Below are 535449 nucleotides of genomic sequence, written 5' to 3' on the forward strand. Positions count from 1 at the left end.
GGGACGGGAGATTGGTTGCAGACGCGAGTAGCAGATTGTCAGAGGTGATTGGGTTGGTGATTGGTGGCTGTGGCAAGGGCTGCTGGGGATGTGCTTTTTCCCAAAAAAGAAGCTCAACAACTCTGGGCAACCCTTCCCAAAAAAGTTCAATAACTCTGGGCCATCTCCCTCAATTTTCTTAAATTTGAGTCCCCCCAAATAGGGGGCATCTTATACATGGGGGTGTCTTATATACGGGGAAATAGGATATCCATAAACAATACTGATATTAAAAGTAGAGAACAATAACAAAACAGCAAAGCATAAAATGTTAGGAAAGCCATTGCTGTTAGCAGGAAAGGGTCCAGAAAGGAACATAGAAGGCTGCCTTATACTGAGTCAGACCATTGGTCTACATTGTCAACACTAACTGACAGCACCTCCGCATTGTTTCAGCCTGGAATTCTCTCCCAGCTCTACCCGGAGAACACTGGGAATTGAACCCAGAACCTCCAGCATGCAAGTCAGATGCTCTACCACTGAGCTATGGTCTTTCCCCCAAGGATTACTTCCGCAATTGCAACTGACAAACCTTCTTAGAGAGGGAGCTTCACATAAGGGTGCCACCACAGAGAAGACCCTCGGTCCTCGGCTAATGTGGTCAGGGATGATAGGAGCTGCAGTTCAACAGGTTCCGTATCCCTGCCTTGGTGGATTTCACTAACAACAATCAGGTTTGGATGAAAGAAGACAGCCTTTTATATCTTGATCCTAGAACTGAATTGATTTTAAAGAGGAGAAGCAGCACCTCTGTGCCCAGAAGCAAACTGTTGATCAATTGACAGTATTCCAAGGTATCCCTTCTGAGAGGCTCGAACCTCTCTTCTGGTGTTAAGGTGAGGCAGAGCTGGTGGGAGAGGAAATCAAACATACATTTTAGACCGTGATTGTTTCAAATTTGCATTACAGGCAGAGTGAAACATAAAACCTAAAGGGAGCCTCGCAAATGTTGAAACAAAATCAACAACCACAGCAGCGAAGGAACTTCCTCCCAGCCAGCCAACCGCATCCTAAACATGTTCCTTGGAAGTTAAGCCCCCCACTGATTACTACAGGCCACACATTCCTATACTTAGTAGGATATTTCTCTTCATCTGCCTTAGAAAAACAGAAAAGATCAGATGCAGCTGATCTGAGAACATCCCATTTGCAAGAAGAATTCTAGTTAGGTTTTAATACCAAGCAATATTAATTTTTTTATTGTTGTTCTTTTTATTCTATTATCCTAACTACCTGTCCCATCAACCTTTCAAGAAAGCTCTAAAAGGGTTCCCGTTGAATTCAGGGAAAATAACTTTATTCTTTGATCTGGCATGTCTATCCCCATTTGGGAGAAGCAAAGCTGCGGAAAAAGTCTTTCTCCTAACAATATAGACACTCCCCACTCCCTGGATGGGTACAGTCGCCTATGAACTTTTAACTGACTGTTAAAACACTCTTTAAAAAATAAAATAAGAAGAGCGTGATCCAGCCAGTCTTGTGGGAGCAAATGAGCTGCTTACCTTAAAAAAAGAAGAGGAGCAGACGGAGCCGAAACCAGTAGCTTTGGGGAGGTCCAATGTTCTGATCTTTGGATATGGGCTGAGATGAATCAATGATCGCGTGAAGAAGGCAAAAGTTTGTTTTGCCTCCACGGCAGGAAACTGACCTCCTCCTCTTCCTCCTCAGAAACCCTGGAAGGGAATGTTATAGTGCAACATTTCTTTTAGGCATCATTAGCATCGGATTTCCCAGGACCCTCCCTTTAACTCTTTAAATCCCGCGCTGCCGCAGAGGCAGGAAAAGGTTCAAGGAGGAGGAGGCTTTGCAGTTCAGAGGTGAGTTGCGATTGATTTAGTCTCCCTGGTTGCAGCAGCTTCGGGAGGAGGAGGAGGAGGAGGAAGAAGAGGAGGCAGAGCAACACTAGGAATCTGGTTACGGAATTAACTGGGGAGCGCGCAGTTTAACTGCAGGGAGAGGGCGAAGAACCTCGTTTGGGAGAAGATGAAAGGCTCCTCCTGTCACCCCCCAGTCAAAACAAAAAAGTGACGACGGTATTAGCGTCAAAGCCAATCAGCATCAGGAAGGGACTCAGCCCGCCTCGTCGGCCACTTTGACCCCTTTCTAACAACATGTGCGACCAGTGCCGGATTTACGTATAAGCTAAACAAGCTATAGCTTAGGGCCCCACTCTCTTGGGGCCCCCAAAAAAATTAAAGGGGAAAAAACTGGATGTACATTTCCAAAATATAAGATTAAAAAACAAATAAAATAAAACCTACATACAGCAACAGTGTTTTGTGTTGTGCAGGCTCCTATGATGTAAGTCATGGGCCCCACCTGCTCCCTAAATTATCACTTGTTTGCTCATTTCCACAGATAGGGTGCCTACATTCTGCATGGACTGGTTGCATGGGAACATGTGCAAAATGGCTTTAGATACCTATTAGGTCCATAAATTACCATATAGCATATATTCAACACAAAAAACAGTGACGTTGCTCTGCAAGTTAAAGAACCCAGATTTTGCCCTTGGTTTCCCCCTTTGAGACAGGGTTTAGAACCTGTGTCCTTCCAGATGCAATTGGACCTTGTCCACAGTTGCACATCATTTGGCTGTTATGCCTCTTCCCCGCATTCAGTTTAAAAGTGAAGTCCACACACGCACATAATAGGAATTTATATATCAGGAGCCACTTTGGATTTTCCCGTTCACACCAGTAGGTGTTCCCTTTTGTATTTTGTTCCCTATTATGCTGATTCAATACCAACAGGGCATGCATGGAGATAGGTAAGTGTGCACCTTGTGTTTTTTTTTTTAAGCCCACTGTGCAGGTAGTGTTCAAAAGGACACAGGCAATTATAAATCCTCAGCACACTTTTCAATGTGGGTTACCTGTGCAGTATTCTGGTTTTCTGCAAATCTGATGAATCAATAGATAGTTATCTATGCAGGAATCTCTGAATTTATGCTACTGCATCAGAAATACTTACCAGCACCTCTGGAAATGAAATGAAATGAAATGAAATGACATGAATTGCAAATTCTTAGCATAGACTTCAGATTCATGTTGCTGCTCAATATCTGGTGCGATCTTTTTTTAAAAAAAAATCTGATTTCCTGGTGCAATTTTCTGGTTTTGTGCAAATCTGAGGGATCAAAAACATTTATGTGCTTGAGTGCCAGAAATAGTTACAAGTACTACTACAGGTACTAAAGAAATGAAAGCACTGAGGATATACAGTGGTACCTCTGGTTACGAACTTAATTTGTTCCGGAGGTCTGTTCTTAACCTGAAACTGTTCTTAACCTGAGGTATCACTTTAGCATGCGATTTCTGTTCTCATCCTGAGGTAAAGTTCTTAACCCGAGGTACTACTTCCGGGTTAGCGGAGTCTGTAACCCGAAGTGTTTGTAACCCGAGGTGTTTATAACCCGAGGTACTGCTTTGAAATTGAAAGGGGAAATTGAAAGGGGAAATTGAAATTGAAAGGGGAGGGGGAGGGGGAGGAGGAGAAAGTACCATAACAATTGACCCACCCACACCAAAACAAATAATCTGCAACCCCAAGTGAAGCAGTTTGGAGCCTGATTTTCCCCAGTTTGTAGAATTATCCCTATATAAGGTAACCCCAAATTTATACCGGTAGTGGGAAAGCATTGAGATTGGTGTTGTTTGAAGGTGGGCTTCCTCCTATCCGCCCTCACAACTGGCTGTGTTGGTTGGGGCTGATGGGAGTTTTGGGTCCCAGCAATATCTGGAGGCCCACATGTTTCACATCCTGCACTGAATGATCAGGTGGTTTGGAAAGACCTTTACCTGAGACCCTGGTGTGGTGAGATGCTTCCAGTTAGAGTAGGCAAGACTGTACTAAGTTATGCTGTTTGCAAAAGCATGCACACATCTTTGCTATACTGTGATTGCTCTATCCTCAGATACTTGCGCATTTAAATCCATGTTCCAGTGTGAACTTTAATTCCATCTTTTCGGTTTCTAGTAATTCTATATATATTTGATTATTATTTATGTTCAAATCAATTGTACAAAAAAGTAGATGGTTCAGTACATGACAGTACATGAATAAAACAAAACAGTAGAATGCTACAACATCCAACATTCTTCCCTACTGAAGTACATAAAAGAGTAGGTTGTAAAAGAAGTGTGTTGCTACCATTTATAATTTAACTGAAAACGAACTTGAAAGATTCTTAGAGATAGAGAGACAGTTTTGCAATTCCGACTCCGATTTAAATCTCTGAGAGATTTGCAGTTGATCTACTGTAGGGAGCCATCTGGTCTATATTTTATTCAGCGTTTGAATCGTAACCCTATACTTTTATTGGCCGTGCAGAGTTAGCTCTGCAAATGCATTGTTTTATTCTCCGTCTGTTAAATGTGAAGTTGGTGTTTCATTTTTGCTAGCAAAGTGTTATATTTGAAAGCTAGACATGTTTTAGTTCTCAGCAGTTCCCCTTAAGTGGCACCAAAGCTCCTCTGGACATCGTCAGCCTCAATTTCAACAAAATGTTTATGTTTCAGTGATTTCTCTCACATTTTGAAACTCACATTTGTATAAGTTCTATATTAGTCTGACGCTGAGTGTGCCTAATGTCAGATATTTTCCTATACATTCTGCATTCCATTTGTGATACCAATAACTAATAATTTTTTTTTCCAAGTGATAAGTTTTCACTCAGGCTTCCGAAAGAAACCAAAACCAATACCAATGCTGTGTCCTTGAAACGTCTTACTACTACAAGAAGTGAGGTGAGCATTACACACAGTGGGAACTCAGCAGAACTCATTTTGGGCACCTCTTAGGTGGGCGCCATTGCCACTCTAAGAGAATGAGGGTGGTGTTCATGGTGAGTTCTAACACCTCTTTTTCTAGAAAAATAGCACTGATTACACACAAATTGCCGCCAGCCTCTGATTTTCCTCAACTTTGAAATCAGATAAGGAGGAAAGGCAACACTTTTGCTAGCTAGAAAGCACTGTCCTCTGCGCAGAAATAAGTACCACAAAGTTCAATCGGTTGCACTTGCTCTCTAGTGAGTGAGTTTAGGATTGCAGCCTTAATCATTTGAAGCTACTTGCTCAAGCATTTAGGGCAGGCATCCCCAAACTTTGGCCCTCCAGATGTTTTGGACTACAATTCCCATCATCCCCAAACTTCGGCCCTCCAGATGTTTTGGACTACAATTCCCATCATCCCTGACCACTGGTCCTGTTAGCTAGGGATCATGGGAGTTGTAGGCCAAAACATCTGGAGGGCCACAGTTTGCAGATGCCTGATTTAGGGAGTTGGAATAACACCTCGCTTGCATTACAGTTTCAGCTTCAAAGGAATTGTCTTTCTGTTTAAAATGGCCCTAGCTCAAATACCGGTAAAGAACAAAAGAAATCTCTTACTTTAGATATGAGTTGGAGCCATTCCAGTATTGGCGTTTTGTTTGGAATAAGATGGTTGGTACCAGCATACTCACATGTACATGCAAAGCCAGAATCGTAGAAGTCCCCACCCATGATCAACTATTTCTTAGTTGACTTGCCACTAAAACCCAGATATCCTACTCCTGGATGAAATGCACTATTCTCTTTATATTTTTCCTCCAATCTATATTTTCCTTCTCATCTTGCTTCCATATGCTTGTGCAAAATGACTTTCATATACGCAACATAATTATTTTAGAACTTGGTTCCAATCATTTGGGAGTGTATTGACTCCATATGAATAGCAAAATCTGGGCTGAGATCCCAGTTTCCCTAGAGCAATGTAGCATTTAAGAACTGAATATAGGCTCAAGATAACCTAGGCAAAAAAAAAAAAAAGAGCACCAACTCAGAACCAACAATTAGTATTAGTATTAGGACAGTTCTCATTGTGCAAATATGTGTGTATGATTAATCATAGATCATATGTGCACTAGCACAAACTGGGATGTATAGTAGTGTACAGGAGTTTAAACGGTGAAGTTGGATTGTTGTTTGTCTCCATGGAGGATGGAGGAAGGTTGGTTGGAGAGAGGCTGAATAATCAAAGTGGAAGGCATTAATCAGTCTCTGTCCAAACATCCTTCCTCCACCCCAAATGATGGGGTTCGTCTTCGCATGTGAACATCATAGAGCAGCATGGGGAGGATGATTTATAGCTGAAAAATAAATCACCCACCGCAAGCTGATTTTTCATTGATGGTGGAAAAGATACAGGGATCCTATATCTTCCTTCTCTCTTTCCTCAGGGGATGAGAAACCATCACTCAAGGGGGCTTCGGAAGCCGTCGCGTGCACACTGGGGGAAATCTGGATCTCAGTGGCAGAGCACATGTTTTGTTCCAGGTTCAATCCCCAACAACTCCAAGCAGGTCTGAGATAGACCCCCGTCTGAAATCCTGTTGGCAGTCAGTGTAGAGTCTACACCAGGGTTTCCCAAACATGGGTCTCTAGCTGTTTTTGGACTACAACTCCCATCACCCCTAGCTAGCAGGACCAGTGGTCAGGGAAGATGGGATCTGTAGTCCAAAAACAGCTGGTGACCCAAGTTTGGTCTACCAAATGGTCTACACCAGGCGTGTCAAACCTGTGGCCCTCCAGAAGTTTTGGCCTACAACTCCCATGATCCCTAGCTAGCAGGACCGGTGGTTGGGGAAGATGGGAATTGTAGTCCAAAACATCTGGAGGGCCGCAGGTTTGACATGCCTGGTCTACACTGTAGGGCAGGCGATGCTGAGGGCTTGCTCACACTTCTGCTTGCCCTGTACCTAGAATACATGGGGTGCCTGAGTGGTGTCCTGCTTCTCCCATGCTTTCTAGCCATGGGTCTGAGAGGTTTTGCCTCTGCCCCGCTGCTTTCCCCTGTGTAAACCTGCTCTTTAGTGTCAACTCAGAATCCATGGGAAACCCGCTTGCCGTTTGTTCCAATTCAGCGCTAAATCACAGGTTTCCACAGCGGAAAGCAGCGGAGCAAGCAGAGGTGTGGCTGAGTCCTGAGTGAGGTAGATCAATGTCTAGTTCCTTACGAAGCAGTTTCTTATGTTCCTGGTACATAATTGCTCTGCTGTTTTAATGGCCTTCGCTTTATTGTACATAGTAATTGTTATATATTCAGTGGACTGTGTTTGCCTGAGCTTGAGTCTGGACTAAGGATTCTGAGCCCCTGTGTTCTGATTCAATACATGATATCCAGTCACAGAACATTTCAGGATTTGGACCTCTGCCATTGGCCCTTAAACTCTGAGTCATGATTCGCAGCTTGGAAGTTTAGACAGCCAATCACGTTGGGAGTGGGAGTGGTCCAGGCCTTCAGAAATGTAAATAAGCAGTTGCTTTGCCCCTGTTGTCCAGTTCTGTTAGTTCAATAAAGGTTATTGCTGTTATCACTGTGTCTTTCCTCGTGGGAACCCACCTACACTTCAGTAATTATGGATGTTTAAATGTTTCAATGAAGCTGTTTTATTTTTTAAAATGTGTGGATATGTATTTATAATCGGTTTGACACTTGTAAACTGCTTGGAGGTCATTTTGGCAAGTAAATTATATATATATATATATATATATATATATATATATATATATATAGGATTTTTTTATTTAAATCAGATTTTTTGATTTAAAACGGATTTTTAAAATAAAATCCTTTTGGAGGAAAAATCTTTCTAAAGGTAGTTTTCTGTTTAAGTTACATTATAGTCCAAAGGCTACTCATCAGGAAATAAGGATTTGTTTTACGGGTCTAAAGACCACAAACAAAGTAAATTATCCGGGGGTCTGGATTACAAATAAGAACACCAATTTATTTAAAGATAATTACATCAAATAATGGAAGGAAATTAGAGGAAATTTAGAAAATTTGAGTAAATTGAAGCTGTCATTAAGGGGCAGAAAGGCTTCATGAACTACCCAGTGAGGAAGGCCTTATTCGAAGTTTGGGAGAGGAATAAATTCAAAGTTATAACAAAAACCCCTTGGTGGATATCACCTATAGAGTCAACTGCCATTCATAAAAATAACATGAACAATAACTGGCCAACTTACAGAAACTTGGTGGATGAGATAAATTATTTTTAATCCTCCCCCTTTCATCTTATTCTTTAATATTTATTTCTACAGAGCTATTTTACAATGTAATGTAACTAAGACCTCATTAGAGTGAGACAACAGAATGGTACTTTCTAGTCAGCAAATTTATTGCTTCTTGATGAATGAGGTTTTTTCAACAGAACCATTGTTCTCCACAGTTTCAAAATGTCTAGGATATGTATTTCCTACTTCTCTCCCCCCCCACACACACTTTATTCATTACAGTATATTCATTACAGTATACTGTAATAGTTTTACGACTTGCAAAATGATATGTTACAATATCTCTTGAGGCTGCCTGTCACCTTTTTCGGCAGCTGTTTGTGCTGGGATGGGGAGCATGGAACTAAGAAAAATCAGTGAAGCAGTGACTCCATGTGGTGGTATACCTGCTTTGCAAAATAGTAATAAAAAAGGCACCTAATCACAAACCACTTGAGAGCCAATTCACATGGCCTTTAGTATATGCCAATTTGAAATACGTATGCATGCATGTTGCACAGCGTATTAGGCTAGTTATCATGAGCAAGTAGCCCCCATTCCTTCTGAATGAGCACCCCTTCAGATCTACTGCAAAACTGATACTATGACACCCATATATAAGCATGTCGAGAGGTAATGTCATAGAATAGTAGAGATGGAAGGGGCCACAAGAGTCATATAGTCCAGCCCCTGCAAAGCAGGAATCTTTTGCCCAAGGTGAGGCTTGAACCCATGACCCTGAGATTAAGAGTCTCACGCTCTTAATCCCTGCCTTATCTGCAAGGTACATACAAACAAACATATATTCTGGGCAAGGAGGAGCAGAGCCTTTTAGGTGGTGGCAGCATGGGAAAGATAAGTGATGTCAATTACATAAAAAGAACTTGCTGCCCAGGAGTTCTTTCCTTAAATTTATTTTGACTTTCTGCATTACTATCACCAAAATCTTTGCAGACCAATGGATATGTTAATAGAACTACCATTTGACCAGTAAAGGTCAAGAAAGTCATCAGGGTCGGTTTCACATTCAGCTTGTGGCCCAAACAAATCCCACCCATTGTTTGCCAGATTTCTCCTATACTGCAGTTCAGGGCTATGTAGCTCCAGCTCCAGAGGTAGGGAAAGTTTTTCAACCTGAGGACCAAATTCCCTTGGAAATAACCTTTTGGGGAGCACATCCCACAGGTGAAGGGAGCAATAGGCAAAAGTGGGTGGGACACAATGTGATTCTCAGCTGTCTACTGTAGGCTAAATTTCAGCTATGCTAGAAGCCCAAGATTTTGGCATAGTCTACTCCCTCTCCCACAGGCGTTATCGCTGGTCTAGGGCACACATTCACACCAAGTGAAAACACTTGAGGTTAGTGCAGAACAGGGCTGATGTGGTCTGGAGTGGGAGCATAGCTTCGTGGGAGAGCCCCAGAGGTCAGACAGGGCCACAATCAGCCCCCAGGCCAGAGGTTTTCCTACGGTATCACTGGCATTCAGTAAGTCAGCCTTCCTAATGTCTGCCCAGGATGGGGATAAAGATGTCAGTGGTATTTGATTCCCAGTAAGTCAGCAAAAATGTATAAGACAAGTACAAATACCTGCTGGAAATGTAAAGAGAAAGAAGGTACCTTTTATCATATGTGGTGGCCATGTAAGGTAATGAAAGCTTTATGGGAAATGATATATAATGAATTGAAAAAAATGTTTAAAATAACTTTTGTAGGGGAAAAAACCCAGAAGCTTTTCTATTAGGAATTATAGGCACCGACTTCCTAAAGGAGCAGAAAAGACTTTTTATGTATGCGACAACAACCTCACGGATGCTTCTAGCCCAAAGATGGAAAGAAGAAAAAGTCCCCACAAGAGAGGAATGGCAAACTAAGCTGTTGACCTGTTGGACTATGGCAAAACTGACCGGAAAGCTCAAGAACCAAAAAGACAATAACTTTAAGAAATAATGGGGGAAATTTATAATTTATTTAGGAGACCACTGTGTAAGCAGATGAAAACATTAGCAGAATTTTAACAACACTTGTAATGTAACAAATACAATGAATAGCATGGAAAGATATAAAATATGGATTAGGTAATAATATGCAGCTGAAAATGCTGACAGTGGGGCCCATGGAGGGGATGGGGGGGAGTCAAGGGATCCAGAGAAATCTCTACATATGGTTATGTATTTGGTAGTGTGATAACTTTTTATATGTAAAATCAAATAAAAATTATTATTTTTAAAGTTGGAGACAGCAGCCAGGTTTCTGCAACACACAATGTGAATTCATGAATGTTATACAACAATTTTTTAATTGTCATATAAAGATTTTGTGGAGTGATTTTATTGCACTGAACCTTTTGGAATCGTGTCTATAGGCCAATAAAGGTTTGAGATTGAGGTTCCCTATCTGCACTAATCCCGTCAAGGGGGTGACATTTCTTTTATCTCAAACCCTGTAACTTTGGCACATGTGACATGCACTTTAGATGGCCATGGTGACAGACTAGGGCAGGGAGTGGGGGGTGGTAAGGCAGTAAGGACAAAAGAAAGATGAATAGGGGTAGCAGTTAGCAGTCCCGGGTGCATCCAAAATTATGTTACAACACAATGCTGTGCCTATGTACCCAGATGCAAGTCCCGTGGTGCTGAATGGAGTTTGCTTGGCAGATTGCAGCCAGGTTAGAATCTAGCTTTGAACGTATTCAGCGGTTCAGATCCCAGTGCTGAATTAGCTTGGACTGGGGCTTCCAAGTCTCATTCAAATTGCATTCACTGGATAATACTTAGATGACCTATGTAAATTCATGTACCAGTAAATGTGATTGCATCCAAGATGTTCCATATTAACTTCTTTCAAATGACTGTCAGGCAATAAAAAAAAACATGCACCAGGTAAAGCGATATCCTTTATTGGACCAAAACATAATAAAGAAAAGTACATTCCCTCCTTTGTCATTCTGTGCTCTGTGAGAGATTCCACTTCTTTAGTTGCTAATGAAAAGATCTGCAAGAATTTAAAGGCTCCCACTGCAAGGAGAAATGTTCCATAATCTGATGGGCTCTCAAGGACCCTCTGTAAACAGTTTACATTGAACTTTGCTCCAAGCTGTGTGGTATTTATGGTTGGGGCTTTATTGTTTTAGTGTGGTTTCCATCCTAGCATGAGACTTCAATACATTATTTTGGTCACGCTAAAAATAGATTAGAATTTCAGTGATTGACTTTAAGCAATCAAAAGCTTTTACTTTATATAATTTATATGCAGGCTAGAAAGTCCTGGCAATAATTGCATATCATTCACTGCAAATACTCCAGATGCTTTTGGGAATGAGCCAAAAAGCAGTTATTCTCCTCTTCTGGCTATATTTTTTTAATCAGATAGATCAGCTGGGAGATTGTTTGGTTTGCCCTCTGGAAAGACAAATAATAGTAGACTGGCAAGGGGACTATTTTTCTAAAAGAGGGGAATAAAGCATTTTGAATAAGTTTGTCCCAATGGTATAGCTCTCAGCTTTACTTCCCCATATGCCTTTTTTATAACACCCCCCAGAAGATGTATTAACATGTATTTGTTTGTTCGATCCAATTAATCCGAGTTAAGTATTTTGCTAACAGCCATTGTGACTTTGTTCCACTTTTGCAGGTGGTGTTCCTTTATTGGTGCTTTCCATTTGCACCACAGTTTAAAAGCAGGTTGTGTACAAAACTCCCATTTTCCCTGCATCCATTGTGCTCCTACTTCTGCACATTGATGCTAGGCACAAATCACATCTATCCTGTGAAACACTTTTGATGCATCTTTCCTCAGACCAACTTTGATCTGATTTGAAAACATAAGTCGTCTGATGCTACTGGGTTTTGTTTTGTTTTATAATGTTTTTTATTGAAATATTTTCATGAATAGTAAGGGTACATGCAACGTCTCTCTTTTCAATTCCAAGAGTCCTTTCTACAGGTTGGTTATGTTTGGTGTGAGACATTGCTCTCAAAAACAAACAGACAAATAAAGAATGTATCCTCATGACACTGAAGCAAAACCTCTGCACATACACTAAAGAATGAAATATCATTACCCCCTTATTTCTCTCCCCAATTCTCTCCCCCCACCCATACCTCATATAATGATATTGTTTTCCACCACTCCAAGCTCTGAGCGGTGCAAAATTCCAGGGGTTCCAGTTGCTTACCCAGAATGAGGTACAGCAGAGACTGTAGTGTCCTTATGATAAATGGTTTATTTACGCAGATATACAACCAGAGCCTATGATGGAGGAGTTCACAGCATGAACATCCCAAGAGGATCTTGCTTCTCCCTTGGATTTCAGTAGAAATCAGACATGGCTCTGACTACTACTTGCTTCCAGCTTCTTGCTCATATAACTCCACTCTGGTCTTTGTCTTTCTAACTACTGTATCAGCGAGTTGAGGGCAAGTTGATATTGTGTGTCTAGGCATGCCTACTTTGGTGTCTGCTACCCTCTCCTTACCCTTGCCGCATAATTCCTCTGAACTGAGCTGTTGAAAAATGGTCCTTCAGCATGTAGCAATCTGTGCAAATAGGTACACTTGCATTGTTTGAGCAGCTGGGAACAAAATGGCTAGGTTGTGCTAGGGGAGTGGGGAGCAAGCGAAAGTAAGGGTGCAATGATAGGGACCACTCACTGAAACATTATCACACATATGATTACACACAAACAAACACACACACCAAAAAATGTGTCAATGAGCTTCCACAGCTGCAGTGACTATGAATGTGTAACAGGTTATTTTTAGTTAATGGATTTTCCATGGTAAGAGGAAATCTGGATTAAGTGTAACAAAAAGTATAGGCTTGAATTTTGATGATAGCATCATGTGGACAGTGTTAAATATTTGAGTGCATGAACAATACCAATTCCACAATAAACCTCTATCTGGAAGCACCTTAGGAGGTGTTCAAAGATATTCTGCATACAGTACCTTGATTTCCAGAGGCAAGCCCCCTGAAAGTTTTTGTGCTAAGGTTGGATGAATGAAAGCCAGTTGGCAGAATTTAATTTGAGCCATGTTAAGAGGAAGTTCATTTGAACTTCCCACTGTGTAACTGAAACTCATTGTTTTCATCTGGATTTTTTTCAATACTTCCATGTTTCCAGGCAAGCTTAAGCTCAGCCCAGCACTTCTCTTTTTATAAATCTGCTATTGCCTGCTTCACTGGATTAAAAAGTAGAGCTGAATGTAAAAGGAAACTTATCTGCACAGAGCAGTTTGAGCGTGGCATTACATTTAAAGTGGGCCACTACCAGCCCATGCTTGTGTTCACAAATAATCCATGGCCGGGGTCACCTCACAGTTGCATGTGTGGGAGGCGGGTGGCGCTGTGGTCTAAACCACAGAGCCTAAGGCTTGCCGATCAGAAAGTCAGCAGTTCGAATCCCCGTGACGGGGTGAGCTCCTGTTGCTCGGTCCCTGCTCCTGCCAACCTAGCAGTTCAAAAGCACGTCAAAGTGCAAGTAGATAAATAGGTACCGCTCCAGCGGGAAAGTAAACGGCGTTTCTGTTCGCTGCTTTGGTTTCGCCAGAAGCGGCTTAGTCATGCTGGCCACATGACCCAGAAGCTGTCTGTGGACAAACGCCGGCTCCCTCGGCCTATAGAGATGAGCGCCGCAACCCCAGTGTCGTCCACGACCTCGACTGGACCTAATGGTCAGGGGTACCTTCACCTTTACACTGCATGTGTAAGAAACAACACCCACTTTGAAACATGATGCTCACTGTATGCAAGAATTTGTAAGTTCCCCACATCCACATACATGGGGAATCCCCTTTAGAGAACAAAAAAAATCCCTCCAGGTTTCTGTTAATGTTACTGGAACACATCTGAGATATTAAAAATGCTAAAGAAGAAGAAAAAATCGGGGTAGTTTCCCCTATATGTCAAACGCTGCTTATCCTTCTGGCAGGCAGAGGTGTGTGCGTGACTGTATATGATAGAAGGAGAGATATGGAGATGGAAGACTAGAGACGCATGATTCCCTCCAGCATTTTGCAGATGGAAATTGGGTATTTGCATCACTTATTCTAATAGAGCAGGTGATGCAAGAATAACTAACTCCCCTGCCTGTGCATCACCCCACCCCAATATATGGTTGCTGGTTCTTCTCCCTCAAATATAGATTGTAAATTGACCGGTTTCCTTATAAAAAATTAATGGAATGTTTAGTCTTGCAATGGAGCTGGCTGTAGTGTTAATAAGAGTTGCAACGTGAATGCACTTACATCAATGTGCACTGGAATATACATCTATATTCCCACTCAGATGTTTAATTTTTGGGGGTCCAGGATAGAAGTTAAACCGAAATACTGAGTTTATGCTAAAAATAGGTTGTGTGAATAGATCCTGTGCAAACATCTCAAAACAGCTAAAATTATGCTTAGACATCTTCCAGACCCCCAACCCCTATGCTTGCCTCTTTCAGCAATCCGTTCATGAGGAGGGCAGGTAGAATTCAAACAAAACAGGGAGAGAGAAAACAAAATTGGGCAACAAGTTACAAGCAGCCAGGCATGGAGTTATTTGGGCGAAGGTTACTTTTCACCCAGCGCTGTTGAGAACAGCGCTTCCCCCTCACAATCCACATGCACCCGTGAGCCCTTTTGAACACCTGACATCCAGGAAGGAAGCAATAATAAAACACGGTTGAGTCTTGGCAGTGGTGTTTTTTGTTTTTGAAGGGTGACTGCTGCCTGCTTCCTGAGAATGTTCCTCCTTCACCCCCTTCTTCTTTCGTTTTAGAGAAGGGTGCCTTCCCCTCCTTTCGTTCCACGAGTCGCCCAGGGAAATTTCCCTTCACCTCGGAGCCCAGCCCTTACTCTCCGCCTCGTGCTTGTGAGAGGCCCAGCAGCGCCCACTTGGCCGCCCCGGCGCCACTTCCTTCGCCGGAGAGGAACTCGCTCGAGCTGAGCAGAGGCGCGCTCGCCCCACGGGTTGCCTGCTTGCCTTGCCTGCGCTGCGTGGGTCACCCGTGTGGGTCCTGCGTGCGCGCTTCCTTGACCCCTCTCGCCTCGCCTGGACGCCGGGCAGGCCAAAGCCAGCAGCAAAGGTAAACCTCGGGGGTCTTGCTGGGCTTCTGTGGGGTGCATAGACTGTAACTGCATCTCCCCCTCCTGTCGCAGGAAGCGGGTTGGGTTGGGGGGGTGAACCCCTTATTAGGAGGGGGGAACATAAATGTTATTAGGCGTGGGGTCAAGAAGGAAGCTAAGAAGACTTCTCCCTAAACCAGTGGTTCCCAAACTTTTTTTTGGCCATGCCCCACCTAAGCACCTCTAAAATCCTGATTCCCCCCCTCTGTTTTATTGTATTTTTAATATTTTATTGGAAGCTGCCCAGAGTAGCTGGGGAATCCCAGATGGGCAGGGTGTGTGTGTGTGTAAATAATAATTACAACTGTAACATATAATTCTTATTATTCAAAAAGTGAACTCCTATTCACGTGGAGGAAGCCTAAAAGGTCATTAACTGTTAATAACTCATTCTCGAATTGCCCCACTTAAAAATCAAATTGCACCCCCTGTGGGGCAAAGGCAGCTGGACCTACCGTAACAGGCAAAGAAGCTCTTTCCCTCCCCAGAAAAAAAAAGGATTTGAGTGAGGAAGAGCAGGAAATTAAAAGTCAGAAAGAGTTCATGGCCACCCCCCTGTGGGTTTCCACCTTTCTTTGGGGGGAACAGGGGTTCATATACAAGATAATGCTCCAAGGGTAATTTTCTCTCCCTTATCTTTGGCTAGAGATGAAAATGAGCATTTTCCAGGATCTGGACCATTCACTGAACAACAACACGATCATACTATTTATTTATTTTTTAAATTGAATATGTATGAAAAATACACACCAAAAGCAATGACAGTCTTTTTTTAAAAAAGTCCACTCCTTTCCCTAGGTCCACTGAAGAAACTTTATTGTAGGATAGAAATGACTTTTTCTTTATCTGTGTCTTATAGTGTGGTGGGCAAGGCACTATGTCCAGAGAATATCAGTAATATCAGTAACAGTATGCGGCTGCTTTTTACTTTAATAGGATTGTGTGGTCAGGTGGGTTTTCATTGATTTGGGGCATTGCAGGTCACCTTTTGAGGCTTGGGACAGACTATATAACATGTTTTAAACCAGGGCCGGCTCTACGTAGACCCCCGGTGGCGCAGGGTACCATGGCGCCGGCCCGCCAGGAGGGCGCCGTGAGCTGCACCCGCCCGCTGGCCGACCGGTCCGCTGCGTGCGGCGCCCACCTGCCCACCGCCCTGGGAAACGGGGCGGAAGGGCGCCGGAGAGATCCAGCGCACCATGGCGACAGGGGCGCTTAAGACGGCCCTGTTTTAAACAAATAGATTTCTGAACATGTCTTGAATGTTTTTCCTCAAGTGGACAGGGACAGTTTTTCTTTACCCATCCTTTTCCCTACTCTCCCCCCCCCCCCGCCTCCTGCAAACTGTGATACTGGCTTTCAATCAGCATCGCTAAGTGTCTCTGATTTTAAAAATTGAGTTCTGCTTAAGAATCTAATTTGAAAGGTGTTTGGGTATATAGGTGGAGAAGGGTTGAAAAGGCGGCTCAGTTTCCCCATAACAACCTCTCTTCTGTGGCCGGTTTGTAAAGATTTTGTATGCTCCTTCTCTACCCCTCCCAGCATTCTCAGTTCTCTACAGTGGTTTTGCCAGCTCTGCAAAACTTCCTGCCACAGAAATTTGCAATCGCTGACAGAGGCCGGAATAGCAAACTTTCTTGCAACACAGGGGGAAGAACCACAATGTTGACTTACCACACCTAAGGTTGTTGTTGTTTTTTTAAATAAAAAAAGCTGTGTAAAAAAGAACAAGCAGAGTTTTCTTATTATAAAGTGTTATAAGAAAAATACTGCTCCTTTTCCCTTATGGGGTATCCAAAGAGCCCGTATAGAGTCCTTAAGTAGGTCCCCTATCGGAAGGAGAACCAACCAGAGAATATTGAGAAGTAAGGCAGCTAGTAAGCCTGAATCTTTATTAATTGTTGCAACAGGGTGCTCACAGCCACAGGCAGGAGGCAGGAGGGACCCCAAACAATGCTGTGCAAGTCCTTAGATAGACTTTTGAAATTGCCCACCCTGTAGCTCAAGACCACCCCCCAAAACATCACACATACATCACAGACGGAGGTGGGCTACAGCACAAATACATCACAGGGGGCGGTCTGCAACAGAAATCCTGTCTGGCAGGATACTGATAATGGTCACTTGATTGCTTTACCTGGGCAGCCTGGCCATTCCTTTTGAGATGCCAAATACTTACCGTAGTTCCTGAATCCAGGTCACAGACTCACCCTATTCATGCACAAATACACCCATAAGACAGGGTTTGTGAGCAAAAAGGGGAGGCTTTTCCCATTTCCTTCCTCACTGCCGAGAATATTTGAGGTCGCTGGAAGAGTCAAAATGACTACAGGATTGCTTTCCTGTACTATTTCAGACATGTGGTTTATATACTTATGTACTGCATGTTTTTGCCTTGTAGATTTATGAACATATGATTTATATATATGTGAGACCTTAGAATTCCTATAACAAAAGGGACATAAAAATAAAAAATATGCCTATGAGGGCATAAGAGTTGTTCTCTTATTTCAGATCACCACAGAAACACTGAATTCAAGAGAACAGCTACTTCTGCTCTACCCTGTCTCCATCTATATATATAAAAATGTAAAAGGGGCATGTGGGTGGGTCTCCACTTTTCTCCGAAACCAATTGACCAATTGTGTTCAAATTTGGACACAACGTCCCATGGGAATGTCCGAAGGATCTAATAAAGTTTCCTAAGCCAAATGTCACACCTGGGCCACGTAAAAAAAACCAAAACCCGTGTTCAAGAACTCACAACTTGGTAGATAAATAGGTAGATATTTAGGGGGAAGGTAAACGGCGTTTCCGTGTGCTGCTCTGGTTCACCAGAAGCAGCTTTGTCATGCTGGCCTGGAAGCTGTACGCTGGCTCCCTCGGCCAATAATGCGAGGTGAGCGCTGCAACCCCAGAGTCGGTCACGACTGGACCTAATGGTCAGGGGCCCCTTTACCTTTACCTTTATTTTTCTATAAGATTGCTAACTCCAAAGAACAATATTTTCATACTCCTTTTCCACGAGGCATGGATTGTATTGGATTTAGAATGAAAAAGCATAAGCAACACTTGTGGCCTCAAAATAAAAAAAAATTCCTTCAGTAGCACCTTAAAGACCAACTAAGTTTTTATTTTGGTATGAGCTTTCGTGTGCATGCACACTTCATCAGATATACGTATACGGATTTTTTTTTATTAATTTTTTTACTCAGACCAACACGGCTACCTACCTGTAACTTGTGGCCTCAGTACAATTGAGCAAAGATATTGCAAAACCTCGGTTGCTTATTTCCTGCTTTGTCAGCGTTGAACATTATCCTGGAGCAGAAAAGAAAGAAACTGGATTCTGTATTTTTCTCAAAAACTGCACTCACATCCGGAGGCTTTCAGAGCTGAATAGCCATCAGGCATTGAGAACGTGTTACAAAGTACACTAAGGACAAATAGGCAGAAGTTTCACCACACTTGCTGGGAATATATACTGAAGTTTTTCCAAAATAGCTAGCTTCCATTTTGCACTTTTTGCAGGCCAGATGTGATGTGCACATGCCTCAGTCTATGCTTGTCTTTATGGCTTCTAAGAACTGTCTCAGACTAGAGGTGTCTGCTTCTCTCTCTCCACAAATTTCCCCTCTAGTTGCTAGTCCTGACCGTGTACAGTGGTACCTCTACTTACAAATAACTCTACTTACGAATGTTTCTACTTATGAATGGAGCTCTGTCCGCCATCTTGGATGTGGTTTAGATAGGATTTTTTCTACTTACGAATTTTTAGTTAGGGTCGCTTCGACTTACGAATGTTTTCTCCCAATGCATTCCTATGGGATTCGACTTACAATTTTTTTCGACTTACGAATGTGCGTTCGGAACGCATTAAATTCGTAAGTAGAGGTACCAGTACCACTGTACTATAGCCTTGGACCAGAACTGCAGGAAGCCTGGGTCAGTTAATATCATTGCCCAGGATCAGTATTCCATGCATTCCAGATACATGTTGTTGCTGCTTTGCAGTGATATGAAAATTGATGTTCAAAATACTATTAAATAATTGCCTACCTGGTGCTTGTATGAGGATGCCTTCCTTATTTAACTTTTCTGGAGATTTACGTGGTTTCCAGTTCCTCCTACCTTATTAGAATTGGAGCAGAGGAACCAGTTTAAATAACCCCACACCCTTTTCACCTTTAGAAAAAGGAATGAGGTGGGGGATTTTTAGGACTTAAGATACATGTACCTAACTTAATTTTTGTGTGTTGGCATTCATCTGTCTCAAGAAACAATGGAAGAGTGCGCCTTTGGGGTAATTCAGAGTCACTACTTTGTTGAAAAGGGACTACTTTGTTGAAAAGGGTGGTGCTGTGGGTTAAACCACAGAGCCTAGGGCTTGCCGATCAGAAGGTCAGCGGTTCAAATCCCCGCAACTCCCGTTGCTCAGTCCCAGCTACTGCCAACCCTGCAGTTCGAAAGCATGTCAAAGTGCAAGTAGATATTTAGGTACCGCTACGGCAGGAAGGTAAACAGCATTTCCGTGTGCTGCTCTGGTTCGCCAGAAGCGGCTTAGTCATGCTGGCCACATGACCTGGAAGCTGTACTCCGGCTCCCTCAGCCAATAATGCGAGATGAGCACCGCAACCCCAGAGTCAGTCACGATTGGACCTAATGGTCAGGGGTCCCTTTACCTTTTACCTTACTTTGTTGAAAGTAGAACTGATGTATATTCAGTGCACTCCTTTCTAATTAAACTTACGAGGTTTACAGTATTAAATGTTATCTTTCTTACTGCATGTAGGAAAGTGTGTTGAGAACTGCACTCTCAAAAACTATTATACCCATGAACAGAGCTACTTGTGTCAAGCAGTATTTATTATTTATTTGTTCGTTGCATTTTCAGTCCACTCTTCCTCCCCAAAGAGCTCAGGGTCATGTAAAGAGCCTCCCCACCACCACCAACATTTTATTTTCACAACAACATTGTGAGGTCTGTTGGTCTGACAGCTAGAGATTGGCCCGAGGCCACCCAGTGAACTTCATGGCTCAGTGGGGATGTGAGTTTGAGCCTTCCCTTTTAGGTCAACACTCTAATAACTAGAATAATAAACCATAGGACTTCTAATGTCTTGATGCATTTTGAACAAGAAAATCTGGCATTAGGTGAAGACTCTCTGTTTCTGTCTTGCACAAAGCTTCAGCAGGCTTCAGAACTGCAAACTACCGTAGTCTGATGTTGCTTTTTACATTATCGTGTGTTTTATTGTATGCATTTAAAATTCATTTTTGCTGCCAGTTACCCCGAGAACCTGATTCTAGGGAGGCTTATTGATGCCTCAAACCCACAGGATCATAGTGGTGATACAGGGGGTGGTTAGCGGTTTGTTTTGTTCTTGTTTTTATTATATATTTTGTGCTTTTTATCATGTATTTTTCTGTTGGGAACTGCCCTGAGATCTACAGGTGAAGGGCGGTAAACATATTTTAACAACAACAACAACAACATTTCTAATTTAGCCTTTGTGCTTTTCTGTGTTTTCCTGTGTTACCAAGCAAAAATAAAATTAAAAACAACATCCTTTTCTGTAAGGCGAAAAGCTCCATTTTCACATGTAAATTTTGACATGTACCAGTGGTTTTTGATTTTTCAGTTGCATGCAAAACTCAACAAAAATTTAAAAGGTGGGTTATTGTTAGGGGAAGGAAGAGTCTTGCTTGGCAGAATGTACCGGTGTTTCCGGTGTGTGTGTGTGTGTGTGTTTCTGACAGAACAGCAGACTTGAAAAGATATGCAAATTGTGCAATAACTATATAGAAAAATATAAATATGTAGAAAACAAAAGGAGACAACTTGTTTGACCTTGATAGTCTGACTATTGCATTGGATACAGACAAGGCCATATTCTAGTGCAGCTAAGAAATATGACCATCAATATACAGTACAGAACAGTTATTGAGTTTAAAAAAAAAAGCATGTAACTATGTTGTAAATTGGATTGTCTTTCCTCTTCTGCTAAGCATATACTGTGTCAGGTTAATTTCCATTAATAAAGATAAAATGGGCCACATTTCAAAATGTTATGACTTTAGCATTGACTTCACTCTCACCCTATGACAGCATTAAGCAAAAATACTTTGTTGCATCAATTTGTAGAAGCAGCTTCTTATCATAAGGAATGATTATTTAAGGGAAAATAATTTCATTACTTATGAATAATATCAGTAATGTCCATATTTTAGTGTGCATTGCTTCTTTTTAGCTTTTTATTCTATTACATTCATTATTCGATTCAAGCAGGCCTTTCATATTCTGTAATCTGCATTTGCAATGTAATTGACAAATCCACTTGCTATCGTTTTCTCTTGGCAGAGCAGTAAAATTTAATACTGTCCTGTTCCTCTTACCTTTTTTAGGGGGGGGGTTATATGCTTTTAATTTGTATTTATTGCCTAGTAAAGACTGGGTTTGGGGTTGGTATGCTGGCCTAGCTATTTGACCTCTTACATTCCTTAAATCAGAAGAACATCTGATCCTGACCAATGTCCAATGATTTATTTAGCAAACAGACACTTCCAACAAATTTTTATCACAATTGTTTTCGTGGATCAGTGAAAGGCTCTTCAGATCAAAAATCATAGCATTGTGTGGTGCTTTCTTTGAGTGTACAAATTGCTTCAACATACATTATTTCAATAACCTTACAATTCTTAGGTGAAGGCCATAGTTCAATGGAAGAGCCTATGTATGTGTGTCATTGATGTGTCTCCTTCACTGTAAAATCCATTTCCCAGTGCACATGACCACGAATCCGAAAATACAACCACAACATGAAAATACAACTAAAAACGAATTGCGCCACCTTGGCTTGCTCATATTCTATAGACGTAGCCTCTGTACCTTTAATAAGTGCACAAATTAACAGATGACTTTTCCTTGGCATGGAAGTGTTATCTTTAAACTGGCCCTCATTTATATTTCTAAGACCCACCCCATTTTTGTGAGTATAAGCTTTAGGTTTTTTTAAAAACTGTTTTTAACATTGTGTTTTAACCTGCGCTGGTTACGTAGAGTGAAGGGCAGGTAATAAATTCATAATTAATTGCAGCAATAGCTGCACTTACTGATTTTTACTACATTAGTGCACCCTAAAGATAAGTTGCTCAAGGGGATCTTTGCTGTGTGTGTTTTCTTTCAGGAGATGGCTTTAAAGAAGGATTAAGGAAATTCATGGAGGATAAGGCTACCAGAGAGTATTAACCATGATAGCTGCCAGGGGCGGACCTTGGTAACAGGGTGCCTTGTGCAAGGCCCAAATTTGATGCCCCCTCCCAGCCAACAACTGCCTTCCCAAAGCCGGCTAAGCAAGGTGCCAGGCTTTAAGGAAGGAGGCATGAAGACTCGGGCAAGGTCCTAGAGCCCTCCCACCTCCTGGGAAGGGGCTGACTAGGCTTTGGGAAAGAGGAGGGTGGGCTAGAGGATCCTGTCAGAACCCTCACTCCTCCTCCCCATTGCCAGTGGTTACTAGGCTTTGGGAATGAGGCAGGAAGGCATCTTGGCTTGGCCCTTTTGGGGGGGAAACTGGTTGCACTGCCCTAAATCTGCCTCTGTAGCTGTCCAAGGTCAGAGGCGGCATGCTAAGTGACGGAAAACAATAGCTAGAGATGGCTGTTTCTGCCTTCACGTCCTGCTTGCGGGCTTCCCCTAGGCATCTGTTTAGAAATGTGGGAAATCTTATGCTGGGCTAAATAGGCATTTGTTCTGATCCAGGCAGGCTCTTGTTATGTAATGTGCGAGTCTAGGATTTAAAGGCAGGTGATTGCATTCCCTGGATGTTTTGATGAGGCAGGGAAGTTAAAGAACTAAATTCCACTCATGAAACATATGTCCTCACAAGTTAACCAGAACTACATGTATGCATATTGGAAAACAGTGCAGTTCTTATAATCTGTACTAGATGACTTCCTACAGAATATGTACCAACATTTTTAGATATTTGGATTTTTGATCTTTTGTACAACAATGTGAAATGGCAGGTTTGTGTGGATCACAGCATAGGATGGGGAATGGTCATTTGAGAGTGACTTTAACAGATTGGATTTTAAAAAAAATTCTTACCATTTCTAGTTAGCATACTTTTCCTGCTACCGCCTCAGTCCCCCCACCTAGTGATAGAATTTTGACTGAGGTTGAGTCAGTTCTTGGCTCCCTAGTATCAGGTAAAATATTTTCTAATTTCTGTGAACTAAACATAGGGCCTTATTCCTGTTCTCCCAATGACAACCGATGGAGATTTTTGAGGAGCCTCATATTGCTTAATCAATTAAACTTTTTTTTCCTGACTTCAGTTTTCTCTTCAAGGCAATTTCTCAGAAATATAAGAATCTTGCCAGTTCAATCTGTCATGCTAGTTTAGACAAATCACTACTGAGGTCTACTGATAGGTCATGCTATGGAAAAGCATTGCAATTTTAAAGAGTCATCATATGATCAGCCAGGCACCCAGATCTTTCCGTGTTCTGAATACATTAGCAATAGCTATTCCAGAATGGTTGCTAAGGACTGTACATTGATTGACCTTATTTCTGTAGCCCCATGACCAAGCAAGAGAACAAGTCAGTTACACTTGAAAGCAGACTTATCTCTGAAGAATCTCACAATTAGAATGTCCAACAATAATATAGTATGTATTCAAAATAAAAATAAAAAATCCTTCCAGTAGCATCTTAGAGACCAACTAAGTTTGTCATAGGTATGAGCTTTCGTGTGCATGCACACTTCTTCAGATAGTATGTATTAATATTTATATTAAGATGGAGAGAATCTTCTGTCCTAGAGATCTCCCTGCGACATGTTTTATAAGGGGTAGTGCATTTGGTTATATTCAGCAATTTTGTTTTATTTTTTACCAGTCCATGGGTGTCTCATCACAAGGAAAAACACATGATGTGAACTTTCACATAGGAAGTTGCCTCATACCGAGTCACTCTATTGGTCTGTCTTGCCTGGCATTGTGTAGCTGTCTAGGATACTAGACCAGGGGTCAGCAAATTTTTCAGCAAGGGGCCGGTCCACTGTCCCTCAGACCTTGTGGGGGGGCGGACTATATTTTGAAAAATAATAATAACAAATTCCTATGCCCCACAAATAACCCAGAGATGCATTTTAAATAAAAGGACACATTATACTCATGCAAAAACACCAGGTAGGCCCCACAAATAACCCAGAGATGCATTTTAAATAAAAGGACACATTCTACTCATGTAAAAACATGCTGATTCCGAGACCTTCCGTGGGCCGGATTTAGAAGGCGATTGGGCTGCATTCGGCCCCCGGGCCTTAGTTTGGGGGACCCCTGTACTAGACAATGGTCTTTGCTATCCCCTTCTACCCAGTCTTTTTTAATGGGAGATGCTTTGGGTTGAACCTTCCTTTAGCATGTAAAGCAGATGCCCCAGCAAGATTTCCGTGATTGTCACAGCTCTAAAAAGTGCTGTGGACACTTTGAGGCCGGGGAGTGGTGCCTAAATATAAGTCACAAAGGGAGATGCTGTGGGTCAGCTGGTGGTGGTGATGATGATTTGCATTTGTCATTCACTTCATTACAAAGAGTCTCAAAGCAACGTAGCAACGAAATAAAACAACAGACAGACAAAATAAAATAAAAGCCATTAAAAATGATGTGCCATACAAGGAGTGCCAAAGTTCTTCTGGTTTGCACAGTATGATGCAATTTTAGGCACACACACAACCAAAAAGAAAATAATTTTGTAAAATGGGCCTAAAGTTGACTTGTTTTGTGTTCCTGTGGAATAGATACAAGTGGCTTTAATGAAGGTAATCACCAGTCATTGTGATTCTTCCTGACTGCAAAACGAATTTGTGCCTGACCTACGCAGTTCACCATGCTGAGGATGTGTGCTTTATACTTTCACCCAAGGACAGTTGCATAAAAGGGCTCCCCTCCCCCAGCTCCATTTGCCATCCCTCCCCTTCCTTCTGTCAGATCTCAGGGAATAAAGGCTGCATTTCAAGATAAAACTGTGCACTGTTTAGTGCACCGGTGAGGATTGAGGCTCCCTGCAGGGAGAACTGATGAGAGCAGTTAACTAACCGTTGATCCAGTAAGCCGCAGGAGGGGTGTGGGAGGATCCTGTCTACCAATCAAAGAGAGAGGCATAACTTTTTAATGGTTAAACAACAACAATGTGAACTTTTACTTCAAAGAGAGAGGATAAACATCTTAGAAGGAGAATCTTTTTTTGTTTTTGTTTTGCCTTCTTTAGTCCATGGGCTAGAAGCAAACTCTGGGAAGTGGCAGATGGAAGGACGTTGCTTTGAACACATAGCTCTGCAATCCTAAAGAGGCAACCCCTTAATCTGCATCTACTTTGATTAGATTACACAGACAAGAGGTAAACCCGAAATTTGCCATTGGTTAAAATTGTGAGGGAAGTGCTCTAGAGTAAGCAGTGTATTTTAAAACAACTTTATACTGTAAACCACCCTGTGAGCTTAGGGTGATGGGCAGTATATAGGTTGGTTGGTTGATTGATTGATTGATTGAATAAATAAATGGTTATTAGCTGTAAGTGAAAACAGTGGATAGGCACTTACTTTTGCACCCGGATTTTTTCTGTAACAACTTGCACACCATTTAGATGGCAAGAGAGTTACTAAAGCAGCCCATGAACACGTGGAGTGCAAGAGCAGGGATAAAGGAATAGCAAATAAGTTGCCTTCCAAATGCTGTGGACTCCAACTAGGACCCCAACTACCATCAGCCCCAGCCAACATGGCAATGGTCAGGGATGATGGGAATTGTAGTCCATAATGTTGGGAGGCTATTTCTGCCTTGCGTGATTTCTGATTGTGAAAAAACAGCTATGCATTGTCTTCCTGAGTGGTTGTTTCCTCCCTGAACTGTTTACTTTATATATATACAGGTATGGTTCATTTTAAATATAGGTATTGCTAATTAAACTTAACTGAAGGTGTTCCTATAGTCCTTCCCCCACCCCTATTGTACAGGAAGCACACAGAAATGTTAAACCAGATGTTGGGGCAAGCCTGTTGTTTTACAGCACTGACTGCAGAGGTGCTTTGTGCTGCAATTGTATGCTGCACTGCTCTGAATTAGAATACCCCCCAGACCAAAGGCAACTGTTCCTTTAAGATAGTTGAATATGGCAAAATTTCAGTGCAGAAACTGCTGAATATTCTCTCCCATGCCTCTCTTATCAGTCACGTGCAGGCCTCCTGAATAATAAGATTTAGGGGTTTTTTTGCTCAGTTAATCCCATGTAGAGCTAATTAATAATTTTGCTATGCTGTTCCTGCTGGGGCAAAACAGCTACAGCTGCAATATCAGGAGCTAACTGCATGTTATGTGTAAACTGGTATAATAGAGTAATCTGAAAAGAAAACAGCTTTGGTGCCTGTAATTTTGAGTGGATAAGCACTAAGGGGGAGTAGTTGTTATCCCTTTTTCTGTTCCCTCTTTCTCCTTTTCAATTTGCCATCTGCTTTCCTTTAAAGGGGGGGAGGTTTTGGGGCTGCATATAACACATGACATTTAGTTACCCCCCTCAGCACAGGTGATATTTGCAAATGAATTGAATAGTTTTGCTAATGCTTAAATAACAGTTAAGGAAGAAAAATCAATATTCAATAATGAGGCTTCCTGTATATCTGTTACGGAGCATTATCAATAATTGTGTACCCGTTAAAAAGTTTCATAGTTTGTATTCTTATTAATGTGTGGGGAATATAGCCAAGGGTCATTTACTGCAAGGCCACACAGATAGTCTTTGCTTTATGTTTATTGAACACTGGGCATTTTAATAATTTGTTGTTGTTTTTTGTTAAGCCAGTGACATCTCTTTCCATTTCATTCTATGCAAGAACTTTTATGATTTTTTAAAAATAAATTGGATGAATCTGCTTGGTAAATAGTGGCAGTTAAATTAAGCTCCCTGTCTCCCTTTTAAAATTAGTTGCTTTACAGCACAACCCTCCGCATGTTTACTCAGAAGTAAGTCCCATTGTGTTCATTGGGACTTAGTTTGTGTTTGTAAGTGTTTGTAAGTGTTTATAAGTTTGCAGCATTACTAAGCTAGATAACTGCATATCTTACACTTTATGTTGGTCTGTTCATTTTAAGCCGGCTAAGGTTTTCTTTTATGTCACTTGCTATAATAAATTAAATGTGTGTAGGGGGACATATCAGGTTCAGGCAGTTACTGCATGACCAGCAGCTTCATCCATGTGCTTTGGTGTTCAAATAAATTCTTGCAACACATTTCAAATGCAATGTTGTAGAAAGTTTCCTTTGGGATTCCCACCCCCCTTTTACATGGAGACAAAGTCCATGTAGGGTGGAAGGAGAGGGGAGCAGCCCTTTTCCCCCTGCTCCTTAACACTTCACAACTACCCTGTTTCTCATATTTTAAGACATACCCATAAAATAAGCCATAGCAGGATTTTTAAGCATTCAAGGAATATAAGCCATACCCCGAAAATAAGACATAGTGATAGGCGCAGCAGCAATGCCGGCCGTGGCAGGATGAGGAGGAAAAAAATAAGACATCCCTTGAAAATAAGCCATAGTGTGTTTTTTTGAGGAAAAAATAAATATAAGACGTGTCTTATAATATGAGAAACACGGTATAGGTCATACTTTTGGCCGTGTCAATTAATTGTATTCGTAGTATAAAACTGTGTGTCAATAATCATTCACCTGTGCTGTGAATCTGCCTATTCTTAAGAATGGCTAGACTCCTGGTTTCCCCCAATCCCAGTGTGCCACATCGGCAGGTGGGTGGTGCCCCATTGCCTGTCAATCACCTGATATTACTTTGGTACCAGAAGACCAGTTTTTCCTTTGAACCATTGCAAGCTGTGGTGCATAGGAACAGCCTAGCCAAGTAAGGCTTGACGTTGCCACCTATCAGCTGATAGAAAGTGACTCCAAGCCTGCTTCCTGCAGGGATCCTCTGTGTGACCAAGTTCCCCACAAGGCTTGAAGTGATAAGAGGTGACTTTAAGCCCATTGGAGTTGGCCATATCCCCACTTTGGGCAGGGGTCAGCTGTATTGTCTTGTTCCCCAGTCGTTCAGCCAATCCCATCTCCATGTCAGTCAGCTGATCAGCAGGACAGGAAGCCCCCCTTTGCCAATGCACAATTTGGAGCACACTTCAAGGTTGACACCTGTGTACTGACAGGCCGTGTCCCTAGCTGCCCCAGTCCTAATACAGTGGTACCTCTGTTAAGAACCTAATTGGTTCCGGAGGTCCGTTCGTAACCTGAAACCGTTCTTAACCTGAGGTACCACTTTAGCTAATGGGGCCTCTTGCTGCCGCTGCATTGCCAGGGCACGATTTCTCTTCTCATCCTGAGGTAAAGTTCTTAACCCGAGGTACTACTTCTGGGCTAGCGGAGTCTGTAACCCGAAGTGTTTGTAACCCAAGGTACCACTGCATCACATATGACATCAGGGTGTGGGGCAGGTGGGGAAATGGCCTCACGGGCTAAATAGGACTCATGCTGGACCTATTTAGGATAGCAGGCCAGGTATTTCCCACCCTTATGGGATAAAAGTTAATGTGGAAAAGAGTCATCTTTTCTGCCTCCATTAGAAGCATCTTCCTTGATGTGGCTGTATTATTATTACTACTACTTTTTTCATACCCTTTTGTTTAAATAAAAGCAGTCTGATATGCACTGTTCTTGCACCACCTCTATTCATTTTGAAAAAGTATTCCCTCCTCTGTTTTCTCAGGCTTTCTGTCAAAATTTAAAATGACCTTTTGTTTTTCCTGTTAAGAATTGTTCAAAGATTTAAACCTGTATACTCATTAACAGTCAGAAAGTTGAGTCACTGAGATACTTAGTAGAGAACCACTTCCTTTTTTTAAAGACACTTCTGCACATTAGTGAAATAATGTGTCGGCTTCAGCTGTAGCAGCAGTTGCGACTGTTACTGGTCTGGGATTGCTTGATCCCATTACATCAGGCATTGGTAACTTCAAGAATGGATTACTGCATTGCATTCTATGTGGGGCTTCCCTTGTGGTTGAGCCGGAAACTGTAGCTAGTGCAGAATGCTGCAGCACAATTGCTGACAAGAATCAGATTCTGTCAACATATTCCACCTCTGCTCAGAGATCTGAACTGGGTGCTGACCTGTTACTGGTCCAGGTTCAAAGTGTTGTTATTGGTACAGTGGAACCTCGGTTTATGGATTTTTGGTTTACGAACGCCGCGGACCCATCTGGAACGGATTAATTCACTTTCCATTACTTTCAATGGGAAAGTTCGCTTCAGTTTATGAACAGACTTCCGGAACCAATTACACCCATGCTTTGGGTTAAGTACGCTTCAGGTTGAGTACTCCGCGGACCCGTCTGGAATGGATTAATCCACTTTCCATTACTTTCAATGGGAAAGTTTGCCTCAGTTTATGAACGCTTCAGTTTATGAACAGACTTCCGGAACCAATTGTGTTCATAAACCGAGGTACCACTGTATATAAAAACCTCAATAGCTTGAGACCAGTTTACTTGAATGATCACCTTTGACCCAGATGTGCCCACTTTACCACTTTTGTCAAGTCTACCCAGACATGCAATTTTATTATGCATACTTGTTTTTAAATTACAGTAATATTAGTGGCATTACTAATGTTTTTGATAATTGTGTGTGTGTGTGTGTGCTCTTTTTAAAAATATTGATTTTATCTATAATTTGGTGGCTATTCACACTATTTTATGTAAACTGCTTTTAAGATCTTCCATTTTAGAATTAAACAGTCTACAAATTCTGTTAAATAAATAGATGGGTTTTTGTTTTTAATAGAACACAGTGTGGTTCTAGGGTCAGGTTTCAACTATCACTCTTGAAATTGCCACTCCCAGTGCTGCTCATTGGGTATTACACTGCAACTCAGATTTTGAAATATTTTCCTAGCTCTGTCAACAATCCAGAATTCTTCCTGGCAGTAATGTTCAGAAAGAAGAAAAAAACCCTCCTTCCTGTATGTGTGAAAGCAGCCTTTTAGAACGGAGCTGCCTGGACAGAGCAAGTTTATTCTTACTATTCAGCAGGGATTAGCCTCGAAGCTAAAAGCAACTTCCATCAGCCCCAGTGAGCATGGCCAACGATGAGGGATGGTGGGAGCTACTCAACAATGGCTGGATGGGCACAGGTTTCCCCATCTGTACTGTGGTAGAATCAACACTGTTGGAGGGTGAAAGATTTCAAAATAGAATGCAACCCGCTTGAATGAAGGAAAATGTGGCATATGCCTATCCATTGTCAACAGCACCCCAACATGAGACAAAAACAGCTCCCCAACACCACCACTGCACCCATCTACAATGCAGATTGGGTGTGTAATAGACCATGGCATTGCGCAAATTGGGTGGCTCGCTGTTGAGAAACCGATTTGCATTCATGCTAATGTAGCCATTGTACTGTAATGGCAGACAAGAGTACTTCAGTAATACTACTAAGGGCTCATCCAGGGAGACCTCATGTTGAGGATCAAGAGCAGTTTCAGCGCTTACTGATCTCCCACAGGGTAAATATTCAGGATGCTTCAGTCCATAATGGTTGCTGGTGATCACCATTGTTAATAAAGACTGCAGCAGGACTAGCTGTTTGGCTCTCTCCATACTAATAGCATGGCTTCTCTGGGGACAAGGTACTTTTCTGTTCCCACACTCCTTGTAGTATGCTGCGATGCCAGATCAGAAGGACTGGGAGCTGTTTTCTAGATGAACCTTTGCTTTCTTGCATCTTGTCTCCCATCAAGCAGATTAAAAAAGGAAACTGTACTGTACCATGTTCCCTCCCTGCCCCGACCTGCTGCTGCTGCTGCTTCACAGCTCCAGTTCATCAGATTTATCTAATTCCTTCAATGGAACAGCGGCATAATACACAGCATTAGTCTTGTAAGAACAATATCAAATTCAAGGCATTGTTACATGTTATTAATAAACAAGATCTAGGAAAGCGGGCAACATGCCACATTATCAAATTCCCCTATTACAAATATACTTCGAAGCTCATGTTGCCATTTAATATAAATAACAATCCCCAAATATCTATAAAACTAACCTGCCTGAAGGGCATGCTTTTATTTGATGTCATGCTAATCAGTTTTGGCGTGTCAGAAATTACAGTTGCTGATGGTCCATCTGCTTTGTATTTATCTTATGTGATAAGTGGTGTTTATTTGATAAGAATCAATGCAATGAATGTTGAAAAAATGAAACAATTTTTTTGTCTCACTAAATCATAAAATCAATTGTTTTTGTCTCACTAAATCACACCCATGAGTGCCATAAAGTATATTCTAGCATAAATTTAACCATGAATACCTTGAAGTAGTGTTAGAAAGTGGAGACGCATTTTTCACGCTAGCTTTCAGATGTATAGTAATGCCTTTCTGTACTTCAGTAATCCTGCTGGTTGTTCACTGTGACTTGACTAAACTTTAGGTTATGTATGCTATGGTGTGATTATCTGGAAATAATAATAATAATAATAATAATAATAATAATAATAATAATAATAATACCCCACCCATCTGGCTGGGTTTTTCCAGCCACTCTGGGCGGCTTCCAACAAAACATTAAAATACAATAATATATTAAACATCTTCCCTAAACAGGGCTGCCTTCAGATGTCTTCTAAAAGTCTGGTACAGTAGTTGTTTTTCTCTTTGTCATCTGGTGGGAGGGCGTTCCACAGGACGGGTGCCACTACCAAGAAGGCCCTCTGCGTGGTTCCCTGTAACTTGGCTTCTCACAGTGAGGGAACCACCAGAAGGCCCTCGGCACTGGACCTCAGTGTCCGGGCAGAACAATGGGGGTGGAGACGTTCCTTCAGGTATACTGGACCCATATTGTTTAAAACTCATCTCACTTTAAAACAACCTTCACCAACCTGGTGCCTTCTACATGTTTTGGATTCCAACCTTCCAAGTTGGCAAAGGCTAGTTTGGAACATGGTTGGTTCCTGTCCTATCACATGAGATAGAGCCAGACGCCATGTTCCAAATTCTGGAGGAATTTTTTAAAATATTGGTGATCTATATGTACCAGAAGCAAGTTCTGTATGTGTGCCATGCTGTGGAGTGCTGTGTGACTTAGCATGTATGACTACATCTACAGTGGTATACCTTGGTTCTCAAACGCCTTGGTGCTCAAACAACTTGGAACCCAAAAACTGCAAACCCAGAAGTAAGTGTTCCGGTTTGCAAATTATTTTTGGAAGTTGAATGTGCTCCGTTTTGAGTGTCACACTTCTGTTTTGAGTGTTATGCTGAGGTCTGTCTGTTTTTGCTATTTATTTTGAGGTCTGTTTTTGCAGCTCTTTGTTGTTGTTTTTTGTGACTCTGTGGAACCCAGTTCAGCTACTGATTGATTGATTGATTGCGCAACTGCGCAGTACATTATTTATTGCTTTCATTTTATGGATCAATGGTCTCGTTAGATAATAAAATTCATGTTAAATTGCGCTGTTTTAGGGTTGTTTTTAAAAGTCTGGAATGGATTAATCCATCTTGCATTACTTTCTATGGGAAAGCACACCTTGGTTTTGGAATGCTTTGGTTTTGGAATGGACTTCCAGAACGGATTAAGTTTGAGAACCAAGGTACCACTGTATGTCTTCTTCTTCTTTTTTGTAAACACCTTTCCAGGCAGAGGCAAAAACATGGGATGTAGTAGGTCAGAGGTAGGACTGTCTCCTCTAGTGTAGATAATGACATTTGGAGAATGGGGAAATTTTATTAAAACAAAGAAACAAAGGCCAAGCCTAATATGTGCATTAAAGAATATGAGTATTATAGCATGTTTCCACAAGTTACTGCATGGGGCCATTTAAGTGGCTTATAGGAATCAAGCACCAGTGCTTAGAGTCTGTCCATTCTCTTGCATGGCTATATTACTTGACCCAGTTTCTGGTACGAACAGGAATTTATTAGCCTGTGAACACCTACCCAGAAGAGACAGAAATGGGGGGGGGGGTACCAAAAGCTTGCTGAATGTTTCCATGCCAGTTTTTGAGACACTGTGTAGTGCATCATTTTCCTGGTAATTTGGGGGATTTCGGTGAAACGTGACTGATTATAGAATCATAGAGTTGGAAGAGACCACAAGGGCCATCCAGTCCGATGGCTGTCAAGCCTCTGCTTAAAGACCTCCAAAGAAGGAGACTCTACCACACTCTTTGGCAGCAAATTCCACTGCCAAACAGCTCTTACTATCAGGAAGTTCTTCCTAATGTTTAGGTGGAATCTTCTTTCTTGTAGTTTGAAGCCATTGCTCTGTGTCCGCTTCTCTGGAGCAGCAGAAAACAACCTTTCTCCCTCCTTTATATGACATCCTTTTATATATTTGAACATGGCTATCATATCACCCCTTAACCTTCTCTTCTTCAGGCTAAACATACCCAGCTCCCTAAGCCATTCCTCATAAGGCATCGTTTCCAGGCCTTTGACCATTTTGGTCATTATGACAGGCAATGGGCAGCCTAGCTGGTAAGAGGAGGATGCCATTTTAGCTGCAGTGGTGCAAAACCTGAGTTATGTTGCTAAATTTAAGCAGCCTCTTAGAACGAAGCTGCCCAACTGATAACCTCATATTTATCTCATAAATATGAAACAGCTTGAACTGCATATTAGCCAGCTATGCCTAGCGGGGCCTTGGGGGGGGGTCTTTCTCTCCCTAGCAATTACCGTATCAGCGCAGATCATTGGCCTGTTCCTTCGTCTACTGCTTTGCTGCTGCTCGTTTATGGTAATAGGCTTGTGGGGCCTGTGCTGCAAAATCATTCTTGTTACAGGGGCAATAGTCATAAACACATGGCTGAGGTTGTTTCTATCCAGGAGAGATCGGGGTGATTCTGCTCCCTATTAATCAGAGACTGGTTAATTTTTCTTCACAATTGGCAATGCGTTAAAAAGCTGTTGGCTAGGAGAAGCTAATTAGAATCCTCAATTGCAGAGTGTCGAATAAATAACTACCATTCATCAAGTATGGGCGTTTTTTCCTTGCAGCATGGAATTATTCTGAGCCCTGTCCTGATCCATGTTTATTTTGAAGTCCGTTTGATTTCAAAAGCGACTTACTTCCGAGAAAGTACACTTGGGACTCAAGCCTGAACTTGTTTTCCTGGATCTTCGTACTACTTGAATTCTTTTTTAAATCAACCAACTCAGCCACACTTCTGAAATGTGTGTGTGGTTGATGATGAATAAGAATGGGTGATAAAACTACAGTCGAACCTCGGGTGTCAAACGTAACCCATCCCAGAAGCCCGTTCAGCTTCCCAAACGTTGGACAACCGAATTGCGGCTTCCGATTGGTTGCAAGAGCTTCCTGCACTTAGCAGAAGCTGCTTCGGACATTCAGCTTCCAAAAGATGTTCCAAAACTGGAGCATTTACTTCCGGGTTTTCGGCATTCGGGAGCCGAATTGTTCAAAAACGGAGCTGTTCGGGAGCCGAGGTTTGACAGTATTTGCTATGAATTTTGCATGCTGACAATAGCTTCCTCTTTTTTCATTTTACAAAGTCTTCAGTGCGGGGGCGTGGTTTGAAATAATAAGAGTTAACTTCCATTTGATCACGTGTATCATGTGTGGCCAGATACACCAGGAAGCCAAGTCTGTAACTGCCACTAGATTACAAAGCAGCATGGTAGCAGCTGGAATGAGGCAGGAGCTAAGCACCTGCAATTCTGTCCCCAGAATTGTGCATTTACTTGTTCACAGTCTGACTTTGTGTAGAGGGTGAAGCAGCCACTTTTACATTTACAAAGTGCTTTTTTGCTACAGAATAATTGGTGTGTGTGTGTGTAATTACTAATTGGCTAAGATTTCTTTGAGTGATAGCCCTAAGAGAAATGAGAATTAGTTTGGAAGTGGCTAAATTTTATTGGGGGGGGGATCAGTAATGGGTCCAGCCATTTGCCTGCTACTGAGTTTCCACCCGGCTGTATATTGAGTCATTCTCACATGTAACAGTAACAAGGTTATGACTTATGCAATCTTCCCCATCACAATCATGTGTCTGGTGTGTGCTTTCTTCGGTACGTTAGTATTCTGCAGCCTTTGCTGTATTCCTTGCCTGCTAGGAGATAATTTTGCTCATTTGTTACTGTTTTGAGCAAGGCACATTGGCTGGAAAGGGTACGCTCCACAAAGCAGGCAGCAAGCTGACTTTTATTTCTTTGACAGAATAGTGTAAGCATCAGAAGTGAATTGAAAAGATCAAATATTCTGTGGAAATTTCTCCATACATTGTTTGGGTGGTGGTCTCCAATGAATCAAACTTCTCCAATGGCCAATGCAGTCATGTTGGAGCAAAAGGAAAGGGCTGAAATTACTCTAGGACATGCTTTACTGAACTCTGACGCTGGGGTGCCTTCAGATTGTCAGCGTTTTGTGGGAGAAATTCAAGCGTACTGGGAAATTTAGGTTTGTGCAATTAGAATGGACTTAAGTGATCTGTTGCCTTCGTGCAACAAATCTACTTTTAAAAATAAATGGGCTTTTTGCTGTTAGGAAACTTGTGACTAAGAAATACACTGAAAGGCGTGGAATGAATGAATGATTTAAAGGAAGACATATAAACACCCCACCAGCTAATTAGTATGAGCGCTCATTGATTTATAACCTTTCTACAAACAAATAAGAACAAATGTTCAATAAAGACTAAATAAAATCTAGTTTCAATGTAAGCTTTGTGTGAGCAAATCAGGATGACTGCTGAGTAAGTAGGATATTGTTTCCTTCGAACAGGAAAAAGACACTGCAAGACCAGTATAGGTGATCAGTGACCTGCCTTAGAGGGGGAACAACTAGTCTTATCAAAATGCTTTGAAAATGAAATGGTTTATTTCAGTGATAATAATAGGGGGAAAGCTACAATTAGTAGTAAAAGAATGAAACTTGAGGGCATCCCTTTTATGTTGCAGAAAGGTTTGTGACGTTCTTGGTAGGCACCGAGGCTCACTGCTCTCACTCTTGCCTGATTTTTGTTTTTCAGATGGAGGAAACATGTGAAGATATAGATCAGATGTTCAGCGATTTATTGGGGGAAATGGATTTGCTGACACAGGTAAGTTATGCTTTCTTAGCTGATTTGGAGAACTGGTAAAAGAAAGTAAAAAAGAAGGAATAAAGAATCCTCCTTCCTGTCTCCATTCATTGTTGATCCTTCATACTAAATATAATTATTTCAACATACTGTACCAGGATTGATTCCTCATCTGCTGCCCCCACATTGTCCATGAAATAACCAGTACCAGTCGTGAGAGACTTTCTGCAGCTGAAGCAAAACATCACAATGCCTGTTGTGCTAGACCAGCACATCTATCCACATTTTTTTTAAAGAAAGGACAAAGGACACTACAGTCATACCTTGGAAATAGAACAGCTTAGTTCCTGAACGTTTTGGCTCCTGAACTTTGCAAACCTGGAAGTGACTGTTCCGGTTTGTGAAATATTTTTGGAAGCCGCATGTCCGATGGGGCTTCCACGGCTTACAATTGGCTGCAGGAGCTTCCATGCTTTGGTTTTTTAATGTTTTGGAAGTCGAATGGACTTCTGGAACAGATTCTGTTCAACTTCCAAGGTACGACTGTACAGTGGTCCCTTGCTTTACGAATGCCTCGCACAACGGAAAACTCGCTAGACGAACGAGTTTTGCGCCCCGCGAGGCATTCGTAAGATGACAAAATTTTCTATGACCGCCGCTTCGTCTTGCGAAGCGCGACCATAGAAAGCGGCAAAGGAAGATCAGCTGTCAGCGAGGGAAGCTGACAGCTAATCTTCCTTTCCCAAGGGGGACGGAGCCGAAACGCGGCGGTGCGGCGGCTGCCCCTGCCTGTCTTCCCCTTGGCTCGGGGAAGACAGGCGGGGGCAAGCAGCGCCCGCTGCGATTTGGCTCCGTCCCCCGCTGCCGCCTCTAGCCCCGCACCCCAGACACGGAGCGCAACTTCGGAGACCTCCAAAGTTGCGTTCCGTGTCCAAGGAGGCTGGCGAGAGGCGGGGCGGGGGCGTGGGAAGGTCTTCCCCCGCCCCTGCCTCTCACCCTGCACCCCAGACACGGAGCGCAACTTCGGACGTCTCCGAAGTTGCGTTCCATGTCTGCGGAGTCTGGCGAGAGGCGGGGGCAGGGGAAGGTCTTCCCCCGCCCCCGCCTCTCGTCCTGCACCCCAGAAACGGAGCACAACTTCAGACGTCTCCGAAGTTGCGCTCCGTGTCCGTGGAGGCTGGCGAGAGGCGGCGGCGGGGAAACATCTTCCCCCGTCCCCGCCTCTCGCAGCGCACAGCTGGCATGGAGCGCAACTTTGGAGACCTCCGAAGTTGCGCTCCATGTTGGGGGAGGCAGGCAAGGTGGTGGCTGGGAGAAGAGCGCTTCTCCCCCCCCCCCCGCCGCCGCCGCCTTGCACACAGCTGACATCGGATGGGGCTTCGGAGACCTTCTCCGAAGCCCCGTTGCATGCCGCTGCCAGTCCCCCAGAGCCTATAGAAACGCATTGATTAAGTTTCAATGCATTCCTATGGGAAACTGGGACTCGCTAGATGAAAAATTAGTTACACAAATTGACCCGTGGAACAAATTAATTTCGTCTAGCGAGGCACCACTGTATAACTATCCTTGCATGCATTATGTAGGAATGGGGGGTTGTATAGCAGAAACAGGTTACTATTTCGTTGGAGCACATATTTGCTCACCAAATTCTGCTTTCCCTCTTGTGGGGGGACCTTGTGTCTTTCATTTTCAGCCATTTGTCTGTTAAGCCCTTCTCCTGCCCCTCCACCAAGCTACTTTCCTTCCTGTGCGGGAGTTTAATTCCCTCCCTGGCCCACCTCTCTTCTGCTTCTGATTGCTGAGTCCTGCGGACGCTTTTCCTTCAGAAAAAGAAACCTCTGGGAAATGGGTCACATATATCCTTTGTAATGTCAAGCTGGCCTTTAGACTTCAGCGGAATGCTGGCAACGTAGCAAAATAAGAATCTATGGCACAAATTACATAAATTTTGAAAGTGTAACTTGAAGCACTTAACCTGCCACTTCGGTTTTTATATACGAGTCCCTCGGCATAAAGCTTCATCTTTTTTAAGGGCGTTCAGATAGGTTGTATTTTACTCTGTAGATTAGGAATTCTACTGGAAGGAGCTTGCAAACCAATAAAATAAAAGATTGTTCATGCCACCCCGACCTCCACAGCAGTGCAAAATTCCAGGGCTCCAGGCTCCTACCCAAGGTTCATGTTTCCTTTGGAAATGAGGCACAGGGGAGACTGTGGTGTCTTTATGGCATAGGGTTTATGTACACAGATATATATAACCTGAGCCTGCCATGTAGGGGTTCAGAGCATTGCCACTCCAAAAGGGCCTTGCTTCTCCCATAGGCCAGTGTTTCTCAACCTTTTTTGGGCCAAGGCACACTAGTTCCATGAAAAAAATCACGAGGCACACCACCATTAAAAAAGTTAAAAAATTTAACTCTGTGCCGCCCTATATTGACTATATAATTATGACTGAAAGAAACACTTGCCAATTGCTGTGTTGGTTGCAATCTCCTGTAATAAGGCTTCACAAGCCGCTGATTTCTCTGCCAGCACAATCCTTTGCTCAGCAAGTTTCAGGTTGAGCCAGCTTCTTTAAGTTTGTCTAAAACCACCCTCCCGTGGTGGTGGCTGTTGAGAGCTGTGCTCGCTCCGCGTCGTGACCCGGCTGGCTTCCTTTCCGGCGGGTCAGTGCTGATTATTGGCGGCCGCCAGGCACGTGACAATGCAAATCGCCCTTCTCGTCGCCGCACGTCGCGGCACACCAGCCAGCGTCTCGCGGCACACTAGTGTGCCGCGGAACAGCGGTTGAGAAACGCTGTCATAGGCACACTCCTGGATTCAAAAGAGAAAATCAAACGTGCTCCAAAATGTGGCTCTGACCCCCCCCTCCTCTCCAGCTTGCTGACCTTTTCCAGACTACAACATCACTGCAAAAACTCCATCCTAAACTTTCCTTTTGTCTTTCGAACTAACTGACCTTTGTAGGGGCTGCGGCACTGAGCCACTTCCATTTTCCCAGCTAATGACTCATCCTGACTTGCATTTTAACATGCAACAATAAATATCCAGCACCCCAGAATTAGAAGGGGAGTCCAGGCACCCCACCAACTTGTAACATTATGATTTAATGGCACAGTGTTGGCTATCAGAACGGTAACCCCAATTCACTATTACGTTTTGGCTTCTTACTGGTAATAATGGATTAGGTGTAAATGAGAAAGTAGAATAGCTTGAAAACTAATAAATAACCTTTTCTATGTAGAGATTGACACTGAGTCTGCTTTGGGGCAGTGGCCACCACCACTGTTTCCCCAGTTTTGCCCCCCCCCCCCACCTGCCCTCTAAGCTGCTATTTATCATGCTGGGGAAACAAACAGCTCTTTTGTGGAAGGCGGTTTAAATCAGGGAAACAGCACAAGGGAAAGGATCTTTTTTAAACCCTGCAAGTGCTCTGGCAACTTAAGCTGTTGCTTTTAAAAAGATATATAAACACCAGGAGATCCATGATTGGATCTTACATTTTTATTTATTTATTTATTTGCCTTAAGAAACTAGATAGTATGCAAAATGCATGACATTTCACTTGTTTGTGTTTTGTTAGTGACTTGGGGAGTTGGGGGGGGGACAGTTGAACACAGCTCTAGAAGCGGGGGGGGGGAGATAATGGCTTATAGCAGGCATTGGCAAACTACGGCCCTCCAGATGTTTGGGACTACAACTCCCACCATCCCTGACCACTGGTCCTTTTAGGGATAGTGGGAATTTTAATCCCAAACATCTGGAGGGAGGGAATTTGCCTATGCCTGGATTATAGTCAAAAGTTTCCTGTCCCCCTTATGGTGTTCACACTGAATACATGATAAATAAGCAACTCGAAACTCATTTCCCCCATGACATATGAAGCAGCATTCATATGTGTTTGATGTCAAAGGTGGGGGAAGTTATTCTGGAGAAAGGGATGTTAAGACTACAGTCTTACAATCACAAAGCAAACCTCTTTCTATAGAGAATAACCTGCTCAGTAGATAGGTTTTCTACCATGACTGTTGCCAGTGATATTTCCCCCCTTTCTTCATCAGAGTTTGGGAGTAGAAACACTCCCACCTCCATCCAGCAAAACAACCAAGGAGGAATTTAGTTTTGCCGTTGGTTTTAAAGATTTAAATGGTGAGTATTTTGTATTACTATGATCTGTTTGTGGGGGAGGGGAGCACCATTTACCAAAAAGCTAAATGGACACTTTTCTCTTCTGAAACAATTCATTAATTTTGAATGTGTAAAATGACTTTGGTCTAACTCTTGAAACAATGAAAGTTTTCATTTTCTCTTTCTTTCAAAAAAGCGATCCTGTAAATTATACCAGAGCTATAATTTGCTTTTGGATATGGTACTCAAGTTATTATATTTCATTTCTCTATGCAAATCTTAGCCTGGCTTTTAATACTCATGAGATGACGCAGGTGTAAATTCCTCTAGTACAGTATTCCCAGGTGCTCTTTTAAAAATTGCCTCTGTCACCTCCTTGGCTAGAAGCCATCCTTATTATAATCTGTGGAACAGCATCTACTCACACTAGTGGAGCAAGTTGCTCAAGACCAGTACTGAAATGATGCCTGAGATATCTTGTATTCCCCCCGCCTTAACAGAATCCTTAAATGCATTGGAAGATACCGATTTGGATGCTTTAATGTCTGATCTTGTAGCAGACATAAGTGAAGTGGAGAAAGCCACATTCCAGGAACAGAAAGGTGCCTCTCATTTCCAGCATGCTGCCAAGACTCAGGCTCCAGCAAATGCTGCTGTCGGCACTTATGCCCAGTCAAGTTTCCCAAATATTGCCGTTACCCAGGTTGAGGATGATTTGCCACCACCTCCTCCAGAAGTAGCCTTTGATCTTCCTCCTCCTCCTCCTCAACCTGCTCCAACCCAGCCTCCTGAACCACGCACTCAGGTGAGCAGAATCTGTCACAGCTTAAAATTAGCTGCTGTTTCTTTAATACAAAAGGAACTGAGTCAGCATGAGTCAGCTGCCTACAATGAATCGGCAAAGCCTGCATGACTCGTGCAAACTTTCACCTACCGTGTTCCTCCAAAAATAAGACACCGTCTTATGTTTATTTTTCCTCAAAAAAAATCACGATGGCTTATTTTCAGGGGATGTCTTAATTTTTTTATTAAGTATGGTACAGTTTAACCTACAAGGTTAAACTGCCTATCACTATGGCTTATTTTCGGGGTATGGCTTATTTTCGGAGAAACATGGTACATATGCCTGTATATATACCGTAGAGTGGGCATTGATTGTGTGTGCTGTGGGTTGGTTGGATGGTAGAAAGCTGGTTGTGTTTGATATGTATAAAGCTAAATAAAAAAATTCCTTCAGTAGCACCTTAAAGACCAACTAAGCTCATACCAAAATATAAACTTAGTTGGTCTTTAAGGTGCTACTGAAGGAATTTTTTTATTTTGCTTCGACTCAGACCAACACGGCTACCTACCTGTAACTAGAACTATGTATAAAGCTGTCGGTCATGGTTGGAGAAGACTTTTTTTAGAATAAAAGCAGCATTCTGCAAAGTACTCTTTCTGCCAACTAGGGTCCGAGGACCAGGCAAAGGAGGTCAGAACCTTTTCTTTTTCAAACACTGACAGAATCTCATTTCTAAACTCTGCTAGGCTCTTGTTTTAACTTAGCCCTTCACCAGCCTGGTGTCCTCCATATACTTTGGACAGCATGTTCCATCAGCCATAGCCATAGCTGCCAAGTCTCCCATTTTCCCCGGGAAACCCCCGTTTCCCGCTGTCATCCCGAATGGTGAAATATCCCGTAATTCCCCCGGATTTCTTCCGGTGCCGCTCTGCCCATGTCTGGGCACCGGAAATCGAGCAGCGCCGGCACCAGAAGTTGCTTCTACGCATGCCCGGACAGGCATAGAAGCGACTTCCGGTGCTGCTCTGCCCATGTCTGGGCACCGGAAATCGGGCAGTGCCAGCACCGGAAGTTGCTTCCACGCATGTCTGGACATGTGTAGAAGCAACTTCCGGTGCTGGTGCTGCTGATCCCATATTTTTTTAACCGGGACTTGGCAGCTATGGCCATAGCCAGCCTATAATGAGAGTCGTAACCTGGTGGAGGGCACCAGGTTAGCAAAGGCTGTTTTAACAATTCTGCAGATGTTTTCCATATCAGCAAAAGAGAGAATCTAGAATAGCAAAACAAAAAGCCCTTCTATTTTAGAAGCAAAATCACTTTCTCCTGACCTTTTAAAGTACAATCCGACTACCCAGAAAGTTTCTGTTGGCCAGAAAGCACAATATCAGGTATTACATGTTGAGACAGCCCCACGTGGAGAAGTATAGTGGTTCTTTAGTCCAGAGAGCTACTACGTCCCCTTTGTCTTTCTGGTTTTGCCTGAGATCACGAAGCAAAGAGGCGAATAATATGGAAGTTTTCCTGCTGAAGAGGCAGACTACTTTTCTGTATAAACTGAAATGTTAAGCTAAAACTGAGTTTGCACCTTCAGCAGGGCGAGAAACTTCAACGAATGGATGTAAGAACATATCATCTTTGAATCAGACCAAAGACCTATCGAGTCCAGCATAGGAACTCCACAAGCAGGACATGAGTGGAATACCACTTTCCTTCTCCTATTCAGAGAGCTACCATCTCTGATATTGGAGGCAATATATAGCCATAACAAATGTTGGAAGACTCAGGACAGATTTAAAAAACCCACAACTGTATTTTTCCGTGTATAAGACAATCCCTATTTTTGGGGACTCCAAATTAAGAAAATGGAGGGGGAGAGTTTGCCCAGTGTTGTGGGGCCTTGGGGGGGGGGGAATTGCCGAAAAATCGCTCACCAGCCACCAATTGCCCACAAAGTGTCACAGCAGAAGCCAATCAACAGCAGCCCTTGTCACAGCCACCAATCATATGCCAAATCGCTGGCTCGAGGCTACAACCAATCGCCCGTCCACCCTCTGCCCCCTCTGTATAAGATGACCCCCAAATTTTAACATTCTTTTAGAATAAAAAACATTGTCTTATACAAGGAAAACTACAGTACTTATTTACACAGCACATAGTTTAACTAAGGAACTCATACAATTGTAGAGTTGGAAGGAGCCCGCGGACAATTTAGTCCAGGGGTAGGCAACCTAAGGCCCGGGGGCTGGATGCAGCCCAATCGCTTTCCCAATCCAGCCCACGGATGGTCCGGGAATTCAGCGTGTTTTTACATGAGTGTAGAATGTGTCATTTTATTTAAAATGTATCTCTGGGTTATTTGTGGGGCCTGCCTGGTGTTTTTGCATGAGTAGAATGTGTGCTTTTATTTAAAATGCATCTCTGGGTTATTTGTGGGGCATAGGAATTTGTTCATTTCCCCCCCAAAATATAGTCCGGCCCACCACATGGTCTGAGGCATGGTGGACTGGCCCATGGCTGAAAAAGGTTGCTGACCCCTGATTTAGTCCAACCCCTTGCAATGCAGGAATCTGCGGCTGTCCCCTACAGGGATTGCACCTGCAACCTTGGTGTCATCAGCACCCTACTCTAACCAATTGAGCTATCCAGGCTGGATTGTGGTGGTCACCAACCTGGATGGTTTTGAAAGAGGATTACAGTGGTACCTCTGGTTAAGCTACCACTTTAGCTAATGGGGCCTCCTGCTGCCGCTGTGCTGCCGGAGCACGATTTCTGTTCTCATCCTGAAGCAAAGTTCTTAACCTGAGGTACTATTTCTGGGTTAGCGGAGTTTGTAACCTCTGAAGTGTTTGTAACCACTGTACACAAATTGATGGAGTTACCACTGTACACAAATTGATGGAGGAGAAAGCTATCAAAGGTCATGCCCTGCTTCTGTACACCAGTTGCTGGAATTCCAAGAAGGGCAGAGTGCTCTTAAGGTGAAATACTGTTTGCTGGTTTCCCACAGGCATCTGGTTGGGCACTGTGAGAACAGGATGCTGGTCTCTTCTTATGTTCTTGTGTGATGGCCTTAATGTCAGAAAATATGGCGGTCCTCAAAACAAGAAGAAACCAACCAACTAGAACAGTGGTATTCGACATAATGGGATGCTGTGCAAACCCATGCTGGAGCAGAAAGCACCCAAAATTAAATTTTGAAAGGGAGAAGAAATGAAAATGTTCATGAAATGGAAAGGGCATAGAATGCTTCTTACTGGAGTGTGGTGTCTTTAAAAGGGGCTTTACAATCTTTCTTCTTTCAGGAAGAACAAGAGGCCCAAGCAAAATCTGACAAGATTAAGCTTGCATTAGAAAAACTGAAGGAAGCCAAAGTTAAGAAGGTAGCATTCTCTATTTTATTTTATTTTTGCAAAAGTATTGACAGCCAAACCTTACGATTTTAAACAGCCGTTATATACAGCCAAGTATTGGCTCGTTCCATGTACTTTCCCCTTCATTTTGTTTGCCTGTTGATTGGATGATTTGCCAAGTTGTCCAGATCACAAACCAGATTCAGGTCATACCTGTTTTCCACCAGGCTGTGGCTATTCCACTTCCGTTTACTGAAAGCTTTTTTTTTATGCCGGATGTGAGGGACAGGGGATATCGCGAAGTCCCTCCCCTCCTGAGTTCAAGCCCAGCCCCGAGCACAGGGGAAAGCAGAGGAAGCTCCGAGTCCAGCGGGGAAGCAGGAAGTCGGGTCCGAGGCTCAGGCAAGGTAGCGGAGCCAGGGTCCCAGGTGGAACAGGAAGGGGCCAAGAAGGAGGGGAGACCCATCCCCCCAACTCCAGAATTACGCAGGAAGAGGAGGGGAAAGAGGATGGGGCTTCCAAAGCTTTTGTGTTGGGGAAAGACGCGCCAAAAGTCATTCGGAGGTTCTGAAAGCGACTGACAACATCACTCTGTGTAAATAGCAATGAATTCCTCACTGTAAATACGCAGCACCAATAAAAGAATAAAATGCAGAGCTGCGTAGCGTCGTTACTCTGAAGTAGCCTGATCCGGCCACTGTGACAGCAACCTCCGAATCTTTTTTTGGGCTACTTTGGAGTTGCCGGGATGAGTGCATCAGAGGCGGAGAAATGGCGGCAGATCGCGGAGAAAGCCCAACAGGACCTGCAGCAGCTGACGTTGGAGGCGCAGGGGGAATTAAGGGCAGCTAAAGAAGAAACCAAGAAACTCCAAGACGACCGGGTACAACTTGCGGAACAGGTGAGAGCGCTCCAGGAAAGAGAGCAGCAATTAAGGGCGGTGGCGGTAGACCTCCAAAACAAACTGGATGCAGAGAAAAACAAGGCGGGAGGGGCACCCCCAGTCCAAGTGCTGCCAGGAAGGAGAGCCGGGACCCTAGTAAGCAAGTTCAATGGAGACCCGAGGGAATATCATGGCTTTGAGACTGAGATTGTGTATGCTCTTGAGCTGCACCATGATGACTTCCCTGACGATGAGCACAGGGTAGCGTTTATTGTGGAGCACCTGACCGGGGCAGCCAGGGAGTGGCTAAGACCGTTAATCGCAACAAAGAATCCTTGCATGAAAAATGTCAAACTCTTTCTAGAAGGTTTGAAAACGATGTATTCGTCAGATAGTCATATGGACCAGACTAAGGAGGAACTGCATAATTTGCGCCAAGGAAATATGACAGTCCGCGCATATTGGGCGAAATTCACCATGCTGGTGCACAGACTGGGGTGGGAACTGGAATCAGCTCCAATGCAAGCAGCGTTCTACTTGGGTTTGAGTGAGGAGGTGAAGGATGAGCTCTCGAGAGGTCCAAAGCCCAGTAGTATGGATCAGCTGAGCAAAGCGGCTCTGGCGGTGGGGGTGAGACAGGAATCCCGGTGGAACGACAAGCAAGCAACGCGCGCAAAGCGGGCTTGGTTCCCACGGTCGCAGGAGAAGCCACTCCCCCAACAGCCATTCCAAGCCACGCCTGGAGCCAGCCAGGACCAGGAACCCATGCAGATTGATAGCGCGCGCGCGCGGGCTTTTCAAACCCCAGCGGCGCCAAGACGCAAGGAGGGAAGGGGAGGGAACTGCTTTCTCTGCAACTCCCCCCAGCATCTCGTCAGAGACTGCCCACATCGCAGGGAGTGGCAAGGAAAGGCGGGAACGGTGGTGCCTTCCCCCACTGACGCAGCACCACAGCAGGGAAACGGGAAAGCCTGGCTGCAGGAGACAAGGGGCGGCAGCCAGGCACAGTCAGCAGAGAACAGCCCCAGCCCACCCACCCGCACAGAGAGGAGCAGAGCCAGCCCACCCCTCCCAGAGCAGGAGTGGTTCTAGAAGTCACGCTAACGCTCCCAAATGGCTATCCCATGACAGTCCTTGCCTTAATTGACAGTGGTGCCTCAGCCAACTTCTTCTCGAGGGACTTTGCAGAAGCGCACCAGATCCAGCTTCTGCAGCTGGATTTTCCTCTGCACGTGGCAACCATTGACGGCCGAGAGCTGCTGGGAGGGGCCATCACTCATCAAACCCCCCCCATGAGGATGACAGTGGGAAGGCACTCAGAGACACTGGCTTTCAACGTCACGACCATCTCAGACCCCCCCATCGTCTTGGGCATGAGCTGGCTGGCGCGCCACGACCCCTCCATAAGTTGGCACCAGAGATGCATCACGTTTGGGTCGGACTTTTGTCTGGAGCATTGCATGCAGCACCAACCAGGGGAGGGGCCTCCGATAGCCACGGTGGCCACCATGCACGTCAAAGGGGGTGAGGCGATACCCAAGCCGTACTGGGACCTGCAGGAGGTCTTCAGCGAAGCGGAGTCCGACCACCTACCCCCACACAGGCCTTTTGACTGCCAGATCAACCTGGTGCCAGGGGCAACGATACCCCCAGCCAAGCTGTACGCCATGTCAGATCAGGAACTGGAGGATCTGCGCGCTTTCATCGACAAGAACCTCAAGCGGGGGTTCATCAGAGAAAGCAAGGCAGCTGGGGGCAGCCCGGTCTTCTGGGTGGACAAGAAAGACACGCAACAGCGCCGTCTTGTGGTGGATTTTAGACGGCTGAATTCGGTGACAGAGCCAGTGGCTTTCCCCATGCCCAGAGTGGACGATCTCCTGACAGCGGCACGCAGGGGCAAGATTTTCACCAAGCTAGACCTGAGGGGGGCGTACAACTTGATCAGGATCCGGGAAGGCGATGAATGGAAAACCACGATGTTCACGCCTCTAGGCTCTTTTGAATATCTGGTGATGCCCTTCGGGTTGCAAGGGGGCTCAGCATGCTTCCAAGCCTTCATGCACCACGTCCTGGGGTCCCTACTCTTCAGGAAATGCCTGGTATTCCTGGATGACATCCTTATCTACTCCGATGACCCTGTGCAGCATGTGAAGGATGTCAGGGAGGTGTTGCAACGCCTGAAGGACAACCACCTGTATGTGAAGCTGGAGAAGTGCAAGTTTCACACCAAAGAGGTGGACTTCCTGGGCTACAAGCTGTCAGACAAGGGGCTGGCGATGGACAAGGACAAGGTGCAGGCCATCCTGGACTGGCACAGCCCCAGGACGCGCAAAGACGCCCAACGCCTACTGGGCTTCGCCAACTTCTACAGGAAGTTCATCAAGAACTTCTCCCGCGTTACGGCTCCCATCACGGACTGCCTGAGAGGCAAGCAGAAGTTCAGGTGGACACCGGAGGCGCAGGCAGCGTTCGAAAGCCTCAAGAGGGTGTTCGCCTCAGACCAGAACCTGTTCCACGTGGTGCAGGATGCGCCCCTACGCATTGAGACAGATGCTTCGGAAAAAGCTGTGGGCGCAATTTTGCTGCAACTGGACGCCAACAGGGAGTGGAGACCCTGTGCCTTCTTCTCCAGGAAGCTGACCCAGCCAGAACGCAACTACACAGTGTTTGACAGGGAACTTCTTGCGATCCACGCTGCGTTCCGGCACTGGAGACACTTCCTGGTGGGCGCCAAGCACCCCATCCAGGTGTGCACGGACCACAAGAACCTGGAGTTCTGGAGAACGGCCAGGGTGCTCAACCAGCGGCAGATACGGTGGGCAGAGTTCTTCTCGAACTTCAACTTCTCCATCCACTACATCCCGGGGGAGCAGAATGTCAGGGCGGATGCCCTCTCCCGCAAGCCAGAGTACATGGAGGAGGAGGCGCCACCAGCACCAAGGCACATTTTCCCCCCGTCAGCATGGTCCTGCGGAGCAGCAGTGGTGAGCGAGGCAGAACTCACAGCACTGACGGCAGCGGATGAATTTGCCAACCGCATCTTCAGAGAACTGAGAGGGGGGAGGGAGCAGGCAAAGGACTTTGCAGAACGCAGGGGGCTGCTTTTCTACAAGGGTGCACTGTACCTGCCCACCACCCAGCTTAGACGTACGGTCCTCAAGCAGATGCACGACAACCCAACGGCGGGTCATTTTGGAAGGGACAAAACCGCTCACCTAGTCATGAGACACTTCTGGTGGCCAGGGGTGAGGGAAGATGTTCGAGACTATGTACGGGGCTGTGACACCTGCCAGAGGGCAAAGGTGGTCAGAGCAGCGCCAGCAGGATTGCTGGAGCCCTTAGCCACGCCACACAGGCCGTGGGAAGTGGTGTCCATGGACTTCATCACAGATCTGCCTTCTTCCAGGGGCAAGACCGCAGTGTTGGTGGTGGTGGACCTCATGTCCAAAATGTGCCACTTTATACCGTGTGCCAGGGCGGTCTCTGCAGAAGAGACAGCCAAACTGTTTGTTGATCACGTATTCAGACTGCATGGATTACCTTTAAGGGTTATTTCGGATAGTGGCCGCCAATTTGTTTCCAGGTTCTGGCGGCGGCTCATGAACCTCCTGCAGGTGGAGGTCAGCTTGTCGACGGCTAGACACCCGCAGACCAATGGACAGGCGGAGAGGGTCAACGCCATTCTGCAGCAGTACCTGAGATGCTACGTCAGCCAGCGGCAAACGGACTGGGTGGATCGCCTGCCACTGGCAGAATTTGCCTACAACAATGCAGTGCACGTCTCCACAGGGGTGTCGCCCTTTAAGGCCAATTACGGGCGCGACCTCAGATCTTTCCCAGAGAGGGAGGGGGAGGAGGAGGAGGAGGGCCCACAGGCTGAGGATTGGGCAGAGGAACTGGAGACGGTGCACCAGCAGCTCAGAGAACACTTGGAGAGGGCCAAGGAAGCGTACAAAAAGGGGGCGGATCGCCACAGGCGACAAGGGGAGGTCATCAGGGTGGGGGACAAGGTTTGGTTGTCCTCGGAGGGCCTTCCCACCAGAGGGAGGTGCAAAAAGCTGGCACCCAGACGGCTGGGCCCCTTCACGGTCACGCAACAGGTCAACCCGGTGGCATACAGGCTGGCACTGCCAGAGGATATGAGGGTGCATCCAGTGTTTCATAGATCGCTGCTGTCGCCGTACAGGGAAAGCAGCAGGCTCCGAGACAGCGAACAAACCCCCGAGGGAGGGGGGGAGAGGGGAGGCAGGGAGCAACTCAATGAGGCCACGGCCATCCTTGATTCACGGAGAGGGGTGAGGGGCCTGGAGTACCTCATGGCATGGGAGGATGCTCCACCGTCCCAGAATGAATGGGTCCCAGCCACTCAGATACAGGAGGAATTCTTGGTGGAAGAATTTCACGCCCTCTATCCCCACAGACCCAAGCCCTGGCACATGGAAAGGGAGGGGGAGGAGGAGGAGGCAAGGGAGAGCAGCTCACCATGGCGCTGGGAAGCGGAGTTTGAGGATTCGGGAGACGAGATATGGGTGTCACCGAGATCCACACAGTCAGAGGCAGAAGCAGATTGGCAGCACATTTTTACCCCCACCAGCTCGGACGCCACGGAATTTTTGGGATTCCAGTCCTCCCAGGCGGAAGGGGGAGCCTCGCAGGACTGGGCGGAGGTGTTCACACCAACGGGCTCGGAAAGCACTGAGTTCTTAGGCTTCCAGTCGTCACCGACACCTGGGGGGGACCTGGGGAGGGGAGAAGGGGAGCTTGGAAGGGGGGTGGATGTGAGGGACAGGGGATATCGCGAAGTCCCTCCCCTCCTGAGTTCAAGCCCAGCCCCGAGCACAGGGGAAAGCAGAGGAAGCTCCGAGTCCAGCGGGGAAGCAGGAAGTCGGGTCCGAGGCTCAGGCAAGGTAGCGGAGCCAGGGTCCCAGGTGGAACAGGAAGGGGCCAAGAAGGAGGGGAGACCCATCCCCCCAACTCCAGAATTACGCAGGAAGAGGAGGGGAAAGAGGATGGGGCTTCCAAAGCTTTTGTGTTGGGGAAAGACGCGCCAAAAGTCATTCGGAGGTTCTGAAAGCGACTGACAACATCACTCTGTGTAAATAGCAATGAATTCCTCACTGTAAATACGCAGCACCAATAAAAGAATAAAATGCAGAGCTGCGTAGCGTCGTTACTCTGAAGTAGCCTGATCCGGCCACTGTGACACCACCCTTCATAAATATTTATTCCAGAACAGTTAAAGGACAGTAGCAATAAAATATACACAAAACAATTAAAAAAAACAAATAGATGTGTTTGGTAACAATCCATTAGAACAGGAGTGTTATCATGAAAAATAGCCGTACATGGGAACTGTAGCCCCAAGGACTCCTAATGATTTTTTAAAGAAACAAAAATAGTTTCCCTTTCCATGAGGTGTAAAAATATGTCACCTTGGCTTAGATCCTAGCCTTTGCAGTGAACAGAACAGAGAAGTCTGTTTATGAAATCTGAATGGTTAGCTTCCTTCTGCTGCTGTAATGGCATGTGTAGCAGAGTCAAGCCATGGAGCCTGACATCCACATTGCTGCTGTTTAAGTGGATGAGGCGGGAATGGGACTTGGTGGCAGTGAAGTCGGGGCTGCATGGACTCACGGACAGGAGAGGACAGCAAATTGACTCAGCCAGCATGCCTGCACACCTTGCTGTCGCCCTGCCCTGCTCCACTCTGGTCCAGGTAAGCTGCAACAATGCCAGGCTCCAGAGCTCTGGCCTACTACTTGGCCCACGATTTCTCCAAAAACTCCCTGTGCTCACACACAAACCTGCTCCTAAGGTTGGAGGAGCCTTGTGAATGGTTTCCATGCTGCGGGGGCTGCAGGTGGATGGGATGGTTAGCAGTACCGCACAGACACACACTTTTGCTAAACAGAAGAGTAATTGAGAGTCTTAAGCCTTTGGGTTTTATTTCCACTTGCACAATTCTCCCCAAATCTGTTATGGGGGTTTCTCCAACCCTCTGGGGTAGAATGTAAAAATGCTATCACCATATTTCTGGGCAATCCCAAATAATGGCCTGACATTATTTCCACTACCCTTTGCCTTTTATTCTCAAAGAATTCTGATTCTGTATTCAAAACAAATATTCTGCACAAGTACCAAAAGTACAAGTTACTAAAGCGGAGGGATTTGGAAAGGATACAGCTTAGTTTCTCAACGCTCCTTGCTTTTTATAGTTTGAGCAAAATTGAACACCGCCCTACCAGAGCTGCTCTTGCAGAGATCTTAAAATTAGAATTAGCAGAACTAAGGTAGCATTTCCTGGCAAGGAACTGACTTTTTTTGTAGTAGGGCTGTGATTACTTAGGAAGTCTCCTTCCAGTGAACACTTCTCTTTTCACTTTGTGGAAACATGCGCTTTGATCATGAAGTAGTAGATCGGAACCTCTGTTTTACCAAGACCCAGTAACAATTGAGAACCATTGTAGCTGATTGATTGTAGTAAACGCAAACATGAACAACATGTGCCAACTGCTTAACATGTGAAAAAATTGCTTCATGGTGGGGGGGGGATGCACAGCCTTTGTAGCTATTATAAAGTCAAAAGGTAGGTCTATTAGAGAGAGAAGGAATAACTAGTCCAGGATAGCCCAGTTTGCTTCATAGCGGAATGAGGATTTAGACCTTTATTGCTAACACTAACCACTAGACCACATTAGAGCACCTGCTCCTTTCATTGTTGTGCAGCTGGAGGTATCTCAGCAAATGCAGCTTTTTGTAGCAGAGTATTGGAGGGCTTTGAAAAGCTGGAGGTGCCCAAATTCCCATGTCTGCAAAACCATTAAAGGTTCAGTGTCTCTAATGTGGGAAGGTCAGTTACCCCTGAATTGGTGCATACCTGAACAATGGCTTCTTATTTCTTCTGACAGAATGCTTTAATATACAAGTGAGATTCTGGGAAATGTCCTGGTGAAAGGCAGGTACTATATTCTCTTAGACATAGCCCTTTCTTCTGCACAGTCTATTCCAATCCTAGACCTGTGTGGTCAGCCATGCGGGTCGTCAGAAACAGTCACCAATTAACGAATCTCTCAAGCAGAGACCAGAAGACCTGGTAGGGTGTTTTTATCCCCGAAGTCAATATAAAATGAGATTAGGTGTTGAATTTCCAGCCAGTTACAACTGGATTCTAGATTAGGTCTGATCTGATGGGTTTGTTGTTCCTTCATTTTATATTAACCCACCCAATATTATGGCCTACTCTGAGAAGGTTCTAAAAATAAACCACATGGAGAATGAAAGAAAATAATAATAATTTCTGGGATACTATATAATGTTGCCAGCTGATGAGGAAAAACTAGTGCAGCCTGCTTCTGTATCTTTAATAGTAGCCTGATTTGCTACCACCAGGAAGAGGAGCTTTTAACGAGAGGGAGATACGCATTAAAACCTCCTAATTTTTGCTGAAGCTGATGCTGTTAACGATGTAGGAGCAAGAGCTGGTAAAAATGTTGGCAACTCTGCTATCATGCAAACTGTATGTTTAATAATGTTATGGAGAAATGATCTGTATATTTACATGGCATTTCAGTTACTCTTTACTCAAAACATGAATTCTGTCTTGGAAAGGGGCAGGGAAGTAGAGCTGTTTACTTGGTAGTGTTCCCAAGACATATTATGTTACCCCACCCCACCCCCTGGTCCAATTTTCTGATACATGGTGGATTTGAATCGGCAATGATCTCTCTGATCAGCCCAGGCAGATTCTGGACCACAGTAGCCTTTTGGTCCACATTGAAATTAACTGCCTCATCTATTATTCTCTCCGCAGCTTGTTGTCAAGGTGCACATGAATGATAACAGTACGAAATCCCTGATGGTGGATGAACGGCAAGAGGCACGTGATGTATTGGACAATCTCTTTGGAAAAACCCACTGCGACTGTAATGTGGACTGGTGCCTTTATGAAATACACCCAGAGCTACAAATAGGTACCTTACAAAGCTTTTAGATCTTCTTACGCTATATTTTTAGAGCTTTACTAGAAAGCGTTTTGGTAATGCCATATCAGGCAACATTTTGCCATTGCCATCCAGCACCCATCTCTTTGTTTTGGTGGGTTCTTGTTTGTGTCCGATAGATCTGAGCTCCTAGTTTTGGTGTGTCTTCTCTCTACTAATGGTGTGTGTCACATACTAGGAGCTGTGTCTCCCTTTGCCCCCCCCCCTTTACTCCTTGCCAAAGCCATCCCACTTCCCCACTTTCCTTACACTTCACCTGGGCCACCCGTCTGCCTGCTCACCCATCTGGGTCTGCCCACCTCAATCTCTGGTTGCCTGCTTATCACCCTCCAATGCTGGTGTAATGCCCAAGCAGCTCTAAGAGCCCACTTTGTCATAACACTGTAGTTCACAGCACCATCTACCTGTAGGTAGCAAATTGCTGCATCACGGCAGCCTTACTTGTTTATTATATGTAAAAGGTAAAGAGACCCCTGACCGTTAGGTCCAGTCACGGGTGACTCTGGGGTTGTGGTGCTCATCTCGCTTTACTGGCCAAGGGAGCTGGTGTTTGTTTGCAGACAGCTTCCGGGTCATGTGGCCAGCATGACTAAGCTGCTTCTGGCGCACCAGAGCAGTGCACAGAAATGCTGTTTACCTTTCCGCCGGAGCGGTACCAGTTTATCTACTTGCACTTTGATGTGCTTTTGAACTGCTCGGTTGGCAGGAGCTGGGACCGAGCAACGGGAGCTCACCCCTTTGCGGGGATTCGAACCACCGACCTTCTGATTAGACCGCAGCGCCACCTGCGTCCCTTCTTCTTCTTCTTCTTCTTCTTCTTCTTCTTCTTCTTCTTCTTCTTCTTCTTCTTCTTCTTCTTCTTCTTCTTCTTCTTCTTCTTCTTCTTGATATATAAATATATGCAGGGGAGTGTTAAAAGAAAAAGTCTGAAACATCAAAGTACCTAGTGAAATGTAGGGAATTCCTTTGCAAACTTTTATAAACTGGAAGAAAAAAAAACCTGGGAAGTTTTTCTGTTTTGGCAAAAATGCTTTCGTATGGTCTAGCCCAGTGGTGGTAAACCTTTTAGAGACCAAGTGCCCAAACTGCAACCCCAAATCCACTTATTTATCGCAAAGTGCCAACACGGCAATTTACCGTATTTTTCTGTGTATAACAGAGTTGTTGACCTTTTGGGGGGAGGATTGCCCAAGGTTGTTGAGCTTTTTAGGGGGAGGATTGCCCAGGGTTATGGAGCTTTTTTAGAGCGGGGATGCAGAAAAACACTAACCGCAAATGCAGATAATCACTTGCGTTGCCAAAGCCAACATGCGTTTGCCTCCTCAACAACAGCAGACCACCAGCTGGTTGGTGGGCGCGCAACACCCACCACCAAACATCGCTAGAAGGACCGTTTCCGGCTAACAGCGGTGTGGGACGGGGTGCAAAACTCCCCAAGACACCACTGCAGGCGAAGCACACTCTACGGAGTGTTTCCCATTCACACTGGCATGGGCGGGGTGGAGTGGCTAGCAACTTTGCCTTCTGGGGCAATGGTGCACATGCCCACTGAGAGGGCTCTGAGTGCCCACTATGGCACGCGTGCCATAGGTTCGCCACCACTGGTCTAGTCTATCATGGCTCTTGGGGTCTGAATATTATGGAAAACCAATTGCTTTGAATCATTTTACTACATTTAAATATAGAAATGTGCTCTGACGATGGAGCATGTGTGTAATGTATCTGTCTGTCTTAACATTTCTGGTTTGGGTTTCCCTAGAAAGATTTTTTGAAGACCATGAAAATGTGATTGAAGTCTTATCACATTGGACCCGGGACACTGAGAATAAGATTCTGTTTTTGGAAAAAAAGGAAAAATACGCTGTGTTTAAAAACCCACAGGTAAAGTAACATAACTTAGGCAAGCCAGTGGATAGTAAGATTTTAGTTAATACAGTAATGGCTAGATATTTTTTTTGCTCTGCAGTCCAAGTGACAAAGATTGAAGGTGTGTCCAGTGTTGGTATATCAAAGGGATCTTGAGTTGTGCTTCCTATGTATCAGAGCACAATATTGGTTACTACACACTAAATAGTCATTCTCGGGAATAGTCACTGAAGGTCAAAACCAAAGTAACACCAAAGTGCATTTTAACGTCCAACAAGGAGAGGGAGATTTTGGTAGATTTCTTGATTTATCCATTTGGTGAGCCCCAGTTCACTCATTCAGCGTGCCATGGGCTCTGGGAGTCACTCTGTTCATTGGATAATTAGTTTTATTTCCCTAGGGAAATCGTGTTAAAAGGCTTTGCTCCATTTTACTCCAGTGACTCATTGCAATGGATGGTCACAAGCTTGTGTCGGAAGCTGCAACATCGTTAGTACGTACAACTCCACATCCTCAAAATATCTTTATAACGTGAAATTTAATTCACTTTGTAAAGTGACTGCTATGACAAATGGGACTGCTCTTTGGGAAGATCGGAGTGTTTCTCAGACCTGGCTTAGCAGCATTGCAGAATAAACTTATCTCACACCAGCTGCTGCTGCTGCTACTGTAATTATTTCTATCAGTGCATCCCAGTTAATGCATCTTCACTTTAGAACTGGGGTGACCATGGGGTTTTATATGAGGATGCAAACTCAAATTCCTGGAAACCATAAGAAAACCAAACCACCCAACCCACATTTTGGGGGGATGCATAGTGACCTTGGAAGCCTGTACTGCTTATGATAACATAGTCTTAATTGTGTGTGTTTGATAATGTGTTTCATTTGGTGTACAGCCTGCATGTAGAGCAATGGACCAAGGACTCCTCTTTCAGTTAATTAGCTGGACGTTGTGTCGTTAATAAGAGCCAGGTGCAGTCACTCAACAATGAAAATACAGATAATTACTACACAGCTGCCTCAATCACAATGCACCAACCTTCCTGTGTACTGGTGGGTGAAGGATGACCTGGAATAAGTAAATGGGGTAGCTTATTTATGCTTGCCATGACACGTAAAGGAAAATAACAGCAGAAGGACATCAAATCCCGCTTTTTAAAAAATAAAATTTGTTGCCTGCTTTTCATTCTAAAGTAATCCCAAACCTGGGTACAATGCCAGTAAAAATGAAAAAATCATATAAAGTTGCATTCCATTAACTTTTACTCAGAGTAAGCCCATTGAATGGCTGTGACCAACTTAGAGCCATTCATTTCAGTGGGTCTATCTACTCTGAGTAAAGGTTAGTTGACTACAACTGATAACCAATACTCAGTAACAGGCATCCCCAAACTTCGGCCCTCCAGGTGTTTTGGACTACAATTCCCATCTTCCCCAACCACTGGTCCTGTTAGCTAGGGATCACCTGCTCAGTAACATGATAAAGCATCGGTTTACAAATGTATTGTTTTATTTCTTTATAAATTTTGTTGCTGCTTTTTACAATTTTTTTTGAAGTGGGGTACAGTACTGATAAAATGCAACAAAATATTCCCATCAGTAAAACACGCAAGAGCACATGCACAGTTAAATAGCTTTTTACAAAGTGCCGTGGCAAAGATTCAACCAAAATCCTGGGTGAATACGTAGATTTTCAGGTGGTGCCAAAATGTTACATCTTGGCATAAACTCTATATGAAGGCCACTAGCAATTATATACTGTAGTTACAGTAAAAGAACACCATGCACAATGCTTGTTTTGAGAATCACATTTTCATATAACGAAAAACAGTTGTCCATGGGATTCACAGAAACGGAGATCCTTTTGCTCCCAAGCAACAACTATTTCCCAATTATTAAATGGGAAAGCTGATAGAAAAGAAAAACTAAACACTGGTTTTTAAGCTATACTTCTAATACTTAGGTTTGTGTTACAATCCTAGGAGAATCAACAAAATTGTTAAGCAACCTTCCGTTTTCACACAAGATTTATTTATTTAATATATTTATACCCTCTCTATTAGTATATCTCATAACAAGGTGGCTTACAAGAATCTATAATCTGTCCTTTGCATGCATGCGTGTATATGCAATATAATGCTCACCAGCATATTTACGTTGTATAATTTGCAACAGAACTAAGCAGCATATAGTGTCTGCCTTGTCAGAGACTATTTCTCCTCGTATTTTCAGAAAGGAACCACAGACTTCTTTCAGACACGTGTGGTCTTCTTCAGTGGTGCTGTAGTCTATAGGAGATCACATGGCAATATATCCACCTGTATAACATACAGCCTCGTCCTTTGACCCAGCCTGCTTATTGAAGGATGGTGAATGGCGAGCATTTCCCCTTTTTAGCAATGGAAGAGTATCAAATAAGCAACAATGCATGGCAATGCTGAAAAATGAGACACGGGAAAAAACACATCTGTATTAATATGGGTTTGACAAGCAAGGTCATACGCTGTTGTCAAAAACTCTTGTCAATTATCCTTCTTGTTTACCAGTACCAAAATGTAGTCTATAGCACTGAGTTAAAGATACAGGGTGGTCTGTTTCCCCTTTAAATAAATACCAGATGCTCAAATATAAATCGCTTGTAGCCATAGGAAGTTCTTTTAAAAAAAAAGGCTGTGAGCAGCTGTTTTGAGTTTGTTCCATGGTGACAATAGCAAGAAGAGGATTGGGTTTGTTCTACGCAAACATAAACAAATGCAAACAGCTTTGGTCGTCTTTTAAGGGGACATTAGGTGCAATGCATGTGTTTTCTGTGCAAGCCTCGGTGTCCAAGAAGAGCATGATTGTTCTTTTTATACAGTACTTCCCTGGAAGTTAAGTCCCATTAAAATTTCAAGGACTTTCCCAAGTAAATGTGATTAGGGTTGGGCTTTGGCAGCATAGTTGTATGTAGGGTTGGCAGACTCAATAGAGGACAGGACTTCTGTGCCTTTAATTGCCCTGCTCTATTTTGAGTCTGGAAACCTTAAAGAGAAACCAGCAGACCCTTTGTTTAGTTTCCAAGCAAAGGGTCTGCTGGTTTCTCTTTAAGGTTTCCAGACTCAAAAGAGAGCAGGGCAATTAAAGGCACAGAAGTCCTGTCCTCTATTGAGTCTGGCAACCCTACTAGGAAGTCCTGCACTTTGTTAGCTCAAGTTTTATCTGTTTGCCACTTTTATTCTAATATCCGGCTTTAAGGAAGCTACTGATGGCTTAACAAGTCTGTTGTTTTTCTACTGCAAGGTGATGGTAGTTCAGAGAGAAAGATGCACTCCTTGTTTGTGTTCAGTTTGTGTTCTAAATGCAGACTTTAGGGCAGTGTTTTAACCAGCTGTCTTAACACCTGCAAGATGCTTTTTGTGGTAGAAAACTATAGCCAGATTTTGTCATATGAAGCAACCCCAGGACACTGTGTTGATAATAGGAATCAACCTTGCTTCCTTTAAACAATTACTGAAAGCTTTTTTTAAAAAAAAAATACAAACATGAGTGGTCAAAAATATAAACTTTAGAGCTATTGCTGTAGCAATTTTGGTAGTTTACAGTGCGTGTTAAAGTCAGCCATGCTTTGCTTGCACTTCCCCGTTTGTCTGAAAGTGCACCGAAGTTGAATTAAATCAGGTTTAACATATCAAAATTGCTGTGACCTGCCTTGCACATGACCCCATGTAGACCCTATACATGACAGGACTTGGAAGCAAGCTTCAAGCACTGCCATTCTTCATGCCTGGTATTTTTTCATGTATATTATTGCAAAATTATCTGGCACGATTGCAAAATAATAATAATAACAACAACAACATAGCCTTTCACAAATACAGAAAGTGCCATACTCCAAAATACATGTTTCATAGGACATAGTACTACTTTTATTCCAGCTCCTGTCCAGTGTGGTCTGTCAAATACTGATTGCCACATGTGTGCAGAACCTTGATTTTGAGCTGGAGGCTATGGGTATGAATTCCTATTGAAGTAGATAAGGCTACAGGCTTCACAGGGCCTTGGACAAGTGACCCTCACTTTTTCATCATAGTTGTCACCTGCTGCTCCTCCAGCTCCTCCCTGCTACCACCTGCTTGCTTGTTAGGCAAATGAACAGGCACACATTGGTACCTACTGCTACTGAGAGCTCTGATTGGCTATCTGACTGGAAACTTTATATGGACTATGGCAGCTACTGGAACTTGGACATGAAATGCAATTTGGTAGACACAGGTATAGCACCTGCTATTTACACCTGTTGTTTTAGGTATAGTGACCTTCCCAGTTTATGGACATTGCCTTATAATCATCACCCTTCTTTGTGTTTTTAATTAGAATTTCTACTTGACCAATAAAGAGAAAAATGAAAGCAAGGGAATGAATGAGAAAAGCAAAGAGGCTTTACTGGAGGTAAGCAAAAGTCTGGGATAAGCAACGCTGCATTTGGCTGGGAAATGGATGGATGTCTTCCTAAGACCCCAAACACAATAGATGTGTTTCAAGTTCTTCATTTTTGCAAAAAACAGAAAGCTCTAGCACAATAGGGATAAATGCACAGTTCTCACAATGGAGGGGTTTGATATGTGAGGTCCCCAAAGAATCAGTATTGACTTTGTAACTTGTTCACAAATGATTTAGAGTTAAGGGTAAGCAGTGAGGGAAGCCAAGTTTGCTGATGACACCAGATTGTTTAAGGTGGTAAGAACAACAACAAAAAAGGATTAGGACATCCTTTCTAAAACTTGGGGCCCTAGATGTTGTTGGACTACAACTCCCATCATCCCTGACCACTGGTCCTGGTAGTTAGGGATGATGGAAGTCAGGGCAGTCTCGAGCAGGTCGGGCACTGAGGCGCGGAGATCGCTCCGGTGCCCCCGCCCTCGCAGCGGCAGCACGGCTTCCGCACAGCTTCACCGTGCAGCGCCCCGCCTGCCGGCCCAGCGCCTTGGCGCCACCTGGACTATACCTAGAGCCGGCCCTGATGGGAGTTTGAGAAAGGCTGCCTTAGGAGATATTATTTTTGTATAGTTAACCTGTGGCCAATGTGCTGCTCTTGCTAACACGACTGCTTGTGAGCAGGCAGTAGCTTAGTAGCAGAGCACTTGCTTTGCCTACAGAAACATCTCAAGTTCAGTCCCTGGAAAGGCTCTGAAAGATCCCCATCTGTTGTGCTGTTAACCCAGGCATCCCCAAACTGCGGCCCTCCAGATGTTTGGGCCTACAACTCCCATGATCCCTAGCTAACAGGACCAGTGGTCGGGGAAGATGGGAATTGTAGTCCAAAACATCTGGAGGGTCGAAGTTTGGGGGTGCCTGTGTTAACCTATTTGTAGTACTTTTTTGAGTGCACAAATCATTTGTGCTCATAATCTTAATAGCCTTTACATCCTATGAAAGGCCATAGTTTGGTGGTAGGGCACATTATTTTTATTTATTTGTTTATTTGTTTATTTATTTATTTATTTATTTATTTATACCCCGCCTTTAGGGCTGCCTTTAGGTGTTTTCTAAATGTCAGGTAGTTGTTTATCTCCCTGACCTCCGATGGAAGGGCGTTCAACAGAGCAGGCGCCACTACCGAGAAGGCCCTCTGCCTGGTTCCCTGTAGCTATGCTTCTCGCAGTGAGGGAAGGTGTGGGAATGTTCAGGAATGTGGATGAGGAGATATTGTTTAATATATCCTATCCCCGCTTGCGCTAGCAAGCACAAAACTTTAGCAGAGTAAAACATTCCCCTTTTGCAAAATACACAGCAGAAGAACGTTTGCGCAGGCTTGATTTAAGCCACTAAAATAAAGTGTATTTTCCTGGTATTTCCCCTTTTTCCCTCTTAAAAGAAAAGACACAACACAATGCTCTTAAAAGTATAAAAGATGTTTACTTACAAGCATCTCGAGGTACAGCACACTCAAGAGGTAGACTTGCTTAGTTAAAAGGTAATATATACATTGTGAAGTTCACTTATAAGAAGTGAGACTCCATCTCATCTCTCTCTCTAGGCTGGAGGCCTTGAGGGAGAGACTCACTAAGATGTGTGTAGTCCAAGAGGTCTGGTCCAAGAGAGGGAAAATGGCTGTTTCCTTCAGGATTTATCTGCCACTTCCTCAACTCATTTGCATGTGAAGGAAGAGGAAACTACGCTTAGTCATATCCTCCTCCTCAGTCCTCCAAGTGGACTATCTAGGGATTGTTGTGACTTGACTGCACTTAACCCTTTGCATCCCACAAACCCCTTCTCAGGCAATTCACAACATACACAAAAACATACATAAATAACTTTAATCAACCACCCAAGAGTCCCAGCTTGCCACGAAGATCCTGGAACTTCTCTCTTGGCAGGGGCTTTGTTAGGACATCTGCAGTCATCTGGTCAGTGTTGCAGTAACACATTTCAACAAGTCCATCCTCGATCACCTGGCGTATGTAGTGGTACCTGACCCCAATGTGTTTGGTGCGTGCAAGGAACTTTTCACTTTGTGTCAGCTTCATACTGCTCTGATTGTCCTCCATCAAGCTGACAGGTCCCGTTCTTGGCACGCCAAAGTCCTTCAGGAGCTGATCCAGCCAGGGGATCTCTCTGCAAGCTTCCGAAGCCGCAATGTACTCAGATTCTGTGGACGATAAAGCTACACATTTCTGTTTATAGCTGCCCCATGCAATAGCTCCGTCCCCATACATAAAAACATAGCCACTTGTGGATTTATAATCCTTATTGTCCCCAGCCCAATCCGCATCAGTGTACCCAAGCAGTTTAGGGTCTCTGACAGCTGGCAGTTTTAATTTACAGTCCATGGTTCCCTTTAGATAACGAACAACCCTCTTAACTCCAGCCCAATCATGCTCAGTGGGACAACTTACTTTCCTACTTAGGATCCCCACTGCACTTGCCAGGTCAGGTCTGCATGTGGTAACCAAATACAAAAGTTTGCCGACCGCTGACCTGTATTGCGTGTTGTTTGGCAGCAACTTCGAACCTTGTTGATTCTTCAAGAAGTCTGTGGCCATCGGTGTCGCAACTGGGTGTGCGTCCTGCATCTGCATGCTTTCAATCAGTTCAGTTATCTTTTGCCTTTGGCTGAGTAAGAACGATCCATCCTCTTCTCTCTCAACTTGAATTCCCAAGTAGTATTTCACTTTTCCAAGTTCCTTGACCTCTACTTCCCTGTTGAGGTGTTTGACTATGTCTTTATAGTCTTTCTCATTTGACGTAGAAATTAAAAGGTCGTCAACAAAGGCTAAAATGTACGAAAACTGTCCATTCCTTTGTTTGGTGTACAAGCACTTATCAGCAGTCCCTTGCTTGTACCCAAGCTGCACCAGCATCTCATGGAGTTTCTGGTTCCAAGCCCTCGCTGCTTGCTTCAAACCATAAAGTCCTTTCTGCAGCTTGCACACTAGATGTGCCTCATTTGGTTTAATGAAACCTTTGGGCTGCTTCATATAAATCTGCTCAGAAATTTCGCCGTGAAGAAAGGCTGTCGCAATGTCAATATGGTAAACTGACATTTGCTTAGATGCTGCAATACTTAAAAGTAGTCTGACACTGCTGTATCGAACTGTCGGTGCAAACACTTGATCGTAATCCTCTCCATACTTCTGGGAAAAACCTTGTGCCACAAGCCTAGCTTTGTAGCGTTGCACCTCCCCTTCTGAACCCTTTTTAACCTTGAACACCCATTTACTTCCAATTGCTTCCTTACCAGGAGGTAGTTCTGTGAGTGTCCAGGTCCTGTTCCGATGAAGTGCATCTATCTCCTCCTGAGCAGCTTTCCTCCAGAGACTGGCTTCATCTGGTGGCATCCTCTCTATCTCTTCCCATTTGGAAGGTTCCTGTGGAGACGCCGACCTTGTAAGGTAGGACAGCCGTAATGGTGGAACACCTCTGTTGGTTCTGGATGAGCGTCTGACCTCTGGTCTTTCGACCGCATCAGCTTCCTCATCCTCCTCCAGCAGTGGCATATCCCCATACAGCTGCTCGTCATCATCTTCGTCTCTGGTGCTGCCAGGGGCCTGGACCTCCACGTCTTCTCGGGTGTCACCTATAGGGGGTGCTACGACACTAGAAGTTGGATTAGTACTTTGTATTGGTTCAAAAGGAAAAATCACAAATTCCTCATCCTGTGGCTCCTTGGAACAATCAATGGCAGTGTCCTTTGTATCAACTTTGCCTTGCTCATCGAAGTAAATTACATGCTGCGAACTTGTCTTGCCAGTTTGCGGATCCAAGACTCTATATCCTTTTCCTCCAGAAGCGTACCCAACTAGGATCCCTGCCTTCGCTCTGGAATCAAGTTTGTGTCTGTGCTCCTTGGGCACATGATAGTAGCACAAACTTCCAAATACACGTATATGTGACAAATTTGGGGCTTTTCCATGCCAAAGTTCAAATGGTGTGCGCTCTGCGCCTTTTGTGGGCAGTCTGTTCTGAAGATAGACTGAGCAACGAGCCGCTTCACCCCACAGCCTGTGTGACAAGTTAGCTTCCTTTAGCATGCACCTTGTCATTTCCAAAATGGATCTAAATTTCCTCTCTGCAATTGAGTTTTGTTGGGGTGTGTAGGCAACTGTGGTCACGTGTGATATGCCTTCTCTAGCCATGACGGCCTGCATCTCATGTGAACAAAATTCCCCACCATTATCGGACATTAAAATGGAAGGGGCTCGCTGGAACTTGTTCTTGACCATGTTAAGATAGTCCCTGAACAATTCCACTGTCTCACTCTTCTCCTTGATAAAGTAGGCTACGCAGAATCTCGAGAAATCGTCCAAAAATATCAAAATATATTTATTACCTCCTAGAGAAGACACATTCATTGGTCCACATAGATCTGTATGGACAATGTCCAATACTTTAGTGCTTCTCTTCTCTGCACAACGTGGGAAAGAAGGTTTAGTTGCTTTCTCACTAACACAAGTTATACATTTTGATGTTGGTGTATTTGTGTTGCTTTGCTTTACCTGCAGACCTCTCACAAGATCACCTTTCTGTAGTTCCAGAATAACGTTGGTGTCTCTGTGTCCAAGTCTCTTGTGCCAGAGTTCCAGACTTCCTTCGTCCTTTTGACTTGGTTGCGCCACCTTTGCAGACTGGTTCTGCTGGTTCTCTGAAACATTAAGCTCATATACACCATCCTTTAGTGTGCCTTGAACATAAACTTCATCATGCTTAGTCACAATACATTGTCCTTTTTCAAATGTAATTTTAAAACCTTTCCTGTCCAAACTGGACACGCTGAGTAAGTTGCAATTAAGCTTTGGTGCAAACTTAACTTCAGTTATCTTAGTATTAATTGTTTCATGATCTACGTTGAATTTCAAATTCACAGTTCCTGAACCAATTGCCTTTACAATGTTGCCATCAGCAATCTCAATTTCAGAGGTTTCATCCCCATTAATCTCATTAAAATACTCCTTTTCATAACAGAAATGAGAACTCGCTCCACTGTCAAGAATCCACTTATTGCGCTTATTTTCACAATCCTGGACAGCTAAACTCCTCTCCTGCATCAACATGGTTTGCTCATGACTCCCCTTCTTAACACCTTGTGGTTTTGAGGGGTGGGATTCAACTTTATCCCCATTTTGACTCTTGCAGTTCCTTGCTATGTGGTTTTTCCCATTGCATTTAAAACAAATTATTTCTCTAGATGTCTGTCTGGACTTTCCAAAATGCTTGGATGCATAGCTGCTATCCTTCCTCCTTGGATTCCTTTCTTGAGAATCAAGGCTATCTCTGCATTCCTCTCTTAAATGGTTGATAAGCTCATTAAAAGTTAAATCCTTTGTGTGATCCATTATACTTTTAAATGGAGCAAACGTAGGTCCCAATGATGCAAGCATAAACGTTACTTTAGTCACATCATCAAAGGCTCTGGGAGTAAGGGCAATTCTTTGAACAATCTCAGAAAAATTCTTAAAATGCTCTGTAAACTCTTCTCTAGAATTCATCTTCAACTTGAGTAACTTATCCAACAAGTATCTATAGGAACTCTCTGTAGATTGTGCATAAATGCGTTCAATGTCCTCTAGGATCTTAGATGCATCATCTTCAAAATTTATCATTGATAGATGCTCATTCCTCAAACTGCTCAAAATTATGTGCTTGGCTTCATCATTTTTAATACTCCAAGCTTCTATCTTAGCTAAAGCTTCTGCATCGGTTCCTGTAGGCTTTTCTTCCTTAATGGCCTGCAGAACACGCCTAGCAGCAAGATAAACTAAAACGCGCTGCTTCCACTGCACAAAATTATTGTCATCCAGCAGCATAAAACTTGGTCTTGCCTCACTATCAAAACTGGAGCTTGCCATCTTAAAACTTCAAAAATTTCCAAAATTCAAAAATCTTTCAAAAATCAAATTCAAAATCTCAAAAATATCTTCACTACCTCTGAGCTTTCTCAGTGCTGTAAACTCTGAGGGAGGGGAGGGGTAGTTAATCCCCCAAGCACACTGCAGAACAAAGAGACCATGTGCTCAACCAGGAAATCCTAACTGGAAAAATCCTACAGAGTTCAAAATCACAATCCAAATCAATCCTTCAAAAATACACAAAATACGCAACTCTGGGCCGCAATAACCCTATGTGGGAATGTTCAGGAATGTGGATGAGGAGATATTGTTTAATATATCCTATCCCCGCTTGCGCTAGCAAGCACAAAACTTTAGCAGAGTAAAACATTCCCCTTTTGCAAAATACACAGCAGAAGAACGTTTGCGCAGGCTTGATTTAAGCCACTAAAATAAAGTGTATTTTCCTGGTATTTCCCCTTTTTCCCTCTTAAAAGAAAAGACACAACACAATGCTCTTAAAAGTATAAAAGATGTTTACTTACAAGCATCTCGAGGTACAGCACACTCAAGAGGTAGACTTGCTTAGTTAAAAGGTAATATATACATTGTGAAGTTCACTTATAAGAAGTGAGACTCCATCTCATCTCTCTCTCTAGGCTGGAGGCCTTGAGGGAGAGACTCACTAAGATGTGTGTAGTCCAAGAGGTCTGGTCCAAGAGAGGGAAAATGGCTGTTTCCTTCAGGATTTATCTGCCACTTCCTCAACTCATTTGCATGTGAAGGAAGAGGAAACTACGCTTAGTCATATCCTCCTCCTCAGTCCTCCAAGTGGACTATCTAGGGATTGTTGTGACTTGACTGCACTTAACCCTTTGCATCCCACAGAAGGAGGCGCCAGAAGGCCCTCGGTACTGGACCTCAGTGTCCGGGCTGAACAATGGGGGTGGAGACGCTCCTTCAGGTATATAGGACCGAGGCCATTTAGGGATTTAAAGGTCAGCACCAACACTTTGAATTGTACTCGGAAATGTACTGGGAGCCAATGTAGATCTCTTAGGACTGGTGTTATGTGGTCTTGGCGGCCGCTCCGTCACCAGTCTAGCTGCCACAGTCTGGATTAATTGCAGTTTCCAGGTCACCTTCAAAGGTAGCCCCACGTAGAGCGCATTGCAGTAGTCCAAGCACATGGTTTGCATGTATAACTAGGTTCAGCCCCTGGCATCTTTAGGTGGGGCTACGAAGGACTCCAGTCTGGAAGCCCCGAAAAGTGGCCGCCAGCCTGTACAGGCAGAACTGAGCTAGCTGGCTCTGACGCTTCCTGCGTTCCGCTTTTGTTTTGTCTAACCCCATTTTCACTCCACAGGAAAGCTTCTGTGGCACACCTGTCATTGTACCAGAAGTTGAAGGGGCCCTTTATTTAAAAGAAGACGGGAAGAAGTCCTGGAAGAGACGTTATTTTCTCCTGCGAGCTTCTGGAATTTATTACGTACCCAAAGGAAAGACCAAGGTCAGGCAAGTCAAAGAAACCCTTTCAGGCAATAAAGCAATTCATGAAGGTGAAAGTAAAGAAATCCTGAGGTGACATTCCAAGGGCAGCACCTGGTGCACCTGGGAGGGGTCCTTCTTTGGGCTGCAGCACTTGTGCAAATATTAGAATAGAGTTGCTGAGCTCCTTTGGAGCTGCCCCCCCCACTCCCTCCAGGTTTGTTTTTCTAGTTAGATTTAAAAAAACGCTTCGTTGCTTTAAAACCCAGACATGAAAGGAAACAAAAAAGGCCAAACCTGCAGTTGTCCATTCAAAGTAAAAAGGTGCCATTGCTTTTTGTCTAGTTCCCTATGAAACGTATCTTGACAGTTTGCAAACATTCAGGGTTTTCCATTGGCACAAGGCAAGCAGAAGAGTCTTGCCATTGTTCAAGGCAGGCTAAAGAGAAAGTTAGAGAAAGAGAAAGTATCAAATTTGGCTTTGATAGCCTTCCTTCCTTCCTTCCTTCCTTCCACATATATGCCATGCATTTTCTACCAAAGATTGTTCTTTGTCTGGATAATAGGATGTAGCTTTTGAGGGGAAACAAGGAATCTCTTTTCTCTGTCCTTTTGGTTTGGTTTTTTCCCCTCACAGAGGCAAAGGGATTCTCTGAATCTATGATTTTGGTATATTGCTAACAAACTTGAATTTCCTACAGTTGCCACCCATGTGCCCCCTCCCGCAAATGCATAAGGGATAGTAAAGGGGACTATAGCTAGAGGGAGGGTGGAAATGAGCTTAAATTGGTGAGGGGGTGGGGGGAGGTCCTCACTTGAGCAGAAGGCCTGTGGTGGATCCAAGTCTGAGAGTGCCATCCAGTATTGTACTATGGCATTTCCATTCTTTTCATGCCCATTTTGTTGAAGTGAATGGGCACAGTCTGGCAGTATCACGTCAGAAAATTCACCTTGAATTGCCATGCAGAAATACACAAGGAAAGTGAACAGCAGTCCACTGCTGGAGGGACTTATCTCTGTTCTGCCAGTAACATGTGTGCATATATTCTTCACTTAAAACATCACAGAGCATGTTACAGTCTGGGACCTGTAAAGATGCGAATTCATTATTTTCCCTTTTTACAGGGCTCCGCTTAATTCGGTTATGGGAGGTGTCATGAACAGTGCATGGCGCTGAAATCCCACCCACTGGCAATTTGCCCCACCCTTCCTACCTTTGTGTCCTTAAGGTCTACAAGCATGCTTTTCTTTTGGGTCCTAATAACCGGTTACCTGCAGCGATGCATAACTGAACTCCTAACACACCTTTCCCCCATCCTCAGTCCAGGAAAAGCTGATTTGGGAGGAAGCTGTTTGGAGTGGACGATTGGGGGGTTAACAGTATTAAAACACAAATAGAAAGCACAGGTGTGGTTGTGATAGTTATCATCGGGCGTGGAGGCTGAGTTTAACCCTTGCTTCCTTGCTGTGGAGTTGAGAAAATTGCAAATAACTTCAGAGGAGGTACTCTCGCTGCAGTTGCCATGGCTTTTGAGACCTGCCCCCCCCCAGCAAAGCTTCCATTTGCAGTCTTTATAAATGTGCATGTTAAATGCAAATACCTATTTAACGCTGCATCTAGTTTGTCATCGGCTGGCTTCTTAAAGCGTAGCCAAACTCAGGAAGAATTCTGAGACTGTGTTCCATTTCCATTAAAGAAGCATCACATGAATGCCTGTGTTATGTCGTTTACTCACAGTTCCTTAGCTCAGAAATTAGGTGCACTACTGCACTAGTAAGAAAAACTTCATTGCCATAGCAACCGTTAAGAACAAGCAAGGGCTATTTCACAGCACTAGACAAAAGGCTACTAGAGGCGAGAGGGAGATTTGCCGTTTTGATGCAGCCTGGAGCAGAATCACAGATCAGCTTTGCACTTGTATACAAATAAACCTTGAACACGACTGGAGAAAAATTCATTATTTTATAAAGATGCTTGAACCCTTGCTGGCATTTTCCAGTGAACATGAATTATATATGTGGTTTTCTTGCACATGTGGGCATTGTATTTTACCCCTCAAAGTGATGATCCACCCAGTGTTGTAGCATTGGGGAGGCCACAGGGGCAGTAGCCCTTGGTGCAAAATTATTAGGGGTGCAAAATTTCAGCACTCGGAGTTGCCTCAATACAGACTGTGCCCTTAAATATTTGAGCAGAAGAATGTGCTTTGAATGTGTTTTAAAGGTGTTGTGTTTACACAGCCATAATAGAAACATCTAAGGGTACATTGGTTCCAGGGGATCACAGTAACTTGCGTACCCTTCTGCAAAGGAAACTAAAGTCAAATTGTGTTAGAATATGTGGGTAAGAAATCTACTTAGGAAAGTTCGTGGTACTGAATTAGGAAATAAACAAAAAGGCTACGCAGAAAATCAGTACACAAACCAGTTTCTGATGTGAATCTTAGTGCAGCTACTCATTTTTAACTTGAAAGCTCAGGAGAATCTTAAGTCTGATATTCTCTCTGTTGTTGTTACACTTAAAAGTCTTTGCATTAAGAAACAGGATCAGAGTAACCTGATGACCGTGTTTAGTGTCATAATGCAATTTCATATAATTTTTACCTTTTACCTTTACTTATAATAATTTATGGTGTGTTTGGCTTTAATTTTGTAGACATCTCGGGATTTGGCTTGCTTCATACAGTTTGAGAATGTAAATGTTTATTACGGTGTTCAACACAAAGCAAAGTATAAGGCACCTACAGACCACTGCTTTGTCTTAAAGGTAGGTACAAAAGATCATGCATTCTGGAGTGGCTGTTGCAAACATGTGTCACATTTGTAGTACAATCCTGTTGTTCTGTAAAACTCTTATAGCTAGAGCCTAGAAATGAGAAGTGAGATTTCTAGAGTTTCTGGATATAAACAATCTTTAGAGGGCAAAGGTAAGAGAGGGAAATAGCAGGGTTCCAACCATATATAACTCTAGCCTGTTTGAATCCAATCAGCACATGAAGGACTTAAACCATAGAGTAAGCTGTCCTGTCGGGCTTAGCCTATGCCACTTCCCACCTTGAGAGGAAATAGGTCACCAAGCCTTTATTATATTCCTCTTTTCCATATGACTCAATATGTAAGGAGCTCCGCATGGCTTTAACCAGCCTCTTTTGTTTCCGACCAGATCGGAGTCTGAAACTAGTGTTTTTTCTTTACCAATAGTTTAGAAACTTTTACCTTTTGTAATAAAATAACGGTTTGGCTGCCTATGCATCTTTTGAAGATTTTTGTAGGTAAACCATTTTATGACTTACCAAAGGTGTGGTCTATGTCTGTGCTGTGGGGGTGTGGATTAGCTTGGAAAGAGCTTTTAAAAGGGGGCATTTGGGGACTCAACAGAAGAGCACATTTTAAAGTTTTTACAGCTTATATTTCCATGCTTTTCTTTGCTTCATGTTTTGTGATTTTAAATCTCTGCTGGGGTTTTCTAATCAAACAGTACTTGCCCCAGACCTTGGGTCTTGGCTTCCAGGATTGCAACACAAATTAGGTATGACAGTGTGAAATGGAGTTTTAGATGAACGTCGATTGGAAAAATGGCATGGTGGGAATGCTAAGTCCTTCCCCAAGCTCCATGATCCTGATTTGAATTATTGAAGTATAAAATTTTTCCTCATGATACACTTCACATTACACCCCAAGTTTCTTTGGTTTCCCAGGCTCCCAGCTGCTATTAACACCTTTTTAAAATGCAGAGGATCTTTTGAACTGAATATCCTACATCATGTCTAGTTTGGCTAGAAAGCCAGGCAGACTCCAGAACTGTTGAAATATTTGAATGATAAATGCCAAATTGCACTGATTTCAAATGAACAGTTATGCATGCCAGACACAGAGCTTTGAGGATTGGCTATGTATGGGCCTTGGCCTTGTTGCGATGGTGGAACTTTCAAGTACGTTTGCAGCCTGTCTTTTTTGCCAACAAACAACTCGGTATTTGCAAACCCCATGTTCAGTCAAAAAGCCTGCTAAAACTTATGGCGTGGTAGCGCCTTTTCAGGAGCATTTGCTGTTGAGTTCAGGTTATGGGCACTATGGCATTACTTTTGGAGATTCAAAGAGTCACTAGCATAAAATCTTAGCCCCAAGTTTTTTAAAAAAAATAGAAAATATATTCACAGTTGACAGTAGCAAGGTAATCTAAATGTAAATTGGCTCGTTTAGTCAGTCTGTTGTGTCTGATACCAGGAGAATTTAATTATGCTTTATTGGCGCAGGTTTTGCATGAGTAACCTGAGAGTAATGGTGCATAATGTGGAATTAATCTAGGGTGAAAGAATTGGTGCCCTGGGAACAAACTGGCACAATAGCATCATCATACCCTATTTCCACGCTTAGTACCTGCCACTGCAGCCTATCCAGCTGGGCTTTCGTAATAACCTTTAGAGACATCTTTCAGATGGTGCTTTTGAGAATTGTGTTGCCATGTTCTTTAATGTTGGCCTTCTAGGGCTAGTCCATGTGATCTGGTACATATATTCCGTAGTGTAATAAACTCAAAAACTGCACAAAGCCAAAATCCGGAGTTCGTCTTGTTGCATCCCAGCCTGCTTCCCCCTCGCAAACTGGTTGATGTGATGCAAAGAAACAAACTGAGGTATTTGACTGGTGATAATATAATCACACATTCAAACAATGAGAACTCTTCCAACTTAATGCACCAAGTTAATGGGAGGTCATGCCCACCATGTGCTTCTAACCAGGACAGTAGTTTGTATTTATTATTTATTTGTTTCACAAACAGCATGCACGGCTCGATTGTGGAAAACACCACCACCACCACCACCTCAAAGTGGTTTACAAAAGATAAAACAGTAAAATCAAAGGGGGGGACGGACACAACCATACTTTCAACATGCAAAAGCAAAAATAACGAAAAAGATTAAAATTACCCCAACGTTCTAAGCATCTGGGCAAGTTTGTCTAAATAAGAATGTTTCTAGAGGCACCAAAGAGTTTGCAGGCTTCTGCTCTGAAATGTAAAAGTTTAATGGCTATAATGGAAATAGCTACTTCTCCTAAAGCGCTCCCTTCCATACAATAATCCAGTTCGTACATATGGCTAAGGGTGAATACACATGAGACACATATGTGGTTTCTCAGAGAGGAGATCCCAGCCACATCTTGGTGGTACTGCTGCAGAGCCTCTGAGAGATATGCTGTGGTTTAGCCAAGCACGTCACCTGAACTTGGTCTCATGGTTTGTCTTGCTTCAACCAAGGTTTTGTTCTTGGGCAGGCTTCCTCAACCTCGGCCCTCCAGATGTTTTTGGCCTACAACTCCCATGATCCCTAGCTAGCAGGACCAGTGGTCAGTGATGATGGGAATTGTATACTCAGAACATCAGGAGAGCAGAGGTCGAGGAAGCCTGTTTTACTGCTCGTGGTTTGTCTGAAGGAGACAAACCACAAGCCCAAGTTTGGAGGACATGCTAAGCCAAACTATGGCTTAGGTCAAAACAACTGGAGAACATGAGGGGGCAGGAGCTCTCACACACTCAAGCTTTCACGCTAAGCCATGTAGCCACTGAGTTGTAGCACTTAAGACAGTGGAGCCCTGTCTCATGTTGTAATTGGCAACTAATAACTAATAAGAATGCTTCAGAGAGAAGACGAGAAAGGAACTGGAGGGTATAACTAAATATTACACACAAGCTCGGGTGTCAAAAACCCTGCCAGCCTTTTTATTTATTTAAAGAAAAAAAGCTGCTTCATGAGGGGAGTTTCAAGTGAAGATATTTGAATTTTAAAACACTTCAGAAAATCTGCATTGCTTCCTTATGGAGCCTCTTAAAAATAATGAAGTATATTTTTTGGAATATTAAGGAAGACCGGCAAAGGTCATGGTAATGTTTGTTTGGTTAAAAGAGATCTTTAAAAATTGAAAAGTATCTGATGCCACCTGCTGGATTTAACTGATACTTGCAGTGCATCAAAATTCCTAGTTCTCAGGCCTAATAGAAGACGGAAGAATCATTTCTAGAATGGAAGTTGTTGTTGTTTAGTCGTTTAGTTGTGTCTGACTCTTCGTGACCCCATGGACCAAAGCACGCCAGGCACTCCTGTCTTCCACCGCCTCCCGCAGTTTGGTCAGACCCATGTTGATAGCTTCGAAAACACTGTCCAACCATCTCGTCCTCTGTCGTCCCCTTCTCCTTGTGCCCTCCATCTTTCCCAGCATCAGGGGCTTTTCCAGGGAGTCTTCTCTTCTCATGAGGTGGCCAGAGTATTGGAGCCTCAGCTTCAGGATCTGTCCTTCCAGTGAGCACTCAGGGCTGATTTCCTTCAGAATGGATAGGTTTGATCTTCTTGCAGTCCATGGGACTCTCAAGAGTCTCCTCCAGCACCATAATTCAAAAGCATCAATTCTTTGGCGATCAGCCTTCTTTATGGTCCAGCTCTCACTTCCATACATCACTACTGGGAAAACCATAGCTTTAACTATAGGGACCTTTGTCGGCAAGGTGGAAGTACTCATTGAATGCATTGAACTGAACATTCTACCGGTATTTAGCATGTGAACATTTTAGTTGCCCTACATTTTTCATGGTGCAGAAGTTACATTTTGAAAAAACAATTGTTGCAACAGTAAACAACAAATAATTTGTCCTGATAAAATTACAGACTTTTGTCATGCTATGTAATAAGGTTTCACTTGATTAATCTAAAAGATCACACCACATTTTTGCTTGAGTGTTGGGTGGATTCCTGCCACAGTCTTAACAATTTATGTATTCAGTAAACATTTGCCATATGTTATAAAAGGAATAGGTGTCAAGGGCCGAATTGGCTGAAAGTTTTGTGTGTTTTACCTTTGCCCCCATGTACCAGTGATTAGGTGGAACAAGTTTGTCATGAAACTCATCATGGGATATTTTTTGTTAAAGGGTGGCACATGAATTAGCTAAATAGTAAATGAATTAAATACGGAACTCGGAACACATTGGACTTCATGATCAGATGTCTTTTTATAGTCTACATTTTATGCAGATTTTCCATTAAGCATTTTCCATTAAGCACTAAGCAGATTTTCCATTAAGCACTAACAAGGTTATACTTTGAAGTTAATGCATGACAACCTCAAAAATTAACACACATAGTAGCGAAGCGGTGAGGGGCAGGGATGGATTTGTTGTTGGTTTTTTAATGTATGCAGAAAAAATACTGGGACCAGTGAAAATATGTATGCAAGCTGACACCAGATCCTAAACAGAGAGGCAGAAATTCTAAACGAGGGGATGTGGAGCAGAGACTACTTCATATGCTGCTCAAAAATTTGCTTGCTTCTTTGAAACTGCAGATACGTTAATCTTCCAGCTTATACAACTGCCACATGACAATCCTCAATGGAGACCCCAATTTACACACTGAATGCTAAGCTCAGAACTGCCTCACATTTACTTGGCTGGAAGTCATGTTGGAAGTAGGCTGTTTCAAGCTAAGCTTCCACCCAACAAATGTCTCCTTACAAATGTGTTTATAATCAGTAGCATTTTGTTATGAAGCATTTTGTGACTTGTTCACAGATGTATGTCTGATTTGTTTCCTGCTAATGTAAGACCTTTGTTTCCACTTATTTTAATTTCAATCTATTTTAATGATAAAAATTATTATTATTATTATTATTATTATTATTATTATTATTATTATTGCTAGCATCCCCAAATACAGAAGGAGTCTCAGTATATCAGATACTTGTGCTGTGATGACCGGCAGACTCTACATCAGTGGGTAACTGGCATAAGAATTGCAAAGGTATGAAGTGCAAGATGTGCAGTCGTTTTTTAAAAACACACACCCAAAACAGCTGCATAATTTGTTGATTTTCACAATGGACAAAAATAATTTGTTCCTTTCCAAGTAAAATATGGGCACACGATGGAAATATATTTGTGGAAATGTGAGATAATACAGATGCAAATGTAATTAGGTTGTGGGAGCCTGGAGAAGTCTCATCATCAGCCTGAGACCCATCTGAAAAATTATGAATAAGCTGTTCTAACTGCAGTAAGGAAAACAAGACAAAGATTGTAATGTGCTCACACATACGGTAGTTGATACCTGTGCATCAGGTGGCTCTTCCCATTTGCAGCATCCATCAGCTCATGCATGGACTGCACTGCCAGTGGGTGAATTCAGGTGATAATTTGCTAGCTGGTAACTCACCATGATGTGCAACCACCCAGCAAGCCAGTCTTCTGTATGATCATGTCAGATGTTACCACCCCAGTTTCACCACATTTCTGGTAAGGTGCAGAAGTGTAATAGCAAGACATTTTCGTGTGGTAGGGGCAAGTCCTGGTTGGCCTAATGCACCAGCCTCCGCCGATCAGTGTGGTAAACCACCCTGAATGAAGCATCAGAAGAGTGTCGTTGGAATTCTTACATAAGCAGATAAAATAGGATGGGCTAGGTCCACAAGCGAGTTCATCCAGCGTGTGAATTTAAGCCATTGTAAACCTAGGGATTCAAGGTTTAAATTGCCTCTTGCCAAATACTTAATGGAATGGGCTGTAGGTGACCTCTGAACCCAACAAATGGAAATGACTTTACAAATGTATTGGATTCTAGACACCCATCTGCTCTGATGTGTTTAAACAAATCCTTGCACCTGTAGTTTTATAGTACTGACATTTATACTAGGTGCTGTAGGCAGACCTAGTACCATTCACTGGGGAGCATTTCTGTGGAGGGCTGGTTGTATTAGTCAAAACATCAGGAAGCAGGAAAGTGTGCTTTTATTCCTTTGAAGGGGTATTGGTGGTAATTTTCTGCATATAGGATAAAGCATGTGCTTATTTTCTCAGTATGGGAAGACGTTGTATGATAACTACACTCGCGCAGTGCAGAAGGCTGGCTTGGCTTCTCGGCTGACCAAACTAGGGAATGTTCAATCCTCCACTGCTGCGATATCATCTTCAAAAGGTATGTGATATATGGTAAATGTTAAATTGTGTGCGCGCGTACATTAGTTATGGAAGAGCATCCTGCATGTTGGGTTTTCTGCAGATTGACATTTGTTCTGATTCAGCGGTAAGCAGCGGGTTTTCCTAGGGAAAAGGGTGGGACAAGAGAAAAACCTCTTGGGCTCATGCCTTGAAATCACTGGAGAAGCGGAAAAGTAGATGAGCCTTCAGTGTAGACAATACTGAGCTAGATGGAGCAGTAGGTCTGACTCTGTATAAGGCAGCTTCCCATGTTCTTAACATTTGGACACAGGTGTACTATAGTTTTTTCTGGATTGTATTTTAGTTAAAGCCTAACTTGGCCTTCAACTTTGGGTCTTCAGAAGTTGTTGCACTAAAACTCCCAGGATCCCTGACAATTGGCTAAGCTGGCTGGGGTTGATAAGTGTTAAGAGTTCAACAACTGCTGGGCTCCCAAGGTTGAAGAATTCTCATTGAAACATATTCTTGTTTTGCCAGTTCAACGTTTTCTAAAAAGGGAAACTAGAAGTGCAAGAACTACTTTTTTGGGGGGGGGGGAGAAAAGCTGCTGCATATCCTAAACTGGAGAGTAAGATATGACGGCCCTGGCCAACAGAAAAAGTTCACATAATCCTCTGCAGTACAGTACAGTTCAAGCCAGAGAGATTTCTTCTTGGCTTTGTTCCCTTAGTCTGTCAGGAATACGGCACGTCTGCAGCTCCTTAGAGAAGCATCAACAACATACAAAACTATTCACAGGGTGCTTTAGTATCATACGGAGATTAGTTTATTATTTCAATCATGATTCAAAATAAGAATGATTTTTGCTTTAATCACTCGAATTTGGTTTTGCAAGCCTGTTCTTTCTTTTTTTTTAACTATGTTTCATAGGTAGTACTCATGCCAATGGACAGGTCCCCCAAAGCACGACCCTCACTGCTGCAAATTCTTCAGAGCCTGGGAAACCTGCTGAGATGCCAAAGGTACAAATTAAACGTATCATCATAAATTCAGCATTAACATAAATGCATCTGTAGGCAGGAAGCCTGGAGGTCCATGCAAGGTCCATGCTTTCTTCCAGCTTGACTAGAAATCTAGGCACATTGGCTGCAGCCACCCACAGCCCTCGTAACGCACGAAAGGTGCTGTACTTCTTTTTACAGGTAGGTAGCCATGTTGGTCTGACGTAGTCGAAACAAAAAATAAAAAAAATTCCTTCCAGTAGCACCTTAGAGACCAACTAACTTTGTCACTGGTATGAGCTTTCATGTGCATGCACACTTCTTCAGATACTTATTTTGTCCATCTTGAAATCAAATAAATAAGTTGGCATGTAGGAAATAAAAAGCAATAGGAATACTATTAAAATTCAATATGAATATTTAGTGCAATGGAAATGTCATTTCCCATCTTCAACCACATCTACTTTAGACCACCTAAGTCCTAAATGAAGCTCATGGAGCATTGGTGGTCCACAGACCCCAGTTTAGGAACCCCTGCTCTCCATTTGGGTGCAGGTCACACTCAGGCTTGTAGCACCTGTGCCAAAGTACCTGTAAATGAATTAGGAACTGGAGATGTGCAAAATATAAACTTTGGGGCACCCTAGTTTTGTTCCTTAAATAGCCTGCCTTGGTTACTTACTGAACTGAAACAATTCATTCCACTTATCCATTTTGTGCATATATGCTCAAAGTAAGGGAGACTTGAGGGTTGTTTTTTTTTAATCTGCCTAGAAACTGTTCTACAGATGACTAGAAGCAGGAAGTGCTTAGAAAGGTTACCATGCAAACATAACTCTCTTAACAGCTACCAGCTGCCAGCTGCAAATGAAAGGAAAGCACGTGCATTACACTGCCAACTGGATTCTATTCATCTTAAGAACATAGCCTAGCAGCCACATGGTGAAGGCAAGCTCACCTAATACTCTGCCAGTGCAAACATTTACCTAACAAACTGCTAGTTAAATGAATGACACATTGATTTAACTTGTGTGACGAATGCTTTGGAAGAGATCAAACATTTTATCTTTCTGTTCAGTTTGTGTACAGTGTGCAGCTAGAGGTTAAGACACTCCAGTCATCTTTCATTATAAGAGAATGTGGAGGGAAAGTGGCTATGATTGGTACAAAAGGGCAGAAAAATGTATAGTAGCCAGCTTGCTCTCAGTTCTTAGCAAAATGCATTCAATGTTAAGCTCCAGTCACCAGCCTCCAGGAGACTATGTAAGCGAAGACCAGAGGAGATACGGTAGGTATTAACTACTCTGTGTACAGGCCTTTTTAGCGCACCCATTTCCCAAAGGCTAAAGAGAATGCAGTAAGCACTGAGCAATATATCAGTTGCAAGGGCTAAAGTAGCTGTATTCACACTATGTGAGCACTGCACTGTGTTTGCAAGCCAAGGAAATAAAACCGTGTGCAATGCCAGGTCAATGCAGGGCCAGCCCTACCATTTGGCAGAGTGACACAGCTGCCTCAGGCAGCAGAGGCTGGAGGTGGTGGTGATGATCAGTGGCAAAATGTTGAAAGGCAGGCTTGTCTGTGTCACACAGCCGCTGCTCCACTGTTGTGGACACTAAATGTTCAGGTAAGATTCAGCTGCCAATCTGCTTAGCTTCTCTTCCGCTTCAAATGTTTAGACCATTGAAATGAAAATTGGCAACTGATTCCTAGTCCTGGAACAGTTGAGAAAAGACTGGATTTTCTATCAGGCTGCCAGAAGGTTGTCCTTCTGTTTAGACTCCTTGTAGCTTCACATTCACAACAGATGTTACCTATGCTAAATCTCCCTACATCAAATGGGTATCAGGAAATGGTAATATAATTTGAGGAACTGAGATTGTAAGTAAACTTAAATGTCCATAGACAGGAGGGAGTCGTTCAGATTGTCCGGTTTTGCAAAAACCAATCCTTGTAGTTTTGGAATGCATCTATTTTTACTGCTAAATGGGCACAAATGGAAATCCCAGTGTTATATATTCTCCCTGCTGCCCTGATACCAAGGAAGACATAATTCCTGCTAGACCTGCAATCTTTCTTTTACTATTCACCTCTCATTTTGCAAATGGCTTCCTTTATTTTAAAAGGTTACGAAACCGGACAGCACCACTGACACCAGACGAGCGCCACCATCTCCCATGCCACAACCAAAACACCTCCGTAAACCTGGTGGGCTACACCCACCACCCCCTCCTCAAAGACGATCTTCTGCTTTTACTGGTTCGTTGAACCTGCCCCAAAATATGGAGAGAAGAAACACAATTGCCACATCAGATCCAGACGAATTTCCACCACCCCCTGAATCAATACTGCTACCCACTGATTTGGAGGACTTGCCGCCGCCGCCACCGCCTGAATACTATGAAGATCCTCCTGATTTCATTCCAGCCCCACCACCTTCCTTTGCTGTGGGCACTGGCACTCCAGAACTGCCACCACCACCTCCTGCAGTCTCTGCCCCCACGATGCCTCCGCCTATCAGAAAGAAACCTCCACCTCCTCCTAAAAGACAAGAACAAAGTGCTGGGCAGGCAGGAGGGCCTAGGCAGAGTGGGCTTCCTCCAAGGGGGGATGCAAGTGAACAAGGAGGGGATTTAATGTCTGATTTAATGAAAGCACTGCAAAAGAAGAGGGGTGAGACATCATGAAACAAGCAGTTTAAATGAAGATTAGTGTGCGGTTTTAGTTGGATCAGGGAGAGGGTTGCCCAGAGAATTTGTCTACAGCTCTTCCTGGTGGTCCAAAGGAATATGTGCTAGAGAAAGGCATCCCAACATATTACGAAGCAATGCATTTCCCCCCACCCACCCGCCCCTGCAACTTGTTCCGAGATGGTGGCTTCCCATGTTCCTGGTTTGATGCTGAAGAGCACAACTAGAAGCATGGGAAGTGTCCCAAGGGAGAGGCAGATTCCCAAGGAGATTTTGATCTAGCAAAAAAGAGGAAAGAACCTTATAGCAAATTAAAGGCTGACTAATATTAATCAATTGAAGGTTTAAGAGCCTATTTAATTGGATTTCCCCTGGGCATGTGTTCATGTATATTGCACAATCTGTTCTTACGCTGTAAATGTATGGCAAATGTATGGACAGGCATGACCTGATTTGCAAAAATAAGGACTCTGAAAACAGCACTACAACAGTTGCAGTGATAACAGTCTCAACAATTCCACCCACCATCCCCATACTTTTTAAAGAACTAGTACAGTGGTACCTCGGTTTACAAACACAATTGGTTCCGGAAGTCTGTACTTAACCTGAAGCGAACTTTCCCATTGAAAGTAATGGAAAGTGGATTAATCCGTTCCAGACGGTCCGTTGAGTACTTAAACTGAAAATACTCAAACCAAGGCGTACTTAAACCGAGGTATGACTGTACTATTAGATATGGGGATGCAGGTGGCGCTGTGGGTTAAACCACAGAGCCTAGGGCTTGCCGATCAGAAGGTCGGTGGTTCGAATCCCTGCGATGGAGTGAGCTCCTGTTGCTCGGTCCCAGCTCCTGGCAACCTAGCAGTTTGAAAGCACATCAAAGTGCAAGTAGATAAATAGGTACCACTCCAAGCGAGAAGGTAAACGGCGTTTCTGTGCGCTGCTTTGGTTCGCCAGAAGCGGCTTTGTCATGCTGGCCACATGACCTGGAAGCTGTACGCCGGCTCCCTCGGCCAATAACGCGAGATGAGCGCCACAACCCCTCGGCCAATAACGCGAGATGAGCGCTGCAACCCCAGAGTCGGTCACGACTGGACCTAATGGTCAGGGTTCCCTTTACCTTTACTATTAGATACAGCAAGAACCAACCATTTGGAAAACACTGAACTCTTCCACTTGAGGCTTTATTATTCACAGGTTGTCCTGCACTGTGCCACACCTGTTTCCTCAATTGTTTTGAAGTGAGAAATCCCAACCAAAATGCTGCTTTCAGCTGTCGTATCTGCAGGCTATGTCTCTGGTTATTTATCCAATATAATGCAAGGCCAAAGATACGCAAGTTTCAGTTCTTCTTCCCACAGCAACCAAGTTAGCAATTGTCTTTTAAGTGATGCCTAAAAATATTTGTCTCCTAAAGACTTTATGATGATCGGAATACGTTAAGTCATTTATGACTTCTTACGCATCTTTCATCTTTTATGATTCACCCTAATCTTCCAGTGTTCGTTTTGACAGAACTTGTTTTGACTGCCAGCTCCTGAATAAAATCCTCTTCAGTGCCTCATAAAAGTGTCAAAGTTAATGAACAAGCAACACTGTTTTGAAGCATGTAGCGCACGCATACGCAAAACATTCTTTGAAATGGCGAGTGCTTTCATTCTCTAAACATTCAGTTCAGGAGCACAACAGTTACGCCTAAAATCGGGAAACAGAAACAGACAGCATGGAAACTAAATCCTACCCTTGGAGAGTTGTCAATGGCCAATCCTCAAATGGCTTACCAGCAGAACTAGCTTGCAAACCAGATATTTTAACACAGCTGCAGAGACACTAGGAAGAACCTTGGCTATAAATGATACTTAGATCAAAAGCTGTTCTTGACATGAGAAAAGCGGTGCTTGGTGCAGTTCAACTATTTGCCCATACTGCCTTATGCTTTGTCAACTTTGTGTGTTTCTCAGATCGGTTGAGATTTTGTTGTTCTAACGATTTAGAATCCTGGTTTCTAGATCCAGTTATCATGTGCCAAGGTTATTTATGGGATCCTCAAGAGGCAGACTCTCTTGCCTTGGAGACTACAGAATTTGGGGTGCCTCTTATACAAAGCTGAATCGCGGACAGTCACAAACAATTCCTATGATTGTGGCACAGCAAGAGCAAAGGGAGTTGGTTACAAGGAAATTAAAATGGCAAGCAGGAGGGAAGGGGAGCAAGTGTTTAACTCTGCTTCCAATAATTCCAGATAAGAATGGATGAATCTGTCTTCTTCCTGTCTATGCCAGTTCTGCATGAAATGATTCAGAATTATGTTCCACCTTGTTTCTGTATCAATCTATTGATTTTAACTGCATGAAAATTGGCATGTTTTATGCTTTTTACCCAGTAATACACATTTTTTTTACACAGTTTGGTACTATTTTTTGAGCTAAGAACTGTAGTAGAGATTTGGCAGCACATTGGGTGGGTGGGGGCTGTTTAAATCCATGTATTAGCCTGGGAAGGGTGCATCAGATCAATTCATTTAAAATGCAGACCAAATTAAATCCTTGACATTACCAAGTTCAAGTGTGAGAAATGGAGAGTGCAGGAATTGGAGGGGCCACTGATCTTCTGACCAGGAAATGCAGAAGGCAGCTAATTTTACATAGATGTGGTTGGGAAACATGGTTCAGTAATCGGGCATACCAGGGGTGTAGCCGAAACAGGACAAGGATGATCTTGCAAGAGGAAGAGGAGAATTGAGCCACTGAATGACACAACAGGAATAGGAGCAGAGGGCATGATTTGACTAAAATTCTAAATGTGTCCTTTTATTGTCGTTTGGTGTTACTTGAAGGCTATATCCCTTCATTTAATCTTGATCTCAGTTTCTTTTCATCAAGATGAACAACTGACTTTAATGTCTTTAGCCCATGCAGGGGGGTGTTGTGCATAACCAGCTCTCTCAGCCACTGCCTGCCTCTGAAAGGGGTGTTGCAAAACCTGCTGCAAGAGGTGGACCTGAAAGTAAAAGAATTTTAAAACAAAAGCATTATACAGAGACAAAACTACAGAACAAACCCTGGTATCCCAACAGTACAATTCTATGATTATATACACTCTTCCATACAGGTTACAATTAAGCGTTTTTTTCACTCAACGGTTTGTAGAGTTTATGCTTGGCATTTATGCTTCTATTCCTTGATAAATGTATCTTTCGTCTCTTGAGCATAAAAAGTTAAAGCAAGTTAGCAAGATACCTCAGAAAAGTCATTCCTTTCTGCCTTTTGCGCAGCTGACTCGGCCATCCAGTTTCTGAGCACGTACCTAGGATTTATATCTGTAGCCAAAAAGAAGACCCTATTTGCACATACAAAAAAAATCAGCAGGGGCTTTTCTCTTGAGATTTATTATACTGACATCCACATCTTTTCTTAGTACTGATATAAGGAAGTAATTAAGGATCTGAAAGAAATGGACATTAAAACAGGATGAAAAATTCATGCTTACAACTCCTTCACCACCCTGCTACTCTCAGAGTGCCTAGAATTAAGTGTGATGTTGCCTGTATTATTACAGCACAACAACTTACAGCTGTACTAGTGCAGGAAAAGAGTGTTCCCAAGTTTTCCTGAATCTGAAATATTTAAAAGGTGACAATTTATTATAGGCTTCTTTCATCGTCAATCCTTATTTCTAGGTTATACAATTTTATATACACTTTTACTTTTTAAAAGCAGCACAGGTTTCCCCTTCTTAACTTAAGCAGAAGAATGCACCTTTTGTTTTCCACCGCTAGAAACTTATCAAAAAAAGAGAAGTTTGAAGGTGGCCACTTTCAAACCCCTTTAAATTAAAACTTATCGAGTAAGGCACGCAGGAATGTTCACGGTGTATGTAACAAATGTTTGGAAGGAACATAATCACAACCAAGGATTTGTTACAGCTCCTGGATGGGGTGAGGGGCTCTGAAACCGCCCTATTTTTTTTCTTCAACTTGTCTCAAACTGATTAGGTTTAGAAGTCAGACAGCATTTGAAAATGAAACCACCAAATCTTACCTACCAGAACAATAAATGCTCATCTACAAAGAGGTTTACACTGAATTGTGGGATCAGTGGAGATTCTTGTAAACAGACCGAGACTTTAATTGTCAAGTGCTGCTCAAATAAGTAAATAATAAACAAACAAACAAACCCTTATGTTTACCACCTTAGCACATGGGAAATAATTAGTGCAAAAAATCTGGAGTTATTTAGGCTTAGGAGCTCCAATGACAACATTATAAGGAGTCCTGTACCGAGTGAGATCGCTGTTCCATCCAGTCCAGTGTACCTCATCCAGCAGTGCTCTCTAAGATCTCAGGCAGAGCTCTGTAGTCTAGTCTTGCTAGATTAGTTTTTTATAAGCAAATCACTAAGCCTAGAAAACCAAACTGGTGGCAGTAAGGTTGTGAACACAGCAGGATGAAGAATGTGTGGGGAGTCTTTGGACCACCATGTTTGCTAGTCATCATACCTGACCATTAGCCGTGCTTGCTGGGGCTCATGGGAGTTGTAATCCAACATCATCTGGAAGGCAAAAGGTGCCTCACACCTGTTCTACACTGGTGTGCCACAGAGGCAGGTTTCTTGTAAAATTGATCACTTTCCCCAAACTGGCAATTATTTCTGTCTCAAGAGAACCTAGAGGAAGGGGCTACTGGTTTTCAAGTACCACCCCAGCAGAGTTAGCTCTAGGGAAACAAGTATATGGTATATGTGATATGTTGGCACACTAGGTCCCAGCCTGATATCTACTGCACACATAGCATATTCTACATGGGTGTAAAGTGTGTGGGAACTCAGGAGTGGGGGGGGGGTGTTTGCCCTCAGGGAATGGAAATCACAAGAGTCTACATTAAGGTGCTTGGAAACCCAATGTAATGTCACATCAGTTAAACAATTATTGAAAGAAATATCTGGCCTACAGGAAGGGTATGTGACTTAATTGTTGAGAAGAAAATAAATTATTGACTCACTCATCATTCTTTTGCTTCGCTTGGAATCAGAATCACCCAAGTTCCTATATTGTACACACAAAACAGGATCATGAAGATTAGTTTGTGCCTCTTGCTCTGGGCTGGTTCAAATGTATTGAGAATAAGCATTAGGCCCATGCACTTCTCCTTTATCTTTCCCCTTGTTCAGCAGCCTTAGTGCTTCCATTATTGTTTCTTTCTTTCTTTTTTACCTTTATCTCTTTTTTGCCATATAATATTTTATTAATTTTTAACATACAATCACATTCAGCATTGGAAAACTGTGGCTAAAACTTGACTTACTAACTAGGATACTTGATAAGGCTCTGATCTTAATAAACCATGGTTTATTAAGATTGTTACGTCTGAACCACAGCCTCTGTCTGCAATTCTGCATTTAACTGATACGCTACTTGCTATTTTTCCAAGACAACATTAATAAAGTATTCACAAAAATGCATCAATAATAAAGTATGGAAAAATGAATTATGCAGGTTTCACAACAGTTTATATTCTTCATGACCAGAATCTGATGATCATGGAATATGCTTTTTTCTAAAAAAATATTTAGGGGTACTCTCATTTTAACTCAAGAAACCCACCATTTTATAGTTCAAATTGGAAAAAATAAATACAGTAAATGGACAAAAGTACAAAAATTCACAAAATGTTTAGGAGTATGCATACCCCCAGGAAAAAAGCACTGAATATGCCTATGGAATCTACTGGTTTAAATATTCAGTCTATTTCATACGGAAGTCTCAAAGTAACACATAAAACACTTAATACACAATGCATAGTCTTGAACATGCACTGCCCACTGAAAGGCAACTCCAAAAATATGTATCAATTGTTGGGAAGGAAAATGCTCAAATTTGTAAATCTGGGAGGTGGGGAGGAGGGGAATCATGAGGGATGCCTTTCCTACAGATCTTTTTATATGGATTTGATTACTGGTATGGGTAGACCAAAGAATATTATCAGAAAAACCCTAAGTTGCCATATACACAGTTAGGCGATTGGTCAGTCTAGCACAGTTCACTGACAATGCTACAAAACTACCATGATTTCAGACAGGAGGTATTGCAAGCTCAACCAAGAACTTCAAGAACACAGTGAGACAAGGGAAAGATTGGCCCCACTGATATTACTTTTTTGCAATTCCCCACCTCCCATCCTAGCTCTTCAACATTCTCATATAACTACTAAGTTTGCTTAATTGAATTTCCTCTGCTTGCATTAATTGGGTTAGTGATTTTTTTTGCCAGGGTTGGGAGAAATCAAAGGACCAACCTGTCAATAATGAGTATGATCATCTAATATAAAGAGACCTGATACATATATTTTTCAGTTTTACACACTCACTTTAAAAATACAGCATTATTTTCACAGAGGAGAAACAGATTTTAGGATTATTTTTTCTTCAATGGTAATATCTAGCCATTATAGAAAGATGAGTGCTGAGTTAGCAGCACAACTGTTCCGATCCTGATAAGGTATCTGGGAGGGGGAGGGAGAGGTCCAGTGAAAATTGAAATTCCCTCCACCTGCACGTGTCCGCAATTGCATTTCTTTACCTTTTTAACCTCAAGAGGTACAACACAACCCAGCTGGAAAAGAGCTTGTGTTTAGCCACATCTTGCAGAGCCCAAAATTCCTACATGGAAATAATTGATCGGTACTTAACATCAATAATAATAATAATAATAATAATACACACATCACTTCCCAATATATGGATAACATGCAGCAGTTTGGGTAGCATATAGCAGTGATATATTCTCCAAAAATATTTCTGATGATCTACAACAGTACTGCACCAAGCTAAGGTAAAATCTGTTCCTTAGGCCAGGGACTTTGGTTTCTGTGTGTATTATAAATTATGGAAATCATTTCACTAGGCAAAAATCACACACTAGCAAAAAATAGTTCCCCAGAATAAGTAATTTAAATATTTTGGAAACCTGCCTATAAATTAAATGAAGGCATACAAGACTATTGTTTTGGGATAGTGTATTGTTTGTTTAGTCGTTTAGGGATAGTGTATATGAATGGCAAATATGCTGGTTTGGGAGGAAGCAAAACTTCTTGCAAGGAAGATGGATTGATTTATGATTCTTGCAATATCTGTGCTGGATTTGGGCCATTGATCCTCTCTGTAAATAAGTAAGAACTATCTGTAAGGGAACATAACTTGCCACTGGCGAATTCTTTCCACAAAAAACGGAATAAGCTATGTTTATTTTTCTCTCAATTTATATAAAATCCTTGTTTGGGAACAGGTCATCTTTTAACCATGCAGGATATTACATCTGCCATCACACAGCTTATCATCTGGGAGTGATCCTCAGGCCTAGGATTTTTATTGTATCCAGTGCTCCATCCTTAACACCACCAATGATAGTGACTTCCCTCAATTGCTCAAACAACACGTAAACAAAATATTCTTTATGCTTCTGGTGAACATGTCAGGCCCTGTGTTGAGGTTTAGGCACATTCCCAGGTTGCAGAGACGTAATTCCTGACTTATATGAACCTTTACACTCTGTTGAGCCACAGAAACTCAAGTGCTGGGACAATATGTGCCCCAACAGCCCACAGTTCAAGCTCCTCAATACTGAGGGACTACTCTGTTCTTGCTAATGGTGAGATTGTGCATTCCTTCGTAGAGTCCATCTAGCATGGAGGTGAATGTACAAATAACTTTGCACTGGGCAAGTAGAATCAAGGCAAGGTGAAGGCTCAATACCTTGTGGGACCAATCTATTCCAAACCTATTAATAGAAACAGACTACCAAAATATGGGATCAAGGTGAGTTAACAAAAATAAGTTCTCAAACCCTTCAAAATCTTTGTAATAGCTGTCATTGCAAAAAAATGGTCCGTCCATCGCCCACCATTTGGCTTACCTATCAGATTCCTGCATGATGCGCTGCCATGGAAACAGAGGCTGAAAAAATGTCCACAGTGGAACATGCAGCTGTTTTACTAAGCTCAGCTATCCTTTTCTTCCCAAAACAAACGAACAGGACCAGTCATTTTCACCCAGTCCTGCACATTATTTCAATTTCATTCTCCAACCAATCCTACAGTACTTTCACAATTTAATCTTAAAAGAATAATGAGCATTTTCTCTTAATGTCATTATGATGTATTCAAGTTTAAGGACCGTTCACATGTATCCTCAAATACCTTAGGAATGCTGATGCTCTGCAGCTGGTCTTCTGAAATCTCACTGAGCTCCCGAAAAGTCATTGTAAAATCCGCTTTTGTATCTTCCATGAGCTAATAAACATTAAAAGACTTCTGTCAGTTTCACCTTTAGTTCTTCTGTCAAAGGGCAACTCAAATATTTAACCAAGGAAAGAAACTCACTTTTAGAAGGAATGCAATCAAATAGTTATCGTCCTCATTGTCGCCTAGGAAACCTAATTTAGCTTTGAATAGTTCTGTGAAGCTGCGAGTTAAGGAAATGAATGCATTAATATTACAAAACTAGAGAGTTTTTGAAAATTAAGATGCTGACATCTTTTTAAAATATGGGTTCCAACAATTACATACCGTTTATAATACTGTTCTGGGTATTCCCCAAGTATCTGAGAAGCCCTATTAAGAGAAAACGTGAAATGCTGCAGCAAAATAATTAGATTTGTATAAAACTCTTGGATTATAATTCTGTTTTGCAATTCTTTTAAAGAAATCAGAAATGTTATATTGTTATTCTGAAGGGGAACACATTACTTTGCAACTGAATTGCGCTTTTTTGTCTTTGCATATTTTCCAAACAATACATGAGATTCAGTTCACATTTAATTTGTTGTTGCCACTATTATATAATCAGTGAAGCTGTTACATTGCAAGATTTAGCACATGTAAGTCAGTAAATGTAAGACCTGGTACTGCTTTTCTACATTAGTTTGAATCATATCACTTATAGGACTGCATGGGTATGTTTTGTTACTTGAAAAATCAATTTTTTAAAAAAGGGGTAGGGGAGTATTAACATGTTGACTGCATATCACTCCAGGGAGTGACATCTCATTGTAATGAGGTCACTTGGGCTTTTCTTCTTAGAAAAACCAATGCATCATTTCAGCCACATAATGTATAACAATACTAGTGATCAAAAGACATCTTTTCCATTTGGCTCTCAAAACCACAGCCAACAACCTTTAGCATGAAAACTGCCTCCTGGACTTGCCTGGCTTTCTGATGTTTCTTCCCAGTTTGGCAGACAGCAGCAATACTGGGGCCCAGTTTATGAAAAAATCTCCGTGATGTTGAAACCGTTTACCACCCATCATAAAGGCCATTTTTTATTTTCCTTTTCTTTTTTGCAAGCCAACCATGGTCTAAATAATAATAATAATAATTTGGTTTAAAAAACAAACTCCCAACTTCCCAAAAGCCCTCCTTTTTTGTTTAGCACATATGGTCATTAAAGAATGTCTCATCTCACGAGCTCTTTTAAGCATGAAAACACTTTTAAGGATTACTTACAGCTGCTTTTGTCTGGGAGCCAATAAAGGGTTTAGAGCCTGTAACAGCTTGTTCAGATTAAACAGTCCGACGTTTGCCTGGTTTCCTATTTTATACAGTCTTTCATCATCAGATGTGTTTGGGACGAAATCTGAAAAAAAGTATTCAGAGTAAACAACCAACCTTAACATATTTGAGTAAACTCGTATTTCGTATTGATGCCAACTAACAAAAAGTGCTGTAGGCACCAAAATATTTTGCACAGAAGTCTCTAAACACCAGGATATTAGTTTGCACTGGATTAGCCAAGGTCTGATATTTGCCAAAGGAAAGGATACGTTGTCAGCATGCAAGTTTAAAGATGGCAATGAGTTATTTTCTTATTTCAAATGCAGAAAAACAAAACAGAGATCCTTCACAATAGCAGTTCTTAACTCCCATCTCCTAGTAAGTAAGTAAGTAAGTAAGTAAAACTTTAATACGGTCAAAGACCAGCAAACCATCTCCTAGACCTTTCTCCTCCACTTCTTCCAATCCTATTAAATCCTTTTACTGTGAATGCATACAGATCTAGTCAAATTCTGCAATTTTTAAATTATTTAATACTTTATATCCCCAAAACAATACTGCATTCACTTAGGCTATACATACCTGGGTCATAAGAGTCCATAAAACCAAATGGACCATAATCTATAGTTATGGCTAACAGGCTGAAATTATCTGTATTGCACACACCTAAAAATTAAACAACATTTATTTATTTCAGGTATGCTTTTCCTCCAGATTGGAACATAAGGCAGCTTACAACACAATATGCAATATAAAAAGAATACAAAATAAAGAACAATATCTATCTAAAACTACACACACACAAATGAAAAGCATGCATCCATAATAAAATCAGTCCCAAAACTGACCAACACTGCCATCTAAACAGCATGGTGTCATACCCCAGAAAATGCTGATTTCATATAAATGAAATATGTGTTACTATCTGACAGATTTCTCCAGGAATTAGAAGTCTAGAAACCAGGTTCATTCCTCCATTCCATAGTTAAGAGGTAGTTTACTATTACAGTTAAACTGCCCAGAGTGGCTGGGGCAACCCAGTCAGATGCAGGGGCAAATAAAAAAGAAATTATTCTTATTCTTCTTATATAGTTCTACATGGAATGAGCAGTATGTTTTTTGCAATGCACCTTAACTGAGATACTACCGGTATCCCTTTTTTCCAATAGATATTTTTTCCCAACCTTGCTAGAAAAGGACAATGTTGTATTTTCCTTAACTGTAAACAGCTTAAAGTTAGAGCCCCTTTGAAATCAATGTGAAAAGATAAGTCAATACGAACTTAAATCCCACTAATTTCAATGGACCCCTACCTGCAACTAGCTTATGTTGGAGCCAATCCAATGTTTTTCTTAATTTAGTTTTATTCCATGCAAATCTGGTTTATTCACATAATTAGTCAACCATTTTGACACCCTCCCAATGTGTGTCCCAAAATGGCGGAAAACAACTAAACACACACTCTCTCTCTCTCTCTCCAGGAATGAAGAGCCGGCCAGGCGCCAGGTTGTAAGAAAGGGCTGAGACTGTGCATGTAAAAGATCTCAGGTTTAATCCCTGGTTTCTCCAGATAAGGCTAGGAGAGACCTTTGTTGAAGTCCTGGAGAGCAACTGCTAGTCAGTGTAGACAGTACTGGACCAATGATCTGACTCATTATAAAGAGGCTCACTGTGTAGGTTTGGGGGGGCTGGGAAAGACTACACCCCATTTGTATTTTCTAAAAGAATCTAAATATTTCATACCCTTCACTCACAAAGCAACAACACAGTACCAAAAACATATCTCACCATGAGCAAAGCCTACTGACATCCACAAGGCAATCAGACCTGCAGTCTCAGACACTACTCTAGAGAAGAAGGCCTGCAATCAAAAACAATTTTACCATGAAAGTTGTTTTAAGAAAATTGTGCAGGGCCCAAGATGGGGAAACATACAAATATATTTTTCAAGAGTGGTTTAGACACATCATGGAGCTGTGTTGCCCATCAGTTCTGCAGTCCCAGGAAAACTAAGAGCAAGGTTTTTGCTTTTCATGGGGGAAGGAGGAGCTCTCATGATTTCTAGGCTCAGGTCCAATAGGTTTTCCTTTTGTCCCGCATATTTCCTTGGAAAGACCTGCTGTTTACTGCTGAATTGGAACAATTGTCAGCCAGGTTTTCTGTGGCTAGAAATCACAGGACAAATTGGGGTAGGGTAGCGGGAACAGAACAAATAGAATGTGGGTGAGCCCTGAGAAAACAGTGCCCAAGACAAAGTTAAACAATCTTCCCCCAGTGCTACTTCCACATTCTTCAAAGGGCTAACTGGGGGTTTTCTAATAAAAAATAAACAAGAAGAAACTGATCATGCTTTCCCCACATCATGTCTAGTTTGGCCCATAAACTGTGAACCTCCTGGATAGAGATGATGTCACTTCTGCATTCTTTATATGTTATTGCTAAATACATATTAAACATAGATTAATGGGAAGTTCTGTTGCCTTTTTAATTTGAAGGCAAGTTTGGATTTGTCAATAAATCATAATTACATATTGTTCTTTTGTTGTTGCCATTGCTGTGTCCACAGAAGCACAAAGACTTACCAGATATCTGTTTGAATCATTCATGTCTATTGATGGAAAGTGCTTATCTATGATATGGTCTAGCAGCATCCTAAATTACAAATGAAAAGTTTCTTCCATCAGAGACGATTTTGAAACAACAGTGAAGGAATTACTCTGTTATATATCTGATACCTGGAAATATCTGATACCTGGAAATATTGCTTAAGGTGCCTACGCCTACCTACAAAAGTTAAATTGGGTTGTAGGAAATATACACCCTTTAATAAGAAGCATTATTTTTCTATAGCCAGATTGCAAGTCCATACTAAGTTTTCAGCCACATGTGGTTCCCTCAAGTAAGATTTTATATCTTATTGGGATGGAACAGCAGTGTGGTTTTGGAGACTTTTGAGAGTTAACACCCAGGTGCCTGCTAGCACTACATTTTATGCTATTGAAATATCAACTAAATATTTTACATTTTCCTACTCCTTGTACAAGACTGGCACCTGAAAATCTGAGGCTGGCTCTTGGAAATTTTCTAGCCTTCTATGTTTGAATCCATGCAAAAATTCATATACAATTGAACAAATTGTTTTGGGTCAGGATCCAAGTGCTCAATCTGTTCCACTTGGCTATGGATGTTCCGGACTTGGATGTTTTTGAACTGCAGCATGACAAAAGACTTTGGAAACTGAGAGGAGCTGTAAAGCACAACTGAAATAGCACTGAGTTGGGGGAGGAAGGGGGACGCCTGTACTATTTAAAAACACAAAAAAACCAACCCAATGGATGAATGTGAGCCCTTTAGTATTTCATAAAAAACCCAATAATATCAGTGACTTCACAGGCCATACAAGAATTTGCAGTACTGTAGTTGTAAATGCTTATTTCAACACTGACTCATGGAAAACATAGTATCAAGTATCAAGTATATGCAATGGCCTTTATACAGGGAAAAATATTTGCCATACACATTTTTTACAATAACACTGTATAGTGAAAGGCATTCCACAATTTAAAATAGAATTGTATGTTACCAGCATCCATAAATTAGTACTTTGGAGGGCTGCAAATCTATTCAACGCCTGCTTGCCTAAAAACAGGATGCATGTACACACCTGTGTGTGTGTGCCAAAGAACTGGTATCTAAAACTCTGAAATTCTTTTCAATATTTATATTGGTCAGGATCCAAAGAGGCCTGTGTGTGAGTGCTAAGTTGGACTGGATGGCCATTGTGGTCTCTTCCAACTCTATGATTCTATGATTCATGCACTGCCCCATGCAAGTGAGTGTGTATTCTAATATTCCCATATGGTGGCAGTCCCCTGTACATCATAGAATGCCTCCCTACAGAGTCCCCTAATCTTTTGGGCAAGATTTTCAGGAGATGCACAAGCCTGTGTTAAGAAGGGGAAGGCTGAAAGGTCCCTGTGCATATGTAGCCTTTTAGAACCCCACAATTTTATTAAATTATCCAGAAGTGAAAACTGATCCAATAAATAAATACTTTAATTCTAACCTTAACAAATCCAGTTCTCCAGAATGAGCTAAAATTTCTAATGATCCTATTCGAAACCATGATTTGGCAACACGCAGAACTATAGCACCTGAAATACAAGTATATGCACCTGAAATACAAGTATATGCATGTCAATAAATAAAAATGCACTCTGTTCCAGAGCCCTAGATGTGCTTCCATTTGCACTCAGAACATCTGTGTTTGTAGATTCGCCCACTCACTTCATTGGATGGAGCAAATGCATGCTGTCTCTTTTAACTTTTGATTAATCAAAGGTTAGCAATACATCTGAACTCAATACTGTGGTTAATCTTAACTATGGCTTTGCCAAGTGATGACTTTCAAAGCTGACAAATATAAGAGGACAGTAGCATACAAAGAAGTAGTAGTCAGCAAACAAAACAGTCTAAAACAGACAAGAATTTTGGATCGTGGCTTGGCCGAGATCTGTTGGAACTGTTGTTAAAAGGATTTATAAGAAACTGGACATAGAAACTGGATGAATATTAATTTGTATTATTAGAAAATTACTAGTTACAGGTCTGAGTCGAAGCAAAATAAAAAAATTCTTTCAGTAGCACCTTAAAGACCAACTAAGTTTTTATTTTTGTATGAGCTTTCGTGTGCATGCACACGTGTATCTGAAGAAGTGTGCATGCACACGAAAGCTCATACAAAAATAAAAATTTAGTTGGTCTTTAAGGTGCTACTGAAAGAATTTTAGAAAATTACTGTGAGAGTCCTATTGTGCTGTCTGAGTGGTTATAATCTTTGAGCTTGGCTTGGGAGAGAAATCTAGATAAAGTGCCATCTTGCTGAAGGGGGGGGGGGAGACTGTATTTTAAATCCAGCAGTGATAATTCTGGAGTGCATATGTTAAATATTTAGAATAAATGGTTTTACAGATAATTGTTAGCTTATAACTAGATTCCTTTATTGTGTATTAAGGAGGGTACACACAGGAACAAGACAGTTGGAGGTGGGAAGACAGGGTAGGAGGTATCTCTCAGGGTGGGAGACTAGGAGAAGAAGTAAACACCCAGATGAGAGCTGGGGGAATCTGTCTTGCTATGCGCGGATAAATGATATGAATTGTACAACATAAATGTGAAAAAGGGTCTTCTTGGTTATTCTTTCTTCATTCTTTTTCTTTTTCCTATATAACTGTGTTTTGTATTTTCTTATAAATGAGTTTGATACAATGACAGTATTCCAAATAATAATCTGAAATGCAGGAGTTACCTCTTTCTTTCTTAACATTCCCATTGTAGAACCGATCCCTCCACACGTCGTCGTCACTCACAACTAAGCTGTGGAAAAAGAGAAAATGAGCCGTTAGTATGAAACACCTTAAAGTTGCTTGACGTAAGAAGCAGTTTTAAACTGAGTCAGACCATTGGTCAATCTAGCTAGCATTGCCTACACCAGGCATCCCCAAACTGTGGCCCTCCAGATGTTTTGGCCTACAACTCCCATGATCCCTAGCTAAGAGGACCAGTGGTAAGGGATGATGGGAATTGTAGTCCAAAACATCTGGAGGGCCGAAGTTTGGGGATGCCTGGCCTACACTGAATGGGAGCAGCTCTTCAGGGTTTCAAACAGGGAACACTCCAGCCCCGCCTGGAGGTGCCAGTGGCTGAATCTGTGTTTTCATTTCTTCATACAAGCCTACACACAGGAGGGACAGGATGGTGGAAATGTGGTGGCACAAAGAACCCTGTACTTCTGTGACTATGCAGAAAGCACTTCAACATTGTCATTTTTTTGCTTATCAAGCTGTTATGCATGTCTTCAATCCAGGCCATTCAAATAAAAGTTGTTTGGCAACATATGGCAGAAGTACAAGGAGCAAACTAAAAGAAGATGTTACTACCTGCACTTGTGATTATTATTGCCATTTTTGTACTTCAATTGCTTTGCAAGCCTTTCTTTGTGATTAATCCCAATTTACCAGTTTGATTGTCTGCCTAAGGCAGGCATGTCCAAAGTCCGTTGCGGGGGCCTAATCTGGTCCGCCGGTCGACTTAATCCAGCCCCCATGGCAATATATGTCCTGGGGATAAAATCCTTTAAAAAAAGCTCAGCAACTCCGGCATGTTCACTTCATCCAATCTAGCCCTCTTTGAAAAAAGTTGGGGCACCCCTGGCCTAAGGCGTCCAAGTGAAGCTATAAGGAAGATGGGATTTCAAGTTCGGGACCTTTCAAAACCAATTCTCTGGTCGTAGAAGCACACTGGTAGATGCACCAGTTCATACGTCTCTAAGAACAGGTGCAGATAGAGGCAGATGTCACCACAAATGCCTAAAAACAAATGCTAAAGTTTTGGGGAAAACATATTCCTTGCTCCCAGCTCCCTACATTTGCAGTGCTTAAGCACCCTATGATCGGTCTGGAGCACAACATTAACATTCATCACCCAACACCATGTGCCACTGACTTCCTGTGCTCTGTTCCAGAAACCCAAATCTTCAAAGCATGAAGGTTCCACATAAGAATGTTTTCCATTCTACCATCACTCTGTGAATGGAGCTTCCTGTTGGCAACACAGGAACACAGAGCTATTAGAGTGGGCCCATCTCCAGGGATAAATTACATGCTCTTTCCCACACTTCTGCCAAGACTCAGCAAGAACTTTGTCAATTAATCGTAAGAGCTGAGATATGACGGCTTCCTATTGCCAGCAATCTAAGTGATCAGCTGGGGTTATTTGAGTTAAATATGTATGAAAAGAAGTCTGGAAAGCTTTCTGGAGTACTGCCCTCCTCCTTCCCCCACACGGCCCTACCAGCACACCGAGAGCTTCAAAAACAGCAGGCTAAGCACGAAGGCCAAGCAATCTCCTGAACTCAGCGCACTTGGTACACCAAGTTCACGCTGGCTATTGTCTTTGAATCAAAGAGCCTGTCAAAGCAGCATCCAAGGATGGTTGTAACATTGCTACGAGATTTCATGCTCATCTAGACAGGCTCATGGGTTTTGCATCAGTCACTGAGTTTGCAAGACCTTTTGCTGAAGCAATTAAGCAGGGTTTCCAAGAGGTCATTTGTAAAGGGTCTCTTCTACAAGCAAAATGTTGTTTCCTGATTGGCGTTGGAGAGAGTGTTCTGCATGTTCTCAGCAAGCCAAAAACCTGCACAGGCAATCAGATAACCACACACAGAATGCCCACCGAATGTCAGCAATATCACACACCGAATGTCAGCAATATCACACACTTAACAATTTGGCAACAATAGCAAGGCATCTCACATGGTAGAAATGCAATATTAGAGGGAGTTGCAATCAGGTAGTGTGCAGCTGCTGTTTGCTAACTCTTCTTAATTTTGTGAAAAGTGTAAAAACTAAACTAAACTATGGTCACAAAATGGAAGTACAGTAAATGAATAAGGGGAGGTGTTGCGCTCTATCAGAAATTACATCACACACTGTACCTGGCCGGTGAGCATAACACTCATACAAACAAAATCTTCTTCATATTTACAAAGACTGAGCAGAAGGCAGATTGGATTTCTTGGGCACAAGCCAAAAATCCCACAAGACACTTACTGTAAAAAGTACATGAGTGGTCTCCTCCTGATGTCAGTGGAATCAAGTAAACATCAGATCAGATTCTAAAGAAAGTACAAACATGGATACAGTACCTAGCTGCTCTGCTTGTAGGAATTCCAAGATAATGCATAGCCTCACTTCCTAAGAATTCTCGAACAGAAGAGTGGAGCACAGCTCTGCCGTCCCCATTCCTATGGAGAGGAAAACTAGGAATATAAACGCTACCCTTTCCTTTTGAATTAGAAAAAGAAAAAAGAACATGCTTGAGTGGGCAGGGAAGATATGATCAACATCTCTCAGATTAATGTGTGGATCAGCTATCCACAGACTACACATTTCTCCTAATGCTGTGATGCATTTCATGAAAGTTTAAGCACATCAAATCACATATTTGCAAATAATATTTACTTATTAGATTTATTACCCGTCCTCCACTGCAAGGTCCCAGAGTGGATCACAACAATCAAGTATACTCTTATAAAACAAATAAAACTATTACAACCACCAAACAAGAAAAGCGTATTAAGAAAATGAAAGCACATGTTATCTATTAAACAGTTTAAAACAAGGTTGTGAGTACGAGCCCTATGTTGGGCAGAAGATTCCTGAATTGCAGGGGGTTGGACTAGATGACCCTTCCTACTCCATGATTCTATGTAATTCTATGTAGAAAGCCAGTTAAATACTGGGATAAATATCTCCTCTTAAGTGGGAAAAATAGGAAATACATGTTTATAAATGGATTTTGAGAGAACCTTTTTTAAAAAAAAGTTTGTAGATTAATGTGAAATTCCAGAAAAGGGAAAACTTGCAAAGATGGCATCAATTTATCTATCCTTAGTTTGATGTACGGTAATGTTTGGCACCGTAGGCCCTGAGTGAATCTGAGCAATGCTCAGGAAATGCAGGCCGGTAAAATCAAACAGCTGAAAGTCCAATTCACCCAAAAATTACCCTGCTTTGCACAATTTAGAAGACAGCGTGTGGCACAAAACAGAACAGGGAGCTTGCAGAGAAGGAAGCATGGTAGTTCTTTTTATAAGCTAGGTTTTATAAGCTAACGTGAGAAGAGGAAAGAATCACAGGACAATCGCTTTGGAATTAAATAGGCCACAACTTTATTGATTACAAATGTAAGTAGGTCTTGGCATAGGCATTGGGTGTGTACCTGAAATCAATGAACGCTTTGGCACCACTGAGGCCCACGCTGGGCTGCAACCGCCACTTACTGGTAAGTGGTCCTTATCATCTGAACTATCTTCCAGCTCCTGGTGTTTTAATTTTGCCATGCTAGGGTAAACTTGTTCCAGCAAAAAACGTTTGGGAAACTCTTCCCAGGCGTAGGCATCATATAAAGCAGGAATTTAAAAGCTGCATGTGAGTCCTTATTCATAGCTGCCAAGTTTTCCCTTTTCTCGCGAGGAAGCCTATTCAGCATAAGGGAATTTCCCTTTAAAAAAAGGGAGAACTTGGCAGCTATGCTTATTTCTAGCAGAGAATAGCAGTTTCAGCTCTTAAAAGGATAGCAAGTGTGCAACTAGTATCACCCTTAGAAACATGTTCAAATGAAATCAGATGTTACATTACACCTTCCCCTGGCCCTACCCCACTTACATATCTAGACTATAAAGAACCTGCATACCTCCACAAATCCTCAGGACTCCTATAGTTCTCTGCTCAGCATTAATGTGATTTCCCCTAATTCCCGGGCAATGCAAGACAGTAAGAGCTCCCCCAAACTGGTATGATGGTACCTCCCAGTTGTTAATGTTAAGAGATATGCAGCTCTTCTGCTTCTAGCTATCATGGTTAATGCTGACTAATTGACGTAGGCCCCATTAATTTACCTGGTCCTTCTTAAATAAATAAATAGGTTACGGCAGTGATCGTCAAAACATAAGGCAAAATTCTTTTGCTCCTGATGACTTGAACAAAGGGGTGCTACATGCTACAATTTCATTCAGACAGATAATCTTGTGCTTTGAGGTTGGGATGTTTTTTTAAGCTGGCCAAAGTCATTGAAATGAAAGGTTTCAATTTCAGAATTAAATTAAACAGAAACAAGACCAAGAGCTATCAAGGGTGAATACAGAATAATACACAAAACACACGACAAACCTAGAGTACGGAGTCCTTCCTGAACCTTTCAGCTGCAGTTCCCAACTGTCACCAAACCTGCAAAAAACCATTGACATTAGTAATACTGAGAACTGATACAGTGCAGTAGGAAAGGATGTGAGCCCAGAAGTTCCAGGTTTAAATCTTCCCATAGCCATGAACACTATAAATCAGGGGCTGGGTAGGGCTGCCATACACCCTGATTTTCCATGACATGTCCTGGAATTCGCCTCAACAAAGCTCAACAAATTTGGTTACACTAAAAATAATAAAAAATCACCTGCCAATCACTTTGATGGATGGTGATGCCAGCTGATGAGGGTGGGTGTAAAGTGCATATCTGTGGGAGACCAGCACCCAATTCATTTGGAGCCAGGGATTTGACAGCCACAAAACCTGCTCCTTAGCTTTAAATCAGAACAAACAGCAAACCACAGCATTTGTGTTTGGTCAGTAAGTTATTCCAGCCCAAGTATTTTAATTATCAGTAGTAATATTTCTTAATGTACTTTCTGAAAGTATATCATTTAGAGACCGACTAGTCAAAAAGAAGAATGCAGTACCTGTTTGTATAAACACCAATCAAATGGGCTCTTCCGTCACCCAGCTGACCTGCCCAGCTACCAAACTAACAAGGAAAGAAGAAATTAAAAAAAACCAAGTCACTATTTGGTATTATTTACAGCAGATTTATAACTAGAAAAATCATTCCTAAATCTTCTGGTGATGGTGAGATTCAACATGTTAGAAAAACAAGTCCTACAAATTTCCTACAAGCATGTTTCAGAGACATAGCAACAGATTGGAGCAGTGTTAGCCAAGTTATAATTTGTTCTGTTCTATCATGACAGAGAAGTATGGCAATAATAGGAATCAGAGATGGATTTCCTGAAATATTTGCAGATGGTAAGTCAAGGCAGAGGAGCTAAAGCTCAGGTAAGACAGAGCAAGTATTATTATTGACCTGATGGCCACCATATCTGTGGGCCAGAGGCAGAGATCCCAAGGCAATTTTTGCACCAGAGACAAGCTGTATAAAGTCCTCCGAGTCTGAGATGGACACATCCAGGTCCAAAATATCTTCCAAGACTTCCTGGAGGGAGAATGACAACACAGAAATCACTTAGAATTCAAAAGACATTCCTTATAGTTGGAAATGCCACTTAATTAGTGATTTGTCCAGCTGCTACTCCTCCCTCCTCTCATAACACAGATTCTATTTATCAATAACACAGATGAGCTGAATCCATCTATTGTTTAGGGCAAGGCTAGCAACAGTTGGGCACTGTATTTAGTCACTGCAATAGGTTTGCAATTATGTGAGAAGCTGGAGCACCTCCAGTGCTAAAGTTCAGTGTCCTCAGCTTCAATCATAGGATTACTGTGTGGGCTTAATGGGATGAGAATTGTAAATCACTTAATACACAAAAAAGTGATGCACTGAGACTCAAATGGAAGTTCATGTCACATTTTCAGCACAACAGTTGCCCAAGAGCCATGTGGCATCTCCTCTCTGTACTCTACCAGTAGTGTAGCCTTTTTATTTTACTCCTAGTTGTCATTATAGTTTGTTTGTTTTTTTTAAAAAAAGCATCCTTTCTGTCAACAGCTTGTGGAATATGTAAATCAGGCCCCATAAAAATTAAGGAGATTGGGAGCGCACTCACTGGGCTCACACACACCCCTCTTCCCCTCTAATACAGACCTTTCCCCCTCCCCTTTTATTTTGGAAACAATGCTGATTAGCATCACACCTTTTCAAAAATCAGAGTTTACACATCTTTTTTTTCACCTGTGGTTGCAAACTGGTTTGGTGCTAACTGTGGTGAAAACTCCAATGCAGGTGTAGTGCTAAACAAGAAGGAAGAGAGGTGCAGTGCTTGTATGACAGGCATGTCCAACAGGCTGTTTGTAATCTACCAGTCGATTGCGGTGTGCTCTTGGTTGATCGCGTGATCCTGATCAATCTTCCCAAAAAAGAAAGAAAATAAAAATACATAAAAAATAATTTTTCCTCCCTCAAAAAAAAAAAAGCTCAACTACTTTGGGTCTTCCTCCCCCCCAAAAGCTCAACAACTTTGGTCAATCCAATGGGTATAAAACTGCCACTTTTTTATACAGTGGGAGTAGATTGCAGTCTCTTAGGAGTTGGACATGCCTGTTGTATGAGAAGGGAAGGAGGCAGGAATAACACATGAACCCCTGGAGTATAGTACAGTGGTGCCTCGCTAGATGAACTTAATTCGTTCCACGGGTCTTTTCTTATAACGAAAAATTTGTCTAGCAAATCCCATAGGAATGCATTGATTTTTTTTGGATTTTTTTTTGCCCATAGAAACGCATTAATTGAATTTCAATGCATTCCTATGGGAAAACGCGATTCGCTAGACAAATTTTTCATAAAACGAATTCATCTAGCGAGGCAACCTCCGCTCGAAAAATCCTTTCGTTAAGCGGAAATTTCATTAAGCAGGGCATTCGTTAAGCGAGGCACCACTGTACATGCAGTACAAATCTTCCGTGTGTTATTGGAGCTTTGGACTTGAGTAAACTAAACAAATTACTCAGTTTGAAGCCTTGGGGCATAGATCTGAAGTGAAAAGGGAGGTGAGAAAGAACAAAAGAGGGTGGTGTGTGATCTCTTCTATAAGATAAAGAATAATTACTTCCACACCTACGTTGTATGCACTGAGTTCCACCAGCGCAGAGGTGGGGGAATTTTAAGGGATCTCCACAAATGTTCTAGAAAGTTTTCTGGCAAGGAGTTGAATGCCGAATGAAGAAGTTCAATACGGCCAATGCAAACTGGGCCGCAATATATTTCTATTCAATATGCTATGCAGCTTATATTTTGTGTACTCAATAGACTCCTAATATTTTCTAAAAGTTGCAAATCAGCAACCTTGTATCACACAGTTAGAGGAGTTGCAAATAAATAAAATGAAGCCTAACCTTTGAGACAGCTACAAGCAGAACTCTCGATTTAAATGGTGTAGGGTAGACAAATGAAAAAATGACATCTCGCACTTCACGAACATAATTCTCTTGAATACGATCAATGGGAAGTGTGGCTAAAAGGAACAAGCAAAATGTTTTTACATACCATTCCAGAGGGCTAGCTGTATTAGTCATTTGACTAAAAACAACAGATTCCTGTTTGTGAACTGCATCTAATGATGTGGAGTTTGACAATGAAAACCAACAGAGTTTTAGCTATTGAATTACTGCTACTAGAAATATATATTAAAAAGTACAGCTGTTGATCCGAACCCAGGGAAAGTGACTCACACTTAAATGCAGCAGTGGCTGCAAACTCATTTGCCACTAACAAGTGTCCCAGTCATCTGCTAAGCAGAACACCTGGCAGTATCCTTCCCCAAAGCTTGCATTGGAAAAAGTAAGAAAAGAAAGTGTTTCGTATCTCCTCTGTACTCAGCAAATTAAATAAAATCCTCTCTCCAGTTGCTGGAAGATTCGGGAGGTTGGCTGAGACCACAATAAATGGCAGACTATGCCCACCTGAGTTTTTGGGACCCATGTTTAAATCACATTTAAATCAATTGGTCCCGAAAATAAATTTTTCTGGTTCCAGTGAAACTTAAGCACAGCTAATTCTCTCTGGTGTTCAGCTATTATGTAATCAGGCAATATGTTCCTCCAGATAAGGTGACCTTTACAAGTAATTCTGCCCAGTTTTTCTTTTTAATATGCTGTATGCGAAATATTATATTAGTATACCACTAGTTGAAAAGTACCTGTGAATTTTTCTGTGGAAAGTCTCCAGCCACCAAAATGAGATACTTTCCTTTTTCTTTCACAATAGTCTTGATCCCAGTTCGATTTGTTGATGTAATCATGCACATGGCTAAAACCACGTGCAGCGGTTATAGAGTCCACGAGGCAGCATCCAGACTGACACACCAGCATTAACCAAATGGGAAACTCCAGAGCTACACCATACCTTGACATACTGAGTCCTAGAACTTTTCTTAATGAGGTCTCAACTTTCTACGGAACTAAAAAAAGAGAGATACAATTACAATGAAGCCACAGTTCTAGCACAAAAGCTTTCACATTCAGAAAAATAGCTCTTCAACGCTTCCCTTTATATATATATACAGTATTTTAAAAAGCCATTGAAAATTATTTCACATTATTTGGCAAAGGATGACCCTGGGAATTTTCTTTTTTAAAGTCTTTCTTTGTTCTCAAGATCATAGAGGCAACTATCCACCAGCAACTTCTGCTAGACTTGGGAGTGGGAAGGCCCGAGTTCAAATCCCCATTCTGCTATGAAGCTTGACTGGATGACCTTGAGGTATTCCATTTTCTCTCAGTCTAACTCAACTCACAAGAGTCGTCATGAGAACAAAATGAAGTAGGACGAGAGCCATATATGCATGCTGCCTTGGAGGAAAGGCAGAACATCCATGAAGGAAATGAATATGGAATTAAAGTCCCTACTTGTCCCCAAATATAAGAAGACGACAATGGGTCACAAAGGAAGAACCTTTAAAGTAAGGATGCCAGTAACTCTCCAAAACACAATTCAAAGTGTTGGTGCTGACCTTTAAAGCCCTAAACAGCCTCATCCCAGTATACCTGAAGGAGCGTCTCCACCTCCATCGTTCAGCCTGGACACTGAGGTCCAGCGCTGAGGGCCTTCTGGCGGTTCCCTCCCTGCGAGAAGTGAGGTTACAGGGAACCAGGCAGAGGGTCTTCTCGGTAGTGGCACCTGCCCTGTGGAACGCCCTCCCACCAGATGTCAAGGAAATAAACAACTATCTGACTTTTAGAAGACATCTGAAGGCAGCCCTGTTTAGGGAAGTTTTTAATGTTTAATGTTTTTTTGTTTTTAATATCCTGTTGGAAGCTGCCCAGAGTGACTGGGGAAACCCAGCCATATGGGCAGGGTATAAATTATTATTATTATTATTATTATTACTCTGCACCCATGATGCTCTTTGCACAACGAGGCAGGGGAAACCCAGTGAGCGAATCAGCACCTCCTGCCACCAAAGCACAAGCATCCGAGGGCCACTTCACCTGTGGGAAAATAAATATGGAATAAAAGTCCCTACTTGTCCTCAGATACAAGGAACAAGGCAATGGCCACAAAGGAAGAACCTTTAAAGGAAGGGATGCCTGTAACCCTCCTCTGCACCCATGATGCTCCTTGCATAACCAGGCAGAAGAAACGCAGAGAGCGGACCACCTCCTGCCACCAAAGCCCAGGCGCCCGAGGAGAACAACTTCACCTGTGGGACCTCTGCCTGGGCCGCACCTGCTTAAAGGCGCAGGAGGAAACGCAGCAAAACCCAGAGGCGGCTCTTCTGGAGAGAGACGTGGGAAGCAAGGCGGCCTTCCTCCTCCCTTTCCCCCCTCTAAGCCAGGCTCCTTCCCGCTTCTCCCGCCGCAGGAAGACAGCGGGCGCGGCCCTCCTCCCTCCGCCCCGCCGGCCACTCCCTCAGGAGCGTCCCCCTCGTTGCTCCGGGGCTGCAGGCCGAGGCGGCGCCTGAGGGCGGCGTGGGCAGCCTTCCTCTCTCGCCCATCTCCCGCCGCGCTGCCTAGGCCGGGTGTTTCCGCGTCCGGGTTGCCTCAGCTGCTCGGCGAGGGGAGGCGGCCCTTGAGCAGCGGCGGGAGAAGCAGGCCTGGCGCCGAGGACGACGCGGCCATGGCCTTGGGCTGGTGGCACCGCTGCTGCTGTCGCTGCGCCGGCTCTTCCCGTGCGGCGTGGCTCGCCGGTTCCGGGCGGGCCTTGGGCTCCTCGGCTAACGGCGGCGGAAGGCAGCGGCGGGCTGTGGGGCCGGCGGCGCCCGCGTGGAAGGCGGAGGCGGCGGTAAGTCGGGCGGCGCGCCGGGGCGAATGGAGGTCACGTCGGAATGAATGTGAGGAAATGCTAGCGGGATCTCCGGGCTGTTTCGTTTTCAAGCTCAGGGAGGGAAGAGAAGATGCTTCAGGGTTCATAAAATGACGGGGGAATAAAGGGAGAATATTGGGGTGGTTTTGGTGGTGGTGTGTGTTTTTTTCCACCCCTCCTCACACTCCATAAAATGATGCGCAGTAAATTCAGGACTGAGGAAAAGGACTTCCTGCTGCATTTGCTGCGAGAAGGCACTGGGATGATGGCCACCGGCTTGGAGGGCTTTGCAAGGGGATTTGGCAAATCCGCGGAGGATGCTTCTGTCCGTGGCTACTGTCCACGCGAGGCTAAACTGCATTTGCATATTCAGGGCTATCCCCCTCTCTCTAGAGCAGTGGTGCCCAACATTTTTTTGGCCATGCCCCACCTAAGCATCTCTAAAATCCTGATCCCCCCCCCTGACATGTACGGTAATTCTTATTATTCAAAAAGTGAACTGTTCACATGGAGGAAGCCTAAAAGGCCATTCACCGTAAATAACTCATTCTCGAATTGCCCCCCTTAAAAATCAAATTGCCCCGAACCACAGCTCTAGACATTTAAGGCAATGGGGTAGCTTTCTTGCCCTCTATGCTCTGGGCTACTTTGGTCACTGATGCTTGACAAGATGGACATTTTGGGTTGAGGCAGCATGGGATTTTCATGTACACAAAACCTTGGGAAAGAGATGGGGCTGTTTTTTAAAAAAGAGAAATGGTAGGGGTAGGGAGTTAAAAAAACCGATCACAAACCTGAGGGGATAGCTCAGTCTGCAGAGCATGAGACTCTTAATCTCAGGGTTGTGGGTTCGAGCGCCACATTGGGCAAAAGATTCCTGGATTGCAAGGGGTTGGTCTAGAGATGAATCTAGACCACAATGATCCTCATGGCCCCTTCCAACTCTATGGTTCTACAATTCTGAGGAATACTTTTATTTCATTCATTTATGCTGTTGAGATAGCCACCAGCTTGGATGGCTTTAAAAGATTTAAAAGAGGTTGGATGGCCATCTGTCATGGATGCTTTAGTTGAGATTCCTCCATTGCAAAGGGTTGAACTAGATAACTCCCTTCCAACTCTACAATTCAGTGACAAAATAATGGAGGCTAAGGCTATCACTGACTACCAGCTTGATTACTACAGTATTTCCTCTGCTGTTGAAAGCAGCATGCCTCTGAATGCCACTTGTCTGCTTGGCCACTGTGAGAACAGGATGCAAGACTAGATTGGCCTTTGGCCTGATCCAGCAAGCTCTTCTTTTGCTCTTAATTTTGTTTAGAGAGAAGCAGCATAGCTGACTGGGATGTTCATGATACTTGCCAGGCACCAGATTTGGGAAGGCAACTCTTGGTTTTCTTTGTAAGGCTGTAATTAGCCTTCCTTGCGAGCATGAGGTTCCACACTTTCAGGTGAGACTTCAAAGACAAGATAGCAAAATTAGTAACCTTGTTGATTTTAAAAAATAAATAAATACTGATTTTACCATGACCTTCAACAGGTTCCCAGGGTGACGTGTCATTTTGACCCAGAACTGTGTTTAACCTTAACTGTAAACAAGCTAGCTTCAGTAACTATGGATTGAAGTAGGCTTTTCGAAACCAACCGTAGTTAAACCATAGTTATGTTAACCATAATTTGCAATTCCAGGCAACACAACAAACAGAAGTTAATCAAAAGTAGTGATTAAAGCTTCTGCACTGTTCTTGGTCACATGGAAGGGAGAGGGAAGGAAGAGTGTGTGAGCTCAAAGCTCACTCCTGATAACTGTCCATGTGAAATTTCTAGGTAGGAATCTGAGGCTTTAGAGCAGGCATACCCAAACTTCAGCCCTCCAGATGTTTTGGAATACAGTTCCCATCTTCCCCGACCACTTGTCCTGTTAGCTAGGGAACATGGGGATTGTAGGCCAAAACATCTGGAGGGCCGCAGTTTGGGGATGCCTGATTTAGAGCTTGGTGCCATCAGTAAACTGATGGCATGCAGGTAATCTGTTTTCCCAAATACCAGTGTTTCAATGGGGTGTCTGATCCAGCAGTGGGATGAATAAGAGCCAGTAGGCTAAAGCTCAGTGCAGATAACATGGATACATAGAACAGCTGGGCCATTCATCATCAATGTAAAATCCCTTTCAGATGGCGGTCTTGGAATAGAAGCCTTTTACCTGTGTAATATTTGGCTGCCTGTGTGCAATATTCAAGAAGTTGTGCAGTGGGGACAGGGAGTGAAAATATTGCCCCACAATTTGCTGTGCTTTTATGCAAGATGCATTATAAAGCCCTTCAGAATATTGGTAGCAGAGTGTGAGTGATAGATTTTGAGTTGTGAGAAGGAACAACAGTGAACAAGTCAGTACTCATCCATTGAATGGGCTTGGAGCGTGAGAGAAAGTACAGGGACATACAGTTCATTTGCTCTATTCAGATGATTGTGCCTTCATAAACCATGAAAATGAATGTTCGGGGCAAGCATTTCTCCTCCTCCTCTCCTTATACACCATTTTGCGCCAGAAGCGTTTAGTCATGCTACCCACATGGCCTGGAAAGCTGTCTGAGGACAAACGCTGGCTCCCTCAACCTGAAAAGTGAGATGAGTGCTGCACCCCATAGTCCCCTTTGACTGGACTTAACCATCCAGGGGTCCTTTACATTACACCACTTTGGCACTTCATTTGCATTCAGTCATAGTTTCCTGTTTTATTATTTCACTCTTTTAAAAACATTACATAAGAAATCATCATACACAACATAAACACAAAATAACATAAAGTGGATTTAGAAAGACAGAAAAAAGAGGCAAAATTTCAAATCATACACACACACACATATATAAATATATACGGTATATAAATTCAAACACAAAATAGAATTGAAAAAGAAAAAACAAAAACAAAAAACCTGATAAATAGAGATAAGAATAAAGATACAAAAAAGAATAAAAATTAAAAATACTTCCGATTGGTGTTATATCGTTTCTAACCATTTCTAATTATACCCTGTTTTCTTTATTTTATTTTCCCCGCTTTTCACGGGTGAATCCTTCTCAGCTTACTTTTCCTTTATCTTCCCTTTAAACGATATTTAAATCAATTTAGACAAACTACTAATCTATTATTTATACCTTCTTTCTTCAAATGTTCTTCCACTAACTTCCACTCCTTTTGTACTCTCTTTTTTGTTGTGTTTCTTATGGCCGCCGTCATCTTATCTAAATTCATATATTCTACTAATTTGATTAACCAATCTTGGACAGTTGGCACCTCCGTTCCTTTCCATTTCTGGGCTATTACGATCCTTGCTGCCGCTCCTGCATACAATATTATATTCTTCCTGTCCTTTGGTATATTTTCTGGTAACATGCTCAATAAAAATAATTCTGGTTTTCCCCCAAATGTTATTTGTAAAATGCTTTTTAATTTTTCATAAATTTTGTTCCAGAACTCTTGTATCTTTTTGCAATGCCACCAGCAGTGCATGAAAGTGCCAATCTTCTCCTGACACTTCCAGCATCTATTGGAACCCGTCTTGTAAATCTTATTTAATTTCTCAGGTGTTAGGTGCCACCTGTAGACCATTTTCAACATATTCTCCTTTATTGTCGTACAGGCTGTGAACTTCATGCTCTTAGTTTTACTCTTATACTTCATAGTTTCCTGTTTGGTTCAAACAGATGAACCCCTGGCTGAATGTCAGTTATGTTGCTGATGTTATGAATAGGAGATGGCTTTTAGGATTGTGCAGAATGGTTCTAAGTGGTTGTTCCCAAGATCTCCAAGCATCTACCTTAAAAGAATCTTTGGGGAGCCCATGGTTCTAAAGCAGGGATGGGGGACCTGTGGCCCTCCAGATGTGTTTGGCCTCCAAGTCTCTTTAGCCCCCATACAACATGTCAGGAATGATGGGGTTGTAGTCTTCAATATTTGGAGGCCCTGAGGCTCCCAAAGCCAATTCTAATGGCTGCTTTAGATAATTTTTTAACTTAACCTTGAGTACACAAGAACATGCCTCTACTGTACTTTTAAAAAATTGTTAACATGAATATCCTGCCTTTTCTGCAAAGGAACTTGGCAGCAGCTAGTAACATAAAAGAGCTAAATATATTAATTAAAGGTATAAATCTAAACAAGCCACAAACAGCAAATTAACAATAATACAGAAGAAAAAGCCACCCCCAATACAGCAGCTCAGAATCCCAAGTGCCCTCTGAAATGAAGCTGCTTGATACCAAAGGCTGACAGCAAAGCTGGAAGGATGTTCTAGCACCTCAGTGTGGAAAAAGGCCTGCTCTAGATCAGGGCGGCCCAACTGTTCATACCAAGTGGGTCCTTTGACACAGAACCTGCAGGTCGCATGCTACCTTGGTAGGGTGGGGAGCGAGGCTGCGGTTTGACACACATTCCCCCCTAGCCTTTGCACTGCCCTCCCAAAGCCAGCTAAGCAAGGCATCCGGCTTTGGGAAGCAGTTGTGAGGCTCTGGCAGGGTCCTATAACCTTCCTACCTCCTTCCCAAAGATGGGAATGTGCTAACTAGGCTTTGGGAAGGTGGAAGGAGGACTCTAGGACCCTATCAGAGCCCTCACACCTCCTTCCCAAAGCCTGGCGCCTCACTTATCTGGCTTTAGGAAGGCAGCATGAGAGCTGGGGTGGGCATAAAATGTTGCTGAGGGTCGCCAAAAAAGGCCATGAGGGCCATTAATTGAACCACCCTGCTCTGGATGATCCCATGCACTTGTCTGGAGAAGGCTTGGGCCACCTCAGAGCTTGTGTAACAGCTTTCAGATTAGTTTCATAAGATACCACTTTGCATCAGAAAAAAGAGGTGTGGACTTAAACTAGTTTAAAGTAGTTTAGGGAAGGAATTGCAAAACTTTATGGTTTTGTTTTATAACACTTTCCCTACAGGAGGAAATGTTGTAAGAATTAAGGTGTAATAGAGTTCAATAAGGTTAGTTTGTATGTAGTTTTCTGTTTTAGGTTTTGAGGTATATATAACATGTATGGGCAGACAGGCTAGTAACTATTGCTGTCTTGTTTGCACGGCACGTATTAATGCAGCCTTGGAAACAAGACAACATTATCACTTGCCTTGGTTGCATGTAGGTTGAATTAATGCAACTCACTCTATATGGGGCTAACTTTCAACAATCTTTGCTTCAGAAGCTTCTGTTCACCCAGAATGCAGCTACAAACATGTTGGCGGGTTCTCACCCACATAATCACATTGCACCTATCCTGTGACAGTTGCAGTACAGTCATATCTCGGTTCAAGTACGCTTCGGTTTGAGTACTTTCAGTTTAAGTACTCCGCGGACCCGTCTGTAAAGGATTAATCCACTTTCCATTACTTTCAATGGGACAGTTCGCTTCAGGTTAAGTACGGACTTCCAGAACCAATTACACTCATACTTCAGGTTAAGTACGCTTCAGGTTAAGTACAGACTTCCGGAACCAATTGTGTACTTTAACCGAGGTACCACTGTAGTACCACTGCTTGCTTTCAGGCATATTTCAAAGTGTTTGGTCATTATCTTTAAAGCCCTAAATGACTTACGGTAAGTCCTGGGATTGTTTCCTCCCATACTGTCCTGGATACTCCCTAAGATTGTCTCAACCTTTTCTCAAACTTTAAATGGGTAAGAAACTCTGCTCACTGGCATTTTATCTGGTAAAACAAACGATTAGAGGTCTTGGGGCTGAAACAACCTCAATCCTAAAATCAGAAGGAGAGGGTCTTTTCTGAATCCACAACCGCAAGGGTGGAAGCACAGCTGAGTGGGACAAGAGAAGGGGCCTTCTCAGTGGTTGCACCCAGACTATGGAACACCTTGCAGTTCAGTTAAAACCATTTTCTTCCAACAGGCTCTTGCAAGTTAAGACAATGGTCTTACAATTCTTTTAACTGTTGGCACTGTCTTTTTGGAATTGTTCTGCATTGTTTTAATGAAATTATAATTTAGAATGCTGTAAGATGTCCTAAAGGGACCCAGGTGGCGCTGTGGTTAAACCACTGAGCCTAGGGCTTGCTGATCAGAAGGTCGGCGGTTTGAATCCCTGTGACGGGGTGAGCTCCCGTTGCTTGGTCCCAGCTCCTGCCAACCTAGCAGTTCGAAAGCACGTCAAAATGCAAGTAGATAAATAGGAACCGCTACAGCGGGAAGGTAAACGGCGTTTCCATGTGCTGCTCTGGTTTGCCAGAAGCGGCTTTGTCATGCTGGCCACATGACCTGGAAGCTGTACGCCGGCTCCCTCGGCCAATAATGCGAGATGAGCGCGCAACCCCAGAGTCGGTCACGACTGGACCTAATGGTCAGGGGTCCCTTTACCTTTTTAAGATGTCCTAAGTAGTGTATTTACACTAGAAGGCAGAATATAAATACTCAGCTAAAATATAAGTTATGTGAAATGTGGCTTGTAAATGAATGCTCACTTCTGTTTCATTTCTTTTTTTCCTTTTGACAGAGACCTGATTTTCTTGGGAGAAGTTCAGCTCTATCCATTTTAAAAATTCGTAGTATATTTTGCAGGTAAGTTGAAGACCTTGTCATTGTATTGCACCATATATAGGAGTGTGTTTTAGGTAACCTGGGTGAATATTTTTAGAAGTCCTACAGTTATGGGTGCTATCATGATCTATATAATGCCGTAAATTGATACTATAGAACCAAAGCAGGTTCAGGGAAGCAATTTATACATTCAATAAACTAACTGGTATGGGATCAAGCTATTCTCTCTTCCCCTTTGTGTTATACGACAACACTAATAGTTTAAGTGCTCGTCTTCTATTTCATAACACTGATTTGATTTCGAATTCCTCCTTGCATGTTGTAACGTCTTTGGGCTGGATCTTGGAGCATATTCTATTAAAAGGACCTCCTGCACAAGCCTGCTAGGATAGCAACCCACCTTGTCTTTGAACATATAAAAGCTTCACCAAGCAACTTTACTCCTGTTTTTAAGTGGAAGCTGAAGAACCAGTGGCAAGATGTAGTAAATAAGTGCAGTAGGAATGTCAGGCCAGTAGCATGCTCCTTAAGTTGAAACAATACATAGATTGAGGTAAAATGTGTCACTTAAGAATCAAAAGAAGGAAGTTTCCCTGGCTCAGCTACTGATTGGTAGGGATTCTTATCCCAGCGTCACATATTGAAGGGAAGGCCCCCACTAAATGCGCCACTTGCAGTATTCGTATTCACCTCATTCTGAAACACATCTTTCCGAAGACACCACATTTCTTAAGTGCGCAGCAAGTCTTTCTGCATACCTAGTTGTGTGCTCCAAACATGGCTTCACTTCTGGGTGACAGAGTACAAGCTGTATTCATGTTCCTGAGATTTATTGCCCAGCTGTCCTCTTCTGAATACTGTTTGAATTATTGGGAACAAGCTGCTGCAAGAATTCTTCCGCATTTGCCACAAGATTAGTGTGTGGGTGCAACATGGGTCCACTGCTCCTGTACTATAAGCTCAAATAGGCTTGTGTGCACAAGTTCCACATAAACAAAATGAACTAGAGTGGTACCAGATATTCAATTACATATTGAGTGCCTTGATTGCAGCAAATATTCATTGGTCTATAATTACCAATTATGGTGTAGGGTGTAATAAAGCAAGACAATAAATCCGTATCTTTTGACCACCAAACTAGATGTTTGGAAACTGACTGCTTTTAATGAAAGGGCTGGTGCTGTGCTATTTTTATTGTAATTATGTGTACACACACAAAAAAAACCTATCACGCCATAGCTCTAGCACATAGTGCAGATGAAATCTTAAATGAGACCTCTGTTTTGTCCTGCCCCACCTTTGCTGCGAAGCTCAAATTTTTACTGTTCGAAAGCCTGTTGATAGCATTTTACAGGTTACAGCTGTCTAAAGGAGCTTGTAGAAATGTTCTGAAAGTAAGAAAAAATATTTCAGCGAAAACTTCAGCTTGTTAAAATACATACAGTATGCCAATCCGCCCTCAACAAATTTATCTTGCGCTCTCTCCTCACCAGCAGCCAATTAGGGGATTATCCCCCCCCATTTCAAAACACCATTTTCTTTCCTGCCCTCTCCTATATCCACATTACAGCATTTGTCTACTCAGAAGTGAACCCCATTAAGTTCAGTGACTAATTTAAGTACCATCTAAGGAGAGGAGTGATGGGGTAACGTAACAGTGTCGTTGAGGTGAACTGGCAGGTGCAGGAATAAAAGTTTAAGAAAGGTTTAAGAAACCACTGAGAACTTTGGGTGGGAATCTGTTATGGATGAGAGCAGGCACAGAACTCGGGGACAATTTCCCTACCTCTGCTCTTGCAGCTGTCCAGTAGGAAGGGGCATGGAGACATGAACACCAGTACAAGGTGCTGCAAAGGCTTTTGGGATATAGGGTGGTAAGTACAAAGTAGGTGAGAAGTGGGCCGGGGGCGGGGAGAGAAAGAAACCAAACTCTTGTGATTTTAAGCATGGTTTGTTTAATAAATTCTGCTTTAGCTTTGGCTTAGCACAGCATGCAAATCAGGCCAGTATTTTGTATGCTCTGTAAAATGAAACACAAATCCAACCTGTATTTTAGCTTTCTAAATTCTTTCAAATAATACTATCGCCAGGTTTCACCACACAACGCTGCAATTGCACAGCTGTGGTACAGCAGTTAGTGATGAAAAATATAAGGATCCTTTTAAACTGGGAAGGAAAGACTTGAATAATCTCTATGAAGATATTAAAAAGGTAAGGGCTCTTTGGTGAAGGGCTGTAATGGATCTCTCTTCCAAAGAGGCATAACATAACATTGCATCAACCTATTTCTAGTCTTACTGCTCAACTTTAAAACTGCATTTTTGTTTGTTTACAGGAATTATGGGTATCTACTACAGAACTGAAAGAAATGTGTGAATATTACTTTGATGGCAAAGGGAAGGCTTTTCGACCAATGATTGTGGTGCTAATGGCTAGAGCGTGCAATATTCATCATAATAACTCCGGGTAATTACCTAACCTTTATTTTTAAACTCTTACAATTTCAAATCCAGCTTCCTTGTCTCAAAAAAAAAAATTCACTTGCTAGCAATAACAGCAGGAGTTAAGCAGCATGTTTGCAACTGCATAATTTATGCATTTTTCAATATCTTTCCCAAACTGTACACAGCATTGCAAAGGATGCCATTGTCGCCCTTCTGCCCCTCAATTTCATTCTAAAAACAAGCCAGGAAAAGGCCAGAATTTCATTAGCCCAATATATAAATATCTGGAGTTGTTGGCACAAAGTGTCCGCAGCATTGAGCATAGTATATGGGAACCTTTGCACCAAATTGTAGTGTGGCAGAGCAGTTGCTCCCAGTGTTTTTTGGCACACTCATATGTGACGCATTAGGAAACTGGTATAAAAAGCAAGGGAAGGAGCAGCAGGCACAGCTCCAGGTGAGTCTAAAGTGGCTGGATGGCAAGGAAAGGAAGTGTGGGATGTACGGTGGTATTGCTCGGAGTGAACCTACTGTAAGTAATAGACCCAACTTAATCATGTTCATTAGTTTCAACGGGTCCTCTCTGAATAAAACTTAGCCCTTCCAGTGCTGTCCTAACCATGTCAACTTGGGAGTAAGTCCTGTAGAATTCAGCAGGTAAGTGGGGTAAGGATCGCAGCCACAGGCTGACTTGATGCCCACTTTATAGCTTTTGGCTATAGAAAGGTATTTGCTTTGTTTTTGTTTTTTGTTTGGTTTGGTTTTTTGTTGGGGGGGGGGTGTTCAGTAGGACAAGCTAATATCTTGTCCCCTTAGTGATGCCGTTGGTGCTCTGGGAAATTCACTGGCCAAGTGTTTTAAATTTCACTGACAAAATGTTCGAAGTGGGTTTTTAGATAATCTGGCACGGGGTTCTGTTTCTGCAGGGAAACTTTTAGCAGAGGTTGATGGAGATAGCTGCCTCTTTGCTCCTGTCACCTGGAGGCATATTGCCATGGAACAATGAGAGCTCCATTTTTTGCTTCAATCGCTAATATTCAACAATATATTCTGTCTCAGTCTTCCCCAGCCTGGTGCTCTCCAAAGGTTTGGACTGCAACCCCCAGCCCCAGCCGAAATGGCCATGCTAGCTGAGGCTAATGGAAGTGGTCATTAAAAATATCTGGAGGGCACCAGGTTGAGGAAGGCTGGCATGTATAATCCCTTTTAAAAGCTAGTTTAGTGGCCAGCCCAACCTTCTGTGAAAAACTGATTTCCTGTGTTTTACGAATAAATAATTTCAAGTTTGCTTCATTAGCTAACCAAGTTCTTGCGTTCCATATAAGAGGGAATAATTTCTCTTCATGCGTTTTTCCTGCACCGCTGTGTACTTCTGTAAATTATTATTAAATTTATTACCCAGGTGCCCTTCTATAGGGAAGGAATGCTCTCCTGGGCCACCCCCCCCCAAAAGAATTCTTTGGGCAGGGGCCCCTCTGCTGATCTTAACACCCAAGACAGTCTGTAAGGAAGGTGGTCTGATGATGATGATGATGATGGTAATCATAATAACTTTTGACTTCCCCATACCTGTTTATAAAAACCAACTGCCTGATGCCGCTGGAGAAGAATTGGATTAAGTTTGGATGAGGAAGTGAACTACAGAGACACTGAATTTCAAACTATTTGTCACAAATGCAGAACAAGTCATTGCTATCCAAAACTGCATTTTCCTGAGCTGGTGAAGGGGTCCTAGCGTGCTTGGTTTGCTCAGCTTCCGCTGTCTCTTTCACTCCGATTTTAGGGAAGTACAGGCAAGCCAGCGTTCTATAGCAGTAATTGCAGAAATGATCCATACAGCTACTCTCCTTCACGATGATGTTATTGATGATGCAAATTCACGGAGAGGAAAACAAACAGTCAATCAAATTTGGGGGGAAAGGAAGGTGAGTGTGTTTGTAGTAATGCAGTGATTTATTTATTTTTTGGATTTGGAGGCATGTTTACATGGGAAGCTGTAGGTAAAGTATACAGGCTGTGAGAATGACTAAAGCAAACGAGGCAGGTTTTACCTATTGCTTTTAAGATTAAATAATTACGCGTGTTTTTTATTTGCAACAGTTTGTTAATTGCTTGCATGCTTTTGAATTGCACAGAACATTTGACATGCAAAATTAAATACGCTTGTTCTGCATACAGCATAGTCTAGCCAAAAGTTGAGCACTTCCTAAAATGAAGTGGCAAAAGTGTTCCTTGCACCCGAAGGCCTGCTTCATAATTTGCCAACAAAAGCTGATCATATAAAAGGTCACATTCAGAGCTTTTAACTTTCTACAGAGTTAAGCACTTTAAGCCTGTTTGCTCCCATTCATTCCAATTGGAGATATTTAAGCACATGCCTCTCACTATCTCATTGAGATCAATGGGACGTCAAAATGCTTAACTTTTACTGGGTACAGGTAGGTAGCCGTGTTGGTCTGAGTCGAAGCAAAATAAAAAAATTCCTTCAGTAGCACCTTAAAGACCAACTAAGTTTATATTTTGGTATGAGCTTTCGTGTGCATGCACACTTCTTCAGATACACTAGAAACAGTGTACTGGGTAGAGCCCAAGCAATAATGTGGATATGATCATTCTCTGAGACAAACACAGCAGTAGTTCTAACCAAGCTTAAATATTTTACAGCACAGTTTGAGATATTCTCCCTGGACCTTTTGACACTTATTCGGGTGGGTGTGTGTAAGAGGTGCCCCATCATACTTTCCTGAAAATGGAATCTTTGAATTAGTCCCAAGAAGCAGGTTTAGCAGAAGGCTGGAAAAACAGGAAATTATCTGAAGAGAAGCTGATAAGATAACCCGTCTAGGCAAATACCTTGAATTCTTAGAGTGTTGCTTCCCCTTTCCTTATCTTGTGGGTGGAGTGATTAGAAAAAAACCAATTTATCCAGGGGTGGCCAACACAGTGCCCTCCAGATGTTGTTGGACTGTAACTCCCAGTGGCCAGAAAAGATGACCAGTGATCAAGGGTGATGGAAACTGTGGTCCACCAACATCTGGAGGGCACCACATTGACCATGCCTGATCCAGCACTTTCTTCTGCAGAATGTCCTCCCCACCCTTTGTCTTTTGGCCCCAGTTTGTTACAGCCCTGCTGCCCACTCACCTCTTCCACTTTCCTTGAATTCTTGAAAGAACATGTGAGCTAGAATATGGGTCCGAATTGCAGTAGTAGTGGGGAGATGAGACAAGATAACAGAGCAGGAAGGGCAGTTCAGATATGTGTGTGTCAGCTGGAGCAGAGTTTAGGTTAATGAAAGGGGTTCTTTGAGCCGAGATCTTGCTGTGTTTGTGTCACAATCTTCCCTGATATCCAGTGGGAAATAAAGGAGCACATCTTAATGGTGCACCTGCTGGTTCCAATTTGCTCTAATCCAGCAATGGCGCTTCATGGGCGTAACTGACACTGATGCTCTTTCAGGCCCATTGACTTGGTAAGCACACCTGTTGATCTGGCTGGGCTGGGCCTCCTCATCTGCATGCAACTCAGCTGGTTTGGAGGCATGAGAAGGATATGGACTTAGCCCTGTCCTTCAACCTCCGTAAGCGAAAGCAGCCGTGGAAAATAATCTTGGTCTGAACAATTAAAAGCTGTACTTGGCATTTCAAGTAATAAATATGATGGCTGAAAGTTATTGTTCATGGCAGCCTTGGAATTATTTAGCTGTTGGGGATATTTTATTGTTTCTTTTTGATTAAATGCTTGTATTGGTTTTTTTGTCTGCTGCTCTGGGCTCCTTTGGGAGAAAGGGCAGGATGGCTTTTCAAATAAATAATAAAATCATCATATGTAGCAGCTGAGCTGACCTCTCTTTACACTGCTAGCAAGCATAATAGCAGACTCCTGGCTTGGAGGATCTATTCTGTCCCTTGAGCAGCCATTGTGGCGTGAGGTACCTTCTACTGGTGGCCCATCTATACCCATATCTAGACAGGAATAGCTTGGCTCCAGTGACCTATGCTGTGGTAATCTCTAGGTTAATTGCCACAAAGCACTGGGCACAGGGTTGCCCTTGAAGGCTGTTTGGAAACCGCAGATGGTGCAGAGGCATAGCTGCCAAGTTTTCCCTTTTCTCACGAGGAAGCCTATTCAGCATAAGGGAATTTCCCTTTAAAAAAGGGATAACTTGGCAGCTATGTGCAGATGGCAGTTGCCAGGCTGCTGATGAGGTGGACCATATTACACCAGTATCGGTACAACTGCAGCTGCTGCTTACACCTTTTTTGGACCCAATTCAAAGTGCTAGTTTTAACCTATGAAGCAGCAGTGGGGAACCTCTGGCCTGCTGACCAATCTTGATACATCAGGCTTCCCCTCAGGCTTCGTCAGCCTGCCAGACTCTTTGGGGGAAGGCACCCTCACCTTATTAGGACAGATAAGGGCATGGTTTAAAAGGAACTATCAGAAGCTTCAAGTAGGCTCCTGATTGTTCCTCTGCTGATGGGTGGCAAGAGTCTGCCGAAACCGCTTCCTTTGCCTAGCATTGCTCTTTGAACTTTTGAAATTGGAAGTTGAAAAAGCAGCGTGCAGCAGCCTCCAAGGAACTTAGTATCACTGTGTGCCTGTCCATTCCCGTCCTGGGAACAGGCATGGGCAGCCAAAGAAAGCATCCCTTTGGGAAGCAGCTACCTTTTAAAAGGATCAGCTATGCAGGGGATTCCTTGCGAGTAGCCGGTCCTCCAGAAGGCCAGTTTTTTTTCTCTGTCCTCCTGATCACCTGAGGAAAAACAGCTGCCTTTTCAAAGGATTGTCAAGACAGTTCCCCTCCCCGCACCCGCTCCCATTTGAGCTTCCAGAGGATCAAACAGGAGTGTAGTCTGAAAGCCCTTTCCAATAGCAGAAGTCTTTTAAACAGCATTGAAGGTCCCAACAATTGGGACTTCAAAGCACATCACTTGCCATCATAGTGATTGACAGGGGCAGCCCTGTCAGGGATAACAATCTGGCCCACTACCCAGAAAAGGTTCCCCTCCCCTTTTATATAGCCTTATATGGCTTGGGACCAAAACATCTGACTGACTGCTTCTCCCATCAAGAATATAGATGGATATTACAAGAGTTGTCTAGTGCCAAGAGAGGCTCAGAGGTGGCAGCAACATGGAGAGGCTTTTCAGTGGTGGCCCCCACACCTGTGAAATGCTCTCGCTATTGAGGCCTGCTTGGCACTGACATTGACATCTTTTTGGTGCCAGGGTAAGACTTCACTCTCCTTCAGGTATCTGTAAAGGGAATACCTTTGAATAAATCTGGAGAGAAAAAATAAATCACACAAAAATGACTGTAAATTGAAAACGCCTCTCTCTTTCCCCCACCCTCCTGCTGCATTAAAGATGGGGGGGGCAACAGTTTCATTATTGTGTGTATGCTGTTTCTCTTTTAAAGCAAATTATTCTTTTCCAGGCAGTCCTAGCTGGGGATTTCATCCTTTCTGCGGCCTCTTTAGCATTAGCACGTATTGGAAGCGCAACCATTGTTTCTGTGATAACGCGTGTGATTGAGGATCTGGTGCACGGTAAGGCATTTAAACAACATCTCTAGAAGCAACTGAGACGTTTTGTCTAGGCAGCAGTTGAATAACAGTGTTGGACTCTTCATCTTTTTTTAGGCGAATTTCTTCAGTTGGGTTCCAAAGAAAACGAAAATGAGAGATTTGCTCACTACCTCGAAAAGACCTTTAAGAAGACTGCGAGTCTTATAGCAAACAGCTGTAAAGCAGTATGTACGTTCCGTCTTTCTTGTTGTTCATATACCATGACGCATCAGTGGGAAACTTGGGGGGTTTCGCAGCCTTTTCACTGCTTTCTCTTACTAGCTCTTCAGGCTTAAGGGGCCCCAAATCCTGGAAGCCTCTCCAGTGTGTCTCATGCTGGAAGGAGTGAAGCACATCAGTAACTCAGCACTCTTTGCTCATCTCAGTCTCACAATGTTAGGAAATGAGTCAAAGGAGGATATTTTTTTTAAAAAAACTATGTCTTGATGGCTAGTGCCATTGGTCATTGGTGGCTGCTGTACTTTGCCATTCCTTGTTGTAATGCCATTCCTTGTTGCATCTTTCTTTCTATGCATCTATTTTGGAAGACTTCCTTACTTAAAGTGCAGTTCTGAGTAGACAGGAGTCCTGTTGAATTCAGAGGGGCTTATTCCCAAGTGGGTGGGGTTAGGACTGCAGCTTAAAACGTCCAAATAATATATTGCCAAAACTTCAATGGGTATAAAGCTGCATTTTTAATCCTGGTTTGGCTCTTCCTTTGTCACAATGGCTGATTTCCATATTGGTTTCAGATACTCACTTGTGCTGTTGCTTAAACTGTACTAGAGACACTTGAGCTAGGATGCAGAATTCCCTAGTATTATTCATTCTTATTGCTATTAGCAGACCTCTAGGGTTGTTTAAGTGTATAGTGTGATGCACATTGGAACAAAATCCTGACTTCACCTATCTGCATCGATGAGGTCTGTACCCAAAGGAGTGAATAACCATGATATTGAGTGGTGGATAGTTCATTGAAAACATCAGCTCTTGTGCAGCAGCTGTGAAAAAGTTCAGGTATTGGGAATTAGTAAGAAAGGGATTGATTGAAAATGATGCTGCCAAGTGTCACAGTGCCCCTGTACTCCGTCCCCATCACAAGAGCTGCAGTTCCCAATGATGTAACAGTGAAACCTTGTTCCCAGGATTCTTTGGGGGAAGCTATGACTGTTCAAAGTGGTCCAATACTGCTTTAATTGTATAGTGCAACCCTAGTCTAGTGCTTTGTCCTAGATGTGTTAATTCATGCAACTGTTTGCATTAGGGGTGGGATTTAACATGGTGTACCTGTCTGCCAGTGTGGTGTAGTGGTTAAGAGTGGTAGACTTGTAATCTGGTGAACCGGGTTTGCGTCTCCACTCCTCCACATGCAGCTGCTGGGTGACCTTGGGCTAGTCACACTTCTCTGAAGTCTCTCAGTCCCACTCACCTCACAGAGTGTTTGTTGTGGGGGAGGAGCGGAAAGGAGATTGTTAGCTGCTTTGAGACTCCTTCGGGTAGTGATAAAGCGGGATATCAAATCCAAACTCCTCTTCTTCTGAATATGCTGCTTCCCAAGGGACATCAGACACGATCACTATAGCATCTCTCTCTCTCTCACACACACTCACTCACTCACTCACTCACTCACACACACACACTGTGAAGACCAGCTTGTAGCAACTTCAGTGCAGAAAATGGCTGCCTCAGGCATACTTTGCATGTAACAATCACCTATTTGACAGTCGTGTCCACTTTTTACATTGTGTTTTGTGAATTTAACTCTGCCCTTTTTGTGGAGAAGAAATTGCTTTCGAGTTGCTGGCAATTGCTGGGAGCAGAGTTGCCTCATATGACATGGCTGCCATTGCATTAGTAATTAGCAAACAATCAGTTTGCAGCCCATCATTCTATATCTTGGAGACTCCAAGCCCTGTGCATGCAGTGAAGTTTGGCCATAATGAATATTTGATATATCCAATCTAAATTCATATATATATATATATATATATATATATATATATATATATATATTTAATGCTGTAGTTCAGATGGGCCTTGTGTTCTTTTAAATAGGTCTAGTTTGTACGTGCCTGGATGTATAAACAGGGACCGGGGATGGTCAACAGTGCAGCTAATGAAGCCTGTCTTTTCTCTTCAGTTGTTTACTATTAATGTGATGCATATACAAACAGTGCATACTAATGACAGAATTCTTCTGTTTTTCCCCTTCAGGTTTCCATTCTAGGCTGCCCTGATCCAGAGGTGCATGAGATTGCATTCCAATATGGAAGAAACATCGGGATAGCATTTCAGGTAGTATATAGCAGGCACGTCCAACTCCCAAGAGACTGCGATCTATTCCCAGTGTAAAAATTCTGGAAGTGATCTACCCATGAAGTGGGGGGAGCCAAAGTGGTTGAGCTTTTTTTAGGGAGGAAAGCTTAGCTTTATTTTGGGTGGGGGGGAAACATCGCTCACCTAGAACGACAACACAGCGGCTAAATACCCATTCCAAACAACGGAAGAAAAGAGCAATGGCAGCCGGGGGGGGGGGGAGAGACTTCCACTCCATTGCTTAACGCTGCCACAGATCAATAGGGATCCTGTGATCGAACAAGATCATCTGGGGATCGACCTGTCTGACATCTCTGGTATATGGGGATACTAAGGAAATAAATAGGCGAAGAAACTAGCTTTTAGACTTGTGAGACAACAAATGACCGGGGCCAGTGCCATAAAGCAGTAAGATCAGCAAGCTTAGACTGTCCCCTGTTCAGCAGGCAGGAAAGAATTGAAAACTAGATACAACTATTATAATTGTTATGAACTAATTCTTTTTAAGATCCTTGTTAACTGGAATCAAGGTGTGTCTGTTTGTTTGCAGTTGATAGATGACGTTCTGGATTTTACATCCTGTTCTGATCAGCTGGGAAAGCCAACGTCGGCAGACCTTAAGCTTGGTATAGCCACTGGTCCTGTCTTATTTGCTTGTCAGCAGGTAGGATTAATATACTGTCTTCACCCCAAGTTAAACTTGTACTGCTGGCTACTTGAGAGAGATCTATTATTGAAATTTAAGGACGAGTAGCGGTAGAAGCACTTCATGTTACCTTGTTCAAGCTGTATGCCTGCCTTTTCATAAAAATGCTTGTGAGATGTTTATAGGTGAGAAAAGATAATAGGTAGTTCATCTCTCCTATTGGTTGCTAAGCTCTTGCATTTTGGAGGAAGTTAATGTTTTTCTCCTTCTCAGTTTCCAGAAATTAATGCCATGATAATGAGACGGTTCAGTTTGCCAGGAGACACTGAACGTGCCCGGGAGTATGTATTACAGGTAAGACAAGACCAGACTAAAATAAACACTAGCTCATACATGTATCTAATATTGCTAGACAATAACGTTCAGTACAATAGATTTATTAATAGGAATTCATCTGGCATTAAGTTTTATGGTTATTTTTGAAGCCCTGATGTAGGATTCTAGCCTTTACTCTTAACACTTCATTTTACAAAGCAAACTTATATTGGGTATCACCTATCAATGAGATGTGTGGTTTTCTCCAACAACTGAAACACGAACTTCAGAAGTTTTAGTAAGCCCCCTGTTATAATATTTGTTGTAAGGTATCTTGAGCAGGGTATAAATATTTCCATAAGGTGACTGTTTGCAAGAACAGACTTTCACCATTAACCTCCTATGGAGAACAGGACCTGCTCACCCAAGCTGAACACTTAATGCAGAAAATGTGAGCATGATACGTTCCGTCCAGTAAGCATTAGTGTAAATTAGTTTTTGTGCTTCTCCTTTCCAGTGCACTCAGCTCTGTTGTAATCTAGATGTATTACTTGAAGCTTTAAGTACAGATAACCACCTTGGAGGAGTGTAGAGGTAGTCGAGCGCATTCAAACATTTATCAAAGGCAGACAGCGTATTTGCTTGTCCCTCAGCTTTTAAACTGCTTGCAGCATAGAAAAGCTGCCTTATGGCAAGTCTGACCACTGGTCTATCTAACTTAACATTGTCTACAGTGGCTCTCCAGGCTTGCTGGCAGCGGGTTTCTCCCAGTTGGTTCTGGAGCTGTAAAAGGTCCCAGATTCAATCCCTAGCATTGAGCCCTTGAGCTCTGTAGAACGGTGGTTTGGGACAGTTCTAAAAACACCTTTGCTAAAATTTATGTTATAGAATCAATTTCAAAATCTGACAGAGAAGAGGAAGCAAGAAATAATGCAATGGCCTCCTAACTTCTCTACTTAAAAGTCTTTGGGTCTTTTTCTTTTCTTTTTTAGAGTCATGGTGTGCAGCAAACGACCTACCTCGCCCAGCGCTACTGCCATAAAGCAATGAGAGAGATCAGCAAGCTCAGACCATCCCCTGAAAGAGATGCCCTCATTCAACTAGCAGAAATAGTCATCGCCCGAGACAAATGACACAGCTGCCAGAATGAGTTGTAATGAAGGAGATATTTACCAGACTGTGCCTAAAGCTACGTGGTGGAATATCTTGGCTTGCTTCCAGTGCAGTTACCAAAATTTAAGTTCTCCTCACTGAAATAAATATAACTAGGTTTATGAAGTAAAAATGTTTTATTGAAGGAAGCCATACAAAAATGATGAAACAAGATCAATCTGTTAAACTGGTAGCAATGCCTTGTGCCTGTATTTTTAATTGGGGGGGGGGTCTTGTTTTTGTCATGGGCACTGTTTACATCATTCAATATTGACACCCAAGGCCACAATGAATAAATACAATCAATGTGTTGAAAATCACTTTTGCAAACTCCTTGGTGTGTGCTGGGAGTATAAGAAAGATACTAAGAATGATCTAATTGCCTATTAGTTTCAGAGTACCAAGAATATTAAAGGAGTATGGTTTATTATAAAAAGACCACATTTTTTGGTAAATAAACAGGTTATATACAATTTTAAGATTTCCAATTTATAAAGGGAATACAGATAGTTTTTACGGATTGCTAACTGATCTCAGAAATAACAGATTAACAATTAGGAAAAGGCAAGAAAGCATTTAATATAGTTAGGTTTGTTTAAGGTAAGGCGGCAAGGGATGCTTCAGTATTTAATGCCACACTAGAAAACAACTGTAACCACTCGAACAGCCAGTACACCTGCTCTTTCATCATTTAATTTTAATACCCATTAAGACGGTTCAGTCCAAATAAATCTTTACTACATACAGTAAAAAAAAAATCCCTTACTAAATCATAATCTGCCTTAGATTATCTAAGTAATACAAGTTTTGTACAAAAGAGACAAAAAAAAGTCACCTGACGTTGTGCTCAAAATGGAGGTGTCAAAGTGCACGTGTTGCTTTCTTAGAAGAGCAAAGTAGGCTGTGACTGTTCATGTCCTTCCCTGTGTGAGCTGATATGATTAGCTCCATTCAGTAGGACACCTGGACCAGCATCATCTCGCCTGTAGTATCTGCCTCCACCTGGACTCACATGCTCCTTGTATTTTGTGGATGGCTGTGGCAGCAACCGTCTTTAAATACAGTGATGTGGACAAGTCAGTAGCAAATCCCTTTGGTGCTACAACGTCATCTTAGCAGGACATGCAACCTTGCACGTTTTAAGTGAGGTGGCGAATAGGACAGTGACTTGTGATAAGTTTCCTCACAGCTCTGCACGTTGTGGAATGTGTTAAGATCGGAGAACTTGGTAGCCTCATAACCAGGGCCAAGTGGCTTCATTTCATAACCGCAGTCACCCAAGCTGGTAAAGGCAATCACCCCTAAGGAAGCTCCGCTGCCAGAGTAAAAGACTACTGGGTGGAGGGAAGAATGCATTGTTGATTCCTGGTGTTGCAGCTGCAGTGCCAAAGATGCAATTAGATGGCATGACGTTGCCCTTCTAATGCTAAATCAGCACTATCAGCCTGGACAGCTCTGGTCATATGTGGATAGCTGGGAATAGGCACAGATTTCTGCTGCGTGTCAGTCCCCAGCTAAGTCTAGCATCCGAGAACTATCGGAAGAGATGTTAATGCAATTTCCCAGGCCCAGGACTCCTTTGCCCTGCAAACTGCCCTATAAGCCTTTTAGCACTGTGATCCTCTGTTTAAAAGAGTAAAAAAAGACATGAGTTGCAAGTGTCTAGCAGTTATCACTGTCACAATGAATGAAGCCAAATAGTTTTGTGTAATTTTACACATCATGAGCTTGTAGAAACTTGGTTTCCTATCTCAGAGGATGCTAAGTTTTGCACTTGCATCAAAATTGTCTCTGCTTAAAAGGGGCCGGGGGATTTTTTTCAAGTCAATGTTTTAGTATTGCTTTGCAAGGCAAGCCAACAAATTAATGCACAAGACCTTTGGTTCACTTACGTATTTATGAATGGAAAAATTCAATGCAAATTTACTCATAAAAAAAACTCAGGTACAAATTACACATACATCATAAGACCACCCATCTTTGATTCAAATGGACACCTTAGAGACTCAAATGGACTAATTGGAATAGGCTTTGTGAAAGAGTACTCCAGGCAAAAGATTACAACAAATTGGAAGCATCTTGGATTTTTTGGAGAGAAAAAAGTATAATTCAATACATAAGTTTGTATGCATGCTTTTAAACAAATACTATAGTTTGAGGATGAGCAAGAGTCTAAACAAAGGTAAATGACCAGCACTATCAGACTTTTCAATCAGATTTAATGTTAGTCTAACATAGTTGTTAGTTTACCATGCTGCACTGAAAAAAGAAAATAATGGCACAATTTGAATCATGAGTCATTAAATATTATATACCCTACTTCCCCAGAATATTTAGGCTGGTCATAAAAATCAACAATGCATAAGTAAATAAGCATAATCAGTAATAAACAGTTGCTCGTTTTACAAACTCTGCAGAGACAAATGCTTACAGATGAACATTCAATCATACCATTTAAACAGTATGGCCTGAAAGGATGGGCACATTTTAAAAAGCATTAAGACAATTGTTAACCTTTTAGTTACCCTTTGTAAATAATTATGGCATGATTGAATAAGACCTGACCTGAAGAGAGAATTTAATCCGCATAGTGCATGATTGACTCAACATAGTTTCCAGGAAACAGGCCAGTCACTCTGTTGCAAACACCTTCATACCAGCCGTCATCATTCTTCTTTATAACATAAATGATTGCACCCTCCATGAATGACAGCTCATCATCCTTGTCCTTTGTGTAGTCATATATGGCAACAACTGGGAATTGGGGAGAGAGACAAAATTACTTTTGCTGTAAGTAAGTGAGTCACAAAGGCGCTTGAGTTTGGGGTGGGGGCTATATTGCTAATTCAGCCACTTCCTAATCTAACTTGCAAACCAAAATTACAAAAAGGGCAGGCGCACGATAATGGCAACATGAAAAAGACTAACCTGAAATTTAAATCGAAGCTTCTGTATTCTAATCATAATGCAATCACTCTCTCTACTACTAAGTCCCAAATTCAATCCCTGGTACTGAAAACCTGTTTGATGCTTTGGGAAGTGGTGGCAAGTCAAAGGACATAGAATTGGAAAGGGACCACAAGGGTCATCTAGTCCAACCCCCTGCAATGCAGGAATCTTTTGCCCAACATGGGGCTCAAACCCATGACCCTGAGATTAAGAGTCTCATAGCAAGTGAACTACCAAGCTACATGCAAGACAATTTCATTTTGTTAGCTTGCGCCCAGTTCTCCAATCTGTTAAGGTCGTTTTGAATTCTGATTCTGTCTTCTGCAGCATTAGCTACCCCTCCCAGTTTAGTGTCATCTGCAGAATTGATGAGCATCCTCTCAATTCCTTCATCCAAGTCATTTATAAAGATGTTAAACAACAAATGGCCCAGGACAATCCTGCAGCACCCCACTTGTCACTTTTTTCCAGGATGACATGGAACCATTAATGAGTACTCTTTGGGTTCGGTCAGTCAAATCCACTTAACGGTTACCTCATTCAACCCACATTTTACCAGCTTCCCCACTGGTAAAATGGACTTTGTCAAAAGCCTTACTGAAATTTCCCTGATCCACCATGTTTGTAATTCCATCAAAAGAAATCAGATTGGTCTGGCATGACTAATTTTTGAGAAACCCATGCTGGGTCTTAGTAATCACAACATCCTTTTCTAAATGCTCCCAGACCGACTGTTGAATTCTAGGACCTTTCCTGGTATTGATGTCAAGCTCACCGGTTGGCAGTTACCTGGGTCTTCCTTTCCCCCCTTTTTGAAGATGGGGACAACATTTGGCCACCTCCAGTCTGTTCTCCTCTCACCTGTTCTCCAAGAATTCTCAGAAATAATAGACAAAGGCTTCTGATCATGAAGAAAGTTTCTAAGCATGTGGAGATAAACATGCTTTGAAAACATCTTCAAACCTTTGCACTAATCAGACAAAAATCTAAAGAGTGGGTGCCTCTGCCTCCTTCCCCACTTAACCCTTAATGTGTTCAGACGAGCGTCTAAGCACAGCTTTGGTGACACATTTCAAACAGCACAGATTATTTAGATCTATTCCAGTCTGGATTCCAGCCTGGCCATGGGACTGAGTCACCCTTAGTCGCCCTGATGGAAGACGTCTGCAGAGAGCAGAGCTTCTTGAGCTCACTACAGCTTTTAATACCATTGACCATGATAACCTCCTGGACCTGCTCTGTGGAAAGGGAATTGGGGACACTGTGCTGCAATAGTTCATGACCAAATCCAGAGGGCAGCACTGGGAGAGTGCTTTCCAGATCCCCGGCATGTATGCTATGGGGTGCCACAGAGCACCATTTTATCCCCAGATAGGAGACACTGTGGGTGATTGGTTCCCCCACCCAAGAAACCTATCCGTCGTCTGCCCAAGACAGGACTGAAGTTCATCTGAAGGAGCAGGTACACAGTTTGGGGTTGCTTCTGGAAACCACTTTGTCACTGGATGCCCAGGTAGCCTCAGCAGCTAGAAATGCCGTTTGTGGACTGGGAGTGTGTGACCACAGTAGTTCAGGAACTGGTGACTTCAAAAATGGATAGCTGCAATGGGCTCTACGCAGTGCTTCCCTTGGTATAACATCATCTCAGTAATTTGTATAAGCAACCCTATAGGATAGGCCAATATTACTGTCCCCCATACTGCAGATTTGCAGACGGGGTGGAGAGGGAGGATATTGTACAGGAATACACGGCATGTTCGCAGCAAAATTGGGATTTGGAGGTTAAGCCTCTCGTTTTTAGCCCTGCTGTTAAGGGGCTGATCTGCTGCAGGCACAAGCGTGTTCGCCCATTACCTTTCTCAATATAGCTTTTAGGTGCCCAAGCCGGATCGCCGTCTGCATATGGGTCATTGTACTGCACGACTGCAGCCTCCTCATCTTCATAATCCACAGGTGGCGGAGGTGGTGGCGGCGGGGAGTCATCAAACATGGGCATCTCATCGGGAGGCGGCGGTGGCGGTGGAGTTGGACTGTCGGCAACTGGAAAGCCAGTGGAAAAGAGGACCTCTTGTCAGGTTTCGTGCATATGCAAGTAGACACGTGATCAGGGACCCACATCTTCTATCGGAAGCTAACGGCATGCACTACCCATACCATGCACAGATTAGAAACAAAAGCTCTGCATGTTAAAATGCTATGATAGATGGGCTTTGCAGGTTACTAGCAGCCACGTAACAGCAGGTGCCGTTTTCCACGCAGACACTCCAAGGCATCATAAGCGGCACGCTAGCGGAGAAGAGGAAGGGAATTCACTCAATAGCTACACATTCCAAGGGCTGCTGAATATTGCAGCCCGTTATCAAGCGTGTCGTGTGTGGGCTCAAGACAATTTTGTTACTTTTGCTCTGGGTTAGCAAAGTACCTGAAAAACAGAGAAAGAGCCATCGCTAAGAGTCCTGGCTTGGTTATATCCCACTTTAACATTCACTGATGTCGATAAGAAGAACAGAATCAAGGACAGAATTAGAATCAAGAGCCTGATGCAGACCTTGGAGGTCATTTGTGCAGCATCTGCAAGGCATCATTCCATGCCTACCGGATGTTGTCCAGCATCTGCTTAAATACCTCCAGTGAAGCACCCATCTCCCAAGACAGGGTGTTCCACTGCTGAGCAAGTATCTTCTCGATCGGAGGTTTTCCCTACACTTTAGCTGAAACCTGCTACCCTACAGTTCCCACCCATTGGTTCTAATCCTGCCTGCCCTATAGCGCACCAGAGAACAAGTCTGATCATCTTCTGTGCTCCAGCCCTTCAGGTATTTGAAGACTGCCAACACATCTGCCTCCTAATTTCCCTCTTCTCCAGGCTAGACATACACAGCTCTTTCAACTTCCTCATAGGACTTGGGTTTCCAGACCCGTCACCCTCCTCTGGACCCATCCCAGTTTCCAGAAGAGAGGCCTGTCTCAGTAAACGTGCAAGATGAGCTCCAGCACTTTCGTCCTCTAATAAGAGGGTGAATGGCTGCCTACTCTCCAGGGAGCCTCATCGCAGTTCTGCAAACTATCCCTGCAGGGAGAGAATCCTGCATATTCTCAATCATTTACCCCACTATGCACAAACAGATGCTATTCTGAGTAAGAGAATTTCACAACGAAGTGGCTGCGGCTCAGTTCTCACGTAACACTAAGCTTAATCATGGCTTAGCATGAGCGCACAAAGATTGGGGCTCCTGGTGAGAAGATTGTGGAAACCCAGCCAGATGGATGGGGTATAAATAATAAATTATTATTTTTATTATTTCTGGCCCGACTGCTGCTGTGCCAAATACCAGCTGCTAGACGACCACCGCTTCCATGCCTTGCTTGTGGGCATCCTGAAGGCATCTGGCTGGGCAAGTGCAGGGCTCCAAAATCTAAACCCGGTTCAGAATCTGAACTGCAGGGCTCCAAAATCTAAACCTGGTTCAGAATCTGACTTCAGTAGGTAAGCAGCAGCATAACCTGTTGTTGTCAGTGCTGTGTTATATGACAATGGGCCCATCGTTCCTCTGGGAACTTCTGCCGCAAAAGCCACTCTAAAATGGATGTGTTTGCCGCAATACAACAGCTTTTCCAATCCTAGACAACGTTCCCAATGGGTTGCATCCCATAATTTATTGGTCCAATCCGTTTAGCGAGAGAGACAGACATGCACATGAAACCATACATTTTCCGGACTGGATCCATTTCATATGGAACTGGCACAGGGGGTTTAAAGAGAAACAATGCCCATGCCACAATTTTCTTTAGCTTAAGAGCAAAATGCAATGCTCATTCAGAATAGAGCATTCTTGGTTTTGTCCAGCTAATGAAAATCTTCATTGAACAAAAGAACCTCAATATCGACATGTGCTTTTAAATCAGAACCTCCCTTTCAATGGGGGGGGGAGCTTTTCAGTAGATACAGTTATATCACTAACGAAACACCCCAAATTCTAGCTATCATAATGACGAGAAACCGAATAAGGCATATAATAAACTGAAGTCTCAATGCCCCTTTCATTTAATTACTGAGATTTTAAGTGGTCAAATTTTTAAATGACACTAATGCCAAATCGTTTTCCGTTCATTCATTCTTTTAAAATGTTGTAGCGGGGGTAATGCAAAACTAATTGCTTGGATTGATCTGAAATATGAAATGCATGCCCTGGTATTCCATATCTCTAGAATGTCACCGAGCAGAACTCATTAGCCACAGTTAATTTCAGCTTCGTGAAGTGCACTCTTCACATCTGTATTTCGTGTAAGCCAATACAGGCTCCCCTTGTGGCTTCATGTGCTGGTTTCAGCTTTGGAATGCCCAGGAAAATTGTAATCCATCCAATCTCAACCCTGCAGTTGCATTATTGGCAAAACTAGGGCAGGGATGTCTCAAGATGCACAAAGTGTCAGCTGATGTAATTAATTCTAAACTATTTACCAGCTTGCTTAATGTTTGACTGTATTATTAACATTGTATATGTATGGAATGTTTCTTGTGGGGTAGGATATGGTGATCACTTTTTATGTTTATTTTAAAAACTGGAGTATAAAGTAGTTTTAAAAAATGCACAAAGCATCTCACTCCTTAAAATAATAATAAAAACCCTGGAGATTATTAGTACTTCCTTCAACCAGGGTGGAACCTTTCGTTTATCATTTCCAGAAAGCGTTGACAGTATAGAAAAGCTAGGGGTGAGGGGGGAAGAGAGGGATATGGTTCAGAGGGCTGCAATATGTTGAAGGGATTGGTGAAAATTGGAGAGGCCCGCCCTTCAGTGAGCAGAAGTGTTTTCGCTTGCCTAATGCCACCATAGGATGACACATCTCAGATATACTGTATTTTTCCGTGTACAAGATGCCCCCATGTATAAGACGCCCCCTTTGGGGGGACTCAAATTTAAGAAAATGGGGGGAGATGGCTCAGAGTTGTTGAGCTTTGTTTTTGCGGAGAATTGCCCAGAGTTGTTGCGGGTCACAAAATAAAGGCTTTTTTTAAACCAACACATCTTACATTGATGCCTTTTTGTGAGAGTCTCCCAAGTCAAAAATGTAAGTTTGGGGATTTCACCCTGCACACAGTTTGCAGGGGGAGCTACCTTGATGACTTTGCAGCCTTCCCTGGTGGTGTTTTCCTTGTAGCTAATCTCCTACCAAGTCTCCAGGCTGCATTTTGAACTCTTTAAAAAGAAAACAGTTTCTTCTGGGGTCAAGGGTAACCAGGTGGGCACACATATCCCTTTGAGAAAAGCCACAGTTCCAAAAATGTCGTTAGTAATCATCATGCCAAAAAAAAAAAAACGCCATCAGAAGAGAAGGCATTCCCCTTCAGTTCCATGTTGGCACTAAAATGAAAGATGGAGTTAGCATCTCACCGAGGAAAGAAAACAAATGAAACAACTCCCCCACCCCAAAACAAAACAAAACACCCAATAAAGACCAAAGGAAAGAGCCTGACTGGCCAGCCATGCATGCTAGGAGAGAGAAAGAGAACCGGCTCTACTCTTTGGAGAAGCTGAGCTGCCAAACTTACTGTTTTCCTGCACCCTGGCCACGAAGCCTGTGAGAGGTATCTGTGGAGTCAACTGAGGCATAGGGGGAGGGGGTGGAGCAATAGAAACTGGAAGCGACACACACGCCATAAATGGGGGAAGTAAACACAGATACAGGAAAAGGAAAAACAAAAACAAAAAGCAGCTGTCATTAACAATGGACCACAAAACAAGGTATGCAGTGAACAACAGGAATGCACACAGCAGGACCTCCTTCAAAGTTTGCTTCCCCAGCAATACAACCACTGCTGAACTGCATTTTTAGCCAATTTGCAACTCCATTAAGGGGTGGGGGGGGCAACTAGGGATGAGGCTAAAAGCCACACTTCCTGTTTCAGAGTTTCACTTGTTGATTTGAACAAAACTCTTCTTTCCCCTGCTTTAAACCCAGAAGTCCTGACATCCTGCAGCAAAATCTTGCAGGAACTGGCAGCGCATAAGGGGAAAGTGAAATTTGTGTTTTAGCAAGAGGACACTTTTCACAGTAAAAATGCCATGGGAAAGAGCTCAATAGGGACTCTGCTTTGCAGCGAGCACTGAAATAAACAAGCCAGAAAATGGCAATGATTACGGAGGTGATTTGTCTATGGAGCCCCGCCCTTCCGTGTGAGACTGAATATACTACTGTATGTTGTTTTATAATTTTATATTTTGAAGCAGCTTTGCGCATCCCTTCAGGAAGGCAATTTGTTTTCAGGAGAGATGGCTTTCCCCCCCTGCTGAACTGCAATTCAAGAAAATCCACAATTCAAGTGAACTAGCAAATAAACATGTCAGCATATCCCTAAAAAATAAAATGAATTTGTCTCTGCCTATCAGTCAAGCTTCACGGGACATATTTGTAAAGGGCTTCATTTATTATTGCATTCAGGGGTATCAAGAACGGTGCAGAATGAAGCTACCTCATTTTCAGCTTCTTACAGCAAGGATTCTGTGCTCATCTGTTCAGCATCACCAGGAAGGATCCTTGCGGCTGACAAGGCAGTCAAAGAGCACAGAGAATCCTGAAGGCCAAGCAAAGGCCCACGTTTAAAATATGACAATGGCATGTGAAGCAAGCCCATAGTAATGAGCCTGTGTTTTGAGCCTTCTGCAGAGGGACCCTCGAATTTCATTCCTTCCTTCCTTAGGTTCATGGGAAGGAGAAAAGAGATGATTTAAAGGACTTGCCAACAAGGTGTGACTGCGTGTTAGTTGTCAGTCTTGCATGTGCATGACCGCAAGCCTCCACAAAGTCTGTTGAGTCTACATCAGATGGAGACAGAAGTTCTATCTCATTAACAGCCATGCACAGATGCCATTTCCAGCACCACTTGGCTGTGGACGCGGGGGACTTGCCGAGCGGGTAGCTCGGTGACCGGGCGGCTCGTGGGCCGGATAAATGGCCTCCGTGGGCCGGATCCAGCCCATGGGCTGGAGGTTGCCGACCTCTGCACTAATCCTTCAAAGCCCACTTTGTCAGTGCCTGAGCTGCATGCAGAATTAAGGGGCCATTTTCATCTTTGAAATGAGCTTTGAATACACACCCACCAGAGCAAGCTGTGTATCAAGATGTTGGTCTCAAGAAGAGTTAGATGGGGCAGCAGGACGGAGCCAGAATTTTTAGGGGATGGGAACATTTTTATTTCAGCATTTCATCCAATCTAGATTCAAAGCATCTCAAAGGCCCCACATTCAACATGGTAGTAGGACTGGGATCGCAACTTTGAAACAGGTTCTAGACTTCCAAGTATGCAGTAATTTTAAACAATGCTGTAATTCAGCATTCCTCTTTCAACAATTAAATCCGAGCACCGAGTTAACTTTGAAACAAGCTAGCCTGCCCTATGTGCCCGTGTAACTGAAACACACCATGATGGACTGTTTTGAAGAGATCTCACTTCCAGTCCCCCCCGCCCTCCTGAATTCTCTTTCTCCTCTCCCCAAAAATGCTACAAAATTAGGTCTGTGCCTGGCATGAAAAATGCAGTCCTAGGGAACTGGGAAACCTGGAAGCTATACAGTACTGTCAAGACTGGGATGTTAAATCATTAAGTTTCAGAAAAGGATGAAAACAACTGACAAGTTAAAATTAGTGGCTAGAGGCTATTGTTTAAAGCATGGCACACTGCTCATATATAGGCCTTGCGCCTGTATTTGAACAAAAGCTTGCAATACAAAAAAAAAACCACACATACAAAAACAAGAATGCTAAAATGATTAGGACATTTCACGAGGATATTTCTGTCCTACTGAAAGCTGCCCGCTGAACGTGACAGGACCGTTTCTCTGTATTTTCACATACTTTACCTCTGAACATGGACAGGCAGCCAACTAACTAGTAGTGCAAATTTAATTCACCATTTCAACACCATGGGCTGGATCAGACAATAGGTCCCTCACCGCATGTTGCAGTACAATGCGTAGAAGGGAACAAAAGTGTTCCTGAACATCTGATGTGAACCACACGCACATGGGGACACTGCATTCGGCTACAGGGCATACAATCCAATATGCAGAGACCCAAATTGCAAAGCTCCTCCGCAAGTGTCTATACCATATTCAAATGTAACATCTCCATATAAACAGGGAGGAACATTAAAGGTGGCTGCCTGAATGGGGAAAGGAGGCCTCCTCTTCCATGTTATGGGTCAGATTTCTAACCTGGCTCCCTGATAATTTATAGTTGATCATAATAGGAACAAAAACACTGTAGCTGAAGCTGGGGACAAGGAAAAGGCTGGAAGGGAGAGAAACTAAACAAGATTTTTAGGAAAGTCCTTTTAACACCAGGGCTGAAGAAAAAACACACAAGTCACATTCACTCCTAGTTTAAAAACACATTTCTTTCAAACGAATTATTATCTAGCAAAATATACTGTGTGTATTTTCTAGGCCCAGTTCAGGTGTAACAATCTTGGTCTAATAAAACCATGGCCGGTTCCTGATATGTAATCATAAGAGATTAAACCACAGTTTTCTGGTTCAGATGGAACAGGAAACAGTGATTTACTAAACCACAACAGAAGTGTCAAAGCCAAACACAGAACAGATGAAAGAGAACAGAGAGACTATGATGGAGCGTGCAGACTTGTTACATCTGAACCAGACCTTAGTCGCTGAATTATAGATAAATCAAGAGAAATGCAAAGCTATCAAATCACAAAAGCGACCCCAGGAGTTCTGGGCTCTGTAGTAACCCAGCAGCTTACTTGAGTTTTGAGAATAGAGAGGACCGCCATTAACATGAGGCTGAGCAGAAAACGAGGCAGTCACAGAAGGATTCCGCCTAAATCCACCAGAAGAGGCCGAAGAAGTGGTAGAGTTGTGTCGGGATATCTGCCTGGTCATAGTGCCGTACTGGGAACCAGGAGCTGACCCAGGAGCAGCTGAAAAGCAGGCACCAAAAGGAACCAACAAAAAGAGATAAGCAAAAATAATAACACTTGGGGAGAAAGTGCAGAAAACCAGGAGGGAGCACGTACAAAGCCCACAGTACAGCAAACGCATGGAACCCCAAGACCCCGGTGATGAAAATGGATGGAGCAGAAGATTTGAAAGGCTACTTAATGTTGAAGGGGCAGGGCTGAAATTCACTCTTCTTTATTTATAGTTTTAACTTCTGAAAATGCACAATGCTTTTAAACTCTGAAACTTCATTAAACTTGATCCTTATGGCTTCCAGAGCTACTGGAGCCATTTAAATATGCAGGATGTGCTGCAGATAGAATCCTGTTACCTACACTGAATTCAACAAGTATAAATGTATTGCTTTTTATATTATCTGGACAATAGTGGACATAATTTCTTCCATCTACAAGTATGACTAGTGTTCTGAAAAACAGTCTTCAATGGACTAGCCCTCAAACTCTTCTCCTGCATAAAACAGAAGGCATGAGGTCCTACACAGAGTTTACATCATTAACACATTGGAGCCCTCAGTACAAATCCAAAATGTGTTTGAGATCTCCCAGGTTTCAGATCAATAAAGAAGGTAAAAACTTTGCCCAAGGGAAGTGCTATAAACAATGATTATCAGTTGTTATCTACTTAGCTATGCAAGTTTTCTCTCTTTGGTAAGGTAAAAGTCCACATTCACTAGTGAAACTTATAACTCTCGTTTGCTAAAGCAGGAGGTGGTCTCTTAGTTAAGACAGTCAAACACTTTGAACAGGTGTATGTGTGCCGTAAAGCATACCATTAGGTTATACAAACTCTATTTCACCTAGTATTAGAACATTTACCAATGTTATCTGGGTCAAAGCCTCTCAAGTTCATGTCAAAGCAAAAAGCATTCTCCTGCTGTCTGCCTGTTACAGAGCAGCCTTTCCCAACCTGATGGTCTTTGCCCATTGCTGCCATCAACGGGACGCAGGTGGCGGTGTGGAACGCGGGTGGCGCTGTGGGTTAAACCACAGAGCCTAGGGCATGCCGATCAGAAGGTCAGCGGTTTGAATCCCCGCAATGGGGTGAGCTCCCGTTGCTCGGTCCCAGCTCCTGCCAACCTAGCAGTTCGAAAGCACGTCGAAGTGCAAGTAGATAAATAGGTACCGCTACAGCGGGAAGGTAAACGGCATTTCACTGTGCTGCTCTGGTTCGCCAGAAGCGGCTTTGTCATGCTGGCCACAGGACCTGGAAGCTGTACGCCGGCTCCCTCGGCCAATAACGCGAGATGAGCACCGCAACCCCAGAGTCGGTCACAACTGGACCTAATATTCAGGGGTACCTTTACCTTTACCTTACCATCAACATCAACCATGCTTGCTGGGGCTACTGAGAGCTGGAGTTCAATCGAATTTGGAGGGCACCAGGTTGGGAAAGGCTGCCGTAAAGCTGTCAGGCTAACTGTAGGAGTAGTGCCTGCATAACTAGTAGTTATTTCAGCTTTTAACATTTGTGAAATCAAAGGCATGCTAAAGACCAATGCTAACGCAACACAAATCGTCAATGTCTTGTATTGTGCTACTGAATATCGACTCCCAATCAAAACCATTATTATGTTTATTAGGTACACCTGGTTAAATTAAGGAGGCTCAATCTATGGCCCTCTAGAGGTTATCAAACTGCAACTCCCAGCATCCCTGGACAATGGCCCTGTTGGTGGGAACAGATGGGGTCTTGGGTCCAAAAGCTTTCAGGGGGCCGCAGCTTCCCCTCCCTGGATTAAATTAAACATTCCAAGTTAACAAGTTTTTAAAGTTGCACTTTGAGAGTCAAATGCTGTGTGGTTTCAAGAAAGCACAAGACTACCTATGGCTAAGACCCACGCTGGTGGTCCAATTTTGAGTTAATTTATAATGCATGCTAAATGCAGTAACACTGCTCACCACTTCAGGGCAAGTCATCAAAAAAGGCAGGGTCACCCCAATGAGCTTTATGCACATATACCATATTTATGTGATATATCCAAGGACATAAGAATGTGTGAAATTGACACATGGTCTACACATGAGTTACTTTTGAACACAAGACTGAAGTAGGATCTGTGCCCCACTGAACGGGTTATATTTAATTATTCTGAATACCACATTATCAACAAGTTTTCTGAATGTATAATGTGGATTCGGGGGAGCAGAAAACAGATCACAGGCACTTGCCCATTTCTGGCACACCACCTAGTGCCTGCTAGTTGTTCAGATTCTTGTAAGGCCGGGTGCCCTTCTGCTTTGGAACAGATATACATACAGTACTACATAAACACAAATTGGGCACTCTGGTTTTGTAAATTTAAGCACATAGCAGTGGGCCACAGGATCAGAGGTTTTCTTGGTTTTTGTTTTAAAGGCAAACCACAAAAATGACTGAAGGTAGCTCAACCCAGTACGCAATGTACATTTGGGTGATATATATATATATATGGCAGAGCAGATATTTGCACCCATAAGGCCCAAGGTTCAATCTATGGCACATCCTCATCAAAGGATCTTGTACAATAAGGATAGAAAGGACCTCTGCCTGAGACCTTGGAAAAGTACTGCCTAACAGCATAACAGGCCAGGCATAGGCAAACTCCGACCCTCCAGATGTTTGGGACTACAATTCCCACCATCCCTAGCTAACAGGACCAGGGGTCAGGGATGATGGGAATTGTAGTCCCAAACATCTGGAGGGCCGGAGTTTGCCTACAATACTAGGGTATTTGGAATAGGTATCACTCACTACAAAGGCAGGCTCCTGTGATATATTTAAACTTTCAGAGGCTTTCACCACAGAAAAAAATTAGTTGGGGTTAGATTGGTTAACACCCCCCCAAGCTTCTATTATTGTAGCAGGACAAATGCACACAACACAACTCAGGATGTATACATTTATTAGTTAACAAAGGGGGAGTTGATTAAGTATTTTTGTTAAAGAACTGCAATAATGCCAGCTCTTTCAAGAGGTCTCACCTATCACACTGCCCAGGACCAAAGGTGGGGGCATTGGTGGTGCTGGTGGAGCTTCGGGAGGTGGAGGAGGAGCAGATATGTGTGCTATTAAAATAGATTGCCAAGTCAGGCCTTGATCCAGAGCTTAACCTTTTGACTTATGGTGGAAATGCTGGGCAGATGAAGGTGCCCCGTTTACAATGCGGTGCTGGCTGCTTGTGAAGTCACTGGGAGGCCGATTCAGCCAAGCGGAGGTCCATTTCCACTCCATCACGTGGCGAAGCATATTTTACCATGCCCATCAGACAGAACTCATCGAAAACCAAGAGGGGAGTAAGGGCAGGATAAAGCACCCCCTCTAACATCATGCTACCAAGTGGCTCTCTCTGCATGGTTACATGCACTCTGTAGCTGAGTTCCCAAGTGGACACCGTGACATCTAGCTTTCCCCAACTGGGTGCCCTGTGGATATTTCTGGACTATAATTCCCACCATCCCAAAACGGCATGGCCAATGGTCGAGGACGATGGGAGCTGCAGTCCCAAACACTAAATGGGCCTACAGGTTCGGGAAGGCTATATGGCCATTTTAATCTATCTCACAAAACTCAGTAAGAGAGTCATTAGTCAATGGCGGGCACAAAATATGAGCCTTGGCCCAGATAATGGTCCCATGTCTGTGTAGACTTGCAATTCCTTACCCCCAGGCTGAATTAACATTTTGTCTGACATCTGCATGGAAAGGGCCTATGCGCATGCAAAAGAAGTATTCAAAATTTGTTTGTACACCCAAAAAGGAGGAAGCATGCTGTAAATCAAGATGGCAAGACCAAGAACAATTTAGTAGCAGAAGTCACGAAATTCCAGCTTAGATTTAGTTCCATATTTGTCTGATTCTGCTTAGATGAATGGTTTCCCCACAAGGAAGCAGCTTCCATTGAGAAGTAAGAGTGGTAGTCAGCTAAGTTTCACTAAGAGTAGACCCACTGAAATTCATGGGCCTGACTTGGCTTACTCCGAGTGAAACTTAGTTGAATGGCATCCTAATACATTTCAATCATCTCCAGCTTGTGCTTGGATCATCATGGTACCCCCATTTTTAAAAAAAAAATCAACATGACGATTCAGGTACCCTTTGAAAACTGAAGAAAACCTGCAGCATTTCCTCAAGGCCTCTTTTAAAAAATAAACTACACCCACTGAATAGGCGACTGAATCTGCTTCTCTGAGGAAATCTGAAAGCTTTTCTTTGATTATAATCTTTCTGTGTTTTCCGGTCCTAACATAGTCCACATTCTCAGCCCTTCCTAGAAATCCAATGGAAGGACAGGACAATCTACATGGAACAAAGTATTCTCCATCTCAACCCGCTTAATCATTTGAATTAGGCAAACCGAGATAGCGTGAGAAAGAATAATAGTTGAGGAAGCTAATCTAAATTGTGAAGGAAGGTAGTTTATTGCATAAATCCACAATTTGTACGAGCCGAGTTTCCTATTGTGGACGAAACTGCATTTTACCATATTTGTTGTTGTTGTTGTTTAGTCGTTTAGTCGTGTCCGACTCTTCGTGACCCCATGGACCATAGCACGCCAGGCACTCCTGTCTTGCACTGCCTCCCGTAGTTTGGTCAAACTCATGTTCGTAGCTTCGAGAACACTGTCCAACCATCTTGTCCTCTGTCGTCCCCTTCTCCTTTACCATATTAATGCAATGTAATTTTTTGTCATTAATCTGGGGGCTGGAGAACTTGTGGCCCTCCAGATGTTGTCAGACCACAACTCCCATCATCCCTGACTACTGGTCATGCCGGCAGTGGCCGATGGGAGTTGGGAGTCCAACAACAACATCTGGAGGGCACCAGGTTGGGGAAGACTGTAATATAACTATATGAGTAGTGCCTGGATAACTAGTACTGGGTATTTATTTTGCCTTTATTTGAAGACACATTTCAGTAGCAGCCTACTGAAATCAACACCTGTGAAATCAAAGGCATGGTAAAGACCCATTTAAATGGATCACCTTTCCATGCAAGCATTTTGCCTACCCAACGTTAAGTAGCTAATGCCCTTGATTGTGCTACTGAAGACTTGAGTCCTATGTTGTGCCTGTCTAGTCAGCCAGCGGGTCCTGGTGGTCCCTTCACATACTTGCACAACTGAAAACTATTAACTTCATCCGGCATCTGAAATAATCCCGTCTATTACATAGGATATTGTCTAAGGAGTTTCTTGGAAAATACCTTGGCCGATAGTCGGAGGTGAAGGTGTAGGCACGGCAATGGGAATGCCAATACTGCTGCTTCCACTATTTTCTCGACTGCCACTTCCACCGCTACTGCCACTGTTCCAAATAAATAAATAAATAAATAAATAAATAAATAACAAAAGGTCCAAGCAGATAAACAGATGTCTTTCAAGAACAATTATTCTAATACATGTTATACTTGAAAATGAATCCATGTCAATAGTGTGACAAATTACCTCCATTTCACGACAAAGCCAAGAGCTATCACCCTGCCTCTTATTATCATATCAGCAGAGCAGAGTGCACGAAATTCTAACAGATACAGATGTAATTAGCTAAGTCATTACGTACTCACACACACACACACACACGTTTCAGCTATTGGAGTATTTAATTAAAAAGTGTAAGCAACCGTTCTGAGAACTAAAGAACTGTTAGCCTAATATAATGTTCCTAAATGGTTACAGGCACCCTAAAGTAATTAAGGGTGATAAATTGCATGTTAAAGGTGTCAAAACACCAGCAATTTGCAACTCTGATGCCACGTACTCTGGAAAAGGTTTCCTTGTTCCCAAAATATCAGGGTGACACTACACATTAGGATTGTTGTGAAAAAGCACCTGAAGAAGGTGACGTGTTGGGAGTGTTGGTGAATTTTGTTTAACACACTGTTCATTAAGCTGTCAGCCAACCTAATGAGAAAGAAAACATATCTCCTGAACACATCTGGTGGGGACAGTGGAGAACGGAGCTTATTTATAGGTGTTTAACCCAACAGCAATTCACACCTAAGGACAGGTTTCCCTGGGTGAGACTATACTGGTAGTGACATAATGTGCATTCATCCACCTATCCATGACCCCAGTTTAGCTCCTTAAAGTTGTCTGAATAGGGATGCGAAAGGGACAGAGACCCTTTGGAGAAGCTGAGACCTTGATATTTGATCAGAGTAACTTGGTCCTTGTCCAATTTGTAGTTGGCAAAGAAGCAGTGGGTAGAGAGCATCTAGGACCAAACTGAGACTGTTCAGATGCCCTTGTTAAGTTTGCTGCTGCCAAAAGGTGTAACATTACTCCATTTATGGTACGGAAATGTTGTTTTTGCTATATGCCGATGGTGATGCTATCCGGGTAAGCATGGTCTCAGTCTGGCCCTCCACCTTCGCTACATATTGGAATAGTGCTGCAGTGTGCTTTTGGGTGAGTCAGAAGCTGGAGAAAATGACCCACATGGATGCAAACCAGTCAGATACAAAAAGAAGGAAGTAAAGCACGCTGCCGGCTAACTTGAGAGCCATTGAGACGATAGTACAAAGGAACAAATTAAACATATACTACCCACTCCTTCCAATTATCCACAAACATCACAAGACCAAGCAGCAAGCAGCAAGCATAAAAAATCAGTCTCTCTCTCTCTCTCTCTCTCTCTCTCTCTCTCTCTCTCTCTCTCTCTCACACACACACACACACACACACACACACACACACACACAGCTACATGAAAGAAATGGAGATTGCTACCACGATCAGAGATTATTCCCACAAAAATTAGTGCTCTGCATGCCAAGGATCTTGAACCTGTTGCCATGGCTGCAGCTGAATCCCGTACCACAAACCACTTACATGACACTGAAGAGTCCATTTCCGCTGCCTCAAATAATGAATGTACAAAAAGACATTTATACAACCGTTTTAAATAAGACAGTGTTTTAAGTGACTGCAGCCTCTCTCAAAATAGAACTATTGTCATTTTTCAAGCTCTGCAGCAAGTGCTGGGTTTATAAGCTTCCATTACGCTGCTCCAAAATAAAAATAAAAAATCAAATTACATTCCGCTCATTACAATGACCATTGGTATGTCTTTAACCATTAATGCAGCATAAGCTACAGTGCTGAAAACTCTAACTTCTATTCCACTACAGCCAGCAGCTATGTTCTATTCTTCTCCAAAGTTTTATTGACACTCACAGGGAGCCAATTTGGAATAAGAAGGTGGTTCTGTTCATTCAGAAGAAACCTCTAATACAAGTCTGGGAATGTAGACTGAAGAATGGGGGAACAAATTTTGCATGCCATTTGTAGATAGTGGCCAAATTATATGTCCAGAATAATCACATGGAATGTTGCTACATCAAACGACAGGTGTGAGAAGCGTGGCATGTCTGAACCCTCCCCAATCAAACTATCATTATTTATTAGTAATTTATATTTAGCAATATGCAATTATTTGTATGTTTTAAACAGATTTTATATATGTCTATGGTTTTAATTCTATTCATGTTTAATTGCTTTTTAATGATTGTTTTCCCCCCCCTATGTTTTTAATTATTCTTGTTTTTATCTGTAAGCTGTTTTGAGTCCCATCGGGGAAAAAGGTGGAGTATTAAAAAAAATAATCAATAATTAATCGACATGCTGCTTCATGTCAGAATAGACTTCTAAGTGGTTCTGACCAGTTAAACAAACGTTAAAATATGCATCAAAACACAGCAGCGATTAAAACAGGAGACACAGGTCACAGGATGAAGGGAATGCCTGTGTACACAGGTGTGTCTTCAAAGACCGGCAGAATGCCAATACAGGTACAGATATGGTGTCTCATATTTCAGTAGAGAGTGTGTTCCAGCGCCAGCAGCGAAAAAGCTGGCTTCTATGGCTGATAGCTATCAGCCACAAGTCAATAATTATCAGACTGTGTCAAGACTAAATGGGTTCCATTTGTTGATCTTAATGCCCTTACCAGGAAATGGATATTCCCTGCAGTGGAATCTGGGAAGGGGCTGAGCTAAAATCAACCAGGATGGACTGCTAGATTTCCAGAAGCAGGGTTGTTGTTTTTTACAACACAGTGAAATATTTAAGCATGTAATCTGCCTACCACACCAACACACCCCAAGTCTGAAGTGGGATTTCTCATATTTCAATTGACTACTACCGTAGTAACCACGAGACTATATAATTATCTAAACATTTTTTTTAAAAAAAATCCTTCCAGTAGCACCTTAGAGACCAACTAAGTTTGTCATTGGTATGAGCTTTCATGTGCATGCACACTTCTTCAGATACACTGAAACAGAAGTCACCAGACCCTATATTTCTGCGGTTGTCTTAGAATTAACACTTTCTCTACCTAGAAACAGCAAAACACATTAAACTCGTTGCTTCGCAGAAGAAGCTTGACAGAAATCTGGTATGTGCGAGCCACACACACAAACTTATTAAGTGTGATCTTACATTATACCGTTAATTTCAGCGTTATAAGTATGACAGCACAACCATTTTCTCCTCCTTAAACCATCTATCATCAAGAATCTTCCCTTCCCAAAGTAAAAAAAAAAAAGGGGGGGTTAAACCACTGAGCCTAGGGCTTGCTGATCAGAAGGTTGGCGGTTCGAATCCCCGCAACGGGGTGAACTCCCATTGCTCGGTCCCTGCTCCTGCCAACCTAGCAGTTTGAAAGCACAAAGTGCAAGTAGATAAATAGGTACCGCTCCGACGGGAAGGTAAACGATGTTTCCGTGTGCTGCTCTGGTTTGCCAGAAGCGGCTTAGTCATGCTGGTCACATGACCCTGAAGCTGTACGCCGGCTCCCTCAGCCAGTAAAGCGAGATGAGCACCACAACCCCAGAGTCGTCCACAACTGGACCAAATGGTCAGGGGTCCCTTTACCTTTACCATGGTTGGCAAACATGAATTTCTATTTAGGAAATAGAGGAATTGTTAACTTATAAAAATGAAAGGTTCTGAAGATCAAGTACTCTAAGAAGATTTGCTCTTGATCTTGTCTTTACATTTCAGGGTATGTAGTGATGGTGGTTATTCAGCAGTGTTACATTTCTTTTACATTTTTACACTGCCATCCTTCCAGATGAAGCAACTTACATGTTGGGTTCTAGGGCTGGGTGATATCTGGTTTTCAACATCACAATATATCACCAGCTAAACATCACAATATCTCGATGTATCACAATACATATCTGTGGCGGCAGAGGGTCCCGCCATACCTCCCTGCAGCGGCAGAGGGCCTTGCTGTGCCACGCCACCCCGTGGCGGCGGAGGGCGCACCGCTCTTCCCTGCGGCAGAGGGCATTGACGAGGCTCCCTGCGGCGGTAGAGCATCTTAAAATGTAAGGAAGTAGTAGATTTAATAAAAATATTACCGTAAATAAACTTCCATATAATATTTTTAATATATTTTCGGCTAATTTAAGGGAAGTTTAAATTATTTACTAGTCAAGTTGCATCTGCTTCCACACTCAGGGGTTTAAGCGGAATCTGTGCATGCATCAGCCCCACTGAGTTCAACTAAACTGACTTCTACTTTCCTGGGAGTAAGCCTCATTGAATTCAGTGAACTCTTCCCCCTCCTTGCTGCAAGTCCTGCAAGACCTGCTCTCTGTCTAGCCCATTTATAACTGGTCCAGTAAGACTCACTCCAGCTGCAAAGGCTGTTTCTGCTGTTAAGGGATCATCAGAGTATTGATTAGGGTCAGGATCAAAATTTAGTTTTGGAGATGTCCTATTTTAGCTGCTATCTGGATTATGTCCTTGTATTTTCACTGTTAAAACCTTGTTAGGAATAATTATCAATAGTTTGCTACATAGCATATAGGAGGACGGGTGATACTGTTATCAACAGGTGGGGCAGGGGAAGGCTCACAGAAACACTTCAATATTTATTTGGATCCTGGTGATAGTCAAGATCTAAGTCCTGTTTCAGTTTTCTCCCAAGCAGCTGTTCCTTAATTGTGGACTGGAAGAGACTACGAGTGAATTCTAAAAACCAGGCTCACCTATCAATGAGTTCCACGGGCTGTGCTGGAACCACAACTGAATACCCTTTTGTTGTAAACAAAGCAAACTTTAGAAACAGGAAGTGCTTTAAACTAAAAATTCTTTGTTCCGTATCTCTTATCCTCCAACGTCTTTTATCATGCTTGGTTGGGATCAAGTTTCAGAACAAGCCACCTGCAGAGCCTTGAACTGTACCTGTGTGTTCTGGGCCTCTGGTTCAAGGATGCCGTTCTCCCAGGACTGTGCTGGCTTCCAAGCCTTGCAGGACTGGTCATGTAATCATTAGGGACTGTTGGTGGCTTAACAGGCTCCAAAGTCTTATAAGGTGTGTTCCGTCTGGCAAAATGAAACAAGACACAGAACAAAAGCGGGTGGGGAGAGAGAGGGAGGCTTATTAATTTACTAAGGAAACAACAGTTTACTAAGGAAAGCACAGTTCAATGTACATGTTAACAGTGTTTCTCAAACATAGGGGTCCCCCAGCTGTGGTTGGACTATAACTCCCATCATCCCTAGCTAGTAGGACCCATGGCCAGCAAACTGAAGCTCAATCTAGGTAAGACTAAAGCGTTGTTAGTGGGTGTCTCCCTATACCAGATGGCTGGGAGAGGCTGCTTAATGGAGTTACAGTCTCTTTGAAGGAGCAGGGATATGGCTTGGGGAAACTTCTGGCTCCTTTGCTTTCACTTGAGGCTCAGGTGGCCTCGGTGGCGTAGAGTGCCTTCCATCGGCTTCGACTGGTGGCCTAGCCGCACCCCTGTCTGGACAGGGATAGCCTAAGGTCTGTTGTCTATGCTCCAGCAACCTCTACGTCTGATTATTGCAATGTATTATACTGTATTTGCCTACCCACATTTCTTACCCTTCAATGCAACTGAACCTAACTTTCCACCCCCAAGCAATTCATTGCCTTCAAAGGCATCACGTAATTCTCCCTTCCTAGCATTAGAGTTCAATAAAATAAAGAGTTCCTTCCAACCCTGTCGGCACTAAACAGCACTTATTGGTATTTCCTTAGATTTATAACCCTCACGCTCCTTTTTCGAGTTCCCAGCAACTGCTTGCTGCTCTGCGTAGGATTTATATACTCATCTAATCCTTTCTTGTGTCATCTACAGCACATAATGCCTTTAATACCAATGGCTAGTTTCTGTAAAGGATTGCCTTCTAGGATTTTCAGAGTTTTCTTAAACTTCCACCTACAACCTAAAGCAGGAAGTTTCTGCTCTGCTGGGTGTCCAACTTGGCAACTTCTACTTTTTTTAAAGAAAGAAAAAGCTACATGCTTCATTAAATAATTTGTTTAAAATTCTGTTAAAACTAGCTTTTCTACTTTTATGAGTAATCTTGCTTCCTAGATTTTTTTTTTAATCTAAGGAAAATTAAGCAAGCTCATGAATGAAAATTTCTCCTTTTTCTGTATTAAAAACCACTTCGCCCCAAATCAACAAGTCAGCTATGCATTGGGAAAACCATAGAGCCAGCTCTAAACCACAGGTGACTCTGGATGACTACCAGCAAATTATAAAACCACAGTAAGACATCAAACATTTAAAACTTCCCCATACAGTGCTACCTTCAGATGTCTTCTAAAGGTCAGATAGTTGCTTATTTCCTTGACATCTGATGGGAGGGCGTTCCACAGGGTGGGTGCCACTGCCAATAAGGTCCTCTGTCTGGTTCCCTGTAGCTTCACTTCTCACAGTGAGGGAGTCGCCAGAAGGCCCTCAGCATGGATCTCAGTGACCAGGCTGAACGATGCGGGTGGAGATGCTCCTTCAGGTATACAGCACCGAAGCCATTTAGGACTTTAAAGGTCAGCACCAACACTGTTAAACTACTACTGATTCCATGCCTGGTTACTGGAGCATAAATTCTCTAGTCTGGCTTTCCATGTTTCCCAAAGATGGTGGCATTGTGCATTATTCTAGCAACATTCTATATTCCTAGCAATAAACCTATGCCTCCTGCAAACGCATACACCTCATTCCAAAGCTCGAGCGTTGCTCATTTTTCCAGGTTCAACATTTGACATCTACCCAAGTCAGTCTTCCTCAGACTTTTTGAATCTGCTTTTAAACTTCCTCTACCTTCTCTATTTTTAAATTTTTACATATGGATGTTTTATGATAGCCTATATTTGTAATGGGGTCACGAAGGGTCGGACACGACTGAACGACTAAACAACAACAACAACAATATTTGTAATGCCTAAGAAAGGGTTTGGCAAAGAAGATTTCGCTTTTATTTCCTTAAAAATACCTCAAAAACTTCAATTTTTTCGGAGATTTTGCAAATAAAAAATAAAAAAAATCTCATCAACTTTGCCCAAAAAAGAGAGCTCAACAACTTTTGTGTCCGGATTTTCACTTTTTGAAATATGGCAACCCTATCCAAGAGAGGGCTTTCAAGCAGATGCTGCTAATCTCCTTGAAGTTTATTACTTAGTGTGTCTGAGAAATCATAGCACATCCCCACACCATTCCCTAGGGATTTTTACCTTCCCAGAGCACCCCAACCTATAGTTTGAAGACCTAGGAATGAATGGTCTAAGACTGTACCAATATAGCAACTTATATTGTAAAAAAAGGGGGGGTGCTCTGGTATGCTATAGACCTTATTCTGGCCCTTGCAGTAGAATGTGCTTGCTTGTAACAGGACTTCAGTTTCTCACCCTCTTACCACAGCCTCAAGGCTATTGCAGATCTTAACAGGGCTCTGGTAGAGCCAGTCCTGTAAACAGAAAATACCCACCAGGCAAAAACAGATGGACTGATATAATGCCTATGTACCAATTCAATCCACTCAAGGTGTCAGACTGCATAAACAGAACATATTTCGGAGTGGGTGTTCTGTTCAAGCATTGGAAACTTAAAAAATAAAAATAAAAATAATATTCCGCTTTGGCTGTAACAGGAATGAAATAGCAGTCATCCCTGCTACCCTGGGCCAGCTCTACCATGAGGCAAAGTGAGGCAGCTGGCTTAGGCAGCAGGTGCTGGGGGCAGAGGTGGTAGCAACATGTTGGGGTTACATGCACTCTCTGAACTAGCCTTCTGCACTCTTGTAAACACCAGAGCTGAAGTAAGACCAGATACTGAAGTCTGCTAAGCTTCTGTATGTGCAACTGGGTGGGTGGGTGTGCCATTCCCACCCCCTTCGCCACAGACAAATATCATTCACTGGCCCCAGCCTCCCTGCCCAGGTTGCAATCCTAAAGGCCACGCACTAAGGAGATGGCTGTATTGAAACCTGTTGAATCTACTACTGTATAAGAAAATGCGCTTTTCGGATTGAGTCAGTTATTCCGTGTAGGCTGTACAGTCATACCTCGGGTTACGAACACCTTGGTTTACGAACTGCGCAAACCCGGAAGTGTTTTCGCGACACGCGCACCGGTCTGCGCATGCGCAAAGCACAAAAATCATGCTTTGCGCGTGCGCAAAATGGCACGTTGCGTCCCGTTCGGGTTACGAACTATTCGGGTTGCGAACTGCGATCCGGAACGGATCGCGTTCGTAACCCGAGGTATTACTGTAGTCTCATGGAATGATTCTCAGGCCAAAATATTAAAGGTGATATCCAATTAAATCATACTACTGAAATCAGGGAAACTTCTGAGTGCATTGATTCCATGGGTCTACTCTGAACATGATTTCGGTTGGATACCACCGCGGTATTTTATAACAGAAGTGCAAGTTAAACAAGCACTAGGAGACAGAGACCTCAAATGCTAGAAAACTGTTGACCCAAGCAATTAAAACTGTATTCTTTGTCAACCGAAAAGGGAGAATGAAAGTCTTATTCTTACCCCAGAGTTCCCCGGCCCGACATGGGAGGACTTGGTGGTTTTTGTGTAGGCGGATTTGTTCTTGACAGAGTGCCAGTTCTCGCAGGCTGGTTATTTCCATGCTGAAAACCAGAATAATGCTTTAATTTCTTTGGACAGAAATAGCCCCAACTGTTATGTCGATGCAATGCTTGAATACACTAATATATGAAGTGAGGATTCCCAGACAGCTTTTAAACCACAGCTTCTTCTGCTGCATACAGGATTAAACACTAGAAGAGAAATCCTAAGCTTTTTAATTCTAAGCCCCCACCCCCACCCCGCTCCTTTTGCACATTTGCACCCACAGTGAATGAAACCTAAGCTGCACTAAGCATAAATAATGGCTCATGAACCAAATTTTATTTTAGTGAACGTGTCAGATCCACTGAATTTATTTTGTATTCAAGATTTACATAGGCATGCAAGTGTTTCTGGGAAGCCTGATCTAAGGTGTAAGTCAGTAAGAGATAAGCATCTACCTAATCAAAGCAAAGCACTATGTATGTTAGAGAAAAATTAAAATGTTATCTATGGATAAAATGCACTTTGTCAATATATCAGTGATATATTAACTGTCAGTTGGAGCTGAGGTTCAGCACATGTAAACAACCTATGGGGTTGGGGGAAGAGAAGAGAGGAGTAAAGGGGAGAAAGAGGAGAGGAAAAAGGACTAGCTTTCAGGTGTAACGGCTCAGCAGCCTCTATTGTCATGGGACATTGTGGGTCAAATGAGAAATAACTCTTCTTACCTTGGCTTTTAGCCACTTACGTTGGCAAATAGAAAAGGAGGAAGAAAAGTAGAAATTAATGGCAAAATCTCTTACTGTTCACATGGCAGGTTTAAGTAATAATGGCACAATTATTGGCAGCATTTGTTTTCTTCACTGTAATCTACAACTGCAGGCCAGTTCAGGGAATAGCTTTCGTTTGCCATCACTGAGAAAGCAGACCAAGTTTCCACAAAAGGAGGAAGTCTTGTCCGTCTTAATTCAGCATTTTTTTAAAAAAATTAAAAAATGTTTCCATCCCTCTAGCAATTGTGAAACGCTGTCCAGGTTGACACTTAGAACCATTCGATACATTTAGAACAGCCTGCAAACACCTGAAGCAGGTGAAGGCAGGTGGGGCTGGTGAATAATGCCCACCCCGCCCCAGAAGACCAATATTTTGGTCCATGCCTGCTTGGTGCCTTAAAAAAAAATGGAACCTTAGCCTGTGAAGGTGGATTACATGAGACCACATACAAAAAATAAAGTTGATCTTCCCGCCCCAGCACACACAGAGAGATTAATTCTTCCACATAAAGCATTATGAAGTTGTGAATTTCCTGCATCATTGGCAAGGGAGTGGACCAGATGATGTTTTAGGTCCCTTCTAACTCTTTTGATTCCCTTCAAGAAAGACAAATGGGCTGCAAATTATATGTACCCAGGGAAATGGTAGTCATTCTGGTTGCATCACCACCATTCACACAAAGAGATAATCAGCAGCTCTCTGCTAGCCTAGTTCACAACAACCTCTCTGTGTGCAGTTACTCTCTCTTCTGACTGGTAGTAGTTCTGAAGCTCAGGCAGAGAGGCTTTCCCAATTCCCAGAAAGAGGTCTTGGCTGGGCGTATTGTTGCACAACATTTAACTAGGAATTCTAACGATCAGGCTTGTGACTTTCTACCTGAAAAGCATGTTCTCTGCACCACGGAGTTATGGTTCCACTTTTATACTGTCTGCCCCTTTCACAATATGCTTTGCACACCCAACGTTGCATTTCTGACCTTTTGCTTCTGACGCTAGAGCCTTGGGGGGAATAAAGCCCAGCTAGGAGAAATGGGATGGCGAAAAAGAAAGCGAGTGTCAGCACAGCCGAAGAGTCAGATCAGATATGAATTCACCGGGTAGCTGTGCTCAAGTAATTTCTTAGTCACATGTTACCCCTCTGTAGAATGAAAATTATTTATGACCTATCTCAGATGGAGGCTATGAAGATGCATTAGGGCTGTGCGTGCAGCATTTTGGATTCCCAGGACAGAGAGAACATGAAAAGAGGTGTATAAAAAGATACACCGTATTATTCCGTGTGTAAGACCATGTTTTTTGATTATTAAAAAATGTTGAAATTGGGGGTCGTCTTATACACGGATAGTGCAGAGAGGGGAATGGGTGACCGGTGGCAGCTGTGAGGAGGAGATTGTCAGTGGCGACTGGGCGGGTGATTGGTGGCTGTGGCAAGGCCTGCTGGTGATTGACAGCTGCTGCTGCTGTGGTGGCGATTGGCAGCGGAGGTCAGGCAGGCGAGCCAAAAAAAGCTCCACAACCCTGGGTAACCCGCCCGCCCCCCCCCAAAAGCTTAATAACTCTGCGTAATCTCCATTTCCTTAATTTGGGTTCCGAAAAAATAGGGGTTGTCTTATACACGGGGGCGTGTTATACACGGAAAAATACAGTATGTGGTGTGGAGGAAAAAGCCTCCATCGTCCTCCTCCTCTCATATGACTAGAATCCAGTGTAATCTAATGAAGCTGATTGGTAGGAGATTCAGAACTGGCGAACAGAAGTACTATTTCAATCAGGGCACAGTTAGCCTACGCAATTTGATTCCACAAATTGTAGCGATGGCCACTAGCTTAGAGAGCTTTAGTGGTGCCTGCCCATCACAGTGCACTGGTCTTAGTTAACTGGTCTTACAAAGTACCTTTGAACACAGAGTTTGATTTCAAGCAGGTCGTCTGATATTATTGTGACTCCAGGTGCTTGACAGGTTGATCTGTGGAGGGTGGAAGAGGAAAGGATAGGGGACAAAGCTCCCCACATCTGATCTCAGTCTAAGCATAGGGCTTTTTTTATAATCTAAGTGGATTTAGTGTAAGTATATTACACTTTAGTGTAAGTAAGTATTATCTCAAAAAGCAATCTTCTATTCAGGCAATGTGTGCTTTTAAAAATTAGGATTAATATTTAAAAAGGCACACAGCTTTGTACACATTTGCATAAATATATCTCATGAAAGAGAACCCTAGGGAAATTCTTTAATCACAAACTAGTGCTGGATTGCAATGCCAGATTAAAGAGATCTCTTGTCTGCACAGGTAGGCAAGTAGGCAAGTTTTCCATAAGATGCGCAGTGTGTTTGCTACTTCTGCAATAAAATAATTTAAGGAGTTGTTTCCCAGTGGGTGACATGCAATTTCTACAAGGAAGTGCTTTCTGCACAGGAAGTTGTTTCCTTCTAACAATGCTTGGAAAATAAAGCTCTGTACTTTTCCCCAAGTCCTCAAAGTACTTAAAATGGTAACTTAACAGCATCCCTTCCAATATGATCCTGTGTGAGTATTAAAATCTGCAAGGGGGAGGGGGCTTTTTCCATCATTCCACAGGTGAGAAAGCTGCATTGTATGGTGACCCAAGACATGTTTTCCTTGGCTACTGCCCTAGCTATTGAGCTCCTGAAACACAACTGGAATAGTCTTATACACCAATTAAATACATTCATCCTTTCCCTGGGAGGGATGATAAATATTCTGTTGATGTAATTCTTAATTACTGTTATAGCTTTCTTGATTGCTGTTACCCACCCTGGGCTCCTGAAAGTGATGGAGGGTCAGATATAAATTAAGGCAATACATAAATAACAAATCCTTAAAGCATCCCATAAAAAGATAGCACAGTCTTACTCCTATATTGCAGATCAGGGACCTGGAGCCAAGAGAGAGTAGCTTGCAGAAAACCACCCAATGAGTTCATGGCAGGAGGTGAGATTTGGACTAAGAAGCTTCTAGCTCATGCTGAGTTCACTTTAGTTCTCAATATGTGCTAGTAGTGTGTTTGTGTTATCATCACCATCAGACACACACACACACACACACACACACACACACATACACACACAGCCATACCAATTTTTATATTTGGCAGACAAACAATGAGCTCCTGAAACATTTTCAAATTCCAAAATTTGGTATGGGCTACCTTGCAAAACCATCAGTTCAGGAATCAAAGCAGCAGCAACAAGAGAAACTGGTGTAAAGAATATGCTCCATTATTAAGCACAAATTTTGTAGACACAGCAAATGGAAAACAGTAAGGAAGGCAGGGGGCATTTTTGCACTCTGGTGTGTCATGAAAGGAGTCACAGAGTTGTCTCCACTTTGAAGCCCGCTACTAGAAAACTGTGGAACTGAGTTCTGATCACCCTTTCGCAAGACTCACAATAATATTACATACAGTGACCTTTATAAAGAGCCAAAACCTTTCTTGCAAAACAAAAAGTAGCAGTGTTCCAACATTTCTTCTTTTTCTTACAAACTAAAGGCATGTCAAGAACACTAGAGGAAGAGAACAGGTTATGTTGTCAGTTCTCTTCAATTTAAATTTAAACACACAGGGCTTTCCTTTTGCGGTCACTCCTAAATACAATTGCACAACTGCTTGCTTTCAACACACCTTTGAGAGGATTTAAGAGGCATTTAAGTGCATTCAAGGAAAACGTATTTCATAAATTGCTTTCGTGAGGGAAAGGAGCAGCTCCATCGAAGTCTGCCTGCTACCTTGTTTCCCTCCTCCATTTTTGCATCACTGCGTCTGTTCTCAGCTTGCCAGAGCTTTTAACAAACAGATGCTAAACACATAGCACTATCACAAACAATCACAGCTTCAAAATGCAGTGATAGTAACATTTGGCTGGCACAGCACAGATGTGACTGAAAGGACTGCCTTTATTTTAGAGAAAAGATCTAATGATATATTCTTCCAGGAAGGACCAAAACAGGAAAAAGCAACTGCTATTCTCAGAAATCAAATGAAGACTAGCATTCTGGCTGAAAATACAATTGGATTAATAAATTTATTTATACCCTTGTGATATATAGACCTTGTTCAGATGTAACGAGATGCAGCAAATCTCAAGTCCTCACAATCCACTTCACCTCAGTCAGTTGGAGGAGTTTGCAAACCCTTTTTGTTGCTTGGTCTAACCCAGGCATCCCCAAACTGCAGCCCTCCAGATGTTTTGGCCTACAACTCCCATGATCCCTAGCTAACAGGACCAGTGGTCAGGGAAGATGGGAATTGTAGTCCAAAACATCTGGAGGGCCGAAGTTTGGGGATGCCTGGTCTAACCTTAGTTAAGTGATATGCCCTAACTGGGGGAAACTGCAGTTAGTCCCTAAAAAGCTAGCTGTAAAGAACAGTTTGACTAGCTTTGCTTCCACTAAACATAGTTAAAATTAACCACAGTTTAAGGTTTACACAACACTAAACTGTGGTTAACTGAAACTGGAAGTGGAAACCGTGCCAATTTCCTCCTCACAATCAATGAAAGAGGAGGAAAGGGAAGACTGTTTCCTAGTTTTATTGCAGTACTGTATCAACAGAATGGTGTACTTCCAAACAGATGCAGTAACTACTTAAAGAGATATTTTAGAAAACCTAGAAGAGCAACTTCAGATATCATTTGGTACCCCAAATACTTGAGGAGGGCTGGGAAAAGAACTAAGTTCTTACCTTTACACCATGACCCACGTCATCCAGCACTGTGTAGTCTATAGGTTTTCGAATATACCTTACAGGACGCTCCATGTTTGCTGGTGCAATGATTTTGTGTGTTCTGGATGTATTCTTATTGGTTGTCAAAATGCCGATCTCTCTACGGGCCACCTTCTCTTTATGTATGTCCACCGTCTACAAAGAGGAAAAGTCAGAAATTCATGCCTAACTGTGACATAAAAATAAGCCCCACAATACTTTTTTTTTCTCATCATCATCAGAAATTTATTTTATTAAAAATGTAAAGCCAATATAAATGGTAATATTTGCAATCTTGATGACTAGCAAGTTCTATTTCTACATTTACAAGATTCTTCTACATGTTTGGGAAGTTGCTTGCAATGCATTTGCACACCTCTGATCATAACCAAATTCTGCTTGATGGTTCCTGAGATCAAGGAATGGGTTTTCATCCTTCATTTCTTTACACCCTGTTTGATCTGAGACTTCAACCATTCAGGGTTTTTCTGCATTCAGTTGGTAATATCTGGGTTGATCCCAATGGACAGAGTAGGTTCCAAATATAAAAGAGTAAAGGAAATAAACTGGATGTAGAATGGTGAGCAGTCATAAGATGCACTATTGTTCTAAAAATCAGTTGCTGAAATGGTCACGTAATTGAAAGGAAGCTAGTATTTCCATGCTCAGATATCATTCCCCCCCCCATGCTGCCCTGCAATTACATGATTATATAGTACTGTACAGTTACACCTATACTTACAGCATCATACCTTTCAACTTATGTAAAGCATACACATGGAAAGTGGGGAAAACAAACAAAAATCTATATATCACAGTAAATAAATTATTTGTTACAAGGGACACAAACCAGGAAGTGAGCCAGAAACACACAGAACTGCAAGACAGTCACCTGACGGAGCTAAATGCTAAATTTCCAGAATTGGAAAAGCAAGAAGAGAGAATCTAGCACATAAGGAATTCAAAGAATCACCCTGGAAAGGCTTGAATCCTGACACTAGAAAACCCGAACACTAATCTCAAAATTCAAACTATGTGTGTATGTTTCTACCTTCTCGGACTACAATATTTATTGTGATGGGGGGAAAGGGTAACTGGAATTTTTGCAGTCTTAGCTGCAGGTTTAGAAGATAGCCATTTGGGTCACAATTGGGGTGGGATGTTTCTAAATAAGCAGGATGCTTAGAGCATATGAATATGAGCATTGGAGCAGAGGGGTGTTCCACTGTTGCCCCATTCTCAGTCACCCATAGGTTCTACTCAGAGCCCACCAGTTTCAAAAATGTTAGCTGCCCGTTCTCAGTTTCTCTCCAGTGCTAGAAGACAAGAGAATCAGAACTTTTTAGTGCACATGAGTCACAAAGAGAAAGACAAGCTACATTAGAAAATAATTGTCAAGGGCAAAAGGACACATTTCTATCCAAGCAGTTTGTGGGTGAAAAGCAAATTAAACCCAGCTGAAGTGTTTGCAGATCCCATTAATAGCTATCAAAATAATTTTAGAACAGTTTTAAATTATGAGATTTATATAAAGTTATCACAAAGAAGAAACATGGAAGAAAATGCGTAATAATTCAATAAGTGATTGAAAGTATATGAGAGAAGACCAAAGAGTATGGATTGCATCCAACTAAGTTTTACTTAGAGCACATCCATTGAAATTAATAAACCTAAGTTACTCATATCTATTAATTTCAATGAGTGTACTTCAAGTATGACTGGCACTGGATATAACTCTAGGAACCTTTGCTTCATATCGTTTTCACATCTTCAAAATTTGTTAGTAAAATATGGGCTTCATAGTTTTTAGAGACAAATGTTTACAGGCACATGAGCTGGTGATGTGTTTCAGCTTCCGATGGGAATTGTGCTTCCAGTTTGCCAAAAGATCTCTTTTACCTCTAGAAAATATCTTTCCATTAACTTTTGCTTAGAAAATTGGGGATATCAAATATAAAAGGTACTGTTTATGTACATCATTCACTAGGACATAGGTGCATCAAAACATGTACTGTATATAGAAATAGATGCCTCCATAGAGGAGTTTAAGCAAGACAATCTTCAGCATCTCTACCCAAGAAAGATGCAGACATATACAGTGGTCCCTCGGTTTACGAACTTAATCAGTTCCAGAAGTCCGTTTTTAAACCAAAACTGTTAAACCGAGGCGCACTTTCCCTAATAAGGCCTCCCGCTGCCAGTGCCCTTCCACCGTTCGGCTTCTGTTCTTAGACCGACGTAAAGTTCACAAACCGGGACACTACTTCCGGTTTTGTGGAGTTCATAAACCGAATCATTCTTAAACCGGACTGTTCTTAAACCAAGGTACCACTGTATTCCTATCCACCTCGCAGTCACATAGGAATGCCTCTCCAACATGTACAGTCAGATGCAAATGGTTTGCAGTTTTCCTAGGCTCAGTACTAGTAGTGGACTAGGCTGCAGGTTTCTAACTTCTATTGCAATGATTAGACCAAATTCCTTAGGTTAGAGCAGTGGCAGAGGAACCGTCTTTGGCACCCAGGGCGGTGCAGCCCGTACGAACTGCGCATGTGCAGCATTCCGTACAGAATGGCGCACATGGACACTTCGTACGTGCTGCCGCTCACGAGTGGCAACCCGTACGGACACCGTGCAAGCAGCAGACCATACGGACTGCGCATGTGCGGCAACCGTATGGGATGCTGCACATGCACAGTCCGTATGGGCTGCCGCTTGCACGGCGTCTGTACGGGTTGCTGCTCACGTGTGGCAGCACGTATGGAGTGTGCATGTCGCTGTGCGAAAGGCAGCCCATATGGACGGCACGTGTGAGGAGAATGGTAGGAGGAATAAGCCAGTCTGGAGCCAGTAGCAGGCCCCTTACTCAGTGCCCTGTAAGCTCACAGACTGGAATAGGCCAGTGTCTTGCATACAACACAAATGCCAAGCAGCAGATTAGATCAACCTTAAATCTATAAAAATCTGGCATGCCCTCCTCTTTGCAAAGTGGCTTACAACAGCTAAGATCAGGGGTCCCCAAACTACGGCCCCCGGGCCGGATGCGGCCCAATCGGCCTTCCAATCCGGCCCGCGACGACCCCCGCCGCCCGCTGCCGCCGCCCGCTCTCACGGCGCGCGGCGCAGCGACGATCTAAAAAATCGGCAAAAAATCGCCGAAAATCCTTTGTGCGCATGCGTATGGGCCTCTCCTGACCCGGAAGAGGTCATTTCTGGTGCACTTCCGGGTCGGGGGAGGCCCATACGCATGCGCACAAGCGATTTTCGGCGATTTTTTCCCGCCCGTGTGCGTGTGCGCATGCGCACGGGCGCACACTCCCCCGCCCTCCGGCCCGCTGCGCGCGCACTCCCCTGCCCTCCGGCCCACTGCGCGGTCGGCGCGGCGGGCACCGGCCCGCCGCGCGGTAAGTCTGGGGACCCCTGGCTAAGATCATAGGAAGGAAAACAAGTTTGAAGCTGAAACAAGTCTATAGTGCAAAGGAGTTTCATAAAGAAATGCAACACAGCAAGGAAGCCTTCCTCACCCTCTAACTTGTTTGCAAGGAACAATAATCTTCCTTGCCCTTCACTGGGTCACCACGTTCACCATCTCTCTCTATAGCTCTTTGCAATGAATGTGCCCCTATAAATCTGGTGCATCAATCACTTTGCATATCATTGGCACACATAAAACTGTCCCCACAGCTCCTCTTCCAGTAAAAGTTGAGTTAACAAGATTTCATAGACCACTTTAGGTGCACTGGGAATGTTTTTACCATAAACAGCTATTTTATTGCCACTAATAATGGGAATATGTGGCCCATGGAAGGTTGTGTTTTTGGTTGTTTCTGCTTTAATCACGTTAGGGAGGGAATGCTACAACGCTGCTGCTTAATCAAGTCTTACTCAACCTTTACTATTCGAGGCTGCCATTTCAGTCAAAGAACTGCACAATCGTAGTTTGTTTGATTTTGATGAATACCCATTTCGCCGTAAGCAGACAATATTTGTTTGCGTGTGAAAGAGAGAGAAGAGGCTTACATGAAGAGTAACGCTGCTGCTGCAAGCCAACATGAGGACAGTTTATTAAATGACAGATTTCCCAGTTTTTGGTGGGGGCCTCATGGAGCACATGGAGTCAGTGGCATTCTTGCAAGAGTGGTGCTCCTCTCATTAGGATGGGATGGTTGTGATATCAGGTGCAGTCGCTGCCATCCAAATCTCACTAATGCCTCTCACTGCCCCCATCCTTGTCTGGATATGTGAAGGAGGACAGTCACCCTCACTGGGGGACTGCAGTTTTGTTGAATTTCTAACCCAAGCAATCACTTAATGGGCCACAGCCATTTAAAATGATTGAGTACAGAAATTTCAGGACTCATTTACTCTACTCCTGATCCCTGACAGGCCCGGCTCTAGGGGTAGTCTCGGTGGCACAGGGTGCCAGGCTGGCAGGAGGGCGCTGCGTGGCGAAGCCATGCTGCGTGCTGCGCCCGCCCACCAGGGCGGAGGCACCGGAGCGATCTCGGCACCAGGGCGCCCGACCGGCTTGAGACGGCCCTGATCCCTGAACAACTACAACTCTGTATGCCAATTCAACCTGGAGTATCTAAGCAGTCTGCACAGAACAATAACACGTGTTTAAAGATATCAGGAGCCAGCCACAAAGAACTTGCATTCTCTCACCAACGCATACTCCCCTTGCTAGTCTTTTTTTTAAAATTATTTTTTCTATTGGTTTTACATAATTTTACACATGTTAACTTAAGCCATTTCAAACATTAAAATAAAAGGTTCTTTCAAACCTCCTTCCCTCCCTCCATGGGTTCCATATATAAAATAAAGTATTCTGCATCTTTTACCCTTATCCATCTATTACATATCCATAATTACCATAACTGATTCTACATTACAAGTGTCATTATATCCCTGCCAATGATTTTAACTGTTTACAGTGGTCTTTTAAATATATTGAAAATTTACTCCAGTCTTTTAGGAATACTTGATCTTCCTGGTTTCTGATCTTTCCCGACAGTTTGGCCATCTCTGCGTACTCCATCAGTTTAGTCTGCCGTTCTTCTCTGGTTGGTATCCCCTTGCTAGTCTTAACCATGGTTACCAACTTTGAACCCTAGTTTCAAAACCTAGTCTTGGATCCAAAAGTGTGCATGTGTATATGCATGTATCTAATTTCTGGTCTAGCAGCCCCTTGTGCCTAACGGAGCAGCAATCTGCCAACCTATGAGGGCAATCTTTTGGGGAGGCGCATAAGCGTTGCGGTAGGAAGAAGGGGTGGAAAGCTGCACTCCGACCTTTGTACCCCAGCCCTGGTTAAAAGGTGAAGCCAAAGAGAAGGAGACATGCAATCTTACACCCCGCCAATGTAAAGCTTATCCTCACTACAACAATCAATTCCTTGAGATTCCTATTTTAGAGATGAGGAAACAGAAGGCTGCTTTCCTGGGGGAGAGCACCCCATTTTGTTCAATCTAGAACAGCGTTTCTGAGGCAGTGGGCCTCAGTGCCACAGTCTTCCTGGTACCTTCTACCTTGCAAGCCCTGCCCCCTAGCAAACGATATCAGTAATTACCGGCTCATTGTGTCAAACTCTCCCTCCATTTTGTGACTATCTATGCCCCACCATTTTGCAACTGTTGGGCCTCAGTCATCTTCAGCCCTCTCAAGAGGGGCTTGGTTTAAAAAGATCAGGAGCCACTGCTCTAGAAGACTCTTCTGTAGCATGAGACTACACCTGGAAGTCTCTTCACTCTCACATTCCTTTGCATGCTTTTGTTATTATTTTTGTGGGGTGTGCGTGTTTAAAAATTGTGTTCTTAAAGCCGCAGCCAGCACTTTCAACCCAAGTCTCAAACAGACCCACTTGTCCTTAAAGATTGCAATTTCCCTTTCTTCAGTTGAAAAGGGTACAAAAACACAGCCAAAAGAGCTAAGCACATGCTGTCAGAGTTAATTCAGCTTCAGCATTCAGAAAGGGCAATAGGACTTTGCATGTGCCCAAATGGTTCTTTGGTTTGGCACACTGCAGTGCCTGTGAAGTACAGCACTCTCTCTTTTTTCCAGCCTCAGAGAAAATGATTTCATGATTGTTACCATGGAGCAGAGAAATGCCACTCAGGAGAGATGTCAGCAGGTTAAGAGTTTTTGCCGGCAGGAAAGTGAAACAATCTATCCAACCAACTTTGTACAGTCGCTGCCATTAACTGCACTTCCTAGGCGTGCATATTCTTACACTAGACTAGGAATAGTTAGAGATTGGGATACAGGGCCTCTGCTGAATTTTCAGGCGTTTCTTTTTTTTTTAATTAAGCCTTTTAACATTTTTACCTGCCAGGGTTTTAAACAAATGAATTCAAGGCACTCTGATCACTTACATTAAAAAATAAACTATTGAGTACTTGTAAGTCCACTTATTAGCACATAGAATCATAGAGTTGGAAGAGACCACAAGGGCCGTCCAGTCCAACCCCCTGCCAAGCAGGAAACACCATCAAAGCATTCTTGACATATGCCTGTCAAGCCTCTGCTTAAAGACCTCCAAAGAAGGAGACTCCACCACACTCCTTGGTAGCAAATTCCACTGCTGAACAGCTCTTAATGTCAGGAAGTATGAGAATGCAAAAAGTAACAGAATGCAAAAAGTTGCATAGCAGGGGGTTGGACTAGATGACCCTTGGGGGTCCCATCTTACTCTATGATTCTATGAAAATCAAAGGGAACTGTTTGATTTCTTCACTCAATTCAAGCTTCTTCTTTTTTAAAAAAAAAAGAGTATGTAAGCTGAGCTTTTGTTAATTGCACTCCAGCTATGCTAGCTATAAGCACCAAAGCAGAAACGGAATGCATGTACAGCTTGCAATCCTCAATACCGAGAAGTGAACTCAGTCAACAGGACTTGCTTCTGAGTGAAAACACATGCACAGGACAAAGCGAAGGGAAAATGTCACTGCACACACGGACAGCGCTTCATACCTGCTGGGTAACCAGCACAGCTGTAAAATGGAAGTATATATTGCTGCAACAATCTAAATTAGGAAGGAACTGATGAAGAAATATGATAACATCATCTCTCCCAAAGACACTCCCTGCACTCACTCAACCCAAAAGTGTTATATGAATAGATGGGGCGGGGGCCTGAGATCAGAATGCAACTGTTTACAGAGAACAGAAGAAATGCCAGCTTAGTTTTGCACAGCAACTTTCTCTCTAGCTTCTCTTAGCTGTCTTACAAAATCCGTTAAGACCAGTCTTTGCATAAACACAGCTGCTTTGCTTCAGCAGGTCACCAGCTCTCCAACAGCTTGTGCACTTCCCGAAGTATTAAAAGCTGACATTTCTGCAGAGCGTTAATAACAAACTGTTAATGTGCTACTTAATTTTCACAGCGTGCTTAGAAAACGTCTAATATTAGAAACGTTCAGTGGGGAATGGATATGGCCAAAAGAAATCTTCTTAAAATTGAGTTTACACAGGGTTCTGCGGGTGTTCCGAGTGCAGTACAACATTTTACTTTGGATACAGAATTCAGCATTTTGAGAACCAGATTTCGAAACTATGTCTGCTTGTGCAGAGAAGATTAAATTGGCGCCTTTAACTTTAATCTTTAAGAGTTGAAGAGAGTTTCTCTTCCGTGAGGTGGATTGAGGCACTCGCCGCAGGTGGCAGGTGGGGGAGACCAAAGTGTTCACCCCTCAATTTGAAGCTTGAGCATGCCCAACACGGCTGTTCACCGGATCCTGCCTGCCACCACCTCCCTTCCCCCTGTCTATGGCAATGTGAGTGCTCCCACCTCTGGTCTGGGGAAGGGGTCCTTCCTTCCACTCCATGAATTCTTCTTCCCTTCAGGCACTGAGCACTGGCTGAAATACAGTGGAACCTTGGTTCTTGAATGCCTTGGTACTTGAACATTTCGGCTCCCAAATGCCAAAAACCCGAAATCAAGTGTTCCAGTTTTCGAACGCTTTGCGGAAGTCGAACGTCCGATGCAGCTGTCAGTTATTGTTTCCAGGGCGCCTGCACCAATCAGCAGCCACACCTTGATTTCCTAACGTTTCAGAAGTTGAACGGACTTCTGGAATGGATTACGTTCGAGAACCAAGGTACCACTGTATTCCAACAGGGAGACAGTATGCAGAAGAATAGCAACCAAGGATGTAACTCACGCTGAAATGTAACATCATCTGCTAGCCTTTAAGGGTCACAAAGCTCTTTGTTGTTTATGATCCCCCCAAAATGGAACTAGAATACTACGGTAAGTGAAACTTATTCCACTGGGCAATAAACTCAATGCATGTGTGCAGAAAGAATTTAACTGGCCTGTGACAAAAGCTACATCAGGAAGCACACATATTACAGCAGATAAAATACCAAGAATATCTTCCTGCTGTTCCCCGGCCGCATTGTTGAAATGCTGAGAGAGCTCTGCTAAAGTTCAGCTGAGTACAAAGAAATGGAACTTTAAACATATGAAATGGGGAGGTCAGACACAGTGCTGTAAAGACAGATGGCTTTCTTGAAAGCAAGAGCAGTATCGTCTATGAACATGTCATAATCTGTCAACGTTGTGTGGCTGAAGCACGAAGACAGGAAAACAGGAAATGTGTCCTTTATTTCTAGCTCTGAAATCCTACACAGAGACAACTGCTCAACATCTCTACTGCCTTTGACTGGAATTAACTGCAGCACATCTAGATTTTTCTGAACAGGATAGCATAGTGTTATTGTTGATTATTATTGATTTATATACCATTTACATGCCAGAATGGATTCTAAGCAGCATACAAGCATAAAATTGTGTTGTCCAGGAAACATATAGAGACATCCTTGGATGCCCAGTGTGCAAACTTTTGTACTTTCCATTCGAATGATATGTATTTTCACCTCTGATATATCAACAGGGCATATACCCTTGTGAGATTACATACATTATTTTATTTGTATGCCACCTTTCCACAGTTCAAACCACGTAAGGCATCTTACAACATGAAAAAAAAATACAACTGCAACATGAACGTAAACAATAAAACAAAAAACTACAAAACCAAACTGAACTATTTCCACATTAATTGCAACAAAGTCCAAAATAAATATGCAAAAAACCAACAGCAACTATCTCCCCCAACAAAACCCATCAAACAACACCCAAGCCCAGTGGTCCTGAAGGTAGGAGTCTATCAAATGCTGAAGATGATCATCCAAATGTCAAGGACCAAATGGAGCAAGCAGCATGCAGACCTAGTGGTGGGACGAAAATATCCTTAAATAAGAGACATGGGGGAATGATCAACGGTCTTCAATGTCTGTATACTAATGCACAGAGCATGGGAAATAAACAAGATGAACTTGAGCTCTTGGTACAGCAAACTAAATATGACATAATAGGCATCACTGAAACCTGGTGGGATGAGTCTCATGACTGGAATGTAGTAATAGAGGGATACAATCTATTTAAGAGAAATAGACCAAACAGGAAAGGAGGAGGAGTAGCTTTATATGTTAGGGATATGTATACCTGTGAAGAGATCCAGGATTTAAAACTTCAAAGCCAAATTGAGAGTATCTGGGTCAAAATTAAGGGAGAGAAAAACAACAGTGATCTCATTGTGGGAGTTTACTATAGATCCCCAAGCCAAACTGAGGACACAGATGATGCCTTCCTGGAACAGATGGCCAAGCATTCCAAAGGAAGTGAGATAGTAGTAATGGGGGATTTCAACTATCCTGATATTTGTTGGATGTCAAACTCAGCCAAGAGCATAAGGTCGAACAGATTCCTCACTGGCCTTGCAGACAACTTCATTGTCCAGAAAGTGGGAGAAGCAACAAGAGGATCAGCCATTTTAGATCTGGTCCTAACCAATAGTGATGACTTGGTTAGTGGGGTAGAAGTGGCAGGATCATTAGGTGGGAGTGACCATGCTCTTCTGGAGTTTATTATCCAGCGGAAAGGAGCAACCAAGCATACTAAGGTCCAAATTCTAGACTTTAAGAAAGCCGACTTCAGAAAACTTAGGGAAACGCTGGGTGAAATCCCATGGACAGTAATACTAAAAGGGAAGGGAGTTCATGATGGTTGGGAGTTTGTTAAAAGGGAGATATTAAAAGCACAACTTCAGGCAATACCAATGAGACGGAAACATGGAAGGTGCCTAAAGAAGCCAGGCTGGCTATCTAAAGAACTTTTGACTGAGTTAAGATTTAAAAGGGATATGTACAAAAAATGGAAAAGGGGGGAAATCTCCAGAGAGGAATTCAAACATATAGCCAGCACGTGTAGAGACAAAGTCAGAAAAGCTAAAGCACAGAATGAACTCAGGCTCGCCAGAGAGGTTAAAAGCAACAAAAAGGGCTTTTATGGGTATGTCCGTAGCAAAAGGAAAAACAAGGAAACAGTGGGGTCACTCAGAGGAGAAGATGGTGAAATGCAAACAGGGGACAGAGAAAGGGCAGAACTCCTCAATGCCTTCTTTGCCTCAGTCTTCTCCAAGAAAGAAAACAACGCCCGACCTGAAGAATATGGAGCAGATGATTCAGCAGGGGAAACACAGCCCAGAATAAGTAAGGAGGTAGTACAAGAATACTTGGCTAGTTTAGATGTATTCAAGTCTCCAGGGCCAGATGAACTACATCCAAGAGTATTAAAAGAACTGGCAGAGGTGATTTCAGAACCACTGGCAATAATCTTTGAAAATTCCTGGAGAACAGGCGAAGTTCCAGCAGACTGGAGGAGGGCAAATGTTGTCCCTATTTTCAAAAAGGGGAAAAGAGAGGACCCAAACAATTACCGCCCAGTCAGCCTGACATCAATACCAGGAAAGATTCTAGAGCAGATCATTAAGCAAACAGTCTGTGAGCACCTAGAAAGAAACTCTGTGATCACTAAAAGTCAGCATGGGTTCCTGAAAAATAAGTCATGTCAGACTAATCTGATCTCATTTTTTGACAGAATTACAAGCCTGGTAGATGAAGGGAACGCTGTGGATGTAGCCTATCTTGATTTCAGCAAGGCCTTTGACAAGGTGCCCCATGATATTCTTGTAAAGAAGCTGGTAAAATGTGGGCTAGACAATGCTACCATTCAGTGGATTTGTAACTGGCTTACTGACCGAACCCAAAGGGTGCTCATGAATGGCTCCTCCTCATCCTGGAGAGTAGTGACCAGTGGGGTGCCACAGGGTTCTGTCTTGGGCCCAGTCTTGTTCAACATCTTTATCAATGACTTGGATGATGGGCTTGAGGGAATCCTGAGCAAGTTTGCAGATGACAGCAAGTTGGGAGGGGTGGCTAACACCCCAGAGGACAGGATCACACTTCAGAATGACCTTAACAGATTAGACAACTGGGCCAAAGCAAACAAGATGAATTTTAACAAGGAGAAATGTAAAGTACTACACTTGGGCAAAAAAAATGAAAGGCACAAATACAGGATGGGAGACACCTGGCTTGAGAGCAGTACATGTGAAAAGGATCTAGGAGTTTTGGTTGACCACAAACTTGACATGAGTCAGCAGTGTGATGCAGCAGCTAAAAAAGCCAATGCAATTCTGGGCTGCATCAATAGGAGTATAGCATCTAGATCAAGGGAAGTAATAGTACCACTGTATTCTGCTCTGGTCAGACCTCACCTGGAGTATTGTGTCCAGTTCTGGGCACCACAGTTCAAGAAGGATACTGATAAGCTGGAACGTGTCCAGAAGAGGGCAACCAAAATGGTCAAAGGCCTGGAAACGATGCCTTATGAGGAACGGCTTAGGGAGCTGGGTATGTTTAGCCTGGAGAAGAGAAGGTTAAGGGGTGATATGATAGCCATGTTCAAATATATCAAAGGATGTCATGTAGAGGAGGGAGAAAGGTTGTTTTCTGCTGCTCCAGAGAAGCGGACACGGAGCAACGGATTCAAACTACAAGAAAGAAAATTCCACCTAAACATTAGGAAGAACTTCCTGACAGTAAGAGCTGTTCGGCAGTGGAATTTGCTGCCAAGGAGTGTGGTGGAGTCTCCTTCTTTGGAGGTCTTTAAGCAGAGGCTTGACAGCCATCTGTCAGGAATGCTTTGATGGTGTTTCCTGCTTGGCAGGGGGTTGGACTGGATGGCCCTTGTGGTCTCTTCCAACTCTATGATTCTATGATTCTATGATTCTAAATACTCGATTATGTAAACACGCTGCATTCAAGTTTAACTTTAGCTTTAAACATGCAAAGCTGTTTGCAGATTTGGGGCAGGGTCCAATGGGGCCTATAGCCAAATGTTTTGTAGTGAGGGGGGGGCAGGGTAGCACTGAAGCCCCGGCGGGATATACATTAACGTAGCCTATGGCAATAGCCAGTGTTGTACTTGGGAGTAAGCCCACTGACGTAAGTATGGCTTAGTTGGATTTCACCCTATATACAGTTATATAAAATTGTACTACTTATTATGGAAACTTTTCAGCTATTTTTTCCCAAAGGAGGTAGAAGTAGCTGATTCAGTGATGAGGCCTGGAATGCCCTCAAGGAAAAGAGGCTTTCTCTAGGTACAACCCTGCTCATGTGTCACATTAATCCACCAAACATGCATTACAGGAAATCAGTGCACAGATTTGACCACCTTCTTTTTCTTTGCTGAAACTCCCATTATATGAAGCAACCAGCAGTCGCAAATCCCTTTCAATTAAATATAATGTAAGCAAACACCCGCCATGTTTATTGCCTAATTCCACGTTTCCACTGAAGGCATTGCTCTTACATTTCCCCCCAAAAAAATGTAAAATGAGAAGGCCTAGGCTGCAAACATGCTCATCTCTATACTGTACATCTGCCAGGTTGAGAGGGTGGTGGTGATGATTTAAAGAGAGAAAACAAGTTGTTTCTGATCAATCAAGTTAACATGTTGCAGGTCATTTCACATGGGTTTTAGAAATGGGAGCAGCTTCTGGGTATGACGACAAAATTATGGTCCTGCAGCTGGCAGTACATGGGGCTCACATGAAGAACAGGTGTGATGTGATACACACACACACACACACACACACACACCCCTTAAGGACCAATACATTTATAGCATAAGCTTCCATGGACTAGTGAGTCCATGTAAGATACAGGAAAAGCACCTAGGTGGTGTCCGGATGTAGTCCGTTTCACGTTCTGTGAACCAAGTCAAAACAAAAGAGTTCATAAAAGGAACTAAGACTTGGGCTGATGTGTTTCAACATCCCTTCAAACAAAAAACAGCTGTACAAACGCCCTTGTTATTGGCTTATTGTTCCAATACTACTGTTCTCAATAAACAAGGTCAAGTTTATTCTCAAACCACAAGCGCTCTAGAGCCAGCCAGGAAAACACAAGGGCGTTTAATACATAAAGCAAATGCACCTGAAGACTTTGCATGTGGTTTTTTAAAAAGTGTTGAAGAAGGTTGAGCAGATGCTGTACGCTGCGCATACATGCAGAGACAGCGTGGTGTGTGTCTCCCCTTGCAATATCTAATCCAAGCAGCCTATTTGGACAGTTTCTATAGTGTGTTCAGCAGCCTTAGCTTTTGTAGGGACCCAGGAGACTTCAGAACTTTTTGCCATAATACGGAAGTAACAGGCACAGCAGGCTAGCCTAAAAAGGAAAGTGTCTAAAATCAGGAACCCCTACATTTGTATGCTGCCTTGCCATCAAAACTGAATTCAAGGCTACAACAAAAGAGAGCCCATGGATCATCACTACTACTACTACCACCAAAAATAAAAAATTGAAAAATCCAGCAGCCAAACCATTGACAGACCAACACACAAACAGAACCGAACAAACAAGGCAAAAACTACAATACATCAGTCACCAAGAGAGCAAGCTGACCTAAACCTAAAGGCATTCCAGTCATTGCCTGGAGCGAGTACCGTAATGACGGCACCAGGTGGATCCCCTTTGGGAAACCGTTCCAGATTTCAGGGCACAACCACAAAAGGGAGCTTGCTTCGGCAACCTCTTGCCTACTAGTCTCCACAGTTAACAGCACATGGAAGACGGCTCCCCGTGATTAAGTTTGCATATTCAAAATTAGAATGGCAAAAGCAAGAGGGCTGTTTTCCTCCCATTCTGAAGTTCCATCCAAGTTTTCAGTAGAAAATAATAGCACATGGTCAATGTTTTACTTAAGAAGCAACAGCAGGATGTTCTCCATGTCCAAGACCCACTTGTCAGCTCTACCACCTCATCCAGAACACTCCATCATCCCCCCAAGAGGTGGTGGAAAGCTTATTTCCAAGCCGGCTTTCCATACGCAGGAAGGCAGACCATATGCCACTTTTGTTTTTGCTTTTTTAGAAGAACACAAAGTACTCTGAACACCATCTCATTCAGGGCTTCTACTGCTGTTCTCTATAAAAAGAAGCAGCATCCCAGAACATTTTAATATTGCCACGATACAAAAGCCTACTTCCTACAGCACCCCAAATGTCATAAAGCCATTAATGGCAGGTCCCACCAGTTACAAAAGAAAGGGGAAATAAGTGAATTCAAGAAATGAAGCGTAACATTCGACATCTCCTATCACTGAAGTAATACAAGCCGCAGTTTTCAAAATAGGGTAAGCAATCGTGCCCAGAAGTTAGGACTACCACCAAGTAAGCTGGATATGCAATAGGGAGAAAGAGACTCAGTGGGATGTGGCAGGTTTTTTAATGAATGCTTTTTATATGCCTTTCCCCCTTCATGGATCACTGCCTTGTCGTGGTAAAGGGGCTTGAATAACTCAAAGAAGCTACCGTATGAGCTATGCCATGCAGGGCCACCCAAGACTGACAGGTCATAGCCAAGAGTTTAGACTAGGATTAGGCAACCTAAGGCCCATGGGCCACAAGCGGCCCACAGGGGTTTAACCACGAGCTGCCCCCAAACTGAGCCGCCCGCTCAGCGAGTCCCCGCGTGCTGCGCTAAACCGGCACAGCACGGCATGGGGACTCGCTTCCGCGGCACCGGAAATCACATCTGTGCAGATGCAGGCCAGAAATCGCAGGCACGTACACTCAAACGCACGCGCAATCCAGCCCACGGAGGGATCTCCACTGGAGTGAACCGGCCCAAGTAAGGTAAACCTTGCCGACCCCTGGTTTAGACTAAATGTGATCCACCTAGAGAAGGAACTGGCAAACCACTCCAGTATTTTACCAAGAAAACTCCATGGACATAAAAAAGGAGAAGCTTTGAGAAGAAAGTGAGAGTTTCCAAGGCATGCTCTGGTTCGTGGGGTCACGGAGAGTCGAACACGACTAAGACTAAACAACAACAATATGCCTTTAACAGTATTTGACTATTCAGTTTATAGTTTTGTTTTTTGTTTTTTATTGGTCAAATGCCAACTTCTTTACTTGTTGAAAGCTAGTTCTTACCCAATGATTACTACAAAGTCCCAGGGTAGGTTACAACCATATAATCATAAAATTTCTAAAAACCAACAAAACAATTTGAAACAAACCAAAGAATGCATATCAGACAATAGAGTTGATCTATGGGGAAGGAGTTCTACATTTGGGGAAATGCCACAGAGAATTCCATCTTCTGAAGCTACCAAAATGGAACCCTTTGCTGATCTCTGCAAGCAGGAGGGTCTGTATGGAAGGAGGCAGATCTTCTTAAGGTGCATCGAGCTTTAAACTCTAATATGGAGGTGATAAATTGGGCCCAAAAACTAACTGCCAACCAATGCAGCTGTTTCAAAACAGCTGTGACTTCTAAATGAAACCCTGACCAACCTGATCCACTAACCGCTGAAGTTTCTGAATCATCTTCCAAGGGCAACCACAATATTCTGGAGGCAACTAGCGGCATGGAGAACTTGAAAATCTGGCTAAAATTATTGTTAACAGAGTGTGGTCTCTGAACAAGTAGTGTGTACAAATTCTGGCACAGATACCTAGTGCAGAGATTGATTTATTACTTCACAGCAGGAGGAACTGGAGGTTAATTAATTGGAAGGAAATAATTAAATTAATTGGAGCAGCAGTTGGTGGCAGATGCTGATTTGTGTGTGTCTTCCAGGGGCTTCAGCCCTACTAAGTAATGGATGAGTAATCGCCCCCAGTGGAAATCTAATTTGGTAGAGGTGTGTAGAAAGAAAGGTGTGAGATATCTGAATGATTTCCAGTTTGATCATAATAGCTCTACGAATTTAAGCTTCTTCTGGAACATTCATGGAGAAAGTGAAGGACAATGACATGCTTTCAAGATTACTGTGCCTGTAGAGCACAGAGTCCTGTATTTCTCATGTATAACTAGGAAAATGCCTCAGGTTTCACCTAGGTCTGTGCCAGAGGTCACCAATATGGCACCTAAAAAACCTCCAAATTTTCACTGCTGCCACCACTTTGAACTATATCTAAGCTGCTGATGCTCCTTGAAGCACAATAAGACTTGCCCCAACAGCTGGAATTTTATCCTCTGTGAACTTTTTTTTTTTTTGCTTTGTACTTGTTTTGTAATACTGGTGTTTCCTGAATTTTTGCTAAATTATAGGGATTTCTTCTTTGAAGTTACTGAAGTGTTTTATAAACTGATTTCTTCACCAACACACACACACACACACGTTTTGTATTTGATAATGAATGGTGTCTGTTCTAAGATGCTTTTGGAACAGCTCACTGTGGAAAGGGCAGACCCAGTGTTAGAAACTGAGATATAAAAGCTAGGAGCTAAACGGCACCTTAAACCTAGCTTATGGGCACAACAACGCAATGTTTAGGTGCGCTTTTTAATAACAAGAATACAAAGCTGAAAATGAATGAACTGCAGCTAAAATATTACATTAATTTTTCACATGGTCTAGTAGTCCTTCCCCTGCCCACCCCCCTAATATTCTTAAGAGGCAATCTTCTCCAGTCTTCAGAGAGTAGCTGGAAGTTGGGAGGCAGAAAAGGGTCCTCCTTTCCTTCCACTCTGCAGTTTTGAACTTCAATCTTAGGGTGTAGTACTGTGCCTAGAGCTCAAAAACCGCTCACGCTAATGAAATTCCCTGTCACAAAACAATGCCTAGAACAACGGGAGCTTCAAACACTAGGCAGAGCAACCAAGGGCAGTAAGGGAAATGGGGGAAGGACAGGACATGGGGGAAAGTGGAGGACAACAGGAGAGAGAAAATGATGTGCTAGAAGACAATATGCATGTCTGTATACACTAGTTGTACCCAGTGAAACAGAACTTCCTGAAACTGCATAATTTCTTCATGGATTCCCAGCACACAACTTTTGGCTATGTCCTTTCGCAAAAATGATACTTACCAGTTCTACAGCAGCAACACCTGAAAATTGCTGTGCTCCCTGGGAGCCCTAATGATCTTCTGGGTGTATGATTCACAACGAAAGGAGTCAATCCTTGAGACTGTCCTGAAATGGCTTACAATACTTTTTACCCACTTTCTGAAATAACAGAACCAATTTTTAGAAAACGTGTGCATAGTCTATGATTCCTCAAGTAGCGATGCAATAAAGATGTACCTCCATTAGGCAGAACAAGATCTACAGTACAATTCTACACTGCAGTGCTGCACACAAATCTGGTTATGTCTTAAAAAGAGGGAAATTTACTGCAATGCAAAATAAAGGAGCATCAAAAACATGTTTTAAGAAGTTATGGATACTAAAGCCAGTATGACATGTAATAAAAACCTATTCAAAATAGTAAGAGCCACCCATTTGTTTATATCTTCCTTTCTAGTTATTGTCAGATGTTAGATTAGAATAAAAGACAACTCTTAGGACTTGCACGATCCAGGAGGAACATAACTCTTGATAGTGTAACATCTCCTGACAACGAGGGTATAGTTAATTCTAGACAGAGCACCTCCTCTCAGTACCGAAATGAGTGACTGCAAAATCTGCCTCCAATGCTGTGGGTAGATTTTCAGATTGAGATGTTTTGCCAAAGGCACATCATATAATATTTATGACCCATAAATAATGGTCCATATCATTAGACTGAGGGGAAACTCTCAAGATTTATACTTCACTCTTTTCCTCTCTTGAAAGCGGCTCTTTCTACAATGTCATCGTGACTTATTTAGCATAATAAGAATAAGTGAATGTGCTTACCTGCAGTGAATACAGTGGACTCTTGGGTTGCGAACGTGATCCGTGCGGGAGGCACGTTCGCAACCCGCAGTGCCACATCTGCGCATGCGCGGGTCGTGATTTAGCGTTTCTGCGCGAGCGCCAAAACCCGGAAGTAACCCGTTCCGAGACTTCCGGGTTCGGCATGGCGCGCGACCTGAAGCGGCCGTAACCCGAGGTATGACTGTACTTGCTTTTCTGTTTGTGGCATGTTTCCAAGTTATAAGCACAGGCCTTTGCATAACTTAACCTAAGCCAGAGGTGAAGCTATTTTGGCCATGCCACCCCCACCTGCACTACACTTGATGTTGGGGTCTGCAGCTGATCGGCAGTGCCTGCAAAACCCTGTGCCTTTGCATGCATGGTTGGACTTCAAATCACACTGGCAAAAGAAAATGGATCACATGACGCCATTACGATGTCAGGTGAGTATGAATCCCGGAAGACCTGTTGCCTGCCCTGCAGGCCTTTTCCCTCATGGCCTGTGAGGGCAGGGCCCCGACTGACACTAGCTGCAAAAGCTGAGGCAACTGAACAGACTCTTGGAATGGGGTGTTGTTAGAGGTTTCTCGGGGGGGGGCTTGTTTCTGTTGGTTTTTTGTATGTTTTAAAACTTGTGATTTATGTGGCAATTGCCCAGTTTGGTTGTGTGTTTTTTAATGTTTTATTTATTGTTCATAACTATCGCTGTTGTTGCTGCTGCTCCTGTTATTCTATATGCCGCCCATTTTACTGGGCTAGCCTAGTCACCCTGGGCAGCTTCCAACAAATTAAAACAAATTACGACACTGCATTGTGTAGCTATGTATTTTTAAATTTGAACTGGTTTGAACTGTGGAAAGGCAGCATACAAATAAAATTATGTATGTATGTATGTATGTATTGAGAAGTGACATATGGCCATAAACTCTGTAGGTGCTTACATGGGAAGTGTAGGTGCTTACATGTGGCAGAAGTGCATATAAGATAAGTTCTGCAGCCACTCAATGTAAAGAGCCATACAAGCAGATGTATGATTCCTCCTTCAAAAAAAGTGGGGGGACTTAACGTTTTCATGTACATGGACTGTGATATAAAAGACCCACCTCACACGTCCCCCTGTGGAGGAAAGGGGCACAGGTATGTGATGACTGCCACTGACCAGCTAAGTCCCAGAACGGAGCCACAGAAAATCATGACGTCATCTCCTTCAAGTCCAGTCCTTCCAAGCTGTGGTAAACATCATGCTTGCCAAAGGGAAGCTGCTCTAAAACAGGCTCCTCTTGACAACTCTCACACAAATACACATATTTCAAAGCTCTTAGTCCTTTGCACATTGTTTCTTCTCACAATCAGCATGGTAACACACACACACACAGGGGAGGGAGAGAGAGACAGAGCTCAGTAGCCTCCGGAGACGTGCAGCATGCTCAAGCACACTGTGCTACAGATGATCCCCACAGCAAGACCTTTTAAAGAGCAACATGCTCTTTCCAACTGAGCTATCCAGTCAGATTTTTTTTTATTTTGCAATAGAAGTTTCAACAAAACAGAGAAGGCACATTCCATCTTTCAAGTTTGAATCACTATGTAATAAGTTCAGAAGCCTAGGATTAAGCAAAACGAAGTCACTTTTATGTAATGCCTGGGAAATGAACACTGTTGCAACAAAACATTTTCACTCTCAACTTGCAGCCTTCTTTTCTTTCTTCCCCACCCCACCTTCCAGAGGTGTTCTTGTGACCATTGGGGAGAAGGGATGGGGAAAGGTGAGCAGCTGGGGAGAGAATTTGGAGTGGGGGGGAGATAGAGAAAGGGCTATGTCACCTGTTCCGTTTCTCTGCTCCACCAGTGCTCCCTCTCAACAACAAAGAGACACATGCTGGGACTGTATTGCATTGTGTTTGTGTCTTAACAATTAATTAAACCCTTAGGAAGCCTCAACACACCTTTTTGTAATTCAAACTCACTACTTCTTGCGCCTCCAGTTATAACAGTCAAGAGCACACACTTTCATCACTATCGGGTTATGTTAAGGCTGCCATTAAGTCCCTGTCTTAATTTTCCTCATAAAAATTGCTAAATAAGCCTTTCCTTCACCTCCCACCCCCACCCCTGCAATTTGCTCAGTGTTGCCTAACTTCTTCTTAAAGAAGTAAGTAGAAAACAGGATTCCTAAACTCAACAAACAGCCAAGTATGTACAGAGGCAGAATACCGATGCAATGCATTTGTGCTGAAGTTGTGCTGCAGTGTAGAATTTTAGAGCACTGGGGAGCACCCTCTAAAAAGCCTCTTTTTCCTGCTCTCCAGCTCTCCAGCTCTCTCGCTCTCTCAACTCCCTCTCCAACTAGAGCTTTGAAGCTCTTGGGCTGGCTGGAGGCTGCACCAGAAAGCTACAGTGGCAGCTGAGCCACCCTATACCTCAGCTGTTAGGTGGGGAGGCTGAGCAGCCTAAACAAAGCCCTATTGCTCCTCAGGTCTCTTTGTGGCTTCCTCCACCCTCACCATCATCCTCTTCAGGCTCCAGGGAAGGTCTCCTCACAAGCCATGAGGATTCTCCAGCTCTTCCTCCCAATTTCCTTGTATGATCTATCTATCTGTCTATCTGTCTATCTGTCTATCTGTCTATCTGTCTATCTGTCTATCTATCTATCTATTTCCCAGCACAAAGTGGGGGGGGGGGTGATGCCTGTATTTTCAGAAGTACTTGCTACTGCGAAGTAACAGTAATGCACCATCTGCTTTGGAGACATTCCACAACAGGTGTGGGAACCCTTTGGGCCCTCCAATGCTGCTGAACTACAACTCCCATCAGCCCCAACAAACAAGGCCAATGGATAGGGATGATGGGCGCTGTAGTTCGGCAGCATTCGGAGAGCCAACGGTTCCCCACACCGTTCCACAACAAGCGAAGGACCTTAAGTCCAACAAAACTTTTGCAGCAAACCTGCTATATTCTTTTAAAGGAATCTCAATTCAGAAGAGGTTGGTTATCTGTAGCTACATTCCAAGTTTGTTTATTTCATCACAAGGTGAGGTAAGCGGGGAATAACTGTTCATACTCTTCGAGAACGTATAGCATGTTTAATGCTATCAACCTCTTCCTCACGTTACAACAAGGAGGGGGCAAGTGTCGCTCTGCAGATGTTGGGACACCTAATTGCATCAGTCCTAGCCAGCATGACAGGTGGTCCCCTGGAGAAACATAGTTCCCGCACCCTTGCTTACAGCACGACAATGCAAAGTGTTTTGAGCACTCTAAAAGCACCATATAAATGCTATTGTTCCATTTACTTGATGGCAATTATCAAATGTCGCTCTAAAATGTATTCATAACTCCTGCTCCTGTTGTTATTACATTCAATTTCTTACTCACCACAAGTTCCCAGGCTGGGTTACAGCAATTTAAAAATACAATATTAAAATCAGTTTATGACAAATGCAATCAAAAGAATATTATGATCATCGACACCAAGTGCCCAATTTTAAAACGTTGATTCTAATCATCACGGGGCAGGAAGAGACACGGGGAAACTGGAATTCATCCAGAGGACAAATACCACATACATCAAGAACATATCACTCCGAAGACAACTGAGGCCTGGTGTGATTTCAGAACATTTGGTGGTTTGATAATACCGGGTTACATATAAAAAGGAAAGCATTGTTCAGAAGCAGCTTTTGATTTTGTGAGAAATTATACACCCACCCACCCACTGACACAAATCAGAGCTATAAATGCATGAAAAACCTTGGGTATCAGAGTTTTTAGTGCTAAATATTACGCAACTTTTTGAAAAGAAATATTAATTGTGCATTAATCATAGCAGCAGCGTTTACGCTATTTCAGCACTAATTGATGCTTTTCTGGTAACTTTTTGTGGATCAATAATTACATATTGAAAATATAATCCTAAAATAGAGCGCTGCAGAGAAAACTCTCTGGAAGTCTCTTCCATAGTTATAACAGCTTCTGGCTTTACAAATCCCTGGCATTTGAAAACAAATATTCGTTTTTTTTAAATCAACAGAGCATAAGCTGGAGCTTTCAAACACCACAAAGCATTAAGGGCTGCACAAGATATTGTTTTTATTCCTGAATCTGTGCTTTAAATAGTTTGCATTAAGCAAGACATTGAATACTCCAGAAATAGCTCTAGCTGCAGAACTCCTTCCTGGATACTTGCTGATGCTCAGACATCTTTTCAGAAGTGTCAAAAGGGCTTCCCACTTATGTAGCTGGAAGTTGCCAGGCTTAGAATGGTAATACCATTTTAGAATATAACCTTCCTGTTTTCATGCAATTCTTTACAAGCCCTCAAAACATCCACTAAGGCTGTGAATTTCAAACAACTGCTTGACTCCACGCCTGTGGGTTAAGTCAGGAGTTCCCAAACTGTGGCCCACAAGAACTTCATTTATGTGTGTCTGCAGATTTGTGGTTGAAGATAGGAGATGGATGGCACAGCCATACCATTAAGTATTTATATAGAATATCCGTTGTATTTTTTATTGCTTCTTTTATTTGTTATATTGTATTTTTGATTCAAATTGTAACACAATAAAATACAATACGTAAGAAATAAAAGCAATGAAAATACAATGAAAAACCATACAGTGTCTATTGCAGCACATTACAACAGGGGAATGAAGTCATTAAGGGGTCCACCGAGACCCTCGGCAATTTCCAAGTGGTGTGTGTGGTGGCGGGGAGTTTGGGTTAAGTAAGAAACAAAAATGCCCTGATACTCTTTAAACACTCAGTTTTTGCAATAAAGTATCACACACCACACACATAAAAGCATACAAAACCATGGTCTTCATTCCACATGGATACATCTGCCAACCCCCCCCCCCCCATCCATCTTCCACAGAACCTACCCATTGCAGAGTATTCTGGGGAATGTATTCTAGGGTGCACACTATTCATGTTGGAATAGGACAAACCTCTTGCAGTCGATGTAACCTCACATGAAATGAGAGGGCGCCCCAGAACACATTCACACACACTGCTTCCCTGTGGCTACAAAGTTCAATAGTGGTGGAAGTTTGTCCTCAATTCATGCCTTTCTGTGAATCTTGCCCTCAATATAGAAACTCCTAAGAACAGGGCCGTCTTAAGCATATTTGGCGCCCTGGCGCCGTAGTGCAAAGATCCCTCCAGCGCCCCCGCCCCGTTTCCCAGCGCGGCGCCCCCCTGGCGGCCTGCGCCACCCAGCCTTGCCGTAGGGCCAGCCCTACCTAAGAAGCTTCTAAGGAATTCCTGGAGCCCCCAGAACAGTCTGAAAACTGGTGCCTTAGAAATCACACTTTACCTTTAAGTACATGCCATTATCCCAAATTGATGGCACTTAACCAGGCAAGCTGGGACCAATTTTGATAACAGTAACTGCCCAGGTAAGGTTTACTGAAAATCTGGGACTTCAGTACAGCATAGGATTTTGCAACCAACTTAGCAAAACCCTTACTGGGAAGACCCTAGGAGGCCATGGTAGCAAACCAGCGGCAGGCAATTTCCCTTTCAACGGCTCTTTCAGAAAGTCCAACTGCCTCTGACATTTCTGGTAGAGATGCTGAAATGTGAAAGAACAGCAAAGTCCGGCAAGTGTTTTGAACCCCAAAGAAAACGTAACAATGAGTATAGTAGCCTAGTAGGAGAAACTGCTGAAAGGAAGTTGCTTAAGAGTTAACAGCTATTGGAAATGCAACAGGTGATTCCATCTTGTAGACAAGCAAGCCATGCTCAGAGGGAACCACAGTAGTCACACTCAAGCCACAGATTAGGAGGAAAGTAGTTGCTAAATGGAGGAGGGAGCATAATGAGCAGACGTTTTTGCTTTTTTGTGTAAATCCCAGAGAGGCCTTCGAAAAATCTCAGAATGGAATGCACCAGATCTGCCTTCTACAGCTTCCACTGCAGCACATTGCACTGCAAAGTGCTGGCAAATAAGTATTTATAGTTCTTCCTATCCATGTAAACAAAGTGGCTTAACTCAAAAGACAGCACACACACACACACACACACACACACACACACACACACACACACACACACCAGTGTTTGAAACTCCCATTGTTCTGGGCCCATTTTGCAACAGGGAATTTCATTAGCGTGAGCAGTTTCTGAGTTCTGGGCACAGTACTACGCGTAAGATTTCAAATAAAAACTGCAGAGTGGAAGGAAAGGAGGACTTTTTTCTACCTCCCCACTTTCAGCTACTCTCTGAAGACTGGAGAAGAGACCCTCTTCCGAATATTAGGTGGGTGGGCAGGGGAAGGACTGAAAAATGAACAAAATATTTTAGTTGCAGTTCATTTATTTTCAGCTTTGTATTCTTGCTATTAAAAAAACACACCTAGACATTCTGTTGTTGCGCCCATAACCTAGGTTTAAGGTGCCATTTGGCTCCTGGCTTTCATATCTCAGTTTCTAACACACACACACACACACACACACACGCACACACACACACACACACACACACACAATCATAGAGGTAAACTAAGCAAAAGCAAAGGCTGGGTATAGGATTTATTTTTTTTAAGAAAGTTAATGAAGAACAACTGGCTAACTTTTTAAAGAACCTCAGAATGCGAGAGCTAGATACAAGTTAAACTTTTATAAAGAAGTCTGGGGAGGCTTATACAACAGAGATTAATTTTCAAAAGGCCTAACAACCAAAAGAGCTACAAGTGTCCTTGCTAAATACTCTCAAAATGCTTTACAAAGCATTAATTGTTCACAATCTTTTAGCAAACAGTTCATGTATCAGGTGACTCAAAAGCTTTCTTCATAGCAGGGCCTTCAGTTCAGGCCAAGAGCTAAACAAAACAAGGGGCTGCACCTTTTGTACCAGCAGAGAATTCAGACTATGGCACAATTAGTATTAATAAGCAGCCAGTAAGATATAAAACAAGCTTATAAGATTAAAGACAATCTGGCTAGCGGAGGGGTGATCAGTGACGCCAATAACTTATGCCTACTGATTTCAGTGCTCTTGGTATGATTTAGCTGGATATCACCCAACATCCACAAAGCCACTGATGTCCTGCCTTTTCAAAAATAAAACAAAAAAATTCATATTTATATGTATCTGCTCTTTAGCTGTTTGTTTTATGCATCTAATGTTAACAGTCTGCAACTGTAACAAGAAGTCCATTCATTCAGTAAACTATGGCTCTCGCTTACCCTCCAAACCAGGATCTAACATTACAGTCGTACCTTGGTTTTCAAACGGCTTAGTTCTCGAACATTTTGGCTCCAGAACGCCGCAAACCCAGGAGTGAGTGTTCCAGTTTGCAAACTATTTCTGGAAGCCGAACATCCGACAGGGCTTCCGATTAGCTGCAGGAGCTTCCTGCAGCCAACCAGAAGCCGTGTTTTGGAAGTCGAACAGACTTCTGGAATGGATTCCGTTCGACTTCCAAGGTACGACTGTAGTTTGATTGTGATTTGAAACACTGGTTCGGAGGGCAAGTGAATGTAGTGACTGTTGCGGTCGCCATCCGTCGGCCTCAGTTGGCAATGGAGGAGTGTGCCTTTGGGGGTGAAATCAAACTGTTGGAAGATCGCAGCACTTGCTGTGTCGGTAGCAGAGATGCCAGCTTGCGGAGGCAATGAGGGGGGGCAACATCACACGTGATGTCAGGAGGTTCCGGGTGAGAAGGCTGCTTCAGCCATCCTCCCCCTCTGCAGAAGGAGAAGGAGAAGCTGGCTACTGAAGGCGTGCCACACTCAGCTCCACCCATGTGCCCTTTGGACAGGGGAGGGGTGCAGCCCCCACCCAAAAATATTGGGAGGCCCAAAAGGGCTCGGGCCCCCAAGAGCTGGTGCCCCTGGGCTGTAGAAACAGATACAAAAGAGATGTGCTTTGTTGCAGCTGGGACAGATGAAGGCATCCAGTTGTGCTACTATAGATGCACCACAGCATTTCTTCTTTCTGGGCTATGACTAGCTACAAAAGGTGATCCGAACACACTAGAGAACGAAAGCATATGCAAGCCTGAGGCTTATTTACATTACTATCAAACCATGAGTTGGCACTGCACGTGAACCGTCTCAAAAAAATCTCTTTACATCTTTGGAAGACCAAAGAAAAGCATATCTTTGGGGGGGGGGGGAAATAGGATTGATTACCTGGGAAATATGATTGATTGAGGACTCCATTCTCCGGAGCTGGGACGCTTGGATATCCAGTAGTTGGAGCACATTGTTGGCCAGTGCATTGATCTGATAAGCAACACTAGCCAAAGACTGAGTTGTGTATGCTTTGGTCTCTTCTAATGCTTTCCTTTTGTCTGGAGCCTGAAGGAACGAAGAGAGAGAGATGTATTATTTTTTGAAGTTCGGAGAGAGGGAGAAGAACCTCTTTAATAATTTAGATCACCCAGAAGACCTTATTACTGGATGTGCAGTCTGATAAGGTGGAACCAGAAATCCGCAACACAGAGAGAGCAGAAGGAATAAGCAACTAGCAGCATATGGTCTTGTTTAAAACTCTGTTGCAGGATCAGTAGAAAACCTCTAATAATTTACTACAGCAACATTTTCGTAGCTCTTCCATATCTTTTATTCTAGGCAGCGAATGGAGGATGGTGGAATAAAAACTCCCCAATATTCTTGAAGTGTAGAATTTCAGAAATCCTGCGTAAATCAGGAGGACACATTCCTTCCCTCTTCTCCCCTCCTCCCCTTGTGCTAGATGTTCTCTTTCCCACAATCCTCCTAGGAAAAAAATGGCGTTGGATCTAGATTGCCTGCTAAAACTTTTGGAGAAATGTTTGAAAAGCTTTCCTTACTGCTTAAACCAGTTACATTTCTTATTGTTTTACAAATACAACTTGCTAAACAAGCATCTTCCCAATGTTATTCATGAGTTCCACTAAAATTATAAAGGCACTCAGCATGCTGTTAACTTATTGAATTAACTGTAACAAGAAGTGACTGAAGGCCACTCTTTAGATGGATCAGACAGATTCATGGTCTATTAATGGTGCATAGATAGATAGATAGATAGATAGATAGATAGATAGATAGATAGATAGATAGATAGATATCCCTCACATACCCTCCAAGTTTAGAATCAATATGCCTCTGAATACCAGTTACTAGGGAGCAACAGACCTTGGCCTAATCCAGCAAAGCTCTTTCCCCCTAAAAGTTGGGACATATATGCCATTACTCCAATAGTACATCAGTCTCAATAATTTCCAGAACTTAAAGAAACCACTCCATCCATTCTTGGAGAGAAGTTCTGATACTACAGAACATAGAATTTTTGCCAGAACTAGAAGATTCTTTAATTGCCCACCACAAATTGTCAGCCTCGAAAATATTCAACAGCAAATTCAAAAGGTTCGAATTCGAAGCTTTGGCCCAGCATTCATAACATTGGACTCACACTGTTAAGGGTGTTGTTTAAGCAACAGGGCAGCTCCAAAACACAACTTCTATTTATGAAAATTAAATTTCCTTGTGCATTTGGGAAGGGGTAAAGAAAGCACTTCCATTCATGTGTTTCACCCAGCTACATCTTTGCTCTCTCTCCTTCCTCTGCAACACTAACTACAACTTAATCAAGTCCCATCCTCCTGCCTCCCACAGAACAGCTGTTCCAAATGTGAGTGGAATATTGCAGGGACCTGAGACCTTTAACAGCCTATTGCTAAAATGTTGGAGAGCACATATCTGAGCATCCAGTGCCAGCAGCTATGAACAGCCTGTTTGCAATATAGGGCTGATACATAAGATATACTTTCCTAAGGCTATTAAACAGTTCAGAGCTGGGATGAGATTTGAGTCAGGGATTTTTTTGGTTTCCAGATTATATACTGTGCCACAGGATTCTACATCACTTCTCACAAACAGGAGAATGTGGACAAGCAGAAGAAGGGCAAGCAAGAAGAGACAGCGCAAACAGTCAAGATAATGGAGCAGGCATCCCCAAACTGCGGCCCTCCAGGTGTTTTGGCCTACAACTCCCATGATCCCTAGCTAACAGGACCAGTGGTCAGGGGTGATGGGAATTGTAGTCCAAAACATCTGGAGGGCCGAAGTTTGGGGATGCCTGTAATGGAGGGACAAAACCTTTAAGCTATCTAGAACCAACATTCAGCCTGCCTTCTAACAGATAGGAACAGTAAAAATATTCTAGGGCCAAATAAAATTGATTTATCTTCCTGCAAAGATGGCTAAGCCAGCATTTGGGACTGCTATAGCTGTAACATCTACGCAAGGCTTCTGGGCTAACCTAAAGGCTTTATGATATCCAGGTCTCTCTGAATTGTGGAACTTGCAAACTTCCCAAGTCTCCTAATGGTGCTTAGATTGAGAGCATGCTGCAGCTGATAGACATGCACAGGAAGCCGTATGCAGGAAGAGCAGCCTTTTGCTTTTCCGGAATGATAAGCCTATAGTTCAGAAAGGTTGCTATCAAAATGCTAAACAAAGCACACCATTTCCGTTTGGCACAGCACTTTATATCTACCAGAGTGCTTCTTTCAAAGGAAGAAATATTGCTATTGACAAACTGAAATGTGCAAACAGGAAGGCATAGAGAAACATACACACACAGGTTCTATGCAGCCTTTAAAAAAACCACCCCTAAATAGCAAGCTTAGCCAGGAAATGGAGTGTTCAATTGGCACTCAAACCAAGCTTTGTATTTCCTGACTGCAGTGAGTGCAAACCGGAGCTTTCAATGTTGCATCAATAACCCCTCCATCTAAATGTCTTTCCCTACTATTAAAATTGCAGTGGAATCGAAAGACTGGGCAATGGCGAGTTTAATAAAACAATGGCCAGTTTAATAAAACAATGTTTGTGCTGGCTGGGAAAGTTCCAACCAACAAGGATCTGGAAGTTGGGTGTCCTATGAAAGCATTTGAAATACCTCACAAGGGTTAGAACTTGCATGTAGAAACCTTTCTGCATTGAGCAAGAAGATATGAGAGGCAGATGTCTTCAGTACATTTGTAGCATTGGAAGTTGAAGCCCTCTAGCATTCAAAATAATGCGGGAGTAAAGCTAGAGAGAAGACAATAGATCAGGCATCCCCAAACTTCAGCCCTCAAGATGTTTTGGACTACAATTCCCATCTTCCCCGACCACTCGTCCTGTTAGCTAGGGATCATGGGAGTTGTAGGCCAAAACATCTGGAGGGCCGCAGTTTGGGGATGCCTGCAATAGATTTTGTACTTGGAATCATAGAGTTGTAGAGGTGGACGGTGCAATGCAGGAATATGCAGTTGTCCCATACAGGAATCAAACCTGCAACCCTGGCATTATCAGTACCACACTCTAACCAACTGAGCTATCCAGGCATCTACACTATACATGTTTCCACATTAACCTCCAGCTTTGATAAGATAAACTACTGTTGTACTTTGGATGAGGCTTTTACCCCTTCGCTTCCAAGAGCCCCACAAGGCCTGGATGGGGATATAGCCATGCCTCGCACCTAAGTAGTTCTCTCTCTGGAGGAAACACATTTTTTCATTTACTACTTTGTCCCTGGGGGCAACTTTAAGAACAAACTAATTAACTGTCTGCTGCAACATACCCCTGTGCTATACTTCCAGCTTGTCACAGATGAAAACAGGGATGTGCTACACTATAAAACGCCTATTCTCAAGCCAAGGATCACTTAGTAAGCTCCACTATGACACACTCTACAATACGATCACTTGGACGCTATATTCATTTAATCTACAGCAGCCCTGTCCTTCACAGGTCCAGCAGCCAAAAGGGCAATGATTATTATGGTGAAAGTTATACCCCCCCAAAAAAAACCCCTTATTTGTCTACAATGCTATCCTCTGTGGTGAAACAGTACTGATTGCAGTGAGTGAAATGGCAATCTGGTACCTCAGTGCTCATGTGGTACGCATTGAGACACATGTGTTCTAGTCTTGCATGTTTTCAGACCTGGAGCCCACTTTGAACTCAAACATGCATTTGAGGATCTATTTCTTTTTTTAAATTTACCTTATATTTGTATACTGCTGCTGTTCCAGGTTGTAACCCATCTTAGATGACGCTGCAACCCAGCAGCGGATCCTGGTCACTAGTTAAAGACCAATGAACGAGCAGACAAGGTGAATGTTAACATTAAGCAACTTAACAGCAGCTTACACTAAAAAATACCAAAAGCAAGCATGCTCTCATGGCAGAAATGGGGATGGCAAGATAAAGGTTTACTAGAAGCAGGGACAAGGCAATAGGGACCTTCTCTGGTAAATACAGAGAGTTGGCCTCTGTAGCAACTTCCTTTGGCACTGAGGGATGCCTCCAAACATTGTTGGCAAAAGCCAGCCAGGTGCCATTATCGTCCTAATTATTTAGCCCTAGGAAGAGAGGCGCTGTGTGTCTCAAAAGCTTCCTTTCATCATGTTTAATACCTGTGGGTTCAAATAAATGATTTTTTATCTTCTGCTTTTTTAACAAGTCTTTCTTGAAAAGGGTTGCTGTAAAGAGTTGCTATAATTTTTGCAACGAGAACTACAATTTAACCTGTATTGGGGCTGTGTAGCTGAAAAGCAGCACAAATGTTCAGATGCAAATGTGCTGAGGAATCAGTTCAATTGTTGTAAGGGGGTGGGAGCTGCATTTAAATGCATGCAAGCCTGCAAAAGATGCTGAATGAGTTCCTGCTGAAAAGAAATTCATAAGTATTGCATTGAGCCCTACACCTACATTTTCATATAGCCCAGTCTACTTAGCACTGGCTGGTGAGAAACAAATTAGATTATTTTAATCCATTTACACATGACTTAAACAATCTGTCCACATCTCATTTTACTTAGCACAGGATGCTGTAACCTACAGAACTGTGCCAAGGAAAGACAATGGTCAACGTGCTTTCATTTAAGCAATTCACTTCTGCTAATTCACTTCACTTATTGCTTAAGCTTTCTGAGAAACCTACAGAATTCAATTTACATTTCCTGGCAAGTAGAACAGTTTAGCTAGTTATGTTTGTCCTCAGGTTGTAGCGGCACTTGCAGTACATTAATTGTAGACTGAGGAATTAAATTCTGCTCTCAGCAGTTTCAGTATGTGCCAGCTTATTGGACAGGCCTATGTCAAGATCAACATTTCAGTGTAATTCAAGCACCCCCTATCTACATGAAGTGATCCTCAAAGGGGCATTGGAAGGGAATATGGTTCCACTCTCAGAACTGTCAAAAGCCTGCATGTTTAGCTGTATGCTGCATACAGGTATATCTTTTTTTAAAAAAGTACAAGACCTGGAATCCACAGAAACCTAGTACACCTGTTAATACAAAAAGCACTTTCTTAGTCCTCATTGTGGCAAAGAAAGGTTGCAAAGACTACAGCAGCATTTGCTGTAGACTCAGAAACCAGAGAGTTCATTGGCCGTGGGCACATAGTTCCCCTTCTCTTTCTCTCGTCATTTCCTAGTCTCCATAGGCTTCCTGTTTCCTCAGATATAAACTTGCAAATAGCCACTTGCCTAGTCTCCTGGAGCAAGCTAAAAACCAGCTCTGGGTCCACAATGCTTCTGTGATGTGGCCTGTCACACACTTCCATGCAGAAAAGGGGAGCGGGAAAATCTCAAGCAACTGAGTGGGCAGTCTCCCCAGAAAGACTGAATTTGATCTAGGGCAGTGTTGGTTCCCCAACTTGTTTTCCCATGCATCACTTGAAAAATGCTGAGTGTCTTGGCAGACTACTTATTGATTTTGCTGCCTGTTGTAGAAACTGCAATGTGCTACATTATATACTCTATGAATTTTAACTGCATTTCTACAGACACTTCACGGGCTACCAGAACGAAGCTCACGGGCTATACTTTGGGACCCCTGATCCAAGGGCATTTCCCCTCCCCCTACTACTATTATATTGCTAATCACAATATTTTAATTTATTACCTGCGCTTCACCCTAAGGTGCCAGGGTAAAGGTAAAGGTAAAGGGACCCCTGACCATTAGGTCCAGTCGTGACCGACTCTGGGGTTGCGCGCTCATCTCGCATTATTGGCCGAGGGAGCCAGCGTATAGCTTCCAGGTCATGTGGCCAGCATGACAAAGCCGCTTCTGGCAAACCAGAGCAGCACATGGAAACGCCGTTTACCTTCCCGCTGTAGCGGTTCCTATTTATCTACTTGCACTTGACGTGCTTTCGAACTGCTAGGTTGGCAGGAGCTGGGACCAAGCAACGGGAGCTCACCCCGTCACAGGGATTCGAACCGCCGACCTTCTGATCAGCAAGCCCTAGGCTCAGTGGTTTAACCACAGCGCCACCTGGGTCCCTCAAGGTGCCAGGGTAGGTTACGGCAATCGAAATGCAACATTAGAACTGCTTACAATCGCAAAACCAAAGAGTGGGTCCCAAAAATGTACACCTCAGATGCCCAGTGCCAGGGTAGAGAGGGGCAGCTATGAGCCAAGTGTAAGAGCTAAACTCACCCTGCCCAGAAGACAGTTCTCTGATGTAACAGCTGAATGCAGGGCTGCCCCCCTCTTTCTTCTGGGCTCAGAGGGTGGGGCAAGAAACTGACCATCTTGACACTTCAAAAATGAAGTGTTATCTTAAATCAGGACACCATTGTACACAGGGTGCCCACCAACTGGACATGCCTTAATTCTGTCCTTGCAAGGAGGGGCAGGAACTGAAAGCATGTCTGAGGAGAAGTGGCTTCATTTATTTCTGTGCTTCTTCTGCAAGAAGAGGATGCAGCCAGAGTTGGCTAATTTTGCTTTCTCACCCCACACCCCGCCGGCCTCACCCCTGTTCAGACTCCATTTGGGCGGCAGCCACACCACCAGTTTCTCCCCATCTCCCTTCCCATGTTTCCCCTCCCCTGACAGACTTTGGCTTTTTCAATGTCACACTAGGGAGTGTGGCACTCATGTGGCAATGGGTGTGTGCACCATCTCATTTACACACCATGAAGAAACATGCGAGGTGCAGCCAGGCATTTGCAAATGCTGTAACAGGCATGTTTTTCTCGCTAGCCTCAAGTATTGCTTAACTTCTACACTATCCTGGCTCCCCAGGTTCAGGAGGGGAAAGCGGGGGCACCGTTCTAGACACTTTTCTTTTTACCTGGAGAGAGTAGGAAGAGAACCGCTGGTGCAGGTGGCGGTAAAGGAAGCCGGGGAAGGCCCAGGCATGGAGAAAAAGCAACCCTTCCCCAATTTGCAAGGCTGCTGTAATGAGTGACTTCCATCGTTGCCTGACCAGCACATTTTGGAGAAAGCAAATTTCAGTTTAAGGTTCATTCAGGAGTTCTTAACAGGGAGAGGGCCTTTTTGGTAGTGGTGCCCATCCTGTGGAATGCCTTCCATCAGATGTTAAGGAGATGATTAATTCTATAACATTTAGGAGGCATCTGAAGGCAGCCCTGTATAGGGAAGCTTTTTTTAATTTAATGTTTTCCAAGTTTTTATATATGCTGGAAGCTGTCCAGAGTGGCTGGGCCAACTCGGTCAGATGGGCGGGACACAAATAAAAAAATATCATCATCATCAACATCATCAACAACAACAATAAAGCCCAGGACTTTAGTCAGTCTCAGATTACTAACCGAGTTATCCTTCTTGCCTCCAAAGACCTGAACAGGCAGTTTTCATCACCACCACCTTAGCATGGCTTCACCCAAACTCTCTGGTGGTAGAAAGAGTATCAAGGGATTTGTTGCTAGATGGACATTGTGAGTCTAGCAAGGCTGCAAGGATGCAGAACTCCACAACTCAGCAGGAGTCATCTGGTATGCAGCCGAGGGAAGACTCTTGAAAGAGGAGGGGGAGAGCAGGAAATAGCAAGAGAGTTGTAGACATTTCATCTGTCATTCCTTCCACAATTTTCAGGCTGCAACTAACTGCCAGTGCCAAAACAGCACCACTAAGGCACAGGAGGGGAGGTCTCAGCAAACCTGGGAGAAGCCCAAGGTTTGCAGAAGTATGAAAGATACTGGATGGCTTTAAAAGCAGGAGGGGGTTAGACAAATTCATGGAGGATAAGCCTATTGTGATGGCTACTTAAACACAATGGTCATGTTCTAAGCACCACTGTTGGGAGACACCATGCTTCTGAACACCAGTTGCTGGGAATCACAGATGGGGAGGGCATTTCCAACATTCCCAGTGGAATTATTTTGAGAAGAAGTTATATTGATTCAGATCACCAACCGGGAAATAACCCAGAGATGCATTTAAAATAAAAGGGCACATTCTACTCATGTAAAAACACACTGATTCCCAGACCATCTGCGGGCCAGATTTAGAAAGCAATTGGGTCGGATCCAGCTCCCGGGCCTTAGTTCGCCTACCCATGCTCCACAGCCACAGCAGGCCCTGTAACTCTCGAACGGATTGACTCCACCCCAAAAGGCTCACTCCACCATTGTCTTCCGAGACAGACAGCAACTGGCTGTATAGAGTTTATCTAACCACTTACTATAGGTGCGAGGCTTTCTCTCTCCCAGTGATTATATTAATTGTATATGTAGGCACTGATTAATAAAGGAAGTTAATGCTCAGCATTGGGGATTAGTAGAGGAAAGGCACTTTGTGGGGCCTGCCTGGTGTTTTTACATGAGTAGAATGTGTGCTTTTATTTAAAATCCATCTCTGGATTATTTGTGGGGCATAGGAATTCCTCCATTATTTTTTCCCCAAAATATAGTCTGAGGGACAGTGGACCGGCCCCCTGCTGATAAAGTCTGCTAACCCCTGCTGTAGAGAATGATATGATAAATACTTTTTTATTGTGGTTGCAGCTGGGGCAGATGAAGGTGTCTGGTTCTGCTACTTGCAGATACACCGTGGCAATTCTCTCTATGCTCCTCCAAAAGGTCATTCCTCCTCTGGTCCCTGCTATGGATCCAGCCCTATATATGCCCTGACACAAGACACTCCTTGGTGTCTCTAAGCCAGGCATCCCCAAACTTTGGCCCTCCAGATGTTTTGGACTGCAAATCCCATCTTCCCCAACCACTGCTCCTGTTAGCTAGGGATCATGGGAGTTGTAGGCTAAAACATCTGGAGGGCCGCAGTTTGGGGATGCCTGCTCTAAGCAGTTTGAAGTAACCCTCTAATGCAGCCTGTGTCAACCCTGGATCCCCAGATGTCAATGAACTAAAACTCCCACCACGCCTCTCTAGCAGGACCAATGGCCAGGGATGATGGGAGTTGTAGTCCAACAACATATGGGAACCCAAGGTTGAGAAAGGCTGCTCTAATTGTGTTACCCCTTCCAACTCACATGTTTGGTGTTTGTTTGTTTTTTTAAAGAACTTGGAAGGCTGGCCTGCACTTTTAAGACATTATTCAGCTATTTTCGCTATTTGTTGTAGAAACAGGTCACAGTTTCTCCAAGCTCCCCTCAGGTTCCTGTTCAGCTCAGTCTATGCCTACCACACGTGATCGGTGATAATGTGTCCCGGAGGTTTAATTATCCCACTTGCGCTAGCTAATGTTTACAGACTACGAGCCAAGAGTCCAATTTGCAGCAACGATTAAGAACTGTAAATCCAGAGGTCATTTAAAATAATTACGAGAGAGCTACCTATCGAGCGAGGGTGGTGGGTTTTTGTTTTTTGAGGTGGGGGGCTTGAGATATTGCCGGGCATTTCTTCACATTTCCACAAAGCTTTTAAGAGGCGCTTAGCAGGAGCCCCGCTCTTGCCATTATGGCCCAGGAGCAGGTCCGCCATGACCTCAATACATAAGATAAGGAAGGAAGAACGCCAGGTCAGCACTCACTAAGGCAGCAGCCAAAGAACTCCTCTGCACCGTGGGGAACAGTCTGGAGATTAATATTTAACAAGGCAGGACAGAAACATAGCTACGTAAGTCTACTCTTAAAATACTCTGCTCTGTACAGAGGACTACAGACCTAACCTATAATGGAGAAAAATCTACAGCAGGCATGCGGAACCATTGGCCCTCCAGATGTTGCTGAACTACAACTCCAGCAATTGAGTTGGTCAATGGTCAGGAATGATGGGAGTTGTAGTTCAGCAATACTGTATCAGGAAGTCTCCCGCACCTGATCTATGGGGTTGGGGGCATGAGGGATCCAGACAGAAGGCCCTGCCAGCACTGGGAAACATTACAGAACCTTTCAAATGCTGTTTTGGCTATATAAGATCAGCAACTCCTGAGAAAGTTAACTCCACTGCAGCTGTGGCCGTGGTTAAATGGCCCAGCCACCCACACATGGGTGGGGCCCAAAAACAAGACAATGAGCTCAGCATCCTGCTGGGAGGGTCCACCAATTCTGTGCTTGGGAAAGGCCCACAAGATCAGGTCCTGAGCACATAGCTGCAAGTCAGGATCAAGAGCGAACCGCAGCTTGCCCAAGTCACCCCAAACGGCAAAATATAGGTTTGCCATGAGCCAGGGTTGGTTGGAGGGGACTGTCATGCAGAGGGGAAGTAGGCGAGCCTGAAGCATTCAGCTACTTTGCATCTGTGTGAGGATTCGAACCTGGGTCTCCCCAGCCCAGCAGCCCACTGAACCAGCCTGTTAGTCCATCTAGTTCACCACTGTCTCCTCTGATTGATAAAAGATCTCTAAGGCGTCAAGCACAGATTTTTTTTTTGCCCTACAGAAGATTCTTTTTGAAGTGGAAATGCCAGACATAAAAATTTAGCTCCCTAAAAAGGAGGGAGGGAGGAGAGATCTGCTGAGAGAGAGGGAGGGAGGGAGGGAGGGGGAAAGGGAGAGGGAAAGGGTCTCTCAGGATCCTGGGAAAGAGGCAACAGGCCAGCTTTCTGCTGCTACAACTGCTTGTAGTTTTAATGACCATTAAAATGTGACAGGGGGAAGAATCATTTTGATGTCCACTTGAGGATGAATTTGGATTACAAAATGGTGGTTTTTCAGGGTCCCTTTCCAGCTCTACAATTCTATATCCTTCTGTGCTCAAAATGCTATTAATAGTTTAAGGCAGATAGGAAGACAAAGGAAAGGGACAGAAAAGCATGCCAAGTTTTCCTTAGGAAAATGTTTACATTTCAGCTCAGAGTGATTACATTTGCTTAGTCACGCTGATTCATAATAACTGCAACTTTTGAGAGGACTTAAGTTCGGGTCATTAAGCTAAACAATATGTATTTAGACCACAAGGATGTGAAAACAGCGGGTTAACTTCAGAGAAGTACAGCATTAACCTAGGGAAAGCAAAAGTAATTTTCGAGAATCATGTGCATGGCTGTTTATGCCCTTCAGCTAATAAAAAGAAAACAACTCTGCACCAACGTAGAGCAGAATTCTCAATCTTGAACTATTAATTCTACAATCAGCATAAATTATGTAAATTAACCAACCTGACAACCCCCCCTTACTATATTATGTTTCTGCCAGTCATGAGAAAAGGAGGGGGGGATGAGTGGCCTCAAGTGTTAATCCCTGTTTGCTGGGAATCCTTCCTAGCATCTTCTACTACTGTCAAGTATAACTTCAGAGCCATTGGTAACTAGAAACTTGCTTTTATAATGTAAGGTGAAGTCCACAGGATGCAGAATTCCGCACAAAACATCAAATTTGATGCTTGCACTGCAATACAAATTACACAGAACATTCTGTTCTGAGGATCTTGGCTTTATCTCCTGTTTTGCTGTGTCTTACAATCTCAGCTCCCAAGTTCTTTAACTGTTTGCATTTTTTAGTTAGTAGCGACTCAAGCCTGATAACAAAGCTGGGAGTCTACTGGCCGTATCAAAACAGGAGATGGCAAGCAGGAACTACACTATTAGGGAGGAGTCGGTTTGAATCCCCGCAATGGGGTGAGCTCCCGTTCCTCTCGGTCCCAGCTCCTGCCCACCTAGTAGTTCGAAAGCATGTCAAAGTGCAAGTAGATGAATAGGCACTGCTCCAGGGGGAAGGTAAACGGCGTTTTTGTGAGCTGCCCTGGTTTGCCAGAAGCGGCTTGGGCATGCTGGCCACATGACCCGGAAGCTGTATCCCGGCTCCCTCGGCCAGTAAAGCGAGATGGGCGCCGCAACCCCAGAGTCGGCCGCAACAGGACCTAACGGTCAGGGGTCCCTTTACACAGCAGTCAATTGGTAAACCCAAAAAGAAACCTCCTAACAGACACCTTGCAGAATAAAGTAGGTACAATATAGCCGAACTGGCTCGAGGGGCCTACAGCAGCATGGTGATGGAACCATCATGAAATGAGAAGCCAAATAAATTCAGCCTAGATGGACGGTTAGGTTTGGGCTTCAGGGCAGAAATCCATTGCCCAGAGGCCTCAAAACAATGTCAGAGGCACACCAAAGCCCAGCCAACTTATGGAAAGGTGTGTTTTTTTAAGGTGGGGGGAGGAGGGAAGAAGACCCCTTCCCAATGCTTGGTAAGCCTGTGGGGGGGGGGAGTAGAGCAGCTATAATGGGGTGCCCACTGGGCATCAGAAGGCAGAACAGTAACAGATGAAATGGGGTGGGCAGTGTGTTGCAGGAGAGAAAGTGGCTAGGCAGCAAAGGGGACCTCCAGAGGTACCTTGCTCAAAGCCCTGTTAAGCCCATCCTCAGTGTCGATTTCAAAAATGTTCAAAACATAAGTCAGTCCAGGAAAGGCTGCCCAGGAACAGAGCTGCAAGTGGGTGGTGAAATATCACAGTTGCTTGGCCATATTCCAGGTCCACTAAACAAGCCAAGAAGCACCTTTATGTTATTTTTAATGTACCCTTCTTAATATATCATAGTTGTGGGGGGTTTCTTCTGCAACAGACTATAAGCAGCCATAAATTGCCCAAGGCTCTGGGAGGCTACAGGTTAGGTTACATACAGCTGTTTTTGCCCAAAAACGTACTGACTAAAATGTTGGGACTCAATCTAAAATGCAACATCTCCCCTTTAGCCATAAAAAAACACTCTTTCATTTACACAAAGGCCCACCAGCAACATTTAGTGGCGGGGGAGGGGGATTGGAGTGATATGGTATGGACTTCAAAGACACGAAAAGGCAATGCTTTTTCTGGTATAAAATGAGGTACTGGTGCTCTTATCTTGATAGAGGTGTTGTGGGTGCCAGCACAAAATGGCTGCTAATAGGTTGGTGTGGGCCTAGCCAGTACTGTACTCCATCCTGATAAATACTGTCACCAGATAAGTCAATCACCCATTTCCACCACCCTTCTGAGTGATCCCCCCTCCCCATCCCCACCCCTCCCCACCCCTTCTCTACATAAGTGCCTGGAAACTTCCATTTCACTGTATCTGAATAAGTGTGCATGCACACGAAAGCTCATACCAAAATAAAAACTTAGTTGGTCTTTAAGGTGCTACTGAAGGAATTTTTTTATTTTACTTCGATCCAGACCAACACGGCTACCTACCTGTAACCAGCTTATACCAGTGTTTCCCAACCAGTGTAAGCTACAGTATAAGCCAGTGTTTCCCAACCAGTGTGCCTCCAGATGTTTTGGGACTACAACTCCCATCATTCCTGACCACTGGTCTTGCTAGCTAGGGATGATGGGAGTTGTAGTCCCAAAACATCTGGAGGCACACTGGTTGGGAAACACTGGCTTATACTGTAGCAGAGCCTTCCAAACTGTGTGTTGCAACACGTCAGTGTGTCAGCTACAGTGTGTAGGTGGGTTTTGCGAACGGTCCCTGTGCTCCTCTCGGGGCTGAAAAGGAGTTAGTTTAACCTCCAGTTTGCTAGCAAAACTGAATTACTGTACTGTGTTGCGAAATGATGCGTATCTAAAAAGTGTATTACCAACATGAAAAGTTTAGAAAGTCCTGACTTAGAGGAATTACTAGTCCCAGTAAGAAATTATTCCCAAATAAAATAAGGCCTGCTGGTGTCATAATACTAGACCATGGTTAGGTAGAAACCATAGTATGGTGCCTTAAATGTTGCTGGCATCCCAGAACACATGCAGTAACAAGTTTAGCTAAGCCAGCCACCTGCAAATCAGTTCACATCAGAATTGAACAGGGTTAAATTCCTCAGCATCACTCAATTTAAATCATGGTTTCCAATCCTGGTTTGAAATCAATGCTTAACCTTAAGCCTAACTGTGGTTAAGGAAAAAAGCAAACCATGGTTACACAGCATTGGGGATCCGTAGCATTTTAATATTCCTACTTCTTTCAGAATGAAGAACTGCATGAATTTCCTTGCCGAATAGCAGAAACTGTACTAAAAAAATTGGAGAACCCACGTTAGAAAATGAAAGTGAGGACTGTGCAAACAAGGACTGACTCAAGAAAGAAATAGAAGTATATTTTTTTAATTGGATAAAACACAGCAATCACTTCAGGCTTTTAAAACCACCTCCAAATGACAGAAATGTTTACTACTATATGTGAAGATTATTCTTCTAGGCAGTGATCTACAAAAATAATTTTCACATCTAGTGGTAAACGTTTCAGTCATTTGAAAGTGGTTTATCCAATTGGAATATATATACCGGGGTTCAAACTAAGTTGGACTATCTGATGCACACCAATGACACTTATTACAGGAATATGTCAACATGGTCATTCACTATCACTGCCAAATTACCAAGCAATTACTTGCTTCTGTGTTCAGCCAGTTTATAGACAGATTTGTTCAGCACGACTATCTAGCATCAGACAACACACAAGCCATCAAGAGCAGTCTCAGTGGACTGGAAAGCGAGACACAGACTTACCATGTTTACAATTAGGTCTGGAAAGAAGAGCTAGAGTTATTAAAAGAAGCCTTTTGAGCAGGCACAGGTATGTTTATAATAAGCCTGTAGTAATTGGGAGACTCAAGGTTGAATTATACACTGCTAATTATGTATGCACCTACTTTTAATTCTCCATCTGCGATTTCTCAGAGACTATTTACAAAACTGTTTCCCTATAGACTGTCTAGATATTATTGATTATTATTTTCCGGTTACCATTGTTGTCTGTTACTAATGGGGCTTGAAATTAAAACAGCTTAATGTTTACTTTGCTTGCAGGCCGCCATCCATAACACAAGATTGTCTCCAGGATCAGAGTTTATCTAGAGTGTCAATCCAGTTTACCAGCAGAATCGCAGAGAAATGTAACAAAACACACAAAATACAAACAGAACGTATAAAATGTCTATTAAATCCTCACAATTGCAATGTGCCACACAAATAAAAAATAACCATTTCAATTTCTATGGAATAACCAGTAATGGTCCATTTCCACTAAATGTACAGTAGTCTTTATAATGTTAGTATGACAAAGCCCTAATTTCATGTGAAAAATTGGACTATGGAGTATTCCACAGCAATTGCTATTATTTATGTATTGTTTATATGGCACTTTGCATCTATAAAAGTATTAAGATTCTCATAAGTTCTGGGGCTTGTTTGTGGGGTTGCAGAAACGACACACAGTGTTAGAAACTGGCGTAGAAGAGCTAGGAGCCAAATGGCTTCTAGGACCTAGGTTGTGGGTGCCGAAACAGAATGTCTGGTCACCACAGGATGGGGGTCAACAACACTATTTATTATATTGATAAGCATGAATAAATATCCAATTCACATAAGTGGCACAATGTTAATATCACATTTTTAGCAGAAATTGTTGATACATGTTTAATTTGGTGTTGACAATAAAAATATTGGCACCATACTTCAGTTTTCAAAACACTCTACTCTTTATTGTTAAACTCCTTAACATATTGTTTATCCTTAACATTTACTTTGAGACTTCAAAGCACAAACATTTCAGTAATCCTTAAGGGTCAGCAAGGCACAAAAAATGGCACCCAGACTTTTTGAGGTGCTCGCAAACGGAGAATCTTTAGGCGCAAAATGCACCTGGCGCCCTGCTAATTTCAAACCCTGATGAAACTGGATTAATAAAAACTTGATTTAAGATTATTCAATTTCTACTTAACCACAGTGCAACATACTCCATCCTCCGAAAGAGTACCCAAGTAGCCGTCACAAAAACTAGCAACAGCATGAGCTGAGCCATATTCCGCCATCTTTACGCATGTTAATCTTGACTGATAATGGAAGACAAACAAAATTTTAAGCCTAGCAGAGCTGACCTGAGTAACAATATATACTAGTTAGAGAACACACGCCTGGCTAAAGACCAAAAAATAAAGTTCACTTTTCAAAACCCTGGGTCATAAAACTCCCATTAAACAAGATGTTCAAAGAGGAGCAGTTAAGGATATTGTAAGTTTCCAAAAATAGGGAAATATGGCCCATATCTGTTAATATACCAACTTTCACATTTCTAAACCTATTGAAAGCAATATTCTATGAGTGGTTTACATTCTGCTCTTAAGTCTCTTGTTTCTGTAATTTTAACTATACAGTACAATAATAAATACTTTATGTTCTCTGTGCTAAAGGCAAAGCCATTTGATTTTGTAACTAGTTAACACTAGGTAAAGGTAAAGGGACCCCTGACCATTAGGTCCAGTCGTGACCGACTCTGGGGTTGCGCGCTCATCTCGCATTATTGGCCGAGGGAGCCGGCGTATAGCTTCCAGGTCATGTGGCCAGCATGACAAAGCCGCTTCTGGCAAACCAGAGCAGCACATGGAAACGCCGTTTACCTTCCCGCTGTAGCGGTTCCTATTTATCTACTTGCATTTTGCCATGCTTTTGAACTGCTAGGTTGGCAGGAGCTGGGACCAAGCAACGGGAGCTCACCCCGTCACAGGGATTCGAACCGCCAACCTTCTGATCAGCAAGCCCTAGGCTCAGTGGTTTAACCACAGCGCCACCCACTACCCACACTCTAATTACCACAACTGCAGTGTCTTGAGAGCAGCTTCTTTCACATGTGCATATGCCCACAAATAATAGTAATAATAAGAATATAAATAAATAAAAAGAATAACAATAACAACAATAATTTATTACTTGTACCCTGCCCATTTGCCTGGGTTGCCTCAGCCGCTCAATCCGTTACATAGAATATTATACTGGAGGAGGTCTACAAGCACTTAGCCCAATTTAACTAATGCTTCCCTAGCACTCTCTCTACCCTGGGGGTGGGGACCCTTTTCAGCTTGAGGGCTGCCTTCCCTTAGTGTTCAACCTTTTGGGGGGCCAGGGATGAAGAGCAAAAAGTGAATGGGACCAGAAGTGAAAGTGAGCAGAGCAATAGGTGGCTCCTGCCTTTGTACATTCCAACTGTGCAAAAGTCAGCGTTTTCTACAAACATATACTGTACTTCATCAGGCAAGAAAGAGGCAAGCTTAAAATGACACAGAACAGGTATAGCCTGAGTTGGGGGAAAGGGCCAGATAGAGAAGTCTGGTCTGGAAGGTCACATCTGGTCCCCCCTTAACTGTGATCTATTATTCCATTTAATGGCAGTTGCAAAGAGCACAGCATTACATAGAGCTCAATAAGAAGAGACAGCTACAGCAGACAGAGGTTGGGGTGGGCAGAGTAGACATGCTGAGTAAGTTGTCCTTAAGGCTGCCATGCACTTCCGTAGCCTGCTGGCACAGCTGAGCCACTGTTAGGAGATTACAGAGCCTCGCAGTGACACTAAACACATGGCAGGTCATCATTCATTTATCAGCTTCTATCAGAACAGGGCCTTTGATGGCATGAGTGTCAGAACAAGACCTATGCTCATTCGATCATCATCACCGAATGAATGGCATGTTCATCTAAACCAGAACAGTATTCGATAGACCAAAAGAACAACTTAGTTTCTCTAAGACGAGCCTCAAGCACCGAGGGCAGCTATCTTTAAATTCCAGCCAACCTTACATGGTGTGGTAAGAAGAAAAACGAACACGTTCTGCTCCCCATTGATCATCATAGTCACTTTTGTGTACAATAGGTGCATTTACATTAAAATTAAAAGCTCTCTGTTCAGTGGAGAGGCAGAAAAACCCAGTACATAAGCACCAAGCAGATACAAACTTCCAGTCACAAATAAACACTTGGCAGACATAAATGGTGTCCCCCCTAAATAACATTCCGCCTCTACAGTGGTGCCTCGACTTACAAATTTAATCCGTTCCGAAGGAACCTTCGTAGGTCGAAAAATTCTTACCCGTATATTCCGGTGTATAAGACGACTGGGCGTATAAGACGATCCCCAACTTTTCCATTAAAATATAGAGTTTGGGATATACTTGCCGTATAAGAAATACGACCCGGCGTATAAGACGACCCCCGACTTTTGAGAAGATTTTCCTGGGTTAAAAAGTAGTCTTATACGCAGGAATATACAGTAAGTCGAAAAGCGCCATTGGAAAGGCGATTTCCCATAGAAATGCATTGGAAACGGAAAAATTCGTAAGTTGAAGCAACCCCATCTAAAAATTCGTAAGTCAAAAGAACCCTATCTAAAACCGCCGCGGTTTCCGTTTGGATGTCGAGAAATTCGTAAGTGTGCGGCCATTTGCCCCATTCGTAAGTCGAGGTACCACACTGTATTTTGTTTCTATCAGTGAAGTAGTAAGGATGGCCTATAGCAGTAGTTTATGAAATTTGAACTTTACTGTTCCCAAAAACTATTCCCTTGTCATGAAGATGGTGTCCTTGCCTTTGCATTAGATTTACTGCCCATGTGTCATTATTGGCTATATGGTTCAATTCTTGTAACAATTTAATAAGATACAAGAATATTAAATAATTCATTTTCCCCCTCCCATTTTAGTTCTTTCAGCTGCTCTATTTCCCCTGTTCATCTTTGCAAAATATCTCTAGGTTTTCCATGGCTATCCATGCCTGCCTCCCACTTAAGTCAGACTTTTATCCCGTGATCTGACCACATAGATCCCCATAAAGGAGCACATTAATCTGGCAACCACAAACCTACAGTTAAAACTGGAAATGCTTGGGCAGGGGGAAGAAGTGGGGAAATTAACCTGGTGCCAAAATACAGGACTAGGTGTTGGTGACTGGCAGGAAGTCCTTACCCCAGTCCCTGAACTTTTGGGGCACTCTGGCTCAAAACCAGCACTCTGCATTGTGCTCAGCCAGTGCAGCTCCTTAAGCACTTGTAAGACAGCTAACATATTTTGAAACCACTAGAGTTGAGGGTATCAATCTTTCTCCTGCATTTCTAAAATGAATTTTTGAGGAAGAGGACGGAGAACAGAAACCTCTTCTGAGTCCAAATGCCATTTGGCTACTATTCTCCAAAATGTGTCTCCTCTGCGGCTGTTGCAACTGGTCACTATTGGATCAGTTTTTAAGAATTGGCACCTGCATGTTTGGAATCTAGTATTTCCTCCTGCTTGTTCATTCCTGTTTACTAAGAGTGAAAGCCTGGGGGGGGGCAGGGGTGGTTTGTTTTTCCTCCATCATTTATTAAAAACATTTATATACCACTCTTCCACTTTTAAAGAAAATTCCATCAGAGCAATATACAAGAAAACAGAACAAAAGTTCATTGAAATGCAAAGTTAAAATAACATTAATTTTTTATTTAAAAAAAACCAAATTACAACAGTAACAATAATCCATGGTAGCAAAACAACTTCTTTGAAATTCATCACCAGAAGCTGGGTATTATTTTTTTATTTAAAAAACCCAGCAATGTGTGGGTGAAGATGTGAATCTTTAATAGTTGCTGAAACAATGTCGTGGATAGGGGCAGGGGGTTAAATCTCTGTCCGGCACTTTTAGAATTGTTTTGGCACTCAGTCACAAATAAAGCAGAAAAACAGGAATGCAGTTATGAGGTCTAGGTAGAATTGCAGGTACCGTACGTCCTTCATTGTCTCCGATCTTATCCTTCCTCCCATCACTTTTTACCATCAGAAATTTGTCATTTTAACTGCTTGGCCCATGGCATTCGCTCCGTCATTCCACCCAGTTCCATGCGGCCGTGCCCAGTCTCTGTAACCTCCTCCCTACATACAATCTTGCCCATTCCATTAAGTGTCTATGGAGGTTTCCCTTTCACATCATCTCCACCACCACTCCCAAAGACGCAACTCCGCTGTAGCCTTTTGCTGTCGCTTAATGGCCCCCGTGAGACATAGGATTTCGTTCTCAATTAGCATTGTTGCTGCACTCCTTCCTTAAAATGTGCATCACACCCCACTTGCTCGCCCCCATCACTGAAGTTCAACAGTCTTCTTAGCAGCATTTGCTCCAGGCTCTGCATACCCCTCAGCCTGCAAAGGAAGGTGGGACTTATAGACCCAAAAGCAAAATGTGGATGCATGGAGCCTGACTTACGAGCGAGCAAGACTGCACAACATCCAGCACAATGCAAAAGTTAATCAGGAGTCTCAATGGACAGGTGTCTGTGTTTTTCCTACCGTGAGTGTTAAACACACAGTTTGTTTTATCCTCGAATGTGTTGATTTGCTCAAGAGGCATAGATTTCTAAAAGTAGGCAAAACAGTTGCTTTCATAGACAGCTGTAAACAGCAACTGCTCTCCAAGGGTGGCAGGAAGGGCCAGGACCCCCTATTTAGTCTTCCATTTAGTTTTGCATTTGTGCCAATATGCAAGGCAAAAGGAGCAGAAGAGGTTTAGATTTTCCATTTGACTCCTGCATGTTTTGTGTTTTGTTTTGTTTTGTTGTTTTGTTTTTAAATGGTATTGCAGTTAGCAATTAGAGGCAGAGAAAGCCAGGCACCAGGTTGACACAGAATTATATAATTATAGCACTGAAAGAGACAACAAGGCTCAACTAGTCCAACCCCCTGCAATGCAGGAATCTTTTGCCCAACATGGGGCTCAAACCCACAACCCTGAGATTAAGAGTTGCATGCTAGACTAAATGAGCTATCCATCTAAGTCTTGCCCTCCTAGACAGCCAGCACAACTACTATAGGGCCTTCCAAAACTAGACTGGGATGGGGAGTATCCCCAAGGCAGTCATAGGACCAAGAAGTTTACAGGCATTATCAACTGGGTCCTTAAACCAGCAGATAACACCAACTTGCCTTTTCCAAATGATTGCATTTGACTAGACTGGACTGACAGCTCAGTAGTGAGAGGGATATGCTACTAGTTTCAGCCAAGGGCCAGTCAGGTATTAAGGAACAGTAATGGCAATAAATTGAAACTCAATCCTGAGGAGGCAGAGATGTGCTGGTGATACCAGCATTCTCCCTAGAGCAGGAGAGATCTCCAGATGTTGCAGAGGCTGTAACCCTGTCATCCCCTATGACCCCCCCAACACCTGTCACGATGAATGGGGGCCTGGTGGGGAGTTGAAGCTCAACAGGGCTACAGGCGAGCTACCTGCCACAAAGGATCAGTCTGGAAGCGCTATCAGATCTATCTTTATCACCTGTGGCTACCTCGGAACATTTTCTATTGAAGGTGCAAAATATGCAAGTTTAGGAAACAAGCAGCAAACAGTGTCATGCAACACGCGGGTGCATTTTCTATTGTAAATAGCTGTCTTGAAAGTTGCAGTCCTCCCCCTCACTCAGAACATCTGCCCATGTTGTGTGGTGCCAATATTACTGCTTCTATACTCAGCGAGAGTGTTCCTGACAAACCCATCCTTTCTTGCTGCACTTCCAATGAATATAAGTTTTACTACTGTTTATGCTTGCTTTGCTCTGTAGACAAAACAGAGGAGCAGCTGGAAACCTATCTCGGGAGGTGCCCCTTTGAACAGAAAAGGCTAAACTGCATTCCAGCGTCAAAAGTTCTGCTGTCCTGGAAGACTTACAAGGGGGAGGAGGGGATATTTCGACACTTTTAAAGGTACTTTGTAAGATTTAATTTGTGTTCTAGCATGCGCTTGCACTGCTGAAGTTACTAATAACTGGCTGCTGAGCGTACGAGCATTGCAGCCTAACACCCACCAGTGATTAGGTAGCATTTATTGCATGTATATATTGCCTCCCATTAAAAGAAGTCTGGAATCAATTCATCACCGGGGGGGGGGGGGAATCCATGATAAACTCACATAAACTATTTGTTTGTTTTTAAAAAAACAGATTAAAACAGTACAATATCATATAATTTGTGCTTCCCAAATTCTTGGGGAAACGCAAATATATTTGCCTGGATCTAAAACGATGGTAAGGTTGGTGCCAGGCAGGCCTCCCTGAGGAGAAATTTCTATAAACAGGGGGCTACTACAGAAAAGACCCATTCCCATACTGCCATCCTCCAGACTTCCGCTGTGGTGGCACACAATGAAAGGCCTCAGATTATGATCTAAGGACCCAGGCAGACCAGGCTTTCTAGGACTGCATTTTGGTTGATCATTTGAAACTGAGTTTTGTAGTTCCCTTTTTTCTGTACTTAGTAAACACTGGTTGGCACACCACGAGTACACTATGGTTAGCCATTATTCATATTTTTAAAAGAAACAGTGCGCTTGGGATTCTTAGTTATTGCAAGGCTAATTTATCCTTAGCAAGTAGCATTTTAATTGGGATGCTGCCGTAGCTTTTTTTTTTTAAGAGAGAGAGCGCACACGTACAGTATACTGTAGTAACAAATTCACATTTCTAGTTCACAGTAAGAAATTCCGTAAAACTGTTAATAGCACCGAGAAATTACATTAAGGCAACAGTGAACATCTATTTCCATATTATTCATTCACATACTCATTAGCCCTACCCTTTGTTGTTCAACCTGGAAAAAAGTATGAATGCCCTTCCCTGACCACCAAATGTCCTGTTCCATGAAAAATTAAATCCTTAAGGAGCACCTATCTGTATACATCACCTTGCCGACAAAGGTCCGTATAGTTAAAGCTATGGTTTTCCCAGTAGTGATGTATGGAAGTGAGAGCTGGACCATCAAGAAGGCTGATCGCCGAAGAATTGATGCTTTTGAATTATGGTGCTGGAGGAGACTCTTGAGAGTCCCATGGACTGCAAGAAGATCAAACCTATCCATTCTTAAGGAAATCAGCCCTGAGTGCTCACTGGAAGGACAGATCGTGAAGCTGAGGCTCCAATACTTTGGCCACCTCATGAGAAGAGAAGAATCCTTGGAAAAGACCTTGATGTTGGGAAAGATGGAGGGCACTAGGAGAAGAGGACGACAGAGGACGAGATGGTTGGACAGTGTTCTCGAAGCTACGAACATGAGTTTGACCAAACTGCGGGAGGCAGTGCAAGACAGGAGTGCCTGGCGTGCTATGGTCCATGGGGTCACGAAGAGTCGGACACGACTAAACGACTAAACAACAACAACAACAACATCTGTATACTGAATAGCGCAATGGAAGTACAATGGTACCTCGGGTTAAGAACTTAATTTGTTCCGGAGGTCCGTTCTTAACCTGAAACCGTTCTTAACCTGAGGTACCACTTTAGCTAATGGGGCCTCCCGCTGCCGCTGTGCCGCCACTGCGTGATTTCTGTTCTCATCCTGAAGCAAACCTCTTAACCCAAGATACTATTTCTGGGTTAGCGGAGTCTGTAACCTGAAGCGTCTGTAACCTGAAGCGTCTGTAACCTGAAGCATCTGTAACCTGAAGCGTCTGTAACCCGAGGTACCACTGTACCAAGGCGAACAAACTATGTTTACTAACGTGGCAATCTTCAAAAGGTTTTCTTTATGTAATGATAGGATAAATTAAAATAGGAAGGCAAATAAAAATTTACTCCAGTGAAAAAATCCCAGGACAAGGCCCCGTTTCGCTAATTCTTCATCAGCAATGTTTTAATGGTCAGAGTGTACCAAGTATGTTTGCAAAGTATGTCCTGTGATTTTTTCACTGGAATAAAATTTTATTTGCCTTCCTATTTGAATTTATCCTATCATTACATAAAGAAAACCTTTTGAAGATTTACTTGAAATTCACCTTCCTCCTGGCCCAAGTTCTTGCAATTTACTGTTTATTTCTGGACTTCACCAAGAACTCCAATTTCTACAGTACTAACATGGCAAGGTCAAAAAAGTTCTCTACCTCAGCAAAGTGGGAGGTCGGAGGGGAGAATTTCTGTGAGAGTATGTACAAGGTTCAATCGGGCAATATAAAATGGCCAGGATGGCTACAGCATGGCTGATTTAGTACAAAGCTTGTTTTTCTAGGGTGATCATTCAAAACAGGAATGATAGTACATTCATTTCCAAATATGAGGCATTTGGAAGAGGAGTAGGAATCAAAAGTTTGGTTCCCTTCCCAACCTCAATGACTCACACTTAATCATCAACCTTACCCTTTACTCATCTGGAAATTAATTATAGTACAAGTGATTACACTGAAAAATTGGCAGGCCTCACTAGATGACTGGCAAAAATAAGGACACTTTCTACTTCGACTACTATGCCAGTTTGTCCTTCAGGAATCAGCACACCTTGGCTTAGCAACATTACATAGGATCTTCAACTTTAAATCTTATATCTTACAGCTTCACCCAGAGGCACACTTACTTGGAAGTAAGCTAAATTAACCCAGTGTGGTGTTGTGGTTTGAGTGCTGAGCTGGGATCTGGGAGAGCAGGGTTCAAATTCCCACTCAGTTAGTCAGCTCACTTGGTGACTTTGGGTCATGCCCTGTTCTCAGCCAAACCTCCTTCGCAGGGTTGTTGTGATGATAAAACAGGGAGAGGGGTACAATGTACTCTACCTCTTTGGGGGAAAGGTGGGATATAAAGTGTAGCGCAGAAAAATACATACATACATACAACGTGAGTTCGTTCCAAGTAAAAATGCATCAGTTTGCACTGTGACTTTCTGAACACGTGCTTTCCAAGAAAGTCCCACTGTGAATAGTAACGACTACCTTAAATACCAATTGGGTTGGATCTAAACTTATAGTGCAATCCTCTAGATCTACTCAGAAGTCCCACTGTGTTCAATGAGGACTTTCTTTCAGATAAACATAAACAGGACAGCCTTATAAGTTAGACTTGTGGTGTTTGTTTGTTTGTTTGGCTGTAAATTGCTGTGGGTTGTCTTGGGTAAAATAAAGCAACTAACAAATTAATAAATAATGATGATGACTAAACCTCATTGCTTTCCTAAGCATGACTAAGTTCCCATTCAACCCACTGATTTGAGTGGGACCAAAATGCAACTACAGTGGTACCTTGGTTCTCAAACTTAATCCGTTCTGGGAGTCCTTTTGACTCCCGAAACTATTTGAAAACCAAATTGGCTGCAGGAGCTTCCTGCATTCAATCAGACGTTTGGCTTCCAAAAAACGTTCGCAAACCAGAACACTCACTTTCAGGTTTGCGGTGTTCGGGAGCTGATTTGTTTGGGAGCCAAGCCGTCCGAGTACCGAGATACCACTGTAATTTGCTCTAGGTCAAACCCAGTCACATCAGTCTCCCCATCATAATTTCATACTTCTGTATGGTCCTTACTTTAAAACAGGGATAAACCAATATGGTGCCCTCTTCATATCGCTGGACTACAGTTCCCATCAGCCCTAGTTTCTGTCCTTGGCCGATTGTCAAGGATGATGACAGGTGTAGTCCAACATCACCTGGAGGACACATCGCCCACCAGTACTTTGAAACGAAGTAGACTAAGTGGAAATGAGGAAAACATCTTAGTCCTTACTCTAAACTCATCATTCCATGCTGTCAAGACAAAATCCTCTATTGCCAGGGTTTACCAGAAGAAGGCCATCTGAATAGTAGTTCTTAGCATGCTAGGAATCAGAAGGAATGCCATCTTCTTCAGGAGGCAACAACACAGCCTGAGTATGGGAACAGTACCGGAATTCTTGACAGGATCTTATGCTCCAGACAAGGGAGGAACAAGACACTTTGATGGGGGATGTAAAAAAAAAAAGCCAAATGGACTTCTCCCATAGCAATTAACATCTGCCATCTATCAGGAAGCTGCCTTATGCAAGCCATTACATTAGGCTGTCACAGAAGAAGGGGAGAGAAGGGATGCAGGACCATCATCAGCTCTGCTCCCCCCTCCATCAACTGTTGCCTGGCAACAGCCATTATATCAGGCAGTCAGGAGGGAAGATATACAGGACCACGCCACAGCTGAGAAAACAGCAACTTTTCCTCTCCTTGAACCCCTCCACCCAAGCTGATTATTAGAATTCATAACTAAAAACTCATCCCCTTGTTTGCTTTTTTCTCCACCCTCCTCCTCAATCCATTTTCCTTTCGTGTCATGACATTCTACAGTGTACAGAGACTGGTCTTCTTTTTTATCCTGGTCTGTAAGCTGCTCCAGGAGCCTTGTTGAGTTGAAGAGTTGGATAAATAATTCTTTGATTAAATACACAATAATTATCATTATTTTAAATGAGATTATAAGGAAGGGACTATAGATTAGTGGCAAAGCACATGCCTAGCACAGAGAAGGTCCGAGGCTCAGTTGGTGGGGTGTCCAGGTCAGTTAGCGAGTGATGGGAAAGACCACCTGATACCTTGCAGAGCCAATGCCAGTCAAAGTAGAGATAATGGGCTGGATGAAGAAATAGCCCATAGTTTAGAGCAGGTGTGGGGAAACTTTGGCCCTCCAAATATTGCTGAACTACCCATCATCCTTGGCCACACTTGGTAGGGCTGCTAGGAGTTATAGTTCAAAGGTTCCCAACATTAGAGGATTTCCATGTTTACAGGACCTGGGCAAGAGCACCATTATGTTTTTTCCAGTGTTTCCATTCCTTTCAAATGGGGCTTGCATAGGATAATGTCCTGATGGACTGTGCCCCACAGGTGACCCCAGCCTGCCAGTCTTCACAGCACCCAAGTCTCTCATTCAAGATGGCAACCTCACCTTGCCTCATGGCAGGGCCCCCTTTGCATTTCAACCCTCACTCATTTGCAACAACCCACACTCGTTTGTTTAGTGGAGGCACGCTTACGCACACATTTTTATGACCATCTCTTTAACCTCTGCTGAAACTCTAGTTGGAATAAACTTTGGGAGATTTTATTTAAAGGATGTGAATAATTTCAGACCATAAAACACGAGGAAGTCCCTAGGAATAATGGAAGATGATGCATCAACTTTGTGAATTAGCGAGAGGATTGTTTGCAGAGATTGCACCAACTTCAGCACACATCAAGTTTTCTAACTGCCACTAAACTATAAACAGACCTTGGGAGTTCATCTGTCGTGAGAGTTTTTAAAGTCTGGAATGCAAACACAACTGTGGAGCCCTTCCTCGCCATGGTCGGTACAGGACAGGAGTCGAGCATGCAGAACAGGAGCAGGGAAACTGTAGTCCTCCAAATGCTGTTAAGACTACAGTTTCCATCAGCCCCAGCCATTATGGATTATGAGCAAGGGAAGAGTCCAACAAGGTTATCACATTGCTGCCACTAGAGCACAGATAGCCAGTGCAGATGCCCAGGGATGCCTTCAAAGTTAGACTCTGATTAACGCAATGCTTTGGGGAAACCTAATCAGCTTGGCATGGCATTCCTTCACTCCTCCCTTGGTGGAACTGAACACCCTCCTCCATGCTGAGAGAACTGGATCTAACTTAAAGGAAAAACAACTTCAATATCACAGGAAGAATGCAAGTCATTTATTGGGCGAAGGGGAGACAATGCAGTCTCCCATCCCCTGGCCAAAAAAACCCCAGCAAGCGGACAAATCAGGGATCATCTAGGATAGGATAAGGGATGAGATGCAGACTGCACTCATTTTTCACAGACAGCTCATTTGAAAATGAACTGTCACAGATGTACCCTTAATGAACTGCTCTCTTTCAAGCTAGCGATAAAACAGTCATTGATACCAGAGGAGGAAAGATCTCTAGTCATACTAAACACAAACATTGATTTGTTGTTAGGAAGGAAATCTACTGCATGTAGGCTTAGATTAAATTTTTAGTATCTTTTGAAGTCTCTTGCTCACCAATGCATTACAATCCCTTCCATACCGCTGCACACAGTCCAAGGAGACCTGACCTATGAAAGGGCTCTCCCCCCCCCCCGGCATGAAATTAATGTGTAGGGTTAAAAAGTGATGCGTTTTTAATGCTGTCGGGGAAAATTGGTAAAAAGAGTTACCTACAAGAACGCATACCAAATGAGCCAACACTTCTACGCTAACATAGTATTCCCTTACATATTCTCTGCATCTCTTACATCATGGGTCAGCAGAAGCAGTCTATGAGCAATAACCAGATTCCCTTGGACCACCGAGTGTTAGGCTAGATTGGTCTTGGCCTGATCCCAAGCCACTACCGATGTTTTTAAAGCAACAGTACAGGTAGAAGCAAGGATGCTGGTAGTCACTCCCTTATCAGATTACATAATACCTGTTCTGCAAGGGCTATACTGATAACAAATTTGCTTCTAGGCACAGTTCAAAATGGCTAGAATGGTGACATTTAAAGCCCTTGATGGCTCAGGTCTCAAATAGATTAGGGACCTACTCCTCCTATACCAGCAGTTGACGGGAAGCCTTTTAGACCTGGCGGGTTACATCTTTATATCCGCCTATCCCTGCAGGCCAAATTTGACAGGTAGGTGGAACCACCTTTTTCTCAATCATATGACTTCATAAGGGGACAGCAATGACTTTCAAGAACCATGCAGGGCTTGCAAAGAGCCTTGTGCTGAACTTTGAAGCACTACTGTTCAGCAGGCTTGCCTTCAACTCCCCACCCATGGTACACAGGCAAGGAGTTCTGCAAAGATTTGCTGCACAAGTGAGTTCCGTGTGGGGAACTTGCACAGCCAGACCAGGCGCGTCCCACACCTGGTTTGTTTAAAACATTTTTACCCTGCCTTCCAACCTTCATCCATGGTCACTGCAAACAGATTTTTTATTCAGTGATACACTCCAACATGGTCTAGCCATACATGCTTCTTTTAAAAGCATGACAAAAGTTAGAGTGGAGCCAATTGTAAGAGGGACCCAGGTGGCGCTGTGGGTTAAACCACAGAGTCTAGGGCTTGTTGATCAGAAGGTCGGTGGTTCGAATCCCTGCAACGGGGTGAGCTCCCATTGCTCGGTCCCAGCTCCTGCCCACCTCGCAGTTCGAAAGCACATCAAAGTGCAAGTAGATAAATAGGGACCGCTCTGGCGGGAAGGTAAACAGCGTTTCCGTGTGCTGCTCTGGTTCGCCAGAAGCAGCTTTGTCATGTTGGCCACATGACCTGGAAGCTGTCTGCGGACAAACGCTGGCTCCCTCGGCCTATAGAGCGAGACGAGCGCCGCAACCCCAGAGTCGGACACGACTGGACCTGATGGTCAGGGGCCCCTTTACCTTTACTAGTACTGTACACCCTCATAAAATGTGAGAAAAAGGGCTGGAAGTTGTTGCCCCATCCCTCAAATTCTAATATTCATTATTTATACAGTGGCCTGAATAAACCTATACCCCATTCATGAACACACACATCCCATACGAGTCAGGGATTCACAAGTTTTAAAGCGGTATTACCAATAACAGCAGCCATTCAGTACAAGTCCAAGCAATGCACTGAGGTTGATCTGTTTACAAGTGTCACATTATTCTAAACCAGGCATCCCCAAACTTCGGCCCTCCAGATGTTTTGGATTACAATTCCCATCTTCCCCAAAGATGGGATTAGCTAGGGATCATGGGAGTTGTAGGCCAAAACATCTGGAGGGCCGCAGTTTGGGGATGCCTGTTCTAACCAGACTGAATCTAGAATTGAATATGACCCTAAGTTTACATTTGATCTAATTAGTAGATTTTCCTTAGGCAAACTGCAGAACACTGAAGCAAATAATGCATCTGCCCAGCACAAACGAGAGAGAGAGAGAGAGAGAGAGAGAGAGAGAGAGAGAGAGAGAGAGAGAGATGGCAAATGCTTCCTCATGTTTACTTATACTTATGTTAATTAGCTCTTAATAAGACTTGTTGCAGGAGGATCCAACATATTAAACAATCTCCTGCAGCCAGGTGAGACAATGCTCAACTGAAAACTGCTATGCAAACCAAGTCATCTTCATAGAATTGTAATTTGCCACCAATATCTGATTAATATAATTAAATGGCTATGCTGTTTAGCCATGTAAAAAAATCAAGGACCAAAATGATGAATTGTGACTTGTATTTTAAGAGACAGGAATTCCCCTAAGGACTTCTGCTCACAGATGAAATAATATCTACCATCAACTTGATCCTAGAACAAGTCCGTACAAGCGGCTCAGTTTCTGGACACTATTTTGCAGCTACAAAATGACACACAAGCACCAACTTCTCATACAGAAAATCCACTGATGGCTACATAAACTTACACGGGTCCAGCTTCCACCCTGAGCACACCACAAAATCAGCTGTCTGGACCGTGCTCCTGCCTGCATACATTAAGGTTGCGAATATAAGCCGCACTTGTAACTTTCCACAGTCGGAATTTGGGGGGAAAGTGATGCTTATATTCAGGCCAATACGGTAATAATCCATACAACAGGGTATATATATCTATATATCACAAGCAAAAAGGAGCAGAGAAGGTCACTAATTCATTCCCCAGCATCTCCATGTAGGGCTGGGAGAGCCACTTGTTTGAAACCCTGGAGAGCCAGCATGGATGGTAGCATGGATGATATTGAGCAGGCATCCCCAAACTGCGGCCCTCCAGATGTTTTGGCCTACAACTCCCATGATCCCTAGCTAACAGGACCAGTGGTCAGGGATGATGGGAATTGTAGTCCAAAACATCTGGAGGGCCGAAGTTTGGGGATGCCTGATATTGAGTAAGATGGTCAAATGGTTAGACTGAATATAAGGCAGTTTCCTATGTTCCTGTATCAGGCTGGGCAGTGTAGAAAAACTGATCAAGACACCCACTTCTCTCTATCTACCGTATGTCCATCACAGAAGAGTAGCAGCTAAGGTTCTCTGTTCTAAAGCAGCCTGGTTACAGAATAAATTACCTCACTCCATTTCATCTAGACATGTTTTTATCTCTCTCTCTCTCTTTTTCACAGCAGTGAAGCCTACAAAACAAGATTTGGAAATTTTAAAGACAGATTTGCAACAATTCAGCTGTGCAATCTTTCCCCCATTAGTCAAATCCTAAAATCCCCGCAGTATTTGCATTAGCTTCCTTTTATTTATATTCAGTTCCTCATGCCTTCTCTGCATCCAGCAGCTGACACACACTTTTAATTTCCTCCATGCTGGAGATTCATTGAACCTCACTGGCTCCTTTCAAGTCTCTTCCACCAGCCTCCCCTTTTCATTCCTCTCAGATAAAGTGCTGATTACCTAGAAGGCTTATCTGACCCAGAGGGCTAGGGGAGGCTACTATCTAGAATTCTGTTTGGCTGCTGCTGCTTGCGTCACTGCACATGGTAGCCAGAAGCTTACTTTCCAGTACAATACAATATTGGCAGCTACAGCTTCGGCAGTCGGAGGGAGACAGAAATAGGATTCAAATCCAGAAGATCTGGACGTAGTAGCCCTTTGTCATTTACAGTGATTAAATTTAGACTTTCAGAATGAGAACCAGCAGCCTGGTTTAAGCCATACTTGTCCAAGCACACACACATACAAAAGCAAAATGTCAAATGGCTCTCTCAAGGTTAGGCGTCGCAAGAAGATCCGTATGTGCTCTGATCAAGAGACAGTTGAGAGACAAAACCTGTTCCATATCTGCTCAGCAGTATGGAGGTGGCGACACAAGACAAGGCAGTCCCTCTCTATAGGACGCACCCTGCACTTTCTTTCTCTTAAAGGCGTGTCGTGATTTTGAGAGCTCTAAGGCAGGGAAAGGAAATTACAGCTCTCCAGATGTTGTTGAGGCTACAACTCCGAACATCCCTGACCGCTGGTCATGCTTGCTAAGGCTGATGGAGGCCCACAGGCACCTCATCCCTGCTTTAAGCTTTCATACATGGAAATTCTTTTGGTAGGTTAAGCCAAGAAGTAGAACTAGGATCACCCAGTGAACTTCACTGACGTGCAAGGATTCAACTGTGGGCCTCCCCGATACAAACCCAAACAGTCTAACCACTCAAGCACATGTCATGGTTGTTGGTTTCATTCTTGTAGGTATACTGGGTGTGTTTTTTTTTTAAGTGAAGTAGCAGCAAAGCACTTTTCAAAAAAAGTAAGGAAACACATCTATTCTTTAACCATGCATCTCCCTCACGTCACCTTTTTTTTTAGTCCTGCATCTTGAGCTACTATGACTTGCTTTCCACAGGGATGGAAGTTGGGAGAAGAATGTGCAATTCAACAAGCACTGGAAACTCAGTTTGAATCTGATGCAAACACCAACTGCAGAGATTTCTTTCCCAGCCCCCAGCTTGTATGCACACAGGCGCGCACGCACACACACACACACACACACATAGCCCTACATTGCCCTGTGTGTTACATTCTCTAATCCTGGGGCAGCAGGACCATAGACATCGACACTACTAGCAAATTCAATCCCCTAGAAAAGTAATCTCTACACTAGTCCAACTGCAGAGCAGATGGCTTTGTACAACTGCTGGTATAACTCTGCCTTACACTAGAAATCAAATCAGTATTATCAACTTGTTTATCACTTTATACTGAATTGGGCTAAATCCACATAAAAGCAGAAAAATTAGGTATTAACCTAAAAAAAAAAGAGTTCTTCCTTCTACACCTTAGCATGGGGAGATACCTTTTCACCCCCAGCTGTTGACATGCAGCTTTGTTTTAAAAGCAGGTTATGTGAGCTTATATGAGCGAATGCTAGTTATTATTATGGGGGGGGACTTACCCACACTGGGGTAAACGTACTTAAAGCTATTTGAAAAAAGCAGGTACTGGACAGGTTTGCTACAAATTTATGCAAGCACAGGGAAGGGAGGGGAAATGACACACAAGCACATACACAAACACCAACCAACAGGTCAAAACATGTGCTGCAGTTGCCACACCACTGTATTTGTCATATTTCCCATGAGTAAAACCAAAAGCAACCTCGCCTTTTTCAAGCATTTGTATCAGCAGCTTTCTTTGGGTGGAGCAAGAAAACTTTGAAGCAGGGGGTGGAAGGAGGGGGGGCAAGGAAACTGCTTAACTCTTACGGCTGTGGAAAGGCAGGTCAAACTTTTAGCTGTGCCAAGACGTAAAACCTGTTCTCCTCAAGCACTTCATGTGCAAACGCCAGTGTGGTCTAAACAGGAACAAGATGCCAAATCATATTCAGGCTACAGCTTGCTTGGTAAACGAAGAGGAAGACAGCTTTTATGGCGAAAACTACTATGAAGGTTGCTAGTTCATACGATATTACAAATTGCGGGTACATTTGCAAGGATGGTTTGCCCTCGAGGCCTATTGCTGACACAGCCGTACCCTCTAGGATTCGCACACATCCGAAATTAGATCCAAGTTAAACGAAAGTGGAAAAAATGTGCAGCAAATTCCAAGCAATCCTGAGAGGGATCCATGCTAAGGTCATACGGCAGGCACATCAGCAGCATGGGGAAAAAAGTGCTCCCCAAGCTTTTAGTTGATGGAATAGTTAGAAGTTATGAAACCTAATGCAAGAATTGTGGTCTCCCGAGGATTTATAGAAGCAACAGAAGAGGGGGGGGGACTACAAATGGTGCAAAGCAATAGCTATCCCAAGAGTCCCAATGTATTGTGAGCTCTTCCTCAGGAGAGTCATGCTTAGTTATAGAAGATGCAGAGCATAATTGCAAAAAGCCTGTTAGCTGCGGAATGGCACACCAGCCATCCATCTGTACGTCACTGTGTAGCTTGAACAGAGAGTCTAGCATCTTTCTTGCTTGGAACTAATTCTTAACTATCTGAGGCAAGGGGACCTACTCTAAAGTTTTGTTTTCCCTTTTTATGCAAACTGCTTTGAGCGCAATTGGAATCATGAGTGAAGGGCCCAATTAGCGTTGGTGCATTGCCAAGACCTTGGCACGATATGCACTAGAGCCATTTAGATATCCAAATATATATTTGTGCGAAATGTGATATACAAATAAATTTGACTAAGATTATAGCCCCTCCTACCACAACTGCACAGGACAGAACAACAGGAATTATATTCAAAACGGATTTCCCCACTTCTATCTATACTAATAGCACTCTTCATTCAGTCTTCCATGTCTTTACAACAGACATGGGAGGTAGGTTGATATTATCCCCATATTACTGGGGGTGGAGGGTTTGGGAGGGGGATAGAAGAGGCCAAGAAATAGGATTTTTTACTTAGAACCCAGTGAAGTCACAGCAGAAGTGAGATTTTAACCCGGGACATTCCCGCTATAGGCTCAGTCACTTGTCCTTGTAGTATGTCAGATGCAGAGTTTCCTACAGATGTTCCCCTTTAGATGTTACCAACAAGTGCCACAAGCTGATTTTTTACTTATGGGGGTGGGCGAACACAAACACCAAGCTGGCAGTCCTGATGAGTAACATCTGAAGCCACTTGGGAGTCAGAACTTCCTTTTAGAATATATCACATAGTGTACAGCCTCTAAAACGTGGCAAGCCCATGTTTTTCCTGTATCTAAAGAACAAAATATTGAAGACTCAGTGGGAAGCAGAAAATACTTTGCTGCCTATCCTCACTTGACACCAGGTGGTGATGTGGGGAAAGCAGAAATTTTGGTCACATTAAGGGAGAAAGAGCATTTAATTAATAAAACTTGCATTTGATTTTTTTTCAACTACTGATGACAGCAGATTGATGTGTTTAAGCATAGATCTGACCCAAAAATCTAGAAAGGTGGATTCCTTTTTCAGAAAAAACAGTGCACAGTTAAAGAATGATTTCCTGCTTATTTCCCACAGGTAGAAAAGAAATTTTCCAAAAAATCTTAATATTGGGCTTATCTACACACTGTTTCTTTTCCAACTCTCATCCCAACTCCTTGATCAGTAAGAAGAGTGTTTATTTATTTATTTTCTGCTTTAAAATATCATACATTTAATATTTTATGCACTCCAGGCTTCCTAAAGTACACTGTTATATGCAACTGCATAAAACACACACATTATATACATGCTTCTGTATATAATTTTTTATATACTTAGGCTTTTTAGAAAACTGACAATACACAAGCAGCTTGGGTATAAGTGGGTACTTGTTGCAAAGAGGTGGTCCAAAGCTTGATCGGGACAGAATTGCCAAACTGTGTTTATAAATCCATTCAAAGCAGATTCCTCCTCCCACCCTACCCCACAGCCTGTCTCTACAGACACTTTTCTTCTAGCCAAGCACACATTGCTTCTAGAGTTCAGCTGAGGAGAAAAGCACCACAGGAGGACAAACTGTGATGAGGCAGACAGGCATACGGTAGGTTCTGCACTCATCCAAGTAGTCCACTTGCTGTTCAAACAACACCCTTCATTCTGTGCAAATGGGGAGGGTAAGTGTTTAAGCACATAGATCTGCCATAGTCACAACTAATTTAGGCCTTAACTTTTAAATGAAAAATGTTACTTGGATGCAGAGAAATATTCCAAGTAAAGGCAAGGTGGAGAACATTCAGATAGCAATACCGAACAGCTCCCAAATTCAGTGGTAAGGAGTTGCCATAAGACAGGCACGTCCAACAGGTAGATTGTGATCTACCAGTAGATCACTGGACGTCTGTGGTAGATCACTGGCTCCCCCCAAAGAAGCTCGACAACTTTGGCTCCCCTAAAAAATGCTCAACATTTTAGCCCTTCACTCCCCCAAAAACAGGGCTTTCCTCCCGCCTCAGAAAAGCTCAACAACTCTGACCCGAACCCCTAAAAATGGGCCTTCCTCCTCCCTAAAAAAGCTTAACAATTTTGACCTGACCCCACCCCCCCCCAAGAGGGTAGATCACTGCCAGTTTTTAGATTGCAGTCTCTTCGGAGTTGGCCACCCTTGCCCTAAGGAAAAAAAAATGGGTGTGAGGGGAAGAGAAATCTACTGTATAGTCTTATCACTACATAACTTTGCATGCAGAGGCTAGGAAGGGTAGTTAATGCTGGAGGCAAGCCTAAGGAAAGGTACTTGGGAGGAAGCAGTGAAGCCTAGATTGTAGCCAGGCAAACATATGCAGCATGCAACAGGTTCCACAGTACTTTTATCTAGATTTTAAACAAATATTACCCCCACAGAAATGTGTGAAAATAGGGAAAGTGGCTGCAAACCTATGAGCACCTAGCGTAGGACTGCCATTCAACTTGGTGGGGTGGACTCCCAAGTAGACACACACAAAGGATTGTGCAGTTTAAGCCCTTTAGAAGTTACAAAGATCATTTAGAAGGGTAGAAATGCATTTGAAGCACCCACATGTACACAAGGATAGTAGAGACTCTGGAAAAAGGTTCCTTTCCTGAGTAACATAAAGGCCCCACCAGCACTGTGTAGTTAAAGCAGTATCAAGCCACTTTAAACAGGCATGTCTTCCTGCAAAGAATCATGAGGGTGTTGTTAAGGGTGTTGAGAATTGTTAGGAGACCCCTTCACGGTGTTACATTTCTCAGTGTAGTTTAATAGTCAATCCCTCTCCCTAGGGAACACTGGAAACTGCGGTCCTGGGAGGGGAATAAGGGTCCTCCTAACAACTCTCTAGGCAGCCTTAATGACAGTTCTGAAAATTGTCTGGGAGAAACCATGACTGTTTAAAGTGATTTAAAGTAGTGCAGATGGGGGCCTTAGACACAGGTTCTCTTTCATGGAGCCTAAATATTTCACTCCAGAATGTATTAATTATATGAAATAAGCAGGCCAGCCCATTTCGAGGAGAACCAGCGTATCCTTTTTAAAAAATAATGCTTTACTTTTCCTGGCTGCATACCTGCAGCTCCCTCCTCTCAGAAATTTATCGTTTCAGCAATCTAGCACCATGCCAGGAACACAATTCATTTGGACTTGGTATGAATTACACACCAAATATTAAATAAACAGTGTCCACAGAGAATTCGCTTGCATTATTAAATTACATGAAGTAATTTATAAGTGTGCGCGGCGTGCGCACGCATACACAAGCCTGAGATGGGGGTGGTTTTTCCCCACCCCCTTCCCTTCTTTCACAAATTCAGGATTTCACATTGCTACAGTGAACAAGCCAAACAAGTCTCACTTCGAAAGTCATTTCGCTGCATTCATTTCGACATATTTGAAGTGGGGGGGGCATATCCCTCCTACCACGCCGCTCCCACCCCTCAGGAAAAAAAAACCCTGAAAGAAGTCTGATGTAATATATATACTCTCTCTTTCTACTTCCAGTTTTCTCAATGGCTTTTAAACCGCTTACAAACATATACAAATTGAGATATGATCAGAATCCCAAAGGGAAACGCATGGAGAGAGGCAGAGAGAGAAGATGAGGGGAAGCAGTCTGAAGGTAAACAGGCAGGGCTCTTGCTAAACCCATGAACCATTTCTCCCCCACCCAGCCAGCCACTTCTGCCTCCAGACGTTCACAGAAACACAGGGAGGGCTGTAGAATAAAATACCCTTACAGACACACCCTCAGATCCGAGCAGACGGAATAGCCACCCTCCATTAAACCCCCACCCCAGGCGCTTCAAGGGAAACACAGCCCCGAGGTGGAGCTGGGTGGGTGGAGGAGAGGAAGCCCTCGTTTGGTTGAAAAGTTTAAAGGGAAACGCCGAGGGATTGGACGGGGGGGGGGGGGTCGGGGAGAGGGCGACACCGTGTCTCGCAGCCTGGGCTGGGCGCTACAATATGCCCGGAGTGGCTTGCCCAGTGTCTGGGCTGGGTGCCTTCTCTCCCCTTCGCAACAGCCCTTGCCCACTTCCTGTGTGTGTTTGTGTGCAAGAAAGCGAGTGTGTGTGTCTCTGGGGGAGGTCCTCCCCCCCTTCCCCCTGCCGTGAAGGCGAAGGGAGGCTACTGGTTTCCCCTCCGCCGCCCCAGGAAAGGCAAGCGAGGTCTCCCCGCCGGCGCCTTCCCTACTACCTACCTGGATGTAGTTGTTCTCGCAGTAGTCGGCGACCCTGGTGAGGTTCTGGTAGCTCTCGAGCAAAGCCCGCTTTCCAGAAGGGATTTCCTCCTCTAGTAACATCTGCAGCTCTGCCATTTTCCACCCCTCCGCATCGCTTCCTCTTGCATTAAAGAGACAGCGGGAGCTCCGCAAGCTCTCGAGCCAGCCCGCCTGGTATTGTGGGATTCCTTCTCCTCCTCCTCCTCGCCTCGCTCTCGCCACAGAGACTTCGCTTTCCCCCCCCTCCCACCCACACCGAGCCGCTCTCGCTCTCGCCCGTCCCTCGCCTGGCTCCTTTTTCGCCCGCCTTCCTTCTCGGCCGCCGTCCCCCTCCCGCCCCGCCCCACAGGAAAAGGTATCGCAAGGCACGCCGGGAGATGTAGTCACGGCTCTTTCCTGCCGCCCTCCCTTCCTCTTTCCCGCTTTGATCAGTCTATAGGACGGGGCCGCCGGCAACTCCTTGCGTTTTGACAGTGGCTTCGTTTCCCGGGGATCCGCGCGGACAAACCCGACAGGGTTTCCCAGCGATGAGAGAGTTACTTGGAAGGGATCCTGAGGGTCATCCAGTCCAACCCGCTGCAATGCAGGAATACGCAGCTGTCCCGTGCGGGGATTGAACCTGCAAACCTTTGCGTTATCAGCACCGCGCTCTAACCTATTTAAGCTGTCCCTTTAGAGCAGGCATGTCCAAGGGCTGTTTCGGGGGCCTAATCCGGTCCCCGGTCGATTTAATCCGGCCCCCGTGGCAGTACATGTCCTGGGGTAACCCCTTCCCCCCCCCAAAAAAAGCTCAGCAACTTCAATCCTAAAAAAAGCTGAACAACTTTGGTCGGCACTCACGCGTGTTCACTTCATCAAATCTGACCCTCTTTGAAAAAAGTTTAGAGCTCTAAAGCTCTAAAAAGCTGTAGAGGGAGAAAGCTTTAAGTGGTGACATGCACGTGCCAGGAATACTGTGCCCCCCCCAACCTAGCAAAAGATTAAGTATTTCCCTCCAGTCCCCGTCCCCCCATAAACAGGGATTCTTTAGCTGTGGTTCCTGCAGTACAGGGGGGGTTGGGCTAGATGACCCTGTGGGTTCCTTCCGACTCTGTGATTCTGTTGTGAACTGCCCTGAGATCTACGAATGAAGTGTGATATATGCTAAAGGGAGGAAGTATTCTAGTCCTTGTGATTACAGGAAAAACCCAGCATCTACTATGATGTAGACAGCCAGATGCACCCACCCAAACCTCCAAAAGTGAAGTTTCCAAAGTAATGTGATACAGCCTAAATATGTATATAGAGAGTAGACAGGCAGATTGGGCAGGACTATGCAGTCGCAGCTGCAACCCATACAGAATTTGATGGGCCTAAGCCTCTTGACATCAGTGGACTTTGAGGACATCTCATTCTGCAAAAGAGATGCTTTGTTGTTGTTTAGTCGTTTAGTCGTGTCCGACTCTTCGTGACCCCATGGACCATAGCACGCCAGGCACTCCTGTCTTGCACTGCGTCCCGCAGTTTGGTCAAACTCATGTTCGTAGCTTCGAGAACACTGTCCAACCATCTCGTCCTCTGTTGTCCCCTTCTCCTACGGTAGTGCCCTCAATCTTTCCCAACATCAGGGTCTTTTCCAAGGATTCTTCTCTTCTCATGAGGTGGCCAAAGTATTGGAGCCTCAGCTTCAGGATCTGTCCTTCCAGGGAGCACTCAGGGCTGATTTCCTTAAGAATGGATAGGTTTGATCTTCTAGCAGTCCATGGGACTCTCAAGAGTCTCCTCCAGCACCATAATTCAAAAGCATCAATTCTTCAGCGATCAGCCTTCTTTATGGTCCAGCTCTCACTTCCATACATCACTACTGGGAAAACCATAGCTTTCACTATACGGACCTTTGTCGGCAAGGTGATGTCTCTGCTTTTTAAGATGCTGTCTAGGTTTGTCATTGCTTTTCTCCCAAGAAGCAGGCGTCTTTTAATTTCGTGACTGCTGTCACCATCTGCAGTGATCAAGGAGCCCAAGAAAGTAAAATCTCTCACTGCCTCCATTTCTTCCCCTTCTATTTGCCAGGAGGTGATGGGACCAGTGGCCATGATCTTGGTTTTTTTTGATGTTGAGCTTCAGACCATATTTTGGAGATGCTAGTACAGCTAAATAAAAATACTGTATTTAGGACCTATGAGATCGCTTTACCCTACATGTGCCCAGTCAACCACTTTGATCAGCAGAATTGGCACTACAGTACTACAGGTGCCACATAATATCTGCTCTACATTTGTGAAAAGTCAGTTGTTTGGTGTGGCATGCAACACCCACATTTTGGAACTCCCTGCCTATTGAGATCAAGCAGGTGCCTTCACTCTACTCTTTTCGGTGACATTCCTGTTTAGACAAGCCTACTCGTATGCTTAGGAAGTTCAGGTAATTTTACTCTGTTTAGTAGTTTAACTTGTAATTTTAAAAGTAGAATTGTATTTTTTCTCTCCTTGCTTTTACTGGTTTATCGTCTGTAAACCACTCTCTTAATTTTTTTTTACAATCAAACAGTGTATAAATTTTATGAAATAGCTATATATATGTATGTATATGATATCTGCAGTGGTTTACAAGCTTGCCCCACCCCCAACCACTTGAAAATTGCTGAGAGTCTTGGCAGGTCACGATTTTGCTACTGGTTGTAGCAATTGTAATGCACTATGCTAGATGCTGTGTGATTTTTAATTGTATTTCTATTCCTGCTTTTATTTTTTATAGTGTATGCCATTGTATTGCAATCTAAATTCCATAGAATTCCAACTGTAATACAACAAAATGCAATATAAAGATAAAAGAATCAATAGAAATGAAATTAAATAATCAATATGAATATTTATTACAGAAACACCATGGATCACCTGAGAGACACTGGGTGCACTACAAAAGGCCAGTATGTGAGAAGGGCCAAAATAATAGTACAAATATATAAAATGTTATCTTTGTGAAAGTGGAAAGCACTGAGGATTCTGACTCACATCATTATAGGACCTTATAGCAAAGCATCTCCTTTCTCCATAGCTGGCACAAATGAATTTTAGGATGGAAGCCTTGATTATGAAACCTCACCATCTGCTTTGCTTATGGCTTCATGCTGATTGATTTTCATATGGAAAGAACATCAAAGGGACTGTGACAGGACATTCCGTTTCAAGGCAGTCCCAGAATCCTCTGCTGCTGCTGCTTTTCCTGCAGAAGTCACTAGCAAGAATGCCAATTAGTGCCAACTGCAAAGATGATAATAATGTGGAGCACAGAGCTCAATGTACCCTCCTTAAATGTGGCAGTCCTAAAACCAGGAGTATCATTTCAGATTGTAGCTGGTAGGTGCCACAGCACCTACTTTAGGGTTGGGTGAACAACCTCACTTCCTTTCAGATTCTCATTTTTCTGATCTTAAGTTTGATTCTCCACATTTTCACATCAGCCTGTGATTTGTATCCTTATGGGGGGGGGGGGAGTTCTAATGAAAATCCAGTGGCATTTTAATGCACATTTCTCATGTTTGTAATTTTTACAAGTATACACATTTTTGCAATGCTGTTTCTCCTACTGTAGAAATATGTATGCTATTTTCACTAATAGATGCACTTATATACAGTGGTACCTCGGTTTACGAACTTAATCCGTTCCGGAAGTCCATTCTTAAACCGAAACTGTTCTTAAACCGAGGTGCACTTTCCCTAATGAGGCCTCCAGCCGCCGGTGCCCTTCCACCATTCGGATTCCGTTCTTAGACTGAGGTAAAGTTCGCAAACCGGGACACTATTTCCAGTTTTGCGGAGTTTGTAAACCAAATTGTTTGTAAACTGAATCGTTTGTTCTTAAACTGCCTTACAAAATTAAGACAAGTGTGACTTTGGAACGATGACTGTTTCTTTCACGTATTGTTTTGGGAAGTGTGACAACTAGGTGGAAAAAGGTGGGTACAGATTTTGGCTGTGTGCATCTTACCAGCTGCCCAGTAGTGCTGACCCTTAATGCTGATCCAGGGGTGGGGGTGGGGGTGGAGGGACATTCAGCCACTCAGAATGTAAAACCAGTAGAATTTTAGAGATACAAATAAGGAGTTGTATCCTTATTTGTTCTTGCTATATTCTTGCTCAAAAAAGACCAATTGAAATGAATGGACCAAATTTACTTGTGTCCATTGTTAATTACAGTGGGTCTGCTCTGATTACAACTAACAGTGAACGCAACCCAAAACTGACAACTGTCGGCTGGACCCTGCAACTTTGCATTTTAACGGTGGTTGAGATTAGCGATTATGATGCCTATTTCCAAGTTGTAGAAGGCTTCATTGCCAAAGCCCTAAACAACCTCGGTCCAGTATACCTAAAGGAGCGTCTCCACCTCCATCGTTCTGCCCGGACACTGAGGTCCAGCGCCGAGGGCCTCCTGGCGGTTCCCTCACTACGAGAAGCCAAGTTACAGGGAACCAGGCAGAGGGCCTTCTCGGTAGTGGCACCCACCCTGTGGAACGCCCTCCCAAGCAGATGTCAAAGAGAACAACAATTACCAGACCTTTAGAAGGCATCTCAAGGCAGCCCTGTTTAGGGAAGCTTTTAATGTTTGATGGATTTCTGTATTTTGTTGGAAGCCGCCCAGAGTGGCTGGGGGAACCCGGCCAGATGGGCGGGGTAAAATAATATATTATTAATATTATAATTCCTGCAGATTGTGCCCAGCAATGGAGCAAGCCAATCAGGAGCCTGGGTCGGCGCACATGTCTGCGGGGCCAGCCGACCATGGGGCGGCGCCAGCCAGGGCAGGGCGCTTCAAGGAGTATGCCTGCCTCCTCCCACTCAGCCACCCTACAGTTGAGGGGGAGGCGGCGGGCGGACCGTTTGGGGCAGCGCGGAGCCTGCGGGCACCCAAGGTACTGCATCACTCCCAGGAGAGATGCATGGCTCAGGCACGCTGCAGGCCCTGCGGTGAGTGCCGCCCGAAATTTTGTCACACACACCCCCAGTGGTGACACCTGGGGCGGCCTGCCCCCACCGCACTCCCCTTCCTGTGCCCCCGTTTGTGCCACAGTTAAAAGTACCACTGTGGGGACTAATGGAAAAGTTGGCAACCATGCTAGATAATAGGCACTCATGAAGCCTAAACACACATGGCCTGAAACACAGGTATGGCTATAGATAGCTACACCCTGCTTTGCCCAGATGGGGCTTTGGCTTGAAAGTTGAAACCGCAAACTTTGGTGTGCTTCTGGATTACTGCCGCTGAAATATAAAGTCTGGGAAACACAGCAGTAATTGAAAGGTGTGTTGATACCTGCAACTGAATGAATTAATCTCTTACTGTCACATAACAGTAAGATTTGATCTGTGCAGAAGACATAAAAAGAACGCTAGAGAAATTTACAGGGGAGTTAAATGGGAGTTCTCATTGCTTTATATTTTCCCTCAAGATAGAGGGAATTTAGTTGAACGTTACTAGAATGATAAAGATCTCTCTTCCCTTAATAATACAAATTTGCAGTATATGAGGGCATGAATATAGCTCCAGTTTCACAACCACAAAGGTCACTTCCATATGACCTGTTTACTGAGCATTCATTCTGATTAGTTTGTGCAACGTTTGCGGGGAGGTAAGATGAGATTGGCTGTTTATTGAACATTCATACGTACGACGTTGCATCTTTTCATCTGATGAATGCTGCAGAACAAGTATGTATTGGTAAGGCAATCGGTTCCGTCTCTCTCTTGTCTATGTGTGTCTCTCTCCAGGGCTTTAGTGTACAGAGATTTGGGTTCTAGTTCAGTAAAAAGCTTCCGCTTATTAAAGGTGAGTCGCCAGCCCGGGAAGGAAAGGAGCCCACCTTTTCTGACTTCCTGCTGGGTGTGCTTTCTAAATGGGCAACGCAGCCCACTCTGATTGCCTGTTGCTAGGCAGCCTGTAGCATTTTGCAGTAGCAGGAGCAAGCACACTCCAGCCAGGCATCGCTAGGCAGCCCAAGCTGGTGGGGAGCCCAAAAATAAATGCAAGATTGCTGGTCTGAGAAGGAACAAAAAACAGAAAGGACAAAAATAAGCTGTGTGACAGCGCTTCATTATGTAACTTGCCCTATCTCCCCTAATCAATGAATACTGCAATTGTTTGCCCTCTCTGTACCAATCTTTCCTTTTCCTATCTTTTCTCTTCTATATTTATGCCTTAAAATAAATAAATATAAGTCTAGACACTTCTGTGTTTTCTCCCACCCACCCCCTTTTCAAATATACTGTGTGGAGGAATGTTCTCTGTCTACAAACGCCATGTCAAGAAGCGCATGAGGTTCCATGCTTTATTACAAAACAGGGACAGTGAATCAGCCCCCCTCCCAACATGTTGATGAACTCCAATTCCCATCAGCCCCAGCCAGCACAGCCAGTGGTGAGGGATGATGGGAGTTGCAGTCCAACAAAATTCTGGAGGGCAACAGAATTTGCTCTGTGCCAGTAAGTCAGATAGTGAGGAAAGATTCATTTTTATCAGAGGTAAATGGGATTTTTTTTTAAAAAAATGGCATTTCTGAATCATGCTTCTGCCAGGCTGAAGGAATTTGGTAAGTTTAGCCTGGATAAGAGACAAGTAATATTGCATATACATTGCATATCCATGTAGGTCACCATTATACACCTTCAGCAGCACTGGAGACCTTACGAAAAATATCTGAAGTGGATTTTCAGAAGAGTGTGTGTGTGTGCACCTTTTTTAGCCCACTTTCCATCCAAAAGAGACTTCTAGAGTGGCTTGTAATTGCCAGTTATATGGCAGTTCCTGCCCTATGGCTTACACTACAGTCTAAAAGCCATCACACAAAAGGGAAAAGGAATGGGAGAGAGGAGGAAGAAGAAAAGCTCATACCCGGTATCTTTGTTACAGAGTGCACTTCTTGCAAGAACCAGCGGGAATGGAAAGATTTCAAGGTGAGGCGGAACCAAAAGTTGCTTGTCTTTCAGCAGTGCAGTCCCATTTTTCCCAGGCACCTCACGATCATAAACAGTTACTAAGCAGAACAAGAAAAACAAAGGATACCAACTGGTAGAATACAAAGGAACGGATCTCTCTTGTGTTTGTGTTTTGCTGTAGCTGTATAATAAAGACACTCTCATTTGTTTCAGAATTCAGCTTCTCATCTCGGCCAATATTGCTTCTTACAGGACAGTGTGAAAGTTAGAGCTCATGTCTTAATTACCATGAAAGGATTCCTTGTGCTTAAAAGGTTTATGGCTCCCTGGGGAAAATATAATGGTTGTGGGGAAGCAGAAGACTCTGGTTCATTCCTCAGATCACACCCATTCCTTCAACACTTTTTTATGATGACTAGCCAAGGACATTTTGATACCTGAAGCACAGAATCCTAAAGTCAATCCTTCCCACTAATAAAAATTTCCATTCTTTGGAGATAATTTGTGTTTCCTCTCCTGTGCAAGGGTAACACATACAGCTGCTTTTTGAGGGGGTTCAAGAGCAACATGGCTATCCTTTCCCCCCATATTGATGGAACATTGCTACTGGGCCAAGAATAAAAGGGATTAAGCTGGACTTCAGGTGATAATGCACAAGCAGCCTCTTAGTATAACACAGGCACCCCCAAACTGTGGCCCTCCAGATGTTTTGGCCTACAACTCCCATGATCCCTAGCTAGCAGGACCAGTGGTCGGGGAAGATGGGAATTGTAGTCCAAAACATCTGGAGGGCCGAAGTTTGGGGATGCCTGGTATAACAGTTCTACATTCCAGCTTCTCTTCTTTCACCAAAGCTACCTGCATTTGAAGGCTACACTGATCACTGTGGTATCTGATCATCAGCACAATATCATAGAATCATAGAATCATAGAATCATAGAGTTGGAAGAGACCACAAGGGCCATCCAGTCCAACCCCCTGCCAAGCAGGAAACACCATCAAAGCATTCCTGACAGATGGCTGTCAAGCTTCTGCTTAAAGACCTCCAAAGAAGGAGACTCCACCACACTCCTTGGCAGCAAATTCCACTGCCGAACAGCTCTTACTGTCAGGAAGTTCTTTGGCAGTCATGTATATTTATTAGAAGTACCCCTGCAATGCTTGATTAATGCAGCAGGTTAAGAATTCAGTTTCAGTATAAGTATGAAAGGGAATTGGATAGTGTTGATATAACATAGAAAATGCTGGTGTTTGAATATATGCTTGAGAACAGCTCCTGTTTATCAGTCAGCCCCGATTTCCTGTCTTTGTTCCTAGTAAATAATTGTCTCTGTTTTGTTGCTAAGGATGACTTGTTTTAATGTTGCTCCAGTTGCTGGAGTTATAATTCTACAGGCTTAAGTTCCCTCCCTCGGGGTCTCCAGAAGTTAAATCTTGGAGAGGAATAGATGGCTGGATGCCTCTTGTCTAAAGTGCAGACATGCCTATTAGCAATGTACAAGCATGAACACTAAGGCACCACACAGAGTATAGCTTTGCTGTTTCATTAACTGCAGGTGTTGAGCTGTTGATGATAGTCTTCGATAGTGCAATTATTATTTGTTTAGAAAACTTATACACTGCCTTTCCGATGCAACTGCTTTGCTCAAGGCTGCGTACAATTAAAAATAAAATGATCCTACAAAAGAAATAAAGCAGCAGTATAAAAATGGAAACAGGCTCAACAAATGCAAACCTTCTAAAATGAGGGTCTCCTATTTTTTATTATTATTAAAAAATCTGCCTGGTGATGTTTTTAACCAGTTAGTACAATTGCTAATTGAGAGCGAGTGGCCATGCCTATCTCTGTCTTGTCTGGCTTAATATTCACTCTACTAACCTTCATCCATCCCATAACCACCTTCAGACATTTGGTTCAGGACATCAACAGCTTCCCTCGTATCAGAGAAAAAGGAGAAATTATATTTCCTTGGAATAAAAAAAACCCTAGCTTTAAAAAAAACAGGTGAAAAACAAGCTATTATACACATTATAATGAAGACACACTTATATGTGGAGTTGCCTTACTGTTACAATTCCATATTTGCTGTATCTCATTGATTTAGCCAAAGTATAATCAGATCATAGGACGTGGGTGGCGCTGTGGTGTAAACCACTGAGCCTCTTGGGCTTGCCGATCGGAAGGTCGGTGGTTCGAATCCCTGTGTCAGGGTGAGCTCCCATTGCTCGGTCCCAGCTCCTGCCCACCTAGCAGCTCAAAAGTGCATCAAAGTGCAAGTAGATAAATAGGTACCACTCCAGCAGGCAGGCAAACGGCATTTCCGTGCACTGCTCTGGTTTCGCCAGAAGCGGCTTAGTCATGCTGGCCACATGACCCGGAAGCTGTCTGCGGACAAATGCCGGCTCCCTTGACCTATAGAGCGAGATGAGCGCTGCAACCCCAGAGTCGTCTGCAACTGGATCTAATGGTCAGGGGTACCTTTACCTTTTTATAATCAGATCATACAAGTAAAATGTATCTGAAATGTTCCATTAATATTTAAATGGTTACAGGTAGGTAGCCGTGTTGGTCTGGGTCGAAGTAAAATGAAAAAATTCCTTCAGTAGCACCTTAAAGACCAACTAAGTTTTTATTTTGGTATGAGCTTTCGTGTGCATGCACACTTCTTCAGATACCCTGAAGATACCCAGCTACCGCCTGTAGCTTACAGAAGCTATCTGAAGAAGTGTGCATGCACACGAAAGCTCATACCAAAATAAAAACTTAGTTGGTTTTTAAGGTGCTACTGAAGGAATTTTAATATTTAAATGGTGTGACTTCTCTTAGTTGTTGCCATCATTAAGCACAAATGAGCCACAATATACCCATAATGAGGTTTTTTAAGTTTTACAGTGTGAGAGTTGAAAGGGTATGAGAGAAAACCAATTACTGTAACTTTGAGAACAGATTCATTCTCCAGCTGCATTTGCTCCTCAAAGCCACTGGGTGGCGCTTCAAGCTTAACGTGTACCAACAAGTAAAGGCCTTAGGCAATTCCTGTACAGTACAGTAATTCAAGAAGAAGCCCCAAACAAGATGCACAGATGTGGATTTCATCTTGTCTTGAGAAATGCTCTAAGAAGCGGGAAAGAGAAGATCTGACAGGTAGCAAAATACAGGTATCTCATCTGCTCATAGCACACGGTCATTGCTAGGCAATAGGAAAAGATCTATGACCATGACACAAATTTGCCACTGGCAAATTAAAGGTGGCACGCGGCTGGGATCTCAGTAGTACTGCATTCTGCAGCACATTCGGGCACCCTGTGAGTAGAGTTTAAAGAAACTGTGGTTAAAAGGGGGAGAGCTAGGTTCCACCCCCAAACACCTCTGACTACTCACCTGATTTTGCTACCGCCTGTAGCTTACAGAAGCAAAAGGCAGAGGTTCTCACAAGGAGCAACTTTTTATTCAGCACCCCTCTTTGACTATTTTTTACCAAGAAAGAATGGAAGATAGTGGTCCAAGCAGCAGATCCCTCCTGGTGGGGTGAGATGAAAAGCATTTAGACATGAGAAACAGCACCGTGCCACAGCTCATGAGCTATGAAGGAGGAAGTGCCTAGTTCAAATGTCACTTCAGCCCTTCTCTCAGCTGGTGTCACAAAGCACATTGCAGTTTTCAATGGCAGAAAGAGGTAGAATTCCAGACTATGTCTCTTCAAACAGTGTGGAGTCGTCTTATTTATTATTTATATTTATGTATATGGTGCTTTGGAAAGAACAGGTTTTTAACATTCCCATCTTTCCCAAGTTCAAGGTGGCTTACGAAAGCGACAAAAATCACATTAGAGCACAATATGAAAAACGAACAATTACGCAGCAACTAGCTGCTGAAACTAAGTAAGAGCACAAGAAAAGCTCTGCTGGATCAGGCCAAAGGTCTACCTAGACCAGAATCCTGATCTCATAGTAGCTAATGCCTATCAGGAACTGTGTGCAACAACTCTCACACCAATTCCCAGTAATTGGTATTACAGTCTCCAAAAATGAAAGTGAAACATAGCCATCATGATAGCCTCATCCTCCGTGAATATGAAAAATTCTCCCAAAAACTAGCAAAGAAGGGGGGGGGACTATTGATATTTTGTTTTATTAACCACCTTCACCACCCTAAAGTTCCAGAGTAAATAACAGCAATTTAAAAGACAACATTAAAAACTGTTTAAAACAAATTACCAATCAGAATACAGTCATACCTCGGTTTAAGTACACAATTGACCAATTGTGTACTTAAACCGAGGTACCACTGTAATAGGGTGGGTCCTATATGTGTGTGTGTGTGTGTTCTCTAGGAGTAAAGAGCTGCCTCTTCAGATTACCACAAAAATTGTATAATTCCTCTCCGGGGGGTGGGGGGCAAATTGCAAAACTAGGAAGCTGCCACAGAGAATGCTCTCTCCTGGGCCATCTCCCCCACCCCACCCCCTCAGGGCAGTGGAACTAGCAAGAGGGCCTCCTCTGTTGATCTTAACAGAGTATATTAAGATCTAAAATGGTATGAATTAGGCCCAGAAACGAACTGCCAACCAATGCAGCTGTTTTAAAACTGAGGTTAGATGAATTCTAGATGGAAACCTAGACAGTAATCTGCATTTTGGAACAGTTGAGGTTTCTGAATAGTCTTCAAGGGCAGCCCCACGTAGGACACATTGCAGCAATCCAGTCTGGAAGTTACATGGCATGAGTGGAGAGAGGTACCATCCCACAGCCTTTGAATGCCCTCTTCCACATGAACCTGCTGGAAAATTCCCAATCATCTTTAGAAAGAAACCCTTCTCTGATTGTCCTTGGCTCTCTCAGAGATCAGGCAGCTGGCAACTGGGGAGATGGCCTTGTGACACTTGCTTTTATGTTTTGTGGCTCTTATGCCATTCCAATGTTAACACAAAGGCCATTACCTCATTTTTCCAAGGCCTTTTCAGATACTGTTTAAATATTTTTTACTTTATTTCTCTGACATTTATGTTTTTAGTGCTCTGCTGTTCATATTGTTTTATTCATCATTTTATTTTTTAAAGAAATCTTTTGTACAGTATATGATAGCTAGCCATCCTGGGAGGAGCAGTTCTAAACAGCGTGGTCTGATTTATTTAAAACAAAACTGCTGTAAAGGCCCTGACAGAGCAGACCTTGCTGATACTTGGGAACATCGGAAGTTGCCTTATCAGAGCATTAGTGCCATCAAGCTCACTGTTTGCGCACTGACCGATAGTAGCATGTAATTCTTGAACATAAAATGTACTAAATATAATTTCCTATAGTAGAAATACTAAGGGTTGTTTTTAGATTGGATGAGCAGGTGTGCAAATGTGAAAAATAATAGAGACACAGAACATATAATATGAATATGAACATTCAGTAATTATTCCTTGAAATATTGCCTTGCTTATTTTAAGTGTGTGTGGTAGTAACTGTGTTTTGATCATTTTGAAAGTGATTTTAAGATTTTAGCAATTTATACAAAAAAACCCTGATGATTTGATTTGATTTATTGTTACGGTTCTTGACCAGCACAAAAACCCTGATGTTTTCTACCTATTGTGAAAAGAGTATAAATCATTACTAATGTATTCCCAAAGGAGTCTAAAATTGGTAGTATGTTTATTCACTGAAAACAGAAAGAGCAAGGTTAAGCGGGAGGAGGGAGAATTCTTTCTTCTTCTTCCAAGCCACATTTAATGTTCCAGCAGTGAATTACAGCCTCCCCTCCCCACACCCTGGGCCCTGACTTTAACCTGTGAGAGTTTCTGCCTGAGAGAGGAGGAGGAAGGTGGCTGGAGGAAAGTGATGAGCTCCCCAACACTATTTGCAGGTGCTCTCAAGAGGCGGAGGAAGCCGAGAAGGGCAGAGAGGACGACGAGGAGGAGGCCACTAGGCTAGTAGCCGTGTTTCCTCATGATCGTCAGAAACTCCTGCTCGCTCACTTCCCCGTCTCCATTCAGGTCAGCTTCGGTGATCATTTCCTGCAGTTCCTCGTCCGTCAGCTTCTCCCCAATCTCGGAGGCGACGCGCTTGAGGTCTTTAAAGCCGATCTTGCCCCTTTCCGGGTCCTCGAACAGCTTGAAGGATTTCACGATCTCCTCTTTGGAATCCGTTTCGGACATCTTCTTGGTCATCACGGAATAAAAAGCGTCGAAGCCGATCTTCCCCGAGCCTTCTTTATCCACTTCGCTCACGATCTTCTTGATCTCTTCTCTGGTGGGTTCAAAGCCCAGGGCCCGAATGGATACCTTCAGGTCTTTCACGTCGATGGTCCCGGTGCCGTCGGAATCCAGCAGGTCGAAGGCATCGCGCATCTGCTCCTTTTGAGCGGGGCTGAGTTCAAGCTTAGGGCCTTTCTTCTTCCACTTGCTCCTCCTAAAAGCCATCCTTCTGGGCCCTCAAGGCAGCGCCGTCCGGGCTCCTCAAGCCGTTCTGCCACCTTGCTACTGGCTGCTCCCCGCAGACGCCAGGAGGGAGAATGCTTATGCCTATGGGGGGGAAACAGTTGAAGGTTGCCATGGCAGGGAGGATCATGGATGTCAGAGATCGGAAGTAGTAGAGGGACGGACTACATTTCCCAGCATGCTCCTCGAGGAGGCGGGGCAAGAATGAGCTGATCGCTGCTGTTGGGAGACATTTAACAGGAGAAGCCTGAGCCTTGGGCAAAAAAAAAGGTGAGCGAACCTGCCACGGAAGGTAGGAGCGGGGAACAATTTGTGCTCTTTGTTATGCTTTGTTATTTCGGAAATGAGGCGGAAGGTCAGCTGTTCTTCGGCGCCTCCACCCTCTAGGCCTTGCTTTGGGGTGACGTGACGCTTTGCTGTCAAAAAGTTGGAGGAGAAAAAAACATTGTATTGTTATTTTTGTCCTTGCAGCTGTCAGGTTCTGTCTGTAATTGAGGGAATTGGGACCAGATGTGTGTTGCTGGGAAGTCTCGCCCCCGATCCCCACCCCAAGAGTGTGTAATAATAGATGCCTAGTAATAATGGGTGGTTGTATTATTGTTGTGTACAGTACTGGAAACAGTAAATCACTGGCGCTGAGGCTGGCTTTGCAAAGCTTATCTAAAAGCCCCCTGTGAGTGAGGATGGGGTGAGTGTAGATAAAAGTTGTTGGGAAGTTTTGAATTGCTTGTTTAGCTGTTCGCCAGGGCTGCGTGATGTCGCACTTGTCAGGTCACAACAGACGTTTAAGAAAGCAAAAGACAGGTGCTGTTAAGTCCTGGGAAATAGCAATGGGATGGGCTGGAAAAAGTGGAAGGTAACGGAGGACTGGTGTACGAGTAAATCAGCAGTTACTCCAATACAGTCTTTTAAAACCACTTGTTCGAACTTCCTGATCAGGCTGGCGAAAGTAAGGTGAAACGATTGACCCGCATCCGTCCAAATCCCTTTTCTTTTAGCGCATGTTGTTAATGTCACCTCCCATCCACTTTGAAGACGACAGTACAAAATCTAGGATATGACCCATGTAGGCTGCAATTCTGTGCATGCTTATATGGGAGTAAGCCCCTCTGAACCCAGTGGCATGAGCGTAGCCAGGATTTTTTTTGGGGGGGTTGCTTTTGTTAGTGGGGGCAGGACCTCAGTTTGCTATGTATTTTAATTTTTTTTTGATTTAGGGGAGCAGCTGCCCCTCTCTGCCCCCCGCCGCCTACGCCGATACCCAGCGGCACTTCTGTGTCAGCATGCAGGACATTGGGTTATGAGTCGTTAACCTCCCTAAGTATAATGATTTCGGAGCAAGCCCCATTGACTTCTTTGGGGTCGGGCTTAAAAACATTCAGAAGGACAGGTCACGCGAGCTAAATAATTGGGCCTCATTCTTGATACACAGGGAGATGAACCTACACGAGACTTGAGCGAAAGGAGGGTAGTAAACACCCCTTTCCATGGTGCCTTTGGCGCAACCCTTTACTCCCAATTCCATACTGTAACTGAAAAAAATAGTTTATTATTCCCCGTTGATCCTTCCTCCCCTTCCTGTTCGCTGCCTCGCGGCTTTCATATTGTAAGCCTCTCGGGGCAGGGACCTGTCTTCTTTCCAAAGCTGACATTATATAAATCGATAAAGATTAAACCGACAAGTTGTGCGCTGTAGAAAGGTGAAGCCGGGGCACTGTATGGAGTGACAGTCCAGGTGGACTTTGGGTTTAGTTACTTCACATATTTCTTTTCCACCACCACGCCAGAGTGGAACCAAAATAGGCAAGTCTCAAAACCACGAGAGTACTGTACGCCTTATTATTATTATTATTATTATTATTATTCATTCACTTCGGGCTGTTTTACACCGTCGCCTCCACGATTCCTTCAGGATGCGACCGAGGGGCGACTGGGGGCCGCGGAGGGGCCGGGAAAGTCGCTGCCGAGGGGAGCCCATCTTCTCGGGGGCGAGCTGTGAGGGGAGCCGCCCGCAAAGGCCCGGCCTGGCTTTCCTCCCTCTGCTTGGCTGAAGGGGGCGGAGGCAGCCGCGGCCCTCGCGTCCCCTCCGCCACCGCCTCCTTCGCCAGACCCGCGTTATGTCCTGCGTTCACTCGGTTACAGGGAACTCCTGGGCGAAGGGAAGCGGCGGCGGCGGCGGCGGCCGACACGACACGGGCCCCTCGGAGGGAAGAGGCGGGACATGGCGGAGACGGAGGAGAGAGACGGCGGCGGCGGCGACGGCTCGGTGCACGAGACGCGCTTCGAGGCAGCCGTCAAGGTGATCCAGAGCCTGCCCAAAAACGGTGAGTGAGAAGCCCGGGAGGAGGGAGACGGGCGAGGGCCAGGAACTGGGAAGGTGGGGCTGCGAAGGCGACAGAGACCCAGAGGAGAGGGTGGGAAGCAGCGCCGCCTCATTTCTGTGGCTCTTGGGGGGCGAGGAGGAGGGTCCCCCTGAATTGGGGTTTTTCTCCATCCCAGCCACGCCACACCCACAGGAGCCACTGCGAAAGACCTGCATCTTTTCTCTCCCTCCGCCACCCCCTTCTTTCTACTTTCTACCTGCCAACCAGCTCTATTATGAATTCACTAGCCAATCTTGAAAATTTGCCATTTAAAAGACGGCCAAATTTAAGGTTGCCAGATTTAAAAGACGGTTAAAGCTGTTTGGAAAAAACCGGGGTGCCCCTTGCCCTGGCACAATATGTTAGGAAATGGCCTTTCCTGGCAAAAGCATTTCTTTAGCAAGAACTCTAGTGCTCCTGGCTCTTTTTTTCTACCTAGGCAACCATTTTAACTTGTTTACCTTATTAATCCCTTGGGCAAGCTGACTGGCAGAACAGCTAGCATAAGATTTCTCTAAAAGTCTTTATGGTGCAGTAGTTGGTTATTTAAAAGCAGCAGGAGGAAGAACCTGTAGTTGGATAAAAAGGCATGCATGCAATACCAACAGTCTAAAAGCAGGGAAGGTTTCCTCTTAGCATTGGTAAGGAGCAGTTGGAGCCAGGTAAACATCTCCAGAAAGTACATTCTGGCTACCACAACTCAGAAGGCCTTATCGTAGGCCTATTCCCACCTTGCTTTCTAAAGGTATCAGACAAATTTTAATGGCCTATCGGGTTGCTGAGGGAATAGATGGTCCTTGCAGTTCTATACATCCCTACTTTGAAGCCAAATTTGAGTACAGTACTTATACACACTTATGTGTACCATATATAGAACTGCTGCCTTGATGCTCTTTGTGCATATTACGGTAAGTTCCATACAACAATTGTTCCTCTCACCAAAATGAAACATTCTGCAATCTCTGTGTGTAAACCTGATACGTAGTTTAATATTTACAATGTAAAGTTGATAAACTTACATTGAGAGCAGGACTAAAAAAATTGTATGTCCAAAAAGAAAAGCTTCCATCTCTATTTAAGAGAGCCAAATACTCAGCCAACTCTGCTCCAGAGGTTTTTTTTAATGCCTTCAAACATTTTCTTTAAAAGCAACAACAACAACAAAAACCCAACCAAGTTACCCCAGACACTGCAAGCAAGGAGGGTTTTTTTTTTTTTGCCTTGAGTGTGTTATGTTCATACTTGATTTTGCATTGGTAACAGCTTGCGGGTGTAAACGGTGTGATTTTCAAATTCCTTCTCTTTCCCACCCCACCCTTCTGAAATTGGCAGAGTCGCATAACCCTGGAAAACTTAAGCTGCATTTGCTGCATACTTAAGAATGGTGTGAACATTTGAGATGGCCGCAGCCATTGCACATGTGCAGATGACAGTTTCATGAATAGGAGCTTGGGGGATGGGGTTGCAGGGATGGGGAAATCAAAATGTCTATGCAAATGTGCCCTGAAACACAGTGGGATGAAATAACCTCACTGTGTTTTAAGTCACCAATATGAACATACCCATAATATTAGAAAATGAGAGGTGTCCTTCATATTGTGCATCTTATAAATACTTTTCTGTCTTACTTTAGTAACAGAATCTTTTAAAATATGTATCAATCTAAAATTTTGAGCTTGTGCAAGATCCATTCTAAGAGCTAAGGATTGGTTGGTGGTCAGGCACACCAGCCATTTATAAAGTGGTAGCATAAGCAGTCAAGAAATCTCCTTACCTGGCAAATAGAAGGGGAAGAATTTGAGGCAGTGAGAGATTTTACTTTCTTGGGTTCCATGATCATTGTAGATGGTGACAGCAGTCACAAAATTAAAAGACACCTGCTTCTTGGGAGAAAAGCAATGACAAACCTAGACAGCATCTTAAAAAGCAGAGACATCACCTTGCCAACAAAGATCCATATAGTTAAAGCTATGGTTCTCCCAGTAGTGATGTATGGAAGTGAGAGCTGGACTATAAAGAAGGCTGATCGCCGAAGAATCAATGCTTTTGAATTAGGGTTCTGGAGGAAACTCTTGAGAGTCCCATGGACTGCAAGAAGATCAAACCTATCCATTCTGAAGGAAATCAGCCCTGAGTGCTCACTGGAATGACAGATCATGAAACTGAGGCTCCAATACTTTGGCCACCTCATGAGAAGAGAAGACTCCCTGGAAAAGACCCTGATGTTGGGAAATACAGTGATATCTCGACTTACGAACGACTCGACAACCAAATTTTTCGACTTACAAATGGGGCAAATGGCAGCACTCTTATGAATGTCTCTACATCCAAAAGGAAACCGCAGCAGTTTTAGATAGGGTTGCTTCGACTTACGAATTTTTAGATAGGATTGCTTCAACTTACGAATTTTTCCGTTTCCAATGCATTCCTATTGGAAATTGCATTTCCAATGGCGCTTTTCGACATACAAATTTTTCAACCTATGAAGGTGCCTTCGGAACCGATTAAATTCATAAGTCGAGGCACCACTGTATTGAGGGCACAAGGAGAAGGGGACGACAGAGAACGAGATGGTTGGACAGTGTTCTCGAAGCTACCAACATGAGTCTGACCAAACTGCGGGAGGCAGTGGAAGACAGGAATGCCTGGCGTGCTCTGGTCCACTAACCAACTAAACAACAATGTGGTTTTCAGTAGGGCAGATAGTATTGGGGTAGCCATGGGAGCAGGGCCTATGGTAGAAACTGCTTGAGGCAGTTTGACTGGAATAACCTAACTATCAATTTAGGTAACCATAGTGGGGTAAAATGACTTTGGGGGGTTTTGTTTCAGGAGGATCTGCTGTGGTATTTTGATCCTTAACAGGGCTTTGATTTTCTATAGCTTTTCCCCCGTACTGCAATATATCTTCAACACAGGATGTGTGTGAGCTGAACCACAGTAGGGACAATTCTACCATAAAGCTAGCATGAGAGGTATCAGCAGTCATGTTTTTTTCTGTTTGTTTGGACACGTTACTTTCACTAACAGGAGAAACAACAGAGATGATATCATTACTTGAAATATAAAGGTGACTATGTTCCTTTGCACAAGTATACTTTACTCACTAGAGTATCCTTTCTGATTATAGAATGAAAATAAACATAGACAGGAGGTGCAATCAGTTGATTTTTTTAAATCAGAAATTGGTGTGCATAAAGTCTTGAGTTTAGTCCTTGTTATGGGTGTACTTAGTTCTCGGTAGCCTGGTGCTGCAAGTCATGCAGTCATATTCTATTTATTTTGGACTGGATCTTTAACTTTGGACTGGATGCTTTAACTTAAGTTAGTTGAACTTTGGTCTCATTGAATTCAGTGCGAACAATAAGTCATGGTTTAAGTTATGTCCCCTTGATTTCAATGGAACTTTCAGTTAAATTAACCTAGTGTGAATCTAGCCCTTTGAGTTGGTACAGAAATTAGGTGTTTAATAATATCTGTCATTTATGGTGTTTCTCACTCTAAGATTATTTTCTCTAGGTTCATTCCAGCCAACAAATGAAATGATGCTCAAGTTCTATAGCTTTTATAAGCAAGCAACTCAAGGACCCTGCAGTAGTCCAAGACCTGGATTCTGGGATCCTATTGGTAGATACAAATGGTAAATATGATATGCAAGAGATGTTTTAAGTTTGTATGTACACAAGCCCTGCCGTAGTGGGGGCCAGCAGGGAGGATGAATTACTAACTACTCTTTTTTTCATGGGACACTGCTACAACTCACTGGTAGACCAAAGGGTTTGCATGCATAAGGTCCAGGTTCAGTTTCCTACATCTCTAGGTAGGACTGGCAAAGACATCTCAAACTCCAGAGGGCCACAGCCAATCATGGTAGACAATACTGAGCTAGGTGTGACACTGTATAAGGCAGCTTCCTGTGACAACTTGCATATGGAGAAAAGCCTTAGTTATAAAGAATATAAATGTGTACCAGATCACTGGTAGAAGGGGATGTTCTCAGTCTCTCTTTTTTAAAAAAACCAAGGCCTGGTATCATTTCTGAGATTCATGTTCCAGGTATCTTAACTTTGTCGCCTGGGGACTTGACGTGTGCATCCTGCTCTGCCTAGCACGCCATGATTACCTGAGCAATGCCACCGTCCCAGCTTTTTCTGTTTAAAAGGTACCTAGTTCAGGAAAGAACTCAGTAGCTTTGAGGGTGCAGGCAAGATTAAGATAGAGATAAGAATTGCACAAAGAGACTTTCGGTACAGAAAATGTTTTCCCCCCCCTGAAACTTAAAGAAGGTTCATTGGCCATTGTCTATCAGCAGACTGCAAACTGACTTTTAGCGGACTGTCTCTGCTCCTCATGCTGGTCTCCCACTGTTGGGAAATATCTTAATAAAGATGGTGGCAATGTACATGTAAAATTGGTGGTCGAGCTGATGGAAGTGCAGTGTTGCCCCCATTCTTTTGCAGAATATGTCGGAGGTGGAGGCAGCCGGGTTGGATTCTGCTGTTTGGCTCTCCCTAACAGAGGCATTGTTGCCTGTAAACACTTGTAATAATTTCTCTCAGCTTACAGAGGTTTCTTGTCAAACAAGTTCTGCATGTTTTTGAAGCTCAAGGGTTTTTAACAATTAAAATAAAAAATATGTATACATAAGCGGAATCTGTATTTTTTTTTGGTGACTTTTGGGAAGTTTTATCGAGCTATACACACCCCAGTGTGACCCAGGTGGCACTGTGGGTTAAACCACAAAGTCTAGGGCTTGCTGATCAGAAGGTCGGCGGTTTGAATCCCTGTGATGGGGTGAGCTCCTGTTGCTCGGTCCCAGCTCCTGCCCACCTAGCAGTTCGAAAGCACATCAAAGTGCAAGTAGATAAATAGGGACCGCTCCGGCGGGAAGGTAAACGGCGTTTCCGTGCGCTGCTCTGGTTCGCCAGAAGCAGCTTTGTCATGCTGGCCACATGACCCGGAAGCTGTCTGCAGACAAACGCTAGCTCCCTCGGCCTATAGAGCGAGATGAGCGCCACAAACCCAGAGTCAGACACGACTGGACCTGATGGTCAGGGGCCCCCTTTAGTTACACACCCCAGTAAAAAACGACGACGAAAGGGTTTATATTTGTTTTTTAGTTGCTGTTATTCTGAGTGCAACCCTCCAGAGGTGTTCTTTTTTAAAAACTTGTGTTATAATTGATATCCACAGCAGATTAGCAAAGTATACTTTTTATTCAGGCTAAGGTTAAATCAAATTAAGTGCTCATTCTTGTCTTTGGAAAGGGGAAATAATAATAAAGATGATGGTGATGATGATAAAACCCAGGAAGTAAGATATTGTGGGAAGAGTGCTGCATGGAGACAATGCGGTCTTGCTAACTAACATTTCTCTTATTTTTTTTAAGCTTCAGGAAATCACTTGCAGGGATTTTTGGCTATTTTAAGAAGTAAACAAAACAAAACCCCGAATTCTAAAACTGTATTTTTGGGGGGAAGCCAAAATAAGTTAGAGGAGTGTGTCATAGGTCCTTGATACATCTGGCAGGTTTCTGTGACAGCTACAGTGTACAGGAGAATAGGAAAATGCAGTTTGAGGCAGGGAATAGGGATCAGGCAATTGCAATTTTTTTCAGCAGCAGCAGTAGTGTTTTTTGCTCCAGTGCTGGGTAATTGTGTCTCTCCCTCCCCCCACTCCCCGTAACTGCTGTGCTGTCTGTGACTTTCCCACACAGAGATTTGACTCTGCACACAATAGACAAACTCATTTGAAAAGGCCATCTGGGTTATTGGATCCAGCTGCTTATTTATTTGCTTCAGTTTTATATCTTTGACTTACAGTGGTCCCTCGACTTACAAAGTACTTGACTTACGAAATTTCAAGTTACGAATGAAAAAAATGGCTGCACACTTACGTTTTTTTCGACATCCGAAAGGAAAACTGTTGCGGTTTAGATGGGGTTTTCTCGACTTACGAATTTTAGATGTGGTTTACTTGACTTACAAATTTTTCCGTTTCCAATGCATTCCTATGGGAAACCACTTTTTTCGACTTACAAACTTTTCGACCTACGAATGTGCATTCGGAACGGATTAAATTCGTAAGTCGAGGGACCACTGTACCTGTTTCTCAAGTCTATTGCAAAGAGTTAGAACAAGTTATATATTCTGCAAAATGTTGTGCATTTTGAACTGGGCACCCAAGTCGAGTATAAATTATTCATAACTATGGCCTGCTGTCAGACAAAAAGTGAGAAGGAAAAGATGGAAACGAGGCCATTTATTAAAGATTAAAAAGCACATTGTTTGAAGACTGAGAAACCAAGCCTATGTTGAATCTCAGTCTCAGAATTTGTGTTACTCGTCAGATAATGAGCACATATTTATGTACACAAAACTAGATTGTGGCGAGTTCTGTCATTGCAGAATCAAGGGCTCAGTAAGAATGAGCCCATTGAATCTTACAGGAATTATAATTTTAAATGTCTTGAGGATATTTGTGATATTTATTGTAGGGATGCATGGAGCGCTTTAGGTGATATGCCCAAAGAAGATGCTATGATTGCCTATGTTGAAGAAATGAAAAAGGTAAGAGTTGCTAGGTATGTCGAAGAAAGCAAATATTCCACAATAATTTCATTTCTAGGCACATGAAGCTTGCTTGAAACTTGATGAGCTTCCAGCCAAGCTTCAAAAGGAATTGCTGCAAATTATTTGATGGACTTTACCCTAGGCAGCCTAGCTGTCAAAATGCTGAGAGCTTTAGGGATATTGCTGCCATGAAAGAGAAGTGAGCAATGCTTGTGCAGTGCATCATGGGAGTTTATGGTAAGCAGCCTGCAGTGAATCACTGGAACTGGAGCTAATTCACAGCAAAAACAGAGATGGAGAGAGGCTGTGCAGGCTCTTTTAAAAACACTTGTACTGTAATATCAGTTGGAAGAGTTTCGGCTCCTCTGAGTATTTGTTAAAAGGAATGCATTACTAGAGTACTAGATGACTCAAAACTGAAACATGCAAAGAGCTAAACCTTGGGTGCTTGTATACAACTTGCACCAAGATTTCAATTTTGCCGTGCATTTTCGATTATGTGGGGTTGGGATAGACGACAATACTCTTTATATATTGGAAATCAACAAAATTATCTTACCTGTCAATCTATCAATACTTCATAATAGCTAACAAAAATAAGAACACTGAAAACCTGCTTAGAGTACAAAGTCAGAATTCTGATTTAATATTTATGCTAATATTATAATGAACAGTAAACCCTAGTGTTAAGGCCATTGGAGGGTGTAGGAAAGTTAACAGCAATCCTCATATGGGGTGAAGGTGCTGGATTGAGGACATAAAGGAAAGGAAATTTCTAATGGGGAGAGAGAAGAGAGCAGAAAGCATGGGGAGAGCATGTGTAGGATAGGAGAAGGAAGGGCCCATGAGCGATGAAGGGGTGCCCAGAAGAGATGTTGCAACGGCCTGGCAAAGGATCCAGCTTGAGGCTGATGGAAGCTCATCAGTGAGTTGCTCATCAGAGGAGATTGCGGTGTGGATTACCCAGAGACTCTGAAGCCTAATAGGCTTGAGTGTTAAGGTGTTGGAAAATTCTGATTAATTTTGCGATTTGCATGGGAGCTTTAAATATTCTTTAGGATATTGTGCAGTTTATATTTAACTTCAACATGTGATTTGGTAGTATCCCAAAGCACATAATAAAAAGAAAATATCCTCTGTGTTGTTGTTGTTTTTGCCATGGCAAATGTATTACTATTTCTTCATATCTGAATCATGTCATCCACTTACTTTTGGTAATCAGTAGTGCTACTCTGAAGTAAGTAGGCTGGGTATTGGAGTAAGCTGGTTAGAATAGAAATTGAGTAGGCTTGAGCCTAAATTGAAAAGAAACATGCTATGCCTAAATTACTAAATGTAATTTGGGGCGTTGTTAGGATTAATCTAATACCACATGTGTTGAAGGAGCTTCTGATGAAATCATTCCAGTAAATGTGTTAAATGTTTCCAAATTATTGTTGCTACAATATTATATATTGCCTAATGTTTTCTTTTGGGAAAGCATCTTTCATGCATAGATTTAACAGGCTTAAGCAAGATAAGCCTGAACCTCTGCCTTCCTTTCTGAGAATAGTAGATAATAGAATGGAAGACAGCAAGAAAATATATCAGAATAGTCTTATCTGCTGATGAATTTAGTTTCTCTCTATTTCCTGTACTGCCTGTTTCATGGCTTCTTTATTCTGATAAATGTATTCTTTTTGTAAAGGAGTTATAAATTATGAAAGAATATGGTAAGAAAAGGTTGAAATATTTTTATTCTCAAACAAAATCTCCTTTTGGCACAAAACCATGTGCAGAGTTACTTGAAAGTAAGTCCTACATTTGGTGGAAGTTGCTTGTGAGTAAACAAAGATGGAATCTGGTATTTAAGTTGTTTAACATGTTTGAGCCTAGAAGTTTTTTTGATAAGCTCATTGCTGCAGTGGCAAACATGATTCACCATGCAGAGTTCTTGGGAGAAACAACAGGAGTTCTGTTGTAGTAGTATTGCCTTTCTCATTTTCTTCAAAGGAAATTTATTTTAAAAATTATGAATGTACCTTCCTTAGCCAGCAATCTGCATTCTGGCTTAGTATTCATATCCTTTACACAAACACATAAAAAATGACAAATCAAGCCTGTTTATATTTGTGAGATTGGGCTGAATATACTGTACATAAAGAGAGGTAGTGATATTTGATAATGATATTTATTTATTTAAGGATTTATAAACTGCTTTCCAATAAATGTTTCTGAAGTAGTGCAATGTCGAAGGTTTAAAAAATCTTCTTCTTTGGCGATCATTCGTAGCTGAGTAAGATTGTCTTCCATGACCATAGTCTTAACCAGGCTTCCTCAAACTCAGCCCTCCAGATGTTTTTGGCCTACAGCTCCCATGATCCCTAGCTAGCAGGACCAGTGATCAGGGATGATGGGAATTGTAGTCTCAAAACATCTGGAGGGCCGAGTTTAAGGAATCCTGGTCTTAACAGTGAGTCCATAAGTGACTGTGGAGGCCAATTCTGGATCCACACGTCCTTCCACAGTGGGGACAAAGGTTGGGAGTAACATGCCTTCCTCTTAGCACGTTTCTCCCTTTCGTCCTGAGTTTGAGTGTCTTCAAAGTCCATGATGCTTTTGGTAAGGCTGTTCTCCAATTGGAGTTCTTGCAAGCCAGTGAGGTGGTGCAGGATTTATTTATTTATTTATTGTGATGCTGTTTTCTTGTGAAGTATTGCAATATCATTAACTGATAAGCAATTCATAAATGTTTTGTATTCCTGCAGATTCTTGAAACAATGCCAATGACAGACAAGGTTGAAGAACTCCTACATGTAATAGGCCCATTCTATGAAATTGTTGAGGATAAAAAGACCAGAGGATCTGGCATAATAGCAGGTTGGGATATAAACTCTACTTATCCACTATCTTAATTAACTGCAGGTTAAATTAAGCTATGCTTTTGCAATTTGTTTAGCTTCTGTGAATAATTTTAAAGGTAAATGCACCAATTGTTGTGAAGCACCTCAGAGCCAGGAGCAAGAAAGCTCTTGCCAAAACACCTCTCTCCATTATCCTGACATTTTATAACTTCCATGCAAATGTGTTGCAAGTCTGACTTGCCACAGCTTTCCTAATATTAAAACACCTGCATGTCCTTAATTCTGTTGTTTGAAACAATGGCTTAAGTTGGCTGGTTTCACCCACAATGAATGTTAATCTGTTTCTTGGTTTGGACACTTCAACAACCCATGGTTACGCAAACTGGAAGCAAAAGCTTCTAAGCTGGTGAAATGCACAAGGTCATGGCTCTGGGGCTCATTCACATCAGTGTTTAGTGTAGGGTGTGAGAAACCTAAGGCTTGTTGTTGGACTCAAAATTCCATAAATCCCAGCCAGCTTGGCCAGTGGTGATGGGGGAGTGTTTGCCTAAAACATACATACCAGTGATATGGAACCTTCGGCCCACATACCTAATGTGGCCTGCCAGGCCTTCCCATTTGGCTCCCAGTGCTATTTCAGCGAAGTCATGCCCACCTGTCCCACACCTTACCAGATGTGGGGCTGGTAAAGGTGGGGCTTGGTCAAAAGGGCAGTGCCTGCAAAAGCCTTTGCATAGTTTTTCCCAAGGACCCAACAACCAGCAGATTGTCAGATGTTTGGGAACTGCTGCACAAAGCGCTTTGCAAACCCTGTGCTCAGCCAAGCTCTGTGCTCGACCTGCTTAGGAAGTGCTGTAAAAGTGGCTCTGCAAGTTCTTAAACCCTTTCCCTCCCGAAAAGGAAGCAAGTTTTCCCCAAAGCACTTCCTCCAGCCTTTTGAATAGAAATTGCATTCTTGGCAGGGGCTCCATCTAGCCAACTGTTAGCTGATCATCGGTGAAAGCCAGCCTCTTTGATTGGCACTGGGAGCACATCTTCAAAGGCTGCGCTACAGTAACCTTTTAATTTTAACAGGCGTCTATCACTTGATGTCATTATAAAGTTGGATGATTGACAGATGGATGCTCACTCACCTGTGAAAATGGCTCCCTGGTGGGTGAGGAGATAAAGGTCCGGCCCACTCACCAGTCCAATAATATCTGGAGGACTTTAGGTTCCCCTTCCTTGGTTTAGTACGATGTCTGAACATCTCTTCTATTGACCCTGGCTCCCCACTGCATGTACATGTAGCAAAATACATGTGTTTATCTATTTAGTGTATTCAAAGCACTGGCATGTCAAGTAGCCCTTATTGGTCAAGTGGTTAGTCTTGAGCACCTCTGGCATGCTGGGCTCTGCACTTAAGGTACAGCTGATGCAGTCTATAGCCAGAACTTCATTATTATGCAAATAGCTTGACATCAATTGGTTTAAAATATTGTTTGTGTATGTATTTGTGTATGTATATATATACATATATATATATCTGTCCATGGTGTATATATCTAGTAGGCTCTCTAAAATTACATTTCTTGTCACTTGGCACAGAATGCCAAGCACTACTGGCACATTTTAAAGACTTATTCCACTCAAAGTACTACTCTTAAGAGGAAAAATCATAATTATGTAGCATGGAAATATTCACTGGCGTTAGCAACATTGCAGTGAGTTTGGCATAAACAGGTTCGCCACTATTTCCATTCCATTTTCATGCAAATGTGCAATAACGGATGTTAAAAATCTTTACCAATAACTGATTATTTTCTTGCAATGGACAAAATATATGTGTCTCTGTTGCAACAAGCCAGCAGCAAAATTCAGAGCACATGTACTTGGTTCTTTGTGAATGCTAACATCCTTGTGATTTTGGAACATGTGATGGCCTCAATTGATAGCCAAGTCTGGTACGACATATTATTATGTAGTCCATTTCTCCATTACAATGTGTATTCTACTGTTTACCTCAAAACCACTGTATCACTTGAATATTTTGCTTACAAAATGTGCTTGAATTATTTCCCAGTTATGGTATTTCTTATTGTAGATTTAATATGCATATCCTAAATTCATACAGGAAAATTCAGTATCCAACAGTGGAACCTCTATGTAAAGTATTTAGGTCAGTGGGAGAAGGGAAGCAGAGGCTGCCAGAACTGTTGTGGTGTATTAATAACTGAGATTACATACAATACTATACTATATATGCCTACTCATAAATAATTCCCATTGAGTTCAAAAGGACTTACTCCTGAGTCTCACTAACATAGGACTTACTTCTGAGTAGGCATATATAGCATTGCATTGTTAGTCGTCTTCTTGTTCTCCTTGTTCTGAATAAGTCAGTTTTGTTACGTTTTCCTTACCAAAGTGCCAAACAACCTCATAGCTTTCTAGGTAATCTCTGTCTCATTTATTATTTTAAGGCACCTACTATAAAGGTTCTAAATTGAAACCAAACATTACTGTGCCAGGCTGATTTCTGACTTATAAACAATTTATACAGATAATTTATAGACTCTTCTTTTGGTTCTTATTATGCTAAATGTACAAAACGTAGATGCCAGAACAGAAAACTAAAAAAGGGAACATGTGAGATTAGTCTCTGTCTAGGAAAGTGTGGGGAGAGTTCTTTTATGGAGGCCCTTTGCTGCTGGAGAAAGAGCTAGCTCTGTTTGCATCGAGCATTTTTTAAAGCGCTTGTAAGGGCTGTAGTCTGCAGGTGCATCTCTTTTAAATGTATCCTTGTCCCACTGATGTGCAAAGTTACGTGGTGGTCCTGATTTTAAAAAGCAAAAGGTGCTACACATTTGGGACATGCTAAATCCACACCTACCTACCCATGGTTGCCTCCTTGTAGAATATATCCCGAAGGCTGTTTTCTATCAGCCTTGCTCTAATTTGAGATAAAAGTTGAGCTGAAATTAAAGTGTAGGAAAGATAAGCACTGGACATGCAAAGGGGAATCTATAGATCACTTGCCTACTTGCTAAAGGTAAAGGACCCCTGACAGTTAAGTCCAGCTGTGAACGACTCTGGGGTTGCAGCGCTCATCTCGCTTTACTGGCCAAGGGAGCTGGCGTTTGTCCACAGACAGTTTTTCCGGGTCATGTGGCCAGCATGACTAAGCCGCTTCTGGCAAAACCAAAGCAGCGCACGGAAACGCCGTTTACCTTCCCACTGGAGCGGTACCTATTTATCTACTTGCACTTTTTGGCGTGCTAGGTGGGCAGGAGCTGGAACCGAGCAATGGGAGCTTACTCTGTTGCAGGGGTTCGAACTGACGACCTTCCGATCGGCAATTCCTAGGCTCTGTGGTTTAGACCACAGCGCCACCCACATCCCATACATAGCATACTTGCTGTTTAAATCAGATTCTCCCAGGCTAGTTTGGCCCTAAATTCCACATTGTTGCCCAGGCAGTAGAGTCCTGCTCACCCTGGAAACAAAACTGAAAACCAGATGACCAAAAAAGCAGCAAAAGCTCCAACCAGTAATTGTATGGTCATGGCAGAGTGGAGATCTCCATTATCATCTGTGTTGCCACAGGTGCTATCCAGTAGGTGCATTTGAGAGTTGCACCTTCACATACACAGCTTATCCTAGCAGCAGTGAAGACCCTAGTTGCAATTTGAATGTTCAGCTCTCTGTGATGGAGCTGTGACCTTGGGGGAAGATATAAGTATTTCCAATAAGAATTAAAAAATAAGCAGCATGTGCACAGCCTCATTTATGCTTGGCGTAGGGACAGTGATGTATTTATTGGGTCAGGTTTTGTTCCTGAAAATAAGTATGCTTTTGAGATGCATAAATTTCTTATAATTCCAATTAAAACTTCTCTTTCGGTGCAAAATAAATTTACAAAGCTAAACTTTTATATGAAAAATAATGCTCCCAAGGGAAACATTTGAGGTGGGGTGCAGAAAAGTATGTGGATGTTTAGAGGCTTGTTGATGCTTACAGCCAGAACGTAATGCATCAGAAAGCATTATTTACCATGTTAAGTAATTTTTAAAAACCCTCTTAACTAAAGCCAGTTATTTCAGTGTGCTGACATACCACAGAGGAATGAAATACTGCTCACAATTTATATCCTTGGATTGCCATATGTGTAACATGTGCGAGAGTGGACAAGGGAAGCTTAGGAAATTACTTTCTTGTTGCTAATGTTGTGAAGAGTTTGTTTAGAAGGCTTGGTCTGATGCACTTCTGATTTCAAAGCAAAGGAGCGCAATCTGTTCTGCAAGGGACGAACCCACTCTTAATCAGTAGCTGACCAAAATATTATTTTCAGGTCTGTAAGAAACACTAGACTCGAAAGAAGAATGTGGGTTCTACATCCAGCACAAGAGGCCTGGCCGGCCTGCATGAACTTAGGGTAGGCTTGGAAGAGGCATGTGGAGCACTGTGTTTGCATTATCTGGGTTCTGCAGAAGGGAATTGGGAAACTTTTTGCTTGAAGCGCTCGAGCCATTGAAGGGTTCAAGGGCCTTATTCTTTATGGGGAAGCTGAACTGCATTGCTTTCTAAAAAAAAAAATGCATTGCTGCTCAAAATGGCGCCAGGCTTTCAGAAGCATTTTTGTGGTGGTATTTTATGTGCCTTCAATTTCAGCTGCACTGAAGAGAATGAAGAGAAATATCAACATGGACTTATGCGCTCATAGGGCTGTGTGCTAATTTTTTTAAGGGAGAGACCAAGTATAAATAAAGAGGCCAACCAGGTGTCAGAGTATAAGCAAGTGACTTTTTCCAAGTCTTTCTTTAAAAGCATGCTTATGATTTTATGTATATATAGATAAATGAATTAAGCTACACCATTCATTGGGACTATTTTGTTTTCCCCTTCACTGGTCTCAGTGCTGCTTTTTGTTAGGATGACAGTTATATGCTGGATTTATGAAGATCTTCGTGCTGGTATGGGGTGTTTTTTTCTTGTATTGATTTATTTTTCATTTGGATTGTATTTATATTTTATTTATTGTAAACTGCCCAGAGGACTTGATTAGTTAGGCAGCATATAACTGGCAAAAATAAGCAAAATAAATCCAGAATACCATAGTTCCATGAGCCCAAAGAGACTTTGAAGTTGTTTTTCTTGATTAGCAGCAACCCCAACCCCTGGCCATGCCAGATGGCAAAGCATGTACTGTAATTGGAATGAAATGCAAAGAAAAAAGCCAACTGTCTCTTGCATAAGCCCAAGTAGCATTTTTTCTTCTGACCATTATTTGCTTAAGATCCAGAAACTGTGTCTTAAAGCAACAGCCTTCAGTATAGCTTCTTACAAACAACAAAAACTTGACCTATACTTATTTTTGCAGCTTCCAAGTGTTATATGTGGAAGTTTAGTAGGTTGTATTATAGAAAATATGAAGAAATACTCATCACATGCTGCAACTTCCCAAATAGTGGCACTGTGTGTTTTAATACTCCAAATCCCCTTATCAGGGTAACACCTCATTTGCTGGGAATTTGTCCTAGTTTCTAACACCAACATAACTGGATTTCTTTCTGTTTTTGTTCTTTTTTAATGGATATTCTGTTCTGATATTGTGTTTGCATGTTGCATGGACCAAGAGCGTAGTTGTATTGGAAATAGTTTGGCAGAGGGACTGTTGCGACAAGGGAAATTGTAATCCTGTTCTTTTTTGTATTATTGCCGGTAGTTAATAAATGTGTGTCTGTTTTCTTTATGAACATTTTTTTTGCCCAATTCTAATAAATAGGTTTTCCACATGTTACATATTGAAGTTCCCTAAAAGCTCATTTCCTCTACGGAGAGTCCTTGCATTGCAAGAAGAGACTTTCTAGCAGAGGAGACTTGTTTCTGTCAAAGGAATGTTTGGTATTCTACAATAGTTCAGTGAAGTTCTGAAGCTGCAGAAAACTTGTAACATCTTGTTTTGAAAATGTATCCCATGTTAGCTTTGAAACTTATTAGTTTAATTTCTAGGCTTGTGTGCTCGTAATACTGCATTGTTTTCTTTGTTTAGCTTGGTTTATCTCACTTGTAGGGACGGAGGAGAAATTCAATTCTGTATTATTGTTTATTATTTATTAAATTTGTATACCACCTTTCATTCGAAGATCACAAAGCAGTTCACAACATAAAATTGCAAAATGCGTAATAAAGAACAAACAAAAGCAAACCAATAACCCCCATCCCACAAACACATGCATTTAAAGCTGAATCTAACAAATTCACACTGTCCAGAATAATATGCAAACTGAACACAGCTATCCTTTGAAATGTGCACTTATCTGAATTTTGTGATGCAGTTCTCCAGCCAACTGATGTATATAAAACACTTTTACCAGGGAAAAGTATGTATAAAAATGAAGACAGTGGTGAAAATAACCAACATAAATGCAATGTATTAGGGGAAATTGCTTGCCAAAGTGTGTACATTAGTCAAAACTACATATAGCATGTTTTTATTAGGAGAAATTAGCACTAAAATGGTGGTGAGATTTTTTAAAAATGGCAAATTGTTGCAAAATGTGGAGAATGAGTTTAAGATTGGGGGAAAATGAGAAACTGGGAGAATGAAAATAGACAGATCCTTCCAGCTCTACTCACTGGTCACTACTTGAAGACTCCCTTTTTTCCCTTCTTGGGTCTTGCTGCCTATGAAAAATATTGCCTGAATAGTTTGTCAAAACATGTTTTCCCCATTTTCCTATAATGTAGAAACTGATTTGTGGTCCTGCAAACTCCTTTTGTTAATCTAGTTCTGCTTTTACTTGTGTATAATCAGCAACTTCAATACAAATTACTTATTTAATAGTAAATAATAAATATATGCCTCTTCCGTTTTAAACACAATCACATGTGCAAAGTTGTTTCTGTCAACACAAAACTATTTAGAAATAGGAAAGACTCCTTCTGGAAACTATGAATCTGTGGAAGAACTATATGAAAACACCAGTGCAAAACTGGTTACTGGAAAGAGTTCTATGGTTTTTCAGAGCCATTTCTATTCCTGCACTCACTAGCAAATATTCTACACTATTGGTTTTCAACTAGCAGGTTGAACTGAACTAAGTTACAGCCGGGGGGGGGGGCGTGTCCGGGTGTGTGTGTGACACCAGCAGCATTACCACCAGACACAAACATGGTAAAATTAGAAGCTGGGGCCCATATTGCATATTAATGTGAAAGTGGACAGCAGGTCTGAAAAAAAGTTGAAGTCTACTGCTGTTCTAAACTTTATGTAGACCAGAAAAAATTATGGTACAAATATTATTAGGACCTTATAAAGCAAATATTAAGTGGTTTAGAAATACTTTTTAAATTATAGATTGGAAGCAGAAAAACCCAAAGCAGATTACTAAACTGTGAGATAACATATTTTATAAAATGAATAAGATCCTCTATACATTTAAAGCACATCCAACCCATATTCGAAGCCCATTACTGTACTTCCCCCTTTGAATACTGGGAGCTGTAGTTTCCCCATCACATAATTCCCAGCATCCTTAAACTACAGTTCCCATTATTCTTTGTATGGTGTGGATCTGTGCAAAGACTGCTATAACCTGCTTTGAAGCGGAAATTAAACCCTGAAATCAAAATAATGGGCAACCTAAAACGATTAGGTACTCTTCTTCCAGTGCATTGGAGAGGCTAAATGTATCTTGCATAACTACAGGCGTCCCGTCCCCTCCCCACTTATGCACGATTGACTTGCATGCTACTGCATATACGTGTGGGGCCAGGAAATAAATCAATAAATCAATTCAAATGTGGAAATGGCGGGAGAGAGCTGGTGTCAGGAGCTGGAGTCAGGAGTAGGTCAGCAATAAAAAAAACTATGGCGTAAGTAAAATTAACTCTCTTTTTAAAGAATCTAAAACTGCACAGACCTAGTGACCACAGAAACTCTTCCCAGCAGGACTTGCCCCAATGTGGCAGTTGTGACGGCTGAAGGTCCCTGCCCTCCCACCGCACTCTAAGGCTCCTCCCCTGGTTCCTTCCCCAGTAGCCTAAGGCTCATTTGTTTCGTGTCTCTGCTCTGCTCTCTTCAGTTCTCTGTGTGTTCCGGGAGGCCACAGGAAGACGGGAAGATTCCCTGGCTTCTTCAGAAGCCTACTTCCACTCAGACTCTAGATGCTGCTCTGCTTCTGCTTCTGAGTCTGGGCTGCTCTCTGCCACAGCCTCTTCCTGCTCACTAAACCCTGTTACCTGTTCAGGTTCCAACACTTCCTCCCCCCAATCTGCTCCCTCTTCTCCCTCCGACCACTCATCGTTGTCCCACCACCAGTCCCCTGGCTCTGAGCTGCCTTCTCCTGAGGGCTCCATTGGGAGTTCCCCAACTAGTGCCTCCTCTGCATCCAGCCAGACCCTCCACAGAGTCTGAAGAGGGCAGAAGAAGCCCCAAAGAGTCTGGAGGCACAGCAGGACTTTGCCTTGGCTTCTCAGCCTCCCTACCTAACTGCCGATGCACGTGGTAGCATCCTCCAGAACTTCAATTCCAGTTGTGGATATTATTGGATACAGTACATTATTTTTGGTCTAGGTTGGAGAGAGAGAGTGGAGGAGAGGGCATTTAGAGAGTGCACCTGACTACTCAATTTTTACTTATGCACATGGCGGCCTGGAACATAACCCCTGCATAAGTGGGGCGTGTGTGTGTGGACATCTGCATGCCAAGGCACATATGATTAAATTAGGGAACTATTATTTAATGAACACCATTTGTCAACTTCACCTAAATGGGTGGTAATATGATTGCACCTCATGCTTTGTCTATGTCTACTGTTTTAAATTTTGTTCCCAAAACAAAAAGAGAGGGTGCGACATGAGAGAAGTAGTTAAGTAGTAAGAAGGGATATCGGAGGTCAAGGAAAGTAAGAGAGGATGGGGAGAGAGTCAAAACTGGTGCAGGTGGGTTTTTTGTTTTTTGTTTAACAACTGTATTTTATGACTTTGTTTAAGTCGAAGAATGGCTCTTCTGCAACCTATGGAGGTTTGAGCCTTTCTCAAAGAAGGGTTCTGAATGGACTTTATAGCAGAGTTCGTGCATCCCTGAGAGATAGTTCAGTTGGTAGAGCATGAGACTCTCAGGGTTGTAGGTTTGAGCCCCACATTGGGTGAAAGATTCCTGCATTGCAGCAGGTTGGACTAGATGATCCTCGTGGTCCCTTCCAAAACTGAGTCTGTGATTCTGTGATCCATTTAATTGAACATAATCCTATTGTCTTCCTCTTCAGTCCATATGTGGCTAGGTAGGGAATGTGCTGATGCTTCATAGGGAAGCCAAATTGATGATATATCCTTTCTAAAGTTCTGCATGCCAGATTTATGAGTGATCCAGCAAATAAAAATAGTCGTTTTCCTTAAACATCATTGAAATGGTTATTATTTGGGAATCCTATCTATTTGGGGAGCTACTGTATTGCACTGGGACTGCTTTGTTTATCAAACAAATTTCCTTGTCTGAAACATTAGTCTTCTCTGTTGCGAAAACGATCCCCCCAGCTCACAGTTCCTGGAACAAAAGTATGGAAACTGATCTGCCTCTTCACCCTTTAATTTATCGTATAGATCTGAGTAGCAAAGTCCCTTGCAGACAAAGGGAAGCAGCAAAACATGTTTAACAAGTCCCAGGTACTGATTTGCACAACAAGCAACTTGAATCTAAAGACTAAACACGCTAAAGTTTTTGGCACTGCAAATAAAAGTTATGCTAATACCGATCACACTCTTCTTGCCTCTGTTGTTTCACTGTTGCCCTGTTGGTAGACCTCCCCAAATCAGTCTGAAATTAGTAATAAAAAAGAATCTTATTGAATTGAAGTGGCATAGGTGCATACACACTTCTGTTCTTTAAGGCCAGAACTAATTCATCCCTGGAGTCAAGAAGTGACAAATTTTAATACCCTCGGAGACTGATTATTATATATATTGTTATATTTGTACAAATAACATATTGGCCTGAATATAAGCCTCACTTTTTTCCAAATTCCAACCGTGAAAAGTTAACGTATGGCTTAAATTTGCAACCTTACAAAAATTGGCTTTAACAATTTCACTGCTGAAGCAGACACACGGTAAAACGGAATGGGTGTGAGTTCCTGCGGAATTTTAAGAGAGCGACTTATATTTGGGTATTGTCTTTTTTTCCCTTCCCACCCTTGAATTTAAAAGGTGTGGCTTATATTTGGGCCAATAGTATTGCAGGGAGACGTTGAATTTTCTTCTGGTTTCAAAATAGAGAATATATGACTGAATACTGAAGGCTTGCTTGACTTTTAAAATTGTTGGCTTTGATAGTGACAGCCTATCTCGCATTCCTGTATCTGTAGCCATGTACTAATACAAAACTATAAGTCCTTTACTGACATAAATGTAGTTGATATAAAAGCTGAAGCATATCTATATCTGCTCTTCTCACACAACACCTTGCATTGAATACTTTTATGATGAAGTTTTCCTTTTCACATGAAGTATGCCATTGCTAAAAGAAGCTTTCAAAGCCATGGAGAAGTTTGGCTTCTGAATAGTATTGGCATACCTACAGTTTCTTGCCTAAGCAATGGATTCTGAACCAATAGCAAAGAACTAATGGTGTGTTTAGCCCAAGGGTAGAGAGCCTGTGGCCTTCCAGTTGTTGCGGAACTCCCAACACTCATCAGCCCTAGACAACAAAGTTCATGGCCAGGCATTATGAGAACTCAAGTCCAGCAACATTGGCAAGGTCATGTTCCCTGCCCTTGGTATAGCCTCCCCCCCCAAAAAAAAACCCCTAAAAAACCCTAGTCTAGTTTCAAGCTATGAGAAGGAATTTTCACTTACCAGTACAGATGCTGTGAGCCAAAGGAGGGAAAGTTTGGGGAATATATATATATAAAATATGAGAATTATATTTAAGGACAAGAGGTAGAAATTGCCTTGAATTTATTTTATTTTTTTTAAAAAGATATTTAATAACTAGACAATTCTTTTAAAACTTCTAGTAAATATTCATTTTCTGAACTTGCTTTTAGACCTTGGATATTCCATAACATCTATGCCAGCTGTGAATGGCAAATCTGAAAGCAGCGACAGCGGAGCAGAGTCAGAGGAGGAACCCCATCAGGAAGAAATAACAGAGCTAAAGCAGGTTGAAAAAGGTACAGCTTTATTTCTGAACCGCACCCACCTTTTCACACAAAAAAGCAATGGCCCGACTTGGCCCGTGTCTCCCTGCCCTACATGATTTTGTAAGAGTGGGCCCTGTTTGGAAACTTTAGATTTCAGAAAAGGCTTAGGAATCTGATTATCAAGATGTAATCCTGCCCCCACTTACGGTACCTAGGAGCAAATTCTGAACATGATGGAACAACATGTGTTGTTGGGATGTAAGCTTTTGTCTACAATTGTTGTTTTTAATGGAAAGATATTTAATAGATTGGTAAAAGGAGTGATGAGGGAATGCAGGACATGTAACTGCAGGGATGGAATGGGTGCCCACAATTTAAATACAAAGTAAGACACAAAAGTCAAATGGAAACATTTCTTAATGAATTATGTAGTACAAGTAATTTAACATTGCAATCCAAACCTTGGTCGGGGCATAACTGGCTATCAGGCCCACTGCCACATCCGTACCTCTGCCACTCACACAGCCTGGTGCAGAAGAGGAAGGGGACCACTTGAAGTCGTTACAGCAACGAGGCCCACATTGGGCCCAGTGGTGACATGTCATTGCAATGGGGTTGGCTTGGCATCCAGCAGATCCTGGGTTAGCTCAGCCCCTTGCTGTTTCAGGGCTTTCCGTAGGCTTTCACCAGTTGGGATCCTGGCAGTGGGGCTTCCACACATTTAGTTGGCAGAATGGAGGCTTCCATGCCAGTGAAGTAATGCTGCCCAGCCCACTTCATGGACAGAGACTGTCAGAGATGAGTAGAGTCAGTGCTGGATTTACGTATAAGCTAAACAAAAGCTATAGCTTTGGGCCCTACTCGCTTGGGGAACCCCCAAAAAATTAAAGGGAAAAAATTGGATGTACATTTCCAAAATACAAGATAAAAAAACAAATAAAACCTACATACAGCAACAGTGTTTTGTGTTGTGTAGGCTCCTATGATGTAAGTGATGGGCCCTGCCTGCTAGCCTGCACCCTAAAATATCACTGGTTTGCTCATTTCCATAGATAGGGTGCCTACATTCTGCATGGACTGGTTGCAAGGCAACATGTGCAAATGACTTTAGATACCTATTAGGTCCATAAATTACCATATAGCATATATTCAACACAAAAACCAACGGCAGTTTGTTGTTGACAAAGGACAGCTTGACATAGAAAGGGCCCCATTACCTTCACTAGCTTAGGGCCTCATCAAACCTAAATCCGGCCCCGAGTAGAATTAATTAGATCTATGAACAAATAAAAAAAGCGCATTTGTAAAAAAAACTAGTATATTTCATAGTATAAGTCTATTTGAAATGTTGTTCCCTTATTTATTGGTTTTACAGAAAGTGAGAGTCTGGGACCAGATTTGATGCCTGCTCAGGAGCTGGACTGTGTTGTCGCCAATGGCTGCTGTGAAGATGTCCCGAATACTGACATTCACAATGGCATACAGACTAAATCTGCTCTGAATGGTATAAATGTGGATGAAGAAGTAAAGAAGAGAGACAAACGCCTTGAACTACCTATAATTTCTAATTTTGGGTCTTCTCACCAAGGTGCTTTTCTCACGTGCATTTGTCCAAATTAGTCTATATGTTTGGCAAGCAGAATTTTCCAGTGGTGAAGACTACCCTGGGAATTTGCTGTCTGGTTTGTAAAGATTATTTTCTCACTTTTACCAAGCTGTAGTGGAAATTTAAACTTTGGTCTGCTTGATACTATATTCTGTAAACTTGTTGAATTTTATATGCCATATTTACTCGAGTCTAATGCACCATTGAATCTTAATGCGCACCTTAATTTTCGCAACGTAATTTGGCCAAGAAAGGTACGCATTAGATTTGAGTAAATACAGTATTTGACTGTAGTGTGCCCTCAGTTCATATACTTACTGTGTCTTTGTGTTATGTAGAAGCAATGTAAACTCCTCCATGTACAGTGAACAACACTGAGGCTTCTTCTCATCCGACTGACAAGTTTCTTCCTCCTTCTCCCAAAGTGGGTGGGAGATTCATGCAAATAAAGTGCCTACACAAAGGGCATCCATTTGGAAAATATGATTGAGAGAGGTGGGGTTCAAAGTACTGCAATTAGAATAAATTAACCTCAACAATCACATATTGGCCCATTCTGAATAGCTATGGCAAGCAGTGCTTTCACCTGCTTTATCTTAAGCAAGCAACTTACACAATAAGCTTTTAAATATTTGAAGTGTGTTCATGTGCTCAGTTTAGACCAGCCCTTCTTAATCTTGGGTTACCAGATGTTGTTGGACTACAACTCCCATCATCCCTGACCAGTGGTCTTGCTAGCTAGGGATGATGGGAGTTGTAGTCCAAAATCTGGGGACCCAAGTTTGAGAGAGGCAGGTTTAGACTGATGAAATATTTATAAGTTGATTGTAAGTGGTCTTTTGCACTGTCATTGTTTTATTCTTGCCAAAATTGGCCTGTTTGCACTTATTAAGTGTTTGGTCATATACCTGTACACACAGGTGCAAATGAAGATACCGCTGAAGAGGTCTCTGGCATTCAGCACTTGACAAGCGATTCGGATAGTGAAATATACTGTGATTCTATGGAGCAGTTTGGACAAGAAGAGGTACAGTTTATCAAGTTTTGAACTGAATGTGAAAAGGTAACATAAAATGACCAGAATCCAAAGAGACGTGAAATTAGTTCTTCGAACCTACAAAAACTTTAAAGTTGTTTGCTTGAACAGCAATCCTCTCATGCTGATGAAGGCAGACTGATGAAATCAGTTCCTGATATGGCATGAAGATAACTGCTCAAAGCCCAAAATTCCAGGGGTCTCACATAACTGCCTTCTGTAAGCCTAAACAGTTCTTTAGATTCTGCTAAGCAGATGAAGGGTTAGAATCTGGAAGAAATAATAGAATGTACATCTAATACAATGCTTCCACAGTCTGTATAATGGTCAACCTAGGTGTGATTTTAAATGTGTCTATTGCTTTTAGAATGCACTTTTAAAATATATATGCAGAAAGCAACTCCTGGGGAAGCCGATAACTACTCTGATTGCAGCAAATGAGAAAGGAGAGTTTAACTCTTTCTTACCCTGCTGAGGTCCTTTCAAGCTGCTATTTACTTTAGAAAGAAAAATACATTTTCCACAACAGGCATATTAAACGCAGAGGTGCCCCTGGACCACAACAATAGTCCACAAAAGACCCTAATATAAGTGGTATGTTAGGTATATTAGGTATCCCAGCTTTATGGGAAATACTTTACGGAAAATATAATAGCCAATTCTCTTAACTTGTAGATATTGGAGTCAACGAAAGGATTTTCAAAACATCCATTACATTTCTCAGAAGTAGACCACAGCAGTCTGCTGGGTGCTTCTGGTTTTCTTGAACTTGGAAACTACAAGACAGATGGTATAATGGTGGCTGCAATTGAAGGGAAAGGTGAAGTCAAGTGTGGTGGTGAGGATGGCAAGGCAAGTGATGGAGGCCCTCACAAAGAAAAGAAAGGCGGTGAAAAGGTGGATTTCTACGGAATCAGAAGAGGGAGAGGTACTATTGGAATATTTGTTTTGCTATGTTCTTGTGTAGCTAAGCAAGTCTAGTGCCATACTTCTTCTTTTTTGTAATTTACAAAAAAAATCTTTTCACAGTCTGATTTTTATATGGATTAAAAACCATGCCTTATTTCTCAATGCTTTCTCTTTCCCCTCCTAAATTTAGGTCATAGAATGCACCCTTTGGGTGATGGTGCCCAAGGTGGACAAATGGGTAGTGGAGGAGATGGAGAACGATGGGGGTCAGACAGAGGACCAAGAAGTGGCCTCAATGAACAAATTGCAGTAGTGCTTATACGATTACAAGAAGATATGCAAAATGTCCTTCAGAGATTGCATGCATTGGAAACACTGACAACTTCACAGGTAAGGTGTGGTTGTATTCTATAAAGTTAGGGTGATGTCCAGTGTTAGTCCTACTTTACCTGTTCTCCTACTCGGAGCATGACTTAGTTGGAGATCATCCTTATTCTTTACTTTTAGAAGCTTGATTATTGGAGTAATGTATGTAAGCAGGTGTGTAATGTAGTGGAGTTTGTTTGTAAGCAGGCTTAATTGCAAAGGATGGATGGCAGGGAAGAGGTGGCAAAATCATCACTCCAAGCAGATATGTTCCATTTCATTATGTGAGCAACAATGTTATATTACAATGTTTCAAAAACCGCAGTAGGAATATGATGTGAAGGTGTGAGTATAAATTTGAAACATAATTTGTCACTGTGTTAAATTTGTGTTTGTATTTGCAGACAGGAACTGCAACCGTACATTCAAATAATCAGACTCCCTCACCTGCTAAGGTAAGATCTTACCTACTTTCAACAGAGCACCTTTGATTTTTATGTTGGCTTTCCTTTGACTGTATGAAGATTAAAATGGAACTTTTCAATACAGTCATCTTAAAAAGAGCATTTTAAATGCTGTTGCCTTCTGTCTCCTGTTAATTTGATCCATTTGTTTTATTTATTACCCTGATTAATCTTGAAGATTCTGTGCAAGACAGATCTACAGGAGGAAATTTTAAAGCAGTTCTAAATGTAGAGATGGGAGGAATATACAAGTGACACAGTGCCCAGTTGGGGCAGAACATACAAGTTCCAAATATATCATCTTAGATAGTTCTATGTCTATGCAGACATTTACTAACATCTTCTATAACTGGAGAAATTAAATTTTTAATGTGTTATTTTAGAGACCTTCCTGGTGGCCGTTCGAGATTTCTCCTGGTACTTTAGTCTTTGCTGTTTTCTGGCCATTTGTTGCCCAGTGGCTGGTACATGTGTATCTTCAAAGGAGAAGGAGGTAAGACTGTCAGTCCTGTTAGATTTGCTAATTTACTCTGCTAATCCACACATCCATGCTGCCCTTTGGATCCTTGGCCTCTGCCTCTCAATTTTCTTTCTTGATTGTGTATAATCTTATCAGCACACAATGATTTTTTTTCACAAGGACCATAAATATTCCATTTTATATTAGGGATATATCTTTTCACAGTGTTTTGCTGGAATAGTATGCCAGTCAAAGCAGAATCTTATGCCAACCTGCCTCATATGTTGCACTTGCATAATTTGTTGAGTAATCAGTGTTGTCCAGTGGTCAAGTCTTAATTTTTTCCTGAAGAAAATAATGAAGACATCAGGCTTATTACTAGGTATGAAAGTAATGGACAGACAAATGGAAGATTTGTCCTGATATCACTTGAATTTTGGGAATACTTCTCTTGTTTGGTAGGAATTTAGAAGCGCAAGCTTAATGTGAAATACGTTTTGCCATGAATGTATTCGAACTATTAACAAAAGTATTTTTTGTTGAAAATTTTTCACTAAAGTTTTTCGCCAAGCCAACCCTTGTATATATATATATATTATATATATATACAATACACACACACACACACACACACACACACACACACACATATATATATATATATAATTATTATATATACAACCCATATAGGGTAATATATAATGGAGTTGAAGAGCCCTTGTATTTGCTGAATTTCTGGACATTTCACCAACAACAGTCATGTTACAGAAATGTGTAAAGCAACTTATTCATTTTAGGATTAAAATGTGTAAAGTGAAACAGTAAATGGTATTAATCAGGGATGGTGTAATTCTAAGCATTTTAAGGCTTAGAACAAGAATACTGTAAAATGTTTATGGGTAAATGAAAAGTGTTGGGGTAGCAATTTTACATGCAATTCCATCAAACTCAACAGACTGCTAAGTAGAAATACTTACGATTGCATTTCAAGTTGGTGTTTTGTTCTCCCCTTCTCAGAAAACAGAACTGAGGATTCAATTCCTGATTTTACTTAAGGACTGCTAACAGGGAGACCCTGGAAGGTGAAGTAATTTAAGAGACCTGCAAGAACTGCAGATGCTAAGATGGCTACATCTTTCTTCTATTTTTCCCCTTTTGCACTACCTGGCATACTTTACTTGAATGGTCCCTTTCTCTTAGGTTACAAATAAATACAACTATCCCATCCAGCAACCACATGAACCCTAAATGAATTGTTTTGGAATGTACTTTTTGGATTAACAGTCTGTAGAGTTGAAGGCTATTACTGCAGCATCTACTGGGAGTGTTTCTTCTTCCCAGAGCTGGAATGAAGAAGTTCCTTCAATTAATGAAAAACAACAAAACAATAATGAAAGCCTGTGAATTGTTACTTTTAACACGATTTATTTTATAATGCCGCAGACGACTTTCCACATAGCATACAAAATATACAATAAGCAGTGGAAACTTTAAAGTCTGGAATAGTCCCAAGTATCTGGATTGTATGACTGCAATTAACATTGTAGCTCTGGGAGATCTAATATATAAATTGCTGCTACATAGATGAGGTAGTTTTTTAAGGAAACAAATCAAGTGTTTGAAGCTGTAGATTGTACTTCCATGGGGACCATCAGTGCTTCTTTTAAAAACCAAGTCAAGCATCTTAATTTGTTAGAACAGCAGTCAGAGTTTGAATATGGCACGATAGATTCAGAACTCAGTACACAGAATAAAGTACGTAAAATGGCCCTGGCACCCCCTAACCTACATTGTCATATTGAAATCAATGGGACAAGAATGTAAGTACAGTTTATTGTAAATAGTCCTTAATGTTCAGTTTCAGAAGTTGCATAGTATTAATTTAGAAGGTGTTCAAAATGCATGTTAAAAGGCCACATTGCTGCCCCAGGAAATGTATAGAAACAGGCTGTTGTGAATGGATTGATTCCAGTGCTAGGGTAATAGGAAGCTGCTGCTGCTGCAGGAAAATCCTGCATCCAATACCTTAAATGTGACTAAGCTGTGCTACATCTGCAGGCTAGACCTGGTAAAAGGGCCTCTATTATATATTTTCTCACAAGGGTTATAAACCTATGACTATTACCAAATACAGCAGGTGAGGCTTGTATGATTGAATGTTCCTCCATACCAGAAATTCCACATTATTTTAACTAAAAAAGAGAGAGAGCTTTTCCTACCATGTTTCTGTGTGGAGGATTTTTTAAAAAAATTGGGACAAGCATTCAGTCTTCCCATCTTCTGTCAGAAGTAGTGACAGTCCTGGCACAGATTCAGCTGGTGTCAGTGTAATTTTGCCCCTCAACGTTAGCCCCTTCCTGCTCCCATGGCTAATAAGCACTGTCAGCTTAGACCACTGTGTGTGTCTCTGCATGTGCACACATGCACATGTGAGTACTCTAAAGCAGCAGTTGACACCCAATCTTTTGTTGCATTTGCAGCTTAGGGCCATTGCTTTTTAAAACTTTTAGGGCAATATTTCTTATCTTTCTTTTGTTTTGTTTTTTTACATACCTAATTGCTGCAGCCTTTTCTCATACCCGGGCCCTTTACAAGTGCAAGTCCCTTTTTTAAAAACACTTTCAAGACAATTTTAGCATTGTCACTTTATTAGATTTCTACTTAATTGATTAGATACCTATTTGAATATAACAGCCTGATAATTTCAGTAGTAACATCTCAGACTACAACTAGAAGGGACTTTTCTATAGCAAACGAGAAAGCTAGCAATTAACTAACATTACATTTTGTTATATGATGTTATAAAAATCAACCTAAAGTGATTGCTTTTCAGTTTGTGTATTGAAAAAAACGTTTGTGTATAGAAAAAGGTATTCTAGACCTGTGAAAAGAGCAGCAACTCCAAAGCTGATTACTCTTTCAATGAACCTACTGCAGTCAACTGACCTACTTTAAAGTAATTCCTGGATTGTGACATTTTTTGCACTGTGTAACTCTTCGGAGTGATGCATTACAGAAAGCTCATGGGCAGTGTTGCATCTGCTCTGATGGCAAGGTCTTGAAGAAAAGCACCTTCATACCTGTTATATTCTATATAAATAATGTAATTACAGGAGTTAGAATTTCTGCCTTGTTTACTATAACATGATTTTGAAGTTTAGTTTTAAAAGTTAGTTCATCTTAATCTACTGTAAATAACATTTAATAAAGAATGACAGGAGCATTATCCAAGGACATTTTATAACTGAATGATTGAATGTAACATAGGCCTGTTTGAAGTTTAAGATTTCAAGGTTCTCAAAAGAGTGACCGGGTCGGAATATGACAATAAGAATACTCTTGTCCTAATTGTTCCAAGTTGCTTTATTCTCATCAAGGATGAAGGGGATCAGTTTCAGAAAATACTCTTTCTTTAAAACATGGATAGGCAACGGCCCATGGGCCAGATGCAGCCCAATCGCCTTCTCAATCCGGCCCCACGGACGCTTCGGGAATCAGCATGTTTTTACATAAGTAAAATGCGTCCTTTTATTTAAAATGCATCTCTGGGTTATTTGTGGGGCATAGGAATTCGTTCATTTCTCCCCCCCCAAAAAAAATATAATCCAGCCCACCACATGGTCTGAAGAACAGTGGACCGGCCCACGGCTGAAAAAGGTTGCTGACCCCCTGCTTTAAAAGGACAGTCTTCCTGCTGTTTCATAGCTGGTTTTCACCAGAGCTTCAGGGCACAGCTTAAGGAAAGGGAGATAGGAGAGCAGTTGTGGAAATACAAGACTTCCAGTCTTCCCCAAAGGGTGGAGGGTGACAGCAGCATGTAAATCAGGTAGTGTGTCTCCAGAACAGGTAAGTACTCCAGCAGATTGTCAGATTTTGAGACTCTTTCCTCTAATAAGCCATTGGGGTTCAACTGGTGGGTTGGGAATCACTAGTGGGTCATGGCCTGACCTAGGGTGGATCACAACAGGAGTGCTGTCACCATGCAAATATATGGTAAAAGATTAAGAAATGGGCCCCCATGTCTGGGTTAAAAGTGGGTCCTGGGCCTGAAAAGGTTGAAGATACCTGAATCACCACTGATTATATGAAGGAGGAAACTAACTGGGAATTACAAAGTAGGTAGGCTCTGAGAGCAAGCTAGCTCACAGCTCTCATTTTATTCATTTGCATTGACAGCTCAGTTGTTTCAAAGTATTGCTTTATACATCTTACAGAATACCAGTACACCTGGTGAAAATATTGTGTAATCATTTATTCTGGGCTGTTAAGATCAATGAATAACTTCACACCTTTATTTATTGCATTTACTGGCAGCAGTATGTAGGCAGGTGTTAATTGCTAAATTGCTCATATTGCCTACAGATATAAAACTGGACTGATACAGGTGTAATGACTGCTAGATAATTCAGATGATAGCTTCATTTTGAACATGATAATATTTTGAATTAAAGACAGGTGACAACACCAAAAATAAAATGACAGTTGACTAGATAGGTAATAGGCTGATTGATTGCATTGGTGAGGACCTAAACAATGTTCATAGGTAAGGTGGGTGGGAGAAACAGACCTTGACAATGACATTAGAGATAATTTTGTACATTGGCAGCTTAAACAGCAGGGCAGGCAGTATACAAATTACCTAAAGAATGTGGAACACAATGGGATAGGAGCATCTTTGGGCTGCTCTATAGGCACAGCTTGAAAAGTCAGAAAACCAGTTTTGAATTCAGTCTGTAAAGTCACTGAATTGGAGTCGCCAAAATAACCACTATGCACTTAACCTCCCAGGTATGCTCAACAACAAGCAGCTCTTCCTCCCAATGTTTGACGTTTTGTTCAATGTCACTGGTTGTTGTTATACCACCATTAAATACATAATACTTAGACTTACATAAGGTGCTGTAAAGTAGACTAAAAATATAGTTCAGAAGCTGTTTGGAATGAATGGTTTCAATACAGCTTGTAAGAAATATATATATATATATATATATATATATGGAGAGTTAAAAGCAAATCAGGTTTTAAAAAAACTTAAGTGTGTTAGAAAATAGAGAGTAAAACTTATGTTAAGGAAGCTTCTTAAATGTGCAGTTCTCTGGAAAATAATTCCATTTTCCCATACTACAAGCTGAATCCAGATACTGTTAGATGCTGTGCATTATTCCTAGCTTCAAAATAGGAAGTATCTGTTTCATCATTTGGCTGCGGAATGAAGGGCATGGTCTGATTATCCAGATTATCCCAGTCCACACCATGAAAGAGGGGGTGAAGTTTCAGCTCTGGAATAAATTTTTTAACAAAGGTTAGATTTCTTTGCATGAACACCTTGCACTTTCCAGGTTCTTTGTCCGATTCTGGATGTCTGCAATGTATTTTTTCTTAAATTTGTCTGACTGTATTTAGAGTCGGAAGACTGAAATTAAACGTCTGTCTTAGTAAGGGTTTGCCAACCTACTCCTACCCTTATAGATTTGAAATGTTTTTGCAAAACATTCATCAAAGTTCTCTTTCTACAGTAGGTAGCCCTAAGCCAGCACTTCTTTCCCAGAACTTGCATGCTCTAGACAATATGAAGCAGTCTCTAGACAGCGACCCCATGATGTGTGGATTTGATAAACCAGATTCACACTAAAGGAAAAAAACCCAGAAGCAATAAGGCAGTGTGGTGTAGTGGGTAGAATTGGGGATTCAAACCACTGCTCAGCCATGAAGCTGACTAAAAAAGCCATGGCTGTATCTCAGCCTATCCTACTATTTTGAATTGCTATAAGGGTAGAAGAGAGGGGAGAACCACACACACTGTTATGGGCTCCATGGAAGAATTAATAAAATGGTTATTGCCTTTCACTGGATTTTCATCCTGTCTTGTGATTTTTGTAACCTGGCAGCTACAGTGTTGGGCTGACCATCTTCATGCATAATGACTAGAAATGGCTATAGCAGATAGTCTTCCCTCCAATAACATACTGGTATGTACTCAAACTGCAGGTTTCTAAATTGCTAAAGAAAAATCATAATGGTAACATTAAAGAGATAACTAACATATACTAACCCTTAAGTCCAGCTCGCTTACTGCTCTCAATGGTTAAAAGAACTTCTATTGCATTCTGAGCACCATCTGACAATTTCTCTTCATCTTCAGGCCATGGAATATCTAGAAACACACACACAAAAATCTCTGTACTTATGCTGGACAAACAACCTTTGAAATTAATTTTGCTCAAAAGTAAGGTAATTTACCCCTTTTCAGAATATTCTGGAATACTTGTTGTGGTGTTTCGTCATTGAAAGGTGGAATTCCAGTTAAAAACTCATACAAGCAAACTCCAAGTGCCCACCAGTCTACTGCAGGACCTGAAGTGAAGAAAGTCCATATAAATTGAACACCATGAGAGGTATTATGTAAAGGTGTATTGCCTGGGAAGATACCGAGCGCCCAAAGACCTGTTATTCATGAAAGCAGCATACAAGGCAGAAATTGTTTTCTAATCACCTTCCCTTTTCCCTTCTGCTATTCCCAATATGTTAATGTTTCCTTAAAACGACGGAAGGCAGAGCAAAGCAAGTCACCTCCCATTCTAAACCACCCTGGGACTTTAAAAGACCAGTTATGTTAAGCAAAGAAAAACTCAAAGCCTGCATTTCCTAGGTTTTAAAAAGGAACCAAGCACATCATTTAGAGAAGTGGTGGCCAAACTTGTCCCTCCAGCTGTTTTTGGACTACAACTCCCATCATCCCTAGCTAACAGGACCAGTGGTCAGGGATGATGGGAATTGTAGTTCCAAAACAGCTGGAGGGCCAGGTTTGGCCATGGATAGTGCATAGTCTTATACATGGATAGTGCATAGGAGGGATGTGGGATTCCCCCCCCCCGGGTCTTATACATGGGGGCGTGTTATACAGGGAAAAGTACGGTAAACCTTTATGTGAATATCTAATGTAGAAATGGGCACCAGAGAAGCTCGGACTCAACAGGAAGTTCTCTCTGCAGTGCTAATAGGACATCATATGGCTAACTTCCACTTACTTGCTCTTTGACAGCTTTAAGGTTTACAAAACTATGCATAGCATGGAGAAGGTGGACAGAAAAAAGCCCCACCCCCTTTTCATAACACTAGAACTTGTGGGCATCCAATGAAGGCAAATGTTGGAAGAATTAGGACAGATAAAAAAAATACTTCCTTCCCCCAGGAGGGCAGTGGTGGCCACCAGCTTGGATGGCTTTAAAAGAGGATTAGGCAAGTTCATGGAAGAGATGGGTATCTATTGCTACTGGATATGATGGCTTTGCTCTACCCTCCACAGTTGGAGGCAGCAATACATCCAAACACCAGTTGCTGGAAACTACAGGAGGGGAGAGGGTTATTGTGCTCATGTTCTGCTTCCTGGTTTCCCATAGGCATCTGGTTGGCCCCTGTGAGAACTGGATGCTGGACTAGATGGGCCACTGGCCTGATCTTAACAGGCTATTGGTATGCTCTTAATGAAACTGAATACTGATCAAGTGCAGTCAAAGACCAAGCAGGCAAAGCTGTTGAGACACCACAAGCCATTAAAAAGCAACATGCACCTTGCAGCTGCTGCACAGCTAAAGCTCCAGACAGCCCATCATGTCAGGAAGGAAGGATGCACTTGCTGTGAAAACTTGCTTGCACTGCAGATGCTGGTACATTTTCCTGCTGTTTCACCCACCCCCCACTGTCCAATGGATTGTCGGTACACAGCGGTGAAACCACCCAAGAGTATGTGCTTGTGTGCATGAATACAACAGGTGAACTGAATGACCCCAGTCATCAGCCCACAGCAATTCCAATAATTGCAGAAGTTTCTGCCAACTGGTAACAAATTGTTTGGTTCATACATTATATCTATTTGAATACTCAACGGCACATAGTCAGGAGCATACACATGAGCAACCAGCCCATTCATTTAATCAATATGGTAGTTTTCATATGAAAGTTACCTAAAACCTATTTCTACAATTCAGTTTACCTCTTGATTTCTAATAAAAATATATCCAGCAATCAGTGAAGCAAGTAGCATTTAATAATGTGAGAGAACTTGGATTTTTTTGTGGGGGAGGGGGAGTAGGAATATGCATAAAGCTGTCAAAGTCTAATAAGATCACATCCTATAGGAAGTGTTGAGAAAACTGTATTTCATATTTGATAAAATGGCCACATTTTTCAAGTCAAGTTTCCTGATTTTCACTACAAGACAACCTTATATGGTTAAAAGTCAGATGGCACACAATTCCCACACTTCTCCATTTATAAATGACACTCTGTCCATAATTCCCAGCATTATTACTTTTCTTCCTGCCCTTTCTATCCTTAGGCTCTGCTTCTATATATCCTCAAGCTGTCCTTCTCCCCTGATGGATCTGTGCAGATTACATCAACTTCTTTACCCCAATCTTAAGTGCCAGTGTAGATGGATCCCTCTTGGTATCCATGACTAGACAAGGAGCTGCAGACAGCACAGAACCCCGTTTGGCCACCTCAGCTCTAGTTTAGTATGTGTTTTCCTGAAACCAGATTGTCCTATTATAGGGAAACTGTTCAAAAGGAGGATTGTAACTTGGGTATGTTGGTTTCCTCCTGTGAGAAGCCAACATTAATTCTACAGGTTTTCCAGATGATTAGTTATGTGCTATTGCTACTGCATGTTAACCTTTGCAGGATAGACCTACTAACTGCAATTAAGAGTCATAACTGCAATTAAGAGATTTGTTCTTTAAAGTATAATGCAGTATAACAATTAATCACCACCACCATCATCTCTATGCAGCAGGCTTCAGAATACAAAAGAATGGAGTACTCTACGAGGATCACAACACGGCATTTGAAAGCAAGAAAAGAAGGACAAGGAAATGTTTTACTTATTGCTAGATTGGCCTGGAAAGAAGAAAAATGGAATTCAAGATCTTCCATGGAATGGATCTCATTATGCCATATTAAATGTGCTGGACATTAAGATGCTACAGTGTTTTTATTACTTCTTGTTCTTGCTGTTGTATAGTTATTTATTTCTACCCCGCCCTTTTCCTGACAGAACAGGGAAAGGATGCAGCGACAGAAGCTGATACAGCTATATGCCAAGTCATGCGGATCTCTCACTCTTCTTTCATCTTAAACAGTGTGATCAAATTATGCTTTGACTGTTCTATTAAGTGCTATAATCAGACTTACCAGTGACCTGAACTCCTGTGTATAAAAAAAAATACCAGGGAAACATTCTGATAAATATATATATATAACTTCATTATATTGCACTCAGTTTTTACATTTTTCTAATGAGTAACATTTTTTTTTTACAAATTCACCAACACATGGTGTTTTTCTAAATACAAGTATCCTAGCTTTGCTTCCTTAAAATGGTTAACTTAATCTATAAACATACAATGAATATTTTGCTACATTGTCTATTTATCACATACTAGCAGAGATTAGAGGACAGTTTATAAATTTTGCAGGCTCAAATGGCAATACTTGCAAACTATACTGCTCCAGGGTGCAGCTCAAGGGTTGCATGTATGAATCCACCTGCTTAAGCTAACAGTGCACATACAAAAAACAGTGTGTTAAGGATAAACATATTTTCTTATGCACTTGTTTCCCTCGCATTGAGTCATACCATTTTTCTTCCTGTCATTCTGAACTGGTGCAAATCCAGAAAAACCTAGCCAGGAGAACAAACCAAACTATTAAACCATGGTTTGATCCTGTTTTGTTCCACCCCAATGTGGGAATAAATCATAGTTCAAATTCATCTGCAATGGGATTTAGGCCATCCATAACTGTGATTTAATGAAACTTTCACTTTCCTCCCCACCTGTGCAAAGAAAATTGAATTTAGGAAACTTTTTGGATAATAGTGCAACGAAAGACTAAATAAGGAAAACAAAACACCCTTAGGAACTTATAAGGTTAAATCCAGAATCCAGTAATGTCTGACATCAAAGTGCTCTCAACTGCAGTGAGCCAGATCTCACTAGAAAAGTGAGAAAATGTGTGTAACAGATACATGAAATTATACTGCTGTTTGCTTACCATGAGCCTTTGCTAAGAGGAGCTCAGGTGCCAAGTAGTCAGGGGTTCCTAAAATGCGTGTTCTCTCTACTGGAGTAGCTCCTCTTCGGACACTCTTGGGGGTCCTGTATGGTGTACCACTGTTTCCTTGAGGGGTCTGATGTCCAAGAATAGATATATCAAACACAGGTATCAAACAAGCTATAAGTTCATACTTTCACACTGGCTGTAGGCTCAATTACTTGAGCTGTGGAGCTGAAAAAGCATCCAGCAACGATGTCCCTCTGAATCTAGGCCTCTCAACACTCATGTGAATCCATTACTACCTCATCCTCATGAGGACTTCTCAGGCAAAAAGGTTTTCCAATTGCCTCCTTTTGTGCCAAGTCTTTCTCACATTCCATAAAGAAATGCCTTCACTGAATATGACCGTTTTAAATGGTTAATAATAAATGACATTTGTCTTATCAAGGCCTCTTGCTACACATGAACAGTGAGTGTGAAAGGAACGAGAGGTTCTGAATCTTTATTTCTAGAATCCATTATGAAGCTAGACCAGGCATCCCCAAACTGCGGCCCTCCATATGTTTTGGCCTACAACTCCCATGATCCTTAGCTAAGAGGACCATTGGTCAGGGTTGATGGAAATTGGAGTCCAAAACATATGGAGGGCTGAGGTTTGGGGATGCCTGAGCTAGACCAACCACTCAAGGACAATGATGAAGCTATAGATGTGTCAAATCTCTAGAAGAGATGCACTCATGAAGACAAAGATTTGCCTGGGAACTGTATCTCTCCCATAAGATCTACTCTTGGGAACTTCTCACCCTTCTTCAAAGAGTCCACCAGCAACTCTTATTGATTAGTCTTAACCCAATGACTTCCAGGGGTGTATTTTTCAACAATGCCCTCTATGATCAGTTTTATCTGCAGCTTGTAGCAGTAATTATAGTTAATCCATAAAAACATAGGAGGCACTGCTTATGTATCCAGACTGTAAAACGTGTTCATTTTTAAGGCATGAACATCACTAAGACTAAACTGCACCATTTGACCAAGATGCTCTTCCTAAAACAGCACTGAAGAAAATGCACAACAGCCACAGAGAGAATCTGTCAACAAAACAGATTTACATACATACATAATTGTATTTGGATGCCGCCTTTCCACAGTTCAAACTATGCTCAAGGTGGCTTACAACATTTAAGAAATAAGTGACTGCAACATGACAAAAGTGGTCATAAACAATAAATAAAACATCAAAAATACACAACCAAACTCAACTTCCACATAAACCACAAGATCTAAAATAAAGATACAGAAACCTCCAACAACAAAAAACCCCAAACAACACGCCAGCCCAAGAGTCTGTTCAGCAGTCTCAGCTTTTGTAGCTGGGGTTAAGTCAGGGCCCTGCCCTCCCAGGTCTTCCAAGACTCACAGCAATATAAGCATGTGAAAGGGATCATGCATAAATGGACTAACTTCACCCTCTAGATACTAACATGCATGATTGACATGTACCACTACCACACACCCAATGCACAACTGACATGTTTCCATGGAAAGATCACTATACGTGTACATCATAAAGGGCTGAGGGTTTGGCCATCACGTGCATTAGCATATAAAGCTGAGTTAGCCCGTTTAAGATCAGAAAGCCTCATCATGTGTTCATACGTATGAAGAGGACTTTGCTTAGTTGCACCCACTGATTTGTCATTTGTGTAAATGGGATCTACATTCAACTAAACTGTCACCAAATGAAAAGAAGAAATGTGTACCCATCTTCTTCAAGTTAACTGCCTCCTTCAGAAACTCCCTGAAGGCCTACAAGCATTTCACACACAATGACTTTCCTACGCAGGAAATTATACTGTAATGCACAAAACCTATTTCAACATATAAGTGGTGTCCATTGACTGGCAGAAAATTCTCCATGGTGTGGTCATACACATTTTCACCAAAGTACATACAAGGTACTCACAACTTCTAAATCTGTGCAGGAATGAGTTAGGTGTGGAACAGCTAGAGCCTGTTCCTTCTACCAAGAAATATCACCCGTGATATTGGAAAGTATGGGGGGGGGAGTTAATTTCTTCTAAAACACTTTGGTTATTTGCCTTACAACCAAGTATCATGTTAAAGTACACCATTATGTCTACTTAAATCAACATGTTTAAGGCAATATTAATGTAACTGAAAAGGCAGCTCTAACTCTGTCTCTTTAGTAAGGGCATTTGACTTTTATCAAGTGGCCTTTTTGATATTGCATGACAATGTTCAGTAAGTCTGTTTAGTACCTACCTGAAATACGCTGTAAGGTGCTCCCTTTTGTGCAGGTGTAACAGTCATGGGATAAGAGCCACTGCAAGCAGAGGTATCCATTTCTTCTACAGTCATCCAGCTAATTCTCGACGGCTCAGATGTATTAGACACATTGATCTGACTGTTGTAACTCCGAAAAGCAACCACATTTTTCTTTAAGAGTTTCAGTGCAGATGAAGAGCAGTGAATGTCAGTGTGCATTTCAGTGACATCTTTCAAGTTTTTGTCCTGCTCAGGATACAATGGTTTGCTCTCCTGGAGAGCATGTACTTCTTCACTTCTTGGCAAGGCATCTGAGCAATAAGGTGATGTTGTTGACATGTTCTCTGTTTTTAGCTCCTCAAAGGTGAGATCTTTAATGCTTCCATCGAAATCAGAAAGGCGCTTTTCCAAGTGACTCTCTGCAGTAGATACTTCTCGAAGGGATAGATCCGAGTCTACACTCATGCTTGCTAAAGGCTTTTCATCATCAATGCATAAGAAACTGGAATTCATGTGTTCCTTTTTCTCATTTTTTTCACAATCTGCATCTAGATCATGCATGAGATTCTTTGCTATTAGAGGATTGGCTGGCTCGCCACCCCTGTTTTGTTCAGTGCAACAGCAGTCTTTTGCTTGAGCTTCATTTGTACAGGTCCCTTGCAGGTGTCCATCAAGTTTCAAAGAACAGATTACAGTTGTTAAACCAGTGCTTTGTTTCTCTGGAATTTTACAGCCCCGTTTGTATTCTGCACTGCTCTTTTTGGCAAGGATCAGTTCTTGTGAAGGGCTAGTGTCAATTGATTCAAAAGATCTTTTGACACCTCGCATCTCCAACATTGTCTCCTCCTTATTATCCCCCACACGTTTGCTCAAGGCCAAAGGGGACAAGTGGTAACTAGATTTTGCAACCTTCTTAGTCAGAGCAGGTTGTTCTGTACAACCCTTTTCTTCCCATTCTTTATATTCTGAAAGACATTTTCGGGCAAGGTCTTTAACTGCGCTAGTCCTTATAGAAGTATCACATGAGTCAAAATGTCCAATCCGTCCTTTGCGCCTGTTCCCAGAGTCATTGCTGCTAATAGGGGAGATGGCAGACTCCAGCACTTTCTGCTTTAAGCCTTTAGTATCACTGACAAGCAGAAAATTTCTATCCTTGGCCTTCTCTGGTACATTCTCTTTGCCTGGGGCAGATGAGAGTATATCTTCTGCTTCCTGAAAATCAAGTACTTCCAAATGTATGAAAATGCTTAAACGAATTAATAAATTATACATACTTATTACACTATTCCCTATTCCTCCTTTTAGTCGAGAGACCCTGTCCCAGGGCAGCTTAACAACATATTGTATATTAAATTTGCAGTAGATTAAAACAAAAACCATACACAATTACAGTCGTACCTCCGTTTACGACCACAATTGGTTCCAGGGAGCCAGTCGCTCCCCGAGTTCGTCGCTCCCCGAGGCACACTTCTGCGCGTGCGCGAAGTGCCGATAGAGCGCTTCAGTGCGTGCGCATGCTGTGCAGATCGCTTCTGCGCATCCGAGCGCCGTGGAACCCGGATGTAAACACTTCCAGGTCCGCGGTGGTCAGAAACCAAAGTGGTCGCAAACCGAGGTTTGACTGGAAAAGGAATACAACAGCAACACAAAACTGTTTCCCTCCATATCAAGTGCTTGCAGAAAGGGTTTGGTCTAGGCTGCTTGTCAAAAGGTGAACAGGTTTCTCTGGGATGAAAATCTAGACACCAAGACTGAGAAGGCTTTGCTTTGTGATACATCCATCATACTTCAGATAGCTTCTGCGGTGGAAGGGGGGAGGAGAGAGAATAGAACCGGGCTTCCAATAGAGACCTGAGTGCCTAAGAAGGTTTGTATAGAAAGGGGCAGTCCTTAATCATGGTGGTTTCTAGTTTGCATTTTCCCAGTCAAAATCATATCCACCATACTGAACACTTAACAGGTGGAATAAAACACTTTACGAACAATGCACTCTGTTGCACATACATTACCCTTGAAAAAAAGAGCTGTGTAATTGTACAGCAAAGAAGTCCTAGGCGCCTGTTCTGGCAATACTCCTCTTCCCCTTACCCCAAATCTTTTATGCATTGTAAAATCAAGGGCAGATCTAAGGTTTCTTCATTCTTACAGGAGCACCATAATCTTTCTATTTAGACCCTATGTGAAAGCAGAGCTTGATTTGTTGCTCCAGGATACCTTGTGTTCAAACCCACAAGGTTTCTCCTAGTTCAGAGCTTGTGTTTCTTTACACAGCAGCATGTTTGAAGCAAGGAGAACAGGAGGAGGTTATGTGAGCCCTTAGGATTACTATATGCCTACCTTGGAAACTGCTTGTACCTGTATTGAAAAGCCCAAGAAGATAGAAGATTTAAGGACTGCCCTTCTGGTAGGTTAATTTTTTTAGGCTTTACAATGCCCTCCTCACAGGGTAGATTCCGAATGATTTATTTAGAGGAAAGTTAGAGGAAGGAAAAAAGAAAAAGAAACAATCAGTGAGAAAAGAAGTCATCCTTACCTGCACGTCTTTTTCCCACCTGGGGCTGCTGCAGCACTCTGACTCCATGCTGGATAATTGGGTGCGGGAATGGCTACTGGCGCTGGAGGTCCCAAACCTTTTCCTGCACTGATGCAGAGTTGGGGTCAGGCTCCTCACAGGCATTCCTGGTGTTGCAGCCGCAGAATCAAAACCTTCAGAAATAACAATTCATGTTTTTATGAAGACACAAAAAGCATTGTAGCCAGTTTCACGGCAAATCTGCTCAACAGTGAGGGAAGACTAGATCGAGTATGTAACTATCAGCTTGTCCTTCCTTACAGGTCTCATTTGTCCCGTCCCCCCACCCCCACCCCGCTCACAATTCCAGAAGAACTTTTGATAGTTATTCTTACTGTGACGTGCAATATGAATAATACAATAGAAGTACATTATGCAAGTGGCAATGAAGCAAGGTCTGCTTTCAAGTATTATAAAATGCACTCGAGCTATAAAAAGCAGTAATATAAAAATGCAGTCAAAAGACAAAAAGGGGGAAATGGGATTAGTGTGCAATATGGAATTCTGCCCGGTGGAGAGGGTGTGAATGTGGTTGCTGCACTTGGTTGCTACATTACACTGGGACTAAGATTAGCCACTTATCTGGAGGAAAGAAACCACCTCAATAAATAGAAAATATGAAAGAGAAAAGAAAACAAGTATATCAGTCAAGGCAGCTAGAATGCCCACCTATCTATCCTGGAGAATAAAACTGCATTCACATCCCAGCAATTTGGTTTCTCTGTTGAAGGCTGAGGCTAAGACAGTCCCCAAATCTCAAAAGTTTAAAGACTATTTCAATAAAACAATGTGAACCCTAGTTCTGTAAATATGAATTTCTTTGGTTTCAGCTGCCAGAAACCTTTCTGGGCAGCTTACAATACAGAAATACAGTATATAGGCAGTGACCATTTTAGTCATGTCCAATATGTACATTACCACATGCGTGCACACCGCACTGAACCGGGAAGTGTCACAAAAAGGGGCAGAACGGGGCAGGGTAGAGGCAGAATGGGGTGTTTGCAGGCTTTCTCAATGGTGTTTCAAATACAGGTATACGCAATTTCACTTAAATGCACATAACCCCCACATAAACCGAGAGTTGCCTGTACTAATAGTAAACACTTGCAAAGCACCACCACACACAAATCTCAAAGCTGCACAAAAAGCAACATAAATGAGAATGAATAAATTAAAAGTTAAAAGAACCTGGAGCTGGAAGGAGACCATAATAGACACTGATCAATTCCTGGGAGTGGCCTATGTTCCAAAAATGGGACACCGCCACCACCAAGAAGGCCCTTCCTCCAATCACCACCTGCCACATCTCTGATGGCAAGGCCATTTCCAAGAAAGCGTTTAGACACATGGAGATAGGTGACTCTTTTATACTTACATGCTTTCAGTAGCTTGTTTGACACAGAACTGTAGTCTTTGTGGTTCACGGATAGCGGGGAAGCAAATCGTTGAGAAAGCTGAGATGTATTTCCACAAAGAGGGCTTGGACTAGGTGCATGCACTGTCCCTGCCGCTGGGGTATACTGTCAAAATGAGAGAAGCTTGTCCAACAGATACACATATAGCCAGATACAAGACAGTCCATCACATTTTATTATTACAGTCCATACCATTTTATTATTTCATATTCTACACACACAGACACACTTGATATAACTGGATCTTTGCAACAGAGTGCCTGAAGGAAGTCCCAGGATCAATCCCTGTCATTCTGTCTGAAACTGCCAGTCAGTGCGGACAATACTGAGCTTTATGGATCCAAAGTATAAGCCAGCTGCCTATGTTCTAATGATCTGGGAAACAGGAAATTATTTTGTCTACTTACAAAACCCAAGGAACTCATGAGAGACAACACTTGTCCAGGAGTACGTGAATAGTCTTGCATGGGTTTAGCCATGGATGGTGTAGTGAGAATATCCATCATATTTATTTCTGAAAAAAGAGTAAGAGTATTAGGACCTACTTATAATTTGGTTTTTAAAAGTGTTTTTAGACTTCCTGGAACATGAAAAGGCTGCAACATGAAACGCCGTATCTGCGCATGAGCAAAGCACGATTTAGCGCATCTGCGCATGCGCGCCAGTTACGGACACACCAAACCCAGAAGTAACCCGTAACCTGAAAAGACGCGACATGAAGCGGACGTATCATGAGGTATGACTGTACATTGTTTAGCTATTTATACTTGCACTTACCAATAGAGGTCACTGCAAGCCAAAATATCATTTTATTCAAATTTCATAAGCTTGAGCATAGTAAAACTAAAAGCAGCTCCTTACAATGTTGGTTTTTTGGCAATGTGGAGAGTTCCAAGCTTCTCCAACTGTTTAGTTAAATAAGAAAAAAAAATAGGCATGTTAAAGAGGCTTGTTTTGCATATAGCTGGCAGCAGTTCCCACACTGTGGCTCTTAGAAAATAACTCTTGAAGAAATTGCTTCTTTTGAACTACACAGAAGCATATAACTAAGGAAGGTCAGGATTGCTACTAAAAATGAAAAATATATGTGAATCAGACTGAAAAAGTTTTACAGAAAAATACATATACTGAAAAAGCACAAAAATGCTTACATTACACCTTGCAAATATTTTCATAACAGTCTTACAGCACAATCCTATGCTTGTTTACCAGGAAGCAAGTCCTGCTATTCAAGGAATCCTACTTGCTACTTGCTAGTGAGTGTTATAGCAGCTTTCCTCATCCTGGCATTTTGGATGAGCATTCCCATCAGTCCCAACGGTCAATGATGATGGAATCTGCAGTCCAAAACATATGGAGGGTCTCAGTTTTGGGGAAAGCTGGTTTATAGGATTGAAGCAGTTGTCACAAGCAACCTGAAGGAAAAAAACGAACTTCTCCAACTTAAAAAAAAATTTCCCTGTCTAGTTACCTGCAAGTGACGAGGCAGACTTGTTAACAATGAATCTTTGTACATCTAAACCAGGCATCCCCAAACTGCGGCCCTCCAGATGTTTTGGCCTACAACTGCTATGATCCCTAGCTAACAGAACCAGTGGTCAGGGATGATGGGAATTGTAGTCCAAAACATCTGGAGGGCCGAAGTTTGGGGATGCCTGATCTAAACTAGTGCTAAGCATCAATATATATCTGGGAGAATTCCAATCATCTCTTAGATACACACACATACACACGTGTGTACGCATGAGATGGACTGCGGTGTATACATGTCTCACCTCTATTCAGAGTAACTCTGGAGAGACCAAAGTCTGTCAGCTTAATGTGACCCTCATTAGTTATCAGCATATTGTCTGGCTTCAGGTCTCTGCAGGTGTAAAGAAAATGAAATAACATTGCAGCACAGATGCAGGTGGCTTATTGTAACACGGGGCACAATTTTCAGAGGTCACTTCCCACAAAAAGCTATCGAAGGGACATTCATCCATGCTAGGTCAGTAGAGTCTACGCGCCAAGTAGCTTTGATAAGAAATAAGTCTTCTAAATTTGCATGTGAAGGACACAAATCCCTGTGCTTCAAAAGAAGAGGGCATATTTGTCCTGTGTTAGTAATATTAGTAGGGTTATTTTTTGCCATTAAGTAAGATATAAATGCAATAAATAACAAAAAAATTAAAAACAATAAGGAGGTGGTAGTGTAAACTCCAGGAAGACACCTCAACAGATGCATAAGATTTTTTCTTCCTTTGATGAGGTTTTGCATTTATGTTAATACATATCACTTACCTGAAACAAAATACCATTAGGAGAACAAGCGTACTTTGTCAAGCTAAGTGACATTTGATTCCTTGAGGAACTGTGGTGAACTGCAAAGGCAACAGCTAGACTGACATTAAAAGTAACATAAGAGGGGAAACAAAATATAAATCCTTCCAGCAGCACCTTAAAGACCAGCTAAGTTTGTCATTGGTATGAGCTTTCAAGCATGCACACTTCAGATCTGAAGAAGTGTGCATGCACAAGAAAGCTCATACCAATGACAAACTTAGTTGGTCTCTAAGGTGCTGCTGGAAGGATTTTTTTTATTTTGTTCTGACTACGTCAGACTAACACGGCTACCTACCTGTAATAAGAGGGGAATTAAATTCTGCTTTGTTTAAACACCCGCAGTCTCCCTGGTCTCAACTAAGTGGCATGAAATGTAGCAAGAAAGGCATAAAAAACCAATTTTACCTGTGGATTATCCCATGCCTGTGAAGGTAATCAAGAGCCAGTGCTACTTCAGAAATATACTTCACTGCCATTTCTTCATCAAAATAGCCGTATATGTGAAGAAGAGATTTAACATCTCCACCAATGAGATACTCCATTACCTGTCAGTGAAAAATGTTACTATAAAAGACATTCATTGTTCTCTTGGATTAGAGGTAACATCTATTATAATTCTATGCTTGGAGTGTGGGTGAAGTTCCTGATTTCCTTATATTACTGTTTTCTAGAATGCATGCCAGTTTCTAGAGAGGCCATGTCAGAAGTCATGATATAGGCAGAAAAGGAAATTAAATATGGGGATATTTAAAAGGGCCAAATCAATGGTGCCTTAATACAGAGATATACTTGGGGTCTCTACAGCTTGTTTCTTTTCCAAGTTGACTATCTTAAGAAAAGGGTTGGTCAAGAAGAGAACAGAAAACAAAAAACAAATTTGAAATGTTTCTTTCAAAGAAGAAAGACTTCTCTAAAACTGGTTGGGGAAGCATATTTTGGAAGCTACCTTAAGGCACTGTAAGTAATTTACTCACCAAGTAGATGTTATTGGCAGACTGAAGTGAGTAGTATAAGTGCACAATGAAAGGACTTTTACTGAGAGCCAGGGCATCTCTCTCTGCCTGCAGCTGATGAACCATATTCTTATTGATCAGCTCAGCTTTTTTTACTACCTGTAAAGCAATACATGAATAGGTTGATAAACAGAGGAGGGAGGGATTGTTTGTTTGCTTTTTTAAATGTTTTCATCTATCCAATATGTCACACTTTCAACAGATATCAAACCAAGCAGTAAAAAATAACTGAAAATGCTATTACTAAGCTAAAGTGAAAGTGTATTTTTGCTGTTATTAATAGCTTGTGGAAATTGTTGTGGTGGGAGGGGAAGGGGGCCTGGAGCATAATTGACAGCATGTGACACCTGCAGGCGGGGCCTCCTTGGCTAGGAGCCACCACAGAAAAGTCTCTGTCTCTCGTCTCCACCCTCGGGGAGGAGGGAAGGCACCAGTCAGATAGCAAACAGATGAAAAATATAAAATAATATTATATATATATATATATATATATATATATATATATATATATATATATATAAACTGGCCATGTCTGTTAGTATCCACGTTTCACCAAAACCGCTTGACCGATTGCGTTCAAATTTTGACACAATGCTGTATGCGAATATGAGAGCAAGCCCATACCGTTTTCAAAGACAGATGTCACACCTGTGCCATGTAAAAACTCCAAAACCCTGTGTTCAAAACACACCACTCAGATGAAAATGCATTCTGGGAAAAGAACCAGGTTGCAAACCAGCACCCTCTAGCGGTGGCTACACTGGTACTACACCTATAAAACCTTCCCTCTCAACAGCATCTTGGCTCCCATTTACATACTGTAAAGGCCGAAGCCTTTACAGACTAGGCCGAATGGAGGTACTGACTCGCTGGGGTGGGGGGGAAGAGGGGGTGGGGTATGTCAGGACACGGTGGGACCAGTCACAGGGATGAGCCGGGGGTGGGGGGAGGAAGGGGTGGGATACATCATGGATCGGCACAGGGTGGGGGCAGTCACAAGGATTAGCCACAGCAACGCATGGCAGGGCCAGCTAGTAATAATAATAATGATGATAATAATAATAATAATAATAATAGTAAGTGCCGGATTAAGGTATAAGCTAAACAAGCTATAGCTTAGGGCCCCACTCTCTTGGGGGCACCAAAAAAAATTAAAGGAAAAAAAACTGGATGTACATTTCCAAAATATAAGACAGAAAACAAATGAAATAAAACCTACATACAGCAAAAGTGATTTGTGTTGTGTAGGCTCCTATTTGTTGTGTGCAAATGGCTTTAGATACTTATTAGGTCCATAAATTACCATATAGCATATATTCAACACAAAAAACAGCGACAATTTGTTGTTGACAAAGGACAGCTGGACATAGAAAGGGCCCCATTACCTTCACTAGTTTAGGGCCTCATCAAACCTAAATCCGGCAATAACAACAACAACAATAAAAATGGAATGGGATAAGGAAGCCGGTGGGCACTGCAGCGCGGAGGCTCACCTTGACAGCGTACAGCTTCCCCGCTTTGCGGCCCAGGTAGACCTTCCCAAAGGCGCCTCGGCTGATGGGCTTGACGATGGCGAAGTCCTCGATGGAGGGCGGCTGGGGCGCCGCAATGCGCCTCGCCCGGGACGAGCCGGGCGCCGTCTCCTCACGCAGGCTGCTGTCCTGTGGGGGCGCCGCCGGCTCCACCGACCCCATCCTTGCCTCCCTCCTCCTTCTCCGCCCGCTCTCTTCCTCTCCCGTCCCCCCACCCGGTGCGGCCCCAGCCCCAGCTTCGCCCCGCGACAAATTCAAAGCTAAGCTCCGCCCCCCAGCGTACGTATGACGCCAGGCGTCAACTGAAAAAAGGGGGACGCCCGGCCAAGTCGTAGAGGTAGACTCGAATTAAGAGGTTTTCGATAAACATTTCCGGCTGAGCATCGGCTTCTCTCGCCCTCCCGTTGGACTTCGAAAGGCGAAGGATATTGTCGCTTTTCATCGCCATAGGGCGGGTTCGTTTCATCAGATGTCAAACAGATAAACAACTACAGTACAGTATATGGCTTTTGGAAGGCATCTGAAGGAAGGGGTGTTTTTGATGTTTGATGTTTTATGGTGTTTTTTATATTTTGTTGGAGTGGCTGGGGCATATAAATAGCAAAATCATCATCATCATTTCATCTCTCTGTCCGGAGAGAACCAACATAAGACCAACCACACAATCATATCATGCAAGCTTTCAAGTTCTCCTGAACTCTTCATCAGGCTGCATGCTAAACAAACAAAACAACGGGGTAGAGATGGGGCGGGGAATAGAATTGTCCAGGAGTCATTTCTCTTTAAGGGTACGCGAAAAGCAGAAATTAGATGGATATTGGTGTCTAATATCACCATTGGAATGGATCTAGCATCACCAGTTCAATTGCTGTATGTCATGCACCTGTTAAAGGTCAAGGAACCCAGAGTGGGGGCGGGCGGAGTTTATTGGAAACTTCTAATTGTATACGTTTTAACAAAGTGTAAAGAGTAGGGTTAAATGTCAATAAAATGTAAAAAAATAGTTTGCGACAACTCAAATTAATAAAGCCAGTGCTTTTTTTCTAGGGGTACGCATACCCCTAAACATTTTGTGAATCTTTGTACTTTTGTCCATTTCCTGCATTTATTTTCCCCGATTTGGACTATAAAATGGTGATTTTCTTGAATCAAAATGAGAGTACCCCAAAACATTTTTTTTTGAAAAATGCACTGAATAAAGCAGATGTAGTTGTTGCAAAATGTACATTTTGCATTTCATTGTCATTTAACCCCACCCTTTACCTGTCAGTTGAAGATAACACTTTACGTACTGTATTTGATGCAGTGAACTGTGGTCAATGAAATCTTGTACTGTACCATAATAAATCTGTTGCAGTGTGTGCCATTTTATATATAATATGTCTATACTGTATGTGTGTATATATATATAGATAGATAAATATAAGCATTTATCAATTGTATACTGAGTTCAGAGCCAAATGTGGTTTTGGGAGAAGAGCTATAGCTCAATGCTAAGATCTTGTATATAGCTTGTATACACCTTGTATACAGGCCCCAGGTTCAATCCCCAGCAGCACCTCCACATAGGGCTGGGCCACGGTGAGAACAGGTTGCTGGACCTGGACTAGATGGACCTCTGGCCTGATCCAGCAAGGCTCTTCATATTTATTTATTCGTTTATAACCCACCGTGCCTCCCCATGTTATCCTCACAACAACCCTGTGAGGTAGTTTAGCCTGAGGGTAAGTGACCCATAGGTTTTGAACCTTGGAGTCGACTCCCAGGTCCCTAGTCTGACACTCTAATCACTACATGAATGCATCTAGCTCTAGGGGCCCATCCCGCACTCAAAACTACTCCGCGCTGACTCTTAAGTGCTGCTCTACGTCGGCTAAGAAAAGAGACCTGCGGGTGACCCGGAAGCAGTTCTTCCTGGGCCGCCCACATCCGGGCTAGCGGACGAGCGTTCGCGTCGGGTTCGGTGCGGGCTGTGCCGGCGGCAGGAGGCGGCCATTTTCCATGAGAGCTGAGTAGTCTCCGAGTTCCCCTTTTCCCTCTGTCCAGAAAGAGCCCGGAAGGGCCGAGAAGCGAGGCCCCGACCGGAGGCTGCGGAGAGCGGGCCGGTCCGTCTGCGGGGCCGGGCGTGGCGACGATGTTTTCCTTCTCCACCACGGTGCAGCCCCAGGTAAAGGCCTCGCGGGGGGAGGGCGGGGAGTCTCTCTCCGGGAGGAGCAGCTATTGTTCTGCGTAGCTACTCGGGCTGCTGGGAGATCCGGGCCCAATATGTCGCCGGCGGCGGCTGGAAAGAGATCTGGGGCGGAAGGAGAAGGGAAGCGGCCTCTTGGCCACCGGCTGCCCGGCCACGTCTTAGAGAGAGGCGGGTTTCGCGCCAGCCTTTCTCGGGAGCGAGTCGAGGTTTCAGGACCCTACAAGAAGAGCCCAGCTGGATCCTGTTTCTGAACAGACAGCTTCCTCTCACGATGCCCCCAAACAGCCTTAGGAGGACAGTGAATTGGCCTAGTATCGAATATCCAGGGCTATGCTGCTACTGAATATGGAGGTTCTACTTAGCCACCCGTGTTTAAAATCTCCGTGGGTCGCGGCGCCGTTCTCAATGTTATCACCTTCCCCTTTAAAAAAAGTAATCAGCGCAGCATGTCTTTGGAAATTAAGACGTGAGGTATTATTTCCATTTGCCAGTTCGGGCGCTGGTGTTTGTGAATTTCATTAGACCCCATTAGAAAAGGGACAGATTACTGTATTTTTCCGTGTGTAAGACTATATTCCCCCCCAAAAAACTTTTTAAGTTTAAAATTGGGGGTCGTCTTAAACACGGAATGTTTAAAATATTTCTTAATTTTGGGCTCAAAAAATAGGGGTCGTCTTATACATGGGAGCGTCTTATAGACGGAAAAATATGGTATATCCATGCACCTTACTGAGTGACATTCAGTGTCATGCAAATGGACTTCTCTCAACCCCTTTCCCCACACAATCCTCCACATCTGCACTGGAGGCTCCCCTCCCCTCAAAAAATAAACCCTCTGAAACAGGTTTGGGGGAATAGCGGGGCTCTGTTCCTCCAGTCTGTTTACAGGTAGACGACAAACACTATTGAACTTCATCAAGTGCTGATAAAATTATGAATCTTTGTTTGACCCTACCTGCTTAAGTCTTTTTTTCTGAACTAAAAAAAAAAAGCCCAAGCACTTCAACTTTTCCTTAATAGCATTGTTAGACACAAAAGTTATAGGTAGATGGGTCTTGGGTTTAAAGGACAGTTGGGTTGGTGTACAGTAAAGGAAGAAATAATTTTATTATTCATTTAACAAAATTTAGAAGATTCTGTTTAGTTGTCATGGCTAGCAACTGTTGGTAGGCTAATAGTCCGTGAATGCTTCATATGGTTTACATTGATGTTACGTTGTCATGTTTAATGCCCTAACATCTCAGAAAAGCTGCTGCACCCTTCCTTATCTAATGCTGCCGTTGCCTTTTTGAAGAATTTTGTATGGTGTAACATTGTCCATGGATGACATTTATTGCATTCCTATGTAGAATGCTTTTGGGGGGGCACAAAATCATGCACTTGAGTTGGGGGACTAATGAAAGCAAGATGGGGCACAAAACAGGCCTGTCAAGTTTCCAGTTAGAGTAGTATGTAAAGAAATATGTTGTTTTAAAAGTACAGTCGTACCTCTTGTTATGTCAGTCTCCAGTTGCATTTTTTCAGGATACGAACTCATATACTTCTGGGTTTCGCTGCATGCGCAGAATGCTCTGCGCACCTCCCGCATGCGCAGAAGTGGCGCTCTAGTTGTGGACTTTTTGGGGTGCGAATGGCACCCCGGAATGGGGTGTATGTTCTGTTTTGTTGAAGCTTATGCACTTAAGTAATTTCTTGTGATCAGAAGAAAAGCCAAGGAGAGATGAGCCCTGAAGCAAAAAACAGTAGAAATTGATTCCTCTCTGAGAACTGCTGGATGCACAGCTAGACAGAAAGAATACTAAATTACATTGAATCCTGCCTTTTTGTAAATATCAGGAAATTTGCGAGAGGCTGTTTCACCTAATAAGCAGGGCACTGGTTTCTTGGTTCTGAAGGAAATTAACTCCTTGCAATAATACGTTTATTCTTTTTAAAAAGTTGTTGCTTTGTGTTATAGAAAACATGCTCAAAGCATTGTTTTTTTAAAAAAAGAGGAAAAAAGATTTCTGTTGTAAAAATTCAGATTAAATAAACGTAGTGATTTTAAAGATAGTGCTTTCACATAAACTTTCTTTTACTCTAGGTCACAGTTCCATTGAGTCACCTCATCAATGCCTTCCATTCACCCATAACTCCAGCTCCATCATTTGCTACACCATCTACCCAGTGTGTGCAAAAGGAAGCTGCACCCGAACATGAGGTGCAGAATAGTGAGGTAAGAATTCTCTGATAGCAGTGATAGGTTTATTTGTGTTCGTGTATCATTTAGCATGATTTAAATTTGCTTGGTGCCTTATATGTGGCATAAAAAGGAATATTATAAAGCGAATTTTGATACTCCTTTTAGTATTCTATACTGTCCTGGGACAATCCAGATGGAGTATTATTATTATATACAAAGCTCCACACTTAGTTTTGAAAAGAGAGAATTTCCTGATATGCAAGTATTCATTTGTGCACAGCTGATTAAATATTTTTTGTGCACTGCAGTTACAAACATAATGACAATTGTTATTAAATTTATTACCCTGTTCTGCTGAAGTTGCCTTTTTGAAGAATAAGACAACTTACTTGGTCTCTAAGGTGCTACTGGACAATTTTTTGGGAAGGATTCTTTTACAGACTTTTTTAGAACAAAAACATTTTTAAGGACTTGATTCTTTTAAAGGAATTTTTTTGAGGAGTTTTTTTAAATAATCCTTTTCAATATTTTATTTATTTATTTCGACTACGGCAGACCTGAATCTAGAGATTTGGGGTTAACTCCGAATAAAGTTCGGAGTTAACATGCATAGGATTGTATTGCCAGTTACAGCAGAAATTATAACTCTTTGAAATTGTTAGTTTACGAGTATAACTGCTCTAGAGCTACAGCCCTTCAATTTGAATTAACGATGTATATTTTGCAATATGGTCACTGATAATTTCTTGATGTTTGAAACTGCGCCAAATAAAGGCTTTTATTGTACATAGATACTGCTTTCATTTGCTTTGAGTAAAGAGCAGTGACTTCAACTTAGAAATTGTATTTTGGAAAATAATGACTACGTTTTAAACAATTGATGGAAATAAGTCGATATTTTGAATAGCCTTAACGATTGGGGCTTGCAGAATGAAATGGGGAAAGCGTGTGTGTTCTAGACTGCTTCTACTTTGGGGACCGTTTTTAGAATCATATTAGTTGGACATTTCTTTTTCTTTTCTTTTTCCCCCTTTTTGAGTAATCTGATGTTCTTAAACGTTTCCATTCTTCACCTGTTCTTTTTACAGCCAGTACTTAATATACGAGACCTAGGACTTTCTGACTTGAAAGCTAACCAGTTTGATGAACTAGTGGACAGGCTACTACCTGGCTATCGTGTAGAAAACAAAATCTCTTCACACTGGCAAACATCGTATATATCTGCACAGTCCTTCTTTGAAAATAAGTATGGTATGTCTTAGGATATTATGGCAGCGAAAAGTTGAATCGCTTACTGAATTGAAGCCAAGGCAGCATCACATCCCACCCCTTAATATATGGTTCCAGTGAGATGCTTGTTTTCTGCTTCGTTTCCATGCTTATTTCTTCTATAAGGCCCCTGTAATGCAGGGATGGCAAAGACTTTTTAGCATGAATGGTCTTTCCCTTCTATGCGTCCTTCAGGTTTGATGTAGGGGTGTGTGTGTCATGCCTCTGCTGAGCAAGGCCAGAGGCAAAAGTGGGCAGAGCAACAAACATGAGTTTTGCCTTTGTGCAGTAGGCTGTGCACTGCAAAGTAGTTGCACAATTGTGTTATTAGACATAAAACACATATTGCTCACAGCAATAGTTAAGAGCAATAAGAAACATGTAAAGAATGTTCTATAATTCTATATGGGACTCTACCTTAACTTAGACATGTAAATAACCACTTGCCTGATTTCATATGGAGAGTAAGAACTTTCTCAAGGCAACTGAGTACTGAAGTTTTTATATACTGTACTTAAATAAGTGATTCTTTTACAGGCTTTGGACATAGTATTAAGTACCAACATAGTTAAGTGTGGGCTAGTAAACATTTTTGTGGACCTTTTTTCAGGGCTGCTTTTCATAATATTACAGTGACTGAAAAAACTAATTTGCAACCTAAGAATACAAAAAGCAATCTTGTTCCCAAGAGGAAGCTCTGTTAACCACAGCAGGACTCACAAATAAATGTGGATAGGATCAACATGTTCATTTGAGAGTGAATCGGACTGATTAACTCTCAAATGAAATTAAAAATGTGAAGTTATTTTAGTTATATATGTTTTGAAATAGATTTTGGAGACTCATTTTATCCTGTAAAATATTTTCATTTTATCCTGTAAAATATTTTGAACCTATAAAGTTTTTCTAAAGCCATTGTTTAGCTTAGTGATTGCAATAATAATAATAATGTTTTTATGGTAACTTCCTAGGTTTCGCAGATGTGTTTAGTGTCTTGCGCTCATCTTACCTGTACAGACAGCATCCTAGCCCCCTCCAGAGTGTATGTTCAGATCTTCAACGTTGGCCAGGTATGAAGTAAGAAGATTCTTTTTGATTAAATTGATTTAGCTGGCTGAAGAACGTAGTATATACCCTGTTTCTCATATTTTAAGACATACCCATAAAATAAGCCATAGCAGGATTTTTAAGCATTCAAGGAATATAAGCCATACCCCGAAAATAAGACATAGCGATAGGCGCAGCAGCAATGCCGGCCGCGGCAGGAGGAGGAAAAAAATAAGACATCCCTTGAAAATAAGCCATAGTGTGTTTTTTTGAGGAAAAAAATAAATATAATACGTGTCTTATAATATGAGAAACACGGTACTACAGGATGAATCCTGAGTTCCCATCAGTGGAGCTCTGCTCATGTGATGCTTGTTAGAGGAAGGAGGTTATTCTCCTTGACTAATTCCCATGCCTCTGAAAAGCTGTTCCAGAGGGTTGGAACTTATCCCTGCTTCACATGAGGTAGACCTGGAGGCTGGGAATGGAACAACTGGATCCAGCTCTCTAAAATTACTTAAATTAATTAGTTGTATTTTTGAAATTTTACTTTCAATGGCAGTGATTAATGTAACACTTGTAGTGACATTCAAGCCTTCTCAGATTTCTGTTTCTCACAAGTTTTGAATTCTCGACTGAACTTCATTGAAGGGAAGGGAGTTAGTATTACCTAACTACCAATTACCTAACTTGCAACTGATGCAGGTTCTCTTATTTGTCTGTTATTTGCCGTATCTGCGAAGTTTGGAGACTCCACAGGAGCCTCTGTATATATGAATGTTCTGTATTTAGCAAGATCTCCTTAAAAATTGCTTGCTTGAATAGAGTGAATTGCTGTTGCTATAGTATGGCGAGTGTTGCTATTCTTTTAAATAACATAACTAGGATCCAAAGAGCAGCCTGAAGGGTGCTTAATGGGGGGCTGATTTTTAAATTTGAACAACTGCCCCTTCCCTTCTTTTTCCCATGCTGTATTAAGCTGCTTTGAAACTCCAGATATTTTTGTATGTGATTGCTATACAGTCATACCTCATGATACGTCCGCTTCATGTTGCGTCTTTTCAGGTTACGGATGCGCCAAACCCGGAAGTCCCAGAACGGGTTACTTCCGAGTTCGGCGCGTCTGTAACCTGCGCACAAGCGCTAAATTGTGCTTTGCGCATGCGCAGAAGCACCGCATTGCGTCACATGTGTGTGCAGATGCGGCACTTAATGTTGCGGCCATTTCATGTTGCGAACAGGCCGCCGGAACGGATCTCGTTCGCAACATGAGGTACCACTGTACAGCATAGAGGAGTACTGTTTTGGGGAAACTACTCAAAACACACATGCACACACCCAAAAGCACAGAACCTGGTGTTTGGCTCTTTGTATCGGCTGTGTTTCAGGATTTACACTAAAAAATTAAGTAAGGAAAGAATTTATGTTATGTTGAAACAATGTGTTGTGTGTTTTAAGTTTTTATTCAGACACGAGGTTTTAAGACGCTGAAATCAAGAGCAAGACGGCTGCAGTCTTCATCAGAACGATTAACAGAAACAGAAAATGTAGCGCCCTCATTTATAAAGGCAAGTCTAAAGATTTGAGTGTTCTGATCATAACCTCTTCTGATGCCTGTTTTATACAGTGTCTTTAAAAAATACCTGACCCATTAAAAATCGGAAGCCAAGTCCCGCTTCTCAGGAGTTTGTAGACTGAAGTAATTGAGGACAGGTAAATGTGGATTGAAAGGGAGGGATCAGGAAGAGATAAGGGATTTATGAATCATGATGGTAGTTAGGTTGTTAGAAAGCTGATGTAGGAAAAGATAGGTAAAAGGGATAATTGCTGATAGGTATACAAGCAGAATCCATCTTAAAAATAGATGACTATATACCTTTTCACATCTAGAATGTTAACAATTTCAGCTGAATGGTACTGTAATCCAAGCACTGTAAAATCCAACGGGCAAGAATGTCCTGGAGACTGATGGATAGTGATATTTCACTGTAATTATTTGAATTGCTGCCCAGAATTCTAGGGTGCTGTCCAGTTACAGTAATATGCATGTACAACAGACTTTGGCTCACACCAACTTTCCATTCCTCCCCACTGTGGCCTCCTGCTCTAGAGGGTCGTCCCCCCTCCCCCCCCAGCAGGAGGGGGTACTTCAAGGTGAAGGACAGAAAAGGGAAGTCTCATCACATCCACTGCCACAAGATTGGCTCTCACCCCTGCATGATGCACTTGCAAGCCTTTCCATTGCAAGTGGTAGTATTGCTACTTGATAATTATCCATTCATATAAAAATTTAAAAGGTCAATGCATGCTGAACTTTAAGAGAGAGGAGAGTGCTCTTCGGCTCATGTTCTGTCCCCTGTTTACCACACGCATCTGGCTGGCCACTGAGAACAGGATGTGGGAGTAGGTGGCCTGATCCAGCAGGCTATTATTATGTGCCCAAAAATCTGACCCCTGGTTTAAAAACTAATGCAAGTGTTTTCTCCATCAACTCCTTAGGGTCTCCTACTGAGAGATAGAGGACCTGATGTTGAAAGTGTAGATAAACTAATGAAAACAAAAAAGATACCTGAAGCTCAACAAGATGCCTTTAAAACTGGATTTGCTGAGGGCTTTTTGAAAGCACAGTCACTCAATCAACGTAATGGTTTGTTTGTCTTATTCAAAGTGTTCTGTTTTGTATGTGCGGTATTACAGATCACATTTAAAATACATGGTAAATGAACCCCCTTTGTGCCGTATCCATATATGGTAGAAAAATAAGAATTAAGCAGCAGGTTCTTCATCGTCATTGTCCCACAATGTCATCCCCTTATCACTTAGTCTAGCTCAGGCACATCCAACAGGTAGATCATGATCTACCGGTAGATCACTGGATGTCTGTGGTAGATCACTGATAGATCACTGGCTCTCCCCTCAGAAGCTCAACAACTTTGAGCCCAAACCCTAAGAAACCGGGACTTTCCTTCTCCCTAAAAAAAAAGCTCAACAACTCTGAGCTGACCCCCCCCCCAAAAAACGGAGGTAGATCACTGCCAGATTTTAATTCAGAAAGTAGATCGCAGCCTCTTGGGAGTTGGCCACCCCTGGTCTAGCTGATTGTCAGCTTCCTTGGATTTTATACAGTAAAAAAATTGCTTGCCTAATATATATTTTTCTTCTTTAGATTCCATAAGACGAAACCGTTTCTTTGTCCTTGTTCTGATCCTGCTTGGCCTTTATGGTTTGTCAAAAAGTCCTTTTTTATCTGGTAAATGCCCCTTTATGGATACTGGTTTGTTAACTTTTCATTCTTTTTAAATCTTTCATTTCCTGCTTTGCTTTGTGAGGTTAGTCTGTTATTTTAAGTCTAGATTAAAATCACAAGTTGAATGAATTCACAAAGTGGTGTACGCTACTCCAGGTGAAAACATCTAGTGTTCTTTTCTCTGAAATGAGTAATAGTTGGGAAAATATATCTTGGTAAAATTTGAACAAGAACATTTCATAGACCTCACTTTTCTTAGGACAGTTGAATACTTTTAGCACCCTAAGTAGTTGTGTTTCCTACTGATTTTCAATACCTTGGTTCTTGAATGGAATCATTTAGTTTCTCAGATCAGACCGTTATTTTTAAAGACAGATTTGTATAGATCTGGTGTGTCATAGAATTACATCTATGGATATTTCTTTAACATTCTTCCAACCCAAGTAAGTTCTTGCATTTCTTCCAGAAGCTTTGGCAAAACTTTGGCAGTGAGTTCAGTAATGGGTCGTTGAGAGTTCCTCATTGTAAAGATTTGGTGTGCAGGGTGATATGATTCAGATGTTGGAGATGGGCATGGGGGTACACTACACAAGTCTTTATAGCAGGCATCCCCAAACTTCGGCCCTCCAGATTTTTGGACTACAATTTCCATCATCCCTGACCACTGGTCCTCTTAGCTAGGGATCGTGGGAGTTGTAGGCCAAAACATCTGGAGGGCCGCAGTTTGGGGGTGCCTGCTTTATAGGTATAAATATCTGTTTAGCTGGGACGTAGTGAATGGCCTGATAGTATTTGATGCTGAATCACTACTGCAGCTAAATAGATAAGGGCATAGTCAGTTCTGAGAGCCACACGTAAGAATACAATACAAGTGAACTAAAGAATTTATTTTTTAAAGAAATGCTTAATTGAACATTGGTAGGTGCAAAAATAGCTATGACAAATGATACTGACTAAATGGCCTATCAGTAAATTAATCTATTTTATCCTTTGCTTTTAGTGCGTTTTCGAACAACTTCTGGGCTTGATGCAGCTGTGGACCCTATTCAGATGAAAAATGTTACTTTTGAACATGTCAAAGGGGTAAGTTTAAATGCTTGATGTCCACCAACGATTGAATTGAAATTTATCTATGTAATTTATTGATATACCACACAATACTTAAAATAGTTTCTAAGCAATTTACAAAAAACAGCAAACAGTGACACACGGAGGCCACAGTGTAATGCAATGCAAAATTTGAAGAAAACTGCAACAGAACACTATAAAAAAATCCAAGAACAAAGAAGCACAGCAGCACATGTTGAAACATTTTAAGGGTACGGGATCCTTTCCTTCTTCAGCCTTCCTCCTGCTTGTGACGGACAAATACAGAAACCACTGCCTGTGAATGCACCCTGCAGCTCACACACATCCATGGATCATGCAATAAACCCGAGATGAATATTGGTGTGGGTCTGCCAATATAGTTGGATGGTGGCCTCTCACGCTAGCTTTTCTTCCTATAATACTTGCCAATATATGATGTGCCTCTTGTTGTTCAGCTTCTGGCAACTTTGCTTTGTCAGGAACTGTTCCATGATGATGCAGTGTAGCGTTGCCAGCATAGGTGGCTACATTCTCCATTTGCCTCCTGTAATGACTAAAGTTCACAACAGAATTATCCATGGCAAACAAATTCTACAGATGGATCCCTGATACTTTTTTAAAAATCAGACAAACTGCTGCTTCCTTACATGCATCTTTGAGTATTGTGTTTTCTTTTAAATTGTTCCATCATGATCTTACACGTGATCACAATTGAGGTTTAATTGCTTTTCCCCCTAGCACTGTACTCTGATATATTATGTAGGAATTAGTTCTCCCCCCCCCCCTTTACAGTTCTAGAGGCTTTACCTAGTACAGTATATGTTATTAGCTGTATGACTTGGTTTTTCAGTAAATGTTTTATGTTAAATAAACATAGGCCAGAGACCAGTGTAGTTCTATATCTGTTGTCCAGTTGGACTTCAGACTTTACTTTCTTAAAATAGCAGCCTTCCTCTTGCCACAGGGCAAACTGCTTTGGAAAGCATGGGAGTTTCCAGGCAGCTGACTATACAGCAGGGGCCCCTGTATTTTAAAAGCAAAAAAAGTTATACTGGGGGGGCTCATGAGCCTTTGTGCTTAAAAATAGCTCAGGATTGTGAGCACAAGTCTACCTAAAGCTAATTTGGCCAAGTTATAAAACAAGTCTTTAAAAAATGGTGGCATAAGATATTCATTTTAAAATTTTAATTGAATGAAGGTTGAAGAAGCAAAGCAAGAGTTGCAAGAGGTGGTAGAATTCTTGAAAAATCCTCAGAAATTTACTGTACTGGGAGGTAAACTTCCTAAAGGTAAGTGTGAGCTTTTGATTGTTGACAGGTGCTTTCATGGGGGTGTTCATACCACTTGTTACATTGCAATCCTATTTATGTGAGGCAGGTAATAACCTCATGTGCCTCTTTCATGAACATCCTACAGCAGGTATTCCTCTACCGTCAGAGGCATTCCACAGGGTCCCCTCACTCCCCCAACACACCCCTGGATTGTGGGATGAATTATACCAGTCCTGACATACTGAGAAGGAAACTAAAAAAAACTGCAAAGGGAAAGGAAAAATATATCCAAAGCAAGCACAGAAAAAGGCAGTTTCTCTACCTTTGCTACTCCTGCTCTTTTTGAATTGCTCTGCCCTTTGTGTCTTTTAAATTTGTATTTAGTTCACCCCTCCCCTTTTGTAACTCTTGTGATTGATCCTTTTTCACTCAGGGGAGTGTGTTTGTTGTCCAGATTTTCTTTTTGTATACTCTCTGTATTGGGTGGGGAGCCTTTGGGCCTAATTAAGCTTTGTCATTTGGCCCAACGGGCTAATGACCTGACATCACGTATGTTATCAGACCAGGCGTGGGCAGGTACAAAGGTAGCTGGGCTCTTCCAAAAAGGACTTCTGAAGTTTACAAAGACCAGCACAGGGTTCTTTGCAAGCCTTGGGTGACGCTTTGAAATCCTGACAGTCAGCCAATTGTTGGGGTTGAAAGCGCAGTGTCACCTGACATTGTGATGTTAGGTGATAGATGGGTGGCCCGCCCTTATATTAAATAACTGTCAGATCCAGATCCACATCCCTAGCCTTCATAGTTGTCCTCCTCCTAGCTGGGCTGAAATTTGCAGTGACTAGAATCACTTGTTGAGAAATTATAAAAATTGGGGTAAACATGGGCGATAATCAGTTCTACATATGCTTTGTCATAATTTTATTTCCATGTCATTCTTTCCCCAGGTATTCTGTTGGTCGGACCACCTGGAACTGGCAAAACTCTTCTTGCTAGAGCTGTGGCAGGAGAAGCTGATGTTCCATTCTATTATGCCTCTGGATCGGAATTTGATGAGATGTTTGTTGGCGTTGGAGCCAGTCGTATCAGAAACCTGTTTAGTGAGTACAACTTAGTTTTACCTTGAAAATGGGCTGCTTTCATGAAGACATGTATACCTGAAGGAGCGGCTCCACCCCCATCATTCAACCCAGACACTGAGGTCCAGCTCCAAGGGCCTTCAGGCGTTTTCCTCACTGTGAGAAGCCAAGTTACAGGGAACCAGGCAGAGGGCCTTCTTGGTACTGGTGCCTGCCCTGTGGAACGCCCTCCCATCAGATCTCAAGGAAATACAGTGGTACCTCTAGTTACGGACTTGATCCGTTCCGGGTTCGCACCCCGAAAAGGCCGTAACCAGAGCGGCGCTTTTGCGCATGCGCGATAGAGCACTTATGCACGTGCAGCGAAACCCGGAAGTAAACACTTCCGGGTTTGCCGTGTTCTTATCTTGAAAAGACGCAACTAGCAGCGGACGCAACATGAAGTATGACTGTAAACAACTATCTGACTTTTAGAAGACACCTGAAGGCACCCTTGTTTAGGGAAGTTTTTAATGTCTGACGTTTTATTGTATTTTTAATATTTTGTTGGAAGCCGCTCAAAGTGACTGGGGAAACCCAGCCAGATGGATGGGGTATAAATAAACAAACTATTATTATTATTATTATTATTATTATTATTATTATTATTATTATTAATTTCAGGAGTGTGGATGAACACATTTTGAAATCTAGCAGTTTCTTATTGAATACATGCTCTTAAGTCTAAGCTCTCTATTAAAATAAAGAAGGCTGTAGCAGGCATCAGGAAAATTCAAAAACATTCTATTATTATTATTATCATCATCATCATCATCAAAATTATATCAAAAGTCTGAATTCTGTCTGAACGGTTTTAACCCAATATACGTATGTATATATTCATTCCAGTCTGGACCTTTATCATGGACCCATTGTTTTATCCCTAATTCAAAGAACAGTTGTTTTTCCTTTTGACTGCTTTCTAGCTAAAATAGCAATACTGTATAGGCACCGAAAAGCTATTTTTCTAGAAAAGTGCAATTTATGAGGGTGGCCAGAATAAACTTGTGAATCTCATATTAGAAATGTGTGAAGAATACAAAATGGTGTTTGTAGTATGAAGAAATAAATTTTGACATGTTGCTTTCTTAGGGGAAGCCAAAGCAAATGCACCATGTGTTATATTCATTGATGAGCTAGATTCTGTTGGTGGCAAAAGGATAGAGTCTCCAATGCATCCCTACTCAAGACAGACTATAAATCAGCTCCTTGCTGAAATGGATGGGTAAATACTAATTTTCTTTCTGAGCCAAGGGATTATCTGTTATATTGGAACATCAGAATAAGGAGAATGAGTGTGGGGTTCATAGGGAGAGGTGTGTGGCCCCCCAAGCAGTAAAATAATTTGAAATCTGATATGTCACTTGGAAAGAATATCATACCATTTAAGGCATGTTCAAATGCCTGGTATCACCCTACATAGCAGGGTAGCCAAGCCCTGGGAAACCCCAGATTACTATACTGCCCAGCAGCCATATTTTATACGGATGCTGCTATTCCAACTAGTTGATAAGCCTGCAGCACCCTCTTTTTCTTTGACCAGGGCACAAAGTGGTTGGTATGCAGGCAAGGATTGTCTAGGCGCACAACATAGCATAGTTTAGTTAGGAGGGATGGTGGTTACACTAGAGTAGCAGGTCTACTGATCATGCTTTGGGCTGGTGTCACTAATTACAGCCTACCTACAAGCCTGTTTCATTGAGCCATTTGCCTTGATCACTGCTAATCCAGATTTTAGGGCATGTCACTCATAACTAAGCTTTCAAATTTGCAGCCATAAGATGGCCGTGAAAAGAGGATAGATTCTGAGGCAGAGTTCTCTGAATACCTGTTGCTGAGGGGCAAAAAACAGGGGAGGGCATGCCCTGCTGCGAGGCTTCCTCGCAGCATCCAGCTAGCTGTTGTTGGAAACAGGATTTTGATTCACTGGACCTTTGGTCTGGTCCAGCAAGTCTGCTCTTACATTCTTACTAGTATTCTTCTGGCATGCCTGCAGATTTCCAAACAAATGGATGACCCCCACTCTGGAGCCTTAGAGTGCTTTGAGTCATGCCTAATAAAGGGCTTGCAGTTGCATGGATATTGCTGTACTCATTGTAAGAACAGAGAAACTCTTCACACCTAAGTACATTAACAAAAGCTCTCTTCTCTCTCTTTTTTAAGCTTTAAACCCAACGAAGGCGTCATTATCATTGGTGCAACAAACTTCCCTGAAGCATTAGATAAGTATGTGTGTGTGCGTATATATGCATAAAACGTAACTTTGCATGGCTTGATTTTGTGCATATATGACTTTGAAAGCGTAGGTCAGTAATAGCTATTAAAACTTACAAGGTACTATTCTTGCATCATGTCTGTATTTTTATCTTTGAAAGCAGCACTCAGAAGGACTAGCCCCTTCTAGCTATCATTATCAGGAACAGCAAAAATGACAGCAGTGGCAGCCGGGATGTATATATGAAGTGTTGGTTCATAAAGTACCTTTTGCCTTGGGGTTCCTGTAATCCAAGGAGGGTTGGGAGGGTTGTGTGGAGGCCATTTGCTTGTGTGAAACAATTTTTAGTAAGTCAGAAATATATTAGCTGCTCACTTTACCCTATCATGTTCTTAACTCTTAAAAAATTAAAAATCAGTCATCTGGTTAGCAAGGATCTTAAATATATTGAATCATTCACAGAATTGTTTTTCCTCCCCAATTAGTGCTTTGATACGTCCTGGCCGCTTTGACATGCAAGTTACAGTCCCCAGGCCAGATGTCAGGGGCCGAACAGAGATTCTGAAATGGTACCTGAATAAAATAAAGTATGATGAATGTAAGTATAAATATGCAACTGTTATCTTGGGAGCAGGCAATACAGAAAGTTGTAGAGTGGCTGTAAATTTTAATCTGTTTCTAAGTCGCTCTGTGAAAGCGAAATTATGGCTATGGCCCAAACTATGTTTCAGACCGATAGGTTTGGCCCCCCTGATTCTGAGGGATAATTTTAAATCTCCATGGGAAAGGGAAGTGGTAGAGGAAGTGCAAAAGTGCGGTCTGTCCTCCCTTTATATTGAGTCCATGACGTTCAGTCGCGCTAAAGCGATGATCGCTCAGAGATTGGGGGATATCGCCAGACAGGAGGACATAGCCCGCATGAAATCTGGGATGTTTTTAGGGGAGCAGGTGTATCGGTCTGCACCAGCCCGTTACCTGGCGGATATCCACTACGTGGAATACCGCAGACTACTTACTGCGGCTAGACTGAATGTCCTTGATTCGGCGGTTTTGAGGGGAAGATTTGGAGGAGTCCCATACGGTCAGAGAATGTGCCATTGTGCCTTGAGTGAGGTAGAATCTACAGAACACATTCTACTGAGTTGTCCCTTTTATAATGATCTAAGGCAATGTCTTATAGCCCCGTATTTATCTCAGTTTAGTTCCCGACTAAGAGAACGGCAGGCAGCATATTTGCTAAACAAGCCCACTGGGAAAATAACCTTCTCAGTGGCTAAATTCCTTTTCCTGGCGCTCAAGTGTCGGAAACGTATAATCGAATGTCTTGATGCGGGTTACCTGTAGGAGGTTTAGTAGTGCGGTCATACCCCATTTATGTATCCCGCTGATGCCCTCAGTTTTATATTTTTATATTTTTATGTATCCCGCTGATGTCTTCAGTTTTATATTTTTATATTTTATGTATCCCCCTGATGCCTTAAGTTTTATATGTTTATCTTTGTACTGAGAAATGTTTTTGTTCTGACTATCGGTCGAATAAAGTATATTGAAGTCGCTCTGTGACCTCTAATTTAGATATGTGTTCTAAGTTCCGAATCACCTTGATTTTTTTTTTAAAAAAATCTCTGTTCCCCTTTCACTATACTGAGGAATCTGAAATGGCTATAGCTTGTTTCCCCTTTTGGCCAAAGTGGATGAAATTTAGGGCACATGAGCTATTCCAGTGGATTAAAGCATGCTAAATTGCAAACAAATACGTCCAGGGGCTTTTTGAGAGGTGCGGAGAGTAAAACAGAATCACCCCCCCCCCAATCTAATTGGGTGGTGGTGGATAGGGAATACCTTCTTAATAAAGAAAGCATAACTCTGTTGATGTGCTTTAGCAAAGAGCTCTTCAATACTCCACAGGCAACCTTTTGGGCAGCCTCACTATTTTCAATGTCTACAAACATAAGAAAATATGGAGCTATAAGGTAAAGAAAAGTATAGAAACGCAGCGACACAAGACTTTGTAGAGGACCTGATCTGGCAGTTTATTGACATTGTTCTTTGATGTGGGGAGGGGAGGGAAAACCCCAATTCACTCCAGTTTTTGGCCCACACATGAAACCCCTAGTTATTACATGCTTGTGATTGAAATTCAGAATCTTGTCACCAGTGGGAGCCAGAGTCTTTGATTTTGCTTACGGTATTGCTTGAATAAATCAGTGCTCTGTTCTTCATCTATATTGTGATTATAGTGGCAATAAAATTAAAGTTCGCTTTAATGTGAAATAATATTAATTTCTCAGATTAGGTTGATATAGGACTTTGTGTGTGTGTGTTTTACTGCAGCTATTGATGCAGAAATCATTGCAAGAGGAACAGTAGGATTTTCTGGAGCTGAGCTAGAAAACCTAGTGAATCAAGCTGCATTGAAAGCTGCGGTTGATGGAAAGGATATGGTTACTATGAAGGAGCTAGAATTCTCAAAGGACAAAATTCTTATGGGTAGGCTATTTCTAAATTTGAATTTCTGAATTCAGAGAGGTAAGTATTTTGACCTTGGGCACTTCATGGGAGTTAAGTAACAAATACAGCACTTATATGCTACACTGAGGGTTTTTGGGTTCTTGCCATTATTTCTAACAAAGAATTATCAGAGGTAAGGAACCCTACTTGTGACATGGAAACATAAAGAACCTAAACATAGCTTGCCTTTGAGGAAATGTGTTTCAGAACCTGAATGTGTGCCTAAAATCTCCTGGAAACAGGGTAAAATGTTTATTTGGTTTCTGTAACCTTGAATCCTCTGACCCAGGCAAACTCTGGCCCTCAATATGTTTGGGACTACAATTCCCATCATCGCTGACCACTGGTCCTGTTAGCTAAGGATGATGGTAATTGTAGTCCCAAACATCTGGAGGGCCGGAATTTGCCTATGCCTGCTCTGGTCCATCCTGTATACCGGGGTCAGCAAACTTTTTTGGGAGGGGGCCGGTTCACCACCCCCAAGACCTAGTGGCGGGTTGGACTGCGCGCGTGGCGGAGGAGGCCAAGCTCCAGCCCACAGCATGGCCATGGGGGCCGGCCAGTGAGCAGCAAGACTTCCTCTCAAAGCCCAGCCCGCTTCCTCTGCAGGGTGGGGAGAAGCCAGGAAGTGGGAGGGAGGAGGCGCCACCGTGGTGTGTGTGTGTGGGGGGGGGTCGTGAAAAAATTGTGGCTGGAAAAAATGGTGACAGTGATTCCAGAACCCTTCGCGGGCCAGATCCAGAGGGCAATTGGGCTGGATCCAGCCCATGGGCCATAGTTTGCCAACCCCTGCTGTATACAAATACCTAACTCTTCTTTAGAGTGTGGATCCTTATGGTGTCCATGCCACCCATGGTCAGGTGGGAGGAACCAGCAGACTTGGGGGAACCCCCAAATAGCCCAGTGAAGATAGAACATGCTCAATAGCCATGGAGCTCTGATTGGTGGTTGACTGTTGAGAATAAACAATAGCAAACGGTGGGGCAGGGTGAATGGAATGGAGTATAGTGGAATGGAGTATCCTGACTGGCTGGCTGGAACCTTAAGAAGAGCATTCTCCAATGCAGTGTTTTGCTTGTTCTCCCCCTTGGATATACTAGTAGCAAAATTTAGTGCTGAGTTATGGCTATGGAGCCCAGATGCGACTTCTGAGCATGCGCAGGGGAATCTCAAGGTTTGAAAAAGTAAAAAAAATATTTAGGGAGGAAACAAATACAGAGGTACCTCAGGTTAAATACTTAATTGGTTCTGGAAGTCCATACTTAACCTGAAGCGTACTTAACTTGAAGTAATGGAAAGTGGATTAATCCGTTCCAGACGGTCTTAAATTGAAAGTACTCAACCTGAAGCGTACTTAACCCAAGGTATGACTATAACGGGACAAAAAACCCTTCAGAACAGTTGAGTGAGGACTGAGCCTACTAAGTCTCCACTTCAGTGTCTGCATGATGGTGAGAAAAGCAAATGGGTTGTGGGTGTGAGTGTGTGTTACGAGTAGAATGGAGCATCTGCTTGCATTTGGTCACTTTTCAGCTTCCGTGATTTCCTTTCTTTGCTTTCAGGCCCTGAGCGTAGAAGTGTAGAAATTGATGATAAGAATAAAACAATTACAGCCTATCATGAATCTGGGCATGCCATTATTGCATACTATACTAAAGATGCAATGCCAATCAACAAAGCAACAATTATGCCACGAGGACCAACACTTGGACATGTGAGGATTTTGATTTTGTAGAGAATACCCACTTTTGACCACTTTACTGCTTTACTTTTTCAACAGAGCTGATATCAAACACCTGGCAATATATTTCCATAGTAAAATGTAATTGAAATGAGAACCCGGTTGGTTGCCGTGGCATTCGTTATGGAGGTTCACCTTCATTACATAGGCACCAGGCGAAAATGTTTCTCTATAACCAAGACTTTGGCTGATTAATATCCTGTGGCCTTTTAAATGTGTTTAAGGGGAAGATTTACTAGTTTGTTTTTGTTTTACTATGTATTTTATGTTTTCATTTTGTATTTTTATTATCTGAACCACCCTGTGATCTTCAGATGAAGGGTGGTATACAAATTTAATAAATAATTATTATTATTGCCATTTTAGAAATGTTTTATATACACCCTGCAGTGCTATTGGTTCAAAAAAGACATCCACTTGTGGATGAAAACATTCATTCATCTGGCTCTGCTGCATTTTGAACTTTGGGACTATTGCCCAAACACATGCACAAAATTGTTTCATAGCAGAGTTGGAGATTCCCCACTCCAGCTGCAGGGGCTGAGTGTAGAAGGGCTGTTACCTTTAGAGTACCATAAGCCCAGATTGGCCATCAGCAAAAAGTTGCTTTTGATTTATTTCTCGCTAAGATACTGCATGACCATGACAGGTCCAGACAGAGCCGGCAACAGTGCAGGTGTCTACTCTTCGGGAAGCAGGTTTTAGTTTGGGGTAGAGAAACCAACAAATGTCTCAGAAGGGTATCAAGGCATTTAGTATCCTCTAACTCGCCTCTGTTTCAAGATTGTTAAAGCAACTAGCCAATCAAAGCAACTACAAAGTGTAATTTGCTATTTTCATGAACTTTAATCTCTGCTCACACAATTTTGTATTAAAGGTGTCTTTGCTGCCAGAAAATGACAGGTGGAGTGAAACTAGGTCCCAGCTGCTTGCGCAGATGGATGTTAGCATGGGAGGAAGAGTTGCAGAAGAACTTATATTTGGGGGTGATTACGTCACAACAGGTCAGGAAAAACCCGAAACAAGATTAGTATTCAAAATGTTTGTTTTAACTTCAAAATCTGAATTGCTTTTGTATAATTTCTTGTTGTTGTTGTTGTTGTTGTTGTTCATTTAGGTGCTTCTAGTGATTTTGACAATGCTACTAAAATAGCAAGGCTCATGGTGACTAAGTTTGGAATGAGTGAGAAGGTAAGATCTAAATATCTCCTGTTTGAGTTTTGGATGCTGCCCTCTTATCTCCGCATTGATGAGTCCTTCAGGACGTGGTATCAGACCCTTGTATTAAATTGCTGTTATCCCTATCTGGATCTTTAGACCGTAGTGTATTATAAAGTGAAATGTATATGTGATCAACTCAGCCTTACGGATTATCAAAGATGTGAACAGCGTGGGTGAATAAGAAACACGTTTTGTCATTTTTCCTTGGAGATTATACAAAGCAATTTAAAGTGTGGACTTGACAAAATAGTAGTGATAAGTGAGACACTGCTGGCCTCCCAATGCAGGGTTACTGGCACTTACCAAGAAGGGTGGGGTGAAGCATGGGAGTATTAGATTGGTGCAGAACAAAGGAGCCAATCTCCCCCAGCTTTATCCCACCTCTCTGTCCCTCTGTGTTGGAAGTCAGCAAAGCAGCTGTGCACCTCGCCAGCCACTACTGTATATGTTACACTGCCATGTTCATTTCACAGCACATTGGGGGGGGGTTGGGGTCTGCACATTTTTGCTCTATAGTACCACAGGGAGAGCTCAATCAAGCACCAGAAAGCATTTACTCCTTCTGCCTGTATTCCCTTATATGTTTTGTTTCCTCCTGGTATGCCCCTTCCTTTCAGTCATCGTGGATAGTGAAATTTCTCTTAGATGCATGTTTTTTTTTGTAATCTTAAAAAGCAACAAGTTAAGACAATGATTAAAAATTAATATTAAGTGTGAATAATTTAATAGGATTATCCACCAAAATGTGTGATCGATGACAAAGGCTGCAGTCGTATACACTTACAGGGAGAAAGTCCAGTTGTGAACAGTGGGACTAACGTTCTTTTTCTTTTTAATTGTGGGACTAACTTTCGAGTAGACATTACTAGATTTATGCTGACAAGCTCCCTCCCATCCAGATTTAACAAGAAGGTTGTGATATGGTGGGCAGGGCAGTCTCGAGCAGGTCGGGCGCCCTGGCGCTGAGGGGCAGAGATCGCTCTGGCGCCCTCGCAGGGCGCAGCATGGTTTCCGCGTGGCTTTGCCGCGCAGCGCCCTGCCTACCGGCCCGGCGCACCACACCACCGGGGCTCTACCTAGTGGTGGGATACTTCTGTGTACAGCTTCAGCTGTTTAAATATCAGACACCTTGGGGGCCTGTTGCAGCACAGTAGATATTATTTGCAGGATGCTGAGATGTTAAATTGCACAACAATTGAATGTAATTTTGTACCCTTGAAAAGTCCTATATATATAAGTTCCTTTTGTCTCTTTCTTTTGCTTTCTATAAGCTTGGTGTCATGACCTACACAGATACAGGGAAACTCAGTCCCGAAACCCAGTCTGCAATTGAACAAGAAATAAGAATGCTTTTAAAGGTAAGAAAAAGTGTGATTCTCCCATCATGGAATAACTGGAATAAATATTGGGTGAATAAAGTTTTGCTTCCCTTGGGTTTCATGTATATATCTAGTAAACCATAAAAATGGCCTAACTCCTAATTCAGTTCATGACCCTGTTAAAAGCTTAGGAACTTCCTTTACAAATTATTATCAATAGAACATTCTTCAAGCTCCTTGTTGCCAATAGATTCCTTTCTCATATTCCGTTATTTTTCTACCTTATTTTTCCTTCCATCCATTGTGTTTCTTACTTGTTTTAAACTAAAACATTTATGGAGTCTTGGTTTCTGCAATGAGTATACAGTAATACCTCGGGTTACGAACACGATCCATTCCGGGTCGCAGTTCGTAACCCGAAAAGTTCGTAACCCGAAAAATTCCCGAAGCGCCATTTTGCGCATGCGCAAAGCGTGCACGCCGCTTCTGCACACACGCAGCGAAAATACTTCCGGTTTTGCGCAGTTTGTAACCCGAGGTGTTCGTAACCCAAGGTACGACTGTACATGAATAAAATTGAAACGTGAATATTTGTGGCTTTATTGAAAATATTAGATCAGGGGTCAGTCTTAAAACAGTTTTTAGAATACATGTCTTCGATTTCCAGTTTTGTTGCAAATGATCCTTAATGTGTTTATTTTATTTTATTCTGTGATAGGAATCATACGAACGAGCAAAGAATATATTGAAGAACCGCACAAAAGAGCACAAGAATTTAGCGGAAGCATTGCTGACCTATGAGACTTTGGATGCCAAAGAAATTCAAATTGTTTTAGAGGGGAAAAAACTAGAAGTGAGATGATAACTTCATTGTTAAGCGTTCTAATGGATTACTTGCAAGAATGCAGTAGTCTCCTTATGCAGTGTAGCTCCCCCCCCCCCTGATGCGTGCGTGGTAATAATCACATTTCTTAAGGATAAGCAATTTGTCTTGTGTGCTTTTGTTACATTTTACCTAACTTTTTGTATTTCCTTAGAAAGAGATGCCAGGAGCAAAAGAAGTTCCCACAAGTATAGACAATACGATCTCAGGGTTGAATCCCGCTTCTTTGGAAACCTCAAATACTGACGCTGAATAGTATGTCCTTAACATAATCTTCCCTAGCTAATTGCTCCATGTGGACTTGGACGTGTAGCTGTTCAATCGTGCGGCTTGAGATCCCTTAAAATGCTGCAGGATCTACAGGTTGCAGAGGGGATGACATTTCCATATAGTTTAATTCCATGGGCAGTTTGTAAAACCATCACTCCTCATTTAGAAAAAAACCCACAGATTTTATTTAGCAGGTCACATAAGGCTACAGGAAGCTGGGAACTGGCATTGCTGTAACAGAGCCACTCACTCCCTGCCCCCCACTGGTCGTCTTATAAATGCCAGGGTGTTGGAATCCTGGAGCATAATAACTGGGCAGAGAAATAATAGGGTTTTCTGTTTGGATGCCTTTAGATTTCACTGGGGGTGGGGAGTGGAATTTTAATGGCTATGAAAAATTGCACTGCCTCTTCAGAGTCAGTTGAAGACCTTTCCAGTTTTGTTTAAGTGGTATGGGGGTGTAACTGCATTGCTCTGAAAGGTGCTATCCTGTTGGATTTTTAAAAATGAGATAGTGTATGGCTCTTTTGAGAGCTCCATCAGTTTTCTTAGAAGGCCGTATTGAATCAGTCAGAGTATTTTAAATTCCTCTTTTTGTTCCTTTTAAATCAATCCATTTCCCCAATAAAAATACAAATTTTTTATTTGAAATCTTCAAATCCTTCAACCCATGTTATGAGCACATAGTACCCAAACAGAAAATGTGTTCAGTGATCTTCTGAAATGTTAAGAGTTGGGCTAGGGTGGAGTGGGAAACAATTGCTAGTAATACTACTGTTTTGTGGGAGGATGGGCAATGGGTGGGTTATTCTCACAACTTTAACCCTTACACTTCCCCATTCAAAATAGGTACAGTGGTACCTCGGGTTATGAACACGATCCGTTCCAGGACGCAGTTCGTAACCTGAAATGGTCGTAACCCGAAGCGCCATTTTGCGCATGCGCAAAGCGCGCACACCACTTCTGCGCATGCGAACACGCGCATGGCGAAAATACTTCCGGGTTTGCGGAGTTCGTAACCCGAAGTGTACATAACCTGAGGTGTTCGTAACCTGAGGTACAACTGTATTTAAAAGAGAAAAGGTTTTGTGCCAGTCAGTGGGGGGAATGAAAGAAAGTTGGCAGTGAACTTTCAAACTAGTGCTAACATGACACATTGCTGTGAATACAACTTGACAGTGTACTTATTTTTGAATTGGTTTAAGAATTCTTTCATTCAGCAAATCCAGTACTCCAGTGCAACTTTCTTTTTTTGCTTTTCCCATTCAGCTAATCTAGTAACACATGGAGGGACCTCAAGACCCTGTCTTAAAGCAGAATACCAAGCTGCTATGCTGACACATTACAAATATACACTTTGTAGTGACTTACAGTGAAAGATGTGCAAAAACAGCATGCTTGGCACCTTTTTAAAAGAAATTAAAGGTTTGTTTTAATTATGCAGAAAACTTTTCCTCATTGTAAATTGCTTTATCTCTGGTTTCCCTTTTATGTAAATTGAGGTGTACAAAACATATCTTAAACCTGTAAATAAATTTGAGAGTTAACCGAAATGTGGAATTTTTTTAGTGAATTTGATTTCCAAATACAGGTAGGTAGCCGTGTTGGTCTGAGTCAAAACAAAATAAAAAAATTCCTTCAGTAGCACCTTAAAGACCAACTAATTTTTTATTTTGGTATGAGCTTTTGTGTGCATGCACACTTCATCAGATACACTGAAACAGAAGTAACCAGACCCTTATGTATATTCAGAGGGTGGGGGTGGGGGTGATGGGAATGGGTGATGGGCTGATAGGAGTGGTAAACCTGTTGATGACTGTTAACGACTGTTAATGACTGCAATTGGTGTGTGGGGGGGAAGCAAGGGCTGAGGTACTAAGGAAAGCTTGATCATGTATAATGAGATAAGAATCCTATGTCTCTGTTCATTCCAGGTGGCTCCATGGTTTTAAGCTTGCTAATGAGTTGCAATTCAGCAACTTCTCTTTCCAGTCTGTTTCTGAATTTTTTCTGTAATAAAACAGCTGCTTTGAGATCTTGTATAGAATGTCCTGGGAGATTGAAGTGTTCTCCTACTGGTTTCTCTGTCTTGTGATTCCTGATGTCAGATTTATGTCCATTTATCCTTTGGCGTAGGGTTTGGCCTGTTTGTCGAATATAGAGAGCTGAAGGGCACTGTTGGCATTTGATGGCATACACAATGTTAGAAGATGAGCAATTAAATAGTCCTGAGATGGTATGTTGGATGTTGTTGGGGCCAGTAATGGTGTTGTCTGGGTGTATGTGGCAGCAAAGTTGGCATCTGGGTTTATTGCAGGCTCTGGTACCAGTGTCCATGTTAAGTCTGGTGGTTTCTCAAGCTCTGGGAGGAAGACCTTTCATTACCTACAGACAGCCACCCAATCTTAAAACAACTCCTCACCCACAATAATACAACCACCAGACTTAAAATTGGCAACATTCCCTGGCTTCCCATCAGCTGGAAAATGTACCCATGGAAAGTTTCCTATTACACAACAGACTCTGCTCCATCTCAGCATATTAATATCTCATGCCTTTCATGCTATAAATTTAAAGAACAGCATCTGCACACCTAGCTACCATATGTGCTAATAATATATATAAAAATATTAGCAATAGTTCTTACTGATTATCCAGATTTAATACTATTCCATACAAATGCTGGGATTCTGAGGTGAGATACCCACACAGCGGAAGTCCAGTCACAACAGAGAGACAGCTTAAGGTCCAAAGAGTGACTGCTGCAGAAGATCAGGCTTCAGTAATACAGTTCTTGATATATTCATACACTTTGTAGGCTTTGCAGATAAATATATCTACAAGTAGAAAGTATTTCTGTTGCTCCAGCAATTCAAGACATAATACAGATTCCGACAGCACTCACTGACTGACTCTCAGGACAAGACACAGGACAAGACAGATGCCTCTATCACCTATATCGGGCATCACCAAACTCGGCCCTCCAGATGTTTTGGGACTACAACTCCCATCATCCCTAGCTAACAGGATGAGTGGCCCAGAACTTCCACCAATATTTTTTAAACCAGCTCTGCTGTTTCCACACTTCTCCTGCTTCCCAACACCCACCTCCTTCCTTCCCGACTCTGACCCTATTGCCTTATCCTCATACATGAGATGATTTGAGCTCATTGAGGAAATTATCCCCTTCCTCCATGTCTGATTCCTCCAAAAACAAATTCCACAATACTTCAAAGTTTTGAAATAAGATGTGGAACTGTAGGTAGGTAAATACATACTGCTACAACATCCCACGAACCCCCTAGACTTAATCAAAAAACAATGAGGATGACATAGGCTATGAGATTAACCCCTCTCAGTGGACGAGAATGTGATCTAAACCCCATCCCCTTTAAATCCATATCAACGAAAAGGAAAACTCACTCTGAAACTCACCTACAGGTGGTACCTAACACCAAGGAAATTAGCAATAATATGCCCAGGAACCTCACCTAAATGCTCACCTCACTGAATTTATTTTTAAAAAGACACTGATTATGTATTCCTTACTCTAAAGCAACCTCCCCCATCAGCCTCTGCTGGCATGGTCAATGGTCTGGGATGATAGGAGTTGTAGACCAACATCTGAAGGACACTAGATCAACCGCTGTTCCGCGGCACACTACTGTGCCGCGAGACGCTGGCTGGTGTGCCGCGACGTGCGGCTTGTTTCCCGGGCAACGGCAAACCCTCACCAGCCGGAAGCCTCGGCTCAAGGCTCGCGAGAGCGCAAACCTGGCTGACGAGAGAAAGCTCCACTTCCGCCACCCCCGCACGCTGTTGAGGGAAAGGGAGCCAGAGAAAGGACTACAGTTCCCAGGGGCTCCTTTCGGGCAACTGTTCTCGCCGCTTGCTCTTGCGAGATGGCCCGGCGCCGCTCTGTTCCCCAACCCCACCTCTCGCAAGTTCGCGCTCGCTTGCGGCGCGGTGGTTGAATGTGGGGCGGTGGCGGCGATGGCAGTGCGCTCCGCTGCCTCGTCGTCTCCTCTGACGGAGCTGTCCTTGTCGCCGTTCGTCCGGAAGCTCCGTAAGTGGTGGATCCTCCGAAGCCCCTCTCCCTTTCAGGCTAGCGGAGACGAGCGCGCTGGAGCCGCAGCCGCTGCTTCTAGGGGCGCCGGAATGAGCGGCAGAGGGGAACTTTCTTCCAGGTGTGCCTCGTGATTTTTTTCATGGAACAAGTGTGCCTTGGCCCAAAAAAGGTTGAGAAACACTGCACTAGATTAGTTAAAAACTCCAAAGGCACCATGGGTGACAATAATGTTGTAGCAGCACAGGTTGAAAATTCTCAACATTTCTTCCAGTACATCACCAGTCTTCTAACCCAACCCAAATTGAGGCCCATAGTTTACAGAAGGGGTGGGGAATTTCTAGTCAGTAAGCATAATTAGCAGGTGTGCATTTTGGTAAACCACTTTGAGGTGTTTGTTTGTTTGCTCCAATCAATCAGTATAGAATTTTTATGAAATGAATAATTAGGTCTGTGAGGCCTATTTCAACCAAGCCATGCCTGCCTGCCCTACATCAAGTGTTGACCAGGTAAAAACATGGCTCAAGTGAAAGGGGTTTTGAGGCACTGTCAATCAGTGGAATGTTGGTGCCTGAAATATCCTAAGCAAACTGCTGTGTGCAGGGCTTTGCAACACCTGAAAACCAGCTAATCATTGGGTCTTACGAAGCCCTATGAAAAGTGCTTTGCAAGACCCATGTGGGCAAAAGGGCCACCTGATGTAATCATGATGTCAGTGGTCCCGCTCACTTTCCAAAGTTGGCTTGCAAGTGGTGGGAGAGATAACAATGAGAAATAATAATAATAATAATACATTTTATTTATTATCTGAGGCAAAACCGGACTCCGAGTGGCTAACATCAAGTATATCACATATTACCATAAAATCAAGCAATCAAAATACATCCTACATCTTAAAATCAAGTCAGAATCAAAGTAAAATCCAATCAGACGGCAGCCCGCAAAGTAGGGATGGGGACCTTTAATGCTCACCAGGAAGAGCCCACACCCGTCCTCTAGGTAATTAGTTCCATTATCGAACTGCTCTCATTGCAATATTGTCATGTTTACATTAGGCGGTTTCATAATGCAGTATTTGTATCTTACAAAGGAACTCCTCCAGCACTGGAGCTCTGGGCACTGACTGGAAACTGTCTATTTGGCATTTGACTACAAAAGCCGAAGAAAGTTAAGAACACAGGAATAAAAATGAGACCGTGAACAGCCCCAAAAAAGATCACCAGAAACATTATCTTAAAAAAGGTTCTGAAGATGTAAGAGGATGCCATGGAGAGTACAATAACTCCCAAGATAGTGGAAATAGCTCCCTGCGCAACAGGGTAGCCAAGGCTGTACAGAGCATCCACAGCCTTGTCATTCACGTTGTGTTTCTCACTGGCAACAAAAATGTAAGAAATATGAGCAGAGAAGTCTACTGAAAACCCTATGCAAATTACAAGGTTGATCATGGATATGGAATCGAGATTAACATTCCAGAAGGTCATGAAACCAGCTACACCGACAATAACAGAGGCAATAGCAAAGGTTACCCACAAAGAACAAAGAGGATTGGGAATGAGTAGTAAGGAAATGAGTAGCATGGCTCCAGCAGCAATCACAACACTTTGAACCGTGTCCTGAACGATTACAATATATTGATCAAAGTATATAAAAGCTGGATGATAAACCATTAATGGTACCTTGCAGCCCTCAGCAAGGCCTCTCAGCTCATTTAACAGACTCTTCTCATCCACTGCAGTAGTAACATTGACTGTCTGTATGAAAAAACGTGACGCTAATATTTCTGTACCAATAACATTAACATCCCACTTGAAGTCTGGATTAATTCTATGGAGGGTGGATAAATTGTCAATGAAAAGCCTACGGCCATCTATACTGAAAGACATACGTTTAGCGATATCTTCGTAAGTTCTCAACCAGGACACTGATAAATTCTTGTTGATGTAGGATGATCTTTCTAGTGCATTCATGCAGTTTTCAATATCTGCACGGACAGATGAATCCCAATAAGCTTTGCTTTCAGTAACAACAACCATAACCCTTGGGCCATATTCTGAAAAATATTCCTTTTCCCATTCATAATACTGGATGACGTAAGAATTATCACTAGCTAGATTTCGAAGATCTATACCTTCTTGGATTTGAGTGCAGCCAAAAATACTAATACCCAAATACATGAGATAAAGGACTACCACAAGCACCTTGGTCCAGGTGTGCATAAGGAAGGGACCATAATACTTTCTAAATAATCCATTCATGGGGTGTTCAGTCTCTGCTCCAGTGGACTCATCAAAAGACCCTCCTACACAGCACATGTTATAAATGCTGCCCTGAGAATCCTGAGGCTCATTGTTCACTTTCATGAATGTGAGCCAGTGTCTGTTGCTTTCTTCTCGCCTCCCATTTAAAGCAAGAACGGCCCCCAAGAATGTCAGGTTATATAAGTAGCAGAACACAAAGGATGTTCCTGTATAGATGCAAAATGCCTGAATGGACTGGAATGGAGTTGCAATTCCAATGTAGAAGGCTAAAACGTCTGTGAGAGTTGTGATGGTAATGGACACGGCTGCTTTTCCGTAGGTGTCAGCCATTCGATCTCTGACACTGTCCTTCACTTTAGTCTGCTGCCACCAAGACACCAGGATGAACATGTCATCAACACCAACCCCTGAAGAACGGCAAATATTTAACATATTAGTTCCTATATGTCATGTGAGAAGAGAAATACAGTGGTATCTTGGTACTCGAATGGCTTGGCTCCCGAAAAAACCGGCTCCCGAACACCGCAAACCCATAGATATGTAAGAGAATTTTCACCCATCATCATTCTTAAACATATTAATGAAAAGCCCAATGGAGAAGTCAGGAGGAATGTGTACATTTGCTCACTTACCAAGGATAAGAAATGGCGAATTTGCCACTGTGACAACAAACGGCACCCCACAAAAGAGCAGTAATCCAAAGCTGCTGACGACAGATAAGCCTGCTGAAAGCACCCCAAAAGCTGCAACCCACACTTTTGTCCGTACACAGTCCAGCCTGGAAAACAGATTAAGAAGATTCTAATTCGATTCAGAGTATCATGGTACATTTGCTAATCCCCCCTTCCACTGAACCAAGCTAAACCCATTGGCACCAAAAGGATAGTCTGTGCATGCATTGAAGCTGGGTTAAGCTTTGTTTTGAAGCCCTAGTTGCATAAAATATCTCAAAAAAGAATGTAAGCTTCCAAGCTCCCCAGAATGCTCCATCAGCTAGACAGTAAACAAACTGAGGGGGTGAGAACAAAGTTGGCTGTTGGTAAGGCCATTGAGTCTGCATTCTTAAGATGGAATGTGAGGAAGATAGCAGACATCCAGATGAAGCTTGGGAGATCTACTACTTCCTCTTAAGCCTGCATACACATGATGCCTTTAAATAAATAAATAAAATTTCTACCCTGCCCATGTGGCTGGGTTTGCCCAGCCACTCTTGGCTTCCAACAGAAAGTTAAAAATACATTAAAACATCAGTCATCAAAAACATCCCTAAACAGGGCTGCCTTCTGATGTCTTCTAAATGTCAAATAGTTGTTTATTTCTTTGACATCTGATGGGAGGGCGTTCCACAGGGCGGGCGCCACTACTGAGAAGGCCCTTTGCCTGGTTCCCTGTAAATTTGCTTCTCGCAAAGAGGGAACCGCCAGACAGTTGATAGCCCTGGTTAACTCCGCATTCTAGAGGGCCACCAGGGAATTGGCTGAAAGGCCATCAACATGGGATAAAGCATCCCCTACCACTCTTTGGAAACCATTTGGATCCATTAAATGGTGGGGGCGGACCATCTGAATTGGTCCCTCCTCCCTGCAGAGGGGAAGGGTTGCAGAGAAGTCGAATTGCACCAAAGCATATTTGAAGCACATTCTTTCCTTCAAAGGATACTGGGCATGGTAGTTTACCTCTCAGAGTTACAATTCCTAACAACCCTTAACAAACTACTTGCCCAGGACTTCCGGTTTTGACCGCGGATCGCGATCGGGCTAAAAATGGGAGCTCTGCAGCCCCGAATCTTTCGCTGGAGAAGCGGGGGGGTCTGCAAGGCTAAGCAGCCCCCCAAAGAAGGACTGGAAGGTGATTCCCGTCTGAGGCATCGGTGGTTCCCTAAAGTTTCTCCCGAAAACCTTCGCAGACCGCAGAAGGAGGGGGAGAAGCTGGGCACTGCGACAGCGTGAGACCAGAAACCATAACCAGCAAGAGCCGAAACCCGACGCGATCGTGCACGGTAAAATTCCTTTTAATTAAACCCTTTTAAAAAGACATACCCTGGGCGTGAGAGAGAGAATTTGGAGATCTAAAGAAATTTGAGAAGAATCCCCCCCACTGAATTGGACTTAAAAACCGGAGAAATCAAAGCGAAAAGTGGGGTGTGGGAAGGACTGTGATAAGACGCAGAGCGCAATGCAAGAGACACCGACGGGGCTTTAATTAATAAATGCCAAGCTGGGGACAAACTAAATTAAAAAGAAGTAAGGAGCCGGCTGAACTTTGATTTACTTTGAAGTACATACAACACAGATAGAACGTGAGTTTTTATTGCTGTAAGAATTGAGTTTGGAGAGGGTGAAAGAAAGATTTATTTTGACTCTCCTCTGAGTGACTGTCCCTTGGAAACTCTTTTATAAGCTACTTTTTAGAAACAGTTGCAATTTTCTACACTAAAGAAACTTGAAATAAAATGGCGACGATCCTCTAAATAAGACTATGACTAAGCAGACAAGGTCACAAAGAAACTAGAAGTGACGAAACCTGAGTGAGAGGAATTTAAAGAACACGCTGACCTGGGGAAAATTTACAATAGACTACAATATAGTGACCTCCAGTGGCTACATAAAATCTAACCGGTAAAATACCCACCTAAAATAGACATCAAGTAGAGGGCAACACCGTGTGGACAAGAGAAAAATAGCAGGACATTACAATAAAATGGATAATATAGTAGGACAACATAATAAAATGGATAAGCAAAAGAGGACAAATACAGGAAACTCAAACCAGAGAAGGACCTCAACAGCAGACCACGAGTTGGATCTTAAAGAATTAATTTTAAGTCTCAAAAATGACATAGGAGAAATTAAACAAGATTTCAAAAATGACATAGGGAAGATTAAACAAGACTTAACAGAAATAAAAAAGGAAATGAATGAAAGGATCAAGAATATGGAAGACAAAATGGAAAACTTGGAAGGAAAAATGGAAATTAATGAAAAGGACAAACAAGAGATTAAAGAACAAATAAACAGGACAGAAGAAAATACTAAGAAGGCAATGGAATCGATCCAGGAGGCACAAGAACCAAACGTTGGAATCATCATTGAAAAATATATCAAAAGAAAGGAGAGAGGGGAAGAAAGAGATTGAAAAATTAAAGAAAGATCTGGACGATCAAAGAGCAGCATTGGAGGCGTCACAAGATGCTCTCGCAATGATGCAAATGAAAATGAAGGAGAAGACTCTCAGATTTAGAAATATCCCAGAAACACCTAACGAAGAAATCGAAAAACGAATTGTAAGTGCGCTAGCAAAATGGTTAGATCTTGAAGAATTGGATGTTGAAACGCGAATAGAGGAAGCGTTTAGAGTTAATTCGAAAAAAGAGAAAGCAAAAAATTGGCCGGGAGACTGTCTTGTGACTTTTACAAATATGTGGCTGAGAAATAAAATTTTAAAAATGAAGGGAAAAAAGAAATTAATTATGGAAGAAACTGAGATATTCATCATGAAAGAAATTCCACCTCGGCTGATTCATAAGAGGAAAAAATATCAGTTTCTAGCCAAGCCACTAAAAGCTAAGAAAATATCCTTCAAATGGGAATATCCAGAAGGAATAGCGTTTTCCTTCAAAGGAAGGTGGAGAAGATTCGACACACAAGAAGCAGCGGACAGATTCTATAGAACTTATTCTCAAGAACTGGGAGGAGATAAAGCAAGGACAATTAAAGCTAAGACCCCTATAAATGAAGAAAGTTTGGAAGATTCCAGCGCAGACGAACTTGATGGTGAAGTAGAAGATCGAGAGGTAGATGAAGAAAGAGAAGAAAACCAACTGGAAGAATGATTGATAAATTGTAAATAAAATCTGACCCAAAATGTCAATGTTGTAAACTGTAACTGAGAGCCTGACTAGATAAGTCACTTCATAAGAACTATTGATTAATGAATTTCCTTGAGCCTGCTTAGTCTAAACATTCGATTTTTTTTCTTTTTCTTTTTTTTTCTTCTTCTCGGTTTTTTTTTCTTTCTCTCTTCTTCCCCCTTCTCTTCCTCCCCCCTCCCTTTCTTTCCCCCCTCTCCCCCCTTTTTTTCCTCCCCTTTTTATTTCTTCTTATCTAAATTATAAATTGATCTATAATATTTAATAAATATGAATTTAAGAACAATTTCATGGAATGTAAATGGCCTGAATAATAAAAAAAACGGAACAGGGTGGGACATATCTTAAAAAAACAGAATTGGGATGTGGTTTGTCTCCAAGAGACGCACATTAACAAAAAACATGTGAGAATTTTGAAAAATGAGAAATTAGGATCAGAATTTGTTGCGGCAGATACAAAAAAGAAAAGAGGAGTCGTGATTTATATTAAAAATAAATGGAATCCGGAATTAATATGGACAGATAGAGAGGGAAGAAGTGTTGTGGTTAGAACAACGATTGAAGGAGAACAATGGTTTTGGGTGGGGATTTACGCCCCCAATGGGAGCAAAACGGCCTTCCTGAAAAATTTGGAGACCCAGTTAATGAATTACATGGGCGAAAAAATAATAGTAATGGGAGATATGAATGGAGTTATCGATGTAGAATTAGATAAAAATGGAAAACACAAAGGAAATAAGACAAAATTACCAAAAAAATTTATGGATATTATGGAAAATTTAAATCTACTAGACGCATGGAGGCATAAGAATCCCATTAAAAAAGAATATACACATATCTCGGCGCGTCACCAAACTGCTAGTAGAATAGATACTATATGGATTCCTAAAGAATTGGCATTAAGAATACATAAAATTGAAATAAGACCTCAGACCCTCTCGGATCATAATCCAGTGACCCTCTCATTAAAAAATGAACAAATACAAAAAAACTGGAGGCTTAATGTCTTCCTGTTAAATAATAATAAGAACATCCAGGGGGCCAAGAAAGTCCTAAAGGATTATTTTGAGTTAAACTATAAGGGTGAGGTGGATCCCCTAACGGTATGGGACGCAGGTAAAGCCGTGATACGCGGCTACTTCATCTCATTAAACGCAAAAGTAAGGAAAGACAGAGAACAAAGGAAAGAAAAACTCCTGCAGGAGATAAAATATAAAGAAAAAATGCTTTATAAAAATTATAACAAGCTAGTGGAACAAGATCTTAAAATATTGAGAATGGAATTTGAAAAATTAATTGATCAAGAAATGGAGCAACAGATACAATTCTGGAAATACAAAAATTTTGAATGGGCTAATAAACCTAGTAAATTGCTAACATGGCAAATTAAAATAAGAAAAAATGAAAAAATAATCAATAGAATACAATCGGAAGGAAGATATTATTACAAAACGGAGGAAATTATGAAAGTTTTCCAAAAGTTCTATGGAAAATTATACCAAAAGGAAGAAATACCCACCGAACAAATTGATGAATTTTTTATTAAAATATCATTTACCAAAAATACCAATGGAAAAATTAAAATTATTGAATAAAGAAATAACGACCTCAGAAATACTAGATGCAATTAATAATATGAAGAAAGGGAAGGCCCCGGGCCCTGATGGGTTACCAATAGAATTCTATAGAGAATTACAGGAGGAACTTTTAGCCCCCCTTAATGACCTAATGAACACAATATTAAGAAAGGGAAGGACACCCCAAACATGGAATGAAGCCCAGATAATATTAATTCCTAAATCACAAGCGGATACAGACAATCCAGGCAATTATAGGCCAATCTCGCTATTAAATAGAGACTACAAAATTTTTGCAAAAATCTTGGCCAAAAGATTAAGTAACATCCTAGAGGACATAATTCATAGAGACCAGGCGGGATTTATAAAAGGGAGATATGCAAAGGACAATATAAGGACCATTGTAAATATCCTGGAATGCCTCGAGAGTCGAAGAGATAAGCGAGCAGCTCTTCTCTCCATCGACGCAGAGAAGGCCTTCGACAGGGTCTCGTGGCCCTTTATGATAACAACATTGGAAATTTAAATTTAGGCGGCAAATTGGCGAATGCAATTAAAGCAATTTATAATATCCAAGAAGCAAGAATTTTAATAAATGGGAAAATATCAAATAAAATAGATATTACGAGAGGCACCAGACAAGGGTGCCCTCTATCCCCCATCCTCTTTATAATCACTTTAGAAATATTATCAAAAAATATTAGGGAAGAAGAAAACATTAAAGGAATAATAATTGGTAATAAAAAATTCAAAATTAAAGCATTCGCGGATGATATAATAATAATGACAGAGGACCCTGTCGAAGGCATTCCGGTCGCAATTGAAAAGATAAAAGAATATGGACGTCTAGCAGGCTTGAAAATCAATTATGAGAAGACTAACATGCTAGCAAAAAATTTAGAAATGGACGAGAGAATAGCCCTCCAGGAAAATACAGGCTTGAAAATTGTTAAAAAAATTAAATACCTGGGCATTCAAACCACTATAAAGGGGATTGACCTAATACAAGAAAATTATAAGACAACCTGGAAAAATATTAAAAAAGATTTTGAAATGTGGGACAAATTAAAATTATCAATATTGGGGAGAATCTCATTAGTGAAAATGTGCATAGTCTCGAGGATGAACCACCTATTCCAAAATCTACCTCTATTAGGGCAAGAAAAAATCTTCAAAGAATGGAAAAAAGACCTTGCCAAATTCATTCGGAATGGAAAGAGACCAAGAGTCAAATACAAGGTTATGATAGACCTGAGACAAAGGGGAGGATTTGGGATGCCTGATCTTGAAGCCTATCACGATGCGGCAGCACTCTGGTGGATAAAAGAATGGATGGCTTTGAAAGACACTGATGTATTAGATCTAGAGGGATACGGGATGGCATTTGGGTGGCACCATTACTTGATGAAATAGAAAAAAGAATCACTTTTTTGTTAAATATTATTCGGAAATCCTTACATGCAGTTTGGCAAAAATATAAAAGATATTTTGAGCCCAAAACACCCTGGTGGATCTCTCCCCTAGAGATAGTTGCGGTGAAAAGGAAAAACATGGAAGTAAATTGGCCAACATATAAACATTTATTAGAAAATAAAATGGGAATTTGGCAATTAAAAGAATATACGGCAGTAAAAGGATATTTTAATACATGGCTACAATATTTTCAAGTGAATCAAAGATTTCAAATCGATAAAAAAATTGGCTTTGATAAAGAAGCATCCAAATTAGAGGAAATTTTATTGGTAAACAAAGATAAATACATAAAAAATTTGTACCAAATCATACAATGGAAAACTGAAGAAGAATTAACAAAAGATTATATGATTAAATGGAGTCAAGATTTAGGCAAGCCCATCTCAATGAAAGAGTGGGAAAACCTGTGGAGGAAAGATTTAAATTTTACGCCAAACTATGATATAAAAGAAAATATAATGAAAATGCAAAATAGATGGCACTTAACACCAGCCAAATTGGCAAAAATATATCCAGAATCGAGCAACGTCTCTTGGAGATGTAACCAGGAAATTGGAACCCACATACATATGTGGTGGAATTGTAAACAAATTAAGGTGTTCTGGGAAATAATTATAAGGAATTAAAGAAAATCCTGAGATATCCAATTAAGAAGTGCCCCAAAATGCTCCTTTTAGGAATGGTGCCTGAAGATGTCAACCCCAGAGATAGATGCTGTATAAGCTACGCCGTAACCGCCGCAAGAGTGTTAATTGCAAAAAATTGGAAAACCACTTCTGTCCCAACAAAAGAAGATTGGCAAAAGAAACTTTATAATTATTACAATCTGGCCATAAAATATGAAGAAATTAAAGGAATAAAAGAGGATGATTCAAAAAATAATTGGAAAGCATTTATAGATTATATGCAAATCAAGGTAGAGAAACCAAGCCTTATCTCCAATGTTTAAAGGTTCTCTCTTTTTCTTTTTCTGTTCAGAAATATAATGTATTAATGGTAGTAGGATAAGAGAGATTGAGCTAGGAAATTTGATAGATGAGAAGAATGATATTAATTTATTGTAAATATTGAAATAAGGTATGTACATAAAGAATGAAAAGGAAGATAAATGGGATTAGTTCAGACCAGGCTGTGAAGTCGCAGGGGAGGGGGTTGGGGGGTTGGGGGGGATGGTGAGGGGGAAAAACAAGACAATTGCAACATGGTTATGGTTGTAATTTGTTTTAATTTTGTTATTGATTTTGATTGATTGTGTTTGCTGTGACATAAAATAAAGTTTGTTTTTTTAAAAAAAACTACTTGCCCAGAATTCCTTGAGAGGAGGAAATGTGCTTCAAAGGTAACACAGTCAACATATTCAATCTTTCTTACAAAGATGCAGACTTAATGGCTTTGCCACCAGCCAACATTTTTTTTTACTGCTTCCCTTTACTTTACAATCTAGCTGACGAAGAGGACGAGTAAGTTAGAACACGATTTTGTAACATTTTGGAATATCTATTATGGGTCAACATGGCTACCTATACTTTTTATGTTAAGGGCTGGGTATCCACAATAAAGAGAAAGAGAGTAGTTACAGGTAGGTAGCCGTGTTGGTCTGAGTCGAAACAAAATAAAAAAATTCCTTCAGTAGCACCTTAAAGACCAACTAAGTTTTTATATTGGTATGAGCTTTCGTGTGCATGCACACTTCATCAGAAAGAGAATGACAGTAGCGTACCCAGACGCAGCATCCCCTCCCACAGGAGTCAGGCCTCACAGTGAAAGGAGAAGACACGGCAACATATATTTGGGATTAAAATGGCCACAACTTCAAAGGTAGGTAAACCTTGGTATAGGCATTGGGCATGTATCCCTCTCAGCCCCTTGCTGGGGGTCTGAGGCATGACAGCGTCAGTTAGGGAAAAGATGGGACCAACACAATACATGAGTTTACGCAGCTGGTCCCTCCCAAAATCGGTGAGGGTAGCTCTATGGCCCCTCTGCCAAGCGCTTGGGAACAGAGACTACCCTCATTACCCCTCTAACGTGGTACCCTGTTGTCGTCGCCACATGAAGCGGGAGAGTCACCACTTCACCCCTTCTTCAGGTGTTTGACTAAAAGATTCCGCCCAAGGCCAAAACCGCCAAAGTTGTGAAAATTGCTATGGGGAAGGTGAAACCTGCAGAGATGGGAAAATGCCTTCCCGGCCCTGCAAAAACATAAACCATCATATGGCCATAGCAACGTGCGCATACTGGGGGGGGGGGGAGAGGTTAGTCTGCAAGAAAACAATATTAGAGAGAGGGCTGGGTGGGTGATGATCTGGGGCCGACTGAGCTGTTGGAAAGCAGCGCCGGCCCCTTCTGATGTCCGCTGAGTGCCCTGCTTCCAAAGCTGCCGTGGATTGGCCAGAAATATCAAACTGGGTTTGGTGGGAACCCAGCAGCCACTACTACGGCAGCCAGGGGGGAGGAGCCAACAGTCGGGGCCAATAGGGCATGGCTTCAGAAGGAGGGGGAAGCGCCCTGCCAGGTCGCAATCGCCACCCACCTCAGTACCAGGTAAGCAGCCATAATTTTTTTAGAAACAAGCTGTTAGAAACTGATCCTGCCACTGTAGGCGGTGAAAACACTGCAACTTGAGCTACATATGGGGGAGGCCAATATGGTGTAACAGTTGGACTGGGACCAGAGAAACACGGGTTCAACTCCCCACTCAGCCATGAAGGTCACTGGGTTGTGATGAAAAAATGAGTGGGAGCACTGACGTCTTTGGAAGAAAGGTGGATTACAAACAACAAGGAAATTGTTATACAAATTTATAACAATAAATATTAAATGTAATAACATTTTTTCTGATGCATCTAAATGCCTTATGCATAAATCATTTTTATAAACAAAAAGTCAGATGTGGGTTTCTTCTTGCAAATTTAAGTACGGTAATGGTGGGGGGAGGTACACTCTGACAAAATGAAAAGATAAAAATTATTTCCCTTTCCCCAGCAATTACCTTGAGCATGTCATGTAGTTCATCTGGCCCTGGAGACTTGAATACATCTAAACTAGCCAAGTATTCTTGTACTACCTCCTTACTTATTCTGGGCTGTGTTTCCCCTGCTGAATCATCTGCTCCATGTTCTTCAGGTCGGGCGTTGTTTTCTTTTTTGGAGAAGACTGAGGCAAAGAAGGTATTGAGGAGTTCTGCCCTTTCTCTGTCCCCTGTTTGCATTTCACCATCTTCTCCTCTAAGTGACCCCACTGTTTCCTTGTTCTTCCTTTTGCTACGGACATACCCATAAAAGCCCTTTTTGTTGCTTTTAACCTCTCTGGCGAGCCTGAGTTCATTCTGTGCTTTAGCTTTTCTGACTTTGTCTCTACATGTGCTGGCTATATGTTTGAATTCCTCTCTGGTGATTTCTCCCCTTTTCCATTTTTTGTACATATCCCTTTTAAATCTTAACTCAGTTAAAAGTTCTTTAGATAGCCACCCTGGCTTCTTTAGGCACCTTCCATGTTTCCATCTCATTGGTATTGCCTGAAGTTGTGCTTTTAATATCTCCCCTTTAACAAACTCCCAACCATCATGAACTCCCTTCCCTTTTAGTAAGTCTGTCCATGGGATCTCACCCAGCGTTTCCCTAAGTTTTCTGAAGTCGGCTTTCTTAAAGTCTAGGATTTGAGTCTTACTATGCTTGGTTGCTCCTTTCCGCTGAACAATAAACTCCAGAAGAGCATGATCACTCCCACCTAATGATCCTGCCACTTCTACCCCACTAACCAGGTCATCACTATTGGTTAGGACCAGATCTAAAATGGCTGATCCTCTTGTTGGTTCTCCCACTTTCTGGACAATGAAATTGTCTGCAAGGCCAGTGAGGAATCTGTTCGACCTTATGCTCTTGGCTGAGTTTGACATCCAACAAATATCAGGATAGTTGAAATCCCCCATTACTACTATCTCACCTCCTTTTGAATGCCTGGTCATCTGTTCCAGGAAGGCATCATCTGTGTCCTCTGTTTGGCTTGGGGGTCTATAGTAAACTCCCACAATGAGATCACTGTTATTTTTCTCTCCCTTAATTTTGACCCAGATACTCTCAACTTGGCTTTGAAGTTTTAAATCCCAGATCTCTTCACAGGTATACACATCCCTGACATATAACGCTACTCCTCCTCCTTTTCTGTTTGGTCTATTTCTCTGAAATAGATTGTATCCCTCTATTATTACATTCCAGTCATGAGACTCATCCCACCAGGTTTCAGTGATGCCTATTATGTCGTATTTAGTTTGCTGTACCAAGAGCTCAAGTTCATCTTGTTTATTTCCCATGCTCTGTGCATTAGTATACAGACATTGAAGACCATTGATCATTCCCCCATGTCTCTTATTTAAGGATATCTTCCTCCCACCACTAGGTCTACATGCTTTTTGCTCCATTTGGTCCTTGACATTTGGATGATCATCTTCAGAACTTGATAGACTCCTATCTTCAGGACTACTGTCTCCCTCCCCCACATAAGTCAGTTTAAAGCCCTCCTGATGAGGTTTTTAAGTTTCATGGCAAATCATTCCTCATAACTTTTGTGAGTTGCAGCTCATCACTTGCCAGAAGTCCATCTTCAAGAAACTGCAGACCGTGATCTAAGAAACCAAACCGTTCATGTTTGCACCATTTGCGAAGCCAGTTGTTCACTCCCCCTATTTTTCTCTCTCTCCCTGAGCCATGTCGTTCAACTGGGAGGACAGATGAGATGACAATCTGTGCATTTAATTGCTTCAACTTCCTGCCCAGAAACTGATCCTGCCACTGTAGGCGGTGAAAACATTGCAACTTGAGCTACATATGGGGGAGGCCAATATAGTGTAACAGTTGGACTGGGACCAGAGAAACTGGGGTTCAACTCTCCACTCAGCCATGAAGGTCACTGGGTTGTGATGAAAAAATGAGGAGTGGGAGCGCTGAGGTCTTTGGAGGAAAGGTGGATTACAAACAACAAGGAATTTGTTATACAAAATTATAACAATAAATATTAAATGTACTGTAATAAAATTATTTTCTGATGCAGCCTTATACATAAATGATTTTTATAAATCATTCTTATAATGATTATTATTACGTGGGTTTCTTCTTGCAAATTTAAGTAATTGCTGGGGGGGGGATACACTATCACAAAATGAAAAGATAAAACTTATTTCCCTTTTCCCACCCAGCAATTACCTTGAGCATGACATAATTGAGAAGGTGATTGTTAAGGTATACGTGATGGAAAACAAAGGCACCACTTCCTTAGTATTTTTTTCAAACTCTTCCTGTCTGGAGATTGAAGTAAAATAAGCCACCTGCCATGAGGAGCGGGGGGGGGGAGAGAGAGAGAGAAGAGAAGATCACCTGTTAAATATATTTTCTCTCTTAATATATAAATCTAAATGCTCACAAGAGTATAAAAACATGGTGCAATTAGCAGAATATAAGTGGGACCTGAAATAAATTTTGCAACATGGAGTGCTCCTGTACAGGGGCCCAGGATAGCAAACAATAAAAAGTAGAGATATTTCCCAGTCTACAGATGTAGACTGAGAAAGATCTCTACTTTAAAAGGCTTGCTAAGAGGAAGGTTCTTCAGTAGGCACTTAAAAGACAGCCGATACAGCGTCTGTGTAATATTCAAGCAGGGGGAGTAATTCCAAAGGACAGGTGTCACAGCACTAAAGGCCCAAGTCCTACATTGTGAGGAACCGACCTCCTGATCAGATGGTATCTGCTGGAGGCACTCAATGACTTGACTTGTCATATAAGGTGGTCTTTCGGATAGCCCGTCCCAAACGGTGCAGGATTTTATACACCAAGGGTTCAAGTTAGCCAGCCATGCCCTCTTTCAGGATAATTCATTTCACCTCACATCCCATTGGACACTCAACATTCTGAGGCCACCCAGCAATTCTCAGTCTTCATTAAGCTGCTTGGTTGGGTTGGCTGAACAAAGTCTCTAATGCCTCAAGTCACTAATGCACAGCCTATGACTGGTAGAAGCTTCAGCTTAGCACCACTGTCTGGCTTCTGACTTTTAGAGACAGCCATTAGTTTACATAACTTTTAAAATGGCATTAGACAAATCCATAGAGGATAATAATACCAATGGCAACCAGTCATGATGCTATTCCATGTCTCCAGCTTCAGAAGCAGTATGCCTCTAAGTACCAGAGTACTAACTGCTGAGAAACAAGAGCAAAAGAGGAATACAGTCCTAATGTCTTGCTTGTGGGTTTCCCATAAGCATCTGCTGCTTGACCATTATGGGTGAAAAGGATGGTCTAATTTTAAATTATTATGCTCACCAACTGAGGGCCTTGAATCCACTTATTTTAGGACTAGTCTCGAGTTGTACAGAAACTAGTAGCACTAAAAACTGAACTTTCAAGTTGGTGTTCCCCACTTCTCTGTCAAGTTTATTGGAACAGGAAGAGGAAAACAGATTTCTGAGGGAAATAGCATGGAACTGAACAATTATTTATTTTCCCCTTTATCTGGGGGTGGGCAGGGCAGGGAACAGAAGCTGTTAGTCTTCCTGGTAGGCCTGTCAGTAAGGTAAAGGGTAAGGGACCCCTGACCATTAGGTCCAGTCGCGAACGACTCTGGGGTTACGACACTCATCTCATTTTACTGGCCAAAGGAGCCGGTGTGCAGCTTCCGGGTCATGTGGCCAGCATGACTAAGCCGCTTCTGGTGAACCAGAGCAGCACACGGAAATGCCGTTTACCTTCCCACTGGAGCGGTACCTATTTATCTACTTGCACTTTGACGTACTTTCGATCTGCTAGGCTGGCAGGAGCTGGGACCGAGCAACGGGAGCTCACCCCGTCCTGGGGATTCGAACCACTGACCTTCTGATCGGCAAGCCATAGGCTCTGTGGTTTAGACCACAGCACCACCTGCATGTCAGTAAAACTAACCAAATGTTGAGGACTGGGAGGGAGAAAATACCATTTCTGCTGAAATATACATCTTCCATATATTGTTTAAATGTGCATATTATGCCCCACCTGATATTTATAATAAATAATTGCCCTAAGGAGGCAGGATAATTTAAAACAAAGATAGCCTTTTAATAAAATGTCAGGCATTGATGTCTGGTTGGATGCTACCAACAATCAAAACAATGAGTTCTGTTTAATAGGGTGAGAGGGAAAACACATGCTAATGAATGAAAAGCTGCAAAAGACTAACCCAAATGGAGTAAGACTTACCTGTCTGGAGCAGTTCCTTTGCTTTCCTTCTGGATGCAAAGGGGCATATTAATAGCCTTACATTGAACAGTGTTACTGGCTCCAGTAGTCAAACCACTTAATTTAAAAATATATTTTTAAGGGAGAGAAAGGTAAAAAAAGAGAGAGAGAGAGAGAGACAAAAAGCAAGGGAGAAACTATTCAGGCCTGGGTAGCACAGAGAAGCAAAACTAGTTGCACTAATAACAACCCTAGCTGAGAAAGCAGATACAGTAAAAATTTTTGCTTGGGCTTGTTAGCTAGCCCTCAGTTTTAGTAGCCAGTGAGGTTCTGCTTTCTGTTCTCCAAAGGCTAGGTGAGCAAGTCCTTTTTTGTTTTCACTTTCGCAAAGAAGGTGGAGGGGTTTCTATGGGTGAGGAGCTGTGGGTCGGATGATAGGCATTTAGAACAAATCAGCCCATCACACTGACATAAACTGGCGGAGGTGTTGCTAAAGGTTAATTCAGGGCCCCAAGCCCCAAGCTTTTTATAGTGGGCCCCAAATCTCATTCCTCTTGCTCCCCCCTTTAAACATATTTTGAAAGCTTTATTGATAGTGCAGTTGTTAGTCCTGCAACAAACATTATTCTGAAGAACCCAGTCAGCCACCATATTGGTTTTCTAGAAGCATCCATGCACATTAATTACATATGCAGATTATATGAAAATTGTATGCTAGGCCTAGGCCCTGGATCATTTAAGTATTCATCAATTTATCTACAGAAGTTATTAATCATTTTATTTCAAGGGCAGGAAACCTTTTTGACTTGGGAGGTCAGATCCTGATTCTCCCCATCCTACGATCCCATCTCTACGTGCGTAGAGGCAATTGACAGATAAGGTGGTCCTGTCAAAGTTGGCCCATGGGAATGGGGGAAGATGGTGCCCAAGTTGAACTGAAGTCCCAATGCATCAGCTGATGGGTGGTCCTTTCTGTTGGGATTGGTTGTATGTGCAGCTGATCTAGCCCTAGCTCTACCTGCCATGTGCCTGACATCCCATGTGACATCAGATGTAGGACAGGTGGGTATGATTTGGGTAAAATGGCCTTATGGGCCAAATGGTGAAGCTTGGCAGGCCAAATTTTGCCCATGGGCTCAAGGTTATCTGCCCCTGATTTACATCCAAGCATGTCCAAGCTGTGCAAAAGAAGTACAGTGGTACCTCGGGTTAAGAACATAATCCGTTCTGGAGGTCTGTTCTTAATCTGAAACTGTTCTTAACCTGAGGTGCCACTTTAGCTAATGGGGCCTCCCGCTGCCGCCGCCCCACAATTTCGGTTCTCATCCTGAAGCAAAGTTCTAAAACTGAGGTACTATTTCTGGGTTAGCAGAGTCTGTAACCTGAAGCGTCTGTAACCTGAAGCACCTGTAACCCGAGATACCACTGTAATTCAGGAAACAGCATAAAGGCTTAAAATGCATTTTTAAAACCTAGAGATTGACACAAGGCATAGTAATGTGCATCATTTTGAAAGAGGCACTCCTTGGCATTCTTGCTTTGCCAGAGATGCTGCAATAGCTTGTTTTCTAATTACTTGCTAAAATTAAATGTTTGGCCGCCACTGAATGCCTCCACTTGTTGATGCAGGTGGGTGAGGCATGGGGAACCTCTGACCCTAGTGGTTTGACTTCTGATCCTGTTAGCTCCAGTAAGCGTGGCAGCATGCATCAGGCAGACACAGAGATTCATATCGGTCTCATTCCGTAACGTGTGAAGCGGCTCCATCATACCAGGAGACGCTTACCTGGATGGTTGCGAGGTTCAAGGATTTCACCACGCCCGGGATGCGCTCCAGAAACGTCCGGAGCCAGAGCTCGCTGCCGTTTCTCCGAGAAGCCTCATCCTCCTGCAAGTAGTAGAAGAGGCGCAGCGCTTTGGCTGCCCGGACGGGGCGCGACGGCCCATCCCCGGGGGCCAAGTCGAGGCCTCCCAGAAGGTGGCCCAAGAAAACGGGATTGGGAAAGCTCGGAGGTATGTAGAGCGGGAAGGTGAGGTCGGGCAGCAGCGCCTCTATCCCGGCTGGGTCGCCTCTCACGGCGCTCAGTAGCGGGTTGGGGCTGCTGCAGTTGTCGCCGGGGATGCCTCGCGCGCAGAGCTGGGCGAAGGGGAGCGCGGCGCCGCCGGGGCTGCGGAGCTCCCACACCGCCTTGTCCAGCGCCAGCAGCTCGGCGAAGGCCTCCCGGGTGAGGAGCGAGCCTCCGCCGCGGGCCACGGCGATGAAGGCGACGAAGGAGCCCTCGGTGCTCAGCCTCTCGGCGGAGAAGCGCTGCGCGTCATCGGTGGGGAAGTGCGCCTGCACGAAGCGCCGCTCGCTCTTGGCGGGGCCCTTGAGCGGCGTGAACTGGCGCTCGATGTCGTTGTCCTCCAGGCTGCTGAGGAACCCGAAGCCGGTGCCCAAAGCGGCCGAGAGCGCCACGGGCACGAGCAGGAAGGGCCACGGGTGCGCGCCCACCAGGGCGCCCAGGGCCTGCAGCGCGCGCGACAGGCGCCTCTCAATGCAGTCTGTGTGGCAGTTGAGGGGCGCCATCGCCTTATTTTTCCTTGGTGATTTTTCTACTTCTCCTCCTGCCCAGCGGCGAAGAGAGGAGTTAAGACCGTTCTCCGAATAAGCCCTGCCCCACTTAGCACGAGTGTGCTGGGCAGAGTTTCGAAAACACCTCGAAAAGGGGGAAATGAGCGGGAAAAGATGATTAAAATGGCCGCTGGGCGGAGGTTCATCCTTCGGGAAACGCTCATCCGTTAACCGCCACAGAAGGGGGGGGGAGCGAGGCGGTGCTGGGGAAACCCCCGTTCAGCGAAGGCTGCAATCTGGCTGCTATGCCTGAGGGAAATTCCCGAGAACGAGGGGGCGCAGTGCCTTTTTCCAAGATGCAATGAAAGTGAAAGTAACCCTTTTAACTGGGAATTTCCTTCTTCTCCACAGTCTCTCCCCCCCCCCCCAAAGGGTGGGAGACCTGCGGCTCTCCAGATGTGCTTGATGACTGGCCGTTCTGGAGAGGGAGTCCTAACATCTGGAGGGCCACTGGTTCCCCACAGTTAATGTAAGTTGTGTTTAGAAACACAGATCCATATATACTACAGGTGAAACTCGAAAAATTAGAATTTCGTCAAAAAGTTCATTTATTTCAGTAATTCAACTTAAAAGCTGAAACCAATATAGGAGATAGACTCATGACATGCATAGCGAGATATGTCAAGCCTTTATTTGTTGTAATTGTGATGATAATGGCGTACAGCTGAAGAAAACCCCAAAATCACAGTGTCAGAAAATTAGAATATTAAATGAAATCAATAAAACAAGGATTGCAAATAGAACAAATTTCTGAGAACCTCTGAAAAGTAGAAGCATGCATATGTACTCAGTACTTGGTTTGGGCCTCTTTTGCAGCAATTACTGCTTTTTATATAAAAAAGCTTGTATTCCCGGCAGAAGAGAATCAAGTAGACTGGAAATGTCTTAAATACATGTCTAGCGATGTCTAGAGCCAAAATATGCAAAACTATGTTTTTCTAAAGAAAGAAGGATATTAATGTTTCAGGCACTCAAGTGAGGTTCCTAAGAGATCTGGATTCATTTTTTTTGCTTGTCAGAGACTTCCTTTGCTATTCTGTGAACCTTAATGTCTTTCTCCTACCAAATATCACTTTGCTGCAAATTTACTGATTTCACATGTTTGTTTTGCTCTGTCTTTTCCTCTCTCTCCTCTGTAGGGCCAATCCACATCTGGGTTCATAAACCCCTCAATGAAGATGTATTTTATTTTATAAAATCATAAGATGCCAAACACACATGCAAATCTGTATTTAAGCAGCATTGCCTTTAGCTTCCGTAACAAAGACAATATTTTGTGGGCAGCCAAGGCTTACATCCTGAAAGGGATTGGATAGGGATTGGCTAAAAAGCACAGAGAGCTGATTGACAGAAATGTCTCTAAGTTCAAATGGAAGGATGTAAGATAGGGTATGTGAGATAGGAACAATGGCACTCTGCACATGTGTAATGACACACTTTGCTTAAATAAGGGTTGTGCAAGTTGTATTGTGAGCAAAACAACAAAGTTAAACATTTAAGCCCTGCTGAGTCAAAACTTTACTTTTTAGCAAGATGAATGGATTGCTCAGCTTGTCATTTTCATCTTAGGAGTGAAGTCAAAAACCTGAGCCTAACTCAGTTTCACCTGCAGACTATGTCAAGTGTCTTCTAAGCAGAACAGAAGCAATCTCCATACATAAATAAAGTTAAAAATAAAGATGAACAAGACCAGAGGAAACTGCTGAAGGCAAGAAGAATAGAAAAACTGATTTCCCAACAAAGACATAAGCAGTATAAGGGGAAACTGATGCCAGTCATCCCAAGGTGCTTGGGGTCCCCACAAAAAATCCATTCCAAAGCAGCTGTTTGCTTTTCAAGGGAAGCTCTCCCTAGAATCAATAGAAATGTCACTTGAAATGCAAAGAGCATCTTCTGGGAGACAATCCATGTTGCAAACATGGCAGGGAGAGAATGAGCTAAACACCTCTTCCTCATACCCATGCTCACAGGGCTCCTCAGGGCTCCAAGACAGAGCAATAATGTGCACATTAAATCACATCCAAATAACTAACATCACCGATAGTTTAGCCCTGGGTCTCTTGAGGAACAAATGACATTCATTGCAACAAGAAACATGTTCACATTTCAGACAAGTACCAATAAAATCACTGGAGACTTGATTGGATCCTTAAAATGGGAATCATGCAAGACTGGCGCCAGGTTCAAGTGTGTCCCTGGCAAAGCGTTATCTCGTGGATCCAAACATTACCAGCAGGGTTACAATTTGTCATCCATAATTTAAAATTCCATGCAGTGTCCAATGGAGCACCCTCTGTCATTAAATTTAGCAAACTGGAACTAATTGGAATTAATAAGTTATATCATCGAGTTATTTCATAGAGACCTATATGTTGATATGCATGTAAAAGAAAATGTGCTTGTTCTACCCTGATCATAAACATTTCTGTGAGTAGGCACAGCCATTCAATATATGCTGAAACTAATAGGTAACAAATTAAAATGAGGGTTAGGTCAACGCATGCCACCAGAACTCATAGTTCACTTGCCCAAACAGAAATCCAGTGTGACAAGTTTAGATGAAAGTTCTGTGTTGCTGTGTTTCAATATTCTGAAATATCCAGAAACTTTGGCATGTGTGCAGCACCAAAGTATTCCTTGGGAATGTCAGACTTGCTCCCCCCACGAAAAAAACAACAACCTTGCATTGCAGCACATCCTTCTCTGATTGGCCGTCACACAAGCAGAAGTAGCAACATAATGCCTCTGCCCAGTAGTATGATTCATGCTGCTCTTACTCTCAAGAATAAGGCTGCCTGTCACAGGTGCCCCTGGTTCCAAGGATGCAAATCTATACAGCTGTCCCTGCTGGGAGCAGCGAGTCCTTCTGACCTGAGCCGCCTGCTTCTGCCGGGCAGGTGCGGCGCCCTCTCTCGCGACCCAAGGCAAGCGACCGAGCAGCCCCGCGGCGCCACCAGTTGCGCAGCACAGGAGCCCTTCCTGGGATGGTGCCTCCTAGCGCGCAAGAGCTCGGACGCCTCCGTTCTTCCTCGCGTCCCGCTGCGCGCAGGCGGGGGCACACACGCCAAGCTCAGAGCGGAGCGCAGGAGAGAAGAAACTTTTGAAGACGCCTGGGCGCAGGCAGGCGCGCAAGGGGCGCGGAGAGCCAGCGAGAGCCTCCCGTCCGGGGTTGGCCCGCCCCTGCGTGCAGAGCGCTGCCCGGCCCGACCTGCTGGCTGCTGCCCGGCCGCCTGCCTTCCCCCCGCAGAGAGGCTGCCTGGCGCGCTGTCTCATTTTGATCCTGCGCAAGGCGCCTGCCCCGTCGCCCGCCCGCCTGCCCGGTAGCAGCAGCATCCCCGGTGGGCGAGGCAGGACACTGCCACTCTCCCCGCCCCACGGCCGCCGCGGCACCCGATCATCAGGACCCTTGCCCTTACCTGCGCGCAGGGTCCCCCACGGGGCGCAGCGCCTCCGGAGAGGAGGAGGGTAGGGTAAAATAATGAATGCATTTCTGTTCAGCATAAGGCTCAGTATTTAGTCTTCTGAAAAGATTACATTGGTATACAAACACACACATCTACCTGCCCCTCCAAACTTAAGGGTATTCTGTTAAAGGAATCGGGGGTGGGGGGTGGATCTTGTCTGAAGCCCAGGGCAGGGCTAGGGCCATGGTTGACCCTTTCCGAACTCCCTGCGTGAGGGGCAGGAGTCAGATAAAGTCGGGTCAATCCAATGCATAAGCGAATACCGCTCACATTCTGTAACCAATAAAGTTGTGGCCTAAACTCGCCCAATAACATTTAACCTAATATCTGCGACCTTGTGCCTCATTCATCAATGAGGGGGTGGTTTCGGGGTCTTGACACACAACAGTAAGTCTCTCACTGTTTCTGGGGGGAAATCTGTTGTTCTATTTAAAATGTTCTAGTGTGAGTAAAGCAAATGTCTACATCTTGTCACTAAATTAATATAAAATTATTTCCCTAACTTATGGTTAGCTATATCATTCCTATAAGCTCTTTTCTCTCTCACTTCCATTCAATGCTTGCCTACTGAAGTTTATGGTCTGTGAGGCAACATCCCTAAATTACAAAATGCACCCTGTGTGACATGACATAATATAACTGGTCCGCAATAAGCATAGTGTAAGGAAGACCAAGATTAATCCCAGAATTATACTTTGAAATATGTCAGTCTTATTTGTCAGTCTTATTTGTGAGTGCCTGTGGCCTTCAGAAGGCTGGGGGGTTGGGGGGGGGAGGCTTTCACAACATACTAACTTTAGACCTTTCCAGAAACATATCCCAATATTTTACTGTGCCTTGCAACTCATGCTGCTAGATAGGAAATAAAATATGAGAGCCAATATCATATGGGGTAACTGTGCCCCTGAAGGACCAGGTGCGCAGCCTGGGAGTCATTCTGGACTCACAGCTGTCCATGGAGGCGCAGGTCAATTCTGTGTCCAGGGCAGCAGTCTATCAGCACCATCTGGTATGCAGGCTGAGACCCTACCTGCCTGCAGACTGTCTCGCCAGAGTGGTGCATGCTCTAGTTATCTCCCGCTTGGACTACTGCAATGTGCTTTACATGGGGCTACCTCTGAAGGTGACCCGGAAACTGCAACTAATCCAGAATGCGGCAGCTAGACTGGTGACTGCGAGTGGCTGCTGAGACCACCGGTCTTGAAAGACCTACATTGGCTCCCAGTATGTTTCCGAGCACAATTCAAAGTGTTGGTGCTGACCTTTAAAGCCTTAAATGGCCTTGGTCCAGTATACCTGAAGGAGCTTCTCCACCCCCATCATTCTGCCCAGACACTGAGGTCCAGCGTCGAGGGCCTTCTGGCGGTTCCCTCGTTGCGAAAAGCCAAGTTACAGGGAACCAGGCAGAGGGCCTTCTCGGTAGTGGCGCCCGCCCTGTGGAACGCCCTCCCATCAGATGTCAAAGAGAACAACAACTACCAGACTTTTAGAAGACATCTGAAGGCAGCCCTGTTTAGGGAGGCTTTTAATGTTTAATAGATTATTGTATTGTATTTTTCTGTTGGAAGCCGCCCAGAGTGGCTGGGGAGGCCCAGCCAGATGGGCGGGGTATAAATAACAAATTGTTGTTGTTTGTTGTTGTTGTTGTTGTTGCTGCTGCTGCTGCTGTTGTTATAGGATAGTGGACATAAATATTTGTACAAATGGATCCAAAGTACCATGAGTAGAGGGAGAAAATGTAGGGGTGCTGTTAACTGAACCTTTATACTAGGAAAAGGCTATATTAAACACATGATAAATAAAGTTACAAGCTTTATAATTCAGAGAAGCACTCAAAGATTTTGAAAGTCGCTAGTGGAAGGTTTTGTGCAAGAGCACTTGCAATGAAAGGACTTATTTAGAGTTAGGACTACACTCTTCCGTTGAATCAGAAACAGACCTTCCATAAAGGAAAGAGAACTTTCATTAGATTTTGGATCCAAGTCATAACATTTCACATGCCTGAATATTTCGGATTCCTCACTAGTTTCAGCTGTAATCAAAACACAGAATAAAATGAAATTCAAATAAACAGCTGGTGGGAAAGCCCACATATCCCCGGCAGCCAGCCTGGGAATTCCCTAATGGCCGACCACCTTGCCCAGGAATATAAGCAAACAGACTTAACAATTTGTTGAATAGAATAATCAATAAAGACCAAGCTGGTTTTTTGCCGGGAAGGCAAATAAACAATAACACAAGAACAATAATTGAATTACTAAAATACGTAGGGATAAAACCTAGTAAAAAAGTACTAATGTTATTAGTGGATGCTGAAAAGGCCTTCAATAGTGTTTCATGGGATTTCCTATTGAAAACTATTGAAGGAATGAGACTAGGAAACAAGATAATTAACGGAATCAAAGCTATATATACCAATCAGAAAGCAAAATTAATTATAAATAATGAAATTACGGAAGAGTTCAACATTGAAAAAGGAACAAGACAAGGATAATAATAATAATAATAATAGTAATAATAATAATAATAATAATTTATTTATACCCCGCCCATCTGGCCAGGTCCCCCCAGCCACTCTGGGCGGCTTCCAACAAAACACCAAAATACAGAAATCCATCAAACATTAAAAGCTTCCCTAAACAGGGCTGCCTTAAGATGTCTGGTAATTGTTGTTCTCTTTGACCTCTGGTGGGAGGGCATTCCACAGGGTGGGTGCCACTACCAAGAAGGCCCTCTGCCTGGTTCCCTGTAACTTAGCTTCTCGTAGCGAGGGAACCGCCAAAAGGCCCTCGGCGCTGGACCTCAGTGTCCGGGCAGAACGATGGGGGAGGAGACACGCCTTCAGGTATACTGGACCAAGGCCATTTAGGGCTTTAAAGGTCAGCACCAACACTTTGAATTGTGCTCGGAAACGTACTGGGAGCCAATGTAGGTCTTTCAGGACCGGTGTTATGTGGTCTCGGCGGCCGCTCCCAGTCACCAATCTAGCTGCTGCATTCTGGGTTAACTGTAGTTTCCGGGTCACCTTCAAAGGTAGCCACATAGAGCGCATTGCAGTAGTCCAAGCGGGAGATAACTAGAGCATGCACCCTGATGCCCTCTGTCACTGCTTTTGTTTATTACTATACAAGAAATTTTATTAACAGCCATAAGGAATGAACCAAAAATAACAGTTAACAATTTAGGAAATAGGTATTACAAGCTTAAAGCCTTCGCAGACAATGTCATCATAACCACCGAAAATCCGGCTGAGAGTATACAGGAAACCATTTTAAAAATGAATAAATTTGGGAAAGTCTCAGGGTTCAAACTAAATAAAGATGAATCCAAATTATTAGTGAAAAATATGAACAAAAAAGAGGAGAAAGAACTAGAATGAGCAACAGGATTAAAAATAACAAACAAAGTGAACTATTTGGGTGTTTGGATTACAAACAAAAATATAAACTTATAGAAAGACAATTTAAAATCTGATGAAGTGTGCATGCACATGACAGCTCATACCAAAATAAAAACTTAGTTGGTCTTTAAGGTGCTACTGAAGGAATTTTTTAATTTAATTTAAAAATAGAAATAGTAAAAGATTTGGAGACCTGGGGGAGGCTAAATTTGTCTTAGTGGGGAAGGATGTCAATAATCAAAATGACAATACTTCCAAATATGTTATTTTTATTTCAAACTATACCAATCATTAGTGGGGGTTAAATGTTTTGGAGACTGGCAGAAAGAAAGACCTTGCAAAATTCATCTGGAAGGGGGAAAAGCCGCGAATAAAATTCAAACCATTAACGGAGACTAGGGATAGAGGAGGCTTCACAGTCCCGGATTTTAAATTATATTACGAAGTGTCAAGTCTGACCTGGATCAAATATTGGATATTATTTTAAAAATATGGAAATATTGGACATAGATGGCTGGGACAATGTCTATGGTTGGCATGGTTATTTAGGGCATGACAAAGTTAGGAACCACAGAGGATCCTCATATAGTGAGGAAAGCCCTGTACGCTGTATGGGAAAGATATAAACCACTACTGAAACCGAGAACCCCATGGTGGTTCTCACCTATTGAAGCAACAGCAATACACACAAAAAAAACACACAAGGAATAACTAGCCAGTTTATAGGGACAATACAACTGCCCTAAATTGAAGAAACAAGAAGAGTTAAAAAGGTTAGGAATAACCTGGCTCAAATCCCACCAGCTATGTGCAGTCCTAGGAAAAGACAAAAAAAGAAAGGATTTGATGACAAAACCTCAAATTTAGAGAAAGAATTATTACATTTTTTTTAAAAAAAAAACTTTCAAAAATGTATAGGCTACTCTTAAATTGAAATTTAAAAGATGAAGAAATAAAAGATGTAATGAAAAAGTGGGCACAAGACCTGTGAAATTCTTTGCTCTTGGGTGGATGCTTTTAGAATTAGAAAATTGGAGGGAGCTATCTGTCAGAGGTTGTTATGACTACTCCTGAGTAAGGACCTTCCACATACTTGTCTTTCAAAAGTCTTTATTGGTGCATGTTATTTACAGTGCATAGCTGCCAAGTTTTCACTTTTCTCGCGAGGAAGCCTATTCAGCATAAGGGAAAATCCCTGTAAAAAAGGGATAACTTGGCAGCTATGTTACAGTGTAGTGAGCTGTCGGTTTCATGTCTTCTCATTCTGTTTCAGAATCCGGCATTGCCCCTTTACGTGACTTTGACCAACATAAAAGCCTTGGGACAGTGAATCTCCTCCCCTTTCTCCTCCTCCTTAATTCCAGTGCCGGGGGAAAGGGTCTACGATCCGTTTTTTCCCTGTCCACCCTTCCCGCCTCTCTCTCTTCCCGCCTGAGGAGTAGGGGCTCTCCCATGCTGCCAGAGACCTGGCACTCCCTCTCCGTTTCCTGACTAGCCCCTTCAGACCTCGCGCTTTCATGGCTGCTTGGGGGTGGACTGCTCCTGATGAGAGGGGGGGTTCTCTATAATCCCTCCCCCTTACATCCACCCCCATCCAGGCCCCCCTCCCCCGAGGAGATGGGCAGCTGTGGAGAGGATTGGAAGCCCAAAAACTCCGTGGCATCCGAGCTGGTGGGGGTGAAAACGTGCTCCCAGCCGGGGCCCTGTGAGGATACTGGAGGTGACGACTGAAACCCTAGGAAGTCCGTCTCGTCTGATCCCGTGGGAGTGAACACCTGTTCCCAGTCCATGAGCAGGGTTTCTGTGCTGGAGGGAGCGCCGAACTCGTACTCCTCTCCCCGATCCTGAAACCTTGCTTCCCATTCCCACAGCGATCCTTGCAGCTCTTCTTCCCCTGAGGTGTCTCCCCCCCTCCCCTGCAGGTGCCTCTAAGGCTTCCCTCCCGATGTGCCATGGTTTTGGTCTCTGCGGAAACAGCCATGGAATTCCTCCACTAAGTATTCCTCCTGCACCACATGAGCCGGCACCCAGGCATTTTGGGTGGCCGGAGTGTCCTCCCAGGCCATGAGGTACTCCAGACCCCCCTCCCCCCATCGTGAGTCCAGGATTTCAGTGGCTACATTCAGATTCTGCGGCTCCCTGTCCCTCTGAATGTCTGTCTGTGGTGTGGTGCTTTCCCTGAACCTGGTGCTTTCCCTGTAGGGGGATAGCAACGACCTGTGAAACACCGGGTGTATTCTCATGGAGTCTGGGAGTTCCAACCTGAACGGCACTGGATTGATTTGATGTGTGACTGTGAACGGCCCCAAGCATCTGGGTGCCAACTTCTTGAACCTCCCCATTGCTGGTAGCCCTTCCGAGGATAGCCACACCTTGTCCCACACCCTGATGACCTCTCCCGGTGGCCGGTGTCGGTCCGCTCCCTTCTTGTAGGCTTCCTTGGCCCTTTCCAAATGCTCCCTGAGTTGCTGGTGCACTGTCTCCATCTCCTCCGCCCAATCCTCTGCTGCGGGTCCCTCCTCCTCTTCCCATTCCCTCCCCGGGAATGCTCTGAGGTCTCGCCCGTAATTGGCCTTAAAGGGCGATACCCCTGTGGAGACATGCACTGCGTTGTTGTAGGCGAACTCTGCCAGTGGCAGACGATCTACCCAGTCCGTCTGCCTCTGGCTGACGTAACACCTCAAGTACTGCTGCAGTATAGCGTTGGCTCTCTCTGCCTGGCCATTGGTCTGGGGGTGTCGGGCCGTGGAGAGGCTGACCTCCACGTGCAACATGCTCATGAGCTTGCGCCAGAACCTGGAGGTAAACTGCCTCCCCCTATCTGATATCACCCTCAATGGTAAGCCGTGCAGTCTGAATATGTGGTCTACAAACAGCTTTGCCGTTTCCTCCGCTGAGACAGCCCTTGCGCACGGTACAAAGTGACACATCTTGGTTAGGAGGTCCACCACCACCAGCACTGCTGTCTTGCCCCTTGAAGAGGGCAAATTGGTGACGAAGTCTACAGACACCACCTCCCAGGGCCTATTTGCCGTGGGCAACGGCTCCAGCAGTCCTGCCGGCGCTGCCCTGTCCCCTTTTGCCCTCTGTCAGGTGTCGCAGCCTCTGACGTAGTCTCGAACGTCCTCCTGCACCCCTGGCCACCAGAAGTGTCTCATGATTAATTGTGTGGTTTTGTCCCTCCCAAAGTGTCCCGCTGTCAGATTGTCGTGCATCTGTCGGAGGACCTTACCTCTCAGAGATGTGGTGGGTAGGTACAGGGCCCCCTGGTAAAAGAGCAACCCCCCTTTTTCCATAAAGCCCATGTCTGTCCCCTTCCCCTCCCTCAGGGCTCGTAAGATGCGCTTGGCGAACTCGTCCTCTGCCGTCAGTACGGTCAGTTCTGCGTCACTCACCACCGCTCCCCCACAAGAAAGTTGCTAAAAACCAAATCAAAAGGGGCATTTTATTATTTTGCAACAAATGGTTAAAATGGAGAAGTAGGATAAAAATATAATACATAGGAAGTGATAAAATCCACACTACTGCTATATTGATTAAACAAGCAAGGATCTTTTTTAGGAAACGAAACAAAATTAGATGTGGCATATTACAAAGCTTGGATGATTTTGCATGTTACATATTCCCTTTTCTATGCCCCTATGAAGTAAATTTACCTAATTAGGAAATGAAACAGCACTTTACTTCTCATTTTACTTTCTTCTCATTTTATTGAAGTGAATCATAAAGCCACTGATTTTAAATGGTTTGTAATTTACAAACATAACACCCCAGAGATAAATGGAGATGTTTTAAAAAAGAAGTTATATCAAAAAGAGTCTTATTGGATTTATAGATTTGGTTCTCTAGCTCCTTCAGGCCTTAATCCTTCTGTTGATTACAGTTCCTTTTTGTAATTCAGTTTTATGAATGTATATCTTATGGTATGAATCCTCTGGTCATGCTATATTGTTCTGCCCCTTTAAATGGTTTTTAGCCTCCATGTATTTAACTCAGAGAAATTTACAGTTTGTATCAGCTTTTGCCGACCTTGAGGATTGTATGTAATGCTAGAGCTTTTTAGCCATTATTGTTCCCATTGGTGAGTATAAGGAATTGCTTTGTCTAAAATTTTTAGATTGTTATATGGAATAATAATAATAATAATAATAATAATAATAAATTTTTATTTATACCCCGCCCTCCCCAGTCAAAAACCGGGCTCAGGGCGGCTGACACCAACAGAACCACAATAAAACATAAAAACAATTAATTAAAAAACAGATTAAAATACAGTATTAAAATTTAAAGTGCAGCCTCATTTCAAGTAGGCCATAAGTGGCTGACACCAACAGAACCACAATAAAACATAAAAACAATTAATTAAAATACAGATTAAAATACAGTATTAAAATTTAAAGTGCAGCCTCATTTCAAGTAGGCCATAAATCCAAGCCATGAGGGAGAAAAACACAGGGGTCAGGCTGAGTCTAACCCAAAGGCCAGGCGGAACAGCTCTGTCTTGCAGGCCCTGCGGAAAGATGACAAATCCCGCAGGGCCCTGGTCTCCTGGGAAAGAGCGTTCCACCAGGTTGGGGCCCGTACTGAAAAGGCCCTGGCTCTAGTAGAGGCCAATCTAGCCAACTTATGACTCGGGATCTCCAGAATATTATTATTTGTGGACCTTAAGGTCCTCCGCGGGGCATACCAGGAGAGGCAGTCCTGTAGGTACGAGGGTCCCAAGTCGCATAGGGCTTTAAAGGTCAAAACCAGCACCTTAAACCTGATCCTGTACTCCACCGGGAGCCAGTGCAGCTGGTAAAGCACTGGATGAATGTGATCCCGCGGCCGGGACCCTGTAAGGAGCCTCGCCGCGGCATTCTGCACCCGCTGGAGTTTCTGGGTCAGCTTTAAGGGCAACCCTGCGTAGAGCGAGTTACAATAGTCAAGCCTGGAGGTGATCGTCGCATGGATCACTGTGGCCAGAATGTTGATTGATTGTATTTTATCATTGTTCCTTTGAGGAAACTGGAGTTTCACCAGTGAAACGGGAGGATTTTCAGCTAGCAACCCATCAGGATAGACGAGGATAGTCAAGGAATTTTGCTGGAAAAATAACACCAATGAATATCAACTTTATACTTATCTGGAACATTTATGATTCCCAAGTGAACTATTGCACTTTAGACTGACAGAGATTAGTAATGTTTGTACACCATTGAATGTATGCATCAGGCGATTACATTTGCATAGATATTTTCTTATTACTGTATTATTATTTACACTGTTGCTATATTTAATATTTTTCACTGTCGATTGTCATGGCTTTCTGTTTTTTGTTTTGCGTTTGGTTATATTTTCCGTGATTGTCAGTTTGCTATATATTGATGAAACAAGCAAGGATCTTTTCTTAGGAAACAAAACGAAATTACATGTGGCATATTACAAAGCTTGGATGATTTTGCATGTAACACATTCCCTTTTCTATGCCCCTATGAAGTAAGTTTACTTAATTAGGAAATGCAACAGCACTTTAGACCAGCCTTTCCAAACCTGGTGCCTTTCAGATGTTTAGGACTACAACTCCCATCAGCCCCAGCCAGCATGGTTATGATACGTGGGGCAGTGGGGCTTATGGGAGTTGTAGCCCATAACATCGGAACAGAACCAGGTTGGGAAAGATGGCTTTAAACTACAGCATTTTATCATACTAGAACAAGGATTTAGAACATCAAGGTGACATTTTTTCTTCTGATAAGGTTTAATTGCTTATTTCCCCCATCTAGAAATAAAGACAAGAATGGTACTTGGAAACAGAAGTAAGATTGTGTGATCCATACATCCCATACGTCCCTGCTTCCCCTAAAATACATCCATACGTCCCTGCTTCCCCTAAAATATTACAAAGAATCATGGCTACAGCACAATGATGAACAAATGTGAGTGATCCAGGAGCACCACCCAGAAACTTATTAAGAGTTGTATAAATCACCTAAGTAAATATATAAATCTGTATTTTAACTGGCGCTGCATTATCTTTCTCTCATGTGCTAAAGAAAGCAAGTAGGGACACAGCTGGAAAATGTACCCACGGAAATTTCCTTATTATGCATCAGACTCTGACCCAGCTTGACATACTAAAATCATATGCCTTTCATGCTATAAATTCATTTCTCATAATCTTTCCTAATACTGATGGCCTTCTGATTCACTCACAGTACCATGAATATCAAGTCTGTACAGTATCTGAATGGTTATGAGAGACAAAATGTTCTACAAGGGGCGCCTCCCTATTAGCATTACGGATGCAAGAACGATGTTCCCCCATGCGGACTCCAACCGCTCGAGTGGCAGAGCCAACGTACAATAAATTACAAGGGCAACGAATCAGATAAACAACGTTTTTAGTATGACAAGTACTAAGGAAATTTATGATGAGATGACCAAGTTCAGCTTCATTATCCGGCATTTCAGTACATTTTGTCTCTCATAACTATTCAGATACAGACTTGTTATTCACAAGTACTGTGGGTGAATCAGAAGGCCATCAGTATTAGGAAAGATTATGAGAAACAGTTACGGCAGCAAGAGTCCTGATTCATCTTAATGTTCAAAACCATACATCCAGGGGGACTCAATTCTGAATTGGATCTGAATTGCGTTATTTGAGGCCTTAGTTTTAGGCGCTTTTAGTTCTGTACCTTTAAATACTTTCCTCTTGTTATCAGCACCACCTGGAGTCGGCTTTATATGTTGTTTGAAGCTTGTAGTCTTACGAAACAGTGGACAATATCCGGAAACACTGTAAACAACGACAGTTTGTTGACCACTTCAGCAATGTTGGAACTTTATAAAACAAAGCGTTTCAGCTTGTTCTTCATTGGATGACTTTCTGCTATAGCGTTTCGATTTATGACCAGCAGAGACTTTCAGAGACCTAATAGATTTTTGCTTTATTGTTTATGTTTTGAAGAGAATCCCCTAAGAATTGTTTACATTGTTTATATGTGTTAAGCTTCATGTACTGTTTTGACATCATAAAGAGTTGATATTATACATTGCATGTCATGTGTTGCTCTGTTTTTGATTCGTGGCAATGTTTGCAACAAAGGGGGTTGGTTGTTTGATTGATAAAATAATTAAATAGCAACTATAATTCTCTGTGTGCTAGTTTTTTTAAAATAAAAACCAATTTTTAGGACTCTCTAAGATGATGTACCTTCAACACATATGGAAAAACCTGCAGGTCTCACTAAAGCTGCAAAGAAAAAAAAGGGGGTTTGGTGTTTTTTTTGCCAAAACCCAGAAGAAGAAAAATAAAAGCCAAAGCCTTAAAATGGTTCACCAGAAGCGGCTTCCCCTGCGACCTCCGCCGCGACTTCAAAACGGAGCATAAACGGAGCCTCCAGGTAGAAAGTCTCACTCTGTGCGGCTGGAGGCTCCATTTAGGCTCCGTTTAGAAGTTGCATATGTTGTACATATGCGTCATTATGTAGCGACACATGCATCATTATGTAGCAACACGCCCCCCCCCCCCCGGGCATGGCAATTTGCCGCCCCGGGTGACACAGCAGCTTCCTCCACCACTGGGCGCCTGAGTGGGAGGAGGCAGGCAGACTCCTTGGAGGCCCCGCGGGTGACTGGCCCCACCCCTCAGAGGCCCCTCAGAGCGTCCTGCTCTGGCTGGCCCCGCCCCCAGGTGTAGGGCACACAGCCGCCCCAGGTGCGGCTTGGTCCGCTGCTGGATGAGGAACCTTTATTTTTTGAAGAACAAAAGGGGCATTTTATTATTTTGCAACAAATGTTTAAAATGGAGAAGTAGGCTAAAAATATAAGACATAGGAAGTAAATGTGTGAGAATAAATTAGGGTTCCCAGGTTCCCAGGGACTGCCCCCAGATTTGCATATCTTTTCCCGGGAAACGTGGCAGCCGCAGCCTCAGCAGCCCAGAGCCAGTCTGGTAGCGCAGTTGACTCTGGCTGGCTTCAGGAGCTGCTCGCTGCTCACTGCCGTGTCACCCGCCATTTTTCTTCTCCGGAAGTCCCCATATGATGTGTCTTGTGTGCGGGCACAGGTCACGCGTGCTGCCCCAGTCACCTGATCAGCTTCCTCCGCCGCTGAGAGCAAGCATGAGGAGGGAAATAGAAATGGATAGCTGCTGACTGCTATGTGACTCCCACCACCAGGGGTGAAACTAGGCTTTATTTCACCCAGGTCAAAGACCCAGTTAGGTACACCCCATGCACTTTTATGTACACACACACAGGCTGGGAGCCTCAAATGTGCCCCCTCTGGAGACTTCGCCCGGGGCAAGCAACCTGAATAATCCCCCCCCTGTAGTTACAGCTCTGCCTACCTCCACTTTCCCCCAAGGGCTGCAGCCCTCAACCCACAAAAAGTTGATTACTTCTTATTTTAAAAACACAGAGGGACATGACTGGCAATTATACATTTAGCATTTAGGGGGCTGGTCAGGGTGGAGATGGCATATACTGACAACTGGCTCTCTTTCCTTAACATATATGAGTTGCAGCAACTGACCAGTAAAAACAATCTCTGCCTATTACAATATGGGACACTTATAATTATGATAGTGTTATGCACTGTGCTAAAAAAGTAAGATTTATTTATATTGCCTAGGATCTCATTATTCATTGGGTGGTCTGAGGCTGTTGCTTCTGCCGCAACAATCTTATCTTTCTAAATCCTATTCATGTTTCATTAGCTTCTGTGATCTCTGAATGTTGAAAGACAGTTTTACGGCAGTGTACAAAACCACGTGCTCTTTACTTGCCAATTAAGCATTATACCTGATCTGGTATAACCAGACAGCCTAGCCTGAATGCGTCTAGAAAATCTGAAGGACAACTAAGGAAGCCATCGGATTTTGTACAGAGAGTAAGGACTGGGGATTCGTTGACAATGTACTGTTACTGATACAGTAATCGATTCTTATAAAGAGCACATGGAACCTGGGAAATCCATGCCTAAGGTAGGTGTTATTGAAACAGAGGAAGTATTTGTTGCAGAAACAAACAAAATGGAGATGTGCATTAAAAAAAGCATGGACTTTATATATGTGTGCTTGTGTTTGTTGTATGGTATATCTTAAACATGTAAACAGAATGCTACAAGCTGTTCTCTATACTACTATTGTACATTATGTGTATGTCTTGCAAGCTTTCTGTTTATATGAGTATCTGCTAAGAATGTTTGGTGTGTGTGTGTGTGTGTAATGTAGATTGAACAATCCAGTCTTTTCTACTTGGAAAAGATAACATTCTGTTCTGTAGCTATACAGTTACACTCTGATTAATTTGAACATGACTTTTATTGACAATATTTTGGAGAAAAGGGCACCCAGGACCAGTTTGCTCCCATCACACATAGATGGTGTGTGTGTGTGTGTGTGTGTGTGTGTGTGTGTGTGTGTGTGTGTGTGTATGCACATCAGAAGTTATCTGAAATCATAAAGTCGTTGAGCATATAATATTTTACTTGTGTGTTGCTTGCTAGAAACTTACATAATATGCTTTATTTACACCTACAAAGTTATTCAGCTGCTTTTTTTCAATGTGCCCAGGATGCTTTTATTGAAGATGGCTCAGTAACATTTTTTTCCATAATAAGATCTTCTTTTCGTTTTATAGGGCGGCATAACAATTGTTTCATAATTTCCATAAGGATATTGGGCATGATCCAGCCAAACTGAGTACTGGCACCTTTTTTTTCTTTAACAAATGCACTGATCTTAATGCTATATGATATACTTAGGATAAAGATGCATATTTGCAGGCATATGTGTCCCAGAGAACATGAGTAGAGCAAGCGGAATTGCCCTTTAGCTGAAGCATGATACTGCAGGAATTTCAAAGCCTGGCGCCTTCAAAATTACATATTTATAGGTGCCAGGTGAAAACATTCCTCTTCACCCAGGCCTTTTGAACTGTGTGGGGCAAGAGCACCAGCTCCTGGGGGCCCCCTGAACTTTTTTTTAAGGAACCAGCCCCCCCCCAATGTTCAGAGGGCTCCCTCAATCCTCCGGAGAAGGTGAGGGGCACGGGGATATTGCTGTGTTTCTTATTACATTATGTACTTTTGTGTTTTTATATTGTAAACTGCCCTGTGATCCATGGACGAAAAGAGGTAAAGGTAAAGGGACCCCTGACTGTTAGGTCCAGTCGTGAACGACTCTGGGGTTGTCTCGCTCATCTCGCATTATTGGCCGAGGGAGCCGTCATACAGCTTCCGGTTCATGTGACCAGCATGACTAAGGTGCTTCTGGTGAACCAGAGCAGTGCATGGAAACGCTGTTTACTTTCCCGCCGGAGCGGTACCTATTTATGTATTTGCACTTTGACATAGTTTCGAACTGCTAGGTTGGCAGGAGCAGGGACCGAGCAACGGGAGCTTACAAACTTTCCAGAGGCATCTGGTTAGCCACTGTCGGAAGCAAAATGCTGGTGTGCAAACAGGAGAGCTTCTATGCTCTTCTGAAAACATCTTATTTGTGTGGGAGCTGGGAGGATCCTCAGGTTCATTACGCTGTGACTACATTGTTAATCATCAGTTAAAGGAAGAGACTCCATCTCAAAGGGAGGATGCCTCCAACCTCTGCTCTTGCCACAGCAGAACTGCTGCATTCCTAAACTGTTGGTAGCTGTTTCTGCAAGTTGGTTACAATAATCGTCTCACGCCTTAATGTACTGATACTCAATTTTTAAAAACTACGGGCATTTATGTTTCACAGGGTGCAAAAGAAGGGCTTTGGACATTGCCTGGGAGAGAAACCATGCGCCTTGCGCCCCTCCTGGGCAACAGCCACCCGCCTTCGACTCCCGAGCCTCCCCCCCAATCTGTCAAAACAAAGGGGGAAGGGGGAAGAAGATTGGGGAAGGCTCAGGAGTTACAGGTGGGCAGTGCGCCATTGGCCAGTTTTTTTTAAAAAAACTCTACACATTTATGTTTCACAGGGTGCGAAAGGGCTTTGCACCTTTATACAATATGCATGTGTGCTTGGGCCCAGGGTCTTTTGCCGCACCATCCCCACTACTGACTCCCTGTTGCTACTCAGCTTCAAAAAAAAAGGGGGGGGGGCAGATTCATTGAAAAAAAAAATCTGGTAACCTTAGAATAAATCCCATGATGCAGTACTTGAGATGAGTCTTCCCAAACCTGGTGCCTTCCAGATTTTTGGGCTACAACTCCCATCAGTCCCAGCTAAGATGGCAGTGGGGTTTATGGGAGTTGTAGCCAAAAACATCTGAAGAGCACCAGGTTGGGAAAGATGGCTTTAAACTACAGCATTTTATCATACTAGAACAAGGATTTAGAACAGGGAGCAGGAAAGAACTGTATCACTTGACTAGTCCAAGCCTTTTCCCTTACCACAAGGCAGGCCAACTCTTACTACCAAGACCACAACCGTCCACAAGGAGAGAATAGTTGCACTGCATGCAAAAAGCTGCTTATACGGCAAATACCTCAAGGTGAAATCTTCCAAATGTGAGTGATCAAGCAGCTGGGTAGGAAACCTGCCTGAATATGTTACACCTATTATCCATCTGCTATTTTTGTGGCGTTGATTGTTAATATATGTAGGCAATCCTTTTTTTATTTTAAAAAATGTGATTAGAGTCTCATATATTGATAAGAGTGTTGTGAGTGCCAGAACCAAAAGGACATATAGGCAGCCACAAAACAGGTGTTGGCACTCCAAAAAACCATATGCAGAACAAACCAGTAGAGCAGTAATAAGTCAGATTAGTGAGCAGAAGAGCAAGATTCACATTAATACCATAAAAGCTCTGTTAACTACATATATTGTCCAAACATACTCCCAAACAGCTGAATGTTTTGTCCTAGGACAGCATCATATGTCTCATTTCAAAGAACAAGTTCCACACTTAGTATTATGTAAGTGTAAGGCTTACTGGATTTTCACTTTAAACTCTGTAAATCCTAATGGATACAATGATTTAGCCTCATACTTTTTTGCAGTTAATCACATTAGAAGGTATTATCACAGGAATTATAAACTATGACTCCCAGAAGCTGAGTTTATTCTGTTTTGCCCTATGTATTATTTGAGTGAAATACTTCATTGTTCATCTTAGGTAAATGCTGTAATTGTGTGTTTGTGTTTGTGTGTGTGTGTAGATATATGTGTGTATACACACACATCTCTCTCTCTCTCTCTCTCTCTCTCTCTCTCTCTCTCTCTCTCACACACACACACACACACACACACACACACACACACACACAGAGAGAGAGAGAGAGAGAGAGAGAGAGAGAGAGAGAGAGAGAGAGAGAGAGAGAGAGAGAGAGAGATCTGAATGTATGGAGAGAGAAAGATAGTATGTATTATTATGCTGTATGTACATAGTACATTGGACTTACAGCTAAGAATTCATCAATGCAATGTGGGAAAAATAATTTGGTTTGGTCAGATGACATCATTTTGGAGAAGCAGAAGTCTGAATTCAATTGGAAAGCAAAATCTGAAAGTTGCACTGTGATGGGAACTTCCCAAGCATGCTGTAATGGAAAGGTTGCCATGAAAAAAAATGGGCAAGTCAATTCGAAACCTTTATAAATGAAAGCAGAAAGGAAATCTCAGCAGTTCTAGCACTAATAAATAGCTACTTAGCAAACTTCAGTGTATACACAGCACAGATTTCACCAGCAAACTTCAAAAAGCTGGGTACATTAAAACAACTGGAGGTGAGTTTGAATAACATACTGCTGTATGTATTGATGACTTTGATTGTTGTACATGTTTACTTTACATAAGAATATTGCCTGTTTCTTCAATTTTTTTGCATTTTTATTTTAATATTTGCAGTTTACAAGTATCTGGGACCCAAATAGTTTATTTGCTGTGGGCATGCTGGGTAGAAATTTGAAATCCTTTATATTCTAATAGCAGCACACCTTCCTCTATTCTATCCTTTGCAAAACACATCTAAATGCCCACTTTCTGGTAGGTGCTTGCCATTAATTAAGCCAATAATGATTAGTCGTTGACATTATGCTCCCTAAGGATTATCCCCAAATGACCACACAGAAATCATAGAATCAGATCATTGTAGAGTTGGAAGGAACCCCAAGGGCCATCTAGTCCAACCCCCCTGCAGTGCAGCGCTCACCCTGCTGGGGAAACATATTTTAATTTTAGATGTGGATTCATGGAACTAATTATTTTATACTTTTCAGAATAAAAGTAAGAACTGATGGAAACTGAGGATGAAATTGCCATTGTGGGGATCGGATGCAATTTTCCTGGAGGTGAGCACTGCTCATTTGAATTACATACAGTATTAAGTTTAGGTCAACGTGTAGTGGGTGCTACCAGAGATCTTTATATCAGAACTAACAGGGAATATGATTATACTTCTAGTGCAATGATACCGCAGCAGTCATACAGCAGTCTTTTAATGATCATAATCAGTATTGTCTCACGTGGTACAGCTGAATCATGGATGCACACTTCTGATATACAGTTCTATGATAAAATAATATAGAATCACAGGCGTCTTAAGGTTATCTGGCACCATGGTGCAGGGATTCCTCAGGCGCCCCCTACCCCCATGTTTCCCTCCGGGCGGACAGCACCTCTCCCTCGGGCCCCTCTGCAGCCCACCTCACTCCCCACACACACCGCCATGGTGTGCCTTCTGCTTCTTGCCCACTGCCGGCAGGACCGAGGCCGGACTCGCGCTCCGCCGGGCAGGGCCAGGCGCGGCGGGTCACCGGAGGGGGCAGCCTGATAGGCAGGGACGCTGCCAGCTGTGCTCTGCCTGCTCGGCAGAAGCAGCTGTGCGGCGCTGCCGTCCAGGGAGCCCTGGCTGCCACGCCGACGAGAGGCTCACGGCCAGCTTCCCCGCAACAGCGCCCACAGCCTGAGAAGAGGCGGCTGAGGGCAATGCTGCTGGCAGGGCTTGAGGCGGCTCCTCTGGCAGCATGGTGGAGGCGCCCTCCAGAACTTGCCATCGTGGCGCCTTGCGCCAGTAGCCTCTATGGCTAAGACGCCCCTGTATAGAATCATAATATCATAGAACTGGAAGGGACCAAGAGGGTCGTCTAGTTTAAGCCCCTGCAATGCAGGAATCATTTTGCCAAACATGGGGCTCAAAGCCATGACCCTAAGATTAAGAGTCTCATGCTCTACTGGCTGAGCTATCATGTTGTGTTATTTACTTAGAATTTTTTTAATTGCCTTATACAGTGGAACTTCAATTTTTGAGCATCTCAGTAGCCAAACGATTTGGAACCCGAACACCAATAACCCGGAAGTGAATGCTTCCATTTTCGAACATTCAACTTCCAAAATGTTCAACCATCGAGGCGCGATTCTCCATTTTCTCAATGGACTTTGCTGGCTGCCCATTGCGCCTTGATGGTCAAACGTTTTGGAAGTCAAACGGTCTTCCAGAATGGATTACGTTTGACAACCGAGGTTCCACTGTAATTTCTGTCAAACGGATCACACCAAAATAATTTAAGTTTCTATTTTAATAATTAAACTATTGGGAAGTAAATTCCAGTTATCTAAAATAATATTTTGCAACAGGTGAAGGAATTGATAATTTCTGGCGAGTTCTAGTAGAAGGCAGAAACTGTGTTATAGAAATACCTCCAGAAAGATTTGAAACCAAAAGCTGGTATGATCCGGACAGTCACAAACCAGGAAAGACGAACACAAGACATGCCGCTTTTACCGATGAGTAAGTATTAACGCTTAATCACAGGATGGTGGAAAATAAACTGTGAATCAGCTCCAAAAAAGCAGAAAACTAAACTGTTTTAAATATTTTTTATTGTAAAGTAATTTGCCGAAAAATACACATTTGGTGTATGTTAAGGAAAATAGAAAAATAGATAATACATTCCAAAGACACATTTCTGTGTGTGATACCAGTCATTGGTAGGAAGCAAAAATGGTTTTGGTGCTACAGGTCTGAAGCAGTTTTGTTTTAGCCTAATATGATTGTCCCCTGGATGGTATAGTTCCTGGGCATTGCTCCCAGGTTAACTGGGTATAGGATTGCAGCCTGAACTACGTAACTATTTAAGTCAGTTTATATGGAAATAGAATTTACTGCAAATTGTTTCTTAATCTTAAGGTTGGAAGACCAAAGAGAGTACTTGATTACACAGTGTGTAAATTATTTGTGGAATTCGTGGTTACAGCACATGGGTGGGTGAGATGGTGGACACTGGCTTAAAACCAGCTTTGAAAAAGAATCAGATCATAGAAATTTGTCCATCAGTGACTATTACTCAGGATAACTAAGTGGAACAGGCGTTTTAAGCAGTGAACACTTGAATGCCATTTGTGAGGTAGCAGAAGAGGACTTTTGCCTTCCTACCCTGCTCTAGTAGAAAGTCCTCTTTCCTTTATGGAAGGTCTGTTTCTGATTCAACAGAAGAGTGTAGTCGTAACTCTAAATAAGTCCTTTCATTTGCAAGAACTCTTGCACAAGACTTTCCACTAGCGCCTTTCAAAACCTTTGAGCGCTTCTCTGAATGATAAAGCTTGTAACTTTATTTACCATGTGTTTAATATAGCCTTTTGCTAGAATAAAGGTTCAGTTAACAGCACCCCTACATTTTCACCCTCTACTCATGGCACTTTGGATCCATTTGTACAAATATTTATGTCCACTATCCTATAACAACAGCAACCGCAACAACAACAATTTGTTATTTATACCCCGCCCATCTGGCTGGGCCTCCCCAGCCACTCTGGGCGGCTTCCAACAGAAAAATACAATACAATAATCTATTAAACATTAAAAGTCTCCCTAAACAGGGCTGCCTTCAGATGTCTTCTAAAAGTCTGGTAGTTGTTGTTCTCTTTGACATCTGATGGGAGGGCGTCCACAGGGTGGGCGCCACTACCGAGAAGGCCCTCTGCCTGGTTCCCTGTAACTTGGCTTCTCGCAATGAGAGAACCGCCAGAAGGCCCTCGGCGCTGGACCTCAGTGTCTGGGCAGAATGATGGGGGTGGAGACGCTCCTTCAGGTATACTGGACTAAGGCCATTCAGGGCTTTAAAGGTCAGCACCAACACTTTGAATTGTGCTCGGAAACATACTGGGAGCCAATGTAGGTCTTTCAAGACTGGTGTTATGTGGTCTCGGCGGCCGCTCCCAGTCACCAGTCTAGCTGCCGCAATAAGTATTAAGTAGTGGCTCTAAATTTTCTTCCGTTTTCATTTTACCTTCCCGAAGAACAAATGCCCAAATTAGTAAAGCCCTTTATTTTAAAATGATTAATGGAAATAATATTTTAGAAGTGAAAATACTTGATTGTCTTAGTAATGAATGTGCCATGAGTTGGTTGCATATTATTTTCTCCTACTTACAATGTTAATATCTGGCTTCTGTTTTGTAGGTTTAATGCATTTGACAACAGGCTTTTTGGAATTAATGATGTGGAAGCTGAGCGTATGGATCCCCAGCAGAAATTACTCCTGGAATGCACATATAGAGCACTGGAAGATGCAGGAGTCCCTAGAGAAAACATAAGCGGTTCAAAAACAGGAGTTTTTGTTGGTGAGATGATAATTTGAAGCTTAAAGCAGTTGTACTAATTTAGGAGCATAGACTGGAACATATAGGGCTGGTCTATACAACTCGCTTAGGATGCAATCCTATACACACTTACTTGGGAGTAAATCCCATTAGCTTAGATCCAACTCAGTTCTGAATAGAGTTTTCCTATTGTGGTGGTGTGTTAATGAAGTCTTATGAACACTTAAGGTTCATTTGCAGATCTCTTAAAAAACCCCAAAAAGTGATTGGTAAGGGAAAGGTAGCACCCAAATATACATCAGAACATTTGAAAAATGGGTTCAACATATCAATATTTATTGAACAAATGAACTTTAATTGATGTCAACAGGTAACACATGTTAATGTAATTCAGCCCACTGTTAAAGACAACCGAGAGTATCTACCGCCCACTTCACAAAATTTTTGAAGAAAATGTGAAGTTGTCTAGACAGTAAATATAACTGTGCTTAAAAGCATTACAAGCTACAGAAAGTTTAAACTGATATAACTCAAGAAACAAACTAGATATAACTCAAGAAAGAAACATGATGGTGATTAATCAGTTACATTATTTGCAGTTTTAAAAATAAAGTCTAGTGTATTAAGAGAGCTGGTGGACTTTATGATCATTAAAAGAAAATCTGTGACTATCAGATGCTTTGAATAGAACATGTAAATATGGATTTTATAGTAAATAAAACATAAATAATCCTATGCTATAAAGGAACTTTTATGCAGTATTTCCAATATTCAGATTTGAGGAATCATATGGTTTTCATATTATTAGTGATATATGTAAAACACACTTGTAAAACATGATCATTTGTACTGCAACCCTGTTAGGTAGGTGAACTGCATTCAGATTTTATACACTGGAGACCTGCGGAGAGATTAGCAGAGAGCTAGAAAATGCAATTTATGGTGGATTTTTTTTAAAACCCTGGTCTCACAACTCAAAGTCTATCCACTTAGCTGATCAGAACTCACAAATCTGAATACCTGTGTAGCATTCCCTTACGTAGATGACTCAATGGAAAGCCTAATTTTGTGGTGTAGATTGAAGCATGTTGTGTGTGGCAGATCTAGAGCAATAAATGCAATCAAGTTGTTCAGAAGGAGTACTGTATTCTCAATGTACTATGCTGGTAACACAGTACATCTTTGGTATTCACAGGTATGATGAATCAAGACTACAGGCTAATGAGTGGCAGAAACGTCACTGAAGCAAGCCACTATGATGGCACTGGGACAGCAATGAGCATAGCTGCTAACCGGATTTCATATACATTTAACCTGACTGGGCCATCGGTTGCTATCGACACGGCTTGCTCCTCATTTAATTATGCTTTGCACTTTGCTTTGCATGCAATTAAACAAGGTAATTAGATCTAATAGTTTTTCATTCGTTCATATTTTTCCTTTCCTCTAAGGACCTCAAAGTGGCAAACAAGTCCCCACTCCATGCGATATTGGCTCTCATATTTTATTCCCCAACTAGCAGCATGAGTTGCAAGGCACAGTAAAATATTGGGATATGTTTCTGGAAAGGTCTGAAGTTAGTATGTTGTGAAAGCCTCCCCCCCCCAACCCCCCAGCCTTCTGAAGGCCACAGGCACAGGCACTCACAAATAAGACTGACATATTTCAAAGTATAATTCTGGGATTTATTCCTTACACTATGCTTATTGCGGACCAGTTATATTATGTCATGTCACACAGGGTGCATTTTGTAATTTAGGGATGTTGCCTCACAGACCATAAACTCCAATAGGCAAGCATTGAATGGAAGTGAGAGAGAAAAGAGCTTATAGGAATGATATAGCTAACCATAAGTTAGGGAAATAATTTTATATTAATTTAGTGACAAGATGTAGACATTTGCTTTACTCACACTAGAACATTTTAAAGAGAACAACAGATTTGCCCCCAGAAACAATGAGAGACTTACTGTTGTGTGTCGAGACCACCTCCTCATTGATGAATGAGGCACAAGGACACAGATATTAGGTTAAATGTTATTGGGCGAGTTTAGGCCACAACTTTATTGGTTACAGAATGTGAGCGGTATTCGCTTATGCATTGGATTGACCCGACTTTATCTGACTCCTGCCCCTCACGCAGGGAGTCCGGAAAGAGTCAACCATGGCCCAAGCCCTGCCCTGGGCTTCAGACAAGATCCACACCCCCGGATCCCTTTAACAGAATACCCTTAAGTTTGGAGGGGCAGGTAGATGTGTGTGTTTGTATACCAATGTAATCTTTTCAGAAGACTAAATACTGAGCCTCATGCTGAACAGAAATGCATTCATTATTTTACCCTACAGGAGACTGCGAAGCTGCTCTTTGTGGAGGAGTGAGCTGCATAATGGAACCACAGGTCTTCGTAGCTCTTAGTAAAGCAAAGATGCTATCCCCTGAAGGAGTCAGCAAACCCTTTTCTATAAAAGCCGATGGCTATGGACGGGGAGAAGGTTGTGGAGTTATTTTGCTGAAATCGTTAAAGAAGGTATGAGTATAGAAACGGGACTGGCTGTGTTTGTCATCCCAACTTTAAGAAGAGCCAGTGTGGTGTGCGGCTAAGAGCGGTAGACTCGTAATCTGGGGAACCGGGTTCACGTCTCCGCTCCTCCACATGCAGCTGCTGGGTGACCTTGGGCTAGTCACACTTCTCTGAAGTCTCTCAGCCCCACCCACCTCACAGAGTGTTTGTTGTAGGGGAGGAAGGGAAAGGAGAATGTTAGCCGCTTTGAGACTCCTTCGGGCAGTGATAAAGCGGGATATCAAATCCAAACTCTTCTTCTTCTTCTTTACCTCTTTTCATCTTCTTTAAAATAGGCGCAGGAAGACTTCAACAAAATATGGGGTGTCATCAGCATGAGTGCAGTCAACCAGAATGGAAGATCTGTCACACCGATCACCAGACCATCTCAAGAGGAACAGGAGAAGTTGCTGCTCAGCATCTACCCAGATCGTGTTGATCCATCTGTTGTGCAATATATTGAAGCACATGGCACAGGGACACCTGCAGGAGATCCTGTTGAGGCAGAGAGCTTAAGTAATGTCATTGGTAAAAATAGGTCTCCTAATCTGCCCCCTCTCAAGATTGGCTCCGTTAAAGGGAACATTGGGCACACAGAGTCAGCTGCTGGGGCAGCAAGCTTAATCAAAGTTCTTCTCATGATGCACCATGGGAAGATAGTCCCATCCTTGCACTTTTCAGAGAGCACCAGCAGCATAAATACAGAGAAATTGAATCTCTCCATCCCAACAACAGTGGAGAAGTGGGAGGAGTCCAGTGATTTCGGCAGAGTTGCTGGGATCAACTGTTTTGGATTTGGGGGCACCAATGCCCATGTGGTTGTCAGACAGTTTAAACAAACCCAGGTCATTTCTCCAGTCCGAAGGCCTCTCGAATTATTTGTCATTTCGGCAGCTTCAGGAAATTCTCTCAAACAGGCGATAGAAGACACAACTAGACACATCAGCACAAGTGATTCTGTAACACTCCCAAATCTGGCCTATACATCAGCTTGTAGAAGAAGCCATATAAACTATAAGTACAGAAAAGCCTTTGTGGCATCTTCACTACAGAAACTAGAGCAACAGCTTTCCCCTGCGGCTGAATTGGAAACAGCTCCGCTGAAGAAACCGCCAGAGTTAATTTTTGTATTCTGTGGTAACGGTCTGGGTCTGAAAGGGATACCTGAGATATTGCTACAGTCTGAGCCAGTGTTTAGAGACAAATGCAAAGAAATAGAAAGGCTGTTTCTAGAATACCTTCCCACAGGAATCCTAAAATCAAAAGAAAATGAATACAAAGATTTGTCCAGGCCTGAAGTTGCCCAGCCCTTGCTCTTTACACTGCAGGTGGCCTTGGTTACACTCCTGCGACACTGGGGCATTAAGCCAATTGCTGCTGTTGGCCATTCAGTTGGCGAAGTAGCTGCTGCCCATTGTGCTGGACTGATTTCCCTGAAAGATGCTATCAAAGTCATCTACCACAGGAGCAGGCTGCAGGCTAAAGTCACTGGAGGGAGAATGCTGGTGGTTGGCAACATTCCCGTTGCGGAGTTGTCAGCAGCCCTTGGTGAATATTCCGGGAAAGTCTGCGTTGCAGCGTTTAACAGTCCTTTGTCTTGCACATTATCAGGAGATGAAGCGTCTGTCCACGCCATTCAGAAAGATCTGGCTGAGCACTTCAGTAAAAGAAACATCTTTCTTCATGTTTTAAATGTGCCAGCTGCATATCACAGCCAAATGATGGATCCAGTACTAACTGAGGTAGTAGAAAATCTATCAGAATTGAAGAAAGGGAAGCCAGAGATTGACCTAATTTCCACAGCAACAGGGAAGGCCGTTTCAGATGGTGATTTTGTTACAGGTACCTACTGGGCCAGACAGCTTCGGGATCCTGTTTTTTTTGCAGAGGCTATAACAACTGCAGCAAAAAGCAGAGATGATCCTGTATTTGTGGAAATTGGTCCCCAGAGTGCACTGAAAAGATATATAATTGAAGCATTAGGGACACAAGCTAAAGTTTTTCCTTCCTTGCACCTTGACAAAGAGTATATGACACTTCTCACACTTGTTAAAGGCCTTTTTGAATTGGGAGTCAATCCAGATTGGGAGCACATCTATGCAGGATATCAGAGTGTACCAGCAGCCTATCCCAGGTATCAATTTGATCACAAGAAGCTCATGTCATTTTTAAACGTGCTCCAGCAGCCAACTCAAACCAAGCCGAACACAAACCACCTGTCAATTCATAATGTCAGCAATGACAGTTCAGAATTCAAGTATTCCATATCTCAAACAGTGACTCCATATCTGTACGAGCACAAGCTCAATGGTGTTGCTCTGGTTCCTGGTGCCTTTTTTGTTGAACTTGCTTTGTCAGCTGTGATGGCTAGCTCAGGAAGGAAGGAGCCCTTAAGTTTGTCTCAGATGAGCGTGAAGTTTGAATCGCCTTGTGTTTTAAGTGAAAATTCTCATGATTTGAAGCTAAAAGTGGTATCACAAAAGGAAACAAAATATTTCAAAATACTGTCCTCATCTGGCGCGGTATATGCATCTGGACAGACCACATGGAACCAAGAAACCTTTCTTGAAGAAAATCACATTTCATATAGACATGTTTCTCAGCGGTGTAAATCAATTGTCAGAAAGGATGAAATATACGAAGCATTATCTCGTTTTGGATTTCAGTATGATTCAGTATTCAAGCAGCTATGTGATTTGTTTTATTGTGAAGAACTGAAGGAAGCCATAACCACCATTAAGGTGAACGAACAAACCAGGGAAGAACTGCACAAGTATTTTATTCACCCAGTGATATTAGACTGCTTTCTGCAAATGACTGCTGTGATGACCACAAAAACCAGGAACAACTGTACAGGGTTTCCTTCCAACATAGGCAGCCTTGTAATTGTCCGACCTTTGGAAGAGGAAATGATGATATATCTGAAAACAAGTAAGTCTACTGAGAACTATGTAGAGTTTTGTGGATGCTTCACAGATAAACAAGGCTCTGTTTTGGTTGAGATTAAACGTGTTGGGATCACTCTTCTGAAGAGAACGTCCAATAGTGGTGGTGATTTCCTTTTTGAAAATCAGTGGGAAGAGGTAACCCCTTCCTGGATTATCCAAACCTCAGGAGATGTGCCCAGAGCTGCAGTGTTTGCTGACAAAACTGGTGTTTCTCAACAGCTAAAAAAATATTTACATAAAGATTCTAGGTTTTTGATGTATGAAGACTGGGAGCGATTACTGGTGCTAGGAAGCTCAAATTCAGCTGCTCAGGACAAAATTAGGCTAGATGTACAAGACTACAGTGATGTTTTGTTTATGTGGGGAATTCAAAGATTAAATGGAGAAAATCCTGAGAGTGTTGTTGCAAGCTTATCCAAATGTTGTGAAGCTTTCCGGCAACTTGTCATTGCATTGAGGGAGAAGAACAGTCGTGGTTCCATCAAGATAATTACGTATAGAGCAACAGGCAGGAATGTAGACCACATTAACCCTGGCTTGGCTTTGTATGGCATGGTAAGATCCTGCATTCTTGAAGCTACTGAAATCACATTTCAGATTATTGATATCGGTTCAACAAGTACAAGGGACATAGCAATTTTAGCAGATGTTTTAGTAGAATATGAAGCAGATAAATATGCTGAAGTCTGGATTAATCAGGGGAGAATTTACACTTCTGAAATTAGATGCACACAGGTTAATGATATGTCCTATAATGATCCTTCCCAGTCTCTTCAAGAGTCTGAGCTGTCAACTTTTTACACTTCTGAGCCTCATGAAGTAAGACATCTAATTGCCGAGCCAGCTGACCACATTGATATTTCTCTTGATAATCACAACGTTGAAGTGCAAGTTGAGAAAATATGTATCCATTCTGAAGACTATTATCCTGTTAGTGTTTCCAGCTGTAACTTTGGAAACACATTATACTGGAATTCACAGACCATTGATAAATACAAGTTCTTGGCTCTGGACTACAGTGGGACGGTGGTTGCAACAGGCAGTGATGTAAAAAAGATCAAAGTGGGAGATCATATTGTTTCATGCTACCCAGTGGCTGCATCTTCAAGAATCAGGATTCCAGAAGCAGTGTGTTTCAAAACCCAGAAATTTCCATGCTTTCAAACTGTACCCTGTGTCTCCTTCTTCAGGATAGGATGGGAAATTTTGCACCAGATGTTACCAAAGATGAAACGGAATAGATGTTTAGGCATTATTTCTGATGAACCACAGTCGGTTTTGTGTAAAGTGCTTGCTTTGTCAGCTCGGGAATTGGGCTGGAACACCTTATGTACAGCACTTGACAGCAGCCTGGAAAAAAGAGTAGCTCAATGCAATGCCCTTGTCTTTCTGCCCTTCCTAGAAAGATTACCCAAAGATGTCTTAGTCCGTCTTTCACATCTTCAGGATGTTGTGGTAATCGATGGGAACCACCATTCTGAACACTTGCGAACTCTAATTGGAAGTGGTCATGAAAACTTTCAAATTCGTATTCTCAGTCTTGCAGCCATTTTTCAGAAATCATCGCTGAAACATTTCCACAAGCCTTTCAGTAACTGGTTGAAATCAATGCCACTCAGGCAATTCAAGGACTTGCCTTTTTCCGTTTTTCAGCAGACAGAAAACAGTGAGAGCATAGACACAATAACATCCTACTTTACCTGTAAGGCTGTCTCATTTGCTGTGCTGAAAAGCAATGGGCAGAACAGGCATATTTCTGACATACCAGTGCATGAAGCAAAGCGGAAGATGTTTAAGCAGAATGCTGTTTACATAGTCGCAGGAGGACTCACTGGGCTTGGCTATGAAACTGTTAGATTTATTGCTCAAAATGGAGGAGGATGCATCGCGATCCTTTCAAGGAGAAAGCCCAGCATTGAAAAGCAGAAGGAAATAAGTGATTTGCAGATTCAGAACAAGTGGAGCAATATCATCAGTCTGCAGTGCAATGTGACTTTTTGGCCTGAGGTTGAGAAAGCAATCAGTTCAATCAGCAAAATCTTTCCAAAGTGTCCAATCAAAGGTGTTTTCCACAGTGCTGTGGTTTTGCATGATGGGCGCATTGAAAATATGACCCTATCTAGCTTTGAGAAAGTTTTAAGCCCAAAGGTTGCTGGTGCCATCAATCTGCACCATGCCACTCAGGGACAGGCTCTTGATTATTTTGTATGTTATTCATCTGTTGCTTCCTTTCTTGGAAGTTCATTGCAAGCAAACTATGCTGCTGCCAATTCCTTCCTGGACCTTTTCTGCCAATTCAGAAGAAACTCTGGACTGTCAGGACAATCCATCAACTGGGGTGCCTTGAATCTGGGACTACTAGAAGATCAAAATCAACTTCAAAAATTGGTGGAATCAAAGGGTATATCAATTCTACAAGTGGATGAGATCTATGAGAATCTTAAAACAAGCTTAACCCTGAACCACCCTCAGCAAGCTGTGGTGAAGCTGAACTTCAAAACAATGCTCAACCATTACTATCGTCAAATTCCAGCAATCAGAAGTCGCATGCATACTATTATGATAGAACAATTTGGCAGTCAGGCTGAGCTTTTTGAACAAGCCATGCCCAAGGATTTGGCTGCACTAAAATCTGAAGACTATATCATATCATTGGTGAGTCAGCTCACTAGTACAGATCCAAGTGACATTGAAGTGAATACACCCCTTTTGTCCCTTGGCATAGATTCCATGTTGGCCATGACTCTGCACAATCTAATTTATCTTGAACAAAAGGTTGATATACCACTTGTGAAAGTTCTTGATCCTCATAGCACAGTGTTTAGTTTAACGCTGCTTTTAGATGAATGTTCTAAGGAACCTGGGAAACCTGAGTGATTCCTGAGGGGGAAATGAACTGTGAGTTGAAACCTGAAATATCTTTTCCTAGCTTCAGTGTTGATTTTATTTGTGTCATTTTTTAAAAATCTAATTTTTCTATTAATAGTGACCCTCAACAAGAACCATAATTTGGATGAACTAAATAGATGTATCGGTAATTATATTATTAGTTAGTGCCAACTGCTATTTCACCACAGACACCGGTAATCATTCAAATCTGCTGACAGTTAAGCTTTTCATGTGAGGGATTATCTTTCCAGACACAGGCTGTGCTTTAAAACTCTGTCTCCAAGCATGTGTGGTTTTTGCCCTGGAGCTTTCCCTGCAAAATTCCACTCTTTAGCACTCAATCGGTGCACATGTCAATTCAGGCTTTCAGTGGGTTGAAGTTTGCTTTGATTGAGTGCTAAAATGCAGGTTTTCATAGGGAAAACTCCGCAGCAAAAAAATAAGGGCTGCTCCGACATGGAGCTTTAAAGTACGGTACTGTATGGAAAGAGCAGATGAACGGTTGATAATCCCAGAGGGTCCTGAAACAGCTTACTCTGAACCGTTTTGGGGGCATTCTTTGTTTGCCCTTCCTAATGTTTTGGCATGCTTAATACAAGTAAAGTGGTTTATGGGGATCACTCGCCCTTTATGAAAGCGTGCAGAGGCTGAGCTTGAGTTTGAACATTAAACGCAGGATTTTAAAATGAATGTAAAATGTGTTTCTGATATATTTTTTAATCTACAAGTCATTTGCCACATTACAGTATGTTTTGTATGTTTATCTTCTCCCTTTTGAAAACGGATCAAGGAAATTCAAATAACCATTACATAAATAGCATTTTTCATTGTGATCTCTCAGTTTCCAAGGGAGATACAACATAGTGCTTTGCTTCTGCCTCTCCTGGGTCTTAAAAAAATTGGAATGAGCAGAGGGCTGTATTTGGAGTTCAGTCCTCACTGCCATTGGCTGCCTTCATTCCCAGGTCTGTATGCAATGTAATTAACATTACACTTTCTATATATTTTGCAGACTTTGGAGGTTAATACCACATTAGTTAACTTTGCACATTGTGTTTAAAATTGTGAAGTACATATTTTTTTTCAGATTTTTAATGTGGAATACGTTTTTACCTACATTACTACTTTGTAATTGCATATTTTATATTTTTATGCTATATAATGAAGTCATCTTGCTTTATTACTACTTTGCATCAAAAATAGCCATTATTACTCTTTGTGTTCAAATAAAATAAATTGTTTTTAATCAGTTAATAAAGGTGTACTTGTTTTTAATCAGGTGTACTTTTATGCAATTAAATGGAATGTTTATTCTTAATACAAAAAGAGGGGTGTGTTATTTCAGATTTTTGTTGAAGGGGGGACAAGACTCTCAGCATGTTTTAAAGATTCTTTGTAGGTATATTCAATATTACTTTAGTAAGAATTCTTGCATTACAAAATAGATTTCGTTTTTTTCATCTGATACATATAGATTCTTATACATGTGAGTGTACAAGGAAGAAATTTATGTTTAGTGCAGAACAGGGATGGGAAAACTGCAACTCTTCAACTATTGCTGGACTCCAATTCTTATCTGTTCCAACCAGCAGGGTCAATGGTCAGGGCTAATGGGAGCTCAAGCCCAGCAATGCCAGGCTGGGGACCAGCTCCCCATCCTTGCTGCAGGACTTGTGAGCTTACCACGGCCCTAGTGGGGATTCTTTCTGCATCTCAGTCAGGGTACTGATTCCTGAGGGTAGCTCATCCACTGAAGCCTCTTAACATTGAGTAAAGTGGTACCTCTACTTACGAATGACTCGACTTACGAATGTTTCTACTTACGAATGGAGCTCCGTCCGCCATCTTGGATGCTGTTTAGATAGGATTTTTTCTACTTACGAATTTTTAGATAGGACTTATGAATTTTTTCTCCCAATGCATTCCTATGGGATCCGACTTACAATTTTTTTCGACTTACAAATGTGCGTTCGGAACGCATTAAATTTGTAAGTAGAGGTACCACTGTATGTCCAATGGACATTGTCCATTCCATTACAGGGGATTTGATAATGGTTTCTCCTTTATAATGGGTCCTCCTTTATAATGGAGAAAGGCAGCCTAGAAATGGAAGAAATCACATTGTGTCATTGATACAACGAATGTGGGTGGAATAAGGCCTATTTACCAAGGACAGAGTGCAGCAGGGCTTATTCTAAACTACCCCCCCAATAGTAGTTCCCCTTCCTCAAACCTTTAGTAAACAGAAGAAAAGGGGGTGGTTAAATGAAAATTATCAGCAAAAGAAAGGAAGAAATAGACTGCAAGGCTGAGGAAATCATTGGTGGCAAGGAAAAAATAGGTACACAAAAGAAGAATTCATTGGATGCCAAGTTACAGGTTTGGGGCAAGTTCTCTTTGGTTCACTCATGTGCCCAACTGCACAAAAAATTATTTCACACTCTTCCTCTTTTTCTTTTTCTACACAGCACAAAATGTGTCTATCTGCATATTAGAATAAACCATGCATAAGTGACAGTCCATAAGTTACAGAGCACAGATGACTTAATCATGGCCGGATCAATGTTTTCTAAGGCACGTTGCTGTAGATATCTAATTAAGGCCCAGCCAACCAGTCATTTCTAGTAAAATGGCTTGAAAACATGTAAACAATATGAATATACAGGTAAGCTGTTCTGATATGACTGACATTTTTTGTTCCACTGAGCATCGTAGGAGAGGTATGTTCCACTGAGCATCGTAGGAGAGCTATGTTAGTGAACATTGGCCTTATTAGTTAACTTTTACCGGTATGTGCACAGATGTTCACCCCTAAATGCCAGACACTGAATAAAAACAACAGAGGATGTGCAGTGCCTATGCACTCTGTTGTTGACGTTACCAGAGAGATCTGTGCAGCTGCATAATTTTTGTGGTAGTATGAATATTTGTAAGAGTGGAATGGGGGATAGAAGTTGTTTATCTTCTTTTTTGCTATAAGCCCTAATCTCATCACATATTGCTTTAATTAATTTCTTAATTTTCTGACACCCTGAGTAAAGAATTACTTTTAATTGTCAGTACTATTTGTAAACTGATAGTGTAAGGGGGTGGGCTTACAGGGAGCAGTCATCCCCCATCAAATCCAGCTCCTCAAACGGCTCGGACAGCAGCGGAAGGGAAGGAGAAAGGAAGGAGGAAGTGAGATGAGCAGGCCAGGGCTCACACAGCATACAAGAGCCCTTCCTGCAGCATGTGATACCAGCGAGGAAGGAAGGGCCGCAGAAAGTTCCAGCGGGGAAACAGCAGAGGGGCGTCCTTTCAAATTCACCCTGGAACTGAGGCGATCAACGGCTCGCAAACCAAGGGGGAGGAGATTTGGGGTCCCCAAACTACTCTGCTGGGGGAGGAGCCGAAAAGCGCCATTGGGAGAATCTGATAGCACTGAGTAGACATGTTTTCATGAAGCTCTTGCATTGTCCAAAGCTTTCACAATAAAAGCATTAAAGACAAGATGGTTTGGAGTGTCGTTGCTCAAGGGTAGCCAGCAACCGCCCTGACAGATAGGTTTATTGTACTTGTGCAACCAAAAAGTCCCAAGTTCCCAGAAAAGTACTTTTATACAAAGCTAGTAAATGCATATTAATAATGGTGAATACAACAACAGAAACAATGAAAGGGGGGTGCACTGTGGCAGAGAAATGTGACAACAATTCTGCTGATGTGGCCAACAGAAAATATCTGTATACAAACCTGACACTTAGATTTCTGACAACAAGCGGAGACTGAAATGGAAACTATAGGTTTCTTTGTGCTGTTCCAAGAGACTGAGGCTATGTACACATCAGTGGCTTAGAATCATAGAATTATAGAGTTGAAAGGTCTCTTAGGGTCATCTAGTCCAACCCCCTGCAACGCAGGAATCTCAACTAAAGCATCCATGACAGATGGCCACCAAACCAAAAAAGTTTTCCCCGCCACTGTTGCATTTCAAGTCATGTTTGCATGTTTCTGTGCACACCAGAGACGGGGCAGAGATGTGCATTACCTGTTTGGTCTCCCCATCCCTGCAAACCCTACCCCATGCCACTTCTAATCATGAAGCTGTCTCATCTGCACATGCACAATGTTGGTTTCAAATGCACACACCTCAGCTTAACTGCGAAGTGAATATGGTGTTTCAACTAGGTGGAAGCTGACCAAGCTACAAAAGTACCTGGGTGGGGTGGGGGGAAGGAGGTGGCCTGTGTGTTTTTCTGTGGTACGAATGGATGTTTGTGGGGTGGGGGGCAGAATGGATGAATAGGCTGGGACTCACAGGGAAGAGGGTGGGGCAGGGAGAGGGAGGGAGAACAAGCAGGGGCGGAGGAAGGGGGTGTGGTGGGGGCAGGCCACCCTGGGTGTCACCACTGAGGGGGTGACAAAATGTCAGGCGGCATTCATCACGAGGCCTGCAACACACCCAAGCAACGCGTCATTCCTAGGAGTGACATAGTGCCTTGGGCGCCCGTAGGGTCTGCGCTGCCCCAAACAGTCCGCCTGCCACCATGCCCTCAGCTGTAGGGTGGCTGAGTAGGAGGAGGCAGGCAGACTCCCTGGAGCTGCTGGCCCCACCCCCACAAGCTGCTGGTCCCGCCCCACGGGTGCAGGTCACGCGTGCTGCCCCAGTCACCTGATCAGCTTCCTCCGCCGCTGAGAGCAAGCATGAGGAGGGAAATAGAAATGGATAGCTGCTGACTGCTATGTGACTCCCACCACCAGGGGTGAAACTAGGCTTTATTTCACCCAGGTCAAAGACCCAGTTGGGCACACCCCATGCACTTTTATGTACACACACACAGGCTGGGAGCCTCAAATGTGCCCCCTCTGGAGACTTCGCCCGGGGCAAGCAACCTGAATAATCCCCCCCCTGTAGTTACAGCTCTGCCTACCTCCACTTTCCCCCAAGGGCTGCAGCCCTCAACCCACAAAAAGTTGATTACTTATTTTAAAAACACACAGGGACATGACTGGCAATTATACATTTAGCATTATATCTAGTTTGACACTGAGGAATGCTTTCGGTTGGTAAGGGGGCTGGTCAGGGTGGAGATGGCATATACAGACAACTGGCTCTCTTTCCTTAACATATATGAGTTGCAGCAACTGACCAGTAAAAACCAATCTCTGCCTATTACAATATGGGACACTTATAATTATGATAGTGTTACGCACTGTGCTAAAAAAGTAAGATTTATTTATCTTGCCTAGGATCTCATTATTCATTTGGTGGTCTGAGGCTGTTGCTTCTGCCGCAACAATCTTATCTTTCTAAATCCTATTCATGTTTCATTAGCTTCTGTGATCTCTGAATGTTGAAAGACAGTTTTACGGCAGTGTACAAAACCACGTGCTCTTTACTTGCCAATTAAGCATTATACCTGATCTGGTATAACCAGACAGCCTAGCCTGAATGCGTCTAGAAAATCTGAAGGACAACTAAGGAAGCCATCGGATTTTGTACAGAGAGTAAGGACTGGAGATTCGTTGACAATGTACTGTTACTGATACAGTAATTGATTCTTATAAAGAGCACATGGAACCTGGGAAATCCATGCCTAAGGTAGGTGTTATTGAAAGAGAGGAAGTATTTGCTGCAGAAACAAACAAAATGGAGATGTGCATTTAAAAAAAGCATGGGCTTTATATATGTGTGCTTGTGTTTGTTGTATGGTATATCTTAAACATGTAAACAGAATGCTACAAGCTGTTCTCTATACTACTATTGTACATTATGTGTATGTCTTGCAAGCTTTCTGTTTATGTGAGTATCTGCTTATAATGTTTGGTGTGTGTGTGTGTGTAATGTAGATTTAACAATCCAGTCTTTTCTACTTGGAAAAGATAACATTCTGTTCTGTAGCTATACAGTTACACTCTGATTAATTTGAACATGACTTTTATTGACAATATTTTGGAGAAAAGGGCACCCAGGACCAGTTTGCTCCCATCACACATAGGTGGTGTATATATATCTAACGCATGCACATCAGAAGTTATCTGAAATCATAAAGTCGTTGAGCAGATAATATTTTACTTGTGTGTTGCTTGCTAACTACTTGTAGAAACTTACATAATATGCTTTATTTACACCTACAAAGTTATTCAGCTGCTTTTTTCAATGTGCCCAGGATGCTTTTATTGAAGATGGCTCAGTAACAGTTTTTCCATAATAAGATCTTCTTTTCGTTTTATAGGGAGGCATAACAATTGTTTCATAATTTCCATAAGGATATTGGGCATGATCCAGCCAAACTGAGTACTGGCACCTTTTTTTTTCTTTAACAAATGCACTGATCTTAATGCTATATGATATACTTAGGATAAAGATGCATATTTGCAGGCATATGTGTCCCAGAGAACATGAGTAGAGCAAGCGGAATTGCCCTTTAGCTGAAGCATGATACTGCAGGAATTTCAAAGCCTGGCGCCTTCAAAATTACATATTTATAGGTGCCAGGGGAAAACATTCCTCTTCACCCAGGCCTTTTGAACTGTGTGGGGCAAGAGCGCCAGCTCCTGGGGGCCAAGGAACTGTGGGTCCCCTGAACTGTTTTTTAAGGAGCCAGCCCCCCCCTCAATGTTCAGAGGGCTCCCTCAATCCTCCGGAGAAGGTGAGGGGCAGGGGGATATTGCTGTGTTTCTTATTACGTTATGTACTTCTGTGTTTTTATATTGTAAACTGCCCGGTGATCCTTGGATTAAGAAAGTTATATACATTTAATAAATAAATTTTTATACACTTTCCAGTGCAATTGCCCATCACTCCCCTTATCCCAAAATTCTAGCTTTTTTGGTGTGTGGGGAGTCGGTTTGTTGTGCAAGAGCACCCAATCAACTTTAATTGTGCAGCCTGAATTTTCTGGTATGTGATTGAAGCCTATCCAAAAATAGCAAGTCTGGAATAACCCCTGGTACAGTTTTACAAAACTTTCCAGAGGCATCTGTTAGCCACTGTCAGAAACAAAATGCTGGTGTGCAAACAGGAGAGCTTCTATGCTCTTCTGAAAACATCTTATTTGTGTGGGAGCTGGGAGGATCCTCAGGTTCATTACGCTGTGACTACATTGTTAATCATCAGTTAAAGGAAGAGACTCCATCTCAAAGGGAGGATGCCTCCAACCTCTGCTCTTGCCACAGCAGAACTGCTGCATTCCTAAACTGTTGGTAGCTGTTTCTGCAAGTTGGTTACAATAATCGTCTCACGCCTTAATGTACTGATACTCAATTATGATTTGTCATTATAGAAAAATTGTCCTGGGGAGTAAGGAATTAAAATTGTTGTTTTAAATGTCAATAGCACAATGCAGAAATAGACCAGGTTGAAATTTCTGCAAAGGGCGAAGTATAGGCGCTTACACAACAATTGTTTAACATTAACATAAACAGCCTGTTGCAAACAAGGCAAGTGTGAAATAGTTCAAAGAGAAATGGGATGTGAGTGGGATATTTTTATTTTTATTGGACTTTCTTCAATAGCTCCTAATAAAAGAGAAAAGCTCATTTTACACAGGAACATCTTTTGTAAGGAGTAAAGTGAGTGCAGCTGCTCACTTTATATGTAGGCTAGCCAAAACAGGATGTTTATAAACAGAAGCTGGAAAGAATTGGGGATAAAACTCAAAAAGCTTGAGGCTTACTCCGTCTTTTAAGAAGAACTATGAAATCTAACCCCATAAAGACCAGATGACTACATTCCTCCCCAAATATAGTTTTCTGCCCTTCAAATAATTAGGACCACTTCATTGTCTTACTAGATGACAGCCTTTGTCCACAACAGGATTCTCCTTTGCTGTGAAGACTTAGCCATCTCTGGCTTCCTGGGTTGCTTCCTGTTTATTGAAAATTCATCCTGATTTGTTTGAAGGGAGAGTATATATTGGCTTTTCATTGAGCTTCCATTGTGATTTGTTTGCAGGGAATAAATAAATCAGTATGGATCCCGGGGTGGGAAACATATCAGCACTGGCGAAGCTGCATGGTCTGGCACCAGGGGGGGATAGGAGGTGGGGGTGAGGGTGGCACGCACCCCAGGGGGCGTAGCACATGTCCTGGGGGCGTGGCATGTGTCCCAGGGACACGGCACGTCGCCTCACGGTGGCATGGCATGCATCCCCGGGGCGTGGTGCGTCGCCTGCGGAGGTGTGGCGCCCGGCACGATGGGGTGTGTGTGTGGTGCATTTCCGGGGCAGCCGCGATGGGTACCCCCCTCCCCGATGGTGCCGGGCCAGGGCACTCCCCCCTGCCCTTCCGCCAGTGCATATCAGTACAGTGGTACCTTGGTTCTCAAACTTAATCCGTGCCAGAAGTCCGTTCCAAAACCAAACTGTTCCAAAACCAAGACTCACTTTCCCATGGAAAGTAATGCAAAACAGATCAATCCGTTCCAGACTTTTAAAAACAACCCCTAGAACAGCAATTTTATGAGAGATTTATTACAAATGAAGACTGCTAATAAATCTCTGTGCCCACATGCTTCCTCGGCGCGAGCCTAGCAGAGTGTGCAAATCGTGGAAGCAGTTTGTGGTCTGGACGTTGTCTTCCGGACAATGAAGGAAAATGGCATGAATGCTACAACTTGTGTTTATTATAATAAGCAGTAATAAATACATATAACTCACTTAACAAAGCCATTCATAAAAATCTCTCTCACTATTCCTAGAGCCTGCCAGCAAGTAAAAGAGAGAAACACAAAAGTACAGTGGTACCTCTACTTACAAATTTAATGCGTTCCGAACGCACATTCGTAAGTCGAAAAAAATGGTAAGTCGAATCCCATAGGAATGCATTGGGAGAAAAAATTTGTAAGTCGAAGCAACCCTATCTAAAAATTTTGTAAGTAGAAAAAATAATATCTAAACCGCATCCAAGATGGCGGATGGCGCTCCATTCATAAGTAGAGTTATTCGTAAGTAGAGGTACCACTGTGCAGTAAATACTATACTATGTAGCAGAGCTCAGCCAATCCGCAGACACACTTGCAGTCAGCCAATCAACAGGCTGTCTCCAGGGCACCTTGTCTCTGGGCAGACTGCTGTCGCTAGGGTACTTCTGTATCTGGGCAGGCTGCCAAGAATATCTCACAAATTTAACATGAATTTTACTACCTAACGAGACCATTGATCCATAAAATGAAAGCAATGATCAATGTACTGTAAAAAGGTTAGATGTTATGTGAGAGGTGCCAGTTTGCCCCCAAGATTGGGGTGTGTGTGTCAATGTGTGTTGCACCAGGCTCCCTCAACATTGCGAGGGGTTGGGGCTGGGCCCCTTCAAACAAATATTGAGGGGGTTGAAGAAACACTCTGTGAGGTGAGTGAGGCTGAGAGACTACAGAGAAGTGTGACTAGCCCAAGGTCACCCAGCAGTTGCATGTGGAGGAGCGGGGAACCCGGTTCACCAGATTATGAGTCCACCGCTCCTAACCACACCACCACATTGGGTCTCCAGTGAAGACACCTCCACCTCCTAGAATTGGCGTGCCTGTGTTGCGTCAAGAGAAAGTTACCCCACGCTTTCTAGAGCACTTTCCCCATTATACTCCTTATCAAAAAGAGGGAAGAGGGATTTATTATTTCGCCGCCCTGAGAAGTGTAGTGGCAGGAGGGGAATAAGGGCTCTTGGCAAGCACTATTGACAGGATCCTTTGGGACTGTTTAATGGGGCAAGATTCTGCTTTAAATGTAAAGTGCAAGGTGGGGCCTTAGAATTCCCCTCAGTACTTACAGTCTGCCCCTCGGGAGAGTCTTAAGTCTCGAAACATTGACTTCCTCCTCAGCAGCCAACTCATGTATGCATATCAATATTTTTGGAACTGCCTACTTTTCTGACGCAGGATTTTGATGTCAGTCCTCTTTCTTTGACCTCCACAACATAGCTTGAACTTTCCCTTCATCTGTGCTTGGTTGCCTAGGTAACCTGTAGGTTGCCACCTGCTGGTCTGTTTGTTTATTGCAAGAGGATCAAATCTGAATCTCAATGTACCTCAGAGATTGGTATAGATCTCCATGTACACACACACACACACACACACACACACACATTTATGAACTGATCTGCTCTTCATCGAAGAATATTACTTGGTTTACTCTGTGGACATCACAAAGGGTTGCTTATATTTCAAGTAGTCACAAATTAAAAATAAATATTTACAACTCTGCCTTCTTTTCCACAGGATGATTGTCTTATTCAGTGACCAACGCAAATAGAAAAATAAAATAAAGATGGGGTCTGAGAATGAAATAGCTATTGTGGGTATAGGATGCAACTTTCCTGGAGGTAAGTATTTGAGGGGGGGGGGGAGGAGATATAAGAAAGGTATCCTTGTTTCTTACACTATTTTCATTGTGAAATAAAGCATAAAACTTCCTCGTGATTTAAAGTAAAAGTAAACTAAGAACTCAGCACTAGTTATTGAGAGATACCAATATTTAAATTCTTGCTAGAAATATTTTGTAACACTGTATGTCCCTGTCATGAACATGGAGAAGTGAACGTCTGTGATATTATGAAGTCCACTGGAAATTCAGGCTTTTTACATGACAAATCTTGGAGTTTTGCATCTCATCAATACTCTTTAATGTCTGATCTAACTTCCACAACAAGCAGAATAGCACATACAGTGGTACCTCTACTTACGAATTTAATGCGTTCCGAACGCACATTCGTAAGTCGAAAAACTTTTTAAGTCGAATCCCATTGGGAGGAAAAATTCGTAAGTCGAAGCAACCCTATCTAAAAATTCGTAAGTAGGAAAAATCCTATCTAAACCGCATCCAAGATGGCAGATGGAGCTCCGTTCGTAAGTAGAAACATTCGTAAGTGGAGTTATTCATAAGTAGAGGTACCACTGTATAAATTTAATTATGTATTTTGCCTTCCTGAACTTGGAATATGCTAACCTAAACCTTACGCCTTCACAACTAGATGGCTCTTATCTGCGAGATGCCACCCAAACAAATATGGTAACAGCTGAATGCAATTTTCATAGGAACATCATGCAGAAAAATTACAGACAGTATGATGAGATTGTGTGATTTAGGAAAAGGGGGGAAATGGTTAACTTATAAAGATCTATTAGTGAAAGTAAATGATCAATATGTGCTAAAACCATACAGATTGAGCAGTATTGTATGAGCTGGTTACATTACTACCAAATACAAAGCGTATTTAATAAACCTAAATTAATAGGTTTTTCTGAAAATAGATCTAAATTTCAGGAATTATTGATTGAAAATTCCATTAAACCATTGGCAAAAATATACAAATTTTTATTAGAATGGGATATGAAGGATGAGGAAGTCAAAAATGTGATGATAAGATGGGCACAAGATGTTGGGAGAACAATATATAGGAGTCAGTGGGATAAATTGTGGAGGGTGGATATGAATTTTACGGCCTGTATAAGGGAAAACATGTTGAAATTGACATGCAGATGGCATTTGACGCCGGAAAAATTAGCAAAAATATATAGGAATAATTCAGATAAATGCTGGAAGTGTAAAGAAAAAATAGGAAATTATTTCCATTGTTGGTGGAGTTGTACAAAGGTTACCAAATTTTGGTCAGAAATCTATGACAAATTGAAAAAAATGTTGAAGTGGACGTTCGAGAAAAAGCCAGAGATCCTCTTACTAAGCTTAATACCTGTTAATATCCCGAGCGATAGGAAAAATATTCTCTTGTACGCTTGCGCAGCGGCCAGAATGTTGTTGGCTCAAAATTGGAAGGGGGATAAAATACAATCAATTCAGGAGTGGCATATTAAATTGGCAGAATTCATGAATTTAGCAAGAATGGCGGCAGTAATTAGGAGGGTCCCAAAACAAAAATTGAAAGAAGAATAGAGATATGTGGAGGATTACTTTCGCAAGGAGGGTATAAATTTGAAATGAGTGATTTGCTTAGACTGAGATCCACAAGACAAATACATAGACAAGAAAAATATGAAAAGTTTTATTTTTTAATTACATAGAATAAGGAAGAGGCATGGTAAATGTTATATATTGAAAGGGAACCGATATTAAAATGCTTGGAAGTTGATTTTTATTCTTTTATTTCTTTTCAAATTTCTCTTTCTCTTCTTTTTTGTCCCTTTTCTTTTTCTTTTTTTCCTTTTCTGCTCTCCTTATGATTTGATCTGATATGATTTGATCTGATTTGTTAGATTTTTGCTTTTTGTATGTATTAGTTTGTTTGTTATGAGTTGGGGAAAATTCTTATGATGTGATTTAATATGATTTGATATGATTTGTTATAATTTCCTTTTGGTTTGTGTTTGTCTGTTGGTTATGATTTGTTGATGATTTTAATAAGAAATAAAGTTAATTTTTAAACCTTAAAAAAGAGAGAGAGAGAGAGAGAGAGAGAGAGAGAGAGAGAGAGAGAGATTGTGTGATTTAGGAAAAGTTCCAGTTTGCTGTGAAAGCTGAAATTTTGTATCACTTGAAATGCAAATTTAATTTGTATTCAGGTAGGTAGCCGTGTTGGTCTGATGCAGTAGAAATATATTTTTTAAAAATTGTCCAGTAGCACCTTAGAGACCAACTAAGTTTGTTCTTGATATGAGCTTTCGTGTGCATGCACACTTCTGAAAGTTGGATTTCTTATGTAAGTTCAGATAAATTGAACAAGACAGGTTTGACATTTTAAAAATGAAAACAGTATATTTAAATACATCTAAAAATGTATATTTAAATCTTTATGCAACAGGTGAAGGAATTGACAGTTTCTGGAAAGTGTTAGAGAATGGCAGAAACTGCACTACAGAAATACCTCCAGAAAGATTTAACTTTAGAGAGTGGTATGATCCAGATGACGACAAACCAGGTAAAATACGTACAACTCGTGCTGCTCTTCTTGATGAGTAAGTCATATATTTTGCTAATAAATCCTTCAGACTTTCTAAACTTGCAGATTTCCCCCTTGAAATGACTGGCTGATGTAATATGTGTTATTATATGAACCTTTCAAAATCTCTTAAAATTAACGAGCAATCTCAAAGTGCTGCTTTATAATGAATGCATTTCCACACTACGTGAACTACTTTGGGTGCAAATCTTATGCTGAAGTTGTACACTATATGAACTTCACCAAAAAATGTGATGCCATCATAATACTGTACTAATGTCCTTCCACATTCTGCTTATCAGCTCCAATTTAGAGTTTGGGTATTAATCTGTTTTCCAGCTACATGATTGGAAGGCCTTGAGGGCGGGACCCTTGCTGAGGTGGTGTTGGTGAGCAGCATGAGCAGAGACACATTTTAAGACTCTTTGAGTTCTTTTTTTCTGAAAAAAGTGACTAGTTAATAATCGCCACAACAACAATAAATTCATTATCATCATCATTATTTCCTTATACTTTGTACCCCACCGTCCATCATGGAACCCAAGTTTCCAGGCGGTCACCAACCCAGGTACATCTGGACCTGCTTAGCTTCAGTAAGGTGATGTCCCTAAGTGCCTTCAGACCAGATGTTGTCTCTGTGCTTCTCCAAATGCCCCATAAACCACAGCCACTGCTGTGACCAACAAATGCCTCATTCTTGCTTCAGATCATACCCTGGGACTAAGGCAGCTATAACCCATTTTAGCACTGTTGTCTCCCCCATGAGAGTTATCCTTATTCCCAGTGCTCTTTTTCTAGAAAAAGAGGTGCTGGAACTCACCATGAACACCTCCCTTGTTCTCTTATAATGGCAACGGCGCCCACCTGAGAGGTGCCAAACTGAGTTCCAGTGAGTTCTGGTGGGGGGGGGGCTGATTATACTGCAGTGCAGCTTTTCCTGGTGCAATAGTTTCAAGCCATGGTGTTTCACTGGTATTTCCGCCAGCTTCATACTGTGGTACCTTGGTTTAAGAACAGCTTAGTTTATGAACAACTTGGATTAAGAACACTGCAAACCCGGAAATAGATGTTTTGGTTTGTGAACTTTGCCTTGAAGAAGAAGAAGAAGTTTGGACTTGATATCCTGCCTTTCACTCCCCTTAAGGAGTCTCAAAGCGGCTAACAATCTCCTTTCCGCTCCTCCCCCACAACAAACACTCTGTGAGGTAAGTGGGGCTGAGAGACTTCAGAGAAGTGTAACTAGCTCAAGGTCACCCAGCAGCTCTTAACCACTACACCATGCCGGCTCCCATGTTCCACTTCCTCTCCCGGTATGCCCCGCAGAGGACATTAAGGTCCACAAATAATAACATACTGGAGATCCCGAGTCACAAGGTGGTTAGACTGGCCTCGACCAGGACCAGGGCCTTCTCAGTACTAGCCCCGACCTGGTGGAACGCTCTCTCTCAGGAGACTAGGGCCCAGCGGGGGTTGTCATCTTTTAGTAGGGCCTGCAAGACAGAGCTGTTCCGCTTGGCCCTTGGACTGACTCAGTCTGAACCCGGTGTTACCCTCCCCTAAGGCTTTATCCTACAGATATTTAAATGAGGTTGCACTTGTTGATTCATAATTTAAAAATTGAATTTTAACATTGTATTTAATCTGCATTTTAATTGAATTGTTTCTTTTATGCTTGCTTTGATATTCTTGTTGTTAGCCACCCTGAGCCCGGTCTTGACTGGGAAGGGCGGGGTATAAATAAAATTATTATTATTATTATTATTACTATTATTACTATTATTATTATTATTATTTGTAAATTGAGTCCCCTGCTGCTATGGGAAAGCATACTTGGTACACTTAGACCTGAGAAACCTCGCTGATGAAGAATAATTGAAACAGGGCCTCGTCCTGATGTTGATGCTTACTGGAATTTATCCTGAATAAAACTTTGTGAAGACTTTTTGAAATTATCCTTTTTGGCCCGAGTTCTTGTCATTTATCGTTTAATTTTGGTTTAAAAACAGACTTCTGGAACAGATTAAGTTCATAAAGCAAGGTACCACTGTACTAGGAAATGACATGGGCACAGTGTCCTATCTGCTGTGTCCTATCATGACAATTTATTTGCTGGTACAACATGTAGTATTAGGCTTCAATGAATTTTAAGTATATCTTATCTTATCTTATCAGAGCATGTTGGATGAAGCAGTATGTGAATCATACTGTATATCATGTCATACCTCCATTTAATTTTTTTAGATTGAATGCATTTGATAACAAGCTGTTTGGCATCAGCAATGAGGAAGCTGAGTGTATGGCTCCTCAGCAAAAGCTACTCATGGAATGTACCTACAGAGCACTGGAAGATGCAGGAATCACTCCTGAAAACATCAGTGGTACCAAAACAGGGGTTTTTGTTGGTAAGATAATAGTTATGGCAGAAGATTTTGTCTATTTACATTGCATGCCATATATCTGCTTTAGAGGTGGCCACACAATGATAGGTTGTTGGAAGACGGTTGGAGGATGGATGGTGGCTAACAGATTGAGGTTGAATGCTGACAAGACAGAAGTACTGTTTGTGGCGAACATGAGGCGGGCAGGTGTGGAGGACTCCCTGGTCCTGAATGGGGTAACTGTGCCCCTGAAGGACCAGGTGTGCAGCCTGGGAGTCATTTTGGACTCACAGCTATCCATGGAGGCGCAGGTCAATTCTGTATACAGGGCAGCTGTTTATCAGCTCCATCTGGTACGCAGGCTAAGACCCTACCTGCCCGCAGACTGTCTCGCCAGAGTGGTGCATTCTTTAGTTATCTCTCGCTTGGACTACTCCAATGTGCTCTATGTGGGGCTAGCTTTGAAGGTGACCCGGAAACTACAACTGATCCAGAATGCGGCAGCTAGACTGGGGACTGGGAGCGGCCGCCGAGACCACATAACACTGGTCTTGAAAGACCTACATTGGCTCCCAGTACGTTTCTGTCACAAAATATACAGCAAAGTGAAGCTTGGAAATGCAGGCTGTTAGGCCTTTAAAATATGTCTTTCCAAGTGAGTTCCTAAATTCCTCTCTTCCCCAGCATAGGAAAAGGCCACAAATTTGGTAATTAAAAAATTGGTTTACTTATAAACTCATCAAATGTCAGCTTCATGTGCTTTTCCATACATTCATCAGGAAACATTGCACAGGCAGGAAAACTTAGCTTACAAAGTGGTAAAAGTTCCTATATTGATTGGAATATGAACACAAGGGTGGCTGGTGAGAGCCATATGGCTGAGCTGGAGCAAGCAGCTCAAACCTCCTCACACACTGAGTTTCTCAAGTAGATGGGACAATAAGCTTGATTACTTATCTCATCCCAAGTTCAGAGGAAGTGACATAGCTAAGCCTGGCAGGAGAGCTCACTCTGTGTTTTTAACCCCTTCATGCATTAAACTTAAGCATGTTGGATATGTGAGGCTGGTTATCCCACAAAATTAACCCAATCGTCAGATTTACTGTGAGGGGAAACTGAGATGGGGAAGCACATGCTGCTTAAGTGCCTTAGAAGAAACACAGAATGAAAGTGAAATAATAAATAATTGTAGGATGGGAGGTGAAGAATAAAAACCATTACTAGATGCAGATTTTAGTGTAAATTGACCTTAAAAACAAATGTTCTGTATTTACAGGCCTGATGAATCGAGACTATGAATCCATAACCACCAGGGCAGTTGCTGAAATAAACCATTATGATGCCACAGGGGCAGCAATGAGTACAGCAGCTCATCGGATTTCATACAGTTTTAATTTGATTGGACCATCAATTGCCATTGATACAGCTTGTTCATCTTTTCTCTCTGCTTTGGACCTTGGCTACAAAGCCATTAAACAAGGTATTCTTGGTTACTATGTTTCTTATGCATACCATTAACCGTGATTCCCAAACTCCCCCCCCCCCCATAGACCACTTGAAAATTGCTGAGATTCTTGATGGATCACTAAATGATTTTTCTGTGTATTATATACTGTAATGCACTGTGCTAGATGGTGCATGGTTTTTATTTGTACAGTGGAACCTTGGTTGTCAAACACTTCAGAAGTTGAACATTGCAGCTTTCAAACGTTGATAACCCGGAAGTGAATGCTTCCATTTTCGAATGTGCCTCGGAAGTCGAATGGCTTCTGAGACGGGTTTCTCCATTTTTTCAGTGGGTTTTGTCGACCAGCAATTGCGCCTCAGTTGTTGAACATTTTGGAAGTCAAATGCTCTTCCAGAACGGATTACGTTAGACAACCAACATTCCATTGCTTATGCCCTGCCTGATCCAGGAGAGGCTAGTTTAAAACTTTGAGATGAGAGACAAAGATACGCCCAACAAAGGATTTTGTAAGAGAAATCACCATGATGACACAGATGGTATCGTGGCTATGTGAATGAAATATCAGGTTTCTCCCTTTCATGATTTCAGGCTCATTTGGTTTTTCTGTACCTTTGATATAGGAGACTGCGAATCTGCTATCTGCGGAGGAGTAAATTGCATCATAGAGCCTTGGAAGTTTGTATCTCAGAGTAAAGCAAACATTTTATCACCTGACGGAATTAGTAAACCCTTCTCTAAACATGCAGGTGGCTATGGAAGAGGAGAAGGATGTGGCGTTCTTTTATTAAAGTCACTAGTAAAGGTAGAATGCTTATACTGAACTCTCAATTTCCCAAATGTCCCAGGGATGTTCATTGGGTCTAGTGTGCTTCGGAAAGGAGAACACCAAGAGACTTGCTGTCTTTATATTTGCTTTTTTTAAAAAATATGCCCAAGCAGAACCTAAGTGGAGGCAAACAGGCATTCCTTCAAGGTAGCACTGATGCTACCCAATCTCAAGTCTCCAGAAAGAGTTCCAGAAAGATTCTCTGCCTATGTCACTAAGCCTTCAAAACTGCCATCTACCCTTTGGCTGCTGTTTCTTGGCATGATCCCCTGAACTAGAGGTTTTAACCTCCGAATTCTGATTGGTATCTAAATTAGAAGGTATCAGAGAGAGATTCCCAATTATCATGAGACTCTCTTCTAAACAGATACTATTTATTTATTATATTTATAGCCAGTCTTTCTTCAAGGGAACTCAAGGTGGCATACATTGTACTCTACTCTATGTTATCCAATGACTGAAAGATGGCCATTGACCTAAAGCCACACAATTAGATTCATGACTGAAAGCGGATTTGAAACTTAATCATCCCAGTACTAGCCTGACATTCTGATTACACCAGGCTGACCCCTTAATTTACTCACTAATGAAGTATTCCAAACTATTAACCAGAAAGCAATCCAACAAGAAATTGTTATCCATTAAAAATGCAATACTGACACATAATAATTACAAATTTCCCCAATATCCCTCAAAATAAATGGCTGGAATAACTCGCTGCTCTTGTACTGTAAGAAATGCTTAAGAGTAATACCATGGTGCAGAAAAAAAGTAAATTCAGCATAAAGTTGTATATGTTTTGCTGTCCTACTGCCCTGCAGTAGGTAGTTTGGGATCATGGATGTTGGTAATCACCAAAGTAACATGTCACGGGAAGTTACAAATGAGGAGAAGATTCAGTGATACTGAAAGGTCCAAACACTGCTCTCAAACAAAACAAAACAAATCTAAATATAATCATGCTGCAATAGTTACTTAATGTTTTATAACATTGTGTATTCCTTGAATCTTTTGTCCACAAATAGGCACAGGAAGAATTCAACAAAATATGGGGCATCATCAGCATCATGGCAATCCACCAGAATGGAAGCTCCGTTGCTCCAGGCATGCAATCATTTCAAGCAGCACAAGAGAAGTTATTACTTAACATTTATCCAACATATATTGATCCTTCAGCTGTTCAGTACATTGAAACAAACGGCCTAGGAATCCCTACTGAAGATGCCACTGAAGCAGAGAGCTTAGGCAATGTCATTGGCAAAAAAAGGCCTCCTGATTTGCCCCCTCTCAAGATTGGCTCCGTTAAAGGGAACATTGGGCACACAGAGTCAGCTGCTGGGGCAGCAGGCTTAATCAAAGTTCTTCTCATGATGCACCATGGGAAGATAGTCCCATCCTTGCACTTTTCAGAGAGCACCAGCAGCATAAATACAGAGAAATTGAATCTCTCCATCCCAACAACAGTGGAGAAGTGGGAGGAGTCCAGTGATTTCGGCAGAGTTGCTGGGATCAGTTGTTTTGGATTTGGTGGGACCAATGCCCATGTGGTTGTTAAACAATTTAAACAGACCCAGGTTACCCTTCCAGTCAAAAGGCCCGTCGAATTATTTGTCATTTCAGCAGCTTTAAGAACTTGTCTCAAAAAGGCGATAGAAGACACAGCTAGATATCTGAATACCAGTGACTCAGCGACACTCCCAAATCTGGCCTACACAGCTGCTTGTAGAAGAAGTCACATAAACCACAAATACAGAAAAGCATTTGTGGCATCCTCTCTGCAGCACTTACAGCAACAGCTTAATTCAACTGAAATGGAAACTGTTTCACGGAAAAAGCCTGCAGAATTGGTCTTTGTGTTCTCCGGTAATGGTTTGAATTTCAAAGGGATATGTAGAGTCCTGCTGAAATCTGAGCCCGTCTTCAGAGACAAATGTATTGAAATCAAGCAATTATTTCAACAGCTTGCACCCAATAGAATTTTGGATTTAACAGAAAGTGAGCACAATGATTTGTCCAGGCCTGAAGTTGCCCAGCCCTTACTCTTTACACTGCAGGTGGCCTTGGTTACACTCCTGCGACACTGGGGCGTTAAGCCAATTGCTGCTGTTGGCTATTCAGTTGGCGAAGTAGCTGCTGCCCATTGTGCTGGACTGATTTCCCTGGAAGATGCTGTCAAAGTCATCTACCACAGGAGCAGGCTGCAGGCTGGAGGGAGAATGCTGGTGGTTGACAACATTCCCGTTGAGGAGGTGTCAGCAGCCCTTGGTGGATATTCCGGGAAAGTCTGCGTTGCAGCGTTTAACAGTCCTTTGTCTTGCACATTATCAGGAGATGAAGCATCTATCCACGCCATTCAGAAAGATTTAGCTGAGCACTTCAGTAAAAGAAACATATTTCTTCATACTTTAGATGGGCCAGCTGCATATCACAGCCACATGATAGAACCGGTACTAACAGAACTCTCAGAAAGTCTATCAGAATTAAAGGAAAGGAAGCCAGAGATTGACCTAATTTCTACAGCAACAGGGAAGGCAGTTTCAGGTGGTGATTTTGTTACAGGCACCTACTGGGCCAGACAGATTCGGGATCCTGTTTCTTTTGCAGAGGCCATGATGACATCAGTAAAAGGCAAGGGTAACATTGCCTTTGTGGAAATAGGTCCTCAAAGAGCTTTGCGGAGATACATCATTGAAACATTAGGGACGCAAACCAGAGTTTTTCATTCTTTGCAAACGGATAGGGAATATGTGACTCTTCTTAATCTAGTGAAAGATCTTTTTGAATTGGGATTGAATGTGAATTGGCAGCATTTTTATGAAGGTTATCAAAGTGTACCATCAGCTTATCCCAGGTATCACTTTGATCATCAGAAACTCTTGCTACATTGGAATATTAACCAGAAAGCAAACAACAGCGGTGTAAGCTCAAGCCATTCTTTAATTTGCAGTACAAATAAGGATAACTCAGAATTCATTTGTTCTGTCTCTGAGGCTCTGAAACCACATTTATATAAGCACAAGAACTACCATGCTGCATTAATTCCTGCAGCTGTTTTGGTGGAACTTGCTCTGGCAGCTGTGATGACGAGCACAAGGCCAAAAGTACCCTTAAGTTATTGTCAAATGAATATATTTTTCCCTGCACCATGTGTTTTAAATGAAAATCTCCATGCTTTGAAGATAAAGGTTGAGCCACAACAAACAGTGTCAAAGTTCAGAATACAATCAGGTTCAGCTAATACGGTTTTTGCTTCGGGACAAGTCATAAGGAATCCTGAAAAATCAATTGAAGAAAAGAATATTTCCTTAAAAGACATTTTTCAGAGGTGTAGATCTGTTGTTAATGAAGATGAGGTTTATGAAACATTGGCTCAGGCTGGATCCAACTATGATGATACTTTCAGGCAGCTTAGTAATGTATTTTATTGTGAAGACTTGAAAGAAGCTGTGACAACTGTTACAGTGAAGAGACAAACAGTAGAAGAAATGTATGAGTATTATATCCATCCAGTCCTTTTAGATTGTTTTCTGCAAATGGCGGGTACTCTGGCTGCAGTTACTTCCAATAACAAAGTAGTTTTACCTTCTGGTATAAGTAGTCTTGCAGTTGCTCGATCATTGGAAGAGGAAATGATTATATATTTAAAAACAAGCAAGTCCACTGACAATTTCTTAGAGTTTTGTGGATGCTTCACAGATAAACAAGGCTCCGTTCTGGTAGAACTGAGATGTGTTCAAATTAATTTGGTACAGGAAATTCCCAGGAAAGAAAATGAATTGTTGTTTGAAAATCAGTGGAAGGAAATAACTTCTGATCAAGTAATGCATAATCTGCCCAAAGCACCTCGAGTTGTGGTGTTTGCTGACAAATTTGGAATATCGCAGCAGCTCAAGAATTACTTACATAGTGAGTCTAGATTTGTTACGTATCAGGAATGGGAGAAATTGTTGGCAGCTAAGAGAACAGATACCTATGCACAAAATAAAATTAATATGGAACTGCAGGGATATGATGACGTTCTGTTTATGTGGGGCATCCAAAAACTGAATGAAAATTTACCAGAGAAAGTGGTGAAACATTCAGTAAGATGCTGTGAGGCATTTCGCCAAGTTGTTATTGCATTAAAGGAGAAGAAGTCCAATTGCTCCATTACAGTAATCACTTACAGGACTTCAGAAAGGAAAGTAGACCATATAAACACTGGCTTTGGTTTGTACGGCATGGCTCGAACATGTATGGTTGAAGTCCCGGAAATAACATTTCAGATTATTGACATCAGCTCTACAAATGCAATAGATATCTCAGCCTTAGCTGATGTTTTAGTAAAATATAAAGCACAGGATTATCCAGAAGTTTGGATTGATGAGGGACGAATTTATAGTTCTGAAATTAGGCGCACACAGATTGAACCCACAGCCTTCAATACACCTTCCCACCCACTTCAGAACTCAGACTTCTGCATTTTGTATACAGGAGATCCATACTGTATGAATGATCTGTCAGTTAAAGTTGCCAACTCACATACTCAACTTGGCAACCACAGTGTTGAAGTTCAACTTGAAAAAATAAGCATCCACTCAGAAGACTATTTCCCTGTTAGCGTGTCCAGCTGCAAGTTTGGGAAAACGTTGTATTGGAATTCAGATACTATAGATAAACACAAGGTATTAGCTCTAGACTTTACTGGCACCGTAACAGCAACAGGTAGTGAGGTGAAAAAGGTAAAAGTGGGAGATCATATTGCTTCATGTTATCCGGTTTCTGCAGCGTCAAGAATTAATATTCCAGAAACAGTTTGTTTCAGTACTCAAAAATTTCCATGTTTCAGAAATATACCATGCATTTCATTCTTCTGGGTAGCAAGAGAGATTTTTTATCAAACGCTGCCAGTGCCAAAACATAATGAAATATTAGGTATTGTTTGCACTGAGCCGGAGTCAGTTTTGTGCAAAGTGCTTACTTTTTCAGCTCAGGAATTAGGTTGGAAAATAATAGTTACAAACCATACAACTGGTCTATGGCAACGTGTTAATCAGTGCAATGCCCTTATTTTTCTACCTCCACTAAATGGACTATTTAAAGAGGGCCTAAGCTGTCTTTTCCATCTTCGAGATGTTGTACTGGTTTACGGCAATGAACAACCAGAATGTTTGAGGTATCTGGCTGGGAGTGATCATGAAAATATCCATATTCACGCTGTCAGTCTTATCTGCATTTTCCAGAAAACATATATGATACGGTCTCAGAAGAAGATGTATTGTTGGCTGAAGTCAATGAATATGAAGCAATTAAAACATATTGCATATTTCATTTTTCAGCAAGCAGGAAAGCATCTGAGGTCTGATGTTGCTGCATCCTATTTCAACTGCAAGAATGTCCCAGTTGCAGTACTAAAAAGTGATGAGGAAGACAGCAAGATATCCGATATACCAGAGACTGAAACAGACAGGAGAATGTTTAAGCAGAATGCAGTTTATATAGTCACAGATGAATTCACTAGGCTTGGCTTAGAAACTGTAAAATTTGTAGCTCAGCATGGAGGTAGGTGCATTGTGATAATTTCACAGAGGAATCCAAGCACTGAGGAGCAAAAGGAAATAAATGCTCTCCAGGATCACTGTGAAGGGAGCAGAATAATCAACTTGCAGTCTAACGTTGTTTGCAGTTCAGAGGTTGAGAAAGTTATCAAGTCTATCAGTAAATTTTTCCCAAACTCTCCTATTAAAGGTGTATTCCACAATGCTATGGTTTTACATGATGGGCTTCTTGAAACCCTCAACATGTCTAACTTTGAGGAAGTTTTAAATCCAAAGGTAGCAGGGGTAATCAATCTTCACCGTGCCATGCAAGGCAGGGAGCTTGACCACTTTGTATGTTATTCTTCTATTTCATCATTTCTTGGAAACGCAACACAGTCAAACTACGCAGCTGCCAATTCCTTCCTGGATCTCTTCTCTCATTACAGGAGAAACAGTGGCCTTCCAGCACAGTCCATTAACTGGGGTGCTTTAAATCTCGGAGCCTTGCAAGATCAACAACACTATAAAAATTATAGGTTACAAACGAAAGGAATAGAGGATCTGCAAGTGAACGAGATTCATGAATATCTAAAAAGAAGCTTAATTCTGGATAAACCTCAGCAAGCTGTGTTAAAATTCAATTTTCAGACTTTAGCTGATCATGTTTTATCTCAAAATTTGTCTCTGAAGAGTCGTTTTTATGAACTTGTTTCTGAAGAGACAGGTAGTAATCCTGAGCTCGCTGGTGAAGCTGAATTCAAAAACCACACTCTAAATGAACCTGTAGGTTATGCAATCACACTTTTAAAAAGCCTGCCTAAAGCAACCCCTGTTGATCTTTCAATGCATACGCCACTTTCATCATTGGGTGTAGACTCTACATTAGCCTTGACTCTACAGAATCGTATCTTTACGGAAAGGAGAGTGGAAATACCTCTCACGAAACTACTTGATCCTCAGTCCACTGTGTCAACTTTAATTTTATACTTGAAAGAAAATTCTGACACAACTGATTCTCATGGAGCTGAAGGTACTGATGTTGGAAGCTGGTTGTAGAAATGCATTTCCAGGCATTATACTAAATTAATTATCAGTAATGGCTTAACGTTCAGGGTTGGTTTGTTTCTTGCAGTTCAGTTCAGACCTCAAAACCCCTTGATTGCCACAGTATTACTAGTCCCCAATATGGAAACCTTTCTCTATATAGGACACATTCTGGCCATGCCTATCACCACAGTCTGACGGATAAGACGTGAGCACAGTAGGTGGCTTGTGGCAGTAGATATAAATACACCCTGCATATGACAAGTGAAGCAAATCCAATGTCTTTTCAGTTCGGTGCTCAATACAGAATTTCTATCTAGCTACGAATTTCTGATTGTGCAAAATGATTTCGTGAAAATAAGGAATATGCAGTTGAACGCTATTCTTCTATTGCAATATCTCACTCTATTCAGTTAGACGTATCTGTATGTAACACCGCAGCCCAACAGAGAACTATCCGGGATGAACCTCGGTTGAAAAAAATGGTGTTTATTTCAAAGTAGGCATGTAGAGTGTTGCTCTGGAGAGGTGCATGTGATTGCAGCCTTCAATTTCTACCATTCAATTATTTAAGTACAATTGTTCTGGTTTTTTACTGGTAATTGCTAGGTGGAATATGAATAATATGGGAAATGTATTAATTGTAACTTTAGTATATAGATAATTAATTTGAATGAAGATTTATTGTGTGTGTCACAAGGCAAGAATTCAGAAAAGGCCAAGAAGACACCATAAAGGCAACAAAATGGGAAAATACAAGGACCCTTTTCAAAGATGCTACGAAGGTTAGAATTAGATTTTTAGATGCTGATGAGAGCACAACCAAACTCTCCCTCCTCTGCCCCAGCCACAACATGGAGGTTGCTGTTCTCATATTCAGCTTAATAAATGTACTTTCCCCACTGCAGCCCTTCCTAATTTTATAACCAAATCTTGCTTGTCCAAGGATAGTTTACAGAGGCAGAAAAATGCTTACAGAGGGCCCGTCATTTATTTACAGACTTTGCTTTTTGCAAAGTCTGTAAAAAAGTAAACAAAAAAAGCAAATACACAGAACACTCAGACGGTGGAACTGCTCAAAACCTTTGCCTCTGTCTTCACCCAAAAGGAAAGCAGTTTCCAATCTATTGATAATATAATAAATGATGCAGGGATGGAACTGCAGCCCAAGATAGGAAAAGAGATGGTAAGGGAATTCCAGTCTCCAGGGCCTGATGAGCTGCACCCAAGGGTACTAAAGGAACTTGAGGATGTAATCTCAGAGCATCTGTCTATAGTCTTTGAGAATTCTTGGAGAACGGTTGAGATCTCTGCAGACTGGAGGGCAGATGTTGCCCCCAGGTAACTACTTACCAGATAGCTTGACGTCTATACCAAGAAAGGTCCTAGAACAGATAATTAAGCAGTTGGTCTGTGAGCACTTAGAAAAGGGTGCTGTGAGTATTAAGACCCAGCATGGGTTTCTCAAAAAAAAAAAAAGTCATGCCAGACAAACCTCATTTCTTTTTCTGACAAAGCTACAAGCTTGGTTGATCAACAGAATGGGGTAGATGTAGTGCATCTTGAGTTCAGTAAGGTTTTTGACAAAGTCTCCCATGATATTCTTGCAGAGAAGCTGGTAAAATGTGGACTGGACTTCGTAACTGTAAGGTGGATTTATAGCTGGTTGACTGACCAAACCCAAAGAGTGCTCACCAATGGTTCCTCATCATCCTGGAAAAAGAGGGCAAGTTGGGTGCCACAGGGTTCTGTCCTGGGCCCACTGTTGTTCAACATCTTCATTAACAACTTGGATGAAGGTATTGAGGGAATTCAATATGACCTTAACAGATTGGAGAACTTGGCAAAAAAGGGGGAGGCAATGTGAGCTGAGAGGGTTAATAGCTCAGCAATCGTCCTGCCGCGGGGCCCTATGACGTGTCCATGTAAACAGGAAGTACCTGTGTACTGTTGTAACTTTCTGTTATATGAGAACGCTGTATGTTTGTATCCTGTCTGTTCGTGTCGCAGCTTCCAGCCAAGATGGAGATGTCCACACCAGGCTGAGCTGCCCTAAGCAATAAATCTTCTTTGTTTTAACGAACAAGGGAGTGGACATGAGTTATTTCACAGGCACAGAAAAGTTGGATAAAGCTTTCGCTGCTACGGAATGTGATATGAACTTGGGAGTAAAGTTTCTGGACGTTTTAGAAACAGAGGCTTGACATTTGTGACGGAGCGTACTGGGCGAGTATTTTTGCTACGTCTGAAACGCAGCTAAGAATTTGTTCGTAGGCAGATAGATTTCTCTGCTATCTTTCTGTCTCACAAAGCTGTGTTATCGATAATTAGCCAATTACGGGCTATTATCTCAACAGGCAATTTCAATAGGGACAAATGTAAGGTTCTACACTAATAGGAAGAACCAGCTTCACAATAGAAGATGGGGGACACCTGACCTGCCAATAGTACATGTAAAAAGGATTTGGGGTCTTAGCAGACCACAAGGCTAATATAAGTCAACAGTGCAATGCAGCAGCAAAAAAAAGTTAATGCTATTCTACGCTGCATTAACCGAAGTATTCTGTCCTGGAAACGATGCCTTATGAGGAACGGCTTACGGAGCTGGGTATGTTTAGCCTGGAGAAGAGAAGGTTAAGGGGTGATATGATAGCCATGTTCAAATATATAAAAGGATGTCATATAGAGGAGGGAGAAAGATTGTTTTCTGCTGCTCCAGAGAAGCGGACACGGAGCAATGGCTGCAAACTACAAGAAAGAAGATTCCACCTAAACATTAGGAAGAACTTCCTGACAGTAAGAGCTGTTCGGCAGTGGAATTTGCTACCAAGGAGTGTGGTAGAGTCTCCTTCTTTGGAGGTCTTTAAGCAAAGGCTTGACAGGCATATGTCAAGAATGCTTTGATGGTGTTTCCTGCTTGGCAGGGGGTTGGACTGGATGGCCCTTGTGGTCTCTTCCAACTCTATGATTCTATGCTCAATTCTGCCTTGTTCAGACCACACCTGGAGTACTATGGCCAGTTCTGGGCACCACAATTTAAGATATCGACAAGCTGGAACATGTACAGAAGAGAGCAACCAAGATGCTCAAGGGTATGGAAACCAAGCCTTATGAGGACAGTTGAAGGAGTTGGGCATGTTTAACCTGGTAAAGAGAAGACTGAGAGAAGATATGAGAGCTATCTTCAATTATCTCAAGGAGTGTCACATGGAAGATGGAACAATCTTGTTTTCTTCTGCTCTAGTATATATACCTTCACCCCGGTATGGCTCCCCTTTATCACATACACTGCCCAACAAGACAATGACAAGAATCCACCAACAGCATATGGCTATCCTGATTCAAAAACACCCACCCAACTCACACATGAAAACAAAGTTCACCATAGCCAATCACAAACAAGCAATCACACCCTAGGCAAACCCCAACTTCTCTCACCACCAAAGGAACACAAGCGAATAGCAAAGAGAACCAACACAAACGACACTGACACAACGCCCCACACATACATTAAGTGAACTAGAAAAACACCACCCGACCCCACTCACCATTCCCCCCTCCACCTCTTCCCCCCTTTTCTTCCTAATGTACCAGTAACACTAATGTCTCAACAAATGAAACTGACCTGTAGAAAAGGTAACACACTACTTACACACTGCCTACATTAAAACAAAGTTAAAAAAGAAAAGAAAATATGACACAAGCGAAACTTGCTATACTGTATATATTGGGTGCTTAATATCACAGCATCTTTGGTTTAACAGAGAACATGAGATATACTATCTTAGTAGGCTCCTACAGATCTGGGATAAGGAGGGGTTCCCACTTCAATAAGGTGGTATTTTCAGGCAGGTTTGAAACGTGGCTCAACTGAAAGCGGTTTTGAGGCACTGTCAATTAGTGGAATGTTGGTGCCTGAAATATCCTAAGCAAACTGCTGTGTGCAGGGCTTTGCAACACCTGACAATCAGCTAATCATTCGATCTTACGAATATAATAATAATAATAATAATAATAATAATAATAATAATAATTTATTATTTATACCCCGCCCATCTGGCCGGGTTCCCCCAGCCACTCTGGGCGGCTTCCAACAAAACATTAAAATACAGAAATCAAACATTAAAAGCTTCCCTAAACAGGGCTGCCTTGAGATGCCTTCTAAAGGTCTGGTAATTGTTGTTCTCTTTGACCTCTGGTGGGAGGGCATTCCACAGGGTGGGTGCCACTACCGAGAAGGCCCTCTGCCTGGTTCCCTGTAACTTGGCTTCTCGTAGCGAGGGAACTGCCAGAAGACCCTCGGCGCTGGACCTCAGTGTCCGGGCAGAACGATGGGGGTGGAGTGCTTTGCAAGACCCATGTGGGCAAAAGGGCAACCTGATGTAATCATGATGTCAGTGGTCCCGCTCACTTTCCAAAGTTGGCCCGCAAGTGGTGGGAGAGATAACACTGAGAAATAATAATAATAATAATAATAATAATAATAATAATAATTTATACCCCACCCTCCCTGGCCAAAACCGGGCTTAGAGAGGCTAACATCAAATACATGGCATATTACCATAAAATCAAGCAATCAATTAAAATACATTCTATATCCTAAAATCAAGTCAGAATCAAAGTAAAATCCAATCAGACGGCAGCCCGCAAAGTAGGGATGGGGACCTTTAATGCTCACCAGGAAGAGCCCACACCCGTCCTCTCGGTAATTAGTTCCATTATCGAACTGCTCTCATTGCAATATTGTCATGTTTACATTAGGCGGTTTCATAATACAGTATTTGTATCTTTCAAAGGAACTCCTTCAGCACTGGAGCTCTGGGCACTGACTGGAAACTGTCTATTTGGCATTTGACTACAAAAGCCGAAGAAAGTTAAGAACACAGGAATAAAAATGAGACCGTGAACAGCCCCAAACAAGATCACCAGAAACATTATCTTAAAAAAGGTTCTGAAGATGTAAGAGGATGCCATGGAAAGTACAATAACTCCCAAGATAGTGGAAATGGCTCCCTGCGCAACAGGGTAGCCAAGGCGGTACAGAGCATCCACAGCCTTGTCATTCACGTTGTGTTTCTCACTGGCAACAAAAGCATAAGAAATATGGGCAGAGAAGTCTACTGAAAACCCTATGCAAATTACAAGGTTGATCATGGATATGGAATCGAGATTCACATTCCAGAAGGTCATGAAACCAGCTACACCGACAATAACAGAGGCAATAGCAAAGGTTACCCACAAAGAACAAAGAGGATTGGGAATGAGTAGTAAGGAAATGAACAGCATGGCTCCAGCAGCAATCACAACATTTTGAATCGTGTTCCGAACGATCACAATATATTGATCAAAGTATATAAAAGCTGGATGATAAACCATTAATGGTACCTTGCAGCCCTCAGCAAGGCCTCTCAGCTCATTTAAAAGACTCTTCTCATCCACTGCAGTAGTAACATTGACTGTCTGTATGAAAAAACGTGACGCTAATATTTCTGTACCAATAACATTAACATCCCACTTGAAGTCTGGATTAATTCTATGGAGGGTGGATAAATTGTCAATGAAAAGCCTACGGTCATCTATACTGAAAGACATACGTTTAGCGACATCTTCGTAAGTTCTCAACCAGGACACTGATAAATTCTTGTTGATGTAGGATGATCTTTCTAGTGCATTCATGCAGTTTTCAATATCTGCACGGACAGATGAATCCCAATAAGCTTTGCTTTCAGTAACAACAACCATAACCCTTGGGCCATATTCTGAAAAATATTTCTTTTCCCATTCATAATACTGGATGACGTAAGAATTATCACTAGCTAGATTTCGAAGATCTATACCTTCTTGGATTTGAGTGCAGCCAAAAATACTAATACCCAAGTACATGAGATAAAGGACTACCACAAGCACCTTGGTCCAGGTGTGCATAAGGAAGGGACCATAATACTTTCTAAATAATCCATTCATGGGGTGTTCAGTCTCTGCTCCAGTGGACTCATCAAACGACCCTCCTACACAGCACATGTTATATGTGCTGCCCTGAGAATCCTGGGGCTCATTGTTCACTTTCATGAATGTGAGCCAGTGTCTGTTGCTTTCTTCTCGTCTCCCATTTAAAGCAAGAATGGCCCCCAAGAATGTCAGGCTATATAAGTAGCAGAACACAAAGGCTGTTCCTGTATAGATGCAAAATGCCTGAACGGACTGGAATGGAGTTGCAATTCCAATGTAGAAGGCTAAAACGTCCGTGAGAGTTGTGATGGTAATGGACACGGCTGCTTCTCTGTAGGTGTCAGCCATCCGATCTTTGACACTGTTCTTCACTTTAGTCTGCTGCCAGCAAGACACCAGGATGAACATGTCATCAACACCAACCCCTGAAGAACGGCAAATATATAACATATTAGTTCCTATATGTCATGTGAGAAGAGAAATACAGTGGTATCTTGGTACTCGAATGGCTTGGCTCCCGAAAAAAACGGCTCCTTAATGCCGCAAACTCATAGATAAGTAAGAGACTTTTCATCCATCATCATCTATATATATAAAAATGTAGGCATTGCGCACGCGGAGGTCCAAGCCTTTTCCATAACTGCTGAACCGTAATGTAACAAATTTGGCCACAACGTTCCATACCCATCAGGGAGGGATCTGGCATTTAAAAATTTCCAAAAAACCACCCCTTTCACACCTAAAATAATGATTAAACACAAGTGGCGCCCAAATTAGATGTCACCACCAGAAGTTCTGAAAACTCCAGCAGCATCCAATAGAAAGGCAGATCGCACCCTGCCACCTCCAAAGCTGCGCCGCCAGAGGACATCACAAAATTCCACAGTAACCAACTGAAAACAGTCCTTTTGCAGCAGCAAGGCCCAGCTTTTTCAATAGGCCGCAGCACTGCCAAGCAGGGGGAACTGAGTAGGCCACACCATTCAGTAGGCCACAGGCAAACAGAATAGGGCCTTTCACACAGGGGGGGAAGGGATGAGGCACAACAAAGGTGGAAAACACATAGCCATGGGGGGGGGAGGACCCTGAGTCAGCCAAAGCAGTGGGGGGGGGGACAGGGAAAACTGAGTAGGCCTCACCATTGGCCAGTAGGCCACAGGCAAAAACAAACAGAATATGGGGCTTTCACAACAGGGGGTGGGGGGGTGGTCACAGGGATGAAGCACAACAAAGGGAGGAGTGGAAACTCATAGCCATGGGGGGGAGGGAGAACCCTGAGTCAGCCAAAGCAGTGGGAGGGGGGGGTTGGGACAGGGAAAACTGAGTAGGCCACAACATTGCCCAGCAGGGAAAACTGAGTAGGCTGCACCTTTGCCCAGTAGGCCACAGGAAAAAACAAACAGAATATGGGGCTTTCACAATTGGGGGGGGGTGTCACAGAGATGAGGCACAACGAAGGGAGGGGGGAAACACATAGCCATTGGGGGGGGGGAGAACCCTGAGTCAGCCAAAGCAGTGGGGGGGGGTTGGGACAGGGAAAACTGAGTAGGCCACAACATTTCCCAGTAGGCCACAGGCAAAAACAGACTATGGGCCTTTCACAGGGTGGGGGAATCACAGGGATGAGGCACAACAATGGGAGAGGGGGCTCACAGGGATGAGGCACAACAAAGGGAGGGGGAAAACACATAGCCATGGGGGGCAGGTAGGACCCTGCGTCAGCCAAAGCAGTGGGGGGTGGGGACATTTTCAGGAACACGTGTGGGTGGGGAGTCTTATTTTTGAAATTTACAGCAGGGGAGTCAGGGTTTGGATAGGGCAGGTGAGGGGACTCTGAAGGGAGACTCTGAAGGTCAATTTTACAGAAAAAGGACCATTTAACACAAAAACCCACAGCAACGCATGGCCGGGCCAGCTAGTACTTAAATATATTAATGAAAAGCCCAACAGAGAAGTCAGGAGGAATGTGTACATTTGCTCACTTACCAAGGATAAGAAATGGTGAATTTGCAACTGTGACAACAAACGGCACCCCACAAAAGAGCAGTAATCCAAAGCTGCTGACGACAGATAAGCCTGCTGACAGCACCCCAAAAGCTGCAACCCACACTTTCGTCCGTACACAGTCCAGCCTGGAAAACAGATTAAGAAGATTCTAATTCAATTCAGAGTATCATGGTACATGTACTAACCCCCCCTCCCACTGAACTAAGCTAAACGCGTTAGCATCAAATGGATCAGCTGTGCATGCATTGAAGCTGTGTGAAGCTTTGATTTGAAGCCCTAGTTGCACAAAATATCTCAAAAAAGGATGCAAGCTTCCAAGCTTCCCAGAATGCTTCATCAGCTAGACAGTAAACAAACTGAGGGGGCGAGAACAAAGTTGGCTGTTGGTAAGGCCACTGAGTCTGCATTCTTAAGATGGAATGTGGGAAAGATAGCAGACATTCAGATGAAGCTTGGTAGATCTACTACTTCCTCTTAAGCCTGCATACACGATACCAATAAATAAATATATAACAGCCTTCAGAACAGCTCCCAGTTTCTCTACACCAGCCACCCCCCAAACTTCACCCTCCAGATGTTTTGGACTACAATTCCCATCATCCCTGACCACTGATCCTGTTAGTTAGGGATCATGGGAGTTGTCGGCCAAAACATCTGGAGGGCCGCAGTTTGGGGATGCCTGCTCTAGATGGTCTAGAGGGATGTTATGGCCGATGGTGTCAAAGGCCACTGAGAGATCCAGCAGAACTAGGAAACAGCTTTCACCTTTGTCCCTATTCGCCAGAGATCATTGATCAGAGTGACCAAGGCAATTTCAGTCCTATTATGAGGCCTGAATCCTGATTGGAAGGGATTCAAATGGTCCGCATCCTCCAGACGTGCTTGGAGTTGTTCAGCAACTGTCCGCTCAATCACCTTGCCCAAGAATGGAAGATTTGAGATGGGCGATAGTTGGCCATATTGGCTGGGTCTAAAGATGTTTTTATTAGAAGCGGTTTAATGACTGCCTCTTTCAGCGGGTCTAGGAAGGCTCCCTCACAGAGGGAAGCATTTGCTGCCCTGCAGAACCCACTGCCCAGCCCTTCCCAGCTTGCTTTTATTAGCCAGGATGGGCAAGGATCAAGGAGACAGGTGGTCTGTTTCACTCGTCCAAGCAGTCTGTCCACATCCTCGGAGGTAACAGATTGGAAATGATTGGACTCTAGCACTTTCCCGCCCTGGTCCTGCTCCCACGGTGGAGTCTACCTCTTTCCGAATCTGAGCAACTTTATCGCAAAAAAACTTTGCAAAATCGTTGCAGGAGATCTTGGGGTCTTTACCAGGCCCCGGTGGCAGAGGTGGTTCGTTAAATCGTGAACCAGCTGAAAGAGTCTCCTGCTGCTATTTTCTGCAGATGCAATAGTGGCGGTGAAGAAAGTCCTCTTCGCCATCACCATTTGGTAGGCTCGATGTTGAGCTCAAACCCGTGTTCGGTCCGATTCAGAATGAGTTTTCCGTCACCAGCACTCTAGCCGTCTCAGCGATCGTTTCATTGCCCTCAGCTCCGTGGGAAACCACGTAGATGTCTGGGCTCCATGCAATTGGAGAGAGCGCTTCAGAGCCAGACATTTGATAGCCCTGGTTAACTCCACATTCTAGAGGGCCATCAGGGAATTGGCTGAAAGGCCATCAACATGGGATAAAGCATTCCCTACCACTCTTTGGAAACCATTTGGATCCGTTAAGTGGTGGGGTGGACCATCTGAATTGGTCCCTCCTCCCTGCAGAGGGGAAGGGTCACAGAGATGTATAGTAGCACCAAAGCATATTTGAAGCACATTCTTTCCTTCAAAGGATACTGGGCATGGTCGTTGACCTCTCAGAGTTATAATTCTTAACAACCCTTAACAAACTACAGTGCCCAGAATTCCTTGAGAGGAGGAAATGTGCTTCAAAGGTAAAACAGGCTCGCATTCAATCTTTCTTACACAGATGCAGACTTAATGGCTTTGCCACCAGCCAACTTTTTTTTTTTACTGCTTCCCTTTGCTGTACAATCTAGCTGATGAAGAGGACTGGAGGATGAGAAAGTTGGAACACGATTCTGTAATATTTTGGAATATCAATTATGGGTCAAGAATTTACAATTTACTTGGAATATCTATTATGGGTCTGCAAGAAAACAATATTAGAGAGAGGGCTGGGTGGGTGACGATCTGGGGCCGACTGAGCTGCTGAAAGCAGCGCCGGCCCCTTCTGCGGTCTGCTGACTGCCCTGCCACCAAAGCTGCCGCGGATTGGCCAGAAATTTCAAACTGGGTTTGGCGGGAACCCAGCAGCCGCTACGGCAGCCAGGGGGGAGGAGCCAACAGTCAGGGCCAATAGGGCATGGCTTCAGAAGGAGGGGGAAGCGCCCTGCCAGGTCGTAACCGCCACCCACCTCAGTACCAGGTAAGCAGCCATGATTTTTTTAGAAACAAAAGCTGTCAGAAACTGATCCTGCCACTCTAGGTGGTGTAAACATTGCATCTTGAGCTACATACAGGGGAGGCCAATATGGTGTAACAGTTGGACTGGGACCAGAGAAACACGTGTTCAACTCCCCACTCAGCCATGAAGGTCACTGGGTTGTGATGAAAAAATGAGGAGTGGGAGCACTGAGGTCTTTGGAGGACAGGTGGATTACAAACAACAAGGAAATTGTTATACAAATTTATAACAATAAAGATTAAATGTAATAACATTTTTTCTGATGCAGCTAAATGCCTTCTGCATAAATGATTTTTATAAACGAAAAGTCAGATGTGGGTTTCTTCTTGCAAATTTAAGTAATGGGGGGGGGGGAATACACTCTGGCAAAATGAAAAGATAAATTTCCCCCCCTTTTCCCAGCAATTACCTTGAGCATGTAATAATTGAGAAGGTGATTGTTAAGGTATACGTGATGGAAAACAAAGGCACCACTTCCTTAGTATTTTTTTCAAACTCTTCCTGTCTGGAGTCTGAAGTAAAATAAGCCACCTGCCATGAAGAGCGGGGGGGGGGGGGGGGAAGAGAAGAGAAGATCACCTGTTAAATATTTTCTCTTAATATATAAATATAAATGCTCACAAGAGTATAAAAAGTGGAACATGAAATAAATTTTGCAACATGGAGTGCTCCTGGTCAGGGGCCCAGGATAGCAAACAATAAAAAGTACCTTCAGTAGCACCTTAAAGACCAACTAAGTTTATATTTTGGTATGAGCTTTCGTGTGCAGATGTATCTGAAGAAGTGTGCATGCACACGAAAGCTCATACCAAAATATAAACTTAGTTGGTCTTTAAGGTGCTACTGAAGGAATTTTTTTATTTTGCTTCGACTCAGACCAACACGACTACCTACCTGTAAATAAAATAAATGTAAATAAAAAGTAGAGATCTTTCTCAGTCTACAGACGTAGACTGAGAAAGATCTCTACTTTAAAAGGCTTGCTAAGAGGAAGGTTCTTCAGTAGGCACTTAAAAGACAGCCGATACAGCGTCTGTGTAATATTCAAGCAGGGGGAGTAATTCCAAAGGACAGGTGTCACAGCACTAAAGGCCCAAGTCCTACATTGTGAGGAACCGACCTCCTGATCAGATGGTATCTGCTGGAGGCCCTCAGTCACTTGACTTATCATATGAGGTTGTCTTTCAGATAGCCCATCCTAAACAGTGCAGGATTTCATACACCAAGGGTTCAAGTTAGCCAGCCATGCCCTCTTTCAGGATAATTCATTTCACCTCGCATCCCATTGGACACTCAACAATCTGAGGCCGCCCAGCAATTCTCAGTCTTCATTAAGCTGCTTGGTTGGGTTAGCTGAACAAAGTCTCTAATGCCTCACGTCACTAATGTGTGCACAGCCTATGACTGGTAGAAGCTTCAGCTTAGCACCACTGTCTGGCTTCTGGCTTTTAGAGACAGCCACTAGTTTACATAACTTTTAAAATGGCATTAGACAAATCCATAGAGGATACTAATACCAATGGCAACCAGTCACAATGCTATTCCATGTCTCCAGCTTCAGAAGCAATATGCCTCTAAGTACCAGAGTACTAATTGCTGAGAAACAAGAGCAAAAGAGGAATACAGTCCTAATGTTTTGCTTGTTGGTTTCCCATAAGCACATGCTGCTTGACCATTATGGGTGAAAAGAATGGTCTAATTTTAAATTATTATGCTCACCAACTGAGGGCCTTGAATCCACTTATTTTAGGACTGGTCTCGAGTTGTACAAAAACTAGTAGCACTAAGAACTGAATTAACTTTCAACTTGGTGTTCCCCACCTCTCTGTTAAAAGTTTATTGGAGCAGGAAGAGGGAAATAGCATGGAACTGAACAATGTCTCTTTATTTCCCCCTTTATCTGGGCAGGGCAGGGAACAGAAGCCGTTAGTCTTCCTGGTAGGCCTGCCAGTAAAACTAACCAAATGTTGAGGACTGGGAGGGAGAAAATCCAATTTCTGCTGAAAGACACAATATATCTTCCATATATTGTTTAAATGTGCGTATTATACCCCACCTGATATTTATAATAAAATAATTGTCCCAAGGAGCCAGGATAATTATCTTTAAAACAAAGACAGCCTTTCAATAAAATGTCAGGCTGGTTGAATGCTACAGCAGAAGGTGTAAGATCAAAACAATGAGTTCTGTTTAATAGGGTGAGAGGGAAAATACATGCTAATGAATGAAAAGCTGCAACAGACTAACCCAAATGGAACAAAACTTACTGTCTGGGGCAGTTCCTTTACTTTTCTTCTGGATGCAAAAAGGCCTTACACTGAACACTGTTATTGGCTCCAATACTCAAACCCAGGGCCAGCTCTAAGGCAAGGCTGAGTGGCGCTGCGCTACGCCCGCCAGACAGCCGCACTGGGAAACGGGGGTGGGGGTGGGGCGCGCCGGAGGGATCTTTGCACCACGGCGCCAGATATGCTTAAGACGGCCCTGCTCAAACCACATAATTAAAAAAGCTTATTTTAAGGAAGATAAAGGTAAAAGAGGGGAGGGGGGAGGGGAGAGAGGGGGGGGAACTATTCACGCCTGAGAACAGAGATAATCAGAACTAGTTGCACTAATAACAACCCTAGGTGAGAAAGCAGATACAGTACAAATTTTGCTTGGGCTTGTTAGCCAACCCTTATTTTTAGTAGCCAGTGAGGTTCTGTTTTCTGTTCTACAAAGTAGCAGCAACAAACAGACAGCACGGTAATGTTAGCAAAACAATGAAATCATCATCAATCTTTGAGAATTGTGAGCTTTGGACTTGATTATTGCACTTTATACTGGACTTTTAAGACTTCGAGCATGTGATTTTGTACACATTTTTGAATCTCCTTGTATATGTGAAGGTTGTTGGTGCATATACATTTAAATATTTTCACTTCACGGTGGTTTACCTTTTCATTGTTCTGTTCTACAAAGGCAAAGTGAGCAAGTCCTTTTTTGTATTCATTTCGCAAAGAAGGGGGAGGGGTTCCTATAGGTGAGGAGCTGTGGGTCGATGATATGCATTTCGAAAAAATCAGCCCATCACACTGACATAATCCGGCGGAGGTGTTATTAGAAGTTAATTCAGGGCCCCAAGCTTTTTGCAGTGGGCCCCAAATCTCATTCCCCTTGCTCCCCTTATTTAAAAATATTTTGAAAGCTTTATTTATAGTGTAGTTGGAAGTCCTGCAAAGAATATTATTCTCCAAACCCCAGTCAACCACAATATTAATTTTCTAGAGGCATCTATGCACATCAATTACACACAGTGGTACCTCGGCTTAAGAATTTAATTCGTTCCAGATGTCCGTTCTTAACCTGAAACTGTTCTTAACCTGAGGCACCACTTTAGTTAACGGGGCCTCCCACTGCCGACATGCCGCCACCGTCTGATTTCTGTTCTCATCCTGAAGCAAAGTTCTGAACCTGAGGTATTTTTCTGGGTTAGCGGAGTCTGTAACCTGAAGCGTTTGTAACCTGAAGCGTCTGTAACCTGAGGTACCACTGTATGCAAATTATATGAAAAATTGTGTGATGGGCCTAGGCTCTGGATCATTTAAGTATTCACTTATTGATCTACATAATTTATTAATCATTTTATATAAAGGGTGGGGAACCTTTTTGACCGGATCTCTCCCCATCCTACGGTCCAACTTTGACATGTGCATAGAGGTAATTGACAGATATGGTGGTCCTGTCAAAGTTGGCCCATGGGAATAGGGGAAGATGGTGCCCAAGCAGAACTGAAGTCCCAATGAATCAGCTGGTGGGTGGGCCTTTCTGCTGGGATTGGTTGTATGTGCAGCTGATCTAGCCCTAGCTCTACCTGCCCTGTGCCTGACATCACATGTGACATCAGATGTAAGGCATGTGGGCATGGTTTTGGTAAAATGGCCTCATAGGCCAAATGGTGAAGTTTGGCTGGCCAAATTTGGCTTATGGGCTCAAGCTTTTCTACCCCTGATTTACATCCAAGCATGTCCAAGCAGTGCAAAAGAATTAATTCAGGAAACAGCATAAAATGCATTTTTAAAACCTAGAGATTGATACAAGGCATAGTAATGTGCATCATTTTGAAAGAGGCACTCCTTGGCATTCTTGCTTGTCAGAGATGCTGCAATAACTTGTTTTCCAATTACTTACTATAATTAAATGTTTGGCTGCCAATGAATGCCTCCACTTGCTGATGCAGGTGGGTTAGGCATGGGGAACCTCTGACCCTACCGGTAGTGGTTTGACTTCCGATCCTGTTAGCTCCAGTAAGCGTGGCAGCATGCATCAGGCAGACACAGAGATTCATATCGGTCTCATTCCGTAACGTGTGAAGTGGTTCGATCGTGCCAGGAGACGCTTACCTGGATGGTTGCGAGGTTCAAGGATTTCACCACACCCGGGATGCGCTCCAGAAACGTCCGGAGCCAGAGCGCGCTGTCGTTTCTCCGAGAAGCCTCATCCTCCTGCAAGTAGTAGAAGAGGCGCAGCGCTTTGGCTGCCCGGACGGGGCGCGACGGCCCATCCCCGGGGGCCAAGTCGAGGCCTCCCAGAAGGTGGCCCAAGAAAACGGGATTGGGAAAGCTCGGAGGTATGTAGAGCGGGAAGGTGAGGTCGGGCAGCAGCGCCTCTATCCCGGCCGGGTCGCCTCCCACGGCGCTCAGCAGCGGGTTGGGGCTGCTGCAGTTGTCGCCGGGGATGCCTCGCGCGCAGAGCTGGGCGAAGGGGAGCGCGGCGCCGTCGGGGCTGCGGAGCTCCCACACCGCCTTGTCCAGCGCCAGCAGCTCGGCGAAGGCCTCCCGGGTGAGGAGCGAGCCTCCGCCGCGGGCCACGGCGATGAAGGCGACGAAGGAGCCCTCGGTGCTCAGCCTCTCGGCGGAGAAGCGCTGCGCGTCGTCGGTGGGGAAGTGCGCCTGCACGAAGCGCCGCTCGCTCTTGGCGGGGCCCTTGACCGGCGTGAACTGGCGCTCGATGTCGTTGTCCTCCAGGCTGCTGAGGAACCCGAAGCCGGTGCCCAAAGCGGCCGAGAGCGCCACGGGCACGAGCAGGAAGGGCCACGGGTGCGCGCCCACCAGGGCGCCCAGGGCATGCATCGCGCGCGACAGGGGCCTCTCCACGCAGTCTGTGTGGCAGTCGAGAGGCGCCATCGCCTTATTTTTCCTTGGAGCTTTTTCTATTTCTCCTCCTGCCAGCGGCGAAGAGAGCCGGACTCAGGACGGAGTTAAGACCGTTCTCCGAATAAGCCCTGCCCCACAGCACGAGTGTGCTGGGCAGAGTTTCTAAAACACCTCGAAAAGGAGGAACTGAGCGGGAAAAGATGATTAAAATGGCCGCTGGGCGGAGGTTCGCCGTTCGGGAAACGCCCATCCGTTAACCGCCTCAGAAGTGGGGGGGGGGAGCGAGGCGGTGCCGGGGAACCCCCGTTCAGCGAAGGCATCGGTTTCTTGGCTGCAATCTGGCTGCTATGCCTGAGGGAAATTCCCGAGAACGAGGGGACGCAGTGCCTTTTTAAGCCAAGATGTAATGAAAGTGAAAGTAACCCTTTTAACTGGGAATTTCCTTCTCCACAGTCTTCCCCCCCCCCTAAAGGGTGGTAGACCTGCGGCTATCCAGATGTGCTTGATGACTGGCCGCTCTGGAGAGGGAGTCCTAACATCTGGAGGGCCACTGGTTCCCCACAGTTAATGTAAGTTGTGTTTGGAAACACAGATCCATATATACTATATTGTTACAAACAGGAACCATTTATTATCCTCAGCAAACGTGGCCGCCTCCCTGTTCACCCCCAACTCCAGATCAGTGTGCACAGGTTAATTTATTTTTTCCTCCCTTCGCATAAGCTTTCCTGCTTAGGAGGAGCAAGTACTCATTCAGAACATTGAAATCCTGCTACCTATATACATCCTTCAGAGTCCTGTGGCATTAGAAGCATCACCAGAGATCTTCTACACATTTTCAAGCCTGTCTTTGCAACCCTAACGACTGGAAACATTTCCAAGGAAAATAGAAGCTGAAAATATAAAAGCTCCAAATTCTGCGCCAAGTAATGCATTTGCATGTTTGTAAGGCACAATCGCAGTACTAGCCAGATTCCCTTGATTTGCTAGCTCTTCATCATTTGGATGAGCTCCAACCTAATGAAATGCTGGATCAGGGAGAAAGTTGGGTTAATCTTTCAGTCCTTCCAAGAATTTTACTATGCAAGCTGGTGTATCTTTCTAAGACTGTGTTCACACTTCTGTTTACTGTACACTCGCCGCATTTCCAGTGCAGAGTTTTTAATTCATGTTCCCATGACATGTTAAGTGTATTTTGTACTCCATTATATATACTGCTGACTGGAGTCCTTAAGCCATTCCTAATTTGTAACTCTCTGCCATCAACACCCTCAAACAGAAACAAATCTGACACTAATGAAGTTGTCTGGATGAGAACAGTCTAAGGAAGAAAGAGGCATTAAACATACTGCGGGGGGAGTGGAACGAACAACTTAATTGCACTCTGAGGCAGGAATGTGTACACACACCAAATATGAAAAAAGATTGTATTTTACTTTCAGTTTTACTTCTGATGTATATGACCTGATCGTTAAGGCACTTGCTTGCTGCTGCATCTGCTGTTTTAATAGTATTTAGCCCCTTCTGATAAAAGGTTAATGATGGGTGTGCCACGTGTAAAAAAAATTTTTTATAAGCTTGCTGAAGACCAGCTAGGATCCAGAAGAGCAAAAAGGCACAGTTCTTTAAAGCTAGCACTAAGATTTCACAGAAGTTGAATGAAGCTGTTTCGGAATAAACTGTGGTGAGAAATTGCAGATTCACAAGAGTTCATGAATCTAGAAATGATTATAATTATGTGATTGCCAAGCAAGTTCTGTTCAATGCCACAGTGAAGCATTTTAGATTTTTTTTCTATTGTACAGAATGATGCTTGTGCCGGATTTCAGATACCACAAGAATATAAATAGATTTCCTGCTCATATGACATACTAGTAGATATACTTCAGATGTGACATAGGCTCTGAACATACTAGATTTTTAATGTGTGTGTGGCTTGCACAGCCCTGACTTTTAATTGCACTCTTTCTCAATGTTTTCCATCCACACTTGTGGATGCGCTGCTCTTCTCTCCCCACCCCGACCATGAATTCCAGAAGCCTGAGGTCCATTGTGGGCATGCCTGCAGGTGTTTGTTTACCTGTGCTTGCGGTCACACACACACACACATAAATATATATGCACGTTTTCCAAAATATCAGACATGCACAAAGCAGCAGGTTTAAAACCATCAGTAGCACACCAAGAAGCACCTCACCAACAGAAGTTGGGGGTATGGTGATAGATGGCACCCATCAAAATATCACCACACATGTAAAAATACCAACAACCCTGTACACACACACTGCACTGCAGTACATCCACAGTTAGGAAAATTACAATTTTGTGTTGGATTTTTTCTCTCCTTACTGCACTATCCGCAGATCAGGAAAATCTATTCACTCTTAACCCTATATAGTTTATGAACAGATTCTTGGGGAACCTCTCTTAGTACATGACTCTGGACCAGGCACAATATCTCAGCCTGTTTTATCTCACAGCTTTTTTGTGAGGATAAAATGGAGAAGAGGGGGCCATGTATGCCACACTGAGCTCCTAGGAGCAAAGGTAAGATATAAATTTAGGAATGAATAAATCCCTCCATTTTGAGAATTGTCCATTTATTCTTCCTCTGTGCTTCCAGCAACTGATGCATAACTACTAAAATTGCTCAGGAGCCTTGGGTGAGGGACTTTGACAGAGGCTTTTTAAAAATCCCAAGCATACAATGCTTACTAGATAACCCTGAGGGATAGCTCAGTTGGTAGAGCATGAGGTTGTGGGTTGTAGGTTCAAGCCCTGCATTGGATGAAAGATTCCTGCATTGCAAGGCGTTTGAACTAGATGATCCTACTGATCCCTTCCAACCCTTATGATCCAAGCCTCAAGCAAGCCCCATCCACAAGCTTATTGGCACTTATTGGTGGGGATGTGAAAAAATAAGTAAATAAGTAAAAAATAAATAAATTCTGGGGGGAAGTGTATGAGGAATTGAAAAGGATGGTAAAGTTCACGTTTAAGAAAAACCCACAGTATTTTTTACTAAGCTTGATCCCGAAAAATTTCCCAGAGGATAGGGAAAGTATTTTCCTCTATGCGTGTGCAGCCGCAAGACTGTTGATAGGGCAAAAGTGGAAAAAAGAAGAGGCTCCTACAATACAAGAATGGCAGTTAAAATTAGTAGATTTTATGAGTTTGGATAGAATGACAGCGGCAATTAGGAATAAATCAAAACAAATGTTTAGCAAGAAATGGGGATATGTAGAGGATTACTTTAAGAAAAAGGATATTAAAACGGAGCTTGTGATCTGTTTAGTTTAGAGAGACACGGGGAAGAACTGAGAAAATTTATGTCAAGGGAAAGAATTATATTATAGATACTTTGTGTTTTAGGAGAACAACAACGCAAGAAATGGGAGTAATGTAAAGCTAAGTGATGTGTTAGACTGTGGAAGTTAATTTTATATATATATATATATATATATATATATATATATATATATATAAGGATGTGATTTTTGAAGTGTGATATTATGACGATGGAGAAATTGTTTGTTTTGTCCTTTGTTGTAATGACTTTTTTAAATGTTTCAATAAAGTATATTTTAACAATTAAAAAAAGGAACTGTAAAAGATTAATGAGACACAACTTACTTTTGCAGAAACCATGTTGATCCTGCTTAGGAAGATTTGGGTTTGCATATTTTTGATTACCTTTAATAATGCTTTCTACCAATTTACCTAGAACACATGTTAAACTAACTGGCCTACAATTTCCTGGATTCCCTCTTGATCCATTGTTTAAATTGTGTGCTACATGGGTCACTTTCAAGTCCTTAGGAATGGAGGCTAATCTTAGGAACTCGATACATATTTTTGGTTAGGTCAGCAGTTAAACATGTGAGTTCTTTAAGAACTGTCACTGTTGGGCCAAAGTGAGGGACCCCCATTCACATCCCCTTCCGGTCATGAAGTTCATAGGGTAACCTTAGGCCAGTCAGTTTGTCAGAGGGTAGGCAGGAAAGATAAAACAGCAATGTGGTGGAAATAATCATGCACACCAGAATGAGGAGTTGTTTTGGGAAAAAACGCCCCAAAGGTATAAAAGTAAAAAACAAGGGAAACTACTGTAGTCTTGTACCAAAATTAAATGGTATCAATAGGGTTCATGTGGAGGACAACAAGGCTCACTTTAGATCCCCACTCTTGAGCAATGCCTACAAGTAATTACAGTGGTACCTTGGTTCTCGAACTCAATCCGTTCTGGAAGTCTGTTCAACTTCCAAAACATTTGCCAACAGCCAAGACGTTGAAGAGGAGTCCCCCAGGACCACCTCCTGAGTTTACCCATCCAGGAAGGACAGTGCCATTGTAAAGCAGGACCTCCAAGTCCCAGCACAGAGAGATACCATAGTCCAGAGCTTTCCAAACTTTTCATGTTGGTGACGCTTTTTGGACATGCATCAATTTGCAACACAGTAATTCAGTTTTACTAGCAAACCGTAGGTTAAACTAACCCTTTTCCAGCCCTGGCAGGAGCGTGCGGAGTGTTCGCGCAACACACACACTGCAGCCAACACACTAATGTGTTGCAATGCACATTTTGGAAAGCTCTGCCATAGCTGATGCCAGACATAAGCTGCCCAGACATCAAGAACTAAAGGATCTAGCACACAATAGCTCTCACATTTCCAAGGATCCTGTCCACATCCTCAGGCTGTAGAGTTTGGAAAGTATTCATTAAGACTGGACAAGCAGAGTCCAAAGTTATAGCCACCGGACCTGTATCTAATATAGTATCCGAGTGAAGAAATCTGAGAGGTTTTGTCAACGAAGTGTTGAGCAAATTGTACATAGTGGTCACATGGACCAGAGTGTAAAAGACCCCGGACCACTTGAAACACCTCTGCTGGATGGCTTGTCGCTGATGCAATGGAGGCAGAGAAAAAGATTTCATGGACATTTGTCAGAAATGCATGAGCTTCTCATTAAGGAAACCTAACAAACTTACAACGAATTTTATAGTTCCACAGAATGTGAATTGAAAACCATTGCAAAAGCTACTTGCGTGATTTGCACAACCATATTCTAGGGGTGGTACGTATTTACCACTGCATATGCCAAACTATTGTAAAAGGAGAGAGGGAAATGGACTGTGATTTTCCAGTGGCAAAATAAAACAGTTTCAGTATTACAAAAATACAATATATTTGAATGGAAGCAGCATCTTAAGACAAAAGAGAAAAAACAAATGACTGCAACAAATTTGTAAAATTTGCATCTATTATGCTGACCTCTGTCTGATTCCCCACCCCCCAAAAAAAATTTTCATCAACGTCTCCAGCCATATTAACACACTGATCCTAAAGATAGTGTAAGTTGTAGCTGAAGTGGTGCACAGAACAACACACTGCGATATAGCTGTCAAGTTATTCAGAAGCCTGGTTCCATCTTGAGATGAAGCACAAAACTGAACTTTATTTTCCTGTTCAGTCTAGTCTTCTTCCACAGTGCCATCTAGTGACACTTGTGTTCAAACAGCTAACTCCTCACCCTCCCTGAAGTTAGCACAGAAAAGTAAACACAATAAATAAATAAATTGAATTATTTTAATAGTATACATTACAATTTTTGATGAAGGTCTGGGGAGATCACCTCAGCTTTCACCTTCATGATGTCCTGTTGACAGTCAGCCCTGTTTCACATGAGAATTGCCCCTCAGTGCTTTTAAGGATTGAATCTATGGCACCGATTTCAGATCTTCTCTTTTGACAAGCCTCACATCAACAATCCTGTTTCCTTTACTGATGACGATGAACTGGCAGGCACTCCAGAATACAAACTCTCCCATTTAAAAAAGGTTTACACAAATACAATGAGAGCCCAGATCGTATGAGATTTGGGCCTGGACTTGATTTGCCTCATACAGGGACCCACACTGCAACCAGCTAGACTTCTCCCTTTGCCACACTGCACCCCCTTATCTAGGTGCCTGCCATGGCTCTGAACCCAAGGCACAGCTGGGACACCGACACAAAAGAGGAGAAGCAAAGTGCCTCTTCTGTAAAGGCAATGTTGTTAAGCTCCTTACAGGCACCAAAACAATCTTTATCCCATTCTACTCTTATCTGGGGCGCACCATTGCTACAGTGGCTGAACCATGCCATCACAAACAGGCAGGTAGTGTTTTTGGAGTCTGCAGATAAACCCTAATGGTTGATTTTAAGGAACAGTATCCCAAAAAAAGAATGTTAAAAACACAGGAATAAAAACGAGACCGTGAACAAGTCCAAACACGATAACCAGAAACATTATCTTAAAAAAAGTTCTAAAGATGTAAGTGGATGACATGGACAGCATCAGGAGACCCACAATGGTGGAAACAGCTCCCTGTAGGATAGGGTAACCGAGGCGGTAGATAGCATCCACTGCCTTGTTGTTCACTCTGGGTTCCTCACTGGCAATGAAGGCATACGAAATATGGGCTGAGAAGTCTACTGAAAACCCTATGCAGATAACAAGGCTGATCATGGATATGGAGTCAAGGGTCACATTCCAAAAGGCCATGAAACCAGACACACCAACAATAACAGAAGTAATAGCAAAGGTTACCCACAAGGAGCAAAGAGGATTGGGGATGAGTAACAAGGAAGTAATTAACATAGCACCAGCAGCGGTCAAAACACTATGAATGGTGTTCTTAATTATTACATTGTATTGATCAAAGTATATAAAAGCTGGATGATAAACCATCAGTGGTAACTTACAGTCCTCTGCAAGCTGTCTGAACTGGTTTAAAAGTTCTTTCTTCTCCTCTACACTGGTAATATTGATGGTCTGTACGAAAAATCGTGACCCTAGAATTTCCATAGCACTAACATTAACATCCCACACAAATTGTGGCTGTACTCTAAACAGGGCTGATAAATTGCCAATAAATGAACTCCGGTCATCTAAATTTGAAGAAATGCCTTTTGCAACAGTTTCATAAGTTCTCAACCATGACTCTGAAAGATCCTTGTCTACATAGGGTAGATTTTCAATTGACTGCATGCAGTTCTCAAGATCTGCACGGACAGATGAATTCCAATACGGTATGCTTTTCGTAACAATAACCATGACCCTTGGGCCATACTCAGAAAAATATTTTTCTTCCAGGTCAAAATACGGGATGACATAAGAACGATCTACAGCTAGTTTTCGGGCACTTATACCTTCTTTAAGTAGTCCGCACCCAAAACTACTACTAACCAGGTATGCCAGATACAGGACTACCACAAACAACTTGCTCCAGGTGTGCATCAGGAAGGGGCCATAGTAATTTTTAAAGAAGCCATTCATAGGATGCTCAATCTCTGCTCCAGTGGACTCGTCAATAAACCCTCCTATACAGCACCTGTTATACATAGGGCCCTTCAAATCTTGAGGCGTAGCCATCACTTTCTGGAACGTTAGCCAATGTTTGTTGCTTTCTTCTCTTCGGCCATTAAGAGCAAGAACTGCCCCAAGGAAAGTCAGGTTGTAGATGTAGCAGAACACAAAGGCCGTGCCTGAATACAAGCAAAATGACCGAATGGACATGAAGGTACTTTCAACTCCAATGTAGAAGGCTAAGACGTCGGTAAGCGATGTGATGGTAACAGAGACAGCTGCTTCCGTGTAGGTGTCAGCCATCCGATCTTTGACACTCTTCTTCACTTGAGTCTTCTGCCAGCAGGACACCAGGATGAACATGTCATCAACACCAACCCCTGAAGAAAGGAAATATAGATCATGCCAGTTGCAAACATGCCACAGGAGAAACATGAATATGTGGATATATACAAGAGGAACACACCTAGTCATTTTTGTATTTACAGATTACCGTAGTAAGTTATATTAATATTGCAATTCTATATATAAAACAGAGAGCTCTGTGATGCCGTAATAACAAAAGACTTCTGTTGGAGACAATGGCAAGCTTTCCCCCAAACCTCACTGTAGTTACGGACAGGATGCCATGAGCTAGACAGAGACATCCAGCCTGTGTTCTGCCAGTTCCCCACTTTGGTGCCTACAACTGCAACATTACAGTGCAACACTATACCTCTCTACTCAAAAGTAAGTCTCACTAAATTCAATGCAGCTTACTCCCAAGTAAGTGGACATAGCTGATCATAGTGCAGATCATAGAACTGGAAGGGACCCTGAGGTTAATCTATTTCAACCCCCTGCAATGCAGGAATATGCAGCTGTTCCGTAGCCTAAGAAGATTAACCATGACAGAGCACCATAGAGCAGAGCTTTCCAAACTGTGTGCCGCGTGCAGTGTGCTGTGCAAATGCTCACAGCCCTCCCCCTGGGACTGGAAAAGGGGTTAGTTTAAAAGGGCCGTCTTAAGCATATGCAAAGCTCCCCCCCCCCCCGTTTCCCAGAGTTGTCAACCTTTTTTTTAGGGAGGGCGCTGCCGGAGGGGGCGGGCAAAGCGGCTCCTCTGGTGGGGACATACTCTATGGGTAAGACGCCCCTGTGTGCAGCTGCCATGGGTCTGGACCAGTTAGTATGGCAGTGTGGCATGACCAGTGGATGTGATCCTGCTGCCTCATGTGGGGTGCTAAGTGAGCACACCTTATATCATTGTACAAGTTCCGCATGTTGATTGTGCATCCTTTATCCTTAGTCTATTACCCATCAATGTCACTGAGGTGACTCTTAACTAGGGGAAGGCCTCTGAGCTGGTAGGAGATGGTGAAGATATCCTATATAAATCTCCATTTGTGATCTCTGCCCCTGAAGAGGTCTGAGTAGCATTGCAAGGAAGGATCCCGTTCCAAGAGCTAGAAACAACATAACATAAGCAAAAGAGACGCCTCTCCAAGCAAGCTGAATTTCATGAGTGGAGGATAAGCAGAGATGTTTTATTATGTTTTTATATATGTTGGAAGCCAGTCAAAGTAGTTGGGGCAACCCAGTCAGATGGGGGGATATAAATAGTAAAATTATAATGATTATTATTGACTAGAACACCCATATTTTCATCAAGGATATGTTGGAGGGTATGTGTGTGATCTACTGTACTTCTTATGGAGCAGGTGGGAAGAATACTAGTACTACTTGCTTGCCTTTCCTTCTGCCTCCACAAATAAAAGGACTTGTGGGGGAAAGACAAATTATTTTTGTTTATAAAAGTTGGTCGTTCAGGGGAAGTAGTCTGCAATATTCCCGAGGGAGGCATCCAGGCTCCAGTCAGCTATGGCCTTCCATAGAACTCATTGATGGGTTTTATGAAGTGATGTGTCGAGGAAGTAGGGGGATGCATTGGCTAGATGTATTTCGGGCTGAGGGTCTGGAAAGGAGAACAGGCAGAGAGGTGTGCAAGGAGAGCGCAGGAGACTCTGGGACACTCAAGGGTGAAAAGAGGGACGATCACGGGCTGAGACGTAATGAGAAACACGGACAAAAAAGCAACACCGACCTCTTTTTCGTGCTCAAAAGCGACTCTTCCAAGTGCGACTGTTCTCCAGTCGGCGACGCCAGACTCGTGCTCCGCCGGACAGAGCCAGGCGCGGAGGGCAGCCGGAGGGGGCAGCCCGAAGGGCGGGGACGCTGGCAGCTGTGGTCCGCCTCTGCCTCCTTGGCTGAAGCAGCTGCGCAGCGCTGCTGTCCAGGGAGCACTGGCTGCCGCGCCGACAGGAGGCTCGCCACCGGCTTTCCCACAATGGCGACCGCAGCCCGAGAAGAGGCGGGCGAGGGTGGTGTTGCCAGCGGGGTTGGAGGAGGCTCTGGGTGCGGCGCGGCATGGCGGAGGCGCCCTCCAGAACTTGCCGCCGTGGCGCCTTGCACCACTAGCCTCTATGGCTAAGACATCCCTGTAGTTTAACCTCCCTGTAGTTTAACCTCTAGTCAAACTGAATTTCTTTGTCACAAAATGATGCATGTCTAAAAAGTGTGTTACAAGTATGAAAAGTTTGGAAAGCTCCGTCATAGAGAAACCTAGAATTCTTAGCACAGTTAAGGAAAATAATAGATGGGTGAAAGTTCTCTTTCATATTTAGATATTCTCATCAAAAGCCCACTGGATAGAGCATGAGAAATGTATACATTTGCTCACTTACCAAGTATAAGAAAGGGTGAATTTGCAGCTGTGATAACAAATGGCACTCCACAAAACAGCAGTAATCCAAAGCTGCTGACGACAGATAAGCCTGCTGACATCACCCCAAAAAACGCAACCCAAATTTTTGTCCGTACACAATCCATCCTGTAAAACAGATAAAGAAGAATATACAGTGGTGCCTCGCTTAACGAATGCCCTGCTTAACGAAATTTCCGCTTAACGAAAGGATTTTTCGAGCGGAGCTTGCCTCGCTAGATGAATGCGTTTTACGAAAAATTCGTCTAGCGAATCGCGGTTTCCCATAGGAATGCATTGAAATTCAATTAATGCGTTCCTATGGGAAAAAAAAAATCCAAAAAAAATCAATGCATTCCTATGGGATTCGCTAGACTAATTTTTCGCTATAAGAAAAGACCCGTGGAATGAATTAATTTCGTCTAGCGAGGCACCACTGTATCCGCATTCAGAGTTTCAATGTGTATGTGTCAATTTACACCCTTTGAGAAATGGAAACTGGCAGAGAAATTGTGTGGGCTTCACTCTGTCTACACTGTAGAAACTTGAGCAGTAGACACCCAAAAAGGCTGGAAAACAGATTTAAAAGCATCTAGTGGAATTTGGCATTTCATGGTACGTGTGCCAATTTGCTCCCTCCTTGAATGGATCTACCCATCCAGAGTACTACATGTAGCTACTGCATATTAAAGATTTGCCCATGTTGAAAAAGAGGAATGTTCCCTGCAGAGCCGTAGCTAGGTGTCTTGCACCCCTGGAGAACTGTCCAGATTGTGCCCCTTAGCCACAGACAAATTAGCTCTTCTTTCTGCTTCTCTCCAACCCCCCACCCCACCCATTCAATTCACTCTCTATTTAAAACCATTTCTTATGAGCCAATAATCAATATTTATATTTATGGACATATTTTTAGCCTATTTTGCATCCCCCAATCACCTGCACCCCTGACGGAGGCCCACCTCATCACCCCCTAGCTACAGCCCTGGTGCCCTCCCTCTCCCAAGAATTAAGGGGTGAGAAGTTACCTTGAACACGATACAATTGAAAAGACTATTGTTAAAAAATACGCAGCACTGGCCAATGGGATCACTTTGTTTCTAAGTTTTTCCAGTTCTTCTTCTTTGGATACTGAGGACATATAGAACACCTGTCAGGTTAGGGGTGGGGAAATAAGGAAGAACACAAGAGTGTTAAATAATCTCTCTCTTAATTTATAGCTTAATGTTCTCAACGGTATGAAGACAGGCTAAGAATAATCATAAAATGAATACTTATTATTGCTCGTTCCTTCACAGCATTTTTTAAAGTGTGATTACTGATAAGCTCCAAAACATGGCAACTTACTTCCACATTAAAGCGTGTTGCATGGCGATCTAAAAAAATAAATCATTTGCCTAGTTCTCCCAAGATGAGTTTCATTTCAGAGGACACTCCTACAAGTGTCAATTTAGGAGCGGCTCGAAGAAAGCCACTTACCCGGATGAATTTGAGCTTTAAGGAGGCCAGCACGCCGGGGATGCGCTTCAGAAAGGCCTTCTTCAGCCAGATCCTGCTGGCCTCGCGCCGCGGAGGCAAGTCATTCTGCAAGAAATAGATGAGGCGAATCACTTTGGCCGCCCGCAAGCGGGGCGCCTGGCCGACTCCGGAAAGCAGCTTCTCCCCACCCAGGAAGGGGCCGAGAAAAACGCCGCCTTGGGTGACCGGGAAAGTGAGGGTGGGTAGCAGCGCCTCGATCCTGGCCGGGTCGCCTTGCACGGCGCTGAGCAGCGGGTTGGGGCTGTGGCACGTGGCGTTCCCGGTGCGCGCGCAAAGGGTTTCGAAAGTGACACCCCCGATGGCGATGCTCCGGAAGGCGGCGTCCAGATCCAGCAACTCGGCGAAGGCCTCCCGGGTGAGGAGCGAGTCTGCGTCGCGGGCCACGGCGATGAAGGAGGCGAAGGAGCCCTCGGTGTTCAGCCTCGGCGGGGAGAAGAACGTGGCGTCGTCCGTCTGGAAGTGCGCCAGGACGAAACTGCGCTCCGTCTTGGAAGGGGCTGCGATGGGCGTGTACATGGCTTCGAGGTCGCCGACATCGCTGCGGGGTAGGTACTTGAAGCCCGCGGCCAGCCCGCCCGTGAGCGCCAAGGGCACGAGCAGGAAGGGCCACGGGTAGGCGCCCACCAAGGCGCCTAATGCCCGCAGCGCGCGCGACAGGGGCCGTTCCACGCAGTCCGTGTGTATGCGGCGCAGTCCCGGGGGCGCCATCGCCTGCCTGCCGGCCTTTCCTCCTGCTTCTTTCCCCTCCGAGACAGCCGCTTGCGGCGTCGGGGCCGGCTGCCCCGCGTGGTGGGTGCCGCTCTTCCTGTCGCAGGGCGGGCGCCGCCGTCCGTTGCCGGGCGGGCGTTATTTCTCCTGACGTGGCTGCGTTCCACGCGCCCACCGCCGTGGCCTCCTGCTCGGACGCCCGAGGCCCTTGCGGGCGCATATCAGAAGGAAGCGGGGCTGGCCCTCTGCTGCCCTTGCTCGGGCTCGCGTTCCCTCTGGGAATGCCAGAGCCAGACATACGGTAACTGCCAAGTTCTCCCCCTTTTTTAAGGGAAATTCCCTTATGATGAATAGGCTTCCTCACGAGAAAATGGAAAACTTGGCAGCTATGGAGCCGGATTTAGGTTTGATGGGGCCCTAAGCTAAGGTAATGGGGCCCTTTCTACAGGTGAAACTCGGAAAAATTAGATTATCGTTGAAAAGTGCATTTCTTTCAGTAATGCAACTTATTATTTTTCATTTTTCTTTTAATTTTTACAAATGCTTTCTTTTGGAAATTCCACAGTAATAAAACAAAGAATTACAAAAATAAACAAAAATAAACATTTCATTAATTACATTCCATTTATAATTGACCCGCCTAACGACAAATAATTACAACAAATAAAGGCTTGACATATCTTGCTTTGCATGTCATGCATCTAATATATTGGTTCACCTTTTAAGTTGCATTACTGAAATAAATGAACTTTTCGACGATATTCTAATTTCCCAAATGTCACCTGTATGTCCAGCTGTCCTTTGTCAACAACAAATTGTCACTGTTTTTTGTGTTGAATATATGCTATATGGTAATTTATGGACCTAATTGGTGTGTAAAGCCATTTGTACATGTTCCCATGCAACCAGTCCATGCAGAATGTAGGCTCATCTATGGAAATGAGCAAACCAGTGATATTTTAGGGAGCAATTTGGATTGTGTTCACCGTTTCTGAACCTGAGTTAAGACCTGAATGGAAGGAATTTCTGTATCTGTGTCCTCTTAGAGCAGAATTCTTTGGAGGAAGATAAGAGAGTGGTGTGTATGTGCAGAAATTAGCCTATTGTCCCGAGGTAAAATTTACATTCTGCCTTCCATCCATTTTACCTCTGGCCCTGCCCACCACTGGCATGTGCTGCCCCACTCAGAATGTCGTCCAGAAGGGTACGACAAGAAGTACTGTTTGTGGGGGACAGGAGGCGGGCAGGTGTGGAGGACTCCCTGGTCCTGAATGGGGTAACTGTGCCCCTGAAGGACCAGGTGCGCAGCCTGGGAGTCATTTTGGACTCACAGCTGTCCATGGAGGCGCAGGTTAACTCTGTATCCAGGGCAGCTGTTTATCAGCTCCATCTGGTACGCAGGCGGAGACCTTACATGCTCGCAGACTGTCTCGCCAGAGTGATGCATGCTCTAGTTATCTCTCGCTTGGACTACTGCAATGCACTCTATGTGGGGCTACCTTTGAAGGTGACCTGGAAACTACAATTAATCCATAATGTGGCAGCTAGACTGGTGACTGGGAGCAGCCGCTGAGACCACATAACATCGGTCTTGAAAGACCTGCATTGGCTCCCAGTACGTTTCTGAGCACAATTCAAAGTGTTGGTGCTGACCTTTAAAGCTCTAAACAGCCTCGGTCCAATATACCTGAAGGAGTGTCTCCACCCCCATTGTTCTGCCCGGACACTGAGGTCCAGCGTCGAGGGCCTTCTGGCGGTTCCCTCGCTGTGAGAAGCCAAGTTACAGGGAACCAGGCAGAGGGCCTTTTCGGTAGTGGCACCTGCCCTGTGGAACGCCCTCCCACCAGATGTCAAAAAGAAAAAATATACCAGACTTTTAGAGGACATCTGAAGGCAGCCCTGTTTAGGGAGGCTTTTAATGTTTAATCAATTATTTTATTTTATTTCTCTGTTGGAAGCCGGGGAAACCCAGCCAGATGGGCTGGGTATAAATAATAAATTATTATTATTATTATTATTATTATTATTATTATTATTATTCCCTATTTACATTGTATACTGCAATAATGAATAAAGGTAAAGGTCAGGGGTGACCATTAGGTCCAGTCGCGGATGACTCTGGGGTTGCGGCGCTCATTTCGCATTATTGGTCGAGGGAGCTTCCAGGTCATGTGGCCAGCATGACAAAGCCGTTTCTGGTGAACCAGAGCGGGGCACGGAAACACCGTTTACCTTCCTGCCAGAGCGGTACCTATTTATCTACCTGCACTTTGACGTGCTTTTGAACTGCTAGGTGGGCAGGACCTGGGACTGAGCAACGGGAGCTCACCCCGTCCTGCGGATTCAAACAGCCGACCTTCTGATTGGCAAGCCCTAGGCTCAGTGGTTTAGACCACAGCGCCACCTGCATCCCTGCAATAATGAATACAGTACTGTACTGTAATATTGAAGTTTCACACCGCCCTGTCTTAACATGGAAATTCCCTTCTCACAAAGAAGAAGAGAATCCAGATTCAGTGCTCTTGGAAATTTCCTCCTGCCAAACTTCACATTGACTGTCCTGTGTCTTCTACTGGAGGAATTCTGGACCAGGGGAATCTCAGAATACAACTACCTCCAGTTGAAAAGGGATTACTTGATTTGCCTCTTAGCAGCATTCATACCACCACCATCACTGCAGACAGTGCTCTCTCCTTTCCATACTGCATCCCCTTATACAGTACATATGTTATATTGTTTAATTTCATTTCGCCGCTGCCATGACTTGGAACCTGAGGAACAGCTGGGACACTGACACAAAGGACAAGAAGCCAGGAGTTTCTGCTAAGATTAAAAGGCAATCGCCACAGCATGTTGTTACAGAATGAGTTCAAACAGTCACCTGAGCAATCTTTATCCCACATTAATTTATTTTGGGTATACCATACTATCAGCAAATGACTGAAATATGCTTTGCCAAATAAACATGTATTGTTTGGGAGTCTTGTAACAAACCATAACACCTTTCAAGTGAAAATTTTATGCCAGGTGGTGTATTTACATAACATAAATAGGAAGATTAGATGGCTATGGAACATAAGGAACAACTGAACATTTTCCTTCAATTTAACAAGCTATTTACAGGCAATATAGATTGATTATGGTTTTTCTTTCCATGTTCACAATCACTACCGGTAGTACCATTTTTCATTCTAAAACCTCAGTTTCCCCATAACATTTCCTTCTAGAATACAGGGTTCCTCAGTCTTGTTTCCATATGAACAATGTTTTCCTTAAGCATTGGGTGAATTTTCAATGCCCTTGCTATCGTTTTGGTCCTCTTTGTTTGGAACTCCACCACAAAACGCAAAGAATGTTAAAAATACAGGAAGAAAAACGAGACCGTGAAGAGACCCGAAAAAAATAACTAGAAACATTATCTTAAAAAAGGTTCTAAAGATGTAGGTGGATGACATGGGCAGCACAAGGATGCCCACAATGGTGGAAACAGCTGCCTGTAGGATAGGGAAACCAAGGCGGTAGAGAGCATCCACTGCCTTGTCGTTCACTTTGGGTTTCTCACTGGAAACAAAGGCATAGGAAATATGAGCAGAGAAGTCTACTGAAAACCCTATGCAGATAACAAGGTTGATCATCGATATGGAGTCAAGATTCACATTCCAGAGGGCCATGAAACCAGTAACACCGACAAAAACAGATGCAATAGTAAATGTTACCCACAGAGAGCAAAGAGGATTGGGGATGAGCAGCAAGGAAATTACTAACATGGCACCAGCAGCGATCAAAACATTTTGAATGGTGTATTCCATTATTACAGCAAATTGATCAAAATATATGAAAGCTGGATGATAAACAATTAGTGGCACCTCACAGTCCTCAGCAAGTTCTCTCATTTCGTTTAAAAGATTTTTCTCATGTACTGCAGTAGTAACATTGACAGTTTGTATGAAAAACCGTGATGCAAGTATTTCAGTAGCACTAATATTAACATCCCACTCATAATCTGGATTTGCTTGGAAAAGAGTCTTTAAGTTAGTCATAAATGACGTATGGTCATCTAAATTTAAAGATGCCCCTTTTGCAACCATTTCATAAGTTCTCAGCCATGACTCTGATAATCTCTTATCCACATAGGAGGACTTTTCAAACAACTGCATGCAGTTCTCAAGATCTGCACGGACAGATGAATTCCAATATGGTATGCTTTCCGTAACAGCAACCATGAGCCTTGGGCCATACTCAGTAAAATATTTTTCTTCTGAGTCATAATACGCAACGACATAAGAACGATCTACAGCTAGGTTTCGAACATTTATACCTTCTTTAAGTTGACTGCACCCATAAACACTACTAACCAGGTATGTCAGATACAGGACTACCACAGCCAACTTGGTCCTGGTGTGCATCAGGAAGGGGGCATAGTGATTTCTAAAGAAGCCATACATGGGATGTTCAGTCTCTGTTCCAGTGGACTCATCGAAAGCCCCTCCTATACAGCACCTGTTATACATAGGGCTCTTCGATTCCTGAGGCTTATCCATCACTTTCTTGAATGTGAGCCAATGTTTGTTGCTCTCTTCCCTTCGCCCATTAAGAGCAAGAACTGCCCCAAGGAAAGTCAGGTTGTAGATGTAGCAGAACACAAAGGCTGTGCCTGTATACACACAAAATGACTGAATAGACACAAGGGAACTTTCAACTCCAATGTAGAAGGCTAAAACATCGGTAAGAGTTGTGATGGTAACGGAGACGGCTGCCCTTGCATAGGTGTCAGCCATCCGTTCTGGGACTCCCTTCTTCACTTCAGTCTGCTGCCAACAGGACACCAGGATGAACATGTCATCAACACCAACCCCTGAAGAACAGAAAAATATGTAACATACCAGTTCCAAACATGCCATAGGAGAAGATCATGGATATTTACTAGGGAAACACACCTAGTCGTTTATTGACAGTGGTACCTTGGTTCTCGAATACCTTGCGACTCAAATGTTTTGGCTCCCAAATGCCACAAACCTGGAAGTGAGTTTGGAACTTGAACGTCCGACACGGCTTCAGATTGGCTGCAGGAAGCTCCTGCAGCCAATCGGAAGCTGCGCCTTGGTTTTTGAACGTCCATTTGAGAACCAAGGTACGGCTGTATTTACAAATCGGAAACCTACTTTTCTTTATAAAATGATATTTGAGTGCTTTACAAAGAATGTTCAGGAATTTATAACAGCATGGGTAGAAAAGCATTGCCTTGCATAAACACTGCACACAAAGCAAGCTTTCCTTGTTCCATACAAGTTTTCATTTTGGCCACATTCCCCTCATGTAGGAGGAGCAATCAAGGCCAAATCTGCCCTTTGCTAATAAATGTTTTGAAGGAGTGTGATGAAAAATGTGTGCATATGCCCATTGACAGCATCATAGAATTATAGTGTTGGAAGAGATCGGAAGAGTCATCTGGCCCCGCCCCCTGCCACACATGTGATATAAAACTTTTCTACTTACTTATGCCATTTCAAATAAAAAACAAAAATAAGAATTAGCATTAAATTCTCCAAGTGGAATGTATAAATTGCTGCTCGAGTGGCACACGAAAGATGAACAAACAAAGAATGTTATGATTTTGTGGGCAAAGGATGTGGGTCATAATATTATGATTGAGGATTGGGAGAAATTGTGGAATGTGAATATAAAGTTTACTGCGTGTAGTTTATTACAAGAAAATTTAATGAAGATGATGTATAGATGGTATCTTACACCAGTAAAATTAGCAAAGATATACCACAGTCATGATAATAAATGTTGGAGATGTAAGAAAGAAGTAGGATCCTTTTACCATATGTGGTGGATGTGTCCACTAGTAAGTGATTTCTGGAACAAGATTTATAATGAACTCAAGAAAGTGTTGAAAAACACATTTGTTAAAAAACCAGAAGCATTTCTAGTGGGCATTGTAGGGAAAGAGATTTCAAAGAAAAATGTGCCTTTCTTTATGTATGCTACAACCCCAGCGAGACTTTTGATTGCTAAGAACTGGAAATTACAAACAGTACCAACGATCGATGACTGGCAGATGAAGATGATGGAGTTTATGGAACTGGCTGAGATGACCAGAAGAATCCGCAACCAGGGAGAAGAAGCGATGGAAGAAGAATGGAAAGATTTTAAATTATATCTTAAAAAACATGCTAAAGTAATATATTAGAATAGAAATTAAGTTGTAAATGAACTGTGGAAATTTATAATATGTGAGATGATAGTTAAAAAATAAGATATATAAGGTGATTAGAATGATATAAAATTTGTTAATTATAAATTTATTAAAGGACCACAGGGAGGGAAACCCGCGGGGGTCCCTATAGACAATGTGAAGGGATTAAGGAATAAGCAATTTGATTTTGTGTTTTTATTCTTCTTTGTAGTGTTATTAATGTTGTGTTCTATTTTTCTTTATGTACTTTTTTCTTTTTCTATTCTGGAAAACCTTAATAAAAATATTATAAAACAAACAAACAAACATGCAGGTGTTGGTTTGATGGGTTAAAATCAAAATGTATAGGAGTGGCACATCCTATTAAAATTGAAAGTTAAGAATTTTATACACGTCCTCAATCAATAAAACAAATTGCAACACCCTGGAAAAAAAATTCTCCAAGTGATCAGTTTTATATGGGATTACTGCCCAATACTTACTTTAGGCACACCCATCAAAAGCCCAATGGATAAGAAGGCATAAGGAATGTATACACTTACCAAGTATAAGAAAGGGTGAATTTGCAGCTGTGATAACAAATGGCATTCCACAAAACAGCAGTAATCCAAAGCTGCTGATGACAGATAAGCCTGCTGACATCACCCCAAAAATTCCAATCCAAATTTTTGTCCGTACACAATCCATCCTGTAAAGCAGATAATAATATGTTTGGGTTCAGAGTTCTGTGGTAATGTGCCAATTTGCAGCTTCCTTGAACAAAATGACAGTGCCACACAGCAGTTGCGAGAAATACTCTAGGGTTTAATAATGATGGAGTTCACAGGTGGCGAATACTTGCATTTTTTAAAAAACATATCTTTATGATTTGTAAAGGAAACCTTTGTATGGGTTAACACTTTATTATCTCTTTGGAACTATGGTGTACCTTTGTCCTTTGGTTTTTACGGGCTGTGACGTTTCATAGTTTACATTTTTAATTCTTTGTTTTGTTTTTGTTATGCCTGTACTTTTTTTTATTATTCTTTATTAAATTTATATGCCGCCCTTCAACCCAATGATCACAGGGCGGTTGACAATATAAGAACACAAAAATACATACTAAATCAAGAAAATGTTATGTGGGGGGGGGGGGGAGAGAAGGGATACAGTGCTACCTCTGGTTACGGACGCTTCAAGTTACGTTTTTTTTCAGCTTACGAACATTTTTAACCTGGAAGTGAGTATTCTGAGCTCTTGGAGGCTTCACCACTGCCCAGTCAAGCCCCAACATCCGAGGGACCTACAGAAGCTCTGTGGTTGGCCTCCAGCCACGGGGGCTCTCCGAGGCCTCCACAAATGTCTGGAGCCAGGTCCTGACATCCTCAGGATGCCCAGCAGGTCGCATCCCAGTCCCAAAGTTAGGTAAGGAACACTTACGGTACCTAATGAAGAGCAGTGAAGCTGTTAAGAAAACAAAGATGACCCTGGGCCGAAAAGCCCTTTACCAACCCTTGCCCCACCCCCAGCTGTAGCAAGATGGGTGGCATCTAGCCAGGAAAGCTAGATTCTGCAAGGGATTTTGGGATTTGTTTATGTGAGTCTGCCCTGTGCCTTTGCTTTGCTCATTCATTTGGGGGACTTCTGGGGTACTCTGCCTTCTGCCATTGTTTTGGGGATCATGTGGAGCCCAGTTCAGCTACTGGTTGATTGTGTGACTGCAGAAATGGATAAGAGCCCCCCATCCAAACAATGACTATCATCAGTGCATGCAAGGAAAACAAATGTTAATATTTTTCACCTACAATACTGTCTTATTTATTTTATGGTACAGTACATTGATTATTGCCTTCATTTTATGGATCAAAAGTCTTGTTAGACAGTAAAATTCGTGTTAAATTGCTGTTTTAGGGGGTACTTTTCGTCTGGAACGGATGAACCCACTTTTCCATTACTTTCAATGGGAAAGTGCACTTCAGGTTAAGAACGGACTTCTGGAACTAATTAAGTACAGTACTTAACCTGAGGTACCACTGTAAATAGAAACAGTAAGTTTTAGAAACTGAAACTGACAAGAGTGAATAAGCCACTCTAGCTATTGAGAACATTGCCTCTTCCATCTACTAGTGGGCTTCACTCTACATCAGGCATCCCCAAACTGCGGCCCTCCAGATGTTTTGGCCTCAACTCCTATGAACCCTCGCTAACAGGACCAGTGGTCGGGGAAGGTGGGAATTGTAGTCCAAAACATCTGGAGGGCCGAAGTTTGAGGATGCCTGCTCTACATAGTAGGCCTACCTTTGGGCCAGATCTTTGACTCCATTTTGCTGCAGTGTTTTTCATGAGACTTTCACTTCATTTGCTGAGTGACACTTTCCCAATTAGCTTTCAATATTGGGATTTCTTTAAGCAGATCTACCCATCTAGAATACTTCATGTAGCTACTGGTAGTGAATATGCAGATCTACCCATGATGGGGGGGCAGGGGGGGACAGGGATTTCCCCTCCCTCTCCAAAGAATTAAGGCGGGGAGATTACCTTGCACATGATACAATGGAAAAGAATATTGTTAAAAAATATGTGACAGAAACCAATGGGATCACTTTCTTGGTAATTTTTCCAAATTCTTTCTGTCTGGATTCTGAAGAAAAATAGGTCACCTGCCGAGTGAGGAAAGAAAGAATAAGACAAACTATTGCATCTCTTAGAATGTATAACTTAATATTCTGAAGGGTATCAAGGCTAGCTAAGAAAAATCATTAAATGGTTATATTGTCATTTCCTTCACTGCATTATGTTAAAAAACCACACCTAGCAAACAACAGTTAGTTGGAAGCTCCAAAAAGTGGCAACTTCATTCCATGGAAATGCTTTTTTTGCACAATAATTAAAAAAACTCTCTGCCCAGTTCTTTCAAGCCTGTTTAATTTCAGCAACCCTACACGTGTCCACCGAGAAGTACATCAATTTTATTTCCATGTTTAGCTGACATAGGATTGCAGCCTAAAAAAAGCATTCCTTTTCCATATCGGTTTAATATACTGTAATCTAAAAGAATGAGGGTGGGCTGATTTAAAGCTCTGCCTTTGTCCCCCCAGAATTCTGGGGAGGGAGGGAGAGAAGGCTTCCAATGGTTGCTCATCTTGCACTGCTCCTCTTCAGAGCAGCAAGCCATTCTTCTATAAATGATATTTGTATCTTAAAAAATGTGTATTTTTGAGGTTAGAGAATAAATAGGTCATGGCACCTACATACACCTTAATCATAAAGCTGGACTCTGATCTCAGGCCTGGAGAGCCCTCTGATGTCTATTACCTGGGCCCCACAATATTTTATTCAATTTGGCACCCTTGGCTGTATGCATATAAATTCGTTATTATATTGTTATGCAAGGGGAGGATTGCATCCTGCAGGTGCTAGCTAGCCCCATCCGCAGCACCCTAACATATAAGCCACAGTCAGCGCAGCTCTGAGCTCCCTCCGCATCCCTTTTCCGTCCCTGCTTTTAGATGGCAAGGCTGGGGCAGGGCCTGTCCTCCTGCTTCTATTGCCCTGGGAGCCTTTCGGGCGAGGAAAGCCAACACAGGATTGAGAACCTCGACGGCTTTTTATCAAAACGAAGGACGAAACTGCCGAGCCCAAGGCAGCGCCGTTGCAAAGCGGTCTGCCCAGAGCTGCGCGCCTTCCGAGACGTGCATGTGCGGCGCTTACCCGGGTGAAATGGAGGTTCATAGTGCCCAGCACGACGGGGATGCGCTTCAGAAAGGTCTCAATCCAGACCTTGCTGTCCTCTCGCTGCAAAGCTCCGTCCTCCTGAAAGAAGTACACGAGGCGCATCGCCCTGGCTGCCAGGACGGGGCGCGCAGTGCCATTTCCCGGGCCCAGCACGACGTCGCCCAGGAAGTAGCCCAAGAACACGTGGCTCTGGTAGAGCGGGAAGGTGAGCGAGGGCAGCAGCGTCTCTATCGCGGCCGCGTCGCCCTCGACGGCGGTGATCAGCGGGTTGGGGCTCAGGCAAGTGTTGTTCCAGCGCGCGCAGAGGTCCTCGAAGGTTTGCTTTTGCTCTCCGGCTGCCATCGCCCGCACCGCCGAGTCCAGCTCCAGCAGCTCCGTGAAGGCCGCCTTGGTGAGCACCGAGTCGCTCCCTCCGGAGGTGGAGGCTACGGCGATGAAGGTGGCGAAGGAGCCCTCGGTGCTCAGCCTCTGCGGGGAGAAGCGCCGGGCGTCGTCCGTCGGGAAGTACTTCTGGATAAAGCAACGCTCCGCCTTGGCTGGGCCCCCGACGGGCGTGTACTCGCCCTCGATGTCGTTGGCCTCGCGGCTTTTCAGCATCATGAAGCCCATGCCCAGTCCGACGGTGAGCGCCATGGGCGCGAGCAGGAAGGGCCACGGGTGCGCGCCCACGTAGGCGCCGAAGCTGCGGAGCGCGCGAGACAGGGGCCGCTCCACGCAGTCCGTGTGGCAGCTGCAGGGCGCCATAGTCGAGGCAGCCGCGACGTCCGGGCCGCTGGGCGGCTGCTCTGCGTGGGGCGGCCGCTCTTCCCTTCGCGCTCTCGGAGGGTGGGGGCTCCGTCCGTTGCCGAGCGGCGTTACTTCGCCAGGTGCGGTTGCGTTCCAGTTCCACCCGCCCACCGCCGTGGCCTCCTCCCGCTCGGGCTCCCAAGGCCCTGCAGACTTGGACGGCGGGGCGGGGAGGGCAGTGGGGGTGGACGCCATATTAGGGGAAAGCAGGGCTGGCCCTCTTCGGCCCCTGCTTGGTCTCGCGTTATATCTATCTAGCAATGTCCACTTTTTTGTGCAACAAATCTTTTGCGTTGTTGGTAATGAGAAAGATACTTGCTGATGCAACAGCAGGAACTGAATGTTTCCATTAGAGTCGACTTATGAGTTAAGCTCTATAAACTTTGGATGTAAAATGCTGAGGTATTAAATATGTGATTTAATAAAGATTTTCTCTTAGCAAGTGTATTGGTGACAATCACAACACAGTAGGAATAGTGAGTTACACCTTTGGGCCTGACATCCCACTTTTGGGACGGGTGCATTCAAAAGTTGTTAAGCTTCTTTTAGGGAGGTCGCCTACAAACCTGCCCTCTGCCTTTCGCCACCCTGTAACCCTGTGCTGCCCTTTGACTCCATGCTGCCCAGCGTGGACCGCACACACACATACCCCCCACCAGCAACAGCTTAGACACTTGACACACAGGATGAGAGGCCAGAAGTTTCTGCTAAGATTAAAATGCAAATACTGCAGCATGTTGTTACAGAATGGTTTCAAACAGTCATCTATAAATAGGAAGATTAGTAGAAAGGGCAAATGGAACATATTCCTTTGGGTTGACAAGCTGTATCTAATTTCAAGGCCCTCAGAGGAGAGATGGATTGGCTTTAGCTGCATGTAGCTTTGGTGTGCCTTCCCATATTGACAATAGGTAAAGGTAAAGGGACCCCTGACCATTAGGTCCAGTCGTAACCGACTCTGGGGTCACGGCGCTCATCTCGCATTATTGGCCGAGGGAGCCGGCGTACAACTTCCAGGTCATGTGGCCAGCATGACAAAGCCGCTTCTGGCGAACCAGAGCAGCACACAGAAACGCTGTTTACCTTCCCGCTATAGCGGTACCCAGGGCCGGCGGTACCATTAAGGCGAGCTAGGCAGTCGCCTAGAGCGCCAACATGGAGGGGGCGCTGGCCAGCCTGCCCCCCGCCACTCACCCGTCCGCCCGCTGTACCCAGAAAGGAGAGCGAGGGCTCCGACAGCGCCTTCCCTCACCGCCGGGGCTGCAGGCAGGCAGGAGACCACCTGCCGTGGCGCCCGGAAGCTCTGGGCTGCAACAGGTGCTCGCGGGGCCACGGTGGGAGGGCGAGTGGGGGATGAGGGGCGCGGCGCTGGAGCAGCCACCCTGGGGAGGGTCATGCCTTCCACGTCTCCGTCCTGAGCTGGCTGCCTTGGCGGCCGGCTCCTCCTCCGCCTCCTTGAATGCGCACCCAGAGTATGGCGTCGGCCACCACGCTGGGGAGGAAGGTGCGCCCTGAGCAGGAGGCGCGCCGCTGGAGGCCCGCTGGGCACATCTGCGACACCGCGCGGAGGAAGACAGCGTCCCGCCGCGCCCGAGAGGACATTCCCTGGCGCGCGCCTCCGGCCCGGCTCCCTTGGGGGCGACGGGGCTGAGGGAGCGCCCTTCCCCGCCAGGGTCTTCAGGAGCTGTGCGCCGGCTTGGCTGCTCGCCTGCAATGTGTGGCCTGGCACGCATGGCGTCGGCGTCGGCTCCGCAGCCTCCCGCCCCGGCAGCTGCGCATCTTGGCTTCCGCCAGTAGCAGACGCCTCTTCCCTTAGCCGCGGCGACCGGGATGGCGGGGAGCAGCCATCTATTCTACTCTACAGTACCTGAGATTCCTGCTTTGCAGGGGCTTGGGCTAGATGACTCTCGAGGTGTCTTGCAACTCTACAATTCTATGAGGGTCGGTGCCTTGTCTAGGGGCTGCAAGGTAGGCCAAGTGGCATACACAGCTCTTTCCTCCAGCAGAGAGAGGCAGCTGGGGCATAGGAAGAACAACCAGGGGTTCTCTTGCCCCCACCCATTACCCCCTTTTCTTCAGCTTCTTGTATCATCTCCCCTGTGGAGAATTTTAGACTCTGGACAGGGACTTGGGCAAAGCTCATGGATGACACTGTGAAAAGATGTCAACAGCACGCGGTCGGATTAGGCCACTCAGGCCTTGTTTTCAGCATCAAGGCTCAGCTCCAAAATGGGTGAGAAGGAACAACACTTGGTGAGAAAAGGTGGGACTTCCCAGCACCCGCTACAACCTTTGGAGGCCACCTGCTTCTTAGCTATCTCCTTTACCTAGTCAGTGCTTTCAGGCGTTTTGAAGCACTGCACAGTGCACCAACCCACAGGCCCAGCTCAAGTCTGCGATAAACAAAACAGTGGACAGCCATACGTACCGATATCCAGGGGTTTGCCTAGGGACTGGGCTGGTTGGTTTTCACCAAGGGTGCAAGGCTGGGCTGGGGGCAAAAATTGCACCTCTCCGCTCTGGCTTGCAGTGGCTAGGAACCCACCTGCCTGTCATGCACTCCCCAGGCTGCTCCTCCACTGCTCTGGGCGGCCAATATCACCTTGCCAAGGGCACAGGGAGCCTAGGCATGTCTCTGTCCACATCGGCCCATCCATATGCACCATTTGCATGTGAGCAATGCAGGCACTTGGACCCCCAGTTGCTTTTGCAAATGGCTCCGTGGAAGCCACACCCTTCAACACATACGCCCTGCTTCCTGGTCCCAGATACAGATGCTGTGTAATGGGTCGGAGTCATTATCGCCAGTATCCTAGAGCCATCCAATCAGCTTTTTAGCTGCTGCAAAGAAGTCTTCTCACCCTTTGTGCTGATTGGAGCCAGTCAGTCCATCAGTCACAGAGGATCGGCTCCTAGGGTCACACTGCAGATAGCACATGATACATCTGTGTTTGAAATATGATTGGCGGGGGTGGGGAGCACCAGAAGGTGATCTTGCCTACGGCGCAAAAAAACCTAGCACCGGCCCTGGCGGCACCTATTTATCTACTTGCACTTTGATGTGCTTTTGAACTGCTAGGTTGGCAGGAGCTGGGACTGAGCAACGGGAGCTCATCCCGTCGTGGGGATTCGAACCGCCGATCTTCTGATCGGCAAGCCCTAGGCTTTGTGGTTTAACCCACAGCGCCCCCCCCCGCGTCCCATATATTGACAATAGGGAGTTCCATAATGTTGCCTTCTAAAAGCCAAGTTCCTCAATCATGTTTGCATATAAATAGTTTTTTTCCTTAAACATGGAGTGAATTTTCAGTGCCCTTGCTATTGTTTCGGTTCTGTCTGTCTGAAAATCCCACCACAAAACCCAAAAGAATGTTAAAAATACAGGAATAAAAATGAGACCACGAAGAGACCCGAAAAAAAATAACTAGAAACATTATCTTCAAAACGGTTCTAAAGATATGGATGACATTTACAGCACAAGGATGCCCACAATGGTGGAACAGCTGCCTGTAGGATAGGGAAACCAAGGCAGTAGAGAGCACCCACTGTCTTGTCACTCACTTTGGGTTTCTCACTGGAAACAAGGGTATTGGAAATATGAGCAGAGAAGTCTACTGAAAACCCTATGCTAATAATAATAATAATAATAATAATAATAATAATAATAATAATGGTGTCTAGAGGTGGTTGGAGGATTAACAGATTGAGATTGAATGCTGACAAGACAGAAGTACTGTTTTTGGGCGACGGGACAGGCAGGTGTGGGGGCCTCCCTGGTCCTGAATGGGATAACTGCCCCTGAAGGACCAGATGTGCAGCCTGGGAGTCATTTTGGACTCACAGTTGTCCATGGAGGCGCAGGTTAATTCTGTGTCCAGGGCAGCTGTCTACCAGCTCCATCTGGTACGCAGGCTGAAACCCTACCTGCTCACAGACTGTCTAGCCAGAGTGGTGCATGCTCTGGTTATCTCCCACTTGGACTACTGCAATGCACCCTACGTGGGGCTACCCTTGACAGATAAAAAGATTATCATGGATCAACAAGGTTGATCATGGATATGGAGTCAAGATTCTCATCCCAAAGGGACATGGAACCAGTAACACTGAAAATAGCACATGCAATAGCAAATGTTACTCACAGAAAGCAAAGAGGATTGGGGATGAGCAGCAAGGAAATAAGTAACATGGTTCCAGTAGCAATTCTGATCCTCCCATTTATGTGGCTGTGGAAGTAGTTGCACAGTTAAATCTGCTCAGTTTTTTAGTTCCTCGTCGTCATAAATCTGAACATTTAGTTCACCTTAAGCGAATAGTTGCTCTCTTGTTATGAATGAATTTGGCAATGAACTAAGAGTTGTATTTTTCATTCACTAAAATGATTGTATTGTCAGTGTGCAATCGATTGAAGAAAGACTAGTTTCACAAGGGAAGATGGTGTACCAACACTGCTTCAGTCTCTATTCAAATAGCAGGTAGTGACACAAACTAGCATGCTGTGCTCTCTTCTGACCTCTTTATCTAATGCTTTGATTGTAGCCCAGAGCAATTATTAGGAATAACCTTGTAACATGAAAAATAGACATATTTCAAGACAGGGAGATTTGACGCTCCTTGGAGAAGGACATTGTATGTGCTTAAAGCTATCTTGTGTATGTATTTAAAGGGGGGGGGTTGTTTTGAAATGTGTCTGGCTTTGGGGTGCAAGTCATATATAAGGTTTCTTCTTAAGAAATGCCTCATCTGCTGGCTCATGCCTTACAGCTGGGATGGGGGACCTGTGCCCCCCCCCACCAATGTTGGTGGACTCAGATTCTCATCAGCCCCTGCCAGCATGGCCAGTGGTTAGCAATGTGTGGTGGCAGGAGCTGTATTAAACCCACTCTCTCAGATATGTAAAATTAAATTGGCCACACGATGGCACCAAATACTCAGCTGTAAAAAACCTGATAGTCATTCAGGGTAGTCCGGATGGTTGACCACCCTTAAAAGATTAGTTTGTTGACTTATTTAGTTTTTAAGTTTTGTTCTCACACCTTGATGAGAAAACGTTCCCTTTAAACTTTTCTAGGCACCTTCATATTTCTGATGGTACATGTGCTGATATTCCTAGAAACTCACCTGCCGAGAAATTTAAAACGCTTACCTTCTAGCTTCAAAGATTGCTCCAGTCTGACAAATTCTAGTTTCTTGTACCCATGGCTTATTTCATGTGAAATCATTCACACAAGATAGTTCTATCTATCTATCTATCTATCTATCTATCTATCTATCTATCTATCTATATCTATCTATCTATCTATCTATCTATCTATCTATCTATCATCTATCTATATACTGTGTGTGTGTGTGTGTGTATCTATATCTATATATATATCACTTGAGCAGAGAGAAAACTGAGTACAGTGGTACCTCACAAGACGAATGCCCTACAAGACAGATTTTTCGCAAGACGAATTCGTCTCGCGATCTGATGGTGACTCGCAAGACGAATTCGTTTTGCAAAAAAAATCGTCTTGCGAGTCGCGGTTTCCCATAGGAATGCATTGAAATTCAATTAATGCGTTTCTATGGGCAAAAAAAGAAATTCCAATGCATTTCTATGAGAAACCGCGATTCGCAAGGCGAATTTTTCGCAAAATGAATTGACTCGCGAAACAAATTAAATTCTTCTTGCGAGGCACCACTGTAGTCCCTAACCCTAACCAGACTTACTAAGGAGCAAGCTACCATGAGCAAATTTATTCATTTATTTACCAGAGGTATATCTGCTCTTTGTCCCAAAGGCGTCCAAGGCAGCAGCATTAGAACTGTGCAGGAAGTTAGATTTGATTGCTATTTTGGCAAAGATGGGGCTTTAGAAATGATCCACTTTGAATAGTAAGCACTTTTACTGCAGCTACTATATTATTATACCATCAGCTTCATGAAGTGTAAGATCTCTAGGATCTGAAATATACGTCTGCATGGATGATTGGCTGCAAGTACCTGGCATCTGTGCAGAGCATCCTTCAGGCAACACTATGTGTTCGTTATGGTAAATACCATTAGAACATTTGTGGATCAATAGCAAACATGCAGGTTTGAGGCAACAGTCCTAAGCATAAAAAGCATAAACAGCAAAGATAGCTGACTCAAAAGTCTACACATAGGTAATGCCTTTATTAGGATCAATTTTTAAAAACGACAAAAATGTGGCAAGTTTTCAAGTTCTCAGGCAAGATGTTAACACGAAGCAAGGTGTGGTGAGAAGCACCCTGAGCATAAATGAATCACCAATTACGTACACATGAATGTCATGCTACTGTTTGTTCTGTTTGCTGCCACAATGTTTTCTGAATGCTGGCGGTATATTTTGGCCAACAAAGAAGTAAGTGAGACACCGCAGGTCTTTCTTCTAAGTAATCATGCTTAGGATTTGACTTCATGTGCAACATTTCAGATTTGTGATCCCTCTCTGGGATTTTACCATGAGAGAAGCAGAAAAGATAGGTAGATAAGTAATTTTTTTCAGAGTGACTTTGGAAATAAAAATGGCTTAACCAGACATTTCCAAAATTCCTGACACGGTTCCAAAGGTCGGAAGGTATATTGCGTTCAATAGTTTTCCAGAAGAGAATCCATAATATGCCGCTGGAAAAAAAGTTACTGCTGAAAGCATGTTGGGCATTTGAGCAAGGAATTATTAGACTGTCGGGTGATTGTTAAATTATCAGACTGGCGAAGGTTACCATTGAAAGGGTCACTGGGAATGATTGATTGCACCACTTAGCTATACCTTGGTGGAATAGATGGCTAATATTTTATTTTATAATAATTCTTTTTTATTTCTAATTATTAATTGGCAGAAGTCCCGAAACAATAAAGAACACGACTAAATAATGTATGCGCTGCACAGAAAAAACAAAGCAAGCTAATATGCACATTCTATTACAAAACTATGCTTTGGTTTTAAATCATTATTAGCCACTTTAAAGAAAAGAGGAATGCTTCCCCCCCCCCCCGAGATCGCAGCCACAGTGCACAGTGCACAGTGCTTTGTGCACAGTGCTTTGTTTACGTAAAACGTTGCACCATACGTTGTTCTCCCCGATAACATCTCTTCAATATTTCTTTAGAGTTTAGACATGAAACTATTTTCATGTCTCTAGGAGAGATGTATTTTCTTCTTGGAACTCTGATTAGAGTTAATGGACATTTGCTTGTGTGTAAGAATGTGGTTGGCAGGGTCCGCCTTGCTTGTTTAAAGTTTAGGCTAAGGATTCAAGTCAAAGAAGAATACTTACAGAAAACACTCAGAATGAGTGGGAAAGAAGCCAAACATCTTAAATCTTTGAATTTAGGTCCAACTTAATCATAGGAACACAGTGGCTCAGTTTGCATATCAGGGTTAAACCATATTTAATGGTTTACCGTGAACATAGAGATTACTTCTGCTTTTCTCCTTCCACAGCACGTACGAGTAGCTTAGCACTACATCTGAACCGGGGATCGTGGTTTCACTTAAACAAACCAGGAACGTTAAGCCAAATCTGTGTTTCAAATAGTGGTCTGTTTTGAGAGAAGCAAGCTATGGTCCATGTTTCACACAAAACACTAAGCCAGGCATCGTGCTCTGTTGCTTTTGCTTGCTCTGTTTCATTTATTCAGTGTTTTATCCTTCCATTTCTCCCTTTTGGGGCATAGGATGACTTTACTTAATAAAACACTAAAACAACCATCCAACACAAATGAAACATTGTTACAGTTACAGAATAACAATAAAAATGCAATAGAACAGGAGCTGTAGGGCCACAAAAGATAGAGGAGGAAGTGGGAGCCATCTGTGCATTCACAGCAGCCCATTAACTATGGTTGGCTGTGTTGTGTGAACCCAGCTGAGATGTGGAGATGACAAATGTACAGGGAAATATTTCCCAACCTGGTGCCCTCCAAGCGCTTTAGACTACAACAACTCCCATTTTCCATACCTGTTGCCCATGCTTGCTGGGGCTGAAGGGAGTTGTAGTCTAAAACAGGCATCCCCAAACTGCGGGCCCTCCAGATGTTTTGGCCTACAACTCCCATGATCCCTAGCTAACAGGACCAGTGGTCGGGGAAGATGGGAATTGTGGTCTAAAACATCTGGAGGGCCAAAGTTTGGGGGTGCCTGGTCTAAAACATCTGGAGAGCAAGGCTCACCACATAAGGAAAGGGGAGAGAGGTGTGGTGAGGAGAGGAGAGAATATTTAAATTACTTTCCACTACCACTATTTTAAATAATAATTAGTCTTCTTTCACGGCATCCACCAAAAGCACTCATCATGCAAGGACTCCAATCTGGATTGGGGCTCTGGTGCTAATCTAAGGGAGTTTGGCCCTTTGTCTCCTACTGTGGTCCTGATCAGTCCTCTGTGACTGCTATCTGCATTTCAAGAAAAGTTTCCATTGCCATGAACGGGAGCTTTTCTTAAAATGCAGATAGCATAAGTCAGAGACTGGAACATCAGGGGTGCAAAGGGTTAAAGCAGGGGTCGGCAAGGTTTACCTTGCCTGGGCTGGTTCACTCCAGTGGAGAGCCCTCCGTGGGCTGGATTGCGTGCACGCCCACAATTTTCTGCCTTTGCGCAGATGCGGTTTTTGGCGCTGCGAAAGTGAGTCCCCGCGCCACACTGGTTTAGCGCGGCGCACGGGGACTTGCCAAGCAGGAGGCTCGGTTCGGGGGCGGCTCGGGGGGGCGGTTAAACAACCCCCGTGGGCTGCTTGGGGCCCATGGGCCTTAGGTTGCCGACCTCTGGGTTAAAGCTCCCTACGCCTGCAACCAGAATCCTTATCTGGCTCTCCATGTAGAATCCTAGAGTTGGAAGGGGCTCCTGAGGATCATCTAGTCCAACCCCCTGCAATGCAGGAATATGCAGCTGTTCCTTATGAGTATCGAACCTGCCACCTTGGCATTATCAGCACCACCCTCTAGCTAACTGAGCTATCGCCTGATGTTTCCTTTTAAAAAGCCATGTGTGCAGTTTCTAGTTGCATGAATGGTGTCTTGTTTAGTTCAGCAAGCACATTGTAAAGCGAAAGGGACTAATTTTCATAGAAAATGAACCAAGTCTCACTTTGCTGCTGGTTAACTCCCTAGACCCCTGTTGATGCAACACACAATGTTTTTGTAGTCAAAACAAAATAAAAAAATTTCATTCCAGCAACACCTTAAAGACCAACTAAGTTTTTTATTTTGGTATGAGCTTTCGTGTGCATGCACACTTCTTCAGATACACTGAAATAGTTTGAGTAGTTTTCAAATGTCTGCATCCTCCCCAACCCCACCCATGCCCCAGTAGATAATTGGAAACTATGCACTGGTCCCTTAATCATAATATTAATTTAATTGTACAAAGGTTGTACAATGACAATAAATGTATATTATTATTATTATTATTATATTCAAATGAGTGAATGTTACTTTTTTTTATAGCAAAACTGAATCTTCCTACAGATGCCGATTTATTTGTCAAAGAGTTATTTATTAATGGTCACTGGAGATGATGAATTACCTATCACTCTCAATGCATGGACTCCGATGAGAGTTACTGCACAATCTAAAAGGCATTTTCCCAGCCATTTTTTCTTGTTGACGCGAATAGGCTTGCGACTGTTCCACTAAACCCCTGACTACATAAGGAAGAGAGTCCTCATGAGCTAACTCAGTAATTTGTGTTGATTTTGAGAATTGTAGTGTATGAACCAGGACATCACCGACACCCTTTTCAAGATTGTGTGAACACTTTTTAGCAGCCTCTGCCCACGTGTTAGGACAAGCTACAGGGTAAGCCCAGGTGTGTGAAGCCAGCATTTCCAGCAGTCTTTTCGCAGCATCCAGCACCTCTTGAGCCAGCCCTTAGGACAGCAGTGAGTAACTTCCAGCCTGGGGGCCTAAGCATGGGTCCAGTTAGGCCAGCGATGACATTTTTCTGAAGTAACACCCAGGTGTGCAGCAAGAAGTGCTATTCTTCTAGAAAAAGAGGTGCCAATTCTTATTTCAAATGATTCCAGTGCTGGGTGATGTGGGCTGTCTTAAGACTTGGCAAAGAGAGGTGCCAGAACTGAGATCCAGTGAGTTCTGGCTGAAAAAAAAGCCCTGCATTTAGCTCTTATATTTGTGTGTTTACATTTGTGTGGTACCTCGATTTTCTGACATCTCCATTGACTAACGTTTCGGAACTCGAACGCTGGTTTTCGAACACGCCTCAGAAGTCGAACAGGAAACGCGGCTTCTGTTTTGAGTTTCTGGTTTTTGAACATTTTGGAACTCGAACGGTCTTCCCGAACGGTACCACTGTATGTGCCTTCATAAATGGAAGGGTTTACAAACACACACACACACAGAGAGAGGGAGAGAGAGGGAGAGGGAGTGTTACGTTGTATCTTCCCTGCCCATCCACTTAGTAGCACAGTAATTAAATCCAAGTAGTTGAGCAACACAGGAAAAACAGTTGGCAGCCATTGTGTATCTGTAGGTGTAATGCTGAACTCAGCTGAACCATAATCTCTTTTCCACCATTCTATATGTGAATGTGCTTAAACACATTCAGTGTCCATTGTTTCCTGCTCCCCCTCTCCATACCACGTGACAAGAGACCTTTAAAAGCCATATTATTAGGTGACATCATTTCTTTTATATTTTATCTGTTGGACAGCAGTGTGGTGTTTTGAAGAGTATAGCAGCTGTCTCAGTGGTATATACAACGTGTTTCACAACAAAGATGCAGTGTTTGTCCTTAAGAGCAGAGCAATGTGTTTTTCATGTAACTACAATCTGATAGGAACTAGAGGCTTCCTGAAAAGGGAATAATATGAAGCACATTTTTAATAGCTACCCTGCAATGCAAAAATTATAGTGAGGCAGCATGTGGACAGGAGCTAGCCAAAGAATATTGAAATCCTTCAAAATATGGTATGGATGATCCAGCACATAAATCCTTCAAGTTTTAGAATATGCATACTTGCATATAGACATGATTCTAGACAAAAGGATGCACGGAAAATTGTGGGCATGTTCACCTTTTGCACTGAAATCTAAGACAAGGAAATTTGCCTCTGCCGAAAGAGCGCAAACAGTTCTGGGCACGGAGCTGAAAGGGCACTGCAACAATGACAAACAATGGATGGTGCAAAGTGGGGGCGGGCATAGAATTTTTGGCTTCGCACAGGGCACTGCTGAAATTTTGAAGCCCAAGGTCTGACACTACTAGCAGCCACCACTATTTTTTTTACCTGCGACAACTCTAATTGCATGCTGTAGTATCACTCCAGGACAGTGCTTCCCAACCTTTTTTTGGCCAGCCCCAACTAAGCAGCTCTAAAATCCTGATCTCTCTCTCTTCCCCCCCCCCCCCGGACATATAATTCATATTATTCAAAAAGTGAACTCCTATTCACGCGGAGGAAGCCTAAAAGGCCATTTGCTGTTAGTAACTCATTCTCGAATTGCCCCCCCCCCCCCAAATCAAATTGCCCTCCTATGGGGCGTGTCCCCCACGTTGGGAACCATGGCTCTAGGACCATTCTAGGGGGAAGAAAATGGCAGGAGCTGCCCAGCGACTGCTGTTAGCAGCACTGCTGCTGGCAAAGGGGTGGCGCAAGCAACAAAAAGACAAAAAACACTGCATGGTACCAGTAAGCAACACCCTAAACTTTAATTTTGCTTTGTGCCTCCTGTTTTTGTTTAACAATATTGAACTAGTCCTTCCATTTCTGCCACCTGCAAACGGAGAAGTGAAATCAGGTAGTAGGGAAGGTAAAGGTGGGGTTTTACCACAAACGTAGTCAAGTTTGGCCCTGAGAATCCCTGGCCTGAATAATATATATCAGTCTTTCCCAACCTGGCACTCTTCAAATGTTGAACTATAACTCCCGTCATCCCTGACTGTTGGTCACGTTGGCAGGGAACCCTTGGGATTTGTAGTCCAAAATATCTGGAGGGATAGCTCAGCCTGAGACTCTTGATCTCAGGGTCGTGGGCACCAGGTTGGGAAAGGCTGGTGTATGTCTTTATGTATTTTTTTTTCTATGCAAGAGAAGCCGGCAGGTGGCAGTAAAGAACTATTAGGAACATAGGTTTGCTCCTGGGTTTTGTCAGAGTGACAGTAAACTTTGTGTTTACTACAAAAAGTTTTTTTCCTCCTGTACAGTTCTTTGCATAATCTCTCTGCAGCTATCATTTTTCCAGTGGAAACACGTATGGTGCATCTCCTCCCTGCAAACAATCACATTGACAATTACCTTAATGGAAAATCGGATGGCTACTCATGGCCTTTGTCTGGGTTGAATCCACAGTGGAAGCCATCCAGGAAAATCTATTGGCCACAATTACGGCACTGACGAGTAGCGTTATTAGATTTAACTCTCTCTAGAGAGACCTAAATCTAGACCCAATTCAACAAAAGGCTTTATCTGTGTTACTCTTGCAAAATAATAATAAGAAAAAGCTTGACAGAGAAGCCTGAGGCACCAGTAAACCACACCATGAGCCCCAGGAAATATCTGCATCCCTGGTATGAAAGGTGGGACTAACAGTGCAGGGAGTTTACCGAAGGGATAGGAGATGTAAGCAAAACCTCATTAGATGAAAAAATTCATTCCACCTCTTCTCAGTAGACAAAGGTTTCAAATGGCAAGTCTCCTAACAGGTGCACAAAATATCAACGGTGGAGACAGAGAAGTTCAGCCGTGACTTATTTTCACTGGGACAAAGAGAAGGTTATTAAATACTAAACATAAAATAGTTCTGTTTCGAGACTGTCAAGACACGTATTTCTGCATCTGGAACATATTGAATGCCAGCCCTTAAGCATATATGAGAAAATGGAGCGATAGAAATGCATGCTCACACTCAACCCGCTTGAAGAAAAGCAATAAAGGAAGAACTGAAGAAATAATAAATCAACTCCTTCCTCACCCCTTGGAATAAACTGTTCCTCAAGTGATCAGTTTCCCCCAAATAGGCTTCTGTTCTTACAGATAAATAGGCTCTACTGTACTTACGGTGCCACTGCCCAGGTCCGTGGACACCAATGCAAAGACCTGTCCCTTAAGCCCCTTTGTTGTATTTGGAAAATCCTTTTCCAAAATATTTCTAGTTTCCCCCTCCTCTCCATATAAAGCAGTACTGCTGTCTTATGGCTAAAGGCCTCTCAGGGCTAAATTAGATGACAGTGGTACCTCGGTTCCCGAATGCCTCTGTTGTCGTACATTTCGGTTCTCGAACACCGAAAACCTGGAAGTAAATCCTTCCATTTTCAAATATTTATCAGAACCTGAATGTGCAACGCAGCTAGTGAGGTAAGGTGAGAATATTCTCCGCTAGAAAATTCTCTGGAGAATATACTCCGCAAACTGTAAATTCTGTGTCATCTGCTTTAAATGTACACACCTCGTTAATCAAGAATATTCTTGATAATCTCCAAAAATTATTCTCGAGAATTTAACATCACTAGACGCGGCTTCCACTGAGTGCAAGAAGCTCTTGCAACCAATGGGAAGCCATGCCTCGGTTTTCGAACATTTCTGAAGCCGATTGGGCTTCTGGAACGGTTTATGTTCGAGAACCAAGGTACCGCTGTATTATGACTTTATAAGTGCAAGTAGTCTTAAAAAGCTGCATCAGGCACCTCAGTGGCAAGAACCAATCTCTGGCTGACTCCTTTCTGGTCCAAGAGTGTCCGTACAAAGTCCCTACTTATCTGGATGGCTTCTAGGAGGGGCACGGAAGCCTTTCCCTTCTGAGGGCCGCATTCCCTTCTGGGCAACCTTCAGGGGGCCACATGACAGTAGTGGGTTGGGGCCAGGAGCAAAGGTGGATAGAGCAAGAAATGTAAATTGTGTCCTTGCACCATAGGCAATTTCTACACACATGCGCAGAACCTTCTCTCGGACCTCTCAACTGTCCCCAGAAAACTGGGACATTCCATTTTTTTCATGCAAGAGTACAATGATGATTTGGGGTGGTATGATCTCACCCCCCCAAAAAGTGCTTTTGGGGGAGCAGTGGTCTTGCATGGGTCACATGACTAGCACAGGTGTGCGGCCCTGGAATATGGCTCCCCAGTTTTCCACCTTGGCTGAGCAATTTGTGACCATTAATGTTAAAAATTTGGCCATGGAAAATTTCTGTGGTGTCCCCCTTCCCTTGATGCCCTAAGCATGTGCTTATTCTGCTTAATGGTTAATCCAGCCCTGGAAAAAGCAGGGTCGTCTTAAATTCTTGTGTTCCTACTAAGGGCATTACTTAACCTTTCAGCTGTATGTGCGGTTTCAGTAAGGCCCAAAGGTCATCTGTTAGATGCATTCAAGGTTAAAACATTAGGAAAGAACCTGACCCCCACCCCAGTAATACCTAGAGCAATACTGTATTGTCAAATATTTAATATTAACATTTAATATTAACCAAACAGGTCATAATTATGATAGTAACTCTCTCTCTCTCTCTCTCTCTCTCTCTCTCTCTCTCTCTCTCTCTCTCTCTCTCTCTCACACACACACACACACACACACACACACACACACACACAGAGAGAGAGAGAGAGAGAGAGAGAGAGAGAGCCTATGCAAAGCATTTTGCAAATAGCAGTATAAAAAGACATAAGAGCATAAAAGAAGATTAAAGCATTTTAAAAGGAAGATACAAGTACTGTAACTAAAACCGAATGAGTTAAATTATTTTCAGCTGGCAGCATTCGTCTCCGTAAGCTTCCCCCAATATTGTGCTTATACTGTAGCAAAGCTATTAACACAGGACAAGCAGCCACTGTTATTTTAAGCAAGGAAGCCTACACTTTTGGCATGCATACTAATGCTTTTGACCAATTTCAATGTTCATAACAATAATTATTCAAGAACCATTGAGATGGCTGGAGATACTGGGCACCATGTCACTCCAAGAAAATCTGTGTGTGTGACTGCATCCCCAATAATTCTCCTAAATGGCGCTTTTCCTTCTTAAAATGGTCCCTTCCACAGCATCTCATAGATAGGTCTGGAGACTCAATAATGGAGAAACTGGAAGAGTGTGTACAGTGGTACCTCTACTTACGAATTTAATGCGTTCCGAACGCACATTTGTAAGTCGAAAAAATTTGTAAGTCAAATCCCATAGGAATGCATTGAGAGAGAAAAATCGTAAGTAGAAGCAACCCTATCTAAAAATTCGTAAGTAGAAAAAATCCTATCTAAACAGCATCCAAGATGGCGGACGGAGCTCCATTCGTAAGTAGAAACATTTGTAAGTAGAGTTATTCGTAAGTAGAGGTACCACTGTACTGCAATGATAAGTTACGTGTGTTTGAGATGCTCTGGTGAATATGGCTTGCATCAGTTGGCAGGGAATGCCCTCCTCAGTGACAAGTCAATCAGACAGCAAAAGCACTATCTAGGAATCTATATATCAGCCAGCGGCACCAGATTGGCTCTCTGGCATCAGGCTGTGCTCCCAGTGCCCCAGCTGGAAGCATATTGTTTAGAGTTGCTTTTTGGGGGGGGGGAGGCTGCATGCCCTGGACCCAGCAATTGTTAAAATATGAGCGACCCTAGCTTCCTGTGGAGGCGATTGCCTGGGTGATGGGCCATTAAGGGAAACGAAAGGAAAGGGGCTTTGTGTGTGATGACAAGAAGATGAAGCCTGAGCTTAGAGTTGATGGTTTGTGGTGAAATGACACAAATAAAGCAGCTAGCTAGAGAGAGAACCATGCCTGTTTTCTGCTGGAATCCAAGGTATGGGAGAAGCAAGATCCGTTTGGGGGTGTCAATGCTGTGAACCCCTCTATTGTAGGCCCAGGTTGTAAAGGTACCCCTGACCATTAGGTCCAGTCGCGGACGACTCTGGGGTTGCGGCGCTCATCTCGCTTTATTGGCCGAGGGAGCCAGCATTTGTCCGCAGACAGCTTCCGGGTCATGTGGCCAGCATGACTAAGCCGCTTCTGGCAAACCAGAGCAGCTCATAGAAACGCCGTTAACCTTCCCGCTGGAGTGGTACCTAGTTATCTACTTGTGCTTGACGTGCTTTCGAACTGCTAGGTTGGCAGGAGCTGGGACCGAGCAACAGGAGCTCAGGGTTTGAACCGCCAACCTTCTGATCGGCAAGCGCTCTAGGCTCCATGGTTTAGACCACCGCGCCACCCACAGCTGTGGCTCAGGTTGTAGTTATGTGTAATATACCATATTTACAGTTTCTGCTGTGCCTCAGGAGACGGAGGAAACACAAAGCCTCAGTAAGCGTCTGGAAGCCCTGGAATCTCTCACTGCTTGGAGACTGGGGTGGCATGCAACATTATGTACATTCCCCCCTCTGATCAGGGGGGAGGGAGAGAGCAGTCCCCAAGGCTTCCCGATTGAACCCCCTAGAAGCAACAACACCTATCATGTCCCCTAGGGGGACTTGAGTTTTGAATGAATACTTCCAGAGGTGTTTTTTTGGGGAGGTGTGTGTGCAAAATATTTGCCAATGTGGGGTCACAGGGTCACAGATGGCATAGTCTTTGTTGCTAGATCTGCAGGTTTTCAGCTCTTTTTTTGGTCTAGGTACAATAAAGACAGCCAAGAATTCTGCCCTAAATGGAGAACAGAAACTTCAAAATGTCTCAAAGTTGTGTAATAAAAGGAGCCATTATTGACACACACTCGTTTTACCTAATAACGATGGTGCGTTTCATTCCAGTCATTTAAAAGGCATCTTTATTTCTGCAGAGGAAAGGGAGGAAATCTTCTAAGATTCTGTAATGTAAACATGTGCTGACATTAATTATTGTAATATTTATCTGCAAAACAGATGGTAATGCTTTCCAAAAATGTGTGAGCAGCGATCAGAATGAATTTATGGAGGCATTACTGCTTCTACCGTGCTCTCATCTAGGTGTAACCTTGGTCTTTGGTCCATGCAAAGGGGCTGCCTTTTCAGTGAAGTTCTACCAGACAGATGGAAAACATTATTAACTACTGTTTTCCTTTCTTGTCAGAAATGTTTTGTCTAATCATCACATAATTACACATCCATATTGTAGTAAATCACGCTATATAAACATTTCAAACAGAGTGGAACTATTAAGGTGAAATGCAAAATATTCCAGACTTTAAAACAAAACAAATATGAAGTGAACCGTGCTGAGTAAGAAAACGCTAAAATCAAGGTCAGACAAAAATATAACTCCATGATTTTGGCATTTGGCTTTCACAGAGCTACATTCTGTTAACCCACAGACGTTAATATCCTGGGTGCTTTGATAGACCTCCCCCCCCCCCCGCTTCCTTTTGATATGCTTGGTAAAGAAACTTCTATTTCTAGTTGGTGTTCCCTTCAAAAAAGTGAATGAGTGGCTTGGATTGGGTCCATCTTCCACATGGTTGCCCTTTTCTTGAATATGAACAGCCTCTAGCAATTCTCTCTCTCTCTCTCTCTCTCTCTCTCTCTCTCTCTCCCCCCCCCCTCAGCTTCAGCTGGTCACCTATCATGGGCAGAGCCAAGTTTTTTGTTGGGGAGGGGCAGGGCTTTGTTAGGGGGGCCAGAACTGATGTGATTGGTCAGTTAGTTAAGTACAGTGGTACCTCGGTTTAAGAACAATCCGGTTTAAGAACGATTTGGTTTACAAACGCCACAAAACCGGAAGTAGTGTTTTGGTTTGCCTCGGTCTAAGAATGGAAGCCAAATGGTGGGAGGGCACCGGCGGTGGGAGGCCTCATTAGGGAAAGTTCCCCTTGATTTAAGAATGGTTTCAATTTAAGAACAGACTTCCGGAATGGATTAAGTTCGTAAACCGAGGTACCACTGTATTGTTTGTTTTTGTTTTACTTGACATAGGAGGGTCAGCTGCCCCCCTGCCCATCTTGGCTATGCCCATGTCACTTGTCACATGCTCTGCAACATTCCACCAATGAAAATACAGTAGTAAAGGGCGTGTTTGTGATATCACCAAGGCCCACCACCATTTATCACTGATGAAGATTCTACTCCCCATACTCTACAATGGTCAGGAGCTGCTGCAGTTTGAACTGAGGAGTCTTGGGGTTTGTGGGCAAGATTGTGTGGTGAACCACTGACCTACATGCTTCAGCTTTTGCAGTTTAGTGTCCTCAGGCCCTGGACTGACTCCACTCACGCTGGCTGGTCATTGAATCCTCCTGGACCTGCACCTCAGGACACTCGTAGTGATTTATAAAGCCCTGAACATCTTGGGACGGAGATATCTGAAACTGTGTCTCCCACAAAGAGGTGGAGGAAACGTTCTTTCATATGTGGTGGACTTGTAAAAGGGTAAAAGAGTACTGGAAATGATCCATAATGAATGGGAAAAGAATGTTTAAAAGTACCCCCCCCCCAAAAAAAAACACCCCAGAGTCCTTTCTGTTGGGGATAATTCAGACTGAAATTCCCAGGTGTCAAAAAAAGAGAGGTTATTTATGTATGCTGCTACTGCAGCCTGTGTCTTGTTAGCCCAAAAATGGAGCGAGGTCCCAACTAAAGAAGAATGGCAGCTTAAGTTGACAGAATATGCACAACTTGCATACTTAACATATAGAATAAGAGAACAAGAAGAACATACGTTTAAAGAAGATTATTGGATATATGGGAAATAATTGTGTACAGCAGAAAACGCTGGCAGCATTAAGACAAAAGCAATAGTGTAAATAAGTTTTGATGGATGCAATGATGGAATACTGAATGGTATATTTTTTTGTAAAATATGCAGGGATTTATGATATGTAAAATGAACCATGGAAAGAGAAGAAGGGAAGTCATTGGTATCTTAAGGATGTATGAGTATTCTAAATTATAAAACAGAAAATTTAATAAAAATTATACAAAAAAAAAAGAATAAGAAACTGTCTCCCATACCTACCTTTGCATTAAGATCTACACCCATAGGACCTATTTCACAATGGCACCCCAAATTTGCCTTCTTTTGGCTATTTGACCAGCACCAATTTTGTTCTTCAATTATTTGAAAGCTTCCCCTTTCCAGCAGACTTTTACCAGGATTTAGGGAGCCGCCAAGCTGCCTTGGAGGGAATCGCCAAGGAGGGATTCAAGGACAAAGTGGGAAATTTAGGTTTGCACAATTAAAGTGGATTAAAGTATTCTGTCACCCTACTGCAAGAAATTCACTTAAAAAAAAAAACAACCCCACATTTTTTTCTGGTTAGGAAATGGTTGGCATCCATCTATGTCAGGAAACAATGGAGGAGTGTGCTTTTGGGATTGAAGTCAATCTGTTGGAAGATTGCAGCACCTGCTGTGACTGTAGAGATCGGTACAGGAGAGACATGCTTTGGTGCAGCTGGGGCAGATGAAGGTGCCTGGCTGTGCTGCTGCAGTTGCACCATAGCATTTCTTCCCTCTGTGCTGCTCCTAGCGGTCATTCCTCCTCTGGTCACTGTTGTGGATACACGGCCTGCCTCCAGGCACTGCGGTTGTCCGCAAGGGATTCCCACATGGCAGGGTTGAAGTTGTCAGCTTTCATGTCATGTTTGCAGACATCTTTGTAATGCAGGGTTGGTCTGCGAACTCTGAAGCACCGAATAGCATAGAATGAATGACTAATGGGAAGACCTATAAACAGTCGACAAGCAAATCATGGCTAGGGTTGCCAGACTCAATAGTGGGCAGGACTTCTGTGCCTTTAATTGCCCTGCTCTCTTTTGAGTCTGGAAACCTTAAAGAGAAACCAACACACCCTTTGCTTGGAAATTAAACAAAGGGTCTGCTGGTTTCTCTTTAAGGTTTCCAGACTCAAAAGAGAGCAGGGCAATTAAAGGCACAGACGTCCTGTCCTCTATTGAGTCTGGCAATCCTAATCACGGCGAACATTCATTGCCATGTAACCTGCCCACAAACAATTCAGAATAAATGCTCAATAAAGACCAAATACAACCTAACCTCCGTATATGCTTTGTGCAGAATGGTCAATAAATAGGTCATCTGGAAGAGACCTTTATTACATGTTTTGAATGCTTGTGCTGTGATTGTTGGGCTGTGTTTTTAATCTCTTTGTATTTATTATTGTATTGCTGTAGTTTTAAATTTTATTATTGCATTCTGCCCAGATATCACGTTTAACATATTTTAAATAAATAAAGCCACGTTGCTTTCTCACAGACACAAAGTCTGTCAGGAAATGGCTCTAGGTCACTAGTCAGCAATGTCCTCCATCTGAAATGCAGGCTCCTGTTTATGAGCATGACAAAGAAATTGTCCCGTCCCTCCCTCAGCTTGATAGAGGCAGGCTGTGCTGTGGTCTGGTCTGGTCTCACAATGGGTCTGGGGTGGAAGCAAAAGGAAAAGAATTATTGACAAAAATTTAAAAACCATCTAGAAAGGCAGTCTTATGGCTAGACCAATTCAATATGTAGGAAACAATTTATGAACCTATAATGTTCCCATCTTCAGCAGAAAGTGAACTCTGGCTGTCCGGACAAATCTCTTATTTCACCCACACAAACAGACCTCTTGCTGTGCTGAAAGGCAATGCACTAAGCAGAAGGCCAGTAGACTTGCAAAAAAATAAAAAAAGTAAACGGGGAAATTATTTAAGCAGAGAGTACCTTGTTTACAAAGGGCAAGTCCCAGGGTTTGAGTTAGGAGTAAAATCCATAACCCAGAGTACACTTCAGCATTGAAGTGAGTTTTTCATTCAGAAGCCTGAAGCCTAGACCAATAGCTTTAGGAGCTGTTTATTAAAAACCATATATCTGCAGTACAAGGTCTCTATTAAAATTGAGATACTAGTTTTGGGATCCGAATGTAACAGCTGGAGACTAACATTTGGGCTTTTAGATTGAACTAAGACAGTCCTAGCTACATTACAATAGTTTACGTTGGCTAGATAGACCAGGGTCCCCAAACTAAGGCCCGGGGGCCGGATGCGGCCCAAACGCCTTCTAAATCTGGCCCGCGGACGGTCCAGGAATCAGCATGTTTTTACATGAGTAGAATGTGTCCTTTTATTTCAAATGCATCTCTGGGTTATTTGTGGGGCCTGCCTGGCGTTTTTACTTGAGTAGAATGTGTCCTTTTATTTCAAATGCATCTCTGGATTATTTGTGGGGCATAGGAATTCATTCATTTTTTTTTCAAAGTCTGAGGGACAGTGGACTGGCCCCCTGCTGAAAAAGTTTGCTGACCCCTATAGATTCATTTTGACCTACTTTCTCCAAATGGCTAACAGTTTTCTCACACACTGACCTCTCCCGAGTTATGGTGGCTTTGGTGAGAATTCTCAAACCCTCTTTTAATTCATCCATGGTTGATATTGCTTGTTGCCTTCTCCAGATGTAATCTGTTCATTGGCCTGCCCCTCTTCTTCTCTCCCAAACTTTTCCTCTGAAAACCACTCATCTCCTGCCAACTTACTGGTGTCTCAATTTTGCACCTACCCCTGGTTGAAACTTCAGGAGGAGCATGTAATAGAATTGTACCTATTATTCTCAAAAACCTGGTCACTGGGAAAGTTATCAGGGTCATCCATCAGACAGGGTGTTTGTTGGCAAGAAAAACGGTAAAGTTAGCATTTTAACAGGATTAAAACCAAAGCTCCTTATGCTCTTTTCTTCTGTATTGAATTAAAGTAATGTCATTTGGGTTAGAAGCTGATTTCGGTGTTTGATGTCAACAAACAAAACGACTGTGTGTAGTTTATCTGTTTCCTTTAGTTTGTTAAAAGATGGCATTTACTTCAGCCACAATCTTAACATGGTGCGCAATGTACCTGCAATGTTTAAACATTAATGTTGTAGTGTACAAAGATTTTATTACACACCCACATCTTTGGGAGGATCAGATACTTGGATTGGCTATAGGACAGAAAGTTAAGGGAAGGGGAAACTGTGCATGTCTACTTGTTGTGGGGCCTAAAAGTTATAAATTTCATCCTTCATGTTTTCAGGAATAGAATATGGGTTGGTGATAATAACTCCATTCCGTGCTGCATGCTGTTTAAAGTTGTAGTCATTCATTTATTTATTTTTAAATCACATTCAAATGTTTTATAAGCTTATGAAATCAACCTAAGGGCTGGATCGCATTTTTGCAGCACTGGGGAGTCATTAAGCCTCTGAAGTGAGGCAAATGTGCAAATTGGTAACATGTGGCTCTTCCTCATATTCACACTTGTAAAATTCAAAAGTCCATTTGGAGAAAATGTGCATCATGGGTTTTGTTAACGAGTCAGATCAGTTTGTTATCATTCCAAAACATAGTGTGTGACATTGAGGCTAATTCCATTGAAATCAACGAGACTTAACACCCATGCCACCTGTAGGTGTTTAACAGTATATATTTAAATGCACTGCCTATTTTTCCTACAGAAGTATTTAGCTGCTCTGCATACTTTGCAAACCTGAAACATGGTCATATGTAAGAAGCAGAAGGAAGAACAATGGGTCATTGTAAAGAAAATGAAAGTTTTGGTCATCGCAGCATCAGACGTGTTCTTTTGCTGCTCTAAACGCAGCATTGCTGGTCGTCTTGTTTCTTTTACTCCAATGGCATCTGGACATCTGGAAATAGTACGACTTGTGGCAAGCATTAATAAAAATTCAAAAATGCCATTAAAGTAGCAGTGTGCCAGCAAAAAAATTAAGGAAAATTAGCTGAAACTAATCAAAAACACATAAACCTGAAATAGTAGATTGCCAATGGAAAATTCTGGGAACACACTTATTATGATAGACTAGGAATATGTATTTACACATTTGTGAATTTTAGTCAAGCTGTATTATATTACCTAGAAATATATATATAAGGAGAACATTTGGATGAGAAAGGAGAGATGATTGTTAAAAGGTTAGAGGAGGCAGGAAATGATTCATAATGCAGCACTGTGGAACCCAGAATCACTCCCATCGGCAAATGAAGTGCAGATTATAATGAAGGGATGATTTAAACGTAAAATGTCCCTGGAAAACAACTGCTAATGCTACAGACATTGGATAGCTCTAGAAACCCCGTGAAATCCAATGAAACCTAACTGCTAAGAGCTGAGATTGTGCAGTTCACTGTTTTGTAAGACAATGTAGGTGGGTGGCTTGAATGGCAGAAGTTTAACATTTGCAGAAACCACTCCCACCTTGAAATATAACTAAACATCACATTCAGTGCTCCAAGTGTTGTGGGGCTGGGGGGGAAATGCAGGAGTCCCTTAATGAAACCCACAAGCTACACCTCCTGACTCTCCCCAATTTGAACCAAATCATGAGTTGCTTTGTAAAACTCTTGCAGAACACGGAAGAATATTCAGTGTGAAATCTCACACCCCGGCCCCCCCGGTAACTCTGTTCTAGTCACCAGATGCTACAAACATTAGACAAGTAAGATAGATTGAAATGCTGAAATCAAAGAACCAAAGGGAAGCAGAATTGGCTGTGGATGCAGGAAATCCAGTGGGATGTCTGCAGGAATCACCAAGCAGTGCAGGAATCTACAATTCTGTAATGCTCTTGCTTTCAAGGACTACTTAATAACCCTGTTCAAGTGCCTGTCCCAGAAGACATTTTTTTCCCTTTGCAAGTAGTTCAGGCTTAATATCATTATGGGAAGATGGGGAAAGGCTCTTTGCTGAAGTAGTTTAACCAGTCCCCATCCCATTTGGTGCCAGATTTCCCCCCCACCTCTTTTTTCTTGGAGCAGGACCTGAGACAGCTGAGAGCTTAAGATACTCATGCCCTACCTAGACATTACAGGCATTGTGTAGCTGCTGATGATTCTTGTCTGCCACATATTTCTTTCCTGTAGTGTCTAGCAAGAAATCCACCATTCTATTCAGCATTTCCTCACTCCTTGCAAATGGGAGGCAAGAATTAGGCAGGTGTCGCCAAAATTTTTTAGGCCTGTCAATACATTTGGTTTTTTGAGCAAGTGCTACCCTCTGGCTACTTCATTTCCATCTTCTCAGATCTGCCATCCCATCAGAGACACAGAAAGGGAAGACACCCAATACATACTTTGCTTTTCAAAGCCACCTGGGTAAAAGTTGGATCCAGTAGAATGAATCTGAGCATTGAAATGCAGAGATGAAAGGATAAATGGGAAAGAGGGCCACTCTTCCAACTTCCTTCTTCCACTCTTTGTTCTTTCCAGAAGAGAAGATAACCACTCTCACCATCTCATGTCATGACAAAGACATGGGGAAAGGACTCCAAGGTCTTATGAGAACTAGAGGGAGACCTCGAGAGCATCATCTAATCCACAGGTGCCATACTGGCAACCACTGAATTAAGAGTGGAGAAATACCATGTGTTATGACATCATGTCATTCAGCTCCTTTATTAGGCACCAGCAGGGAAATGCATGGGGTGGCATGGGTCAATGGTAGACAAGGTAGCATCTGAAGGGGGATTCAGCTGTTGAAGAATTAGTGGGATAGGCTGAATACTGATGTGCCTGCTAATATTGTTTCTTTTGATAGTCTCTGTTTTGTTTTTAAGTGATTTGTTATGTGGTATGGAGCAGGGGCTACTATATATCACATTATCACAGAGTTCTCTGGATTAATAGCCCTACGTTTTAGCATAGGTTTGGAATGTATACTTTGTAAGTGCATCCATGTCTGAATTTTACCTCCAGTTTGTAGATGTTCAGTGAAATGAGTTTGACAATCAATTAAGCTAAAAAATTTGGTTATCTTAAAAAGACTTCAATACATGGTGCAGTTTACTGTACTATTTATATTTCGGCTATTGTGTTTACATCTTAAAATGTGCCGCAATTTGAGAAAGGTGGTCAAGAATTTTTAACAAATGAATAAATTAGCCTTCATTTGCATTTGATGCCATTGGTGCTACTTCCCATGATCCAATTTACTATTATGGCATTAAAATTGTTATGAAATTTATAACTACAGCATTTACCTTGAGTCATGCATGCTTTGCTATTGGTGCAAGTTTAAGCAAGGCATGTGCCATCATTGTTTAATATAATTATTCTTGCTGTGCTTATGCCATGTGGCTGTTGTTAATTAACCTTTCTTGAGGGGAACAAGGCTGAACTTCATACTGGGAGAAGACAGGCTTGAGGAAGTGTTATGAGTCAACACATGTAGAAGATCACAGAGGAGGCCACTGTGTTTTTCCTACTGATCCATAGAAGGTTTCCAAGTAAGATGGGTATATTTCCCTAAGACGATTCATTCTGTGGTCAAAAGCTACAGTTACATGAAATGAATTATCCTTCTCTCCTTTCTCACCCTTGTTCAACTTTTGGCATATATACCAGATGTCGTTCATTAGATCTGCCAACAAACGAACAACTGAAAACCTCAGATTTTCAACACATGTCGCAGTGAGAGAGTGCAGAGATGAAAGGCTGTTAAGTAACCCAGAGACTCTAGCATGAATACGACAGAGCCATTTATATTCCTGGTATATATGGGGCAAGCCCATTTGCATGGACTTGGTTTTCAGATGCAGACTGGGCACTAAACATGTAGGGAAGTTGGGGTATTTCAACACATGATTTCACTACGTTAATACCCTCAGTTCCCTACATGATTAAATCTCATTTGAACAATTTTGGAGGCAGAATATAATGTATTTGCTAAACTGGTGGTGTTTCTCCTTTTTTAAAAACCTAGTGTCACGGTGAACCTAGTGGTAACCCTAGGGAAGGTGAAAATACATTTTTCCGTGTAAGGAAACATTTTTTTAATCTGTTGCCACAGAACTCTCCTGGACACTGGCCTCTTAAAATGCAAACACAATGTCACAATTGTTCATCCATTTATCTAATAAATGTATATTATGTCTCCAAAATTGTTCAGGGTGGCTTAAAACAAATAAACTCAATAACAAGTATAAAGGAGATACTAAAATTTATTTAAATAATATTATTGTTACATTGAAGAATTCTGGTTTCTAGCTTACATTGTGTTAGATGTTGCTACAAAACATGTTAAACGTGATTTTCTTCCTTTACTACATCAACAGGAAGATGATGTCGTTCATTTGGCCAGACACTGCCCACTTTGAAGAACTGACATTCCACATAGATAATGCCAACAGGAAATGGCATTACATAATGCACGGTCTTTTAAAATTTTGGTACATTTTGCTACAGAATCAGCCCCACAGATCCCCCCCAAAAAACCATAGCTTCTTCCATCCATATTCACAGGAATATTCTATTTTGATTATCATGGATTATCACTTGAAAAAAACAACCCAGAGACAAAGTTTGAATGCAACCGCTCCTGTAAGACATATATTCTACTTTAATAATTTAAAGTCAAAAACTGCATTGTGAGATCAGGCCTACAGGGTCCAACACTAAAATGGTGGCATTCTTGTCAGAATGATGGCTTCCTGTCAGCAAGGTTGCTTAATTAACACAGACAATCAGAGAGAAAAGTCTTGTTAATACACAGGCCAGGTGATCTGGGAAGCCAAGAGGTCCCCCAGTTATGCTTGTATGAGTGTTTGGCCCCCCCACTTTGAGCAACTTATTGGACAGAGCAATTGCTGTCCTTTCATTGCATGCCTGCTTGCCCTGGACATGCATTTGCTGCCCTTAGAACATGGGTAGGCAAACTAAGGCCCAGGGGCCAGATCCGGCCCAATCACCTTCTAAATCCAGCCTGCAGACGGTCCGGGGATCAGCGTGTTTTTACATGAGTAGAATGTGTGCTTTTATTTAAAATACATCTCTGGGTTATTTGTGGGGCATAGGAATTCGTTTCCCCCCCCCAATATAGTCCGGCCCCTCACAAGGTCTGAGGGACAGTGGACCGGCCCCCTGCTGAAAAGATTTGTTGACCCCTGCCTTAGAATCTGACCTTTTCCTTGTCTCTGGCCTCTTCGATTGCTGTCTATGGAAATATACACAGGCATCTGAATGTCAGTTCTCTGTGTCCCCTTCAACTAGCAACCAGTCACACTCTGCTGCCTTGACACCAGACTGCTCTGACTGCCCTGTTTTGGAGTCCCAAACACTCATCACAACACAAAAGCTTCAATTACTGTAGTTATTTCCCTTAATGCAGGAGTGATTAATCTGCGACACTTAAGATGCCGCTGGACTATAATTCCCAGAATCGCCCACAATTGGCCAAGGCTGATGGGAGTTGCCAGTCCAACAACATCCCAAGAGCCACAGAATCTCCCGCCCTGCCTTTAAGGCCACCAGGACAATTTAGGTGCCAAATGATTGCAAAATGTGTGCCCATCTACTCTGAGCATTCGAAAATGGGGAAGTGAACCCCAGAAGACGGGCAAGGCCAACCTAAGAAAATGCATTTTAAAAATAAGCATTTCTGAATAACTGATGTCAGTCATATACTTGTATGCTGTTACTGCCTCGGTGGCCCCGTGACTCATCATGACAACAAGCAGCACAGCCTCTTAAATGCGTTTTAAGCGGACCTGGCGCTTTGCAAGCCGTTTCGCCTCTAGGTGCTGCCAGGGAAGAAAGGCTCTCTCTGAAACTCTGGGGAGCCTCTGCCAAGTCAGCCTCGGCGCCATGCAGCTTCCTTCCCGTGCTCCCAGCGAGTTCTCCTAGGGGCGCCTCCTTCCACCTGCCGCTGCGCTTTGAAGGCTTCTTCCTTAGCTCATCACACCGGCGAGGAAACAGCCCTGGCGTTGCGCCTGCGCCCCAGGAGCTGACCGGCTCGCGCGGCGCACCATCACCTCCGGAGGGGCGGAGCGAAGAGCTGGAATGCGGAAGGCCCCCTCCGCGCGCAAGCGCACAAAGGCAGCGCCTCGGGAAGGCGGATAAGGGCGAGTTTGAGGGGGTGGGGTGGGCGCATGCGCAGAAGACGTGGCAGTCTGCGTAGCAGCGACTGAGGAGCTGGGTCGGTCGGGCCAGAGGCCTCCGGTTGTCGGGATGGACGAGGATATTTTGACCACGCTGAAGATCCTCATCATCGGAGAGAGCGGCGTCGGCAAGTCTAGGTGAGGTTCCTGCCAGCCAGCCGGCCGGGCCTCGGCTGCGGCCTCTCCTTTCCTCCCCAGCCCCACCCCGAGTAGGCCTTGCCTGGCAGCAGCCCCCCTCAGGACCGAAAGCGCTTCCGCCCCCTTGTCACCGGGGAGGGGCAGGGGGCCAAGACCCCCCTCCCACTGCAACTGCCCCCCCTGCTTATTAGGGGCTGTTGCCTATGGACTTGGGTGGGGTTTACTCCCAAGGAAGCCTTGGCCGGATTCAGGCCTTAACTCCTGAGGAAGAGGGAGGGGTGGGTGCCGGGGCTCAAGCTGGACTGGACGCCACGCCCCCTGACTTGGGACATTCGTCCCTGGGGCCAAAGCTCTCCCTCTGGCTCGTTGTCTCCGCGGATCAGGGCGTCGCCTTCTGCATATGCACAGAGGCTCAGTTTCATCCACACGCCGGCCTGTTGCTTGATTATTGGATACTTTTGGTTCTGGAAACATCATCCCGGGGCTCAACCCCTTACCTCGCAGCCATTGCATCTAGTTCTCTGGGACCACGCAAAGGTTTCTTCGCCCCTTCTCTTGCAACGTCTCTGGGGAGAGTAGGGCACTGTCAGGCTTGCTAGGCCAGGAGCCAACGCGTAGGATCACACGCCGAAGTAAGAGATGGTAACCTGGGCTTATATTGGAGAAATCAGGATTCAAATGGTCTTTCCCCTCTCCTTAAAATGTTTATAGCCCTACCCGGTGCTGTTTGGCCTTGGTGTGAAATGTAGCTCGTTTATTGAACAATAACTCAAAATGGCACAAAACGATAAGTAGATGCTACTCTTAAAATAAACAAACTGCAGTGTTAGGCAACAAATGCCTGAGGGAATAATAACTAGGACTTGACCTGGTTCTGGAATCTGTTTAGAGTTGGTGCCAGGCAGGCCTCTCGGAAGGTGAAAGGGCGTTTTACCATGGAGTATTGGGCCCTTCCCATGTTTCCACATAATGCACAGCAACTGAAATTGGGACAGCAGATCTTCCTTTGTGGAGAACAGACTAAAGTGTGTCAAGCAGGCTCTCCTCGTGATTCCCACTTTTAGAGAGATACTCCCAAGTACCTAGATATGAAGTCGTTTAAGGATCTGCATTCCCTCCCTAGTGGTGTTTGCTGTCATAAATGAATAAATATTCTAGCCCCCTGTTCTAAAGGGCCTTCTTTGTTTATCTGTGTCTTGCTGAGCTTCTGTTCATATCTGGGCTCCTTCTCATTTCTCAATCACAATAACCTTTGCCTTGTCTGCAGTGTCTCTCTCACAGTTACTAGCTAGATTCCACATGATCCCTTTCTTACTATTGCTGGGTTGTGAAGTACAGCCCATTGTGCTGTGTCTGTGTCATAAATTGATCATCAATTTATTCATCATGTGAACTCGTACGCTATTTGGACATCCTTTAGGATACAAAGGAAAGTATACAGAAGAAGCAGCCTATATTGAAAGACTAATTCATGACCTTAAAACCACTTCCATAACTTTATTTCACATATATATTGTATGTATAAATGCCAGGCAGACACCCATCAGTGTGGAGTTTGACTCTATGGCAGCACCATCAATAATGCTTCATGTTATTTGAAGAAAGTGTTCTTGTATATGTTACAGCAGTATATTTAGTAACCAAGTCTGCTATTTTGAATTTACAAAATTGAAGAGGCTAACAAATTTGTGGAGGATGTGTGTATAAAGTGCAGAGTCAGTGCCCCACCCCCTTGTACATGACTCTCTTAAGATGTTGCAAGGACTCAGTGCTGGCAGCCAGGACTTTAGATTTCTTCTGGATTAGGTCATCTCCAAGTATGTGACCTTAGAAAGCTTCACATTATTACAGCAGGCTGCTTACCTGTAATCCGCTGTAAGGAGAGTTATCAACTTGTTTTTTGGTTCCAAACTAACAATTAAGCCTTTGGAATTCTTGCACTTTGGAAAGTACTGTAGTTTGATTCTGTGTTAGCTATACAGTTGAGATGCTTTCTCAGACCTTTGGTTTCCAGTAGGACTGCAGATGAAGGACTGGCAGGGGAGGAGGAGAGGGAAGAGTGGTACATTTTAATGCACACAGTCCAGTGTCATATATATGCTCTTGAGTGAACTGTTCTTGGTGAGAGAACTAAGATACTCTAGTTATTTAGAAAGAGTGATACCTTCCAGAGACCTGAATTCTGCTACTGTTGGACCCTGGTCATTTTCCATCAGCAGTGTAAAAGAGTTTCATGTTTAAGTAGACTTTCAGTTGGTGGGATAGGCTTTAGCAGGCTTGTAGGTATAACCTTGTCACCAGTGTTCAAAACTCCTATTGTTCTAGGTGCATCTTGTGACAGGGAATTTCATTGGTTCAAGCAGTTTTTGAGCTCTGGGTGCAGTACTGCGCCAAAGATTTCAGGTTAAAACTGTAAAGTGGAAGGAAAGGAGGAGGACCCTTTTCTGCCTCCCCACTTCCGGATACTTTCTAAAGACTGAAGAAGAGACCCTCTTAAGAATATTAGGGGGGTGGGCAGGGGAAGGACTAGACCATGTGAAAAATGAACATATTTAAACTGCACTTCATTCATTTTCAGCTTTGTATTCTTGTTATTAAAAAGTGTGCCTAGATATTCTGTTGTTGCACCCATAACATAGGTTTAAGGTGCCATTTAGTGCCTAGCTTTCATTGTTTCTAACACTGCTTGTCACTTATTTAGCATATTTTGTGTGCTGTGCTGTGTGTGTAAACACATACAATATAGTAATCCTTACAGCAGAACCATGATCACATGGTGAACTTTTGGTCCTCCAACCACCATGACTAGGGATGCTGGGAGTTGCAGTTCAACAACATCTTGAAAGCCAGAGCTTCCCTAGCTCTAGAAGAGTTATTTGTCATTCAGTTTTCAAACAGAGCATTTCTTTGCAGCTAATGTCTAACCACTCAGTATTACACAGCACATTCACAAGTCCAATGGGTATCTCCTGATGCTGCTATCTCAACATTTTAACATTCATCTGCTGCTGTGCAGTATTGGCAGTGTAGAATTTGGCAAATTTCCTTAAAGATAGCTCAACAACTTTGGCACAAAAAGCGCTTAACAACTTTTTGGAATATGGCAACCCTAACATACCCTAGGTGTGAGTTCAAGAAGTCTAGAATGGAACTCTCTGGCACTGTCTTGGCCAGTCTTTCTCAATAGAGCTGCAAGTTTGCTTGCACAAGGATTAATTAATGTTGAAAGAGGATAAGCTCATTTTCTGAAGGAGGGAGAGTTGACTGTCCTAAAAAAAATGAAATCTGGTAGGGGAGAGGGCGAATCTTCTGTTACAATCATGTTACTTGGCAACGCAAATCTGAGATCTGTTACAAATGTATCTGATTGGATAGTTATATCTCTGAAATATAATTATTGCTATGCTCATTTTCTCCTTCTCTCTTTCTCCTTCTCTCTTCTTCAAATGCCCTTCTCCTTTGTGCAGCCTTCTGTTACGGTTTACCGATGATACATTTGATCCAGAGCTTGCAGCAACAATTGGTAAGTTTGTGATGCCGTTGTTATTTAGATCAAATTTAGACTATTTGATCTAAATGCTGTAAAAAGTGGAGACACTGCAATGGAGAAAGTTGATCACTAATAAGGAAAAGACGCAGCACTGGCACAAAAATTAGGTGAGATTTGCTGTAAGAAATTTGCTTAAATTGGAAGTTTAGACACCTCTCACCCCCACCATGTCCCCATTGTAAAAGGGAAACATAAGGAAGCTGACAGTGTAGTTTACTCACCTTTTTGTCAGCATTGCAGCTATATCTGAATTTGTTGACAGGTTAGATTCTGACAAGTCAGATTCTGCATATGCAGAACAAAAAAGCTGCTAGTAATTCGAAAACTGCAAGGTTCAAATATATTGATATCAAATAATATAAATTGGCTGAACCTGTAAAACACTTCATAGTTAAGTCTGATTTTGACATAGGCCCTGTGTAAGTGAGTGATGGTAGGAATTTGAAGTATGGCAAGTGGACACACTACTTGGTTTGGAAGCCCACAAATAGTAAAAGCACATGCTTTGCTATCTGCAACTTGTCCTAAAAACTTTTCAGGAGGAGTTGAACTTCTTAATCCTTCTCCTTGTCAAAATTGATACTGTCCTTCAACCATTTAGCATTTTAAAGTGGGTATTTCTACAGAAATAATGTAATGGTCTCTGTTTTTTGTGTTCATGTATTCTGCATATGTTGCTAAGGCTATACAAAGATCATGGCTATATTTAGCATTTTGGTTTGTTTGGGAGAAGATGTTAATAGCTTTGAATTGTGAGGCCTGCATAGTTCAGCAGTGATGAGGTCAGATAGATCAAAGGATAAAGCATGGAACTATAGTATTTAAAGTTTACAAGGCGGGGCTGTTGGAGAGGATTCTGTAAGGAAGAAATATGACGCTTGTGGAATTTGTCATGATCAGCAGGAGTTGCCACAGCTGCCACATAAGATTTTGGTGAGAAATAGCAGATTCAAATTTAATGAAAATCACATGTAAACAAGTAGAGAGCTTACATTTGTCTACAGGGGACTCTTTTTACTCCAAAAGTGAAGCTCTTTGTGAAAAAGAGCTTTTGAGTACATGAATTTGGTTGCAGAGCAGGCACAAACCTTCCTCATTCATTCTGGATGTTTGTCTTGACTACAAGACAATATAACCATATAACACTGGTCCTAAAGGATCTACTTTGATTCTTAGAGCACAATTCAAAGTGTTGGTGAGATCCACTGAGATCCAGCCCCGAGGGCCTTCTGGCAGTTCTCTCATTGTGAGAAGTGAGGTTACAGGGAACCAGGCAGAGGGCCTTCTCAGTAGTGGCACTTGCCCTGTAGAGCACCCTCCCATCAGGTGTCAAGAAGATAGATACCGTAACTATACAACTTTTAGAAGACAGCTGAAGGCAGCCCTGTACAGGGAAGTTTTTAGTGTTTGTGGTTTTATTTTTTTTATCTATTGGAAGCCTTCCAGAGTGGCTGGGGCAAACCAGTCAGATGGGCAGAGTACAGAGAATAAAATTATTACCACCACCACCACCATTATCATTATTAGATGCTGCTGAAGCTGATTGTCCCTTCCTTGAGTTGTGTGTTGACATTATGGGACCTCGTTCATTTCTATCTCAAAACAAATAGCAAAATGAGCAGAGGTATATTCATCGTTCTTTTGCTGCCTCTGTTTTGTGAATGACTTCTGCTAGCCAAGCAATGCAGAGATGGGTAGTTTATTATTTGTTGTTTAGTCGTTTAGTCGTGTCCGACTCTTCGTGACCCCATGGACCATAGCACGCCAGGCACTCCTGTCTTGCACTGCCTCCCGCAGTTTGGTCAAACTCATGTTCGTAGCTTCGAGAACACTGTCCAACCATCTTGTCCTCTGTCGTCCCCTTCTCCTTGTGCCCTCCATCTTTCCCAGCATCAAGGTCTTTTCCAAGGATTCTTCTCTTCTCATGAGGTGGCCAAAGTATTGGAGCCTCAGCTTCACGATCTGTCCTTCCAGGGAGCACTCAGGGCTGATTTCCTTAAGAATGGATAGGTTTGATCTTCTAGCAGTCCATGGGACTTGCAAGAGTCTCCTCCAGCACCATAATTCAAAAGCATCAATTCTTCGGCGATCAGCCTTCTTTATGGTCCAGCTCTCACTTCCATATATCACTACTGGGAAAACCATAGCTTTAACTATACGGACCTTTGTCGGCAAGGTGATGTCTCTGCTTTTTAAGATGCTGTCTAGGTTTGTCATTGCTTTTCTCCCAAGAAGCAGGCGTCTTTTAATTTCGTGACTGCTGTCACCATCTGCAGTGATCAAGGAGCCCAAGAAAGTAAAATCTCTCACTGCCTCCATTTCTTCCCCTTCTATTTGCCAGGAGGTGATGGGACCAGTGGCCATGATCTTGGTTTTTTTGATGTTGAGCTTCAGACCATATTTTGCGCTCTCCTCTTTCACCCTCATTAAAAGGTTCTTTAATTCCTCCTCACTTTCTGCCATCAAGGTTGTGTCATCTGCATATCTGAGGTTATTGATATTTCTTCCGGCAATCTTAATTCCGGCTTGGGATTCATCTAGTCCAGCCTTTCGCATGATGAATTCTGCATATAAGTTAAATAAGCAGGGAGACAATATACAACCTTGTCGTACTCCTTTCCCAATTTTGAACCAATCAGTTGTTCCATATCCAGTTCTAACTGTAGCTTCTTGTCCCACATAGAGATTTCTCAGGAGACAGATGAGGTGATCAGGCACTCCCATTTCTTTAAGAACTTGCCATAGTTTGCTGTGGTCGACACAGTCAAAGGCTTTTGCATAGTCAATGAAGCAGAAGTAGACGTTTTTCTGGAACTCTCTAGCTTTCTCCATAATCCAGCGCATGTTTGCTATTTGGTCTCTGGTTCCTCTGCCCTTTCGAAATCCAGCTTGCACTTCTGGGAGTTCTCGATCCACATACTGCCTAAGCCTGCCTTGTAGAATTTTAAGCATAACCTTGCTAGCGTGTGAAATGAGCGCAATTGTGCGGTAGTTGGAGCATTCTTTGGCACTGCCCTTCTTTGGAATTGGGATGTAGACTGATCTTCTCCAATCCTCTGGCCATTGCTGAGTTTTCCAAACTTGCTGGCATATTGGGTGTAGCACCTTAACAGCATCATCTTTTAAGATTTTAAATAGTTCAGCTGGAATATCATCACTTCCACTGGCCTTGTTATTAGCAGTGCTTTCTAAGGCCCATTTGACTTCACTCTCCAAGATGTCTGGCTCAAGGTCAGCAACCACACTACCTGGGGTGTACGAGACCTCCATATCTTTCTGGTATAATTCCTCTGTGTATTCTTGCCACCTCTTCTTGATGTCTTCTGCTTCTGTTAGGTCCTTACCACTTTTGTCCTTGATTATGGTAATCTTTGTACGAAATGCTCCTTTCATATCTCCAATTTTCTTGAACAGATCTCTGGTTTTCCCCATTCTATTGTTTTCCTCTATTTCTTTGCATTGCTCATTTAAGAAGACCCTCTTGTCTCTCCTTGCTGTTTTTTGGAAATCTGCATTCAGTTTCCTGTATCTTTCCCTATCTCCCTTGCATTTTGCTTGCCTCCTCTCCTCCGCTATTTGTAAGGCCTCGTTGGATAGCCATTTTGCTTTCTTGCATTTCCTTTTCCTTGGGATGGTTTTCGTTGCTGCCTCCTGTATAATGTTACGAGCCTCCATCCATAGTTCTTCAGGCACTCTGTCCACCAAATCTAAATCCTTAAACCTGTTCCTCACTTCCACTGTGTATTCATAAGGGATTTGATCCAGATTGTATCTTACTGGCCCAGTGGTTTTTCCTACTTTCTTCAGTTTAAGCTGGAATTTTGCTATAAGAAGCTGATGATCTGAGTTACAGTCAGCTCCAGGTCTTGTTTTTGCTGACTGTATAGAGCTTCTCCATCTTTGGCTGCAGAGAATATAATCAATCTGATTTCGATGCTGCCCATTTGGTGATATCCATGTGTAGAGTCTTCTCTTGTGTTGTTGGAAGAGAGTGTTTGTGATGACCAGCTTGTTCTCTTGACAGAACTCTATTAGCCTTTGCCCTGCTTCATTTTGAACTCCCAGGCCAAACTTGCCAGTTGTTCCTTTTATCTCTTGATTCCCTACTTTAGCATTCCAATCCCCTGTAATGAGAAGAACATCCTTCTTTGGTGTCATTTCTAGAAGGTGTTGTAGGTCTTCATAGAATTGGTCAATTTCACTTTCTTCAGCACCGGTAGTTGGTGCATAAACTTGGATTACTGTGATGTTAAAAGGTCTGCCTTGGATTCGTATCGAGATCATTCTGTCATTTTTGAGATTGCATCCCATTACAGCTTTTGCCACTCTTTTGTTGACTATGAGGGCCACTCCATTTCTACTACGGGATTCTTGCCCACAGTAGTAGATATGATAGTCACCCGAACTGAATTCGCCCATTCCCTTCCATTTTAGTTCACTGATGCCCAGGATGTCGATATTTATTCTTGTCATCTCATTTTTGACCACATCCAGCTTACCTCCACTCATGGTTCTTACATTCCAGGTTCCTATGCAATATTTTTCTTTACAGCATCGGACTTTCCTTTCGCTTCCAGGCATATCCGCAACTGAGCGTCCTTTCGGCTTTGGCCCAGCCGCTTCATCAGCTCTGAATCTACTTGTACTTGTCCTCCGCTCTTCCTCAGTAGCATGTTGGACGCCTTCCGACCTGAGGGGCTCATCTTCCAGCGTCATAACTTTTATATGCCTGTTGTCTTTGTCCATGGAGTTTTCTTGGCAGGGATACTGGAGTGGCTTGCCAGTTCCTTCTCCAGGTGGATCACGTTTAGTCAAAACTCTCCACTATGACCTGTCCATCTTGGGTGGCCCTGCATGGCATAGCTCATAGCTTCTCTGAGTTATTCAAGCCCCTTCGCCACGACAAGGCATTGATCCATGAAGGGGAGTTTATTATAGAAGTCACCATACATGACTATAATGTATGTATGGTGAGTTTATTATAGAAGTCACCATACATACATTTTCTGGGCAGCTAATTACAGCATTTGTTACACAAAGGTTACTTCGGTATTGGAACCAGTTTTATATGATGTAGGGTTCATGAAAATGTACGCCTGCTTTCTTGACTCTGTTGCATGTGGCAAATTATACGTGAGATTCAGTTTTCCTATGAAATTGATGTTTACTTAGAAGTTATGACCTTGTGTAAAATGGGCCGCTTGGTTCTCTGCAGTAGTTTGCCTTCAACATTAAATGTTTTTTGTGTTGGTTTGCTTTTGAGCTACATTTAATAGCAAAACTTACAGCTAATTAAAACTTGCTTCTTTTTTCACCTACATCTTGTCACATGTTGCAGTCTTGCAGTTCATCTGAAAGTCATAAACACACAGAATATTTGTCTATCTCCAAATTATTGTGCTAGAATATTAGATGCAGATAGAATAATTATTCAAAAAGAGCCAAAATTAGAATGATTCCTATCATCCCTGAATATTAGCTATCCTGGCTGGGGCTGATGAGAGTTGTAGCCCACAATACCTGGCATGTTTTCTGTTTTAACTTCTGTCCTTTTCTGGGGAGAGCATTAAGTATTCTTCTCTTGTAGGTGTTGACTTCAAAGTGAAAACAATATCTGTCGATGGAAACAAGGCTAAACTAGCAATCTGGGTAAGTCGTAATAACGCATGTGAACCTTGCATTATTGAATGATGTATGTATGGATTGATTGATTTTAATCATATGTTGCTTTTCCACAATGGGCTGTTGCCAAAGTGGCTCATAGCAAAACAATATTGATACCTGAAGACTCTTTCCAGTGTTATCAAAGCCAGTCCTGGGAAGCAACAGTGTACTTTTTGTACTGGGCAACTGGTTACTAGGCTACAGTTCAATAAAACATTGCTGTGGTGAAAGTGAACCTGCATACAGTATTGAAAACTTCTGCAGGGTTCAGGTACTTCAGCAAGTAAGTTCCCACAGGATAGGGCTGTGCGATTTAGTGATACATAGTACAAAATAGGTTTAAAGTGCACATTGTAGTAACGGTTTCATAATATTTGACATGGCAAATCACAATGTGTCCATGTGCTATGTAAAAAATTGTGAAGCTGGTCATCCATGAAGCTGGTCATCACTTCTCTCATGATTCCTGCTACCCCTGTTGCTCTGTGCTATAAAATAAGAGTTGTAACAATATGTTAAAGGTAAGTGAAAATGTATCTGTTTTAGAAGCCTAAGTAATAGCAGTTGCCAAGACAATTGCCCCATCACCTCCAAATAGTTACATCCTTATTTCAGATATCGTGATATATCGGGATATCACAATGTTTAGCTGGTGATATATCACAATGTCGAAAACAGACATCAATTAGCCCTGCCATGGGGGGAACTAGCTCACGTGCCCAAATCAAGCAGCTTTGAACTCCTCATCAATCAGCTCATTCATGGGAAGTTCAAACCTACTTACCAGCTGCAGGACCAAGGTACATCTCAACCCAACTCAAATTATAAGAAATGTATACGATATGAAATAAAATAACAGTATATAATCAACATTTATTAATCAGTTATTTATTAATCATTATTTCAATCATTGTGACTCTTAGAAGTAAAATAAGGAAGTTAAAAGTAGTGAAACAATACCTTTCTTATCTTCCCTAATGAGATGATTGGGCTTTTGAATATTGGGCTGTAAGTTTGTGGATTTGAGCCTTAAGTCACAGCATTGTTTGACATTCAGCCTGTTTATTTGTTCAGAAGAGCACAAACATGGCTGAACCCAGCTTTAGCCATGCATGATGTTGGAAATACCAGCAACAGAGGTTCCTTATTGGCAAGGGAAGTGCACAGTGTACATGCTCCTGCCCTTTGTTCCTGAGGCTCATAGTTCCTATTAAAAATTTTTTGCACTATGCCTCATGAAATTCTTTTCCACCCCAGGCTATTTTTTACCTCCTTTCAACCCTTTCATCTTTATTTGCCCTCTGCACAGTTCTGCTGCCCTCAGGAGGATCAGTATTGACCACCTTGGGAAACCCTGCTATAGAAGAAGAAATGGCAAGATAAGGCCTATAGCACATGGAAGGAGGAACTTTGTGCACATTTGTTTGTAATGGGCAAATAGAATTGTATGTCTATTGCCATAGGCTCTAACATAGTAAAGACCTGCTGTACTCTGCACATGATAACCTTTGTAGAATCCAGGAAGTGTATCCTGTTAAGCTTTGCCATGAAAAGGTTTGCAGTCTTGAAGATGCAAATCAGAAAGTTCTTTCTAGGTGAAAATACAAAATATTAGGATGCATGCTGCCTGTTGTGGGAGTTGCAGGAAAAATGTGTTTAACTATGTCAAATAGGTTCTCAAAATTGTCTGAATTTTTTAGGACACTGCAGGTCAGGAACGGTTCAGAACGTTAACACCCAGCTATTACAGAGGAGCACAGGGTGTTATATTAGGTAAGCATGCAGCTGGTTACTGCTTATCTGTTCATTTTCTGGTATAGGGCATGATACTGAAATTCTTGGCCTTACTGTAATTTTACCATTACACAGCCAAATGGGTGGCAAGTTAGAAATAAGAACTGTGGGAATTGCTGGAGGGTGGAGTTCTATAGGTAGCTCTTGCTGTTTCTCTTCCTTCCCCGTCTGCAGGCTTTATTTTACTGGGTGAAGAAGCTGCAGGTGTTTTTACTCCCAGATTGAGTGCAGGATGATGTTTTTCCCCGGCCACTGTGCTCCAGTTCCCTTCCCCAGCTGCTTTTCTCCCAAGGGACAAGATGCAGGTTCTTGAATTGCTCCCTGTGTGTGGAAGGAATTTTGATCAGGCACATGACTGACAGGCTAAGGGTTACACATCCTCTAACTGCTATCTGCTCAATCTGATGACACAGGCATCTCCTTCACTTAATAAAAGAGGGGAGAAAGGGAAGCTACAGTGCATTTCTGGCCAGAGTTAGCTCTTAAATGGAAAATGAAGAAACATGCCTCCAGGTAATCCTTGAGGTGCTTGCTTGAGATCAGTCTCCAACTTGCTGTACTAGTACATTTTAATAGGTTCCTCCATCTTTACTTCATTATCTACCCCAGGGGTGAGCAGACTTCAAGCATTGTGTTTTAATAATACCCTGAGATCCACCAGCTGGAGCCAGATTCAAAAGAGGACATGTCTATAATTAAACAATTCTGAGCCCATGAAGTTGTGTTGAGTACCAGAACTGAATGGAGCTTGCAGCCCATCCACACAAAATCCACTCCCCTCGTCCCTAGTCTACCAAAAGTTCATGAACTTACAGCTACTGAAACCTTTTGTAAACAATATTGCAATTGTGTTGGTGTTTCAATGAGGAATAATGCAGCTAGGTTCTCAGTGAGAACTACCTGGATTGGAGGCTGTAGCCATCCAGTCAGACTACTTTGTCTAAATACATTACCTGGGCTGAGTCCCTTATAAGAGATTAAGCAGATGTCTAGTTGTCAGCAGCTACTTAGCTTTGATCAGTCAACAGCTGGCAATTCAGAGGAGTCCGAACCTTGCAAAATGGACTTCTGGTTCTGTTGTTTATTGTTATTAATAAAAATATGTATATACAACAAATTCATATAAAATGCCAAGGTGGTGTACAACAACATATACAATAAAATACTATAAGACAATAGAAAATAATAATTAAGACTGGGTAGAATAATAAAAAGTTTGAATAACTGCATAGGCCTGTTGGCATAAAAAGGTCTTCAAGTGACAGCTGAAAGTCAGTAGCAAGGATTACAGTGGCTGATTGAGAAGAGGACTCAGAAGTAATAATAAGGGAAGAGTCACAGTTCAGTAAGTCATTTACTGGTATCGTGGCTCTGTCTAGTTTCTAAACTTTGTTGTCATAACTAAATTCAAGGCTGGCCATCTGATTAGGCAAGCCCCTTCCCTCAGGTGGCATGGGATAGGTGGAGGATTCATCCCACCAGCACATCAGGCATTCTCCAGAGCCCTTTCTCGGTGCTATGGTGCAGGGCCGGCTCTAGGGGTAGTCTGGGTGGCGCGGGGTGTCAGGGCGCCGGCCCGGTAGGGGAGCGCCGTGCGGCGGAGCCGTGCAGAAATCGTACTGCGCGCTGCGCCCGCCCACCAGCCACGGCAAGAAACGGAGCGGGGCAAGAAACTGAGCGATTGCCGCACCACGGTGCCCGGACGCCCGACGTGCTTGAGATGGCCCTGCTATGGTGGGGTGGGTAGGTGAGTGAGTCTTGCAGTGCTGCAACTAATTTGGCAAGAGAAAGGGTTATAAATTTGAAGGTGAAATGTTTGTTCCGTTCTTAACCTTGAAATACATGCATCACTGACTGCTATTAATTCTTGATTTCAGTTTATGATGTCACAAGAAGAGACACTTTTGCTAAACTAGACAACTGGCTAACTGAATTAGAAACATACTGCACAAGAAATGATATAGTTAAAATGTTAGTAGGAAACAAAATTGATAAGGTGAGTAGCCCTGAAATACATTTTTGCCCTGTGATTCATAAGCTTATTTTTATAAGTGTCTGACAGTTCTGCTTGTTGTAGGAAAACAGAGAAGTTGACAGAAATGAGGGTCTCAAGTTTGCCCGAAAACATTCCATGTTGTTCATAGGTAAGACCTTGAAAAGGAATGCAAAGTGTGGTGGAATGTTCTGTTTAGCTGCAGTTGTTGTACGACAAGATATAATGGCTGGGGTTATAGTGGTGCATGTTTTGGAGGATAAAGCCATATTTTACAACAGCAGGATTAATGTAAGCTAAGTAAAGCTGTGGAACTAAATTTGCAAAGTACAGGTTACTTCTGGGTTCGGTGATTCATGCATGCGCAGACGCGTCGAATGACTTCATGCGCATGTGCAGAAGCGCTGAATCACGCGGCGAGCATGCACAGATTCGGCGCTTCAGGTTGCATACTGCTCTGGATGCGAACGGGGCTCCGGAACGGATCTTGTTCGCATCCAGAGGTACCACTGTATATGCCACTGCATTGTTACTTTATGTTGGCCATGAAATATGACAGCTATACAGCTGTTGTCACATTGGTTCTTATTTGGATGTGATGAGTACCATCCACCAGGCTCTGTTGCTGTCCTCCCCACCCCCCAATGGATTGCGCAGAGGAATCTCTTGTGGGTCCCATTAATGGGCAAAGGTGGTGAAACGGTCTCAGTTGCCTTGATTGAAATACTGTTACATTACCTTCTAGCTTGATTTCAAGAGTCTTCCATTTCATGCACAGCCCTTTTTTGCTAAGAGAGGTAAAGATAAATCTGCTTCTCTCTCTGCATCCCTCTTCCCTGAGGATGCAGTTTCAAAGAGGAAGGTGGCAGGTGCTGCCAGTAGCTCCTGTGGGGGTTTCAGTGTGCTTTTCAGCAGAACAGGTATTGCTGCTGTTGCCTCCTCCAGGTACTGACATCCTCCTTTCTTCTGACATGACTTCAGTGAGCCATCTGTCTCTCCCTGAGAAGGCCTGAGACCATGTTGGTTCACTTGCAGCTTGACACAGTGTGTTCGTGTGTACCATTTGATGAAACACAAATCTCTGGGATGAGAGACACAAAGAATATTCTCTACTTGCTGTGATGCAAAAGCCTTTTCCAAACTATTAGTTTCACTAAGCTAAGTCTTCAAGAATTTTGCACCTACATTGGTGTGCAAATGACAGAGCCATGGTGCTGTCTGCTTAATGGTGCACCCATGGAAGAGGAAGTTGGGACAACATACAGTGACACATGTATAACATTTCATCTCTTCTTCTCTCCCCCCCCCCCCCCCCGGCAGAGGCAAGTGCAAAAACATGTGATGGTGTACAGTGTGCCTTTGAGGAGCTTGTTGAGAAAATCATACAGACTCCAGGACTGTGGGAAAGTGAGAGCCAAAACAGAGGTGTAAAGTTGTCAAACAATGAAGAGGGCCATCGAGGCGGCTGCGGTGGCTACTGTTCTGTGTTATAAACTCCGGAAGACTTGTTCTTTGGTGTATTTAAATGGATAGTGGTGTCCTCTGTACATAAACTTACATCTGCTATTTTAGGGACCTTGCGGTTTGCACATATTTGTGTATCATGGCAGTGAACATTTTTCTAGGAAAATGTGCTCTGCAGCTTTTCCAGTTGAGAACTGTTATGGTTAGCATGCCTAATTTGAAACTTATAGGTTCTTTTTATATGTGGCATAAGAACTTGTTGCAGGAACAAAGACACTCAAATTTCATAATTATCATGGAATTACTTTGGGGAAATATTTCAAACACATGTTGGCTTCATTCTGTTTAAACTCGGGTCTTTAACTCAACTATGGCACTATTTGAGGCACACAAATCTCAAATGGTACAAGTCGATACATGTAAAATTTGCACAATTTTATTGGCAAAGGCCTTTTCTTACCAGTTTAACAGCATGGATATACAATCCCTTTTTAGCTTAAAGCAACACTTTTTCTAGCTTGTGACTAATCCCAGTTAAAATCTGTGATCTTGAAAGAGGTGCAAATTATGTTTGGCGGGGGTTGGGTGAGAAGAGGAGATTTTAAATTTTTTTCACTTCAGTGAATACTATGATTGTCTAATTGGATTTTTTTTAAATCCTGAATGTGTGTGTGGACTCTTGCACCATGGCGTTCATGATGTAGTGTGCTGTGGACCTGCAGGAGAATTTTTTTCTTTAGGTTACAGGCTTAATGGAGTCTCATTGTGAATCACTTTGCCAAGCTTTGAATGCTTGTTTCTAAATGTTAGCAATGTAACTTAATTTCAGTAACCCAAAATTGTTGTTCATATGTAATTTGAATGGTGTGAACCAGATGACTGCTCAACTTGTGGCTGTTGGTTCTGAAGCTTAAATAATGTTTAAAAGCTCTAGTCTTCTGGGTGTGTATGTGTAAGGCATGTGCTATTTCATTGGAATTTGCTGTAACAAACAGCCAGTAAATTGCTCGTTTCAGAGAACTTGTATAGACTAATAATTTTTTTTCACAGTATTCACTTTTTTGTAACACCTTCCTCATGTACAGGTGAATTTTGTAAGACACAATTGGAAGATCTATTGGACTGTTGATCCTGTAATAGACAATACTAATGACTTAAAATACTGTGGGGTACTGATATATTTCGCAGTATGAGCTACTGTGCAATTTCCTGTAAATATATACAGTAAACTGAAATACCTTTATAATGTTGCTTTTTTGTAAACTTAAGAGCTGCACACCACCTGGTCTTTCACCAAGTATATGAGCTGTTGTCACTTTAAATACATTTTACTTAAACCTTTAATTTCCACTTTTTACACTTGTTGGGAAACTATCAAAGTTTTGAAGTTCTATAAGCCAAACATGATAAGTAAAGGTTCACACTCCTTAGGCTAAATGAACAGTTTTCAGATGTATGCCACCATTTTAATTTATGGCACATTTGCTGAACTGCTTATTGCCCAGTGTAAAGATGGCAAAATGCCCCTTGAATAGATGGGAGGGAATCAAATATTATTGCAGAGAGGTGTGTTCCTAACTACATAATAAAGATTGTGAAGCATCTGCCATCTTTTTATCATAGGATATGTGCTTAAGTTTTGTGCGGTGTCCTGTTCTCCATATTCCTGTTCTTCAATAACCAAAGTAACCTTTGCATTTCACTTGGGATGGAGGCTGAACTGATTAACTGAACTGGTGGTTGTATTTGCAAAGATAAGAGGCACATCTTCTTTGGAAGCCATCTTCTTTCGGCACATCTTCTTTGGAAGCCATGCTGTAACATGAAACTTGCAAGCACCCAAAAGTGCCTCATTTTGAATTCTAGCTTTTCCCAAAGTCCATCTTAAAATTTATCTTATGCAGTCATGAATGGCTTGACCAATATGAGCATACCACTTTATTTCGACATTTTCCTTGGCTTAATAAAGGCATTGCCCTAATGTGGACTTAGAATTCTTCTTTGATAATCTCTAGCCACGTTCTTTCTGTTTGGGTAAAACTTTTTTTGATCCCCACGTTTTACTAAGGCAATGCGGAGCAGAAACAAGATGCCAATAGTTGACTTTTCCATATCAAAGCAAGTGCTAGGCAAGTAATAGTTGTTGTTGTTTAGTCGTGTCCAACTCTTCGTGACCCCATGGACCAGAGCACGCCAGGCACTTCTGTCTTCCACTGCCTCCCACAGTTTGGTCAGACTCATGTTCGTAGCTTCAAGAACACTGTCCAACCATCTCGTCCTCTGTTGTAATAGTTGGTCACAGATTTTCAGCTTGTTTCACACAGCTTATCCCTTTGTGGATATGTTTTGGTATTGCACTTACTGCAATGGCTTTTATAGTTGATGAAACTGGATCAAGTAGCAGCTGTATAAGTTGTTTACTTTTGACACTTACCCAATTATCTCATTCCTCATAAGGCTTAGTTTTCAGACTCTTGAACATATTGTCACCTCTCACACATTCCAGCCTTTCAATATCTTTCTCAATTGTGCCCAGAACTAGACACAGTACTTCAGGTGTTGCTAAGGCAGAATAGAGTGGTACTATTACTTCCCCTGATAGGGGCACTGTACTTCTGTTGATGCAGCCTAAAATAGCATTTATTTTTTGCTGCAGCACCACGCTGTTGACTCATGTTAAGCATGTGGTCTACTGAGACCCCTCAGTATTTTTCACATGTACTACTGGTAAGCCAGGTGTTCCCCATTTGCGCAGCTGGTTCTTCCTGTCTTAAGTGCGGAACCTTACTTTTGTCCCTATTGAAATTCATGTTAGTTTGGGCCTAGTACTCCAATCTGTTAAGGTCATCTTGAAGTTCGATTCTGTCCTGTGGCATTAGCTATCGCTCCCAGTTTGGTGTTATTTGCAAATCACATGGGTATTGCCTCAACTCCTCCATCCAAGTAATTTATAAAGACATTGAACTACAACAGCCCCAGGACAGAACCCTCTTCACTTGCCCCCTTTTCTCCAGGATGATGAGGAACCATTAGTCAGTCAACCAGCTACAAATCCACCTAACAGTTACCTCATCCAGCCCACATTTTACCAGCTTCTCTGCAATAATACCATAGGGGGGACTTTGTCAGAACCCTTACTGAAATCCTCATATACAGCATTTCCCTGATCCAGCAAGCTTGTAACTCAAAAAAAGAAAAGATTCATCTGACATGGCTTGTTTTTGAGAAATCCATGCTGGGTCTTAGTAATCATAGCATGCTTTCTAAGTGCTCACACAGCTTGACTGTTTATTTGTTCTAGGGCCTTTTCTGGTATTGATGGCAAGCTGACCAGTCAATAGTTACCTGGGCAATCTTTTTTTGGTGGACAATAGTCTGAAAAAATCGTTTTCTGTAGGCATCTTCTAGGATGTGTGCTCAGTTTATGAGAAGCTGTCAAGAGCTGGTGGTTGACCTGCCAAACTGAAAGTGCTCTTAAAAAATATCCCATAATTCTTTTCCTGTTGTGTAGGAACATAGTGGCCTGAAGCGCTGTGTAAAAAGGACTCCCTTTAAGGCAGACAAATTGGAAATGCTGGGCTATATACCGGTAGCATTGTGCTCTCCCGAGAGAAAGGCTATAGAGTCGGACATAAATAGGTTCAAGATTTTTGGGTTTTAGTTTTGTTGCCAGAGTTCAAAAGTTCATAATTCATCAACAGTTATTGTAGCTTGCTCTGTTCCGTTGGAGCAGAAACTACCAATCGATATGAAAATACATTAGGGGAAAACATAACTTGGCCCCACACGGAAATGCATTTAGAGGAAAACAGGCAACTCTTAATTTCTCTGGCAGATGTGGAGTTGAATTACTATATATTTTTTTTTAAAAAAAAACCACAACCCCCCACATTCATTTTAAATTCTAATTTGAAGAGGACTTCCACTTATTTTGTGCCATTTTTATCTTTCATCTGACAGGAAAATCTGCCCTCCTAATTCGAACAACTTCCCTTCCCCTCAAGATTATAGTCTTGTCAACACTATATAGTTGAAACCACATTAGAATGGTTGCTAAAAATACATTATCAGCCACATGTAAGTAATTAGCATTAGTGCAATGTTTAGCATGGTTGGTGAAAGGTTCCATGCCTAAGTTGAAATAGGAAAAAGTTATGAGAGCAGGAATTGCTCAGCTGCCCAGCCCTCTCCAGCCACCTGAGGCTCAAGCTACAGTGCTGTTAACGGTGGCGTTCACAATCTTGGCAAAGGTGCATGCGTGCATCATGCAAATCTATTGCATAATATTTACAAGCAACGAGCACTGGATTTTTCCTCTTTTGATTTACTGTTATTTTGCAATTTCCCTCCTTAAAAAAATTAACTAGCAATTAGTACAGCATGAAAAGGTTGGGTTTGTTTTTGGTCTATCTGTTTTGGGGAAGAAAAGAGCTGTTTGGTGGGCAATTCCTACACCCCATCAAGAGCCCTGTTTCCCCAAGATGGTAGTGGTGGCTTCTTCAACCCACCCCAGTCTATTTGGGGTTGTAGCTTTCCCTGCCCTTACTTTTCCCCTCCAATACATTCCAACAAGACCTAGTCTCCCTAGGAATAATGATGGATGACAGCTAGGGTTGCTAGACTCAATAGTGGACAGGACTTCTGTGCCTTTAATTGCCCTGCTCTCTTTTGAGTCTGGAAACCTTAAAGAGAAACCAGCAGACCCTTTGCTTGGAAATTAAACAAAGGGTCTGCTGGTTTCTCTTTAAGTTTCCAGACTCAAAAGAGAGCAGGGCAATTAAAGGCACAGAAGTCCTGTCCACTATTGACTCTGGCAACCCTAATGACAGCCCACAAAGCTGGAGAGGAGGGAAAGCTTTCCGAGGAGCCTTTTGCCCTCCCCCCAATGTCCTTGGCAGGGGTGTGCTTCCCCCCCTTTACCAACCATTTTTTGGGGGTTACTGTCCATTTTCTCTCCCACCCCAACCAATTAGACCCCTGTGCATTCTATTGAAATAAAAAAGAACTCACACTTGCACTCAGGTTGCCTGGATAACCTCATGTGGCTTTGAGAGGCTGTGATAAGACTGTCTGATCCCGGCCTCTCAATGCAGCGTGGGGTTGCCAGGGCTGTGTGAGGAGCAAAATGCAGCCCCCAAAACTGCCTGGGGCAACTGCCCCTCTTGCCCCCCCACGACACCACTGAACCCGGGACCTTTTCCGTGGTAGGAGTATGGTCCTCCATTGAACTATGGCTCATCTCTAGGAAGCAGCAAGGGCAAGACAGAATTGCAACTGCAGAACTCATTGCACGCTATGCCAGAAATGAACTGACTCATTGTCAGGGTTTATTTTTACGATCCACTAAGTGTGTGGCAACCGCCCTTTTCAGCCTTAATTTACTAATATCCATCTGCGGTGCCCTAAGCGGAGGCCTCTGCGCATGCTGGTGCCACATGCAGAACTTTGCACAAATAAGCCGCTTGCACATCACCCACCGCCACTTGAGAAGTTATTCATTTCATGCAGCAACATGCAGAAAGATGGTCTGGAGTCCTGCTGTTTATCTAGGCATTTCTATGCTGCACAGTCAACTGTGGACTCTGTGCAGTTTGAAACTTGAAATCCACAAAATGCAAATGCAATCAACCAGACTGAAAACAACAATATGCCTTCTAGAAACTGCAGAGACTCCCAAGCCATTCTTCCATTGGTGCTCTTCCTCCATTTGCTGTGGAACAAAAACTGGAGAGGTGATTGGAGGCGCAACAAGGTTTTTCAGGTACAGTAAGCCTGCTCATAGGCTGACATGGGGAGTGCCCATCTTTTCACATAGCACTTCACGAGACACAGGATTTTGATCACACTACCTGGTTTAATTATCTGACTGACATCAGGCTATTTGGGCTATCTGTGACTGTTTCTTGCTAATGCTTCCCTGCCCCACTACAGGTACCCTATTGATAAATACTATCAGTAACGCTAAGTAAATAATCTCCAATCTGCTACAAAGGCGTGTGCCTATTTAACATCCATTTAAGCTCTGCCGATCACGACTGTAATTTTGGCCAGTCAGCTCCTACCATGCAATATTCTCCTTTATATACCTACCAACTGTGCTTTTACTTCATTCATCTGACAAAGTAGATCTGAACCCAGGACACTTTTTAGGGGGGAAGGGGAGGGAATCGAACTAGATTCATGCACATTTGAAATTCCAGTCCTGAATAGAATGTGACAGAATTTAAAAAGACCCTTCTGCTGTTAAAATGCCCTAAAAGACAACAAGGGGCAGATCCATATGTTTGGAAGGCTCTTCCAGATGTCCCGTTTGTGAGGCGGTTAGATGATGCTCTACCAAAGCAAGTGTTATCCCACACTTGCCAGTGCCTTGTCCTGTGCATTTTCCTCATTGTGAGGAGTCGGATCATTTGAGGAGGCAGCTTTCTTGTTCAAGAGCTCTCAATACCACCTATAAGTAAGTGCTCGACCGGAATTTGCAGGCATGCGATGGGATCTCACCTGAAAACAGCGATAGTCTGAAAGTGCCGTGACTTGGTCTGTCTTTAGCTTCATGTTGTAGCTTCAACTCTACATTGGCTGAAAGCTAGCCTGGACATTGTGGAGAGCTGAGCAGGGCTGGTATTTTATAGCCCCACACTATTATTCATGGGCATTTGCACATTATAGACAAACCTACTCATGTTGTAGTGTTTAAAGTAGCTCTGGGAGGCGTGTGTTTGTGTATTCTTTGCTTTTTCTAGCCCCAAGCCTCTGGAACCTTTCACGCAGGCTTAGCTTTGGCCATTTAAGCTTGCCAGCAGCCATTGCCTCTTTTCATGCTTTTATCTTTTAAAGGGAACAAACGAAAACATACCTCTGTGGCTGTGTAGCACTTTTTTTTATGAACTCCTGTCAAATCTCTTAATCCCATTTTGGTGCTCTGGAGCAATTTATTTCTGCCCCCAAATCCCCCTTTTCTTGTCTGCCAAAGAAAACACTGGGCACTGGGCTGCCCATTTTAAAATGAAGTTGTTGTTCAGAGGAGTCTGCTAGTAGTAAAGTTAAAAAGGACAAACTCAAACCTGTTTTTCATATCTTAAAAATAAAATACAAAAACACTCAGTATTTAATGCCCAGATTACAAAGCCTAGGTGGAGCTTGGAAATGAAATGGATTTCCTTACTGAAATATTATACAGCCTTTTACTACTGGCCCTTTTCTTTTAAAAATCTAAATTGAACGCTATTTAAAATACTGATACACATGAATATGCTGTAAAGTGCATCTAGATTACCGATGAGAAAATAACACTCCTCTGTTAGTCAAATTTCCAGTGTTTGAAGCCAGTGGCTACTACAATGTAAGTCACACACACAATAGCCAAGCAAGACAATGCAAGAGTAAAAGCGTATACCTCTTCAGAGCTGCAAATTATCAAAACTTAAAATTGTAAAGTTCCCCAAATCTTTTAGATTTTTTTAAATCCTCTTTGCAGCTGGCACTGTTGGGGGTCAAAAATGAAAAAGAAAAAGTATCCTGTAATGTTCTCACTGTTAGTGGCTGTACAGCTATCCTATAGATAACACCAGCCAGCAACCATCTAATTTTGAAACCATCTGCTTAACCTAGTCTATTCTGAAATACAAAGGCAACTCTATCCCCAAATTATATAAAGCGTGAGACTAGATAATAGTGCACAAAGTCGTCTAGCTGGCCTGCTCCGATATGCAAAGACAATTAATTTGTTGCTTTACTCGTCCGATATTCTGTGGGTATGGTTTGAAGTATTTACTGTCTAATTTAATTTCTACTGATTAGATTTAATCATAAAGATTCTAGAGTGCTACTTCTTCAGTTTAGGAAATAGCAGCTGCCTTGGAATTTGTGGGAGGGAATTAATGGGAATCCAGATGGGGAGATACGAGTGACATATGTATCAGTGTTTTAAAATGCCGAATGGCCAGAGTTTGGTTCTTGGGGTGCCCTATTGCTCAGTTGAACCCACAAAGAAGGGAATGCAGTTGGATGAGTGGGAGAAGTATGCAAAGGGGTCCCTATCCTGTTTAGACTTTTGTAGCCCTTTCTTTTGCTTTTAATATGCATTAACAATATTTTCAATTTGCCAAAGACAGTGTACGAAGTATTTACAAAGCTTGAAAAGTGAAATAAGCATGGAATTTCCTTTCTCTAAGATCCAACAGCCGCCCCCACCACTGCCATAAATAAGAGGATAAGCATGACAATATTATTTTTATTTTTCATTGTTATTTTACAGTGAGACCAGAATTATCCTAGAAGGATAATTATCCCAACAAGGCAGAGCACAGCTGTTTTAAAGAAGAGTGTTTTTCAAAGGCACTTCCATAAGATGGCAGCAATTCTTTAGGTGAATTCAAGAGACAGGAGGCATAGGAAGATGTCATAGGGAGGAGAATTGCTGAAACCCAAAATAGGCGTTTCATTTTCATGGGCTTTACTTTCATTTGCTTTCTGACTTTCCTGCCATCAATCAGTCAGGTATCTGACTTATTTATTTCATCTCTTTCCATTTTCTTCTCTTTCTCTGTGTAGATAAAAGAGTCAGGCGCTTTTACCATACTATTTTTTATCAGCTGTTGTTGAAGTTGGTTTATCAGCTTTGGGAGAAAGTGACAGAGCAGAATGATTCAAAATATTTGATTGTATCGAGGAAGAGTTTCTTTTGAAATAAATACTGGTGCTCTATATATAACAGCGGTATAAAAATACACAAACATATACCAAGGTGAAATCTGATGATAAAATTAATGTTTCACCAATTAATAGTCACGTTTAGAGTTAAATATTTTTAGGGGTGAGCTAAAAAAAAGGAAACCTTGTTTTTCAGCCACAGAGCATTTAAATATTTGTTTTTAATATTTCATTTTAATTTCCATGTCTAACATTTCCCACCCACACAGGCTAGTTCAACATTAATTTATATGTGGATTCATTGCCTTTAATTAATTTGAGTTTGTTAATTTCTTTCAATTTGTTACATTTTATTATTTAATGAGTTATGTAGCATCCATAAAACCGCTGGAGGAATGGATATTGATCTAAGATTAGACGATTGTGCTCTTTTTAAATTTATGAAGTGCTTGTGAAGAGGTCATCATATGGCAGAGGGAAAGAGAGGCATGAATTTTAACAAAAAGCAGCAACCATTTTTAAAGGATAAGTCCCACTGCAATGTGGGTGATTGCAGCCTTAGCCTTAATGATGGGATGGATAAGAGCCAGCATTTCGAATGTTTTGAATGTTTCTGGGTTTTTTTCCTTTAATTTACTAGCTGGTTTTTAATTGCCTCTTCTGGTTTACAGTAAACCAACCTAGCAAATGTACCGGAATCAAATTTAGAAGTAATTTATGAAAGTTAGGAAAGTTAGGAATGGAAAGAGACACTTAGAATGTGTATTACAGATGAAGCTTTGCCATTTATTTTGGAAAAGGATCCAGTCCACGTTATAAGCATAAATCTGAAGGAAAACCATTTCAAGATTTTATGTCAAGGGCATCAAAATGACATTGTGTATATATGTAGCCTAGTTGTGGTTCGGCAGATTGGAAGGATGATATGTTTAATGCTGGTGGTTATGTAATTGGATTACCTTATAATAATAATATTTTTTCAATCGCTTTCAAACAGATGCATTGTATCGTACCGTGGATTGATTTGGAAATAATAGTTTATGTCTCTTAGATTACAAGGCCCTGCTTGCAGGCGTGCAATCTAAGAAACAAAAAGATAGTCAAAGGGAATGAACCCAACAGGGAAGGAAAAGCTATTTGTGGGTAAGACTTGCAGTATACTGTATTTAGAAATTTTATATATATGCTATTCCTATACTCATGCACTTACCCAGAGACTTGAAAAGCAAAGTTAGATTACAAATCATGAATGTAGTGGTGATGCAAATGGATATTATAAGATGCCTTTATATCAACAGCTTTAAAACAAACCATGAAATAGCATGGAAAAGATAAAAAAACAAGCAAATGAATGCAGAAGTATGATTTGGATAAAGAGTTTTAAACATTTTTTTGAAACGCAGGTATATAGTTTGACAGACTAGATATGATCTTTCTTTGAACCTACTTGTGATTGTGGCTTTATGTATTTTTTAAGCTTTTAAGGGGAATTTTTTTGCATGTTTTAATGCCGCCTCTTTCTTTCCCTTAAAATACATAACGCTTTATGGAATTTTAAAGCAAATGCACAGATATCTAAAGCATATTTAGGAGCTGATAAAAACATTAACATTAAAAATGGTCACACTCCAGGCATCCACGATCAATCCAAAGTTAATGAGACTGAAAAGCATCGAATTTCAATTGGGAGGGTTAAACAAATGCTTAGAAATTTTCCGAATGAGACAAATGAGGGTTAAGAGGGCTCTTGTCACGTTTAATATCTGATGGGGGCTACAGGCTGTTATTTAGTGGTTTACCAATGGCATTTTCTTTGAGATCTGACTTTCCAGTTTTTAAGGGATTTTCCTAACAATGTTAAGTTACCAAAATAACAATGATGCTTTCCTAATATTTTTCTTCAGTTCACGGTCTGGTTAGCTTTATTAGGATAAGTAGCGCATTTATTTCAAATTCCTGCAGACTGATTACTCCTTGTGGATAACCAGCCCAAATATCAAATAGTATCTAATTCTGCGGCACGTTGTGGACTGTATAATACTTTCTCTAACTGCATGCCATCTTCTAACAGTACAGTGGTACCTAGGGTTACAGACGCTTCAGGTTACAGACTCCGCTAACCCAGAAATAGTACCTCAGGTTAAGAACTTTACCTCAGGATGAGAACAGAAATCTCACGGGGGCAGTGCGGCAGCAGCGGGAGGCCCCATTAGCTAAAGTGGTACCTCAGGTTAAGAACAGTTTCAGGTTAAGAACGGACCTCCAGAACTAATTAAGTTCTTAACCTGAGGTTCCACTGTAGTTCCACCAAATCACTACATAAAGACGATGCTGTGTTTAGCTGTGCCAGTAATTGTCTCCCATGTTTTGAAGAACATGAAACAGGGAAGTTTTGATTTTTAGGATCGTGTCCAAAGAGCTTGATTGAAATGTTAAGAACAGAAGAGGAACCTTGCTGGGTCTGGCCAAAGGCCTATCAGTGGCCAACCAGGTCCCCTTGAGAAGCTCACATGATGGGGGCAGAATGCAAACAGCATGTAACACCTTTGGTCGGACCACTGGACCAGCTTCAGGGTTCTTGTATTAATAGACATAGCCCCCGTTCCTGACCTTTGCATATTCTGGCTGGGACTGATGGGAGTCAAAGTTGAACAACATCTGGAGACCCTATTCCCCTATCCCTTATGTAGACAGTCCTGGGGAGAATCCAAAGATGAATGACTTGAAGGCAGGAGTGGATGTGTGAAAAATTCACAGATCCGAATCCACTTTAATGGCAATGCTTTTCAACGGATTCACATGTTCAGGCACTGCTGTGATAAGGCATCAGGTGGTGCCTGACACTTGATTTGTCATTCCATTTACAGGCTGATGCAACAGGGGATGTGAAGAATTAAATGGCTCCTCATCTCCTTCCCAAACAAGGCACATTACTTCAATAAAACTGCTTCTTGCGTAGTTGACGGCAATAATTTTGTTCTCTTAAGTCACTCCGGCAGAATAAAGGACCTCAAGCAAACTGCTGTTGTACATTACCACATGTTACTTACAAATTTGATTCTGAGGTTAAGCCACAAAAGGGGAGCCTGGCAATTTGAGGTTTTGATAAGGTCCTATGATTTACTCTTGATGACAAGTCTGGGAGACAAAACTGCATCCAGCGAATACGTATGTTCTTTAGTGAATTTTATGCTTAGTCCAACGCGGTGAATGGAATTGAAAGCTTGAATGTCATTCTGAAAGAATGCGTACACACAGCTTAAAAAGAAGAAGAAAAAGAAACAGACCATGGAAATAATTTGTAATTTAATGTGATCATAAATATAGAGCCTCATTATATGATGCCACAGCAGTCCCCCACTGTCTCCTGCAAACCCTTTTTATAGGGGAAATTCATATTCCTTCCTTACTACAACACACGAGCTCTCTCTCTCTCTGTGTGCATGTATGTGTATACATATCTTTTAAACTGCAGAAAGGGCTTGATTGACGTGGTATTCATTTCATTAAAAAAGAAACAGCAGATGTGGAAGGGAAGTCAGTACAAAGCCAAATATCTTTGGTGGGTTGTTTGCAACCAAGTATGCAAGCCACAAGGGCATTGCTCTTCTTGTTCTTTTGGTTGAGATCTGGAGAAATAAAGGAGGACGAGAGAGTTTAGTGTCATTGTGTATTTGGGCCTTTCTTGTGAATGAATGTATTTTCAAGTAGCACCTTTCCGATCTCTTTTTCAGGTGCTGAAAAATAATAAATACATAGCGCGAGCAATATGTTAGGTTCTTTCTGTCCTCCCAAGTGAATACGGTACCATGTTATGCATGCTTACTCAGAAGTAGGTCCCATTTTGTTCAGTGGGGTTGGCCCACACTTATGTATGCTTACGACCTGAATCTGTATAAACGCATTTGCTCGCATTTGTCTCTTGCTAGCCTTGCCCTTCTTTCCCCACCCTTTGACGACCCCTCCTCCAAGTCTAAATTTTGGTAGTAAATTCTTACAGCAGGAAACGGTCTCCGTTTTATTGCTTTGTAGATGTATATCAAAGATGGTGAATCTAGGATTCCCCCACCACCATGAGACATTTGATCTGATTCATTGAACTGATTGTTCCTAAAGAAATTAATTATGCTTTATCTCCGAGTCTAGAAATAGTCCATCCAGCTGCATGATCAGGGATAATTAAATAAAATTAGATCATAATGCAGCTGCCAGAATTCCGATTAGAGCTAGATGAGATGTATATCATATTATACCAGATTTGCTGATTGCCAGTTTCATTATGGACTCCAATCAAGGTGCTGATTTTAACCTTTAAAGCCATATACAATTTGGAGCAAGAACATCTTAAGAATCACCTTCCTCCATATCAGCCAGCCAGCCAATCTGCTGTTTGCGTTTAGATGAGCAGCAAAGACTGATTTATTTGAGAGAGCTTTTGTAGATCATTGTCCTTTGATTAATCTAACGTCCTCCCACGTGTTTGCAATTTTGCAGCACAATCCTGTTCATGTCTACTCAGAAGTAAGCCCCCGATGGGGCTTTGCTCCAAAGAAATGTTTATATAGGATTGCAGCCTGAGGGGTGAAATTCAACATTACATGAGCAGACTTCAACTTAGGATTTATCCTTCTTTTTCTTCCCCCTTCAGCCCTCCATCTCTTCTGGAGAATTCTCCAGCAGAGAATTGCGCTGCTGCAGCCATGTGCGGAGCATTGCCTCGCCCCCCAGGTGCGCGCAGTCGGTATCAGAGCCGCATATGCGCTGTTGGGCGGTTTGCCCTGCCCCTCGACACCCCGCCCCAGGTGCTGGAGAGCCCTCCTCCGCCACTGCCCTCCAGAGCAGATTTTGGGGGGACACAGGGCGATCTGCAGGGCAGAGGATTGTGGTGAATGCCACATTTTCATGTTTTTCCAAACCAGCAGTGGGAGCTTACTGGATGCAGAGTAAACAGGAGTGTTGTACATAGCCATACTCGTGCATCCATTAACTTCAATTGGTCTCCTCTGACCATGACATTGGATATTACCCAATGTTATAGCCACCAAGCTTGACAACAGTGCAGCCTAATGCAGCACAATACAACAAAATTTTGGACACAATCCATTAGGAGTTTTCTCTACATTTAATGGATGAATTTTTTTTGATAGCAACACATATTTTTCGCTGCTCTCATACATTTCAGTGGGTCTTGCACAAAAGACATTCCCAATTGACTATGTCCATTGTTGTATACAACTCTGATAATATTTTTTTAGTACAGTGGTGCCTCGCAAGACGAATTTAATTCGTTCCGCGAGTCAATTCGTTTTGCGAAAAATTCATCTTGCGAATCGTGGTTTCCCATAGGAATGCATTGAAATTTCTTTTTTTGCCCATAGGAACACATTAATTAAATTTCAGCACATTCCTATGGGAAACCGCGATTCGCAAGATGAATTTTTCGCAAAACTAATTCGTCTTGCAAAAAATACGTCTTGCAGGACATTCGTCTTGCGAGGTACCATTGTATAGTGCGATGAACAAGGTTAACAAGCAAAACGGAAACATATATGATCTCTGCCTACTGTACTAAGAGAGCATTGCTGCCGTTTTTAACCACATACCGGTACTCATATCTCTCTATCCACATATAAAGATGGGAGTTCCTTAAGGAATCCACGTATGGCAATAAAAATCCAATTTATGTACCCCAAATAACTACCGGTACATATATTACATAATTAGAATACCTGCGAGGACTCTTGAAAAGTATCTCAGCTATGGTAAGCTTTTATTTGAATGTCGTCTCTTCAGATTGTGAAGTGAAATGTAGCTCTCTCTATGCTGTGTTATGAGAACCATCTGGAGAGACTGGCAGACTGCTTAGCTTAACTTGAAGAAACACTGTTGGGTGCTTATTGTGTACCTTTCTCTGATACTTTAATCCACGATAAAGACAGATGGCTCACTTTTGCAATATTAAAACCATATTTATTAGCGATAACCTCTCTCAAGGAGGAAAGAGAGAAAGAGTAGATCTGAACAGAGGGAGGCATTCAAGCGCATTTCTTTGGGAAGAACTGGTATTAACAGAGTTCACCTAGCTACATATGGATAAGATAAGATTGCTGAGCCACCTAATAAATACATTGGAGAGTGGAGCTACTCCAAAATGTTACATATTCAAATAGTAGGGTGATGTATTGCCCTGCTGGGAATTTTGCTTCTCTTTCCTTGATATCTGATCAAGATTTAGCTAACATAGATAAAACTTATATATTCCTGTGAGCCTTAGAGAGAGAAAATATTTCAATTTAATTCAGATAACTCTGCCATCTCCTTATTAATGTGTCTTGGATTAGCAGAATTGGTTCTAATGCAGTCAGAAATATGGGATTTTAAGACTATCCTGGAGGTGTGTGTGTGTGAGAGAGAGAAATACTATAGTTAGTATATATAAGTATATATAATATAAGGTTAACAGATTTACAAATCGGTCCCCATACAAAATCCAGTGAAATTAAAAAGTGTCCCTGGATTAATTGAAAAAAGTCTGGTAACCTTAATATAATAACTATATATTTTAAGAGGTATTTTTATTTTTATTAATAGATATATACAGGTGAAACTTGGAAAATTAGAATATCGCCGAGAAGTGCATTTATTTCAGTAATGCAACTTAAAAGGTGAAACCAATATATGAGATAGATGCATGACATGCAAAACAAGATATGTCAAGCCTTGATTTGTTGTCATTGTAATTATTTGTCATTAGGCGGGTCAATTATAAATGGAATGTAATTAATGAAATGTAATAGCGATGTTTATTTTTGTAACTATTTGTTTTATTACTGTGGAATTTCCAAAAGAAAGCATTTGTAAAAATTAAAAGAAAAATAAAAAATAATAAGTTGCATTACTGAAATAAATGCACTTTTCGACGATATTCTAATTTTTCCAGTTTCACCTGTATTTTTAACTGCTGATTTTGTGTATACTTGAAATTTTGTTTAGGTCTACTCCTTTAGGACTCTTATGGATAATTCTAATGTATATAATATTTTCTACATAAATTGCTTAGAGGTTCTGACAGTTGAGTGGTATATGAATGATAATGAATGAATAAATAAATAAATAAATAAATATTGCTACTTGATAAAATGCCAGTTGGAGTCAGAAAACTCAAGAAGAAAATGTGTTATAAAAATGCTACACATCGAAATTTTCCTTTTGTCCTGGAGGGAGAACATTCAGAGGGTTATGAACTAAAGTAAGAAACCAGACACTTACTAAAGAAAACTGTACTGATAATTAGAGAGTACTGTAAGCCAATGTTCAAAGCCTTTATTTTTCTAGTTCAGAGTCTTCAAATGAATTTTTAAATGACATTTTATGTTTTTTGCATGGGCGAGACAGATTTTTAAAAGTAAATAAATAGAGTTTATTATATTTAGGAGGATTTTGTGTGTGTGTGTGTGTGTGTGTGCATGTTGCATTCTTCATTTGACCACATATGATTTCTATAAAAGTGTAAATTAACTTTCTGAAATAGATTTATCAGATAATAAACAGTATCAGGTAAAAGGGGAACATAAATACTGTTTCTAATTAACACCAAAAGAATCTGTTATCCAACAATGCTGAGGTGATTTATTTATTCAAGGTTTCCAGCATTTTTTCCAAGCAACTAAATGAAGTTTAACAAAGAGAAAAGTCAAGAGTGGAAATGCTATTTGCAGCCTTTTTTTGGGGGGGGGGGCAGGAAATACAAGTGCTGGAAAGGTTTAATATCAGGGGACTTCCACTTCATTTGATATCCGTGAGGTATAGATTATATTCTTCGGAGAGTGCAGAGGTAAGAATATAGTCTGTTCATAGAAGCTGCCAGACCAAATCAGACCATCTAGCGCTGCATGGACTGGCAGCATAAACAAAGGAATCTGCCTTCTAAGGAATCAGATCATTTCAGTATTGTCTGCACTGACTGGTAGCAGCTCTCTAGGATTTCAGACAAAGACCTTTTTTCCAGCCATACCTGGAGATGTTGGGGATTGAATTTGGGATTATTATTATTTTGCATGCAAAGCAGATGCTCTACCACGGAGACTTTTTTTAATAAAAAAAATATTGTCTTCAATTTATGCTCTTGTAAATTTTGACATTTGAAAGAAGGTAAAAAGGGTCAACTGTTGTCTTTGTCAGTTGACCCTTTTTACCTTCTTTCAAATATCAAAATTTACAAGAGCATAAACTGAAGACAATATTTTTTTTATTAAAAAAAGTCTCCGTGGTAGAGCATCGACCGAAGAATTGAGCGCCGAAAAATTGATGCTTTTGAATTATGGTGCTGGAGGAGACTCTTGAGAGTCCCATGGACTGCAAGAAGATCAAACCTATCCATTCTTAAGGAAACCAGCCCTGAGTGCTCCCTGGAAGAACAGATCGTGAAGCTGAGGCTCCAATACTTTGGCCACCTCATGAGGAGAGAAGAATCCTTGGAAAAGACCCTGATGTTGGGAAAGATTGAGGGCACTAGGAGAAGGGGACGACAGAGGACGAGATGGTTGGACAGTGTTCTCGAAGCTACGAACATGAGTTTGACCAAACTGCGGGAGGCAGTGGAAGACAGGAGTGCCTGGCGTGCTATGGTCCATGGGGCCACGAAGAGTCGGACTAAACAACAACAAAAAGGGTCAACAGAACCTTTTGTTTTAAGGTAGGGACTTTTTTTCTGAAGGAGTTTTTTTCTTTAGCATTAGCACAAAACCTATTGGGGCAGCATCTGCAACTAAAGCAGTGTTTTCCAATCTTGGCTCTCCAGCTGCTTTTGGACTACAATTCCCATCATCCCTGACCACTGGTCTTGCTAGCTAGGGAGGATGGGAGTTGTAGTCCAAAAACAGCTGGAAACCCAAGTTTGGGAAACACGGATTCTAAAGCATCACCCTTTGTCATCTGGGCACTGCATCCTGCAGAATATGCCTGTCCCCATATGATCCTTTTGTTGTTGAAATCACCTGTTGGAGTCTTGCTCAAGTGTCCTGAAAATGATGAGATGGAACTGTGTCTATTATGGTGATGGACCCAGGTATCTGGATTCTGCTCCCTGTTTCCACCAGCCTTTGCCATTAGGTCAGTCATTTCTTTTTCCAGAGGCATAGCTCTGTAGGTTTGCTGCAGCAAAAGCAACCATGTGGCACCTTGAAGACATACCACATTCATTACAGCAAAAGCTTTTATGGACTACAGTCTACTTCATCAGATGCAAGAGGTGTTATCCTGAGTTGCAGAAACATTTTGTTTAGAGAGGGTGATTCTTTTTTATTTTATTTTATTTTATTTACTTTAGATGCAAAGACAGATTTGGGACTCATCGAGTAGCTAAATTGTTAAGACAGCTCCATTAACAGACAGAGAGCTTGAAATCTGGTATACACATAGTTCCAAGTAGCCTGATCTGAAAATACAACCATTTCCTTCCTATGTTTTGCTCAAAACTTGAGGCATGGGATTAATCAGCTTGTTAATAACAGCAGAAGCCAAGCCAAGCTACTCATGCAATGGAACGGGTCTTCTTTCCTCCTCACACACTTTAATAATAACACATTCATTTAGGGGGAAAGAGGTTTCTAGACACATCTCTCTACATCATTCTATTATTACAATGCAAACGTGGGGCAGTTATTTAGACAATGGTCTTATAACACCTGTCTATACACCCTAATTCATTTTACTTTGTTTACTTCAAAATGTAAGCCAGCCCTGCTATTTCGGGATGTAGTAGCCTTCCTGTTCATTCTGCTGAGTGAGGCCCTGCCCTCTGCCCCGAAGTCCTTTTCTGATGTCCCCACTGCACAATTAATGTAGCTCATGAACCACCATTTGACCTTAGCTGCTAAGTATCCGGTTTTTCGCGGGAAACCCCCGGATTTTAATCCATTTCCCGCTGTTCTCCCGAATGGAGAAAAATCCCGGAAATCACCCGGATTTCCTACCTGCCAGGGAGCCTCTATTTTGGATGCTGCTCTGACCATGTGTGGGCACCGGAAATAAAGCAGAGTGGCACCGGAAATCGCTTCTACGCATCTTGGTGGTGGCCGCATGGCAGCGGCCATCTTAGTGGTGGCCGCATGGTGGCGGCTGTCACCAAGATGGCCGCCAGGCATGCGTAGAAGCAACTTCCTGTGCTGCTTTGCCCACACATGGTCAGAGTGGCCCTGGAAATTGCTTCTACACAACTTATGGTGCCGTGCCGCTGCTGATCCCGCATTTTTCAGTGGGAGGCTTGGCAGGTATGCATTTGACAATCCCAACTGAAGAGGAATCTGTAGCAGCACCAAAGAGGAGGCCCATACCACAAACAGTATTGTTATAGGGTTTTTAAAGGGTGGAACAGTCCGGATGAAATCTGGTTGATGCTGGAAGCTGGAGACAGAAAAAAACATCTTACTCTGGGTTACTCAAGAGCTGTGTTTTGGGGTTTCTCTGGAACCCTAATGGGGAATCAATAACTGTTGGGGTGTTGGGTTCTGTGAGCTCCTCCATCCTATGCTGAGGTTGTAAGGTAAAGGGACCCCTGTCCATTACGTCCAGTCATGACTGTGGGTTGTGGCGCTCATCTCGCATTATTGGCCGAGGGAGCTTCCAGGTCATGTGGCCACCATGACAAAGGTGCTTCTGGCAAACCAGAGCAACACATGGAAACGCCGTTTACCTTCCCACTGTTTATCTACTTGCACTTTGACGTGCTTTCGAACTGCTAGGTTGGCAGGATCTGGGACCGAGCAGTGGGAGCTCACCCTGTCACAGGGATTCGAACCACCAACCTTCTGATCGGCAAGCCCTAGGCTCTGTGGTTTAACCCACAGTAGGTGTAAATAAAACTATATATCCTAAAGACACTACAATCGACCTTCATTCCAAGGAAACCAAACCCTTGGGCCCCTGAAGTCTCTCACTGCTTGGAGATCAGGGTGTACACAGCAGTATTTTGAATGTGTGAGCAGAAAGTAAAGGATACATTTCCAGAGAAAGGGAGAGAAAGAAAGAGATTTACTCCTGCCACCTATATCCTTTTCTTTGGGTCCTTTATAGCTTTGGCTGAAAACGATATCACCACGGCTCTCTGCATACCACATATTTAAATGTAGTTGTTGATGGTGATTGTACCCAACATCTCTGAGGTTTTGGAGCGTGACTTTGTATTTCGATTAAGTGATGCTGTTCCATGAGATTTCTAAAAACTTGTCAGCTGTTGTGGATTATATAAAATAAATAGATAGATAGATGGAAATATCCTTTGACAATGCACCAGTCTAGAAACATAACCCTTCCCTGGACCCCGTGATTATGAATAGAGAGGAAATACTTAGACTGTGGTGCTGAATGAACTTATTCAGAAGTGCCAGTGTCTTTGATGGTACTTCCAAGGGAATAGAAAGCTGCAAGATCACAGGATAAGTATTTTATTTATGTGGTTGTCAAAGAAAATCAGTATCTCAGCCTTAATACAAAAGTGAGTGCAAGAATTCTTGAAGAACACTCTAATTCCATATTAGAGACTCCAGTAGTAAATCTCAAGGTAACACAACATCACTGTTTAATTTTTTAAAAGGTGTTGTTGTTGTTGTTGTTGTTGTTGTTGTTGTTGCATTTAAATCCTACCTTTCCACCCAGGAGCTCAAGGTGGCACACATGGGTCTCGCCCTCTTGATGTTCTTTTTCACAACAAAACTCCCTGTAAGTAATGGGAAATCAAGAGTTCAAGATTATGGGGATGTAGAAGCTGCTCTCAGAGGTTTGTGGTGTAATGGCTTGTGAAAGGGCTTTCTTGGTGATGGCCCCCTAAACATGGAACTCTGTTCCCCCAGAAGTTCATCTGCCACCATCATGACAGCTTCCACCAGTTGCTGACAATGCAACTCTTTAAATTCGCCTTTGAAAACAGAAGAATTGATTTTGGTGTCCTCCTTGTATTGTGTTATATGCATTATTGTTTTTTTGGGTGTGTGTGTGTGTTATGGGAGGGAGTTTCTATTTTATTTTGCCGTTTTAATTGTGCTTTTGTATTTTGTAACCTGACCTGGGACCTTCTGGTAGAGAGCAGGAAAGAATATATTATAATTCATAATAATACCTGTAACCTTATATGAAGAGATGGGAGCGTGTAATGGGTAGTGATGCATTTATCTTAACACCTTATGCTCTCTAAAAATATAGACGGTCTGTTTCCAGTCTTAGTGTTGGTCATGGAAAATAGATCTTACTGCTTTGATTACGTCAAAATTGAGTGTCTTTGGGATGAAGGCAGGATTCCAGCTTTCTGATTGACTATAAACATCACCATCATGGCTCGCCCACAACAGCTGGCGCCCACATTGGGTAGAGCGATTAGGCTTTTAGCGCTTGCAGCTTACACAAAGCCGAGAGTCCCCTTGGAAACATTGGCTGTTTCAGGAACCCGTGGATAAACATGGGGTCTTCCAGGAGCTGGCAGGCCTTCCTCTAATGCGTGTTACTCTCTTTGTCTCTCCAGCTCGACCTGTAATTGAAGACAACTGCTTTGGCGGTTCATTTTTGGCAGCTGTGAGATGAAGTGGAGAGTGAGAGTTTCCAGACGTGGCACCCAGTTGCCAGTTTTATTCTCCTCTCTGTCTTTCTTTGGGGTTTTTTTTTTTATACCGACCAGACAGCAGTGGGTATAGCTACAAGGCAGCTTGGAAGGCATTACTATATGTCTGACCTGCATGGCCTTCTTGTCCTTAGTCGCATGCGAGTCGGAGACTGGCTCTGCACCTCTTCCATTCTTCTCTCTTCCTGGATCTTCTCTCTTCCTCCTCAGTTCCTTTCCTCTTCATCTTATCTGCCCCACTGAATAATGTTGTCATGGCTGGTACCAGCCTGCATTACCTAAAAGCATGGAATTGCAGCGTTGCAAAGTTGGAAGGGAACCGAACAGTTATCTTCTTCACCTACCTGCAATGCAGGAATCTCAGCGAAAGCATCCATGTTGCAACACTGAACCATGAAAAGCCCATCCTTCACATATAAAGGGAATCGAATCATTTCAGAGGGCAGCAATCTTTCTGGGCCAGTGAGTACATTTGGGATTTTGAGGTAGTACTGTGGGGGCTATCACAAGATGGCTGATGCGGGGAGTCATGGACTGGTTGGATCCCAGGAGAGGTGGGAGGCCAAGAAGCAGAGATGAGTTGGGCTGGTGAAAAAGCCATGGTGTCTCCTGCTCCTGCTGTGACAAGCTCACCTCCCCCCTGGTCTCCCAGGACCAGGAGAGGTATGAAGTGGGAGGAGCAAAGACAGGTGTGGCAGAGTAGTCTCAGCTTGCTTGGGAAAGATCTGGGCGAGGAGCAGACTTAGGCAGCTGTGGGAAAGCAGGGACCTTCAGTCTCTGCAACTGCCTCATAGGGGCAAGAAGAGTTGCTGTGCTCATTAGGCCTGGCAGTCCTGAGCAGACCTTGGTTTTTCTAATATAGAATTAATTTCACTTATTCCATGTGATTTATTGCTGGCTCATTATACAAAAAATGGCTGCCGCAGAAACAGCACCACAAAAAGTGAAGGCCTATTCACCCATGAACCCCCACATCATAAGCCCTATTATTATTATTATTATTATTATTATTATTATTATTATTATTAGAAATTATATACCACCCTATACCCAGAGGTCTCAGGTCGGTTCACAGAATGAAATCAAGATATAAAAATACAAAATACATAATAAAAATAAAAGCAACAACCCAATAGCCCCCATCCCCACATTTCAGTGTGGGGCTGGGAAGACCCATATATCAGTCACCACCACACTTGTTCACACAGAGAGGAGCTATTTGCACCTTGCCTCTGTTCAGGTCAGAAAGTAGGGTGGGCGTCTAATCCCAGCATCCGATGAAATGTGGGCACATCTCAGGGAAGCATGTTCAACGTAGGAGAGGCCAAACCACTGCAAGCAGGAACTGAGCAGGTGGAGCAAGTAGTCTGTCCTGGATTGTGAATTTTTAAGGGGATATATATATACTGAGATGTTTCACATATGCCACAGGATGTACCAATGGGCAACCATCCACCTATTCATTAAAAATATTTATATACCACCTTTAATCAAAAGCTATCGGAGTGAGTAGCAATAACCTCCTAAAACAATACATCACTCCAATAAAATCAACAATATATGAAGCATCCTATGGCTGCACATTAGTGGCAAACATTAAAAGCCTGTATAAAAAGCCATGTTTTGTTGTTGTTGTTTAGTCGTGTCCAACTCTTCGCGATCCCCTTCATGGATCAATGCCTTGTCGTGGCGAAGGGGCTTGAATAACTCAGAGAAGCTATGAGCTATGCCATGCAGGGCCACCCAAGATGGACAGGTCATAGTGGAGAGTTTTGACTAAACGTGATCCACCTGGAGAAGGAACTGGCAAGCCACTCCAGTATCCCTGCCAAGAAAACTCCATGGATAAAGGCAACAGCCATGTTTTACCTGGTGCCTAATTGTGAAAAACAGGTGGTACCTGCTGAATGTCATGGGGCAAGAAGTTTCAGAACCAGGGTGCCACTGCTTGAAAGGCACAACTGTCGCTATATTTGTATCTAACTTGTCCTTCTAATTTCAATGGCTCAGTATGACTGACTTTCTCTGGATTGAGGCCACAAAGGCAAGTTCCTGGGACAAATGTCCCATTCATCATATATGGTAGGTGTGTTGACCCTGGCTGCACTTCCAGCATAAATGCAGAGGAAAGTCCCATGTGATGGTAAAATCCTCTTAGAGCACGAAACATCCCAGCTTGCTTGCTTATTAGCAAGTGAGCACCATATTCAAAGTGTTTGGTTGACTTCCCAGACCTCAAGCCCTTGGCAATTGTACAAAATTGCTGGGAGCTGGAAGAGCCATCAGAGACTCTGCGTACAAATGAACAGCCTGTGGATCCTTGTCTTTGTTCTGAATCCTCATGCAGTTTCACCCTGACATGGGATGGTTTTCATTTGTGCTTTAAATAGGGCAGGGTTGAAACTCCATGTTGATATTAAGAGGCAGAGGGACGATCTTTCAGATGGCTTCAGGATGCCACAGGGGGAAAAAAAACCTGCAGATGGTTTAATAACTAAAAAGCAATGATTTAGCTGGAGAAAAGCAATAAAAAACTGGCAGGGTCATATGGGAATGAGGGTGGTGGCAGCAGTAGCCAGCTGGATATAAATGGGTTTTGGGTGTTGATGAAAAGGTACACACAAGACCCAATCTTTTGTGAATATGTTGTGGAATTTTTGCCGAATAAGACACATAGATGGTTGGAGGACGCAGTCTTGAAATGCATGCAGATACTGAAGTGGGAACTGAACATATGCTAAAAGAAGACAGCTTAGTATGGGTGGCCCTGATGCTGCAGAGTTTTGTACTTGACCACATGACAGGCATTTATCGGGTCTAAACAATACCACCAGACCTTCCAAGTGTCCCTATTTCCCAGGGACAGTCCCAGATTTCCAGGAGCAGCCCCAGTTTCCGATTTAATCATGGAATGTCTTGGTTTTCCTAAGGATGACCCTGTTTTCATCGGAGAAATGTTGGAAAGTATTTACCATGTGCACAGTTGTTCTGGCAAATACAGCTCTCAGGAAACCTAGGCCCTTGGCCTGAGTTTGCTGCTTGGGTGGGTATCACTAGCGCAACTCTATGATGCAGGGACTGCTGGTTTGCTGGTGGAACAAGGGCTCCTGGGGATGTGGGAACTTCCTTGAGTCATGGTGGGGGAAAAGAGGAGTTGTGCACCAAGGAGTTGCTGAAGGCAAAGACACCAAGGTAGGGAGAAAGGGACATTGGCACTTACCTGACCTGATGGTTGTCCCACCTCAGGGCTGGAAACATTACATGACCCTAGAACAGCTCGGTGAGCCATCCACAAATATGGTGCTCCTAGTTTTCAGAGGACAGCCCTGTATCGGAAGGGCTGTCAAGTCTAAAGAGAAAGAACCATCAGAAGGCAGAGTACCAAGAGACTTGAAGATGTTTATCACCATTTATCACCTGGACACCAGCAGCAGTTGAGCAGCCACACAGGTTACCTGGTGATAGTCTTCCCCACTATTTGCATCTAACTTGTCCTTCTAATTTCAATGGCTCACTATGGTGGGATGCACTCTATCCCTGTGAAAACTATAGTAATTTTTTCTAAATTTGCACCCCTAAATATACATTAGCATATCCATCTCAGCCACTGTATTTCTAGAGTGTCTAGAGTGTCGTTTCATATAATTGAATGTGCATTATTGTCTGTTTCCGAGCAGCAGCAGCAGCAGCAGCAGCAGCAGCAGCAGCAGCAGCAGCAACACTTCTACTTTTTTTCAAATCTGTTTTTATTTATGTAAATATTTGTGCACTTACTAATACTCAGCCATCTGACTTACTCAGTTCTGTTGACATGGCCTGATTTGTTGTTGAGAAGGGCGTGTTCTAATGTGTCATCAGCTACTTATTGTGCAGCTGGGTGTCTGTCTGCAACATGCGACATTTCTATTGTTTTCTAGTAACCAAATGCTCAGATTGGAATATAACATGGAAATACAAATATATAACTCAGCAATATTTGTAATGATACATTTGCAAATAAAGCACCCAAACCACCAACCCTGCTTGTTTCAGTGAGGTTTTGAAAATGTAAGTTTTCTCTGCTACTTTCCCAGTTTCCTGATTAATACATTTCTTAAATTAGGTGTCCACCATTCATTATGGAAGGTAATGGTAGCAGATGTTCCCTGCCCTGCTCCCTAACTGGATACTTTTTGAGTTGTAGCCCAGCTGTTTAGCCAGCTGTTCCCTACCCCAGTGGTTCCTAACCTTCCCCCACCCAAAGACCATTGAAAATTGCTGAAGGTGTTAGCAGACCACTTCATGATTTTTCTGCCTGTTGTAGCAGTTGTAATTCTGTAAAATACAATATAAGAAATAAAAGAAGCAATAAAAATTGCAACTAAAAATCAATAGGACTATTTAATGTGATGGTTGTGACATCTCCTATCTTCAACCACAAATTCCAGGCAGACGCATAGTAGATGCCTTGCAGGAATCCTGAGGGCCACTGGACGTTCAAGGTTTCCTTTCTCCTATAAAGTAGCTGCTACTAACCACTCTGATGGCCAGTTTTAGAGTGGTAGAATCTCTGAATTCGATTAGCTTTCGGGGTAGATTAATCTGCCTTTTTTGGTTTCTCTCAATTTATCCTTTTTCCAATCTTAAATTCAGCTCTCCACACATCTGCAGCGATTTGCCATTTTCTCGCTGTTTTGACTAATGTGCACATTTTGTGCAAGCAGTTTCTCCCAATTCTCCATTTTTGTATGCTGTATTCACTAATATAGGCATCTTAATGCAAATTTCTCCCTAATGCATACAATTTTGTACATGGTGTTTGATTGGGCAACGGAACCACAAAATTCAGAGAACTGTGAATTTTGAAGTGCAAGTGTGTGTTGGTTCATGTGTTAGTTTCAAATGTGTGATAAGGTGGGGCTTGATTTTTTTTTAAAAAAAGGCAAACAAAATAAAATTTCTCCCCCTTTCCTAAGTAACTCAGATGTAGTTTTGTATATGGTGATTGTCACAGGCTATGAGTCCTAAGTTGCAGCAGAGATCATTGGCCCAACTCCTTTAAACAGCATTTTGCATCAAGTCCTCACCCCTTACCACAATTTTGCACCTGGCTCTGGCTGGTGGACCTTGGGAGTCTAGTAAAAAACAAAGCAGGTCCCACAAGCTTGATGTCTATCCACTTCTGCTCCAGGCCACTCAGATAAATGAGGCTGTGCAGTACTTTATTTGGATCAGAAACTAGTGTTGGACCAGAAACATGTTGTCTCCAGTACTAGAGGAGACCCAATGAAATGAATAAGGTAAAGATAAAGGACCCCTGGATGGTTAAGTCCAGTCAAAGGTGACTATGCGGCGCTCATCTTGCTTCAGGCTGAGGGAGCCGGTGTTTGTCCACAGACAGCTTTCTGGGTCATGTGGCAAGCATGACTAAACTGCTTCTGGCGCAACGGAACACTGTGACGGAAACCAGAGTGCATGGAAACATTGTTTGCCTTCCCACCACAGTGGTACCTATTTATCTAGTTGCACTAGCATGCTTTCGAACTTCTAAATTGGAAGGAGCTGGGACAGAGCAATGGGAGCTCACTCCATTGCAGGGATTTGAACCGCCAACCTTCCGATCGGCAAGCCCAAAGAGGCTCAGTGGTTTAGACCACAGTGCCACCCTTGTCCTCAATGAAATTAATAGACCTCAGTTCATCATGGTCATTAATTTAAATGTGTCTGCTCTGACGAGGAATAGCATTGGATACAGCCCCCTCTATTATTCAACACACACACACACACACACCTTGGTTAAAAATGTAGAGATATTATTGTTTTGTGAAAAGCAATTTAAAACAACGCTGAGTTTTCATTATGAGGAAGAGACAGAGAGCGGTGGTGTGGCTTTTCCAATAACATCTTGAATGTGTAATTTTGCAATATTGTCCCTATGTCATTAATGGGATCCTTATTGTAAGCATAGCCTTGAAGTAGACAATGGAAAGAGAAAGGCTGCTGTCTCAGTGATTTCTTGACTCTGTGTTCTTCATTATGCTCCTTTGTTTTGTTTTCCATAGTATTTTCTGGGGCAGCTCGTCCTGCTGCTTGATGATCAGAGTGAAGGCAGGTTAGGCATCCCTGCTTCGTCTCACTCTCAAACATTTCAGCCGTGACATTGCAATGTCTCAGTGGAAGCAGAAAAGTGCCTCAGATGTACAAGGCGCTCTCCTGTGTACGAGGCGATGCATGCAGATGAAAGCATTCTGCTACAAATATTTGATGCAGAAATGTTAGATGGTTTGGAAGAGACTACAAAGAACCACTTACTGGAATTAGTACCAGTGCCAGAGCTGACATAACAAAAGCAAGCGTTTTCCGTGGCTATACAGGAGAATGTGGCCTGCATTTATAGTGCAATCCTGTACATTTCTACTAAGTCACATCTATTTTTGTGTCAAACATCCATATTTTAGCTTTGATGAAAGCTCTTTCAAAACAAAACATTGCTACACATCAGGGTTGGCTAACTTGTAGGCCTCCAGAAGCTATGGACTCCATTTGCCCTCAGCCACACCCAGTCGTAAGGGGTGATGGGATCCTATTTTTAAAAGACATCTGAAGGCAGCCCTGTTTAGGGAAGTTTTTAATATTTAATGCTGTATTGTTTTAACACTCAATCGGGAGCCACCCAGAGTGGTTGGGGAGACTCAGCCAGATGGGCGGGGTACAAATAATAAATTATTATTATTATTATTATTATTATTATTATTATTATTATTATTATTGCAGCTGAGTAACACCTGGAAGGCCACAGATTAGGCAGTGTTGCATAGTGGACTAGGACCTTGGGAGATCAGGGTTCAAATCCCTGCTTTGCCATAAAACTCATAGGGTGACTTTAGGCCAAACAGTCTCTCCATTCAAACCAGCCTCACAGGGTAGTTGTGAGGATAAAACAGGGAGGAACAGAACAATCAACCCCACCTTTTCCTGCATTGCAGGGGGTTGGACAAGATGCCTCTTGGGGTCCCTTCCAACTCCACAATTTCATGATTCTATACGCTATATATTTTAATCAGTGTTATACCTCTAACAGTTGTGAGGAATTCTGGGAAGGGTGGTTAAAGGGTGCTGGGAAATGTAGTTCTGTGAGGTCAGCACCCTTAACAAACTAAAGTTTCCAGGATTCTTTGGGGGAACCCATGGCTGTTAAAGTGATATGAGTGTACCAGTAATAAGCAAACACTGGCAATTTTGACTCCTGTTTTCACTGGAATTCTCCATGAACCCTACACTGAAAAAAAATGTGAAGGTTATTGAATGTCACCCTTAAAAAAGAAACAAAAAACAACCACCTGCGTCTCAAATAGGGACTCTTTGTCCAATCTCCCTAACATTTGGCATGGATGATGTTCCAAGAGAGCATCTTAAAGCATACAAATTTTATTCTGCTCATATTTGAAATGTCAACGTTATAGGTAGCAGAAGTCAGGCTGTAGCTCCCATCGAAAAGAATGATTCCTGAAAAATGCATAGAAACCTGAAAAATAGATGAACGTGTTCTGAAAGCACTAAATGCAGAGGAAAGTTTTGGGAAATAAATAAGCTATGAAAATAATTTTTAAGGCACCTGCCGCCCCAGTGCATATGCTTAGCTGGCTCACAGAGAAACTTTTAGCCGGTGTGGCTTTTCCTGAATGTTGATAATTTTGTGTTTTAATGTTGTGACCCTGAGCTGGAGTAAAGGGCAGGTAATAAATAGATAAATAATAACAGGGAAAGCTGTTAATGACATTGTAGTATGTCTGGCACAGAAGCTGATGACTTCTTTCTCTGGGAACAGAATCACAGAGCCACAGGTTAAGGCAGTCTGTAGGATCAGGCGTGTAAAAATATACAGTGTTAGGATAACCATGTTAGAAGAGGACAGATAGGTGACTTCATCAGAAATGGTATAGAAAGTGCAGGGTACTAGTTAGACTTCAGGCAGGCTCACAGCCAAATAGGTGCCCGTCTACGATTTCTCCTTTCTCTTTGCTTCTCGAGTGTATGCTAAGCTACACAAACCCTGCAGTACGTTTGCAACTCAGACTGTTTTACTGCACATTAAGGTAAGAGTGTTTATTTATGCAACCTCACTTCCAATAAAAGCTGAGCTTTACAGAGCATTATATGGTGTGCGCTGTGGATGCTGTGTATTGCTAGGTCACACCATAGATCAAGACTGAGCTGCCAAACACCCAGCGAGGAACTTTGAAGTAAACTCTAGCAAGAGGCGGAGAAGAAAATGGAGCCAGAAACAATACAGGTTAGAAAAATGTTTATTTTAGTTAGCAAAAGAAGAAAGAGTTGGACTTATTAGATGTATTTTTCCTACTGTATTAATTCTGGGTTATGTTCCTGGAAATAATGACTGGCTCAGGACTTCCTGGAGTTAGCCCAGTTCTGTCCTCAGATCGCTGCATGTCATTAAAATGGGCTAGTGGCTGTGCTTGAGTGAGGGCCTGTTTATGGGTTTCGCACTGAACTCTCTCCTTCGGTTCAGCCAACCTCTGGTCTGTGGTAACACACATACATTGTGCTGGGGCGAAGGTGACAAATGGTTCCATCGTTGGGGTGAAGGTCTGTTGCAAAGTGAAAGATTTCACTAGCTCATAACCAAGGCACTTGACTGTGACTTTCCATCCAAGTGGAACAGAGAAAAGTTAGGGGAATCTAGCTCTAGAAATGTCTAGAATAATCAGACTCTTACAAGACATCTCAAGACAAGAAAAGGTAATAAGGTAAGTGTATTGTGTGAACCAGGCCATGATGGGATCACTGACGGAAAATCCCACAATCTAAATCTAGTTGTGATAATTGTAGCATTATATTTGTAGGATAACAAGCCTCATATAACCGAAATGCTTGAGTCTAATTAATGCATGTGCAGGTTTATGCCATAGAATAAGCTGTCCTGCCAGGCTTAGCTAGGTCACCCCCCCTCACCTTGGGAGGAAGGAAGTCAAGTCTATTGTTCCCCTCCATCTACCATGTGAACTCAGGCATGTAAAGAGGTCTGAGCTGCTTGCTCCCAGCTCAGACAGCATAGCTTTCTTATAAAGCCATTGTTGTGTTCTTATACAAATAATTTAGGAACTTTCATCACACTGGAACTAATATAAGTTTTACTGCCTATGTTTTCTGACTGCTGTATGGAAAAGCACATTAAACTGACCTTTGAAGAGCTTGTAAGTAAATTATTTTTAACTTACCAAATGTGTGGTCTTTTTCTATGCGGAGGAAAGAAGGGAACTTCGGAAGGAACTTAGAAGGACATATTTTAAAGGTCTAACAGCCTCTATGTCCATGCTTTACTGTTTACTTTACTATATGTTTTGTGATTTTAAATTTCTGCCGGGGTTCTCTCATCAAAGAGTACCTGTCCCTGGATTTTAATTATCCAGGAAATTCTCCTTTTATACCTATTTTTCTATCCCAACCAACAATATTTGCTATAAAGACTGTCATGTTTGTTTTTCTACACATAATTCAGAGGCAAAACATATGCCTCCCACCAACGCCATTCCCATCCTTTTGCTCTCACTACTAACAGGAGATCTTTCCATTAATCCAGTAAGTGTGGTCATCTGCTTTAGCCAGTTGCTCACGAAATGAAGGCCAAGTCACATGATCATGATGAGTCACATGCTGTGATCTCATGAGAAGTGAATGTGAGTCACATCTGAACATGTGGCAAAGAGGTCGTTTGATCACTTTGTCACTCATGCAGATTGCTTTTCCGTGTGTGATAAAGTGAGTTCATTTTTCCCGCTCACCTCATTACGCACTAAACAGTGATCTTAGTGGGGAATGGAGCAATCAGTGGTGAAAGTGACAAGAACTTCCAGGTACTGAATACTGGCTAGACATAATAGACTTCTGGCAAAACATTCACATCTGACTTTCTGGTACAACATTATGGGAGTTCCAGAAAACCATAGGTCTAATCCACTTTGGTCATTAAGAACAATCAAACAAACAGATTTCCCACACAATTTGCTTTGCTAATACATTCTCTTCCTCTGGGTTTCCCACATGTTGACAGTCACATTTCCCTTCTTTTCACTGTCCTTGGGTCAGCTGAAATTTATGGAGTAACATTAAACATGGAGCATAAAGCTAGCCTAGCATCAGGGTTTACATTTCGATCAGTAAGTTCAGATATCTTTGTAAGGGTCTTACTCAAAAATATTGTGACTATTTTGTGGGTCCACCACATATGAGAATATGAGCCTTTTGTTTTTCAAATTTTCCAGCGTACTGGGCTAACTAATGTGGGACAAATGAAAAAGGGTAAAGATTTTTTTAGGTTTTTTCCTCTGATTTCTGCTGGCAATTATTGTAAAGGCTCCCACCACATAGCTGCACATATTTCTGGTTGCATCCCCCAGCCCTCTGTCAAATAGTTCCTTGGCTTTTTAAGCCTGCACAGTTTTTACAATGACCTTTTTACCTGTAGTCGATAATCAATAAAATGGTGTTCGCATGAGAAGTGAGCATTAGGCTCATCTGCACGTGTGGCAAATGTGAAAAAGGCACCTCATGAAAAAAACACCACACTGTGTTTCTGTCATATGGTGCTGATATGTTCACTTTGTTCTAATTTTAAAGTGATTTTTTTTTTAAAAAAAGTGGAGTACACCTTTTAAAAAAGAAGTAAATTAAACGGTTTCTAGTTAGCTACTCAATAACAGGAAGGAAAACTATGGGTTGTAGCCAACCAACAAACATAAGTTACATGTCTCCATTAATTTCATGGGGTCTAAATAATCTTCATAGAATAAACACTGGATACAACCCCATGTTTCTTATTGAGGATCATTCAATGACTACCTCAGGAGGAAAAGAGGCACTTTTAAACTATGGATTTTTTTAATTGCATGCTTTCAGAACCACCATCTCTCCTCCTAGACATAGAAACATAAGAAGCTGCCTTAAACTAACTCACGACCCTCAATCCATCTAGCTTAGTGTGGTCTAACACTAACTGGCAACAGTGCTCCACGGTTTCAGACAGGACACTTTCCCATGCCTACCCTGGAGATGCCACAGATTTAACCAGTGACCTTCTGCATGCGAAGCAGTTGCTCCCCGGCTGAGCTTGGGCTCATTTTCAGCACTCTATATCTTTTAATGGTTTAGGTAAGCACTCCACAACTATTTCACATTTCCATCTGTTCAGTTCTGCTCTGATCTAATCTAATTAGTTGAAGAATAGCATATCATATTCTCCCCTCAGGTTGAGTTCTTGGTGTGTGTGTGTGGCATGTTGTTGTCTATCATTTGTGTACTTTTCAAATTCTCGTCTCTTTCATAGTTATCAAATGTGCTGTGTGGAGAAATATGCGTTCGCAATCGTCTTCATGGGGGTGTCACGTCACAGTGGCTAATGATGGCATTTCCCTCTCAGCGTTGGCCTTAGATGATGACATGCACATGTCAGCAAAACTGAACAGAATGGTTTTTGTGAAGAAGGAATCTTGGTTTGGGGTTGAGTCTCATACCAGTTCCACGCAGCTCTTCATTAAGATGCTGCACACATTCAGCAACAGAAGAGAAAATGTTTGTCTAATTCTTGTGACATAATGTCATGAAAAGAAATTGTTTCCATAATACTCTTTTTGTTGATCTTTCCACTCTTGGAAATGTGAGGAAGCACCATAACTATACTTCTGCAGTCTTCTAATGCTGCAATAACCGAGTCGTTTCTCAAAAGGAAAACTATTATATGAATTTGGCTGAAACAGGAAAATAAAATAAAATACAGGTACATCTTAGGCTTTGAGTTATTTTCAAGCTCCTGGGGTGGTTGGTCTTAACAACCATGTTGCGGTAGCTTGTAATATTTTGTCCTTCCCAGCAAATTCACACTACGGATTGTTTAGGACTATGAAAGTTTGCTCATTTCCATAGTGATGTATGGAAGTGAGAGCTGGACCATCAAGAAGGCTGATCGCCGAAAAATTGATGCTTTTGAATTTTGGTGCTGGAGGAGACTCTTGAGAGTCCCATGGACTGCAAGAAGATCAAACCTATCCACTCTGAAGGAAATCAGCCCTGAGTGCTCACTGGAAGGACAGATCCTGAAGCTGAGGCTCCAATACTTTGGCCACCTCATGAGAAGAGAAGACTCCCTGGAAAAGACCCTGATGTTGGGAAAGATGGAGGGCACTAGGAGAAGGGGACGACAGAGGATGAGATGGTTGGACAGTGTTCTCGAAGCTACAAACATGAGTTTGACCAAACTGCAATAGGCAGTGGAAGATCGGAGTGCCTGGCGTGCTCTGGTCCATGGGGTCACGAAGAGTCGGACACGACTAAACGACTAAACAACAACAAGAAGAAGTTTGCTCATGGTAATGGATCTGGTCTAGTGAGTTTTTAAAAGCAGTCATTTGGACACAGTTCCCAACTCCATCAATCACGAATCCTTTAGCATCAGTAAACCCACCCTTGAATTTCAAACGTTTGCTAATGTCTGGCTTAGGAATATGTTTAACAAAACCCAGATTCCTTAAGCACAGAGGAGAAGAATCTGCAACCCTCCATATGTTGCTGGAGGACAACAACTGCTCATTGCCCCTAACAGCACCTGTCTGGCAACATCTAGCAAACTTTTCCAGCCGGGAGCCGGTCCACTGTCCCACAGACCTTGTGGGGGGCCGGACTGTATTTTTTTGGGGGGGGAATGAATGATTTCCTATGCCCCACAAATAACCCAGAGATGCATTTTAAGTAAAAGCACACATTCTGCTCACGTAAAAACATGCTGATTCACAGACCATCTGTGAGCCCGACTTAGAAGGCGATTGGTCCGGATCCGGCCCCCGACCCTTAGTTTGCCTACCCATGATCTAGAGCAGGCACCCCCAAACTTCAGCCCTCCAGATGTTTTGGACTACAATTCCCATCTTCCCCGACCACTGGTCCTGTTAGCTAGGGATCATGGGAGTTGTAGGCCAAAACATCTGGAGGGCCGCAGTTTGGGGATGCCTGATCTGGAGGGCCACAGATTCCTGCCAAGTGAGTGAGCAATGGGGCATATTGGAGGGGGAAATGAAATAAACAAACAAACCCAGAGCTTAGTTAGGTCACATGTATGAGAGTGGGTCACTCTTTAGAACAGAACAGCACAGCATAAGTGCATATATTGGCCTCCATGTCTTGAAGCACAACCTCACTCTTTGCAACACCCAGGCCCTGTCCCATCACCAGACCACAAATGCTCTCTGCCACTTGAGATATGCATGCTGTAGGTTAGCCCCTCATAGCTTAGCATGTGACTGAAATTCACACGAGCATTTTGCACAGGCCAAGCAACCTGCATGCAAAGATTTGCCGCTGTATGTTGACATGGTAAGTGTGCGTCCTTTGTCTTTGCAGTGGCACCCATATGCTCTACACATTGCTATCACTTAGCTGGCTTAATTTGGTTGTGAAATTTTGTTTCTGGAACATAGTAGTTTGGTTCTAATTGTCAGGTGTTAGTTATTACTTGTAGAGCTTTGGAAAGACTGTGAAAACTGGCTGCGCACAAGGCTTTCTCTTGCCTGCTCGTTTCTGGCTGAGATCAAGTTTAAGGCTTATTTTCATATGAGTGACTCCAAAGAATAGCTTGAAAAGCTTACATTGTGGCATATTTTATTTGGATTTATGGACACAGTAGATCTATTTACATGTGAGTATGTGTCTAGAATATGCATATGACAATTGGATTGTCCTAGTAAAATTCTCAGTTCGTATCAATTTGCATGACACAACAGTGTTGCTACATTACAGCTTCCAGATGTGGAATAGAAACAATAAAATCACACGTCATGTAAGTGTATTTAGTTTCAATTTGCAAGCTGTTCAAATGCCAGCCATGATCCTTAAGAAAAAGCAAATCCTGAAACAGCCAAAGAGGGGGGAAATGAGCTGACCTTATCAATTTTCCATTTCACCCTGTTTGCCTATACTTAAACAACTTCTACCCACTAGCTACACTACCATTTTTTAAAAAAATAAAAATAAAATGTATTATCATCTTGACTTTTCTCAGATTTTTTAAAGCAATTAGTACATATGGAAATAAGCCCTATGCTTGATCATAGCCAAGAGAAAAAGATTTCTGATCCATCTGAGTAGCCAATTTTCACAGCTTTTGCTTCCCAATTGATGCACCTGGCTACTGATTGCTAAGTTGGTAGGATGCTTCCTATAGCTTGGTCATGATTCAGTTTGACTGTGCAAAGATTGAAGATCTGGATAGGCTGACAGTGGATTTAGTTGCAAAGAACATTTTTGGTCATGTTTAGAGGTCTGATATTACATGTAATTTTGGCAACGTGTCTTGTCTTATGATGTCACCCAGTGTATATTCCTGTCTTTAAGAAAACATTTCACAGGAATGTGACTGATGCCTTGCTCTTTTGAGTAACTCTACCAAAGATGCTGGAACTTAACTCAATCCCCATCACTAGCACAGTAACAGCCAGGTCAATCATTTTCAGCACCTATTTATGGGAGAAGATGACCTCTAGCTTAGATGAGTTGTTTTTTAAAGGATTAGGAGCTTCCAGTGGAGCTAAGGGGAGGGATCTGAAGAGTAAACTACAGTTCCCAGAATCCTTTGAGGAAAAGAATGTGCTTTGAATGTGTTTTAAAAGTATAGTGTGCTTGCAGCCTAGGTGAATAATTATATCCCTTTTGGGAGAGAGCCCTTTTCACAGTGACCAAAATGTCCATGAGAAATCTTTTAGTATTATATTAACTACCGTAAATATTCTCAGTTTAAATATGGTTTTAAACTGACAGTTTATATGAAATGGTTAAACTATTACTTAAACTATTACTCAGCCTCCTGTGTGGGGCAGGCTTGAAATTAAAATAAGCAAATAAACAGAATATAGCTCTATCAAATGTTTTCTTCATTGGGTGGCTGATGTGGAATCAGAGCAAAATTCCATACATGGCGATAGGCTAAAAGGCCAGAAGGTCAATCCTTTATGCCAGGCTAAACATGGATATTCTCCGAATCAGAAGTAACTGGCTCACGGAGCAATGTTTATATCCCACCTAACCTCAGATTACTCAAGTCACAGCCACTGCCAACCACAACAGCTCAGCCTCCTCTTTTCTAAATCATGAGCTGCCACTCATCTCTGTATTCCAAAAGACATCCAGAAATTTTCTCCTGAGCATGTTATTTAACACTGAAAACTGGTGCAACAGTCACCCTGTTTGTGGATGCTGCAGTTCCCCCCCCCCATGTGTGCCCCTGGGGTGGCTACCCCTTGCTCTTAGCCAATGAGGGTGTTCTTTGTGAACAGGCAACCACTTGGCAGATCCTCCTCAATGTGGGAAGTGGGCAAAGTCGCAGCTTCTGCAAATGGAAAGTTCACCAGATGCCCCAGCAGCATGGGCGTTAACCACAAACAGAGAAGCTGTGTGCTTTTAACTATCTTGGACATAAGTAGCAATTCTATCAACCAGTATAGCCACGGATTCTGGGATGGGCTCAGAATCAAAATAGCATAGCAAAGACAGCCTGGGGTGTCCCCAAACTTCATTTTGATCTTGAGTCTGGAATCTACACTCTCCTCTGAAGGAAATTTGCATGGCACAGTTCTATTGGCTGCCATGAACCAAATATATGAATTGGATTGGCCCTAGGTAGGTGTCATGGACTGGCTGGATACAGAGGCATGGTGGAAAAAACAGCTGGGGAACCCCCAAAGGAAGAAGGCTGAGAGCCTGAGGAGTGGTGGTGGGATGAAAATGGGTGGTCAGAGTCAGAAAAGGGAGAAGACTGGGAGGAAGTGATGTTGGGAGCTAAAGAGATGAAGGGTTTAGTGATCAGGGAGAGTCTGTGGTAGAGAGAAGTCTAGAAGCAGAAACAGGAGAGGAGGAAGGCCAAGAGGCAGAGATGAATCAGGCTGGTGAAGAAGTCAGGCTGTCTCCCCCTCCTGCTGTGACAAGCTCCCTTCCCCTCTTATTTCCCAGGAGCAGGAGAGGTATGAATTGGGAGGAGCAAAGACAGGCATGATGGTGTAGTCTCAGATTGCTTCGGAATGACCTGGGAGGGGAGGAAGACTTAGGCAGTTGTGGGAAGGTCTCCAAAACTGTCTCAAATGGGCAAGACCTAGCAAGAAGTGTTGCTCTGCTCATTGGGCCTGGCCCTCCTGAGCAGACCTTGGTTCTTCTAATCAAGAGTCAACTTCATTTACTCTATGCGATTTATTTCTGGTCTTCTCCTGACAGCAATGAGTGCTCTCAAGGCACTTTATCAGTTGGTGATATTTGACTTTTACTCAATCATTAAAGGTAAAGGTAAAGGTACCCCTGACCGTTAGGTCGAGTCGCAGACGACTCTGGGGTTGCGGCACTCATCTCGCTTTATTGGCTGAGGGAGCCGGCGTACAGCTTCCGGGTCATGTGGCCAGCATGACTAAACCGCTTCTGGCGAACCAGAGCAGCGCACAGAAACGCCGTTTACTGTCCCACTGGAGCAGTACCTATTTACCTTCTGATCGGCAAGCCCTAGGCTCTGTGGTTTAGACCACAGCACCACCCTTTACTCAATCATTAGGATCCCACAAATCAACAGCTACAAAGTAGATGCAGTTTTCAATCCACAGTGTTATATTTGGTTTTCCATGGTCATTCTATATTTTTTTGTGTGAAATTTATCCAAAGCCAGAAAACTATTTTCCAGTATTAATAGATAGCTTATGTACAATAGCAAATATTCTACTTGGAGAATGTGCAAAGAAATAATCAAGTTTCATACTTTGAAATAAGCAGTTTAAGCAATATGGTCCTCTTGCTTTAAACAATACAGCCCTAGTTATTACATTACAGACAAAAATTACTTTCACAAGGTCAAAATCAGCACCAGATTGGCTGAGTGCAGAATCACTTTAAAGACATGTGGAAATTACATGTCAAAATGGCGATCAGGAGACACACACATCATGTTCCGATTTTTGTAAAGCAATTGCCTAGACTCCTCTGCCATCCTATTACCATCCTGACTAATAGCCTGCACATGGGATGAGTATATGTGATATGAAATGGAAGACAGTGTGGCCTTCATTCATACTCAACCAGGGCAAAGTTTGAATAGTGCCATCTAAGAAATCTGTGGCAGTTTGTATACCTTATTAAAACAATCTGGACATTGTTGTGTAGGCAGTGTTGTACCAGGCCCCGTGATGGAAATTATTGAGAGTTCTGCAAAGAATTACTGTAGAACAATGCCCAAATCATTATTCACTCCAACAGTGAACTAAGGTGGTTGAGTGCCAATCATTTTGGAACTGAAATTAGGACACCACCTACAATATACAGTGGTACCTTGGGTTACAGACGCTTCAGGTTACAGACGCTTCAGGTTACAGACGCTTCAGGTTACAGACTCTGCTAACCCAGAAATAGTACCTTGGGCTAAGAACTTTGCTTCAGGATGAGAACAGAAATCAGACGGCGGCGGTGTGGCAGTAGCGGGAGGCCCGATTAGCTAAAGTGGTACCTCAGGTTAAGAACAGTTTCAGGTTAAGAACGGACCTCCAGGACGAATTAAGTTCTTAACCCGAGGTACCACTGTATAGTATAGTGGCTTCTACATATTCAAACACATAGTGGCACATAGGTTTGTGGGTTAAAAGAAACAACTATAAACCGCACCTGAGCTAGAGGAAAGTAGGAAGCTGATCCAAACAAACTGTGGGTCAGGCAGATGATGTAAACATGAGGGAATTGACCACTTTCTTTTTTCTCTTCTCCCTCTCCCCACTTCTCTTCCCCCCACAACCCCATGTTGTCTATAACAATAATGTCTCAAACTGAATGTCGTTGTCCTGTATGAAATATTCTACGATTTGAAAACAGAGACACCGAATGTACTTTTGTTACTCATTAAAATCTTTTAACAAAGACATATTTAAATCCGGGGGGAAATGGATGCAGCAGATCTGTAGAGAACAGGAGCTGGATACTTCCATGTCCCTGTCCCTCTCCCTCCGCAGGCCAAGTTTTGCAAGTAGGTGCAAGTCTACCACCTGTCAACCAATTGACATCTTAATGAGGTCAGGTGACCCATTTTATTTTGCCCGCATGCTTCGCAATCAAATTGCACAGGCCAAGGTCCAGTGCTTTGTAGGCACCAACAAACAGCTGATTCTCCATGCTTGCAAAGCCTTGTAGTTTTGCAAGCTCCAATAACCACAGCAGCACATAAAAAGACACAGAGCTTTGCAGGCATCACCATTCAGATATTTGGTGGTGCTTCTGCTAGGCCTTGATTTCAGCTCAGTTATATCATTACAGGCTCCACACCTGACATAATTTATCATTTACCAAGTTGGTGTGTGGACCGAATGGGCTATCTATATCAATGGAATCTTCTACATAACTGGCACGACACGCTCCTTTTTCTTTCCCCCATCTTGTGGTTAGCGGGACCATTCTGTTATTGGTGGGTTTGGGATGCAAAGTAATAATTTGTTTCATTTGAATTGGTTCTCAGCTTCTTGCACATTTCAAGGTGGTTTTATAATCCGAAATTCCAATACTACCTTCAGCTCAGGAGAATAGACAATGGAATGAAAACATTTGGGAGATCATTAATGATAAGTGGATGACTGAAGAAGAAAAGTTGAGTGGCTTCTTCGAGCAAGTATCTAGGGGCAGGCGCCTTATAAAACGCAATCGGCGATTCGTCCAATCCACTTTGACAGCTTTTCAAATATTCCACCTTAAATATGTAGCAAAATGATCTCACTTCAGTCTGTGTGTTTTTAAATAACTTGGACCCCGAAATCCTCTTAATCCTTCCTTGGAATAACCCAAGCAACCAAGTAGCCAAACTGGTAGTCACCATATTGTGATGCCATTCAGGCTTGCAGAATTCTTGTGCTTCTTCCCCTCTTGGATCAGCTGCAGCCTAAGTCACTTTCTATTAGCTCAGCAAAGCACAGAAAATCATAACAATAAAAATGTTAAATGTGCTGTGGAATTTCATTCTGCTTCTATAATGAGCTTAGCAAACCCCTAAAGCAGAAAATGCATAATCTCAACCAGATTTTAAAGAGCATTTTTGCCTGCTTTCTTGGAAGAAGAGCCAGTCAAGCTGGACCAGACATTTTCTTCAGAAGCAAAAGCAGCGGCTTTATGGGTCTGCTGCAACAAGGCCCCAAGAGCCATTGATTCCCATTAAAGCTATAGGCAAGTCAAAGCCATGTCCAACTGCATCCAAGAAGAGTAAAGTTAACAAACTGCATCTGTGCTGTTAGCCTTTAGATATAGCGTAATGGTCTGGATTTGGGTGGCAATGAATGTAACTCTTGGTACTCAGACATGGAGACAGAGAGCTGGACTTTGTAGCAGCACCAAGTTCTGCTTTTTATTACTGGCTAATATGCAGCCCAGCAATAACTCTTGATTTCAGTAATGCCTCCACCAAGTTCCCCTTTATTCTCCACACTTGTGGAAGCTGTGACGAAGCTTTTCAGTTTTCCCAAGATGTCATAAGTTTGCAAAACCACAGGTGAGAATGGTGTTGAATGAGGAAAGGATAGAGAAGATGATAATCAATATCTCAGAATGAGTGTGTGAAAAGGTTTTATTTTTTTACTATACATGATCTTTCAATATTGAGAGAAAAAGCTTACATGGTGTAGAAAGAGACACTTTTTATGTGAGCAAGTTAGTTGCAGTCATTTTTGGAGAATTATCCTTCCCACCTCTTCCCTCCCTTTTATCTATCTTTATCTCCCTACATATCTGATTCAAAACAGAAGACTGGATTTCCAATAATTCTATAGAGGCCGAGCGCTGCATCAACAAGGACATAATTTAATTATTCTAAGCTTCGTTTCTTCCCAGTAGTTTTGTACCACCCAAAGGGATGGCATTTGTTTTTCAGATCCACTAGCTTCTGTTTGATTTTAAAGGGGGGAAAGGCATTTCTTTGAAAAGAAAGGCAATATGCAATTAATTTAATCAATTATAGTTGTATAATTTTCTCATTCATTGCTGTTACAGGTACTGAAAAATCTTAATAAACTACTGATCTGATCTCTGAAGAACTTGACTGTCTCTGTACAACCAATAATTTTCAAGAAGAAAGATGAAGACTCCCTTGGGAACACCTGTTTGGATGCTATCTGCAGTTGCCAGAATCTGACAATACTGTAGTTAGTTGAAAATTTGATTGCATCAAGCAAAGGTCACTTTAAGAAGAGGGGACCTGTTGCACAGAAATACAGCCATACCTCGGTTTAAGTATGCCTCGGTTTGAGTATTTGCAGTTTAAGTACTCTGCGGACCCGTCTGGAACGGATTAATCCACTTTCCATTACTTTCAATGAGAAAGTTCGCTTCAGATTAAGTACACTTCAGGTTAAGTACAGACTTCCGGAACCAATTGTGTTTGTAAACCGAGGTACCACTGTACTTGCACATGTGGCTAGAACACAAAAAGGCAGCGAAGAGAGGGCAAAAGTGCCTGAGGGAAGGAACAACTCCTTCCTCCATATGCAATCCTGTCTAGCTCCCCCTACTGGTGTGGATGACATGTGAATGGCAATGACTATCCTAGGCTGGAGGAAAAAAATGGGAATGGAGGAACACCAACGTCCCAAACACATACACAGAAAAATCAGGTCCAAATATAGGCCACTTTAGAAGCACCCTGAGTCTCAAGTCCTCTTTCTCCTCCAAGTGAAACTAAACCTGATCACATTGGCATTGCAACCCCTCATTGTCCAGGGTTGCGGGGAGAATCAGACTATTATTTTGCCTTCAGCCTTGGTGGATTATGCAACATCATTGATAGCAATTGTTTCTTTTTCCATTCAGTTTGGATTTATTTTCCTTCATATCCAATACAGATTTTTTTGGATACCTTATTTGGACTACCTTTTCTTTGTAAAAGCACAAGGGCACAGCTGATGTTGTTATATGTTAATAGTATTTTTTCACAACTAATTCAAATAATTTTAGTCTATGATAATTTTAAATAAATAAATGTGTGGTTATTCCATTTGTGGTGCATTTTACTCCCCCCCCCCTCATAAAAATGTATAAAAGAAACCCAGGGTCTTGAGCCACATTTTGATCCCCATTTTCATCCTGACCCACTTTGCTGCTGCTCTAGCTGTGTATACACCATAAAAAAACAAACCATTTCCCATCACTTCCAAAGAATCCTGGGAACTGCGGTTTAATAAGGGCAATGGGCATTGTAGCTCTGCGAGAAGTAGATTACAGTTCTCAGGATTTGGTGGTGGTGGGGTGTGGGAGAATATGTGCTTTAAATGCATTGTGTAAAACAGCCTAAGTCTCACAGCAACATGTGCACAATATTTTTCTTAACTCTTTGGTCTATGTAAAGGAACCAGTGTTTGATACTCCTGACCCAGGAATAGGTTTGTTGCTGTTTTTTTAAGACGAATGATTCTGGAAGGGCTGATGCCTATCCTGTTTTAGATTTTGCAATGTGAGGAAACAGGGACCTTCATTCAAATGGCGGGTGCTTGCCCATGGTCTTGGCCATCTCCCCAAGACCCAAGACAAAAATGTAGCTTCCCTCCAACATTTCTCCAGTGAAAATAAGGGCATCCTAAGGAAAAGCGGGACATTTCTGGAATCAAATCAGAAACTGAGATGGCTTCTGTAATTCTGGGACTGTCCCTTGAAAATAGGGACTTGGAGGGTCTGACCAGTGCCCTCCTTGTACTGTGTGTGAAGATATCTGAAGTGATAGAAACTATGGTGATAAGCAGTATATAAATGATTAGAATAATAAATAGGTGGAGTGCCCATCTGATAACCTTAAGAGAAATGTCCAAAACAGTCGTGTTTTTTAAATGAAGAGGCTCAGTTGTGCAGCAAGGTTTTCCACTTCCTCTGGTGCTACTATGGGCCTTGCTTGCCATGTGGTGCAGGGGCGTACCCAGGATCAAAACTAGGGGTGGGGCAAGAGAGGGGAAGAGAGAGGGAAGGAAGGAGGGAGGGAGGGAAGAGAGAGAAGGAAGGAAGGAAAGAAGGGGTGTGTGAGAGAGAGGAGGGAGAGAGAGAGAAAAAGGAAGAAAGAAAGAGGGGGGAAGGAAGGATGGATGGAGCTCCCGTCCGCCCCCCCCCCAGCTCAGGCTGCTCCTCCCCACTCCCAGTCGCTGGCTGCAGCCGCGGAAGGGGCGGAAACAGCCCAATTTCCATAACCCGCAGCGACTTTTCCCCTTCAGTTTTCGGAGGGGAAAAGTGTGGGTTATGGTCCATAAAATATGGTAATTTTGTTTTGCTTCTGGGGGGGGGGAAGCTGCCCCCTGCCCCTCACTGGGTACGCCCATGATGTGGTGCGAGGAACACCCTCTCTGTGCAGTTTGGTTAGCTGCCTGTTTGCCTGTGGAAAAACAAGAGATGGGCAGGGCCTCCCACCTGTCAGACATCTACAGCTGGTCTACATGTCATATTCTCTCTCTCTCTCTCTCTCTCTCTCTCTCTCTCTCTCTCTCTCTCTCTCTCTCTCTCTCTCCAGGAAATAAAGAGCCCATTGGGGCCCATTGAGATTTCAAAACACAGCAGCCAGGCTTGCAAGTGGTCCAGGTGATCTGTGCAGCCAACCTTCCCGTTTCAGCAGTTAAAAACTGGCTTCAGCTATGTGATTCTACAGATGGATAAACCTCTAGGCAAATCCTTGGTAGTTAACCATCCAAGCAGGCTCATGTGATCTGCTATGCTGATTGCCCATTTAATTAGTACCATCATCCCCTCTTTAATGACTGAGAGATGGAAAGCCAGCTCCATTTTTGAGCAATAGACAAGTATTACACTATATTTTAGGCACCACTGTTTCCTAGACAGGCTATTCCGATTAAGTCACAATGGGTGGTCACGATGAGATTTCCCTTGTTGCTTTTCATTGGTCTCCAGCCTATTTGTCTTTCTTTTCATTGGTCTTCAGTCTATTTATCTTTCTTATCTTGCCCTGCTCAGACATTTTGAAACTCAAAATCATACAGGCTCCCACTGAGCTTCGGTTCTCTCTGAAAACAGAAACAGATACAGCAGAAATAAGCCGCTTCTTTTTGTTTTTAATACAAAGGGTCAAGCTGTGAATGAAACACATGAAACCAATAGTCTGCTTCACGTGAAAAACTCTTGTCTGAGGAGAACCTTTCCACTGCTGCTGTTCTGTACAAGAATGACAGATTAATCTCCTTTCCTCCTTATTCACCTTTCACATTGATGCCTTGCAAATGGCATCACACTGATGGATGGAGTTATAAATATACTACAACTGTAATATCAATGCATTAATCACCCAAATTTAGTAGTTTTAAGATGATAGGATGCCATCCATTAGCTGCGGAGTTGACAGTTTGCAACATACCTGAGAGCAGGCCTCATCTTTCCTTTTTTAGGCCATCTATTTCTTTTTCAACAGGAACATCTGGTCATTTCAAAACTGTAATTTGCAAACACTTTAGCTCAGTATGGAATGTCAGAAAGCTGTTCTGAAAAGCTGAGCTCTTTTCTTGTGCCAAGCTAGTTGGACTAGAGTGAGCAACTATTGTTATAAATCTGCCTTTTGCTTTTCCAACCCCTCTACAAATGATGAAATCAAATGCTCCGCAAGGCCTTGTTAGCGACTGGCACAGAGCACTATGGCAAGAGAGGTTAGAATACTGACACACCTAGCCTCATGTGCAGCAGCAATTGGGTGCGGGAGAATGAGAAACCAGTTACATTTTATGTAATCAGAAAAGGATTCACACGAAAGTTCCTCTGTAGGGCTCAGTGAACAATGCAGATGCTCTCTTTCCTATGGCCTTCAGGCTAAGCAACTGAACATCTTCTCCTGAATGTCTTAACCATATAGTGACATTGCACATGCTGCTAGGGTTGCCAAACTCAATAGAGGACAGGACTTCTGTGCCTTTAATTGCCCTGCTCTCTTTTGAGTCTGGAAGCCTTAAAGAGAAACCAGCAGACCCTTTGCTTAATTTCCAAGCACCCTACATGCTGCAGTCACAGACATTTCATGGATTTGCTTCTTCCATGTGAATTGTCCCATGTATTCCAGTCATCTGATGGGACCCTGTTCTAGATAACTTTGCATTCTGAGTTTAGACTTCAGACCACAAGGGACAGGGCCTTGTTTATTGTGGTGCCCTTTTAATTATGGAATTCTTCCTGGGATGGTCACAAGGCTTGATTTCTTTCGAGCTTCACAAAGTTGTCAAATACTTTTATAAATTAGTTTGGAAGGCCTTTATGGTAGCGAGCTAATATGGCGGAGTAAGCTTATTATTGTGCTCCCTTTTCTGCTGCTGCTGCTGCATGTGTTTTCTGTTCTGTGTCGGCTGTTGTGTGTGAAATGATTGTAATTTATTTTATGAAACATACTTGTAAATTACACTGAACAGAGTCCGCCTGGACTATAAAGTGGAGAATAACTTAGGGAGCATATTTTGATGGCAAATGTGGGGAGATATTCTTTTATTTTTTGCTTTTGAACGGTAAGTAAACAATGTTTAAATTATGTCTGTGTTCTAAAAGAAGTGTGCTCTGCTACTGCCGTGGAGTTTGGGTTCCTGGCCTTCATTCCACTGGATAAATATGCAGTTTTTAGAGCCAAGATTTACGTTCATTACCCCCACCCCCAACATCAGACTACTTTACAAAAAGATTGCATGTGTTGCTAGACTTGAGAAATGAACAAATTACATTTGCGACTGTCTTAAAAGTAGGCTGTTTTATTTCACTAACAGAAAAGATACTCTGGCTTTCTCCCCAGTAATTCGCAGGGCAAAACTTTATTAATCCACGCTGTGCAGACGCTTGTGTCATCCTATGAGCAAATTGCAGATATTTCACCTTTTTAAAGACGTCCTGGTGTGCTGTCATTTCCACTAAGAGGCAACAGTTATGCTCTGAAATGTCACAGCAAGAATGGATTGTTTGATACCATGGAAAGAGCAGCCTGGTGGGGAGGATTTTGGGTGTGATGGTTCCACTTCTGGATTTAATACTATTATCAGAAAGTGGCTTTAAGGGACTTCTGCTCAGATTCCTTGACTTTTTGATAGTGGTCCAAAAGTCCTCCATGCTGTTTTCCATCTACATGGAACTGGTAGGAGAGTTCGGCCAGGAACAGTTTAATAAGTACAATGATGATATCCAACTCTGCCCTCTTGTACCATCACATTGGTATTGCTGGACCACTGTCTGGAGGCGGTAATGGGCTGGATGAAGAACAACAAACTGAAGTTGAATCCTGACAAGATGTATTGTTTGTGGGCAGTCATCATGCCCACTCCAAATTTGTGCAGGGTTTATTCCTTAGCCTTTTCTTTCCCCAAAGATAACCTGCAAGGCAGCAGAGGTTCAGGATCAGAGTTTTCCTTTCCCCTAGATAGGCTACATTCCCAGGTTGACGAGCTCCATCTGCCCCTCACTCCCCTCTATAGCACGTGCAGAGACTCCCTTCTTGGCCATCGAACCCACTATTGGTCTCATCCCAACTCACCGAGGGTTTGAGACCCATTGGCTACCCTCACCTGGTTTAGCAGGTTAGTCACAGCTCTTTCTAGGGTGTGTCTGCTGCCAGCTTCTAGGAGCCACAGGTGAGAGTTGAGTGCAGCGTGGGGACCAAAAGTCCCCCCACCAGAGGTACTACTCTTCCCCTAGTGCCCCACATATGGCAATATGTGTGTGTGTGTGAAGGCCCAGCAGAGAATATATTTCCTCAGACTTTTGAAAAAGAACAAGCTGAGTGAGAGACTGCTGGTGTCCTTCTACTGAGGCTCCATAGAGAGCATTCTTACATACTGTATCTGTGCTTGGTTTTCCAGCTGCACAGCCATGGGTAGGAAAGTGCTCCAGAAGGTCATAACACAGCCCAAAAGATTATCGGTCATCCTCTCCCATCTCTGGAAGAACTATACAATTCCCCTTAAAAAAGCAAATAATATTTTACAAGATTCATCTCATCCTGGATATAGTCTTTTTGCACCGTTGCCTTCGGGCAAGTGATACAGAACAATTAAATCCAGTACGAATAGATTAAAAAACAGTTTCTATCCGAGAGCCATAACCATCTTAAATGTTGTAACTAAATAATATGATCTTGGGGAGTTGTGATGGGTGTGTATGTATGGCTGTAATTGTGTTTTTGTTTTGTTTTTTATGGGATGGCATTCAATTTCGTTGTACCATGTACAATGACAATAAAGTATCTGGAGTAGATGGAGGAGTGGGAGCATGAGAGCAGATAGGAGGAGTCTCTTTTACAGGTTCTGCCCCAGTTCATTTAGCAATACCCTGGCATGCAGGTGTTGAGCCGCTGGAGCATTGTCCACCAGATCTTCATGCTTGGAAAAAGCTTCACCTGCTTCATTTGTTAACAGCACAGGTACAGGGACAGGTTTTTGCCTTAAAGTGGCACCCCTAAGTGAGTGCCTGCCTACCTACCGAATAAGTATCGGCCAGGCTGATATGCAGGAAGAATTAAAGCTCACCAATCATATGCAAGCAAAAGAAACAAACCTTTCTTATTGGCTCGCCTTCAGCAGCCTCAAGGGTTCAGTAGCTGCCATGGCTATTATTCTCTCCCCCTCTCCCCGCGACATCTATAAAAGGCTATATATTTTTAATCTGCTATATCTTGTGCAGACATATGGATGGGAAGCACAAGTGCAAACAGATGTGGCCAGACAGACGAGTGGAGAACCAGATGTGTGAATTTCTTTCAAACAAGGGGAAAATTCACCCACCCATAAATTTTCACACAGTCATTGAAAACAGAAAGGAGTGAAAACTTATCAGGTGCATTTCTTGTTGATTCAGACATGCATTTAAGCCATCGGTTAAGTTTACTGGGGTTTATTTTCTCCTTTTAGGGCTTAAAAGGTAGAATGCAGCTTATATTAGGGTACACATACGCATAAGGATCAGATCAGCCACCTGTCGGGGGGCGGGGGCTGTATTTGAAATGCCAAGACAAGGGACTCTGTTAGCCAAACAAAGCAGCCTGAAATGTAGAACAAACTTTCCTCAATCTCCACCACTTTGGTAATCATATACTTTGGGCCTCATCCAGCATGCTTTAATGAAGTGAGTGAGCCAATGTAAAGTTTTCTCTTATGTGCTACTAATGGTGATCTGACACATGTCAGATAAAATAGAAGAAAGGTAATATATTAGATGATGATTATGATAACAAGAATAATAATCTGTTTCTTTGGGCATTAGATTCCAGACGTTCTTTCTACCTGTAGTAGTTTCATGAAATACCATACTTTTCTGTGTACAGTATAAGACTAGATTTTTTTTATTAAAAAATTATGTTCAAAATTGTGGCTCCAATAGTTGGTCTTTAAGGTGCTACTGAAGGAATTTTTTTATTATACAATTTGAAGATTGGATAAAATTGTGGAAAGTAAATTTGAAATTTACGGATTGTATATTGTTGAGAGAGAATTACATGAAGATGATGTATAGATGGTACATATCACCAGTCAAATTGGCAAAAATGTATAAAAATGAAAAGAAAGAGTGTTGGAGGTATGAGGCTGAAAGTACCATTTACCATATGTGGTGGGATTGCAAAATTGTAAAACTGTATTGGGAAATGATATATAATGAATTGAAGAAAATGTTGAAAACAACATTTGTTAAACAACCAGAAGCCTTCCTGTTAGGTATTTTAGGTCAAGATCTGCCGAAAGAGAAGAGGACACTATTTATTTATGCTACTACGGCGATGAGAATTCTGATAGCACAAAAGTGGAAGACTGGAGAGATACCAACTAAAGAACAATGGCAAGAGAAATTGATGAACTATGCAGAACTGGCAAAAATGATGGATAGACTTCGAGAAAAAGACAAGAGTGACTTTGAAAAAGAGTGGGAACCATTTATAATATACTTGCAGAAACAAAGGAAGAATATTGACTTGATGGCAGGATTTAAATAAACATTCACATCTTTACTAACAAAGAACATTTAAAATGATAAAGAAATAATATACCGGTAGTGGACTTTTAGGAAACAGCAGTATGTAATAAGGGGGAAACAAACCAGAAATGGAAGTTGGAGGGCAGCCCAGGAGGGGAGGGAAGAGGTGATGTAATATAAATGTTATTGATATGAGATGTATATAATGATAGAAAAAGAAAAGTGAATAAAAAATGTAATTAACAAAAACACAAAATTGTGGCTCGTCTTAGACACGGATACAATCTCCCCATATTTTCTCAATTTGAAGCCCCCCAAAATTGGGAGGGGGCGTGTTATACACAAAAAATATGGTACTTCTCAATTTCCCCCCATCCTTATTGCACTGTATGCTGTATTTATACAAATAATAGATTGATCTTATAGAACTGCTGCTGCAGCCCAGGAGTGAGTACAACATGGGGAGGCTGTGGCTTAATTTTTTTGCTAATTGACTGTTTATGCAAAAGAGGAGGGAAATAATTAGCCCCAAGTTACCACTAAGCTGTGGTATTAATAATATAATATAATATAATATAATATAATATAATATAATATAATATAATATAATATAATATAATATAATATAATATACAATCCTATTTGGAAAGGGAAGGCTTAAATTAAAATGATAGTGTTGGACAATAAAGAAGGGAAAGGCTAGACTAGAGAACAATCTAGAAAGTAGCTAGATTGGCTTGATCATTCTAACCTGGCAGCCTGATAGGCCATCTAAACGGAGAAATTGTACAGCTGTTGTGTTGAATTAACAAAAGTTTGATTTTATGAGGTCAGAGAAAAGAAAATGGAAGCTGAACAGGGCTAACTGGTTGAAAAAAGTGGGATATAAATCCACCCAAATAAATAAATGATAGATAGATATAGATAGATAGATAGATAGATAGATAGATAGATAGATAGATAGATAGATGCTCAACAGGGCCAGACCAAGGTATTTTGCTTTCTGAAGCTAACCAGACTAGATGCTCTAATCTTGTTTCCACACAGGCACCAGAACAGTGTCCTCTGCCTCATCGAAGGGCAGCAGGCTAGCTTAGAGGGTGCTGGACAGGCCTTGAAGGGGACACCCAGTTCTGCCCTCCAGCACCTCAACACGATTCCCTGGCCCCCAGCTTTTGCCATCTGAGGCGGTTGCCACACTGTGGGTAATGACAGGGCCAGCCCTGCTTAGCAATTCTCCTTTTCTAACAGAAGCAATACACAGGTTGTATTATCAAGAGCAGTAAATTCATGCTTAACTACAGAGAAACTCCAGTAGTTTAGGAAAACAATTTTTACCTGGATGTATTTCCTGTTATTACTGGTTTCTGTAATTAGGGTCAAATAAGGGGGTAACGAGGGGTGGTGCCAGTGCCAGGTGTAGAAATAAGATGAATGAGTTTAAGCAGACTAACCCCCCCCTTTAAAGGGCTATTGAAAACACAGCTCTGAAGTGAAATAAATCTACCTGCTTTACAAGATCCACACCTCCCTATTTTTCAACAGGGACTCTGTGGTGATTATTGCCCCTGACCTGTTTTTTTCAGAGGCTTGACAAAGGCCAACAGATTTATGTTTTTGGAGAGTAAGCAATTCTGCAGAGATTCAAGAGTTCATAAAAGCAAAGTTGGTATGACCTAGCTTCCAAGTGATTTAATATAATGCTAATGCAATGTAAACAAATGGGAGCACCTGTTGTGCTTCAGCAATGAGCAGGGCTGAATTCTGTGGTAATGCATTTATTGGCTGAGGTAAGCCAACCCTCTGTTCTTTGCCTAGATATTAGAAAGGCATTTTCAAAGCTGTAACTAGAGGATCCTTTGCCAGAGGTGAGTCCCTACTTTAGCATATTGTTGCTGTTGTATTTCAACCTCACCTTGGAAGCAGCTGCACCCCGGCCCAACACTACCCAGGCTGCTCCATTTGTTAAATCTCACTTCTCTTTTGAAGAAGTAAATTGTCTCCAGTCCAATGGAAATGGATGGAAAGTGTAGCAAACTTTGGGAACCAGTGGATGCTTAAAAAACAACAACCCACTATCCCTGATTTACATGTTTAAAAGACTCGCATACTATAGTATTCTCAGGATTATACAATTTCAAAATACAAATGGTAAAGTTAGTGTGTTGATGACAAACGTTCTAGTCCAGCCTGCTCTCAGACATGCAGGTTTTATATAAGCAGGGCGTTTTTCAAATTGGGTATCTTTCAGACGTACAAAATGCAAGCTAAAGTTGTATAGGAAGGACCCCAGGCCTACTAAGTAAAACTTAGTTGAATACTATGTTAGATTGCCTCTTTGTCTCATGATACCACAGCACCCATCACTTTTTGTTTGTTTGTTTGTGTTTCTACATGTTGTTGGGCTCCATTATCCAGCGATGGAGATCACATCTAAGCCCAAAGAGGATAATAAATTCTGATAATCTTACTTCTCTCTCCATTTTCTACTTAGGCCCCATCTGCACAGTGCATTTAAAGCAATGCCATTCCACTTCAGATAGTCATGGTTTTCCCCAAAGAGTCATGGGAAGTGTAGTTTATTCACAGTGCTGAGAGTTGTAAGGAGACCCATATTCCCTTCACAAATCTACAATTCCCAGATTTCCCTGGGAAGAGCGACTGATTGTTAAATCAAAGTGGGAACTGCAGCTCCGTGAGAAGAATAGGAGTCTCTTAAAAACTCAAAGCATCCTTAACAAACTGAAGTTCCCAGGATGACACACCCTCCCACATTCCTCTGGTGAAAACAGGGATATCATAAGGAAAAGTGGGACATTCCTGGATTAAATCAGAAACTAGGACTGCTTCTGTGAATCCGGGACTGTCCCCGGAAAATAGGGACACTTGGAGGGTCTGGGATTATTTGGGGAAAGCCATGGCTGTCTAAAAGGGACACGGGTGGCGCTGTGGTCTCAACCACAAAGCCTAAGGCTTGCCGATCAGAAGGTCCGTGGTTCGAATCCCTGCGATGGGGTGAGCTCCCGTTGCTTGGTCCCTGCTCCTGCCTACCTAGCCGTTCGAAAGCACGCCAAAGTGCAAGTAGATAAATAGGGACCGCTCTGGTGGGAAGGTAAACGGCGTTTCCGTGCGCTGCTCTGGTTCGCCAGAAGCGGCTTTGTCATGCTGGCCACATGACCCGGAAAAACTGTCTGCAGACAAACGCCAGCTCCCTTGGCCAATAAAGCGAGATGAGCGCCGCAACCCCAGAGTCATCCGCGACTGGACCTAATGGTCAGGAGTCCCTTTACCTTATGGCTGTCTAAAGTGGTACAATACTGCTTTAAATGTATAGTGCAGATGGGGCCTTGGTCAGGAGAAGTACATCCTGAATGCCTTTACTGGTCTTCAGCTGTTTGGGCTTGAATGCTTTGGCCATTAGAGAGTTGCTATGGTGCTGCGTGAGACTTCTCATGAGCACTTGTGTCAGATGAACATAAAATGAGTTTACCCCACTCCCCTTTGCACAGGTGCAAATTATGGCACAAGATGCAGAGCAGTGGGACCCCAGGTCTTACACTTAGATTATGTTAGCCAGAAACCCTATCATGTGGTGGAACACGAAGAATCTGTTGTAAAGGCAGTCGATGGAATTTCCCAGTGGGAAAGACTAATGGAAAGTCCATGTAAGAAGTGTGAATGAAATCCACGAGCTTCGTAAAAAGCTTTGGCTATAACCTATCAAATGAGGAGATGCTTAATTTATAAAACATCTTTACTTGGGCAGGGGGTTATTTACAACATGGGGAAGGTCAATTGCCAGTAGAGAAGCAGGAGAATGCTTGGGTGGTTATAGAAAGGCAAGTGGGTTTGGCTTCTGTACAACATATTTCTAAAGATCAAGGAGCTTACGGTTTATGGGTTGCTAACGGCTGTAGAAACATTCAAGGCAAGGGGAATGGTTTGTCTCAGAGTTGAACAGAGATGTTGCTACCATCTTGTTGGCATTTGCAGGGGCTGATGGGAAATGAAGTCGCAGTCTTGCTCCCAGACTGCTAGGAAACTGGTGGTGTTGGCAGAGGAGCCAAGAAATTGGTAACCCTGCAAGGCAGCAATGGGGAAGAACTGCTGGAGCTGGCCAACGTTGTGCTTCTTCGGCAATTTGAGGTATGTTCACAGTAACAGGCCAACTTATGTCTTATCAGTTTAGGTCCATGGTGCAAAAGGACAGAAAGAATGCCATGCTCAGGGCCGGCCCTACGGCAAGGCTGGGTGGCGCAGGACCGCCAGGGGGGCACCGTGCTGCAGAGCCTGTGGCAGCCGCATGGCGGCCGCTGGGAAACGGGGGGGGCGCCGGAGGGATCTTCGCACCACGGCGCCAGGGTGCAAAATATGCTTAAGATGGCCCTGGCCATGCTTTCTCTGCTTTGTTAGTGAAGAGCCAGCTATGTCCACCAGGCTTCCTGAACCTCAGCCCTCCAGATGTTTTGAGACTACAATTCCCATCATCCCGGACCACTGGTCCTGCTAGCTAGGGATCATGGGAGTTGTAGGCCAAAAACATCTGGAGAGCCGAGGTTGAGGAAGCCTGATGTAGACTATTCTGGTTATGCTGATCATGGGATAATACTGCTATGTGTTGGGGCGGCAGTTATGTGTGAGTGCAAGGCACTCATAATGCTTGGATTTAGTAAAAGTTGCTATCTGATTTGCATACCTTTGGGAAATTGGACAAGGCAACTCTGAATTAAAATAAATGCATAAATAAAACAATGTGTGATGTGCCCGTAATTTAAAGAGTTTAGCTTGGGGGTCATTCACACTGAATGATAACTAACCAACATATACCATTACTTCTGATCAATGAATTATAGAAATAGTCAGCTAATAACTGCCACACCATTCCCTATCACTCCCAAGCTATCTGGAGTCAGAACGAACCCTTTGAGAGAGAGTGGACTGGGTGATCCTTATGAACCTATTAAAAAAGTGTGAAATCTGGGGAAATAAAGCTTTGCTTTGAACCATTGCTTTTAAATTAAAATGGAACAAGCCCAGGTAACACCTTATGCTTTAATATTATTTCTAATTCTTTCCCTCATAACTGGATAGAGATTAGTTTTTTTTAATATGAGTTTCTTGTGTGTGGTTATAGGAAACGATAGTTATCACCCAAAATATTCCACGTCAGAGGTGTCAAATTAATGGAGGAGAGCAACCTCTCAGCCCAACCATGTGTGATAGCTGTGAAAACAAACCTAGGGAGATGAACATTCCTCCACCTGCAGCAAGTTAATTAGGCAAGGGATCTCCTGAGCCAGTTTCTAGAAGGGGAATACTTTCTGCTTTTAGCCAGGGTGGGATTTTGATCAAACTCTTGGAATTCTCCACTGCCTTGGGTGATTTGCTGTGCAGGTTACTGCCAGCTGGACGGTCCGCTCTTCTTGCCATAGAAAAAGCCTCATCAGTCATTCATAGTGTTGAATGATGCAAGAACCAATGTTCTGCAGGTGGCCTTTCCAAAGGGAGAAGAAGGTGGGCAGGATGAAGGCCCATTATTTCTGGAGTTTATAGATACGGTGACAGTCAAAGATGCTCCTAAACTTTCTGTTGATGTTTGAGTTTGCAAACAGGGGGAGGGGAGCGTCGTTGCAAGACTCACCTGTTCACTGTGGTCAGTTGGTATGATTGGCTAATTAAGCCTGAAGAAAACGTCTGTCTGTTCTTTAAAAACGTTCCAGTCCTTAACATCTGCAACAGAGGTGCTGATCATTGTCCAGCTCGTTTATGAAATTAAGTGGATGAGTACAAGAGATGGAATTATTTCTGCAGCCAAACTAAGATTGTGGAATTTCTTACCATTTCTGCATACCGTAATTCCCTCTCTGTGCATTTTAGACATTTGATTAACACTTTTGTTTTGTTCTGGTTAGCTTTTAGGGTTTGACACCCTTTTTCATTTGGGCAGTGTCTGCTTTTAATACCCGCTTGTATTTAATACCCGCTTGCATTTTGATTTGCCTTGTTTTAACCTTACATTTATTTTTGTGACGTGCTTTAACTTTTTTTTTATAAACTGCTTTTGCTGCTTTGTACAGAGAAGGGATTTAAACATAAGAAATAAAATAAACAGACGAGAGCATACCCTCAGGCTCAGTTTACACCTTATCCAGAATATAATGGTTGTCACACTCACTTTGGTTGGTCACATACCCTTCTGGGTAATGTCTTCATGTTCTGCCCACATTGTTGGGGCACAGTATGTGGCTAGTAGTGAAGGTTGAATAGATCTTACAATAATTTATCATTTGCTCACCGAGAGCCAATGTTATAATCTCAGACAAAAGTTCCCTGTTATTACAAGATTTCAAAGCATCTTCAGATTTAAAATTACAGTAACGCAGAGTAGGCCAAGAGCTCATAAATTGTTTTCTTAAGCTTCCTTAAAGATAAAAGCCTCTCTAAGAGGCCAATACAGTGGTACCTCAGTTTAAGTACACAATTGGTTCCGGAAGTCTGTACTTAACCTGAAGCGTACTTAACCTGAAGCAAACTTTCCCACTGAAAGTAATGGAAAGTGGATTAATCCATTCCAGACGGTCCGTGGGGTACTAAAACTGAAGCGTACTTAATCTGAAACGAACTTTCCCATTGAAAGTAATGGAAAGTGGATTAATCCATTCCAGACAGGTCCACGGAGTACTCAACCTGAAGCGTACTTAACCCAAAGTATAAGTGTAATTGGTTCTAGAAGTCCATACTTAACCTGAAGCGTACTTAACCTGAAGCATACTTTCCCATTGAAAGTAATGGAAAGTGGATTAATCTGTTCCAGACGGGTCCGTAGAGTACTTAAACTGAAAGTACTCAAACCGAAGCGTACTTAAATTGAGGTATGACTGTAAACTTGACTCTTGCTGCACACTTTCAAGTGCAGCTGGAAATGGGCACCATGTGCTCACACAATGCCATTTCCAGGGTCTGTATGGGGGTGGGATATAGCTGTCACTACATCATTACACGGGGGCAGCCATCCCTTCTGCCTCCAGCACCTGGAAGCAATGTTGTGGGATAATGTAGTGCTATGCCTATTTCTGGCAGGAGGACCCATGCTTCCTAGCCTTTTGGAAAGTCCCTTATCTTTAGGGGAACTAGATGACTAGATAACTAGATATCTTTAGGGGAACTAGTATTACTGTAAGATTATGATGCGCACATGCGCGCGCACACACTATGCAGGCCACAGAGGCACAGATAAGATGAAATAGCTAATAACCAGTCTTGGTTGGAATGATCAAAATATTAAAATTCGAATATTAAAGTTTGTCAAGGGACACTTCCAGGCCATCACTCTTTTCAGCTGGAATTCAATTGCATACAAGCAAATTCAGGTGCGTGCCTCCTTTTCACGCCTGCAGTAGAATGCAATATGCATGAGCTCTACTGCGTTCCCATTCGTAGTGTAGAAATACCTCAGCTGAAATAGGAAACTATGGCCTACTGTTTTCTGGAACAGTTCTCCAGAGTCCAGACTGACCATTGGCTGTGACCCAGACCCTATGGCTGACCCTCCAGCCCCATAAGACAAAACAGTCTTTTAGCAGTAAGAACACCAAGTTAATAACACACTGTTTCAACTATGATGTAACTCATGTTGTGGATATTCCTCTTCAGAATTCTCTTGTATTTGTGTTAAAATTCTTCTCTGCGGTACTCTCTGCAATTCTTCATTTGTTTGTTTGAAAGGACTATGGAGAAGTGAGATTTTTTTATTATATAAAAAAAACCAACACAAATCCTGGCACTTCTTTGTGTTCCTTCTATTTTAAAAACAAAAGGAAGGTCTGCTTTTTTCAAATGATGTGTCTGGGAAGTGCATAGATGTGTTGCCCATAATATGCCACCAGACGGTGTAATAATTTCCACACAATTCATCAACACCTTTAATCTAAACGACTATGTACAGGATTCCAGGCAACATGTGTTTTCCATGTGTGTAGTGTTCCAAACAACGTGTTTCAACTTGTCGTAATATAATCAAAGGTCCTGCTAATTACTTCAGCCTGCAGACTATGGCACTCCCGGCTCGTCATATAACCACTCTGAAATAATTTTATTAGGGAGCAAAGCGGCTCAATAACACTAATTAATTGTGTTTCTTGGACTACTGAAAATGTGTAAGTGGAAAGAGAGTAGTTCTGCTACATTTCCCACCAGGCTGACTTTTGCACTTTTGAAACATGCTTCTCTGTCATGGTCATTATAGCAATTGAGAGAGAGAGAGAGAGAGAGAGAGAGAGAGAGCTGGAAAGGTGCAGTACGAGAGCATTCCAGACTTATGATTTGAGGCTGGAGTTGGATATGCAATGCTGGTCAGAAATTCACACTCTGGCAGATACGTATGCCTTTTTAGGCTGTTTGCCCACTAAGTTCCAATCGGGTGGGGTGGCGGGTAGAGACAGACTTGCGGGGGGGCGGAGAATGCCAATATTTATGTACTAATAGGTGATTCTAGGGTCCCTTTGGTGTGGATGACATGGGAGAATGACCATATTAACCAAATATGAATGTTGATGTAAACTTATTGCTAAATATTTGTGCCAATGTAACTAATAGGAGTGGACAAAAATTGCCCGAGACATTTCAACAGGGCACAGGGCTTAGAGCTCCTCCAGACAGCCTGTTTATTCAGCTTTCATCCTGATTTGCTTGCACAAAGCTTTACGGTAGTTAGATTATGTCCCGTCTTGATCAAGCATTCATTCTGATTAGCTGTATGACAATGAGTGTTCATCTTGATTTGCTTGAGGGGTGTTTACAAACCTTTCCACTCATTCATTCATTCTACACATTTAAATGCATATCCTTATCACGTTCCAAACCACAAAAGTCTGTGTTTCAATTTTAAGGTGGATTTGTTGCCATTGACTCTCACAATCCTGAAGTTCTTGTGTGCACTTGAAGCCCTCCTACAAAACTCTTTTAGGGAGGAAATTTCCAAATTCAGTTTCAATTTTGTTTCTGGTGATACTTCCTGGGGCAGTTTTGCTATCTGTAAATGGTCCGTACCATGTCAGAGTGGCTTGTGAAAATACTCAGAATTGTACAGTTTTATCATTATTAATTAATTGAATTTATTTACTGCCCTTCATTGAAGGGTCACAGGGCAGTTTGCAATATAAAAACACAAAAATACATAACATGGTAACAAACAAGAACAATAAGCCACCTACACACAGTTTAAAAGGCCATAGATCAGGGGTCCCCAGACTATGGCCCGGGGGCCACATATGGCCCCCGAGGCTCTTTTATGCGGCCCCCCGCCGCCCGCTCTTACCGGCTCAGCACAGCTGCCCACTTCCGACCCGGAAAAGCGACGGAAATAGCTTGTGTGCACATGCAAGCGTCATTTCCAGTGAACTTCCAGGTTGGAGGAGGCTTCTGCAGAGGCGCACAAGCTATTTTGGGCGCTTTCCAGGTCGGGAGTGTGCCAGAAATAGCGTTTGTGCATGGGTGCGCCCAGCTGCACGTTTCCCCGCCCTCCGGCCCACCGCGCGATCGGTGCGGCAGGCATCCGGCCCGAAGCCGGGTAAATTTGGGGACCCCTGCCATAGATTGTTTAATTAGCCAAACGATAACTAAAATATTTAAAAAGAAATAGTCCTAATTATGGGTTTACCTCTGTTGATACAAAGGTGGCATTTTATTTAAAAAAAATTATGGGATCCAGAATATTAACTTTAAATGAATTTGACAGTGATATTCTGAATCATTTTATTCTGCTGGTACTGTATCTTACATCTCTTGGCTTTGAGGGTGTGGTGTGTGCTTCTTTTATTTTGTTCTTCCCCTTCTTTATTTATTTTTTGTACTTTGCATGTAATTCTTTTCATTAAACAAAAATACTTGAAAAAGTGTTAATGTTACCTATTTTGTATGCAATTTGTAACATGGGTTCTTTGTCCCATCTTCCCAAAAGGGAAACATTTACAAATAACCAGGAATCCCTACCCACGTTTTAATTAAAAGTTAACAATTTTCAACCTGACCTACATGAACCAACATAAGAAGTACTGGGTTCAGGGATGAGATAGCAGCTATATCAGCACAACCGACAAGATGCTTCTGCAGCGTTTTCTTTCAGCTTTGAATGCAGATAGCAAATCTGGCCCGGTAGTTACCTGAAAGCAAAATCCAAAATCAATGTGGAAATTCCTCCCTAAAAGAGTTCAAGGTGGCTTCCAGACTGTCAGTGTTTTGTGAGAGGGATTCAAGTTCATATTCCTAACCCATCCCATCATTCTTTGAGTTTTGAAAAAAATTGTATAGAGGTAGTAGATGTGGGTCAGAGGCCTGGTCACTGTTTTGCATTTTGGGGATATGGAGTATGAGAGGATTGGCACAATCTTTCACAAATAGTGGCTGGATAATCTAAGTAAGTGAACCGCAGAAAGAAAGAACCCAGGAAGTTCATTAGTGTTGTTTTATGAGCCTCCAGTAACTTGTAAAATTTCACAGGGCTGAGGGCTTCTTCTTGGTTATGTGGAAGTCTTCAGTGAAGCTTCCACCAGGTGTATTTGCGGGGAACAGGACCAGAACACAAAGTGAGGATCTCGAAGCACAAAATGTTATTTATTACTCTGACTTTCTTACTTCAGAGCTGGTGTACTACCTGACACTCATTACAGCATAGCTGAATGTTAACCTATAAAGTAAGTAAACCACTTGGATGTTTCTTATTAAGATATATGGCAATTAGTCAGCCAGCTTCCTCACTAGGCTGCTTTCTTTGCTATTCCATAAAAACGGCCTAAAATGCTGTACTTGGCACAATTCTTCTGCACTACCATTTTGTTGCTGTAATGGGAAGGCAGCAAAGGGTAGCTAAGTATAAATTCACCTAATAATGTTTCCACATGCCCATGTTTAATGTCCAGTTGTAAATCCCTGCTCCACTAAATGCCGTTTTCATGCTGGTACATGTCACGGTGAAACAGAAACTGAGGTATATTTTATAATATAAGCTGTAGATTAAATTCCCACCTCTGTCGCCTGCGAGGAAACTGTAAAACAAAGACCACTGCCTATATTTTGGTTTCTGAAGGGCCCCCGCAGAATGCTGCTTAAGAGTACATCTAATGTTGTGTTTTATTTATGACTGATGATGTGGTAAATGCTTTACTCTAAGCTGTTGTGGTTAAGATAGCATTAGTGGAGAAAAACTGCTTTTTCTAGGAAACTGAGAACATAATGGAAAGTTTTGTTTAAAAGGCAATCCATGGCATGTAAGCAATCTGCACCTAACAGCTTACCATGTTATGCCTTTCAGTGAAATGATGAGAACTCGGAACAGTTTCTGCGGAACAGGAAGTTCCAAAATGGTCATGTGTGCCTTCCTATAAAAGGAAGTCTTTCGGGAGCTGTTTGTATAAAGCCTGGTGAACTGGTCAAGCCAGTTCTTTTGCTGAGATAATGGCCTTGGCTGGTCTCATGAGCATCTTAAAGGGTTAGCTAAGAAGAAACACGTTGCCGTGGGACTCAGCTAAGTTAGTAAAGAAAAAGCGTTGTATATGCTTTATAACGCTGTGACACCAGGTGGCGCTGTGGAGTTCCGTCTTTCGCCAATGCGATTTCCCACTTTGAGGTTTACAACGTGTTTTCCTGAAATGCTTTTTTGATGTGTTGAGATCCAGCCACAGTGGCAAATGAAGGTTCTTCCAGGAGGCATCTCCCCACCTTGCTCACCTAGGTCATCAAGGGAGAACAAGAGGCCAGGGGGTGTGTTTGTTTGGTTGATGCAGGGAGATGAAAGGAGACAGAGTGGCTTGTCTTACTCTGTGTTGGACCCAAGGCTGTGGCTTGGGGCTCTCCTTGGGGAACCTAATGGGCAGCAAGATCTGTTGGAGTTGTGATGCTGTGAGCCCTTCCACCCTATGATCTGGTTGTATATATGGGAACCTAAACCATATATCGTGAAGTCCCCATAGTCTGTTGACCTTCATTCCAGGGAAACCAAAGCCTGAGTAAGTGCTGGAACCCCTGAGTCTCTCATTGCTTGGAGATTTAAAAGGTTTAAAACATGTGTTTGGAAACTCCAGGACATGTTGGATTTCCTGCTAAGAAGATATGGAGCAATTTTGTTGCTACAGTGGTACCTCGACTTATGAACGACTTGACAACTGAATTTTTCGACTTATGAATGGGGCAAATGGCTGCACGCTTACAAATTTCTCAACATCTGAACGGAAACCGCGGCGGTTTTAGATAGGGTTTTTTCGACTTGCGAATTTTTAGATGGGGTTGCTTCGACTTACGGATTTTCCGTTTCCAATGCATTCCTGTGGGAAATCGCGTTTCCAATGGCGCTTTCCGACGTACGGATTTTTCGACCTATGAAGGTGCCTTCGGAATGGATTCAATTCGTAAGTCGAGGCACCACAGTACCTGGCTCTGAAACATGAGCAGAGGAGGGCAACAAAGATGGTAAAGGGCCTGGAGCCTTAGTCCAGTGCGGAAACATAGAAGGAGCTGGGTTTGTTTAGCCTGGAAAAGAGACGATGAAGAGGTGATATGGCAGTCATCTTCAAACTCTGAAGGACTGTCAGACAGAACCGAGGTAGCTAACCTTCTTGGGGCTGAGAGCTTCATTATGGCCAAGTCTCTGGATGCTACAAAGAAAAGCTCTCAAGGCTGCCTTCCAGAAGGTGCTGCTGTTTTAATTTCTGTTATTACCATTCATTATTAAATTGAGTAATATAAAAGGTAAAGGGACCCCTGACCATTAGGTCCAGCCGTGACCGACCCTGGGGTTGCGGCGCTCATTTCGCGTTACTGGCCGGGGGAGCCGGCGTACAGCTTCCGGGTCATGTGGCCAGCATGACAAAGCCGCTTCTGGCGAACCAGAACAGCGCACGGAAACACCGTTTACCTTCCCGCCGGAGCAGTACCTATTTATCTACTTGCACTTTGACGTGCTTTCGAACTGCTAGGTTGGCAGGAGCTGGGACCAAGCAATGGAAGCTCACCCCGTCACGGGATTCAAACCGCCGACCTTCTGATCAGCTCTGTGGTTTAACCCACAGCGCCACCCGCATCCCATTAGTAATTAATTACTATATCAGTAATATAGACATGGACAAATTTGGAGGGGGGCAGATCTTGCTTTTTGGCATCACAACAACAAGGGACCTGCAGGAACAGTCAGTAAAATATATATTTTTAATGGACACATTAAGGGGTGTCATAGGGTCTCTCTCTCTCTCTCTCTCTCTCTCTCTCTCTCTCTCTCTCTCTCTCTCACACACACACACACACACACACACACACACACACACTTGGCATGGCAGTATCACAGCAGAGGACCCACAGGAGTGAAGGGATTTCTTTGCCCAATAGGATTTTTGTGTGTGGTGTTTGATTTTAAAACGGCAAACACATTGCCAATTCCATATTACAAATGACTTTTGAGGGTCCTCCCTGCTTTAATTTGCAATGTGGCCCTCATGACTAATGGCCATGGTTAGGTCTCTCTCCTCCCTAAAAGCTGAATTTCCTTCTCAACTTACTTCTGCATAAACATGCAGATGATTAGGTTCTACTAGAGGTAATGATATTGTAACAGTACACTTCCTTTTTTTTCCTTTCCTGTTACCTATGTCAGTTCATTTTTCCACTACGGATTCTTAATGAAGAACAGTGCAAGTGACAATGCTGATTTGTCTAACTTGTGTTTCCTTACACTAATCCCCCCCCCCCTCCAGGCCAGTGCAGTAATAGCCCCTGAGGATTTGAACTTTTTTCCTTGGAACAACAGCACCAACAAGCAACAATGCTTAATCAAAGCACGTGCCAGGCCAGGCATTGCTGCTTTTGGAGACCCTCCCACAAATATTTCAGACTCCCATGGAGCTGTTTGCCACGTAGCAAACACAATAGGGTAACTTATCCCCAAGAATGTACATGGACACTGAATTTCCATCCCTGGAGCAGACATGGAATTTACACCTAAACCATCTTCATTTCAGCATAATCCAAGGAAGATTTGCAAATCATCCAGGCCTCATAGAATGCAAACCTGAGAAGGGAAGGAGGAATTTCCTTCAGGTCACAACAGCAAGGAGAAATAACAATGCTTTCTTGTAGCTTCATAAATCCTCTCCTTGCCAGTTGCTTAAAACAGTACTGCTTCCTCCTCCTCAGTTCTCTCTGTTGTAGCGCAAATATTTAGGTTTGGGGAAGGGTCCTGCCTCAGAGGCAAACACCTTCAGGCAGGGCCAAGAAAGACTTCCTTCTGAAACTCTGGAGAGCTGCTGCCAGTCAATGTAGTTAATATTGAACTAGATGGATAATTTGTCTAATTTTAGTATATTTGTTGTTGTTTAGTCGTTTAGTGATGTCCGACTCTTCGTGACCCCATGGACCAGAGCACACCAGGCACTCCTGTCTTCCACTGCCTCCCACAGTTTGGTCAAACTCATGTTCGTAGCTTCAAGAACACTGTCCAGCCATCTCGTCCTCTGTCGTCCCCTTCTCCTAGTGCCCTCCATCTTTCCCAACATCAGGGTCCTTTCCAGGGAGTCTTCTCTTCTCATGAGATGGCCAAAGTATTGGAGCCTCAGCTTCGGGATCTGTTCTTCCAGTGAGCACTCAGGGCTGATTTCCTTCAGAATGGATACGTTTGATCTTCTTGCAGTCCATGGGACTCTCAAGAGTCTCCTCCAGCACCAAAATTCAAAAGCATCAATTTTTCGGCAATCAGCCTTCTTGATGGTCCAGCTCTCACTTCCATACATCACTATGGAAATGAGCAAACTTACATAGTCCTAAACAATCTGTTCTGTGAATTTGCTGCAAAGGACAAAATATTACAAGCTACCGCAGCATGGTTGTTAAGACCAACCACCCCAGGAGCTTGAAAATAACTCAAAGCCTAAGATGTACCTGTATTTTATTTTATTTTACTGTTTCAGCCAAATTCATATAATAGTTTTCCTTTTGAGAAACTACTCAGTTATCTCGTTCTCTGTTGTTCCCTTCTCCTAGTGCCCTCCATCTTTCCCAACATCAGGGTCTTTTCCAGGGAGTGTTCTCTTCTCATGAGGTGGCCAAAATATTGGAGCCTCAGCTTCAGGATCTTTCCTTCCAGTGAGCACTCGGGGCTGATTTCCTTCAGAATGGATAGGTTTGATCTTCTTGCAGTCCATGGGACTCTCAAGGGTCTCCTCCAGCACCATAATTCAAAAGCATCAATTCTTCGGCGATCAGCCTTCTTTATGGTCCAGCTCTCACTTCCATACATCACTACTGGGAAAACCATAGCTTTAACTATACGGACCTTTGTCAGCAAGGTGATGTCTCTGCTTTTTAAGATGCTGTCTAGGTTTGTAATTGCTTTTCTCCCAAGAAGCAGGCGTCTTTTAATTTCGTGACTGCTGTCACCATCTGCAGTGATCAAGGAGCCCAAGAAAGTAAAATCTCTCACTGCCTCCATTTCTTCCCCTTCTATTTGCCAGGAGGTGATGGGACCAGTGGCCATGATCTTGGTTTTTTTTTTGATGTTGAGATTCAGACCATATTTTGCGCTCTCCTATTTCACCCTCATTAAAAGGTTCTTTAATTCCTCCTCACTTTCTGCCATCGAGGTTGTGTCATCTGCATGTCTGAGGTTGTTGATATTTCTTCCGGCAATCTTAAATTCCGGCTTGGGATTCATCTAGTCCAGCCTTTCGCATGATGAATTCTGCATATAAGTTAAATAAGCAGGGAGACAATATACAACCTTTTCTTACTCCTTTCCCAATTTTGAACCAGTCAGTTGTTCCATATCCATAGAATCATCTTATTCAGAATGGCATATGTGACAGGACAAGATTAACTGCTTGTGAAGTCTGCATACTTAGACTTGGGCAGTTACACTAGCGCAAGAGATGGTCCAGTTCCCCATGCGCATTATCCTCTTTTGAAGGATCACATTAGAATCATAGAATTGTACCATTGGAAAAGGACACCAAGGGTCATCTAGTCCAACCTCCTGCAATGCAGGAATTCGAGAAATCCATAGTAAGATCTTTGACATTTAGGGACCTCCTAGCAGTTCTAATCCTAACTCTCTTCATCATCCTACTGGCAGCCTCTACTGCACATTTGAAAATGTGCCAGGTTTGCTCCACCCTTGTACGTTACTACCCTCAAGCATGTTTATGAACACTACAAATGAGAGAGAAGTTGGGCGGGGGAGGGATGTGTGCACAGTTGAGATCAACTGCTTCCTAGGCCCCAGTGCAGTCTACTAAGCTTCAGATAGCATCGTTGTTGACAATCATAGACAAAATAAAACTCTATTTAAAATTCATCCGCTGTGGATAAGAATACACAGCATGGTTTTCTCTTAATCAATACTCAGTCATTTTGCATGAATCTCATGCTGCCAAAGAGGTCCTGCATCAACTAGCATCCAATGGGCCCCGAACTTTTCTGGTTTTCATTTACTTTATTTTAGGTACTAGTCACCAGAAAAGATCTGAAAAGTCTGCAGAGAGACAATGACTCCTTACATATAGTAATGCATGTGGCCCAGCAATTGCTGGATGAGTGAATGGGAAATTCCTTGCTGTTTGGCCAACTTCACAGCACTCAAGCAGCTAAAGAAGCCATAGCAAGAGGCCAAATTTTCAGAACCTCTGGTTCACTAACCCCACAGTGTTTCACAGCCTTCTTATATTTAGGAACCTCAACATCTGAAGAGTCTAGTCTCTACTGCATATCACAAAGTCATTTTTAAATTTGTTTGAAAGAGAAAGCAACTTTGCACAGCCACCTCAGAAGTCAATCACAGAACTGGAAAGAAATTCCTGAGCTTGACGAGAAACCTATCATTCCTCCCCCTCAAAACAATGTAACATTGTGATATCATAAAAGAAAGAGATGTCCCTTATTTGTGGTTATTTACGGCGCTGTAAATCAAGTATGTGCCGTCAAGTGCCAATGAAAATTGTTTAAAAATCAGCCTTAAATAGCTAAACTCTTAGCAGCAGCTCATAAAATGAGTCTTGGCAGGTCTTAGGTAGTTATGGTTAGAATGACAGTCCTTTAGGGACTTAAGATAGCCAAAAGCAGTAGTAGTTAAGTACAGAGCGATAGATGAGGGAGTCTGCCGGCCGAGGCAATTTTGCAGCACACACTTGAGGTCTTAGCACCTCCAAAGTTGTGTTGTGTTTGTTAAGTCCAGCAATGTAGAACTTGACGTGGGAGGTGGGAGAAATAAACACTGTCACCTGCTACATCTGTCTCTGTTCCTGTGAGCTAATGACAGTGAAAAAGGAAGTGGTAAAAAAACAAAACAAAACCCTGCACTCCCAGAGAAGTAACAGGGCAGTATATCACAATGAGAGTGAAGACAGATGCACATTTTAATAGTAGTCACCGTAGTGTGATTCTGTATTTGCAATTTGCTTTATAGACAAGCATATCAGCAGTTCATCTACTGCTTCAGTGTTCAGTTTTGAGCTTCTGCACTCCCATATGGGCTGTGTAGCTTTTTAAAAAAATATATAGACATAGTTAGATGTGTATATTTTCTCCTTCAGCTTATTCTTTTTTAAAAATAGCTGTAACCTGCCACGGTTATCATGGAGGGAAGCAACTTGAGCTCAAAGCACTGTCTGTAGCCTGTTTGGGTCAGTTTATCCACACACTGAAAACTTGCAGACCTGATAATTCAGAGTGTGTGCTGGCTGGGGCAAAAGGAGGATGTTTTATATTGAACATCTGTTAAAACATGGTGCCTACCTTTGCTCCAAGAGGGCAAAAGACCACCAGCCAGCAAGAAACACTTTTAATTGTTCTGTGGTAAAAGTGAGCGGAATATTGTTATCTGGTGTAAAGAACCAGCGCGTTGTGAAATGCTCTACAGGAAAGGGGGGGGGAGGGATCATGTCCAGAAAAAGTCTGAACAGGAAAGTAAAAATATCTGAAGAAGGAACCAACAAGACAAATAAAAGAGAACATCCATTAAGAAACCAGACCTCAGCTGCTTAAAAAGTCAGGTGTGTGAGTTATAGTTGTCTTGAGCCAGACCTAACATCCACTGCCAACAACCACATCCACTGCCAATAAGCCAAGCTGACATAACAGTTGCTTTAAAAGAGTTTGGGGAGGGGAGACTGAGGGTGGGGAAGGGGAGGGGGGTGGCGGCGAATCTACAGCTTTACGTGTCCATGGCCTCTTTTCTCTTTTAGTCATTTTTTCCTCTTAATGCGTGTTTTCATCATGGTCCTCTTTCCGCTCTCTTCTGGAACAGGAGGCATTTAGCCATGTGCCCAAGGGTTGGTTTTTATTATTTATTTAAGGTCGGTCTCACAATCACTGACATTTGGGGAAAGCCAAATATTCAGTTTACATTTAGTTTTTCTAGGTGACCGTCAATGATGATGATGTTGTTGTTGTTTAGTTGTGTCCGACTCTTTGTGACCCCATGGACCAGAGCACGCCAGGCACTTCTGTCTTCCACTGCCTTCTGAGCCTTTGCCCTGCTTTGTTTTGAACTCCAAGGCCAAACTTGCCAGTTGTTTCTTTTATCTCTTGATTCCCTACTTTAGCATTCCAATCCCCTATAATGAGGGGAACATCCTTCTTTGGTGTCATTTCTAGAAGGTGTTGTAAGTCTTCACAGAATTGCTCAATTTCACTTTCTTCAGCACCGGTAGTTGGTGCATAAACTCGGATTAACCGTCAATGATGCTCACCCTTAATCTGCGGACGTTAATTTATGGAGGGGTGTCTCAAACCTGAAGCATCATGGACTGGCAAGGCACTCCATAGTATCTGAATATTTCAACTCACACCTCCGCATACCCCTACCTATCAAAACTGCCCCCCCCCAAACCCCAGCAATGTCCAACACTAAGAGCTGTCCGGCAGTAGAATGTACTTCATCAGGTGGTGGTGGACTCTCCTTCCTTGGAGGTTTTTAAGCAGAGGTTGGATGGCTATCTGTTATGGATGCTTTAGCTGAGATTCCTGCATTGCAGGTGGTTGGGCGAGGTGACTCTCAGGATCCCTTCCAACTCTGCAATTCTCTGATTCCCTCTGTGAGAGCCAGGAAAGGTCAGGAACACATTGTAGGCCCATGTTTCAAAACTGCATTCCGTTTCCTGCAACAAAAGGCTTCTGGAAAACGTTTTCCCCTTTGGGTGTGTTTGGTTTAGCAGGTGCGGTGGTAGCACTGGAGATGATCAGTGCTGTGCGCTGGCAGCTTTTTAAAACACCTGGTGATGAAACTGAACTGACAGTGAACTTCTGAAGGCAAACAGTGTGTTATCGAGCCAGAACCAAAGACATTAAACTCGAAGGTCGGAATACAAAGCATATGTGCTTATGATCCTTTTAAGCAGCCAAAGGACCTGGCACAGAATTGCTATATCATAATACAGACTATTCTCTGTCTTTTAAACACTTGAGCACAAATTAGATGTGATCTCGCTGTGCATCTGTTATCATGATGATACAATCAGCTACCATGGGCCAGATCTCTGCAGCGAGCTGCTGTCTCCTACTCCTAGAACAATTTCTCTATCACATTTCACATAAACTCCTGGGCAGCAATCCAGTGCCAAGTTAAACCTATTGACATCAATGGGATCAGGCGTGCTTAACACTCTTTTGGATTGTAGCCCTGAGATATTGAGCAACAACTTAATGTGAACAGAACATGCATATGAAATCTATGGCCCAAGGAATGATCATTTATTTCCAAAATGGCAAGTTTGTTTTTATTATTATAAATAAAACCAAGTTACTTATTTTATTAAAATGGTTACATATGTTGAAACAAAGACCAGCAATTTTAATGATGCTTGGTTTTCTACATCATAAATAACTGAAACTCTGTTAGTTGTTGGCTCACCACTGAGCATGCTTCTTGCGTTTTTAAGAAAACTTTTAAATCTGTGTTTCCAGAAACTATGCAGCAACAAGAAGACTAAATTAAAGTAAAACTGTAACAAAAAAAACAAGGACAAGTGTCTCTTAAGTTTGAAACTCGAGGGTCTAATTGAATGTTTGTTATGTGTGGAAATCAACTGGCAGTCGCAAGTGTTTACAGCTAACGGGCTTCAGGAGTGTGTGGTTGCATATTCTTGGCACAGAAGGGAATTCATGTGAATAACATCAGCCTGTCCATTTGCAATGCATTATGAACCCACTGGATTGGCCAGGCTTCATATAAATGCTAGGCACCTGATTTCCTGCCCATACTTTGACAAAGAACAGTTGCTTCTGGTGAGTAATGTGTGGATCCCCCAATTCTACACCATTCAGAAGATCCTAATTTTGTTGCTGAACTTCCTCTAGATCAGTGTTTCCCAAATTTGGGTCTCCAACTGTTTTTCAACTAAAACCCCCATCATCCCTGACCACCGGTCCTGCTAGCTAGGGATGATGTAGTCCAAAAACAGCTGGAGACCCAAGTTTGGGGAACCCTGCTCTAGATCAAGGTTCCCATTAATGCCTGACCATTGACTAAGCTGGTTGTAGAAAATAGGAGTTGGGAGTCAACTTCTACAAACCCATGAAGAACACTCTAAATATTGGGCAAAGTTGTTGTTGTTTAGTCGTTTAGTCGTGTCCGACTCTTCGTGACCCCATGGACCAGAGGACACCAGGCACTCCTGTCTTCCACTGGCTCCTGCAGTTTGGTCAGACTCTTGTTGGTAGCTTCAAGAACACTGTCCTACCTAGGCCCAAAATTAGATTTGGTCAGTACTGATCAACCTCACTCTGCCCCTATTGGTCTCTTACGTTTCCCAAACCTAGACAATGTGACAAAGAGAGCTCCTGGTGGATGTTGCAGTGGACCCCCCCTTTAGACATAGCATTTGGGGCCACAATATATTATGTGATATATTGTTCCCAGAGTCCATGTGTACCGCCCCCTCCCCATGCTAGGTTGAACCATAATGGATGACTTGCAGTAATATCAAAGTACCTTGGGAGTCACATACCCCATATTTCCTGGCAGCCCTAGATACAGTGGTACCTCAGGTTAATAACTTAATTCGTTCTGTAGGTCTGTTCTTAACCTGAAACCGTTCTTAACCCGAGGTACCACTTTAGCTAATGGGGCCACCCACTGCCACCGCCCCATGATTTCTGTTCTCATCCTGAAGCAAAGTTCTTAACCCGAGGTACTATTTCTGGGTTAGCGGAGACCTGAAGACCTGAAGCGTCTGTAACCTGAAGTGTCTGTAACCCAAGGTACCACTGTTACTGCTATGCATGCTTGCAGCAGCATTCATAGCCTAAAAGAAGCCCCATCACCATGCCTGCAGCAACCTCACCTTGTGATCCCCTCACTGAGGTACAGTTGCATAAGGAAACTGGCATTGAGGAGGGTTCCAGGGAGGACGTTGCCCTGAAACAGGCACATTTTGATTTGGGCTGTGGTGAGATCTAGGCTTGATACTAAATAGACCTGGGGAACAAAATCTGTAGTTGGAAACCTGCATTTGCAGGCCGTCCCACAACACCCCTTCTGTCTGTGGTGTTTGGGCTCTAGAGCCCGTCTCAAGGCTCAGCTCCAACAGGTCAGATCCCTGACCTCAGGGACCTATGGCTGAAAATCACGCTTTCCAGGTCTGCTCACAGTTCCAGCCTGGCCCTGACACCAAAAGGATGGACCAAAAATATTTGCTACCCCCAAGCGGCTGCACTGCACAATCC

The 535449-nt window shown here is 42.8% G+C and overlaps 15 protein-coding genes across 40 annotated transcripts; 7 read left to right on the plus strand and 8 right to left on the minus strand.

The window, feature by feature from the left end:
- The first annotated feature begins 14803 nt into the window (after positions 1-14803).
- Positions 14804-80664, plus strand: APBB1IP (amyloid beta precursor protein binding family B member 1 interacting protein). 2 transcript variants are annotated; one of them, XM_035129651.2, is made up of 14 exons: positions 14804-15151; positions 36239-36310; positions 40351-40438; positions 40918-41222; positions 44507-44584; positions 53248-53407; positions 55197-55318; positions 59659-59733; positions 66976-67119; positions 69754-69864; positions 74792-74890; positions 75943-76060; positions 76954-77045; positions 79151-80664. In XM_035129651.2, exons 2-14 carry the CDS (start codon positions 36239-36241, stop codon positions 79709-79711), a joined length of 2025 nt encoding a protein of 674 aa, XP_034985542.2. In that variant the 5' UTR covers positions 14804-15151; the 3' UTR covers positions 79712-80664. The 2 variants fall into 2 exon arrangements, with proteins under 2 accessions (XP_034985542.2, XP_034985544.2); XM_035129653.2 differs by lacking the exon at positions 74792-74890.
- A 1912-nt stretch (positions 80665-82576) lies between these two features.
- On the minus strand, positions 82577-104502 carry LOC118091986 (protein adenylyltransferase SelO). 4 transcript variants are annotated; one of them, XM_060280847.1, is made up of 20 exons: positions 104254-104502; positions 102751-103011; positions 101948-102066; positions 99960-100088; positions 99559-99623; positions 98996-99052; positions 96970-97068; positions 94570-94637; positions 93328-93415; positions 91844-91913; positions 91050-91122; positions 89844-89927; positions 89214-89343; positions 88275-88319; positions 88089-88170; positions 87906-87998; positions 86291-86370; positions 84714-84757; positions 82954-83033; positions 82577-82714 (listed from the first exon to the last, which is right to left on the minus strand). In XM_060280847.1, exons 2-20 carry the CDS (start codon positions 102962-102964, stop codon positions 82592-82594), a joined length of 1743 nt encoding a protein of 580 aa, XP_060136830.1. In that variant the 5' UTR covers positions 102965-103011; positions 104254-104502; the 3' UTR covers positions 82577-82591. The 4 variants fall into 4 exon arrangements, with proteins under 4 accessions (XP_060136830.1, XP_060136832.1, XP_060136831.1 ...); XM_060280849.1 differs by lacking the exon at positions 99960-100088; XM_060280848.1 differs by having other exon boundaries at positions 102751-104502.
- Positions 104503-104596: 94 nt separating this feature from the next.
- On the plus strand, positions 104597-124642 carry PDSS1 (decaprenyl diphosphate synthase subunit 1). 2 transcript variants are annotated; one of them, XM_035129476.2, is made up of 11 exons: positions 104597-104834; positions 111353-111417; positions 113487-113607; positions 113732-113862; positions 115624-115765; positions 119280-119391; positions 119485-119594; positions 121624-121704; positions 122276-122389; positions 122645-122725; positions 123679-124642. In XM_035129476.2, exons 1-11 carry the CDS (start codon positions 104670-104672, stop codon positions 123817-123819), a joined length of 1263 nt encoding a protein of 420 aa, XP_034985367.2. In that variant the 5' UTR covers positions 104597-104669; the 3' UTR covers positions 123820-124642. The 2 variants fall into 2 exon arrangements, with proteins under 2 accessions (XP_034985367.2, XP_034985368.1); XM_035129477.2 differs by lacking the exons at positions 104597-104834; positions 113487-113607 and having other exon boundaries at positions 111133-111417.
- An 865-nt stretch (positions 124643-125507) lies between these two features.
- On the minus strand, positions 125508-219017 carry ABI1 (abl interactor 1). Of its 9 annotated transcripts, XM_035129473.2 has the most exons (12): positions 218760-219012; positions 181275-181442; positions 155074-155250; positions 150328-150342; positions 149558-149658; positions 145942-146082; positions 140949-141049; positions 138729-138812; positions 135552-135728; positions 132342-132428; positions 128642-128827; positions 125508-126592 (listed from the first exon to the last, which is right to left on the minus strand). In XM_035129473.2, exons 1-12 carry the CDS (start codon positions 218874-218876, stop codon positions 126417-126419), a joined length of 1530 nt encoding a protein of 509 aa, XP_034985364.1. In that variant the 5' UTR covers positions 218877-219012; the 3' UTR covers positions 125508-126416. The 9 variants fall into 9 exon arrangements, with proteins under 9 accessions (XP_034985364.1, XP_034985362.1, XP_034985365.1 ...); XM_035129471.2 differs by lacking the exon at positions 138729-138812 and having other exon boundaries at positions 218760-219017; XM_035129474.2 differs by lacking the exon at positions 132342-132428.
- An 11354-nt stretch (positions 219018-230371) lies between these two features.
- On the minus strand, positions 230372-232247 carry LOC118091707 (centrin-2-like). Its single transcript, XM_035128938.2, has one exon. It carries the CDS (start codon positions 232102-232104, stop codon positions 231613-231615), a length of 492 nt encoding a protein of 163 aa, XP_034984829.1. The 5' UTR covers positions 232105-232247; the 3' UTR covers positions 230372-231612.
- A 58-nt stretch (positions 232248-232305) lies between these two features.
- On the plus strand, positions 232306-269929 carry ACBD5 (acyl-CoA binding domain containing 5). 5 transcript variants are annotated; one of them, XM_035128936.2, is made up of 13 exons: positions 232306-232392; positions 234265-234446; positions 238005-238125; positions 240982-241054; positions 243805-243916; positions 254928-255053; positions 256399-256611; positions 257550-257656; positions 258341-258593; positions 258765-258964; positions 259345-259395; positions 259788-259897; positions 260882-263100. In XM_035128936.2, exons 2-13 carry the CDS (start codon positions 234344-234346, stop codon positions 260892-260894), a joined length of 1482 nt encoding a protein of 493 aa, XP_034984827.2. In that variant the 5' UTR covers positions 232306-232392; positions 234265-234343; the 3' UTR covers positions 260895-263100. The 5 variants fall into 5 exon arrangements, 3 of the variants coding, with proteins under 3 accessions (XP_034984827.2, XP_034984826.2, XP_034984828.2); XR_004693424.2 differs by adding an exon at positions 268659-269929 and having other exon boundaries at positions 232342-234446; positions 260882-260946; XR_004693423.2 differs by adding an exon at positions 266115-266249 and having other exon boundaries at positions 232342-234446; positions 260882-260946.
- Positions 264846-281883, minus strand: MASTL (microtubule associated serine/threonine kinase like). 2 transcript variants are annotated; one of them, XM_035128934.2, is made up of 13 exons: positions 281025-281883; positions 279493-279630; positions 278924-279063; positions 277969-278057; positions 276601-276707; positions 276154-276298; positions 274740-274912; positions 272204-273418; positions 269918-270053; positions 269057-269071; positions 266105-266218; positions 265917-266018; positions 264846-265143 (listed from the first exon to the last, which is right to left on the minus strand). In XM_035128934.2, exons 1-13 carry the CDS (start codon positions 281223-281225, stop codon positions 264986-264988), a joined length of 2733 nt encoding a protein of 910 aa, XP_034984825.2. In that variant the 5' UTR covers positions 281226-281883; the 3' UTR covers positions 264846-264985. The 2 variants fall into 2 exon arrangements, with proteins under 2 accessions (XP_034984825.2, XP_034984824.2); XM_035128933.2 differs by lacking the exon at positions 269057-269071.
- Positions 281884-283006: 1123 nt separating this feature from the next.
- YME1L1 (YME1 like 1 ATPase) lies at positions 283007-306187 on the plus strand. Of its 4 annotated transcripts, none has more exons than XM_035129451.2 (21): positions 283007-283230; positions 285338-285469; positions 286525-286687; positions 287677-287775; positions 289211-289320; positions 290252-290399; positions 290919-291002; positions 292000-292082; positions 293287-293377; positions 294304-294456; positions 295567-295699; positions 296638-296700; positions 297175-297287; positions 299024-299179; positions 300763-300914; positions 301819-301945; positions 302059-302132; positions 303434-303520; positions 304200-304334; positions 304519-304619; positions 305904-306187. In XM_035129451.2, the coding sequence occupies exons 1-21, from the start codon at positions 283198-283200 to the stop codon at positions 305905-305907; spliced, it is 2241 nt and encodes a 746-aa protein (XP_034985342.1). In that variant the 5' UTR covers positions 283007-283197; the 3' UTR covers positions 305908-306187. The 4 variants fall into 4 exon arrangements, with proteins under 4 accessions (XP_034985342.1, XP_034985343.1, XP_034985339.1 ...); XM_035129448.2 differs by lacking the exon at positions 283007-283230 and adding an exon at positions 283269-283725; XM_035129449.2 differs by lacking the exon at positions 283007-283230 and adding an exon at positions 283271-283725 and having other exon boundaries at positions 290252-290393.
- A 3327-nt stretch (positions 306188-309514) lies between these two features.
- Positions 309515-327832, minus strand: LOC118091646 (patched domain-containing protein 3-like). The gene is made up of 4 exons (XM_035128756.2): positions 326873-327832; positions 323081-323202; positions 311594-311739; positions 309515-311368 (listed from the first exon to the last, which is right to left on the minus strand). Exons 1-4 carry the CDS (start codon positions 327653-327655, stop codon positions 309783-309785), a joined length of 2637 nt encoding a protein of 878 aa, XP_034984647.2. The 5' UTR covers positions 327656-327832; the 3' UTR covers positions 309515-309782.
- A 15326-nt stretch (positions 327833-343158) lies between these two features.
- Positions 343159-359489, plus strand: LOC118091644 (phenolphthiocerol/phthiocerol polyketide synthase subunit C-like). 4 transcript variants are annotated; one of them, XM_035128755.2, is made up of 7 exons: positions 343160-343535; positions 347762-347833; positions 349119-349272; positions 350944-351104; positions 352279-352482; positions 353429-353610; positions 353940-359489. In XM_035128755.2, the coding sequence occupies exons 2-7, from the start codon at positions 347779-347781 to the stop codon at positions 359466-359468; spliced, it is 6285 nt and encodes a 2094-aa protein (XP_034984646.1). In that variant the 5' UTR covers positions 343160-343535; positions 347762-347778; the 3' UTR covers positions 359469-359489. The 4 variants fall into 4 exon arrangements, with proteins under 4 accessions (XP_060136836.1, XP_034984646.1, XP_034984645.1 ...); XM_035128754.2 differs by lacking the exon at positions 343160-343535 and adding an exon at positions 346851-347269; XM_060280853.1 differs by lacking the exon at positions 349119-349272 and having other exon boundaries at positions 343159-343535.
- On the minus strand, positions 352278-399338 carry LOC118092105 (patched domain-containing protein 3-like). Its single transcript, XM_060280855.1, has 4 exons — positions 398390-399338; positions 394417-394538; positions 391518-391663; positions 352278-389956 (listed from the first exon to the last, which is right to left on the minus strand). Exons 1-4 carry the CDS (start codon positions 399170-399172, stop codon positions 388350-388352), a joined length of 2658 nt encoding a protein of 885 aa, XP_060136838.1. The 5' UTR covers positions 399173-399338; the 3' UTR covers positions 352278-388349.
- LOC132591091 (mycocerosic acid synthase-like polyketide synthase) lies at positions 369671-384049 on the plus strand. 2 transcript variants are annotated; one of them, XM_060280852.1, is made up of 6 exons: positions 369671-369776; positions 372210-372363; positions 374589-374749; positions 376002-376205; positions 376814-376995; positions 378045-384049. In XM_060280852.1, the coding sequence occupies exons 1-6, from the start codon at positions 369722-369724 to the stop codon at positions 383592-383594; spliced, it is 6306 nt and encodes a 2101-aa protein (XP_060136835.1). In that variant the 5' UTR covers positions 369671-369721; the 3' UTR covers positions 383595-384049. The 2 variants fall into 2 exon arrangements, with proteins under 2 accessions (XP_060136835.1, XP_034984643.1); XM_035128752.2 differs by lacking the exon at positions 369671-369776 and having other exon boundaries at positions 372152-372363.
- A 5399-nt stretch (positions 399339-404737) lies between the features above and the next one.
- LOC118092104 (patched domain-containing protein 3-like) lies at positions 404738-411506 on the minus strand. The gene is made up of 4 exons (XM_035129844.2): positions 410709-411506; positions 410258-410379; positions 409216-409361; positions 404738-406872 (listed from the first exon to the last, which is right to left on the minus strand). The coding sequence occupies exons 1-4, from the start codon at positions 411474-411476 to the stop codon at positions 405344-405346; spliced, it is 2565 nt and encodes an 854-aa protein (XP_034985735.1). The 5' UTR covers positions 411477-411506; the 3' UTR covers positions 404738-405343.
- Positions 411507-414174: 2668 nt separating this feature from the next.
- Positions 414175-422203, minus strand: LOC118092103 (patched domain-containing protein 3-like). The gene is made up of 4 exons (XM_035129843.2): positions 421369-422203; positions 420196-420317; positions 418221-418366; positions 414175-416331 (listed from the first exon to the last, which is right to left on the minus strand). The coding sequence occupies exons 1-4, from the start codon at positions 422134-422136 to the stop codon at positions 414749-414751; spliced, it is 2619 nt and encodes an 872-aa protein (XP_034985734.2). The 5' UTR covers positions 422137-422203; the 3' UTR covers positions 414175-414748.
- Positions 422204-449920: 27717 nt separating this feature from the next.
- Positions 449921-466530, plus strand: RAB18 (RAB18, member RAS oncogene family). Its single transcript, XM_035129539.2, has 7 exons — positions 449921-450078; positions 453546-453601; positions 459216-459277; positions 460993-461065; positions 462964-463082; positions 463164-463230; positions 464400-466530. Exons 1-7 carry the CDS (start codon positions 450011-450013, stop codon positions 464570-464572), a joined length of 618 nt encoding a protein of 205 aa, XP_034985430.1. The 5' UTR covers positions 449921-450010; the 3' UTR covers positions 464573-466530.
- The last annotated feature ends 68919 nt before the right edge of the window (positions 466531-535449 follow it).

The sequence above is a fragment of the Zootoca vivipara genome, chromosome 12 (genome assembly GCF_963506605.1).
Source record: "Zootoca vivipara chromosome 12, rZooViv1.1, whole genome shotgun sequence".
In the NCBI taxonomy this organism is placed as follows: Eukaryota; Metazoa; Chordata; class Lepidosauria; order Squamata; family Lacertidae; genus Zootoca; species Zootoca vivipara.

Bases quoted from the DNA above. Each gene is read 5' to 3' on its own strand.
- APBB1IP (XM_035129651.2), top strand. From the start codon at position 36,239: ATGGAGGAAACATGTGAAGATATAGATCAGATGTTCAGCGATTTATTG. The intron at 41,223-44,506 runs GTGAGCAGAATC...TTCTTCTTTCAG, and splicing joins CTCCTGAACCACGCACTCAG to GAAGAACAAGAGGCCCAAGC. The intron at 59,734-66,975 runs GTAAGCAAAAGT...TTCACTCCACAG, and splicing joins GCAAAGAGGCTTTACTGGAG to GAAAGCTTCTGTGGCACACC.
- LOC118091986 (XM_060280847.1), bottom strand. From the start codon at position 102,964: ATGTCAAGGTATGGTGTAGCTCTGGAGTTTCCCATTTGGTTAATGCTG. The intron at 94,638-96,969 runs GTACTGTATCCA...CTTTTTCCACAG, and splicing joins CCTACAAGCAGAGCAGCTAG to CTTAGTTGTGAGTGACGACG. The intron at 93,416-94,569 runs GTAACTCCTGCA...CTTGTATTTCAG, and splicing joins GAATGTTAAGAAAGAAAGAG to GTGCTATAGTTCTGCGTGTT.
- PDSS1 (XM_035129476.2), top strand. From the start codon at position 104,670: ATGGCCTTGGGCTGGTGGCACCGCTGCTGCTGTCGCTGCGCCGGCTCT. The intron at 115,766-119,279 runs GTGAGTGTGTTT...ATTCTTTTCCAG, and splicing joins AAATTTGGGGGGAAAGGAAG to GCAGTCCTAGCTGGGGATTT. The intron at 121,705-122,275 runs GTAGTATATAGC...GTTTGTTTGCAG, and splicing joins ACATCGGGATAGCATTTCAG to TTGATAGATGACGTTCTGGA.
- ABI1 (XM_035129473.2), bottom strand. From the start codon at position 218,876: ATGGCAGAGCTGCAGATGTTACTAGAGGAGGAAATCCCTTCTGGAAAG. The intron at 138,813-140,948 runs GTATTTTCCAAG...CTATTTTAATAG, and splicing joins ACCTCCGACTATCGGCCAAG to CACACATATCTGCTCCTCCT. The intron at 128,828-132,341 runs GTAAGTTTGGCA...CTGGCTTTCCAG, and splicing joins GGCCAGGGTGCAGGAAAACA to TTGCCGACAGTCCAACTCCA.
- LOC118091707 (XM_035128938.2), bottom strand. From the start codon at position 232,104: ATGGCTTTTAGGAGGAGCAAGTGGAAGAAGAAAGGCCCTAAGCTTGAA.
- ACBD5 (XM_035128936.2), top strand. From the start codon at position 234,344: ATGGCGGAGACGGAGGAGAGAGACGGCGGCGGCGGCGACGGCTCGGTG. The intron at 255,054-256,398 runs GTACAGCTTTAT...TTGGTTTTACAG, and splicing joins GCTAAAGCAGGTTGAAAAAG to AAAGTGAGAGTCTGGGACCA. The intron at 258,965-259,344 runs GTAAGGTGTGGT...TTGTATTTGCAG, and splicing joins AAACACTGACAACTTCACAG to ACAGGAACTGCAACCGTACA.
- MASTL (XM_035128934.2), bottom strand. From the start codon at position 281,225: ATGGGGTCGGTGGAGCCGGCGGCGCCCCCACAGGACAGCAGCCTGCGT. The intron at 276,299-276,600 runs GTAAGTAGACAA...TCATTTTGACAG, and splicing joins TCATGAGTTCCTTGGGTTTT to TATACCCCAGCGGCAGGGAC. The intron at 270,054-272,203 runs GTAGGTACTAAA...CTTGGACATCAG, and splicing joins CACCTTACAGCGTATTTCAG to ACCCCTCAAGGAAACAGTGG.
- YME1L1 (XM_035129448.2), top strand. From the start codon at position 283,585: ATGCTGCTACTGAATATGGAGGTTCTACTTAGCCACCCGTGTTTAAAA. The intron at 296,701-297,174 runs GTATGTGTGTGT...CTCCCCAATTAG, and splicing joins TTCCCTGAAGCATTAGATAA to TGCTTTGATACGTCCTGGCC. The intron at 302,133-303,433 runs GTAAGATCTAAA...GCTTTCTATAAG, and splicing joins AGTTTGGAATGAGTGAGAAG to CTTGGTGTCATGACCTACAC.
- LOC118091646 (XM_035128756.2), bottom strand. From the start codon at position 327,655: ATGGCGCCCCTCAACTGCCACACAGACTGCATTGAGAGGCGCCTGTCG. The intron at 311,740-323,080 runs GTAATTGCTGGG...TCTGTTTTCCAG, and splicing joins TCAATTATGTCATGCTCAAG to GCTGGACTGTGTACGGACAA. The intron at 311,369-311,593 runs GTAAGTGAGCAA...GCCGTTCTTCAG, and splicing joins TTCGCCATTTCTTATCCTTG to GGGTTGGTGTTGATGACATG.
- LOC118091644 (XM_035128755.2), top strand. From the start codon at position 347,779: ATGGAAACTGAGGATGAAATTGCCATTGTGGGGATCGGATGCAATTTT. The intron at 347,834-349,118 runs GTGAGCACTGCT...ATTTTGCAACAG, and splicing joins CGGATGCAATTTTCCTGGAG to GTGAAGGAATTGATAATTTC. The intron at 353,611-353,939 runs GTATGAGTATAG...TCTTTAAAATAG, and splicing joins TGCTGAAATCGTTAAAGAAG to GCGCAGGAAGACTTCAACAA.
- LOC132591091 (XM_035128752.2), top strand. From the start codon at position 372,152: ATGAAAACAGTATATTTAAATACATCTAAAAATGTATATTTAAATCTT. The intron at 372,364-374,588 runs GTAAGTCATATA...TAATTTTTTTAG, and splicing joins CGTGCTGCTCTTCTTGATGA to ATTGAATGCATTTGATAACA. The intron at 374,750-376,001 runs GTAAGATAATAG...CTGTATTTACAG, and splicing joins CAAAACAGGGGTTTTTGTTG to GCCTGATGAATCGAGACTAT.
- LOC118092105 (XM_060280855.1), bottom strand. From the start codon at position 399,172: ATGGCGCCTCTCGACTGCCACACAGACTGCGTGGAGAGGCCCCTGTCG. The intron at 394,539-398,389 runs GTAAGCGTCTCC...TCTTCATGGCAG, and splicing joins TGAACCTCGCAACCATCCAG to GTGGCTTATTTTACTTCAGA. The intron at 391,664-394,416 runs GTAATTGCTGGG...TCTGTTTTCCAG, and splicing joins TCAATTATTACATGCTCAAG to GCTGGACTGTGTACGGACGA.
- LOC118092104 (XM_035129844.2), bottom strand. From the start codon at position 411,476: ATGGCGCCCCCGGGACTGCGCCGCATACACACGGACTGCGTGGAACGG. The intron at 409,362-410,257 runs GTAACTTCTCAC...TCTGTTTTACAG, and splicing joins TCAATTGTATCGTGTTCAAG to GATGGATTGTGTACGGACAA. The intron at 406,873-409,215 runs GTAAGTGAGCAA...TCCTTTCTTCAG, and splicing joins TTCACCCTTTCTTATACTTG to GGGTTGGTGTTGATGACATG.
- LOC118092103 (XM_035129843.2), bottom strand. From the start codon at position 422,136: ATGGCGCCCTGCAGCTGCCACACGGACTGCGTGGAGCGGCCCCTGTCT. The intron at 420,318-421,368 runs GTAAGCGCCGCA...CTCACTCGGCAG, and splicing joins TGAACCTCCATTTCACCCGG to GTGACCTATTTTTCTTCAGA. The intron at 416,332-418,220 runs GTAAGTGTATAC...TCTGTTCTTCAG, and splicing joins TTCACCCTTTCTTATACTTG to GGGTTGGTGTTGATGACATG.
- RAB18 (XM_035129539.2), top strand. From the start codon at position 450,011: ATGGACGAGGATATTTTGACCACGCTGAAGATCCTCATCATCGGAGAG. The intron at 453,602-459,215 runs GTAAGTTTGTGA...CTTCTCTTGTAG, and splicing joins AGAGCTTGCAGCAACAATTG to GTGTTGACTTCAAAGTGAAA. The intron at 463,231-464,399 runs GTAAGACCTTGA...CCCCCCCGGCAG, and splicing joins ACATTCCATGTTGTTCATAG to AGGCAAGTGCAAAAACATGT.